Source organism: Megalopta genalis, chromosome 4 (genome assembly GCF_051020955.1).
Source record: "Megalopta genalis isolate 19385.01 chromosome 4, iyMegGena1_principal, whole genome shotgun sequence".
NCBI lineage: Eukaryota > Metazoa > Arthropoda > Insecta > Hymenoptera > Halictidae > Megalopta > Megalopta genalis.
The window spans coordinates 6,521,345-7,094,633 of record NC_135016.1 but is presented as its reverse complement, the minus strand read 5'-3'; the positions used below and the strand labels follow the sequence as shown (position 1 = coordinate 7,094,633).

General features: G+C 46.5%; 28 protein-coding genes and 2 long non-coding RNA genes across 64 annotated transcripts in view; 15 read left to right on the top strand and 15 right to left on the bottom strand.

The window, feature by feature from the left end:
- Positions 1–37, bottom strand: part of LOC117223703 (immediate early response 3-interacting protein 1) — a 680-nt gene extending 643 nt beyond the window's left edge. Inside the window, exon 1 of the mRNA XM_033476127.2 lies at positions 1–37. This exon is cut by the window's left edge and continues 118 nt beyond it. The gene's annotated coding sequence lies outside the window, so the exon portion shown is untranslated.
- A 138-nt stretch (positions 38–175) lies between these two features.
- On the top strand, positions 176–2,952 carry LOC117223698 (uncharacterized). The gene is made up of 6 exons (XM_033476123.2): positions 176–490; positions 555–724; positions 800–1,048; positions 1,111–1,271; positions 1,362–1,451; positions 1,645–2,952. The coding sequence occupies exons 1-6, from the start codon at positions 372–374 to the stop codon at positions 2,710–2,712; spliced, it is 1,857 nt and encodes a 618-aa protein (XP_033332014.2). The 5' UTR covers positions 176–371; the 3' UTR covers positions 2,713–2,952.
- A 141-nt stretch (positions 2,953–3,093) lies between these two features.
- Positions 3,094–5,820, top strand: Nfs1 (Nfs1 cysteine desulfurase). Its single transcript, XM_033476124.2, has 10 exons — positions 3,094–3,448; positions 3,529–3,608; positions 3,678–3,794; positions 3,896–4,033; positions 4,108–4,313; positions 4,387–4,508; positions 4,592–4,749; positions 4,819–5,090; positions 5,301–5,390; positions 5,604–5,820. Exons 1-10 carry the CDS (start codon positions 3,343–3,345, stop codon positions 5,665–5,667), a joined length of 1,353 nt encoding a protein of 450 aa, XP_033332015.1. The 5' UTR covers positions 3,094–3,342; the 3' UTR covers positions 5,668–5,820.
- RabX6 (RAS oncogene family member RabX6) lies at positions 5,402–7,112 on the bottom strand. The gene is made up of 3 exons (XM_033476125.2): positions 6,714–7,112; positions 6,318–6,562; positions 5,402–6,247 (listed from the first exon to the last, which is right to left on the bottom strand). Exons 1-3 carry the CDS (start codon positions 6,891–6,893, stop codon positions 6,049–6,051), a joined length of 624 nt encoding a protein of 207 aa, XP_033332016.1. The 5' UTR covers positions 6,894–7,112; the 3' UTR covers positions 5,402–6,048.
- Positions 7,113–7,481: 369 nt separating this feature from the next.
- On the top strand, positions 7,482–10,218 carry CSN8 (COP9 signalosome subunit 8). The gene is made up of 4 exons (XM_033476126.2): positions 7,482–7,707; positions 7,827–7,897; positions 8,792–8,970; positions 9,501–10,218. Exons 1-4 carry the CDS (start codon positions 7,651–7,653, stop codon positions 9,752–9,754), a joined length of 561 nt encoding a protein of 186 aa, XP_033332017.1. The 5' UTR covers positions 7,482–7,650; the 3' UTR covers positions 9,755–10,218.
- A 42,345-nt stretch (positions 10,219–52,563) lies between these two features.
- On the top strand, positions 52,564–130,250 carry Hr38 (Hormone receptor-like in 38). 5 transcript variants are annotated; one of them, XM_076521226.1, is made up of 9 exons: positions 53,275–53,388; positions 75,335–75,502; positions 117,360–117,586; positions 119,646–119,887; positions 119,966–120,487; positions 121,017–121,344; positions 122,320–122,622; positions 122,945–123,179; positions 125,008–130,250. In XM_076521226.1, exons 2-9 carry the CDS (start codon positions 75,475–75,477, stop codon positions 125,262–125,264), a joined length of 2,142 nt encoding a protein of 713 aa, XP_076377341.1. In that variant the 5' UTR covers positions 53,275–53,388; positions 75,335–75,474; the 3' UTR covers positions 125,265–130,250. The 5 variants fall into 5 exon arrangements, with proteins under 5 accessions (XP_033332030.1, XP_076377341.1, XP_033332029.1 ...); XM_033476139.2 differs by lacking the exon at positions 75,335–75,502 and having other exon boundaries at positions 52,564–53,388; XM_033476138.2 differs by lacking the exons at positions 53,275–53,388; positions 75,335–75,502 and adding an exon at positions 53,407–54,544 and having other exon boundaries at positions 121,020–121,344.
- Positions 130,251–131,324: 1,074 nt separating this feature from the next.
- Fs(2)Ket (Importin subunit beta Fs(2)Ket) lies at positions 131,325–147,713 on the top strand. 3 transcript variants are annotated; one of them, XM_033476148.2, is made up of 6 exons: positions 131,325–131,818; positions 132,835–132,893; positions 132,969–133,151; positions 133,242–133,595; positions 133,680–135,694; positions 147,574–147,713. In XM_033476148.2, coding segments are annotated over exons 1-6 (2,673 nt in total). In that variant the 5' UTR covers positions 131,325–131,757; the 3' UTR covers positions 147,575–147,713. The 3 variants fall into 3 exon arrangements, with proteins under 3 accessions (XP_033332039.2, XP_033332037.2, XP_033332038.2); XM_033476147.2 differs by lacking the exon at positions 147,574–147,713 and adding an exon at positions 136,340–145,612 and having other exon boundaries at positions 131,326–131,818; XM_033476146.2 differs by lacking the exon at positions 147,574–147,713 and having other exon boundaries at positions 133,680–135,698.
- A 35-nt stretch (positions 147,714–147,748) lies between these two features.
- Positions 147,749–154,527, top strand: CarT (Carcinine transporter). 2 transcript variants are annotated; one of them, XM_033476149.2, is made up of 11 exons: positions 147,749–147,889; positions 148,373–148,594; positions 149,620–149,793; positions 149,872–149,975; positions 150,745–150,899; positions 150,987–151,155; positions 151,229–151,477; positions 151,815–152,029; positions 152,860–153,041; positions 153,098–153,276; positions 154,275–154,527. In XM_033476149.2, exons 1-11 carry the CDS (start codon positions 147,818–147,820, stop codon positions 154,489–154,491), a joined length of 1,938 nt encoding a protein of 645 aa, XP_033332040.2. In that variant the 5' UTR covers positions 147,749–147,817; the 3' UTR covers positions 154,492–154,527. The 2 variants fall into 2 exon arrangements, with proteins under 2 accessions (XP_033332040.2, XP_033332042.2); XM_033476151.2 differs by lacking the exon at positions 153,098–153,276.
- Positions 154,528–154,914: 387 nt separating this feature from the next.
- Positions 154,915–164,346, bottom strand: LOC117223716 (uncharacterized). Of its 5 annotated transcripts, none has more exons than XM_076521220.1 (9): positions 164,175–164,345; positions 162,648–164,092; positions 161,738–161,845; positions 161,319–161,528; positions 158,317–158,844; positions 157,324–157,393; positions 156,968–157,130; positions 155,170–155,400; positions 154,915–155,108 (listed from the first exon to the last, which is right to left on the bottom strand). In XM_076521220.1, exons 2-9 carry the CDS (start codon positions 162,672–162,674, stop codon positions 155,063–155,065), a joined length of 1,383 nt encoding a protein of 460 aa, XP_076377335.1. In that variant the 5' UTR covers positions 162,675–164,092; positions 164,175–164,345; the 3' UTR covers positions 154,915–155,062. The 5 variants fall into 5 exon arrangements, with proteins under 5 accessions (XP_076377335.1, XP_076377336.1, XP_076377337.1 ...); XM_076521221.1 differs by having other exon boundaries at positions 162,445–164,092; positions 164,175–164,337; XM_076521222.1 differs by having other exon boundaries at positions 154,915–155,090; positions 164,175–164,337.
- A 3,830-nt stretch (positions 164,347–168,176) lies between these two features.
- LOC117223704 (uncharacterized) lies at positions 168,177–185,709 on the top strand. Its single transcript, XM_033476130.2, has 10 exons — positions 168,177–168,516; positions 177,866–178,171; positions 180,172–180,379; positions 181,236–181,405; positions 182,223–182,418; positions 182,495–182,649; positions 183,353–183,536; positions 183,625–183,950; positions 184,150–184,345; positions 185,032–185,709. The coding sequence occupies exons 2-10, from the start codon at positions 177,929–177,931 to the stop codon at positions 185,112–185,114; spliced, it is 1,761 nt and encodes a 586-aa protein (XP_033332021.2). The 5' UTR covers positions 168,177–168,516; positions 177,866–177,928; the 3' UTR covers positions 185,115–185,709.
- Positions 169,301–170,172, bottom strand: LOC143259390 (uncharacterized). Its single transcript, XR_013033208.1, has 2 exons — positions 169,526–170,172; positions 169,301–169,455 (listed from the first exon to the last, which is right to left on the bottom strand). It is a non-coding gene; the product is annotated as an uncharacterized LOC143259390 (long non-coding RNA).
- A 23,850-nt stretch (positions 185,710–209,559) lies between the features above and the next one.
- Positions 209,560–419,961, top strand: LOC117223720 (uncharacterized). The gene is made up of 7 exons (XM_033476173.2): positions 209,560–209,656; positions 295,643–295,769; positions 364,109–364,219; positions 371,332–371,445; positions 397,823–397,893; positions 410,438–410,713; positions 413,823–419,961. Exons 4-7 carry the CDS (start codon positions 371,376–371,378, stop codon positions 413,937–413,939), a joined length of 534 nt encoding a protein of 177 aa, XP_033332064.1. The 5' UTR covers positions 209,560–209,656; positions 295,643–295,769; positions 364,109–364,219; positions 371,332–371,375; the 3' UTR covers positions 413,940–419,961.
- Positions 312,998–321,240, top strand: LOC117223718 (uncharacterized). Of its 2 annotated transcripts, XM_033476169.2 has the most exons (7): positions 312,998–313,229; positions 314,049–314,170; positions 315,405–315,588; positions 315,768–315,900; positions 319,927–320,303; positions 320,393–320,488; positions 320,633–321,240. In XM_033476169.2, exons 1-5 carry the CDS (start codon positions 313,104–313,106, stop codon positions 320,031–320,033), a joined length of 672 nt encoding a protein of 223 aa, XP_033332060.1. In that variant the 5' UTR covers positions 312,998–313,103; the 3' UTR covers positions 320,034–320,303; positions 320,393–320,488; positions 320,633–321,240. The 2 variants fall into 2 exon arrangements, with proteins under 2 accessions (XP_033332060.1, XP_033332059.2); XM_033476168.2 differs by lacking the exons at positions 319,927–320,303; positions 320,393–320,488; positions 320,633–321,240 and having other exon boundaries at positions 315,768–316,922.
- A 1,031-nt stretch (positions 419,962–420,992) lies between the features above and the next one.
- Dhfr (dihydrofolate reductase) lies at positions 420,993–422,815 on the top strand. Its single transcript, XM_033476171.2, has 5 exons — positions 420,993–421,703; positions 421,785–421,940; positions 422,019–422,142; positions 422,219–422,328; positions 422,660–422,815. The coding sequence occupies exons 1-5, from the start codon at positions 421,603–421,605 to the stop codon at positions 422,733–422,735; spliced, it is 567 nt and encodes a 188-aa protein (XP_033332062.2). The 5' UTR covers positions 420,993–421,602; the 3' UTR covers positions 422,736–422,815.
- On the bottom strand, positions 422,816–424,168 carry HINT1 (histidine triad nucleotide binding protein 1). The gene is made up of 2 exons (XM_033476175.2): positions 423,880–424,168; positions 422,816–423,190 (listed from the first exon to the last, which is right to left on the bottom strand). The coding sequence occupies exons 1-2, from the start codon at positions 424,081–424,083 to the stop codon at positions 422,921–422,923; spliced, it is 474 nt and encodes a 157-aa protein (XP_033332066.1). The 5' UTR covers positions 424,084–424,168; the 3' UTR covers positions 422,816–422,920.
- Positions 424,169–425,061: 893 nt separating this feature from the next.
- Positions 425,062–439,767, bottom strand: LOC117223717 (Cyclin-dependent kinase 4). Of its 7 annotated transcripts, XM_033476163.2 has the most exons (5): positions 429,554–429,981; positions 427,308–427,969; positions 426,403–426,747; positions 426,155–426,315; positions 425,062–426,077 (listed from the first exon to the last, which is right to left on the bottom strand). In XM_033476163.2, exons 2-5 carry the CDS (start codon positions 427,947–427,949, stop codon positions 425,855–425,857), a joined length of 1,371 nt encoding a protein of 456 aa, XP_033332054.2. In that variant the 5' UTR covers positions 427,950–427,969; positions 429,554–429,981; the 3' UTR covers positions 425,062–425,854. The 7 variants fall into 7 exon arrangements, with proteins under 7 accessions (XP_033332054.2, XP_076377331.1, XP_076377333.1 ...); XM_076521216.1 differs by lacking the exon at positions 429,554–429,981 and adding an exon at positions 438,429–439,767 and having other exon boundaries at positions 426,155–426,747; XM_076521218.1 differs by lacking the exon at positions 429,554–429,981 and adding an exon at positions 434,360–436,221 and having other exon boundaries at positions 426,155–426,747; positions 427,308–427,965.
- Positions 439,768–448,457: 8,690 nt separating this feature from the next.
- pwn (calcium-binding EGF-like domain-containing protein pawn) lies at positions 448,458–467,019 on the top strand. Its single transcript, XM_033476089.2, has 15 exons — positions 448,458–450,827; positions 459,730–460,039; positions 460,355–460,690; positions 461,137–461,387; positions 461,463–462,251; positions 462,410–462,592; positions 462,679–462,877; positions 463,663–463,901; positions 464,067–464,194; positions 464,482–464,752; positions 464,825–465,041; positions 465,154–465,279; positions 465,351–465,558; positions 465,990–466,232; positions 466,326–467,019. Exons 1-15 carry the CDS (start codon positions 450,770–450,772, stop codon positions 466,431–466,433), a joined length of 3,666 nt encoding a protein of 1,221 aa, XP_033331980.2. The 5' UTR covers positions 448,458–450,769; the 3' UTR covers positions 466,434–467,019.
- LOC117223686 (protein N-terminal glutamine amidohydrolase) lies at positions 466,954–474,312 on the bottom strand. Its single transcript, XM_076521211.1, has 5 exons — positions 474,179–474,312; positions 473,254–474,083; positions 471,230–471,383; positions 470,864–471,134; positions 466,954–470,181 (listed from the first exon to the last, which is right to left on the bottom strand). The coding sequence occupies exons 2-5, from the start codon at positions 473,343–473,345 to the stop codon at positions 470,042–470,044; spliced, it is 657 nt and encodes a 218-aa protein (XP_076377326.1). The 5' UTR covers positions 473,346–474,083; positions 474,179–474,312; the 3' UTR covers positions 466,954–470,041.
- Positions 474,313–474,610: 298 nt separating this feature from the next.
- On the top strand, positions 474,611–475,767 carry LOC117223687 (isochorismatase domain-containing protein 2). The gene is made up of 4 exons (XM_033476096.2): positions 474,611–474,746; positions 475,023–475,166; positions 475,240–475,425; positions 475,495–475,767. Exons 1-4 carry the CDS (start codon positions 474,618–474,620, stop codon positions 475,639–475,641), a joined length of 606 nt encoding a protein of 201 aa, XP_033331987.2. The 5' UTR covers positions 474,611–474,617; the 3' UTR covers positions 475,642–475,767.
- Positions 475,753–477,920, bottom strand: LOC117223688 (deoxyuridine 5'-triphosphate nucleotidohydrolase). The gene is made up of 4 exons (XM_033476097.2): positions 477,785–477,920; positions 476,489–476,730; positions 476,259–476,420; positions 475,753–476,041 (listed from the first exon to the last, which is right to left on the bottom strand). Exons 2-4 carry the CDS (start codon positions 476,593–476,595, stop codon positions 475,864–475,866), a joined length of 447 nt encoding a protein of 148 aa, XP_033331988.1. The 5' UTR covers positions 476,596–476,730; positions 477,785–477,920; the 3' UTR covers positions 475,753–475,863.
- On the top strand, positions 477,776–480,888 carry LOC117223689 (uncharacterized). 4 transcript variants are annotated; one of them, XM_076521213.1, is made up of 3 exons: positions 477,776–477,913; positions 479,610–479,920; positions 480,622–480,888. In XM_076521213.1, the coding sequence occupies exons 2-3, from the start codon at positions 479,611–479,613 to the stop codon at positions 480,714–480,716; spliced, it is 405 nt and encodes a 134-aa protein (XP_076377328.1). In that variant the 5' UTR covers positions 477,776–477,913; position 479,610; the 3' UTR covers positions 480,717–480,888. The 4 variants fall into 4 exon arrangements, with proteins under 4 accessions (XP_076377328.1, XP_033331989.1, XP_033331990.1 ...); XM_033476098.2 differs by lacking the exon at positions 477,776–477,913 and adding an exon at positions 478,780–478,926; XM_033476099.2 differs by lacking the exon at positions 477,776–477,913 and adding an exon at positions 478,790–478,926 and having other exon boundaries at positions 479,546–479,920.
- Positions 480,889–480,946: 58 nt separating this feature from the next.
- On the bottom strand, positions 480,947–497,758 carry gem (transcription factor CP2 like gemini). Of its 4 annotated transcripts, none has more exons than XM_033476090.2 (12): positions 497,621–497,758; positions 496,986–497,217; positions 495,714–495,858; positions 492,214–492,291; positions 490,252–490,461; positions 489,655–489,799; positions 489,179–489,415; positions 488,785–489,033; positions 488,640–488,716; positions 483,773–483,965; positions 482,828–483,278; positions 480,947–482,193 (listed from the first exon to the last, which is right to left on the bottom strand). In XM_033476090.2, exons 1-12 carry the CDS (start codon positions 497,756–497,758, stop codon positions 482,141–482,143), a joined length of 2,208 nt encoding a protein of 735 aa, XP_033331981.1. In that variant the 3' UTR covers positions 480,947–482,140. The 4 variants fall into 4 exon arrangements, with proteins under 4 accessions (XP_033331981.1, XP_033331982.1, XP_033331983.1 ...); XM_033476091.2 differs by having other exon boundaries at positions 489,179–489,391; XM_033476092.2 differs by having other exon boundaries at positions 496,986–497,175.
- Positions 492,140–506,174, top strand: LOC117223690 (uncharacterized). 9 transcript variants are annotated; one of them, XR_013033200.1, is made up of 7 exons: positions 492,140–492,297; positions 493,721–494,587; positions 495,726–496,086; positions 496,915–497,159; positions 497,583–501,155; positions 501,253–505,759; positions 505,922–506,174. It is a non-coding gene; the product is annotated as an uncharacterized LOC117223690 (long non-coding RNA). The 9 variants fall into 9 exon arrangements; XR_013033198.1 differs by having other exon boundaries at positions 505,912–506,174; XR_013033201.1 differs by lacking the exon at positions 505,922–506,174 and having other exon boundaries at positions 497,583–498,180; positions 500,103–501,155; positions 501,253–504,639.
- LOC143259389 (putative inactive tRNA-specific adenosine deaminase-like protein 3) lies at positions 498,866–505,454 on the bottom strand. Its single transcript, XM_076521210.1, has 2 exons — positions 505,324–505,454; positions 498,866–503,377 (listed from the first exon to the last, which is right to left on the bottom strand). The coding sequence occupies exon 2, from the start codon at positions 503,370–503,372 to the stop codon at positions 502,173–502,175; it is 1,200 nt and encodes a 399-aa protein (XP_076377325.1). The 5' UTR covers positions 503,373–503,377; positions 505,324–505,454; the 3' UTR covers positions 498,866–502,172.
- LOC117223682 (uncharacterized) lies at positions 506,175–519,294 on the bottom strand. Of its 2 annotated transcripts, XM_033476087.2 has the most exons (30): positions 518,967–519,294; positions 518,252–518,407; positions 518,011–518,194; positions 517,824–517,914; positions 517,547–517,742; positions 517,067–517,408; positions 516,293–516,439; positions 516,075–516,230; positions 515,827–515,967; positions 515,651–515,763; positions 514,589–514,772; positions 514,075–514,344; positions 513,891–514,006; positions 513,642–513,831; positions 513,262–513,582; positions 512,961–513,205; positions 511,604–512,224; positions 510,478–510,740; positions 510,117–510,411; positions 509,964–510,051; positions 509,674–509,885; positions 509,464–509,604; positions 508,861–509,058; positions 508,602–508,798; positions 508,216–508,322; positions 507,934–508,148; positions 507,727–507,852; positions 507,515–507,669; positions 507,304–507,439; positions 506,175–507,243 (listed from the first exon to the last, which is right to left on the bottom strand). In XM_033476087.2, exons 1-30 carry the CDS (start codon positions 519,166–519,168, stop codon positions 507,169–507,171), a joined length of 5,883 nt encoding a protein of 1,960 aa, XP_033331978.2. In that variant the 5' UTR covers positions 519,169–519,294; the 3' UTR covers positions 506,175–507,168. The 2 variants fall into 2 exon arrangements, with proteins under 2 accessions (XP_033331978.2, XP_033331979.2); XM_033476088.2 differs by lacking the exons at positions 518,011–518,194; positions 518,252–518,407; positions 518,967–519,294 and having other exon boundaries at positions 517,547–517,737; positions 517,824–517,898.
- A 284-nt stretch (positions 519,295–519,578) lies between these two features.
- LOC117223712 (uncharacterized) lies at positions 519,579–526,744 on the bottom strand. 2 transcript variants are annotated; one of them, XM_033476145.2, is made up of 5 exons: positions 522,984–524,301; positions 522,653–522,892; positions 522,003–522,373; positions 521,011–521,165; positions 519,579–520,953 (listed from the first exon to the last, which is right to left on the bottom strand). In XM_033476145.2, the coding sequence occupies exons 1-5, from the start codon at positions 523,579–523,581 to the stop codon at positions 520,647–520,649; spliced, it is 1,671 nt and encodes a 556-aa protein (XP_033332036.2). In that variant the 5' UTR covers positions 523,582–524,301; the 3' UTR covers positions 519,579–520,646. The 2 variants fall into 2 exon arrangements, with proteins under 2 accessions (XP_033332036.2, XP_033332035.2); XM_033476144.2 differs by having other exon boundaries at positions 519,579–521,165; positions 522,984–526,744.
- A 404-nt stretch (positions 526,745–527,148) lies between these two features.
- Positions 527,149–532,293, top strand: LOC117223707 (uncharacterized). Its single transcript, XM_033476135.2, has one exon. It carries the CDS (start codon positions 529,538–529,540, stop codon positions 530,633–530,635), a length of 1,098 nt encoding a protein of 365 aa, XP_033332026.2. The 5' UTR covers positions 527,149–529,537; the 3' UTR covers positions 530,636–532,293.
- On the bottom strand, positions 531,679–545,914 carry LOC117222593 (uncharacterized). The gene is made up of 10 exons (XM_076521208.1): positions 545,259–545,914; positions 541,239–542,857; positions 540,969–541,155; positions 537,419–537,591; positions 537,262–537,324; positions 537,041–537,168; positions 536,614–536,979; positions 535,457–535,800; positions 534,082–534,348; positions 531,679–533,516 (listed from the first exon to the last, which is right to left on the bottom strand). The coding sequence occupies exons 2-10, from the start codon at positions 542,847–542,849 to the stop codon at positions 533,074–533,076; spliced, it is 3,582 nt and encodes a 1,193-aa protein (XP_076377323.1). The 5' UTR covers positions 542,850–542,857; positions 545,259–545,914; the 3' UTR covers positions 531,679–533,073.
- A 14,432-nt stretch (positions 545,915–560,346) lies between these two features.
- Positions 560,347–563,037, bottom strand: LOC117222576 (uncharacterized). Its single transcript, XM_033474343.2, has 4 exons — positions 562,787–563,037; positions 562,392–562,704; positions 561,386–561,501; positions 560,347–561,320 (listed from the first exon to the last, which is right to left on the bottom strand). Exons 1-4 carry the CDS (start codon positions 563,031–563,033, stop codon positions 560,863–560,865), a joined length of 1,134 nt encoding a protein of 377 aa, XP_033330234.2. The 5' UTR covers positions 563,034–563,037; the 3' UTR covers positions 560,347–560,862.
- Position 563,038: 1 nt separating this feature from the next.
- LOC117222575 (uncharacterized) overlaps positions 563,039–573,289 on the bottom strand; it is a 15,933-nt gene continuing 5,682 nt past the window's right edge. Inside the window, exons 3-17 of the mRNA XM_076521007.1 lie at positions 571,218–571,381; positions 570,964–571,104; positions 570,234–570,436; positions 569,963–570,157; positions 568,428–569,894; positions 567,304–567,570; positions 566,908–567,130; positions 566,715–566,849; positions 566,460–566,650; positions 565,066–565,328; positions 564,013–564,984; positions 563,819–563,950; positions 563,636–563,752; positions 563,412–563,573; positions 563,039–563,332 (exon numbers count right to left, since the gene is read on the bottom strand). Coding sequence (XP_076377122.1) covers positions 563,039–563,332; positions 563,412–563,573; positions 563,636–563,752; positions 563,819–563,950; positions 564,013–564,984; positions 565,066–565,328; positions 566,460–566,650; positions 566,715–566,849; positions 566,908–567,130; positions 567,304–567,570; positions 568,428–569,894; positions 569,963–570,157; positions 570,234–570,436; positions 570,964–571,104; positions 571,218–571,381 — 4,926 coding nt within the window. The remainder of the gene's footprint in view (positions 563,333–563,411; positions 563,574–563,635; positions 563,753–563,818; positions 563,951–564,012; positions 564,985–565,065; positions 565,329–566,459; positions 566,651–566,714; positions 566,850–566,907; positions 567,131–567,303; positions 567,571–568,427; positions 569,895–569,962; positions 570,158–570,233; positions 570,437–570,963; positions 571,105–571,217; positions 571,382–573,289) is intronic.

Genomic DNA, 573,289 nt, shown 5'->3' with positions numbered 1-573,289 from the left:
TAATTGGACGGTAGCTCCATCTGCTCATAGGGAAAAAATACAGTTATCCCTAGACGTTCGAGCAACTTCTAGGAACAGTTAGGTGTTGTAAGGTTGGGTCAGTGGGGAAATCACTAGGACCTACCAAGTTGTGTTAGGCTTTCTATCAATAATAAACAGTACACATATCAGGTTGAGTTAGGTTTTCATCAACAGTGTACAGAATGATGACTATTCTACAGTACTTACATCTTTTTCCTTCTGTTTAATTTAATTTTATGTATTATTATTGTGCAATGTAGTGTATTACTTAGTCAGTAATTATGATATGATGTTAATATACTAATTATCCATTGACTTCTGTACTGCTAAGTGATAAAAAAAACAATAAAATGGAAACAACTTCCGAACCGATGGAAGATAGTCCTGAGAAGATTCAAATCAGCCCCCCTGTGCAAGTAGTGAGAGTACCGGTGAAGCACGCGAATCTTGGAATACGGAGTCATGCCATGTAAGCAAGTAATAGCAGAGAAATTAGATTATTTTAGTTATATTAACAATAATTTATGTTTCAGGGATATGAGTACCATGGTAGAGCTCACTTCCTTTAGTACACTAGGCAAGATACAGCCCTTTTTAGTCACAATAACAACTACTGCAGCGCTGCTAGTAGATTTACATTGTCATTTAACAGACAAAGAAGTCTGTGGCTACCTAGGTGGACATTGGGACATTAATTCACACAGTAACTATAGCCAAGACATTAAACCTTAGTCAAATCAACATTTGGTTGCAAAAAGTTAAAAAATGTTCTTTTCAGATTTGTCCATAACAACTGCCTTTCCATGTCGTTACTCTGGCAAAGACAAATCAGCTGCAGCAGCTGTTGAGTCTGAAATTGCGAGAGCTATGGAATGGAAGAGAGTTACCCTGGTTGGATGGTACCATTCTCACCCCAGGTCCCATGCTTCCCCTTCATTAAGAGATGTCGATTCTCAATTAGACTATCAGATCAAAATGAAGGGGCCCAGTGACAATGGATACACCCCGTGTGTTGGATTAATATGCTGTAGGTATACAGATAATTTTTTTCAAAGTTGGAAGAGATGCAAAACAAATTTTTGGTTTCAGCTCCCTATAATACAGATGGAAGCTGCTATGAGTCCAACTTCAATGTATTCTGGTCTCTACCACCCCCTGAAAATCGACCCCATGAGTACCCAAGACCAATGCTGTTGAGTTACACCCTGTCACAAGAGCATTTTCTTTCTCAGGACACATTGGAAGAAATCGTAAGTATACATAAATTCACGTAAAATACGTACTTCAAATATGATTAAATGATGTACCCCCCTAACATGATGATATATATCTCATTGTAGAGGAGATGTATAGAGTATTATAGAAGCGAAGGGGGCATCGATTTTACTGCCAACTTCAACAACAATACCACCTATCTCGAACGTTTAAGAGTAAGTATATAATAATGATTTTCAATGGCGAGACTGCGGATCTTCGCGCGAATTAACATTTTCCTATATCCTTTTATTGAAACCAGAACGAAGGAAGGACTTCTAAATAAATTAAAAATAAAAAAAAAAAGATCCGCAGACTATGAATACGATTATCTATACAAAAGCACTGAATCTCGATTTCTGTTCACAGTGTTCGCTCGCGTCCAAATTACCGGGACGAAACCGATCGAACGGTTCCTACTGGGACGTAATCAGAGAAATGATTTGTCCCGGTTCCGAGGACGGAACATCGCCAGAATTCCTTGCTGTGAAATTCCCGTTAGTACCAGTTTCAGAACCGCTAGTTCCTTCAGTTCCGCCGGGGGTTGGGCTCGCCCCCAACAACGCAGCTGTCTTCCTTACTCCCGTGAACTTTAAACCCGATAGTGCCATAATCACTCCCACGTCAAAGCCTTTTGTAATGCAGCCATCCACATCTAGAGATAGTATTAAAAAAGACAATATTCTAGCTACAGATTCTGCGTCGATCACGCAGATAAAGGATGGTAACGCGACGTCTTCGAAACAGCACATATCGCCCACAGAAGTGATGCCGAGCTTTCAGTCCGGGGAGCTAACAGTTTCGGTAAAAAATACTAAATGCGATTACGATTATCCGACGTCCGATTTCGCGAAATTGCCGAATCCACTTGGTGCGGATAACGGTGTGAATAAATCGCGATTAACGGCGACGCCTGATTTTCCCTTGGCTGACATAACGCAGCAGATCTCCAAGTTCTCGGACTTGTCGAAGCTAGCTAACTTTTCCACTGCGGACCTAGCGAAGCTCTCAGGATTTTCTATCGCGGATTTCACGAGGACATCGTCCCCATCTCCATCCACTTACATACGAAACATTGCCAATTTGTTCGGTCCACTTGGTAAAATATCCCCTGCAAGGGACATCGAAGGCAACGAACGCAAAGCGACTGATTTCGCGATGGTGGACTCCATCCAGTCGCCGTTTAAGGCGACTTCCGGTTCCTCCGAGTCTTGCAGGAACTTTCCCGAAGATTACTCGACCGATCGGAAAAAGATGGACTTGCAGAACGACAATTCAAAGCTGAATAGATCTAATGAGTATCAGGGAACCGAAGATCTGTCAATTTCCAGTGTTAAGTCCGATTTTGGGGGTATGCTGGACATGACAACGTTGCACAAGAAGCAACAGTCCGGCGACATGGGTGATTCGTTGAACTTATGCAAGGACCGCCAGTAAATTCGTCATTTTAATCAGTATTTTGCAATTGTGATTATTTCTGTATGTTTGTATGTTCTATTGTACGTCTGAAATTAACTAGCTGTATGTATATAAACGTAAGGAATTCGGAAGCTTACGTTTACAAACCCGTGCAACGTTTCTACGCGAATTAAGTTATTCTTTTGTAACTCTGAAAGAGTTCAAGCTGATCATTTTGACGCATATACCGTACTTAATAAAGAGACATTTTTTAATTAACCCGATCCGCCTTTGTTTATTTTCTAAACGAAACTATTTTATCATTGTAGATGTGTGTATATATACAACTACAATAGGGATATCATTTTGTGGCAGACTTACTCAGTTGCATCATTGTATCTCATAGTTGCTAAGCATAAGGATCGTAGTGCCTACACCTGTAGTGATAGGCTAGTTGCTGTTCGATAGAAAATTCCTTCGAAATATTATTTCCGTTGTCTAAAAACGAAACGAATTGCTGTGGATTTATGTCGACAATTTCTAAAAACGTTAGTGGATGCTGAAAACAAAATCGAACAGTGTAACAGTTAGGTTAACTGAGCACGGATCATGCCGATTTCTGAATCTCATGGTTGATTTAAATGCATTCGTGTTTTCGCAAGAATTAAAATGTTTCGGCCGGCAAGAAGCCTCTTATCGACTTTAAATCGCGTCAAAGAATATCGCGCAGTGCATACTAGTTTACAAACTTTACAAGATATTATAGAATATGAATGTAAGTATTGCACACAGTGATGTTATGTGATATATTTGATATTTCATTAATTTTTATACGTGCGTTGCTTCAAATTACAGCCGTTATTACCGATGAATATAAAAGAGGTCCTGCTGAGGGTAGATCCCTTTATTTGGATGCTCAAGCAACTACCCCAATGGTATGTAAACAATAAAATTTAGCGACTTTTAAAAATGGAAATTTAACACATCCCATAATTTATTTATAGGATCCACGTGTATTGGATAAAATGATGCCCTATTTGACCGCATATTATGGAAATCCTCATTCTAGGACACATATGTATGGGTGGGAAAGTGAAGCAGCAACAGAGCTTGCACGTAGTGTTAGTTTCATTACCCTTCTGTGTTACACAATTGTTGCATGTTGTGACTATTTAATATAATATTTCATAATAATTTTATAATAATTCTATTATATCAACAGCAAGTAGCAGATATAATAGGTGCTGATAAAAAGGAAATAATATTCACATCAGGGGCAACAGAATGCAACAACATAGCTGTAAAGGGGGTTGCAAAGTTCTACAAAGCTAAAAAGAATCATATTGTGACAACCCAGACAGTATGTTATATAAATTCAAATAATAATTATATTCTATGTGTTTATATAATCATAAAATTAATTTACTTATACAGGAGCACAAATGTGTACTAGATTCCTGTAGAGCTTTGCAGGCAGAAGGGTTCAAAGTAACTTATCTACCAGTAAAGGCTAATGGTCTTATTGACATTAAGGAACTAGAAGCAGCAATTACACGTGAGACCTCTCTAGTCTCTATAATGATGGTAAATAATGAGATTGGTGTGAAGCAACCAATTGCAGAGATTGGTGCTATTTGTAGGTAAGCTGAAGCATGATGCACTAAATTTTCCAAATTACCATGAATTTTTATATACAGTGATTCGATTTTACAGAAAGAAAAAAGTATTTTTTCATACAGACGCCGCTCAAGCGATCGGGAAAATTCCGATCGATGTTAATACTATGAATATCGATCTAATGTCTATAAGTGGACATAAAATATATGGTCCTAAAGGTACTATCTACCCTTATTTAATTCAACTACATAATACTACAATATCAAATATATAATACTACTTATATTTTTTTAATTCAAAGGAGTTGGAGCTCTGTATGTGAGAAGAAGACCAAGAGTTCGTGTGGAACCCATTCAAAGTGGGGGTGGTCAAGAAAGAGGAATGCGGAGCGGTACCGTTCCTGCACCCTTAGCTGTAGGCTTGGGTGCAGCTTGTGAATTAGCGCAGACGGAAATGGAGGTAAATTTAATTCAATAGGCATCAGATTCGGTATAGTTTGTTGGATTCGACGTTCTCTGTATTTTTCAGTACGATCACAAATATATCTCAATGCTCTCAAACCACTTAATTAAAAAAATAATGTCGAATTTGCCACACGTTATACGTAACGGGGACGAGAACGAGTGGTACCCTGGCTGCGTCAATCTATCCTTTGCCTATGTGGAAGGTGAATCCCTCTTAATGGCACTGAAGGACGTGGCCTTGAGCAGTGGTTCTGCTTGTACTAGCGCTAGTTTGGAGCCCAGTTATGTACTTAGAGCAATAGGAGCATCGGAAGATCTGGCACATTCCAGTATAAGGTAGGTTACATTTACCTTATATTACTAATTAATATCTACAGCCTTTTACTCTCTACAATCATGCTTCTGCGTTTACTATAATAGCGTGTAGTACTTCCTCTGTATAGTAGCTTTATAGTAGCTCCCACTCAACTTTTAAGGGTGGGTGGTAAGGAGGAAATACTGTGTAGTTTTCTGTAGCAGTGCAGCTAATTGTTTAAATTTATGCAGATTCGGTATTGGCCGTTTTACGACGATGGAAGAGATCGAGTTCACCGCTGAGAATACAATTCGGCATGTTAAAAGACTTCGGGGAATGAGGTACGGCTGGCTAAGTTACGATATAAATATTTATTGAAAGCAGGATTATCTTATTTCATTCGTGTATATTTGGCCGTGAATGGTAAATGGTACGATTATAGTAAACGGAGGGAACAAATTCAATGTTGGACGTTTCTGATGATTCGTTATCGAATATTCGTGTTATACATCAAGCGCTGTACTTAAACCGGTAATTAATGTTTTTCTTTGCAGTCCATTGTGGGAAATGGTTGAAGAGGGAATCGATCTGAAAACGATCAAGTGGACTCAGCACTAGCGGCTTTTGTTCGTTCATTTTACCTGGACTATCTAATGGCAACGATAGTGTGGATTAAGTGTACAATTATGCAGACCTTATGTCGCAGAAATAGAGCGCGCCTAGTTAAGTAAAATACCTCTGAATGTGTAATAAATTTTTATTTGAAATCCATTACCTGAGGAAAGTCTAGAGTTTCTCGTAAATATGTATAAATTTTCGTGTTGATGATATTCCCTCTCTGTCCTCACTCTCATGATACTTTCCCTCATAGAAAAGTGATTCTTAATCATTATTTGATAGAAAAAAGATACCCTTACTACAACACACTCTATTGCCGTGTGTGTTGAGCTTGTCAAGTTATAAAAACGTCGTTGTCAAACATCTTTCAATGCTTACTGCTTAACATAAGCAAGAAGGATCACCAGCTTCATCCATGTAGGAGATCTTAAATCTGTCTTTGTCCATTTCGTGTAATTCCATACGCGATCTGTTCGCCTCAACCAAATGTTGGGCTATGTCCTCAAACATTTCATGTATCCCTTCCCCAGTTTTACATGATGTTTTATATATACCCGATATCAAGTTGTGACATTGCTCGCTATAAGAAACAGTGCATTACTGGTTGCTGTGAAACATTTTATGTTAACCAGCGTATTCGCTAGAATTACCAGAATTGCTCCATTTCTGCGTCTGTAACTTGCGGTGCCACGCTTTCCAGATCGCTTTTATTCCCACAAAGAAATATTTTTGCATTCTCAGCATATGTTACAATATCCAACAGATGCTGAGATAAAAGGTGAAAAGATGTGGAGTTGTCTAATGCGAACACTAATATAGCAGCCTCTGCAAATTTGTAGTAGCTAGATGTTACGGATGCAACCCTTTCCATACCACCCGTATCCCATAATTGCAACTGAAATATTAAATGATTATTACTAAGAAAATGGATAAGGTTCTCATTGCGTGTCTTCCACCTACAAATGGTTTATATATGTGTAGGAATACCAGCCATTAATGTAACTTCAAGGTCTGTAAACATATATATGTCTACATGGATACGTTACCCGTATTCGTCTGTCTTCGACGAGGTATTCTTTGTCAATATTATCGAGCCCAAGAGTAGATTTTCGATCGCTGCTCGCGACAAAAGTATTATTCGCAAATCGCCTAAATATAGACGTTTTCCCGACACCATATTCCCCGCACAGAATGACTTTCTGCTCGGTTACTTTAACTGTAGCCATGATTGGCTTATATCACTTCGCCGGTTGTGTAGAGATACGAACGCAACATCAGTAACAATAATTAATCGTGCTTGCATACATAATTAATGTATTTAGCAGCCGTTTGATTTTACATTGTCACAGATACGGGCACGATGACAGTCGTGAAAATAGAAATATTACACCAGCAACGGATTGTAAAACGTTATTACATACCATAGAACACCTATTCACATCGATAAAGCAAGACACCCTCGTTTACCCTAGGTGTATTATTTATAATAAAAACACGCAAATAAATGTGTCTCACCACCGCTGCACATCCGACCGCAATCCATCCGCCGAAGCACTGTGCATTTTTAGCAATATTTTTCCCATGATCCCTTTGATCTATTGAACTTAACGAAAATTTGAAATTTTTCGAATTCAATTCGGATTTTTTAAGTTTTCTGCAAGTCTAATGAATCGTCGAACACTTAAAAAATTCTAAATAATCAAGCCCGTTGATATATGACCATTTCTAAGAGAAACTAACGACTTAAATTTGAAAAACGTGCTCGATTGATCCACCTTCCTATAAGACAAATTTGAAATGGCCCACTCGGTGGCGCCACCTATAACCTCCACAATCGGAGTCTCCGTACGATGTTTGTACTGTACTTAGTCTTCAGCTGTTTAGATTTCTCGTTTGACGTTCGTTATTTCAATGTTGGTGCGTATTGTGAACAGAGCCATTTCTGAGTCGTTTTTGTCGCCGAAGAAATAACGAAATCCCGTCATGGTATTGAACGACGTGGATACATTTTGTCGCGAGCTAGAGAAAGCCGAATTGGAGGTATGTCCTTCGAGCAGTCGTTCGTATAGGTTATGCCGACATTCGCGATTGCTTTCCTCTTTTTTTTAAATGACCAATTGATAACTGAAGACCCGATTACTTACATATTTATTTTACAGGCACCCAGTGGAATTACTACGGCGAGGACGTACGCTCAATTGTTAGCAGTATACCTTTACCAGAACGATTTGTAAGTCACGCACGTTTAACCTATTTTATTTTTTCCTACGCTGTGCATGCATCACCAAATAATCTAAAAATAATCAATACACGATTACGAAATCGCGATATCCTTTCTTTATACTATTTTAGCGAGAAAATACCAGAAAAAACTATTTGTGTATATGGTGCCGGCGCCATCTGTAACTCCGTAACCGATGTTCCAGAAATTGATTAATATTATTCGGTAATGATAAATATTTAGATATTTCGTACGCAGATTAATCGTTACATAATTCAATATATATTACTATAGTCAATGCAACTTAAAAACGATTCGATGTGCCGTTTTCCGAGCGCGGAACAAATGGCGCGAAATTTGAATCGACTCCCGTTCGTCGCACGTTTCTAATAATCGATTTAATGAATTAGATCGCGGGTCACTCTCGTTCCTGATGGCTAAACTGATTTTCCACTCTAGATCCTCTATCTGTTACGTCAGACCGATGATTTACAGTTATTTTGCACGCTGCTTTTTTATCGCGTTTACGTATAACCTGTACACCACCACGTGATTTATTGCAAGCTCCACCGGTCACGCCATTATATTTATTACGCGGCACATGTTTTATAGTTCTATTTATTGTTAATTAACGGCGACGCTATACATCCGGTTTTATGGATATAACGTTCCTTGTTTGTCCCGTTGTTGCTGCTTCCCCGATGGGATCCGTTCTGGTGATCTACACCCTCGGATCGATCGTTCCTGTTCTTTCCATCGACCCTTCGTAATAACTTGCCTCTACAGATCCTTCGTCATAACTTTCTTCCTATAGACTATAGACTCTTCGTCCTAACTCCTTTTGGCCTCGCTTCCGAAGTAGAGGGCACTTTATCTGATCGAAAAATCCATTGCTACCGGTAGATGCAACGCTAAGTACCTATGGAAGCGGATACCTGCCGATGTGAAAACCGAGAACATAGAACTGAAGCAGATTTGGATCGTGGGCCAGTGCATGTGGCAACGGGATTGGGCCGCTGTTCACGCTGCCCTAAACGCCGAATGGAGCACAGACGTTGGGAACATTATGAACGCACTCAAAGGTACAACCCCTAGAAGCTAAGGCGACCACCGGTCCCCAAACCCCGCGGTTTAGTCCCTAAATTTACCAGCTAATGGGCTGATTATGATACTAGATAAGGATACCAAGGATACTAAATGAAAATACTTATTGTAAAATTCTTATTGATTTCAAGTATATATATTTTGTACATGTTGCGATTCGATTCTACATTTAGAAGATACGTGAATTCAATTTCGGAGGAGTGACGAAGAGTTGGACTTTGCGTACACGCGAATTAACAAAAGATAAGGAAGTACATTTTTGATCATCAATGGCTTTTTTCCGCTCTAATCAAGTTTATGCGATTTTTTGCTACGTTCGAAGAGGATTTAAATTACTGGACGAATTGCTTTGATTTCTGTTGCGGTCAACGCGTTGATAACGGTATCTAATGCGACCGGATTAGTTGTCGAAGAGTCCGAGGAAGCTCTCGAAGACAGGGTCCGGCCGGTGCCGGCGTGGATCTTCGAGGGTCGAATCGCATGTTCATCGATCGGTGTACATTTTCAGATAACGTTCGTGAGAGGGCGGTAAATTTAGTGTCCAAGGCGTACTCGTCGTTGGGCTTGAATGTGTTCGCGACGATGACTGGCCTGGCAGAAGAGGAGGCGCGGCGGGCGGCTGTCGAAAAAGGTTGGACCATCGATGGAACGATGGTGCAGCCGCGTAAGATTGAGACTGAAGAGTGCATCCTCGACAACGAGGATCTTACCGAAGACCAGCTGCGCAAGCTCACGCAATTCGTCTCCTTCTTGGAGAACTGAACGAGCCCCGGTGCCCCGCGGGCCCCGTCGATGACGAAGCACACCCATCACGAAGACTCGATCCGACAGTACTTTAAACTTAGTTTTACCTCGTAATCGTATTATATAAAGGAGGAAGTGTGCCTCAAAGGAAGCACCTGTGTCCCTACCCTAAGTATACCTCTCGGTCTACCTACGCGTTCTGCCCGTTCGATCGGAAGAATCATTCTCGATGAAGCAAGCGCGGAGTCAACAACTCGATTAATCAATAATCGACTCGCCGCGTGCGAGAGAAGGCGGACTGGCATTTTCTAGAAGGGACACCTTCCACAGGAGGGAAATCCATCATCGACAGAGGTTACGAGATTCTAACGACGTGTATTTGATTCATCGGTGTTCATCACGCAGCATCAACCCGCTGGAACGAATTATTCTATTGTACAAAAATAATAATTATGGACGCGATGGCTACCGTCCTAACACAACCACCGGAAATCTTTCTTTCAACCAACACCGTTCAGCCCCCCCCCCCCCCATTATCACTCGGATCCCGTCGATCACACCGTTCCAAAAGCAACCACTCGGCTCGCGCTCGAAGCCGCGAAATTACCGATCCGATTGCGCAATCGTCAGCGCCGAGAGATAAAGTCGCGGTAGCTACGGGGAAACGGGTGATCTCGAAACGAGTGGCTTCGATCGCGCGTGAAAGCAACCGGGCGTCTTGTGTGTATCTCTCTCGGGCAAGCGGGCCTGAAAAAATCGGCGCGAGGAGATTCTGCCTTGAGCATTGCGTCACGCAAATCGAATCCTCGCGGGTCAGAAAAATCGCGGACAGCCAGGTATGCCCCGAGCAGCAGCCCCGGTGTGTTCGCTCTCTGCAGCCCGTGTCGGCGGTGGTCCCCGCCGACATGCCTGCTGCCGAGTAATTCTCTATGAAATCGATTCTGACCGTCCCGCATTGTAAACGCTGAATATGCACAATCGCGGCCCCGATTGTGTAACGCCTAGATATTCTCAAAGAAATCGTTTCCACCGGTCGGCAGGTAGCCGGTGTGCACCCACCGTCGTTGGTGTCGGTTGCTCTTTTTTGGCTCCACTACACTCTAGAAAGTTGTTGCACCGGTACCACCAATCCTACACGCTACCCGCGTTTCATATTTTACGTGTGTAACGACGCGATCGCCGTTTCCGTGTAAATCCCCGTCGATCTTAAAACCGATCTCTCATTTTCGTCAGGATTTAGGGGTCCTAGATGGACCCACGAAATTTTTATGAAACCGAAGGGACCCTTCGAACGATTCGTTCGAAAATAAACGGCGCACGGCGGAAATATCGGCAACGATCGGATACCGGAACATTCGTCAATGCACCGTCGCGGAAACGTGGGAATGAATGAAAAGAAAAGCCTCGGACGTAACTGGAAGGCGTTCCCACGCGTTCGTGCCACATCAAAGCGCCTATCCTATCCTGACCGGCTGCTTTATATCAGGAACGTGCGATCGGCGCAATAATCGGTATCGAAAAAGGCGTCCGGTCAGCGGGGGGTTGCAAAGTGGGTAGAATGTAGCCTAGGATAAGGATGACGGTGCCGGGCTTCGTGGTACGTGCTAGAGGCTCGTTGCCACGGTGTGCTCTCTGTTCACTGTGCCTTTGAATAATGCAGATTCATCGTCGTTCCAACGAGCGATGATTGCATCGCGATATCACGCCGTTTCTTCTTCTTCTTCTCGATCCTTTTTTTCCCCTCGACTCTTCCTCTCTCTCTCTTTCGCTCTTCTTCGACCCGTCGTTGCCCCAATAGGCGGAAAGCACGATCGTCGAGGTAGAGGGTGAACCACTCCGAGGAGTACCATCACGAATCGCTCAGAATCTTCCCCGTTCAATGGTACAACAGGGGGATATCTCGTTAGCAGGTGTCATCGGTGCTTGTCCGGGCTCTCCTAGGATTGACTTGCAACTAGTGGCCCCTCGCGATTATTTGCTCGGAGATGTTAATGGAGCGTTATTCAACCTCGCTAATTGATTCTAAATCGGGTATATTGAATGAGGAAGCTAAGAATGAACTTTAATAGTATTCGCTCGAAGAGCTAGAGGCTCTTTGATCCGGCGATTGTGGCAAAGGCGGTGTCGAGGCTGTTGAAGACATTAACCCTTCGAGGTCTTACGTCGTGTCAGACACGACGTCGACTTTTACGCAAATTACTCACCTTCCCGATTTGTATTATATTCATCGCTGGTGTCACAATTACCGCGATGGTTACGCGACGGCGTGGCGAATTCTGAAGTTAATGAAACATAATTCAACCGTTGGCCCGAAGAATAAAAGACTCGGCGGTCGAAGCTCTAACAGCGTCTCTCCGACAATCTCGAACATCGTCTTCGCAGATGACAACGGTTCTGAGGCCTGAAAGAACAAAGCCAAATAGTCATTTTCGTTGGGCCTAGCTCACAATTGGCAGTTCTTGAATCCGAAATGTATCCGACCAATTCCGTGTCGAAATTCGGCACTGGTATTCGCATTCCCGTCGAGATGAATCCTCTCGTCAGCTTTCATCGCGAGTGGAATTGGAAACGCGTTTTCAGGTAACTCGGTGGCTCTAGAGAGGTAGGGTACCGCCGGGTATTACTAAAGACGAGTACTAGTTTACAACATAAAACGCGAAGGTGAGAGGCAAGAGGAAAGAGCCGGGTTACCAGTTACCTTAGCTGACCTCCCCTCGTAAGAGTACGCGCCGGTGACTCGCGTCTTCTTTCCCGAGAGCGTTAGCTGCGCCGCGGCCTGTTGCGGTGACCTTTGCACGTCGCGGAAAACGCCGATGCTCCGTGAGGAGCCGAGCGAGTGGCACGAATTGAACGCGGCTGGTCGATTTCGAAAGTCTCTCCTCTCCGCGGCGGAAGACGCCGAGGGGTGAGACGCCGGGGACGAGGAGGAGGAGGATGATGATGATGATAATGATGAAGAACAACTGGAAGGCCGATGGGGAACACGTTCCCCTTCGTTTAGCCGTGTACGAAGGAGGCGTCGCTTGTACCGCGAGTACCCTTCGACGGAAACAAGGGTTGTCGAGTCACAAATCATGCCCGAACGATTCCTCTCGCCGAGCGAGGCGGAAAATATGGCGGCCCGGCGGGGTAGTCATGCGTCACGCTCGCGAATATTTAACATGTTTTTCACCTGGAACACGATTACAGGAACGTGACGGACAGGTGTCTCGTTACCAGTTTAGCGTCGACAAATAGCCGGGAAAGGGGACGCTCCGTGTCGATATTAGCGAAACGATCGTAAATTGGGAGCTGGTGAATTATTAAGCGGAAATTACCCGAGGCCGGGCTACACGATTTCGGCGACCGTTTCGTGGGTAACATCGAAATCAGCAGCTGCGACAATATTTCACCGCGCTGAATCATCCAGGATTGCGCAACAGATCCACCCAGCGCGCGAGACCGCGATTTCAACGATCCGCTGGATTCTCGCCGCGGTTCATTCGATTTCCTGCTCGTCTTTTAATCTCTCTTAGAAGTCTCGATTGTTCTTCCCTCCACCGGTCGCGGGCGCAAAAAGCAGCGCGAAAAACGCGGGATTAGCCTAGCTCGAATTTAAAAACCGTTCGAACAGACAGACTGGAACAATGAGCTCGCCGGGCCAGTCTCTGCGGGGGTTGTACCGTTAAGAGAATCACGACGTGTCTGCGCCGCGCGGTCCGAGCAGATGGAGAGAACCTCGTGGAAAAGAGAGGGAAAAGGCACAATTGAATGTTGGCGGACCCGTGGGCGGGACGCGGTTCGATTGTTTCTTTATCGCGATCATCCTCGCTCCTTCTTCTGCGACGGCAACGGCGATCTCACCACCGAACCGCACAATCATTCGTCTGCTCGCGCCGCGATTTCTATATCGTCGTCCTGTATCATTGTCCTTGTTGCGTCGCGCGACAAGACCCCGTCCCCGAAGCGTCGCCTCGTGTCGGTTCGCGCTGCACCGTGCGCCGCGCGGCATAGTGCAGCGCGCGGTGCAGGCCCGAGCGTTAGGTGGGTGCGCTCAGAATGCACCTTCTCCGCGGCATTCCACGCGGAAAGAAAACCGATCGTTACCTTTGCACAATTGCATCTTGCGGAACGTAACGGTGATCGGCCGGGGGATCATCGATTCGTCTCGATCCAGACACCCCCGCAAATCTTTCAGCCGCGCTGGCATTTGCACCATCGGCCCCGTGAGAACCGAAATTTTGAGGACCTACTTCGACAGGTGCTCCGCAGGTGTGCCCTTCGACGAGGATGGATATTTTTTTAGATATATTTAGTTAATATCGGCCTCGTGGGCCAGATATCGATTCGGTTTACTTATTTTCTGCGTAGCCATTCGTCCTTCCACCCTAATCGACTCCAAGCTAATTTATCCTAATTTATTCTGCTTAGTTTCCATTGCACATTTTTCGTTCCTTTCCCATAGCCTCTTTTTTAATTTTATCTACATTTTTAAGCTATTTTAGAACTTTCTCTTCCCCTTTACCCTGCAATACTATTTTTGCACTCGAATCTGTTTTTTATTCCTTAGCAATCTTCCAACTGATATTTCAACGATCCTCTATCTCTTTCACATAAAATGCTCAAACTTCTCTGCAAGTTTTAAAAGTAATAGTAACAAGATAATCTTTCGAGGATTAAACACTTTGTAGATCAATGATTTAGTTTGTACCAAGATAGTCTAGTCGCTTCGTTTAACCCCTTTCACTAGAACAACGAGTCGGACTCATGACGTACGTTTCATACAATAATCTGGTAAATATGAGTATTATTCATTCCTTCGAAATCGAAACGAGATTTACGAAAGTAAGTCGATGCATATGAGATACACAAGTAATCTCGTTCTAATAAGACCGGTTCAAGTACGGCCATATTAATTAAGTAAAGTAACGAGTTTACTAGAAACCAGTTTAGCACCTTTTGTAATTTTAGCTGATCAACAAAAAATGTCTAAAGATAGAATTTCTCCGATACGTATAAACAGTAAACAAACAGTTCAGTGCATACGGAAGTGTCCAGATTAGTACAATTGATCCACCGGACCCGTTTGACAGACTTTTTTTAAATAAAAAATCGAGTAAATCCCAGTGTCCATACATAATAAATTATTAAATTGAACATTGTACTAAATTACTAGCCGTGTCCGAATCAGCCATCAAGGAAATTATGACTCGTTTTAAGTTCGAATAAAATTCTGTTCTCTTCTCTATTTAGTTCGTACAATAAATTCAAATTATCTTTTTGTTCTGAGAAATCATTGCAATCGAAAAAGTTCTAGTAACTGTAACCAAGAACACAATAGAATTTAGAACGAATGCGAACCAATGAACCCGACTGTGAAAGAAATCACAGCGCAAGGGGTTAATTGTGTCGAAACTACGAGGGCATTCGGCCTATCGCAGCGACGCGTTGCACCCTCGAAGAACGCAAATAAGTTCGACAAACGATAGCCTGTTTACCCGACTGTAAGGCGTCCGACTTTCGCAGCCGGTTCCTTTGTCTGAGAATGTCCGACCGAAGTATTCCCAACGCTGAAATCTAATACGCAACAATGCTTTCCCGCGGCCCGCGCTCGTACCCTTCATCGTTCCGGCCGCGATTACGGCCGATCGGCGATAATCGAATTACCGTGGCTGCGAAATATTCTAAATAAGGCACTTGTTTTCGAGCTCGGTTACCTGGGCTCACGGTTTGCGTAACAGGGCCGAGAGGGGAAACCGTGAACCGGCCGAACTCGGCAAAATACGGCGCAAAATTTAGCCCGCGTTAACGAATCATGGATTCGCGGCGACGTGGAGGGATTGGCCGTGACGCGGTTCCCGTGACAAATACGCGGATAAGGTTCCACGCGGCACCCTCCCCCTCCCCCTCGATTGACACGATAACCCCGCGGTCGCGTTTGCAACAATGTCGGGTCGTGACTCACTCGAGGAAAGTGGAATCCTCGGTACCTCGGCAACTGCAACATCCCCCGGCACTGTGCACGCTTTCCAAAGATGGAACCACCACCAGAGGCCAGAAACATCGTATCAGCGCTGGAAATGCCGGGCCCCAAAGGATTTGCATCAGCATCTTCGACATCATCTCGAAGATCCTCAAGAATTTCGACGAAAGTGTAGAGGAGCACGATGTTGAAACACGATTGTACCAGCTACCTATCGTCTTATCTTCAAGCTACTTTATAGCCCCGCTTTTCGTTAGAACCTCTCCCCCCTCTCCCTTCTCTGCTAGAGGATCAACACCTTCGAATGCACAGAAACGTTTCGACGCTTTCTTGTTCCTAACAATAGGATTCTCACTTTCACCTTAACCATCGTTTAATTGCGAGTCCTTTTGGCTACAGTGATTGCCGAGTCGATATCGCAAGAGGTTCATGTTTCGTGTAGCAAGTGCAGGGTGTCGTTTGGTCGGCTCCTGGTCCCTCTCGGGACTGTCGCACGGTGGTCCCAAACCCCGAAAACGGGACCAAGACGTATTGACCACTCGGATTTAATTGAAAATCTACGATCGAAAGTTCTCTCGTTCGCTGATCGATAGTCTTTCTTGGAAATGTCAAAAGGACTCAAATTCAGGAATCAAAGTATCCTAAATGAGCATCCTAAACGGCTGAAGTGAACGCGCGAAAGGACCGATTGTTAGGGTTTTTGGCCACGTTTCCGGGATTTGGGTGCATCGTGTGTCGGTCGGCCGGGTGTCGCGGGTCGCATGGCGACGGTGGAAACGGTGTTGAATCCGGCTCGAAGCTCAGCTTTTCCGAGGGTTACCGATCGTTGGCCCTGATAGCTCCCTCCCTCGGTTGCATCGGTGGCACGCCACGAGGCGGCCGCATAGCGCAGCGTGCGGCGGCCGCAGACTTCTGGGATTTCGCAAGCGGCACTCTCGCCACTCCGGAGATAAAGAGAAATACCTGAGAAGGTGCAGGTGAGGTAAGGCGCAACGAGGAGGCGGCGAGGGGGAGGGGAGGAGGAGGATAGCTTCGCTAGGCAGAGACCCAGGCTGGCACAACGAGTCTCGCCCGGGGAAGAAGAGCGAGCGAGATGCCCGGAGAATCTGGCTTAGGCGAGGTGGGGCACGGGGAACGTTGGGGGGACACCGTTGAACGGGAGAGAAGGCAGAGAACGGAATATGGGATCACCTAAGGTTAGGGTTCGCGATGCTGCGCCCACGTACCTATTGTCTCTAACTTTCGTGCGCTGCGGGAAAAAGGACGCGAGTTGCCTACGGTGTATCGCGGCGCACCGCGTGTATCGTCGACCCCTTCTCGCCCTGGGATGCTCCGATATTCCATTTCCTTGAGTGACGGAGAGAAACAGGGACGCGAACAAGGATGCGTTCGGGGCACGTGAATCGAAAGTGGTGCCTCCGATCGATCCCCGATTTTTCCCTGAATTATCCTCCCAATCGAAGCACTCCTGGTCGCTCGAAATCGTGGCTTGTTTCGGTGCATCCGAGTTTACTTCGTCTCCTCGCTACGAGCTGAACCATTCCTCGGGGGTCAAAGGATCTACGGGATCTACTGCGGCCTCGGTGTCATTGATATTCCACTCCGACTCGAGGCGAATTATCCTTCCAATCGGAGGATATTTAGCTGCCCCTGACGAGATCGCGGATAGATCTGTATCGAGAGAAGGGTGAAATTTATTAACGTTGGAACTACCAAGCCCCGAACATAACTACCTAGATCTAAGCATTTTTTTTATAACAATGACTTGAATGTTGAAGTTTATTGAAAGATTCCTCACCGAGACGTTTTTATAATATCAGAAATTGCAGAAGAAAAAATCGGAAACCAGTCGTTTTGACTAGTTTGGCAGTTCCAGTGTTAAAGAATTATGTCCCTTTTAGTAGTCGAAAAACACGAAGCTTTTCTCTGGAACTTTTTTGGACATAAAAAATTGCTTTGAATACTCAAAGATACGTACAATAAATCCTGCATTGCCTCCTTCGCATTGCTTAATAAATGTTTTCAAAAAAAAATTCCGGAAGAAGCCTCGTTTACCGACCACAAAAGGGAGTAATTTATCTTCATTAAGATAAATGACTCTTCAATGATCTTTCAACTCCCAGTGTCGCTAATAATTTCCTCGAACGAACGATCCTCGTAGTTGAACTACATTCAAGTGGCCGTCGTCAAAGTTTGATGTGTCTACATCCTAGATCGCGTGTAGCCGGAGGACTTCTCGTCTACCGGCGGCTGATAGCTCGATCATCGATGTCCTATCGGCAAGTGCTGGCAGGAGATGTGTCCCAGCGTGTCCCAGTTGTCTGAAACGGTTCCGTCCTTCGACAGATTTAGGTGATTCGTGTCCCACCGTAGTTACACGTTCCCCGCAAGCACGCAACGAAAGCAAGGCGCGTCTTCGCTACGCAGAACCAGAGCTAGATGATTGCGCAGCGCCGGTCGATTAGCATACTGACACGCGAACACGATGGAATCGGTTTTTGTAATCGCCTCCCGACAAGATCGACGTCTCCTAGCCGGTAAGGATGAAATGATTATGCGTCGGCCGTAGGAAGTATCCTTCGGACTTTTACTTTTTCGGTTCGGCACACCTGAGTGGCCGACTGCGAGTCAGTCGTTCGTTCGCATACCGCGAATAATCCGCGGTGTCTCCGCGCGATTAGCGCGTGGCTTGCTAATTATTAAGAATGAACGGTCATTGTGCTGCATGTGCGTCGACGTGCTTAATGCGTGTCCGTCGATGCCGCGACGAAAGTCGACAGGTGTACCGGACAGGTATACCTTTCTTTGTGGATAGATGGATCAAGATAACGCGATTACATCAGCCGAAACTGGGAAAACCAGCTGCATATTTCAAGTTCCCCGTTCGCCGCTATTCCGGTCCCGATAATGTTTTAATGAATAAGACAATCGGCCGAGTTGATTAACCGGACAGTCGTCACGGTGCGCCTGTTCCGATTACGTTCGTCCTTTTAATACGCCGAACGGTCATTTTCCCGGCGCGGCGGCAGCCTTTCCGATAAATCTTGCAACTGCTAACCCAATTCGCCGAGCGTTCGTTATTCGTATGCAGGACGCCGCGTCGAACCAGAAATATTCGAAATTACTCGGACAACGATTTTCAGCGATCCGCGGATTCGTTCGTGGATAGATAGCGAAGGCACGGAGCGCGAGGAAATCTTGCGACTGTGGTCTCTGTTGCGCCGGGTGGCGGCCACCAACGTTGCGCACGACTCTGCCCGATGGTTCCCACCTACCGTAGCCGCGCGATCGTCGGCTCTAAACGTATCACAGTTCTTTAACAATCGTCCCGAACCACCGTGCTTGTAATTAGACACGATATTCGTGTCAAACGCGAGCTCGAAAGACTTTCACGAAAGGCAGAGCGTCGAGCGTGTGCGGTGTTTCGCAATCTGGCACCGGTCATCTAAGCTCTCCGATCGAACCATCCACGATCGTTTTCCACATAATCAATTAAATTCCCGGCAATTCGAAGACCGACACGAATTGCTTATCCGTCTTTCCATCGCAGCACATCCCAATTCGAACTTCCATCAATTACGTTTTCTCTAAAGGAAGAAGACGCACGATCACGTTCACGATGCAGCTTCAAGTTTTTCTGTATCGAATCGGGTATAGTATATCACAGATAATATTTCCAACCGAGGAAGACTCGCGGCGTTTGCAAAATGACTTCAATGGAAGCGTCAGAGGACGCAAAAATGGCTAATGTCACAGTGTTCTCATCTTGAGAAATCCTAATCGAAACTGGCATTAAAACAGTTCATTTTCGGTTTTAAATAAGATCATTTCAGCTCGATGTACCTAATAATACCAATTCATTTTCGACCAAGGAGGACTTATGCTCGCGTTTGCACAATAATCATAAATAGTTCAGTGTCCCAAAACTAGTTATTGTCACAGTCATTTTAACTAAAGAAATTCCAATTGAAACACGCATTGAATAGGTTTTAATAATAATAATAATAGGTCTTAATTCCGTGACGAATCACAGAGCATTTCAACTCGATCAAACAGTTCAAGAGTCCCAAAATTCTAATGTCAGAGCCTTCTCGGGCAAGTGGGTCCCCGGGCATAGTCTTTCGGCGTCGGTGATCGATGTCGAATCGGAATACGCCTATCGGCGTCGGTATTACGTAAATTTAAAGGGCTAGAGGCTTCGAAAGTCCCATCGATGACGCGATTCTGAGAACCGTTAAGTGGCGAACGCTTACACATTGTTCGGCCGCGGTTCGATCCGCCCTCCGTTGTTGCGGCCGATATTCTTTAAACGATCTTATTGTTCGGTTTCGCTCGCGTGTTACTTTTACACCGGTGTAAATAAATAGCGGCGGGTTGCATCAGCGGGGCAGGATACTGCTTTTTCGCGGGGAACGCAGCCGATTTCGCAATCGGGCTGAATTTCGTCTCCGGTTCGAGCGTTTCGCGCGTCGTTTCCGGGTGTTCGCGTAACTCGCCGTGGATTCGCATCGTGACCGGGTCCACCGGCTTTATCCGCCGTCTAATCGGTTAATTAAGCTTTCAACAGGGCCTCGTTAAGTCGCGGGCCTGGAGAATTATTCTGCTCCTCCCATAATTAGAAAAATTATTCTCCGTTCTGCAAGCTTTGTTAGCCTCGACGTTTCTTCGGCTGATAAATTGCTCCGAAGTCGATTGGTCTGATCGATGACGGATCCGATTGGGTATCATTGTTATATGTTCGCTTTCTTCCTGCCACAAAGTAATTCGCTTCTTCGTGTGCTCGCGAACGAATCCTTACGCTTCTCAATTATTTTACAAATTGGAACACTTAGGAACACTTAGGAACACTTAAGGAACACTTAGGTACCACTGTGCTAATTTGCACTATTAGCTGTTGCGTCTTCACATGGTCCTGTCTTCCTTTCAAAAATGATTTACTCGAAGTACCCACAAGTAGAGGCGAATGTAGATTTTCGTCGCCCTAGGCTAACATGTTTTTGTCGATGAGAAGAGAAGGTAAGAGGAAAGATAATGGTAAGCATTTAAAATACTAGACATCGCATCTTTATGCAAACATATCGTATTCGTTATTTAAACTTGTTTGCGCCCCAACAAGGTGTCGATCTCCACCAAATAATTAGTCCACTTGCAATGTAATATAATACATAAGAAATAATTAATATTTCTTGTTCAATTCCTAATAATCAGTTGTAAAACTACATAAGGCCGCATAATTTTTACCCGTACCTACGAAAACCGTCGCCCTTAAAAACAACCACCCTATATAGCCTATTTAGCCTTTACCTAAATCCGCCTCTGGCCACAAGCAAATCAATCAATCCGCACAATTAATCTCCAAATACCCGCAGAAGGGAAAATTGCAACAGCCTCATAAAATGCGGAGTCGTCCGACGAGATCCGGGGTTAATTATCTCCGGCGATCATCCGCGGCTGATCGAAGACACTGCCTACGCGAGGTCAGGAGGATCCTGTTAATCGAAATCTGCGCCCTCGAGGATCCTCGTCCATTCATCGACGGTCGAATGACCCCCTCGGATGATGACTTTTCCGCCGCCGCGCGGCGCGGTGCGGCGCACCGGTCGGGTACCTTCACCCCCCGTTATCCGAGAGCCCCACTCTAATCGTTCACGCAGTAATCGTTTGGTGTCCCACTTAACTTGGATAGCGTGGGATAGGCCCTTGGGAGATGATAATTACACGTCGCGTTGCGGGTCGACCTACGGGCATGCCGGCACGACCGTATCGTACCGTACGTTACGGCCGTGCACTCTCACCGGTACTCTCTGTCCTCGCCTCCTCTCTCTCTCTCTCTCTCTCTCTCTCTCTCTCTCTTTCTCTCTCTCGGTGCTCCCTCTCTCTTTCTACCCCTCTCTCTCTCTCTCTCTCTTTCTCCGTCTTGCTCTAGCCCAGGATAGGCTAAGGCGTTCGACACCGTGCGGTACTCTCTGTGCTATCGTCGTGGACCGAGTCCGTGTCCTCGCCGCGAGTAGTACCGGTAAGTACCGGGGTCGAACGCGCGCTGCGACCTCCGTATCGCGGTGTCGTCGGGTCCTCGCGCGACTAACGCCGCGATTAGCGCCGCATAATTCAGTCCCGGGGTCCAAACGCTTCTTCGCGGAAACATTTACCATTGGCCGTCAGGAACCTGGCTCCGTTCCTGCGCTCGCTACCTTCGAAGCTATTTGCGGGCCCTGAGAGACAGCCCTGTGGGCCAGTAATTTCGACGCAGGGGTCACCAAGTTACGCCTACCAACTCTTTACAGAAGCAGAGAAGATAAGCTCTCTGTGACCTGTAGGCTTCCGTGCCCTGTTCACTTTCTGGGACTCTGATGCGACTCGGGCTTTTACTTCCTTTGGGTGGGGAGATCTTGTTGGGCGACATATCGGAGTTCTTCGTGCTCGCCAATGCTCGTTTTTCGTGGCTAGAGCGAAATATTAATCTTTAATTGATAGGAAACATGTTTGGTATCTTTGTTTCCTGGACGTCAATTGTCTAGCAAACTTGAACGAGGACTGCTTCAATTTAATCTTGATGTTGGCACACAGCGACTAGTCGTAGCGTCTTGAAATTAGATTAGGCACCCAGCGTCAACTGATTAGTAGTCATAAACCTAAAGCCAGGTCTGTTTCAACAGTAAAATCTTGATGTTGGCACACAGCGACTAGTCGTAGCGTCTTGAAATTAGATTAGGCACCCAGCGTCAACTGATTAGTAGTCATAAGCCTGCAGCCAGGTCTGCTTCAACCAGAATCTTGAATAATAAAATCTTAGCTTAGGCATCTAAACGCCAACTGATCAGTGGTCATGAAACTCGAGCGAGGTTCACATCGACGGTCGAATCTCGTCGCTAGCGCATCATAGCTAGCGGTCTCCGAATCAAATGCTTTCCTTTCGTTGGCTCAGGCACCTAAACACCACGAAGTATCCGCGAAACTCGAACAATGTCCACTTGGATAGGACCTTGCCGCACACAGCGACTGGCCGCCGAACCAGTTGAGACGTGGGCCGCAACGAGCTGCCTAAGCAATCAATTGGCCGAGTGGAACAATCATACGGCCCAAGAGATTTCTGCGCAAGTACCGAGGCAGTACCGCAGTCGCCGGGTTTTCCCACGGCAGTCGAAGACTGAAAAGTGTGAGAAACCCCGGGAAGTGTGGCCGAAGTCCTTCGGCTCACCGCGGATTTCTTGCAATCGGGCTGCGTTACCCCGTAGCGTGATCGTTCGTTTAAACGAGGGGGATGAGGTAGCCGGAGGATTTTCGAGTCGGCCGTAGAACGACGCCGGCGTCGTCGCCGCGGCATGGCATCGTTGAATTGGCCATAATATGATAATAGCACGAGGCACTCCCCACGGCGGGTCCTGTGTCTATATACGTTCGCCTTCGTCTTCGAAGTGAAAGGCGGGCGAGTCGCGGCGAGCACGCTAGCTTATGCCGGCGCGCGAGCTGAGCCTATGTCTATGCCTGTGCCTATGCCTATGCCCATGCCTGAGCTATGCCTGAGCTATGCCGGCACGGCACGGTTGCCGCAAGGTCCCCGCCGCCCCTCGCCGGGTCAGAGGTCGGCTCACCCACTCCCCTCCTGGCCCTTCACCTCATGTCCTCCATCCTCTCGCCTCTCGCCTCTCACCTCTCGCTGCTCTTACTGCTCCATGATCTCTCGTTGTCTTTTCACTCTTCTCCACCTCCTCGTCCAGGTACCCCTCGTCACCGTTCCTCTTTCTCTGGTCTTTCCGCTGCCTCCGCTCTCCTTCTCTGTCCCCGCGATTTTTTCCCTTTGCTCCTCTCCGCGGCGGGTCTCCGTCCCTCTTTCTCCAGCCTCGGTCGAGATGCAACCGTTCCTTCGTTCCTGTAAAAGACGGGCCAACAGGATCTAGCAGCGCGGACAGACGCGCGATCGGGTCGCCTCAGACACGATCCGAGTCCTCGGGATCATCCGGACGCGTCTGCCGCCCCCAGGATCTGACACACTTTTAGGAACACGCATTCTTCGTCGTGCATTCGTCGGCAGTTCGCCCCGTCGGTTTCAATTTTACTTAGACCTCTCGAAAGTGTCCTGCCGAACCCAAGGAATTTCGGTGAAAACTGCACCGTCGATGATCCCTCATACTCTTTGCCTCCGTAAAGTTTTAATCGTGGATTCTGCAGGTCCCAATGAGCCTCGTGTCGCGACGAAATTACAGTTCGAAAGGTGAACTAGCTATTAAGTGAATTTACTACTGAAGAGTGTAAAAGATGTTATGGCAGAACTGACATGAATGGGACATTAGGATCTAAGGGATTAAGGATCTTTTTATGATAAAATTGTACTGGTCTTTTTAGCTAGACATTGTTTATGTATATCCAGTCTCGCGTAATTCGAAGCCGGTAGCAATTAACACGTAACTGTGACAGACTGTTCGTTCCTTTTATGCTTGAAAGTAATATTTTTCCTTTCCTCTCGTAACGTTGCACGGCGCACCGTTACTTTTGATTGACTTTTTATTTATTGCATTCGATCGGCTATTTCATCTTCTTTTTGTCATAGGAATTAAACGAATTAGAAGTTTCATGTTGTTACTAAGTTTATGGACAGGACAGAGAGGACATTTATGGTACTCTCTATATATATAGAGTTATAGATACTCTGAACTCTTTTCTGGCTTACTATGTCATGAATTTGTAAATGATATTCTTATTCTGAAATATTTGTCAATTTTCCTCAGTTCCTTTTTACTGAAGGGATTGCTTTTTGCCATGAAATGCTAAAATGTGATACGAACCCAAAGATGCAAAGAAGATTTATCTAACTCGAGACTAGTATATAATTTTATACGTACTTACAATGAATAGAAAACGGTAGTCATAAGATCAAAATCAATATTACTTTATCTTGTTACACTGTCCCATTCATGAATACGCCTGTCAATGCAACCAATTGACAAATAGAACAAAATGGACTCCTTTTAAACAAAATTGAAACTAAAGCAAGTAAACATAGGAAAAGATCATTTACACTGTGCTTTCTTATAGTTAAAGATGTGATCTTCCGAATGTTTCAAATTAAAATTAGATAGATCTCTCGATAGAATAGCTTTCTCGTTATCTTGTCCTAAACAAAGGAGTCCCATTCACGGCAGTCCTCCCCTGCCATCGAGGACAGTTTCTGCAGAAAAATGGCTGTACTTTGTGCAACTGGCTCGTTCGACGTGACACAGTAATTTGATCGGAATTAGTCTGTGGCGGCAGTCGGCGTTCTGAAGGATCGGTCGAACGTGTGTCGATACTTTGTTAAGGAAATACCGGATAGTCGATACACCTATTATAAGGATTGCCAGGATTTTTCTAGGTGACTAGTCGCACAGCTGCGCGGCGCGCCGCGGCGGTGTACGGAGGCAGCGCTAGCAGACGCATAAGTGCGTCTCTAGCATTCCAAGAGCTTACACGACCGCTCGAAGACGGGTGCATATCGTTACGGGATTCTCGTGGATGCACCCCGGTACACGTGCTCCACGGTGGATACCGTCTATGGACAATAATGCATTCTTGCGCCTCCTAGGAGATCACGCGAGCCTCTTCTGGGCCGAAGGAAAAATCGTCGATCTCCGTTCACGTAGAAAGTAGATTAGTTTTTTACTGTGTAAAGGACGAAATGCTGGTCGTTTGTTAACTTTACCTCTCGAGAAGCTTCTTAAGACCGAACTCGACCATTTAACACGTTGATGACACTAATTTTTGACTAGTTTTCGGAATTCCTATCTATTACGATATATTCGAACAAATTGAATTTTACTAAGATGTTTTAAGTACATGATAAACTTTTAAGCTATGATAAACTTTCACTCTTCGGTTTATGTTTCATTGATTAAACTGCTTTGATTTGGGGAAAATCTTTGGGGTTGATTTTTAGCGCTTAACGAGTACATTCGTCGTGCGTTAAAATTAATCGATAATTATCGTGGTCAAAAGTATAGATAATTATTATGAAAAAACTGTATATAACATTTGGATTAGGTAAGATGTACATACTCATCATCAAAATTATATTTTACCACAGAGTATAATGAATTCAAAAAATAAACGGCTACCTAAAATTGAATACGCGATAATGTGGCTTAAAAATTTCAATATTACAGCCAGACTGCGGATCTTAAAAAATAGAAATAGAAAACAGAAATTGTCAAAGACAACCGTAAAATACAGAAATGAAATAAAAAGGGATTGTTTCCTCTAATAATTTCGCTAAGTTGAAATTAAATTCTCCTCGCGTCTCGACAATTTTATATTTACCATAAACGCAAAAAAATCCGCGGTCTAGTTGCTATAGCACTCTCACGCTCGCAAACGTGTTAACTCTATTGTTTAGGTCGCCGATCGTTCTGTCATCACAAACAAAGAGATTCGCGGCACGAACACGTGGGACGATCTAATAGGTCGACATTGGGGCCAAAAATCGTCGCGAGGAAAATGGAGGCCCGCAGAAGGTTCCCGCGGATCCGGGGACGTTCTCATAGACGGATGCTCGGATCTATAGATCAAGGAGAGGAGCCCAGCAGCGGCTGGGCAAGATAGATGGCGTCGGTTGGAGTAAAAGCGCGTTATAACTGCGGGGAATAAATATTGGAGTAGGTACACGGGCGGTATTACCATACAATACGCATACCGCGTAGAGTGATTTCGCGGGCCACGCAAGGGTGCGACGCTCGACGTTGTTTGTTGCTCCTAGAGCCGTTTCAGCATGGTTCGCCCCGTCGTACCCGTGCACCGTCGCTCTCTCTTTCTCCGTTTAATCGCCATTAATCACCGCGATCTTCCACCCAGTCCCACGCAAGCCAGCCTCGCGAACACGATATCGAAATACCGGAGAATAGGTCTTACCCCGGCACCGAACTTACCGTGAAACGCGAGCTTGTGTTCCGACTCGGGCTCGACACGATGGAAAATGTTCTTGCGTCACTATATTGCAGAAAAAAATCGGTTTTCAGCCTCTCCAGAAACCGTCGCACCTACGGCAACCTCCGATTGGCCCGATCGATTGGGTGCCAAGTGTCGCGAATTTTCGCCGAGAGCAAGACACGGAAACCAAGTTCCACGTTGTACCTGTCAGTTTTAATTGAAGTTCGATCAAGGTTCTGTGCCATTGAATTTAGGACCACTCAGAATATTCAATTCTCTTTCAATACTTTTAATGAAATTGCACGGCGTAAGTGGACTTTGATAAAATTTTTGTTATATGGAAGAAGTACACAAAAATACATTGGTATCTGTACACTATACACAAAAGTACTACTGAATACAAAAGTATGCAAAATTCATGTACGCAAAAAACTTTATACTAAAGGATTTTCCTCGTGAATAAACGATCGAAATGAATGACAAATTAATAGGATGGATACGATGAATGAAATTAATGAGATTAATGAGGTGAATGAAATGAATGAAATGAATGAGATTAATGAGGTGAATGAAATGAATGAAATGAATGGAATTAATAAAATTAATGAAATTAATAAGACGTATAACATGAATGAAATGAATGAAATGAATGGAATTAATGGAATTAATGAAATTAATGGAATTAATGAAATTAATGAAATTAATGGAATTAATGAAATTAATGAAATTAATAAGACGAATAAGATGAATGAAATGAACGAAATTAATGAGATGAATATGATGAACGAAATTAATGAAATTAATGAGCGCAATAAGATGAATGAAATGAATGAAATGAATGAGGTGATTGAAATGAATGAGGCGAATGAAATGAATGAGGTGAATGAGATGATTGAAACGAAATGGCTTCGAGTAAGAAAGCCGCAGAACTTTCGCGCATGATTTCGCCCGACTTGTTTAAGACATTACAGCCGGCGATCCTGAAGCGATGTAGGATTTTTCGCGCGCTACCTAGCCGAGGAAGAAGAGGCGATCGCCGATGCAACCGCGACATCCCCGATTCCGGTCGATCCTGGTGTCTGCGCGTCCTTTCGTTCGCCGCCCGGGGCGATCGTCCTCTCTCTTTCGTTTATGTGCAGGTGACAGGTGAAACGACCTATACATGCAGGACAGCGAGGTCGTGCACCATTCGCCGAGGATACCTAATTCCGGAGAAAAGGAGAGAACCGATCGGTGACTCGCGATGAGAATGTTTCAGAAGCGTAGGAGAAACCGTTTGCCTTTGGTGTCGCGGCACCGGCTTCGCCAGGTGAACGTGAGCGCGTTAAACACCCGTTGCCGAGCACAAAAATCTGTCGTTTCGCGTTAACGACACGCTCGCGATCCCAGCAATATAATTTATCGATCGTTGCGCGGTGTTTATGCGTTTCAAGTCGCTCTCCGATATGGAAAAGTGTTAAAATCGTGATATAGTGCCGGCTCCGGGTTCACTATCGACTGTATCTGGCAGGCGTGCACTACCTTAGAAAATGTCGCGTATGAATCAGGGTGAAATGCGACCTCCCTCCCCCAGCCCCCTCCCACTGTTACGGTGCACGTCGTGTCGATCATTTTTCTTTTCTTGTTCCGGATATTGTACGAGATGGCTGGTTAGATAACCGGCACTGTTTCGACCCGCTGTATTAATTAGAGCCGAGGTCCGAACTGTTTCGTTGCCAGGGCAAGGTGTCTCCGTCCATGAACATCCAGAACCAGTGGAATTTCCTGGTCCACTTTGGTCCTCGGACCACGGTGTAATAAAGAAAGGTGGACCGATTACGGTCACAGGATCACAATGTGTTTCTATGGTGCTAAAAGTTTACTTCCACGGGTTGCCGCGAGAGGCGCTGATGTTTTCCTTGGCCCTCATCGATACGTTACTCCTTCAAATTATATTTGTATAATTATACCACAGGATTCTCGTAAAAGTAATTTCGATTTTTTGTAAGCTATTTATTTGAAAACTGAAATTACTTCTGCAGCAACCCAATATTACGGTAGTGTTACTGTAGTATTACTCGACGATAGTACGAAAGTTTCATAGAGCACCTTATCAGGACATGATGAGAAATAATAATGATCCTTCAATGAAGGAAGCTCGTATAAAAATGCCTAGCGAAAACATTATGACAGCATCAAGAATTGTAAAAGAAAAAAGCAGAAACCAGCCATGTTGACTGCTTTGGTAGTTCTTAATATCAATTAGTTTATAAATGAATATTTTTTTTTATAAGGTGGAGACATTTATTCTTTAATGCACATCCCAGGGATAGTATGGGTCTCTACATATGGTTTCCCCCCTAAAACCCCTCCTTTATGCCGATCCTCGCGGCAGTCCCTAGGAGCTCAATTCAGAGCAAGACTTCAGGAAAACTGAACAGTTTCACTATAATTATAAACCATAAATAAACTCGTCTCTCACACGTCTATCGTTTCATTTGAATTCTCGCTCAGGTGTTCGCAGTCGCCCCACTCTCTCCTAAACCATTAACATCGCGTTGGTAGGGATGAAGACGGTCCGCCTCTCTTTACACGATGCCCGGGACCGGTTCAAAGGTGAACCGTCATTCGCGAGTTATCGAATGAATTCGGGACCGCGCCGTCGATCAGAGTCCGCGAATCAACTGTACGCACGAAATTTACGATTCCGCGGCTCGCCGCCGCCGCGGCCGCGATCGTAAAGCTACCGTTAATTATCAATTACGCTCGGCCGGGCAGACCGCGCGTATTTCTCGGTCCGTCGAACGCAGACGTAAACACAGTGATTTAACAATAATCCGCGTCGGAGGATAGCACGGGCGTTGCGCGGCACGGCCGATTCGCAATCGATGATCCCGGCGGCCACGTGAATTTCCTGGCGCGCGGCGCTGTTAGATTCTAATCCGGCCGGGTAAAGATAATCTTCCGCCGTAATTAGAGAGGCGAAAGTGGCGGGTACGCGCGCGTCCTCGTAAACGCATAATTACCGCTTGTCCCCGTGTCGTCGGCAGGATCAGAAGTCGCCGCGTGCGCGGAATCTCTCGGCGATTACTTAATGTAAAGTAATTGGCAATGGGGCAGCAAGTTAATATTACTTAACGGGGCTGGGGCCCGAGGGTCCGCGAGCGGGCCTGCCTTTGAACTATTTGCGACATGTACATTTGAAATGCTATGTTATATACGTTAAATCGATAAACGTTGACACGCCGTTGCGAAACCGTCGCGACGTGTGCTCTCGCACCGGGTATCCAGCGGCGCGGCGCGGCGCGGCGCACGGAACGTTGCGTACCTTGCCTTCGTCTGTGCCATTTAATCGTCTGTCCGCGAGCTAAGTAGGGGATCCAGTCGCTCCGAGAAAATTAGAAAGAAGATCGCCGTGCATCCAATTAAAGAAAACCGCCTATGCGCAGCTGCGGCCGCTGGATTCCCATTGGAAATCTTCCTTGGCAATCCACGTTATGGAAAAAACTACGCTCGGAACTCATCTCGATCTAAAGTCCCGCGGTGCATCGATCGAAACGATTTTTTGTATACCGGTACTAATTTACTAATTGCGATCCATCAACCGTTGCGTTTACAGCAGTTTTTCGAGTCCGTCGATTTCGCGTACGTTCCGCGATTTTTACAATGAATAGTCGAGCAAGGATCTTGTCTTCAGTTTTACACTTCGAACGAAATTCCTTACGCTGATTTTTAGCGATATTGTGTTCATGAAATGTACCATGGATGATGGCGAAACGTCGGTTTATGAGTACGGTAATTTCTAATTCCTAATTCGCGCTCAGATTGCGTATAAAAATGGACAGTTTGGAAAGAGGAGATACAATTATTCGAGCCGCAAGGCTTTTATAGGTTATATATATAGGTTTTTATAGTTGTTGACGATCCTGTTCTCCAAATTGTCCATTTTTGTGTGCAATCTGAGCGCGAATTAGGGAGAAATTATTCTATGTGCATGGGAGTCAAGAATCTTCTGCACATAGTTTCAACCCCTTGCGTTATGGTCTCTTTCACAGCTACGTCGATTAGCATTAATTTGTCATAATTTGGCATAATTTGTCTCTAATCAATTTCTGCAAGAGGAAGAAAATGTATTAAAATAGTGTTCATAAAATTTGATGAACGAAACACCTTTTCCATTGTTTCAAAAATATTTTGAAGACGGCAGAAGCGTCGCTGTCCGATGTCCTTCTGGAAAGTATCTTTCTTGTGGATTTTTACGCAAAATAAAAATTGTCTGCATCAATTGCAACAAACAGATACTCCGCAAAAAATTCTTTCTTCTTATAACCACTTTATCAAGTTGAACATGATGCAACAGTATTTCTAAACTCTTTAAATTCAGCAATTTTTCTGTAATCGAACCACTCATATTTGTCATGAATAAAATACGCAAACCACTCGTCAGGAGCACTGACCAGGTTTCATCCCGAATGGCGAATACAATATCGTTTTACCAGTACCTATTTTTTGACCGCGACAAAATCAATTCCGACGAATAGATAAGCAGTTTGTCTTTTGCTTACAACCTCCGTGCAGAATTTTACATAGCGCGAGTCAGATTTCCGACATGCGTTTTGTCTTCGAGAACAGCTGGAGGAATCTTCTCGAAAGAACGTGACCGAAGTACAGGTGTCGAAGCGACGGTCTGCATCCTGGACGGGCGAACGAAACGAGTGCGGATAATTGGGGATCGATGGCGGATAACCGATCGAGGACAATGACAAACCGCGCACGCCGCAACGTGGACAGCAGGAAGTAGATACGGAATCTGAAAAAATGCCTCATGCCCGTTAACTATTCCTGACCAAGGCCAAGCAAAGCTGTCGGCGAGTCGGCAGGCTCGGCGGAGCGTTGCCTGTTGCGCCGCGCCGCGCCGCTCCGCTCCGCGCCGGTTCAGCATTAGTCATCCGTCAAACACGATGAAACCCGTATTACGTGGATCCGCGAAGTCACCACCGATCCACCGATCTGTCGTCGTCCCCTAACCCAGTGAGAGAGAGACCGGCAGGCAAGACCCGGCACGCTACCGTCAACCTATATATCTGCGATTTCACGCAACCGGTAACAGGCATTCTGCTATTTCTCCGCGCGCGGTGGTAGCGGCGGAGCGGACCGGTCGCAGAGCCTTTTGTTCTCCGCTGGATGATCGAACGCAGGGGCGATAGTCTCGAGTGGATCGTAAATCAGCGAAATTACACAGTGGCGTAACGGAAACTTAAGACCCTCCTTTGGACGAAACTCGCAGACTCGCACGGACAGGCCTAAGTCGCGGATCGTTCGCCGCCGATTCAGTCACGCGACGCCGGATTTCTTCGACGTTAGAATCCTTTTCTCGGCTATTTACGAGGAGCCGAGCAGTTTAGAAACCCGTGTGCCTGTTGCCTGGCGATGTTTTCTTTTTCGTCACCGGTTAATTAAGGGGCTACGGCACCGTGTGGAAATGACGCGAATGCCACCCGTACGCTCGTTAGACATTCCGGCCGAGAATGGTCCCACGTATTTATTGAAAATAATTACACACGTAAACACGATCATTATCCGGTTAGTATGTATCTGGCATATGGAAAGTATCGTGACCGAACTGAGGATCTTTATGCAAAATACTAGGTCTGCGGGAATATTAGGTCAATGAAAATAATAGATTCTTCAGACATTTCATGATATTTAATGGACGATATAATTACCGTCGTTACGCCTAATAGGTTGAATATAATGAAACGGCATCCTCGGAGTCTTGTAATCAGCCTAATCACGACCGTCGAGGGTCTCGAGATTCACAAATGTTGTTTAGAGAAACAACCCCCTTCCCAATTTTCGAGAACCCAAAAGTTGTCAAGAAAAATCGTCGAAATTACGGGAATGATCTTCAGAAATGGGTTCGAGCAGTTCTCTCTCTCTCTCTCTCTCTCTCTCTCTCTGTCTCTCTTTGCGAAGTTAAACGGCCGTCATCGGCGCTCGCACGAAGACGGGCACAGGCACGGTAAAAATAAATCTATAGATCCCCGTTCCTTTGTCTTTCCAACGGGGATTCCACCGCGCCGGTATTTAGCGTGCAGAGTAAAGCTTGCCGAGGAATTTAGCCATGTTTGGATGGCCAGATGCAGTATCGTTGTCATTTCCATAAACTTTCTACGATAGAATCTATGGGGCACCGATGCTTCCGGCGTCCCATTACTATTGCGAAGAAAAAGGTTGCGGTGGGTGCTACTATTCGTGAAAGCTTTCCTGGTATTAATCAATATTCGAGAAAAAACGCGATTGGACAGTGGAGCCGGTTACCGTAACCAATCGCAGTGCCTTCGGTTTGTTCGCGGGCCCAATTAACTTTATGTTCATCGAATCGAACGTAATAAATTGTTTCATACTTTTACCTCATTTATTTCTCGAATAGAAGAATGATTTGAAAAATCATTAAAACACAAGCACAGGCTGAAAGAATGCAGAAAATTAATCGCGCCCGGAAACGAACCGAAGGCATAGCAATTGGTCACCGCACAGTAACCCGGCACCGCTATCCTACTGTTCGGACGAAAAGATTGCAGGTCGTTCCGCGATGTTGACCTATCGCCAGCGTTTCCAGCATCCATCGGCAAGAAAAAGAACAACCCGCAATACACGTCAGCTGCCGCTCCTCGAGCCGTAACAGGATCTCATCCTGGATATTAATAATTGTTAAGCTTTATTGGAGAGCGGTGATCCGATGGTGTTGCCGGCACAATTGGGTACTTAAACCCATTCGAGCACACACATAATGGCCGAGGCACCATAAATTTCTCCCGGTGTTTATTATAACAGGAGTCGGGGGAAACGGAGGAGAGGGCTCGCTGGAAGATGTCGAAGAGTGACCCAGAAACCGCGCAAGGTTCTCCCGATCTGATCCTACGGACGTGCCGCGGCGAAGTTGGGGAGCGCAGGTTCACACTACTATAATGGATACAGAGCTTCGAGCAGAGATATCCCTTGCAGCAGCATCTCTCGGCCTCCGCGTGTAAAAGCGGCTCCGAGAGTGACGCTTGTCAACGGTTTACCGTTCCTTCGGCATGTCCGCGCGCCATACGCGGACGCTGCTATCTGATATAACACGTGGTGGCAGAGCCGAGGAGAGAACATTCGCAGCAGGGCCACCTCTCTCGTCGGCGGTCGCTTCCGTCCCATTCAACTTCCAGGATCGCGAAATCGGATCGGCGATAGCGGTGTATCCACGAGCCAGCGATAAATACAGCCTGCGCGCATGCACGCGTCCCGGCGCTGTTGTATCGCTGGCTAGGCGATGCGATTCTTCTCGAGGCTATCGCAGATAAGTTTCTCCGAGTGCCACGGACCATTGACCCACCTAAACACGGAGCCCGGGCAGCGGCAGCAGCGGGCGCAGCCAGGCTCGTCTTGAATTGCATAGCCCCGGCGATGTAACCTTAGACCATATATATATACTTATAGACACGGCTTCGGATAACTTTCTTTCGGCAAAGATAAAATCATTTACGCGACGTCGAACAACGCCGAGACGTATAAGCCGTGCCAGCACGACGTATATTACATTATATTATACTATACATATAGTATTAAATATAATATTAAATATTATATCATATTATACTACACATGTAATATTGAATATTATATTATACTATATTTTATATATATATATATATATATATATATATATATATATATAATAATAAAAAATAAAATATTAAAAATAACGTTAAATGTTATATAGATAGATTAACTATTTTTCGTATTGACATAACCCGCTACAGTAAAACCTCGATTAGCCGAATTCGAAACTGATGGTTGATTACTTTTTATTTTCGATAAGTTATTGATACAATATTGGAAAATGATAGGTTATGTCAAGATTATTTATCAGGTGTTAACAAGCTTATTATTTAATCGAGGTCCTTTTATATTTTCATCGTTATTGCTTGGAATAATCGAAGATCTAAATAATAAAGGTCGAGGAAAATCCAGTTCGGTTAATCGAGGTCCTACTGTATCCGCAGTTTCGAAAGAGTGACCGATGTTCCAAACGCGTTGAACTATTTTAATATCTGACGTTAATGAGCACGTGGAAATGTTTCACTTTCAGAACACGAATTCTATTGATTATTATGTTCATACTCGGGGAAACATTTTGCACGTTTTCTTCAAAATATTTTTTCCTCCCGGTAAGACATTTTTATATTCGGCCAGATCCTAGTTGTTTGACATAATTTCAAACGATATCTGTTTCGGGTTTACGATTTCGTTATTAAAAAATTACGCGAATTGGACGATAAATTTTTACCAGGGTTCACTTATGATAGAAAAGGATAGGTGATATAAGAAGTAGAAGGGATTCTCCAGACAGTTAATAAATCGAATATTTTATTGCGGCAATCAATATCAAATCAATAAAAATGAATGTTTATATAATTACACGAAAGTTATCTAAAACAGTAACGTAGCATAGGAGCTCATCACAGGGGTACCCGAGTACGTACCCCGGTCACAGAACCTCGAAAATTTCGGTCATCGACGCAAGGGTTGAATACGAAGCATATTTTGAGGATTGCAATTTCGTAGAATGTGTTCAGAGAATAATCAATATACAGTACCATCACCGATGATTATTTCAAAGCGGTTGAAAACTGGGCTCACGCAACACACGGACCGACTTCGTCTAATTGCAAGTTGATGCCGTGTCAGCCGATCATCTTTTATCCGGCATGTGTCGTCGGACACGGAGGTCAGTTATCTTTGCCGAACCGAGCTCGCGGATTTTCTCTACACGCACTGTACACATGCGGCGTCTAGTAGTGTATATATGGTCTAAGGACGTAACCACTGTCCAGGCGGGCATAAACAATCCCTGGTACAAGTACACGAGAGGATCCCTCGGCAGTCGGCAGGCGTGCGTGGAGCGCGCGGAGGCGTCGTGGAGAGCTCGGTGCAGAGAGCATGCAAAAGACGACACTGAAAAACTATGGGAGAAAGTACCTGTGTGTCTTCGAAGGCTGAAGGGGGACGACCTTCCCGCAGTTCTCCAGCCGCGTCGTGTCCAACCGCGTCTTTCTCTTTCCTTCTCCCCCCTCCAGCGCCGGCCCCCTCGCGATTCCTTCCTTTCTCTCCCTCCTGCCCTCCCTTTTTCATTGCCCTCCTCGCCCAACAATTGCTCGCCTAGGCAGCTGGCTCTCGAGCGTCTGCACGTGAACACACGGACGCACACTCGAGAGCCTGTTGCCTGTCTCTCTCTGTCTGTGTTTGTATGTGTGTGTGTTCCACGGCGAAAGATAACGAGACGACTCGTTAACGACTTTGTGCAGATCGGGTCGCGAAACGGTGCTCGGTGCTCCGACTCCGGCTCCGACTCCGGCTCCGGCTCGTATATCGACTCTCCCACAGGGCTATTCCTTTTCCATCTTCCTCCTCGTGGATCAACCAAAGTGGAGGCGGGGATCGAACGGAGAGGTACAACCCGCGGCAGACCCCGCGTGTGACCCCACGACTCCACGTCGATTCTCTATATGGCGTTATAATCGTGACCGCGCCGATGCTGCCGACCGGGAAGCTGCCTCGCGGAATAGAAAACCGTCGATAGGTCCGACGTTGGCCGATCGGGGAACCCGGGACCGGGTCCGCGGGTTAAAAGCTTCGGGGTCGACAGGCTACCAGGGGAGATCGTAATGAACAATTGCTGTCGCGATTTCAATCGGACGTTCGTCTTGCCACGGCCAAATGCTGGATACGTGTTGCCGCCGTTTCCTTTCGCTTCGGGGAATCCGCGCGACGGTCCGGTCTCTCTTCGGCTTTGCCCCTCCGGCGACCCGACGTAGGGATGCTCGATTCACCTCGAGCAATCGAATCGCGAGAATTCATGCAGGATCGAGTTGCGAGAATCCATTCAGAACGGAATTGTAAGAGTCGATTCGGAATGGAATTGTAAGAGACGATTACAGTAATGTCTCCCTAATTGACGCTCGGATTGTGCACTAAAATGGACAATCGATCTACACTGACACCTAAATCTATCAGGAAATCCATCCTACTAGTCTCAGTAACTGGTCCAAAATTTTGCTATCGACCGAGGTGGACCAGTTACTGAGACTAGTAGAATTAGTTTTCCTGATTTTTGGGATCTGTCCGGAAATCCATCCTACTAGTCTCAGTAACTGGTCCACCTCGGTGGATAGCAAAATTTTGGACCAGTTACTGAGACTAGTAGAATTCATTTTCGGGATTTTTGTCATCTGTCCGGAAATCCATCCCACTAGCCTCAGTAACTGCTCGACCTAGGTCGATAGCAACATTCAGAACGGAATTGTAAGAGTCGATTCGGAATGGAATTGTAAGAGACTATTACAGTAATGTCTCCCTAATTGACGCTCAGATTGTGCACTAAAATGGACAATCGATCTACACTGGCACCCCATTTAGCCAAAAGAATCTGCGGACAGATGCGAGCATGGAAATTCACGTATATATATAGCCGAAACTTCGTTTTATTTATTTACTTATGAACAGACCAGGGGATTCTTTAGTACAACAAAGAATAGCTACGAGATAGGATGGCGCTTGATATTGCTGGAATCGCTGTAGAAAGCTTCTGGAAAGCTTCTCCGGAATGCATAAGCGACTCGGATCAGCGACCATCTGCAACGAATGAAATAATTGATGCAGGATGTGTAAAATGAAGAAGATTGTCTATCCTGGTTTTTGAAGCATTGATTAAAGTATTTATCGGTCTCGATAAACAGCGTCGCCGATAAAACGTCGCACCGCCGCTAATGAACGAGGTCTGATTGAGAGACAGATTAATAATTCCGGCCAGATTGTGAGAAATACCACCGGCTGTGATTAAACATTTCTGGTCACGTTAAATGACAACGGGCATCGCTTCTTCGCGAACGTTCAACACGTTCCGAGTCCGCCTGTTCAAGCGTCCGAAGTGTCATCCGAAGTTCGATTCGAAGTTTGCGCAAGGATGGTCCGCGACGCTCTCTCATTAGCATAACAACGCGGAAACTCACGCACGGCACTCGCGTGCCGGTATCAGCGAGGATTCCGCGTGCGTGTTCCCTCCATCGGATCGATGATCGAGGATCGCGCGGCGAAAACGTGGAAACGGACACAGGGAGGCGGACAAACAGCTGTCCCCGCGTGTCTTCAGGATGTCAAGCGCTCTTCAGATTCTTCCAACGTCTGCGGCGCGTGCTGCAACAAAGTGCGATCCTCCGTGGATCCTTCAGCCGATCCGTGCGGCATTCCATTCGCCTCGGCGCATTCCCTATTCGAGGGAACCCGAGGGACCCCGGAACGTGGAGCTTCTGCATTGTCCAAAAATAATTGAATTGAATTTATTCGGCTTGAACTGGTCAGATGCCGTTTGAATTTTTCTTAAAACATTCAACGTAATAATAGTAATGATGATAGTAACAATAGTAATAATAGAAGAGTGATCAAAATGAAAATGAAAACAATATTTATTTAATTGTTTATGTATACGTATGCGAACCTTTTGTTACAAACAGAGAAAAATAAATCTTTACGATGGTGGTCGACAGACGAGCAATACTATTATATAAATTATTGAATATGCAGTTAATTAAAAGTGAATAGAGAAAGATAGGAATATTAACAATATGATTACGATATACGAAGTAAATACGAACTAAATATCCTAGGTTCTGATTACATTATAAGTTGATCTTTAAATTGACCGACAGAAGTCCTTAGTGTTAGTGCTATAATTTACTTTGATAATTTTACTACAATTATTTTATCGATAACCACCATGTTGGCATTATTTATTCTAATCTTTATTCTAAGTAATACATTTTTCAGTTTAAAGTTACCAAAAAATGACGCCATTGAAATTTGACAAAGGATTACTCCTGTAATTACGTTATTAATTATTTCTTCGCTGGAAAAACGTTATATTTGATCGATGAATTATGAAGTCCAACAAATGATAAACATTCGAATCAATCGGTCATCGATGATATTGAAGATCCAAATAAATGAAGAAAAGAAAGACACGGAGGCATGAATACTTGATTCGCACATAATGAACGTATGGAAAGTAGCGAGGAGTTTTTGTTACGATAAGATTTCAGAGCGCGACTCTCTTGCGTAATAATAGATCTTCTCTCATTAATCTCGATGAGACCATGACACACCTCCGAAATGGTCGAGAAGCCTGGATATCATTTATCCCCGCGGACTTTCTTCGCGGCGGTCGACTTTCCTCGAATCGTAACGTAGATCCTGAATCCGTGGATCCGAGAGTGCTATCGGCAATTAAATCATCCTCTAAAAAGTTGGTCCAGGGAGGGATTCGTGGCGAGTAAAAACGCGACAAAGAGAGAGAGAGAAAAAGAGAAAAGAGAAAGAGAGAGAGAGAGAGAGAGAGAGGGAGAAAGAAAGTGGGAGTGAGAGAGAGAGCGAGAGGGAGAAAGAGAGACCAGATGGTGGATGGATCGAGAGAGAGAAGCAGAGAAAGGAGTGGGCGCGGGAGAGACGACGAATACATTACGTACGGAGGAGAGAGTCGTTTCGAATCGTGTGCCGGGTCGATCGTCCTCCTCCGTGAAGCCGACCGCTCGCTTTCCCTTTCACACGCGGCGCTAATCGCCTATCGTTCTCTGATCTATTTGGTGGGGGGCGGAGTAAGCGAGAGGGAGGGCTGTGCCAGAGGAAGAGAAACGTGGCGCGAGCGGATTGGCGGGACAGCGACAGACAGACAGGAAGAGCAAGAGACATTGAGGAACAGGAGAAAAACAGGTAGACGAGCTCCGATCATCCTGGTCCAGCCGAGAAGAAGCCACAGCCGAAAACCGTCTCTGCTGCTCGCCGGATGCGACTTTCTTCGGTCGGCCTCTGTCCCGGCTATCCGGCGATCTGCGTGGGCGGCGGACGAGGAAATCATAATTACGATGGTTCCGAGGCTCTAGGAGCCTACAGGAACCTGCGCAATTCTCAGTTAACCGGGTCGATTCTATTCCTTTGTTGTACAGGCCAACATCAGCAACCAGCATTTTACTCGTCTGAATAGCTCGATGATTCGCGGATTAATATCGTCGATTTTCGAGGATGTTGGTTAATCTCGTTTACAAGGTTTTGATACGCGTTTCTAGGCCTCGATTGTTCGCAAAATTTAAGAAGAGTCCGAGATTTCCACTGAAAAATCAATATGTAGAATCGAAGAATTTCCGGACAGATGACAAAAATCCCGAAAATGAATTCTACTAGTCTCAGTAACTGGTCCAAAATTTTACTATCGACCTAGGGGGACCAGTTACTGAGACTAGTGGGATGGATTTTCGGACAGATGACAAAAATCCTGAAAATGAATTCTACTAGTCTCAGTAACTGGTCCAAAATTTTGCTATTCACCGAGGTGGACCAGTTACTGAGACTAGTAGGATGGATTTCCGGACAGATCCCAAAAATCAGGAAAACGAATTCTACTAGTCTCAGTAACTGGTCCACCTAGGTCGATAGCGAAATTTTGGACCAGTTACTGAGACTAGTAGGATGGATTTCCTGATAGATTGGGGTGTCAGTGTAGATGGATTGTCCATTTTAGTGGACAATCTGAGGGTCAGTTTAGGAGACATTACTGTACTCGTTAAAAACGGCTAACTTATTTGGGAAGAATATGGTGTTTTTGATTAAATTATATGTTTGATAAAAGCGTGGTATTTAAACAAAGTATGAAGAGAACGAAACGTGTGCAGTATAAATACAGCAACTTACACCGTTTTCAAAGAGATTGCAACAGCTTGATGCAGCCTCGGCAAGAAGATTTCACTCGACGGAATTAGACGACCCTCGGGTCAACATCCTAAATTGTCTATAGTGTTCGACAACATTATAGTCACAGTTTCAGCTCAGTATTTCGGTGTCCGAAATTGAGGCGAACCGTGAGATCGAGGGCATTCAGTAAATCAGCATTAAGCGTCGAAGCCTGTTCGTTGGTTGCGGCTCGAAATTTCGATCGCAGCGTTGGCGATCTTGCTTTTTTATCGACGGCGAGCAAACACGTCCGGACGCCTTATGCATGTCGCTCTCCTGATACACGATCGCGTGCAGGTGTTTCGAGGACCATCGAAGTCTCCTCGTTTAATAGTGGAAGCAAGCGCTGATCGATGGGATTAATATTTCGCATGGAGGATCGAGTGCACAGCGTCGTCCCAAGGTGTCGATGGCCCTCTTAGCATTTGATTTAGCGCAGCCGGGACTTTTATTCGTCGAATTTACGTCGATTTTATTAATCCAAAGAGAGCGTTACTTCTGGAAGCGGGTAATTTTAGATTTAGTCCAATTTCCGAATCCGCCTAATCAACTTGGCGTTACTTTTTCGGTACACCGAAACGTTTCGAAGCGGTATCTTTAAAGGCCTGGGCATCGAATTTATTCGGCTATTTTCGCCTGTATCGGTTGATCACGAAACGCGGTGCAGCCGCAAATTTTTCAACGACGGTGCAAATCGGGCGAATGACGAAACTCTGCGGGGACGGAAACGCGGGGACGACGTGCCTGTTCTGTAATCGACGTTTCCGGGAAGAACATATGGCCGCGACTTCCAATCAGGATTCGAAAAGGTAGATAAGCCAGCGGGATGACGCCTGACGTCAACGAGGCAAATTAATTCAAACTGTCAGCACGAACGGTGCCCACGAAACAAGTCAACGATCCGCTCGCGGCCTGCACGGATGCTTTCGATTCGAGAGACATGTACCGATCGATCTCTCGTACCTTTGTTTTCGCCATAAGGAATTGGACGTCTTTTGGCGAATCCGATTATTGATCTGATTTCGCTGACCCGGTTGCCGGTTCGAATATAAATGAAATTTTCGAAGCGCAAATTAGCATTATTAGCGGATAACTGGATTCCCTGCGATGCATTCTTCATGAGTCCGAAAATGGAATTAGTATGCCACCGTGACGCAGCGCGACCGGGGCCGAATTTTTCGATTCAAATTTAACAAATCGCATTCCGGCATAGGGCAAGAAGTCTCGGCCCCTGTCAGTTATAATTACGCGCTTTTTGGTACCCGGGAACGACGAAAATTTTCTCCGCCTTTACGCCGAAAATTCAATTAATTATCATCGGAACCGGTGACTTTTCGAACCGCCGCCGGCGGTTCTTTTCGGCGGTTTCTCGGCAGCGCGGAATCTACGGCGCTTCGTCGCGAGATCGGCCGATATCTTTTTTTACATCAATCTCGAGGAATCCTCTGTAAATTCGATGCCCGCCGATCGATCGTTCTTCTTCTCTTTTATAATAAGTCCGCCTTAAATAGACCTAGGCATCGACTCACCTTTAAACCATTCAATTTTTCATTTAACATGTTGTTCCCTCGCTCGCGCTGTACAACGGCGCGTTTAAAAATACTGTCCTCAGCCGGCGTGTAATAAGTGCCATTACCGTGATTGTTATTTTTGTAATGTGTGTCAGTAGTCTGTAGTTTTCGCGCGACGGTGTGTATATACCATACGGCGTGTGTAACAGGCTCTCGCGGACTGTGTACACGCAGAGCTATCCGCCAGCCACCGTTTCCGTCTCGCGTTTCCTTGACAGCTCTCCCGACCGAGCAGCGCGCTGGTTTGCGTATATTATACAATGTTCCACGTGCGGTTCCGTTAAAGACTCGAGCCGCCCACGCGGTCTGTCGCATGAGGCCTGCAACGACGACGACGGTGTGCGGCGCGGAGCGGCGCGGCGCGGCGGTTGCCGGGGAAATGTCGGCGTTGCGCTGAAAATGAAAGTGCGCCGATCCGCCGCGTTAACGCATTATTGACCGCCGATGCTCGGTCGATGCGGCTTTATTAACATTTTCATTCATGGCCAAAGAGAGATTGAATTGAACCGCCTGGTTATGACGATGGTAGCCAGCTGAGTAGAAGAAAATTGCATTAACAACGTTCCGTACACGAGCTCGGTTTAGTGCGATACATACGCGATTTTACGCCGGACTCGAGCCGAGCCACCGGCTCTTGTTGTTATTATTATTATTATTATTATTATAACGATCGTTTTCACGCGTTACAGCGTACACTTCCGCCAGCGACATTCGGCTCCTTCGATTTTTATCCCCCTCCGAAAGAAACGCTCTATTCCTGATCGCGCGACCGTTTCATTGTTCATTCTTGCCGCAAACGGGGGTAAACTGTCTTTCAATGGAATGTCCTTTCATTCAGGAATTATGTATCGATTTTGAAGCCGCATCGAAAAACACCGCTGGACACATGTTTCGTTTAACCACTTTGTCGTGTACAACACTTCGCGAGCACAACTAGTTTCGGAGTTCCAGTTTTAGCAGAAATTTTCATTCGTAATTATGCAGTTACACGAGCTGGTCTCGTTCCTCGCCGGACTCGTCCGTTTCCGAACCGTCTGCCGGGTCTCTTGATTGTCTCACGTTCATTAGCAGCTAATTCTTGTCGCACCGTTGACAGTAAACCGCGCGCCGATTGTGTCGCCGATCCTGCCAAGCTGAAAATAATCGATCGAAATAATCGGTTTCACATTTTTTATTTCGAAATGGTTGGAATCGCAAGGATTCGTTCGTCGGAAATATAGTTTCATACAAGGCTTTCTAGATCGACTTTCGGCCGGTTTTTCAGGCCAGATGCTCCGACGCCATGCGTCGGCTAAAAACCGGGAATTCCTTGATCGCGGCACGGCACGCGATGGATCGTCTGGAATGTCGTAAGCTCGCAATTAAAAGTGACCTGCATTAGGCGTTCGGCGGCCGTAATACCCGTGCAATCGTAAACAAAATATCGGCATCACCGTGAACGACCAATTTAGAGCGGTTACGGTTGCATAACTGTTGGCATAATTATATTTACACACAGGTCCGTGCGTGTTATGATTAAGGTAATAAGGGGGAGGCGCCGATCGTGACGATCCCTGTTGTTCGTTCGATCGATCGAGCGGCGGATCGATCCGGCTGCGTGGATCATCGGCCGACATTGGTCCCGGATCGTTACCGAAACGGCGGAATATTCAATTAGAAAGTGCACGTGATCCGCGGCACCGCAATCTAGCAATAAAGTTTCTCGCACGGTGGATCGTAATTGGTCGGCCCTGTTCGGGCGGAACGGTTTCTTCGAATCGGGCGACATCCGTGCGACATAAATAATAATTACGGCGGTATCGCGCGCGGCTTGGCTAATGAAAAATGTGTCCCTCGCTCGGATTAAGGCCGATTTATATCATCCCTTCGAGCACGGAACGGTTCGGTTCAGGTTTCACAGGTTTCATCTGTCCACGTTGAGCAACGGCAGCCATAACGATTCCTTCGTTTAACGTATAATTACCAGCTGAAAATGTTTGCAAATTTATCTGCGAATGATCTGTGCCGTATATTACGTATTAAAGAAGAGGAAAGTTAATGCAGAAGTATTAATTCGGTAATTTTTTAATCTACGATTTTATTCGAATTATAAAGATACATTTGCGAGTTATTTATTCAATATACGTATCACTTGCTACGAATATTACAATTTCGCTTTAATCGGAATAAATGTCGATATTTTTACGAACTAATGTAAATCAGCTGTTTCTAGTGCTCCGTAAATCCAATGTTAAAGAATTAATTTCTTACTAACTCTCATTAGTTTCTCGACATTTATATTGTATTAGACTGCTTCACACGTTCGTCTTTAACGAGATTTCTGCTTGAATCAAATGCACATCGTACGAACGCGCCCGTGCCAGCATGTAAGTACAGGTGCGAATCGGTTCCGGCAAAACATCGTCGCGGAAAATACCGATCGGTGAATATCTGAAACGTCACGTGCCGAAACGAACCGCGACATTACGTGCAAACGGTCGAATCTTTTTGTCCGCGTAACGTTAGCCTGAACCGAGCCTTTCCGTAAACGTTGCGGGCCTGAAACGGACGATACAAATCGGCCCTTAACCGGTCGATCCTTTTTCGCGTTCTCCTTTCCACGACGAAATTATTTCGCGCGTCAAAGGTGAACGTTCACGTTTATAAATAGACAGGCAAACGTGCGTAAACTCTCGTTTGCGCGAATATCCGCGGCGACACTCTCCTTTCGTGGTGTAGCCCGACGTTGCACGGGACCCGGACCGTTGCATAATACCGCCAGCAAAACCTCTCACCCTCGCCGGTTCTTCCTGACTGCGACTGATCCCGGCAACCGGTTCCTCCTTCTCCTCCTTCCTCCTTTTTTTCTGCCACTTTCCGCCGGCTCCTGCCCGGCGTCCGCATCCTTCTTTCCGCGATGGACCTGTTCGCGCGCGGGCAACTCGGTTTCGGCCGCCGTTGCGCGCCGGTTTCCTCATTCCGATCGGCTCCGAACCCCGACGAGGCGATACCAGCCGCCGATAACGAGCGAACTTGATCTGCTGTTGACAGGATCGCGAGATCGGGCGTCACCTTTCCCATTAATCAATCTGTTCCGCGAGCGGGGCTCTCGGATTTGAGCCGCGACTCCGCGAGGCCTCTTGCAAGGAAGGGCGACAAACGTTTAATTAGATTTTGGAAACCAGCGATTAGAAGTTAGTGTATCTCGCCTTCTGTTAACTAATACTAGCGCCATTCGCTCGGAGAAAGTTCGCCGTTAGAAAAACGGAGTCGAAGGACGCCATGAGTAACTTTTCTATCCGATTTTGGGAACGCAAGATTTCACGATCATTATACGGATCTAAGAATTCTGTGACGCACTAAAATTTGGGAGGTGAAAAATATTCCGTTAATTTAGCTTTCTTTCATCGCATAACGAAATTAGAAACGCGTTAATATGAATATTCATATGAATAGGAAGTAATTATATAATATATGTTGCCTATGCGATATATGTAACAGTGTATAATGAAAATGTATGATAACTAAGAATATTAAACGTGTACTTGGCCTAACATACGTTCACACAGCTCCATAAGTGTACCATATCCGAACGCAATTCGAACTTCGACAAGTAAACCCCGAAAGTAAACAAAATTCGCGGTGAAACGAATAATAACACATTCACCGGACTTTCTTTTCCAAAATACAGTAAACTCTCCCTAATCGACGCACAAAAACGGACGATTTGGGAAGAGGAAATACGATTATTCGAGTCTCGTGTTTTTACAATTGTTAACAATCGGTAACTATAAAAACGAGCCAGAAGGCTCGAATAATCGCATTCTCCTCTTCCCGAATTGTCCATTTTCGTGGACAATCTGAGCGCCAATTAGGGAGAATTTACTGTAACCGGACACGCCTGGTAAACCGGCCTTGTTAGAAATTCGATCGGGCGAAGCTTTCGCGTTCCCGCGAGAAAATAAGGGTCAACTGGGGGGGGGGGGCAGTGCACAGAGATTTCCAAGTGTCCGAAAATGGTCCAGGATCGATAGACCCTGGTTCGGTTATCCTGGCTTTATGCAGATGTTTCCACACCGCGCGGAGAGATTGAGCAATTTCGTCGGAATGACCACTGGCATGGCTCGCCTTGAGCAAAGGACGCCTCGAAACTGGAGGAGCGCGCTGACCAAAGAGAATGAGGAAGCTAATAGGACCCCAAGGTTCCGTCCGGAGGACCATTGGCGACGTGTGTCTCGTGCTTTAAAGCGAGGAGCTTCGAATCGATGCCGACGCAGGGAAAGAGGAGAATGCTAATCGATCCGGGCCGGCTTCGGCTACGGCGTAACTAGATGTTGAACACAGCGGCGCACAGGGTAGAGGGATGCGACGAGAGAGAGGTTCACTGGCACCCGTGCTTTTCCATCGAGGGCGCATTATACGGGAGAAAGGTCATCCCACAACTTAATAAAAAATTACGCGCCGTGTTGGCTCCCCGAGCGAGGCGTTTACACGGTACAATGATCTTCAGCGCTGGCACAAAGCGGCCGGGGAGCTTATTAAAGAAAACGAGTAAATAAGTTTTAGTTGATCGGGCCGATCGTGCAAACAAGCTGCCAGAAAAGATGCCCCTCCGCGATATAAAAAGGATTTCATTATCACGGAATGTGTACTGCTATCCCGAGGATCTCGGGGATATTTAGCGCACCGTTATCGCGACATCGGCGCTCGCATATTCATGATCGGACGATGCTCGGTTCCGTTCGCCTCCGGACCATCCTCACCTGTCAGCCGATTCACCGACGTGTCAACGGAGGCGAGCAGGTTTTTTTCCGTCCTCTCATTAACGATTAACCTGCGTGCAACGAGGTCCACGCGGCTCGCTGATCCCGATGCGACCGGATCGGCCACGTTAGCATTCTGCATTCTCGAACGATTCCGACGATTCTCGATCCGTATACGCGATTATAATCGAATCAGCATCTCTTTATTTTGAATTATAAAGGACTGTTTTCGGACTGACCTCCGATCACACGGTTTTTACCGAATCGCTCGGAGATAAAAAAATCGAACGCGAAAGTACCCATTATGGCAAACCCCCTAAATTGTGAAACCTCCTTGATACAGCAGCACAAATAACATGACAAAAACATAGATGAAGCGTACGAAAGTGGATGCAAAAATTCTACCCATATTTTTCAACGTTGTTCTCTCGTAAATTCGCTCGCATAAACACCGTTGCGTAAGGATTAACTGCAAAAACATGTTTATTCAAATACAGCCATTTCCAAGCAAGAATCTACCGTGAACATATCGTGTACTTCAATTTTCTCATTGGCCCGATTTATGGGACGTAAATAGAAGATAACCTAATATGGAACGTAACCTAACCCAGCCGTGTTATACATGTCGTATATTGTAAATATGTAATAATAACAAACACATCTCATAGTCGATAAACGGCTCTAGCCGAGGTTTCCAATTAAGAACGGGTATAAATGTGTTGGTTGCGAGGGAGGAGAACTCGTTCAAAAATACATACATTCAATATAGAACACGAGGACATGGCACGAGAAACGGTGTTCCATATTAGGTACTATTTAGCTCTATTTATTAGTTATTATTTTATTTCATATTTATTTAGCTTTATTATTAGTTATTTAGCTCTACTATTTAGCTCTAGTACTTTGCTATTTTATATTATTTTATATTATCTTGTATTATTTTGTACTCATATCGAATAAAGGTGCAGAGGACGGCCTTAGTTCTCCGATGAATCGCTCGCAGCGCGCGCAAGGATACGCGGTTTAACGTCGAAAGCGCTTTATAGGTGGCCGCAGTAGTTTAGTGGTTAAAGGGTGGCCGATGACGACTCGGAGGGTGGTGGTTGCGTCGACATGGACACAGAGTCCTGGGAGTTAAAGGGATGGCGCGCGGATCGAATGACCTTATCCTTCTCCGTCGGCTCTTCCAGATCAGTGGCCGTTTCACAGGTGGCCGACACTCGACGCGTTATGGAGAGGAGAAGACGGTACGCGACACGAGCCGAGCGTTTCGTCACGTGTCGAAGTGATCAGGTCTCACGGGTGATTAACTGGGGCGACGTCGGCACGGGCTTACGCCTCCGCTCTACCACGCGTGCACCAGTCACCAGCCCAGGGCCCTGCGGTAGCTGGAGGATGCCGGGGGCTGTTGCCGGCTGTCGGCGGCGAAGGGTGCCGCGGGGTGGCTCTCGAGTGATGCATGAATGAAGGTTGCAGAGGTGGTGGAGCCGGGAGGATCGACGTCGGCACCCCTCGCCACGGTGAATCATGGATCCGTCTCTCTCCCTCTCTCTCTCTTTCTCTCTTCCCCCACCCGTCTCTCTCTCACCTGCACCCCAGTTTGCTCCGTCAGCCGACCTCCCACTCTTTTCATCCCCCGTGCCACCCCCAACCCCGGTAGCATCCAGGCCGTTCCCACGCAGTCGTCACTTCCCGTCGGTGATCCACGCGCACGTACACAAAGAACCAACCGGTGAACCGATGGCGCAGTCAGCACCACGGTAGGGTGAACCGTGACGTACGTTACGGTACAGATTCCAGAGGATGCGGTTAATTGCCACCACTTCCGGACCCTTCACCCTCGGGGAACAGAGGCCCGGATCAGTCACGCGACTTTGCGTCAATCTGGTGCGTCCATTGACGGACCATCCGCGGGGCATGGTCGCGCGCCCGACTGTAATTAGAATTACGTCAGTCAGCTGCATTCTGCCACCTGTGTAACGATGCGGTCATACTGGCTGCCGCTCGGGCGGTTCGGCTAGCGTCTTTCGGCTACGAATCTTTGACTTTGACTTCGACTTTGATACTGTAGAAAATCGATTTTTTCGGTTGAAAGATTTGTTATCACTATTATTATTATTATTATAATTTATTTATTTACGGGGAGAAGCAATATAAAATGGTCACGAATTACCTCTAGGAGTCATGAAGACGATGTATCCGACGCTCAAAACACGCTGGGCCAGAAAAAGAATCGAAACTGGTTAGGAAAGATGGTGAATCGGTTCTTAGAGTTTGATTCTGAATCGATCGGTGTATCGATTCGTACCATTTGATGTTGAATCGATACTTTGAGGTCTATAGAACATTCCTACTTTGGGCTACCCGATCCGTTTAGCGATCCCGGTGTAGGTATAGTCGTACCTAGGACCTTTGAACAATGCAGGTATACTTAAATTTGTAATACGCGAGGATCGATGGCGCTTTCGCTTTGAGCTTTATCAGTGGACAGCGGATCTTTATGCAAAATAAAAATGTTACGCATCGATTGCAAGAAACGAGAACTACGCAGATATTTATTCCTGTCTTGAATTACTTCGACAATTTCTAAGTTCTTCTAATAGTGTAGAGATAGAGTAGATTTTGGGAATTATTCTACTTATTATTAAACAGTGACGCGCACAAAATACAATAGAAAAAGACAGTGAAGCAGTATATAATATCGTTAAATCTCGGCTCTTATAATAGCATCACTGTTTTGTTTATCGTTCATTCATTCTCTTTATTTGCTTATTTATTTGTTTATTTATTACTAATATTTCTTTGTACAAGATGATATGAATATTAGTAGCCATTTTAATTGCAAATCCAAAATAGATTTTCTAACCTATAGTATATCCATTTCATGTAATCTGCTTTTTAGACATATGAGATTGAATTTTGCGACACGTGCAACACTTGCACATTTAACAGTTTTTCAAATATAAACGAATTCGATGATGTTACTTATTATGTAACGTGATTAACCAATTTTTAATGGCGCTTTGCAGTCGTCACTTTCCAAAGCGTAAAGAGTTAATATATAAACTTTTTAATTGTAGATTGCAGACTCGGTTTATAAAGGAAGAATTTTTGTCATAAATGCATAACAATAATCTATTTACTAGAAACAAGCTTCCACTACAATCGCGAACAGGTGGATTTCATCTACAGGAGAATGTCGTCGAGTTTACATTAAGAATCAGGATCTAAACACGATCTTCGCTCGTCGAGCCTCTGGCATTACGTTCGCAACCTTGAGACGAACGATTTTGAAGAAATTGAATAGTCGAATGCGGTCCCCGGCAAGGAGTTGAAGGGTGCGGTAATTGTTCAAATTGATTGGACGTGTCCCTCCCGGCAGCAGCGCTGCAACCCTCTGGAAATAGACTGCAGGGCTTTGCTGTGGGTCCGATAGACCCAGCGTAAAGCATGGAAGGGCTATCGACCGTGGAAGATTAGTTCCTCGTAGCGGATTCGCCTTTCGAAAATAAACAAAAGGCGCAGCTAATTGCTAAAGGATGATCGTCGGAAGGAGGCGGCAGAATCTCCAGCGACCAAGTCCGACGCTGGATGGTTTTAATTAAGCAGGCCGCGCGCGGCATGCTCGGTAATACGAGCGTGGGCAATATTGAATTTTGAGACGTCTCCGTCTCCGGCATGGTAACCCTTAATGGCTCATAATCCGTGCCTCGCGGAGTCGATAGTTGCATGGCCTATTAACGAGCTGGCAAGGCGAGGCATGGCAAGGCGTTGTACCATTCGATCATGAATTAACCGAGGCCCTTCGGTATCGATCCCTCCTCCGTTTACCAGCGGCTGGCTCTCCATTGTGTAACACTAATAATAGAAATTGATTTATGAGACAGCGAATCTGTCATTAAACCTGAGACGGTATCATAACTGGAATGAAGAAAGCCTGCATCCCTGGAATGCTTCTGGAGTACCGCCCACGGGTGACTGGGTAACACACCTGTAACGAAACCTCTGACGAAACTATACTGTCTCTCAACATGTCAGGCTTAATCGAGCAATTGTCTCGGGACATAAATCCTCCAAATTATGTAATTTCGCGTTACAATAACGGGGGGAACGGTCGCTCGGGCCGCGCCAACAAACGTATCCGCCGCGTTCTATCCAATTACACGTTCAGCCGCGGAAAAATCAAACGTCGCTGGCTCGAATTAGAGTATCCGTATCGTTCCCTTGTGTAATTGCACCGGTGTCTGTCGCCGCCGCAGCGAACAAAGCGGACCAGGAGATCATGAAACTCCCGGCTAGGCGGCGTCGCTCGGTATCATCCTCTACGCTCCACATTGATCTACACGATTCAGCTAGTCTATCCATCGGCGCAGATCGCTAGAACAAACGCGCGAACAACGAAACCATCTCCAAGGTCCAAGTTCAAAGCGTCCAGCTTCCCATGTTGTTCCATGATTTTCTACTTTCCGCTTTTTCTCGGAGGAAAAGCGTAACTCTAGGCGAAGCTTGTATGACGTCATCACGGTTAAATGAAACAGGTCGGTCCGCATGCAGGAAAGTCTCTAAAAATCAGCAGACGAGATCAATATCTCGCAGCGGGTCTTCCAGACGACCGCGGCTCCCGACGATGCGCGAGAACGGCCACCTTCACACTTCCGGTCCATCGATAATTAATCATCGTCCGTTTCTGGCAAGCGGCTTGCCCCGAGAACGTTCGCCGAGCCTCGCGAAAACGGGCCAAAAGTGCGACGAACAGAGAAGGCGGCGACGGATGATGAAAATAATCCTCGGGAGCGACGAGGCCGGACCGCGAACGAGCGAGACGGACCAAAGTGCAAGATGCATTTTCCGTCCCCGGTAACTACGGAGACCGAGGTGAAGGAGGGGGGAGCGCAGCGATCGATGCAATTCGTCATCGAATGATCGCTGACATGCGGCTGACCCGGGTCTTTCGCGTGTAATGCAATTCTGCGTGAATCGTAGCCGAAATTTTGTCTTCGCGTTGCAAGACCACCGCGACGCAAGCTGGCAAACATAGCAGATTCTCGACTATGCGATCTAATCGGGACGAAATTGACGTTCGGATAACGGAGAAGCAAGGTAGCAGTGGATTCGGATCGCATCGTCTCCAGGTGGAACGGATGCAAGATGCGTGGGCTCCAAAGATCCACTAAACCAAAAAGCAGCCTTCTTCCCTCCCCATTAAGTTGTTCTATTTTTAATAAACATTTCTCATTAACAATATTATTCCAAGTACAGTGGACTCTTGGTGAAGCAATCGTGAAAAAGAGATGACGTTCGCATAACGGATCAAGCGCCGAATCTGCGCCGTGTCCCCGCGCGGAACGTTAGGACGAGGAGAATCTGTGAACCGATGGCATCTTTAAGACGTCACAATGGGGCAAGGGGTTGGAGACCTTGAGGGCTACCTTGGGTCATCAAGGGCAGTGAATCCTGCGCGTAATTCGGAAGCGGAGTAGGAGGAGGAGGAAGAAGCAGAAGAAGAAGAAGAAGAAGAAGAAGACGAAGAAGATGAGGAAGAAGCATGAACGGTCCGCGTGCCGTGGTTCGGGTTGTGTCGGGTCGGGTTGCGTGGGGGTTGCTGTGTAGGGCTGGGAGGGGGGTTGGGTGACCGGTAGGTGGTGTGCTGACGTCACTGTAGCGGCATCATCGCCGCGTGGGCCAATCGGGACGCTCACTCGAGCCAGGTCCATCGATCCGCCGGCTGCTGTTGTGTGTCCCGGGTTATGACGTCCGCGGGGTGACGTCATCGTTAGCGCCGTTCTCCGTTCGCCGCTGCCACCGCCGCCGTCGCCGCCGCTACACACGCTACGGTTTTAATATAGCGGAGGAACGCGCGCGATCCGGACTCAGTTACGCGGCGGCCGGCCACCCGTGCGATAGCGTGTCGCTTTCTTGCTAAACGTCCGTGCTGTTTTTCTCTCTCTCTCTCTCTCTCTCTCTTTATCTATCTATCTCTCTGTGTTCGCCAGTCGAACTCGGCTTAGATCTAACACACTGGTACTAGCCCGTTCTCGCTGTCTCTGTTTATTTTCGGCAAGTTTCTCGAGTCAGCTGTCGGGGGTGAATCTTTTGCCCGGTGTTCTTCCTGGTTCGGCGTCGTTCGCGTCCGTTCACCGCCGGTTTTATTATCGGCCGATCGCGGACCGCTAGTGAGAGAACCTGGTTGGGATTACACACGAGGATAAGAAGAGGAATAACAGGAAGAGGCGAGACGAAGGCGGAAGAGGGATAGGAATAGGAAGACGGTGGTGCAGCCAAGGACGTTTGTGTTTGAGTTTCGCGTCACCGACGCCGGAGAGAGGGAGGCAGTCGCAGCAGCGTTGTATCGCGTGGTTCCGCGTGCGGGACTCGCCTCGTTGTGCCTCGTGCTCAGCGTTCTCCCTTGGGAACCTAGGGGACAGAGAGTCGGAAGGTAGTGTGCACCAGCGGTTACCGAACTGGTTCGAACATCTCGGGATCCTCGAGAACAGCTGCCGAGAAGATCACAGTGAAGCTACGATGTCGTTGACGGAAGAACGATAATTCGGAGGTTTTGTGGAGGACTGATTACAGAAGGCTGCATGAGAGTGCTCAGGGCAGAGGTGTTTGGGCTCCTTGATGGAGCGCTGACCTCCGAGGACGTCCGGAAGGCTTCGTCGAGCCCAACGACGACGCACACAGGTCGGTGATCCACGTGTGTCCTACATCATCATCATCATCATCATCATCACACACCACTACTGCCACTACCACCTTCATCATCACCACCATCGTCACCATCACCATCATCATCGTCATAATCATCATCATCGCTGTTCTCAATGTTTTCCGTGTGTTGTGGGTGAGTTGTGTGTGTTACGGGGGTGGATCGCACCAGCCACGGGCGTCCCGTCCTCTCGTTGTGTGTGTCTCGCTCGCTCGTTCGTTCGTTTTCGTACCGGCTAGATAGATCACACACTCGAGAAATCCCGTGGTCCCGCTGACTGGCACAACCGGCGTTCACCAGCCGTGAGAATTATCGACTGCGAGGTTTCGTCGGCGCCGCTCCCCCCTCCCGTTTCATCCCCTTTCACTTTCACCCGTTTCTGCGCGCCGCCTCGACGCGATAGATCCCCGATTTTCTTATCGACGAACTGTCCCGTACCCGAGCGCGAATTCTTCGCGGTTCGGATCGCGATCGGTGAGGACTGTTTCGCGGCAGCCGTGTGTCGCGGCACGGCCGAGGAGCGACGCGATCAGGGTTGGTCGGTGTGTCGTCGCACGTGCAGCTCTCTCGCGGCGCGTCCCGGCCGCGCGCACGTGCGCGGATTCGCGGATTCGCGTGACACTCGGAAAACGAGGAACGCGGAGAGGAACTGTGCCGCGGGATCCGTTCCGTAGGATGGTCGCGATCGGCGCGGCCATCGATCCTCCGCGCTGGGACATTTGAGAGACACTACTGCGGGGGGGACGCGCGCGGGCTAGAAGTGGAAGAGAGAAAGAGGGACCCAGGCCCCGTTAAGCGCCCGTTGGTCGACTGGTCGCGGTGAATGAGACGAGCAAAAACGAGGCGCGAGAGTGCTGATCGTACGTGCGATGCGTACCGTCGAGGAGACGGCCACGGAAGCAGCCGCGGCTGACGCCGCGACCACCCACCAGCGCGCTACCACCGGCAGGCATCTGCTCGTCGATCAGAATCACGAGCTCGATCACGATCAGCGAGATCGATCGGCGACGATCCATCTGCCCGGTACACCGTACCACCAGGTCACCATCGCGGCGGACACCAACAACAACCATGACCATCATCGGAACCTCGAGCATCACGCGGCGCAACGCCACGATCATTGGAACAAGTGTAAGTTTCACGATTTCAAAACCGAGCGAAACGCAGCGAGACCGCAACACACAGGTGTATTGTTAGAATGACGAACGAAAGACCACGGGACCGTCCTGTCTCTATAGTTTATTTGCCGTCGGTGCACGAAAGGATGCTCGCAGAAATTGTGCTCGCTGCTCGGACAGGTTGTGGTTGCGGTGCTGGTGGTGGTGGTGGTAGTGGTGGTGGTGGTGGTGATGGTGGTGGCGACGGTCCGATTGACGGTCGCATCGACGATCGGATCGACACCGTGCTAACGATGATGGAGATGGATCGATCTCGGTGCGCCTAGCCTGCCTTTTCGGGATCGCCGAGTCTCCGATCGTCTTTATGCAAATATTAACGACGACTCCGATCGAGCGTTTCTCTTTCGCGATTTCTAATTACCGGCGTAACGATTGATGATCTTGCCGGGATTGTCGGGCTGCGAGGCTGCCGGCTTTTGGAATTTATTTAATCTCGGATCCGCGCGCGCTGGGCGCAGATTCAGCCGGGCTCGGTTGGGTCGCGCGTTAACGGTACAGTAATGTCTCCCTAATTGTCACCCAAATTGTGCACGAAAATGGACAATTTGGGAAGAGGAGATACGATTGTTCGATTGTTTTTATAATTGTTGGCAATCCGTAACTGCAAGGCTCGAATAATCGTATCTCCTCCTCCCAAATTGTCCACTTTTGGTGCGCAATCCGAGCGTCAATTAGGGAGACTTTACCGTATTTCGCGGCCGAATTCGGGCAGATCGCGCTCGATTGACACTTCGACTGCCTCGTCGGCTCGTATGTAGGCGACACGATCATTTGCTTTATTCTGAAAATTAATTTTTACAAGCTTTCTGGATTTTATTAGGATCAGCGAAATATAAGAATATTGAACGGATTTCGATCTTCGTTCGATTTTATAAAATACTTTACGAAATCGTTTAGCCTTCTGGTTTGGCAGTCGAAGCGTCAAACCGCGGTTTTTTTTATACAAACGAACAGCCGAATTTCGAAATCGCGAATCACGCTACCACATCGACTTGCTAACCCACTTCGCTCGATGCCATTTTAACTCTACATCCGAAATAGTTTTTCTGATCCGCGGCACTTGTATTTTTATAGAAATACGTTTCATTCGTACGAAATCGATTCGCGTCACACATACAACAGTTTCTTAAATATAACCTTCGACGATGTAAAAAGCATTTTTAATCGCGACATAACAATCTCCAGCGACGCCTCAGAATCATCGCTCGGTTAAACAGCTTTAACATCGACGAACAAAGGCATTCATTTTCATTGAACCTCTGCTTCTCGCGATCGAGCCGGACTATTTTTATCTCGCGTCCAGATCCGCGGTTCGATCGCGATTCGGTTAGCTCCGAGTACCAGCCGTTGAGCACACGGTTGAAACGCGTTGGATTAGACGCGGACACGCAGCTTTGGCTAAGCAAGTAGAATAGGCTGGGGTGGATCAGACGTACGAACAGGTTGGACGCTGCACGTGTCCCTCTGTCATTCTTCCGCGATGCACGCGGATCGAGCGCAGTTGGCCGCGGCGGATCCTGCGAAACGGCGGAGCGTGCTCGATCGGACGAAGCGGGCAGAATTGGGCGGGCGAATTTGTCCATCCCCGATGGCAGATAATCGCGGAGACCTTTTAACCGGGCCGGAGCGAAGACAATGGCGTGCGCGGAGCGAAGTCGCGTGCGTTCTCTGGAAAACGAAAAAGGTTAATGGGCATGGCATTAAATAGGAAAGAGCGAGCGAAAAGGAGATGAGGTGCGAACGATAGAGCGAAGGGACGATTTCAGCCCCACTACACTCTCTATTCTCCCGCAGCCAATCGATTCAGCAGCTGCGAAAACGATCTAAAGGTTGCGGCTCCGGGATTGGCTGGGAATGCGCTTTGACGCGTATCCTTCGGAAAAAGATCCCCGCGAGAGGGTACACCGGGGCGCCGTCCGGCGACCGTCGCCATCGACTGCCGCGAAAAAGAAATTAATTGATCGAGCCAACCGTCGCGGACCGTTTGATCGAGGCCCGCTTGAATTATTCAGCCGCGCCTGTATCTTCGGCCCCAGCAACAGATCCCCTATTTAAGGACGATTACGTCTGTTAGAGGAGCACCCCGGCAGCCTTTCTGAAAAAGAACCGAGACTCGGCCCGTTAACTCGGCGTCGTCCCGCGTGCCACCGAAATAATCCCCGCGACACTCAAAATCGGCTCGACGATCGCAAATAGACCGGCGATTGAATAATTCAAACTTATTCTACTCATAAATCGTGATCGACCGGCAGAATCGCCGAAGTACTCCGAGCGAGTACGCGGCAAAGATCCGAGGACGGTGCGCGAATTGAACGTTTGCTGCGCGGCGCCGCGATAAATAGAAAGACGAGTGCTCTAAAAATAATGATCACCGTAGATATCCGCCGAAACCGAGGCCCGCAGGCGGCTTCCTCGTAGGTTTTCCTCGCCGGATCAAAGACACTTTCGTGGCGTGTGGTCGAAACCCCATCGTTCGATCGGATATAGCGCCGCGATACGACCGTTTTACAGGTGTAATCGGCACGTTAAGGTAAATATAGTCTGGCAGTCGGCCGAGTGCACGGCAGTCAGCCTGGCCGGCTAACAGGCAGCTAGTCAGGCAGGCTGGCTGGCAGGCAGGCGTTTCTTTTCCGCGTGCATAGTTGGCCCGCGCGGGACCTGCCCCGCAGGAAAGAAGAGACACCTCGAACAAATATAACTCGCGGCGCGTGTGCAGGTGCGGTCACCGGCTCGGGCCACCCTTGGGCCTCTCTCTCTCTCGCTCTCTCTTGTTAGCGAGCCGCGAAAAACCGGAGCTCGCCGGAGTAACGGCCGTGACAATGGTTAAATCAACGCTTATGACTTCCGCGCGTTCCACGGGGCCCAACGCTCCGTGTCGCTGCCGGGGCCCGTTAGCCAGGCCGTTTCGCTATCGATAGTCGATCGGCTGTCAGTCCGACCGTTACGTGGGCACGTGATTGCGATATACGCCAGTTTCGGCCCTCGAGAAAAACCGGCGACGTACTAGCTCTACACAGCCCGGCTCTGATAAACATATCGACCGAGAGATCTCGGGTCTCGTGATCGCAGGAAATACTCTGCGACTGTTTCGCCCTGTTTCCTCGTAATTCCTGACGAGCCCGGGATTCAGATCGATCCCGATAGAGGATGCACCTCCTGGAATGGCTGCAGTCCCACTGCGGATGTTTAGCCGGAATAGACGTTCCCTGCGAATGTTGCAGCGGCGGACACGTTGAATCTCTTTCGTTAATCGTTTCGGTAGGTGCACGGTATTCCCGATCGATTCTTTCGAATCTCTGCGCTGTTCGAAATTACGACGGTTCGCGAAGCTGGTCGCACGACTTCTAAAACGGAACGACTATTTTTTACAGTCGGACCAAGCGATTTTAACACTTCCACGACCGCGCTAGAAAGCTCAAGAATTTTCTTAAAATTAAAATATTTCACTCGATTAAACAAAAATTATGGAGCATGCTTATATGGCATCGATTACTTCTCCAGCATTCGTACCTCTTGCAGATCTTAATAAAATTAGGCAATCATTTTTAATTGTTCATTAATCATCCATTCGGTCGTTAACCGACTGAATTTAAAACGGGGAGATCTCCCCGTTCGGTTGGCTAAGTGTTGAGTTTCTGGCGGATTGTCTGATTTTTCATTCTTGGACGGATTAATTTACTAGACAGTGGTTAAAACATTGCAATTGGTCGATCTGTGCCTATAATGAGAACTTAAAAAATACATTTAGTATGAATCGATTAGTCACGAACCGTTAATGTTCAAAGTTCGCGAAACATAGCAGTTTTTCTTTTTACGTTAACGGCAGAATATTTTCCGATTATTTATCGCAGATCAGAAATAGTTTCAGAGACGTGTATTACCGGCAACGGGAAATCGCGGACGAAAAATTGTTGAACAGAAGCGAAGGCGACGGGTTTCGGAGTGGGGCGGAATTCGTCCGGGGCACAGCGAACAAGTGGTTCGAAACTTTCATGCTGTACTGTATGGCTGTTATATTTGACGCTCGCGTGTGAGAGTGACACGTCCCGTTCGCGAGAGAGTGTATGTTAATAGGCCCCGGTGTAATCGTGCGTCGGACGTTTCGACGCGCAAGTAGTTAGGTGCAATCAGACTCGGACATTAGCGGGACGTGCATCTGAGCCGGCCGTCTGAGCTGGCACGTCGGTAACTACTTAATTCTTTTTAAACGCTCGGCGCACCGTTCGCAGTAAGGCCCAAGAGACGAGCCGTGCTCTCCTCGGCGCGATGCTCGCGCGCATACGCAATCGACGATAAAATCTTCCGCCGTTATTCCGCGAGATAACGACCCGTAATTTATTTTATTATGAATAATTATCGGATCGGCGGGACCGCGGAACGCGGAATGTGGGTCGCCGGACGATCGGTATGGTAATAACATTGTATCCGCCGCCGGTGGATCATCGCTCTCGGCATCGTTCGGCTTCGCAGATTCATCCGTGCAATCATTACAAATCGATTAGACGCGATCGAACCGCGCGGCCGTCTAGGCAAATACGGATACGCCGGTCCAGCGATTCGCAATGAACTGGTTCCGAACATTTCACATTTGTTTACATAGTACGAAGAAAAAACTCGTTACACTTTATCAGCAATCGCCGGTGATCGCTCGATTGCTCTTCTTTGCGACCGCGTCGAATGCGTAGGAAACCGATCTCCTTTCGTCACGACGGGGAAAAACAACAAGCCCGCGCCAACGTTTGCACGGTTAACCCGTTGCACGCATCTGTTTCTCGGAGTCGGAAGTTTCTTTCCTCGGAGACGGGCGCGCGCCGTTTGATTCGCGTATAGACAATATTGTGGTAGTCCTAGTTTTTCCAGGAAAAAATTATCCGATAAAAATACCCGCGGCTGACCTTCTTCGTGCTGTAAAGACACTATTCATAGGTACGAATCTTTTTTCCTAGACGATAATTGACACAGTTACGTAACGCGCCGAGCTTCTTGAGCGCGCAGGTTTAACCACCGGCTCCGTCGCTGGACCGAGCGACAGCACGCGCGCGATCGGGAGAGGGGAAAAAAATAGTCGGGATCGTTCGCGGTATCATAAAATTGGATAGCATTTTGACGGCGACCGTCCGTGGGCCGGCGAACGCTTCCTAGAGGCCAATTGCATTGTTTTACTGGCCGAACTAAATATACGTGCGAGGCGGGCGATCCGCGGCTGCTTGGCTGGGACACAAAGCCGACCAAAGAGACGACCGAGACGCCCGGCATCACGTGCCGTTACACTTTTCACGTTTCTGACGTGCTAGGACGATGAACGACCGCCGATTCATCCATCGGCCAGTCTCCTACTCATACCGGCGGAATGCAATCCGCCGGCCAGCTAATTTATCCTCCCAGATCGATCGAAAATGCAGATCGACCAACACGAAATTACGCTCGGATTTAACCGTTCCTCTGGAAGCCAAAGATGAGTTATTTGCGTACTCATTCAGGGGTTCTATGGACCAGATTCATCTCCGTCGAGTAGTGTTTCCAATCAGGATTTGTCCGTAAATATTTTTAGATATTTTTGTTCGAGCCGAGAAGGATGCGGATAATTATTCTTCATATTTAATCGCTAGAATGCGGATCTTCGTGCAGGAGAAGATTCATCTTCATCGATAGCAACGAACCGGGGTTGAATAAAAATTTCTTTCTTCTCTTGATAATTTCATTGAGTTGAAAATAATACTATCTATTAATATTTTAATTCCTGTTTGTATTTTAAATATGCAGATTGTTGGAAGCAAAGAGACGTTAAATGTTCTCATTAAGTTCATTAATTAAGAGAAATATGAGAAAAAGCTTATCTTTCATAACAATATGTGTTACTATATTTTTCACAGGGTAACTTTACTACATTTTTTTCTCTCTCGTAAACATTAATCGTAAGAAATCATATTTCAAATAATTAATAGAAATTTCGACGCATGAAATACAATTTCAAATAATTATTTCCAGTACATCGTAACAAAATACTATCTTAATTAATAACTTTCTTTGCGACAACTACTTTCAATATTTCATGCATTCATGTCAAAACCGAGTAGCTCGAATAATAAAAAATCGGAATAGAATTCAAAGAATTTCAAAATACTGTTATATTATTCTCAGCTCATTCATGTGATTAAGAAACGAGATAAATATCTATGTAGCTCCTGTCTGTCTCAATTTAACCGTGCAATTTTCATTTCTCATAAAAGTCCGCGACCTGTTGGTAATCATTTCCAATACTTTTTCAATTATTTTTCAATTATTTTCGGATCTGTCTACGCACTGCCAACGGTTTCCTTCGGTCCTGGCTCGAATTCCCGACAAAAGTCGAAGCATCTTCCAAAATCCGATGATAATACTTCCGATAACGGTAATCCGAAGTTAGGGTGCATCGACACCGAGGCGTCGGATCGGAGTCAGCCGATGACAGGTTGTTGCTCGATAGCGGCGCTGCGTTTTTCATGAGGCTGCGGTCGTCGCGTGGGCGGGAATGGCCCGTTGTTTCCGGCGGGAGAGACACACGCGATCAGGAAACAATCGGAGCCCGGGCTGGGCCCTGGCCGAGGGAACCCCGGTGGGCGGCCCCGTCGATTCATATTGCATAAATGCTATACCGCTTCGTCAATTATGCACCGGCCGTGATTCGACCTGGGGAAACTTTCGTCGGTGAACGCGGTGTGTGTGTGTGTGTGTGTGTATGCACCGTGCACGTATCCGCAACCGCGCGGGAAGACCCGCGGGTTCCGCGGGCCGCGATTAATTGTAATTAATCGAACGCGATACGTGTTCGATAAACGTGTCCGATCGATCGCAATTTCGTCGTTGCGCAACGATGAAATTACACTCGCCTACTCGAGAGCTGGTTTGTCCGACGAACCGTTCGGAACGTGTCGCAACCGTGCGAGCTCCTCGCTGGGCCCGAATCCTGATCGAAGACGCTTCTTTTCACTAATCATACTTTAGTAATTGTTTTGTTTTTCTGTTTCTGGGTTATGTTTCTGTCATCCGGTTTCTTCAAATAGGGTAGTATGGCACTGCAATATTTAATTTAATTTAATTTAATTTAATTTATTAACATTTTGCAGTTGCAGCTACTTTAACTCGAAATCTAAAATAGTTTTTCTGGCCTATAGTATTTCCATTTTATATAACTTAGTGCATTTTATATATAAAGTATACATAAAATTGAATTTTTTAAAAAATATAAACGAATTTAATAATATTAATTTTTTATAAGATTTTGAACCTCTCGATACAATAATAATTTTGATGCTGGGATACTTCACAATGACGCAAAATTACGAATGAGGTTGAGTATTCAATATTCAAGGGGAAAAGAGAAATCAATCAGATGCATGAATATATTGACACTGATGACACGATTCAAAGAGTTAAATCTGCCATACAGTGTTCGAGTGAAATTGTTGTCTCAGAAATTGGTCAGTGGTTATTTATATGCTCGAGCACGTGTAGAAGATGATGAAAATGATCTCATACGACCTGAAACGTACTATTCGTCTTCCGTATAACAAACTAGCCAAGTTCGTAGTTTGCACTTAACACTAGAACTACCGAGCCCTAAACGCGAGCAACATACATTGTCTTATAACTAGACAGCGGATATTTATGCAGAATAAAAGTTGTCTGCCTCGAGTGTCATAAGCGGAAGTCGGAATTCAATAAGTTGAGAATAATAAAACAGTATTCCGAAAATCTCTAACTGTTTCCATTATTCCTGGTTTCGTACGCTCAATTCTCTCATAAATGCATAAAATCCATTCTCTATTCATAACGACAACGAAATTAGCTCTGCTCAAACCACATGCGATTTCTACCGCGACACACCAATGGCTGTAAGGAGAAACGTCGCACGTGACAATTTAAAAAAAATTTCATCCATTGCATCAATTGAAACGTAACATACAGGGTCGACGTATTTGTCGGGAAAAAAGAACATCGCGAAAAAAAAAATTTCATAAACTCAGAAAAGTTATACTATATATAGCGATTCGAAACGCTGCTGATACGAAGCATTGTAGACCAGAACTTCAAGCGACAGTATCTCGGAAGTGTATAAAAAAAGTTCCGGCAAAAACACGTCCGAATGAAAGAGTGATAAAACCAGTCCGACGACTGTTTCAGTAATTGTATTGTATTATATTATATATAATTGTATTATAAACAAAAAAAAAAAAAACAAAAAAAAAACGTGAAAGACAAGACAAGACAATTGACAAGTGACTCGGTGGCCACCGAGCTGTGGCCAATCCAGCTAGACAAGTAGCCCCGCAGTTGCATCCTCATTCCCACCGGAGCATGCAGTAGGCGGGCCCACTTGTAATCTGCGAGAGAGGGGGTAGCTCGGCGTGGGAGGCGTTGGCCAATCGTAGGGCTTAGAATCGTGTTCTCCGCTCGCTGTAGCCCCGCTAGTAGTCGCAGGTGTCGCGACTATAAGAAGCCGAGGACTTGTACCCGGCAATGCTCGTTGCGTGGTCGCTGCAGGCGTAACCTTCTATGGATTTTGACCCGGGGTTAGGTTTGAGCAATAGTCGCCGGGGAACGCCTGCACGTCGTCTGCGGGACGAAAGAAAAGAGAGAGAGAGAAGGAGAGAGGGAGAGATTACTGGAGCCGCGTAATGGGATTGTGACTCGCGCATAATGACTCTGGAATCGATAAGTGACGTTGATGCATATGAACGCGCGTGCCAGCGGTGAAAGGGTCAGTAGTCAGACGGTGGCGCTATAAATACCGGGAGGACTTAATTCGTTGTGTTTCAGCGCGCGGTTGATCGACGCCGCGGGATCGATTGGGATCGCGGGGTTCGGCTCCTTCGATTCGATCGTGATAGGCGAGGGGAGCACGGGGCGTAGAAAGCCAAGGGGCAGGAAAGAAAGGGAGAGGAAGAGAGACGGCGTGGCGTGGCGTGGCGATGCATGCAACGTAGCGTCGCCTCGACGACCGCGGCCGCATGCCCGAGAGGTTTATGGTAATTCGGGCGAACCGAGTAAAAATGTGTAACGCGACCGACCAGCTGACGCGTGGCCTTGTTTCACCTGAAATAGATTTCACCGCGGAAACGTATTCCGCGCGCGAGTTTTGACACGGTGCAGCGAGGCCTGTAATTTCACCGGCGTGCCGTGGCTCGCGTACCGCCGATCCTGCCAATCATGGACCTCGAACGACCGGCAAAACCTGCCGCGAATTCGATCAGGAGGTTCGAGGAGCACTCTCTCGGTGTCTTCATCCGTCGCTTTCGGCCGACGTCGCGAAGCACAGCTCGCGATAGGAGCATTGCGCGCGACTCGTTGGCCAGCAATCACTTGGCGTGGACCTGCTTTCCTCTGTTTACGAAATAGCTCCGCGTGTTGTCCGACGTTCTCCATCGTTCTAGCAAGCAACGCTAGCTATGTGTTACGCTAAAAAAAACAAAGCGACGCGTGTCTTTTTATATCGGCGGTGACACGAGCTAACAGGGAGATACGCACCCTCGAAAAGCTTAGCTTATGAATTCTCTTTTAACGTGTCTGTCGCGGATGAATTTCACCGTTTAAACCGAATCATAAATACAATATAAATATACAAAGATATAAAAAGACACGTGCAGTTTAGTTTAGTGTCTCGTGTACTGCAACGCACGTGAAAGCCACAAACTTCCCCGGTGTTCCCTGTAATCTAGACTTCGACCCCGTCGCATGGAACAGTTCTCCGTGTCTAGAAAAAATTCCCGCCGCAACTTCGACAGTGGTACAAACTATCCTGAAAGTTTCGAAAGAATCGGTCGCGGAGTTTCGCGTCGAAAAATTGATCCCGAGGACCGCTTAGACCTCCCGGCTCGCAGGGGTGCAACCCGGAAGGGTGATCCTCCCCGGCCTGGATTCGGTCGCGTCATCGGGCAGCTATTCGCGGTGCGTCGATTCTAGGATACCGAAAGTTCCTATGGTCTTCGGATAGCCCAAGAATAGCAGCTGGATTTGTTTCCGGCGCGCTTCCGCGCGTCAGAAGCCGCGCTGGGTTCGTTCGGTGGTTCCGCCTACGTAAACCGCGGCTCGAAATTCCCGTCGCGGCTCGCGCGGCTCGTCTATACCGGGAACTACGGCTACGTCACCGAAGAAACGAACGGGATAGAGACGCAATCCGTGGTGCAATTTGCATAGCGGAGTGTGTCTATCCGATCGATTTTTCGAGCGGCTTTCTCTCCCCGGCGTGCGCGTCCCCCCTCCCACCCCCTACCGTGAAAGAATACATAACGACGCGGAGAGCGCCGGGAAGTGCGCGAGTGTATATTCTCTCGGCGGTGGTTTCATTCAAACCTGACGCACGAACGGCCGGTTTCGCGCGCAAACTCCGGCGTCCCGACGCCCGACCCCCCCTACCAACCATGCCGGCATTAACTCTGACGTCACCGCGACGCCCCCGTCCGTCATCGACCGACCGACGGCATGACGACGTCACACGTACCGCCAAGGACGACGCTATTTCGGGCGTTATGCATTGCCGTCCTCGTCGCCGCCGCCGCCGCCGCCGCCGTCTTCGCCACCTCCTTTCGACGTGGCCGTCGACGACGTCGTGCCCAGGACCGTCGATATCGCTCGACGATTCTCGGTCTCGCTCAGTCAACCGACGGAGATTCCGCGGGCCGCGTCACCGTCTCCGAAACGACGCGCGTCCGTCAGCCGCCACGCGGTCCATCGGTCGCCCTCGTGGATCCAGTGGCATCGTCGCGGTCCCGACGGGCTCGCGATGACGCAGTGAAGCCGGCTTCAAACGTCGACGTTCGAACACGAGAGTGGCGCAAGTTCCGCGATTATCCCCGAGATCGGAAATGAGGAGCACGAGGTTTTCCGGCCCGGCCGAGGACACGCGGCACGACGAGTCCTCGCCGATCCAGGATGTCCCGTCCATGTGAAATGAGGTAACCGAGACGGAGAGCCGGTATCGATTCGCCTTGTATCGCCTCGTTTTTCTTATCGATTCCGCAACAACCTTACGACGGGTTTGCCTGCGCCGCCGTGTGTCTCTTCGTTAGGCGAGCCTCTCGCGGGAAGCAAACGCGAAAAAGCATCGGGCGCTTATCGATTCTTCGGGACCGTCGAACGCCGCTGTTTCTCCGGACGATTAGCTTAACGAGACGCCGCTTTCGCCCCGTTACCATGGGATGTTCCGAACGCAATCGTCGACGAACCAGAGTCTCTCCGAATCGTTGCGAGGCGAAGCGGACGATCTCTCGCGGCGGAAACTATCAGCCGGTTCTTAAAGTTAAGCTGTTAGCAAGTCGAACGAGCGGAACGCTCGTAAAGGGTTGTCGAAGTTGCTCCCCACGGTAGCCTCTTGTTAGCAACTGCATCGTCGCGTTGGCGCGACCAGTTCAACTTCGGTAGTCGGGTTAAACAAAAAGATTATGCAGCTTGTTCGTAAAACCGTTACGAAGATCGCCAACCTTTCCGAAGCTGTTCACGGACCTTCGAAACGAGTCGCGAAGCGAAAGCATCCGGGTTTTCAGGTATCTTCGAAAAGCAGAGGCATCCCGGTCTCGCCGAAAACCGCTCATTCACGAGTGGCGCATTCCGCTCGACCTTGGAAAGCTCTCTGGTCACGTGGTGCCCGTGATTTTTGCCGTGACGGCCGCGCGGACGTAATCGTTTCCCGGAAACCTCGTCGAAATGACGAAAACGGGCGAGAAAGACGGAGCGAGAACGAAGAGAGAAACGATTCGTGGGATCGAGAGAGAGAGAGAAAGAGGGAGAAAGAGGGAGATAGAGAGGTAGAAGCGGGCAGATCGAATCGCCACGCGAGATCCTGCTCGCTGCTCGCGTAACCGTCGGCGTGGCGGTGGTTAAAATTAACGGCGAAGCTCAGGATTAGCGCGTCGGGACTGGTTTCCGCGTGACGTTGCCGCGAGCAGAAAGCGGCACGGGACGGGAAGAGGGATGTCGTAACCGGTGCCAAAGCTGACTTGTGACGACGCATCGCGCGCGTGCTTTTGACGCGAGCTTTTTGCGGCGTCGCGAAACGTAAATACCGGCGCGGTGCGCCAGTGTTTGGTGAATGACCGACCGGCAGAAAAGATCCTCTTCGATCTGCGCCTCTCGCCCGATGGAATTTCGAGGGTTGATTAACCCCCTAATATCGCTCACCAACGGGCGCCGATCGGGCCCATTTTCCTAGAACGTTTCGTTCTCGACCCGCGTTCTCCTCGATAAGCCGCGAGGAACAGTTTTGGCCGGTAATCTTTCAGCCCAAATGATCGCGAGTCTGCTAAAAATAGCGGCGCTAATTTGGGCAGCAGAATTCGCCGATTAGGATCTGTCGATCCGCCGATATTTATCGTATCGGACGGATCTATGCTCGAGGATTCCGTGAATCAGCGGAGAATGTATTCAGGAAAAATACATTAAGCGGCGGTGACGAATGAATGGAAGAAGATCAATTTTCCAGGAATGCGCGTCGCCAGGCGTTGATCGATCGAAGGCTAAGCTTTTCTCCGCGCATTTTACCGTCGTAAATATAACGGTACTTTTAGCCGCATGAAAGTGATTCCGTGTGATGTCATCAAGCTGAAATGCGGGAGCCATCGTAGACGACGGCGAGGAGGTTGTCGCCGTGAGACTGGTCTTGCTTGCATCTCGCGAGCACTCCTGTAGAGACTGTTTAGCCGTGACGCGAAAGCTAACGAATGCAGCAAATTTTCCCGAATCTCTCTTCAGCTTGTAAACCAAAGTGGACAATTTTGGAAAAGAAGATACGATTATTCGAGCCTCGCGGCTCATTGTCGTAGTTGCCGATTGTCAACAATCATAAAAACGAGATGCAAAGGCTCGAACAGTCGTGTCTCCTCTTCCCAAATTTTCCACGTTTGTTTATAAGCTGAAGAAGAATTTCGGAGAATATACCGCACTCCGAGAGTACTCGAAACGATCCGGGAGCATTAAAAATCTTCAAAGGGACTGCGTTCTCTCGCGCGGAGAGAGCGTGTTCGTTCTATAGTCGTCGGACGTCCTCGTCCGACCAGGGCCAGGGACATTCCCCTGAAGCTCGGATTCTCCGACAGAAGCGTCGCGACCCAATTAGAGGGTTCACCGTCGCGATGTTAACTGGAATGCACCGCGGGCGAGGGACAGCGGAGGCTACGGTTCGATCAGAGTGCAAAAGGAGTAGGCTGAATCCGAGACCTGAGTTCGAGGCGCATAACACGCGACACGTCATTTAATTTTCATGCAAGAAAGCTGTCGTCCTCTTGCCGTGACCTCGCCGCGGAATGCTCGGGACAGTTATTTGAAAAGTTGTCGATTAGACAGCGCCGATACCACTAATAAATTTCCATGCTGTTCCATCTCGCCACCGGTCGGCCGGTGATTTATGGCTGTCGTCGATCCGCCGCGCTGCTACGCTCCTCCGCCGGGCAGCATCGCCGGCTGAAAGTCAACTCATTAGCGTCCCCGCCGATGCATAATAATCGTGTCGCTAATCTTATTCAAACACGTGGCGGGGCAATGGAATCGAGGAGCGCGATGTTACGGAGAGGTAACGGGGCGAGCCAGTTCCGCGGAAGGAGTCAAGGACAACGTTCCCAGATAACGATCGCGATCATTTTCCGGCGACGACTCTCTCGCCGCGATCTTCGGGGCCGTGCACGACGCGCCCGATCATCTCCCGAAGCCATAAACAACACGGTTCCACAAAACTGTGCGAAAATTGCATCAGCCGGCTGGAAATCCGCTTCCGATCCGCTGGTCGAACCGAGGCAAGCACGATTTCCGCAATTAACAGAATTTTCACAATTCTCAGAATTTTCACAATTTCCCCAGCGACCTTAGTCTTCGACTTTGTAACAAATTCCCTCGGGATTCGAAGTGCGCGGGAAGTTCGGATTTTCGAGAGAGATACGAATCGCGGCGGAATTACGGTTCGCGAAAGGCTAAGGTCGGAGCCGATGAAGCCAGCCTTGGACTATAAGGCGGCGGTTCCGAGGCGGAACCCGGAAGCCGAAATTTCGCGGAAACTCAAGGTAAACCCCGGGCTCTGTTATGTCTCGCACGTCGATCACCGGGGATCAACACCGTGGATTCTTCGGCAGGGAGCCGGGCTAGATCGCACTCGAAATATCTTCAGACGGCGCTGAAGACGTCTTTGAGGCGACGCGGGCTTGTCAAAGCCGCTCGGCCGCGGTCCGGCCCGGCTCTTTGAAGTCGCGGAAAAAGATGCCGGGAAACGCGGGGGCACCGGGCTTCCGCCCCTGCACGGCCCGCAAGGGCTTGGGGGATGCTCGATCGATGAACGGAACTGCGGTACAACAGTGACGTCATCGACGACGTCGCAGTATGACGTCACGGGACGGCGGGAGGGTGCCGAGCGGGTCGGTCGGTCGAGCTGGTGGGAAGCCGGGGTGGAAACGGGCGGAAAGCAGCTGTGCAAGGGGGCGGAAAGGGGGTCGGGCCGTCCGAGGATGTGTTGACGACCCACACAGAGGGGCTGGCCGGCGTGATCGCACGTGTACGTGTGCACCTGAGTCTGTTTAACGGGGGCGAGCAAGGCCGCCGGTTAAAGGGGATAGACCGATGCGTTATCGAGCGTCGAATTTTAACAGGTGGAAACTCAAGGGATGATATCGTTCCTCGCACTCGCGTTTCCCTGTGTTTTACACTCGTTCGGAGACGATTCGCGAGAATGCCCCGTGTCTTTTACCTTGGAATTTTTCGATTTCGGTCCCCGCTGCTCGGAGATGGGTGAATGGAGAGTCTCGGGGCGGGGGACGAAACTAGGTGAAAGACGATGACTCTCTTAAAGGTGTCCTCGTTTCGTGTACAGGGTGATTCATAAATATTGCTGCTGCTAGATATTTCTTATCCCTTCGCATCGATCGGAAATCGTCTTCTTCGATAAAGCGATGTATTATACCTTATCGTTTCTAGTGCTGATCAAATTTTTTGTCTTGTTTCGCAAACCGATAACCGTCGAATTGACGTACGCCACCGGTTGAAGGTTACAGTAATGTCTCCCTAACTGACGCTCAGATTGTGCAGAAAAATGGACAATTTTTCGATGAAGAGGAGATACGATTATTCAAGCCTTGCGGCTCGTTTTTTATAATTGTTGACAACTCGTAAGTATAAAAAGAAACCGCAAGGCTCGAATAATCGTATCTCCCCTTCCCAAATTGCATATTTCTGTGGACAATCTGAGCGTCAATTAGAGAGACATTACTGAACTTCGAAAATCGAGTGAGACAAATTATAAAATTACTATAAATATATTATTATATAACTATAACAATAATTTCTGTCCTTATTATACAAAATTCCGCGCAGTCTACGGAATTTCTTTTCGCGATCATTTTCCCCGACAAATACCTACTCCGCCATGCTACAGTTTCTAGTTTTATCGTCGATCACATGGATCATTCTACTTCCAGCGTCGAACACTAACGACAACGTTCGCACAATCCTTCCACTCTCAGAACCTGATAAACACCTCATCACATTTTATAAGAGGATACGATGTATTTAACGATCTATTTAACCAATCGAAATGACTGGTTTCTGACTTTTTTCCTTAACAATTCCTGATACTACAAAAATATTTTTGTTAGAAATTCTTACGTGAACCTCTTCGTTGAAGCACGTATTGCAGTCAAAATCGTAGAAAGTTTGAATAAATCCAATCTCGTCGTTGTTACAAAACAATGTACATTAGTCACGTTCGGGGCTCGGTAGTTCCTAGCGTCGATACGATAAATGCAATAACTATAACTACGTGCGGTAGAGCGACGCTGGTAACGAGCATGTTAGGACAGTTCTACTTTCCACACACCGAAGAGAAACGATCACACAACTCTTCCCGCATCTAGAAGCTCGTAGACAACGGGGCTCCGTGTTCCACGCCGGCTCTCCTCCACAGTAAACGAACTTGGTCGCACTTGATCATGCTAAATAGCGTTGCGGGGGTGGTTCCAGCGAGCAGGAATGCTCGATCAGAACCGCGTCCGGCACGGGAAGGGCCGGGTCCGATTGTTTCACAATGGATCGGGCCGTAGCTCGGTCGCCGGTGTCGATGCGGCGTTATCAGATGTGTTGTCGTTCTGTTTTCCCCGCTCGTGATCCGACGTGAGCCGAGCGTGTGTGCGCCCGGGCTTGATTTGCCCGAGCGACTTCGATCAGATAAATTTCGTGGAATCGTGCTACGTGTCCCAATTTACCGTGTGCCGCGCATTTTCTGCTTTTCTACGATTTCGCCAGCGCGCGCGCGCGCGCGCGTATCTGCCTCGTGAATCTCCGCGCGCGGGCCGCGCGCCGGCTTTTCGCGGGTCGAGGCTTGTCCGACAACGGTTAAATTAGCGTTCCCCGGTTCCAGCGAGCGGAAAAGGTTCTAGGGACACAAACACACAGGGTGCCGACCGTCGGGGTCCGTCTATTTACCGCGGCAATTACGATCGCCGGTTAAATAATTTATTTCTCACCGCGCTGTCCGACTCCCGGCGTCCCGGGACACGCTTCTTTCGCACGGCCTGATCGATTCGCCGGAAAACACCGCAATGTAGATCATTCTGGGTGGTGTCAAAAGCCCTGGACGCTCGCATGTGTCTCCCCGGCGGCGGCGGCGACTTTCGTATCGATACAGAAATCTGCGGCTACACGTGTCGGCTGCTTGTTCTATCGCTTTCAGCGGGATTTATGGTTGCAGGCTTTGTTTAGGTGATTGTACGGCATTAACTCCGTAATTATAGCCCCGGGTACTTCATGGCTCCGAGCCCCAGCGCCGATAGAAAATTTTCCGAACACCGTTCGCGGCGTTTAGGGGCCCTAAACGTTTCAAGGATCAACGGTCGATTGAACTGTAACTAACTATTAGCGGCACGATATAGCAAATTTTCGGTGTCCTGTAGAAGGCTGCGCCGAACTTCTGTGCTCTAGAGTTGTAACATAGAGGCATCCGGCTAGCCGTTTCGCGATTAAAGTGAACAAGCGAAGTGTAAAACAGTGGAGACATTAGAAAAGTTTAAGAATATCGTTACATTTATTTTCAGCTTACTACAATCGTTAAAAAGGAAAAGACTTTTTCAACTAATTCGTGTTTCTTACGATTAACTTAAGATCCATAAGGATCCACTCGTGAGATAGGTAGATTTTTGCAACCAGAAAATTGTAACAATGTCTTAACGATGTCCTTCAATCTTTCTAAGAATCGCATGATCATTGATTATGACTATTACGAGCAAATTAAATTAAACGACCTGACAAGTTAAAAGAATCTAATTCGTTCAAAAAATATGAGAAAAATTCTTGTCCGTTCTCCATTAATTGAATTACCCACGTGTACACTGCATTTTACACATGAAGTATTATTATTTCTACTTTAGAATCATTTTGGAAGTTTTGCATTTTGTATGGATTCATCATTAGGCTCGGCATCTCTGGTGAAACACTTTTAATTATAAATGAATAAAATGAACGACCAGCTAAAATAGTAATTATATAAAATAGTAATTACTTAAAAAAGTAATTTTTTAAAATAGTACTTATTTTAAATAATAATTATTTAAGATAATAATTGAAGTACAGTTAAAATAGTAATAGCTCTTTTGCCCAGTTATCGGTAGCAACTATACTCTGAGATAATCGCCTATCTTGTGAGATATTTTTGTATTTTTCTTCCATCAGGATGTCTCGTCTGCGCTCAGGCATTCTGGCATCTTGTATACTCGGGTGAAGGTACTTGCCTCCGCCGTGCACCAGTGCATATAATTTGCACGTTCAGCTTTTGCTCGCAAGCCGCATAAAAATGAATTACCGCGTCACGTGGCAGAGATCTCCGGCGAAGAAGAACGGCGAATAAGGATGATCGAAAGTAAAAATGGCCGTTGAGAAGTTGAATGCCATTGAGCGAGCGATGCGCGAGTGAAATTGCCCGCCGAAATTAGGGATAGAGAGGAGGGAGGGAACGGACAAATGGGAGACGGCGATGGCGAGCTCGAAGCCTGCAATTTCCCGGCACTCGCCTCGGCGTAACGCAACAATTTGCAAACATTAACGTTAACGACGAATATTCCCGGAGGTGGCAGCCGGGTTACTCGCGACAGGTTGCACCGGACACCCGTGGCGGACTTCTCTCGTCTTCGTCCCGCGCGATGAAAATCCGCTTCGGCGAGCGAGGGAGAGGCACGAATTGGCTTTACGAGCTCGGCGGCCTTGAGGCCTCGAGGCTCAACGAGGTCTCGATCCGTCCTGAGTCGGTCACAGTCGTTCGGTATGCGGACCTCGATCTAAGCGACTAAATCACTCGTTCGTTTGCTCGTTGCACGATACGTTGTTCGTGTACCAACGAAATCCTCTTCTGGGTCCTTCGCGTCCGCGACTCCCTGGACCCCTTTCGCACGACTCCGACGTTCCCGATCCCTGGAGACTCTCCGCTGTCGTTGATCCTGGAACTTAAAGTCACCGGAACTTTCCGATCTCTTGAAATCAGGGATTGAAACCGTTCTGACAGCAGAGTTTAGCAATATTTTATTGACAAGAGATAAGGTTTGACGCGTTCACTGCCGAGCCTATTTTGATGAGATTAAAATCTATTTAAAAAAATAATAACAAGTAAAAAATTATATGTAAAAAATAACAGTGGGTAAAAGATAATAATGAGTAAAAAATAACTCGTGGTCGGCAGTAAATGGGTTACCGAATACAATTTTATCTAATATCATCGAATAAATCTGTAGCTGCAAGGAAGATCGAGTTCTGAACACTAATTTTTAGTATTAGTATCGTTTCATCCTTTTTTAGTTTCTTCAGTCTATCGAATTTGTTTTCACGATTTTCTTCTGGTAAATACTTAAATCACGTATTTTACAGATCAATTATATTGCATACAGTTAAATTTAATGAAACAGTATCCAATAGGATGAAAATTCGCCTAGATAACAATTGATCCAAAATAAGATTTTATTCGTATAAAAATTCATTTGAATATAAAATCATGTGTTATTCGAATAAGAATTCATTTATTATTCGAGTAAGAGAATATATTTGTTACTCGAATAAGGATTTATTTGTGCAGGCAATAATTCGACAAATAATCGATATGAATATTAATTATAGAAATTGTAAAATTTTGTAGAAAAAGAACAGAAAATAAAAAATCATAGTCTGTTCTTAGCAAAGAAAGCACGTGTGTCCGCAGATCTATTTAACTAAAGCACGTGAGTCATAATTTCTCATTGGACACTATTCCGCCAATTTGCAATGAAAGATTGTGCTGCAACAAAGGAGAAGATTCGCAGAAGTTTCATTCGAAGTTTCTGCGAACCGGTGAATGGAGCTGGAGGTTTGTTTTAAATGGGAATCTCGTTAGCGCGCGACGACGTCTCGCGACAGAAATTATTCACGGCTAAAACTGCACAATTAATCTCGCATCCGACTCGGCGCACCAATGACATCTCCGGTAGAATTAATATTAATCAATCCGACGCGTAACATCTGGCTTATTTGTGCTCATCAGACGTCGGTCGTCTTGCTAAAAGCTGTTTTTATGGATCTGGAATCGCGAGTCCTCTCGTCGGTAATCCCGATCCACAGATTATCGTGTTTTCATCGATGATTTATGTGGTCGGGACGATCCTATCGGGCGCTCGCATTTACCTCGAATTATGGGCACGCGGATGCGCCGTCTCGCGACGATGTTATCGAGCTGTCGAAGCGAGGGCGAGGCGATTAACAATCACCTAGAACTTATGGCTTCCGTGATTAACGATGCTGTCGCGACAATTTGGCCCGACGATCTCCGTCGATATCGGAAATCTTAAAAAAAAAAGAACACACGTGTTACGTATTATAAAATCATACGTATGTCATCATGTATGATTAAAAACAAACGTCGTTGTTCGTCGAATTCGACACATATTTTTCGGAAAATCGAGCTGTTCGCGTCGTCCTACATTTTCTGCTCGCAGGCTCGCAAGCGATGCATCCACGGGCCTCGAGTTTTTGATCATCGGCGCCGTAGCAACGGTAGACGCTTTCGAGGCGAGGACTAATTAGTTTACGGCAGTTTAGTGGGCTCGTAAAGGCCGGCCATAATGACCGGAACGTGTAAGCATAATTAATTTGCGTCGTCGATATCAAAAACAGTGTATACCATGCTCTCCCGGCCGGTCGAATCTTCCGCGGCCGGAGACGTTAATTGAAACTCGTGCGTGTCGCTGCCGCGAACGCAGAGTGGAACAGAGAGAAAGACCTAATCGACTCATCGCGAAAACATTCATTTGCATTCCGTGTTTCGCAATTGAAGCTGCGCTATTAATGCACCTAGATCCTGTTTCCATCCCGCTTGACCGTAGAGGCGCGTTGATTCAACGCGCCGCGTCTTCCTAATCGGATGCTAAAAAGCGTAACGAACGAGCCCATTCACTCTTCTGAAACATGCATCAACACCGTCCGCTCTTAAATAACAAAGTGCCCCGGACGTCGGCGTCGACAATTTTCAATCCGGGACGCGGTACCGGAGCTCGAACGCGTTTTCGCGAAACAGACGGTTAGCGTCGAATCGACGCGCAAGCCTTTACACGCATTTTTCATCGCCGCGAAAACACGACAACCGGAAGAGAACAAATCTGTTCGACCAATCGGATCTGAAAGATTTGTGTTCTTAGCTTCTGCCCATCTCGGCATTACCGTTGCCACAGATTCTCGATTTACAAACGCTGGTGACGATCATCTACGAATTTCTTCTCCCCAGACCGAACATTTCTTCTCGGAGCACAGACCCGGCAGAATCCGGCGACAAAATCAAACGTATCCTTCATTATCTCAGCTTTCATCGTCGGCACGTGAATCTTGCACTACGGAACCAGGCTCCGCTAGAAACCATCAGGCAGAATGATTCCCTTCGAGTACTCGATCCAAGGTAACTTTAACACTAGAACTGCCGAACCAGTGAAAACGGCTGATTTCTGATATTTTCTTGTGCAATTCCTGATATTATAAAAGTATTTTCTAGGAGAAATTCTTAGGTACGCTTCTTTACTCGCGTGTGCATATTATAATATAAATTATAAATAAATGCTGTCTTGGCATTGCTATAGAATAATATACAGTAAATTCTCCCTAATTGACGCTCAGATTGTACAGTAAAATGGACAATTTGAGAAGAGGAGGTTGAAGAGAAAGCCTTGCGACGAGTTTTTATAGTTGTTGACAATCGATAACTATGAAAACGAGGTGCGAGGCTCGAATAATCGTATCTCATCTTCCCAAATTGTCCATTTTTGTGTACAATCTGAGCGTCAATTAGGGAGAATTTACTGTTCATTAGTCGCGTTTAGGGCTCGGTAGTTCTAGCGTTAAACACACTAGGGTAGACCAATTACTGTGCCCTGTTAGCGGGGAGTTTTCGCCACTAAAAACAATTTTAACAATTCAATTGAGATTTCTTAAGAACTAAAAGGTAGATTTCGAAGCTTCTTTTATCGATATCAATTTTGCCATGAAAAAAATCTCAGATCCTCTTCGAATATTAGGAGAAAGAGAAACCAGATGGCTCCAGTTCTGGAGCCAGATACTGTGTGCCCTTTCTTCTGCAATGATCAATTAGTATGCTTCCATTACTGTGCTCCCTCCTTGAATACCGAGCCTCGATAACTGTGCACAATGAAAACTTGATACACTTTAATTAACTTCATTTTCTACGATAGAAATGTAATATCATAATAAGTCATTTAAAAGCGCGCATCGGGGACGACCGGTTCAATAAAATATCACATATCGTTTCGACGTTCCGCAGACGAATTAGAAGTTATTAGCTCTTACGATTTACAATTTCCCGAGGACGTTCATGCGCCATAAACACATCAACCTGTAATCGACTGTCCGCGGTGTCACAACTCCATCGCAAACCCCTTTCTAAGAATCATGATAGCCAAAGATTTATTGATCTGTCCGCATCTTCCGTAACAGAACGAATTGTAAAGACCATTGACAGTTCGGAATTTACACCTCGCCTTAACGGACTGTCACCTGCGTGCGCGAATGCACTACCGTGTTTAGCGTGGCTCGTACTGTTCTACCGAAAGTTCATTCGACGACAGTCCTATTGTTGGTAAAATTGTCAGTAAAATTATGTTGTACTTTGCGACTTCGGCTCTATTGTTTACCATTTTCTTACTATGGTTGCGTTAGAACTTCTCCGACTGTAATCGTTTCTTACATGGAAAAGAAAGTTCGATAGATCTTCCATCTCATGTTTTAGATTATCGAAATAAATAAAGTGTTTATTTTTATAATTATTAAGTGTTTTATTTCTGATGATTCGAAGCGTGAAAATAGATATTTTATTTTGATAATTCGAAGCATTTTGAAAATATAAACACAAACATAATATTTACAAAAATAAACACTTTATTTATTTCCATTTCCATTTTTCCATTATTTCCATTTATTTTCATTCGTCCTCGCGTTTCGAATTACCAAAAATAAAGTATTTACTTTCAAGCTACAGCTTTCGATCACCGAAATAAACAATTTCATTTAACATTGTACATTTTGCATTATCAATATAAAATATTAGTCTCGCGCATTAGCCGCGCGGATTATCGAAATAAAATATTTTATTTACCGAATTTTTGTTCCGTCCTATTCGCGATACCGTGTTATTCGAATCGCGGAGAATCTGTTTTTTAAAATTTAACTATTTTCTCTATGAATAATGCACAGCTCTGCGTCAAAAGGTATTGAAAATTTGAACGGTTCCATCGAAGCACTGCACCGCGATCCGAGGACGTTCTATTACGGCCGGCGATCGCGAAAACGCAGAACAATAACGCAGGTTCTCCGCCGATTTCCACGGCTCCGCCCGCTCGTGCGGGCTCGCTGGAATCGAATCGGTATCGGGAGATCGTATCCCGGGTTTCGGGGTCACGGAACCTGCAGCTCGTTTCCGACCATGCCGTATGGGTGTCGCGTATTGCCCGCTCTGGCGCATACCAACCAGAGAGATCCTATCTGGCGCGTTGTCGCGGCGACACGCACGCACACGTGTGCACGCCACGATCGCCCGCGCGACCGTTCTTTTTCTTCCTCGATCCTTTTTTCGCCGCACCGCTTGCCCACTCTATCCTTCGAGCCCCGGACGGTGCGCCGAGCCGCGGGATCGGCGGAGAAATTTCAAGGAGAAATCGGAATCGATACGGGATCGGGCCCGAAAGCCAAGCAGCTCTCCGATAACCGTTTTCCGTGGCGATCTAGCCGTCGGTTGGTCCACGGTTGTACCACCGACCAGAGGGCGCTGGTTGCTTTACGAGGGAAAGTGAAAAAGTCCGAGTTAAGAGGGACCTTTGCGTCTAATTTATGTCGGCTCTCCGGGCGTCGAGCGGCGATAATCGGAGTTCAACCGGTGTCCCGTCGGAACGACACCGACAGTCCGGCAGAAATTTATTCTCTCGTAAAGGTTTATTCGATTACCGGCGCTCCGAAGGTCTTTATCGAGGCGTTTATTGCGCCCGAGCTTTGTGCACGACGGCGCCGATCGCAGCGGCACGCCAGTCTGTCATCCCGCGAATCCCGTGGCGACCGGGTAATTACCCGGCCGACAGGTGTAAACAGGCCCCTCGGATTCGCGAAACGGAAGAACGTGGGAGGAGGAGAACGTCGCCGGAGTGTAGGAGCGCGTCGATCACGGATTAAAAACCGGGGAGAATATTAACTCGTCGAAAAGGGACAGCAGCAACAGGTTCCCCGGGCGCGTTCGGTTTCTTCGTTAGCGTTAATGCCAGGCCGCGGCTGATTAATGGGGCTAATAACTCGCGCGGATCGACTGTGAACGGCGCGGCGAAACGCCTCGCGAAATTGTTTGACAGGTGGCACACCGCGCGGTACCCTTAATTCCCATTGATCCGGCTGATTAATGAGCCCTATAAATCATACGGCGGTGCGCGGCGCGTTTCGCGCGCATCGCGCGTATTAAGAAATCGTCTCATCAGAGAGCACCGCGTAATCCCGTTAAATATTATATTTGCCCGCCGGACGATCCGTGACGGCCATTGACAGTCACGATCCAGGCACCGGCCGATTGATCGATCGCCGAAGGATCTACCGTGCCTGCCATTCGGTGAGCGAAAGCGGCTAGCTGGGTGCCAAAGACTTTCGTTAATGCCTCCAGAACTTAATTGAGATTCATCGGCTGTCCTCTGACGAAAGCTTCGACCCTTTGATCGCGATCATTCAGACTGTCCGCACTTCGAATGCTTCTTGCTAGTCTCATTTTCTTTTTTCGACTTCGCAGTTTTATTTTCTATGTTCTACTTTCGCGGCGAGAATTGGTTATTTATCGTATCGTTGTACATTGCGCTTGACGAATGGTTGAGATTATGGAGAGTCGTTTTCGTTGAAAATGATCGAACAGATTTCTTAATTCGAGCACACATTGTAGCGAACGTAGCGATGGAAGCATAAATGAATTCAGTCTTGTGCTTTGTGAACGCATGCGAGACGTGTTCAATGCTCGGTTTGCTGCGAGTGAACATATTATTGCGATCTACATTTGTGAAATTGGTCTCTGCATTAAAAATGGATTTTTCAGTTTTACGATAATTAGAAAAAAATGCTGGGTTTGGCGTCGATCAACTCAATTTCTTTCGCTTCTCATTCTATTCACTTATATCAACGCTTTATTAAGGTAAGCTCGATAATCTTTTTTTAAGTAACAATTTCAAAATATCTTGACCTATTATGTTAATCTAAACAATTCGATGGATTATGGACGAGATTATCGTAGCTAAGATAAGCTCGATAATCTTCTTTTAAATAACAATTTCAAAATATCTTAACTCATTATATTAATCTAAACAATTCGATAGATTATGGACGAGATTATCGTAGCTTTCAAACAACTTTTTAACAAATTCCTAGCTGTTGGACACGAAAAGAACAATTCGCGAACTGCCGATAAATTAAGCGTAAACATCAAGTACAAATTCCTTTCTCTCGTAATAACCGAAAACAGTATAACTGTCTCACATTTATTCAACTTTCTTCGCTCGGTTAATTTAATCGCCCGTTCTATATCTTCCCCACTTCCTTCCGTCAACACCTCCGTAGTCGTCGTCGTCGTCGTCGTCGTCGTCGTAACTTCTGTCAGCTTCGTCGCGGTCGCATCTTCCTCTATAATTCTTCCAATTCGATTAACGTCGCTGGAAATATTTGCCCGATTAGCGGAACGTTATTGAATATTGCACACCGTGCTCCGGCCTAACGATCGCGCGGCACGCGTTTTCCTAAGGCTAACACCGAAAGAGCCGTTTAAAGCCGAATGGCCGGGCGACGACGCGATAAACGTTTCCAGTAGCGCCGGTTAATCGGAGGTCGGGGCAATCGTTTCGGAGATTGTCCCGCGTCGTCCGCCGCAACATTTTTACCTTCGAAAGGAGCCGGCCGGCTCGGCCAATCGATTTTTCCCGACAATCCGCAAGGACGATCACTGAAGACGATTACCGAATACTTGTATCACCCGGTTGCAACGCTCGTCCTTCACCTTCAACCGTTTCACTATACTCGCGTATCTCGCCGCGACCCACCACCAGCTTCACCATCGATTTTCGTCGCTGGCTCTCGTACAACCTTCTCCAAGGGCATTCGAACCATCCACTCCTGCAGTCTCGCCTTTTTTTCTCTCGTCGAATTCTGCCGGAATGTTTCCTCGGTCGGCCGGGCTCGCCGTAGCATCTCGTTTTTAATCGACCGGCCGCATCATTTCACCGCGCGTTTACATAATTAATTATTTCATTACGTGCCACCCGATTCGCGCGTACCTTGCGCAACGGTTCGCGCGACTTCTTTCTCGCGAAAAAACATCGTCGTCGTATTTGGTTTAACGCATAATGAGCGGACATTACGAGGCTCGCCGATCGCCACGGGAAACCGTCTGTCGGCACTAGAGAACCGATTTTACGGAAACCGAACGCGAACGAAGACCGATTCTCTGAATATTCATGTCGGCGTGACAAAAATATTCCCGTGGTCTTTCTTTTTTTTTCGGCCAGGGACGGGTTAAACTTCTTTCGGTATTGTACAAGCAACGTAAGAATATTGTGCAAGAAGCGACGTCGAACTGCAAGCGATTTCTTTCTGCCGAAAGAAATGAAATATCTCTCCCGTTTTATCGGCAAGATTCCCATGCTTATCTGGCGGATCGCGGGCCGAGAAAAAAGAAGACGGCGCGATCTTTTATTCATTATTCGAAACTTCTCCCCATTCCGGTAATAAATTAGGCGACTGCGCGCGCCTCCACCTTCGCCTTTCAAAACACGCCGAAACTTCGACGTTCGTTCGACGCCACGTCCGATCATACTCGCGCCAATTACGCGAATTGCAACCGGTTCCGAGCCCGTTTATTGCACTCCGATGACTGCTCGCCGTGCCTCGTTATCGCTATCAGCCGCCCTTTACCGATTTCCATCGCACCGGATCATCGTCGGCGTTTCCTGGGGAATCCATTCCGCTCCTTATCAGTCGCTATATTAGACGCTCCTTTGGAATTAAAATTTCCTGCATGGGAATCGGGATAGAATGATCGTTCTTTCTTCCACGGTAACTCCGTTCCTATGCCAATCCGACGAAGCTCCGCGACGTACAAGGTGCGCGGGATGATACTTTATTCAACTGGTGTGATCAAAGATGCTTTATGCCTTCTTCGTTCTTCCAGGTTCAATTTTTATTGGATGTCGTTAGAGAGTTGCTTAAGTTGACTTTTGTTCAAAGTCTGTCTTCCTCTGCAAAGTTTCTTGCGTTCACTGTGTGAACGTACTCTTGCTAAAGAATTGATCTGGTTCACATTCGACTCTTAATTTATAATTTGTATATAAAGTTTCGTATCTTCGTTGCGTTATAAACACATTCGATTCGGCGTTTTCCCTTGAGAAACGAAATTAATTTCCGAACAACCCGACATAGTGTTCTTCTCTACGAAGTTTCTCGTTGGCCTCTGTGTTTAAAAATCCTTGATCAAAGAACTCTTATCCGGCTCTCAATTTATAATGTCTTCTTCTGCAACGTTTTCTGTCGCCTTCCGTGCTCAAAAATGCTCGTCCAAAGAATTGATTTGGTCCATATTTGGCTCGCAATCCGACGTGTCTTTCTCCGCAAAGTTTCTTCATTACGTACAGATCGCTGCCTAAACAATTGATCTGGTTCAGATTGGACTCTCGGGCTGCAGCGTCCTCCTCCAAAACCTTTTTTATCGTGTGAAAATTCTTGGCCAAAGAATCGATCCAGTTCGAAGCGTGTACAGTAATGTCTCCCATACTGACGCTCAAATTGTGCACAAAAATGGACAATTTCGGAAGAGGAGGTACGATTATTCGAGCCTTGCGGCTCGTTTTTATAATTGTCGACAATTCGTAACTATAAAAGCAATCCGCAAGGCTCGAACAATCGTATCGCCTCTTCGCAAATTGTCTATTTCCGTGGACAATCGGAGCGTCAATTACAGAGACATAACTGTACTTCCAAGATTGATCACCGGACTGTGGATTTTTATGCGAAATAAAAACCGATCCTATTAAATACAACACACGGTATCTAAATGAACATTAATTTCATTGCTTAATAATTTAAATCTGCTTAAATAAACTTATCAGCAAACTATTCAAATGTTTCCACAGTTTTGTATCTCGTCGTTCCGTTTTCGTCGCGAACGCATAAAATCCGCAGTCTATCGATCACTGTCGCGGAATAATTTTCTGTCGTTAGGAACCACGGTAACACGAAATGCACGGGGTCTAGTCTTCGTTGTCCGATGATCCGTGTATTCAGTATCACAGAAGGCGAGCTGAAAGGACGCGTTTCGCCCAGCGCGCCGCGATTACCGTTTACGAGTCGGCGTTATTAAAAGCCGCGATAACGCGCCGGGTAATAAGGATCGCGGGTCAGCGAGAGAGAACATTGCCGCGGCTTGGGATGGTGATTATGATATTAAACGGAGATGCGGGGACGATAAGCGATAATAAGCGGGCTGGCGGCGGCGCGAAAGGGGCGCGGGATATATACCTACGAAATAATAGGTGTACGCGCTGATGTATTAATTGGCTCCGGTATAATATGCCGGTCACGCCCGATCCGCGGCCACGAACGTTTCTCTGCCCGAGAAATTGGACGAGGGGCCGGGGTAGTCCCGGGATGAAAAGTTCGAGTCTCTCACGGGGCCGCGCCGCGTGCGTTCCAGGCATTTCGTAATAAAATGGCGACTATAATTTGCCGGGGCGATGCTCGCCGCTCTATCGGCCCGCGTTCATCGCGTTACCATCGTGTCAGATGGGTTCAAACGCTTTCAGAGACTGTCTGCATTGTGCCGATCGATCCTTATCACGGGCGCCGAGCCGCTCGACCGGCCGACAACTCTTTAATGTTACGATTAACGCGACAGGAGGCCTCCTTTCCGATCCTTACGATTTATTCGCCAAGTCGTTCCAGAAGTTATTAACGCTGCAACGGCGGCGGGGCTTGGGACCAGTTCGACACCGACCATAAATATTGCCATTCGAGTGCTAGGCTGCTAGTTTCGTACGATGAATTTAAATTTTCACACGTTTCAATGAAGTCTGCGGAACAACCGACACGTCTGCAAGGAACACCTTGAAAGACATTTCGGAGAAGATTGATAAATTGATTTGTAAATGATTCTAAACGTGTTCGATCATATTTTTGGCGATTAAGTCCGACTCTTGTATTAACCCTTGAGGGTCCAATGCCGCCATACACGCGGCAGAAATCAATAAAACTGTAAAATCTGGCAGGAAACATTGAATAGGCACGATTGTTTCGATGAAAATGTATCAACGAAGTTTTATTTAAAAAATGAATATCTCTTCTGTATATTTGATACAAAAATTTTCAGTAAAAAATCTCTCTTCGTCTGAAAAACAGTCGGGACTTGGCGGTGTGTAAACTGGAAATAAATAGTTTTGGTCCCCTAAGGGTTAAATGCGCCTATTATGAAACGCTTTTCAAAGGGTGTAGGATCGTCGTCGCTTTTATTACACTTATTTATTACACTTATATTTATCTAATACGAATGAAAAATTATATTGGAACGGATATTTCGAGCGAATAAACAGGGACAATGAAACGATTGAAGTAAACAATACAGAACACAGTATTTATTAACACTGTATTTATTTATTATTTTTTAAAGAACAATGTTCAAGAATATGGACCGAATCAAGAAGATGTCACAATTGAACGATGTTTCATAATAGATATTTTCACTTTATTTTTGGCGGAAATCGATAGACGGGTACTTCATTGTTATTAATGTCGCGGAATTTGTATCTGAATGAAACGAGCGGCAGCTGTTTTCTTTCAGGATTGAGTAAAATTGAGCATCGATCTGCAAGGAATGCAGCCGTTTTTTTACCTATATTATCGGAACAGTAGGAACAACAACGACGTACGAATAACTAGGAAGCGGAGAATGGTCGATCGAAATAGCCTGGATAGCCCGTTTCCGTCGACGTTTCGGGGATTCCTTGAAGCCCGATGCCGTTTTCGGCGTCGCCGTGAAAATACATTAAGAAACGAAACATCGCGTGCTAACTATAGAACGTCCCACCGAATCCGGATTGTATTTTAAATCGGCGAATCTCGAAAATTGTTTGTATCGCCCGAAACTTTCCCCGGCGACTGTACCCGTGTGGATGTGTGCCGCGTTCGTCCACGCGGCCTGGGACGCGTTAAATGACAATCAGCCGCGGAGCTTTGACTGAGTAATGGACCGTCGGCATGGGACAATGGATATTTTAGGAAGCCCGGTCAATTATTTCTCGCGTGCAAACAAGCAACGATATTTACGGGCGCCCCTCGTCGCGATATTTCGGAGGAGTTTCTTCCTCCTTGGAGAAACAGATTAATCCTGTTCGCCAGAATTTTGTGACACGACGCTTCGGAAATGTCTCCGCGAAATATCGAGTCGGTGTTCATGGTGTTCTTGATGTTATTGATCACTGGACGCGTTTCTATCGGAACAACGGTTTCGCAGACGTTTGACACGATCGAGCAGAAAGCACCGGGCCAATCGACTCGAAATTTTTCCCGCATCAACAGGAAGAGTTCTACTATGATCTCATCTATGATTGTCGCTAGACTGCGGATTTTTATGCAAACTAAAAATTCTTTGCATCGATTATAAGCTCCAGGAGCTACTTAGACATTGATTTGGTTCTTTAATCATTTTAATGAGTCGAAAATAATGTAACAGTATTCTAAATTAAGTAATTACTTTCTTTGAACGCTTTCACTGTTTTGCATAGACTTTTTCCAATCGGTAAAACTGCAGAATCTTTCCCAAGCAAACTCGAACATTCGATCAAGTCCTGATCCATCGGAGATCAAAATTCAACTCTCGACCAAATCGACCTGAAAAAGTTCACACACCTTAGAAAAAAAGTACAAAAAAGATCCAATAAAAGATTTCAGACTAATCGGTTAGGTCTCCGGGCTTCGGAAAAAATGCAAAAAGTGGTCCACGTCGAACGCGTTGCATGCGAGCGTGGTCGATTTATGGTCCCCGGGTCGATCGTCTTCGGATCGATCGATCGGATCGCGATGTCCCCGGGATCACACGCTCGCTAGACGGCTAAAACGTATCACGTAGCGAGCGGCGTGTACGTGTCGGCCACTTACTTGGCTTGTACGCGATCAACGTCCCTGCAATTACTCCCTCGTGGCGATTTAACGTATCATTAGCGCGAGTTACGTGAGCAAACACGCTCGAGAGGCTGCGAACGCTCAGCCATCCCGTTACCTCGCCCGCGGCCGAGGGTGAGCTTTTATTTTTAATATCGGCTAAACGGCCGACCAAATTGCCGGGCAACTTTCTACGCCGAGCCATTGTTCCGGCGATGCTTGGGAGAGCTCTATTCTCAATGGGAGCGTTGCGACAGCGATCCGCGTGCCCCGAGCTTCGGGAAATGTGCTTCGTTTACCCGCCGGTCGATATATTTCGGGAAATCCGCTTTCGTGATTTCGTCCCGAATTATTGCATATTCGGATTCTTCCATGTTCGGAGTTTTTCACGTTTGGATTTTTCCACATTCGGATTTTTCCACGGTTCGATCTCTCGAAACGCGCTTTATTATTATTAAAGTTATTATTATTGTTATTCAAAAGTCAAAATATTTAAGGGATGATGTACTTTCGTAATTCGTAGATGCCAGTTGTCCTCCTCTCTTGTCGAGCCATTTGATTACGGTTTCTAGTGATCTTCGTGGGACGCATGCTCCTTCCTCCTCTCCACTAATCCCTTTAATAGGATTGAGGAGGTGTTACAGCTTCGTAAAAATTTAATTATTGCAACAACCAAGGCCTTTGGGCAAATGCTGCACGAAGAGTCAGCTTACGTAAAAAATATAACAAAGTTCAGCACAGATTTAGTATGCTTTATTCCACATGCTGTAAGCCCTTTTTTCGTTAGTCCATGTTTAGAAGATCGTTTGAGATCCACAAAGAAAGAATAATTAGACTCCTGTGGGCAGAAAGTACTCCACAACGAAGACGTATCGTTGTTCTAATTCGATACTGAGACATTTAAAAAAGAAACGTGATTTAGAGGTATTCTAATAATTCATACCAAGTAGTATTATCTAGAAAAATTATTCACCATATTCCACTGTTAATTCACTGTTATTCGAATTAATTAATCATCATATTCCAATGTTCCATTCCTATGTGCTTTGTATATATATGGAGAAATATTGAGATATCAAATATATTTATTTATATTTATATCTTTTTATTATATTTTATATTCTTTATGCTCTCTTTATATTTATTATTTTTTACATTTATATGTATTATATATATTCTTTTTATATTTTATTATATTTTATTTCAATACAAATTAGTGCAAAATTTAGTAAAAATGATATTTTATTATTTTCGAAAGCCAAATTATTATTAGGAAAACGAAACTTTGAATGCCTTTTCCTCTAAACTTCATTATTTAGACATATTGGAAATATGTATTGAATTAGAGCAGCGTATTTCCATATTTTCGTATTCAACATCCGGTCTGAGAGTTTCTAAAAAAATCGCATTCGTAGTCGACTCGATCGCGGCACCCAGCGTATCAGGGAAATCGGGATGATAGTTGTGGCACCCCAGGAAAAAAGCAATCACCGCCCAGAGGAAGGAAAGTCGGCGAGGTCAGTTGAATAATTTCCTCGTTTGTAACGCATCCATTAATAATTTCGCGTAGAAAGGTTCGCGATCGGCTCTGCCCCCTCGTATAAATCATCCGTCCATCATCCGTCTGTCGTTGGAAGACAAGTCGAATTTGTCACGAAGCCCGTCTGAATCGGGCATCGACAGGAGAGAAATTGGAAACTCCCCATTACCAAATCGCCTCCGCCGTGCTCGAACAAGGAAGAAAGTGTGAAACTTTCGATCGACGCATCCCGATACTCTCGGATCTCCGTGGATCCGCGGCGGCTGAATTAATATGCATGGGGAAACTCGAATGCGTGGCCGACAGAGTTCGTTATCGTAATCGATGGTGGGCCGAAACGAGTGGAAACAGAATCCATGGGAAATAGGCCCTTGAACGCTGTCGTGCGCGGGAACGTCGCCGTTCGCTCGCCTCGGGCGTTGTAGAAAGCTGGGATTAGGGTACCTATTACGATATTCTCTGGATTACGTTTGCCTGGTCGTCGACTTCCGCACTCGAATTCGCCTAAACGCGAACTCTGCTCGCACCGTGAAAGTTAAGGCTTAACGCCGAAAATCGGTTAGACAGCAAATAGATCCGGGATGAACTGTTAATCGGATACGCTTCGGCTACGCTTCATTGTTCATTGAACCACCGATTATGGTTGTCGAAGAGTGTACCACCGTCGCTGAAACAGTCTACGCAAGATGAACAATCTATTAGGTCACCGTTGCTAATTTCATTCAACGGAACTGTGAACGTTGCAGCAAACTCTGTTTCATTGACATAACCGTGACGAAGCTGGTTCATGGCTGTAGACTGCACAAGTTCGTTGAACAATTAATCATGCTCAAACCACCGCGACTAAAACGATCTACGGAAAATTAACAATCTCTCTCTCTCTCTCTCTCTCTCTCTCTATTGCTAATTTTATCTAACGGAATTATGAAAGGAACGAGATCCATTCCATTGTCGTTCACAACGAAGACGCGTCTTGGTTTGAAGGGTGCGCTTCGATCCCGGTTCACCGAACCATTAATTACAGTTGTCCAAGTCTGGATCAACGTCGTTGGAAGCAGTCTATATAGAAAATTCACAATCCATCGGGTCGCCACCGCTAATTTTATCCGACGGAATTAATTGGTAGTAGCGCCGTTGACGTAACAGCTGCAAAGGAATCGGAACTGGAACGTAGACTGTCTGACCAGTGACTACCTCATTCTACTGCCGAATTGCACGCCAAGCGATGCACCGATGTTCTACATTCTATGGGGCTCAACTGGGTCACGGCATCGTTCCTCCGTTCCTCGCGCAGCCAGCTAATCGACGCGGCCGATAGGATAATTATGATTTAAATAATGCGTTCGCGAAGGATTACGTTGCAGCAACTCGGCGACCCGAGTCACCAGGGTCGTTCGCAGGTATTTCCAGTGGTCGTCGTCGATGCGCGGCGGTGGATCGGTAACTCGATAAACTTCTTAATAATATCGGGCTTAATCAAGTCATCGGGGAACATCGGGCGCAAGCGATACGAAATTATCTGCGCGCCGGTACCGCCGCCATTACCGCATCGCCTCCTGTTCTAAAGTTACGACTACGGTGAACTGATTAAACGCCGCGCGACTCGTTAACGCGTTTGCTGCGATACCGTCGTCATTACCTGTTTCGTAATGGGACGGGGACTCTTCCAGCCGATGCTCGACCGCCCGACCTCGCCGCGGTTCTTTCGTGGACGCGCCTCGCCGATTTTTCACGGGAAAACCGACGAAACCCGTCTTTGTGAAGTTTCGCGGATCTGTTCGTACGTCGTCGACGGATGTTCGGCGAATTTTGTGCGTCGCTGTTTCCGATTTTTTGGAGATATTTATATATATATATATATACCTATATTATATATTATAACCTACTCTATATTATATTATATTATATTATATTATATTATAATATAATAACAATAATTATATTATATTATAATAACATCCACAATATATATATATATATATATATATATATATATATATATATATATATATATATTGTGGATGTTATTTACGCGAGACCGAGCTATCGGATTTTCTGTGACATATCGTTTTGTCAGAAGAGAAAAGCCTCTTTCGTGAACGATTGCAGTAATATCTCTCTAATTGCCGCTCCATAAAAGTGGACAATTTTGGAAGAGGAAATCCGATTGTTCGAGCCTTGCGATTCGTTTTTATAGTTACGAATCGTCAACAATTATAAAAGCGAGCCGCAAGGCTCGTAAAATCGCATCTCCTCTTCCCAATGTGCACAATCTGAGCGTCAGTTAGGGAGACATCACTATGGTTTTCGTAGCGTCGATTTAAAAAAAAAGAAATCTCGAAGGTAGTCAAAACGTGTGCAAAGTGGATTACCAAAGATTGGCGAGAATGCGCCGTTTAATCCTGGTCGCAGCCTCATTTTTCATCTCGATACGTCCGTCGTCAAATTGACGTTATCGAAGAAAGTCAGTGGAATAAATCGCTTTTACAAAATATATTTTTCTCCCGACCGTGAAGATATAATAGCATGTTTCTATAACTTTTCAGACATTAGTCTCGCGAAACACGGTATTTTTTAAGGAATCGTAACGAGCCTGTTGCGCGGGGGTATACTTTGAAGCTCGGAAATAGCGTGAAATTGGCGGCAGGAAGGGGCGAGCGTGAAATTGTTGAACAGCGAGGCGGTTAGGAGGACGTGGAAATCGAGTGGTTTCGTGCATGAAAATCGGTTGAAACGCGATCGCCGAGTAGGATACGGGCCGGTCCGGGCCGATTCCGCGTCTGGCCGCTTTCTACGCTGCCTTATTATCATATTTCTCCTTAAACCGGCATGCGAGCGGCGCGAGGCGGACACGTTGTCGTTACACGGTCGCGCAAACAGGCGTCAGCGATTTCAATTACGGTACCGAGCAGCCGGCAGTCTCGGTTTCCACGCGGAGCGAGCGAGAAAGACAGACAGATAAAGATAGAGCAAGAGAGAGAGAGAGAGCGAGAGAGAACGAGAGAGAGCGAGAGAGCGAGAGAGGAAGAACGAGGGACAGCCATTAGAAAACAGCGTCGGAAAAACCGGACCCCTTAATCGATCTTTGATCGCTTAATCGAGCGAGCCGATGCTACCGGCTTGCGACATCCGACAAGCAGAAACAGACGTGCCCGCGAACCGATCGGATCGAGAAAGGCCTCGCGAGGTCTCCTCGTTCGAGCCGCGTTTTTGCGAGCCTAGGAGAGGATCGGAGGATCGATTCCATCCCATTCCGCGCGTCGCCATACCTGGCGATCGCTTATTTTTCCTCGTTAGATGACCGCGAATGGCAACCGACGCCGTCTCGTCTCGTCTCCTCCCGGCTCCCCCGGATTACCCTAAAGCCAGAAATCGTTCACCGTCCCGGCGATCGTACGGCGCTCTCCTGCCGCGCAGTTTAATTAATACTACATCTGGGGCCGGTGTTAAGCGTGTAACGATCGCGTAATTATTTTTTTTCCTTCGACGAATGATGAGACGGTAGATTTAAATTGTCTTTTTCATGACTCGCTTGATACGATAATTGCAGGATGCCGGGAATCGGACGCTAATAACATTGACGGGAATTCTTTAATCGGTCGGCATACGCGGTTTTAATAATATATCGTGGTTTTTTCGTTACATTGTATACCGGTCCGCCGGAGAGAGGGAAAGAGAGAAAGACAGGGAGAAAATCGCGTTGCGACACGGTGCCGGGATAATCGTGTTTAAAGATCGACACAGTTCCTAATAAATCGCCTGCAATTTAGGTAGATCGGTTCGGTATACTAAGACGGAAGTTTCTGCGATCGCCGAAAGGAATTCAGCTCAGCGCTATTTACTCAATTACACGTTGACTGTCCAGTTAACGTGATAGCCATTCCGCCAGATACGCTCAATACGGTAGCAAACACGGACGTGTCAAAACCAATTGGAAACGGTTGAGAGACGAGTTTTTATCCCGGTATACGTTTCGCTCGATTTAAATACGATCATCGATCGTTCACAAAGAAGAAACTCTCCGCGGGGACAATTAGCGTCAGATTCACGGAAAGAAGTCTGCTCGACTTCGCGTGCGATACAGAAATACGTTATACAGAGTGTAATTGATCGTGGAAAAGTATTCATGCACGTGTTCGTCCGCTAGGTCGAGTCGTGTCATAAGCGCGTTACCTGCTGCCCGATCGTGGCTGTCCGAATCTACTTGCCGCCGATTCTTATGCAAGCGCTTCGTCGAGTTGTTAACGCGTTGATCGCCTCGTCGGTCATAACACTTTAATTTTTGACCGATTTTGAACATTCAGTTTCATTGTAATGTATATTCGAACGAACTGAATTTCAATTAATTAAATTGAATTAAATTGAATTAAATTGAATTAAACTGAATTAAACGACGCTGAACGTGTTAACCCTTTACACTCGAAGATATCTTAACTGGAAATCTAAAATAATTTTTCTGATTCATGGTATTTTCATTTTATACGACAAAGCGCATTTTATGCATGCGAAATTGAGTCTTGCGACTTATACAGCGGTCACACTTTTAACAATTTTTTAAAATCTAAACTTTGTTAATGTAAAAACTATCTTAGAACGCGATATGACAGATTTCAGTGGCGCCTCAGAGTCACCACTCGAGTGCAAAGGGTTAAACTCTGCTATAATTTCGTCTCGTTATCTTCACGCGGAATCGCGTCGTCTCCATTCATTCTATAACTGTAACATCGACGAATTCGAAGTTACAAATCTTCCAAGAACAGCTGAACACTCTTTTCTAAACGATCATAATCATTGTAACAAACTTAATAAAGTATTCTTCTGTACGATAGAGATGGTGGTCCATCATCGATGCTCCTCCAAATTAGGAAATTCTCCTGGAAATTCAGCTTTCCCGTTAGATGCAATAACTCGATTAATGTTCTGCAACAGAACCTCGATTATCTTCGTTTCCGATATCCGAATTCACTACGATTTCACCTAATGAACCGAACCTAATCTTGCGACACCCGCGAGCCACCCACAAAAACCGATTTACCCTGCAAATAAGCAAACACGAAATTTGCCGCGAAGCGACCGTTCCATTATCCGAACGTCCGCGGCGACTGTGCTTGTAATTAAGGTGCCACCAAGGTGACAGATAAAACGTCGAGCGTGTCGAATCGTTGGAAAGGTGCCGTGGCGCGGGGATCAGCGCGGCCGCGGACAGGTCAGGCCGAGTCAGGTTGTCGCCTCGTATTAATTAATCGTGCGGCGCGGCGACGTCGATCATTAGCGACAGGGGATTTTTAATCGGCCGGCGGAGACGTGCGGGATTAAACGTTCGTCAGGCATCGGGGCTCGATGGGGATTTACGACGCAGCCGTGCCGGCTCGGAGAAGATCGCGGCCGGCGATATCCGCGAACGTTTCCCACGAAGTTCTCCTCGACCAGGTCGGGGGCTCGGGCCTGGTGTTGCGCACCAGGCAATACCGCCGCGAAGAAACCTGTCCGACAGAGTTTCTTTTTGATTGAACACACACGCTTTAGCCTAAGTGACCCTATTAGTCGGCGGTTATCTTCCTCGTGACGGGCCGCGTAGACGCTTCGCCGCGGCGCACCGGCGCGGCAACGCGACCCCGGTAAATCCTTTCTCTTCGACGTGTCGACCGGTTGCAGGCTCCTCGCACGCTCGCCGCGCCGGCTCGCGCTGACTCGCGCTGACTCGCGCGGGTCCAGGTGCCAAGCACGTCCTCTCCGCGCGCGCGCGCGCTCGCGCGCGTAACACTCGCGCGTGTCCTGCCCGTCCGCTGATTTACACGCCGACGACGCGAAGATTGAGGGTTCGCCGGTCGTGCCTCGCCGCATCGCCTCGTCGCATCGCCTCGCCGATCCTTCGTTAAGGGTCGATCCTCCTCGATCTGTTACGTTGCCGTTGCCAGCTAGTCGAGGCAATCATCATCCTCATTCTCCGATGTCAGCGGGGCATCCGCCAGCCTCCAGCCAGCCGCTGTTTTCGGAGGAGGTTCTACCTGATGCAATCGGACGGTCGTTAACACCTTCCCTCTGTCCCATAGACGCTTCGTGCGCGCCGTTCCACGGCATCGCGGTCACGTATTTCGCGAGCAATTTGCTGGCACGAGCGACAGACACGTGTTTATTCTTTCGCGAGCCTGCCGGGCTGCAGGTGCTAACTGAAATCTGCGGCTGGAAGGAAAAATGCAGCGAGTCGCGATTTCGAAGGATTTCGGGGCGCGCGTTAATCGAATCTGTAGCATGGCGGAGTTAGGTATTTGTCGGGGAAAATGATCGCGAAAAGAAATTCCGTAGACTGCGCGGAATTGTGTATAATAAGGACAGAAATTATTGTTATAGTGATATAATAATATATTTATAGTAATTTTATAATTTGTCTCACTCGATTTTCGAAGTTCAGTAATGTCTCTCTAATTGACGCTCAGATTGTCCACAGAAATATACAATTTGGGAAGGGGAGATACGATTATTCGAGCCTTGCTGTTTGCTTTTATAGTTACGAATTGTCAAACATTTATGAAAATAATCGTATCTCCTCTTCCCAAATTGTCTAACATTTACAAAAAATCGATCTACACTGGCACCCCAAACTATCAGGAAATTCATCCTACTAGTCTCCGTAACTGGTCCAAAATTTTGCTTGGACCAGTTACTGAGACTAGTGGGATTCATTTCCGGACAGATGACAAAAATCCCGAAAATGAATTCTACTAGTCTCAGTAACTGGTCCAAAATTTTGCTATCGACCTAGGGGGACCAGTTACTGAGCCTAGTAGGATGGATTTTCGGACAGATTACAAAAATCCAGAAAATGAATTCTACTAGTCTCAGTAACTGGTCCAAAATTTTGCTATCGACCGAGGTGGACCAGTTACTGAGACTAGTGGAATTCATTTTCGGAACAGATCGGATTGTTGTATCACGTTCCAAGATCATTTTTATATTATCAAAGTTTAGATTTTTTGAAGATCATTAAAAGCGTAACTGTTGTATGAATCGCGAGGCTCAGTTTCATGCACATAAAATGCACTTTGTTATATAAAATGGAAACACTGTAAGGCAGAGAAATTGTTTTAGATTCACAGTTGAAGTGGCTTCGAGTACAAAGGGTTAATATTGTTGGTGCTATAGAGACACACTTTCGTATGTAGCAAAATATCGAAGAAATTTCTCACGTTAAGCGCGCGTTGCACTAAAAAATGGCAACGGGTTTAAATAAATTCTGCATTGCTATCCTTGTAAGATATTAATGGTTAGTTACTCTATTAGCGATCAAACAAGTTCATTATTAAATCCTTGGAATATTTCTACCGTCGCGACTTACGCGCGCTCGTTTTTCTCTCAAACCCATTAAACTCCCGGTCTAATTATAAACCACACGCCGATCGCGTATAACAATACCGCGTAATCGTTCATAAATACCACAAATTAACGAACGCGGCTCTCGCCGGTACCACGTACGGACAACACACCGAAAGGGTCAACGAGTAGATTATGTATGTATAGCGAACGATTCTATCAACGACTATGGGGAAACCCAGAACGTGTTCGAACAGCTACGTCTCGTCAGAGATATGCGGAAAAGATGCGAAAATCCCTCTTTCGTGCATCGCAATCTCCCTAATGCCGCGCGCGCGCGGCTCTCTCGCGAGCCTCGAGCAGAGAACGCTAACGATAGATCTCCGAATCTCGCAACATCATTGGAAAATCGGTTTCCAATTCCGGCGATTCGATCTGTATTCCAAAGCGGAGAGCGATCGCGGGATCGCTCGGATCACTAATTTCCGCGAGTTACGATGGCAGAAACGTTGCCCGATAGCGATAGGAAAAAGCTTAGGTTCGCTCGACGAAGGGGACGCGAGCCGATGATCCGCGATTACGGCCTTTCACGGCGTTGATCGAGCCGATAGGGATCTCGCCGATGGTTTTTCAAGTCGTCGTCTCGTCTCGTCTCGTCTCGTCTCGTCTCTTCTCGTCTCGGGACTCCCGCCGATCCTGTCTCCCCCGATGACGATCTCTGCCGGTGCCTCGAGACGAGACCAGACGAGACGGGACGAGACGAGACGGGACGAGACGTCGTCCTCGTCGTCCGTCGTACACAGTTTGCTCTCGCCGCGAACCTACAGGATCGGGTAATTGATGACGAGGCTCGCGCTCCGGAACTTTTGCCGATCGCCGCGGAGATAAATCGTCGCGCGTGCCGGCAGCGACGCGTAAACCGAGCCGTTTTTCTGCTATTGTTTACGCGGAGACGTTGCATAAATTGCCGGTGCCGCTTCTCCGGCTTACGTAAATCCGCGATCCAGACGATTCCGCGCTCGGACGATCCGTAACGATCCGGTCGATCCGTCCCGCGATCTTCCGACTTTCCTTCGCAGAGTCGTCGAAATTGGTAACGCGTTCATTACCACGCCGGTCGTACACCGACACTCTTCTTCGGTTAATAATTCAATTCGGTTAAAAGGTGCTCTAGCGGAACACCTTTTTCCTTTTTTTCTGTTTAACTTCCTGTGGGATTTTGTTTCGCGAAGAAACTGTAACGTTATTTGGGGTCGCATTTGTAAGGTTTATTTGTGCATTTTTGAAGAACATTTAGAAATTTTCTAGTTTGAGGAGAGTTAAAATCGATGTCATTGGTTCCTTTGAAACATAGTCGAATCGAGGACGTTTCTGAAAATGACCTCCATAGGCCTTTTTTGTCGGTGAATCATTTTTAACACTAAACCTAACAAGCTCTAGAAGTTGCTTTTTTTCTGTCCAACTTCCTGTGGGATTTTGTTTCGCGAAGAAACATTAACATCATTTGAGGTCACGTTTATAAGGTTTATTTGTGCATTTTTGAATAATATTTAGAAATTTTTTAGGTTGAGGAAAGTTAAAATCGATGGCATTGGCGCCTTTGAAACATGGTCGAATCGAGGACGTTTCTGAAAATGACTTCTTATAGGGCTCTCTTGCGTTAAATCATTTTTAACACTAAACCTACCAAAATCTAGAAGCGACTAACAAAAATTACCCCATAAGAATTGCAAGATATTTATAAGATATTTACAATTCTTCAGAATTTTTAGAACAGTGTATGCCTGAATAAAAAAACACGAGACAAGCGAGGATTGAAATTAATCATCAGAAAGTGGATAGTCGAATGAACATTATACTCACGGCCAGTTGCTATCTCGAAGTTGATATACCGAATAAAGAACCGCGTTGTGTCGCCCGAAACATAGTAGAACGCCTTATGCGAATTTCGACGCAGTCGTATTAGAGCGCGTGAGACTGAAATAATGGAAATCAACAGGTTAATTGCCCCGGCGGAGGTGGGAGCAATTTAAAGCAGGTCCGTTAAATTAAGTGAGTTTGCGATCGAAGCGACAGGCGGCGGGGGAATAAGCGATTAATTTGGCAGTAAACGAGCGACGACAAACGAAATGACAAGGTTCGACGGGAAAGTTAATTTGTTGGTAAAAGTCGGGGCGATCGGCGGGAGGAGATAATCGGCCGGTTATGGCCGGTGAAATTTTTGGCGAACATTTTCTGGGAACCGCGTGCGTCCGATGCACCAGCGACAATGACCCATTGACGGTCACGTGTCGGCTTCCTGGCCCGTAATACTACCGAGCGTACTATGATCTTCATTCAGCAGCTCGCAGCATGGTATTAGTTTCTTATTAGTGGCAGCTTCCACATCGAGACGTAATATCCCCGGAACGAATTGGCATATTGACGTGAAACAAAACGCATACTAAACAGCAACGTCTAAGTTAGCAACGCGTCACTGTCGTAAGCAGTGTTCGACGAACGCGGGTACGTGCGCCAAACAAAAAGAAACGACGCAAAGACACCTCTGTCCCTCGCTTTTTCCGACCTTCTCTAATTTTCCAGCGTTCCGTTTCGTGTCCAGTGGACTAATTATATTCTCCGTGCGTAGATTGTGGACTCCGTACGGTATTTAAAGCAAGACAGGATCGATTGCACGTTTTCACGTTCGAGAAAGCATGTCGGAAGATCCTAAACGAATTTTATCCGTATTTGTTTTACACCTTTAATTCGGACGCTTGTGTTTTATTCGTAATTTTCTATTTTATTATTTTACTATTTTGCTGTTTTACTTCACTAGGCTTACGAGTCCTGTCGAAACGACGGATTCAGATCGTAAAGATAAATATACGAGGACTTTATTCGATAAATGGTATGCTACTTGGGACAAATATTCGAATAAAAATTGCCAGACGTCACAATAAATATATTATTGAACGTAGTAATTAGGATCAGCCTGATTCGATCTAACATTTCCATTGAACAGTCACATACCTGGAGCAATGCTAATGTCATCATCAGTCTGCGGATCTTTATGCAAAATAAAAATTGTCTGAGTCATTAGGAATACGATTTGAATAGAAATCTATTCCTTTTTCCGATGATTTCAATAAATGGAGAAGAATGTAGGAATGTCTCTAAATTCTTCGAATTCGTCCACTCAGAAAATCCACAGCCGAGTTATTAATTAGTGGTATCAATCGAGTGGCGAATCATAGTGACGCAAGTCATATTTTCCTTATTATGAAAAGCAGAGATTAATTAATCCGTAGTAATTATACAATCTATTTCACATGTTTACATACTCATCACTATGACATACTCACTTTTCCACTAACTTGTTAGTTAAAAATAAGGTTCCTCGACGGTACCGCCGTCTTCTTCGTCAAATTATCGGACCAGAAACTAGGTCAATTTTCGAACGGACCAATCGATTTTATTTCTGTCGAATCGCGGCATCGAGTTCCCAAATTTGGTTAGGACAGACGCGGGCTCTGTTTTTTATATCGTGACGCACGCGAAATTGCTTCATAGCGATGCATAGATTTTTCGGAGCTGCGGATCCGAACCGAAAAGGCCGCGGATAACGAGGCTCGAACCGTCCGTCCTCGTTTAAATAAGCGCACCGAGGCCGGCACACGGATCCGGAGAAGAAGATCGGGTCTGATTGGGCCCGCGATAGCGTAAAAGTCTCCCGGTGCCTGTACTCCATAAATATTTCTCGCGTCTCGGCTGAAGCTGAAGGGTCAATTCGACGCGACCGCCTCGTAAACATTAATTGGCACCGCGACGAGCTTCCTTCGTGGCTTGTCGGGACTACGGCGACGATTAGAAACCCACGCTCGCAGGATCCTGTACCAATCTCTCCTTCACTCTCTCCTTTCTCTCTCTTTCTCTCTCTTTCTCTCTCTTTCTCTTTCTTTCTCTTTCTCTCTCTCTCTCTTTCTTTCTCTTTCTCCTTCTCTCTCTTTCTCCGCTCGATTGAAATTCGTTCCTGCATCGATTTCGATGAAAGTCGTTCCTAGTCCCCTCTGTGCGTACATCATCGGTGCTATCTTCGCGACGAGAGTGAGAGGAGACGAGCAACCGGTATACTGTACGAACGGACGGGGAAAGGAGAGGCCTCGCGCGAACACACGTTGCAGATCTCGGCGAAATTTGCGGCGAGTGACGCGTAGTTGCTAACAGAACTCTGTGATCGTCTCTTTAGCGGACAGAGGAAATGTTGTGTGCAAAGCTTCCTATCCTTTAATCAGTTTATCCTAGAAACGAGACAGTGCACTTCGCATTAACAAGTTTTTTTTCTCGACGGTGTTTAACGTCGCGACGATCGCTTGGTCATAAGTAGACCGAGGTTTTTGTTTATCCGGTAATAAAAATAGCTGGATGAAAGTTATTATTTATCTAGTTAGATAAATTTCTACGCGTTGCTCGCTGAGGTCATTAAAATATTGAAATATCAACCCTTTGCACTCGAAGCCAAATTAACGGAAAATTTGAAATAATTTTTCTAACCTACGGTATTTCCACTTCAAATAACCTAAGCGCATTTCATACGTATGAAATTGAATTTTGCGACTCGTGCAACAGTTTACGCTTTTAACAATCCTTCAGAATAGAAACAAATGTGATTAATAAAATTATTTTGAATCATATAACAATTGTCAATGGCGCCTTGGAGTCGTCACTCGAGCGCAAAGGGTTGAGATCATTGAAGATAGAAAAACATTTCTATTTGACTCGCGTTCGTTCGGATCAACGAAGATATAATTTTTATTTCAAATTGCATCGCGTGCTTTTCATCGAATCCTGTTTCGATCCTCAGAGTACTATTTTTAAATTTGTATTAATCGCGAACAAATTGTCAGATCCTGTAGAAGAAGAGAACGTGCACTTGTTTTCTACACATTTCTCAAAGTCCACGCGACGTTTCATCCCGTAGAAGATGATGATATATTACGCGGTACACAGTTTCAAAAGTGTCCGGTACGATGTTACGTTCTGCAGAGGACGACGTTATACAGCGTGGTAGACAATTTTTGAAAGCACCGTGGCGACGCACCATTTTCTTTCTTTTTTTTAAGATTCCCTCGTTAAATCCTTGATGCAGCGATCCACCCCGTAGAACGGGGAACGAGGTGCCATTATCACCCGCGAGACATCATTCGTCCGGCCTCCGAGGCAATATTTTATTCTGAAGGGTAACACATATCGCCTGACACTTAAAGGACCCATTTATTTCACCGGGCCGTTACTTAATTATTCATTGGGAAACAGTGTTGCACTCGGCGGGTATTTATAATTTATAATTGTATCCGACGAACCGCGGACAAGCTATTACATTTTCTTTTATTCGTTATGCAAATGACGGGCCGGCGTTGATCGCGGTAGACGGGGCTCTCACCAGTCGAAATCGCGTGCGTACGCACGTGGACACCCCGTTTAATCGAAAAGAAACGAGGAGTCGTGGTCGTCCTTGAGGCAGCGACGTTCGAGAACGCCGTCTCTCGAAAACGTCTCGTCCAGCATCTGCCGTCGAACGATACGTTTAACGTGTGGAAACAGCTCGGTTAATGTGGCAATCGTAAATTGTAATCCGTTTTACGCTGCTTTCACAACAATCGCTGCATATCGCGGCGAATGGCGCAATTCCGTCACAGGTGCGCAACGCGGCTTCCTCCCGAAAACGACGATGCAGAAAAAGGGATGCGAAATCGCGCCCCCGTGCCGACGACTAGGCGAGAACGCGCGACCATCGAAACGATAACGCGCGAGATAAACGAGATAAACAATAGCGCATATCGTCAGCGATGCCGGAAGAGCTGGACGATTACTCGTTCAAGAGCGCATGTAACTATAGCGATGAACATTCGCGAAAGATCAGCCTCACCGTGGACGGATATTTTGGGGACAGTTCGCATACTACTCGGTTTTTTATTAGAGTAAATTGACTAATTGTCTCCCTAAATAAGCTTGTAAACAGAAATAGAAAATTCGAGGAGAAGAGATACGATCATTTATATCCCGAGACTCGTTTTTCTTTCAGTTCTTGACAATCGGCGACTATAAAAAAGAGCCGCGAGGCTTGAATAATCGTAGCTCCTCATCCCGAATTGTTCATCTCTGTTTACAAATCGAGGGACAATTGGTTAACTTTCACTCTGCACAAATAACTAGGAGAAAAAGCTTCGGCAAATAGCTGAAGCAGACAGAATTAACCCTTTGCACTGGAATGGCGACTCTGAGGATCGATCGAAAGCCCGCTGTGATTTAAAACAATTTTTATATAATACCACGTTCCTATTTAATAGATTAAATTCTATTTAATTCCTGTTCGATAATAAACTGCTAAGAATCGAAGCGTGCCACTAGTAGACTGCCGATCTTTACGTGAAATAAAAATTGTCTACATTATTTTCTACATAAAACGAGAGCTAGTTAAAAACGTATTCGTTCCTCTAACGATATTATAATAATAAGCTGAAAATAATGTAACAATTTTTGTAAATTCTTCTCGCGTCTTCGCTGTTCTGTATTTCTCTTGCCTGCCTTGCATAAAATGCATAAAATGCATAAAATGCATAAATGCATAAAACCCGCAGTCTAGTCACGAATAGGTATTCAATTTTACGCGCGGAAACAGAATAAGAATCTCGTTGAGGGCAGCGTTCGAATGCCAGTGCCTCCTGTCACGTGCAATTAACGCCGAACAAATATCTGCTGTTAATTACGAACGATGTTTGCAGAAACATCGGTGCGTGGATTCGCGTATTTGTCTAGGAATTAGAGAAAGTTAACGTTGAGATCGATATACAATCGGCAAGAATGAACCGTGCACAGGAGCGAGGAGCTCGTACCGAACAAGTCATCGACGGAGCCCGAGGACGCGGCGTGCAGCAAAGTCCTCCAGGAATTCGCTTTCCGTGTGGCTGAAATTATTTTCGCGTTGCTCCAAGGTTTAAGGTTACAATATAGCAGGTCGTTGAATTCGTCTCGACGCACCAGCTGGAATATAATCAAGACAAAAATATCTATTAACACGTCCGCGGACGGTAAACATTTTAATGAGCTGCAAAACCGGACAGCTGATTTATTCTTACGCTAAGCGTGATATCGAAATTTCGATTGGTACATTTTGTCCGTGTGCACGGAATATCACGCGTTTTAATAGTCGCATGCTACAGCATTCAGATCGATAGAATGCACTCAAATTAGAGTGCACAACAATTTCAACAAATAAACGCTGCATTAGAATCGAGCGCGTTATAATGTGACTTATAAATTCCAAGGTTACAGTATCCATAGTTTGCGTCACAGTGAAAATGAATGCTATGGCATTCGCGTCGGCGAACGTGTTAAAAACCGCAAGGAACTGCCCTCAAAATTTCCGTGCCCCTCTCAACCAACAGTCAAAGCTCTCGTGTAAAAAGGGACGTACGTTGAACATTTTTGCACACTCTTTCGTAAGCCCTGTTGAAGTTTAAATTGCTAAAAACCTAGCATTCTTCGCGCACTGGCTAAAGAAATGCTTTCGACGCGCATCAACGGTCGCTAAAACAATTAGTTCCATATTTGAGCCGTTTATTTTGAAAGTGGCATAAGTCACTTTACCGTAATGAAAAGTGGTGATTTTTTAATGTTTATACGAAATTATTTATACTGAGGAAAAAATATCGGTATCCTGAGATAACAAATATAAGTAAATCTTCTCGAAAGTTAGCATCCATATTTTTAAACGTGTTAAAACGCAAACCCTTAAATATATCGACTTAAAAACAAAGTGACTTATGCCACTTTCAAAATAAACGGCTCATGTTTGCCTCGACAACGCGTTGCATCTAATCGCAGAATATTCTATGTTTCAATGAAAATTCTGCCGAGACACGAAAGTTGTAAAATCGTTTCCCTGGCCAGAAACGATTGTTTCCCGGCCGACAGTGCGCCGCTCGGAAAATCCTGAGAGCGCGTTTCGCGCGTTTAATTGGCCGCGTAGTAGCCGAAGGATGACGCGCCGGTAAGAACGAAGAAAAAAGCGCGGCGAGGCGAGAAGAAATCTCGGCGAAGCGGTCGGATCACTTTCCGCTCGTCTCGATCGGAGAAGGAGAGGCGACGCGATAAGAGAAAGAGGCGAGAGCGAGTGTTACGAGATGATCCTCGCGCGTGTTTCGTGCACCGATCTCGCATCCTGCAGAACTCCGTAGTGGACAGTTATGCAAGAGGCCGCGTTTGGCGCGTCCGCTCCGGCAGGTTCGACCGGTCTTAATTGCAATCGGGCTGCCCGGACCGCTTCGACTTCGAAAACTAGTCGGTTCGGGCCTAGGAACGGGCCCCGGGATCGTTCGAGATCCCGACTCGCGCCGCTCCAACCGCTCCCGGCCCGCTCTTTCGCCGGAGCGCGCGGCCCGCTCGCGAATATTAATAAATTATTTAGCGATCGGCACGTGTCGGCTACCGAGTATCGTTGGCCGGTAGTCACGCTACCGTTACCGGTCCCCTTCCCCACCCCCCTGTTACCCCCCACGCCCCGCCGATGAAAAACTGGTCCACTCGCGGCACCTAAATGGGAGGCTTTCGCGGCCGGTGCGCTCTACCGAAACAATTTAGCGTTAATTCGATCGATCCCGCCTGGTTCCGCGAACGCTAATTCCTAATGAGAATGTTGCATGCGCCCGCAGCCCGGAGAAAGGAGCAGCAGCGCGACCCGTTCGATACCAATGAAAGAAACATGCTCGCGCTCCCTGTATCTCTGCCAGCCTTCGCGAATAGACTGCGCGCTCGTGATAACATTCTTCCAATCTGTCGCACAGCTCAGCGCGACGATTCCGATTTCTTCCGAGCACGGAATCACAGCGTGCCGATCCGAACGACAGATTAATTAACCCGTTCGCGCTCGATGACTCTGAGACAGCGTTAAAAATTGTTGTGCCGCGCGCCACGATTAACGGCGCAATTGCAACGCGGTATCTTTACGTCATCGGACTTGTTTATATTTAAAAGGAACACAGAGATCGAAAAGTTTCCGGAAATGATCCTTTCGAGCTGTTACGCGTTGGTTCCGATTGGGAGAACGTAACTGTTGGGGACTGTCTTTTCGATTTTCATTACCTAATGAAACTACGGTATTTTAGACTGATCGTAGAACAGCAAACAATTTTAAATTGTTTTTTATTTTACGATACTACGAACTTTGGAGACTTCTTCGTGGGAAATGATTGAACAAGTTATATTATTGAGACAAGTCTCATAATTAAAACGTTACAAAATCCAAATGAATTCTATCTTTTCATTCTTATGAGTCAATGCACGCTAGTCGTCATTACAGGTCGGTTGGCTTAGTGTTAATGCGGGAAGAACGGGAGGCAGATTTTAAACCAGATTCTTGAACTTTGCGGCTCACTCGAGGACTTAACGCTGAATCTATCGAGCATTAAAAGTGACTAATGCGTCCTCCTCTATGAAGGATAAGAAGAATTAATTCATTTACACATGATCCGTCGTCGTTATTGTTAATGTGTGCTTCGCTTGTTCAATCTACATCTTCTACGAAAGGGTCCTTATAACCAGCAATTTTAAAACAAAAATATCGTATCGGTACGATAAGTTTAGCGTTGAAGTGTGATGATTTTTCCATGCGTTCTTCGGAGTGGAAAATCGCCGATTCTCTGCCTCCAGAAGCTGTGACATACCCGATGACCGCTTGTGCTCTAAAGTGGATCTCTTTAACTGTTCGGGAATTAACGAGGGAATTATTTTAGAGCGTTTCTCTCTCTCATTCGTCGGTTCTCCTTCGACGACTGACGTAAATCGAATCAATCTGCGTCGAAAATATCCACGAAAATATCATTAAACTACATATATCTTTGTCAGGTGAAGCATGGAGCTGCTAAATAATAAATTCAGACGACAGCGTATGTCACAGCACGGCGCTCGTGTCTCCGGGTTTCACGAACTGCGAATATTTCTCAGCGAAATTTCCACGCGTCGACAATCCGAGCACAATGCAATCGCCAGAATCGAAATCGCCACGGTGTTAAATAAGTCGTTTCTGATTTTTATTCACGACGCTCCGCGGTGATCGGTTCGATCGAACGACCATTGCAGGCGAGATCTCTCGCGGAAGTTGCGACAGCGTTAATTACACTTTCGATCGTTAAACGCGTTGCGATGCAGATTCCGGAGGGTCGTATTGTTTCGCGTGAACCGACGTGACAGCGGCGTGTTTATTGCCTTGGCTGGAAATCGGGAAAATTCGCCATTAGTCGTCGGTGATCTCGACGCCTGGCAAGAGATACGCTTTTAGCGTCGATCGGCCGCCTCTTCTCTCTCCGCCTCGGTCTCTTTCTCGCGCTTTGTTCCTCCGCGAAGGGAACCGAAGGATCGATATATGCGAGCTTGGAACACGCATGCGAAGATCGGGATGTGGGTGGAGCCATTTCGTACGGCCATTTTGCGTCACTCGATGCCATTCGGCCATTCGGTGCCTAGGACCCTCGACGTTTCCCAATTTCCAATCGCTTTGCACCTCCGCGCTCGTTCATCTTTCTCCTCGCTGTTCGTCCGCGCAACTGTCGCAAAATTTTCGCTCGATCTTCGCCTCGTTCGATCAGAAATTTACCGCACGCGTCCTTAGAGCCTCTCGTCATTCCCCGGTCGTTTTTCAATCGGATCGAAACGCGATCGTCCGTGGATCGAATCGACGACGCGAGAAGAAGCGTCCCGAAAACGCGGAAAATCGCGGATCTAGCCGGGTCAATTCCTCTTGCAACCTCTTGAGCCTAAGCTCTGCTGCACCGGCGCGTCGGACCTCGCCCGGCAGGTTTTCTATTTGCTTATTCTTTCATCGGTGGTATGCAGCGCGGTTGCGCGAAGTGTAGAAAAAGCGGCGGCGTCTCATCCTCGAAGGAGAAAGAAGAAACGAAAAAACGCGACGACCGCTGGCAGGAATCAGCCGGTCGATTAGCGTGCTCGTGAATTAGGGAGTCGGTCCATTGGTGTTTACTCTTCGCGGGTCAGGCGTCAGAATCTCCTCGTAAAATTCCGCGGCCTGCAATTACGGGCCTGTGTTCTTTCCTAGCGTGATTTATGTACGCTTCTCTTTCTCTCTCTTCTCTCTTGTCTTTCTCTTTCTCATCGTTTTCTCATCGTTTCTCTCTCTCTCTCCATTCTCTCTCGTTCACGGTTCATCGATAATTTACGGACCGGCCGAATCTCCGCGAGCCTATCGGCGGATCCGACGCCTCTTCTCCGGGCTGAACTTTCGCCAGGATCTACAGGGTGTCCACGATCCTCTAAACCTAGCGCGCGTCGCGGTGCTCGCATGATTCGCAAGATTCCTGCGTGCCGCGATGCTCGAGGCGTCCGCGACCATGAGCGATCCGTCTCTCGCATCGGTGACGACCCGCGCCGGACTTTCTCCATTCCGGCGATTAGCAGGCCGGGATATCCAAAAGTCATTAAACTCCGTGAGAACCGGCGTTTTTATCATCCGCGGCCTGCAGTTTCGACTAGCCTGGCATCGAAGTCGCCCGAAGGCCGTCGCTTTCTCCTCAAAACCGTGAATCGCTCGGCGAAGTCAGCTCGCAACGTCTTCGGCGAACACTTCTCTTCTCTCCTCTTCTCTTCAGCGCGGAATCTTCGATCGACGCTTTTTACCGGCGGCCAAGAATTAATTCTAACGAACGGAATTACCATCTGTCGGAATCGATAACGCGGCGTTCGATGCGACACGTTTATACGGTGCCATGAATGAAAGTCGTCGACCGCCGATTGATGGAATCAATCGGTCGGTCTCGAGGTTTTAATAAATAATTCACCGAGCTGAATCGAATTAACAAAATGAATTCTGGACGTTTAACCGGTTAAAGATTCATAACACGGTGACGGGCAACGTCGCGATTTCTTCGTCGCGCATAACCGTCGAAATCGGCTGACCGATTAGGAAGGATTATATTTTTTGATATTCTTTGTTCGATCATATACTTTTATTTCAGCGAGATTGGAAGGAAATCGAACGCGTACGGTGTAATTACAGTAATTTGCACGCTTTTCAAAGAGATCGCAATCGGCTGACCGACGCGAACAGTGCGAACAGATAATTATTTTTAACGATTTAGAATGTATACAGACTGGGATGTGTAAATATCGATTTGTTCACGGTTGTGAAACTTTTCGATATCGTGCCTGGATTCGCAATATCTGTACGGGATGATTGCTTATCGAGATGATCCCTGGACACTCGATTTTATTCAAGACTCTGTCCGAATTTGATATATTTAATTGCATCGTTATATCATGAACGCGTTATGTAATATTTAACAGAACATGAATACGATGCAGACGAGTGTATAAAACGAAGACAGGTGAAAACTCCAACACGATCTTCGGTGTAATTACTTTTGAAGATTACACGAGCACGATGCTGCACTTCAGGTTTTTGTATTTTTTACTTGTCAAGCCATTATAAGACGGCAGTCTCGTTTCTTGAAAAACGGAAGATTGCAGGGAACGTGTCCTAGTGGGTGATCAAATTCTTATTAGCGGATGGAAAAATTTCGAGGTTTCTCTGACGGTGTTGCGGGTACAATAATCCTTACTTAATAAATGTATAATGAAACGCGCGTGTTCGCAATAAGCAATTAGTAATTTTTGAAGTTGATTTCGTTCGAGAAAATTATATCCGCGCAGAATAAGGACCCAGAAGTACGAGAGAATTGGCGGCAAAAGCTTTAAAATCGCTTTAATACAATAATACAGTAATATAGTGATATAATAATGCAATAATGCTTTAATAGAGTAATGCAAAATGTTACGAAGAACGTGACAATACATTTCGCAGTGAGAAATATCATTGCAACGCTAAATCCACTAAAAATGTCTGACACGTGTTACTTTATAAAAATAACAAGATTGAACTCAATTGCAACGCGTGCTTGATTTAAGAAATTGATTAAACTTTCTCCTACATAGTACTCTTTCTAATTCCAAGAACATTGAAAATAACACGCGTAACCGGTCATTTCGATTTGGCTTTTTACTTTGGCTTCAGCTTTATCGTTAAGTGTACTTACAATATCATTCTCGATCGGACAATTCCCCGGTGTTCGCATAAATTCGATCAGCCCACTAGTACTTACGTCCCGGCAGCAAATCTCGCGATTTGAAAGCGGCACGAAGCGAGCTTGGCCGGACTCTTCGGAGGAGCGATCGAGCCGGGATGGAAGGGGAGGAAGAAAGCGTCGCAGGACAAGGTTCGCGCGAAAAGACTGGATCGCGGCAGGTCGCGGAGAACAATCGCCGTGGCGCGATGCTTGCACGCGGGTTACGAAATTGTGTTCGGGCCCCGTGTGTGCTCGCCAGGATAATCCTGGCGTGCCATCGGAAAGCCCCATCGGATCGTCCTGTGCGCGCCACTGAATGCAGTCGGGGCCGCATTGCAGCTGCACCCACGAGTCACAACATCCTTCGTCGTGTCGTTCCCTTCTCTCCTCTCTTTTCTGCTGGTTGGTCGTGGTGTCACGCCACGTACCCTTCCCACTTCTTTATTCCACGGCGCCTGGATGCACACACGTACTTACGTGTGCATACGCGGTCTCCGCCGAGAGAAAGAACGAGAGAAAGAGAACGTTGCAGAGGCGAACGGTGAAAGAACGAGAGAGAGGACGAGAGAAAGAGAGAGAAAGAGAGAGAGAGAGATAGAAAGAGAGAGGGAGATAGAGAGAGAGAGCAAAGGAGAGTGCTCCGACCGGAGCTAAGCCGGTCTCACGGTAGTTCTTCGGGGTCAGGGGGCGATATACCTACCTACCTACCTATCAGCCTGGCTGCTCGAGCCTGCGTGTCGCAAGCGACTCTCCGTATCCTCTTTCTCGCTCTCTCGTCAGGTACTTCGGATCTATCTCTCCTCCCTCGCCTAGCCGACGTCGAACCTCTTCTTTCACCTCCATCGACACCGTAAGCCGCACTCTAACCCGGACCGCGCGAGAGCCGCCTCGCGAGCTACACTCGCTTTTGTATTCTTATTGCCGCGCCGAGGAATCTTTTATCGGGAGAGGTCAATCCACCGGGAACGTATCTAATCTTTCCAGGGTATCTGGACAATTTGTTTCAGCCGGCTTTCCTGGTCCCGGTTGCCACTTTCACAAATCCTTGATTCCTTCGGCTTCGCCGATCTGCCGTCCCCAGGATTCTTCGATCCTTGCAGATCTTCGGAGATCTTCTCCAGCTATTCTCGATCGTTTCCCCCTCCGTTTAGATCGTTCGTGTCCCTCCGATTTGTCCCGAACAGATCCACTGTTTGCTGCCGATTCTTGCGTTTCATACCGCGTTCGATACCGTAGTTTTGCGTCCGGGAAGTTCGTCTGAAAGATGCTTCGCAACTTTCGGGACAAAGGTTGAGCGGCCTCTAACGAGGAACACGGAAACAATCGCTGTATAACAATTGCTGTTTAGAGGTCGTTTTCTATTTAACCATTAGTTCGATTATGGTGGTCGCGGCGGCCACGCGCGACTGTAAACAAGTCGTTATTAATACACGTAAATGTAATTGTTCGAAAACTTCAGTCTCTATTAACTTTATTCAACTTTAATTTAACTTCTACATTTTCTATTAAAATTAATCCTCTATTAACTCCTCAAGTTCGCAATGTTTCCATGTAAATTCGCGTGCCCTTATTAATTTGGAAATTTGCAAGATTTATTGAAACAATAACCGACAGTAATTGTCATTCCGCTCAAGGAATTTAACCATCGTCTCTCATTTCTGCAGCGTAATCTGTTCTTTGTTATCAAGTTGGCACAATGGTAAAATATGAGTCGAATGAAACAATAAATAATTCCTCATAAATGATTCATCTGTTTACGAAAGAAAATCTAAGAAAAAGTGCGACAAGTTTCAGCGTTAATTATTCAGAACCAGTAAAACGATCCATGGAGCAGATTATTTCTTCAGTGAACGTGATCCATCCTCTATCAGCTGTCTGCGAGACCGCAAATGTTTACTGCATTATCATTGACAACAATGAAAAATCAAAATCAATTGTTCTTTCCTCGAACGTGAATAACGAAGCGGTCGAAATTCGATCGAGTGCAAGCGAGTCCATCGAAACCGTTCCTTCGTTCACGATTTTACAACTTTGTTTGCAATTACATCATCGCCACGGATAAGTAAGTAATTGGCAGCGGTCGGAAAAAGAGAGACCGACAATGGCAGTTAAGGGCAAAGCACAGGGCGAAAGCTGGTTTCGCGAGCGTCGCGAAGACAGACGCGTGTTCGGTGAATTGCAGGTTGTCGAGTGCACCCAAGAATCACCGGTGTGCCGGCGAAAGGGTCGAGAAATGTCGTCGAGGTGGGGACGGTAATTCGATCCCGGCGAAGATTATCAGAAGTTATCCGGCGAGGATCTACCGAAGATCGATCCGCGATTACCAGAATGAATGAAGAGTTTTCGAAGCGAGAACCCCTAATTACGGTGTCGTCGATCTCTCACTAAATCCGACGAAGGAGAAAGCTGCGCGGCCTGTACACACGTCGGACCAGTTTTAGACCGTTACCTGGAAACTTTCAAATTAATTTATGTACGAATCGAGAGGAACGTCGGTCCCATGATTCACTCGTGGTTCCAGGTGACGCGGAGAGTAACGTAACGCCGCGCCGCGCCGCGGCGTGAAGCGTTGCCGGATTAACGGGACGAGATGTCCGCGACGATTAACCGATCGAACGTCCGCTGCACGCTAATCCCCGAAACAAGTTTGCATTAATGTCGTCTTCTCCAATCGAATTACGCAGACGTGTCCGACACGAAATCGAAGTTTTCTCCGAGCTGCTTCTCGGTCGCTCGGGATTTTTCATCCCCTAATGAGGAACGAGCAATCGAGCGATCCGCATCGTTGAAGTTTCCGAACGCACTTGTGCATCGACCGGTGCATCGGCCGGGAACAAGGATAACAAACTGACGGGGAGATTTTCACGCCCACTCGACTCGTTGCCGCCCACATCGGAAAACTGTGCGCTCGAACCGTCTATTTTTGCTCGGCGACTCCGTTTTTAGACGGACCCGACGACGGCAGAAAAGTTCCGGCGAGTAGAAAAGTTCGACTTCGATCTTCGCGATTCAGCGAAGATCGAAGTCACGGAGCTGGCAGCGGCTCTGAAAAGTGGCGGCGGCTCGAAGCGGAAAGCCGAGGACGATCCGGCACGGGACCGTGTCTCTACTTAGCAGTGAAAGGGTTAATTACGATCGGTCAGCCGGAGAGACGTCTGGGCTCGTGTGGGCGAACCGAGTGCGAGCTTGAATCGAAGATATCTCGGTGCGCGATTATGTGTCGTATGACTCCGGGACACGATCAGGTCCTACTTTCTCTCGTGCACGCACGCGCACCCGCCGTTCCGACTGCCTAACGCTGCTAGGCGAGGTGTGCCTGCATGCGAGACGAGTCCGAATCGATCGGCACCGATGACGGACGAATCGGAGACATTTCTTTAAACCTTCCACCAAATGGCCCACTATTTTTAAACGATTCGTTCTCGCCTCTAAAGACGTCAGCCGGTCTACCTGCCCCCATGCTTTCGCACGCCTCCGTGCTGAACCGTTCCGTTGGGAACTATTTTAAAGTTGCACAAGAGCAACACCTTTGCGAATTTCTCTTTACGATCTCTGGGATAGTTAACGTCGAGGAAAAACAAGACCTTTCGTTTCCCCGCGCGAATGCGTTACTATACTTTTGCTTTAATTCGACGATATCTGCTGTAATTCGACTGCGAATCCCTCCGAGGAATTAAAATTGTCTGCCTCGATCGACAAGAAACAAAGTTGTTCCTCCTCTTCGAACGGTTCCGATAAATCGCAAATGGTGCGACGTCACCCTAATCTATCAGGAAATCCATCCTACTAGTCTCAGTAACTGGTCCAAAAATTTTGCTTGGACCAGTTACTGAGACTAGTGGGATGAATTTCCGGACGGGTACCAAAAATCTCGAAAATGAATTCGACTAGTCTCAGTAACTGGTCCAAGATTTTGCTATCTACCTAGGGGGACCAGTTACTGAGACTAGTAGGATGGATTTCCGGACAGATCGGAAAAATCCAGAAAACCAATTCCACTAGTCTCAGTAACTGGTCCCCCTAGGTAGATAGCAAAATTTTGGACCAGTTACTGAGACTAGTAGAATTCATTTTCGAGATTTTTCGTAACTGCCTGGAAATCAATCCCACTAGTCTCAGTAACTGGTCCACCTCGGTCGATAGCAAAATTTTGGACCAGTTACTGAGACTAATAGGATGGATTTCCTGAGAGATTGAGGTGTCAGTGTAGATCGATTGTCCATTTTAGTGGACAATCTAAGCATCAGTTAGGGAGACATTATTATACATATATATACGAATAATAAAAATTGACCGTCAACTTTAAGATTGAGATAAATAAGGATTTTGAAAGTTTGCTATAAAAAAATAACAATTTCACCAATAGTGTGAAACAATTTTTATTATAAGGTAACATACAAATAAACTCAATCGGATGAGAAATAAAAGAGAAATGTCAATGTCCTTCTAGAAAAAACAATTCTCACTGAACAACTTTGTTTGTCATTCCATAGTCAATATAAGAGCTACAGTCCATTATTTATTTACAAAGAAACCGATTACATTGATTTATCGACTGAAAGATCCTACAATAAAGGAAGAAAAGAGTTTTCTAAGAAAAATGGACTTACACTGACACTAACGAATTATCCATTATTCCACTACCAGCACTAAAGCAATTAATTTCAAGCACGACAAGCTAAGATTCAATTAAGTGCTTCCACGTTCGGATGCAACTTGACTCGACTTGCAAGAAATGGTATCGACTTCTAATCTAGATTCGGAGAAGATCCGCGTTAACTTTTTAAGTTGAACGACGTCGTTCGACGCCGCGGCTGCTGTCCGGAAGCTGTTGACAGAACCACGCCCAGGATCGACGTCCGCGTTTCAGCCGGAGAAAAGCGTACACAGTCGCGGATCGCCGCGTGTAAACACGCCGAGGAGTCCTCCCGTTGTGAAATCGGACGCAAGAATTCCGTGGATCCGCGGCGGTTGCGAAACACGGTTGTCGTCGACGGTATCGCGAGAAAGTATCTCCGTTCCATCTTCGGTTTCGCTTATCAGTGACTGATGGACCGGGCGATGGTATCGAACGGTATCCGCGGAGCGGAGCTCCGACAGAAATCTGAACGACGGTATCGCGGCGAGCCCGCGTAACAGTTGTCAGAGCCACGCGGAACCGTTCGCGCGGATTTTCGCCGGCGCGCCGCGGCGGGACGACCCACTTTCGGCACTTCGAAAGAACAGAGCTGACGTCAGACGGAGACACCGAGGTGGCATCGTCCGTTTAGCCAGCACAATTAGGCATGGGATTCCAATAAATCAGCCCGGGGATTGCGACGACCGCGTGTGTTCTCGCCGCGGCTGCGAGCTTATAATTGATATCCTTCATGAATTATTCAAGCGATCGGCGCGGGTGTCTTTATCCTTCTTGTAACGTTTCCACGGAAAAACAGGCTGCCGATGGAAACCGCTATTTATAGACTCGTTTTCTTCGGCTACGTCATCGCCAGGCCCTCGGGCTTGCAAACGCGTTTCTAAACGCCGTCGACGAGGGGCTCAGCTGTGTCAATTAGCTGCGAGAGGCCCGCGCGAAGTGGTCCTACGGCTAGGAATGGAAAGAAGAAGGTTCTAGCTGATCAGGATCTTCTGAGATTTCGATTTAGCTTAGCCAGGGCTCGATGGCTCGATACGTTGCCGTTCGAGATAATCGCCTGAGTGGTGCCTGCAGTTAGCATCGATGCACGCGTCATTCACCTCGCGTACTATAGTCTCGTATCTGTGGACTGCATCCGAACTAAGAGCACTTCTAGGAGGCTAATTAACCTGCGATGCAACGATTCAAAGGAAGGGAACGATGAATGCATTATAATAACGTGCCATTAACGTATGATACGCTTCTTCGAATCCGCTAATATTATTCACGATAATTTTATTAATAAGCACTGCTTCGTCCTTATTAATGTTCCTGTGGCTTCACGGAAGAATAACGTTCATGTTCAGTAAATTATGCACGAAATCATCGAACGAAAATTAATGTGCTCATACGACAAATGGACACTTTGTTCATCAGGTAAAAAATTTATTTGCAATACAGAAATACAATAAATTCTCCCTAATTTTCCTTCAGCTTGTAGACAGTGATACGATTGTTCGAGCCTCGCGCCTCATTTTCATAATCACCGACTGTCAACAATTGTAAAAACGAGCTGCAAGGCTCGAATAATCGTATCTTCTCTTTCAAAATTGTCCAGTTTCCTTTACAAGAAAAATTAGGAAGAATTTACTTTACTGACCGATGCGACTACGAAAGTGATCGTGGTAGAAAGGGTTACGGAGGTCCGGTACGCCAGAAATCGGGGGATCCGCGTCCAAAGCAGACTCATATGAAAAATATATCTGTGTCTAAAATGGACCAGATTCAAAATGGGCGCGTATCTAAGATGGGCCAGATTCAAAATGGATCTGTAACTAAAATAAGCCTGACGCAAAATGGATATCTATGGAAAATGCATCTGATGCGAAGCGGATCTGTATCTAAAAGGGACTTGCTTGCCGAATATCGAAATATTTTGAGAAGCTCCTTGCGATTAATGAGCTATCGGAATTAACAGCATCGCGGTTTCGCTTACAAATGCAAGATCCCGCGTTTTGTCGCGAGACGATCGCTCTCGTTCCTTACTCTATCCAATGATTTCTCTAGTCTGTCAGCTCGACGTTGTCCTATCTGCCTGTGGATGAATTTAGATAATGATTGTCGCATCCTCTAAATAGTTTGTAGCCGCATCTAATCACCGTCTTAACTGCAACAGCGTGAAACCGTCTTCCAGGAAATGTTTTTCCATCTGCCAAGTAATTTCGATTGTCATCGCTACTTGCAACTTCGCGTCCAAATAATTGGAGTGCACGTTCGAATATGTAGATTCTCGTTTTACAACATTGATAACGGACGAATTAAATCTCACTGTGTAGTACAATGACGAGCAATCCTGTCTATGGGCCGCACGAGGCCCGTCCGCGGTTAGCCGGCGTCCGGCCGTCGCGTTTCTCCGTTCGAAAACAATTGGCGATCGGCCTAAATTAGCTTTTTAATTATGGTACACTGCATGTGAAAGTTTGCTCGTCGCCGATGCAGTCGATTAATGGACAAGCGTCCGAGGCGAGCGTGTCGGAGCTTGCAATGGGATCGATCGCGATGTAGTCGTCGAGACGAGGGGTCCCGGGCCCGGGCCCGTTATCTCTCGTGCAGAGAGGATCGTGCACGCACGCCGGAGGCAGCGGAAGGGTCCCTGGGTAGGGGGGCCGAGTGGTTAATTCATGAGAGTAAATCGTGGAGGAAGAAGCGTGGCTTGTTGTCGGAGCGGAGTCGAGCGGAGCGGAGTGGCGCGGAGCGGCGTGGACGCACGTGGTGGCACGTGGAGAGGCGTGGTTCGTGGGAGGGCCGTGTATACCGGTGTAATCCACTTGGCACACGCTGTTCAGCTAGCCCTACTCTTTCCCGTTCCGTTCGCTACCCTACCCAGGCTGCCTCTGCCTTTACCCTGCCTACGGTGCTCTCGGCTATCGTTCTAGAGTTAATCGGGTCCTTCCGTGCACGTGTGCGAGCTGCTCGCTCAGGTGCACCACTCTTTCATCGGGCGAACCGCTCCCGTAGGTGGGATCGGTACCACTCGCGGCCCCGCGCCGCGGATTCGCCGATCACCGCTGTCTGATAGGGCTCTCATTGTTTCGGAGCGAGCTGTCTTAATTGGCAGCCGCCACCTTAACCGCTCCGCCGACAGGTTACACAGGCCCTGCGAGAAAAATCGGAAAGGTTAGAGGTGGGAGAGAGCGGGCCCCGCGACGATTTTTCCTGGACCGATTCAGGCCCCGGCTTCCACTCGCCCCCTTTCGGAGTCCCTCGCTCTCTCTCTCTCTCTCTCTCTCTCTCTCTCTCTCTCTTTCTCTCTCTAATTCGCCGTGTCGCTGTCGACTGGTCCGCCTCGGAATTAAATCGAAACCGTTCGCGACTTCCGCGACCGTGACTATCTGCGATTTCGATCTTCGCGGCAGGGGTGCGATGCTCCGGCGGACATCTGGTTTACTCGGATCCTGTTACCGGCACTTTGCAATATTCTCTGCGAGCATGATTTATCGCTCTTCGAACTGCGAGATATTTACATTGCTCGAACAAGAGGGGACGATGGGATGGACCGGCTGCGAGGATAGCGACAGAGATGTTGCGTGTCACGAGGTTATTTTCGTTATTTTCCTCAGAGTTTCTTTGTTGTCGACGAATCGGTAGTTGTTTCATCAACGGGACCCACAGGGTTGGCAACGCGATTTCACTTGTGGGCGAACAGATTTCTGTCAAACCATCGGGACACACGAGGGACGTAAAAGTTAAGAATTGCGGGGGAGTCAGTGTCTGTTCCATCATCGAGATCCACTGGGTAGGCATGCCGGAAAGTGGTAGTTAGCTTCGTGTCTTAATTAAATTATTTTGCGCACTTTGAGCGACGAAGGTGCATCACTGCGCCTGCATTTAACTCACCGAGCCAATCGGACCGTTTAATGTAAGATTAGTATATTACCCATACGAATTATGACTCTGCGAGTGTCCAAGTGTTACGTTGTTGAGTACGAGACATGCAGAAATGATCCTAGACATAAACCTGGAATAGATTCTAAGCCGACTCTAAGCCTGGAATGGAATACCATTCGCTGATTAACGAAATCGTGGCACTTTTAAGCTGTCAACATCATTTTAAACATAACAAACGTTCTTAAAAACAAAGCAGTTAACAAATAGTAGCCGAAAAGATTCTTTCCTAATAAAAGACCCTACTCACGCATGACTCTCGATGAATCGTTAGGGTGAAGATCAGAAAAAAGTCTCCATAAATGCACAGAAAAATCTCCAAAAAAAGGATAAAGGTACGCGAACGATTCGCAGCATTTAAAAACAACAAATGCTCGAGCTTTCACCCCGAAGAACGTACAAGGCTCGAATCTCCCAGCGGTAGCTAAACGTTCCATGCGATCTAAACAAGATCGAACACTGTCGCTCCACTTGCACAGCATTTCGCGCGTTTCCAGCATGCGTTGCTTGCTGAACACCGTTCCTAAACGCTCGTTGTCTTCGGTAGGTTTTTTCCAGCGTAATCAGCGCGCAGCAATAAAACGAAAGCTAGTCTGTCGGCGACGCATCATCCCCCGGGCGTTAGGGATAATATCGCGCAATAATAATCGAGGGGTGTGGGGGCCGTTTGTGTGTAGGGCTGGCGCTTTAAATGCCAATGATTTCATGTCTCCCCGGGGTGTCGGAGCGACGGCTATATAGGAGGAACCGTCGACGTCGCGGATCTCAGTCGTCGCCGAGAATTCCGGCCGCTGATAAGCCGATCGCCGTGTGATTCCGGACTGCATCGCGTCGATCGGCAGAGGAATTCGGACCGGTGAAAGTGGTTTCCGAATTCCACGGGGCCGCCAGGCCACCGTGGTCGGGCCTGGTGGTCGTCCGAATTTAGTCGATCCACGTTAAGATCATTCACGCGACGCGGCTCCTCTTCCACGCGGTCTCGCGCTCGGAATCCGAAGCAGACATGATCACCATGGACACCGGCTACTCCCAGTACCGCAGATATTGTACGCAGAGGAAAAATATTCCTTCCGTTGTCTGGTCCGTCAACCGTTTCTCGTCAACCCGTCGTTGTCCGCGGTCCCGTTTCGCTTCTCGATCGGGCCGCATTCAGGACAAGTCCGACGCGCGTCAGAAAGTTTCCTCCATTCTAAGCGCGATCCGTGTCGTCCCGCCGGGAACAATGAACGTCTTCGTTGCGACGGCAACTTTGCTGATGGACCAGTTCCATTATTTACGAGCGGTCGCCGTTATTTAGAACATCGACAGCGGGTCGTCGTCCATTGAACGATCCCAGCGCCGATCGCCGGTCCAGAATCGACGGTCGCCGCAATTAAAATATCGGAGCCGTCGTTGTCGCGACGTTCGTTGTTGATGTTGCTGTCGAGAGGATTCATTGTTCCGTATCATTCATCGTCCGGCTTCGGCGGGCACTGTTCGGGGTGCAGTGCCGATCCGAAGAACGCGCAGCGCGCTGTTTTTCGAGAGCGTGTCTCCGCTACACGGTGACGTATTTCTGTTGCAGGGCAGCTACACTCGCCGAACGGCGATAGCGATAACAGCAACGGTAGCCAGCGTGCGGTGGCTGTTACAAGGAACGACGTAGACCAACAACCACAACCGCATCGCCAGCGGCAGCAGCGGTCCCTGACTGCTACCGTTCCAGTTCTCGCCTGCACGAATCACAGTTCTCCAACCACCACAACCACCGCCTTAACGGTAGCGTCAAGTATGCTTCTTCTGCAGACACAGGTCAGTCGATCCTCCCACCTGTATTCTATCAACCGTTCCCATTGGACACTGTCCTGCGTCTTGTTCACGGTGACCACTTGCAGAGCAAAGACTCCGTTTGCCAGGGAATCGAATCGTTCTTTCAGAAGAAGGATGAACTTGTTGGGCTTAGAAGCGCGTTCCTCGAATTTAGGTACCTATTTAGACGGTTACCAGGTCACTCGGTCTCTTTCGCTCCGAATCGATCCTCCATCGTGCTCACCCTCTTCATCGCCAGCCGTTTTTCTTCTCCCCCCCCCCCCCCCCTCGTCTATCGAACCGATTCTTCAAGGACCCACCTTTCCACTTCTCGACTACAATGCGTTGACTTTTCTCAGTCGGTTCGGCCTGTGCCAGTTAGAAAACCGATTACCCCGGCGTTAACCGAGCGGAATTCGCGCCGTCTGGCCTGGTCGAGCCGGTAATTATCGAATCCCGTATTTAGAGGCGCGCGATACTTTCACTATTTCAGTATCTTATCCGCACTTCGCGAACTCCGCGAGCCTCGACCGACCTGTAACAAGATCTGCCCTCCTACGTCTCGGCGTTCTCGATCGTCATCTGCATTCGCTTATCGGCGCACCATCTGCATTCCTGCCCACGTACCCGGATCCCGAGTGTCGTCCTACCTGTTTCTATCCCTTCCACGGGCCGCGATGCCCGTTTTCCCACTTGTCTTTTCCTCCGGGGTCAGTGCGCGTTATCGTCGCGGCTAATTAAACAGCTGGTCTTGGCCCCCGGATGAAATTAGCGGTTCCGTTCGAGCGGGTAGGTGTCGTAATTGCTTCGAGGAAGCTCCGCGGGGTGGCGATGGAAAGGAGGGGGGGCGGGAGTCCGCGGGTTTAGAGACCGTAGAAGAGCCACGGAAGGCTGGAGCTTCGATCGCCGGGCCCCGGGGGAGCGATGAACGAAATGTCAGCCCAGCGGCGGAACCAACCTGGCAAATTGAATATCCAACCCCCGGCCTCCTCTCCGGAGGATCGACATCCTCCCATCCTTCCCGACGCCGTCTTTTTCCTTCGCCCCTCCGCACCCCCGCTGTTTCCTTCCCGCCGGCTTTGTTTTTTTTTCACCGTCAACGATTTTTACGGAATCGTGTGTGACTCGTTCGATGTCCTCCTTTGGTCCACATCGATCCTTCTAATCGCGTTATGTCCCGCTGAACCGAACAATCTTCTCGCGAAATGTCAGCCGCGGGTATTCATAGTCCTGGCTCCGCGACCGGTATTATTTATAACAATTGTCGGTGCGCCGCGCGGAGGAACGTTCGCCGATGTCAGTGCACGCGCCGGCGACGTTCGGGATAATAGAACCGACGACGGCACGGGGACGACGACGTGTCCGGCGTGTTTTAGAAGGGATTCGAGTGCGAGAACACAAGTTAGTTGTTCGTCCGTGGCTTTCTGTTAGCCAGTCGCCCGAGACTCCTTAGCCGGCACGCGATACGCAGCTCGCCTCGCCAATCCTCTCCGACGGCCTCACTGCGCACCTCAACTGTACATCGATGCCTCGGCCACCGGCTGCAATTCCGAACAATGTTACCGCCTTGCAGTCGAGCGCTTCGATTTGCCGCCAGCACGGCATCGCCGACCGGGCTGTACGCGGACCACCGACGCGGACCTAGAGAAGTGAATAGTTTGCTTGCTCTAATAGCGGCCACGCGGTTGCTCTTTAATCGGAGGATACAGTGATCCGTCATCTTCGTGATCGGTCGTTGATCTGTCTCTGTCGATTTGCTTCGTTACACTGGATTGCACTTGGTAACACTTGGAGTACTAGGTAGTCCGCGCGATCTTTTTGCAGAGTTCCTTTCGACGCGGTATCAGAAAAGCGATTAGCTTGCTTCCTCTAATAGCGACCACTGCGTCGGTCTTTTCATCGAGTCACACGGTGCTCGGCCATCTTCACGATCGGCTACGCAAAGTGGTCACTGTTCCTTGATCTAACCCCGATCCTTCGTCCCAATAGTTCGTCCGAAAATCCTGGATTCAGTGTAGCCGGTCGCGCAACGTCTGACGCAAGGCTGGCCATCTTCTTGCAGAGTCCTTTCGGATGTGGTACTCTGGCGGACCTGTTAAGCGTGTCGTACACGGACCCATCGGACGCGGGCAGCCTGCCGGAAGAGCTGGACCCGTTCCCGGAGCTGCAGCTCGGCAACCCTCAAGGAGTGCCCACAGCTGACGAATCGGCGCAGCCTCAGGCAGCAGTGCACCATCAGCAACCGCTTCAGCCACCTCAGACCGCGCCGCCGCTTCCAGAAGATGTGCAAGCGGACTCGCTTAGGTACCAATCGTTCTTTTCACCCCTTTCGGTATACCATGACCCGCACGGTCTCCCTTGATCCCGACCGATCTGACGCAGCTCAACGCCCCTGCCGAGCTTCCAAGAGACTTACACGGCCCCGCGGTACACCAGACAAGAGCTCCAGGTCCTCGGCATAAAGATGGACGACGAGTGCTACGACAATCCGGTGTACCCCTGCGCCACCGGACACTATCCCACGGAATTCTCGCCGACGATCCCTTACCACGATCATCAACAGCAGCCCCAGCAGCCTGGCGCGGTGCACCACCACCACCACCATCATCCCCAGCAGCCGCAGCCTCCCCAGCAGCAGCACCACCATCACCATCAGGGCTACTTCGCCACCGAAACCGCCCCCACACCGACGACTGCTGTCCCGTCGCCGGCGAACCATCGGCAGGACTCGCCGTACGGGGCTGCGGTCAGCGTGCCCATGGTGTACGGTCCACCGCCTGCCATCACCGGCGGCGCGACACCCGTAGCACCCACAGAACTCTGCCCCAACGTCGACAACGTCGTCGTCGGGACGTCCCGGTCACGGAGAGCGTCGCTTCCCACGCAGAGGCTAGAGTCCACGAGGTAATCCACGGATACTTGATGCGATACGGCTCGCGATTCTCGCGGACGATTCTACGGGGTGCGCGAAGTTCGATGGCTGTGCTTCGTGATTTTCGATTATTATTGTTATTAAGGTTTCGTTAGACGCGATCGCCCCGAGATCGGCCGGAATTAAACGGCTTACCGAGAACGGTTTAATTACAAGGCTCGCGCCTCGTTTTATGTTGTCGCGGCTGGCAGCTGTTCGCGCCTGTCGCGTCGCGTGATTAATCGTTGCCTACGTCAAGTACGCTGTCGATTTCCGCGAATCTGCGATTTAATTAGTTACTCGGCACTGTTTTGCAAATCATTTAGCCGGGATTCGTCGCAACACGTTTTTCCGCCGTTTTTGCGGCGGTGTTTGTGTATAATTGCCGGGCAACCCCTCTGCGAAAGGTTAGTCCGCGGCTTCCGTGTCCCGCGCGGCATAGCCAGTCGCCGCGAAGAATCTGGTCAAAGTTCGCGGCATGGATCGCGGCGCAGTGTCAAGGAATTGCGTTTTAATCGACAGTAGCAGCAGCACGGAGTCGCCGAAGGCCCGGGTCGGCAGCGGCTCCGGAAGCTCCGTGAGCTCTCTGTCGCCCGGAAGCGGGACCAGCAACGAGAGGGCACCGCCGAGTCCAAGTCAATTGTGCGCCGTCTGCGGGGACACCGCCGCCTGCCAGCACTACGGCGTGCGCACCTGCGAAGGGTGCAAGGGATTCTTCAAGAGGACCGTGCAGAAGGGCTCCAAGTACGTCTGCCTGGCAGAGAAGGCCTGTCCCGTGGACAAACGCCGGCGGAACCGCTGCCAATTCTGCCGCTACCAGAAGTGCTTGAAGGTCGGCATGGTCAAGGAGGTGAGTCCATGCCTTTGTCATCCTTCAGTTTGAAACGTTCAAGGACTGCAGGGTGTCCTAAAGTTATGGTACCTGCGGGAAATGAAGGATTTCTGAGCTTATGCGAAGTAACTTTTTCCTCGGCGAAAATGCAATCCGCGGCTTCGTTTGCGAGTTATTAACGAAAAACGCTGCCCAATGAGAGACCAGCTTGGCTGGAATTAACGGGAAACAGTGACCAATGAGAGGCGAGATCAGCCGGCGCGAGGAAAAAGTTGCTTCGAATGACCCGAGGAACCCATAATTTCACGGTGGTACCATAATTTTGGGACTCGCGAACCTGGGGCAATTCAAATAACTAAGTTTTGTTTCGCGGTTTTCGATTACTAGCCAAAAGCAATAGCGTCTCGATGATTATACTTGAAATGTATTCGTTCCATACAAGTAGATATCGAACCCTGGTACTTCCAGCTTTCGAAAAGGTATTTAGAAGTGCTTCGATGTTACGAAGATTCGAACCTTTTACAAGTAGCATTTTCTGCAACTTCGTATTCTGTAACAGTTTTCTTCGCGAAAGTACTTATACTGGGTTTGAACCTACCTCGCAGAGGTTCGATTACACTTGTAATACACTTGATCCCGTCTCTGCTCTCTGCAATGTCCTTACTCTTCGTCGAAGTTGGATGGTTGTTCAGCCATCGAGTGGGATCTTCGTCCCGCGGACTCGTCTAGATTCATGAGGACCGTTGAAAATTCAGCAGAGCCCCGCAGCAAAAACAAAACGCGGCGTCGGTCTGCCCGTCTTCAATTCCCTAGTAGTCGCTCGATTCGGTTATCTTTAGAGAAATCTATCGGTCGAGCTAGCCGCTAACAAATCTGTCTGCGAAGCTAGGCGGCCGGTTATCTTTAATTCACCGGCCGCTGATGAAAGATAAATTATTCAGGGATTTCCAGAAAGGAAACAGAAAGGATTGAACGGGTTTGTTCGTTCCGCAGGTGGTCAGGACGGACTCGCTGAAGGGTCGAAGGGGCAGGTTACCCTCGAAGCCGAAGTCGCCGCAGGAGTCGCCGCCTAGCTCGCCGGTGCCCTTGATCAAGGCTCTGCTGCGCGCACATTCGGACACGATGTCAGCCAGCTTAGACTACTCGCAGTACCGGATACTGAACGGCGACGATCCGCCGATGGACGACGCCGAGAAGACGCAACAGTTCTACAACCTGCTGACCTCGTCCATCGACGTGATCCGAAACTTCGCCGACAAGATACCCGGCTTCACGAATCTGCTGCGGGAGGACCAGGTACGCGATCGTTCGTTCGGCTGAAAAGCACAAAAAGCACCGTTTCTGTTTCTTATTAAGTATCGACCGACGGGTATTATCCGTGGGAGGGTGGGGCTTTCGTTAAAGAAATCGATAGCTTGTACATTTTATAAAAGGTCAGGCCTGACGAGTTTACGACATGTTTAATCGACTGTCCGATTGGCCGGTTGTCTGCCAGTTGCATCGAGCCGCCGATGAGAGGAACGTCCTTCTCGACACTCGTCCGCCCGATGTTCTCTCCGTTCGTAAGAAATTAACGGGCCCGTGGGATTAATTCGCGGTTCTTTCCTGCGCGTTGCAGGAGCTGCTGTTCCAATCGGCCAGCCTCGAACTCTTCGTCCTACGACTGGCACACCGCACCGAACCGGATCCTGCTCAGCTGACATTCTGCAACGGCGTCGTCCTAGCGATCGGCCAGTGCCAGCGCATCTTCGACGACTGGCTGCACAGCATCCTCGAGTTCTCGAATGCCCTCCACGTGCTCGACGTGGACACCAGCGCTTTCGCCTGTCTCTGCGCGCTCACCCTCGTTACCGGTAAGCCTTCCCCGATCGAAACGAGTCTCCGTTGTCGTTCCAGCGAACGGCTCCTCGTCGCGCGGTTTTAGAATTCATGATCCCGCCACCGTTGAATGAACAAACGACCGTTTACGTTCGGGATCGAACGCGATTTATAATAAAGTGGATACCGACCGATCGGGATCCGTTTCCATTTTCCATCGGTCGGGAGCCGGAGGAGTGTTCATTACGGCCGTCCGTCTGCGAGACAAATTAATTATCCATCGGCTGGTTAGCTATTGATGCGACGACGAAAGGAACCGGCGTCGCTTATTGCTTGCACGCGATACGTCTTACAGTGATTTTCCGCAAGCGCGCGTTCACGTGCGTGCGGCTTTTCGGCCCGCGGATTGCACGCAACATCGATCCCCGAGGACCGATTCGGATTTCCTCGCGAACCCACGCCACGACCGCCAATGTTCCGGAGAACATTTTACGAAACGACCGGGCACTGTTATGATTGGAAACCGACGCTCCTAGCGAAAGAACCCGAAAGGAGAGGCGCGATTAATCTGCGTTCGATATCGCGGATCGGGTTTCGCGAAACGGCTGACTCGGTTTTATCAAAGGACCTTCGCCCTTTGCAGAATTCGCGAAGGTAGTATACGGCGAAGCCGGTTACCGTGAAGCGAGCGATTACACTTGGTAGATTAGTTTGTTTTCTTATTTAACTTCAGTTTCATAACTTTATATTTATCGAATAAGACGTGTTAAATTTTTTTAATTTAAATATAAACGAAATAAAAGAATAGAAAAGTCTGAGATTTTCTCAGAGCAACCGGCTCCACTATCTTGCCGCGATCAAAATTCCAAAGTTTTATAATAAGAACGTTATAGAGTCTAAATGAATTCGCGATCTTCTCGCTTTTGTGAGGCAATGCAGGGTTCATTACTAGACTGCGGATCTGGAGCCATTTAGTAACTTCTTTACTCCCTCAATGATTTTAATAAGCTGGAACTGATACATTGACATTCTTGAACACTTTTAATCTGTTTACAGTAATGTAATGTCTCCCTAATTGACGCTCAGATTGTGCACAAAAATGGACAATTTGGGAAGAGGAGGTACGATTATTCAAGCCTTGCACCTCGCTTTTATAGTTATTGACAATTCGTTACTATAAAAATAAATCGCAAGGCTCGAATAATCCCCAATAAAATTCCAAAATTGTCCATTTTTGTGGACAATCCATCTACACTGGCACCCCAATCTATCAGGAAATCCATTCCGATCTGTCCCGAAAATGAATTCCACTAGTCTCAGTAACTGGTCCCTCTAGGTCGATAGCAAAATTTTGGACCAGTTACTGAGACTAGTAGAATTCATTTTCGGGATCTTTGTCATCTGTCCGGAAATCCATCCCACTAGTCTCAGTAACTGGTCGAAGCAAAATTTTTGGACCAGTTACTGAGACTAGTAGAATTCATTTTCGGGATTTTTGTCATCTGTTTGGAAATCCATCCCACTAGTCTCAGTAACTGGTCCCCCTAGGTGGATAGCAAAATTTTGGACCAGTTACTGAGACTAGTAGGATGGATTTTCTAATAGATTAGGGTGCCAGTGTAGATCGATTTTTTGTAAATGTTATACATACACTACAAGATTACTGTGCACAGCATACGCTGTATATACATTATTGTATATATCTTGTATATATATGTATTGTGCACAATCTGAGCGTCAATTATGGAGACATTACTGTACATAGTTTCGAAAACGATGCAATGAAGCTGCCTTCTAATCGATAGTCGCTTGTCCCAAACATCGGAGGATCGTTCTGAACCGCGTGTGTTTTTGTATTCGCAGAAAGGTACGGCCTGAAGGAGCCTCTCCGCATAGAGCAGCTCCAAATGAAGATCATTTCGACCCTGCGGGACCACGTCACCTACAATTCGGACGCGCAGAAGAAGCCGAACTACCTGCCGCGGCTATTAAACAAGTTGCCCGAGCTGAGGAGCCTGTCGGTGCAGGGGCTTCAACATATCTTCTACCTGAAGCTGTTGGACCTGGTCCCGGCGCCGCCGCTGATTCAGAAGTTGTTCATCGGTAGTCTGCCGTTCTAAATCGCCTTCTGAGCCTAGCCTAGGGCGGCTATCAACGCGTAGAACAATTCACACACACTCTCTCTCTCGAGGCTGGCCCGTGCGGTTACGTACACAGAAACAAGCACACACGTAAACACAAGCAAACAGACGAACAGCAGCAAGCAAAAACAGGCAAACAGGCAAACGAACAGACAAACAAACAAACAAGAAAACACACCGTTCAGTTTCCCTAGCTCTATACGTACCACCGTAGCTTTTACTATCTTCTCTGCGTGTGTCCTCGAACGGTTCTCGGCGAGGGTCGCCACCTTGGTTCGACCTTGTGCGAACCGGTGCACCCTCCGCGACAACGTTCCCAAGGTTTCGTACGCTTGCGACCGTGTGACTGGACGTTCGAATGAGAAAAGAGGCTAACTCTGAGATACGAGAGGGTCTCAAGAGGGCGAGAGCGCGTGACTCCACGGTGTGTCCAGAGGGCGAGCAGCCCCGGACTGTCGTTAACTACTATTCTTAACTGCTATCGTTACTTTAACACGACGTTAACAGCTGTTCTTGCTACCGGAAGTCCAAGCAATTCAGGATCGTGCTGATTCACGGACCGTCCGGCCGGAGGACTACGAAGCCCGAGTCCTGGCCACCGGGGATTCAGGGGGCGACGGCCAGGCGGCGAACAGCTCCGCCGTCGTTTCAGGACTCGGGGTCGCGACGGTCGAGGGCGCGGCGGGTCTTCGGGGTCGGCGCATTCGTCTATTTCTCGCAAGCGTGCACAAAAGGAAACGATGAGGAAAAAAATATATACACGAATTTTTATCACTTTTCTACCTACTTTGTATACGTCGCCGCCGCCGCCAACGAACGCCCACGCCTCTCCCGTCGTTGGCGTCCTTCCGGCTGGACGGTCCGTCGCGTTGGCGAGCATCGATCCTCCTCTATTCGATGTGTATAAACGTACTTAAACAATGTCGTGGAGGAGTGGAAGCAAACGCATTGACGACTCGCAACATATCAGAGCAACGACGGAAGAGCAGACGTAGACGTGTCGCTGCTGGACTACCCTAAGTTCCCCCCCCCCCATCCCCCTACTTTCGAACCCCCGGATTTTGCTCTTCCGTGTTGACAGTTAGACATGTAGGCACGTGGCCTGCGCTCGCACTCGAACGTGTCGCGACGACGCGGAATCAACCACACGTCGAAGCAGCCCGCTCTTTGTCCTCGGCCCGGGGTCGTCCCGATCGAACCCCGCAGAGCTCATGCGGGATTCGGCGTCGTCGGATACGCGCGAGTGTTTTACGCGCCGCGATTACCACTACTCTTGCGTTAATGTGATTTTAGACAGCTAAGGGCGAGACGAAGAAGAATGATACGGGATCCTGGGTACGGGCCGATCCGCCGCCGACCGACAACGACGCCGAAGGGTTGCTGCTACACCGGCATCGAGGACGCCGTTGTCGCAGTCGGCGGGGTGGCCGGCGCGATCAGGTCCGGCATAAAGTTACCTATTACGTTATGACATTTATTTTTAATCAAACTAACGTAGAAAGTCCTATTTATACGTATACCGCGCCGCTGCTACTTATAACTATTACTTACTACTTACTACAATTATTACTTACTACTACTCGAGCGCTAGGCGTTACTACACGATCTTACGGCGTTACTACCGCTAACTACCACTGTTACCATCCGCTACCTTCTTACCAGCACCTTGTGTTACCATTGTCCGCTATTGCGTAAGGACCACCGTCAACGTTTAAGCACTCTACTCGCCGCAGTCTCCCCCCCGGCGGAGCGCGGGGACACGTCGGGAAACGAGGCACGACCAGGATAGAGCGATCTAGAGGGACCTAGAGCGATCCAGAGCGATCCAGAGCGCATCCAGGACAGAGAAGATCGAACGATGGAGGTTCGTTCGAGCGTCGGTCGCCTCGATTCCGGACGCGTGCCCGCGACGTACCCGCCACTCTTCGGCAATAACACGCTCCTCTGTCTGTGTTTACCTGTCCGACGTAAATGTACAGCCCGCTAAACCGATCCGATCGATACAATACGTTATACGAGATAATCGAGAGCATCAGAGCGTTTACAATTTAGAGTGCACACACCCACCCCCCCGGATCGATCAGAGACAGAACCGGAGGCAAAACGGTTTCACGGAACGGAGTGGCAGAGAACACGTTGAATTACATGTATGTGCACAATAGGTATATATACATATACATATATATATATATAAAAAAAAGTAATTACGTGTGTATACGTTACTTCTAAAACAAACAAACAAAAAAAAACGCCGTGTGTATCCGCAAAATGTTCGACGCTTCGCGAGGAACGTCGCTGTCCTTCGATCTCCGCAGAAAAAGCATGAAAAAAAAAAGATATTGAAACATGGTTCCTTCGACAGATCTTATTGTTTTTCTAATGTTCGTTCGCCGATGTTCTTTGTAACTGATTCTCGCTCCGCCGGCCTCCCTGTACGCGTGTAACCGGGCGATCTCTCTCGTCAGGGTGCCGCGCACGGAGGTAAACGGCGCCAGTTCCGCTTGCCCGGGGACCTTTTGAGTCTGCGAGTTGCAATTAATTCTGTTCCTTGTCTTGCGACGCAATCGGTAGTTGGGACGCCGAACGGTTTAGGTGTTAAGGAGACGTTAGGGAGAGAGCTAGTTTTACCGAGAGCATCTGTCTCCGTGGAAACGAGCCGCGCCGACAGGCGTGTATAAAGAGTACGTTCGCGGATGGATACGAGATCGCGAGGTGTTCGTCGAGAACACGAGCAAAATGCCCGGCAAGAAAGCAAGGTACAAGAAAGCCCGGGAGGGACGCTGCGACGATCGCGTTCCTCCCGGTCGCAAATTAGGGTTGCGTGGCGCGGAAGCGACTGGTCCGCCGTCTCGATCGTTAGGAATCCGATTGTTCACCGGAGAGCCGTCTACTATACGAGAACGGACCGGTCGTTCGGCAAAGCGTGCATGTAGATCGCGTCGAGTCCGGCAGAGATTTAGCGACGCGTCGGCGATCCGTCAAGCGAAAACGGTGTTATTAGGCTAATTGCGATTAAGCGGCGCTTGGCGGCTAGCAAGGGGAAATGGTGTTTTCGTTCCTATTACTTAAGAAAATTTCGAGGACGCTCTCGCGACCGTTTCCAATCCCCTATTGGAGCGGAAACGAGCGACTCCGCTGGCTGACGCGTTTTTTCCGGTTTCGACTTGTGCCGCTGCGTCTGTACCGCACTCGACGCCTCGATTAAAACGATGTATTATTTTTTACGACGTGTAACTCGCGTGTAATTTCTAAAGAAAAAGAAAAAAAACGAGAAAAAGAAAGAAAGCATGAAACAGGGAAGAAAAGTAAACGATGGAGGAGGAGGAGGAGACGCGACAAAAGACAAAGCGAGAAGGGTTAGGGTAAAATAAATACACAAATTGAGATGAACCTCGTGCTCGGATCGTTCGACCACACTGTTGTTTCATTGATTAATTGTCATCGCTGTAACGAACGAACGGCCAATTCCGTTAGGTGTACTATTTCCTCTTCCCTCGATGTAACAATAAATGTTCAATCAACGGATATGAGATCGCAGTTCTATTTTTTCTTTTTTTTTTCTTTTTTTTTTTACCGTAGCTGTTTTTCGTTCGATGAAATCGATCCGTTCGGCACGCCGACGTCGTGCGTACAACACGAATGACAGGGAGATCGAGATCGATAGCCGTTCCCCTTTCCGTCCATTGATTAGGGTAGCGTTGTCGAACGTGCTCGACTATCGTTTCTCTCTCGAACGCGAAACACGAGGGGAAAAAAGAGAGAAAGAGAGAGAGGGAGAGAGAGAGAGAGGAAAAGGTCCACGTTTGTATCGTTTCCATCGATTCTCGCGACCCAGTGATCGGACTTAACGATTGTTGCGGATGGAAATCGATGTTGGTGATAATGATGATGATGATTATGATGAAGATGAGACGATGACGACGACGATGATGATGATGCGGCAGGTTCTCGTTCTACGATCATTTCTCTGCGACGGCCGAGCCTGCGGACACGGCGATCACAATCGAATGCACAATCGCGAGCACCCGCACACCGGAAACGTTAGGCGATGCACCGAAAGTACCATTTGTAGAAGTCTGTACACAACGGCGATCCATCGATCGCGCGGCGAACGATTCGCGTGAACCGAAGACAGTTCGCTTCGACCCTCCCCTTTCGATGTATCGTTGCAATAATCGCGCGTGGCAACCCCCCACGAAGACCGGAAGTCGGCGGAAGGGGAGACGAATCTGCGGAAGCGATAGGAAGAACGAAGCGAATCGATGACGCCCGCGATCGATCGCCGATATTGACGGCCGTACAACTGAAAAGGAGGTGCGTCGATCAGTCTCTCACTTGTCTGTCTCTCGTTACCGTTGCAATAAAATGGAAACAACAAAAAAGAACCGGAAATAAAAAGCAGAAAACCGGCTAAAGTTTCCCCCCCACCGGCCTTTTCATCCCTACGACCGTCGATACGATCAACGATGTTTCCGATTGTACTATGTAAAATCTGTTTCTCATCGTGTTGTTCTACACGCGCGCGCGCGCGCGCATACACACACACACACACACGTGATCACGAAACCTTCTTTCCGTGGCCTGATTCGTTGTTAAATAATGCGCCCCGAGCCACAGGCATACACCTAGACACAATGTTCCCTCTCGCTTGGATAATATAATTATAATGAGATATAATATATATACATATACATAATTATAAATATATAAATATAATGTTTAATATAAAAGAAAGAAATGAATATTATATATATATATATATTATATATATATATATACTTTCGATATGTGAACATGAAAGCAGTTCAAAGGGATGACGTGAGGAAAAACATTATGACCATTATATTTTATAAATAAAAGAAATTGATATGTGATATAGATGGTAAGGCACGCGGACGATGCGTTGCGATGCATTACGAAAGCAAATGTATTCTGTATATCGTTTCATTAAATCTATTAAAATAACCCTGTTACAATTGCTTCTCTTCTAGAAACGTCTCGCCTCCTAGAGACATATTGTAACCCCTTCCCTGCGGCTGTTCACAGACCGGAGGACTGTCAATAGTCCCGGGGGAACCCGACTGTTGTCAGGGGCACAGCCAGTTTGTATAATAACCACCTGGTGCCCCATACCTGTTCCTTTCTATCCTAAAACCGTAGGTCATCATTGTTTAGCCGTTTTCGACAAGATTTATGGTGGTGGTCGAAGGGATCTGCGTGCAAAGTTATTTACAGAACTTCAAGCTTTTCGTAATTTTCATCTTAAATCAGGCCTCGTCGTTTATTTTTATGACGCGGAACCGTGAAGCACGAATTTTTACTAATTTTCTACTAAATTACATCCGAATTGCGCTAAAGTTAATTGTTTCTCATAATTGATGCTGAAATGTGACTGTTTTATTTTTTTATATGCACCACAAGCATTCTGTTATTCCTTTAAACGAACTTCTAATCGTTAAATACCTCGTACATTAGTCAAGAATCGTCTTCCAATAAAATAACAACAATTTCTGTAGATATTTATTAAAATACGAAACAGAAAAACAGATACATCGTTAAAAACGAAGTTAAAAAAATTCACAACTGTGAGCTTGACAGAATCTTTCCCGTTATAAAATACATATTTCCGCAATGCATTATTGCAAAAATAACGTACAGAGCCAGCAGATTACATTTATATAACAATTGTACAATTATCGCAATCTACACCGGCGTTATCAAAGAAAATCCATCGACCCCTCTCGCGAAGAAAGCGACAAACATAAGATTCCTCCTCCGCGAACCGCGACACAACGATCAAATTCCTTTGAAAACATGTCCAAGGTATCGAAGACCGGATTCGAAGCGAACGTCGCGTGCGAGCGAAGCGCGCGATCGCGAATCGCATGGCAACGTGCGTGGTGCTCTCGTGCAATCAAATTCAAATTTGGTGGCATAACGGCCGCGAGGCCCGCGCAGCCGCGGCAGCGCTGTCGGCGACAAAGATGTCGCGCGCGTTGCCTGGCCGCGCATGCGGGAAAGAAGAATTTCGTGCGGCGCATTGAGAAAATAGTCCGCGCTCGAGAAAATACGACGATCGCGTCGGAGAAACTTGACACTCGTGACAGTGGTTTGACGACGTACACGGGTACTTGCAGCGGTCGTTGTACGCCGCATCGTCTGGCTTTCGGAGAAGCGGAGGAACAGAAGCTGGAAATTTCTCACGTTGGAGGAGCGGACAGGGTAGCGGTCGGTGCGTAGTAGGCGCGAGATAATCAAAGGGCGCGGATATCACTGCGCGGCACGTTGTGGAAGGAAGCAGAAACCGAGCACTGGCAGGAAGTGGGTAGAAGGGGGGTACGTCGTCGAGCCAGTTGAATCGGTGGTGGCTACATGTGGCTGTCCGCCGGTCGCGACCAAGAGACGTTTCCTATCAGGGCATAAGAGTTTACGAGAAGCAGCACACGGTAATCGTCGATAAACAGCCGCAATCATGCAGATGGACTCAATGGCGGTGCAACTGATCCAGGTCCTCGAGAGGACCGTCTCGTCAGGTGAGCACAGTTCGATCAATCGTACCTCTCCTCCACAGGCGACATCATGAGACCGAGCATACCTGTTTCCCGAACGTTCCACGTTATTTAGCCGACGTTTCATTCGGCCTGGAACGATCGTTTCAAACACGAATTCGACGATCGTTCTTTATCCCGTTCGCACGACCTTGCCTGAGAAAGTAACGTCCAGCCGCGTGCGCGTCCCTTTTGTACTCTGTCCGGTGTGCAGTACCTCGCGATCGCGTCCAGTTTAATTAGTTTCGACGGGCCGTCGGTCATTTTTTTAGCAGCCGGACGCTGGCGTTCGTTTAAGATATCGTTCGACGAGAATCTTGTTTCGAAGTCGGCCCTGCTTGGCTGTTGCTAGGTGGCTTTGTTCGCGACAGGAAAAGTATTGTCCCGCGGTGACGGTTACTCAAACTGCACGTCCCCGTTGTCGGTTGGCACGGCGCGGGTATCAATGCATCGTGCCTCTCTAACCTCTATCCTTCGTGCGAATTTCGGCAGCATGTCGGTTAGAATCGTTCTCGCTATGTAACGTCCACGATTTATGCGTATATTTCGTTCTTTCAACCTCGCGATCGAGAAATTTTTACCCGGTTTATAATTACCTAATCTTATGTATCTCTAAACTATCTTATCTCGTGCGTTCACACACTCGCTCGCTTTCACTATCTCTTAATTTATTTATCTATATATACTTTTTCGTTTCTTTTTTGCCTTTCGATCTCGCTAACTTATTAATCCTCGTCATTTCCCTCTAATCTCTTAATAAATGCTGCACATCCATTCGCCTCTTTCAATTTTCGTTTCTTCCAATCCTAAATAATCAGGGTATTCATCTTTGGACCAAGTTCTGTCGCTTTCTGTTCCTTTTTGTTCTTCTCTCTCCTTCTTTTTCGACTATTTTCTCTTTGTTTTATCCTTGTTCAGTTCCGACTTTGTCTCGGTCAGATATTTCCCTTCGTCATAGATTTCTTCTAGACGATAGCATGATCGATATTTTGCAATTTCAGACAAAAATCAGCTGGAAGCTGCTCAAGATTTCTTGCAGCAAGCAGCACAAACTAATCTCGTAAGTTACCTATCGTAGATAGGAGCTTCTCCGTTAAGGAGCGACGGTTCTCAACAGTCTGTTCGATGTTTTTAGCATGCATTTATGCAACAACTCAGTGCCGTGCTGGTTACAGCCGCAGCAACTCCTGTTGCCCGTATGGCAGCAGGTCTGCAACTCAAAAACCAACTCACATCCAAAGACCCCCAGTTGAAGTACCAGTATCAGCAGCGCTGGTTGGCAATTCCAGTTGAAATCAGGGAATTTATTAAGAAAAATGTAAGAGGATAGTGTCTCGAATTAGCAAATTATCTGTTTTGCTAGAATGTAGACCATAAAGTATGTAATACCATGTTGGTTTATCGATAGATCTTGGGAGCTCTTGGGACAGAGAACAACAGGCCAAGTTCAGCGGCCCAATGCGTAGCATACGTCGCTGTCGCCGAGTTGCCTGTTGGTCAATGGGGTAATATAATTCAGTTACTAGTCCAGAATGTCGCTAATCCGAGCAGTACCGAAATAATGAAGGAGGCAACGCTAGAGGCCATTGGATACATTTGTCAGGAAATCGAAAGCGATGTTTTGGTACCTCAGTCTAATCAAATTCTCACAGCGATCATTCACGGCATGCAGGGATCTAATACTTCGCATAACGTTCGTTTCGCCGCTACAAGCGCATTGTATAATTCTTTAGAATTTACCAAAGGAAATTTCGAGATAGAGGTTAGTATCTTGCGAAGCAAACTTACATTTCTTTAGGTTCGTGTTAGATGGTATCCTATAATTCCGCCGCGTTTCTCTTTACAGAGGGAGAGAAACTTTATTATGGAGGTAGTATGCGAAGCGACACAGTCGTTGAACACTCAGATCAAAGTAGCCGCTCTACAGTGTCTTGTAAAAATTATGTCTTTATATTATCAATACATGGAGCCCTACATGGCCCCGGCTCTCTTTCCTATTACTTTGGAAGCCATGAAATCGGATATCGATGAGGTCGCACTGCAAGGAATTGAGTTCTGGTCGAACGTTTCCGACGAGGAGGTCGACCTATCCATGGAGGAGGGTGAGGCATCGGACGGGGGCAGACCACCTGTTAAGGTGTCGAGGCATTACGCGAAGGGTGCTCTGCAATTCTTGGTACCTGTCTTAATGAAGAAGCTTACCAAGCAAGAGGAGTTCGACGACGAAGACGATTGGAATCCCTCGAAAGCAGCCGGAGTGTGTTTGATGTTATTGTCTTCTTGCTGCGAGGAGGCTATCGTTCCACATGTTCTTCCATTTGTCAAGGACAACATAAAGAGCGCGGACTGGAGGTACCGGGACGCCGCGTTAATGGCATTCGGTTCGGTCCTGGGCGGTTTGGACCCTGGAACGGTCAAACCGCTGGTAGAACAGGCCATGCCGACCTTGATCGAGTTGATGTACGACGGCAGCGTGGCCGTAAGAGACACAGCGGCCTGGACATTCGGTCGTATTTGCGATATCATACCGGAGGCAGTGATCAACGAGACATACTTGAAGCCCCTGCTGGAAGCGCTGTTAAACGGCTTGAAGGCGGAGCCACGCGTGGCAGCAAACGTTTGCTGGGCATTCACGGGGCTAGCAGAGGCCAGCTACGAGTCTGCTGAGAGCTCGGAACACGGAGATCAGCCAGACACATACTGCATGTCCCAGTACTTCGATTACATCGTTCAGAGATTGTTGGAGACCACGGATCGACCGGACGGGGCCCAGGCGAACTTGAGGTCGGCGGCCTACGAGGCCTTGATGGAGATGGTGAAGAACTCGCCCCGCGATTGTTACGTGACCGTGCAGAAGACGACGATGGTGATCCTGGAGAGGTTGCAGCAGGTACTGCAAATGGAATCGCATATCCAGACCCATTCGGATCGAGCTCAATACAACGATCTGCAGTCACTGCTCTGCGCCACCCTGCAATCTGTGCTTCGCAAGGTCACCCCGGAGGACGCTCCTCAGATATCCGATGTGATCATGATGGCTTTGCTGTCCATGTTCAATTCGAACTCTTGCAAGACCGAAGGTGTGCAAGAGGACGCCCTGATGGCTGTGTCCACCTTGGTGGAGGTGCTGGGTGAAGGGTTCCTCAAGTACATGGACCCGTTCAAGCCATATCTCGTCCTCGGGCTGAAGAACCACGCCGAATATCAGGTGTGCTGCACCGCCGTTGGTCTGACCGGTGACATCTGCCGGGCTTTGAAGAACAAGATGTTTCCCTACTGCGACGAGATCATGACGTTGCTGTTAGAGAACCTTGGCAACAACACGGTCCACCGGTCCGTGAAGCCTCAGATATTCTCGGTATTTGGCGACGTCGCTCTCAGCATCGGTCCCGAGTTCAAGAAGTACTTGGACGTTGTCCTGCAAACTCTAGCGCAAGCATCCCAGGCTACCGTCGACAGGAGCGACTACGACATGATTGATTATCTGAACGAGCTCCGAGAGGGTGTCCTCGAGGCCTACACCGGCATCGTTCAAGGCCTCAGGGGCGATGGAACGAACCTCTGCTCGGACACGGAGGTAGCACTCGTGGAACCGCACGTTCCCTTCATCATACAGTTCATCACGTCGATAGCTCAAGACCGCGAGCACTCGGAAGGTAATATCACGGCCTCTGTAGGTCTACTGGGTGACCTGGTCATCGCCTTCGGGGCGAAACTGTTGCCGATCGTGGAGACCAAACCGCTCACCGATCTTCTGGAAAAGGCAAAACGATCGCGCAACCAGAAGACAAAGGCTTTGGCTATGTGGGCGTCCAAAGAAGTTCGGAAACACCACATCGCTGCCAATTCGACGTCCAGTTGGTGAGTAGATCTATTTTTCTATCATTCCCCCCTCCCCTATACGTCGAACCGTCGGTTGTTGTTCTCCAATGGGTACGACTTCGATGATGACATCCTGATGTCATTTGTTATTTATGCAAGAAGACTCTACGAAGGTTGAGAAACGTTGTTGTTCTGGTCGATGGATGATCTTGATAGGATTTTTCAGGGTCATTGGATATGTACCTTTTGGCGAACGACTATCGAAGCATTTTCTCGTGTGAACGATGTGTGGTGAATGTACTCTCATCTTTTATTCGTGCCGATTCATGATCGATTAATCGCTCGTCTCATCCATTCTCGATGCCCTTCTCAAGATTATGACACGGCCGTTTCCGTCTCTGCGGCGTGTTCATTGATACGGGCGAGATTATCACAGTGCCATGGCAGGCAGTGCCGAACACAGCAAAGACAAAAGAGAAAGAGGGATGGGGTGGGCGTGCACGCGCGGCGGGGGTACGGTAAAATTAACGGTTAAATTAGGGGCGTATTCGACTTGATAAAGAAAGGGGCCTAAGTAAATTAGCGGCAATAAAAAAGAAAAAAAAAGAAAAGAAAATCAAAAACGTATAATTCACACCGGTGGGCGACGGTTATTGATATTTGGCTCGCTTTTGTTGTTTACAGATCACCCCACGGTTGTACTGTCGTGCAATTTGATTTGACTAGAAAGCTATCAAACACAATACAAAGACAACAAGATTGGATGGTGCGGATGCGAGTTGATGGATGTGCGTGAGCGTTCCGAAGCGATGACGATGATGCGGTGATGATGAGTCTGCACGTGTCCCTGTCTGGCGACGGTATATTCCGAGTACCGGCGCACAGAGCGCAGCCCATTGGTCGAGATTTCAAAAACATAAAAAAAAAAAACGCATAACATAACACGAGAGAAATAAGAGTTACGCAAGTGAGAAAGATAACGAATATAATAATGAATAATACCTGTCTGCCTGCCGGATGCCGAGAAAAACCACGGATGATGAGGAGTGCAAGTGGATATGTTGCCGATGAATGAAGGCCAAGGCCGAAGCCTGCCCGAGATGTTCCGGTGATGCAAGTATGCCTGATAACGAGCCTGGGGCTTCTACCCGCGTGATTGAGAAGTTGCACCTGAGGGAAGGACGACCTCGATGGACGGTGATCGTGGCCAGTGAGAAAGAGAGAGTGAGAATGAGAGAGAGAGAGAGAAAGAGAGCGCGCGATGGAGAGAAAGTGATGCGAGAGGAACGCGAGAGAATGAGAGTGAGACACACCAGTACAGGGAGACCAAGGAGAGACTGCGGAACCTGATGACGTTGATGATGAGGATGATGATGATGATGAGCGTCTGGGAGCAATTGAACGGGAGAATGTTTCTTTTTCCATGTTCTTTCAGTTGTTCATTCTTTTTCTAGGAGAAACACAGACAATGTATGTATGCGTGAGAGGGAGAGAGAAAAAATAATACCAAGAGAAGAATGGTAGCGAGAGAGTGTTGTACAAATAAAGAATCGTTGTCACCGTTGAAAGAGGACGTGTTCGAGTGATGAGAGAAAGTAAATTATGTTGATCACGTCGCGAGGCTAAAGCTCGCGAACGTTGTACAGCGTGTTTCCGTGACTTTTTTCCCCGATTTCTCGCTCGAACGATCGCCATTGCTCGTTGGAGGAATCTACGGGAACGACATGGTCGTCTGTCGACCGGTATGCTTGTTGAGATACGTGATATTCCCAATTGGGCGAGAGCAAACACTGATTATGTAGTTGCTTTTCGGAGTGCTGCTGACTGTCGTACATGCCGATGCAACCCGAGTGTTTGTGCGAGAGAGAAAGAAAAATAGATAGAGAGAGAGAGAGCAAGAATGAATGAGTTGAAACGAGAGAAAGAGAGAGATAGAGAGAAAGAGAGCGCGAGATAGTTAAGGGTAAGAAAGGGATGATCGAGTAACTGGCAATAAATGGTCAGCTTCGATGGAACCTTGATGACCCCTGGTCCGATCGTGCTGCGCGAGAATCGAAATGAATCAGTTGTAGTATGACGATGTGTATGTTATTTTTACCCCCCCGTACGTGAATGTCCGTTGCTGTTGATTAATTAAAATTAATATTTTGCTGGCATAAGTTATTCAGTTGTACCGGAAGTCCTCGTTCGGCCTGACGAAAGTTCGGAAGGAACCAAAAAAAAAAAACAAAAAAATACGACTCAACGATCGAGACCCCGACTATCAAATAATCCCCATTTAACAAATACACGCACACGCACACAGAGAGACACACACGGACACCTGAGATCCTGCGCGCGCGAACACGTACACACGATTTCCACGTGGTCACTGTTATCGTTACCAACGAAAACGAAAACGCGTCGGCTGAGAGCTTTTTGCACTGCCATTATCGGGAACGATAACCGTACAATTTTTGAGCATTTTCTTCCTGTCCCACCGATGCTCGTGGATCGACCATATAATTAGAGGATATCGGTCTTCCGGGCTTCTTGATCAGGGGGCGGCGAATAATCGAACGATCACGGTGATCGCGTAAAATCCAGGGATGGTGATTGACATGATCTAGTTCGGTAATCGTGGGCCCACGATTGGTCCGAGGTGAGAATCAAATTGATAGACGAATTAACCGAGACTCGGACATTTTGGATTAGATCATCTCAAACCTGTCTCGAGCGAGAAGAGCCCCTTCTTCCGTGGAGCGACGTCGCGTCCCGGGACGTGCCGGAAGGAAATCTGGGACGTCCCGAGGACATCCAAGATCACAACAAGTTTCTATTCTATTGTGGCCGGGGCTCTGCCTGCTCGAGGCTTAGACCGTCGCGATATTTAGCAACATTTTACACGAAAGATTAACCGGACGGTCGGCCACTCTAATAATATAAAACGACGTTGCGTCACGTGGCTCGAAACGTGGCTGTGGTAGTGCCATGCATTCCAAATACTTTGCCAGCACACACATATATACACAAATATATATATACATACACACACATACATACTCTGTGACTGAACACATTCGAGATTTCGATCGTTTCGTAGCGATTCAATTCTTCTACGTTTTTCTCTGTTTTTCGGGGAACCGCCTCGTTCCGTGTGACATGCTCGTACAGAAAACTCTCACACAATCACACACCGATAAGAACGCGCGCGCGCGCGCGCCTGTTCAGAACGCGGTTAGATGGAAATATTGTTGCCAGTGTTCAGCAGCCACCGATATATTATTATTGGGGGCGGTTCGAAGGGGAAAGAGAAAGCGTGTTTCGAACAGCGATGGGATTAATATACAATAAAAGAGTTATTTACATCGGCGTGGCGGTGAACGGGCAACCAAAAACAAGAAATGGGAAAAGGGAATTGATTGCGGGACGACTGAACTACAACATAAAAAAAAAGGAAAAAAGAAAAACGAAACGAGAACAAAGAGAAGAGTTTTTATTAAATTGATTATCTTTTTTACGATTTTACATATCGAGGATGAAAACAAAGTCTCTGCTCCACGTCTGAGTATAAATAAATATATATACATATATAATTTTTTTACTGTTACGATCGATATTGCCAAACTTAGCGTGTAAGGGAAACAAGAGGAGAAGAAGTCGATCTAGTTTTTAAAAAACACAAAACGTTTGACAAACTACAAACACACAGGGGTTGGGGGAGAGAGTTAGAGAGAGAGAGAGAGGGAGAGAGAGAAAGAAAGGAAGAAATAGAAGTGAAAGAGAGATAGGGTGAAATCGTTTTTCGGCGACCCACTGGCTGATAGACTGGAGCCTAATAACCTTGATCTCTTTGCCGTTTCGCGCGAATTCGCCGCAATTGTTTCAGCGTGCCGTTCTTCTTTCGATTTTTTTTTCTGTATTTGATTTCCGTTACGGAGGATCCTCTCGAAATTTTTCTAACCGACGAAACACACACGGTGTCTTCCACTTTACCGACGAAATGAACCATGAAAAACCTCCACCGCAAATATAAGACGGAAAGTACGGCTTTTGCTCTGATACCTAATCGCGAATCAGATACATATATATATACATATACATATAGAGAGAGCGTCACTGTCCTCGCTGAACCCTGCCGATCCACCGACGAGAATCGGTCCGAATCCCGTAAATAAATATAACGAAAAGACAAGAGAAAACAAAAGATAACGAAGAACCCAAAAAAGAGAAGGAAAAAGAGAAAAAAGAAACGCCGAGGCGAAAAGTATCCTTTTTATTTTACATTCCACGTAGCAGAGAGTATTGAGGGAAAGAGAGAAAGGGTGAACGAGATGCGGAAAGGAAGAATGAGGGAGAGAAAGGTATACATATATATATATAAAGAGAGAGAGAGAAAGAGTGTTCGATAAAGAGAGTGAAAGAGAGAAAGAGAAGAACCACGACGGAGAGAGGAGCGCAGTGTTTTTCGCAGATCTGATAACGGGACTCTCTCGCTCGCGATTCCGACTCGCAAAACAATTATATTTATTATCTCGCACCGAATCTTTCGCTGCATTTTGGATAATCGAAAAACTTCGAATATCCACCGCGCAACGAACTCTCGAACAGCGTTCCCTTTTAGGAACCTGTTGACTTCAAAACTACGATCTAAATTTGACTTCGTTGCTCAAGCGTTTGCAAAATTCGTGGCTGTTGCATATCTATCGGCGGAAACGTGGGTTTGTTAATTTTTGTTTATAGGAAATGTTGATACAGAAAACTGCAAACTTCGACACTGTAAGTGGCTTCGATAGATTGGCGTTTTGGAAGCTTTATATATATATATCTACGAGTATTTCGTATCTGGTGCACATTCCTTTAACACTCGAACGGCGGACCTATTCGATAAAAATATAATCGAATACGTTTCGAATTGCGTTTAAAAATGTATTTATCATTTCCGACGTGTTTTTGATGTGTTCCTTTTAGACACGTTGTGTTCCATAGACCTCGCGATTAAATTTGTGAACATTTAAATTCATTGTACGATAATATCCAGGCAAATAATATATTTTTTCTTGGTATGAAAATGGATCTGTTAACTAGCAGATTTTTCGATGATCTGCGTTTAATCCGGCTGCTAGAGGATCGAAGCTCGATTGTCCGAGGATGCAGCGGAAGGATGAAACTGGTCGCGAATTGCGTAATCGGGTGCGAGCCAGTTAGTTCGAGAGAGGAGAGAGAGAGAGAGAGAGAGAGAGAGATCGCGAAGAAGATTGCGCGTGTCGTGGAAACGTGGAAGGTTGGAGGCGATGAAACTAGGAAACGAAACGCCGGTCGTGCCGTGAACGAAGTGAGAGCTAAGTGAGGCGAATACAACGTGAATAAAGAGAGAGAGAGAGAAAGAGGGAGAGAATGTGTGAGAGAGAGAGAAAGAGTGAGCGAGAAGAAAATTATATTATATACGCGACTGTGATCTTTTGGAGAGACTCTCGTGTGCGAGGGGTCGATGTTCTACCTTGAAAGGCGGCGCGGCTGTTCCCGGCGGTTCTCGCCGGTCCTCCGAGCATGATCTCTTAATCCTCGAAGATCGTCGACAAAAAAAAAAAATCCTCGTGATCCCGAGCGCTGACAATTTCGCTCCTCCGACGGTAATTATTTTTGTCTATTCACTGGCGAGACGTGGCGAGTGGTCACGCACTCGGGCTAGCCTAACGCGCACACTAATCGTTGCTCGGGGTCATCGAGACTTTCCTAAATGATTCGCGGAGATGCCAAGGTGCTGAACACACACGTTCGCCGCGACTGGCCGCGTGAGCTCGGCCGGGGGACCCCGTTGTTGTCCCGGGAGACCAAAAACCTTGCACCTGTTTCTCATTCGGTTTATTCTTTCGGGGGAATCGCTCGCGGCAACGATGCACGCGTACGGAATCGGAATTTTCTGCGCCGACTAGAGCGTTCACACAACGATTCTCAATTGCATTTAGGACGTCCACGTTCAGTTGGAACGTCACGGGATTTTTCGAGGGGCGCGCGATCCAAGGGAAAGCGAACACCGTCGAGGAGACGGTTCTCCGCGCACCCTTGGCCCATCGGTCCGCCGAATTTCTCGGGGAAACATCCGAACGTGTGCGCGACCGGCAATCTGGCAGATGCTCGATCGCGCGATTCTGGCGAGTCCCGGATCACATTTCTGCCAGATTGATCGCGGTTTCGACGTTCGCGGCACGACGGAATTCGGCGCGCGAGGGTCACGCGGAATCGGATCTGCTAGCAGCCTCGAAGGACGACGAGGATCGACGGTGTTTCGGTGCTCGGACGCGCGTCGTGTCACGGGATTTCGCTTCACACGTTAAGACATATCAAAAAAATCGTAGGGGGACAACGCGATCTCCGCGCATCGTGCGGGCTCACGCCGGCGGCACGCGGACGCGTGAACTTTTTTTTCGCACCTGCGGAGGACCGCCGGAGCCGCGCTCCCCGGATGAAAAAACTCACACACACACGATAATACTTTATCGAACTATTAGTTGTTAGCCTTTTCATCGTCGAGACTCCTAGAGTGCGTGCGATGCTTCATAGGGAACGTACGTGAGAGCGTAATTAAGTATATGTATAAGCATTATTAAAATAAAAGAGAGAGCGACGGGAGGAGGGAGGAGCGTGTGCATATTACGCTGTATCAGTGATGATGTGCGCTGTTGAACGTGTAAGAAGTCACGATTATACCGATGATAACGGTGTGCTCCGTGGGTTGCGAGAGCGAACGAGAGCGAGCGGGAGAGAACGTGAGAGAGAGAGAGAGAAAGAGAGAAAGAACGTGAGAGAGAGAAAGAAAGATAGACGGGACGAAGAGCAACAAAACAGAGAGAGTACGTATGACTGCTAATGTGTGCGAGCGAGCGCGCGCGCGAGAAAGAGAGAGAGATAAGGGGAGTTAGAATAAGAGTGAAACAGAGAGAAAGGGAGAGTCTGCGAAGAATGACGTCGAGGAGTTGGCTCGTGATTCGTCGTGAATCGCGGCGTCACTATTCACGGGGGATGGGAATTTGTAAAGTGAAAAGTACATGATAAAAACCGGGGGTAAAATGACGAAGATATAAAACAAAAAACGAAGAGGAAGATGCAAAACGAGGCAAAGAATGGAAATAAACAAAAAAAAAAGAAACAAAGTTATATAAATTTTGTATCGTGACGCGGTCTGAAGTTCGGAGAGCTGTCCGCGATCGGGATCCTGATCCGTGCGGCGGTCACTGAAATCTTTTAAGCAATTTATAGGAAGACAGAGAACAGATACTCGCACTAAAGTATAAAGCAAAAGAGAACGGGCAGCAGAGAAGAAGGAAAGAGAGAAACCGAAAAAATGGTGAAAAGATAAAAGCAGAACACGATGTTATTTTTCGAGAGATTTCAGCGACACCGCCGGATTCTGCTGCTGCTGCTGCTGCTGCTGCCGCCGCTGCTGCTGCTGTTGCTGCTGCTGCTGCTGCTGCCGCTGCCGCTGCACGCAGTTTTCTCCTTTCTTCCGATATCTCTCGCGAGACCGCGGTGCCGTTGTACGTACGAGACAATATTTTCGATAATATTTTTTAAACGATCGAGTCGCGAAACACGAGGCCAACGCGTAGAGCTGTTGTGTTGTTCCAAAGCGTCAGAGGAGAAAAAGTTGCACGGTAATGGGGGGACAAACAAAAAAAAAAAAAGCGTGGATGATCGATGCCCGCGCGAGAACGCCTACTACGTGTATACATGTGCGTGTGTATGGATGTGGTGATCCTCTGATATTTTTCTTCGATTATATTTCGAGCGGATCGATCGCCATTGCCGTGCATTATATCCGTGCGATTCAAAGCAGATAACTAGCGAAGAAAAGCAAACACAAACAAACAAACAAAAAAAAAAAATCGAAAACATCAAATAGCAAAAAAAATACAAAAAAAGGGAGAGAAAGAGAGAGAGAGCGAGAGTGAGACAAATGAAGAGAGGGGTGAAAAGAGGGAAGACAAGAGCGTGTGAGAAGATTGAATTTTTTGTGGAGATGCGGATATAAAGAGAGAGAGAGAGAGAGAAAACGATAGAGCGAGAGAAAGAGTGAGAGAGAAAGAATGCTGCTGTCGAGTGCTGCCGATCGACGATCGGGCCAACGATTTATGATTTACGCATGCGAACAATTCGGACTATAATACGTGGGGCTGAAACAAGCGAGAGAAAGAGAGAACGCGACAAAAAGTAATCATAATAAACGACGAGTGTTGGATGATGGAGTCCTGTTTAGCCTGCGATATGTAATTTGCTCACCCTCTCCAATCTTTTCCCCCGCAGCTCGATTACTCACATCGAAAATCGCCCTTCTAATCGGGATCTTCAAAATGAAAGAGAAATCTAACGAAACGATCAAGGCCTACTCTCGTATCGTTCGATTATCCGAAATTGAACAGCGACGATCGAAAGAGGGCTATAAAACACCCTAAAATTCGACCCTAGACCATTCGAAAATACCTTCCCATTGTAGTAAATACAGCGTAATTTAATTTACCGCGCCATTGGCCAGAGTATCGTTCCCTTAGGGAACTTGAAAATGGCTGGCCCTGGTTGCAGCGATTTTTCGAGCTAGCAATTGACTCGCTTTCGAAGCATTTTCATAGATCATTCTTATTTTAACCTCTGACAATGAATGAGAAAACTTTAAGTAAGGGTTCAACTATCGTTAAACATCGCCGTGGAAGACCAGCAACGTCTGCCACCGTTTTAGCAATCTCTGATTCGAATCGATTATTTTCCGATTGGAATAGTCGGCCGCTTTCGATCGCCGCATGAAAATCGCGATCGCCAAGAAGATGCCTCTCGATGCACTCGACAGATTATTTTTCCTATCGATACGAGATCGAGGTGTTACATGGGGGTGTGTGTATGCTCAAAAAAGAAAGAAGAAGAAAAACTCACTCTATACCGGAGCTTTATTTTGTTAGAACAAACGAGAGACGATTCCGGGGTCAGGCGATTTCGCGTGAAATCGTATAAACAGGAGAGGGTGCGGCACACCTCGTGGTGTCTAATCGTGTTTCTGCACGTTTCCTTTTTCGGTTTTTGCTGCGTCAGAGTCGTGTGGTCCTGCGAGGAGCCTGTGTTCATTGTGAAAGATTTCCAAATGACAACGACTATGTGACTTCGGCTGTATCGCTTGAATCTGTGTGGCAGAGAGCGATCGTGGAGTGACTGGGGGAGAGTGGCGAATCCCTTTGGAGAGAACAAGTGTGCTCGAAGTACGTGTATGATCGGTCACATTAATGCCCGGAGTAAAACGAGGAAGATAATAAAGGGACGGAAGAATCGGCGCGGGGGGGAAAAAACGCGAATCGCGTAAAATTCAAAGGTCGCCCGAGCGAAACGATCGGATTCGCGGCGTTTTCTTTCTTTCTTTTTTTTCGTGTTCCATTTCTCCCGTCCTTCTTCCACATTCGGCCAATTGAATCGCTTTATCTCTCGGACACGCTCGAATCTGTTTACGAGCGGCCGATCGGTTCTCGCGTGAACATTAATGTGGCTGGCTGTACTCCTCACTGTGTGCAAGAAACACCGATTAATTGTGAATCGCCAAGCGACTGTGCCATACGATATCATTTCGACTTGCTAATTAACGTCGCAACTTCGATTCGTCGTCCCGACAGAAACGGAAACGAAAAGAAGAACATTGGAAATCCGTAAACGCGAAAAAAAAAGATGTAAATCGACGCGTCTCGTTTGCCGATTCGAGATGAAAACGAGACGATTCCACGTTCGAACGGCATATAAAATCGGCTGGAACGCGAATTGCTTCCTCACGATTGTTCACGCTGAATTCTTTCGTTCCTTTTTCTGTTTCGCGAGAACCTAACAAAACAGAAGCAAACACACATATACACACAGAACAGAAAACAAAATTCGAACAATCGAGAAAAAGATGAAAAAAAGCAACCGAGATAATTGACCGTGAATAAAATCCAATTTGAATCTGTACACACGCAGTGACGCCATTATTACCAGTCCGTCGCTCTTGCATCGATGCTCTTGTTTTCTCCCTCCTACTATTTTGTTTCTTTCTTTCGACTAATCGTCCACCTTGACCCGTCGCGTTCGATTCGATAAAAGCTTGATCGACGACCGAAAACGGCGGACATTTTATCGGACGCCGCGACGCGAAACTTTGGACACCCGGTCGACGGGAGACTCACAATTGCCCGCCTGATCTTTTACTTCATCAATTGGATTAGTTCGGATCAGAACGAAGCCGTACGCTTCTTGATCCCGTGAATTCCCGTGATCGTCGATGCCGTACGAAAATAGAAAAATCCTCTCACATTTTCACCTCCCAGCTGCGTCTCAATCATCCTACGTGGGAACTGGTGCTATACCAGATCACCCAGAAGCGTGGAATCCCTTGTCATTCGTTTAACAATCATTTATCGAGAGGTTTATCGATAATGATTTTCTTCATTCTGTCGTCTTAAAGTCATAATTGAAAATTCCATTTTATCCCGTGTCCCAAAAATTTTCAGTTTTTATACATTGCAGTTGATAATAATGACGAATGAAGTATGCCATATTTTGAGATCGCACTGAAAAACGAGAAATTTTATTCAGTAGAGCAATAATTTGTTCTTGTTTTGTAATTATAGTACCAACGGAATGGAACATTCTGTTGCACAAAAATCAACGCAAAATACAATGAAATTAAATTATAGGCACTTTTCATACTGCATTCATTATTATATTACAATATATATTGTTTTACAGCTACGAAACGTTATAGTGTTTTATATATAGCTATATATATTATATATAGCTATTATATATTATATATATTACATATAACTATTATATATATTATATATATTATATATAGCTATATAATATGTTACATATTGCTATATACAATTACGAAATAACTTCTGCGAAATCATTGAAAACCAGAATAGTGCTTAACCCCTTGACACATCATTTTCTTTGCAGTTACTGCGATTAGAAATTTTTCGATTGCAATCATTTCTTAGAAGGGAAAGAAAATTAATGCTTATTGTGCGCCTAAATTTACTTGAATGCTTAAACATTGATGACAAGAGACTAGAATTTCATTCCAATTTTAAAGGACAGACCAACGTCTCAATAAGTTATTACTAAAAATTTTCGTGACGCGTCGGACTCGCCGAAGTACGACAAGGGGTTAAAAGTTTAGCGGATGCTGTTGGGAATCGCCGTCGGGAAAGGCTTCTAAGACAGTTTCGTAGAACCGGTTCTGCAGTTTTGGCGGATAGGGGCGCGGGGGGAGGGTGGGGATTAAGAGTATCGAAGACAACGATCGGAAGTTTATCGAACGGCGATCGATCGATCGGACGATCCGACGATGGAAGTCACGCGGTGATGTCCGAAGAATGAATCGCGGCCGCCACGCAGCATGTGTCAGCAGTGTTCCTAATCTGTTCTAAGTACCCTTAACCCAATTGAATTAGAAGGGCAGACCCGGCGGCACGCGCCGCCGAAGTCGCCGTCTCTTCGGCATTTCTTCGATTTCCTTTCCCGCGCGTGAAACGCGGCGCGACAGTGCGTGCGCGAGAAACCAGCAGCCGCCTTCACCCTTAAAGAAAATCGTTCCGAAGTTCCCTTCGATCATACTTGATGTACTATATCCGGGAGCTGAACAATATCGGTGTGTTCGCGATCAAGATCCCGGAGTGAGTTCCATTCGCCGGATCGGGTTAAGTGAAACCGCTCGCAGAGGAGTTCCCTTTTACGCGTGTCATCTCGGGCGGTGTCCTGTTTCGCTTTCGAATTCTCCCGGTGTGTCTCTCGACGCTTTTGGATCGATAGGAGAGCAGCGTCTTTTTTGTGATCGATCGATGCCGATCGAGCACGGTGAACCGCGGCCAGATCGTACGTGCTCGTAATTCATCAGTTATACTTTTCGGTCCGTCTCTTACCAGAACTCACTAGACCGACTGCGAGAGCTGGCACGCTATCGAAATACGTTTACCGCAATCGACGAGCCCTGGGTCCGCGGAGGACGCCGTCAGGGTCGGCAAGAAGGCGGCAAGAGGATACGCCAGGATGGAACAAATGATGCACCGGTCGAGCCGTTCACGGATGGGAGCTAATGCACGTCACGTAACGCGTTTCTAAGGTATCGCCGACGTTTCGGTAGCGCGTACGTGGCCGAAGTCCATCAGAATGGAGCATCTGGATGATTATCAAGCCGCCGAGACCGCCAATGACAAGCAAACGACGAACGCCGACGATGAAGTAAGTTGTCCAAGGGTCGCGGAACGCTCGGCCAATTTGTCTCGAGGACTTCTCTCTCGTTAGACCTCGGCCAGTCTTTAGCGCTTTCGGAAGCTGATCGATCTCGGAAAGTTCGATCCCCATTGTCAGCTTCGCGAAGACACACCGCACACCGAGCGCATCTTCTTTTGCGAAATTTCCATGCCGCATTCGTTCCGATCGGTGAAACTGTCTCCGTTTCGAGAGGACAGAAGCTACCGGGTTCTCGGTCAGCCATTTTTGCTGATGCAACAGTAGACGTAGATAATCCGTAATGACACCTTGATGCGTAACTTGTTTGTTCAGAGACTCGTAAGCTGTTTTTTCGGCAATCGATAGGGACTTTGATGGATTACATAGAGATCGATGAATCTTGTTATTGGCACGAAACAATCGCAGCGATCCGATTCCACGGAATTGATTCGCACCGAACGCGTTAAGAGGCCAGGATTTTCGCCGTTGTAGGACGGTTTCGACCTCGACGACCTCCTGCCGATCGTCGGCGAGTTCGGCCTTTACCAGAAGAAGCTTCTCTGGCTGGTGTGCCTCCCGGCGTGCCTGCCGTGCGGATTTTGCGCCTTCAACCAGCTGTTCATGGCCAACACGCCGCCCCATTGGTGCAGGGTACCGGGATTGGAGAGCCTAGACGTCTCCCGTAGAAGAAGACTCGCGATTCCGACCAGTCAGGTGCAAGAAACTGATCGAAACTCCCTGATCCTGCCCCTAGTACGCCGCGAGAAAACTGCACCCTTGAATTTCTAGCGCTTCTTAAGACCGTCGACATGCATTTTGTACATATTTATATGAATGTATTGCAAAGTATCTCTTTTGTAATCACATATAAAAAGTTGGCAAGCTTTCGTGCCGTTTCTCAGTGATGGTAACAGTCTATACAAAATACGGTTGCGATGAAACTATAAGACAGATCGTGGTCTCTTGTCAAAAATCAACGCAGAGTTCTCCACATTTTCTGTTTCCTCCATCCTTAAATTCAATTTTATAAATTATAAACTCATACATAAAAACTTTGTACACATCCATAGTTTTCTGTAAACATTATAGAAATTCAGTCTCATAGTTTCGTCGCGTGGTTTAGTTCCGTCTCAGAACTTCGGCTAGGAAGTACAGTAATGTCTCTCTAATTAACGCTCGGATTGTCCACGAAAGTGGACAATTTAGGAAGAATAGATACGATTATTCGATCCTTGCGGTTCATTTTTATAGTTACGAATTGTCGACAACCATAAAAATGGGCTACAAGGCTCGGATAATCGTACCTCCTCTTCCCAAATTGTCCATTTTTGTGCGCAATCTGAGCGTCAATTAGGGAGACATTACTTACTACATTACGAGTATTTGATGTAAAATGATCTTCGGTCCGATTAGGGCGGCGTAGACAGTCTGGCAAATAGAAACGACCATAACGTATCAGCAGGTAGACGTTCGTACGAGTTGGTCCAATTTGAACCCCGTATGCTTTTTTAGGCGTTAGAACCGTATCGATCGAAGACGAACGTTCCCCGATGAAGTACATCCCTTGTCCGAACCCATCATGCTTTCTGAGCGACTGTGTCCCATGTTTGATGCACCCTGTGGAGGATTTTGAGCGTTGTTAGATACCCTGTTGTTGGTAGAGTATCCACTTTAGCTCTGTAAGATCTGTAAGATCTTCTTTCTTTCGGCGCGTTGTAACGATCGGCTTTCGTGATTAGGACGACAACGAAACCTACAGCCAGTGCACACGATACGATATCGATTGGACAAAGGAAAACATATCGATCACGACGGAACCGTCGTCGATGCCGAACTCGTCGTGGCCGGTCGTCCCCTGCGATCATGGCTGGGAGTACGACATGTCGGAGATAACGTCCTCCATTGTGATCGACGTACGTTCCCACTCTCTAAATCATTATCGATCCTTAATTTAATCCCTTTCGGTGATTTTCCTGTCGAATCGTTTGCAGTTCGATCTGGTCTGCGATCATGCGATCTACCCGACGATCGGCCTGGTCGCCTTGAACACAGGTGGTCCTATAGGCGTGTACCTGTTCGGCACCCTGAACGACAGGTAATTGATTCTTGTCTTATTAAGAGCAATAGCTTCGTCTCCGAAAGATGCGCTATACAAACAGATCTGGGTAAAAATATTTCAATTAAGAAATACAGATATTTGCAAATAGTATTTCTCTCAACTGTGTCACATATGCTTCGCTTGAAACAGTAATTTATTTCTGTATTATACCTCATTGATTTTACAAACATACGCGATAAGTATTTAAAACATGTATTTTACAATACGAACCAGAAATACTTCGTTGAAATAATTATTGTCTTTATTGTGCGCGACACTTGAATATCGTTTCCACGGAATTTCGTCGACCAATCAACAGCGAGCGTATATCTCGACATTCGTGTTTACGCTCGAGATACATCGTTAAAAGCAAACAGATGTTAAACGTTCCAATTACATTAATTAATCAAGAGAAATATAAAATAAGCTTATTTATCGAAACAATATATGTTCGTACAAAAATTTGGACACATGAAAAATAATATCTCAAACAATTATTACCGGTGCATCTTCAGAAGATACTATTTCAATTACTAACTTACTATAACGTAACATAAATAAATACTTTCAATACTTATCTCTATGACGTCGAGTACGTTTTGAAATATTATTTCATGCAAACAAGAGTATTTTATTAATTATTTCCAATACTTTTTAAAATATTTTTGCCCGGGTTTGTGTGGAACAGTGCAAGGGTGCGTTATCGAGTGTGCTTCTATGAAAACGAGAGCCTCGTCTCACAGATCCGTTGCATTTTGTTGGCCAGAATCGGCAGGAGGCTGTCCTTCTTCACCTGTCTGGCGACGCTGATCACAGGTGGCTTTCTAACGTCGATATCGAACAGCTTCTGGACATGGGCGGCAACGCGTGTGGTCGTGGGCCTGACCATACCGGCCATTTATCAGATACCCTTCATCATATGTAAGCCTAGCCATTGATAAACGAGCGAAAGGCGCCCGGCTGCTATCGGGAACCAGTTTTATCAGACCTTTTTCTAATTTGCGACAGCTCTGGAGCTGGTCGGGCCGAACTATCGGTCGTTCGTGACGGTGATGACTTGCAGCTTCTACACAATGGGTTTGTGTATGCTAGCCGGCCTGACCTATTTGATAAGAGACTGGCGAACGTTAGCCATAACCACCAGCGCGCCTTTCCTCATGTACATTCTCTACTGGTGGTAAGTAGCAGTAGGGTATCGATGAACCCTGGCCCCGCACGACGTCATTTTCAAACGTCCAAGATCGTTGCAGGTTCCTGCCGGAGTCTCCGAGATGGTTGCTGGCGAAAGGTCGTCTGGTAGAAGCGAACGCCATCCTCGAGACGCTGGCCAAGGTTAACGGGAAAGAGCTGCCCGCCTCTTTCACCCAGAAACTTCGCCAGAGGATGATGATGTCGCGGTCGAAGAGCGAGGAGGAGCGACTGCGCAGCGGACCAGGTGTTCTATCGCTGTTCAAGACCCCAAACATGCGCCTGAAGACCTGTCTGATTACCCTAAATTGGTAAATCAAAGTTCAGTTTGGCTAGACTAAACGTGACGTAGACAGTCACGCTGTAGTATCATTTTATCAGCACGATTCGAATGCGATTTGACACGCTCTATTATCGAGAGAGCCGCTCGACGCAATTTATTGAACTTCGATCCAGAGAAATATTGATGACTGGGTCCGCAGTATGAACTTGATCAAGAAATTGATGACACACGCACTCCATCGAATCGCGACTCTGTTTACGTTCGCGTTAGATTGCCTTGTCACGGAGTTTATCCAAAGTTCAACAGCAGATTGAAGCCGTGGCAAATAAGAAGTAGGCTTGATTAACGTGCTTCTTGGTCCACAGGTTCGCCAATAACATGGTGTACGTTGGACTCTCTTATTACGGGCCTGCGTTGGGGAACGAGGAGCATCTCAGCTTCTTCTTCTCGTCCCTCGCGGAAATTCCCAGCTACATGGCCTGCTGGGTGGTGATGGACCGGTGGGGTCGCCGATGGCCCCTCTGCCTCTGCATGGTCGTTGCCGGGGTCTCTTGCATCGCCACTGTTCTCCTCTCGTCCGGTACCCTAACTTCCCCCAATCCGTAATGATTCTAAAATGCTCCAGAACGAGTCCAGATTTATTGTCGCGCGGCTATGAGTTTTCACTAAATTATAACAGTTCAAACTATTTGTCGAAAATCTGGAGAATTTTTGGAGTCATTGTATTGTATTAGGGGGACCGGAAAGTAATGTCGTTTCTGCGCATATTTTTCTGTTTGAATTTAATGTAAACAAACGACATAACTTTCCGGTCCCCCTAATACAATAATAAGTAGACCGTGGATCTTCGGGAAAAATTAGAATCGTTCACAAGATTGCAAGAATGAGGAGTAATTTAGGCACTGTTTACTCGTTGTTAATTATTATGGTAAGCATTGGAAGCAATGTAACGTTATTCATGAATTATTTTTTCTCTTTAACAGCTGTCCATTTTATGGATTCATAATAGATGTGACCAGAGAAAAAATGAAATTGTAGAGACAGTAAAAAAAATTCAGAAACGTTCCTACACACTCTTTTCACTTTTATTAGAATTATTCACAAAGGAAATACATTTCTGTTTAACATTAAATCTTGTACTTTGGAATCGTTGAAGTTCTGAAGACTGCTTGATAGGAAATGATCGAGTCAATCTCTTAATACAAGCATACATTATAGTAAAAACGACGACGTGTCTAAACAAATACAGTCTTGTCAACTGTTATGTCAATGTTAACTTACATTGAATGCAATTTACTTGGAACATTTTTATTCCGTATAAAGATCCGCAGTCTAATAATAAAAGAAAAGTTATAAGCAAAGCATCATCGAAGCTTTCTATAGGGATTAGATCATTGCGAATGTTTGCAGACGCTGTAGCGGTCACGCTGATTCTGTTCCTGTTGTCGAAATCTGCGATATCGGCCTCCTTCCTAATAATATATCCGTTCGCTGGTGAACTTTACCCGACGCAACTGCGCGGCGTAGCGATCGGTTTCTCGGCATACATCAGTGGTCTCGGACTTATCATCATTCCTTTTGTTACTTATCTGGTGAGTGATCGTAAATAAGCTTATCTCGGGGCCGGGCGTCATTTGCGTCATTGCAGGGTAAAGAGAACTTGGTTTTGCCCCTCGTGATACTGGGATGCGTCTCGGTGATCGGTGGACTGTCTGGTCTGCGATTGCCCGAGACGTTGCATCATCGGTTGCCCCAGACCGTCGAGGAGGGCGAGCTGTTTGGAAAGGATTGGACCTGCGCCGATTGCATCCGTTGCGTTCCAATAAAGTACGAGCCCTGAGTTCTCGATCAATCAGTCTCATTATATAGATCTCACCCTCCGGCATCCTGCGCAGCCTCTGTCGGTAGCTCGCTTCCAATTCTGCATGGTAGTCCGATAAATGAAATTCTTTCGACCTTTTGGTGCCAGAAGCAACGAAGTTTCCCAGAAGTTCGGCAGTCTAGTATAATTTCACGATACTTAGGAATAATGCCGTTGAATTAGGACCTCGATAAAGCTCGACTATCGTCACCTGTTACTTTGAGACAATGACCCAGACCTAGTAGAATTAGTGGCGCTGTAAAGTTTCGTTATGATAGTCTAACTGCTCTGGAACGATGCTCTAAACTCAAGTGGAATCACCATAAAATTTCTGTTCCAATCACCATGAGATCTACTGCTCTAGACCTATGCTCATTTCCCAAGACTAGTACAGCTTGCTACAAATTGATCGCAATTGGTACAAAGCCTTCTCATGATCTCCTAATGTTTTGGAACGATGCTCTAAACTCAAATGGAATCACCATAAAATTTCTGTTCCAATCTCACCGTGAAATCTACTGTTCTAGACCTATGCTCATTTCCCAAGACTAGTACAGCTTGCTACAAATTGATCGCAATTGGTACAAAGCTTTCTCATGATCTCCTAATGCTCTAGAATTATGCTCCAAACTTAATCAGCATAAAGTTCATACGATACCCTATAATCTCCTATAATACTAGAGCTGTGCGTTTCCAAAGACCGGTAGAATGACGATATAGGGTCTCCCGGTGCTCTAGAACTATGATCTAAGCTTAACGGAAATGATGTGAAAACGTAACGAAACGAACACTATTTCCTACTATCCAAGAACCAGTGCAATTTGCTCTAGATTTAGCACCTTAGAAATTGCAAACGGAGCCTGGGCTTTCGTAACGCCGGCAGAGCTTGACCATCCGAATTACTGGAGTAGTTCGAAGGTGTTTGTCGTGTCCAGGGATGTACCATGGTCCTCCTCTCTTTTAGACCCTCGTCCGCCGCAGCGTCCTACGAGGATCTGTCAGCCAGGGAGACGGTGGAGATGCACGAGGTGCCTGAACCGCCGATCGCCATACCTCAGAGGCTGCTAGAGGAGCAGCAGAGACCGAGCAACGCGAGCGTGCGCCGATTGGTTCGCCAGTCCAGCATGATGGAAACGCAGCGGGACTCTGACGGGTCCATTAAGATGACTTACTGGTTCTAGAGACTTCGTGGTTCAAATAAAATTGAGAGAACGATAGCTTGGTGGTCGTTTATTGCCTGCAGTTTACCTTGTTCCTCGGCGATAGACCAACAAAATGTCTTCGCTTAGAGAGACATCGAATTCATTTAGCTGACGCAAAAATACTTTCTCTATATCATTCTCTGTGTTTCCCGTACATTCTCATTGTCTCGATTAGCGTTATCGCTGTACATTTCCGACGATTCTTTCGAGTCGTTACGAATCGCTCTACGATTCGAGATCCAAAAATTCGCGACGAAGATCGTTATAAATAACTTCGGGTATCGACACAGCGTTCGCAAAGCACATCGCGTTCCCCGCTTTTAGATAGTTCAAGGGTTACAGACGAATATAGCTTGGCGTAGATTAGGGGGAGGAGGAGGGAGTGAAGAAGCGGCAGACGGCTTGTGTACACCTTACAATTTATTCCCACAGTTGGTATAGAAAACACGAAGATTCGGAGGAGGAGAAATCAGAAAGGAGATCATAGGAGCCGTCCTGGCCTGGACCGAGACGCTGGCCGTGTTCACGATCGCGTCCCCCTCGAGCCGGTTCAGAGTCGAGTGGTTCTGTTGTAGCAGCTGTAAGCAGGTGGATCACTGTACGATTTCGGTGAACGGTCATCCGCCGATTAAGTCTGTATTTTCTCGGTCTAGTTACCTCTCCAGTAATCGCCGCTTTAGCTCTGGCGGGTAGGATACGTAAATGTAATGGTCGGGCATGTCCTCGCTCGAGCCAGGCAGCTTCTCATCCCCGGGTTCACATTTTCTCCTTTCGCTCGACCTACCCTCCCCAGGACCACTCGGATCGTGCAGCGACGCAGCAGCAGCTAGATCTCCGTCGTGATAGTCCAGACTTCCGGTTCCGTCCAGCCTGTCTTCGTCCGCGGAGCTGAAAAGGTCAGGCTTTTTCTAAACTTCCGTCGCGCGCGCGACTTTTCAATCGCGGCGACTCGAATCCTAGGAATCTCGCCGGCTTTCCGAGCGTGCTTCACCGCGTAAATGTGCAGCAGTTCTTTCTGTTTTATCATTTTAAATAATTGGACACGCGGCATTGGTCGTATTAATCGAGCGTTTGTCGCTGGGGCATCGGAAGAAAAACAAAACGAGCGGAGAGTTTTGATCATTTGTAAAGCATTTTATAGCGAAGTTCGTAGTTGCCGCAACAAAACGTGCATGCCGATGTTCGACTGAGTGGGAGGACATCAGAAAGATACATAGTGTTATGAACCATCATCAATATTACAGTCCTAACTACAGCACGTCTCTACGTACCGACGTCAATACTCTCAAGGCTTCCAAGAGACATTCAGAACTTTAAAATTCCCGAGACCCCGATTCTTTCGTGTTTGTTAGAACCGACGTGAATCATCTATACAAATTAGCAGCGCCGTAAACAAACTTTTTGGCTGCGCGATCGCATCGCGTTCTTATCGAGCGTGACTTCGGGCAAAACAATGTTGCATTCCAATTTCGGGTGACCCGCGGGAACCGTAGACTTTGCACTTTCGGGCGCAACGAATCGATCGGGCACATTGTTTACGACCACTCGAATTCGCAATATATCGTTGATCGCCGGGATAAAGTTGTAAATACATACACGCAGCCGTAACACGTACGAATGCATCGTGTTGCATCGTTTCCCGACGATAAATGTCGCGACACTTCGCGACAACACGGATATCTTTCATATCTTGGTATCGCGCGTCGCGATCCGAAACAATCGTAATACATGTATAATTCGAAGTATCCGGAAAGATTTTGGCAGTGTTTACGAATACGATCTTATCGTTTGCGTTTCTTCTCTCGGAATACTCGAGAACGAGATCGTTTATCGCGTCAACTTCGAAAAATAAATGGCTGTGCACGCATGGACGCAGTCGTAGACCTTCGGTGCGATAGAAAATTAGTCGATTGCTCCAGACGCGACGGAACGTTCGCGAATTGCTGGAACTAGTTAGACAAGACAATATCTCTTATCGCTGCACTTTGGTAAATATAGAATTGAGATAAAACGTCGGGAACGCGACGTTTCGCCAAACGCATGTATCAATTGCAACGCTTCAATTCTTTCACGCTGCAACGCTACAGTAATTTGTCCCCGATTCGCGCCGAGATCGCGCACGAAAATAGACAAATGGCTCGTTTTTTTAATAGTTACCGACTGTCTACAACTGTAAAAACGAGACTCAAGGCTCGGATAATCGTATCTTCTCTTCCCAAATTGTCTATTTTTGTGCGCGATCCGAGCACGAATTAGGCAGAAATTACTGTACAAGTAAAAATAAATAAATCGACAACAGGCTGGAGAATCGAAGCGATTCCTTCGGCTCTTCTTCTTTCCGTTGTCCCTAATCTATAACTCGCAGAAACATGTTCGTCAGATCACTGTGTAAACTGTAAATGGGCGCATGCTTCGAATGGTTGAGAAATACGTAATTTGGATTCGACGTACGTACTTGAACAGGACCCAGATGACATAGTAGCATGCATAAATCGACGTGGACAGAATAGTCAGAAAAATAGTGAGCAGGTACCAAGGTGTGTGCCTCTGTTGCCTCTTCGTGTCCTCCCAGTACCTGTCGCAGCTGAGATACCAGCATATCGCGCGATTTAGCTCCCCTGGAACCGGAACAAACGTCCAGATAATGCGACGGTCTAGCCAGAATTGATTTCGAAATCATTGACAAGAAGTTGTTTGCTGCCGAAGTCTAGAAACTATCGGAGATTAGAGTGCCGCCGTCGGCCGAGTGAAATTCCTGTCAGTGATTCCACCGCGTCCTGCAGCCTTATTGATTGCTATGCGGCCACGTACCTTCGATTTCTTGAAAGTCCCGCACCGAGAGATTCGTCAAAAGCCCGGCGATACAGTCGCGGACCAGTATCTGTACATGGCAGAAAGCACGAGAGAATTATCGTCACGATTTTACATAAATCTGAAGGGATTACGAAACCGGAATCGTCTCGTGATAACTAGCATACTTCATCGAAACATTCGGGGAACAATGTTGAACTGAACGTTCTAAAACTATTATACCGGAGCCTGTATCGATTACCTGGAAGGTAGAAATCGAATCTAGCTGGAGAAATACTGCACGCTTTCTACGAAGGCAGCCTCTAATTACTCAGAGTTAGGTAACTAAGCGTCTGTACAGGATTCGAAGTCATCGAATTGCAATCGATACCTGCGCTCCAATCTCTCATGCAGACGTTCTCCGAACTCCATCGAATCCTCTATATCCAGTACCATCCACGATACCGAGGCTATTGTTCCGATGACACGACAATGCGATCATTTTTCAGAGAAGATAGCTCTCATATTCAATCATTATCTTCTCTATCGCGACAACCGAACGATTTAATTACAGAGAAATGGTCCCACTCGGAAGCCGTATCGTTTTCAACGAATCGACACATTCGTATTTTTCTATTTCAACCCATGCTTCTACGGTGCTCCAGTCCTTATCGTCGCTCGATAAGAATCGTGCCGCGTCACGATTGCTGTACAATAGATATTGTTCGACAAACAGGACGTATCGCGGTTACTTTCCGAGGAAACGCAGCTTTGATCGCCCAGATCGCTGGATTCGATAATGCCACAATTGCATTCAACGTTTGCCAGCCGTTCGAGATCGAGTTCCGAGAAGTGAAACCACTTTGGACCACGATGGGACAAAAATGCAAATTCTCATTTGTCACGATGACGATGCTAATTTTTGGCATAAGCTAGACACCAAGTGGGACCATTCCGGGCAACTAGAACCGAGTTCAGAGTCATGCAGCGAGCTCCAAAGCCTCGTCAACTAACTTCGCACTGCAGCTTGAGCTTCTGCAGCTCCTCAGGCTTGCAGTTGGACTTGAGCTTCCTCAGGTGCAGACTCTTGCGCCTCTGTTTCTTGTCGACGGCTGGTAACGCGGCTTCGACCAGGTTCTCTTCGTCGTCTTCGTCGTCCTCGTCCTCCTCCTCCTCCTCGTTGTCGCAGGCGTTGCTCTTGTTGTCCGGACCAGCGATCTCCACGTAATACGCCGTCCCTGGCAGCCGGTGATTTTCGAGGGCCCCGCTGTCTTCGCGGTGACAGTACTGCTGGATGTTCCTGACGGCCCCGCCGCCGGACATCGTGCAGGATTTTTCGACCGGGTACGTCCTCGACAGGCTGCGCAGGTTGCACTCGATCACAGAGGTCGAACGTTGCTCCGTGTTCTCCTTCCACACCTGGATGTCCGTGCTGTGATGTCCCGCCTCGTCGTCCACCAACGAGCTCTCGAAGTCGCGGTTCCCGAGGACGTCGCAACGCATGATGTCGCAGTAGTCCGCCAGGCACACCGCATCCTCCGCCTGCTTGGGCAATTTTTATAGTTAGATACGTCCTCCTTGAAGACTAATATATCGCGTTCGATAATTACACGATGTCCCGGAATTATTGTACAAGCGAGAAATGAGGGGTTCCTGAGGTCGTTTCGAGTAACTTTTTCCTCAGTGAAAATGCGATCCGAGGCTTCGTTTACGAGTTATTGACGAAAAACACTGACCAATGAGAGGCGAGATTACACGGCGCGAGGCGGCCGAGCCAATCAGCGGAACTGGGCTTCGAACACTCGTTTGCCCGGCCGCCTCGCGGCAGCTAAACTCGCATCCCATTGGTCAGTGTCTTTCGTTGATAATTCTCATAAACGGAGCCGCGAATTGCATTTTCGATAAGGAAAAAGTTGCTTCGAACGACCTCGGGAAGCTGTCATTTCCCGCTTGTACAATATTTTGGGACACCTTGTATAAAATCATCCGAAGATTTTCAGTTCTTCTATATACGAGTTGATATAGTAATAATGAAGCATGCAATGTTCGAGATCGCATTGAGGAACAATGTATCTTTTTAGGATCAATGTATCTTTAGGATTTTTCATTGAAAATAGCGGTAGATCCACGCGATACTAAATCATTGTTATAATTTCATTTGATTGCATTTTCGGTGGAATTTTTGTGTAATACTGTTCTATACTGTTCTCCATAATCACGAAACGAGAATAAATCAGCTTTATTTTGTTTTTCTCTTTCTCTTAATTCAATAAAATGTACCTTTTTGTACAAATATATCGCTTTTTTGGCGCAATCTCAAATATCGCATACATCATTACGTTATCTGCAATGTCTAAAGACTGATCAGTTTGGGAAACTAGAACTACTGTTAATTAGACCGCGTGCACAATGTGTCTTTAGGCGCAATGGATCGACGTCAGAAAACATAGTCCGTTGGTGCTTCTTCATCGATGATTGGAGATAAGCATTCAACAGTCTACATTTTTCTGCGAGGGGACCTATTTATACTTTCCATATACATGGTAGTACGTGAATGTTTATGTATTTACGACAGCGATAACAGAATATTTATGATTGCGTCGAGACTTTCACTTGATGTTGATCGCAAAGAATCTTTACAGATCGCGAAAGAAATATTCTCCCTGTTCCAATTGTGTAGTTTATTCACAGATCAGGATTAGATCGTTTGGATTCTCCGCTAGTTCTGATGTAAACGTGCTCAGAATTCCTTTTTTATCTGCTACGAGCTTATAAACGACCTACTCATTTCATCGCATATCTAATACATTGGAAACATGAAATTGTAAATATCTTTTTTTACCACTACCTTCGCGACTGAATATTCAGTTTATTAATGACATGATATGAGTAAATAGGCACTATCTTTACACAACTGATTGCGATAGTCGTAGTGCTGTTTGTTGCTTGGAAAATAATAATATATAAATATACATATATATAAATATATTATAATAATAATAATAATAATAATAATAATAATAATAATAATATCGAGCGGCTGAAGAATAAGTAAGCGATGCAAGAATGTGTTACAGTCCCGAGTCTGGGTCACCGATTGAAATGAAAAGCGTAATCAATCGACACCTTGAACTATTCACCCTCTGCGCTGAATAGCTCGATGGCACCCTTCTGTTGGAGAGGGCATTCGAAGAGTAAATGTTTGAACCAGAAGCAACGAAGTTTCAAGTCGCGAAGTCTTTACGTTAGAAACCATGAAGCTTTAAGCATGAAGTCTGACGTTAGAAGCCTTGACGTCCGACGTCAGAAACTATGAAGTCTGACGTTACAAACTATGAAGTCTGACGTTACAAACTATGAAGTCTGACGTCAGAAACCACGAAGTTTCATTACATTAGAAACAGACATTAGAAATCGCGAAATCCGACGTTAGAGATCATGAAGCACCAACCAGGAAGTCTGTCGTTAAAAACAATGAAACACTAACCATGAAGCCTGAAATCAGATACCATGATGCACCGACCACGACGCGCTAACCATAAAGTCTGACGATAAAAACCACGAAACACTAATCACGATGCCCGACGTTCGAAACTACCAAGTCCGACGTTACGGATCACGAAGCACCGACCACGAGGTGCGAGGTTAACACTAAACCTACCATGGTCAAAATAACCGATTTTTTACGATACTACAAACTTTGAAGACTTCTTCGTGGAAAATGATCGAATAAATTATATTATTGAAACAAGTCTCATAATTAATAACTTTACAAAATCCAAGTGAATTCTATCTTTTCACTCTTACGAGTCAATGCACGCTAACCATCGTTACAGTTCGATTGGTTTAGTGTTAAAAACCAGGAAGCCTGGATTGAGGAACAAAATCATGACACGAGAACGTCGTGTATCGCACAGGCGAGGAGCGAATGATACCGGATAGCAATCGCTCTACCAAATCGCGGCGGTTCGAAGGAACGAATGAACGTCGGCTATCTTTGTCGATCGGATGCGTACCGTGTTAACGTTGCTCTTGTGTCTGTTATCGAAGTGGGCATCCAGGTGTTTCTCCGCGTAGAACGACTTGCCGCATAGTCCGCAGGTCCATTGCGACGGTCTGTGCTGGTGTTTGGCCCTCTGCTGCGGCCGGAAAATGTCTCGGCTCTCGTGGAACGGGCACTCGAGCGGCAGCTCTACCTGATACTTCTTCAGGATGGGCATCCATCTCTGAAATCTCGACAGAGCTGAATGGATCGTCTGGCCAGCGGGGGAGAATCCCGAGCCAGCGTCGCGTCTTTCTTTTTTTTTCTGACTAAGCTAAGCACCGCCCGGATCGCACCGGGCCGCATCTCTCTACCGCAAAGCTAATAATGCACACGCTGGTGGTCTTTACGCGGCGATTGTCTAGAGAAAGGTGATAGTAATTGGGCTGTTACCTTCTGGACTATCCTTCTCACCACGGACGCTCGATCGCGGGGGCATGATATTTTAAAGACGCTGGGTCCTGGCCAGGGGATTACGGACAAGAGTAACACTATCAATACCTACGAACGTAAAAGAGCACGTTCACACAAGTTTGCCAGCTCCGCGTAGACGGTGGTGATGGTTTTGTCGAGGGGGTGAGGAATGATAAGAGTATCATGACGGTCCCTGTCCGATGGTTTTCTGTTTCTTTTTTTTTTCGTTCTTTTTTTTTCGTTTTTGATCGTCGATTCGATCGACTCTCTCGGTTCTGCGATTCCGAGGTGTCGGAACAGAGAAACGTGGGTGCCCGTGGCCACGCACGTTCGTCGAAGCCGTGGAGACGTACGTCGTCGGGTCCCGTAAATGCGTCGTTTGGAATCTATTGTCCTAGATTTCGCGTGACGTATTACGGTCGTGTCGCGACCGGGTTCTCGCGCGATCCACGGGCATCACGCGATTGCTGATTATGCGAACGGCACACGGACCCGTTTGTTCGAAGGTGGACAACGACGGTGTCGAGAGAGAGAATTAGTTCAAAAAAAGATGATAGAAACGGAGAGAGAGAGAGAAAGAAAGATAGATAGATAGAGAGAGATAGAGATAGAGAGACAGACAGACAGAGAGAGAGAGAGAGAGAGAGAGAGAGAGAAAGAGAGAGAGAGAATGTATATTCACGCACTCGGATTACTTTCGTCATCGTTCCGCAGCTCTCACGGGGGGCTCCCTGATAAATCGATCGTTCGACGTCCGTCCGATCTCGACGGGGCCAAGAAAAAATTGATTCGCAATGACGCAATCCCGGCGACGTGACGAAAGATGACCATTCTGGCGCATCGGTTGACCACACTCAGCCACCCGTCAAAACCGTTCCCCGTTAATTACCTCGAGATGAAAGGGTTGGGTCTTCATTCATAGCCCGGGTACTCCTCGCGAGTGCGACCAGCCCGCGACGGTATCACCGGCACAACGGCTGCGAAAATTTTTCTCTCACCGGGCCTATGTTTTGCCTCCGCGAAATCCGTCCCGTTCTCTATTCACGGTCAACTGGGAACGTATCGGGGGTTGCGGCGTGCACCGACTATAGGGGTGGACGTCGACATGGCGGCGTAGTAACCCTCCGCGCAGGGCTGCACCCGCCGGGGGCGCTCCCGACGGCAACGAATCAACAAATTTCTCCCGAGGCACCCGCAACACGCTCTTCGTCGTTTCGCTCTTGTCCAATCGAATCGCATAATCGTGATCGCGCTCGGTTCGGCACACGGAACCGGAAAACCGCAGACGCGATCGTCGTCCGTTTACAAACGATGCAATTGGAGCCGATTTGGTGTGCATAGGACCTCGCATTGGCTGATCACGTTCTAATCATCTGCGCGGCAGTTGATTATCTTATCTTTAACGTCCTATTTATAAGCCGCTGCGCATCCTTGTTATGCAACGACGGGGACAAAGTAGAACCGTTGCGTACCTAATTGTTGTTTCGTCTCGATAAGTAAGGGTTGCGATGTCGTTCTTGCGGATAAAGTACGATCGAAAGTTGCCGCTCTTCGGGGCAACTCTTTCTGTAAGAAAAATCGAGGAAAAACTTTGGAAGCATTGCGCCGTGGTGTACGGTTATTACGATTGTTTAAATAACCGTGACTTCGACATTTTTTAAATAAGAAATTCACGGTTCTTCGTACGGTCCTGGACGAAACGGAGGTCGTCGGAGTCGGCGTCAATGACGGCGCGCCGACGCAACGACGACTCGGCAACGTGCCGAGCGCAGTCATTCGGGTTAAATGCGTACCGCGATGGAAAACGGGAGAAAACGTTGCATGCTCGATCCAGGCTCGATCGAGACTGCGACCAGTCGAAAATGCAATCGTTTCTTCGCGTTTATGTCTCTCTGCTTTCCCACCAAAAATAGTCTTCGCCGAGCATCGGCCGCGATTCTCATCTCGGCGACGAGAAACGTCCGAGCGAACGTGCACGGAATCTGTAGAAAAGTATTCCGTTGCTAGGTTCGTTAGATAAATTGTTCTTATTCGCTCGTGTCTTTGTTGACGATGCATTGGATCGGTGAGTTACAGATGGCGAGATATCGGTAGAATTTTCTGAAATACTAATCTTGGTGTTCTGATTCAATGCTTTCGTTTGTTTAGTAAATCAGGGAACGATGTTGCTTTTGTACAAAGATAGCCGCAGGCAATGATATCATTATTACAGAGATAATTGTACGTATTTGAGATAAGACTGCACACATATGGCGACATAAATGCCAGAGGCACGTCGCGCTACCGTAACATCGCGCATAAATCATTAATCTCGTTTGTGTAATTTCTGAAACACTGAAAAGAAATGATTACCGTCTTAATTGCATACAAAGAATAATACGTGCTTATCTTCCATTGTGTCCAGACTTACGATTACCTCCGATTTCGGACGAATCAGCGTGAAAATCTTTTCATAATCATCGGACATCTCAGAGTCCAATTTTCAAGAATACACAGTTCACAGACAACTACGCAGAGACTTGGATTAACATTTGGACACCACTTGAAACCTTCTTCAAACCGAATGTTTCCGACTCGAATCTTTTTGGAAATGTTAGAGCACACATTGGCTAAAATACTTTCTCTTAATTTTGCTATTACTTTGTATGACAAACAAATATCGGGTTTTCTAACTTTAATAATTTTTTAAAAATATAACTTTTAATAGTTTTCTAACTTTCTCGTCCGAGCCTATAACAATAGTTGAAAAAAATGCTTTTCGCGGATCTCGGTAATTTATACGCATTCCGAACATTTTATTTATTCATTATTATTAAATAAATTAATACCGTCCACGCTGTACACGAAAGCAACTGTTCCTTCCTCTAGGAAAACTTCCATTCGATTCGATCGACAGCTAATTAAAAACCGCGATAAACAGTTGTTTATTGCAAACACACGCTCTATCGCGAGTTAATTTACGCGACTTTTCAAGCACTTAGCGCTTGACTTTCGCAGCGTTACTAGCGTGTTTTTTTTCTTCGCGTCTGGAACTAGCCTGCATCATCGGGTCACGGCAGTGGTCAGTAGGTGCTTTAATCGAGGATCGCACTTCCTTTCCGATATTTATAAATCACCGGCGTAAATGGTCGGCTGGCCGAGGTTCGTCGCTGTCGTCGGGGTGCATCGTCTTGTCGACGAACGATAACCGCCGCGTTCCGTTCTCTCGGCGAGACGGAGAGATTTCGTGGTCGGCTGCCGAGAGGGCGGACGTTTCCTTGGCTGACCTCGATTATTGCTTCGAGAGACAGTCGACGATCCCCGCGATGCCTTCGTCGGGGATGACTGCCTTTCTTCACGACCGAGCCGCCAGCCGAGGCAAACATTGTATCGATTATGTAATCCGAGGAACGAAATCCGCACGATTCAATTACGTAACTTGCAACTGCGACTATTAAGTTGCAACGAGCGCCGTAGTCGGATCGTTGAAATTCTGGTTTTCTCGCTGGAAATCGCTACGAACCGGAAATACAAATTGCTATCTGGCTGCGGGAACTGATCTGTGCCTTTTGTAAACGCAACAACTTTCTCAGAACTGGATCGAATGGTTGAATATTTTTTCTTTTTTACTTGATATACGACCGAAGTACGTTTTTTAAATTTTCCTATCGCTTGGAATAACAAAAAGAACAGAGAAGAGATCCACGTGTTTCAATGATTTTATCTATATAAAATGTAGCAGTATAATGAAACAGGAAATCGTGAGAGAAAAACCGACTCACTTTCATCAGTGAGTCATAAGACGGCTTTGTATGAAGTAACATTTTATATGAGGACAGTAGTTATCATCTTGATAGTATTTAGTGAAATAGTGAAGGAGTGAGGCGCATTTTCGTATAGAACTTCTTCCCGAGCAATAAAAACTATGTCAATTTGACTCTGCATTCGTCTCGCGCGACCATCGAAAACTATTCGTTCGTGCACAGTGTTAAAGTAAAGTTACAATAATTTCTCCCGAATTTAATAGTTAATAATCGTCATTTTTAGTTAATATATTTAGTTAAATCGTCGACAGTTAATAATTTTATAGCTACCGATCGTCAACAACTATAAAAACGAGATGCATTGCACGCATTGTGCTGCCAAAGTACACGTGGTGTGCGGTGGAGAAGAGTTTAGGCAGAGTTTGTTGCATTTACCGATGTTTACTTCATTCTCCCGAAAAGTACAAATTTGTCGTCTTAAATACTATTTTCCGATGCTTTGGAGCAACCAATCGGATGCAAGGATTGCTGTGATTGGCGCGCTGCTGTCACAGTTTTCGCAGATACGGAGGGTGGTTAGGGGGTTCGCTATCGCTGGGACCACCCTGATTATAGTACGATGCGACGAGTCCCCCCCGCGTGAACGTCCCTTTTTTATGGCGGCAATTAGGATGCGTCGCGCAGTTACAGGGTACTTAAGCAATAAAACTTTCGCCTTTTCACACAATAAAACAATTTCGTTCCTTCGGGCCTTTTACCTGAGTACGGAAGATAGCCGGGACAACTGTCCAGCCTTGTAATGAGACTGAACAAATGCTTTCGAATAAATATTTATTTAAACTAATTATCCTATAGAATTCATTTTAGTTGAACATTTTACGAAATATGAATAACGATTTGTCATTCTACGTTGATAATTGTACTATCTATTCGAATGATTCTACATATATTTGAAGTAATTATTTACACGATTCAGATATAGGTTATTCAAATGTTTGGTAGATTATTCGAACTATTTTTGAGATTATTATGCGAGTAATTATTCGCTGCTTTTGTCTTTACGTTATTTTATGAGCGAAAGTTGCCGATGCAGCATTTGAAAAACGGTAATTGCAAGAATTAACGTGGGGAAAAATTAATCAATGAACACCGTTTCAAGTTCTGTCATTTTTATTCAAAAAGATTCTTTTCCGTATGAATTTCTGTACGAATGAATTTTTAGTCGAATAAAAACCTTTTCGAACGAATTCTTATTCGAATAAAAACCTCTTCGAATGAATTCTTATTCGAATAGAAATCTTTTCGAATGAATTCTTATCCGAATAAAATCACATTCGACTGGATATTTATTCACTAGTGTCGAATCAAATCGTATCCGTCAGTCTTTTCGTCTCATCCATCATCCGAATAAAAATTTGCCCACATCTACCCCCATTAATCATGGAAGTTTTTACCAAACAACAATCACCTGAAATCTTCGCATTCACGGCGACGAGCCACAGTAGGACGAAGAGACGAAGTTGCGTAAAAATCCAAGAACTTTTCATAGAAATGAGATAGAGCGACGATCTTTTTCCGTTAAAGCCGAAATGTTACAGAAAAAAGAAAAAAAAATAGGGAGAATTTCATAAACAAGATATCCAATCGTATTTGCTAAATGACGATCCGAAATACTTCAAGTTTACCGTAAATTTTCAAGGCTAAGAAATGTTCATACCCCTTTCCCTCTACCTTCCCTTATTCTGAAATATTTCAGCTTCAATTAAAAAAAAGAAACAAATCATCGCTTTATCACATTTTTATCAAAAGTTCTTCGATTTTGGCACAACCGCGTCACTCGACCCCAGTGTACGGCCTTGCCAGCGTATCGAGGAATCAACAGGGTGGTGGTATTTTGGTGAAATTTCCATATCGCTCGGGATTGTAAAATTCTTTGTTTGCTAGAGGATTATAAAGTACACGCCTCTTACCCGAGCGACCTGTTCGGTCGGCTCGGCGAATGTTCCAAGGCCAAGAAATATTCATACCCCTTTCCCTCTATTTCCCCTTAATCTAAAATATTTCAGCTTTAATTAAAAAAAAAAAAGAAAAGAAATCATCGCTTTATCACATTTTTATCAAAGGTTCTTCGATTTTGGCACAACCGCGTCACTCGACCCCAGTGTACGGCCTTGCCAGCGTATCGAGGAATCGACAGGGCGGTGGTATTTTGGTGAAATTTCCATATCGCTCGGGATTGTAAAATTCTTCGTTCGCTAGAGGATTATAAAGTACACGCCTCTTACCCGAGCGACCTGTTCGGTCGGCTCGGCGAACGTTCCAAGGCCAAGAAATATTCATATCCCTTTCCCTCTATTTCCCCTTAATCTAAAATATTTCAGCTTTAAATAAAAAAAGAAAGAAAAGAAATCATCGCTTTATCACATTTTTATCAAAGGTTCTTCGATTTTGGCACAACCGCGTCACTCGACCCCAGTGTACGGCCTTGCCAGCGTATCGAGGAATCGACAGGGCGGTGGTATTTTGGTGAAATTTCCATATCTCTCTCACTCGGGATTGTAAAATTCTTCGTTCGCTAGAGGATTATAAAGTACACGCCTCTTACCCGAGCGACTCGTTCGGTCGGCTCGGCGAACGTTGGAAGGGGAATGGCACGGCGTAGTAGAAGTTTGACTGGTTCGCCGGAGTATCCCGTAGTCTGTCACTGAAAACAGCCGTGGTAGTCGCACGCAGTTTCCCATCCACGGTGTTGGCCGGTCTCTCTCTCTCAGTGTTCTCGCAGAGGCTACACCGTGCCGGTCGCACATCGATCTCTCCGAACGACAACAAACGGACGAGTCACGGTGGCCCGGGGTCAACGTCTCCGGTACCAAAGATCTCTGTCTCACTCAGTGCCGTTCTTCGAAACTCGCCGCAGGGCTCTCACGGTCTTCCTCGATTCACGTTGTTCGGGACCAGTGCGAACCGAGGTGGGAACCGATTCCAAGAGGCTGCAGGTTGACAGCCGACACACAGGTAAGCTTTCTCCTCGTTATCCCGGGCATTTTCCTAGCGCGCGGTCCGGTCCCGGCCCGAGTCCCTTCGGGATGCCCGGGTGCAACAGGTTATTCATGAGCGGGGATCGATCGGGAAGAATGAAATCTCGCCGACTTCCACGCCGTCCCTCGCTTCGCATTTAAATGCAAATTGCTGGGAAAAATTTCGGGATAGCCCGGCCCTTTGTTGTGATCCTAGAGATGTTAGAATTAAATCGTGGCGTACGGTCGTTTGTCGCGGTGTCCAATTTCTAAAAATCGGTATGGGAATCGTTCGTGTACGCTTCGATTTACGTGGACAGGTTCTGCATCCGTGGTAGCGGTTGCTTGATTTTGTTTTACTCCGTATGCGAGTTATTAAGCGGTGGAAAGATGTGGCTCCTTTTATTTATAAAAATCGGTATCGAATATAGGCGTTCGTGCTTCGATCGCATCGTGACGCGAACAGGTTCTGTATCCATGATAGTGATTGCTCGAATTCATGCTCGTTCCATATGAGAGTTATTAAAGAATTGGCGGAAAGATGTGGCTCTTCTTAATTAAATATATATATTAAATATATTATATATTATAAATATCATTAATTGAATATAGGCTTTCATTCGTGGTAGTGGTTGCTTGATTGTATGCTCATTCCGTATGCGAGTTATTGAACAATCGGTAGAAAGATGTGGCTCCTTGTAATTATGAAAAATTGGTATTGTATTTACGCGCTCGTAAATTTGTCCGCTTAATTTCATGCTCGTTTCAGATGCTAAAGAACATTTGGTGAAAAAACGTGGTTTTTTATTGTTACAAAAATCGGTATCGATTTAATGCGTTCATTCTCCGATCGCATCGTGACGTGGACAGGTCCTACATTCTCGATTAGTGTTCCGTTATTATCGTCCTCCTTTTTTGTCCGAGTAATGGAACCGAGCTGGAAAATATTAGCTGTGCAGAAATGTGTACTCCGATTCATAACACGTGTTTAGACTTGCATACTGTACATAAAATTTGACTTCGAAATGTTCTTCATCTCCCGAAGATGACGAGCAACAGATGCGAACGACCAGAGAAGAGTCAGCGGATAGATATGTTTGCCTGTCGACGAAATGAGTTTCGAAGATTCGCGTTCACGTTCTGCATGCATCGTGACGCGGACAGTGTGATTGACGACGAAGGTGAGCCGATACGATAATTGTGGAATGCACTCGTGAACGCTGCAAATATTTTATCGCTCTCGATGTTGAAGTTCGTTTCGATTGGTGGAGATGTTGCGTCGGTGACGCTTGTTGCGGAAATTTTCTGCATTGTAAACCGTGAAGTTTGCGATTCCGTTGCCACAACGCTCTTGTCTTGTGTAACTCGTTTAATTGCAACAGTGTTTTCGAGACGGGAATGACATCGTGCTACACCTAGCGCTCACGACGACGGCCGGTTCGTGTGTATTTTTAGCGCAGTCTGGTACAAACCAAGTAATCGTGCTTCTTCGCGGCGAGACTTCAAAACAACGGATGTGTTAATTATTCGGACCGCGTATCGGGTTTGAAAGTCCATTCTGGCATGTTCGTGTGCATCGCGCGACGATGCGCCTCGATTAATATCGAATAAACGGAATCGTTGGAGAAACGTGGACGCTGGCAGCTGGTAAAGGAATCGAATAGATTCCGGTTATCGTGAAGCTGGATGAAAGATCGATCTGTAATGACGCGCGACGACTGCTTCGAGCCTTTCCAATGAAAGGATCCGTAGAAAAACGCGTTTACGGAACTCGTTTACCGATTGCCATTAACATGTCCACCGAACGGAGAGCAACGAGAAGTCCTTTATCGTCTACATTCTTATCTATGCAATTGACTTTGTCAAATCGCCAAGTAATTGTCAACGCGAGACAATCGAGAGCACTTCACGCGGCGAGATTGCGAATCAGTTTCGAGATCCGTGAAAATAATTAGGAGAAGAGTCTGAACTTCCGGCCGATCTAGATTCTGTTCCAAGCAATCGAAAGGCGTAATCTCCTTCATCCTAATATCTACCGATCTCGTCAAATAATTTCGATTGCGGCCCGCAGGAGCGGAGATAAGCCGCGTGAATGGGCCGGTCGTAAATTGTGATCGGTCGAGCTCTGAGCATGCAACGGCGATTCGTTGAGGGACGTCTGACTCTTGTCGGCAGATACTCTTAATCGGTTTTTATCTGGAGCGGCGCGGATGGGTGTCTCCGATTCGTCAGCGAAGGCTCGTCCATTTACGCCGTTCGCTGTATGTTGCACTTGCATGCAGGTTCCACGGCATTTGCCGCCTTTCCTGCATCCGGCTTGTTTTCGATACCGCGATAACGACATCGCGTGCCTCGTTCTCATGTTCGTACTATCATCCGCATTGTCACGCTGTCTCATTCATACCAGGCTCGTCCTATTCTATTGTCCGAGCCGTAGCCTAAAATTTCCACTAGTATTAACCGGAGAAGCAGGAAGAGAGAAAGACTTCGAACTCTCTGAAGTTTCAAGTGCCACGTTCTTCGGTGTCCAGATTAGAGTCGAGCAACTTTTTAAATTCTCCCTAATCGATGCTGAGCTTGTTCTCAAAAGTGGACAATTTGGGAAGAGGAGATAGGATTATTATAATAATGTAGCTCGTTTTTATAGTTGTTGATATTCTGTGACTATAAGAACGAGCTGTAAATTGTCCATTTTTGTTTCCAAGCTGAGCGTCAATTAGGGAGAATTTGCTGCAATAGAATGACGGATAAGAGATCGACTAATCGAATGAAATCCCTCTAGATAACGATTTATCAGAATAACATTTTGTTCGAATGAAAATTCATTCGAATAAAAAGTTATGTGTCATTCTTGGTACTCTTGTTACTCGGTATTATTGCTTATGTATGTATGTTGCTGGCCTTGCGATATTTTTCTTCTTCCTGCACGTACTTCGGTCTTCCTTCTAACTATGTATGAATTTATGATTACGGCTATTAACTTGCGTTGCAATTTTAGCCATTGACGTACGCGTAAGAGTCACGCTGTTTAATTTGTGCTACTTAAGAGTACTGAAAAGTTTCATGTACGATAGTTTATTGTTGTACGATTTGTAATATGGACATAATTTAAGTAGGAGTAATACGATCAGAATGGAATCGATATATTAAATATAATATAAAGTTGAGAAGCTAAGCTTTAGACTGCTTAATTAATTTCAAGATACAAAAGCTGTGTAGACAGTTTCTTTCATCTTTTAATTATTTTATTCAGCTGCAAATAACGCTAATGCATTTTAAAGTTCTTCAGTAATTGCGTAGTTTGCAGTTTGTGTGTAATAGTAATATGCGGATATCTCGACTTTACTTATACTTTTTTCTTTTTAATTATAATTATACTTTTTCATATTTGTCAGCGTTGAAGCAGTTAAGTGACAGACAACTATCGTTTTCCTGATAGTTGGAACAATTCTGCTAATTTGTAGTTATATTGTTAAGTTATACTACTAAGCTTTCGTTATACTGTTTGCAATGACAAGGCTCAGGATACAAATTGAACATAATAACTCTAAGGGTGCTCATGAAATACTAAAGAATGTAAATGCAGTTCAAGTATCTGATACGCCAAAATTTTGTCTCTCTCGCTCTCGCTCTGTCTCTATTTACTCGGGGAATTCCTCGACGCGAAGTCAATCATCGTTATGTTTACATATCCATAAAAGACACGTTCGTAGATTTCACGCTAGGATTAATCATAACACGAGAAACTGAAGATAGCACGGTCGTGCTATCTTTTTTTTCTTGGAGTTTGAACCGGGAGCGTAAATATTGTTGTTTGGCTACCTTAATAATTAACCTTATATAACGCAGCGTATCTTTGAAATTATCGTGTCTTTAAACCTAACTTTATTTTTAGTCACAATGACAAAAGTAATCCGTTCTTTTATTTTTCCAACGTAAAGAACGAATTTACGGTTTCTCAAGAGAATTTCTGCCGTCATCGAATTTATTCCAGGGATCGATATTAGCTGATTCTGTGATTTGCACACACTTTTGTACACCGCATAAAGCACTCCGACCGTAAAAGCTTGATTCACACATTATTGTAAAATCGATACATTTAAAAATTCTGAAGTTGTTGAATTATTTCCAGAGCTCGATATCAGCTGATTTCGATCCGCATTAATTTTTGCCGCATAAAGATTCGGTCTGGTTAATTAATTTAATTTAACCTAATTAAGGTATTCTATACATATTAAAAATAAGATATTCAGAAAACGTATTCGCTGAATAAAATTCCGAATGATTTCAACGTCGGTTACATTTCTATGAAAAATTATAGCCGTTCGAGTGTCAAAAGCACCTTTTCATTTCACTAATTATATAATAGCATTCCAACAGCCCACGATCTTATCTTTCTATCGAATAGCGTGTAATTAAGTGACGCTAGTATATCTAGCTTTTTGCGGTCCTCGTGAAGCCAATCAGTGGCTCGGGTATTCGATACAGCGCCGTCCAAGGAGAACGTGCCGCATGTGCATTGTGCAGCGGTGTGACTTGGACCGTCTGCTAGCTCGCGTCGTGTCAATGACTGCAGGTCAACGTGTAGCGTACGTTCCGTGGAAATGCGTCGATTACTGGCAGCGTTATTTAAGTCTGCGACACGACTACGCGTTCCGTTTGGCCATTGGCGCGAGCACCGGCATGAATTTTCACGATGCGCCGATTATTCGTCCCTCGTTCCACTCCGGCTGGCTGCTGCTCTCGTCGCAGAAAATTGCTGCTTCAATTGATGGCGCCATGATTTCGATCGCATGCCGCTACTATCTTAATAATACTTGGGGCATTCCGATTATCCGACATGCTCGGGACTCAAAAATTCGAGTGCTTCGAAATCGATGGAGGAAGATCTCATTTCGCTCGAGAACCTGTTAGCCGAAACTATATGAACATTTCTTCTGTTATAAAACAGTATTTCTTCTGTTATAAAACATAATTTCTTCTGTTATAAGACATTATTTCTTCTGTTATAAAACACTATTTCTTCTGTTATAAAACATAATTTCTTCTGTTATAAAACATTATTTCTTCTGTTATAAAACACTATTTCTTCTGTTATAAAACATAATTTCTTCTGTTATAAGACATTATTTCTTCTGTTATAAAACACTATTTCTTCTGTTATAAAACATAATTTCTTCTGTTATAAGACATTATTTCTTCTGTTATAAAACACTATTTCTTCTGTTATAAAACATAATTTCTTCTGTCATAAAACATTATTTCTTCTGTTCTGCGATAAAACTGTCGACGCTTATGCATTTTCGCGTCGCGCGAAATGCGGTAACTGTGCGAGTAAACACGTTTCAAAGTACGGAATTCGCGTAAAAATTACAATACGTCAAGCACAATCGCGAGAATTTTAAGTCATCGGAAGGGCAGATCGATCTTTTTCCAAAACCCGTGTCCCACATAGCGATTGCGCAACGCTCGAGAGAACTGGAATTTGTAGATCCGCCTTTCTCTTTTCGATGGGAATACACATTACGGTGTATCGTTTTGATTCCGATTAATCTTCTCCGGAAAGAGAAAAGTCTCTAACGAATAACTTTCTCCAAATGTTTTCGTCGACGTCGACGTTGAATGACTGTTATCTGGGATTGCAAATAGAAGCAGTTATCAGTTCCTGTCGTCACCTAAGTTAAACCGTCGATTGCACCGTCGCCGTCCTCGTTAATGCATCGATGTACCGTTTGTACTCGCATTATTTATTAGTTATTTTTCGATGACACGACACAGTTTCTGTGTAAAATCGCCGGTCGACGATATCTTAATTAAGGTCGTTTTGGCAGTGTGTACATTTTTAAAACTGGGACAAATGACTCGAATTTGTTTGCTATGATGATAGACCGACTAGTATACTAGACAGTGATTAAAATACCTTCTTTAAAATTTTGATATTGGAATGACAACAACACACAAAATGAAAGCAGTCATGTTTTCGAACTTTTTATCTGAGCCTATGACAAAAGTTTAAAAAAAGCGTTTCATAGATCTCGATGACCTGTACGTGTTCTGACAATTCTATCAATTGCAATAAGTAATAATAATAATAATAATAATAATAATAATAATAATATTTATTACTAATTATACTGTCATGTAAATGTAATAACAATAAATACAGTTCGATACGTTCTTGGGTTGTAAATTAGTCCGATTCAATTAATCAATTTCACGTGCGTAAGTCATTTTCATAACTAATTATTTAAAATTGCTTATAAAATTATTTTACATAAAAATATTGGAATAATTATAATTAATTAATACTGGAATAATATTGGAATAATTAACAATATATAATAATATATTAATATTGGAATCTCAACGAAATTTAAAGGTCGTTTGGACCAATCCTGAAGAAGTTATTTCGTTTAATAAGTGTACGCTGACATTTTCTACTAAACGAGTGCACGTCTGTCCTTTCTTTTCACTGCAGTTATGCTCTATCCAGGTCTACCGAGATGACGCCTCGTTGAAGGTAGTCTAGCGGGAAAAGAGTTGAGCCGGGTCGTATAAATTTAACGTAACGGATTTCGCGTGAATTTAATCGTACGGATTTCGAGTAAATTTAACCGTGCACCGCTGTGTTACAGAAACGCGTACCCCGTGTCGTGTAACTTGTCAGGCACTCGGGAGACACTTACACGGCAGATGATAAGCCATGGAAGAGATTGCGTTTACGTTGAACGTGAGATAGGAGAGTCTGGGTGGGTCAGAGCTGATAACAATCCGGCGATTGTACTTTGTACCCATTCTACGTGCCAGTCGGCCCGCTTGTCATCGATTAGGCATCGAAATTCGGCGCTCCGATTTCTTACGTTTCTCCCGCGGAATTCCTCCTGTTTCGATCCGATAGAGCTTGTTACGTTCTCTGATCGGTTTCTGACGCGGAACCGTCGCCCTTGGCATCGTTGCTCGCTCTGTAATCGGATCCAAATCGACTTGCCTCGCGAGCACGTTGCCTTCTCCATTTAACACTACCGGGCGCATGCTAGTTTTCCCGCTGATGCTCGCTATTCTGTTTCTTTTATTTTTCTTTAACGGCACTTGTTCTCAGCTCCTCTTGCACCGGCGACATTTCGGGCGGATCGCGCGACGGACATAGTACTGCATAGAAAATTCTGCCTAATTTTTCTTCAGCTTGCAAACAAAAATGGACAATTTGGGAAGAGGAGATTATTCGAGCCACGCGAGTTGTTTTAATAGTTGAACGAAGGTGCAAGGCTCGAATAATCGTATCTCTTCTTTGCAAATTGTCTATCTTTGTTTACAAGTTGAAGGAAAATTAGGGAAAATTTACTGTATACAGCCAATATTTCTGCTTAATTTTCTTCTCCTCTGGAGGCAGGCCGATTTAGATCATCCGAGAATGATCTAAAATAATGTTTAAGGTGTTTCTTTCTCAATCGTCGTGGATCATGCTGTTCAAGCGCGGATATTTATGCGTAATCAGGATGAGAAACAGATTCAATTCACCAACTAGAAAATTCGCTGTTTTACGAATGAGATCGATCCGTCGTTAATAGTTTGTTCGTATGCACGTTTTCTCGTGACTTGGAAATGTGAAAGTGCCATCGATGCATGAAAATCAACGGTCTAATTATGGTCAGTGACCCCATTTGCATCGTTACGGTATATCGATGCTTAATCTTTCTGAATCGCAACAACTTCGGAAAAGTTCAAAAGCGTCGATTCGTTTGTCCATCGAAAAGAAAAGAAGGGAAACTTCGTCAACGCGACGAATGCAAAGTCGAATAATGCCGTGTCAAGCAATCGATTATTAGATCATCGTGTTCATTATTTCTTTGGGCACGGACGGGTTACCGTACACAGCGCAATCATCGGGCAACTAGTTTCAGCATGACTTTTTATGAAGACTGTTAGTTCTATTCTAACGGCACGGGGTAGCTTTTAATTTCGTAACGAGCTGCAAGATTAGGCACGTAATCTAGTAAAAATATGCGATAAACCGCGTGGATCCGGTGAGTCTTAATTCCGTTAATGTTATCAGTTAGTGACGCGGTAAATACGTGCGATGATTTTGCTAATTGTTTGCGACCGAAGTCCGTCAACGAAGTTCAGTCGGCGGGGCAGGGACGAGGAGAGAGGGAGCAAAGTCGACGCGAGGCCATACAATCATTCAAGGTCAATACCCTGTTCACGATTCGCGTGGCACACTACGTTGTCCCCTGACCTAATCCACGCAACTTCGCGCAGGAATAGTTCGGTCCTTGAAGCGGTCCCAAGGAATAAGAGATTTCATCTGCGTAGCGAAGCCTCTTTATTCACCGCCAGCCAAGAACAGTAAAAAACTGCGAACGTATCGGTAACAATTATGAATAATTCCTGAAGAAAATCGGAGAGCTGCATTAATCCTGTATTAAGGGGGGGAGGGGTATTCTAGTGTAAATTGCCATTTTGTTTCACTTTCTTTGGGATTTCTTTGCAAAGAAACTATAACACCTTTTGCAGTCACGAGGTCCGTTTATGCATGTTTCATGATAACATTTAAAAGTTCTTTGGGTTAAAAAACATTGAAATTGGTGGCACTGGCTACTTCGAAACATGATCGTATTTCGAAAGTATGCCAAAGATGCCGAAGAGGTTCTCAACGAGAGGAAAAGTTCCTCGAACAAATATTTCGTCGTTTTAATAATATCTCTTTAAAAAGCGTGTTCAATTATTGCGACCATTTGTTACACCTATTGCAGTTTCAAAGATAGGTAAACAGGAGTGTTATCGCCTTGAAGAAACTCGCTCGAAGCCTGTCGCAAATCGAAAATACCGTCGTCGAATAACGACGAATAGCTAGGAAATGTTTTCGCATCAAACGTTTTGTCGTGAACGAAATATCTTGCACGTAATCGTGGTCCAAAGTTAAATCGTTGCTTCCCACACCGGTCTCCATTGTTTGTTAATAACGTAACCTGTCGCATATCGAATACACCGTTGAATCACGTTCGATAACTAGACACGTTATCGCATAAAATTTTGCATCGTGAATCTAATAACATTCGCGCAATCGCAATCCAAACTCGACTCCTCTAAAAAAATGGGAGAACTTTGATTCGCGGAGCTCGCGAGTCGGACCGACCGCTCTCGCAAATTGAACGAGCATCTTGCGCGCTATCGGTTGCATCGAAACGCATCGTGTGCACCGTGACGCGTGCGTTCTTTCCGGTCCGTGCCGTCGCCGGCCTGGCTGGCCTACATTTCGCGCGGCCCACGCGCGCGTTATGCACCGGCTAGAAAGCAGCTTTCGCGCATACTAATTCCGTGCTCGTTCTCTGTCTTCTTTTTTCCAGAAAAGCCTATCGGCTGGATCAACTGCTGAAGAGGACTCGCCAGAAACGAAGCCCACGATCACGATGACCAGCGTCCGTCAGTTTTCGCGGTACGCGAGGAGGATCGGCCAGCTCGCCGACAACGCTCCGAAGACGTTGCACCGGTCGGCGAGGTGCTCGTCGACGCAGGCCCAGCGACAGATCGTCGAGAACGAGAATGGGAAACGGATTTTCTCGTCGCCGTACGGCGAGTACACTTTCATTGAGATGTTTACGCACGATTACGTCTGGAGGAACCTCCAGGATTTCGCCGACAGAATCGCCTTGGTGCGTTTCCGACCCGCTTTCTCTCCCGAAGCGCCCGAAGCGTGAAAATCGTCTCGCGCGGACTTTGATCCGTGCTGGCAGCGGACTCAGACTAGCAGAGAAACCATTGGCGTCTGGTCAGCGTTGTCTGATTCTACTGCGAGCATGTTCCGGCATCGCATTCCGCACGTAGCCAGCTATTTTCTCACGCTTCGGCTATCGAATGGCTTTTACGATGAACGCGATTCTTTTACTTTCGACGAAATCTTTCCGCCTTTTGCATCTTTCTTTTTTTTAAATACATTCAGCTAATGCGGAGCTTTGCGTCGATTTTTATTACACTTTTGTTCGGCTGTACGGACGTTTCTTTTACAGTTTCGGTTTACTCGCGAATAGATCGCGGATTTTATGACAAATCTGAACAGTTTTTTCGCATGCCATTCTTACCAATTAATTGCAACAAGTTGAAGATCTTTGACAAAATTGATAAAGTGTACGCCGAATATGGTATTGGTAACAGATCAACGTCATTTGAAAAAGAAAACGTGCGAAAAAATTGTTTTATTTTATATTCATTATATCCGTTTGATTGCGATCTCACATTTGATACGCGATTAAATGAACATGCAAGTAAAGTTTTTAATTAAATTTTTCGATTTTGACCCAGTCAGAATAATTAAAGAAAGAATGTATTGTCCGCGTAGCTTCTGCATATTGCAGTGAACGCGAACAATGCTGATTTTGCATAAACATCCGCGATCTACTCGCGAAGACCAATTTTCTTCCAAGTCCAATTTTCTTGGCCAGCCCGTAGCTTCGATTGTTGGCGGCACGACAATAAATATTAATAGAGTCATATATCTCGCTATCATGCTAAAGTATCGCATTCTTCTAGGTCGATGCATGCGAAACGTACCTCTTTCATTGTATCAACTAATTCCAAAGGTGTCCATGAATTATTTATCCCGTGACTGTGTTAACTCAATGCTTGACATTGTCTGCTGCGAACGCGATGCACAGCGTTATGCAATTCAGCAAGTTGCCCACACCTCTCTATGAAATTAATTCAGTTCGATTGCTGTACGACTCGGACAGTTTCGACAGTTAATTTCGTCTCTTTCGCTTCTACGAGCTATAAGATAATAGCCTTACCTAGTCGAACTTTTAAACGATCCACGTTAGATTCGAAATTCCGCGTGAATTTATTATTGCCATTCTACACGCCATTCTTTGTCAAATTAATTCAGCAAATTGTTAGGTGCTCTGTGACTCGAATAGTTTCACAACTTAATCTTGTTTCTTGTACTTTAACGATCCATAAGATAATAGTATTACGTGCTTGAACGTTTAAATGATCCGCATTAGAATGTTGACTTTCTGCCGAAAATCTATTTTTCCTTCTCTATCAAATTAGCTTATTAGTCAACAGTTAATTGCTCTACGACCGCATAAATTCGATACTTGACATTGCTTCTTTTACTTTAACAGCCTATTACATAACGATTTACGCATAGTTCGACGATTTGAATAATGCGCGCTATAATGTTGACACACCGCATGGATCTCCAGCAAAGAATGATTCATTTAACTTGAAGTATGCCGATGCGATTCGTCGATAAGATATTGACACAAGTGCCGCGATGACCAACAACAGACCTTTGAACTCCGCGGAATTACCATTCTTATGCCCGGCACGCTCCACGCGATAAATAATTTGTATGGATCTAGCGAACAATTTCAATCCACGCGAAGCAGAGTTTCTCGCGACGCGCGAACGATTCTGCTGCGCGGAAATGAATGCAATTTTCTGTGCAACGGCCGCGGCCGCGTTGATGCAAAAGGGTAACAGCGTTTCAATCTGCGTCGACCTGACGAATCTCCGAGCACTGTCGTTTTTCCGGGTAACGCCGAGCCGGCCAAATCGACGCCGTGTAATCCACGCGAGCAAGACGTGTAATTCGTCGCGAACCGAGAAGTCCGCGTGTCATTCCTGTAATGCAATGAACGATGCCCGGTTGTAGGAGTGCGCGGCCACCGGACGGAAGTACACGTACAGCCAGGCGAGGGACGCCTCTAATTACATCGCCAGAAGTATACTGAACATGGGCCTGAGAAAGGGGGATGTGGTCGCCTTGATATCGCCCAATTATCCGGAGACGGTTCTCGCGTTGCTGGGCATCCTTGAGGCCGATTTGACAGTGACCACTGTTAATCCGTTCTACACACCTGGTGAGTCTCGTTCGTTAACCCTGCTTACATGGCGTCGTGTAAGAATATCCAGCTGTGTACGAGATGATTTATTGCAGTTGTATCATGTAATAACAAGTGCGGTGGAGAAAGAGGAACACCGTGTTCTTAGACAGCTGATCAAAGAATAACTAATTAACTAACCAACTAGCTATAATAATAAATTTATTACCATGGCATTAATTTTATAAAAACAATATACCCTTATCATCATATAAATACATTAATAAAAAATTATAGCTGTAATAATAAATAATACCGTATAATTTTTGATTAATGTATTTATATGATGATAAGGGTATATTGTTTTTATAAAATTAGTGCCATGATAATAAATTTATTATTATAGCTAGTTGGTTAGTTAATTAGATATTCTTTGATTAGCTTTGATTAGCATCATATAAATACATTAATACAAAATTATATCTATAATAATAAATAATACCGTACAATTTTTGATTAATCTATTTATATGATAATAAGGGTACGTTATTTTTAGAAAATTAATGTCATAATGTTAGCAATGTTCCAGTATAAATCGCGTTTCTTAATTATGTTTCTTAATTTCAAGAATTCAGATGATGATGTTCTGTCGACATATTTTTCTCGTAGAAAATGTAATTAAAAAGAAATCAATTTTTTCAAAGATTCACATTAGAATGCCATCTGAAGTCCCGTAATCTTATCTGTTACTGCAACGATCGCCGCGGGGGCTCGTTGACGAAAACGCCTCGTCTCTGGGACAGCGCGCCGCGGCGGCGGTCAATCGAGAGCCTCCTTGTAGGAGGCCGCCAATTGTTTCAATTGTTCGCTGATGGCGATCATTCCGTTTTCGCAGAGGAGATCGCCAGGCAATTGAAGAGTTCCGGGGCGAAGGCGATCATCACGGTGACAGAGATCGCGAAGAATGTTGCTGCAGCAGCGAAGACAACCATGGCACCGAATGCGCCTTTCATGGTCATCGACGACGGCACCGGACCGATACCCGAGGGCACTATACCGTTCTTGGTGAGCATGACAACGAATAATAGTCGCAGAACTTGCTTAGACCAGGGGTGTCAAACTCAAAAGCTAATAAACAATGCTTAACTTTAGGTGGGCCGCCAAAAAGAAATCAATGTTCATAGAAACAAATATTTTTATTTTGACTAGTACATTGTAATAAACATATATAAAGTTAAATTGTTGTTTACGTCCTGATACTTGGCATCAAAAATGTTCATCATCGCGAGTTTGACACCCCTGGCTTAGACTGTAGGACGGAAAAATAAGAAAGGTCGAAAGTAGCGCGGTAAATAATTTGAAAACTGACACAGCTGTCGCTGCAAATTTTGGATACGTAATGCAGAACTATTGTTCCGTCATATACAGGGTGAGTCGCGTAAAGATTGCACCCCAAACATCGTTGTTGTTTGTAAAGATACGTCAAGTGTTTTGTGTACAAAGTTCAATGGTTCGAGTAGGCCCATACGGTGCCACATAAATATCTGTTTCTATGTCATTTAAAAAAAATGAAGAATCGCATAGAACGGTAGCCCTTTCTTCATCAGGAATTCCGTGGCAATAATCATTTAGGGCGATTCAAGGTCAGGGACAGCGAAAACAAGAATTAAAAATGAGATCTAAAATAGGAGAGAAGAACACGTCTATCACGAGTCAGATTTATAGCAATCATATTTAGGTTCTTCAGTGTTATTGCATGATCGATCTTATAATTTATCGAGTGAAATAATGCGAGATGACTAGGCAACATTTTAGTATAAAACATTTTGTATGCAAGGCCACCGTCATCCTATAAACGTTCTTCAATCCACAATTCTTTCAGGACCTAATCACACGCGGCAAAACGTTGCCACCCATAAAGCACAGCCATGATAACATCAACGACGTTGCGATCTTGCCCTATTCAAGCGGAACGACGGGTTTGCCGAAGGGTGTCATGCTGACTCACAAAAACCTGGTCGCAAATATGGACATGACCGAGCAAACTGTCAGCGGGAAGATGTGGGAGTTCACATCCCGTGAGTGGACATTGTTCTTCTCAGCGATGTCGGTATCGAGATTATGCGAACTTACGTCGATACTCTGTTTTTTCAGCTGACTTCCAGGAGGTGATACCAGTCATCCTGCCTTTCTTCCACATCTTCGGGCTGAACTCGTTGACGTTGCCGCGACTCTCCACCGGAACGAAGCTCATCACAGTCCCGAAATTCGTGCCGGCGCAGATCTTGCAACTCATGGCGACGCAAAAGGTACAGTGTACACTTGGTAACTGTAAAAATGATCCATACGATAATTGTCAAAAAAATCTTTACGATATTTGTCGAAATTCATTTGACGTCACACTTTGACAATCTATTGTATCGTCCCAATTTTATCACGATCCATAAAACATAAGAATGATGAAAAAGTATCATACAATCCAACTTCTTCATTTTCATTTGATTAAATAAGATACATCAATTATTTGACTAAATGAAATAGTCGAAGCGTTAAGCATATTCGATGACCGATCCAGGGAAATGTCCAAACATCGCAGCTCTTCTCATTCCCGATTCTTTTACATGAAACCTTCACCATCGCATTCGCCTTGTTTTTCTGACTAAGCTGACACTTTTATGATTATGATCATAATAGCTTGTGTAATAAGCGATTAAAATTGATTAACTCCAACTGATTAACTTGACTTCAAGATTCGACTTCAACAAGTAATTACAATCGTGATTATATCTGGTGCTATTTTTTAATCAACGAAACGAGACGAATACGATGGCGAATGTTTCGCCGACGAAGCCCCAAAAATAAGGAATACTGATTTTTTCATTTAAAAAGAACCTGACACCGGATCACCACAAAAATGATGTAGTATCTCTACGACAACTGTCACTCGGCGGACCAGAAAAGCTGCTCTCCAGTGCTCGTGCTTCGGTTTTCTAAAGCTACGCTCTTTTCCAGATGACCGGTTTGTACATAGTCCCGCCGATACTGCTCTTCCTGAACGCTGCTCCGCAAGTGAAGAAAGAGATGCTAGAGAACGTTCATCACGCCATCATCGGGGCAGCGCCACTGTCGGAAACGGACGTCCAGAGGTTCTACGACAAGTTCGGGCTGGACAACGAAAAGATGAAGTTCTGCCAAGGTGAGTTCCTCAAGGATCTTCCTGTCGCGAGTTCTTCTATCGTCTCGAAGATCAAGTTGCGACGGTTCAATGCGGCTTTGTTGACCAGGGTACGGGATGACCGAGACCTCGCCGGTCGTTTCCTTCGAGGTGACGGGGACGAAGCCGGGAAGCATCGGCAAAACCATAGCCGGATGCGAAATGAGATTGGTGGATCCTCTCACCAACAAAGATGTCAGCGGTCCGGGCGAGAACGGCGAGATCTGGGTGAGAGGGCCCCATGTCATGAAGGGCTACCTGAACAACGAGGCCGCGACCAGAGAGATGATGCACGAAGACTGGCTGAAGACCGGCGACATTGCTTATCACGACGAGGAAAACTTTTTCTACGTGACAGACAGACTGAAGGAGCTAATCAAGGTCAAGGGATTCCAGGTGAGACCCCAAACTCCTTTCTGAAAGTTCCAAGGAGCTTATCTGTAGTTTAAACCTGTAGTTTATCTTGATTTTGCGCGACCTCGACGGGTCAAAGACCTCTGGAACATAGCCGAAGAGTGCGCAAACAATTTCCAAAAAGTATCGAGGCTCGATTAAGGAGGCCACAACGTTCGTGAGTGACGTAAATCTCTTGCAGGTCGCGCCTGCGGAGCTCGAGGCCTTGCTGAGAACTCATCCAGACGTTGAAGAGGCGGCTGTGATCGGTGTGCCGGACGCCAGACACGGCGAGGTGCCGAAAGCCTTCGTCCTGACGAAGAAGGGCGCGGCGCCGAAACCTGAACAGCTGCAGGACTTCATAAAGGGGAAGGTGGCGAGCTACAAGGAGCTGCTAGGTAAGGCGAATTAACTCAGTAAGACTGAGTTAAGGCGGATGTTCATCTGAGAGTAAAACTCTCGACAGTTGCTCTATGGTTTCGTATACGTGGGACCTGCCAGGCCCCTTACCCTTTTCCGCGTCTTGTCTAGCTGTGTTTGGAGCCTCGAGGCTCGAGTCATACTAGGACCACTGTTAGATAACTACTCTCTCGAAACGAATTGGTTTCGTACTGTGAGATACACTAAACTATACAGGGCGTCTCAAAATTATTGTATAAGCGGGAAATGAGGGTTCCTGCGGGGTTCCTGAGGTCATTTGAAGTAACTTTTTCCTTAGCGAAAATGCAATCCGCGGTTCCGTTTACGAGTTATCAACGAAAAACGGTGACCAATGAGAGGCGAGATCAGCTGGCGCGAGGCGGCCGTGCGAACGAGTGGTCGACGCCCAGTTCCGCTCATTGGCTCGGCCGCCCCGCGTCAGTCGAGCTCGCCTGTCATTGGTCACTGTTTTTCATCGATAACTCGTGAACGAGGCCTCGGATTGCATTTTCGCTAAGGAAAAAGTTACTTCAAATGACCTGAGGAACCCCTCATTCCCCTCAATATAATAATTCTGGGACACCCTGAAGAGCAACTCTCGATATGGACACCCGCTTTTAGACAGCTCATTGAGACGGTCGATGAGCATACGGTTCGTTTGCAGGCGGAGTGACGTTCGTGGATAACATCCCGAAAAACAGCAGCGGGAAAATCCTGCGGATACAACTGAGGAATATGTCGAAATAGCGAACGTCCCTCGGACGTTCCTGACATAAGGAATATTCTGTGATGCTTCGATCAACAGTCCGCGGCGTGACGTGATCGGCTGCCATTCTGCTGACAGGGTAATAATGACGGGAAAAAGGACGAAAATAATCGGCCGTGATGGGGATCACGTGATTGTTACATCGAGGCTGTGGGAGCGTGCTGTTATCCGTTGACTTGTTAAACGGCTGATGTACGCCGGGTTCATGGATCTCGTTGGGAGATGCGGCATTTCGACGACCATAAGTCTCCTGATCGAGAGGAGGGAGAGGAACGCGGCGGAACGTAATGTGTCGTATACTTCTAACTATAGTACCTAATTACCTTAACGGAGGACATGGTTGCGGGATGGCGCATTTGCGGCCGGCACGCCTATATTTTTGATGTTGATCGATATTTTATCGTTATATCGTTTTTCTTTTTTTTTATGTTAACTGGTGCTATCTCTGACAATGCAGTTAGTTTGTAAGGATCAGCTCGTACCGTTCATCGGACGATCTTAAACGACGTGTAATTTTTATAGACCATTTGTACCACGAAGTACCAGGTGTTTAAAAAATAAAAGCTTTTACACTTATTTCGTGTACGGATGTGGATGTGTACACTTCGCCCCTTTTCGCGTAAAAGCAATCGGATCTATGCGGCAGCTTGACGTAGTTTCGGACCGCTTATTAATTAAGAAGGTGACGCAGTGTATCGGATTTGCATTTTTATTCGAACTTCTACGTCGCCGGATGTAATTTCCCGGAATCTGCATAACCGCATAATGATCCGCCGCCTGGGTAATAACGATTAGACCGCGGAAGTTTTATTTATAACGTCTTCATCCTCGGCCCGGCGGAATTACGATCTTAATAAAGTTTAGCACCGTGTTACGGGATGTAGCACGCCGCGCTGTTCCGTCGCAGAGCCGATAAAATCCTCGCCAGAGAATAATAACCCGCTCCCGATTTTCCTCTGTTACAAATTACTAACGAACCGTCCGCGAACCCGGACAAACATCGCGAATGGGAAACGAAACGACAACGAAACCACCTGTAAACTCGAGCGGAGCCGCGGGGTTCGCCGTGGTAAAATTTCATTCGCCCGGGTCCGTTTCGACGGGAGAAACTGCGAAGAGTGTTTAAAAAGCGTCGATGCCTGCGGGCGAAAACAGAGAGCGCCGGACAGTCGCAGGATTTCCCGGAAGAAGCGAATTTCGTCTCGATGTTCGGCTCTCTTCCTCGTCGCAGCGCGAACAAGGGGTCCACTCCGCGCAAAATCACGATGGACACTTACGCGGCCGTCGGCGTAAAGAAACCCATCGAGAGACGTCGTACAAGCGTTCAACGGCTCGCTAGGAGACCCTCGGCCCTGCCGTATCTCTTATCAGCGTTTCGCCGTCCACGTTCCGCCGGGTCCGCGTTCCACCGCAGTTCTTTCTTCTCTCTCGAAGCGGCGGGGCGTCGTCGGTATCGTAAAGCAGAAATTATACTCGGCGTTTCCCGGCCCAGCTCGGACGCTTATTGGACGCCACGTGTTTGCCCGAACGAGACCGTTGCTATTTCTCTTTTCACCCCGCTTTCATTGCTCCTCGGACCCGCGGCCCGCGCCCGACCCTCCGTTGAATACCGGCCGGAGAACAATGAACCGGCGAACGTTACGACTTTATACGAGACGCAAATGAACCGACTGCGAAAGGGCTGCTGCAGGGCCGATGCGTTCGCAAAGCCCGGGCATTCCTCTGTTTCACCCGCCGTTTCCGTGTTTCCTGTTGGCTTTGCACTCCGCGCTTTGCACTCCGCGCTTTGCACTCCGCGCTTTGCGCTTTGCCTGTCTGGAAGCGACGATTCTAAGGAAGGAGGGAGTCTAGAGAAGGGAAGATTCTAGAGATAGAGTCTGAAACTGGAGTTCCGAAAGGGTGGATCTGGAGAGAAGGGTGGGAAGTAGGAGAGGAAATAGACGAAGAGGAGAAGCTGAAGAAGGAGAGGATACAGGTGAGGAGGAGGATCTAGGAAAGTGGAAGACGTAGGATATGAGAGGATTTGCATGAAGAGAAGGCTCTAGGAGAAGCGAGGATCTTTATATTTTATGTAAGATTTTGATGTAATGTAGATTTTATGTAAAATTGGGATTATATGGACCGAAGGATTTAAATAAAAGAGGACGTCTAAATGAGCGGAAGGATTTCAAGCAGAATAGGACTTAGATGAACAGAAGGATTTCAAGCAAAAGAGGATCTAGATGAACAGAAGGATTTCAAGCAAAATAGGACTTAGATGAACAAAAGGATTTTAAACAAAAGAGGACCTAGATGAACAGAAGGATTTGAAGGAAAATAGAACCTCTAGATGAACAGAAATATTAGAAGCAAAATAGGACTTAAATGAACAGAAGGATTTAAAGCAAAAGAGGACCTAGATGAACAGAAGGATTTTATATAAAAGAGGACCTATATGGACCGAAGGATTTAAACAAAAGGGACATCTAAATGAAAAGAAGGATTTGAAGCAAAATAGGACTTAGATGAACATAAAGGTTTAAAGCAAAAGAAGACCTAGATGAACAGAAGGATTTTAAGCAAAAGAGAACCTTTAGATGATCAGAAGGATTTGAAGCAAAAGAGGACTTAAATGAACAGAAGGATCTAAAGCAAAAGAGGACCCAGATGAACAGAAGGATTTAAAGCAAAATTTAACCTAGATGAACAGAAGGATTTGAAGCAAAATAGGACCTAGAAGAACAGAAGGATTTGAAGCAAAATAGGACCACTAAATGAACAACAGGATTTGAAGCAAAATAGGACCTCTAAATGAACAAAAGGATTTGAAACAAAACGGTGACTGAATGAACAGTAGAATTTGAAGAAGGAAAGATTCTAGACAAGTAAAGGATGTATGAAACTGAAGGATTTAGGGAGAGAATAGGATTAAGGAACAGCCCAGTGCAGGTAGAAAGAAGAGGAGTGTTAGAAGGGAGGGGAAAAAGCACGAAGTTCAAAGTTCAGCAGAGTCTTTGAGAGACCCTCAGAGCCCAGCAGGAACTCAGAGGTCTTCAAATTACTGGCTCAGCTTCACGCCGTGTTTGAATACAATTCTTTCTTCCTTATAATACTGTAATCTTAACGTCGCATCGACAAAACTTCTCAACGAAACCAGAACTCCCTAAACCCTTTCGAACTTGCTGAAACATTTTCCGTTCCCTCGATTCTGTTTCAAACCACCCAACGCGATCAGCGTTTCAGCACCGCGCGTGCACCCGAAAAGGAAGATCGTGGTCGCGCGCGAGGGGGTAGCTCCCGGTTTTAATTGTCTGGTTCCCGGCGGTGTCCGACAATCTAATCGGGGTCGAATGGAGCACGAACGGGAGACTTTTGCGATCTCGATCTTTCCCCGCCCCGATCCCCTATTCTATCGTAATCACGGCCACACGGATATCTTGGCTGGTGCCGAAAACTCGGTTCGAATCGAGTTTCCCTGCGATCCCATTCGCCGTCTAATCACCGGCACCACGGTGTACGTCGGCTTGCGACAGTCTAGGTGTATTACATCGTGGCATTCAAGCTCCCGGGGTAAGCTGCACCGGCTGGGAAATGGGAAAGCCTGGCAAAGGGGAGAGCAAACGTTCAGACAAACGAGCTTTTCACCATGACGCGGCTGTTCGAGCGAGCGCCGTAGTTGGCTGCGGGGAGGGGCGAACCACGAGAGCGTATTTAGCCGTGTTTTAGGCTTATTAATGCACCGAGGAGGGTGAAGAATTGAAGGGGGACCATGGAGAGGGCTTGTTCATTGCCCAGAAAATCGAGGAAGGGCTTTCGAAACGCGACTCCACCGGCTGAAACGAAGTGAAGTGAATTAGACGTTTGCACAGTGGCGCGATACCGCGCCGCTTTCACGGTAATCCATAGTTTTCGGAGGACGTTTAGCGAGCAGTTACCGTGCTGGCGTCACGAGATCCAATTAATGCCCTGATAATAAAGATTTCATAGCTTGCTGATACGGAATCGCACGTTCTGAACGGTGGCGGCATCGAACGGCGTCGTCGTGAACACTCGCCGGCGGGTCTTCGTCCATAAAACCCGGGACATCATCGATCTCTCGGCGAATCTAGTTTCTAAAATATCGGACCCCATAAAATCAGACAGAAAAGCGTGAAACCCGTTGGCCGGGGTTTCCGTTCGATCGCGTCGGAATATAAAATCGCGCTCGCCCCTCGCGCCTCGCGCCGCCAAAAATTTTGTTCGACGCCAACCGGCGGCGCTGTTAATTAAACTTCACGTGCTTTCCCGTGGAACCGTTTTTTCCCCACCCCCCAAACGCTCCATCATTTTTTTCCATCAATGCCCCGATGAATTAATTAGCCGGCCCGGCAAATTGGAATGACGCGGGAATTTGGAATTTACGGCGAGCGGATTGAAAAAAACAATCCTCGGTGCATCGATCGGCACACGCGTTCGCCGCGCCGTATCGGCGACACGGTTAAAAGAGTTGCCGTTCAAAAATCTCCGCGAACTTCCGCGTCGCTGCATAATGCATACCGGAAGCCGAAAGTTAGATCGAGACCGCCGGAATTATGCCGGCGGTTCGACCGCGCCGGTTTAAACATCAGTTTCAATTTCCAGAGAATCTCGAAGAGGATCTCGAAGTTGACGCCTGTAATTCGACCGCGCGAAATTCGCGCTCGAACTGCGCGAAGTCTCGCAATTAAGAACTTATTTAACTTACGGTTCGGCCGTTGGGACGCGCCGAGAGGAGAAACGTGGCCGTCGCCGGCTGCAAACAAAGCAATCGGTTCGGAACGGAATCAAAGAAAACGCGCGCGAGACGTCTCGCCTCGGCCATTCAGCGCGGCGCTACTTTTGTCCGCCGGCTTCTTCCCGGACGAAAGCGGCAGATGAAACATGAAAAATAGGAGCGGCGAGGTTACGACCGGTCCCCGACACTCGTTTTTTCATTCTCTATTTCTCAGCCGGCTTCTTCCTCCTGCTCTTCTCTTTCTTACTTGCTCGCCCCGACGCTCGCCGACCAACACACGACGCTCTACTAACGACGGACGATCTCGTTTCCCGTCCTCCTCTCTTGTCGCCCCGGCTGCCATCCGGCTCTTTTGATTTCTCACTGGCGATTAGTCGCGGCAATTTCTGCCGGAAATTACCTGGTCGCGAGGAGATCTCGGTTCAATTTTTCCTACGAATGCGATTTCAAGTTCTGCTAGTTGAACGTCGAACCGAAAGCTCGGAGACGTTCCCAAATTTATTTTTGCGTTCTTTGGTCGCTTCCGAAATGATTTTTAAGTCGATAACATCGGCGATTTTCAAAAATCGTGCAAAAGAGTGATCGATCGTCTTTTATGTACGATTCAACGGTGTTCGTTGTTCATCTGGAATTATTGTTTAAAAGAAAGTTGACGAGCTTCTGTCGGATACAATTGTGACACTGGAAAGCATATCTTAACCCTTTGCGGTATTTTAACGAGTCCGACTCGCCACGAAAATTTCTAGTAATAACTTATCGAGTGCAGATGTTATTCTCTGCTTTAACGCTTAGCCAACCGAACGGGGAGATCTCCCCGTTTGAAATTCAGTCGGTTAACGACCGAATGGATGATTAATGAGAAATTAAAAATGATTGCTTACTTTTATTAAGATTTGCAAGAGGTACGTACGAATGCTGAAGAAACAATCGATGCCATATAAGTTTGCTTCGTAATTTTTGTTTAATCGAATGAAATATTTTCATTTTATGAACATTTTTGAGCTTTCTAGCGCGGTCGTAGAAGTGTTAAAATTGGAATAAAATTCTAATCTCTTGTCATCGATATTTAAGCATTCAAGCCAATTTAGGCACACATTAAGCGTCGATTTTCTTTCCCTTCTAAGAAATTATTGCAATCGAATAGTTTCTAATCGCAGTAACTGCGAAGAAAATGGTACGTCAAGTGGTTAATAGAGTTCCTTGAAACCTGAAAACGAAACAACGGCTCTCTTAACCGAATTTCCCAGAGCCTCCGTCATCCGAACGTCGATGAAAATGTACTCTGTCAAATCGGCCAGACGGCCGACTGCACGAATTTTCGACCCATCGGGCAGTGAATCTTCATTTGCTGGGGAACTTGCATTAAGTAAACCCGGTCGGCGTCACAAAGGGATCCATTCACGGTTTTGCAGCCGTGCCGGAGCCTGACAGGGCCGCCCGGAGACGTTTCTTTTAAGTGTTCCCCGATATCCAGAATTCAATTCATCGTGGCCGGATCAAAGGAGTAATAGCAAGGTGGATCTCGGTGAACAAGTGTCCTCGTTTGCGGCGGCGGCGGCGGTTCTGCTTCTTTCTTCCGGTAACCCGCTCGACGAAAAACGAGATGAGAAAGAAAGAAAGAAGAAGAAGAAGAAAAAGAAGAGGAAGAAGAAGTGGAGAGAAGGAAGGAGAACGACGCTCGTGCGAACCAGCTGGGATTCGCATATGAAACACAGCGACGGAAAAACGTCCGCAGACCTTTTGCTTTTTGTAGAAACTGCGGCCAGATGCAGCAGCGTGTCCCCGTCAGACGCAAACACGTCTTATTAATACCACTGTTCATGTGGGCCGCATTCAGACCAGCTTTTTCTATGCAGCTCGCAACTCTGCAACTGTTACTCCGCCGATTTCACGCGTTTACTCGGCCGTGGAGCGCGGCCGAGTGCGCAGTCCGTTCGGTGCTAATGGATTTTTCTAGCGTGTCATTGATCCCGTTCAATTCATTCTTGCGAGGAGAACTTTCAACGAGTGTGCTGGATTTTGAAAAAAGAAATGTCGTCGGAGCGGTAGATATCGGTACAGTAATGTCTCCCTAACTGACGCTCAGATTCTGCACAAAAGTGGACAATTTGGGAAGAAGAGATACGATTATTCGAGCCCCTTTACTTATTACTTATATAAGTAAATACTTGATTATTCGAGACATTACTGTACTCTCAGCTTTCGAGACAGCGTAGCTGTGTCTGATTTCCATCTGAGAATCTTTTAAGATAATTCTTGGTTATTACCGGCGATCATTATAGCGTTTCTTCGCAGCATCAGAGTTCCTTTTGCATTTTCTTTTATTATGTACGTTTCCTGATCGTTCCGTGGCGTCGATTGGAGCTTTTTGCTTTCGTTATTCAATTTGAACCCTTTCTTCCGACCAGAATTCTGTTGCACTCCAAAGTGTGCCTTCGGCGTACTTAAAGAATCCATTTTATTAGGCCATTTAAAGAATGATATCGTTCTTTCACGAGATAATGAACGTCGATTTTTTAATGTTTATTTCAGCGTTTCAAATATTATATAATATTTATATATAATATATAATATTTATATATAATATATAATATTTATATATTATTATATAATATATATAATATTTTTCTGTGGAAGAAACGTTTTTCCGAGTAATTAAAAGTAGCGGATCTTAGCAAACCAGCCTGTATTTAAGAAAAAAGCTGTTAAAAGCGTAACTGTTGTAGGACAGTTGCATCATCTAAAGTGAAAATACTATAGATCAGGGAATCTATTTTGAATTTAAAGTTAAAATGGCTTCGAGTGCAAAGAGGGTTAACGTTAAACCATTTCAAAACTTGGTTCGCCATAATGGCATGGGAGGGCGATTAAAAAATATTTGGCAAAAGTTTCTCTAAATCCAGCGGTCTGATCGTTCCACGAATGCATTTCTCCGGCACGTATACGTGCCCTAAGAAACCGAGGCATCGACAGCGTCCACCGGAAGCTAAAAGGCTCGAAAGTTGTTCGGCCGTTCGCGCTGAAAGCAGACCCGGTTCTGGCTGTCGGGCACGGGACAGTGACAAAACTGGATGAAAATGGAAAAGTGCCATAGCATATGAGTCAACGGAGGAGGGAGGGGGGTGCGTTCCCTTTGGAGATCGTGGAAAAAGTGTGCAAGGACCGTGTGGCCACGGGAGAACGACGCCGTAGTCGGTGTGGAAACAGCGGGAAAGCCGAGGGCGGTGGTGGTAGGACGAAAGGGTGGAATTGAATTTGCTGTCAGGAAAGGGGCAGTACGGGGCGCTATTATTAATTTACCGGGATCAAAGGCAGTGTCACGCGAGGCTAATTAGTCTCGTGCGACGCGACGGCAAACGCGGCCTCGCAGCGTTTCGAATGGTCGAATGTGTTCACCGAAGGACCCGGCGAATATCCAATTACGATATGGACCCAACGCGACTCTTAATGATTTTCAAGCGGCCCTCTTGTCGCTTATTAACGACGCTTCGATAGTTCTCTGCTGGCTTACGTCGCGCCCCAAATACTCGCGTACACGTCTTTCCAAAAAGCAGCCTTTATCTGCTAGCAGGAGCTGGCTTTTGCTTGATCCATTATTTAAAAAAAAATGCTTTTGCTTTTTACTTTTTCAAGGAGATTTTAGCGCTCTAATTGCTGGTAGAGATTATCCATTCATTTCTTCGAAAAGGAGCTTTCTTCTTCTAGTAACAGCACTTCTAGTTTCTTCATTTTTCAAAAAAAGCGCTCCTTCTGTCAGAAAGAGTTGGCTTCTACTTTCTCTATTTTTGTAAAAGAAGGGGCTCTTTTCTCACGGTAGGTGCTGCCTTTTTATCCACTTTTTTTAAAAAAGGTTCCTTTTTCTGCTAATAAGAGCTGCTCCTACCTTATTCTTTTTTCCTAAAAGAAGCTTTTGATTGTTGCTGTTCCAAGGAGCCGACAGTGTCCTAATTACTCGTACAGTTTAGCCATTTATTAATTTAGACAGGAGCTTTTGATTTTCATTGTTACAGTTCATCCATTCATATTTTCGAACAGGAGCTCTCATCTGTTGTGAAAAACTGACTTGTACTCTATTCATTTTTCCAAAATGGAACTTCGTTTGCTGCCACGAACTTGCTTTCACTTTTTCCAGTTTTTTTTCTCTAAAAAAGGATCTTCCTTTTGATGGAATGAGCTGGTTTCTCTTTTAACGTTCTTCTTTTTTTCAAAAAGGTGCTCTCTTCTGATTGAATGAGTCGGCTTCTCTTTTATCCATTTTCCCAAAAAAGGAGCTTCGGATGTTCATTTTTACAAAGGGGTGTCAATGCCCGAAATGTTGACGTGGACTGTCCATTCGGTTCTCGAAAAAGAAGCTTTTGACTTTCATTGCCAGAAGCAAGTGTCAGTGCCCCAGTTATCGACATAGTTCATCAACAAATTTTCGCGAAAAGGAGCTTCCGATTTTCATCGTTCCCACAAGAGAAGCATCGGCAGAGAGACTTACACTTTACAAACAACTTTTCCGATAAATCGTCTCGCACACACGGCTCCTTGCACGTCGTTTCTATGGTTGACAGAAAACAGGATTCATCAGCGAAATGAAAGCTCGCAGCTTTCCGAGCACCGGCTCGGAATTAGAGAATTGAAATTCGCTTGTCTGCCGGCGGGATCTCGTGTTTGACAATCGGTGTCTGCGGGAGAGCGACATGGTCTGGAACAACGAGAAATTCGTTCCTCTGGTAAGCTCGTTCGGTTCCTTGTTTTTGAACCCGGCAGCCCACGGGCGGACGTACCGGAAATTACGGTGTGGCGCCCTTCGATTTCTTCCATCTCCGGTCGAGTCGATGTGTGTGTGTGTGCGTGTGTGTGTGTGTTCGCCTTCAGGTGGCCGGGATAAACCACGGCGGGCGCACAATCTAGGAGAACGATAACGAGACGATCGACGTGTTTCCTCGGCGAAAATTCTTTCCCCCGCTCCCCGCACCACCTTCCGCTCCCGTTTTATTTCCTTCTACTATCTTTACACAGGCTACCCTGATTTTCTTCCGGATTCCCTATGTACCACGGGACGAGAATAGCTCTCCCCCGCTATACATAATTATTCGTCCTCTATAACGGACTCGAGTCGTCGAAAAAATAAACTCCCATCCTTTGTACCCCAGGGGAGAACGATAGCCTTCGACGTTCCTCACTCGTTTATCATCGGCCTTTCGACGGTGTTCAGCCGGCAGCTGACGAGTTACGAGGAAAGTTGAAGTTCACCAAGGTCTGTCTCCCTAATAAATCAATATCGACGCCGATATAATGCTTTTTTGCTGTCTTCGGTATTACCCTCGAGCTGAACGCTGCTATCGAAATAAAGTTAACCGCCCCTCGCCCCCCTGGAAATTGTACTTCGTTGAATATCGTCTGGTCTCTCCAAAACATCGGCACTTCGTTCACGTTATTAGGCTGCGGATTTTTCTATGCGAAATATAAATTGTTTAAGTTGATTCTAGGAGACATTACGTTCGATGAAAATGTCTTTCCTCGTTTAATAATTGTAATATATTGATAATAACGTGACGATAATTCTTCAATACTTCTTTTATTCTTCTTTTCAAGTGTTCGTTCTATATCGGAATTGTACCTTTTTATTTTTGTCATATATGCATAGTATCCGCGGTTTATTTATAATAATATATAAACCGTAGATTTGTATGCAATATAAAAATTTTCGAAATAGATTGTACTCATTGTTAGTTCTTTTCTTGATATTTTTTAATAGATTTAGAGGAATGTAAGAACGTTCTTAAATTGGTCTAATGGCTTTACCTTTTCGTATTTCTTGTGGTAATTTTTATAATAAATGCATAAAATCTGCAGGGTACTCGTTATAGAAATTATTTTATGCAGTCATTTTTTCTACCAAGAGCCGATTCCATTGGCCCCGCGAAGTTTCGATAATAATATGAGTTCTAACGAATCCTGGCAGCTTTCTAACAGCAAAAATATGATCAAACTGCTCAAAATAACCAAGTTTTACATATTCCGTTCCAAGATTGTTCGAGCTACAAAAACTCTTCCGTACGAAATTTCTTAATTCGAGCATACATTACAAGAACAAATGGCGAAATGTCTAAACAAATTCGCTCTTGTCGTTCTCATAAAAGCGCAACAGCACCTCGGTGAATTTCTAAAGTTTCTGCGCGGGCCAATATGTTCCTCGAAGTAGCGTAACTCCGTCGTCAGCAATACTTCTGCGCTTTCGCTGTTTTAGCCCGAACAGAACGCTGCCCCTTCTCGGTGACCAGCGTGACCGGTGTTAAATGAAACTTTTTGGAGTCCCATAAATAAAATCTCGCAGATAAAAGAGCATCTGGCCGCGTCCCGGGGCACCGAACGTTTCCCGATCGAGCTTGCAATCGATGCAACTCGACTCCATAATTCTTTCGAAATTGAATCCACCGCCTCCCCCTCCACCCCCCTCCTTTTTCTGCGCGCGGTGCAGATGACATAACTCCTCGCGTGCCGGTATTATGAAACGGGCAGGCCGCGTAACGACAAGAGGAAACGCTCGTCGAGCGACTTGCATTAATTTTCATAATTGCAATATCCGGCGAAAACTGCGCCGACAGCGACGGCCGATAATAAATTACCGTCGAACGAGAGTGAGATTATAGACGGACGGGTTTTTGCATATCCTTCGACGGTGAATAATTAATTTTCTCTGGTCCGGGGGGATGAGTACGGGGGGGCGGGGGAGGGTAGTGAACGCGTTCAACGGGCGAACGGATTGACGAGAATGGGTGCCCTGCTAATTCCAGTTCGAGCAACTTTCTGCGCATATCATTCGCGAGTTCGTTACTTTCCCGTTAAACTTCGCGAATTTGCATCGTGCCTTGGATAAATTAAGCGAACAGAAACATTTCGAGCGCGCTTTCGATCCCGCAATAATAGTTTGATCTTTCCTTCTGTTCCACCGCGGTCCCAAATTCTGGAAACGTCTCGCGTTCGTTTTAATGCATAATGTTTACAAATTTTTCGAAATGTAACACCAGTCAGCCTTATCGAATCCGGCATGGTGCTTCTTGAAATTATAAGTACAGATTCGTAAGAATTAATTTGTCAGAATCTTCGATCATATGTTTCCAAATAAATCCAAGTCATTTTTATCTATTATTATCATTATTGTCCGAATCGCCCAAATACCGGGCCTCCCAATCTACTATCAGATAAATAAAAGTTAAGTTCGATCCCTGTCCGCGGGATTTGCATGGAAATCCCATATACAGGAATTTTTATTCGAGCCGGATCATTCAATTTGAACTTGTTATTTAAATTTTCGGGCGGGTTAGTTCCGAGTGCGGTCATTACAATCTGAATATAGATTGGTTCTCTTTGATTCGAACCGCTATTCCGCGGCCGGAATTTTTATTCAAGCTCGACGTGTTCCCGATGACGTGTTGCCCGATGGTATGCGCACGATCAAGGTTAATTCGACACCCTGTAGATTCGACATTCCTAGGGTTACGCACGGCCTACATACGAGCTGCGAAAGTACCGCGTGGTTTCCGATAAATCAAACACGCGGGATCGCGTGCTCCCGGTAACTAGTCCATTAATCATGCGTCATTTTCGGCTGTGTATACCCTAACGAAGAGTATCGCGGTTAATTTAACCCTCGATTGTCGAGTCGAACGTTTTTACACGGTCGAAACACTGTGGTCTGGGGTATTTTGGTTTGTACTACTGGAATTGCAAAGATTTTCTTTTCTCCTTAGTACTGCTTATGATCGATTTATTAATTGCGAATCATTTAAGACGTTATGTACTCTAATCCAACGCCATGTGTTTGCTTTAACTTCCAATCGCGAGACAGCACGGTTTTACTTAGCTTGAAAGTGGTGGGCTATATCGTTGATTGTACTACTTAAATTGTAGAATTTTTATTGTCTCCTCGAAACAGATCAATTAAACGATTAGCATAAAATATTTATGCTAGTGTACGTTGTAATTATATCTCATAAAATTGTTCTTCTCGATTATTTAATCGAAAAGCTTCGATTTATTGTGGTCTCACTGTTTTTAACTTGCACTACTTGAAGCTTAAAATTTTGCATTTTCTCCTTAAAACAGAGCGATCAAATTGCTTTAACGATCACACGGATGCTTCAATCAGTGCTCAGGACACAACAGAATTAATTCTGACTGACGTTGCTCGACGTTTCATTTCCATTTCAATTTTTTGCAATTTTCGTTTTCCTTTATCAGCGAATAGATTTTTAAGTGAACCGGCGATCGAATGGCTAAATAAACGTTGTTGCAGAAACGCTTGGAGAACAGTGTTTCTTCTATCGATTCGAAAACCACTACTGGTATCGCATTCGCCAGACTTGGCAACAATTCTTGCCAACGCCGAGACAGCAGAAAATATTTTTTCAGCCACGCCCCCCGGTTGATAGGTTACAGAGCCGGGACTGTTTCATTACGTTCTATTGTGCTTTCGCGTTCGGCCGTCGTTTCATTTCGCGACGTGTACAACCCTTCGCCCTGAAATTTCGCTGTAATTGCAGACAAATTAATGTCACTGGAAGAGCGCACGCTCTGCACCGTTGATTGGTGCGTTCATCGTGTATCCGGGAACGGCAATCCGTGATCAGCTGCTCGAAAACTGTGTTCACTGTGCTGTCACGCGTCCCCGTAACGTGTTAACTAACCCGGGAAATGTCAGCTGCTCCAGAATCCTCTGACAATCTTCTAATCGCAAGTATTAAAAATTATAGAAATTTCCTGTGTCATCAGTAGACAGCTGGAAAGGCTTGACAAATGATACACAGTGCGATGAGGACACCATTAACTTGCATTGTTCTATTAAAAAATTAAGCTAGTTCTCTATTAAACAAATAATTGAATATTCCGTACTATTAAAGTACAAAGAGAAATTGAAGAGAATAAATTACTTTAATTTGTTTTAGAATAAAGGATATTTAAAAAATTGCGTCAGTTGTCTATTAAACAAATAATTGAATATTCCGTACTATTAAAGTGCAAAGAGAAATTGACGAGTATAAATTACTTTAATTTGTTTTAGATTAAAGGATATTTAAAAAATCAAGTCAGTCGTCTATTAAACAAATAATTGAATATTCCGTACTATTAAAATGCAAAGAGAAATAGACGAGTATTAGTTACTTTAATTTCTTTTAGATTAAAGGATATTTAAAAAATCAAGCCAGTTGTCTATTAAACAAATAATTGAATATTCCGTACTATTAAAGTGCAAAGAGAAATTGACGAGTATAAATTTCTTTAATTTGTTTTAGATTAAAGGATATTTAAAAAATTAAGTCAGTCGTCTATTAAACAAATAATTGAATATTCCGTGTTATTGAAGTGCAAAGAGGAAAAGAGAGAGAAATTGATGAGAATAAATAATTTTAATTAGTTTTACGATAAAGGACGATGCCAGTTGTAAGTAGAATGAATCAGCCAAGGCAGCCTTGGCGCAGGCAACGCGTTAAACGAATTCAGAACACCGTGGTTCACCGCGACCCTCTTTCGCTATTTTTTCATCGCGAATCCGGCCGATACATGTGACTGACGTTTAAATCCGAAAGTGGGACACGTGATGGGACACGGTACGAATACCGAGAGGCCACTGAGACAAATTGATTTGATTTCGGAGAGCGAAGGACCGTACAGTGGCAGAGAGACTCGCGAATTCGATGCCCCTCGACGAAATATGTTTTCGTGAACGTTTACAACTTTGCAAATCCTTTCTCGCGAGCTTTTTCTCCGAACAATCTTCCTTCTTCAGTTTCTAGGATCGAATCACCAACTGGTCTAAAAAGGAAATATTTTGCTACCCCTACTGAGTATTCTAGAACAAAGAAAAAATTACTCAAAATAGAATTAGAATGCAGTTACCAATTGCATATCGTTATATCGACTGGTCCAACCAATTATTTTTCCCCGCTTTCACTCGTCGCTCTAAAATTATGAAAAAATTCTGAGATCTACAGCAAACCTGCCTCTACTATTTACATTTCGTTTCGTGCACGTAGCTTGCATAGTCATCGAGAAATCCGCTTCCAAAGCGGAGAGTTGTTTATCCTCGAAATATCCTTGCGAGAATCTTCGATATTAATCAGTCCAACAAGCTATTTTCTTCCGCACTCACCCACCGTATTAAAATAATGAAAAAATTAAGAGCTTGAGAGCAAACTTGCAGCTATTATTTGCACTTTGTTTCGTTGAGTTATCTTGCGCGGTGACAGAGAAAACCATCTTCAAAGTTAGGGGTTGTTCGCTGTCGAACGTCGCTTACAAAACACTGCGACGATGAAAAATATTCGATGAGGGTGAATACGGATCTTGAGAATAGTGCGTTAATTGCGATGCTGAATTGCAGCGAGATTCTGCGGGCAAGGGTTAAGGAAACGTCGAGGCACGAAATCGAGCGGGCCGCCGTCGCTCGGCGGAGGTTTAAGGGTCAGCGTGACGTCACGGCGTGCAACGGAGGAGGACGATGGACGGCGTACGATGAATAAATTACGAGGACAGTGACACGGAACCGGCGAGATGAGTAGCCGAGATAGCGGTGCTGCTCCATTTTCGAACGCAGCGCGGCCGCCTTTCGACTGATCCACTTTTTCCATTCCCGAGCAATTATTCGACACGAATCCTCGTCAAATATTTACCCTTCACGCTCCCCTATCACCGTGTTTTTTTCATTCTTGTACAGAGCCGAGCCGCGAGTAACAAGGATTCAATTACCGGGCAGTGTCATCAGCGCGTTGCCTGCAGGGGGGGGGGGGGACGAGTCGGTCAATTCTCGTTTCGACGCTAGACATTTTCGATCATTTTATTTTCGCCCGTGTTTTCCCACGCGGCGCGACGAGTTTGTCCCGTTGCTTAATGCACCGTATTCGATTATGCCCGGGGGCAGGTTTTAAAACAGCCTCCGGCGGCGCCCCGACGACACGCAATATTCGAGAAATTGTGTGCTCGCGATGTTTGCGCTCGCTGTTTTCCGCAACGAAGACGCTAAATTAGGAATGATACGCCGAACGGCTGGAGATCGCCGGATTTTATTCGAATTCGACGCGTGACTCGTCGGCAACGTATTCACCTTGCTGCCAGAACAACGTGCGAGCCAACCCCTCCGAACGAGATAGTATTTCGTTTCGTAATTAAAATCTTTTCGCGTCGTTATGCTCGTAATTAATTCTATAAACAATGTACATATTCGCTCGTCTCTGACGCCGACGCGGACCGCATTGTCCACGCACGCGGATCCGGGAAAGCAATCCGTTTAAAAGAGATTACAGCGGGGGGTAAAAAAGCGGGGAAAATAGGGTAACATTGTCGAGGATGAAATTAGCTCGGCGAAATGTAACGTCGAAAACTGGGATTACAGTTGGATCAGGTTAAATTACATTCTTTTGTGAAGGAAATTGCAATCGTACGGTGCGTTTATTCGCGTTGGAAAGAGTAAGAGAGAGAGAGAGAGAGAAAGAGAGAGAGAGAGAGAAAGAGAGAGAGAGAGAAAGAGAGAGAGAGAGAGAGAGAAAGAGAGAGAGAGTAAGAGAAAAGGAGAGAGAGAAATAGAGTGTAAGAGAGATGAGAGAGAGAGAGAGATAAATAAAGTGTAAGAGAGATAGAGAGAGAGAAAGAGAGAAATAAAGTGTAAGAGAGATAGAGAGAGAGAGAGAGAGAAATAAAGTGTAAGAGAGATAGAGAGAGGGAGAGAGAGAAATAGAGTGTAAGAGAGAGAGAGAGAGAGAGAGAGAGAGAGAGAGAAAGAGAAAAGAGAGTGAGAGAGAGAGAGAGAGAGAGAAAGAGAAAAGAGAGTGAGAGAGAGAGAGAGTAAGAGGAAAAGAGAGAGAGAGAGAAATAGAGTGTAAGAGAGAGAGAGAGAGAGAGAGAGAGAGAGCCAAGCAGATGAACTTCGAAATCATTCGACGTTTCTGCCGCGTCGCATCGTCGGGCTGTTAATAAATTTTGCAATTCAACGACGATCAAGTCGCAGCCTCACCGTACGACTGTCCCGTGCGTTCTGCATAGTGCATCGCACATTCACGGCACGGTGTGTTAGTCCGCCTCAATTACGCGACGTATTCGTACGAAATCAAGTTACGAGGAATGAATTGCAATCGGGATTGAAGGGTGCCGTCGAACGTAGCTAAATAAATGAAATATGCATGGTAAATAGGTAGTTAGCGAGGCTGGTACAGTTTGCAACGGACGAAATTGGGAAATTTTAACCCCCGGCTGACGAAGTATCGCCGATTGAACGTACAATTTCATTTGCTTCTCCTTTCGAGTCTAGCCTCGCGTTCATGCAACTTGTGGAGTCATATTTGGATGCATATTTATTTGTACAGTAAATTCTTCCTAATTGATGCTCGGGTTGTGCACAAAAGTGGACAATTTGGGAATTGGAGATGCGATTGTTATAATTCTTGTAGCTCGTTTTTATAGTTGTTGATAGTCGGTGATTATAAAAACGAGCCGCGAGGCTCGAGTAATCGTATCTTCTTCTTCCCGAATTGTCCATTTTTGTGTACAATCTGAGCAGCAATTAGGGAGAATTTACTGTATTCGGATAAATCGACTGGCAAACGTAAGATAACGAAATACAGTAATTTCTCTCAGAAATGTTCAGAGATTGGGATTGAAACCAGCAGATCTCAGGACACTAAATCGCGATTCTTCTGCTTGCCAGTACGTTAATATGAATACATAGTAATGCTAGAATAAAAACGATGACTTAACTTTATTATTTTTAACTTTTTGCCACTATTCGAAGGCAATTCGGAGGCCACATGCCACGATTCGAAGGCAATTCAGAGGCCACATGACACCGAACAGACCATTTTATATTACCTTCAGCATCGACGTAGCAATAAATTACACAGGCGCAGAACTTGCACAGGGAAATTCACGGCAATCCGAAATTTTGCATTTCCGGGAGAAATTACTGCATCTCGCGACAAGCTCGAGGCTTCGAACAGCTGCAAATTTTCTCAAAATTCGATGCAGTATCACAGCGATCATTGCGGTCTCAGTAAACGCAAAAGTTCGCCGAACAGAGCACGCAAGTTCGCAAGCTTAGTGATTCAAGCAGCTTCGAACTTCCATAAAATTTCACGCGATAAATCAGCATTCATTGGAGCCGCGGTAAACAGAATTGTTTTGCAAGAGGCGGCAAGTAACTTCATTACAGAATCAGCGCTTCAAGCAGCTTCAAACTTGCCCAAACTTCGACGCAATAACTCAACAATCAATGCTGCCCTGGCGAACGCAAAAGTTCGCGAGACACGGCAAGCAATCCTCGCGACAAGCTCAACGCTTCAAACGTTCTCGAACTTCTTCAGTATTCGATGCAATAACTCGACAATTACCCGCGTTGAAAGTTTGCAAAGACAAGAGCGCGCGAAGCAACATCGCGACAATCGCGGCACACAGCTCGCACTCGAATTTTACATCGCTCCGTTCTCAACTTCTGGAAACAATGTGCACGAGCCACCGGGAGCGCTGCGATTCCGTGAACAACATTCGAATAAATTTTTGTCCAGTATTTCCAGAGATTTCAGCGGAATAAATCGTCGGCCAAGTTTCGCGATTGTGTTTCTTCGTTGGCCATCGCTATTTCGCCCAAGTTTCACCAGCGACGGCCCGACCCAGAAATAAAAGTATTCCGTCGTCCCGTTCGTGACCACGGTTTGTTTCGCTCGTTAAGACGATGCTGGCAGACGTTGTTGCCGTTCCTCGGCTCCGTCAGCTCGACGGGCTGACGCCGGTTCCCGGATCTATCCGCCGTAGCACGCCGTATATACACCGACTGGATGGATATTCGTTCCGTCGAGCGTCACGGCGCCCGATTAGCTTCCCCGCTTCTGCCTTAAATCACTGCCAACGCGCTTGTCGGGGCTGACCTAAAGTTATGGCATTCGATGCCGAGAACACGACGTGTTTGTTAAAACGTGCACGATGCTCCGTCGTTGGACAGAGTCGTTACCGCGCGGCGCGTTCATGGGTCGTTGTGGGTGACAGACTCGACGACCTGGTGTCAATGACGCCTCTTCGAAAAATCCTGATAGGTTCGCTGCTCTCTACGATGATTCATTCATTGCATTCATTCATGATTCGGTTCATTGGGATGAACAATGAAGCGCAAAGGGATCGAGTTTCATCGGTGCATACAAATTTTGTACATTGTTAAGGATTTATCGCGAATTTTTGCGATGGCATGACGTCAGCCTTGAAGGTCTTCAAGTTTTTCAAGTACAGTAAATTCTCCCTAATTGACGCACGGATTTCGCACAAAAATGGATCATTTGGGAAGGCGAGATACGATTATACAACTGTAAAAAGGAGCCGCAGGTCTCGAATAGTCGTATCTTTTCTTCCTAAATCGTCTTTTTCTTCAAATTTTTGCGCACAATATCAGCGTCAATTAGGGAGAATTTACTGTACTTCGAACGAATCAGGCAATTTACCAGGATACTACCTTGCATAATGTATTTTAAAATCATTGAAATAAGTAGTTCCTGTTCTACTTAAAAATACCAAGTACTTTCTTTTATATAACATAAAATGGCGCACCGTGGAAAGATCAAATTCCATCGATCTATACAAATTTTATACGCTGTCATGAACAAATTGAGGATCTTGATATCAACGTAGCACGAACCTCGATGACCTCCTCGACGTGCAACAATTTTTCCGAGCGTTTCGAGCGAGCCGGCAGAAATTTATTTTTAATACTGTGCAATCGGAGCGACGCGGAAGGTTTTCCGGCGGGTAGCAGTAACTGTAGAAATTCCTCGGTGGCCTGAAAAACCGATCGAAAGTACGAACGGTGCTCGAAGTGCCTGCCGACGAGATATTCACTGCATCTGCAGGGTCAACGATCACTGGAAGATCCCGCATGTTCGTGAATGATGCTCGAGCAGGCACGGAATGTGTCCCTCGGAAGGACCATCCGGACCTGACCGTCGCTTTCGAGGCTGGCGAAACGACTCTCGGTGATCCTCGGCGTGCCTTGAAGTGTCTCGGCACCCGTTGAAGAGGCCGCGTGGAAGTTACCCGGGTATTTCAGGTCGTGGAAGAACAGGAAGTGCCTCGAGAGACCGGGGATCTATCTCCATACTTCGCGGGGCCGGGCCGGGCCGGGCCGGTTCGAAATATACAGTGCGCCGGCTCCGTAAAAGTTGACACTCGGAAAATACACCGGAGATTTCGCGACACCCCTGAATAGACCGGGAAAGAGTTGCAAGTACCGGGGGAGTTCCGTGGAACTCTTATCGAGGGAACGGTTTTCCGAGCCGGCGCGACGGGACGAGACGGGACGGGACGGGACGGGACGAGACGCGAGGCGGCGCGGCGAGGAAACGCCTACGCGGAACTTTCTTCTGTCGCATAATAATTCAGCGGTATTCATATTCATGCATGCCGCATGCATATTCACAATAAATTTCGCCGCGTAACACGCCGCGGTAGAAAGTGTAAATTATTTCCTGGCAAATTGAAAGCTGCTGCGAGCGGATCGCTGCCGGGCAAACGTGCAACGAATCGGGCTTTCCTGACACCGGAAACCGTCGATTTCACCCCGACAGATGTTCCGTCTGTCGATCCATCCGGCACGCTACTTTCTTTCCTCTTTCACTTTCCCTTCGGCCGAGGATCGAACCTTTCAACCTCCATTCGGCTCGTCATCTGGCGTCGCGTGCTGTTTCAATGCCAGCGAGGGTCGTCTACACGCGCCATAATTGTCGGAATATCGTTGTGTATGTAACCCTTTTAGCGTTCACTAAAATCAGAAATTATAGTAGAAGAACCGTTCGCGATTTATATTATTTTTATGACTTTCGGATTATTATTATTATTATTATTATTATTATTTGATATGATTAATTCATTTATTATAACTTCGTATTGCCTTCACGATTATTACCTGTAATTAAATTATATTCATATTATGAATTATATGAATATCGTGGTAGTCCGAATTTCGTATAAATATCACAAATTAAACAACGTCACCCTTTGTAGTACATGGAAACACTTGAAGGGTTAAACGAGCTGCGAATATTCAGAAAAGTGTGAATGAAACAGTGGATCCTTAGATAAATTCTCATTTCCATGCATTTTTGATGGGTGACATAATCTTAGTAATATATTGTTTGATCTTTTGAATAAAATCAATAAAATGAAAATGAAAACGAAAAATAGGATAGTAGATATGTCTACCGTTCATATAATTTTTACGCCGAATTTTATAATGTAATATAATATTACATTCGTATTTTATGAATGCCATTTAGGTTATGCTACTTGTACATTATATTTATATTACATAAAGATCGTATATATATATATATATATATATATATATATATATATATATATATAAAGATATCATAAAATATTATATATAAGCTTAAAATATATAAGCATAAAATATATAATAAAGATCGTAAATGAAACGATATGGCTGTCACCAGTGCGACGCACGGTTTAAAACACTTAAAGAATTAAGAACGTATTGTTTCAACCAAGAAAAGAAACTTTAAGGTTTCTCCATTCCTGAAGATTCGCATCCGTTCAGCTAAAGAAGAATTATATCAATATTTCAGCGTCGTGTTCCCGATTCGAGGATAAAAGAGAAATCACGACACCGTTTATAAATCGCAAGGCCTGCTGTATCGTCGAGCCTCGGCTCTAAACGCTTTCTGTCCCTTCATCCCTCGAACCCAACACTCGAATACAAAATCCCGAATTTTCGTTCGTCGAACTCGTCGATCATGCTCCCAAGAATACCTCCGCGCGGAATACAAAAGCACGGAGAGGATTCATAAGATAGAAAGTCGCTTCCGAAATACAGACCGGCACTTTCGTATGCGCTAGTGCAAGTGTTCAGGGCCAGGAAGTAACGAGCACCGGCGACCATTTGTTCGCGCAATCCGGCCGTCACGGTCCCGGCAGCATGTGCTTTCCCAGGGCAGCTCCTCGATCGAGCCCGAAAAAAGCCACCCTTTAAAGCCCGATCGGGGTTGATCTACCGTTGCGTACTTTTTAGGGCCCGCTTCCGTCCCCCCTAACCAGTGTTCCCTTTTTTTCGGAGACGTCCGACGACTAAAGTATCTCGTCTCGGATTCCGCCGAACTTTTCTCTCTGGCATATAGGTGATCGCTGGTCTCGGGGATCCAATAAATCGCTGGTGTTCCTCCACCCCCGAGCGTGCTCTCTATCCTCCTCCCTTGGCCGGCTTATTTGTGCTCCGCCTACTCTCTCGCTTACTTCTATCACTCTCTCTATCTCTCTCGTTTCCTCTTTCCTTTTGCTTTCCTCCTTCTCTCTATATCTCTTTTTGCTCTCGCGCCACAGTTCTCTGGGAAAAGAGGCGGACGGAGACAGCGATCCCGTGTTTGCCGGAGAAGGACGTTGTATCGGGGACGAGTTAGTGCGATAGAAACGGTGAAACGGCGAAACAAAGAGGCCAGACCTCGGGGAGAGAGAGGAGGTCTCATGGTTCTGAAGGAGCTTCCACGGAGAACGAGGGAAAGGGATGCCAAGCAGGGGTGGGAAAGGGTTAAGACACGGATAGAAACGCGGAAAACGAACGGGGCAGAGTCTGGAGAGGCTTTGTAGAAGTTGTGGCTCGGTGGTCAGCGGAGGACACTCCAGACAATTATTAATAACTGCAGAGAAATTTATGACTGAGAAAGAGGAGCCGTGGATCTACATCTGCCGTACGTCTCACGAGATATGCTGCACTTAGCGCTAACAAATATTTCACGGAGGGAAAGTGGATTTTATTCTACGGTCATCTTTCATCGTTCCCCGACGGCTGACGGCGAGTTCTATCGCGGAGAGCGAGGGATGCTAATGCTGATGCCCCTGCATTTGTTTTCGTGCAAAGCGCTTTCGAGGTTGTTGATCTCTTCACCGAGACAATGTGTTAGGGCTGCTCGATGTAATACCGAATGGCTCGAATTTTTCGGGAATATACCCCGTGGTGATTCTAGCTGCTCTTTAGTATGCTTTGTAGTGTGCTTTTTAGTGTACTTTGTACTGTAGTTTGTACTGTACTTTGTACTGTACTTTGTACTGTAGTTTGTACTATACTTTGTATTGTACTTTGTACTCTACTTTGCACTATGCTTTGTACTGTATTTTGTACAGTATTTTGTTCAATATTTTGTATAGTACTTTGTACTGTATTTTGTACAGTATTTTGTACTATATTTTGTAATGTAGTTTATACTGTACTTTCTACTGTATGTTTTGCTGTATTTTGTACTGTATTTTGTACAGTGTTTTGTACAGTTTTTTGTACTATATTTTGTACTGTATTCTGTACAGTATTTTGTATAGTATTTTCTACTCTACTTCGTACTGTACTTTGATCGTAGACTTTATGCTTCAACAAATGTAGGTGAATGAACTTACTCTGAACATACTAAAAACGAATAATGTTCGTTTGTGTCGTTAGCAGATGCTGTGTTCCTGTAATGTTTATTCTATTTTTCAAGCCCTGTTTGATGCACGTCGTTACGTATACAGCTCCAGGTCTGTTATCAACGTACCCCAACTTTGTTGTTGTTGCAACACCCATGTGTTATATCATGTTATTCGTCACCCAAAACTCAATAGTGGTTTGCAGTCCCGATAAACAACCCGAAAACAACGCCTGCAAATCTCGTTCGAAATATTTAGGTACGTAATGTGTATAATGTTATATAATAATGTTATATAATTTATATATGTATAACTTATATATACATATCTTATGCGAAATGAAAATTATCCGTGTTAATTGTAAAAAACACAGAAGTCACATGATAATATCATTTCTTCTTGAACAATTTTAATAAGTTACACATACCACAAAAATATTCACAAATTCTTCAGTTTCGTTTCTCATCTTCTTCTGTCGTTCAGAAATGCATCAAATCCGTAAAACGCATAAATCCATGAAAAGCGCATAATAATCGTTTGCACCGAAAGATATTTCAACTGTAGATCTCAACAGATCTTTTCTGACCTCGAAGATCTCCATTTGGCCTTAACTTTTATTCCCCTTTCGCCGGTGAAATTGAACATCGTAAACAACAATTTCAACGTGACTAAGAACACATTCGAAACCGTAACGCGGTAAATTTAATTGTTGCCTCGGGATAGAACCGAAAAACCAGGAGCAGAATTGGTAACAGCGATTGTTGTCAAATCGAGGAGTCGTAAACAGCGCGGCGTATAAGTAGGTAATAATCGAAAAGGAAATAAAAGCTTGTAAAGCAGAGGAGCTCGCGTGGCTCCCGAGAGCAGATAGAAAAGCAGCGCGGGGCGGTGGTGCAAAACAGTCGGAAGGGTAAAGGAAAACAGAGGAAGACCAACAAACAAAGGACGTCGGCGGGGAAGAGGAGGGGGGAGGAGGAAGAAGAGGAGGAGGAGGATGAACGGAGGTGGACCGCTCGGAGGGTGAACGGAGACAAGACGAGCGGCAGGAAGAAAGGAGAGAGCATGGTGTCGGCGGGGCGGAAGGATAAAGAGGGTGGTTTGCTCGGTGGGGGTAGTAGAGAATCAGCGCACAGCTACACCCCACCGTGACTGCCGCGGCAGTCAGTCGTCCGCGCGCCCCCGTCCGGTGAGGGTTATCGTGTTCGGTGGTGAGTTTTCGTTGCCAGTGACGGATCATTGGGCGCACTCGGTCATTGGTCGATCAGCTGATCGCCTAGTTAGTGTTCTGGTGGTGTCCCGGTCGTCCCCGAGGCCAGCGGAAGACGCCAGACCCCGTCGTCCACCGCATCCTGCTGGAATTAAGTGAGTCTCGACACACACGCATTCTCCCCTAATTCGCCAAAATTTTTCGAACGACGATGTTGCTCTCGAACGCTGGCCAAGCTTGTCACCGAATCTCTCGCACCGTGTCCGCATCGAAATTAGGGCCGATCCGCGTGCGACGTCAAGTGCTCGAGCAGCAACGTGCTCTTCGAACGGTGCCCGCGCCGTCTCCCCTTTCTCTTCCTGCCCTCGGCTTTTTTCAACCCCGTGGAAGTGAAGCAATCGATACCCGATTCTCGAGATGTAACCAAGGACGCCGCGGCTTATCCGCAGCGACACGTTAGACGTGAATGGATCGCGCACCATGGATTTCCCGTTCGCGTTGCCTCGCACTGTCAAACCCGCGTTCCATTTCCTCGGACCGATTGTCATTCGCAGGGCTCGCGTGCTTCCGCCGTTCGGTTTTTCTTCCGGTGGACATTGCGATCGGTTGTCCTCGATGCACACCCTCAGAATGCCGCGCGAACTTGGTCGCCGAGTTTTCGTTCGAATAATCGGAATTTGTCTCTCTCTCTCTTTCTCTCTCTGTGTGCTACGCGCTTCATATTTACCAGCTCGAGCTCTCCGACCGGAAACTATTCCCTCGGGCCGCGAAGTCGGCCCGATGTGTATGTATTCCTCTTTTACGAGCCTCCGACCATGCTCCGGGCAATTCTTGGCCGAGACGCGCCGCGGAAACGCAGCGAAATTGATGCGCGAAATTTCGGGCCGCGGCGGCCCGTAAAAGTCCTTGTAATTCCTGGCGAAGTTTCGACCACGTGTACCCGTGCTGAGTTGTACACCTGGCTGGCTCTCGTATACAGTACCGGGCGAAACTCTGTTCTCCTGTTCGGCACACCGGCACGGATCGCTAATTATTCGGATGTCCAGATTTATTTTCGTAGAACGATGATATAGAGTGATCGATGCGTTCGACGTGCACGGTGCACCTTGCACCGTATTTCACCCGTTATCGAGTTCGACAAGTTTCAATCTGCTTCGCGTGCGCGAAATACCGGACGATTCGCATTTTTTGTCCCGTCGAAATTGCGCCGCCATTTCGGATTAATAAGGCGAATTCAATTCGCGATCGCAGAGATCGCGTAGAATCGCGACCTAAGCAATCATTTCGCAAGCTTTTTCTTTGAGACAAGAACGAAGATTATTTCGTTGTATTCTTTTCAATATTCGTTGCTTTTAATGTTAACTCGGATCGGATTGCAACGTATTCAGCTTCGCTGAAATCTGAGTACTCCTGCAATTTTTTTTGGGGGGGGGGAGAGAAGGAGGATCGATCCCGCAGTTTTTTCCGTAAAATTTTACGCATTCGCTGTTCCACTTTGCGGAAAATCGGGCGTGTTCGCGATAGCGTTTTCGATGCAGCTGCAGGCAGACCGTTCGAGAATCGTGGGAAATAATAGTCGAGTTAGCGCGGCAATGTGTGCGAAAGATATTGCGGGATGCAGGCGCCGACAGCGAGAAGTCTGACCGAGCTCGGATTATTCTACTTAACATTGAGACCGCAGAGCGTATTTGTGTTTCAACGTGGCACGACCCGGGACAGGGGCCATCCGTTGGTAGAAATTGATAACAGCGGGCGATCGTACAGGTGAAAAAGCTGCGTCTACGTGTCGGATTTTCGATCTTGATATTTTGGACGGCGGCGCACGCGGAGGCCGGGGCTCCTCATTTATTATTCAACTGGAACGGCCACGTGCTGGCCGTATCCAGGACTGCGCCGAACGATCGCGGGCCATTATTAATTATATCTCTGCTTCCTAAACACAAATTCGTCTATGCTGCCGTTCCAACTAGTACAAATTTGCGGTCGCGTTAGTTCCAGGTCGTATAAGCTCGTTTATATCTGGATGTACAGCTAGAATAGTAACCGGCGATGTTCATCCGCTTGGAGGTAATGTTTGTTCATGTAAATGTCCCCCACCACCGCGCCCGCCAATAATGGCTCCGTATGAGCGTATTTGCAGTGTGTACAGCGCGACCGGCGCGATAACCCGAAACCATTTGACACTCTATTTATTTTTGTTGGTTGTTCACGCGGCCCACCCTTTGCTCGACGGCGGCATTTGAAACGCTGCGCGAAGACGGCCAAAGACACCCCTTCCGAATTGTCGGCGATACTGATTTTCGTTTGCCCGATATTCGGTCGCAAATTCGCGCATGTACACTCAACAGCAAAATTAAAGCCAATTTTTGGCCCAAAAATTGTCGATCTTCGAACGACTGTAACTCTGTCAAATGCTGATAGAATGATGATATTTCTTTTAATATGTTGAGTTTATTACATTTGGATGAAACATTCTTAGAGCACACACTTTACATTCAAATTATACTAAATATGAACTAAAAACACATTAAGTACACACGAAACACATACGCACGAGGTGCAACCTCGTCGTGGTGTACCTTTGGTTATTCTAATGCCGACTGCACATTTATCATTGAAAGTGCTGTAAGTTTGCGGGAAAAAATCGCAGCAACCTAATTTAGCCCTCATATTAAAGAGAAAACTCCGAACTTTACGACGCTGTAAACGACGTACTCGAGAAAAATTTTGCCAAGTCCGTAGAGGCGTTAAACTTTGCACTTTTTCGGTATCACGAACGTGCCCCGAGATTTAGAATAGTACAATCCTGGGGACGCATGATATTAAAAATTAGAATACGCTGTCGTAAAGTAAAGACTTCGTGCTACAATTTAAAAGAAAATTCATCATTTTATGACAGCTTCTAACGGAGTTACAGCTGGTCAAAGTTCAGCTTTCATTTAAATATCACGTGGAAACATATAATTCTTCAGCGAAATGCTGAAATATATTATTATTTCACGGTAAATTCGGAGAAATATAAAAATAAAGTTACGATCTATTCTATCGCAGTAATCTTACTTCGACGATAGAAGAATCGAACTATGTTTCGACGTAGAAGAAAGAAAGGGTTAAGCGCGTTGCTCTGTCAATAATATCGAATTCGTTGCATAGAAATGGACGATGTGCAACGCCGTGGACCCGTATCTTAATAGAATTATCCAAGTGGACCGGGCAGATTGCGTTCTACATTTTCCCGCCATTTATCAGCGGCAATGGCAGAGCCCGGGCCTCGGAAGATTTCCATTTGCAAGACCCCCGCCCTCGGATCGGACCCGGGTCCCGAGGTCTTAATGCTGATTGATCGGCGCTTCTTGTTCACCACGTCACGCTCTTCCTCCGGCGGAGCGCAAACTTCGAAAAGTTCAGGGTACATACATCCTACGGAACGTAAGGCGGTAGATAGTTCAACGTGATATAACTCGGGAACAATCTTCGCGGAGGCGACAACCGGGGGGGAGCAGAACTCTGCTTTCCGATTCGACCCTCGTACGGACCGTTCATTAGACCCTTCGCTCCGGCGGCGGTGGCCGGGTGCTACCTGGGGTCCACCGAGGCCGGCCAGGTGAAACGCGGAGACTCTCTTTAACGGATGGTTTGCCGGGGCTCGGCGTAAAAAGCGGACTGCATAATCGCGGATCGCTTACGTTGTCAGGATTATCCTGGCCGCCGCGAAATTCAATAAAACCGGGGCTGCCCCCCAGAGAATTCCCGCGGGACAAGGAACTCTGTGGCCGATCTCTTTTACCTTACTCGGTAAATACTCTCTTCGTGGACTTGTCGACGCCAATGCGAGAGACGCAAGAACGAATTTTGGCAAGCAGCTGCTACGAAACAGATTCTCTCCGGAGCGCTTGGTTTCCTTCGTTCATGATTTTGTTAGCAGTGCGTACGATTTTTGAACTCTGCGCTCGAAGTATGTTTTTGGATCATGTTACCATAGTTATGGCAGGGTAGAAAATGATAGAACGTTGGAAATAATTAGACTGTTTAAGAATAGGCTTATGGAACCCGTCAAGATGACGGGTCATCGATTTTTTAATTTGCGATTATTCAGATTGTAAAGATACATTTATGAGTTATTTGTTTAGTATATGTATTACTTGTGGTAAATATTACAATGATGCTCGTTAAAAATCGGGATAAATGTGGATCTAGTGCTAAATAAAATTTTATGAAGGATCGTGTCGATATAGATTATATGAAACGAAAGTTGGTTTCCACGCGTAATTAATATCCATCATTTTGGAAACACCATAATTATCAGCAGGATATCTCCTGTCAGCAGACGTAACGAAATTCTTGTGCGGATATAATAACTAAATGGCATCATCAACCACGTCGAATATAATTTATCTCGTACATCGTGCAAGTATTTGCAACGTTACACCGTTTCGTATCACGTTTCAATGATTAATGGACACGTTCGAGTTGCCAGGACGCGATCTAAGAATATTCTTTGAATAGAAATAATTAAGTGTTGTACAATAGATCTGACCTAAACACTGACCTGTGTGAAATCAAAATCTCAATTTTTCTTACTTTGCACGTCAATAATGAAGTTCGATCGAGTAGAAGCAAATGTACTAAAAACGTCCCATTTTTCACAATTTTTCTTCGAATTATGAGTAACTATTATGAATAATAACTATGAACACAAGAATGAATAAATAATTAGTAGCTATCTCACAAACCGGAAATAGTGGTTGACGGTTAAACTGTTAATTAATTGTAATTAAACAAATTCGTTGACAGTTCCTCTGTTATCCAATAAAGATGCGTGCAAGCGTCCGCAATACAGGAAATTCTCCCAAATTTTCCTTCAGCTTGTAATAAAAAATGAACAATTTGAGAAGAGGAGATACAATCGTTCGAGCCTCGCAGCTCGTTTTTACAGTTACAGATCGTCAACAATCATAAAAACGAGGTGCAGGCCTCGAACGATAATAATCTCCTCTTTCCAAGTTGTCCATTTTTGTGCACAATCCGAGCGCCAATTAGGGAGAATTTACTATACATCGAAAGATCGTGATAATATTCTAACAAATACGTTTTCCAAGTTTAATCGCAGCAACGATTGGCCGAGTCTCTTCCGCCCTATGAAACTTTTTCGCAGTCGGGTCCACTAACTGCATGGAAGTTCGCGTCCGGCCCTATTACGATACGGAAGCGAGCGGTTCCGCGTGCAGAATAAATACAGGAACAACGTGGATCCGGTGTAGACAGCGTAGCCGGTCGTTATTACACTGAATTAAGATTTTTTTTTTTTAACCATCCGCAAGCCGCGTAACGTTCGCAGCAGTCGCAGCGAGAGCATTCTTTCGGCGCGGTCCCCGCATAATTCCGACGACATTAACCGAGCTTGGCGTCGCGCGGTTCGAAGATAAATAGGGTAAACGCGCGTTAAGTCGGTCGTTATCGCGCCGCGAATATTATAAAGTTCGCACACGTGCGGGAGAGAGCGCGCCGGCAGAATTTCGCGACCGCGTTCGGAAATCAGGAAACAACGTCGATGCGCGTTTGGGGGCCACCCTTCCTCTCCCAGCCCGAGGCGCTTCGGGATTCCTCTTTTTTTTCTCCCCGGTCGAGGATAACGTCACGTTCGTACCATGAATTGCGCGTATGATGTTTTTAACGTTATCATCCGCGTGTAACGGCGGGCCGAACGATAGGAACCGCTTAAATTGTCGCGCGAGCGGAATTTTCATTGCTCCTTGGGCCAGGGCGGCGCCGTTCTCGCGCGAGCGAATGCCGAAATTCGCCGGCTTGCCTGAATATTTGGCGCCGTGATTATGCCGCGTAGCGTTCCATGTCGAACGCGATTCCCGTTCAATCTCGCACGAAAAGATGGAGACCGCGGTAATTTCTCCTAGAAATGTTTGGAGGTCGGAATTGAAACCGGCAGATCCGAGAATACTAAGTCGCGTTAAGAGACGATTCTTCGAGCATCGCGTCGGCTCGTTTTTGTAGAATTTCGAGGCAGTTGGTAAAAAAAGGCAGCCGCCAGCATGCCGGTGTATATTAACGCTAGATTTACGGAGCACAAAAACAGCTGTGTTATATTAGTTATATTATAACTATATTCATTATATTATAATTATATTAGTTATAACTATATTCATTATATTATAACTATATTAGTTATAACTATATTCATTATATTATAACTATATTAGTTATACTATATTAATTTATAATATAACTATATTAGTTATATTATAACTATATTAATTTATAATATAACTATATTAGTTATATTATAACTATATTAATTTATAATATAACTATATTAGTTATATTATAACTATATTAATTTATAATATAACTATATTAGTTATATTATAACTATATTAATTTATAATATAACTATATATTAGTTGTATTATAACTATATTAATTTATAATATAACTATATTAGTTATATTATAACTACATTAATTTATAATATAACTATATATTAGTTATATTATAACTATATATTCATTACATTATAATTATATTAGTTATATTAGTAGTAAGTGTTATTGTAACAGTTGCCGTAAGTAACATATAAATTGAATAAATAACTCATAAATGTAACTTTACGATATGAATAATCGTAAATTAAACAATTAGTGACCCGTCATTTTCACGGGTTCTGTAAATCTAGTGTTAATATGATTACAGTAATCCTTCCTAATTCGTGCTGAGATTGGGCACAAAAATGGACAATTCGGGAAGGAGAATTTACTTACATAATAATGCTAGAATAAAGACGATAGCTTAACTTTCTTATTTCTAATTTTTTGCCACGATTCTAGCACAGGGAAATAGCTAGCTCACGGACTAGCATAGGGAAATTCCTAGCAACCCGAAATTTGGCATTTCTTGGAGAAATTAGCTGGCGTGTTTGTTCTACCAAAAAGCAAATGTCAGGTCAATTAACGTATCTTCTTGGTCTCGGAGTATCTCCGTCGTGGAGTCGGCGACCGCGTTTGCTTTTTCGGCGAGTGATAAAGTCGTAACGATAATAATTCGAACAATTAAAAAATATGAATTTTTATTTCGCCGTGGGACGCGGCAGAGACACGTAGAAACGCGGCGGCGAGCGTTTTTCCGGCTGGTAGGGAATTAAAAGTAAAAAGTGTGGTATACCGAGTGAAAAATCTTCGTCGGACTGTGAATTTATCTCGGAAAAAGAGGGTGTTCCAGTGCGTTTTAAAAAAAATTTTCACCGTAATTCGCTGATACGATTTCCGCGAATTTATTTAATAATTCCGCATAGGACGTTAAATGTTCTTCCAATAACGGACAGAGCTACGTCAGTTCCCGGATCGTGCTCGCACAGGGCGGAGATACGCGAGCATATAAAATTGCAAGGCAGAACGCGGGGAGGGGGGGCGACGGTATATCGGATTTTTCTGTTTATTTCTCCCGAAATCGCCGTGTATACACATGATCCGTCAGTCGAGAGGTGACGCAGATTTTATTTATAAATTCAAATGAATCGACGGGAATATTTTTCGAACTGAACGCACGGCCGAAACGATTGCAGACGGGTTGGGGGAAAAAACACGGCAAACGAACGCGAGCCGGGGAAAATTAAACGGGATACGTCGGGAAACGAAGGGTAGAACGTTGTATAAAATTTTTCAACGGAAATGATCCGCGAACAAAATACCGCTGCCAGTCGGGCGCTCGTTTAAAACGCATTAAACTTGTATCATCTGTTCCCGGTGCTTTATTTCACCGGCGCACAGAAATGGCTGCAATTCGTCGGTAATAAGGCGTAATGCAACGATTACATCGACCGAAAATTGCCCACGGATCGATCACCATTTATGCAACCGACTCGATTTTTTTCGGATACCTCGACTAACACGGTCTGCTCGCCGATTATCGTCGGCCGCGACTCGATTATTGGAATTCAAAATTCATACGTTCAACGCGTTCCCCATTACGATCGGTCATGGAGAGACCGCAGTCGCATTTCCACGAGAGCAATCTAACTCAATGGAAATTCGCCCTTTAGGCGACTCGCCGTTTTCGCGGAATATTTTGCGAAAACGTGGCCGACGCTCGCCGGTGCCGTTTCGTTAAAAATCATCGTTGATCGTGGTTCAATGCTGGATATACCTGTGAACGTCAAAATGATCCATCTTGTATTTTTTCTTCTTTTTAGAATTGCTCTATTTACGAAAGACACGTTCGCTGGGAATGATCGAATAAAATTCTACGATAATATAATTTCTGTGATAATCCGGGATGCCTGTAATACAATAAATGGAAATTAATATTTATGACGCGAGGAAACGAGCATAAAAAACAGAGATTACTTCTTATTTGCTTTTCACCTAAATTCGAATCGTGTGAAATCTCCATAATATATAATATAACAGACGAAAGAGAAACGAAAGCTGTTTATTATTCGTCTTCCCCTAAAATCCGAGTAAAAAATAACACGTTATTTGCAAATAGGAAATGGGAAATCAATTATTTGCGGAATTATTCAAATAACTTTTTAATGAAATGAAAAATTCAAGTATCATGTGTAAACGATATATTAATATTTAGTTTGTAATTTCTTATTTATTGCTTCAAATAAAATGTGTCTGACTCTGGCCAGTGATAATCAACGCGATAAATCAGCCCGATGAATCAGCTGAAATTGGGGGTGCGTCGGACAGATGGAGAACGGTGGCCGCAATATTTGCCGGCCGGCTTGATACAAAGTACCATTAAGTGAAAGGAGAGGGGGCCGAAGGGAGACGGGCGGCGAGCTTAACGAAACGGGCTCGCGGGAGGTGGGAGAAATGATTTTCCGTGGACGGCGAAAAGCCCCGGGGTCTGAAGTGAAGTTCGAATGGGATTCGAGTGCTCGCGAGTCGAAGGGTGTGCGACACTTGTCGAAAAGAGAAAGGGAAACGAGCGGGAAAGAGAAAGGAGCCGTGGACGGGGGATGGGAAAAGAGTCGTGGAATAAGAAACGAATGCAAAGTACCTGCGAGACGAGAGTCGTATCCAAAGATTTACCGTGCCGAGTAGTCCCTCCGAGCAAGCTCCGCTCTGCTGTCCGTTTGCCTGTTTGTCCGAGCCTTCTTGACGACCCTCCGCGTCCCCGGAACCCTGGCAGCTCCGTACATTTATGTTATGCAAATGCGATTCACCGGCCGGGAAAGGAATATAAGAGGAGGGAACGGTGACACTGGCTCGCGCGAACGGAAATAAAATTCATGAGCGATAGTTCGACTTATTCCGTGATTTCTGAACGTTACATTTCCTCCGCGAGATTCCCTCTCAGACGAGGGTGGTCCGTCTGTCGCCTGCCGTGTCGCCTCTTCCGTCGAGTTTCCCTGCCAGAGGGCTCTCCCGGATTCAAATGGCACGTGCTCACACCTCCTCCGCGTTATTTATCAGCGGCTTTGACCTCTCGGCTGTGAATTAACGTCCCACCGATCGATAGACACTCTGTTCACCAGCCTCGAAAACAGTAATTCTCGGTTAGGAGCTTTCTGAGAGACTGGGGAGTCTGCGTTGATCGATTCGGGATTTCTAGAGTGCGATTCTTAATACAGTGATTTCGCCCGGAAATGCCAAATTTCGGGTTGCTGTGAATTTCGCTGTTCTGGTCCTACGCTCGTGTAATTTATTGCTACGACGATGATAAGGGTGGACGGAGTTGGTGAAACGTAGGGTGTAGCACGCGACGCGAATTCTTGGAAGAATTGCCTTCGAATCGTGTCACCTGGTATCTGAATTGCTTTCGAATCGTGTCATTTGGTCTCCGAATTTCCTTCGCATCGTGTCACCTGGTATCTGAATTGCTTTCGAATCGTGTCACCTGGTCTCTGAGTTGCCTTCTAATCGTGTCATATGGCCTCTGAATTGCCTTAGAATCGTGTCACCTGCTCTCCGAATTGCCTTCGAATCGTGTTACGTGGTCTCCGAATTGCCTTCGAATCGTGTCACCTGGTCTCTGAGTTGCCTTCTAATCGTGTCATATGGCCTCTGAATTGCCTTAGAATCGTGTCACCTGCTCTCCGAATTGCCTTCGAATCGTGTTACGTGGTCTCCGAATTGCCTTCGAATCGTGTCACCTGGTCTCCGAATTGCCTTCGAATGGTGTCATTTGGTCTCCGAATTTCCTTCGAATCGTGTCACCTGGTCTCTGAATTGCCTTCTAATCGTGTCATATGCCCTCCGAATTGCCTTCGAATCGTGTCACGTGGCCTCCGAATTGCCTTCGAATCGTGTCATGTGGCCTCCGAATTGCCTTCGAATCGTGGCAAAAAATTAGAAATAAAAAAGTTAAGTCATCGCGTTTCTATAAAAACGAACCGCGATTACTCGAAGAATCGCGACTTAGTATTCTCAGATCCGCTAATTTCAATTCCGACCTCCGAACATTTCTTGGAGAAATTACTGTACTCCAGTCATTTGGGACACGGAGAATTGTCATTACTTCCGCTTTCAGAGAGATTCAAATTGGTCTCCAGTGGAAACGGTCGACAATGGTCGGTCGATTTTGTTTCAGTTCGCGTCTTCTAGAATGTAAATTATAATGTTCTACGATCATTGTAGGACAATCAGTGTGCACCTAACAATTACCGGCACTTTCATTTCGGAATGGAGAACATTGATTTTAAGTAGAAACCGTCGACAATGGTCCGTCGACTTTGTTCCAATTCGAGTCTCTTCGACTGCGATTCATGGTACTCTGGAGTCCGCCCATTGCTGTCTGAAATATTATTGCCACATCCCATACTAAAACTGTAAAATTGGCTTTAAAGTAGAGACGATCGATCATGGTCTGACGATTTCGTTTCGAGTCGTGCCGTTTAGTGCGCGATTTATAACATTATACGTCCCCGATCATTGTGGTTTCCAAAGTTATCGGTAATTTTCTGTTCAAAGAGGTAAAATTGGATTTCAGTGGAAACAGTTGGCAATGGTCACTCGATTCCGTTATCAATACGTACATTTTCCGCCGTGAAATCATTGCGCTCTTGAAACGTATTGGTATATTTTAGTCCGAGCATAATTGATTTTAAGTAGAAACAGTTGACAAGGATCGGTCGATTTTGATTCGATCCACGTATTTCGAAGCTCAAATTCGGTAAAATATTGTAGAATACAGTGAACGCGGGTGTGAATATTATCGATGCTTTCCTTTCGGGAAGATCGAGTTTCGTTTTCACGTGGAAACAGCCGAGAGAACGGCCAGCCGCGTGTGTTCCGCGCGCGGTCGATTTTGTTTCGCAGCCTCGGTCGGTCCTGGCGGAGGACCGCTGTTGTAGAACGGCCACGGTATAGAACGGTCGTGTAAAAATTAGTGCAGCACATGGTAGGGATGAACTAACGAGTTTTTCTCGAACGATCGGGAATCGAAGGGCCGCGTAGGCGGTCAGGCGTGCTGTGTAACCGCATGGCAGACCCGCGTACGTCACCGGCGTCGAGTGGAAAACGGCTGGTTTAAAGTGGAAGAAGCAATTTGCAGGCCATCGTCTGTATTTCCATACCTGTCAGAAGCAAAACCTGCCTGCCGGCTGCTTACGTCACGGTTGTTGATCGTGATCTTTGACCTCCGGCCGACGGGATCCGCGACCCGGATAGAGGACGAGTAGGAGGAGGAGGAGGAGAGATCGTGGCGAGTCCGGTTGAATGAAAATTTATGAGGCCACCGATCGCGATTAAGTCATTAAAAACAAAATAGCCACTTATAAATATGTATGTCGCCGGCCGGGGTGCTCTCTCGCTCCTCTGACATTATATTATTCGACGGCGAAGTTGGCAGAAAGTTAAGACAAACTTCGAGGGTTTAAAAGTACTTGCACCGTGGGATGGTTTAAGAAACTGCTGCCGGGGGGTGGGGGATAGGGCCACGGAGAAATTTGAATTTAATAGCTGACTTCTCGTCGGATAATCCTCTAACACTTCTCCGAGCATTCCTTGCATAAAAGATGCTTTGCTGCGCCCGGAAAGAGTGCAGCTGCATCTTGCATATGCATCATTGCGCTTCCCGGAGGAACTTGTTACATGACACAGCTCTACCTCGGCCCAATCCTCTTTCGTCTATCCATTACATTCTAGAAGCTTTCCGTACTCGCTGCTGACATATCTAATTAGGTATTTATATGGGTCTCCAGATTTTCGAGGACGCAAACACTGCGGGGCCTCCTGTCCCCGAACGATCATAATTCACTCTCTGCACGGGACTGAGTCGTCGCTAAAAATTGTAATATCACGTTACAAAATCATGCGTTTAGAAGACAGTTCAAAGTGTATCAAATGCAACAAATTACACGAAATGGAAATATTACCGTTGATATGGTATTGACCGTTTGAGTCCCAGGAGTTATTCAGAAAACACGGCCGAAAAGTGGCGAACAGCGTAACAGCGCTTGTCTTAATTGATTGCGAAGAGAACCAAGCGGCGGGATAACGCTCGTCAAGATTGGTAAACGAAACAAAAAGAAAAAAAATGAAAAAAAGCAGCTATGCGATGTACGTGCGTCACTACACAAGTTTGATCACGACACAAGATCTAAACAGCGCGATCGCGCTGCTTGGGACTCAAACGGTCAATGCGGTAACATTGCTTTCAAGTAGAAACGGTCGACAATGGTCAGCCGGTTTCATTTCAGCTCGTATATTTTAGAGTGCAAATTACAATGTTCTGCAGTCCGACCGACCATCGCGGTCTTGCAAGTTTATCGCAAGCTTCTTTAAGAACAGGTGCAGTTTATTTCAAGTAGAAACGGTCGGCAATGGTCGGACGACTTCACCGTGGTCTTAAACGTGATTAGTACTTTCCTTTCGGAAGCGGTGAAATTGGACTCCGACTGTGGCCGTTAATTTCTAAATAATTTCCCTGCGCCAACTTCAACAAATTATGGTCAACAAAAATGTTGCAAAAATCTTAGTGTATCTGACATTTTGAACGAAACTTCTAACAGCAATTTGCTTCTCGAAATTTACCTCTATCTCCGTTCAAGAAATCCCCAAAAATCCCCAAAAATTCCCAGATCTCCCGCATTTAACCCCGACGAATTTCTGAAGTCCCTCGGTCCTCGACGAAACGAATCTCCGGAGAGTTGAACCAACTCCTCGACAATTCATCTCGGTCCGCAAGCGTATCCTCGCGAGCGCCAGAAGATTCGGTTCCGAGTTGATGGACGAATCCTGTCGGTTCGACGTCAGCGAGCTCGCCTCGGCGTTGTCTTGGGAGACGAGTCGCGAGGAAAACCGGTCGTCGATACACCGTGTTCGAGACCGACGGGCGTGTTAGCAGCTTCTTGTCCCGGCGAAATCGGATAATCCCGGTTGAATTCGTTACGGCCGGGTCTCGGCGTGGTGGCCTCTCTTTTCCTTGTCGCGCCGCGTGCCGCCCCGAGAGATGATTTGCATAAATTTTCCGAGGGTGGAAATGAAATTGCTCGTGAGGCGGCGGCGAACCCTTTCCGCCCTATTTGAAGCGTGCACTCGCAATCAGGACGAGCCAGACCTACGCGCGCCGTCGCGTCGCGACGTCGACGTTTACACTGGGTTTTCCACGGACGTCGGGGCGACATAGGAAATTTGAATTCGACGCGCGCTTCCACGCCGGGAAGAATACGGGCGAGGGTTCCTCTCCGAATTTTCGTGGATTCTGCTGCGGTTGCAATCCCTGATGTTACGGGACCCGCGTCCACTTGTACGCGAATTATCGGGCGACTGGCAAAATCAGGCGAATAACGCATCAGCTCTTTCGGATTCGATCGCATTCATTGCGGATGAATAATTAATTCTTGAACGATCAAAAGCTGAAGTTCAAATATAATATTGTAAATCTATATATATATATATAATTTTTGGTAAAAATATAATCTTAGAGAATTAAACTTAGAAAACGCTATAATTAAATTCTAAGTTTAATTCTCTAAGATTATATTTTTACCAAAAATTATATATATATAGATTTATAATATTATATTTGAATTTCAGTTTCTGATCGTTCAAGAATTAATTATCCATCCGCAATGAAAGCGATCGAATCCGAAAGAGCTGATGCTTTATTCGTCTGATTTTGCCAGTTTGCCAGATAATTATAATTACTAATATACAAAATTAAAATTGAATAGATTTAAAGTTAATTAAGATTGAAAATAACCTTATAATTGGACTGCGGATTTTTATGCAGAATAAAAATTGTATCAATTGCAGGAAATAAATGGCAAGTAGCAACTTCGTTCTTCCTTTAATCATCATAATTAATTAAAAACGATACATTGACGTTTTAAACTGCTTTCAATCGTTACTCTATTTAAAATCATAACTACCCGATTTTGTTTAATGCATAAAATCCGCGGTCCGCTTATAATCTTCCGAGGCTTTTCCTGTTTCGCGATGCAGGCATTCACTGGTATCGCAAAATTCACGAAATTCGCGGTCCAATTAGCACGTTTCAATGAATATTCCGTGCCGCGCGAGCCAGATATTATATTTCCTGAAGAAATTGCTGATGTTTCAATATTATTATGCTTGTCTTCGGACAGAGATCCTGCAGCAGGTACCGGGCGTTTTTCCTCGCCGCAATAACAACGGCGAAAGACATTTCGCGGCGTTCAATTTCATCTCGGTCTGAACGCAAACACGGCTCATCAATTTCTATGAAGCCCGTCCCCGTACTTGTATAACCATTCTCATCGCGTTTCGCCTTTCGGAACGACACACCCCCGTCTCTTCGCCGCCGAAATAATATTTTCCCTGGCTCGGTGCAGCCGTCGGTCCGCGAAACAACGGTGAAACGAAACTCCTTTTCACCTTTTCGTTGGCATAATACGACACCGAGCTCCACGGGACGTCCGTTTCCCATGCTCGGCGCCGAATGAACCAATGACGAAGAACCGGTACTTACGTCATCGTAATTGTCTGAAGCGTCCGAGGCACATCGATTAATTAATGTTAACCAGTTAGCTGCGGCGCTCTCTTTTCAGAACAGTCAGAAGGCTCTGCGATTTCTTTCGGATGAATTAGCCTGAATAAAATTTAACCTGGAGAAGTTTCTCGCGTCGGTCATTAATAACTTGAACGGGTCTACTCGTGGAATAGTAACTAATGCTTCAACACTAAACCTACCACGGTCATAATGACCGATTTTTTATTTTACAATATTACAAACTTTGGAGACTTCTTCGTGGAAGATGATTGAATAAATTATATTATTGAAACAAGTCTCATAATTAAAACTTTACGAAATCCAAGTGAATTCTATCTTTTCACTCTTACGAGTCAATGCACGCTAATCATCATTACAGGTCGGTTGGTTTAGTGTTAAATAAAATATAAAATTATATAACCTTGGAAATAATTACTGTATTTCAATAAAATTAGGTACAACATCGCAACTAATACCGCTTCTACAAAATAAAAAGCTTCGAGTTTGAAAGTATCGCAATCATCGTCAGCCTTGCCGCGCCGTCTGAGAGACTACATTCGAGTGCAAAAGTTTAACAGCCCAGCTTCATTTAATGTAACATCATTTCCATCGTTGAGCATTTATTTCCCGGGTCGTGATTTTTCCAGTTGGTCTCTGGCATCGCTGAACGTTCCGCGAAGCTTCTACCGAATTATTTGCTTCCGAGTATCCGAGAGAAATTGTAAACGGTTTATTTGAAATGCTTTTCTTTAGGAGAAGCGGAAGCACTGCGAGAAAATTGCGGACGGTTTATTCAAATCGCCCGAGACCGGAGGAAGTGGACGACTGTCAGTTCCGTGCGCGCAAGTTTCCACGGTCTGTCTTGTTTGATTTGCATTTGACAATGTTTCCCTATCGGAGAGGTCGGAGGTAACGCGCCGGCTCTGGAGGAAATAATCGCGCGGGAGGAACAACGGGACGCTTTTTGAACCGGGTAATCCGCGGGCCGCGGCAATTACCGCGGCAAATCCCTTGTATCCGTCGCCGACGAGTATTAAATCACAATACCGCAAGATATTTCGCGGCTGGATTATTAACGAATATGGCCGGCGCGCGGTTCCGGGGCTGTCGTCGACGACGGAAAAAACCTGCGCACGAAAATGGATTACGCCTTTGCGGAAATGAAGTTTTCGTCGACGACGCACCGCGTCTCGTCGTCCCGGACCGTATAATGAAACCGCTCGAGATAATCCGCGGATCCCGTTTAAGCGATTAACAGAACATACTAGCTTGTTCTTACGCTTCTCGTTGGAAGCTGTTGCGCCCATTTAAACCAGCCAGACGAAATTTTCATCCGTCGACGGCACAATTTCGGCCGCGAATGGTTCGAATGTCGCGATCGATGTCCAAGCTGAAATCGTCATTTTGTTTACTAAACTGTGTTTGAATCGTTGTAAGGTTCATTTTTCAAATGGGTTTCTGATGAATCAACCAAATTTTGTTTAATTCTGATGTCCGAGTACAGTAATTTCTCGCGGAAATGCCAAATTTCGGGTTGCTGTGAATTTCCCTGTGCTAATCCTACGCCTATGTAATTTATTGCTACGTCGATGCTTAGGGTCGACGGAGTCGGTCAAGCGTGTGATGCGGGACGAGATGTGAATTCCCGGGAGAATTGCCTTCGAATAGCGTCACGTGGCCTTCGAATTGCTTTCGAATCGTGTCATGTGGTCTTCGAATTACCTTCGAATCGTGTCATGTGGCCTCCGAATTACCTTCGAATTGCCTTCGAATTGTAGCATGTGACCTTTGAATCGACTTCGAATTGCCTTCGAATCGTGGCACGTGATCTTGGAATTGCTTCCGAATTGCCTTCGAATCGTGGCATGTGGCCTCCGAATTGCCTACGAATTGTTGCATCTAACCTTTGAATTGTTTTCGAATTGCCTTCGAATCATGGCACGTGGCCTTCGAATTGCTTCCGAATTGCCTTCGAATCGTGGCACGTGGCCTCCGAATTGCCTTCGAATTGTAGCATGTGACCTTTGAATTGACTTCGAATTGCCTTCGAATCGTGGCACGTAATCTTGGAATTGCTTCCGAATTGCCTTCGAATCGTGGCATGTGGCCTCTGAATTGCCTTCGAATTGTAGCATGTGACCTTTTAATTGACTTCAAATTGCCTTCGAATCGTGGCACGTGATCTTGGAATTGCTTCCGAATTACCTTCGAATCGTGGCATGTGGCCTCCGAATTGCTTTCGAATTGTCTTCGAATCGTAGTATGTGACCTTTGAATTGATTTCGAATTGCCTTCGAATCGTGTCATGTGACCTTCGAATTGCTTCCGAATTGCCTTCGAATCGTGGCACGTGGCCTCCGAATTGTTTTCGAATTGTGGCAAAAAAGTTAGAAATAAAAAAAGTCATCGTTTTAATTCTAACATTACACTGTATTCATATTAATGTACACCGACATGCTGGCAGCTGCCTTTTTCAGCCGACTTCGCGGCATAGTATTCTCAGATCTGCCGTTTTCAATTCCGACCTCCGAACATTTTTTAGAGAAATTACTGTACTTGCCGGCTGTGACGACTAGCAATAATCGTTCAACGAGAAGAGGTTCCCGAAACGACGAACAACTTCGCCGTTTTCCACGATTTTTCCCCTCTAAAAAGATTGAAAAACGCAGCTGAAACTTACATTTATATTCTCTTAGAGTGACCAGATCTTTTATTTAGTAATTACCTAGAGAAAAAAAGTTCCCAAACTTCGCCAATTTCTTAACGCCTCGGGGTAGTGTCCTCCCCCCTCCCCCCAAAAAACTGCCGCCATCAGAGCTTCCCGAGCAGGCCGATAAAAGCTCGCAGCGCATAGAACACCCTAACAATTCTCACGTGGAACGGTTTAACCTGCGCAAAAAAGCGGGTCGAGTTCATTACACGGTGGCGAGCTCCGTGCGTCGTTTCCGCATTGTGGAACACTGGACGGGTTATTCTCCGCAGGACCGTTATCCTTGGAAGCTTCCCCTCGGCTTGGTCCTATCTGAACCGGTGGTTTCTTCCCGATGCATGGCATTTAGGTGCCGCACCTTATCCAGCACCCGGGTGGCCGCTTTGTGAAACACGTGGCCGCGTTTGAGACCGGTTCCACGGCGCAGCTTCGGGATTACGCGCGAGGCTCACGGGGATGCGACGGGGTTAGACCGGCCAATCATCAAACTGAAGAAAACCGTAGGACGCAGCAATTACGGCTTCAAAGACGGTGGTCTTGTTGGGTTTACGTGGACCCCGCTTTCGGGCTCTTTCAGACCTTCTTCTTTACATCAGCTTACACCCTCTGAGGATCGGACGAGCATCCTCGTCGCGGTGGCCGCGAGGAGGCGCGGAGTAGGAGGGGGGTGATAGCAATTTTACAGCGGACAACCGCAGGAAGAATGTGTGCGGGGGTGCTGGTGGACAGACACACAGTCTCGGGGCGTAATTAAAGCGTCGTAATTAAGCCGACACTGGTCGAAGAGAGGATAAAAAAGGGTCGCCTAAAATGACCAGCTCCGCGAGTGCATTTAATGTTGCCCTGGCCGAGGAGGGCGGAGAAAGACGGAGAGAAGACGGACAGAGAAGGAGAGAGGCGGAGAAAAAGAGAGAGAATGAGGGAGGGAGGGAAGGGCGCAATCAACATCTCGGGGAAAGAAATTACTCTCCGTCGGTGAATTCACGGGGAGGCTCTGCCGCTCGTTCCGCGGTCTCCGCTTCGAAAATTTCGAGGCTTTCTTATTTCAGCAGAAAGAGCACCTCTCGAAACATAGGATCCCCGCAGCACGGCGGTCGCTCTTGATCCTTCCGACTTTCTTTCTCCCTTCCAGTTTCGAAAAGGTAGCTTTTAACCAGCCTCGCGGATAGAGAGGAGCGTATAGAGAACGCGAGAAAGGGAAACGAGGGCAAAGGCGGCGGTGGCGGCGGCGGCGGCGGTGGTGATAAAGGGCCGTCGAAAGAATGTAATTTCGTGCGAGAACTCTGTTCGCGCGGCGGTTACGCGCGCCAGACGAACCAGAAACGGAGAAGTGGCTTTAACGTTCACGGACCCGACTGGCTGCCCCGGAACTGCACGCCAGTTTTCCAAAAGTAGATCCGCCGCAGTGCCGGCTGGGAACACCGGCAACCAGATCTACACGGTGTCCTAATTGGACGGGGCTGGTCATCGCCTCCGAAAACAGCTTTCTTTCTCGCTTGGAACAGCGAATTCTTTGGGAAACAAATTACACGGTCGAGAGCTACATCATGGTCTCCCAAATTTGTTCCGTACTTGCATCAATCAATTTTACTCAATTGCAAATTATTTTACTAATCGTGGTTTTACTAAATAAGCAAAAGAAGCAAAAGAAGCAAAAGAAGCAAAAGAAGCAAAAGAAGCAAAAGAAGCAAAAGAAGCAAAATAAACAAAATAAGCAAAATAAGCAAAATAAGCAAAATAAGTAAAATAAGCGAAATAATAAGCACAATAAAATAAGCACAATAATAAGCAAAATAATAAGCAGAATAAACAAAATAAGTAAAATGAGCAAAATGAGCAAAAGGAGAAAAATTAGCAAAATTAGCAAAATTCGCAAAATTAGCAAAGTAAGCAAAATGAGCAAAATGAACAAAATAAGCAAAATATCATATCAAAAAATTTAATCAATAAAATTACAAATGATCCCAAGCATGCTGAGTTATATTTTTGCAAGAAATATCTGTCGTTCGATTGTCAATCGCTACCAGTTAGATGTCCCGCTATGATAAATTTTTGACAAGCAAATCTAGTAAGATCGTAACATAGATAAACAAACAGGAAGCTATGTATACATTTTTCTGATACAAAAGCGACGTTTTTGTTTCCGGCCCAGTGAATTGAAATCCGTGTGCGGGCTGCGGTCTGCGGGACGACCTAATTGGATTTCGATGATACATAATGATTAAGGGAGGAGCCAGTTGAAGTGAAAATGTGGACCGAGCCTCGGAATTGAGAGTTAACGGACTGAAAGAGGAAAATGAGAGGAGTTAAAGGGAACAAAAGGGAGAGCGTAAGTTTTCGCAGGCCTCTCTGTCCCTCTCTGTAGCTCTCTTTGTTTATCCTTCACTACGCACAGCCTACAGAAGCACTAGGATCGTACTGAACGCTGCAGCTTTTGCTCTACTAAGCATGAGAGCGCGTGTTTACCTCCTTTTAGCCTGGAGTGCCACGTTCCGAGAATGTGAAGTGCCTCCAACATTTTTTTCCTCTGGCCCTTTTCCCTTTTACTCTCCCCCTTCTTCGTCTTCTTCTTCTTCTTCTTCCTCTTCCTTCTCGCCTCGGCCTCTCTTCCATTCTACCTACATTTACTCCGTTGCCTTTCTTTGAGGTCGGAAGGATCGTCTTTAAGGTCTCGAGAGAAGACTACGACGAAAAATAAGGGACGAAGCGAATTGATAACCGTGTCTAAACTTTGGAATTACAGGCGACAGTTTCGAACTTATATGATCGTCGATACATCGTTGCGAAGGGTTAAACAAAATGGACATTATTGGAAAATACAATATGAATTGTAAAGTGTGAAAATTGGTCTTGCGAAATTATTAATAGAACGGGTGAATTTATTTATACGATTTCCCTAAATCACGAAACAATTCCGTTAAAATCATCCCCTATTTTCAAATCGATTTCATGTCGTATTCCCGTAGGTCTTTTTCAACGTAACATAGCTTAAATTAATGGCGGAAGTATCAGCTTTAAGATGGAGTAGATTAGATTAGAACAGAATCTCGATATCCTATCGAAAAATCGAAAAATCCCGACGGTTGATCCGAAAAAGATTGACTCGATTTTGAAGGAAAACGTGATTATTACTTCTAGCACAACTTTCCAACGCGATTTAGCCTAAACTAACACTGAAAGTATGAACATTAATCCTTCTCATTCGAAGCAATTTTATCTCTATATCCGGAAGAATTTGTCTAATCTATAATATTTCCATTTTCTATGACTCAGTTTAGTCGGTTTAATTAATCAAATTGCTTCGACTTCGAGGGAATTTTGGTGGTCGATTGTCGGCGCTGCGCGTGTTAAAAAGATCGAAGGAAGGCCGACAGTCGAAAGATTAGAAATTAGCAGAACTGCGAATCAGAGAACCTCACTGAGTGCCCGATAATATTTCCATTTTCGTCTTATTGCTTCGTCTTTCGCGGGCTGTTTCGCGGAACAACTCCCTGGGCGGTCATTGTTTGTACTCGGTGTCGAGAGCTTAATGGCGAAACTCGTTGTTATTCGTGCGCGGGGGTTGAACGCGAAACGTCCAGCAAGAACGCCCCTGGAATTGGGTCGCGCTCGTTTAAACTTTCATCCGGTTTAAGTTCGCCGTTAGTCTTTTCCCGTCCGCGTTAAGACGTTCGCGATGATACCGGGGAGGATTACACGCGTGTCCCGAATACACGGCGAATCAAGGATCTCTGCCGGGAGTCACGTTCCAAACGGGGGGAGGGTGCGGCGGGGTTGGAGGAAGAGAGAGGGTCGTCGGTTTTGTTCCGGCGAACTTTCCGATCACTTATTCAGCGAGTCGTAAAACTGGATCTTTTAATGGAAAGAACACGATCGAATAATGGAATATTCATACGAGTCCGATAGCAACCCGTCCGCGTAACTTGATGTTGCATAAAAAAGTCATTTCGAAGTTCTAGGCCTCCTATCCGACCCATAAATAAGCTCCGAAGTTCTCGGCTCGAGTCAATAAATTCTGTACCCGATGTATGTACATGAAAATATTACGAGCCAGAGTTGTGCCAATTCGAATTCAATTTCGCAATTTAATAATATTGTGCTTCGATTACATAGTAATTCAACTATGTTGTAATTCAATTACATCATTCGAACCTTTCAATTAATTGCTAATGATATTAATCACGAGTGTAATTCAAATACAAGACACTTGAAATACAATGTAATTGAAAAACAATATCTTTTTTTGTCTATCTTCTCGCTTATTTCCTAATTCGTAGCTTTAATTTGAAATTAGTGTAATTTAATTGCCAAGAGTACTTTGGTAATTGTACTCCAATTGCAGTTACGGATTACATTGTAATTTAATTGAACGGTGATCTGAACTGCGAATTACAACGCGATCGAAATATAATCGAATTGCATTGCAATTATAATTCCTTGAATAATACAATTATAATTCTGCAAAATTCTGCACGCCTTGTCAATAATTTTCGAAAAACCTGTCTGATTTATTTCCCACGGCTGACCAGCACCAGCTGCGTCTACCTGTTCCGAAATCCTGCCGGCAAAGTATTTCCGCAACTTTTCAATTATTTCGAACATCAAACTCCGTTCCTCGTTGCAACAAAGTTTGATTTTATTTCAAGTAGATTAGCATAGAATGAACGGGAAAAATTTTGAGCCGCAACGTCGTGCAAACTTCGCCGAAGCTTTAGCAAGCTTCTGGAAAATGTTGCACGAAAGGAAACACAGCGCCATAAACGTGATGCAACAATGTAATTCGAAATTGCGAAAGTTCCTTCCTTTATGAATGCTCCCGCGGACCCCGGCCCCGCGCTTTTTCCGGTATCGCGCGGCCATTATCATTTATTACGGAGTTTACAAGTATCATTCAATAATTTGCACGGCGTTCCTCGATACCGGGAGGGGCGTTCGCGTGCGGATAAAAAGCGGAATTTATTGCACGGCGTCGAAACAGTGTCGCCTCGAGAATTTCGCGCGCCCGCGCCGACGCCAGCCCGGGAAAACGAGCGCTCGTTTACACGGTGAAAAACAAGGCCGCCACCCCTGCGCATTTTTATCGAATCAATTTCTGCCGGTACGTCTGACAAACATTCTGTCAGTCCCGTTTAAGCGCGGCGTATCGCGATCATAAATTGGACAAACTTCGTTATCAATAATCCGGGGATTATATCTGCCGGCGTTGCACGCGATGCAACGAACGGGTCCGGTCCGTTCGCAGCCGAACGTAAAACAGAGGCTGTGTTTGTTGAAATAAAAAAAAAGAATGGAAAATACGGCTGCTACAAGTGCAGCAGAAGTTTTTATCCATGGGATCCGGCTGGAACATCCGCATCTTCGGGGTCGGGTTTCCAACGGCGGGTGTACTCGTTAAAAAAGTTCGCAACTTCGTAACGCTGCGTTTGATGCACGTCCTATGATGCAAATAATGAACAATCGCCCCTCGCGGCGCAGCCAGGCGGATCCAGCGAAACTTGCACAAATATTTTCCTGGAATCGGCCGGAAGAGTATTTTTCCTTATATTTGAGTTTCGCAATTACTCGTTCGCCGTAAGTTCACTTTCGCAGCCCGATGTTCCCTTGCGCGAAATAAGAGCTTGAAGTTGCTGTATTTCGGTCGTTGATTCTCATCCGATTTGTTCGAGTACGCCCGATGAATTGTGAGAAATGTCGAACTTTCAATCTTTAACAGCCTGTGCTACCGAGATTTCTTTCGCAGTCACGGTGATCAGCACTTTCTCTTCGTGAAGAATTTCCTTAATGCGACAAAACAACTTTCTTGTATGTCTTTATTTAATGTTATCCTCGGATCTGGATGACAGAAACGTGAGATTTTGTTTCGATTTAGAAGAGAGGAGTAACGTTCAGACAATATTTCTAACAATATAATCTGTTCTATTTATATCCTCAAAGAATATAAATTCTTTGTTCTTTCAAGAAATTGTTGCAATCGAAAGAAAGCTCTAATTCATTATTAATTCATCGAATTAGTCAAGGTTATCGTCTCGTTTTTCGAGACTGTCAAAGCCAGTTAAAATTGTTTTCAAGACTTTTTCCTTGCAAATCCCACTGTGCTGGTCAAAATGATAGATTACAGATGGTTTCATATAAAATTATTAGAATTGTGAAGACTCTTTCACAAGAAACAATTGAATAGACTTTTAAATTCAAGCATATATTATAATACAATCGGTGTAAGCGCTGAACAAATGTCAATCTCACATTTATTATATTTATGAACGACTCATATGATATTCACATAGAACAGCATACGTCAATCACTTTGAGTGCTCGGCAGGTTTAGTGTTAATTTTCTGAAATTGTCACAAGCGATGTTTTCATTACAGACGTAATCCGTCCATAGCAGATGAAATTTCACACAAGAAGAATCGTTCTAAAATTACAGCGACGCCGACAGGTGTGTAGAATATCGAAAAATATAACGATTGGAGTTATAAATAGCTTACGTTTGATCCGCGTGGAATACCGGCCCTCCAATTAGCATTCGACGCGCGTGGAGAACGCGCGAAGGTGGCCGGGAATTATCTCGAAATCCGTTTACAAACGTTCGAATCGAGTATCGCGCGATTTGCGCGGCGCGTGGAGATCCGCGCGGGGCGAGAGGCGTCGGGACGCCTAGGCGCCGCGAGAATACGTGCATAAAGGTTCTACGGGCTCCCAGTAGAAACTGCAGGGAAATCCTTTAATTTAGTGAAAGCTCTGACACAACTGGACGGCTTACGGTGGGATTAAAACACGCGGGGCATTTATAAAGCCGAGCCGCCGCCCCGCCATTTTCCACCCTCCCTCGCCCATTCACCTTCGTTCACCTTGTTCCCTTCACCTTCCGTCCTCTCGCGTCTCCCCCGTGGCGATCGATCTTCTCCTCTTTGTCATCAATCCTCATTCATATTCAAGCTTTCTAGATTATGGCCGAGCTTCTCTTGCGTGAGTGTGTCGCGTGCGCCGGGCGTCGCGCGTCGCATACCAATTGCGAATGCTTTCCCGCCGATATCATTGCCACTTGCAACCTGTTCATGACCTTATCAACGAGTTAATCTCTTGCCGGCGATCCTGGCTCGTGATACAGATTTTTAATAACAACCGGTTGGGCGTCAATGTTAATTCGTTCTTTCGAGTCGGAGGGTAATTCTGTTCTCTTGTCATCAAATTCTAACGTTTAACCTTCCGCGCTCGTCAAAATGAACGGGTTTACAATTTTTTTAGTGTTAATTTTCGGTGTATTTAACGTTGAGCATTCGAGCAAACGTTAGATTAATTTCTGGTCGCTTCTAAGAAATTATTATCATCGAAGAATTTCTGATCATTGTGAAGAAAATGATTTGACAACAGGTTCATTGTGCACCCTAATTTCCGAGCTTGGTGATTATATTACTGTAGTTTGGTATCCCTTAAAATGTTTAGGAGATCTTCTGTAGAAAGAAGTGTTAATTATTACTGTACTGTGACATATATATCAAAAATTAAAATTACTTTTATCTCTGGAAATATATCAAAGATTTCACCGAACGCGTCTCTTCAATTTAAACGAAATATTGACACGTTGTCTCGAAATATAATAATGTAACGGCGGGGGTAAAAAAAAGTTGAATCGCAAACGAAGTCCAGTGGTGCAATAACTCGGAAATAATTACGGACAGTCGTTAACTCGAATGAACGTCTCAAGGAAACGCGATCGGCCGGCAATTTCGCAGAAAGTTAATCGCTTATTCTGTTAATTTTCGCGGAGAAAAGGGATGAAATCCCGTTCGAGCCTTTTATGATCGATACGGGCGAACGTCGGCAATTAGTACGAATTAATTAAAGAGCGATCGAGCATTCTTAACGAGCTCGCCGATTTGTTGTAATTTACGAGGCTGTTAATGTTGGAAGAGCGAGAGAACGGCCAACAGGCGCACTCTTCTCGCGACACGAATTTCGAAGGGAAAAGCTAATTGTTGGCGAAGCCGCGTGAAAAGTGTCAGCGCAGAAGAACTCTCGTTCCACGGCTGTGTTATTGCGGAGGTGCGACCGACGGCTCTGTAAAATGTGACGAGGAGGAAAAATCGGGGAAAACGGGGCGGAGCCGACAGCCGACGGCAAGGAAAAACGGTGCTTGAATATCGAGATCATCGTTCTCCCGCGCGATGTCATTTGCCTGCGCGCATTCAGAGCCTTCTGCAAACTTTTTCAAGACTTTTTCAGGGATCAGACGCTAGACACGTTTTAATAATAACGTAGATAAAATTTATGGATCCCTCCGATAAAGTGGAAATATTTTACGTGTTCGTGCTTGTAACAGATAACACGGCTAGAATTTATAAACTTCGGAAAGTGTCGAAGAATTTTAGGAACGAGTAAAATATTGCACGAAAAGCAATTCAAACTAATATTGAACCAAAAAACAATTCGAGATAATATTGAACCGAAAATAATTCAAAATAATATTGAACCAAAAAACAGTTCAAGATAATATTGAACCAGAAAACAATTCAAGATAATATTGAACCAAAAAACAATTCGAGATAATATTGAACCAAAAATAATACAAAATAATATTGAACCGAAAAAGAATTCAAGATAATATTGAACCAAAAAAGAATTCAAGATAATATTGAACCAAAAATAATTGAAAATACTATTCAGTTAAAAAGAATTCAAAATAATATTGGATCAAAAAGAATTCAAAAGAGTGCCACCAAGAGCAATTCAAAATAATATTCAACTAAAAGTAATTCAAGATAATATCGAAATAAAAGCAATTTAAAATAATATTGAATTAGGATCAATCCAATTTAATATTCAGCCAAAAACAATTCAAATTAATATTGAACCAGAAACGATTCAACTTAATATTGTACCAAAACCAATTCGAATTACTACTGATCCAAAGAACAATAAAAATTAATATTGAACCAAAAACAAGTCGATACAATATCAAACCAAAAACGCTCGAGAATAACATGCAACCATCAACGAGCATTGTGAACTCGAGAAAAGCACTCGTGTAAATTTCGTGCTATCAAATTCTGTGTCTGGAACAAAAAACGAAAAGGAAAGAATGATTAAAACAGGGAGATTCTAAACGTCGACGAAAGGCATCGTCATTAAGGGATGTTCCGTCGCAAATTTAAGCGACAGCGGGGCGTTCAAGGGTCAGCGATTTTCGGCTTCTCATCTGCGGAGTGACGGTTTCATCATTCGGCAAGTGTCGCGGACGCATTTGACGGATTAAGTCCGCGAAAGTATCGCGCCGATCGAGAACGGGTGCCGGGCCTGTTTGACGTCCCCTATCGATGGAAATTAATGCGCGTTCGCGAAGTCGAGCGAGCGGAGAATACCGGGAGGGGTGCGGGCGAGTTTTCCTCCCGCAGTTTTTCCCGCGCGGCAGCACTTCCGCAAATGAATTCGATTCACCGCGCGCAGATTCGCCGATTCGTCTACGGGCAAAGAGAAAAGGCATTCGGAGGGAAGCGCGAGATAGTTCCGCCGGGTTCGGAGGGGCCGGGAGAAAAATTGTGCTTTTAAGGTAAACGAGAAGTATTGTCGCTCGAGTTACTGTCACGGAACGCCGCGCGCCGCGCTCTTCCGCGACGCTCATCTTTTCCCTTTGCCGCGATCCAGATTTCAAGTTCTTGCTTTTCTTTGCCGCCTTCTCCGTTACATCATTCTGTCGATCGCGGAATTATTAAGAGCGTCGTTCGTCGCCGGGAACGTCGCGGACGATACTGGACGGGTCACTCCGATCATCGTTGCACCGCGGACTTTGCGCGGCACGGTAGAAGCGGATAACTCTTATCGATTCGTTCGAATGATATCTCTTTGCAATCCGGATGTCTTGTACGTATCCACTTGACGGACTATGCCTGTGACAAAAAACGCAGCACGTGTCAATTTCGAAAAATTGAAGTTTACACATCGACGGCGAACCAGTCGGCACTGGAAGCGATTGACGCGTGTTGTTCTATTGGAATGATGACATTGGATTTCTTCATATTTCTCACCGTTTGTATCGCAATCTATGCTTGAATTTAAGAATTTATTCGATCGGTCCCTGCGAAGGAGTTTTCATTGTTTCGACGATTCTCTCGAAGGAACTGCGAAATCGAAACTTGGCGACGTCGCTAATTACCTATCAGTAGATGGAGCAAAAGAAAAGAATTTGACAGAAGATTGCGTCGGTACAGATTTCATGAAACAAAAATATACAGATTTTATGTCAGCATTATAGTAATTACGACACTGATAATTATTATCAGCAGTTGTGTCACATTCCCTAAGACGGGACCGTCCGAGAATTTTCCCGCGTAATTCCCGAACGCCGCGTTAAATCTTTTAGATTAAATTGGCAAGAGACTGAGAATTCAAATTATTTGTATCCGGAGCGTGTAGATTGTGCAGGATTTTATTGAGACCATCTATCGTGCCGGCGACTCGAAGCGGAATGCATCGGGTGTTTTATTTCCCCGCATTTTGCGGAAGATTGTTTGTCCGTTTCAGGGCAGAACAATCGGAATGAGATTGTCATTAATCGATTCCGATGCAGATCCGGCATCCCGTCCCGGCGTATACAATAGTTAACGGTATGCGGCAATATTAAATTCTTCCTACCGTGCTGGAATCCTAAGAATTACTTGGATTCTCGTTGAGCTCGCCGACAGAAAAATTCTCCGGTGTATTTCTATCTCTGCCCTGAGCCGCACGCCTTTGTGTCCGGCCATAGAGATCCTCCCCGGAATCATGCAACCGGCACCAGAAAACTCGTAATGAGTATATCTTAGCTTCAATCCACTATTTCCCGGCTCCTAAATCCCCCGCAATTGATAAGACAGTTCTTTTCTCGAGGTAGCTCCCCGGATTATGGTGTCCGACGCATTCTACTTACTGCGAAGACACTTCGCGGTATTAACTTTCTTCTTTGGCTGTAATGCTACTGTCTGCTAGTGTACGAGAACTTGATATAATAACAATATGGTATGTATAATATAATATAATACATATAATATAAGAATAATATAGTATAATATTTAGTATAATAATACTCTCTCTCTCTCTCTCTCTCTCTCTCTCTCTCTCTCTCTCTCTCTCTATTATACTTAGTATAATAATACTATAGTATAATAATAGTTATTATTATTATTATATTATATGTAATATAATATATATATATAATATAAGAATAAAAAATATAGTATAATACGTATAATATAATAATATAATGTATATATATATAACATAATAATAATATAATATAATACGTATAATATAAGAATAATATAATAGAATACATATAACATACGAATAATATAGTATAATGCATATAATATAATAATATAATGTACATATAATATAATAATAATAATAACTTGGCTGACCGATACGATTTAGAGTAGACACACTGTTAAAATGCCTTGCACAGCTGTCGCTCAGAAATTTGTCTCCTTCTTTAATAATTTCAACAGGTTTCAAATAATATATTGACATCCTTCTGCATCATATCATTTTTATTCAAATCGATTATTTGCTACATGAATGTCTGTACGAATAAATTCTTATTCGAATGCAATTTTATTCCTATAAATTTGTGAATCAATTCGTACAAATTTATATTCTATTGGGATATTTATTCGACAGCGTCGAACAAAATGAATAAATTAATCAATCCTTATCTCTTATCGAAATAAAACATCGCTCGACACTGCCACGATGTCGTAACGACAGAAAATGAAACGCTACGAAAATAGTTCGATAATAACCAGTTCCAGAATGATCACGGCGAAGTCCAATACTCCGAATGGTTTCAGGGTCCGAAATTTCGCCTTCTTATTCTCCGCACGGGGGCAGGGGCACACAAAATTCGCAGGGCAATTAACCAAATTGCCGAGCACACAAAGGCAGCGCTCGACGGAAAACGTGCGTGTCCGAGGCGATCGCCGGACTCGTCCGACGCATAAATATCCCGGTCCGGTAAACGGCTCAATCGTTCGGGAGATCGCGTGGCGTGGGCGAGAGTCCGGTTGTCGGGCGTTTGGAAAAAAATTTTCCACGGTCTCCCGCGGCTTAATCCCGGGTCCTGCCGTCACATTTTTCAATTAAATCCTCCATGCAAATTGGCCGTTGCCTCGGCCGGAAGAGGGTGGGAGAGGCTCGGGCACCGCGGCGGACATTCATCGTCCGACTGAAATTTCATTTTGTCTCGCCGCAATGTCGCCGTGACATACATACAAACACACGTGTGCAAAGCTTCCTCGTGGTCGTCCGCTGTGCGCGTCTCTCTCTCTCTCTTCCGCGCGTCCGAGTGTGTGGGTGGGTCTGCCACGCGGAAAACACACACGGACGCACACAGAGGTACACACACGTGCTCGGCCTCGGCTCGGCCATTAAGCTTCGCCTTCGTGATTGAAGGGCACGAAGGAAATTGTTCTGGCGCCGGCAGTCTCTCCCTCTCTCTCTTTTTCTCTCTCTCTTTCCCCTTCCTCGCTACTCCGTATATTGTGTTTACTTTCTGGAATCGTTCGCAATTTAGTCCGCGGATGACGCAAAACCCCGTGTAATTCGTGGATAATAACGGCTGATAAATAATCGCCGGGGCTCCATTTAATTCGGAATCATTGTCACGCGTTTCTGGGTCAGACAGACTTATTCCCCTGATTCGTGTAAATTCTCCATCGACGGCGCGCCGTTAGATCGCGTTCTGGGATTCGGATGAATTGTTTTGATCCACTAATGTGGGTCGCGATTTCCCCAGATGACGCGCGCGTCGTCCGAATTTATATTGTTTTTTTGTCCTCCCCCCACCCCTTCCCTCGGTTCCGTTTTCGCCGCAGTCGCAGCGAAAAAAACGGGCCGCGATAAACTCGTTCCTCGCTCTCGACGATAATTCTGCCGATTTATTTCGCAAATTTCAGCCGACCCCCTCGCGATTATTCGCATTTTTTTCCGCGAGCCCGTTCGCTTTTGTGTCCCGCGCAGACGTAACTGCCGTTATAAACGTCGCGGTTTTCTTTCCGCGGGAATCGTATCAACCGGCCGGGCGGCGAGTTCTGTCTGGGCGGCGCTGAAAATAGAAACGGAGGCTTCGGCGACCGGGATCGCGCGCGAGGCTTTTTTTATTTCGCCTCTCCGCGACGGCATTCACGCCGCGAACGCGTAAAATGCACGGTCTAACAGTCGCCCGCTGCAAATAGAACGAGACGGCGAACGACTGCGTCTGTTTCTCCGGTAAAAGGCCTCTTGCAATTAGTGTTGCGCGCCGGGAAAAGGCTCGGATTCTCTCGCGGGCTCGTAGAAACACGGGAAAGGACCGCGCGGAAAAATGAAGCACGTTCCTGGCCGGCCAGGATGAATAAAATAATAGCGGTAACGCGAATGCTACATCCGCGTTACACCGTTCCACGCAATTACCCGAAGAATCGGCCGCGGTTGGGACGAAATTAATGCGGGCGCAGAGATGATGTTCGCGGAACGTCCTAATTAGCCGCGCGGCAACATCCTTTGTTCGATGATAAACCTGCCGAGCACGAGTGATCGACGCGCTCGTGCGGCTTCATAAAAATGACGGGGACGAATTTATCTACACTTGTTGCCGTTTTTATTACAACGTACGATGTAATCGTTTGATCAGAGGAATTGTGTGTTCTGTGAACTATCGCAAAATTGAGTTAACACTGGATTTACGGAGCGCTGGAAACAGTTGTTTTGTATCGATTTATGGAAGTAACAATACAAAATTTATTCTGATTTCGAAAGAGTATTGTTGTAATATTTGCCGCAAGCAACACGAATAGTGAACAAATGACTCGTAAATGTATTTTTACCGACTGGAAAATCGGAAATTGAAATATTAGTGGCCAGTGATTTTTATGGTTTCTGCGAACCTAGTTTTAATAGAATGATTAATCCTGGGACGCTTATGGTATTAGAAGATCTGCTTAAGAGATATTTTGTATCCGTGTGAGAGAAAGTACTATAAATATTATTTTTTCTGTTGGAAATCCATTTATTTGCACAATACTTTTAAACAATACATTTAGGCACCTGCAAAAGTAAAGTATAAAGAATTTATAAAAGAATATTGTTGCAACAAAAATACGTGGATATTTGTTGACTCTCCCTTAAGCATATTAAGGTTAATCATGCTAATTCCGTACAAGCAAAGCCAGATATAATTGAACAATTCGTAGGAAGTCTAAAACTATCGTTGCAGTATATTACACAAAAATCATTTTAATAACCTTGTAAGTAGACTGCGGATTTTATAAGCATATAACAAAGATGAATATGTCAAATACAACACTAAAAAAGAAAACGTTAGAATCATGCAAGCATATTCCTACATTATTTTCGACTTATTACGATTGTTAGAGCAGAAAATACACTTTCATCAAATTTGTATTTCGTGTCATTATTACTACTTTTAATAATATCTTCCTCCTTGTAATTTCTCTGCGAATTACCTTCTTCGGTACTACAGGATTCCTCCCACGAATAAATAAATGAAACGAAAAAAAAACATCTCCGGCGACGAGGCTGGTAAAACAACGGAAACGATAAAGCGAGCCAGAAGCCGGCGAGAAAGATCTTCTGAAACGCACGTTTCCTGAAATTCAGTTCACCCTCGGGAAACTTACAGGTTGCGGACAAAATTAGCCGGCCCGGTGAATTAACAAAGTTTCGTTTAATAAAGCGCGCGACAGTCGGGCGTGTTGAAGTTCGTTGAAAAAATAAAACGGAATCGGGGACGGGCTTTTTGTACGGCGCCGGTGTATAAATAACGCTTCGAACAAGAAACCGTGGAAACAGATTGGATAAAGCGTCCGCGTCGGACGCATTCCGGTTTAATCCTCGGCAAATAAAACCCGATCGGATTGCTCTCGGGCCGGGCAAAAATATCCGTGACCGAAAGGAAACGGAGGCGGGTTTCCCGGTTGGCAAAGTTCGACGAAGCCGGCAACACAAACCTCGTCGAACCGGCGCGGCGCGGCGGTGAGAACACGGGCTGAGAGGAGCGGAAAGGAGAGGAGAGGAGAGAGTTAGTCGATCGGCGAGAGAACAGGTTGTCCCGGTTAGCTCGCGGCATCCGGCGTGCGTCTTTGTTCGCCCGGTGACACTATCTGCGGGCCAGGTTTGTTTAGCGCTTTCCGATCGGACGTCACGAAAACACGGACGGCGTCGGTGTTCAATCAATTCCCTGTCCGCCATCGTAAACAGTTCCCCCGTGCCCTCCCTCCTCGTCACCGAGAAGAACATCGTAGCTCCGCGGCGAACAGAGAGAAACCATCCTGATCGATCCTGCGGACCGAATCCTGCCGGCACACACGCAGGCGAAATTTATGCGCCGCTGCAATACTATGGGCCAATTACAGGGGACCAGATACCGTGCGATTAAACTGCTTTCAATTATTTCCGATGTAATCTGGATTTTCATTTATCCCCTTTTGAAAACTTTAACGCGACGGCCCCGGCCGTTTGCGCGGAATAATAATTTTGTTGTTGTTGTTGTCGGGAGTGCGTTCGTTCGTATCGCGCTCGATTCGGCGCAATCGATATACCGGAGATCGTGCGATTCGTCGTCGTCGAGTTATTTATCGTTTCGCTTTCGGAAACTTGAACGCGTCGGATTACTTCGACAGATTTGGAAATCCGTGTTTCGGGGCGATGTGCTTGGTGTACCAAATTTTAATGGATCCGGGAAATTGCAAAGGGTACAACAGCTCCGCTACGTGGATGTTTATGCAAATTTCCAGCTTTGGCATTAAATGCATTTAGCGTAAAATTACGTAGAATATTATTCCTCGTTCATTAGAAGTTCCAGAGGGACTGCGTCAAATTAATCTTCCTGCTGATGCGTATTAAACGCTTTGTCAAGGATCTGTGTGTACGATGTGAAAGCAGCGAATTCTCCCTAATTTTCCATCAGCTTGCGGACAAAACTGGTCGCGAGGCACGAATAATCGCATCTCCTTGTCCCGAATTGTCCATTTTTCGTTTACAAGCTGAAGGAAAATTAGGGAGAATATACTGTACAGTGCTGGACAAAAGAATACGAGGCTCGACATATTATTTCTTAATTGTTTAAGTGTAATATACGTTTACAATGTTCATTGTAAACATCATGTACTGTCTCTAAAGTATTATATTTAATGTATTGCATCTTCCACACACACACAAATTTGATTACGATTCGCCAAATGTAAGAATGTTGGAAATAGAATGAACGTAATACAATTTACCTTTCCAATTTTAATTTGTTCGAATAAGATACGTCAATTATACGAGATTTTTGAAATTGTTGAAGTATAGCACAACAAGAAACTTCACCTGGATTAGGCTATACGTGAAGTATATTCTTTATCTTGAAAAAAATCGCGATATAAGATATCTTGAAATGACTTCATTATTTGATCCAAACAATGATCTTCATATTTTATAAGATTATAGAAGGACTAGTATACTAAACGATAACTAAGCGTGTCGTTAAATATTTCTTGTTCATCTATTTCGCTTATGACAAACTTCGCACTCGTATAAAAGGCATCACATAATCGAAACATATAATTGAAATGTATTACAAAGTGCGACATAGATAAAAAAAAAGAAGATTCAATTCGTCGAAAGTCCTATTCCTTTGTCCAACATCGCGGCAGACTTTCGTGCGCAAAATATCGTCGGAACTCGAACAGGGCGACGCGCAATTACGAATTTCATCCTCGAGTTCCGAAACAAGGGAAACCGGCGACTCGCGAAAGCTCCGCAAGCTCCGTGGGAGTGCACACGCGTGATTTAAGAAAGTTGAAGTGAACGGGGCGAGAACTGTCTAGTGATTTGTGGAAGCGGAAGCACGCGCGCGCGCGCGAGAGGTGGAAGCCGAGGGCGTCCAAGCCCCGAAAGCTCAAAGATGCGTCAGGAAAGTTCGCGCCGCGGCTCGATGGATGTGCACTCTCGTGTTTGGAGTGCAGTCGCGCCGACGTTCTACCGTGTGTTGACACGCGGCCGCAACTATTAACACAACGCTGCGCGAGCGAGTGCGCGCGCGTGCGGTAAAAACAAACGCGCGCGGTCTACCGAGTAAACTCGGCTAATTCCGCTCGCAGAGACACTGCACTTAATTATTTTCAAACGGCCAATCCCCATTCGGAATTAAAACCCTGAAAGTGCTCGTACTTTTGTACTTCTCGACTCGTAAACCGTGAGAAACCGATTTCTTCGACCATCAAAGATTTCGCCAAAGCGTTTGACGATTGAGCCGACGACGACGACGACGTTCCCCTTCGAGTATCACTCGAGGTGCCAACGTGCCGAAATATCTGGAAACTGTAAGGCGAGACGTCGCATTCCACAGGCTGAAACTTGCCGAGCCTGCGTAACGAAGCTTGCGCGACAGTTTCGGAAAAATAAAATCGGTGTTTGCGAAGCGAGTTGACGTTCGCGTTCCGCCCAGCGATTCCGCGGTGGAGCGATATTTTTGCAACGGTGCCCGGACGACGCGGTAACTGTCGGAAGTTAAATAAAATCGTGTTCTCGTCGAACTCGCCGGGCCAACAGCCGCGCGAATCCACTTTTCCGCTATTACTGGAGGACCTCGACTATTTAACCGACCCTCTTTCTCTCCGGCACCCCGGAGCGCCCGGCCGCGCGCGAGACACGGTCGAAAGTTCACGGATGGTTCAAGAGAGGAAGCTGCTGTATTGTCGTGGTAACGGGCTAATTAAGTTTCGCCGTCGCGTGGAACGTGTACGGACTCCAGAGAACGTAGCGTTTTCGAGCGGTAACGGCTTCTTGGCTCGGCGGCGCGTGTGCTCGCGAGAGTAGTCCCTTTGCTACCTCGGTAGAAAATCTTTCTTTGAATCTCGCATTGCCACCGTTTACGGGGCGGCGGGGTAGTGACGTTAAAGAACCACCCAGTTCGCCAAGAGTGCTCGGCATCCTTTCGCTCGAGCGATTACATTATTAACAAACAGAAGAATCTCGAGCGTCCCGCGATCTCTGAATTTCTTTCGCTTCATTTTTCGCCTCTCCTGCTTTCGTTTCCGTCGCGACGGCGATCGCGAGATATCAGCCCGATATTAAAAGGGTGTGCAGCATGCTGGAAAATATTTCGATTCGTAAAGACGCATTTGCAGAGAGAAATTCGCCCGGACGATACGGGCAACGATGAGCTACTTAATTTGCAGTTTTTAAGTAAAGAAACGGCGTTGCTGGTAGGATAATTGTCGGAGTTAGTTGTCTGTCTAGGATGTTTCCGTAATGTAACTTGGTTCGCTAGAAGGCGAGCTTTGTTTCACAATGAAACATTGTAAGTGGGGGCGTGGCCAGTTGCCAATAAATTAATGGGTTAGAATCCTGTTGGCGTAGCTCACAGTTTCCTCGTTGTAAGAAACGAGCAATGTTATTGTTTACTAAGATGTACCGAGCAAATTTATTGTTAACGTTTTTTAGAGTTATAAGTTAATTTATAGTAACCTCATAATTTATTTCATTTCATTCAGCATATTTTTCTTTTTGTTTTATATTTCAGCGTGTATAGATTAGATTAAGAAACCTAAGTCAGAACAGTACAGTAATGTCTCCCTTACTAACGTTCAGATTGTGCATAAAAATGGACAATTTGGGAAGAGGAGATACAATTATTCGAGCCTTGCAACTCGTTTTTATAGTTGTTGACAATCGATAACCATACAAAACGAGCCACAAGGCTTGAACAATCGTATCTCCTTTTCCAAAATTGTCCATTTTTGTGGATAACATTTACAAAAAAATCGATCTACACTGGCACCCCAATCTATCAGGAAATCCATCCTACTAGTCTCAGTAACTGGTCCCCCTAGGTCAATAGCAAAATTTTGGACCAGTTACTGAGACTAGTAGAATTCATTTTCTAGATTTTTGTCATCTGTCCAGAGATCAATCCCACTAGTCTCAGTAACTGGTCCACCTAGGTTATGTGTATATATATATACATATATATATATATATATATATATATATATATATATATTTTAAACATCAAGCCGCATATTATAGAATTTTTTCAGACTTTTCGGTTGCAAGCTGTGGTTACCAAAAATGGTCACAGGCAAGTTACAGATGAATTCGTCTTCGTTAACCATCGAACGGTATCATAATAATCATTGAGAAACCCTTTCGCAATCCTCTCATGTTCATCATTATCGAATAAAAAAAATTGCACACGTCTCATTCGGTAAATACAAAGTAAATTATGCTTGAAAATAAAATAAAGGCACAGTAACTTAGTCATCTCGCAGCAACCGACTCCGCGAGCCTATATTTACGACAACGTCGCAATCGATGCTCTTGCGTTACACGCTGTAAGCCGCGGCCAAAAATGCTTGACAAAATCGAATAGCTGTTGAATGTATCGTCAAGTTTGTTACGAGCACTTTCGCCAGGGCCGTGCCACGGAGATACGGGATCCCGAAGTGGTGTAAGGCTGCGGGTAACGGAATGGCCGATTCATTTTCATGGTATGGTCTCTAAAATTGCAGAATTTCCTAGGGCCTGGGCGGGAACGAGCAAGGTGTCCCGTGTTTCTTTCTCGGCGAGCCCCATCTTCGACGCGCGGAGTAATCGTTCGTGTATCGGCTGAACATAAATAGATTTTCCGCGCTCGCAGCTTTCTTCTCGCTCTCGCAGCGTCCCGTCTATTTTCCCCGGCGACGGCGGACGGGTATCGGGTTTTTCAGGGTTATTTGCTCGTGTCCATTATCTTTTGAATCGCAACGACGACGACGACGCCGACGACGACGGGAACGAGGGGAAAAAATCAATTCGCCGGCCGTGTCTCGAACCGGGGGATTTGTATCGCAGCCCGCTCGCTCGGGGACGTTTCTTTTCGTCGTCGCGTGGACTCTTGAATAACTTTCTCCTCGATTTCGTTCTTTGTTGGCGACCCGACGCTGCCGAAGAAGTCGTTCGCTCGAGACTCTTAATATTACCGGCGCCGCTAAAGCGGACGGGACTTGTGGCTGCGGTTTTTGCGCTTTTCAAAGGATCACCGGCAACGGCGATAGGCACGCGGAAACAAAGGGGGTCTCGGCTTCCCTCGTCAAAGTCAATTGTTCCGTTACCCTCATTTAACGAATCCGTTGATCGTTGGAACACTGTTTTCTTTGATACCGGGGGCTTTGGAAACTCGCGTACACCGCGTTCACGTTTGGTACGACGAGTTGGGTGCCGGTTAGCGGAAGGGAGATTTAGTTCAATCCGAGACCAGAGACGGACACAAATTGGTGCGGGTCTGGTTTATTTTATAGCAGAAGTGGATTTAACTTCCGTTCCTAGATTGCTTCGAGTCAAGTTCCTGCTGTAACTTCGCGGGGATGGTTGTCTGACCGATGCTACTTACTTCGAAGAATTCCTTGTTAACACTTGGCAATTAATCGCGAATTTAAACCGAATTAACTTTATTAACGACCGATGCCAATTTGACGCTGCTTTCGTTGAGATTGAATAAATGATTGCGGTAGTTAAGTAGCTCGATTTACAGGTGACTTTCGGCTTCGTGGTGCTTCCAATTTACGAATACTATTATATATTTATAATATATATAATATAGTAGTAATATTTATAGTACATATAATATATATTTATAGTATTATAATATATTATTATAGTATATATATATAGTATAATATAATATTATAATATATTATTAATATATATTATATATATAATACAATACTAATATATTATAATATTATTATATAATACTATATTACTTACGCACATAGCTAACAGTGTAAGTACGAATACACGTACAAATACCATCATCATACAATATTTCTTGCAGATTTATTAGCCTCCCTGTCGTTCCCAAAAATAACAGCAATTTATGTTATTTAATCGTCGAAAATTCCTCACGTAAGTTCAGTTCGGTTGAAATACTGTGCTTCAGAATTGAGCCGGCCATCGTCTCGCCTCTCGAATGAAATGCCGGCGCACGCGGTCAACTAATTATCCCGCAAACGTTACAGCGTCGAAAATCCAGCTGGCAATATTTACGACTCCGGGTGGGGAGGGGGGCTGGGGGACGGAGGGCCGGAATAAAAAGCGGGGACGCGTAGCGAAGCGAAAAAGCATTCGCAAATTAAGCTCACGAGAATTTTCGTGCCGGGTCCGAATGATCTATCGGAGGGGGTCCGGGGCTCCGGGCGTTTTTATTTAATGCTTCCCGGTCGACGTTTCGATTTTCCAGCGGCGGCGCAGGCAAACGAGCCGATGCTGGAACTCCGGCGGTAAATCGTCCGTGGTGAACGTACACATAGCGCTCCCTATTTGCGACGCACACAATGAACCATTTAGATACCAAGCGACGCCAGCGGTTGGTTCTGTGTTGCTGCTGCTGCTGCCTGCCGTTGCTGTTGCCGTTGCCGTTGCTGGCTGTACGCACGATCTAACGAAGTGACTCATGGGAGCCGCACGTCGCGTCGCGTCGGGTCGGCCAGGTTGCAAATGGATCGAAGAGACGCTGTGCAACGTCCCGACGAGCAACGTTCCCGGCATCTGCTTTATGCAACGAGAGTTAATTCATGGGGCCGGCTGGTTCTCCGTCTGCGGTACCGGACGCGTCCTCGTTGCGAGGAATCGATTCGATGCGGCTCCGTGTCGCTCTGCCACCGTGTCGAACCGTTCGACTCCCCCGATGCACGAACTCCGTATCCATCGACAAATCACTTTATTCGCGCCCGCCGAAACTTCCAGCGAACGCGATGGATACTCTACGGTAGCTACTCGCGCTCGTCAACCAGCCCCGAACTTTCTGAAAGCGATGCATCAGGCTGTCCCTAAATTTCGCTGCTGCAATCCGACGTGCAAGAACGTTCGCGGGAATTTCGTCGGGCTCGTCGTCGGGGATGGATGTTCGCTGCATTGCTGACGTCAGTATTCAATGTTTATTCTTCTTGTAGCATTTTACGCAGATCGTTTCCCGCGGAATCGTCCTCGCGTTTTGGTTCGCGATCTTGGAGGTCTCGTTTCATCTGAGATCGGTCTTTCAATGAGCGTATTTAAATCAATTGTCGATATATAACAGGGTGTTCCACAATTATTTTAACAGCCGAAAATGTGGGGTAGATGAGGTCATTTGAAGTAACTTTTTCCTTTGCGAAAATGCAATCCGCGGCTTTGTTTACGAGTTATTAACGGAAAACACTGACCAATGAGAGGTGACGGCGCGAAGTTCGAGAGCCCGCAGCACGAGGCTTTGATTGACATGGTCGGGACGGACTCGAGCCGCGTTCGAAGTATTGAACAAATCACGAAGCGAGAACTTCCGGATTTTTTTTTACTACGTAACAGTGATATTTTTAAGTTAGATTAATTAAATTTCCACTTCATGCACGGACATGTGTCAAGGTTATGTCAAGGTTATCTCAAGGTTATCTCAAGGTTATCTCAAGGTTATGTCAAGGTTATCTCAAGGTTATGTCAAGGTTATGTCAAGGTTATCTCAAGGTTATTTCAAGGTTATCTGAAGGTTATCTCAAGGTTATCTCAAGGTTATGTCAAGGTTATGTCAAGGTCAACATATGAAATTTTTAAGTAAGGTGTACAGTGGAGATTAACAAAGTACGTAAATGATATTTTAATTTAAATAATTCCATGTCCGAACACAGTTCAACGAATGATTCGTCTAATAAAAATGTTATTCGTATAAAAATTCCTTTTTACATAAATTTTTAATGGATTGCCTGTTTATTCGTCGGTGTCGAGTCAAATTTGATTCGTTTATGTTTTATCCGTTACCCGAATGCAATTATGGCTGTTACGAGGATGCTTCGGTTACATTCGAAATTGCATTTAGCAAGGCCGGACGACCGCAGGTCGTTGAAAAATTCTATAAATGTTCGCGGAACACACATGGCGCTTTCGCGCACCTTGCGGTCTACGATCGTAAAGTTTCACGGCGCTACGTCTGAAGAAGCGACGCCGGGAGAAGGCTGAGAGGGCAGAGGGAGAAAGCCGGCTGTGACGCGATTCGCTCACGAAGACGCCGGTTATTTAAAAAGACGATTCTAGGTCGACCTGCATCGTCGAGAAACGATTCCGCGCGCGGGCTTTCCACGCTGCCGGTGGCGTTGCGAGCTGTTTCTTCCGTAATGACGGCAGCCCGTCACGGCTTGCCTCGCCACTGCATTGCCCGTAGCGTTGCGCTTTGTTCCGACGTGTTGTCCGAAGCCCTGTGCATTGTTCCGTTACGCGTCGCACGCAATACTGACCTATACCACTGCCGGGATCCGGTTCCGCCGAGACGACACTGCCCTTCTGTTTGATCCCGGCCCTGTCCGCTGTGTTTTCGCTAGGGAAATTGCTCGGCAACGAAAACATCAACAAAAGTGCTCCGATCAGCACGATGATTCAATAATAATAGACGCTATTATTGAAAAGGAAAAGGAATTCTAATTTGCTTTACCTTAACTATAGAGGTCGACAATTTATTTTGGGAATTTGTCGGTTGACTGCGACACCCACGCTGTATTTGCGTACAAGTTTAAAACTGTTAACGATTTCATTTCACTTTTAAACGTAATTTCTAAAATAACGAAATATTGTCAACCCTTTGCAACCCTTTTTATGCGTTATACTCCAAGTAATTAAGTACTTTATGATTTTCATATTAAATTCGTGTCAAATGTTTTTTCGAAAATTTCCTGTCGAAGAAATACACTATATTTATTGGTCAATCAAATTTGAATACTTCATATATACAGTTTTATATATTTTTATTATATTATATATTATTATATTGTATTATATATTATATAGTTGTATATATATTGTTAGAAGCAGCACTTGACAATATTTCCAAAATAACGAAACGCAAATACGTTCGAGGGTGAAATCAAATTATTAACATATTGAAACTTTAACGCTGGCCATATCATTCGTAAAAATTTCATGGGAAACTAAAAAGTCGAAAAATAAAGACCAGCTCGTTCGGCAGTTTACTTGTAAATGTTTCCGCTGGAATCGGACGTGTATATGCTTATGTTTGACCGCGTGTATAGGAAAGTTGCTGGATGAAATTCTGTATGCATTGAACGTTGCAAAAATACAGGACATCGTCTTGACGGAAAAAAAGGGTTCGATCGCACGGCCTGAGTAAATGTACAGGAAGGAATGGCAGGCTCCACTGTTCATCGCGATCGCTATATGACATCCGACGGGGCTAAATGGGTTCTAATCGCGTTGATACTTCGATCGTAGACGTCACCGGGCATTATTCCTCCATTAGGCTTCTGAATAATTCAGAAACCGGTCGGCTTAGAGAATCCTCTTGCCGAGGGTCCGTGGGGAAAGAGTTCCTTCACCGGTCGAAGTGGAATACGCGTGTCTGTAGTCAGACAAAGCGAGTCCCGACCTAACGTGACCCGTCACTTTTTATCCCGACGCTCGCTCTTCGTTCCTTTTTTCCGTGTAAACTGCACCTACGCGTTTCCAACAGTGCACCGTGTAAAAGGAGTATCCGAAATTTGGAAATAAAGCGTGTAAAACTTATGTTCGTTCATCGACATTTATTTTGTCGCCTTCGAAGTAAATACCGCGTGAGGCAATGTATTATACGTGTACCAACGTTTCTCGCAGTCTTCAATTTTCAAACGTTGAAGAAGTTGTTGTAGGTCTTCAATTTCCTCCGCGAATTTCCTTCTATCGATTCGATCGACTTAAAACGTCTACCCCGTTGCGATAATTCGATGTTACGAAATAGAGCAGACTCGCGTGTAACGCGAGCTTTCTTGCAATACGAATTCCAATAACGCGTCAAAAATTTTGCGACACGATATATTTTTATATAACGCGATTTCCCACGAAACGTGCTGTATAATAAAATTGAAATATGCAAGAACAATCGTTTAATTGCAGTAGAACGAAAACGTTAGAACATAACTTCGAATATTACACATAAAATTTGATTTATAAATTTCGATCTTCCATCTTCAATTTAATATCGTCGTTCCTAAAATATAAGCAAAAGCATTGTAAAAGCACACAGTAATCCATACACTTAACTCCACATATTTCCAACGGAATAATTTATCTATATTAATTGCAGCGAGACTTCTGCGGGAGCTATTCGCCAATACGCGATCCCAACTTCAATAACGATACCGCACGGTTTCTCTCCACGTGTCTTCGCGCAATTAACGCTAAGTGGTTTTAATCCACGTTTCCACCGGCACGGGAGAAAGCCGATGAAACGCGGGCACGGCAACATCGCGGAGCTCGCTTAATTTTTCAGCGGGAAAGGCAGCGTGTTCTTTTCCTTTCCGTTCGTCGTCGCCAGGCTCTCGATCCCTCCAACAGGATCTCTCCTTCGCGCCTCGCTCCATCGATCGGGTCGATTGCAGGTTTCTTTCATCTTTTCAATTATTATACTTTCGCCAGGGCATGCCTCGGCGCGGCGCACCCCCTCGCCGCGGCCCTTTTCAGCTGATACCCAAACGGCTTCGATCCTTCATCATCGACACTTTTATGAAAGCTGGCCCTTGGCTGATCAGAGCCAGGTGTATTCTATTTCGCCAGGTTCCTCCATCAATTTTCTCTTTTCCCAGCAGCCAGTTTATCGACAATACGGTGGTCGGGGATCTCGAATAAAAATTCATGCCTGACTCCTATTTTCCGAGCACGAAAATAGATATTATATTAAATATATAGTATATTAGAATAAAAATATATATTCGCGAGCACGAAGCACTGTCTGATCTCCGTTAGGTTTCTTTTTAATCCGTTTTCCGAGTCAACGGAAAATTATTTTCCAGACTTGCCGAAAAATCCACGGATATGCTACATTTTGAATCTTGGCGAACCGGGATCGGAATATTAATGACAAATATACTGTCTAGACTGTGCTTTTTGTTTTGAATCCTTGCACACCTGGGTCGGATTACGAATGTCCTGTACAAGTGAAAATTTTTTTAGATATTTCCTTTGTTTTAATACTTTTTAAAACATTTGTCAAATTCTGTGTCACATGAGACGATAAAAACATTTATAGCATCTATATAATATAATTATATTCATAGCATCTATATAATATAATTATATTTATAGTATCTATTTACTGTTTCAAAATTAGTTCCATATAAATTAAAAATTCTATATAATATTTATATAAAATTCTATATTATATTTATAGTATCTATTTAATTAATAATTCCTCAAAAGAAAATAGAATTTATATTCATCGCGAACTTACATTGAGCTCGACGATTAAATATTGCCAACGAAAGAACAGAATTTCCTTCGGACTTGAAAGAAGAGAACAACATTCGTTCTTAACACATTATTGTCAGAAATCATGAGAGTCAAGCCCGAAGCACGGCAAAGGGCTAATTGGTCGAGACAGCGTTACGAGTTCGAAGAACCTCAGAATTGAAGGGTTAGGTCTCCGTTGCTGGGACGCGAACGCAGCTCCAGAAAAATGGCGAAATGGCCCGGCACAGAGGAAGCTCGTTCAGACAGCGAGCTGGCAAACGGTGCTCGAAGACAATTACACACAGCGAACCGTTTAGCGCAAACGGTGGCAGACGACGTCGCACAATGCGACGTAGCGCGATTCGAGGCACTCAGGCCGTCGTCGTAAATAGAAAGGGAGCCCGATGAGACGGTCTGAATCTCTAATTACAAACGAATGGAACGAAACGCGCTTCTATCCACGTCGAGAGAAAGAGAGAGAGAGAGAGAGGCGGTGAAAACGCGGCGATTCAGCCGGGGAATCCTCGCAACCTACATCCAACGCGTCGGATGGAACTCGTTAAAATTTTTTCGCGGCACTCGAAACGGCCGCGACAATTCTGATAATCAGGAAAGGGTGGATGGAATAACGGCGCACGGTTTTCGCGTAAACTCGCCGGCCTTTCAGGCTGTCGAGCTTCTCTGGGGCGCGTTCGCTTTCTTCCTGCTCTTTTGTCGACAGCCCGCGAAAGCGAGCGTGAAAATGCTCGGCGATGGTAAACGCGGCGAACGGTCGCAACCGGCGTAATTTTCGCTGCGGCGGCGCGGCGGTCCGGCGAAAGAAAGAGCGGAAGGAGCCGGGAACGCTGAAGCGCGCGTACCGGAAAGCGGAAGGATCAAGAGACGAGGGGAGAGCCGCGGGATCCTGCCGCGAACCTCGCGGAATTTCATTAACATAATACGAAGACGGTAACAAGCGGCGGAAAGTTCGCCACGTGGATCGGAAGTAGTTCAAGCACGCGGCCGGAGAGCTTAAATTTTCTTCTCGTCCACAACGCGAGGAATTAATGTTAATTGAGCCTGGAATCGCGGGCTGAGTGCACTACCGTGTACGGGTTTTGCCTGCTGCTGCTGCTTGACGAACTTTTATGGAAAACGCGAGTTTCCCGGGACGCGATGGTTTCCCGCTTGACTCGGTCTCTTCCGGGCAGACTCGCGGTATTTACTTTGCGTCTACATTAGGCTGGCCATTATCTTACGACTTCTGCGGTTTTCCGGTCTCCTAGCCGTTTTATGCAAAATGAAACTTCAATTCCAAAACGTCGCGGCCAAGCGCTACAATTTTTCCTCTTTCAACGATGAACCCTGTCGAGGTCTAAAAGCGACTAACAAGCGTTGCCTCGTGAAAATCGCAAGACAGAATTTATTGAAATTTTTTTACAATTTTGATAACACTGTGGAGAAATATATTCAACAATTTCCAAATGAAACAGCTTTGTGGCTTCAATAATTATGAAATAAGAATCGTGGAACCGGACATTTGGTCGGCGATAATAGGTTTAGTGTTAAATAATTTTAACAAGCTGCAATTACTGCATCAATATTCTTAGTTTCTTTTCATATGTTCACTGTTTTATGCTTCACTTATCCTTTTCTGCCATGAATGCATAGAATCAACTGTCTACTCATAATTCCGAGGAGTAAAAGACCAGAAAATCTCGGAAAAAGAAAGAAGGAAATTAATCCCTTATATCTGAGAAGCATTCTGGTGTGTGCGATTGCTGTGTTCGATTACTGCGTCAGTGCATTCGCGAATCCTTGAATGAAACCGGGATAAAAATGTACCGATACCCAAATGGATCTTCTTGACGTAATCCCTGGAAAGCTCGGCTCGATGGATTAATATTTCACCACAGCGGAGCTTTCGAAAGTCACGGGGAAAATGGTCGCCGGGGAACTGGTGCGCCCGAGTGAAATCGTTCGATGAATTAGCCAGGCGGTGGTGGACAATAAAAGCTAATATTTCTTGGAGGCCACGCCGGTGTATCCAATGAGCCAGCAGATAACAGTGCCGGCTGGGGAATCGTGGAGGTCCATTTCCATTGCAAATCTTTATTGCCTGGCTGCGGGTCAGTTTTATCAGCGCGGAGTCATTCGTTTTCTTTAGTGGTCTCCGTCTCGTCTCGGAACCAGACCCCACCCCCTCCTCGTCTTTCTGGCGCCAGGATCGATTCGTCAGGATCTCTTTTCTTTGCCTTCGTTCCCTGAACTTCGCTTTCTGTCCCCTTCAGTTCCGCTGTTTCGTGGGTTTCGCCCTTTCGATAGCGAAAAACCCGTTCGATCTTTTGCACGTGCCTCGATCGATCCTCCCGCGTTGGCTGTTCGGTTCGTTCATTTGTTAATCAACAATTCCGACAGCTTGCGATACACTATGCCAGTTGAGGGTGCAAGCTTGTTTGGCTTTTTCAGCGTAAAATAGTCCCAGGATAGCTGGGAGTACTTTGAACAATCAGGACGCGCGGATACCATTGACCTATACTACTGACGGCGTGCTCGCAGCATACTTTAAATCATGTAAAATGCTTTTATTTATCTCTCAAGGTGTTCTCCATCACACCTGGACGAACCGGTATTTTATATTCATAAACAACAAGAAGCTGTAGGGCTTGATTTTGTAATTGATTTGTATTACTAACGATGCATGTAAAAGCTTGGTTCACCCTGACATAATCTCGACTAACCTTGCCCGTCTATTTCATTTATGTCACAAACTGAGAACCTATTTTTTTCCTTGGAATGAAAGTATATTAACCTCCCGACCGCGGGCAACGTGAAATCGGCGTTATAAATACTTTGCAAGCGAGACAAATATTATTTTAATTTAGGTTTCGTTTACTATTTCTTGCTAAATAAAATAGTTACATTTTCTGAAAATGTAATACGATATCGATAAAAATTGTTACATTTAAAAAAATTTTTGTTTCTATTTTTATATCCTTTTCAATATAATTTCTTAGAATGCATCAGCATAATAAAAGAATCTCGACCGCGTTTAACGAGTTAAAATGCATTATGGTCGCCGAGCTATTCTATTTATGTATCATTTATTCATGAAAACTTCATTATTCTTTCTGTCTGTGCCATTCCAAACCATTTGAATACAATTTCTGAACCCCCCAAAATATCAACTTCTTCGCTGTCTGCCACATGATTGATTCATACTACTTATTCTCCACTTCATTAACTTGATATTCCACGATATTTCTACCTCGCCATTTTCAGACGCAACTAATGCACATTCTGGAGCGATGATCAGACCGTGGATCTTCGTGCAAAATAAAATTGTTCTGCATCTTTTTAATAATTTATGTCTTCTTTCTTCTTAATTTGACATCTTCTTTCTTCAATAATTCAAGCAGCTCGAAGACAGATATTATCAAATTTTTCGACTATTTCACATTACGGATACTCATTTTTTCCTCGCGGATGCATACAATCCGTAATTCAGCGACGATTGTCGGCCACGTGGATCGGCTGAAGCTGCTTATTTCTCGCTGATCCATTAAACATTCAGCAGGCTTTACCTGCGCGCTCTATCCCGAGCCACTCCGACGCAATTTACGGACATCTTAGGGTATCAGTACCTGCACTTTCGACCGACGACGGAACACTCATCCCTCGGGGAAAATGAGTTTCTAACGCGGGATAGATCAAAGTTCTAATTTCGGTCCCCGGTAAATGGATCTCACGGCGTTTCCGCGCGGGCGGTTATGCGACCGGCGAACGGCAAACGGCATTCGTGCATACCTCTCGAATAAGAATTGCAGAAATCCCGTGGAAATATTCCGAGGGCACCGAACGCAACGATATTAAAGATGTATACCGTATCCATAAGAGGATATCGATACTATTCCCTGAGCCGATGGGCTTTTTTATCCGGCGGAGCCGAGGACGGCTCGAAAGGCGCTGTTTAAAGTTTCGAATCCGCCTGCGTAATATCGGCGGCGTTCGATGGAACTCGAGCTCTATATCGGGGGCCGGTCGTGTTCATTCGACGAGAGAAAAAGAACTTTCGTAAAGAACCTTGGCTCTTGTTCCGAGCTGGATTTTTCGGCCAGCCGCTGACAAAGTGCGGCCCGGAGAGGATGCGGTTGTTCCATATTGCTGCGTCATACTTATGCCATCGATAGTCCGGAATGCAAATTGCGAATTCGGAGATCAAAGGGCGGCTCGCTACTCTCCGCCCTCGGAAAAAGCCTCCGCGAGGAAAATGCATCCCCGGCTCCGTGCCTTTTCTCCTCCATTAGCCCCTTCAATCCACTGTCGTTCTCACTTTTGTGGAGGCGCGTCGCCGGCTGATCAGGGACTGGCCTATTCTACTTCGAGAGGTCTCCCCGGGAATCCTCTGTTTCCCCGGAAGATACAGCCTGGATTTCTGCACACGTAATCGGCAGATGTGTCGACTAAATGGTCGTGAAATTTCGACACTGTTCATCGCAAAATTCTCCTGTGCAATAATTTTTTTTCAGAAATTGTATGATGGAGTAGTCTAGCCTTGCATTGCGATTTATCTAGAAAAAGAAACTGCGTTGATTAGTGCACACTTTTAAATAATATAATATAATATAATATAATATAATATAATATAATATAATATAATATAATATAATATAATATAATATAATATAATATAATATAATATAATATAATATAATATAATATAATATAATATAATATAATATAATAATATAATAATAGTGTTGTTGTCAGGGAGATCGTTCTCTTAATATTTTCGATAAATAACTGTTTCATTTCTTAGTTGACGTTCCTCCTTGAATTTTGTAATTAATACTTTTTATAAAACTTCGGTAAACTTTAACAAACCACATCAGCCAGGATAGACAGTTTTATTATATTATTAGGTTCCTTGATGGAACGAAATAATTTTTGTTCCTTTGTCTCCGTCTTCGTGCACTTTTATCCTCAAGCTTCGATAACAGAAGAATCTGTTTCGCCTTAAATGAAATGAATAACATAATTCGCATTCAGTGAATCACGCACGAAATCTTCATCGCGACTATAAGTTCCTCCATTGCAAGAATTTCAGAATCAAGATTTAATTCTTTCTCTGATCGCGTCGCAAGTTCCACACACGTAATTCCCAGCAGTCCGCGGAGAATATAAAACCGAAAGTATGTAGTTCTTGAACTAGTTTCGCCAGGTAATGTTTTATCATTCCGCAGAGGAACCTTTGACATTTCGCGATGCAATTCCTGCGTGCGCCGCGCCGCGGCGAAATAATTTCGCGGAGATAAAGGGGCTCGGGGTCTCTTCCTTAGGAGATAACATCTGCTTTCGTAATTCGGTTTCACCGTAAAGTTGCTCGGCTGAATTTTCGGAAGAAAAGCTCCCCGGGCATATTGGCAGCGCGGGAGAAACGGGGGAAAGAAGAGATCGCGGGGGGGGGGGGGGCGACGGGAACGGGATTCGAAAGCCATTTGCGGAACTCCGGTACCCGCGGCGGAATTTTAATTCGACCGCGATGGCTGCCGGATCAACCGGACGGGTTCGACGGGCCGGGAGGTTTTTGGCTTAAGGCTTACGACAATCCGACGGAACTTCGCTTTATCCCTGTCCTTATCCCACGGCCTGTCGACCTTATTCCGCGCGGCCGCGGCGGCATTAACGGAAGAAATGTGGTGAAAGTTCCGCATCCGGTATTCAACTCGCGGTGCCCGGGGAGAAGAGTGTTTGGCCGCGGAAAAGTTTCTCCCCGGTGAATATTCGCGACCAAGTTTCAGATGGTATGTCGGGGAATTGGCTTCCCGGGACTCCTATTGTCTTCCTCCTCGCCCACTCTGTCCGATTAATTCCCGGCACTCGAAAAACGTAAACATTCACCAGCGTCGGAACGATGCGTCGCCGTATTCCCACTCTGTTGTAAGTATTTCGGAATTTTTCGTCCTATCCACGTACTCGTGAATTGCCTCTGCAGGGTGTCCCGAAATTATAGTACTTTCGGGAAGTGCGAGGTTCCCGAGGTCATTCGAAGTAACTTCTTCCTTAGCGAAAATGCAATCCGCGGCTTCGTTCACGAGTTATTAACGAAAAACAGTGGCCAATCAGAAGCGAGATCAAGTGGGTCGTCCTGCGATCGGTCGTCAGCCGAGTTCGCCTCTCATCGGCTTGCAGGATTTTTTATTTTCCCGCAGAACTGTACTCGGTCCAAAATTGAGAGTGTCCCACAATTCCGAGACATGAGGGGTTAGCGAGGTAGTCATTCGAAGTAACTTTTTCCTTTAGAAACATTTTCTCCGAGGCATTGTCCACGAGTTACTAACGAAAACCACTGCCCAATAAGAGGCGAGCACGAAACTCAGTTATGACTGAGTTCCATTCTTATGAATTCCATTGTTATTATATAATCATATTATATAATCATTATATAATCATTATATAATCATAACATCAACAATCATATATAATCATAACAATGTCGAATCGCCTTCTTTCTATTTAATATTACATTGTCAACTGTTTTCGCTAATTGACATAGAAAAATGGATTCTCAAATCTACGATCAATCCAATATTCCGTTTACTTTTCAATCTTCTTGTTCGAAGCAGAACAATTGTTACTTTTCACCAACTAGAACTATTTCTCATTTTCGAAAAGGTTTAACAATTTTCTGTCGACGCGTAGATATGTCGAATAAAAGTTTCAACGGATTTTTCAACTGTTTTCCTCAGTACGGAAAATTTGAAAGTGAAACGACAACTGTTACATCGGATCCGAATGAAAATCGAAACATTCAGTTTTTATCATTGGTTCGTTACAAAATAATCCCGCGATCGCAGCGTGCCCGCGTCGACGTTATCCATCGCCTAGCACAACCAATTTCCAACGACAAGTAAAACGGCGTGTTTTGTTCATGTGCTCGGTTTCCCAAGAAGCATTCCGCGGGAAGTTTGCGTACCCGGTTCCCGTAAGTGAGCGGGATCTGAGATTAATATTTAGCACGCGTCTTGAAGTTCCGCGAGCAAACATAATGGACCTTGTTATCGCAGAAGTTCCGGGCGGCGGGGCGTTCTTGGTAACAAAATAATGTCGTCGCGGAAGGGAACACAGTGCCGCGGCTGGAACGTCGGAGGAATTCGAAAGAAAACCAGCCGGATAAATCCACGTCCGTTCGGAATAACCGGCAGACCGAATTAAGCCGCGATCCGGATTAACGTTCCCCGAAACGAATGAAGTTTTAGCGGCGTTGCGGTCGAACGGTAGAGAAAGAAACGGCGGAGCTTAAGCCAGACTAATTGTGGGCCGAGCCGTTTCGAATTAAACGGGGCAACGGATTAATCGCGGCTCGATTAATAAAGTTTCATTCGGGTCCATTGGAACGGACGGGTGCCGCAGATCCAACCGGTTCCGTTCCGCGCTTCTCGCGTAGGATCCCGCGCGAACGATGGGTCCGGCTGATGCGAAAATTACGGCTTTGTTTAATCAGCGAGCCTTTAATAATTAATAGATTGCCGTTACGTCATCTGCCCACTGAATTTAATTAGTTAATTACATCGCGGCCTGTTTAATCAGCGAATGAAACGTCAACGCTTTCTGTGCCGACGCTTCCATTAACCGTCATTTTAACAGCATTGTCGAATTAGTATTCACGGAATTTGCCCGTCACGAGTTTTTATTCGGGGGCTGACTGTTAACATTCCTGTTTCCACCGAAGCATGTTGAAGCAGTTCCTGCATACGTAATCGTTAACCCGTTAACCGGGTACGATGAAATATTTTGAGAATTTTTTTATTCAATTAGCCGGAATTTTCTAATTTAATATGTTTTCAGACGCTGAAGAAAACTTCGTAACGAACGATAGGACATGCAATTTAACAACCGCGGAATAATTGTTTCAATTTGTTTCATTGATTCTGTGTATGTTGGTAATATTTGATTCCACGTATTTTCTAAATATGCCGGAAAATATTTTGTCTAAATAAATAACCTGTGAACAATGTGAAAATGTAACTTCTCACAAAATGAATTCCTTTGTCATCAAGATAAAATAATAATAGGTTCGAGCGGAAAGGAAGTTCCGGTTGAAGGAAACTCTTTTTTGTTCAATTTCGATGTGCAAAGGATCGTGCAGTTTACTTATGCAGTCCAACGTGAAAGGACGTCGGCCGAACATATCCTTTAATATGTAAGAGCCTCTCGGGCGAGCCTGGTTTATTAAAAGAGTATCAAACGAAGCTTCTCTCGTCTCGAAGAAGGTCCGGGCCAGGAAAACCAAAAAGAGGGGAACAGAAAGAATCGTTAAGTCTACGCGATATTAATGTCGGAGTCCTGCATCCTCGGGAGGTCCTGTGGCCCCGAGGCACGTCTCCTGGGACACGAACCCACAGTAACCCATTGTCAGTCGGCAAAGTAGCTTCCGATATTGGCCGATAAATTCAAATACCCACCACCGACCATCCGGGAGCCACGCCCGACGCACGTGTCCCGACAGAAAATCGTTAAGGATGCTGGATAGACGCGACGAAAGGTCCCTCGAGATAGCATAATCGCGCGGACATAACTTCCACTCGCTTTGACACGCTTTTACTGCCGGAATCTGTGCTTCATGGCCATCCTGGGGCACGTGCGGCATAAACGTTCCTAGATCGCCTTCGCCATCAAGAAACAAACGATTCTGCGGCAGTTCTTTATCGTTTTCTTTGCACCGCATTCGCGGTTCCTGGGATCTTCTTTCATTCGTTTTGCTCCGATTAGATCACAGAATGACACAATATAGTTATCTAAACCATCTGTGTTCAATTGCAAACGATAACAGCAGAAATATCAATGTCCGACTTAAGGTCGACTTGTTCTACTTAATCTTAAATTCTTGCTAAATATTCTACATTACAAAATTAATGATTAATGAATGTGTTACTTGGTTCGATGGACTTGTATTACAGCTTTCTCGACTCACAAGTTTACTCTTCATAGTTCATCGAGATAGTTCTCAAGGAAATTATAGTGATTCTTTTGGCACCCAGATGAGCGAGAATTATTCAATTTTGGAGCGAATGAAAGAAATGCATAAAGCTTTAAATCGTGAAATAGATAACAACTGTTACAAAGACGATGGAACTGAGAGGCTACGTGGGAACCAGGACTTAGCCTAGTCTCTAAGTATAGTAAATATCTACGGATCATTTATGGACAATGTCTACAATGAATAGACGGCTAATTCGTCGCCGTTTTACAACGTTTAAGCGTCGCGGTGACGAGTGTAGCAATTGCGGCGTTCGGGATTACGTAGACAGCCGATCGGCGATCGGACACGGTTTTCGACGCCGATAATGACGAGCCCGCCGCTCCGCGCGTTTATTATTCGTCACGGAGTAATTGCCTGCGGCCGTTCTTGTTTCGGAGCTTACCGCATTCGCGTAGAAATCGATTCCCCCGTGCACCGCAATTAGCCGCGAATGTTTTGCAAGGGTGGAGTGAAGTCAGCGGGCCCGACACGGCCGACCGCTTTGTGATGGATTTCGTCGAATTATTAACGTCACGGCGACGTGAACGACCATTCTCGGTTTATTATGCTTCATTTGTTACGACAATAAGCGGGACACGATACACCGGGAACGATCTATTTCGGGACACCGTCGGATAATAACCGGGAATCCGTCAGCGGCCGACTTTCCATTGACTCCTACCACTGGCACCAACGTTGCACTTCTATTAAACCGTTCCCGGGCACCTCGCACGGAGTTCTCCGGCCGAACAGAATTCCGCGTTCATAAGCAGCAAACATTTATAACCGCGTCCGCAGCTATAATCGACTTATACCGCCGGCAGCGAATCCGAAACCTGCGTTTAATCGGCCGGTCCGCCTCGCCGAGGCTGCTGCCGCTTTTCTCGAGCCCGTTTCCTGGAACCTCTGCTCTGTAATTGACTCGTGCTACTGGCTCCCGCCAAATCACCCTACATATTAGCACCTTTCCCGGTTATGATTGCTACGAATCCGCTCGGTTCGCCGTCAAAGGACGGCTTCGACCGGATTCCCTTGGATTTCCGCAGCAGTTCGCGATCAGTTGCAGATATCCTGTTCGTTTCTTCAATCTCCGGCGGCACGTCAATGCCCTGTAAATTACTTTGATATCATCCCTCAACCTCTCTCTCTCTCTCCTTCTCTCTATGTTTCTCTCTGAAGAGGAGGAGATCCTCCTCTTCATCGGCCATAACGAAGCAAATCTCGATCATCAACGGGATTCAGACTCGATCGGGCTTCTTGGTCGCCTGATTGCGACCACGTCAAAGCACCGGGAAAGTTGTGCAACTTGCCGTAACGAGCGGTGGTTTTTCTGGACCACGAGAAGGAAGTCCGAACCAATTTCAGATGCAATTTTCCGGCCCTGGAAATTACTCATTACCCTCTCCAATTGGTCGGAGGAAACTTCGATCGCTTTATCCCATCTTATCGCGCTGCGTTAAACAAGAGACGATATTCGTGTCGATACGAACTTTAACGTAGAACGTGCTATCGACTGATTATGGGAATTATTGCAAGTCGAATGGTAGAACGTTTCGTCGGATATCATGAAAAAATTGACAGAATATCGAAATCGGTGAGAAACGTTGTACGAACACGCGGCGAGTGTGTCGAATATAATTTAAATATATAATTATAAATAAATAATAATATATATAATATAATAATTATAATAATATATAATATAATAGTTATAATAATATATAATATAAATTTATTAAATAATTTAAATTAATAATAATAAATAATATATATAATTATTACCAAATATATATATTATAATTAAAATATAATTTAATTGTGTTTTTGCTGTTATCGGTGAAACATTGGATTGGTCGTTGATAAAATATATCTTCTACTATAGTACAGAGTGAACAGAAGAATCACAATAACATTCTGGACATCGATAGCCCACGACCGCTTCAATTTCTCCGCTGTTTTAAATCGCTTCCATTCGTTTTCGTCGTGATTGAAATAAAATCCGTTGTCTGCTTATTGCACGAAGCAAGATTTAAAATGGTACATTTGTCTGTAAACGGAGGCATTAAAAATGGCGCGGGGCTCTCTCCGAAGGCGGCCTCGAAAATAGTTATGAACGCGGTCGGAACTTTTCTTCCGGCTTTCGAAACGAGTTTTATTTGCAATTGTTCCGGGCGAGAACCGGCTCCCGCGCTTTCATTAGAGCCACTTTTCCAGGCCGGGAACGACCGGAGCACCCTCCTCGTGATTTTCGCTAAGCTATACCGGTTTAATTAAGAAATTCCGAGCCGTGGCCCCCGGCGCGCCGGCATTTCGAAGTCTGCCGGTCAAACGAACGAAACGTCGCTCCGAATGTGACGCGGAGTTTTATACGAGCCGCCGCCGGACAGGCGGTAATGAAGCCGGCGACGAGACGGCGTGTAACAGGTCCGTTATATGCAGTGGAAAGTCGCCGGGAAATCAGCGCGGCAAATCTAATTACGAGATATCACCGTGGATCCGTTCCCCGTTGTCGCCGCTCGTCGGAATCTCGCGCGTCCGACGAATTTTTCTCTCGCTGCGTCGGTCGCGCGACCGAGTTTCCAGTTCGGTGCAATTAAAAATTGTTGCCAAAGGTCGCGGGGACACGCCCGCCAACTACGGACAATCGGACGTCGATGATCTCACGCACGGTGACGCAACAGAGGCCAATTATCCGCGCGGGGGTCGGGCCGAAACGAAGTTCGAAACTTGCCGGAACAAAGTTTACGCGAGTAATTGAATCGAGAGTCTCGAATTTGCCGGCGCGCGGTACCGCCGAATCGTAAAAACTTGGTCGGGGCTCCTGAAATAAATTTTCGCGTCGGTTCATTTCGACCGTTGTTTAACCGTTTTACGTACACCGGTCGTAAAGCAGTGGCAATTTTACATCTTACGAGAGACAGGCACCTTCTGCGATTTAAGTTGAAATTTGTTCGAAGCGTATTCGTTGTTCATTAACCGCGCACATTTTAAATTCTAGAGGAACTTGTCGAATTGAGCTCAATGTGATCGATAAAACGTGTACAGAATTGATCTTGAAAATTGATCGGCGCAGCTAAGTGGTTAATCAACTGTTTATTAGAAGGTTCGTGGTTTGCTTGAGATCATTTTTTATTCGTGTAAGAAGTGCTCTAAATATTATTTTTTGTGATCGCGATATATTTATTTCTACTGATACAGTGATATATTTATTTCTACTGATATAGTGATATATTTATTTCTAGGTGACATATTTATTAATACTGTTAAATAATACATTAAGGCGCCTGTAAAATTAAAATATCACAATCATATAAAAGAACATTTATTAGGACGAAGATACAGTATTTTTTAGACATTTGATGAGCCTTCCTTTAAGCATGGTTAATAGTTTATACCGCGTGTCTCGGTTTAATTTATATTTCTCGATCGCGCGTTCAGTGTCAAACGAGCCCCCGGAACTTCTCTCGCAGACAAAGAGTCAGAAGCCAAGGTGATCGCAAGGAAATTGCCTCCGATTCGTTCGCCGTCAGTCCGTTCTGCTTAACTCTGCTCCATTTTTCTCCGGCGGTTTATCCTCTCTCTACGCCGGACCATCGATTTTTCTCGAGCTGAAATTTGAGGACTGTCTTCCCCCGAACCGATTACGCGAAATCAGGGGATTCCAACTGGAAGATCTTCGATAATTTCGATAAGTCGGTCGCGATTCGACGGGGAGAGATTGAACGCGGCTCCCCCGGGGAGCTCGCCGGGGAAATATTCAAAGACGGCGAGAGCGACGAGACGAATGGACAAGTCGAAAAAGTTGCCTCGCTGCCGCGGAAACAATGCTCGAGCACGCGCCGCCGCGCCGCCCGAACTTTCCTCGCCGGAGTTTCTTTCCGGCTGCTAGCACAAAGCTCGCGAGAGTTCCCTTTCGTCTCCAGCGTCGATTACTTACCGCGGAGACGCTTCCTTTGAGAGTTGCCACCCTATCGGGAACGTTCGACGTCTTTTCTAGTCGCGACCAGAATTTTCTCGCTCCCGGGACGGATAATTAATTGAAAAAATTCTGTTCAGTTTCTGGCCGACTTGTACCACTTTTGCATTCTGCGATGAGCATTGGTATGGTTTTCCAAGTATTTTTAGCTTAAAATTAAGTATCCTGGAGGTCTGTTACCGACTTTTGTACATCAGGTTATGTCAGACAGAATTAATTATATCTGTGCCTCGAATATCGTTGATTTGTGCTACTTTTTCATTGTGGAACGAGAAGCAGTCCCATAATTATGTTAACACCCGAAATAGAATGATTCCTGAAATTATTTAGAGTAACTTTTTCCTTTACAACAATTTTCTCCGAGGCACCGTTAACGAGTTATTAGCGAAGAACGGTGGCCAATGAGCGAAGGAAGCCCGTTTTTCCTCATTGGCTCGGTCGCCTCCCGAAATTTTGCTATGGACCTAGGTGGACCGGTTACTCAGACTAGTGGGATGGATTCTGGACAGATCCCAAAAATCCCGAAAATGAATTCTACTAGTCTCAGTAACTGGTCCAAAATTTTGATATCGACCTAGGTGGACCAGTTACTGAGACTAGTGGAATTGATTTCTGTACAGATACCAAAAACCCCGAAAATGAATTCTACTAGTCTCAGTAACAGGTCCAAAATTTTGCTATCGACCTAGGTGGACCAGTTACTGAGACTAGTGGAATTGGTTTCCTGGATTTTTCCGATCTGTCCCGAAAATGAGTTCCACTAGGCTCAGTAACTGGTCCGCCTAGGTCGATAGCAAAATTTTGGACCAGTTACTGAGACTAGTAGAATTCATTTTCTGAATTTTTGTCATCTGTCCGGAAATCCACCCCACTAGTCTCAGTAACTGGTCCCCCTAGGTCGATAGCGAAATTTTGGACCAGTTACTGAGACTAGTAGAATTCATTTTCGGGATTTTTGTGGGATTGATTTCCGGACAGATGTAAACGAAAAAGTTGCTTCTAATGACCTGAGGAACCCGCCACTTTCGGATTGCGAGACACTTTTGGGACAACCTGCATATTTTCAACTATTTGAAGCTTCGTTCCTCTTTTACACACTGGAATATATTCGACGAAAAAAGTTCTCCTTGTCAGAAACAGCGTTGATTTGTGCCGCTTTCACACTGAAAACTGAGATAGAGAATGTTTCTCCGAGTACTTTAAGCTTCGAGTGAAATATTCCGCGGGTTCATTACTTTCTCGCACTTCGGATAATGTTCGGACAAAGATAGCTACACCTGGGTCCGAAATATCGTTGGCTATTTACAGGAAAATCTCTAATAGAGAGATACATATTTGTTTCTTCTAAGTACCAGAACCAATTAATTCAACGTTCCGCAGTATTTGGCGATCGTGGATGCTTTCTGTAGCGACGAAGAACGTGAGAACGCTGGGGTGTCGGTATTATTACTGGTTTATACTACTCGGAATTAATTCGCGCCACAATTAAATAATTCCAACTAAATTACTCGACGATTCGTGCACACACAACAGTTTCTGGAGGTTCGTGGTTCACGTAGCCGAACTTAACAAGTGTTTTGGAGTTACGTCGGGAGTTGTAATCTACTTCCACTACTTAAACGCAGGGAACCGAGCATACAAATCCTTTGAAGCTAAATTTCCGTATAAATGATTCTGGAAGCGAGTTCACCGACGATAGAATACCCATTCGTTCTATCAGGACGACGCGGATATGGTTGTTTCGGTTGTATATTTCGGCTCGCGATAAAAATTTCACAAGCGGATCATAAAGGGAACGCGTCCCGATAATGCACGAAATTTTCTTCCGGCCGTTCTTTCCGCCGTTGTAAAAACGGCGCCGGCCGTCGTGCAATCAACGTGAAAACAGCCGGCCAACGGGAACTGCATCAACGAATCGTTGTTTCTGAATGCATCCAATTCTCTCGCGTCCCATTTACGATCCACTTCGGCTCCATGAAGCGTTACGCGAGTAAGAAACTTTCTCCGGGCGTCTTCTCGCCTCCGAGGCTCCTAATGGCTTTACCTTCGAGCACATCCGCCGTGGAAAGTCATCGTCAGATAAATTTCGAGTGTCCGGTAATCAGTTTTCGACCGAATGGGCATCAATGGCGGGAAAGAGGCCAGCGATTTCTGTCCATCGGCGTCCACAGATATTGCACTTCGAAATAACAAATAGTCCATTCTCCTGAACGCATTTCCGCGCATCGAGGCTCTCTTAGCCGAGAGAGATAGAAGCTGGGACGCGATTCCGCGTCTTCTAAAGCCTCCGGACGCACACAAATTTTTATAAATTTTTATACTAGAAAAGATTGGCGTTGCTTGAGAAACAACTAATTGTGCTACAAAATTGGTGAACTTCAAGTTTAAATACTTTAGTTTATTACTCTGAGAAATACTTTCTTAAGAATTGTCGTTTATGTTAGTTACATAGGTGATTACATGCAAATGAATTTGATCAGATGCATGAATTGCAATAAAATGTTAATCATTTCTTTAATAGGTTCTTTCTTTACTTCCAATTGTCTCTCTAAAGTTGCTAAATACTAATACCATAATTATTTGCATAATTCGTATACACATTAATATTATATTTATTGTGTTATATAATATTATTTATTATTTTATATTTATTATATAATATTATATTTATTATGCACTATATATCCAGGTCAAAGTGGCATTTCTCTCTAATTGTTATTTTCTTTTCTATACTGCAAGGTAATCTAATAATTACGTAAACCACATAAACGACACAAAATGTTTTATTTAGTTCCTATAATATTTCACAGGAGCATAATGATTTCGATTTTAATTTAACATTTGTGTGCACAGCAATCTCAAATAACTGTCGGCGAACAATAATTCTAGATTTTCTAGTTCTTGTAAGAAATGATCACGATCGAAGAAAATCTAATCGTTATAACTACGAACATAATGCTCGATACGAGACTGTTTGGATCTCGTAGATCGAATTTCTCACTTTTGTCCTACGGTCGGAACATCGCCGGTCGTTTCGCCCCATTGTGCCGGCTGGCGCCGCGATTTTCTTGGGGAATAGGGAATGGAGATCTCGCGCTATTGATTTTAAGGTACCGTTCGACTCGGAATTGCCTCCCGGCGGACTTGTACCTTTAATGTCGCTGCATGGAGTGCTACAACGATTTTATTCCAGACGGTCACCCCAGGCCGCCCCTAAGTTCCCCTCTGTATTACAATCTTTACGACCGCCGGAACGAACTCTTCCCCGCGATCTCTCGGAAACGGAATCCGCGAGACAATCGCTTTCTCCGTCTCGACACGATCGCCGGCATCGAAACTTCTCTAGCGACGGTTATTTCTCGAGAACTCGGCCCGCCGCGAGTTCTGCCGAGGCGTTGCAGCCGAACTACGGCGATAAATTGGTCAAGAAAAAAGGCTCGAGAGATGACCGCGCGCGCGAGGCTTATAAATTCCTTGCCATGTCGGATATATATATATATATATCGATGACGGCGCGCCATCGCTTACGATTCGAAGGCAATTTGGAGGCTACGTGACACGATTAGAAAGCAATTCGGAGGCCACATGACACGATTCGAAGGCAATTCGGAGGCCACCTGACACGATGCGTAGGCAATTCGGAGGCTTCCACGATTCGAAGGCAATTCAGAGGCCCTATGACACGATTAGAAGACAATTCGGAGGCCACATTACACGATTCGAAGGCAATTCGGAGACCACATGACACGATTCGAAAGCAATTCGGAGGCCACATGACACGATTCGAAGGCAATTCCGAGGCCACGTGACACGATTCGAAGGCAATTCGGAGGCTTCCACGATTCGAAGGCAATTCAGAGGCCCTATGACACGATTAGAAGGCAATTCAGAGGTCACATGACACGATTAGAAAGCAATTCGGAGACCACATGACACGATTCGAAGGCAATTCCGAGGCCACGTGACATGATTCGAAGACAATTCCGAGGCCACGTGACACGATTCGAAGGCAATTCGATGACCATATGCCACGATTCGACGGTCACGTACCTAGTACAATAATTTCTCCCTAATTCGCACTCAGGTTGCGCGCAATAATTGACAATTTGGGAAAAGGAGATACGATTAATCGAGCCTCGCGGCTCGTTTTTGTCAACCGCGTATCTTCGTATCTTCTCTTTCCAACTTGTCCATTTTTGTGCGCAATCTGAGCGCGAATTAGGGAGAAATTACTGTGCCCTGTACCTCCGCGTTATTCTTACTTGACTCACGCCCAAACAGATGATTCTGTGTTTCTTCCACGGCGATAAATCGGCCGAGAAAAAAGGCTCGTGAGATGACCGAGGCTTATAAATTCCTTGCCATCTCGGATATATATATATCGATGACGGCGCGCCGTCGCTAACGGATGTTCCTCGTCGCTCGGGGGTTCCTTCGATTTTTCAAAGCGGGCTCGCGTGTATCGCGATCGCGACACCTTGCCGAAACGCAGTCGATGCTTCATCGTTTCCTGTCGTTGCCCGGATAATATGTCTAGCGGCCTGGGGAAAAAAGCCGATCGCCCAGGAACCTGCAATATTTGCGGCGATTTTTCTTGGAACTTGCCCGACGCGGCCCCATTGTTCGACGAACCTCGTCCGCTCGCCAGTGTCCGTAAAACGTTCGATAATAATGGAGCGAAATGTTTGGTCGCCGGAGCATCGATATCTGATAATTAGACGGCGGTCCTTTGTGCAACATAAAAATGTTCGCCATCCATTACAAGAAACGAGGAGACGACTAGAAATCTATCTCTTCTCGTAAAAGATTCAACTGTTCGAAAGTAACGCGGCCGGCTCGTTTTAGTCTCTTTGGGGCACTGCTTTGCAATTCGCACCATCGTTTTCAACTCGTAAATGCACAAAAATCGGCAGTCTACTCGCGATGACTTATCGATGAAACTCGGAACGGAAAATGTGCTGTGTACGCGATAGGAAAGGTCGCGGACCTATGATGATATTTTTCGAGCAAATAAATGTTGCGCGTCGTTGCTCGCACGGTGGATCCACGTCGTTGGAAAGCGCGCAATGCGCAGCACAGAAATTTGTTTGCCGGCGGTGAAAAGCGTGCGAAGAAATTACAATGAACATAAAACTCGCCGGACCGGAAGAAATGCAACAGTGAGATTTAGAGTAATAATATCTTCCGAAAATAACGGTGAAATACGCGTGCGAAAGAATTACGATAAATATAAAATTTACAGAACCGAGAGAAATATAATAGCGGAAATGTATAGATATATTCGTTCCGCAATTTGCATTAAATCCTGCATTTTAAAAATGTATCGCCGGAGCGACGCGTTTTTGGCACTCCTTCTGGCCGGAGCACGGAAATAAACAGGCGAGAAATATTCTGTCACGGGGATCGGTCTCCGTAGACGGCGGATTAATCATCGAAACCGCGAATAGCCGGCGATAAGATAAGAGTTTCCGTGGCCTCGTCATATATTATGCACATCAGCCCCGGATTCGATGCACATTCTAAAAATTCGCGCTCGAGTCAGGCAGCCGACTAATTAATATTCGAGCAAAAAACGAGGAGCAGCCGCAGAGAACCATTCCCGTTCTTGGCCCGGGAATATTAATGAATCCGAGGCGGGTGGGTGGGGGGTTAAATTCTTTCGGCCGACAAAAAGCTGGAACATTTTCCTCGCTCGGTGTATCGAAAGTGGCCAGACAAAAGCCGGTCGAGCTGGTGCGCGGATATGAATGGGAACCTGTTCGTTCCGCGTATCGAGCCACTCGGCATTCGCATAATTCGCCGATAAATACCGGCCGCCCGGCCGCGAGATGCAATTTACCGGCGAATTTGCGCCGGAAGACTTATATGCATGCACTTACGCGGAATGCATTCTATCGGCTGGCGAAGATATTCTCCGCGGTCTCGAATTTCGCCGACCTCCGCGCGGTCCAAAGAATTGACAATTCGCCGGTCGAAAGAATTTCGAGATCGAGAATCGAGACCGCGGCTTTCCGATTCGACCCGTTCGAGACCAGCGACCGGCGTAAAAAAATTCGGCCCGGTCATCGGCGATAAATAGAAATATCGCGGCGTTTACGCCGTGGACCGTACGTCTCGAGCGTGCATTATTGAACTCGACGGAGCGAACCGCGGCGCATCATTGCCGAAAGTAGAAGAGGGCCATGACTATTTTAAAGAGCGACTTTGCTCCGGCCGTGCGAGTTTCGGTTTCTGTACTCCTTTAAATTGGCCTCGGAAGCGCCGAGATATTCCGGGAAACGCGGTCGTCGTGTTTCGTTCGGCGGACTCTGTTGTATGCGAAACTCGGACTGGCGGCATTGAATTCGACGCTGATGTTAATACAATACGGAATTCGATTTTCCGCGGAAACATCGCTGAACCGTTCGTTAAATATAATGCGATGTGTAGCACTCGGCGGGGAGAGAGAGGACGATTTTTCATCGCGCGAACAATTTCGTTCGACACGCGCATTGTAGTCGAAACGACGACACGACGCGCCGCGTGTTAAATGAACAGGTGTGACGGATGCGGCAGACAATGGGCCCGCCCCCTCGTCCAGATTATGTGAAAGGTGCCCGTCGAATTCCAGTTTTGAGCGAAGTCGCCGTGTCTCGTGTGGCGGACCCGCGCCCCGCCTCCTTTTAGAAATTGCGAAACAGGAATTGGATTGCCGGAACTCCGAATCGAGTGTACAGAGCGTTAATTATATTTCGCGTATTCAGAATTCACGAGGGAACACGGTTTCGCACTTCCGCCGACGATATGGTCGGCGCATACCGCTGGAAATACATGGAAGCCAAATAAATTATTCGTATAAATATTCCACTTAACGGGGCCGAAACTCTGCGCGCGATTCTTAGGGCGCGCGCCTAGAGGGCTCGTAAATATATAATCAACACCGGAGTGAAGCAGTGCCTGACTAATGGTTGATATGTTCTACACGGGACGAGAACCAGCCGCTGAGTAAATAATTCTAAGTGGGTGAAGCGTTGATTTAACGATACGTAACATCCCCGGATTGTTCCGGCTCATATATGCACAGCCGAATTGTTATTACAACTACGTCTGACGAACCGCGGACTTCTGCTACTTGGAAACGAGTACCAAATCTTGATTAAACAATCCCGAATCGCTCGGTCGTTAGCATGCCGACTATTCGTAATGGCTAATCGTTTTAGCGGCTTTCCTTCCGTCCTCCTCTTCGCGCATTTCAAAGCTCGGGGCGTTGCGACGCCCATAATCGAACATTATGGTAAAAATCGTTGCATTACGATGAAAAGATTAAAAGAATTTGAAAATGTCGACGCACGATTTTTTATCTATTTGAAGCCGCTAAATGAAGTATGAACCTGCTGGTTAGTTTCTTCCAAACGATCCGGACAGTTTTTATTTCGCATAAAAATCCGCAGTCTAATTGTTTAACATTGTTTCAGCTTTGTAACGGAAAGGATTCGTCCCGTTGAAATGTTGGAAATAAAAAGGGAAAAAAAGAACGAACGCGAACGCGCGCAAAGATACCCGCACATTTTCAGTTCCATTATCACGAACGGTGTGACCACAATTTCAGCCCTGTCTGACGCATCGCCGACCTATACCACTCGACACGATCATTCGGCAAGCAAATACTCTAGCAGCGTTTTTCGCTCGCGGTTTTCGAGTGTGTACAATGTTTCCGGCACACAAATACTTGAAGTTATCGCGTGCAACGGTCCAGCAGGGCCTTCGGCTCTATGTTCGAAGGGTGGAGGGGCGAGAAAATGCGGCAGGCACGTACCCGTTTCCTTTACGGTCCGGTATGACGATGATCTTGCGCGATTGCAGTTTTATCATCGGAAAGGGAAGTCGGTCGTCGGTGCTACGGCCTTGGCAGAACGCTGGGGAGAAGGTCTGATCGATTACCATCGGCGGCAGAAATATTTACAGCGCAGTAAAACTTGCAATTGCAGATGGGGACCCTCTAAAAGTGGATGAAACGCTTTCGAGGAGAAATGACGGGGTCCGTGGAATGAAAAGCACGTGAACAGAAGCGACGAACGATGTACCAGCATGGTGCTCGCCGGATGAGAACGGTCCGGAGGGCGCTGAAAATTGATCTGTTTTTCTAGGCCACCGCGTTCCAGCTCCGAATTTATCCAGAAACGAACAACCCCTCGACAGAAGTTTCGAAAATTGCAATTAATTACTTCGGTAATCGTTCACGGAAGTTTCACGATCAAATTCTTACATTGCAATGCAAAGTTACCGGAGATCCGCGAAACGTAGTTTTCTAATTTTCCTTATAGGCTCCGATAAAAATGCTGGAAATGAGAGCTTTATTATTTCTTCACTCGTTCCAAGTTACGGCGAAATTAATGCAAGATATTTCGGTTGTTTTCTAGCAGACTTTCTATTATCGAAAAGAGATTTCAAGTCATTTCGTGCAGTTTTAACGAGCTGCTTAAAACTAATTATTTCGAGTCCGATGAACCTGAAATCGTTCTCCGGACATTCTAAAACAATAATCAACAGCGTTTTTCTTAAAATTATCATTTATTATTATTTATATTATTACACATAGTAGAACAAAATACGGAAACCCAGACAAGATAATATGAAAACGTAATTTCGCAGATATTTCTCACTTCGCTGAAAAATGCCAGACATTCTGTAGAATGCCCGTAGAAGCGATTAACTTGGCCGATTATCTTGACAGCGCATTTCAAGATCATGAAAAATCCGCGACGAGGACCGGTGTCTAAAATAATTACGAATTCTTCGGGACGGGGAAGAGAAACGAAACTGAAAGGAGAGAAAGCAGCGAAGTAGTCTTTTGTGCCTCCGGTTTCATCCCCGGGGCTGGCCCTACGCTTTCGCCGTGATAACGCAAATTTATTTCAGCCTCTTAGCCTCCTTTCGCGATAAAAGCCTCGTGAGAACAGCGACCTCGCGAGAGAAGTCATGTTCGCCCCCGTAGTCGGTCCGATTGCGCCTAGAATTCGCCGAGAATAATTAAAGCGGGCTGGTTGCCGCGGTAGAAAAAAAGAAAAATAAAAATAAAACAATTCCGAGCTGCCTCTCGGTTTTCGAAAATTCGAAACTCGCGGCGCATTCTACCGTTCACGAGGACCGACCGAAAAAAAAATGAGTCTCCACGGTCAGGTCGCGCCCTCGAAATCGAATTTCCGCACACGCGCGCGCGCGCGCGCGCGTAGAAATTCCGGAAGTCGCTTTCGATTAGAATGCCGCCTTTCTCGGCCGAAATAGGATATTACTCGCGATTCTATCGGACCGGAAAAAGAAGAAACGGGTCCCTCGGAATACATTACATCCGTTCCATCAATCTCGCCGGCGTATATCGCTACGTACCCCGTTCGAGCTTATTCATAGATCGCATTTAAGGCCGGATCGATTTCCCTTAAAAGCGAGCCTCCATATCGGGGAGTCGTGGCGCAAAGAGTTGAATGGAACGGCGGCCGCTGTGTTGCACGGCAAAGGACGAGCACCGGGGAATTTATTCCCGGTAAATCGCGGGGGTCGTCCACGTTAAACGGGAGATCGAGTTCACGGCCGATCAAATTACAAGCCGGCCGTCGTAAAGCGGTGGCAATTTTTATCGAATTTACCGCGGCTACGCGGACAGCGAGAGAAGCCCGCCGGACGAACTAAAAACGAAGAGGAACGAGCTAGTAAAATGATACTCCCGATAACAAGCAAAGCAGCCACCGTACCGCCGGCCATTCTGCTTCGCCGTGATTTCATGGGGCAACTTTGCAGCGCGATTTAAAATAATAATAACCTACAGCTTGCAGTCGACGCACGCTGTGATGGAGCATTCGACTTGAACAACTGGCCGAAAGTCGATTGAAATCAATTTTTCCTTTCCGTGGCAATCGAATGTGTGAATATACGGTGATTTCTCCCAGAAATTTTCGGAGGTCTGAATTGAAACCGGAAAATCTGAGAGTATTAAGTCGCGGTTGTTCGGGCCCTGCGAAATCCAAGAAATCAGCTAAATCCAAGAAAACAGCTAAATCCAAGAAATCAGTTAAATCCGTAAAAACAGCTAAATCCAAGAAATCTGCTAAATCCAATTCTAATCAGTAGGGTTCTTCGTTAACGACACAGACAGAATTAGTTGCTAATTTGTGCTTGCGAGAATTTTGAAAGGTTTCTAGTTTAACCAAATTTAGAAGACCTTGGGAGAAATAAAGACACGACAACGTCGACTCGGTAATAGATGAGTTCAACGGGGAACCAGACTGACTCGTTTAAAATCCGTAATCACGAGAGCAGATTTGTAACGAAGTGAAACGGAATGAACACGAATTTAATATTTATAAATAATTGTAGCAAATAATGGCGCTCGTTCTCGCAACAACGAGTAACGTCGTTTCGGTCAGCTTTTGAGGACGAAAACAATCCACACAGCATGCAAAGCCCGAATTTGATTCGTTTCATTCGCGGACACCTGGGAGACCATTACAGGCAACAATAACAGCCAGGATACTTCCGTGCTGTACATTGTCCCTGGACATTCATTGCTTTTCTATGAATTTTCCATTGCAGCGTATTCGTTAGCGATTTTTGTTTTCAAAAGAATTCTCGCAAGCCTCTTCATCTAACTCCGCAACAGAGAGACACAACAAAGAGAGCTCGTTTACCTGGCTCTCTGTACGTGATCAGAGTGTGCCAGTAGTTTCAGTAACATGTACCATTATTACCGGGAATAATACAAACAGAGAATTTCGTGTTTTTTCTTCTCCAATTACCGGCTTCCCTTTCCGCCGCCGGTATCGCCTATCTTGCCCCGTGTTTCCTCATCGCGTCGCTCTTTTCTGTTTGCTTTTCATAAGCATTATTTGCCGGAGCGTTTCGTGTTATTTATTTGCGACGGGCCGCGGTGAATCAAGAACGACAGAGCCCCGGTGGCAGGGGAGGCATGAAAGTTTCAGCGATAAAGCCGGGAAAAACTAAGTGAATGAGAAATCGATCCTGGCTCCTCCCGGTCCGCGGGAGGAGGGTGATCACTGAAATGGCTGGTAATAATTCCGTAATTACCATTAGGGAGGATCCTCCCGGGCGGCGGGCTTGGTTTTAGTATACCCGACAGAGGGATGATTTTGCATTTGCACTGCAAATCCCCAGGGGTGACGTAGCCGGCAATATGGGTCCGAGAAGCCGCCGGTAGAATAATACCCTCCTGTGTCAGACGCTCCAGTCAAACAAACCAGATTGACACATTTTCAGCCGTCTCGCTGTCTTCGTCATCGTACGAACACCATTCTGCCACGCCCCTGCCCCCGTGTTTGACTTGCCACAATTTCCGACCGGTCCGGTCACAAAGCACAGAAAGACAGTCTAATCCGATCTACGACGATGCGACGATTAATTTCGGAATTTCGAAACGCTTTCATCTCTGGCGACTGTGTCTTCGAAGAACATATTTTTGAACGGATTCGACAAATTTAGTGTGGTAATTTCTCCCGGAAATGTTCGCAGTCGGAATCGAAACATGCAGATCCGAGAATACTAAGTTTTTATAGGAACTCGAGATAGTTGGCGAAAAAAGACAGCGACCAGCATGTCGGTATACATTAACATGAATGCTGTAATTTCTCCCTAATTCGCGCTCAGATTGCGCACGAAAATGGATAATTTGGGAGGAGGCGGTACGATTGTTATAGTTATCAAGTGTGAACAACTATAAAAACGGGACGCGAGGCACGAATAATCGTATCTCCTCTTCACAAATTGTCCATTTTATTTCTAATTTTTGCCACGATTCGACGGCAATTTGGAGGCCACATGCCACGATTCGACGGAAATTGGTCGCGTACCTTGTAGCTCCGCGATTTTTCTTACCTCTCTCACACCGAAGCAGGCCATTTTCTGTTGTTTAATCACATAGGCGTAAAACTAGCACAGAGAAATTCACAGCAACCCGAAGTTTGGCATTTCCGGGAGAAATTACCGTAGCTGCCCTTGCGTCTTCATTTCTATGAAGAATATAGCTTTATGATATGGTTTTCCACTAGATTGCGGATCTTTATGCAAAATAAAAATTATCTGCATCGATTGCAATTGTCTCGTAGAAGACAAATGCAATCGCGTTTCACTCGATAAATAATTCGAATAAGTTCTAGTCGACGCGTGTCAACATATTCAGTTCCTTCTACTTCTCTCACTATTCTGTGCTCCACCTACGCACTTTTTGCCAATTTTGCACTTCAAATCAGCAGTCTATTCATTAACATTTAATCCTTTGCACTCGAAGCTATTTTAACCGTAAACCAAAAATAATTTTTCTGACTTATAGTATTCCCATTTTATATGACAAAGTGCATTTTATGCATATGAAATTGAGTCTCGCGCTGACTCGTACAACAGTTACACTTTTAACAATTTCTTAAACGTAAACTTTGTCGATATAAAAATTATCTTGCAATATGCTATAACAATTTTAGCAGCGCCTCAGAGTCCTCGCTCGAGTGCAAAGGGTTAAGCCGTTTAAACCTCCTTGGAATTTGAAATCGAGGCGACATCGACAAAACCGAGACCGCCTGACCGAATATCTATGAAAAACTATTGTGCGACGGGATCGACGAGGAGCAGCACGGCCCTATTCGGTCGTGTACACGGAACACAGCGGCGTGTATCGAAAGAAAAATTTGATTTTCGAATGGTAAGCGAATTAGCCAATGATCGATCCAATTTCCGCGGCCGATCGGTGGAACGAGTGCATTGGTTTACTCGAGGCCGGCGCGATCCGGTGTAACCGGCGCGAATGAAGTAATATTCGAGCGGTTTAAGCCCTCGACGGCAGGCGGGCAGGATCGACGGAGAGGCGGCGGGTAGCCGTTCGTTTGATCGGGCGAGTGGCTCGCGGGATCGACAACGCGACCCGACACACTCGAAACGGGCGGCGTGCGCGCGCGCGCGCGCGCGCGAGCGAGAGCGTGCGAACGGCGCCGGCGAAAAAAGGAGCAACAACTGGCTCGATTGCGGCCGATCAAACACGAATAGCCGTGAGCCGGGCCGGGACACGCATTAGGAATCAATTAGCGGTTCATTTATTTCGACCGCAGCGGCGACCGGTTCCATGGGAAAAGACTGCCGCGAGCCGGACGCGCGCGCCGATCCGCTCGCTCGGCCGCGCGGCCGCTCGCTCGCCGCGCGCGAGATAAAATGATTAATCGCCGTAATTAATTGGACCATCGCCGGGGGAGCAGGCTTTCGCGTGTCACGGCCGCCTGCAGCGGATCCGGAGAGACAGAGAAACGCGGAATTATTAACGAGACGCCGCGCCGTTCCGCCACGGACGAACACGCCCGCTTCCTCTATTAAACGGTCCGGCTCCTTCCGCGTGCCGGCCGCGATTTTATTTGTCCCCGGGCTCCGCGCGAACGCGGATGATTTTTCGAGCAAATATTATTGTAACCCTCACCGATTGCTGTTTGCCGTCCGACCAACGGAGCGGGGACGCGGGTCTAATCGGTTTCCGCTGCCTGCGATTCCACGGCCGGTTCCGTACTGATGCATTTAGCCACTTAATTATGGCAATTCGATTTTATTCGGCCACCCCACTCGCCGACTGAAATTTCCCGCTGATCTGTTCGGGGCGATGGCGGATCCCACAAAGATTGTACGATCTGGAGTGGATCTTCGAATTGAAGGCTAAATTGATGGCTTGGATTGTTTCTGAAACGAATAAAATTTGGTTTTAAAGGATTGAAAGTACTGGAGAGTAGATCAATTATGTTCTTAATGGTAATGCACGAATTAAAAATTGTGTCTTGGTTGAAAGACTGTGTATTATTATTGACCCCTTGGGCACAGATTTATTTGAAAAAGTTCTTGCGTTTGGAACGCTGATAATTTGTTGATAAGAATTAGACTCGTCATATGTAATTTAGGCAAAACAAGTGCATGACGAGTCTCAGTTGTCAAATGTGCCCAAGGGGTTAAGAACATCATCTGTTTACAGTCTGAAAATGTGGAAGACGATGGCTGAAATTTGTGGCACGTGATATGTAGTGACTTGTCGATTTCACTTGTCATAATTTATGCGTAATCGTGTTCTAAAGTAGAAGTGTTGCAACCGTCCCTGGTCTCCTCTATCTCGAATTCATAATATTTCTATTTGAAAAAGGGATTTAGAAACTAGAAAAACCTTGAAGTACAATATAAATGCTTAGTGGAATACAAAGGAAGTCGAAGAAGCTGATTTATTTAACAAATCTCGCGAAACGTTGGTTCAACAGCACAGTAATTGGCAGCTCTAGTCAGCCACGCTAGGAAAATCCGCTGAGCTGAAAGGATCGGCGAGCTCTCTAGGTTCGTACATCTATTTCACGGAGTGTATTCGTTCGCGGAGCAAATCTGTCGCAAGGAAATCCGTCACCGGCAATTTTTCGGTCGCTCGAACCGACCCGGATCGATCGGGACACGCGTGGGCGTTGGTTAGAGCGGTTAAGGCGCGGACAAAGTTTAAGAGACGCGCGAAATGGAACGGAGAGCTAGATAGATACGTAGATAGAGAGAGAGAGAAGGAGAGAGAGAGAGAAAAGCGACGGATAAAGCACGAAACTGAGTGCAAAGTTGTCGGACATATGTGGCGGAAGTGTTGAAAGACACGGCGAAGTGTTGGCCCCTCCCCTCCTCCCCCCCGTTGTTCAGCCGGAAGCTTTTATCGTTCGAAACGTCCCGTCGGCCAACTTTTCCTTGTCGCGCCGGTGAAAGCTGCGTCGATTGTGTCTTTACTGGCGACGCTTGTGCACCGGCTTCCGGCCGATTAATCTTTATCGATTAGCTAGCTGCTTTTTTTTCTTTCACGATCGCGGAGAAAAGTTGCCGGCAAACACGGCTCCGCATTTCCAAGGTTTCCGTTTTCTCTTGTCCCCTGCTTTTCGGAACTTTCGCCGGCAGATTCTCGCGCTCGAAGCTCCGAACTCGCGGATGCAGGTTACGTTCGACCACATACGTTTAATTACCAACGATGTTTTTATCGATACGTCTGCTTGGCACTTTAGAGAGTCGATGAATGCTAAACAGATCGTTCACCAAAAACAACTACCGTGTTTTGTTTTGTAAGAATGTGAAAGATGGAATAATGTATCGTTTAATTATTTCCTACGGTAGTGTCTCTATTATTACAACAATTTTAAAACGAAGAAGGAGCTGGTTAATTTATATTTCATTTATATTTCATACAGTATATTCATCGATTAGTACATAGTCTATTTTTTTATTCTTTTATTTTGTTCATTTTTTGACATTTTTTTCTTTTGTTCTGTTTTACTGTTTTTATTCGACAAATATAAAATTAAAGTTTTCCTTAGGATACATTTTCATAGATATTGACGAGAAAACGTCGAAAATGCAAGCTTTAAAGTCCACATCTCATTAGTTCAGAAGTTATGCATATTCAAAGTTGTCGAATTTCCAGCGTTTAGTAAAGTTCAAGTTAATAACAGCATGATCCGTATAATAATATATAAAATAATAATATCCAGCGTCGATTATAAGAAACATAAGTCGAATAGAAATGTGTTTCTTCTTTAAATAATTCTACGAATTTGGAACTAACGTAATAATGTTTTCAAACGTCTCCGACATCGTCACTGTTCTATATTTCACCGATCCATTACTGGCATTCACGTAATCCGTTTTGATTTCATGAAATAGCATCCACTTAACGGCTGACCAGTGTCGACCTATTCTACTTAATGGTATTAGAAACCTCGTTCGATTCAGATTTAGACACCAGAAGATTTTATTATCGGCTTTCGTTCTACGATTCGGAGATGGTTGGCCTAGTAATTAGTTTGATTTCGTGATTCACGACCTTGGAATAGGACACGTTCTCGAAGTGAAACGGCGGATTCAGGGCCATATTTCGCGAGTGTCAGTGAGGCTCGACGCCGGGATTAAAGGAATGGGAACTACAGTCTCGGCGATTCATTAAAGCACGAATGGCAGCCGTTCGGAGACGAAATCGGGTTTATTACACGATCCAGGAATATTCGTCTCGGAAATGATCCTCGCGATCGTTCTTCGTCGGATCCTCGCCGTACACAATCCGTCGTGACAGCCTTGAAAATATCGTCGTTTCTTCCCTCGGTTTATCGTGGCGCCGTCTGGGACGTCATTTCGCAATCGTGGAAGCCGAGGTCTTGATCAGATCGCCGAGAATTTCATTGATCTATCGCATCGAGGCAATCCATTTGATTATTCAGCATCTCTAAAATGAAAGATCGAACTTCAATCCATTGCGCGCACGTTTCATTTGCAGCCGTATGATCGGCACTTCTTCGTACTCAATAATTTCATATTCCACTCAATATTTTATTCAATTCCGTAATTAACATAATTATGGAACACTCTGTGTAACATCAAGCTCAATCTTACGATTAGAACCGGAAAGATCGATACGATTACGAGTATAATAACTTCTCGAACTTTCGTGTACATAAAGTACCTAATTTTTCGAAATACAGTAATGTTTCTGTAATTGACGCTCAGATTGTCCACAAAAATGAACAATTTGGGAAGAGGAAATACGATTATTCGAGCCTTGCGGTTCGTTTTCATAGCTACAAATTGTCAAGACATATAAAAGAGAGCTGCAAGGCTCGTATCTCCTCTTCCTAAACTGTCCATTTTTGTGCGCAATCTGAGCGTCAGTTAGGGAGACATTACTGTACTGTACTGTACTTGTAAAGAAAAATGAACAGTTTGGGAAGAAAAGATACAACTATTCGAGCATCGCGACTCGTTTTTCTACTCGCCGATTGTCGATAACGATAAAAACGTGCCGCGAGGCCCGAATAATCGCATCTCCTTTTCCCAAATTGTCCATTTCGGCTTACAAGCCGGACGACAATTGGAGAGAATTTGCCGTTGGTAGTTCGTAATTTCTCAGTTTGCGAAACAGGTCGGATCTACTGGGTGTTGATGCGAGCGAATGGTGCTTCGGGGAGCCCTTTGTCTAACGCGTATGAAGTCCTCGACGATTTAGCGGGTCTCCCTTGACTACATCCGCGTTCCTCGAAAGTTCTCCACGATTAATCCGGTCGGCAATAATAATCGGCGGATTTCGTGCAGGTGCGCCGGCTCCAAGATTAATTTCGAGGAGAATCTAATTAGTTGGCGAACAATAGCCGTGACGAAGAGAAACGGTAGCGGTTACCGCGTCGATCAGTCATCCCCCGTTTGTCAGGTGGTTACGTCGATTGCTTTCGCTGACTCCGTGCGACTGTTTGCTCGTGTTGGATCAACTAATTACGCCGGTACTACCTGACAGGTATGAATTTCCCTTGCGGCGTCTTATTTCGCTCGAGACCGATGCAGACCATTCTCCGATCGAAGATCTGACGGGCATCGTTGCGTTTTCAAATAATGAAGATTCGCTTGCTGCTCGCGACGACATTTTCGGGAACTTTGTTAAATGAAGGAGCACTTTGTAGCGTGGCAAACGATGATATTAGGTCGTTACGTCTGAAATGCTTTTTCTGGGTGACGGAGTCCTTTGCTCCCATATGAAAATTTATTTTCAGATTACTCTGTTACATTTTTTTATTTTCGTTAGGTGACAAATGCGATCACGTTTCACTCTTAAATAATTTGAATAAGTTACAAGCGGATGGAAAATTACGAAGAATTTACTGTATTGCGCGTTCCTCTCTTTTTATTTCGAAGAATTCTAATCTCCCGTGGACTCATGTTCATTTCTCTATTAAATTCTATTAATTTCCGATGAGTTCAAGATCTATCGTGTTCCTTAGCAGTCGAATCTGCTCGTCCAATTATCTCGCACATGATTGTTTCAAAGCAAGAGCTTTCTTCTCGCTGATTGCGTTGCAATCGTTGCCCGAAAATATTTCGGCAAGATGCTGGTAGTAGGAGGAGCAAATTGGACGGACAAAGGTCGAAACAAATTCGGTGGAACTGTTAATGCAATTAGGAGTTTCTGGTCCCCGGGCACGGAGCGGCGTTTAAGCCCTTATAAAACTTAGCACGGTTTCATGCTCGGCGGGTCACGAACGGCGCAACCCGTAACAAAAGCTGCTGGTTGCAGTATCGTGTCAGGAACTGTTGGTCGACAGGCTTATCGATGGTTTTACGGCTCGGTCCCTTTCCCCGTGGCCATTCGATTCAATATCGTCAAAGGTTTACTACTCGCCGAGCAGGCGCCGCTTTTATTGTGCCCGGCGTGCCCGCTTCCTTTCGTTGGTTGCCCGCTCCGCTATGCTCTCTCTCTCTCTCTCATTCTCTCTGACCCCGGCTCGCTCACTCGCTGGTGGATCGCCAACGAAAATTCCGCGAAATCGCCCCGATTCCGCTTTCACCGACGTATCGATCATTTTCTTGACGCTTCCGCGTCCTCTGTTGGGAGAACAAAGATCGATTCGAAAGGGAATTGGCCTGGACGCGCGAGATATCGTTTAGAATCGCTTATTAAGCCGTGAGTGAACTTCGATTCGACGCAGGTGAAAAGTTTATTCGATTTTCAATGCATCATCCCGTTCCAAGCTAAGCTGAGAGGATTTTTCGTGATTTCGCTGCGGATCTCTTTGGCGAAACAGTTCGGATGTTCAGGAAGTTGAATTCTCATCGAAGGCGAATTATCGTTGCGAAGAGTTAGCGGATGTTACCGGTACAGCGAGCATCTATAAACGAAACTGAAAGTGCGTACTTCAGCTTTTAAAATGGGCCGAGGGTCATCGCGATACGACCATTTGCAACTAAGTTACAGGCCCTTCAAAGTTCGGCGATTTCCGCTGAACTTTTAAGCAGCGACTTCGGCTCCAAAAATCTGATGTTCAACTACTGACGGCTCTGGACTGGCGCCAAAAAATCGGGACTTGACGTTTTTGGACTCGTTGGAAAGGGGAGATTTCATGCTTTCAGAACACATTAGTTTCATTCGGGAAAAAAATTTTTTGCGATTCCTGCGGATCTACAAAATACAATTCTAAGAAACATCGAATCCTGTTACGAGAAACACGGCTGCAAGGATCACAATGTTGCTACAGTAAAATAAATAATTGTAGCTTAAAGTGTAATTTATGCTCTTCAAAATCAGCCCCGAATTATTGCGAGACGATCATTTTCAACAAAGTTACAGTCCGTCGAATTTTCTTGTGCTTCTAAAAAACTAGAATCGCAGCAAGTAGAAACGGTCGGTGCCGGTCAGACACGCGAGCAAGATCCGCGCAGCTCGAGCGCAGTCACCATTTCGTCGAGTAATTTTCAGTTCCCGCGCAATCGTTGCGTCATCCTCCTAATTGCCACGGGAATTAGAATCTCGTTGCATTGTCCGCGGTAAAAAATCCGTGACTAATTGATATCGCATGATATCGCCGCGTTAAAATTTACAGTAATTAATTATTCGCAGTCGCGTCGAGCCCGGGAAGAGTCGCCTGTTTATTAATTGAGATACGGTCCGGGGTAGCGCGGAGTTCGATTCAGCGGTGGATACGTATTAGCCGGATGAAACATAATTACATGCAAGGCCAGATTTAATTTTCACGAGGAGCCGGCCGCCGATTGCGCCATATTGTAATGTGCAGCGCGCCGGGACAGAGCAGAGGGCATTAATGCATCATTTACACCGTGTCAATGTTTGCACGAGTGTGAGACAGAACCGGCGCGTAACATATTACCCCGTAGGGGGAACGAGAGCAATCTATCCGAGCAGAATTATACACGATTATTATGTTGAACGGAACAGCTTTCCTTTGTGCCCGTTAAATATCATCAATTTTATAAATTCACGGGCAGTATTCCCGTTTCGAAATTGACGCAGCAAGGCGTTGTAGAAGTTCCTAATTGAACTGCAATTCGCTTATGTTCATTAAGAAGTTGCGGAACTTTATGAGGATCTCATTTAACCCTGGTTTATTAAAATTTAAAGTTCGCGCGACTTTCAGTTCCTTCGTAATCGACGAACACTTTTTCGCGTTACTGGAAAATAAACATTATCCGAGCGCGTGCATCTAGATCGAACGAAAATCCGGGAATAACTTTCTCAAAATTGCACCGAACCGGTTGAATTTTTCTACGATGTTCGAAGCACCGGTTCGCTAATTACAGGGAAAAAAATGAAAGAAATCGCGTCTTTCGTATAAGAACAACGTGTAGAATAATTTGCGAAGAAGGACGAAACGCGTGGATTCGATCGACTGGCTTCGATCCAGCGCGATCGAGCAGACTCTCGAACCGAGCCGATCGCCTGGTAAATCGGGCAGCCAAGTCCCCTAGTCCACGCGCCTTCCCATAAATTCGTCAAACGTAAATGCTAACGGCGACCGCGGCGACCGATATTGTCGAAACAGGAAAGTGGGTTACGGGCCGCGTTAACGGAATCGATAAATCCCGGAAATTACTATTAATCAAGATCGAGTTTAATTTTACTGTGAAACTTCCGACCGGATCTGGACGGCGCGGCGTTCGCCGACGGTGGTCACGCGTGCGAGCAACTTTCCGCCGGGCGGTCAGTGAGAGAGTTCGCCGCGTTTAGCAATTTCGCGTTCGGCAAATTGATTGGAATATCTCGAGAACTTGGGGATTGAAACCTGAAAGTTCCGCGGTCGATCCCCGTTTCATCGGACCGCTCTCCCCGGGAACTTCTTTGAAAAACATTCGGCCGCAATTTATTTTCCGTCCTGTAGAAGAGAGTGGTACAGTTTTCGTAACAGTTGGCCACACAATTCATAACTTCGAACGATCTTTATGAAAATCGGTTGCCTTATCTCTATATTAGTCCCTGTAACTGGTCCAAAATTTTGCTATCCACCCTAGGGAGACCGGTTACTGAGACTAGTGGAATTCATTTTCGGGACAGATCGGAAAAATCCAGAAAACCAATTCCACTAGTCTCAGTAACTAGTCCACCTAGGTCCATAGCAAAATTTTGGACCAGTTACTCAGACTAGTAGAATTCATTTTCGAGATTTTTGGTATCTGTCCGGAAATCAATCCTACTAGTCTCAGTAACTGGTCCCCCTAGGTCGATAGCAAAATTTTGGACCAGTTACTGAGACTAGTAGGATGGATTTCCTGATAGATTGGGGCGCCAGTGTAGATCGATTTGTTGTAAATGTTATGATTACTTGTGCTAAAAATATCGCTAAAATTAACAGTTTATTATAATTTTTTATTATTATTCTTAAGACTGTCTCCTACGCATCTGCTATGCAACTTAATGTTTCTGGTTTCTTCTTCAAATGGCCTCAGGAATCCCCTACTTTCGGATTGCGAGACATATTTGGGACACCCTGTATAGTCGAAATACGTTTCACATGTGACCAGCTCGATCTACGAAATTACCGAAATTGCAATTTATATCAAATTTAAATTTAAATTAGTTTATTATGTTGACGTGGTGGATCGTTTATTACAGTGGATTTCGTAGAAGCATCATTAATAATAATAATCGTAATAGGAAAGAGTAATGGGACGTAACAGTAACCATAATGAGAATAATAATAATATAGTAATAACAATATTAATAACAACGCGAACAAGAATCGAAAAATTAAAGATTGTTGCGAACGACAGTGATAACAGAATGTTTAAACGAAGCGGAAGGAATGACAAAAGAACGATTTTCATCGATGACTAAACGATTTAACGAAAAACATCTCTCAATAACCGCGCAGGATATTTCAAAAATTTCAACCGGCATTCGACGATCTGAAATGTATACAACATTATGTATTTACTGCGGCAGCTTTGTGCCGCCATATACTTCTTAAATTGGATTTTCGCGAACTTTTGGGGAAAAGGTACGCGCCGCGCGCCGTGCCGCCGAGAAAGAAATGCACCGCGCGATTCCGAGGGAAATTTTTCGACGGTGCTTCGACTTTCACGGCGGTTATTGGCACGGAGAGAATACGAGGCGTGAATGGGGCCCGCATAAACAAACTCCCCGCGGGAAAGTGCATCGTAGGTGAATTCTCTCGCGAGTTACTCGTCGCGTTCGGAGCGACGCCGAGCGGAAAGAAGTGTCCTCGAACTTCTCGCTCTCTCTCTCTCTCTCTCTTCTTTTTTTTCTCTCTCCGTCACGATTTTCCACGAGGAAAAGACGGACAACGACAACGAGAGGAGGACGCACACACCGCCTATCGCGACCGGATACAAACGGAAACGATTCCACGAGGCTCCTCGAACCGCTCCGGCAACCGGGTCGCCGTTAATTAAACGCGATTACAACCGACCGCCGCGTCTCGCGTTCTCTAGCTGGAAAATATGCAAACGAACCCTTTCCCCGGGCATTGTAAGCTCGGCTCAGTGCCCAAGATTCTACGAGTGGGACCTGGAGAACCTCCAAGGAGATCTCGAGGGATCGATTATCCCTTTTTGGGAACCTTTCGACGCCTGCTTCTGCAATCCGCGCGATATTCCCTGACGAAATTATCATCGGCCTTCGAAGAAATCGTTTTCTGCGTTTAAAGGAATGTTTACATATCCGTATCTTGTTTTTGTTTCTCGTTTTATATTGTTTTCAATTTGATTTTTAAGAAGACTTCGAGGAATCTGCATTGTACAGAAAACTTGCCAGCGATTTCTTGCCGGAAAATCAAAAACTCGCCTGCTGTTGGAGGGTTGAAGACTGTTTTCAAAATCAAAGAAGTCTAAGAATGTTGAGAAACTTGTATAGAAACTTGTTTTAAAAGATCAGGAAACATGAGGAGTCTGTTTACCACTGTATAGACAATATGCAATTAAAAATGAACAGAGGATGACTTCAATTTTCAAGTGAAAATGAACAGAGGATGATTTTAATTTTCAATTAAAAATGAACCGAGGATGATTTCAATTTTTAAATGGAAATGTCAGGGGATGATTTCAATTATCAATTAAAAATGGACAGAGAATGATTTCAATTTTCAATTAAAAATGAACAGAGGGTGATTTCAATTTTCAAACGGAAATGTCCAGATGATGATTTCAATTATCAATTAAAAATGGACAGAGGATGATTTCAATTTTCAAATGGAAATGAACAGAGGATGATTTCAATTTTCAAATGGAAATGTCCAGATGATGATTTCAATTATCAATTAAAAATGGACAGAGGGTGATTTCAATTTTCAAACGGAAATGTCCAGATGATGATTTCAATTATCAATTAAAAATGGACAGAGGATGATTTCAATTTTCAAATGGAAATGAACAGAGGATGATTTCAATTTTCAAATGGAAATGTCCAGATGATGATTTCAATTATCAATTAAAAATGGACAGAAGGTGATTTCAATTTTCAAATGGAAATGAACATAGAATGATTTTAATTATCAAATGAAAGTGAACAGCAGAACCTTAGGCGAGGAAAGTTGGTAAGGGGCGCGAAGGGTCCCCAAAAAGCAGAAACACCGGGACCCCTCGACTAAAACTTGAGCACCACGAGCAGGAACAAACGGAAGTCGAACAGGAAACTGCTAACTCGGGCTGCCATGCCCCCGGACGGGCGAGGAACGAAAGGGAAACACGGGGGTCCCAGATAAAATCGTGTCCACACTTTTCCATTAACTTCCTTCCCGACAGCGTTATTCATCCCCCGTTAAAGGGATAGGGAAGCGCCGCGATCGCTTTCTCTCGAACACGTCAGCCCCGACAAAGTGGATTTTCACGGAGCGTTCACGCTTATCGGAAGATGATCTCGAAGAAAGTGGCAGAGAACGAGAACTTCCCACGGAGACGGAGAGAAAACGCAAGAGAGAAAGAGCGGCACTCGCATTCCTTTCCGCTGCCAGCCATCTGCATACTTCCACTGGTGACGTTCACCCCAATTTCTCCCTTTCTCTCCTTGTCTCGCGCGCGCACTCTCTCTCTCTCTTTTTCTCTTTCTCTCTATCAACCTCTAAACCATTCATATAAGTCCTTAACATTCTCGTTCTGCCTCCGTAATCGCATTGGACTCGAATATAGGAATTAATCATGCAAATCAATTTAGAAATAGTTTTAGAACAATTCCTGATTGATTCTCACTACTTTGAATATTCTTAGAACAATTGCTGATTGATTTTCATTATTACAAATATTTTTTAAATAATTCCTGATTGATTCACATTGCTTCGAATATTTTTCGAACAATTTCTGATTAATTTTTACTACTACGAATATTTTTAAAACAATCTCTGATTGATCCTCACTACTTTGAATAATTTTAAGATAATTCCTGATTGACTCTCATTATCTCGAATATTTTCCGAACAATTTCTGATTAATTTTTACTACCACGAATATTTTTAGAACAATTCCTGATTGATCCTCACTACTTTGAATAATTTTAAAATAATTCCTGATTGACTCCCATTATTTCGAATATTTGTCGAACAATTCCTGATTGATTCCCACTATCTCGAATATTTTTAGCACAATTCCTGATGGAAAAAATTCGTTTTTTCCGACCTCGAGCTAAAGTGACCTTGAATACAACGAAGAATATCTGTTTTCAATACCTTCCAGTGTGTTCTGGCTATAATCTCGAGTAATCCTGAGTGCCAAATTCGTTAAAATCGCCTCCAGAATATACGCAACTCACGTGTGCTCAAAACTGTAAGATTGTATCAAAGAAGGAAAAAAGAAGAACAACCCCTAACCGTCTAGAAGTGAACAACGCCCGTCTGGGACATTCGCTACATTTCCTCTAATTTTTGCCGGCCGGAACCTTGAACGACCTTGAGCCCGAGGGTCTCTAGAGCCAGCTAAAGAAAGGCCGCGGTCGCGTGTGAAGAAATGCAGAGTTGCACGGATTAAGAGAACTATGACCCACCGTTAACCTTTCGGAAGCAAAGCATTATCGTTTGAAATGTTTCCTGGCTCATCCAAAACGGTGAGAATCATTCCGGCGGCTGTGTGCGACCGTGTAATTCCTCTTTCTCTTCTCTTATTTCGTCGTTTTTTGGCAGCGAGGCATCGGTAGGGACGAAGGGTGATCGCGAAAGGAAGGGAGAGAGAAACACAGAAAGAGAAAGAGAGGGAAAGATGGAGCAGGGTGGAAATGAGATTTCCAGGGGCAATTTGAAGCGAGTTTGCCTGTAAAAGGGTCGAGATGGAGGTCTCGAAACGAAGAAGAAGTGGCGGCGACGAGGTCGAGGACTGACGAGGCACGAAAGGAAGAGCGTGCGCCGCTGCCGCGGCGAATGGAAATACGCGGGCGGGGGCGGGACAGGAGAGCCGAGGAGACGAACGGGAAAAGTGCCGGCGCGGAACGAGCTGCTTTATTATGACTTGCCGGGGAAAATTTATCCGGTGACCCTATCCCGCTCTCCCCCCCCCTCTCTCTCTCTGCCCCTATCAGCCTCTCTTTCTCTCTGTTGGCCCCACCGTCATCCACCCCCGCCCCCCTTTGATCCGTTTCACGTTTCGCCCCGCGGACCCGATGTCGTCGAGGGGCCTCGAAAGAACAAGGGGGCAAGGATAAAGGGACGGAATAGAGACGTCGAGGAACTGCAAAGAGCTTTCGTCGGGAGCTCGAGATTACGAGAACTGATTAGGGGCTCGGAGCGTGAGGCTCCTCGAGGGTCTTGAGTGTCTTTCCGACGCTGCTATCGCCACTGACGTAAACAGAATAATTCATCCTTCGATTGTCCTCCCGGCCCTGCAGCCTCTCTGTTTGCCTGCCGTGTTTTTCTCCCGTCCGCGGGTACAGCGTTCATATCGAAACGAACGTTTAACCCTTTCCACCCTAGTCAGAGACGTGTACGTGTACCATGCGAACCTCTCCGATTGCCAGGAGGATTATGCGTGTCTCACAGATCCGTTATTTTGCACTGATATAATGAGTAAAATCTCCGTGCGAGATTCTCTAATCTAAGTCCTAGTTAATCGATATTCATTTATTTGTTTAATCATTTATCTATCTCGACAAACTTTAACTTGACGCGATGCCAAAAATTTCGATTTTTACGTAATAACGATCTTTCTACATACATTTTTACATGTATCTTTTAATGTAAGCATTTAATTGCCAATTTTATGGGTTTAATTGCCATTTTATTGACTTTACCTTTTTTTGTACCAATTTGAAAACAGTGAATGAGTTTCTTGCAAAATTGATTGCATTGCTATAGAAATAGATATTGTTACATGTCATATTATGACCAGTGACGTAAAAGCATCGGCAACAGTTTTTAAAATGAGTAGATAATTGAATAAACGCATGTAAATAAATACGTGCAAATAAATAAATAAATAAATATCGATATACTGGGACTTTACGTGAACTTGTTGCGATTTATAACTTATTTAAGTAATATTCTACAATCATGTCTATACGAGCCAAACAGCATCAGTGCATGTCTTCATGAACACTATAGGGGAGTTAATTAATCGCATCCGAAGCGAGAGACGGATGCATAAAGGGTGCGACAAACGGATCCTTTCCATCCACATACTTGATTCCCCGTGAGTCAAGATTTTCCGTCGACCTCTCCAGCGGAATATTCGCGATGATAAAACTCTTCCCTTGATTTACTTTGCAGGATAGGGTTAGTCAATCTTTCATATCGTATGGAAGAGCCGTGCGCACCGTTGATGGGCTGCAGGAGTGTTAAATAACGTGTCGCGTTCGAGGGCATCGATTTGGACACCGCGCATCGGGTACGCCTGCACCGGGCCCGCGAGTTTGGATGCACCCGAGTGCATGCGCCGAGTGCATCGGGCTTCCTCGGGCGAAAGCGCGCCACCGAGCGTGGCTGGACGAACGAAATATTTGGCCCGACTGGCTCGGAAAAATAATTCGCAAACGAGATTCGAGTGCGTTGAATATTCCGAGGATTAAGCGTCCTAATTAAAGGAACCGTCGAGATCGCCGCCGCCCGGCCTTTAATCGTATGAAAATTCCGGCACGGATATTCCGGAATAAATTCCGTTTAATAGATTCAATTACACTTGTAACGAAGTCCTCGGGGTTAGCCGTGCCGGCTCGGTACCTTCTCCCAGATAAAGGATTAAGGAGAGAAATGTGCCGGATTACGTTAAGATGTACAACGTTAACTTCCCAAGTTTTGGCTGACTTGAAACGCATCCCGTAGCCTTAATGCGGCTTAGATCGTAGTAATACGGCTTGCCGGGGCACAGTATGCGGCCCGCCATTAAATTCGTACATCCGGCCGGCTATTAATAAAGCCCCGGGGAACGTAAACAATTTTCCCATCGTCGCGCGTCGTTCCGCGACCGGCCGGAAACGCCGAAAAGATGGCCGTACTGCAATTCTTCGAAGTAACGAATACCGTTCCAATGAATCAGAATGATAATAAATAACGCATCAAAGTATAAAAAAGTGATAAAACGTAGTGGACAATTTGATCACAGGACTGCCAGACGATGACTTTAGGCGACGACACAAAGTTGTAATCATATTACTAATTGAAATTACGATTAATAAGTTTTCCATTTTATATCAGAAAACGATTTGTACTCTTAGGTCTTTATTTAAATTAGAGTTGTAATATTTAAGGAGCTTTATGTATCTCTATAAATACATGTATACATATATAGCTATATAATATATAGCTCTACAAAGTCTCCGATAAAAATTCTTCCGAATAATCGTTTCTTTCTTGCCGAACAATTAATCGAAGGATTAATCTGACATGAAATAATCGGTGACGCAAGGAACTCCTGTAGAATTCTAACGTTTTTAGAAGTTTCCCCGACGTCGACGTTGCATTTAAATACTTTGGCCAGCTTTTTAGCGTTTCCGTCCACCGCGGTGTCCCCCTCTTATCTCTCTCCTCCAGCTTTTAATAAAATCGTCGCAATTTTTGAAGGGACGCCGCGAAAGTTTCGCGTCTCGCATAAATTCGCGGCGGAAGAAAATTCGTAGGAAAGTTCGCGGGAACGGTGAAGAGTTCGCGTCCGTTACCGTTGAGATACCGCGGTATTATCGGGCCGTCCGGCAAACGGTGGGGAAAAAAAGATGGGAACTCGCCCGGTATTTTCGCGCGCCACCGGCAAATACGTTTCAATTACTGTCAAAATATGAAATTCCACGGAAAATAGCCGTGGGCCGGGTCCGTCCCTCCCGGCGACACCCTTGTAAAACAATCCACGTTCCTTCTGTACGCAACCGTTGCGTCACCCGACGCCCACGCAGTCCTCTTATTTTCGCGGCGCGACAGAGCGACGACTTATTTCTCCCCAGCTGGAAGTTACACGTTCCTAAAAGGAAAACGATAAAATGAAATCGATTGCGCGTCGCTGGATTGCAGATGAAACCTATGGAATTTATGTGGAGGAGCGTCTGCAATTTATTTTCAACGCGGAATATATTTCGGACAGTTTAATAAATTGTTCCTTGTCCGGGCTTGCGAAGAATTATTGCATATATAATAACATTCTGTCCTCGAATGAATTCATACACGCGAGGGAAAATTTATATGTTTTGTGTGGCTACGTTAATTAGCGGAATTTATGCTTTATGCTGGAATGAAATAGTTGTGATCGCGAATAGTGGAAAGATCAGAGGAATTTTCAAATGTTAATATATTCATTTCAATCAGAGAATTCGTAGACGTTGATATATTTATTTTAATAAGAATTTATAAACGTGTCACGGTATTAATTCCAATCCAAATTTAAGCACATCGATTTATTAACTTCAACAATTGAAGTTAATAAATTTTAATTTAAAACTGCCAGTATATATTAACGTTAATAATATAAAAATGTCAATACACTATCCTCAATTGAAATTGTCACAATAACATAAAATTTGCTATTTAGTTTATATTTCTCGCAATCGATGCAGACAATATTTATGTTTCGTAAATATCCGCGGACTATTATTTACAATCGCCAGCTGTGTCCAACAAAAAAATTGGATAAAATTGAATAAAATTGAATAAAAACTAGTACTCGGCCATGTTCGAAATTTTCGCAACGAGTTAGTTTTAACGAATGATGAAAGCTGCACTCGATGCAGTTTCGACAGAAGCTGACGACGAATTTGGGAAGGCATTACCGCGGAGAAATAAGAGAACGGCAGCAGCAGCAGCAGCTACGCGACCCGGTCTTTCCAATAAGAGGGCAATTAAGCGACTCGTGAATGGCGAAGGAACAGGTAAACGGGCATTGTTTCGAACGTGTGCCGTTTCGCGAGAAGCCGGAGAAGGGTGGGCGGCCGGGGCTGATTGAGGATAAGGCAGCATTCAGCGAGCCATTGGCACGTGGATTTTCTTCCACCCCTTGCGGAACCCACTTGACCTTAAAACGCGGATTCTCGTTTGCGCCCCGCGGAGATTGATGGGAGTTGTTCTGGTCTTTTTTCGCAGGAAGTCGCCGAGCACCCGCGGGACAACGCCGGCTTGCGGAAACAGGAACGGCCGGGGAGAAGTCCAGGAGAGACGGAGCGCTGTGATTGAATAACCGGGAAAACTTAAAAACGAATTCTAGGTCAAGGTGAGACGATTCTTTCATCTGAAAATATTATTGCCTTCGCTATCGACGAGGTTCCATCGGTTTCGCCGGGTTCTATTAGCGGAGTAGCCCTATCTGTTTGATTAGCAGACGCGAACGCTTCTCCCGATTCCATTACGCGAATTATTTTTGTTAACTCGAACGTTATGATTATCAATGTCTCTCTGCAAATATTGTCTCTTCTGGTTTCTGTTGTTGGAAGCTCTCGTTCGTCCGAGTTCCATCTTTCCTGATTTCCTCAACTTAAGTTCCTCTTCGAATCCTTGCGAATCCAATCGATCTATTATCCTCGGCTCGATCGATTGGTTAAAATATCGGTTAGAAGTTGTTCTCAAGAGATTCCGCGAGATCGTCTTGGTTAGAGTTGGGCGAAATTTTATTCGGATGACTGATGAGAGATGAAGACTAACGAATGAAATTTGATTGACTCGAATTTAAAGTCATCTAGATCTAAATTTGACCGAATAAGAATTCATTCGAATCAGAATTCATTTCAATAAGAATTCATTCGAATAAGAATTAATTCGAATAATATTTTATTCGAATAAGAATTCATACGAATAATATTTTATTCGAGTAATAATTCGTTCGAATAATATTTTATTCCGATAAGAATTCGTTCGAATAATATTTTATTCGAATAAGAATTCATTCGAATAAAAATTCATTCGTACAGGAGTGCATACAGAGAATAATCGATTTGAATAAAAATTATAGAATATAAAGAGTTTTTCTTCCAGCTCATGGATTTATTTCTCGCATACTACATTTTTCGACTATGTACGTGTTTCATTTTTAGTCAGGTCTCGAACATCACTAGTGCAAGTCTATTTACGAACACCGTCGGCAAGTTAAAACGCCGCTTATAAATTCCCAAGGGACTCTCTGATTCGCCGAGACAGGCAAGACAGATCTGGCAGCTTGACCGGTGCAAATTGTAGCACTGTTTTACAACGAGTTCGCGCAAGTTTTCGCGGAAGATTTTCGAGGAACACATTGACAATAGAATCTACTTCGCTCGGAATAGACATTGCAGTCGTCACAATCCTAAACAAGCCTGAACTTCTTCGACTTCGGACACGGTCTGGGTGGTGGAGGGGGGGTGAGAGGATCCACGAGAGCCTTGTTATGGAATTAAGGGGATTCCAGCGAGAGTTGTTCGAAAGTTCTTAACGCGGTGCAACATTAAGCGGGCAGAAGTTTTAAGCTACAAATAGGAATACTGTAGCAGAGGAATCGCGGGGTATTGGGTCAAGGAAAGTTTAATGATTTATCGCCAGACTGCGGATCTGTATGCAAAATAAAAATGAACAAAGTTAATTCGAAGAAACGTAAGTTGGATTCAAATGTGTATCCTGTACGAATAATTCTTAAAATCATTTAACGTTCTCACAGTTGTGCGCTTCGCATAGTCAAGCTCTTATTTAAGATCAACGTGAAGTGTTTATTAAAATAAGTTTCGTACTTTCTTATGTCTCGGAATAAATTTTTATGATGCAGAGTAACAATTTTAATGACAATCGTCTCGATCAAATATGTCAATATCATTCTTCTCCTGTCAATATTACTTTTTATTATTTCTATATACATTGAAAATTCGTCTGAAGAAATTTGGCGAACAAGAATTTAGCTCCATAAATATGATGATTCAATGCATTTACTTTCAATTTAATTAAATGTAATTGTATATTATTTCTATTATAATTCGAATTGCAATTCTATTATAATTCGTTATATTATTGCTTTACAATCGATATTTTGCATTAATACATTTTTTTAAAAAAACCTTTGCTGAACAATTGTTAATAAACACGGTGCATATGGCAGAATAAGCATACTTGCGTATCATCATGATACACAATAAACGTAAAAAGGGAATTTTGTCCAGTTGGTACCTGAAGAAACTGGAGATCCGCGTCACCTGACCCCCGATCCCCGTGGCACGCGTTTTCTTTTCGCGATAATTAGGAACAATCGTCGCGGCTCGCCGATGAGTTCTGTCAAACGCACCGCGAGGAGAGGATCCGCGGGAGCGGGACGAACTTTTGCTCAAACTTTGATTGCCTGTTGCCAGTGAAAGCGACCGGGAGTTAGCAGCGATCGTCTCCGCCGCTAATTAATTTCGGCTCACCGAATTCGCAGAAAGTTTGAACGAGGTCCGGGGCCGCGCCGTCGGTTCTCGCGGGACGTAACCTTGTTGCGAGACGGGCCACGAGCAAACAGGGCTCGCGAAGTGAGACGGCGAAAGAGAGTAGGATGGGTGCGGCGCGGCGCGGCGGAGGGTGGCTGACGCGAGGCAAGTGGCTGTCCTCGAGATCCTCGAAGCCTCGGGAGCCTCGGGGTCAGATATCAGGCTGCCAGGGACATTTCAAGTTCGCCTAAGCAGAAACAGACTCGTCGCCGAGTTAGCTCGGATTAATTCCGAAAGTTCCCGCCGTCTAACCGTCGAATGGCTGACCGACGCGGCTGTGCGGCGGTTAGGGTGCAACGAGACATGCCCGAACTCCGTCTTGATCCGCGAAATTCCGACTTTTTCCCGGTGCCTCGAGGAAAATATTTTTTACGGGAATCTGTAGGGCTCTTCTTGATGAAATTCTTCCCCAAAGTGGCCCAAAGTCATACCTGTTAGACGGCAAACGAGCTATACGAATTTTTCCCGGGGAAAAATTTCGGCACCCTTCGTCGCAGGGGTAGATACCGCCGAAATCACGGCCGAAAGAAATTTCCATTCGATTTCAAATGCATTTTACACCTTTTTCTGTATTTACAGGCAACCAGCATAACTGTAAAAAATGAAATATAGCCAATCACAGAATTAGATCAAAAAATTACTTTGAAAAATAACTGAAAAATTATTAGTTTCAGAACTTCATATCATAAAGCTACTAACTTTATCAACGCACATTTCCGTGCTCTCTTGTACTAAAAAAACAAATTGATCGAACAATCATGCTTCAACGATTCGCAAATAAAAATTCACGGTAGATTTCTACAAACCAGAAAAAAATATTTATACTTTTTACTAGGATTTCGGCGGAGACTACCAGTGAACAAAATCTGCTGCTTGCTTCTATCGTCCTTCCGTAAATTGTTTGAATAAACATGTAAAATGTCCAGACTCGTTGCAAAAATATCCGGGAAGCATTCGTGTCCGTGGACTTTATTTCCGTAACAATAAAGGATGAAGCATGGTGCCGCGTCGCGCAACTTTTCGAATGTAAATTCAGGACTAGCATCACGTATCAAATGTTTTCCGGGACGTCCGTACGAAGCGGGGGAAAAAAGGCGAGCGAAGGGACAATTAATGGGTCTGAGCTGTGTCCAATTAATCATTGAACCGCGGGCTTTTCCGCCATTGATCATCTCGGTGGTACCGGCACTGCCTTCTAGGCAAGAAACCGACGGTAGTTCAGGCTCCCCAGGGTCGCGGTGTTCTCGCGTGTCGTGCATATATATATATAGGTCTGTGTGCGCGCACGTGCACACGGCGCTTTTCTCGTCTCGCGTGTACGTGCGGGCACATGTACGGGGGCACGCGAATCGAGCCGGAGCGAAATTTCAGACCAGGAGATTTCGTCGATCTAATACCCGCGGGGCAAGAAATTGCAAACAAGATCACCTCGTCGGCACCCGAAATTAATCCTTCGCGTGCAACAGATGAGACGCCGCGGCGTTACACCGTTACCCACCCGCGCGCCGGAGCCTTTTGGATCATTTACAGACAGCGAGGCGCGGCCAGAAACGCTCTAATCACTTTCCAAATTACGGGGAAAGGTAACACGATCCTCCAGGGGCTCCTGGAACCGTCCTGGATCTTCCGATCAGGCTTCATTGATTGTTTGCCACCGTGAGATATGTTTTCTTTGGCAAATCAGCTGCGCCAAGTAGAAAAGGACGGTAACAGTCGGACACTGTCGCGCCAGCAGGCGGCAGGCTGGTTCCTGTGCCACCTTCTTTAGGTAAATATACAGAGTGTGGATATGGTGGATTCCTTAGGTTATTTGAAGTAACTTTTTCCTTAGCGAAAATGCAAACCGCGGCTTCGTTTACGAGTTATTAATGAAAAACGCCAACCAATAAGAAGCGAACTCTGCTGACGCGAGGCGGCCGAGCCAACGAGCGCGCGAAGCCCAGCTCCGCTCATTGGCTCGGCCGTCTCGCCGATTTTCGTTGATAACTCGTAAACGAAGCCGCGGTTTGCATTTTCTCTAAGGAGGAAGTTGCTTCAAATGATCTCAGGAACCCTCCATTTCCGGATTACGAGACATTTTTGAGACACCCTGCATAATAATAAAAAACAAAAAGCCACGAAATTTAATAGTTTTTCCCGATTTTTTTACCACGTCTCTCACGCGTGATAATCATTTCTGTCCCAGTCTTCTTTTACCACGTCTCTCAGACGTGGTAGTAAGACAAAAGATTAATTGCACGCACGAGAATTATTAAACAGCGCGACGATTGATGAAGATATGGCATTTTTTAGTGTGAGACAAATTTTGTCTAAGAACACGAATGCAGCAAGTAGAAACGGACGATAATGGTTAGACATCGTTATTTATATATACCCAACATCGGGCGAGTGAAATTAGTTATACATGGTTTTTCAATTGTTGACGAGATTGGCACAAGTGGAGTTTTGTTAAATGCAGGATATATTTTATTTGAAAAATCAGCTCCATCGAGTAGCATAATACGGCGATTGTCAGACAGGGTTGCAGGTATATTCAACAGCACGAGCGTGATATTAATTACACACGGATTTTCAATTATTACACAAACGTTCGTAGAGAATTTTTATCTGTAGAGGAGATTTCGTTTGAAAATTCGGCTGCAGCAAGTAGAAAAGGACGGCCGCGATCGGACACAGGTAGAGATATATAATGGCTCGCGCGGGAAATTAGTACACCGCGTATTTCAATCAGGATCTGCGAGAATACATAGCGGATATCTTCGCGCGGCGTTTCGTTTCCGAGATAATTGCATTCGAAATTTATCAGCCTCCGCAGATTAGAAAACGGGGGCTGTCTTTGTTTGCGCAGTCGATTTTCTTGAAAGCTTTCTTCTTCCTTCCATTTATTTTGCACGCGTTAATTGCCGCGTCTGGATTGTCTCGGATTTATTCAGAACGGTCTGATTTAATTATCTTGAAAAGAAAACACGGGCACGGTTAAAGTACGGTTAAAAGATCCGTATCAATCGCGTTATTGTCTTATGTTTCTCAGTCCGCCGTCTGGTTGTTTCTAAGCAGCTTTCCGCGATCGCATTTCGCGTCTTCGACCTGCATTTCGGCGACCGTTAATAGGATTCTTAATAACAAGAAGGAGCTTAAGGCGTGGCTCGTTAGCTCCCAATGATTAACAGTGCAACTAATGATCCAGGCAAAGTGACTGGTGGTTTCTCGTTTTTTTCATTTAGCAATTCCCGATGCTACAGAAATACATAGAACGGAAACTCGTTACAGATCTCTGTTACGCTCACTCGAAACGGTCTTTCCGTTCATTGAATAAATAAACAGAGAACTATAAATCATTTTAGTTTATGTATTAATCATAGTTTAAACAGATTTAATCCTGTCATCGTTGTAAAACAACGTACATTCCGGTCTCGGTGTTTCCAGCGTCGAACACGTGCGTTCACCTATGAAATTTTTGTCGGAATAAAATTATGCAGCTTCTAGTAATTATACGGTCCTTAAAAATCTATTAACGAGCTTCTCCCGAGCAGTGTCGCGAGAAGAGGTCCCGGAGGAGTTCGAAACATTGAAATTAGTCCGCGAAGTAAGACGAACTGTCTGGGACACCGAAAGTTTCTGAACCGGTAGAAGCGGCCGGATTTTTTCCAAGCGAGTACGTTCTGATTCCGCCGGCATTACACGAGCCGGTGAATTCTGATCTCCGGCTAGTTCGTTTCCCTCTTGCCGGCGATACCAGCCACGGGGAGTCCGTCTTTGTCTGTTTCACCGGCGGCGTGCTTAAGCCTCTGATTGGCGAGAAATCAATATCCGTGGAAGACGGACGATCGGTTGCGTGAAGATCGAATAAACACGCTTCGTTGGCCACGACAAACACCGCAGATTCATGCTCAATCGTCTTTGCGCCGATACACGTCGGCCGACAACCGTTTTTTAACCCGGATTCCGCGGGATAGCTCGCTCGTGGATGCGGCAGCTGGCTCGGCAACGAGTCGTCTTCCGATAGAAATCTCGGAATACGTCCTTCCACCTCTCGCAGACAGTTTCGCAGGGAACGGAATTTTTCTTACTCGGTTCGCCCGTCGACCGTCGGATGACAAGATGTCGATACAGAAAGGCGTCGCGATGCGACGTCGGCTTTTGTTTCTCGTTCGGTTTCCAGAGGTTCCATTTAATTTCCACGGGCCTGTCTGTCACGTCGAAGTGTCGCCTCGATTTTTCTTTGCTCTCCGATCTCTTCCTGTTTAACGATAAACATCCGGAATTCGCCGGGAAAGCAGGTCGCGCGTAGAATCCACACGAAGCCGATTAAATAACGCGCGTTTCAGATTATGGAAACATGAAAAGTTATCGGGCGCCGGCCGGGGATAAATACGATCGGGTCCATTAACTTCGAAATTAAAACAAACTTCTCCGGTATCGTCGTGCACGCATTAATATCGGCGGGAATACATATCGGCGTCGTAAACCGTATTATCCGAAACATTCCCGTACTTATCGTAAAGCTACTTCGAACCGCTGAGCAAATCTCTGCTAAAATTACGGAAATTTGAAATATTTTCTTTCTCCGAATCGAAGCGGAGAGATTGTATTAACGCTAAATCTACCGCGGTCAAAGTGACCGCTTTCTTATCTTGCAATTCTGCAAAGTTTCGAGACTCTTTCGTCGAAAACGCTTGAATAAGTTATATTATTGGAGCAAGTCTTGTAATAAAAACTTTACAAATTCCAAATCAATTCCGTCTTCTCACTTTTATGAAGCAGTACATGCCAGTTAGTATTACTGCTTGGTAGGTTTAGTGTTAAATTTGACCTCGATGAAAACAATCGGAAAGCCTCCTCTTCGTTGCGAATTTTTGAAAAATCTTGATACATCAACGTGGTCCCGAGATTATCGATCTGTTCATTTACGTGTAATTTTTAACGCTCTACAATCTCTACCGACGCCTGCGCTAGATTCATTCATCGGTTGTTTACTGTTAGCGCGCGCGCTTTATGTGTGAATGAATTATCGATGGGAGCACGCGTGTGTGCATGATCAGAAGCCCCGCTTTCGAGTTATTCATCTCGTGAGCCAATTAAGATATCAATGTCGAACAAAGCGGGATTTGAAGATCGCGCTCTCCTCTATCGCTCAGACTGCTTGTCTGAATGAAATAATAAAAAATTGACCACACTACAAACGCATCTATTCTTCGTTCAACTTTGCGCTTCGTCAGTCCTTTGCTGACGAGTCTGGCTCACGATGGAGATTTCTAGTAATAAACTGTGAACTATGCATTTTATTCCATTTTTTAACACTGAATCTACCATGCCGATCGACAATAACACGTCTCGCATTCTTTCTTTTAAAGTTGTTCATATTATGAAGACACCATCGCCGGTTAACAATCGAATAAACCCCTCGAGCGAAGCATACGTTGCAATAAAAATATGAAGAAACTTCAATGAATTCAGCTTTGTTGTTCCCGTAAAGTAACACGAGTTTCTCGCTTTCAGTGCACGGTAGAATTAACGTTGAAATAAAATCCTCTCTCTCTCTCCCGTAGAATTCATATATAAATATCGCGCACAATGAATATCAATTTTCTTTTCCACGAACAAATATCGAATCGTTGCGAAGAAACTGGCACGTCGAGGTGTTAAATAACCGCTGCAAAAATCCGTGCAAAAATATCTGACATGACAATCCGGGCCCGATTTTCCTAAGATTCACTTTCGGCTGCGAAAGCGGCCCTCGCGCAATCTTGTTTTCGTTAAAACGACGTCAGAGTCCTCGGCTGCATGATCTACGCAGTTATTTCGCGCACCCCCCGGGAAATTGCTCGTGAAAGCTCGCCGCGCCCGCGAAGCGTTCGCCGGCCGAGCCGGGGATAAATTTTTCGAACGCTGTTGCGCGACGATGCTCCTGGACCGCGTCGACGGCGAAAGCTCCGCGGGCCGATTGATCGCGACGAAATTTTCCGCGCGCGCGGGAAAACCGTTTCCCATTTAACTCACGGCGGGAAACGAATCGGATAACGGTCGCTGGGCCAACGGGATCACGCATCGGAACGCAGTCGAATAGCGCGTCCGAACTGTACGTATCCCGAAGCTTTTGCTTTTGCGCGATCGTTCCGGCGTTTCCGGTGGCGACGTTATTCGGCTCGATTGACAAACGCGTCACTCCGTTGTCCGTCGCTCGTCCGTCGCTCGTCCGGCGGATGTAGGTCGATTGGAGGATACATTCGTTACGAGACGCGGCCGCCGATAACGCGGGAACACCGGCAACTTGACGCCGCAGTTCACCGATCCGCGGGCGTTCCGTTTTCATTGGCCATCCGTAGCCAACGTTTCCACGTTACGCGATACTTGAGCGACGCTAAGTGCACCGAATGCGCCGACTGATAACAACCGGGCACACAGTTGCCAACTTTAATCGTAGTTCATGGTACGTCGCCGGACCCCGCAGCTTTCGTTTCCGCGAAATTCCCCGAGCGGAATACGCGCGAACGCGTCCTCTAATGCCTCCGGTCCTAGATACGACCGTTTCCAGCGTAGTTATACATCTTCCGAGTTCGCCGATTTGAACACTTTGCCGACCCGGTGGGGGGGATCTCCCTGTTTTAACACTGGAACGGCCGAGCTCTTGACGAGGCTAATGTACAGTAATTGGCCACAAAAATGGACAATTTGGGAAGAGGAGATACGATTATTCGAGCCTTGCGGTTTATTTTTATAGTTATAAATTGTCCACGATTATAAAAACGAGCAGCAAGGCTGGAATAATCGTATCTCCTCTTCGCAATTTAGTGGACAATCTGAGCGTCAATTAGAGAGACATTACTGTATATACAGCGTATGCTGTACACAGTAATCTTGTAGCGTATGTATAACATTTACAAAAAATCGATCTACACTGGCACCCCAATCTATCAGGAAATCCATCCTACTAGTCTCAGTAACTGGTCCAAAATTTTGTTATCCACTTAGGGGGACCAGTTACTGAGACTAGTGGGATTCATTTCCGGACAGATGACAAAAAACTCAAAAATAAATTCTATTAGCCTCAGTAACAGGTCCAAAATTTTGCTGTCGACCTAGCGGGACCAGTTACTGAGACTAGTGGAATTCATTTTCCAGATTTTTGGGATATGTCTGGAAATCGATCCTACTAGTCTCAGTAACTGGTCCACCTAGATGGATAGCAAAATTTTGGACCAGTTACTGAGACTAGTAGAATTCATTTTCCGAATTTTTGAGATCTCTTCAGAAATCAATCCCACTAGTCTCAGTAACTGGTCCACCTAGATGGATAGCAAAATTTTGGACCAGTTACTGAGACTAGTAGGATGGATTTCCTGATAGATCGGGGTGCCAGTGTGATCGATCTTTTATCGTGTTTTCTTGATCTCTGCGACCAAAAACTGTGACTCGAAAATACTAAATAAACGATAATAACAGTAATACAAAAATCCTCATGAACGAATTTCTCGAGTGACTCGCCCATTTCGAACAGTCCGTCGATCCCGAGCGTCTCGAAAAATTCGAAGGCTCGACTCGGCTGGAAAGATCGATCGTTGCTCGTCTCGCGAAATTCAAGTGCGCGAACAAATCGGGCACCCGGGGGCCTCCGGTGCCTCGTCGTTTCATGTCCCGATGATCAACAATCGTAGCAAAACTCGAACGAACGATGTCGAGCCGGAATCGTGTTTCCCCGCAATTTCGCGGTGTAAATCGCGCAGCGGCTCTCGAGCGTTTCCACGAAAGCCAGAAATTATTCGGAGACGGTGATTCGGCGGTTCGAGCTGCTCGGGGCCGATTCCCGTGGAAAATGGAAAGCACTCGAGATCGGCGAGACGATACGGGAACGTGCCGGGGCCGGATCGCGGATAGCCGGTCTCGTTTCGCAGCCGACGAAAGAAAATACCGCAGAGCGAAATTTTTCATTGTTGGAACACGCGGCGCGCCGGGCCGCTCGATGCATCGCCGTGTGCACACGGCGAGGTGCACGTGTGCGCCACGGGCATGGCCGCGCCGGCGTTACGGTATACAAAGTGGCCTCCCGTCGTACTTACCGTCGTTCTCCTTCGTCCGCCCTGGCCCATCCCCGTTTGCTGCAGCTGTGTCAAACATTATGCAGGCAAGCAAAAGCCACTTGAAATGCAAATGTTTGCAGCGGCCGCGCAATTAAGGCCCTTGTAAAATGGAGGCGACGAACGGCCGGCGTTGTTGGATCGGCACCATTGTCGACTGGAAATATTACTTTCCGTTTACGGGGCCGCCGCGAGATAAGAATCGTAAAACCGGGCGGTCGGTCGGTTTATGCCGTTCCCGCTGCCGCCCCCCATGGCTACGCATTCGAAATTACGGAATAAAACAGTGCCGCGCGTTTTACTCCGCCATCCTCTATTCCCAAAGAATCGGAGAGCAGACCGGTGAGCAGACCCGGGCACATTTGGAACGACATTGTTTGAAATATTATTTCAACGAGCGCGCGTTATTTTATTTCGTAATTATTTCCGCGACTGCGGATCGCTTTTCCAGTAATTTTATATGCGATGTTATTTTAGAGAATGTGTTATTTTATTTCGTAATTATTCCCGCGACTCTGTTCACTTTTCGTATAGCATTATATGAGATGTTATTTTAAATATCGTGGCACTTGGTTTTAGAATTATGCGAAATAACTGTTCGCGATTATTGTGAAATTCTTCTCGAAGAAGACTATGCTTATTATCCGACAATAAGAAACATCTCTCTGATGATCTCGAAGGTTTCTTCAAGTGAAATGTCTTTGTTGCATATTAGTAGAATCTGTAACATGAAATTTCTCGTACCAAATCCCTGATTATTTAAACGATCGTATAACGTTAACTTAGTAATTTCTACGATTGTTCCATAATCGACTATCCTATTCACAAATCTTAGAAGCAATGGTACAGCCAGCAATGATACAGGAAAGATGATCTGTCAAGCAAGAACTGTTGAAACTCCGTTGGAATCAAACGAGGCCGATGTCTGACCATTAACCACTGTTTCCACTTGCAATTTGGAATGCCAACAAAGCGGGAATTCTCGGTACTCCGCAACAGTTTAACGCGTTTCACCGTGGAAACGGGCACAGAGAATAAATATACGCGGCAAGTAGAAACAGCGCGCGCTGGTCAGACGTGTCAAAGAAATCCTATTTGCCGGTGCTCGACTGCGCGCGAGAAATTCGAGAATATTTCCGCGTTCCCGTCGCGCTGGTCGCAGAACGCTGGCGGTACCTTTTCGCGACGTTGCGCCGCGGTGGCTCCCGGGAACGAAGTTCCAATTTCCTCGGCAAACGGTTCACTCTTCCGCTGTAAACTTTTTCCGTCGACTGTGTACGGAAAGAAAAGGAAAGAACGAGGTACCGCCGCCGTTCCCCGGAGCCGGGGGAGCTGTCTTTCGACGCGCGCGCGCGGCGCATTCATCCCGCGAATGCGGTAAATCGCGGAATATCGGCCCGATACCCCGAGACAAGCCCGTAGAGCATCGTGACCGAGGGGAACAATGGCCGTGTAACCGGGGAATAATTACGGAAAAAGTCTGATCGCGCCGCGGACAGCTTTGTCGCAGCGATTTCAATTTGCATCGCGTTCATATTGCCGCCATGCTTCTGCCGCGTCCCAGCAATTGTTCCTCCCGGTAATTCGAGGAGGAATTCGCCGCGTAAATGCTCCCGACTCGCGTTTGTCCCACGCAGCTGGACGCGTGGGAGCCGCGTGCCCGCGAAATTCGCTCGTTTTCTTTCACAAAGGAACGCCGCGCTGGTTTAGGACGCGTCGATGACGCGTCGGCTTCCCTCGGTGTAAATGACGGAATAACGGGGCCGAGAGAGTCGCTGCAATTTTCTCTCTGGTGCGAAATATATTTTTAAATGTGTCCGGTAGCACGTGGAAATTTCACGAAAGCACCGTGGAATTTTTGTACTTTTTAAAACGGAATAATTTTTAATATCGGAGAATTCGTCCTCGAAGAGTTGAGCGCAGGGCTGTCATTTTTAATTTATCCCGCCTTTAAGTTGCCGTTAAATGATCGTCACCTTTTCGCTGATTATTTCGATCAATTATAAACTAATTAGAACGTCGCGCGAGACGCGTGCCGAAGCAATTCGCTGTCACGGCCGAGGCTCGTCGAGAAGACGCATGACAAGCGGAACACCGCGAGAGTGTTAGAATTCGGGCAGATTGCGCTGATATATCTTTTGCGGGTAATTTCTAGTTTCTTCTCGTCCGTGGAGGAGTATCGAAACGGGAGATTAATAGTTCTCGCGCACATAAAACTTCTGCCGCCGAGAGAAAGAGAGAACCAAGGGGGACCAAGGGGAACCAATCGATTCTCACGGAATAAAGCCGAGGGCCTTCGCAGACCAATAAAGTTCTCGGAGGAAGAAGGTATCCCCGATACTCGATCTCGATCCCGTTTTAATTTTCAATTTCCGAACAACCGGCGACCAACAGCCCGCCCCTGAACAGCCCGACTCCCATGGGGACTATTCGCGCCGACAATTATTTACAGGAGTGGAAACAGATTACCGTGATCGCTCGATTAAATCTCCTGGGCGAGCCGATTTTTTTGGGGGGCGGGACGTCCCTCGTCTCCTCGGCGAGGAGACGAGGATATTTCATTGGCTCGTCGTCGAAGCCGACCTGCGGCACGGCGGTGTTTTTCTCGGCGCCGGACTCGTGAAAATTCACGAGTTTCGAACGCGTCATAGAAAGGACGACGCGGCGACATTTCCATTACAAAGAGCGCCGGTTTCGGTGGATCAAGTCGCGGCTACGCTACTCGAATATGTATGGCGGGACACTTGGACGAAAGGGGCCACCTGACCTCGAACTCGAGAAGCTTCGTTCGAAGGCATATTCATCAGAAAGCCCCGGCGTCTTCTGCTTCCTGCCTTTCGGGTACTTTGTAGCTGCTGGATCAACTCCTCGAGGGCTACTTAAGATCAAGAGACTACGGAATATGGCTGGTTGCTCGCCGAGGCTCGGCCAGAACCTTAGAAAGGAGGACTCGGATTATTGTGGACCGTGCAGCATTCACGGCGAAACGGTGAATTATTTTTCGTCTTATCTCTGCGAGCCGAAGTCGAACGTTTCGCGAACGCGAACATCGTCGCGATGAGCGCGGCTGCGTACGGTATAACGATACTGCGTTGGTAATCATCGAAACGATCTTGAAAGCAGAGGCGTCGTCCTTTAGAACGAGCTACGATCCATTGCGACATGATCGTTTGCAATGAAGTTGCAGACCTCCGAATTTCGTCGACTTCTGCTGAATTTTTGAAATACGAAATTCAACCTCCCATTCAAGTGGCTATACAATGGCACCAACGCATCGTAGGTCAACGTTTTTAAGCTCGTTGGAAAGGGAAAAGTTCGTGCTTAAATATAATCGTAGTTGCGCTCGAAAAAAGAATTGTTTAAGCTTCCCACAGGTTCGCGAAGTTAAGTTTTTGTAGAAGTGCCACTTCGTTCCAAAAGTGCGGCTACAAATAGTACAGCGAGTCTACGTCAACAAAATTGAAGCGTTTAAAAAGTGCAGACTTTACTCTTTGAAGTGAGCTTGCGGTCATTGCGGTACGATCATTTTCAACGAAGTTACAGGCCTTCGAATTTCATCGTTTTATTGCTGAATTTTTAAGGGCCCCAAAAGCCAGAGATTCAACTGCTGTCGGCACACTGTCAGTTCAAACTGCTATAGATTGGCGGCAAAAAATTCTAGGTAAACATTTTTGGTCTCGTTGGAAAGAGAAAGCTTCATGCTGTAACGTCACTTTAGTCTCGTTAAGTGAAAAAATTTTCTGCGACTTTCACAGGTCAACAAAGTTGAATTTTTGGAAAACATTGAAGCTTGTTGCAAAAAACACGATTGCGGAGATTTCAGTGCTGCTACACCAAAATAACTAACTCCAGCTTAAAGTGTAATTCATGCTCTTTAAAACTAGTCGAGAACCGTAGCGATACGATAATTTTCAACAAAGTTACAGCTTTTTTAATCGAACCCTATTCCGTCTGCTTCTAAGAAACGAATATTAATTCTTTCACGTTCTTCTAAGATCTACCCAGCAAGTCGAAAAAAATGGAATAACAGCAGCTGATTTATTTTGGTTTACAGTAAAAGTAACAAGAAAACATTCACTCTGATTTTTAACGAATATTTTTCTAATGTATGTACTGCAAGCAACACATACATTGAATAAATAACTCAAAAATGTGTCTTTACGATCGGAATAACCGTAAATTAAAGAATTAGTGACCTGTCATTTTGACGAGTTTCTAAAACCTGCGTCAAGGAAACGAAAGCGTAGAAGAAACGCGGAGTTCGTCCTTCGGAATAAGCTCGGAACCACCGCGATACGACGATCTCCAATATCGTTACAGTGGAAGATACAGTTGAAAAATACAGGCATCCTCCTTTATTCGCATGATACTAGAAAATCCCAGCTAGAGGATGCGGAGGAGGCAAAGGGAAAGGCCATTGATTCTGAGTTACGTTTTCCAGAGGGCAGCCCACATTACTTATACCACTTTTTCCCCCCCGTATCATTCCCCATGCCGTTCTTGTCGATGACCACATAAAGCCTCCGCACGGAATCCGAGCATTTTGTACTGCTCGCAACATGTCTCCCCCGAGGATAATCCGATCTTTCGATAAATCGTGCACGTCCCCTCGGCCGGAGTGGAATTTCCTTTGAAAAACGTTTACCCAGCGTCTGCCGGGCGCGATATCTCTAAGAACCGTCGGTAGGACGTTTTAGGAAACGATCTCGGAACGGTTCCAAAGCCAGACCACCGGGGCACCGTATCTCGTCGCGAGCCGCCCGGAATTCGCGGACGAAATAACGGGCCGCTTATTTAGCTCGGGAATTAGGGTCCACCACGCTGGAAAATCCTCTGAATGCCGGCGTATATCTTGCAGAGTGCACCGTCGGCCCCGTTCGGATCGCCTTTTCGCATTTAATCGACCGTGGCCGACGTGCAGCCTAACGGGAACGGGAATCGGAAACGCAAACGACGCTGGAAATTGTTTAGAGCGGAGCAACGCGCCCGGAAATGGCCTCCTCGATTTCCCTGCGTGTTTCTATGCTCGGTTTCCTGCTGGCGCACAGTGGACAAATTGATGCACGCTCGCGAAAGTGCGGAGAATCATACGTTCGGCTAAAAAAAAGGTCCATGAATTTCCCATTGTACGGTCCTGGTGCGTGTATCGAAGGAATTCCTTGTATGCGAGTTGGCATTATTATAGTCAGAATCAGTTGCGACGTTGAATTTGGCGGCAATCCATCGACCATTGCGATTAAATCAGCTGTTAATATCGATCGATCTCGATTGTACGATTAGAATGTCAAGCCTAATACAACGATCTTAATTTCAACATCTCGAATATTGTTCGTGGCCTTCGTTGATGGACATTATCTAATAATTTAACACTAGGTTCACGGAACCCTTCGAACTGACGGGTCATTAATTTTCGAATCTACAATTAGCGAAATTGTAGAAATACATTTATGAGTTATTTATTCAATATATGCGTTAATTGCGACAAATATTACAACAACGCTCGTTCAAAATCATACTGTATATATCATATATATTACTGACTAGTATTGACTAGTATATTGACTAGTGTCCCAAAATTATGGTATTTCCGGGAAATGTGGGGTTCCTGAGATCATTTGAAGAAACTTTCTCCTTTACAAAAATGTTCTCCGAGGCATCGTTAACGAGTTATTAACAACAAACACTGACCAATGAGAAGCGAGCTCGACTAGCGCGAGGCGGCCGAGCCAACGTGCGCACGAAGCCCAGTTCCGCTCATTGGCTCGGCCGCCACGCGCCAGCTGATCTCGCCTCTCATTGGCCACCGTTCTTCGTTAATAACTCGTAAACGAAGTCGCGGATTGCATTTTCGCTGAGGAAAAAGTTACTTCAAATGACCTCATGAACCCTTCAGTTCCCGGAAATACAATAATTTTAGGACATCCTGTACATAGACTGTACATGTTATTTGTTACTCTTATAAGCTGATATAAAACAGCTGCTTTTAATGCTCGGTAACTCCAATGTTAAACTCGAATAAATCTCTCTTGAATAAAACAAACCTTTTCGATTGGACATTATGGTTGACATCTTGCTTTAAGTAGTAAATTTTGATACGGCAGATTTCTCGAAGACGACCGCGACTTTGTCTCTATCGTTATATTATAATACGACAACGATTTGCAACACATCGAGGAGGGAATTGATTGAAAGGGACGTAGATTCGGCATAAACGTAATTGGAATGGTTGAGATGATTGGAGGAAGATAATGTTTATCGTTTTATCTCCGGTTGTTCCAAGAAGAGGCTCGACTTAAAACGTCCCTGGAGAGTATTGTTGAGGGACCAGCTCCGTTCAATATTTCTGCTTGGTCTCGGACCGGGATAAAAATTGGAAACGCTATTCGATATTAAAGGCTGTTTGGAGTTTATTGCGACGTCTCGTGCAAGACGGACAATTATTTAGAACTATCTATCGTTGCTCTTGCACGTTTAATTACGCGAATGCCGTGTTTCCCTGTAAGAATGACAGAAATGAATTTATTTAGTCTTCTCGCAATTTTTAGTACAATGCCTATTTGGATTAAGAAATTCATTCAATCGTCCTTTATTTTTATCGCGTCGTTTCTTAAATTGTTTGTGTTTCCCTGTAAGAATGACAGAAATGAATTTATTTAGACTTCTCGCAATTTTTAGTACAATGCCTATTTGGATTAAGAAATTCATTCAATCGTCCTTTACTTTTATCGCGTCGTTTCTTAAATTGTTTGTGCTTCCCTGTAAGAATGACAGAAATGAATTTATTTAGTCTTCTCGCAATTTCTAGTACAACGCGTACTTGGAATAAGAAATTTATTCAATCGTTCTGCACTTTTATCGCGTCGTATCTTAAATTCTCAGCAAAATTGTATTTCGCGCAAAGATCCGTGGTCTCGTAATTAATTTCAGACCGTTCCCATCTTCGTTGCGAACGCGATGGCATATTAAAAAATTCTCAAGTTCTTAGCTGCGAAAGAAAATATAATTCCAGAATGTATACGTAATCGGTGGCCGAAAATTTCACTCGGAATAATGCTGGTGCATCCTCCCATCGAAATCGTAGTGACGATCGTGAGCAATCCGAGTTTGATAGTGCAGAGGACGACCATAACCTTGAAGGACGAAGTGTTTCCCAGGATCAGCGATCTCTTCGCCGAGGTATCTCGCCGGCAATCGTTATCCAGCTATCGGAACGACTTCGAGGCCAGGCTTCGAGCATCCTGTAGACCGTCGCGAGCCGTCAAGAATTCTCTCGTCATCGATTACCCGGAATCTGGGGGGAGGGGGGAAGGTTTTAGTCCTGTAAAATCGTAATCCGCTTTAATCGGGAAGAGGGTACAAGAAAGGACGGTCCACGGGATCCGGTTCCATCTCGTCCATCCCTCTTAAAATATTTCAAAGTGGCCGCGAATGTTATCGACAGGATACTCGGGCCGGTGCTCCGGCTCGGCGCCGCGAATGATCAAGGCCAATTTAATTTAATGCCCATTCAATGTTTTAATCCGCTTAACATTAATCGGAGGGGCGGGCCCCGCCGCGGCACTTGGCCGTCATCGGCCGCGGTGGCTTTTCGAACCATAAATGGAAAGTTCCTCCGGCCGCGATTTATCTGGTCCGTCGCGGCTGAACGCGCCCACGCCGATAAATAAACTAAAGCCGAAGAGGGAGAAAGAGAGAAAAAAGGAAGCGTGGGCGGAGGACAACGTCGTTCGACGGCGCACAACAAAAGCAGCGGTTCGGTCGTTTTTTTTTCCTTTTCTACGCCGACGCTCGCGAATCGATCGCGATAGGGGACTCCGGGAACGTTTTGTGGCGTGCATAAAATCCATCGGTGAGATCGTGCTCCAGTGAAAAATCACGATTAATTCGATCGCGACGGCGAGTCCGTCGTTCCAAGCGGCGCCGAGCCAGTCGGGAACAACGACCGTTCAACGTTCATAAATTTTCAACGATTCGCTCTCCACCGATCCGACGCAGGTCGGCACGATCTGCAACCAGCAACCCTTCCGAATCTACTGTCGCATCGCAGAACGGGACTACGTACCTATCTTCAACTTCATCAGCCTGGTGGGCGGGCTCAAACTGACCTTCAGCCATGCGTAATTATTATTCCCGCGACTGTGACCAAATCGCGAGAAATCGCTGTTACGAAAATTGCGAATGCCAACGGATCAGTGTGCCTGGATCGAAGCAACTGAGACGTTCTCGAAGCAGAAACTTCGCCGTTTCAAATGTGTTAAGGGTCGTCGTGGTGCGATTACTTGCAATAGCGTCACAGCCCTTTGAATTTCACCGTTTCTCGCGGAGTTTTTGAAATTCGAAATTCAACTCCTGCCGACACACTTCCCATTCGAACGGTCATATAATGGCACCGAAAAATCGTGGAGCGACGTTTTTGGGCGCGTTGGAAAGGACAGAGTTCATTCTGTAAATCTATTCAGGTTTCGCAAGAGGAAAAAATTCTTTAAGCCTCCTACAGGTCCGCAAAGTTCAATCTTTTACGAAAATCATTCTTTGTTGCAAATGCGCAATAATCAATGGCATCGCGAATCTACTTTAAGGAATCAAACATGATTAGAAAGTTCAGAGTTTGCGCTTTTAAATAAGCTAAGGCTCATCGCGATGCGATCATGTGCAACAAAGTTACGAGCCTTTGAATTTCGTCGTTCCTCACGGAGTTTTTGAAATTCGAAATTCAACTCCTGCCGACACACTTCCCATTCGAACGGTCATATAATGGCACCGAAAAATCGTGGAGCGACGTTTTTGGGCGCGTTGGAAAGGGCAAAGTTCATTCTGTAAATCTATTCAGGTTTCGCAAGAGGAAAAAATTCTTTAAGCCTCCTACAGGTCCGCAAAGTTCAAACTTTTGCGAAAATCACTCTTTGTTGCAAATGCGCAATGACCAATGGCACCGCAAATCTAATTTACCGAAGCTAATGCGATTAGAAAGTTTAGACTTTGCGCTTTTGAATGAGCTAAGACTCATCGCAATACGATCATGTACAACAAAGTTACGGCCCTTCGAATTTCGTCGCTTTACGCTGAATTTTTGAGCCCCGTCTTGGCGAACCCTTTCGATTTAAATGGTCATATAATGGCGCAAAAAAATCGTAGATCATCACGTTTAGGCTCGTTATAAAGGAGAGACATTGCTCTTTACGCTCGCTTCGGTTTCATTCGCCAAAAAAATTCGTTACGCTCTGCAGAGGTCTGCGAAGTACCTCGATGTTAATAATCGTCGATTAGACTGGATATAACAATTTCGTTATGAGCGCAGCGCGTCGTTCATGGATCAAACGACCGAATAATACGATCCATGTCCTTGTAAAGAATCTACGTTGTGATGGACGAAGCGATCATCGTCAGTACGCGGGCGGACAGCATGAGCTTTAGGAACATGCAACACAGAAGAGCGTCCGGCGAGGTTGTGATCGGAAGTATAAGCGACTACGGTTCCGATGTGGGGGAGGAGGAGCTGTCGTCGGTCGTGCTGTCCGACATCGAGCTGCTACAGGTACGAGCCGGCTCGCGAGCAAACAGGGAATCCCCCGTAACTCGATAGAGCGCTGTAAAATGAATTTCATTCGAGACATCGGGGTGAATAAACACCGAAAGTCGCTCCCACTGAAACCGCTTCATACGCGAGCAAATATTGGCTCGTCGCCTAAGGTAATCGTATTTATCGCGTTCCAGTGTGCTCTGTTGGTCTTTAAGAGGCGCAGCGACAATCTCGGGGCGGCGTTTCGATACCTGTTCGTGAAAACGCCGACGTTACACGGCTCCGAGCTCAGAGACGTCGCCAGACAGACGAATATTTTGCGAAAGGGTGAGTCTCGCGAGGCAATCTGTCCGATAGATTATGTTCACGGGGCCCGACGGAATGTTATAATCAATGTAGAATTTCCAGCCAAACCAAAGGGCGCAGTATTTTTTCCCTAATTCGAGCCTGGCGACTCGTTTTCGTAGTTACCGATTGTCAACAACTATTAAAACGAGCCGCGAGGCTCGTATAATCGTATCTCCGCTTCCCAAATTCTCCATTTTTGTGCGCAATTCGAGCCCGAATTGGGGAGAAATTACTGTATTAGGCGGTTCGGAGTATCGAAACTGCTCTTCGATTTAAACGGCCGATGTGCCGTTCGATAAATCATAAAAAGAAGACACTTTCTGTAAAATTTTAACGATGCGTCGTGACCAGGGTCGATGTGTCGTTCGATAAATCATAAAAGGAAGACACTTTCTGTAAAATTTTAACGATGCGTCGTGACCAGGAGATAGTTATAGGAAGACCTCGGTTTAGCCCCAAAAATCGAAACGGTACGAGCTGAACGTTTCAATGCTAAAAAATATAGACGCGTAAAGAACGAAAATATAACTTGTGCTGCGTATTCAAAAGCACAAATTTATTCGTACGAAATAATAACTTCGAGCTTTTTGTGCGTCTGTTTTTTTTAACAAAGCTTCCTTCTCCATTTAATTATCTCCATTCAGCTAAATATTATTCAGCGGGGCTTGCGAAACGAAATGGAAGGAACAAATCACCGTGCACCATAGACGCGTAATCCGAAATGTTTATTGTGTAGATATAATTACGTTAGATTGCCTGAGGAGGCGACAAAGAGTCGCTCAGTTTCTCCGAGCAACGAAGGAGAGCAATGGCCTCTTTAATTTTTAGAAAAAACGCCTGTTCCGCTGTCAGTATTTCTCATTCTACGGAGTACGGAACGGCCCGTCCGACGGCAGGTGGAGGGGGGATAGTAACTTCATTTGCGTTTGTTTCTCTCTCTCTCTTTCCTTGTTATTTCTTCATAAACTCGTTCCCCCAGAAATAAAGCTTTATTACCAGTTTCCCTTCTGCTCGCCGGCGCGGAACAAGCTTCCGTCATTGTGTCTACTGTTTATTTCATTCAACCAGATTCCAGTCCGCCGACGTATTTAATACGCGACTGGGATTCGCGCTAATAATCTGATTTTACTTCCGCGCGACGAACGTGCGGCTCGTTAAAACGCGATCTCATTCGGCAGCATCAATCTCATCCTGCCAAATAGTCTATTTTCCGTGATTCCTCTTAAAACGTTTCAAACTCACTCAAACTGCAAATTGATAAGCTCGAACTGCTATCCCGGTTTCAGAACTTCATTTTCTAATTTACAATTACGCGGGCGGGGCTCGCGCCCAGCTCGGGCTTCGCGTGGGCGTGGTCGGAGCGTAAACAGTGCTCTCGTGGGCGTGGTCGAGGCATCGGCAGACTTTACATGGGCGTGGCCGAACCGTGGATCAGATATCCGTCATGGGCGTGGCTTAAAATCCGTGACAGGTTGAACGTAAGCGCGGTCAAAGCTTTGGGATAGACGCGGTGGGCGTGGCCGGAGCTGCTCCAGCGTCGAAACAGCCCTATTTCACGCGGAATGCATCGGCCGGCAGCATCCAGCCGAATTCACTTCGGTGAATAGCGTGCAAGCAATCGAAACGCCGCAATCAGCCCGAAGTGGCCGATCGTTTTTACAGCGCCGCCAATTTTTCCGGCTGTCGCAATTCCCGGTTAATGCACTGCCCGGCCGGACACACGGGACGGTTTTTCCTTTGGTGATAAAACACAGGAGAAGTCCTGGGAACGGTGGCGCACGGTCCGGTCGTTGGCCACCGAGTCGAAGAATAATTGGTCAGCCGAGCACATCGCCACCACGAAGAAGGTACACAAACTCTCTTCGGGGCCGGCCGGCCGGAGATCGAGTCCCGTGTGTTTACCAGGTTTTAATTGCGTTTACTTACATCGTTAATTCAGTAAGGGTCGTGACATGGTCCCGCTGCCAACTGTCGCGGCGAGCCTCGCAGGGCTCGATGCCGTTCGATTAATTGTTTGCCCCTCTGTGAAACGGGACTCCCTGGGTTCTTCCGTCGACTGCCGACAATACCACGATTTCCCTCTTTCTCCTTTAATTAAAATATCGAACCCTTTGATCCGACTGACGAACCCAGAATGGCGGATCCCGTTTCCTCGTCGATCGCGGAACGCCGCGCAGTGGTCGCGTTTTCTATAAAGTCAGACGAAAATCGGTGACGCTTGAAATTCCATGTGATTGGCAAATTATATAATTAGAGATTCCGCTTAATCATTCTTAATTTGTTCGATGTTGCAAACACGTTCCAAAGAAGTTGTAAGAACGTTTAAAATTGCGATCGATGCAATGCAACTTCGCCTTTGCGATTCTAACGTAATTCAGTAAAATAACTGTAATTATATACATAGTTTTCGTGATACAACTTAAATTCTCGAGATTAATTCGATTGAATAAACCACTCGAATTCTATGAAATTTTTTATCCGCTCGGCGTGGCAGATAAAGCGTTGATTAATCGCGTGCACAAAGCGACGAATGTGTGGAAGGTTCAACATACCCGCGCGTACGCGGATAGAGTCAATACTCTTGGTTCATCGTAGCGCACCGAGGTTTCCTTTGCAGCCGCGGAGAAATCGTGTGTATCTGTTTCGTTGGTTCTAGTTGTCGGAGGAATTTTTCTTTGATTCGACGAATGGGACGGTTTTCGCGTGTTTGTCTTTGTCGTTGTCGTTGCTTCCGAATGGCTCGAAACGCGGTGGGACGTTCGAAGCCCAGCTGGGATAAAAGGTAGAGACGTACTCGGTGGCAACGTCGGCGTGGAATCGCTTCGCGGGGCTGTCACGTTGAGATATGTAAGGATAACGTACAGTTTACGTGCATACGAGATGCACACTTCACTGCGGCGACGCATAGACCTCGCCGCCTGTTCTCCTCGACATTTTCACAGCCGTTTGAACACGAATATCGCGATGCGACGTATCTGAGAACCGTGCCCGCCACGGCGAGCTTCTTCTCTCTCTCTCTCTCTCATTCCGAATCCGCGACCGTATTTTAAGACGGCCGTTTGCTTTATCGCGTTTCCATTACATTACACAATGGCCCGTCCTTCGTCTTAACGAAAAGATCCGGGAAGAAGCGTCTCACCGAACCGGCCATTTCTGCTCTCTCGGAGCTCTACTACGGAACCTTGAATTAACGGATTATTTGTTCGGAGCATTTCGGGAGCGTGCTTGTAACGCTTGAAAGCCGGTGGGTGGAGCTATTATTTCTTTCTGGAGTAGCCACGCCCACGATTTAAACTCGCAAGCTCGCCGTTCAAAGTTTTCGCTGAACTCTGTCCGAACTATTTTCGATACTTCGGACAGCAAATGATTTTTTAATGGGAGGAGCCGTCTTCTTGACTGCAATCTGGCCACGCCCGCTGACCCGTCCTCCTCCAGCGGACGACTACATAATGAACAAGCCGAGGAGGAAAGTTTGAGCTAGTCACTCGGTATTCCATAAACTATTTAAAACCTCTTAATCATTCGCCGTTGTAATTCAAGGTAAATGTTGCCAGAACCACCCGCCAGATTATTAATATCTCCGGCCGGTGTTTGCTTCATCGGGACGAAAATTTATGCGAAAACTGGCGCGTCGGAGTGCCGCGTAACTCGCTCGAAATATCAGCTTACGATTCCCTCGCACACTATCCGCCGCCTCCAGACGTTGGATTATTAAAATTTGATCCGACTGTGTGGAATGGCCCCTTAATTAAGCATAATGTATACGTGTATCCGTGTCCCGGCGGGTGGAGGGGGGAGGGTCCGCGGCCGGTTTATGAAGCTCGTGTAACGAGCTTAATCTCGGTCGCGCGAGATCAACCGCTCTCGTAAACGAATTTTACTGTCAGCCTTCGCGTAACCCGGCCGGATAGATTATCCCGTGTCTTCTTATCGGTGTCCTGGCGTAATCGCGGCACTCAGTGTCCGCCGGACGCCGTTCCAGTTACGTTTTAATCTCCCGTCCAGGTTTCCCGCAACCCAAATCGAAACCCACCCACGAACCGTTCCCGGAACCAAAAGCGCCCCGTTCGCAGGCGGCCAGCAAAGCTTCGAGGAAGAAAGGGAAGAAATAATGCAAATGGGCGGGGCCAACTCCGTCGCGAAGTTCGGCCCCTCTCACTGACCGATGTCGCCGCTCACAATAAGACTCGCGTCAGCCCTTCGAGGCCCTTGACGACAGGTCAAACCATTTTTCTTTGTAAAATGTGGCTCGACAGGGTTCTTTGTGCTCGGTGATTGTTCTCTCATCGGGGTCAGTGGGTGGGACCTAACCAACAGCAGACTTTGACGCCTCCCATTGATCTGCGTCTCCTCCCATTTCCAGCTCGTCCGAAATTTTACTGGTGAGCTTTCAAAGAATTTTTCTGGCGTACCGAACACAAATGTTCTCCCTGTTTGATTATTGTCCTTTCATTAAAAAAAATCCGTACAGAAGGCCACTCCCATCAAGAGAATTGACTTCTCCCACTGATCGATGCCTCCACTCACAAGATGACCTACATCAGCCCTACGACACCCTTGACGAAAGGTCAGAGCATTTTTCTTTGTAACATATGGCTCGCCAGGGTTCTTTATGCCAGGCGATTGTTCTCCAATCAAGGTCAATGGGTGGGGTCTACCTCGCTGCAAACTTTGATCCCTCCCATTGATCTATGTCCCCTGCTACTTCTAGTTTGTCCTCAATTTTGCTGATGAGAGTTCAGTGAATTTTTCTGGCTTACATACACGGTTCTTGCGTTCAACGAGTGTTCTCTCGCGAAAAGCGTCACAGAACGGCACTCCCATCAAGAGGATTGGCTCCTCCCAACGATCGCTGGTCCCCGCCCACCAGAAGAGTTGGAAAGCTTCTAGCTATCAAGATAATGCGTACCATCTCTCTGGCTTCGAATTATCGTGTACACTGTTCGCTTAATGATAAAACCGAGAATGAGCGTGCTCAAAGGAACAACTCCATTGCGACGAGTGGATTTAAAGGCTGGCTACAGACGTGACACAGTTCGTACATGATAAATTAGCGCGGCAGTGTGTCGCCACACTCGTCGTCGCGCCTTGACGATCATTAAGGAGGCTGGGAAAAGTCAACGGGCCAACCTGTCGCGAGGACTTAGCCGAGTAATTATATTTCTCCGTAGTGGCAGACTTCCTACCGACGAGGCGCGTCTGTTCTCGCGTGACACAGTTCTTTTCAGAACGGTCGCGCCTCGTGTCTTCCCATTCCGCAAACGGTTGCATCAACCGAAGTCTCCCCCCGCGCTTCCCTCCCTGTCTCCCCTGACCGGACGCGACCCGCCGAAAAATTTGGGAACGCCGGCTGTCATCCGACAGCGCGGGGCTTTATCGGCCGCGCCTTCTGCCGCGCGGACACAAATTTTTAATCCAAGGGAATATTTTTTTCGCCGGAGAAAATCCTTTTCCCATTTAATCCTGTCTCTCGGCCGGCCGGCCAGGACAAATGGCCGGTGGCTTCCGCGCGGAAATTGCTCGGATAACATTGTCCCCGTTTCAGTGTTTCAGCCCCACTCGTTGGAAATTTAAATCGCAATTAACGTAATAATTGCCGGTTAAGCCGCGAAAAACGAGGAAAGTATCGCGCGAGACTCCGGGCGGGGCCCGCTTTTGTTTCGATTAAAGCGACAAATGGGCCGGGGCTGGTCACAAAGGGAACCGTTCGCCTGTTACTACAAAGGGCTGCAAGATCACGAGTAAATTATTAGCCGGTCGTATGCGCGCGCGCGCGTGTGTGTGTGTGGAGGGCGGGGACATTAATCCGCGCAATTTTCCCCCGAAAAAATCACAAAGGCTCGATCGCGCGCGCGGATATGAACGTTTTCCTCGATGGCGGGGCGACAGAGAATTTTGCCCCGACGCGAAAAATCACCGTCGGAAACTCGCACGGCGCGTTTGACGGTACATTTCCTCGGTTACAATGCAACCCTCGTCGCGCGTAACGATTAGAGGGTGGCGTTGTCGTGACGTCAGCGCTGTTAAGTGCTTACCCTTGTTGGAGCGGTTTCCGGAATGTAGAATTCACGCACCAGTCCGGCAGCGTTCCGGGACCGTGACGTTCCAATTTGTCGGAGAGGCCTCCCTTTGCCATCGCTCGAATTTCGTCACGATGGCAATTTAACGGGAGCACTTTGATCCGTCGGAATGCGCGCCGAGCGGATCGCGGCGAGCACCGCGAGCACGCGAAACTACGGATCTTTCGCTTTCGGTCGTTTCTCCGCAGAAACAATTAAGGGATCAACCATTTTTCGAATATCTCCGTCGACGGAAATTCTCGCTATTTCGTGCCATCGGATATTAAAGTTGCAAACGTTCGACGAAGCTGCTGCACCGCCCCCGCAAATTCCTCATTGCTCTGCGTGCAGAATCTCAATGAAAATCCGCGTCCAACGTCAAAGGAAACATCGTTGCGACGATATACGGACTTGGACAAATGTACAGGGTGTTTAGAAAAAGAAGTCGTTCAAGAGTTTAAGGATTTATTTGAGGTTTCTCAAAATGATTCGGATAATTTGGTTCGATTTTTTAAAATGATTATCGTTATTGAGAGAGTCTCTCTGTAAAAATCAGAACTTGTTGAAAAATTACTCTCTTTCGGACTGACAATTTTTCCATATCTTCGACAAAGTAAGCTTCGAACGAACAGAAAATTACGCGAATTTCTGCCGAGCGGTTGAACCGTCAAGAATTCATAAACAGGTGCCATTTCGGAACTTTTCATCTTCGTTCAGATTTTCGTCTCTGCGCGCGGCTCTTTGATTAAACGCGATTCAAATATCTAGAACGAAGGGAGCTGAAATGTTTGAACGTATCGCAGAGAGCGTTTGTTTTAATGCGGCCACTGCCTTACAATTTCGGTTTCAATAATCCCGCGTTGCGTTTGCCCCGCGTGCGTGTCTGAGTAAAATTCAAATTAAACCGGCGGTGATGAAACGAGCGGTAATGTTATTAATATCTCGCCCGTTCGAACGCGGTTTCCGTTGATCCAGCCGAGGAAAGGTTTTTAACAAAATTATCACGAGCTTGCGACGATTCCGAGAGCTTCCCGTTAAAACGCCGCTGTTTTTTTAATGCTCGTATTGACAGCGGCTGCCGGCCGGCTGGCGGGGAATTGCGTCCGAGTTGCAGACTTTCCACGGAAATGTTGTAACGTTGGAGAGAGATAGGCACTCGATGTAATTTCTCCGGGGACAACGCTCGCAGCCCGACATTTCCGTTCGTTCCCGATGCCTATGGGAGGAATGCAAGCATGGTTACGGTGTTTCCGTAAGCGTTGAGCGCCCGTAAAAATGAAATGTTGCCGTATCGATGTCGAACCGGAGATTACCGCCACTGGGGCCTGCGCCAGCTGATATTGTAAAATCAAGGAACGCCGTTTTTATGCCTGCCCTTCGCCGACCCTCCATTTGTAATTAAATATTATAACGCCCGTAAAAACACGCGGCGAGGAAATTTATAGAACCGCCAGCAGCCGTAACATCTAGATCCTCTCAAGCAAGAACGCAATCTGTTTCCCTCGTTACCGTTGCCAACGTTCATTGAAGATGTCCCCGAGCACTTTTTTTCTTTCTATCACGGAAACCTGCGATTTGTTGCGCCCTGAAATGTCGCTCGTTTCTCTCCCGTTACGACGATATTACGAGGAGCTGTTTAAAATAATTGAGCACTTTGTAATGCATTTTCTTAATGGCTCCTTATTCCACCTAAAAAGAGCGCGTAATCTCTTGCACGAAACATTGTTTATTCAGATTCTATCTTACGAGGCTGTTCGATGAAACGAACAATTTTTCTTTACTTCCGAAACTACTGCATCTTATACGGCTGAATGCTGATAAATCAATAACGATTGCACTTTTTCACACGTGGCTTTCGTACTACGCGGAGAATCGAAGCAGCCGCTCGCCGATGTTTTTCAACGTTTTCCTCCGCGTAATTTTCAGTTACGTTCGTTCATCGACGACGTCTCCGAGCATTCCTTCCTTTCGCGAGATCATGCGAACATTATGCGGATGGTTTGTCGAACGGCCGCCCCGGTCGCGCGGCAGAATTTTCATCGAATTGAATTTCGCGTGTGACGCATTCGCGGGAACCTGATATCGCGCGATTCACGGTTATCGTATTTTAACAATCTTCGGTTTAATCGAGCCGCGGAAATTCGGCGGAACGTTTCGCCAGCCAATAACCGTTCCGATATTTTTGCGAAGTTGCAGCGTGTAAATTGCCGAGCCGCTGCACCGAATCGAAATTGGCCATTCAGAATGCTGATCGGGCCAGCACAAAGGTCGTCCGCGGCAACAGCGCGGGATTGTTGCACCAATCAAGAATTATTACCCCTTTGTGCCATTACGAGGCTATGCTGAACAATGCATTCCACGATCGCCGGCCACCATTGTCTCAGAATTTTTATTCCGAGCTCGCGTTAACGAGTGTTCCGCTGACCTTCTTGCTCTAATTCTAGCGCTAATTCCACCGACCGTTCGGCTCGAACTTCTCGACAATTATCGCTGCTTCGATTTTGCTAAGGACGCTCCTGTGATACGCATATCGACATCATAAATTACGTAACTTTATAGAAGTAATAAAATGCAACGTTTTCTAGCGTGTTTTATGACATGCGAGTGACAGAAATCGCAGTTTTCTAATAGCAGCTGATTCGTAGGGCATTCATACTTTGGTAATTAATAATCAATTTCTTCCTTAGCGAAAATGCAATCCGCGGCTTCGTTCACGAGTTATTAACGAAAAATCGTCTCTCAGTGACGTGATCCAATAGGGCAAGTGTGGGCATTCACTGCGGACGCTCCAAATACTGCGGTATTTTATTAAAGTAATCAAATGTTACGTTTTCTAGTGCGTAATCTTTCAACAATGAATCTCATAATTTTTTGTGTGTTTAATGTTGATCATTTATGGCATGCAAGCGACAGAAATCGCAGTTTCGTAATGGCAGCTGATTCGTAGGGTATTTATGTTTTGCTGATTAACAATAAACTACTCCCATTTTAGCGTTATTTTTACATAAAGTAAGCGTTACTTTGTTACAAAAAACGACGTACACTGGCATCATCATCTTTCTGCAAAATCGTCCCCACTAGCCACAGTAATTGGCACATAATTTTATAGTTCTTTCTACATGTGTGTATTACTGCGGTGAGTGGCTGCTAAAATTTCGAAATTGACAAACTGCGTGCCTCAACGAGCTCAGTGCAGTTTTGAATGAGAGTGTCCCAAAATTCCGGGAAATAAAGGGTTGTTGAGGTCATTCCAAGTAACTTTCTCCTTTACAAACATTTTCTCCGAGGCATCGTCCACGAGTTATTAACACCGTCCAATGAGAAGCGATCATAACATAGATAATATGTTATAAATCTCAGAGTTCCAATCTTTTCAGAAAAGTAAATATTCAAGTTAAAGAATAACGTGCATAGCTCAAGTTGTCAATTTATTAGCGTAAAAGATCTTATTTTCTCTGTCAAAGTACTCCTCTTCATTTAGAAACCGCAGTAATACCTACATCTGCTCTGTCGTATCTCGAACGTTGATTTTCTCGTCGTTTAAAAATTCACGAACATCGTCGGGAGCCTGATAAAAACGTCGCAAAAGTCGCACGAGATAGGACAGATCCGTGTCAGGATTTCAAAAAATGCGAGACCGGGACGCTGTCACGTGGACGAGGTGATTTCTCCTAATCGAGTTAGAAGGATTCCGGAGAACGAAGCGCAGCGTGGTTTCCTGTGGCCGGCGATATTAGTCGGGACCGCGGCCTGCCACCTCGAGGCCACCGAATCAATAGAGGCACCGGATCGGTAGTCACCGATCCGGACGACCGCAAGTGTGGACCTTTGCCTCGGTGGTCGGCTAGCAGAGAATCGTCGCTTACGGCTGGCCGGGCCGGCGATCTCTCTCCCGTTAATCTCGCAAACGTAGCTCGGCGCCGAAAATCGAGCCTGTGCCCGAAATAGCCGATGTGTGCGCAACCGGCCGAGCATTATGCCGAGGCTTTTGACTCGGCGCGGCGCGCCGGCTGCCGCGAAATTTCAATTATTAGGTAATGCGAGTCGGTAACAGGATAAACGGGTCGCGACATTTGAATTTAATTTGCAACGGCGCGGCGCGGCGCGGCTCCGCGGCGGCGGCGGCGGCGTTGGCGGCCGATTTAATCTGGGTCCGCCGTTTTCATCCCTTGGCCGGCAAGCGGCGTCGCTTGATCCCGGGCTCCCGATTGGCCGGCTCGCAATTAAGCCGTTCCTGTTGCCATACTCGTTGATAAAACGCCGCCGGAAATCGTTTTAATTGCGACGCGACGCGACGCGGCTCGCCGCTTCGCCGAATCACCGCGAAGCGCCGGTTATTTTCGTTCCATTCGATTTGCGATTAATTCTGTGCTCGGACCGCGTGGAATTGGTTGCGCCAGGTGCTGTTCCAGCCGCGCGCTGGAAAATAATTCAGCCGAAGATAAGTGAACAATTTCTAGTTACAATGTTCCCACCGCATGCGACGCTGCCGGCCAATCGACGGTGAGAGGCCTCGAGCACGTGTGCACTCGTTCGTCACTCGGCTCTCTGTGTCTGACTATGACCGACCGTGTCTACTTGCTCGCCTGATATTTACGCGGTGATGTTCGTTTTTACCTCCTTTATAGCGTTTCCGGTCTACATGGCCCGTGTCCATGTGTATTAGACTCATGCGATATTTTAATGCGAATTCATTTTTTCATTGTTTATAGGTACATTATTTATCCTCTGAATTTGCCTGAGAACTTCGTTGGTGAATTCATTCTCCCCTTCGACCTCAACTGGACTTTTTTTAATTACCTTGTTCCGACCAACATGTAACAGGAAAAAGCAAGCAACCGAGTTTATTAATTTTGAAAATTCATTGTTCAATATAATTGAGACTGCGCCATCAGTTATTTGCATTTTTTTCTTTGTACGCGTCAAAGCGAAATGATTGAGAGAGATCCCGGTAAAATACGAAAGGGGGGAAGGGGGCCATTTCCACGTATTCAGCCATTCTGATTCAACTTTAATTTGAAATCTCTGTTGTCTCCCTGTCGCTTTCCGCTCAAAATGTGCCGGCGGAATTTAATTAATTTCGCGAGAAGCTTGCAACGATGCACAGTCCACACGGGCTACGAAATGTCACACGCTGGGACTGTTTTCAAAAAATTCCGCACCTTTGTTAAAATGTATAGAAACATTTCCAGGTGGCCATTGCACTCCTGCAATATTCAATTTTCTGAACGAAGCCGCATAAAATTTGTACGAGGTCATGGGAACGCCCGGTGCGCCGTTGCGATATCAATTTTCAATTCACCGTTAACGCTCGACGGAAGGGGCTCGGGTCCATTTGGACCCCGAGCGGAAATATTGTTATCTCGCTATCTAGTTTCAGACGGTGTAATTAAATGTTCGCAGGTTTCATTGAAATTTACGGAGAAAACGAACTTGTCTAGAAAGTAAATCCGAACAAAATATGATGAAAAAATTCCTAAGGGAAATCGTAAAAATTATATCCTAAACCTTTATCCTATCTTTCTTCAGTCGAGAAGGCCGGCTGTTCGAGTATTAACCCCTCGAGCCGGAAATTAAATTCGCGAGAATTCAATTATTTTTCTCGCGATTCATCTTACATGAAATGGAAACGTTTCGCTAATTTTCTCGAATTGCGAGCGTACACTAACGAAGCACAAGATACTCATTAAATGCGTTTGGATTGTATTACATTCGTATATTATGGTGTTTGTATACAATGCGAGGGGTTCGTGAATGACGGCGCAGAACGAAACAATGTTTGATGGTGCAGTTCGGAACGTGAAATAATTAAGAGAATGATGCATACGTGACGTGAAATAATTATGATAATGGCGCGTTCGGGAAGTAAACTAATTAAGAGAGCAACGCATGCAGCCTCGGAGGAACGGACGAAATAAATTCAGCGAGGATCCACGGAACTCGCTTAGGAACAGTGGCTGTTATCACTGTCGTTCTCGAAATTCGTTCGGTCGGCAGCGTTCCGTTGCCACGTGGCGTTCAACGTCCCCCGGGACTCGCACGCGAGTTCCGGCTGAAAAATGAGGAATGAGGGTATCTCTCGCGCGAAAGAGGATTATCATACGATCCACTCCCTAACGTCTGCCAACTTCGTGCCTCGCCGGAGCGTGGCTTCTTCATTTTTTATTCGCATTACTCGTGCTCAGGCTCGATCCGCGCGGAATTAGTTCCTCGGCCGGTGAACGCGCGCGTAGGCCCTCTCCCTTTCCATTATTTCCAGAGCGAGAGAGACGCGGAAAGAGAGACAAAGAGAGACAGAGAGAGAGGGAGAGAGAAAGAGAAAGAAATTCGCCCTTTGGAAATTCATGGAGAACTCCGTTGTTCTTTTTTTCTTCAGCTCGACCTCTCCGGCCAGGAAGGACGCACAATAAAAAGCGCCGCGTAAAAGGAGAGAGACGATAATGCGCCCGCGTTCAGTTTGATTGCGGCAATAAACGTGGCTCGAGCGTGTTTTTGTTTCGCCGGGGCCCTCATTGCTTATTCCCCCGCCGAGATGAGAAACGGGAAGCGCAACGACACGCTCTCGACAAATAAAAGCGCGTGTCCCCGCGTGCGCGCCCTAAGTTATCTCCGCGGAGATGTTGGCTCTTTTGAATTCCAGAAGTGTCCGGCTCGCGGAGTGCTCCGCGGGAAATTGTCGCGATCCTCTCGGCCCAGGGTTTCGCAACAACTTTTCCGACGATCAATTAGCCGCTTGTCGCTTCGTTGAAAATTACGAGACCCGGAAACGTTCTCGTCGGTCCTTGCTCCGTCTAATTTCTGTAAAGGCGAAGCAGGTTGCTTGTTCGACAGACCCGGAAATCATTCTGCTCGGTTGAATAGTTTTCTGATCAGTCGTTGACCTGTTCTACTCGCCTGACCTGAGTTTTGTCGTCGGTCGTGTACTTGTACCACTTGTTCGACTAGAGTTTTCTTATCAGTCGTTGGTTCGCACCACTTGTCCGAACTGCTCTCGTATTGGTTCTCGACCGACACTGGCTTGCCTGGCTAAGCTTTCTGATCAACCATTGTTTATTTCTCTGATCATCGCCGGGCTCGTTCCATTAGGAAATGGTCGGTAGGGACCGGGTTCTGATCAATGGTTGACTCGTGTTACTGCGAGCATTCGAAATTAATTATTGACGACGGAAGCTTTCTGATCAACTGTTTACCCATTGTTTATTTCTCTGATCATCGCCGAACTCGTTCCATTAGGAAATGATCGGTAGGGACCGGGTTCTGATCAATGGCTGACTCGTGTTACTGCGAGCATTCGAAATTAATTATTGACAACAGAAGCTTTCTGATCAGCTGTTTACCCATTGTTTATTTCTCTGATCATCGCCGGGCTCGTTCCATTAGGGAATGATCGGTAAGGACCGAGGTCTGATCAATGGCTGACTCGTGTTACTGCGGGCGTTCGAAATGAATTATTGGCGACGGATTCAAGGCGATTCCCCTCAGCATTTCCGGCGACCAATTCCCTGCCCGTTCTCCCAGATAAATTACAATCGATGGACTCGATCTTTAATCACAGCGCCGACGAACTTTGTCAAACGGAAACAATTAATTCCGAGATACCGAGTTAAACGCGTTAAAAAGTTAAGCTTCGTTAACAGAGGGTCGCGGAAATAAAGCGGGAAATACATCGCTGGATTTCCTGCTGTACCTTTTTTTTATGCCGGACTCTCGTGCTGCCAACGGTACACTCGTTCCGTACAATTTTTCTGCCTCGCTGCAGTATGGATTAATAAATAAATAGAATAGAGGGAGTTTTTCGTACAGTATGAGCAGAATTTCAATAGCAGGCCCGTTTCTGCGAAATCCAAATAGATGTTCATACGAACGTACCGCTTTCCCGCGTATTTGCACAATTTTTAATTAACTCCCTGCGCTTCGAGCGACTCGACTCTGAAGCGCCACTTGCGATTGTTCTATCGCGTTTCAATTTGTTTATATTTTGAAATTCGTTAAAAGTGTAGCTATTGCACGAGTAACGATACAATGGGAATATTGTAAATCGAAGAATCTATTTTAGAATTACAGTCATTTCTCCCTAATTCGCGCTCGGATTGCGCACAAATATTGACAATTTGCGAAGAGAAGATACGATTATTCGAGCTTCGCACCTCGTTGTTATAATTGTTGACAAACGGCGACTATAAAACTGAGCCGGGAGGCTCGGATAATCGTATCTCCTCTTCCCAAATTGTCCATGTTTGTGCGCGATCTGAGCGCGAATTAGGGCGAAATTACTACAGAACTATGACGGTGTCGAGTGCAAACGGTTGAAAAAAGTCGAAGGAGACTTATTGTCGTAACAAAGCATCATGTAACCGAACTTCTCGTGCTACTTTCTCCTGTCGCGTTTCCAGCTGCGATTCCACTCGCGCGCCGCGTCGCAACTCTTTACTCGACGAACAAAAATAGGATTCTCCGGTTAAAATTTATCAAGAATCCCGTCGCGCGCAACCGCGGTATTGTTGCCGCGCTACAAAGGCGGATACGACGGATCCGCGACGGAAGAGACGAGGGAAAAATAGGCGAGACGGGTTGGATCTTGTCAAGTAGACTGACGTCTGTTTGCCTGAGAATTCCCCGGCAGAAAATTCCGAGTGCCGTGTCTTCCCGGCGCGGATTCCCGTTCCGGATGATTCCCGTGTTGTGTCCTTCCCGGTTGTCTCCGCGACGCGTTTCCCTTCTCCCCTCGTATCGGCGAGGCATCCCAATCTCTTCTCGTTATTCCCGTAGAAAAATGAGGAAACGGTCGTATTCGAAAACGCGATTCCTGTCGCTGCTCTTTGTCGGCTCCACGCGAACAGAGTCGCGGAGTAAAACTTTCCTAATTAACCTCTCGACAATGTAGTCTCATTTTTGGTACATCTGTACTGTGCTGCAACAATTGGCACGTGTTTTAAAGACCGTATCTGCAATTTCATTTCTGTGGATTTTTTTAATACTCTCGTGTGTTTGCTGTTTACTTTTTTATCGGCACGGAGCTGACCTGGGCGTTTTCAACAATTTTCGTGTTACATTTGAAAATATGTTCTCGGAGTTGTTCGACAAATAAACAATTGCGAGACAATGCAATTATTTGAAAAGGCGTATAAATAGGAATATTAATTGATGATTAATCGCAAACGATGAAAATTATTAAGACTGAAGAATAAATTATACGACTATCCTGTTTCTGGTGATTAATGAAGGTAATTTTATTATCCACGGTCTCGAGATAAGAGTACATTGTAATTTAAAAAAGTTTCGCAAGTATGTGAAAATCCTAGAGCCATAGAACTACGGTATAATCGTGTTCGTGACAGTAAGCATGCTGCTATTCCGGAGCAACGCAACCGTACAAAGGCTATCTCGGGATGAAAAAATTTCGAAAGAATATAAAAATGGCAGAGCCGCGTGAAACCGTGGCGGTATCGTGTACCGAAGCTCTTTGTACGCTGGCTGGCAGGTCGCGGCAATGAAATTATACAAAGGTAACGCTTGAATTAACATTTTCCAAGAACGTAAAACTGTCACGGCCGTGAAAACCGTGGCAGAACCGTATTTACTGCTCCCCTATAAGTCCCGAAGCGTCGGAGAGCGAGCCGTCCGAATTAAAATTCTGCGAGGCAAACATGAAAAATGCAGCGGAATTTGCATGCTCCTGTAAAGAGCGAAGCACCTGATAACGTATGGACAGCGCTGCGGGGTATTTACCGAGGTAGTTCGACCGTTTAAATGTGAACGAGACAGCGAGCAAGAAACGGCGGGGGAAGCTCGTAACATAGGCCGGCAAAAAGTTCCGCGGACACGTCGTCGTAAACTCCCGGCTGTTGCAGAGTGGCCGGCGATCATTCGTCGTGCTATACCGTCTATTTATTCAGAAGCAGCCGCTGCAAAAACGCGAGAGCCGGCTCGGAGATACGAGCGACAACGTGCTCGCGGCTGCGTGCGAACGCGGACAGTTTTCCGCGCGAACGAGTAGACTTCAATTCCTCCGCCGATGTGAGAAGCATTTTCGTGATTCCCGGACCGTGAAGTTTTCTCATTACGGTCGTTATTGTCGCCTGTGTGTTCGGGTGTGCAACGTGTCCCCGCGAACCTCGCGAAAATTCCCGACAAATTATCCCCGCGACGCTAACGGGTTCGCAACTATGCATTTCGGTTTCTATTAATATAGACCAACTTCGGAATTATCGTACCCGGTAAACGTTACCTCGCGAAATCACCTTGCAAATGATTTCAATTACGCAGCTCTAAAATCGCGGGTTTGAAGTCCACTCGATCGTACAGCAGCGAATTTCGTTTTTTTTTCCGATCACCGGTGTACCTTATCGTTTTTTATTTGATAGTTCAAAAGTTCACCTAGGTGAACTTTTTCGGCAATACTTTTACAATTCTTTGGAAATTCATTGGAAATTATTTGTATCAGAATAGTGCGTATGTTGTTGGTAATAATAGATAATAGAATGTTACCTGTGCAAAAAACCACAATATTGATAGACTGTACTTTATATCGTGTCGTTTTCAACTTGCGAACGCGTTATGATTATTTTAGCTCGATATTGCGGCGATGTCGGCATCATGTAGATCGCTTCCAACATTAGAAATTGTATATTTTTAGAGTAAATATTTTAGCGTAAATCTTTGGATCTAATTTGATGTAATTTTAGAAAATACCGGTATGATAGCAAGATCTTACGTTTCGAGAAAACGATCTATCTGGAAAGACTTGTTCATTGCATATCGCTGGAACCGAACAAAAATTAATTGACACTCATATAATAATAATAATTATAATAACTTTATTTATCAACGGGATAAACCTTTTGTTACAGTGAACCCAAGTAAGAATAATATAGCAGTCTCACAGACGAATAAAATTTACTCTTCGCCCAGATGCATGATACTTTTCGCTTCGATATACAGTAAATTCTCTGTAATTGACGCTCAGATTGTGCACAAAAATGGACAATTTGGGAAGAGGAGATACGATTATTCGAGCCTTACGGCTCGTTTTTACAGTTACCGATTGTCAACAACAATAAAGCAAGTCGCAAGGCTCGAACAGTCGTATCTCCTTCCCCCAAATTGTCCATTTTGTGTACAATCTGAGCCTCAATTAGACAGAATTTACTGTACGTAGCAATCGTCAGCGGGGCTCGATAGAAGTTGGAAGTTCGTCCCACTTCGGATCCCATCTGACATCGCCCAGGATCACGTCAGCTTGTTGATACGCTTCGAAAGCTGGCTCCAGCTGACGCGATTATCGGTAGCATTCGATGAACACCGCGCTGCTACCTCGAATTTGGTTCAGAGCACAGACCGTTAATGAGCCGACGTCCGAAACCGGTGGCAAGAGATTGCCGGAGACGTCTTTGCGAAACAGTTCCAGTTAATGTTCTGCTTAGCGTTGCATACGTCTCGATGTCGATTGACCCTCGAGTTGAGCTTCTCCGCGCTTTTCGGCGCGGCGGCGGGACTCGTTCTTGGTCGTTTTGATCGCGGGAACTTGGCCTTGGAAGGGTGAACCCAATTATTGGACACGGGTGCCGCCGGTGGATTGCACTCGAGCGGCGCTACCCTCGTAGCCTGAATTTTTCACCGATTTCGCTCGCCCCGGGCGTTAATTACTCTCCTCAGTAGAAAATATTCAATCAACCGAGGAAACGCTGCGGATCGATAGCCGCATATCCCAACACGGTCTCGTCAAGTGCCTTCCACTAACCCCCCGTCGTTCCAACTAATTTTTCTTCGGCAAACAATTTTTCATCGGCGCCCCCTCTGTTTGCCGCTGACCCGTTGCTGACATCAATCTGACCTCCCACGCAACGAATCTGACACAGATCATCCTGGATACGGGTCGATTACTGTTCCCAGGCGAACCAATTAATTCTCTGTAAATTCTGTTTAAATTCTCTTCAAATTCTCCCCAATTCTTCTTCAGCTTGCAAACAACAATGGACGAGAAGAGGAGAAGATAGATGGAAGGAAGGAGATACGACTATTCGAGCCTCGTGGCTCACTTTTATAGTTGCCGATTATCAGCGATTATAAAAACGAGGTGCAAGGCTCTGTCCTCTTCCCAAATTGTCCATTTTTGTTTATAAACTGAAAGAAAATTAGGGAGAATTTACTGTAATCCCTTATTTATCTCTCTCCTTATTTAGCTCTCATCTCCTATTGTTTAGTACAGCAGGGCCTCTCTGATCTGGACGATTATTTTCGTAACAGCCTGATAACAAAACATTCTATTATTTACAAATTGCATTTGAGTTCTCTATTACGTGATAATGTATCGTGATAATATATATTATTAATATATATATATATATATATATATATATATATATATATATATATATATATATTACGTGATAATGTATCTAAATAATACAATACTTAGATGTATATATATATATATATATACAAGTGCTTAGAAAATAAATGTTCAGATAAGAGAGTCTCTACTATATGCAAATCGACTACACGAGTAATCTAGTATAGCACTAATTTCAATTAATTAACATCGTTGCAACACCTTTACAATTCTCTATAACTATTTGGTTCGTCCCATTCTCGAGTATGGTTTAATCATATGTGCTCCTTATTACGAAAACCGCTTAGCGTTGATCGAGAGGGTTCAGCGTAAGTTACTCGGACTTGCATCATATTACACTGAGTCGCCTATGTCTATTAGCCATCGTGATTAGGAGCCTGTGTTGACACGCCTCGGGTTAATGACCCCCCGAACAACGCCGCACCGTGGCTGACCCGGTCCTTGCATACAAATTAATCAACAATTTCATCTTTCGTCCAGGAATTCTTGGAAAGCTAAACATTCAGCACCAAAAGGTGCTTAAAAAACACCAGCTCGACGTCCTAGAAAACGTTTATTTTTCTGCCAGAATTACGTCGAACGCATTACGGATACGTCAATAGCCTGAACCTTCGCCCATTGTCTCGAATCAATACCATGATCGACTGCTAAACTTCTATTGTAATTCCTGCTCGAATACTCGTGCTTTATTTAATAAAACATTACGTGGCGAAGCGTGTTAATTCGATTATAGTGTCGTGTAAAATTTGTCCTCAAATATTGACGATGAATTTTCGCGTCGACGAAAACAGCTGCCGATGAAATTCAAAATCGACGAAAATCGATGTCAGCGAAATTACAACGTCGACGGAATGCCGGCGAATGCAAGCGAAACGGATCCGAAACTTCCGTTTGCCGAAAATTTTCCGAAAAGTAAGCTCGGAGGAAAATCCTCGAAGAAAAATTTCCGATCAAGATAGAAACAACCTGAAGGCTTCCCGGGGTTGGAAAACGAATGACTCTGGCGTAGATGACGCAGAAGCCCGGAAGAAAGGGCACACAAGGCAGCAGAAGATTTCGAGGAGGAAAAAAGGGAAGCCGGAACCTAAGGGGCAAGCTTTCTCCCTTTTGTGTCGGCTGAAGAATGGGGTGTCGTCAGTAATTAGCGATCCCGAATCCGGCCCGGTGGGCATCCACAATCATCCACCGGAGTCATCGTTGCCTTCGGCGTGTATTCGGCGCCGCGTCAACCCTTTCACCCAACCGGGCTCGGTCCGCCGTTCATGATTTATGCCCGCGCGTGTCACATTGTGTACCGTTGCGTGTGTCGCGCTAACAACGTACACGGCAGGCGCGATTATGCGGCAGCCTTGTCGTTACGAGCGCGCCACCCGTGTAGCGTCGCGCTCATTTACGCGGCGATATGTGCATCCGACCAGCCTGCATTCGTCTCGTATTTGTCTGCTCCGGCTGGTTGCACGCGAGCCAGCGCCGCGAATCACCGTGCTTTTCGTGTATCGTGCCATGAGATCTCGTTGCAACTCCGTCGGGATTTCAGCTGACCGCGGAAGTAGTATAAGTCGACCGCTGGTCGGACAAGCACCGTGATTTCGTGGTTGCGAAAGTCGCGCATATCTCGCGTTGGTCGCGGAGGAAACCGTAATTCGTTGGTCGGAACAGTAATAACGGTGATATTTATAATAATACAGTAATTTCTCCGTAATTAGCGCTCGGATTGCGCACAAAAGTGGACAATTTGGGAAGAGGAGATACGATTATTCGAGCCTCGCGGCTCATTTTTTATAGTTACCGATTGTCAACAATTATGAGAACGAGGTGCAAGGCTCAAATAATTTTAATTAATCAGGGAGAAATTATTGTATTTACTTGAGCAAAATAAAGCTAGAGAAAAATAAAGAAAATAGAAAAGAAACGACACAAGTAGAATAGATCAAGCTGTGACAGTATTTCAGCAACGACTTTGCGCCAAATTATCTATTCTATAAGCATTACCGAAAGCAGATTCTTCAGGAAATAAGCAACAATTTCATAAAATGCCTTGCTGTGGCAAATCTTCATCGCTTTATACCTAATTCAATATAAATTATATGGATCTAAATTGCATAGATCTTGCTTCGAACAAGTAGCATAGATCAATCATTGGTCAGGAAAATAAGAAAGCTCGGGAATTAAGACGATCCATCATCACTGACGGAAGACTATGAAGGTAGCAATAATGCGGGACGTAGTACATAGATTAGTTTTTGTTCGAGCGAGTAGAATAGCTCGGTCATTTGTCAGACAGGTAGACTGTTGTTCGAACGAACTCGCGGGCGTTGCTTGAAAAAAAGGACGGCTATTTTGGAAACGAAAAATTACAAAAAGGTTTTAGCAGCAGAAGCAGCAATTGCTTAAGTGGAAAATATGGATAAAATTTGTACGATAAGAACTGACAAAAAGAGAGAGAGACCCTTCCGTGGAGGGAAATCGCCGAAAATTTCAGTAACTGCGACGCCGTATCTTTATTCGCAGAGCCGTCACGAACAAAGTTCCGCCGGCCTGTGACACGATTTCTCACTCAAGAGTCTCAAAGTCCCTTTCAGCTCCCGCGATATAGTACTCCGTGCATAAGTTCCAGCGAAAAATACAGTCTGAAACGAACGTTGTGCGCGCGATACCGCGAAAAATTGTCTGAAACCGATAGATACAACGATTCGACTCTGATTACGTTGAATAATTACATCGTAACGCGATCGCGTTTAAATCCGTGGCTATCGTTGAATCGATAATCGCGCGGTGCTTGTATTCTAATATCAATCCGCTCTGAAAGCGATAAATACTGAATAAGAATTAATCCGCGTTCCATATCCGATCGCGAATTATAAATTAATTGCTCGCCGGCTGCGAGTGGATAATTCGCGACTCGAATCGCGTTCAATCATTACGACGTAAAACCTGTCCGGTCGGCTTGAATGTTTCCGCGGGGATAGGAATCGTCCAGGAATTTTCTGCACAATCGAATGAGCGCGCAATTAACAGCGTTTCCCCGTAACGAAAGGCGATGCCGCGCGTGCACGCGGGCATTCCTGATTAATGCCATGGCCCAGTTATTACCGGGGACGCAACGTAATTATCCATGAACGACAGGGGGGGGGGCTAATCTAATTCTAATTGGACGTTAATTATAATGCATGTATCAGTCAGCGTAAATAAACATGATAATCTGGTTACCCTGTGATTGATCGTACAAGATACCGTCAATCGAATGTCAACGAAGTTCCTTTCGGATGCTCCGCGACATTACTCCGCGCGTCGGAAACGATCGATAATCAACCGCATCGATCGGATCGATCGATGGATCAACGACGTCCGATCGGGGCCCGATCGAGCAGAAATTGAGAAGCAAAAACCGAAAGCGCGGAATCGGCGAGAAGCGTGGCTCGCGACAATGAATGTCGCGCGCGGCTTATAAATATCGTCGCCGCAACAACAACGGCCGGCGGAAAGTTTAACAAGGCCGCGAATTAATTTTAATTGGACAATCAAGCCGGGTAAAACCCAGTCAGAGAACAAACCGCACGCCTTTCGCCGTTGATAATCCCAATTAACCGGCGCAATGGAATTCCTGACGCCGCGTTAATTTCGGTAACGGAACGATATCGCGTGGAAGAGCTCCAGTTATCCGCGAATTAACGCGCCGCGAAGTTCTTTCAGAGACTACGCGGACCGCCGTCGAGCTGTTTCCACGCGGACATAATCGTGAACGGGGGAGGAGACTGTTGCAACGGCAGAAACTGCACCCATAACGGGATCCTAATTGCGTCAAACTTCTGCGGATACCTATTGTCCCGCGGCAAACAAAACGTCACCGTTCCCCGAACATGTTTCCTTCTTCCCTCCATTCCTCCGTTCCGTGTTTTCTTCTTCCTTCTCTTCTTCTTCTTCTTCGTTTTTTTGTAAACTTCTCGTTTTCTCCACTCCGGCTCCATTCTCCGCGTGAACCATTCATCGAGGATATTGCGTTACTATTTTTTCTCCCGGGGAATATCCTTCGTTCCCTTTTTTTTCTCTCCGACGAGCCTCGGGAGCAGAATGGGAAAGCCGATAACTGGGAGAAATTTGAAAGTGGGTCGGCGTTTAGCCAATCAACGGGGAAAAGAGAGAGGAAGCTTAGTCTACCGCAGAAGGAAATTTGTTTCCCAGAGCGTTCCGAAGTTTTTTTCACGGGTCGCCGTTGTCCCGTGTACGCCGAACAACGCTATACCGTGCCAGTAGTAGCGTTCACACAAGCCAGCCGTCGACGCGCTCCCGGGCAAACCCTCTCCTCGTCTCTCTACCATTCTTGTCGGAGGGAAATCCATTGGAGCCGTCCTTTAGCTCGTTCGGAAAATAACAAAAAAAAAAAACAATGTGCTCAGCAAAACAGCATACGGATCCACCGAATAATTGTTCCCATCAAAACTATTTCCGCTCGAATTCTCGCGTGAACCGTCTACAGCTGCGTGTTCATGCCAGCCGTCGCCACGAGTTTACAGGCATTCGGGCCAATTTGACGGAAAAATGCTTCGAATAAAAAGTATCGAAATAAGTAGAATAAGTAGACAGCGGATATTTATGCAAATTCACATTTCCATGCATTCATTAATTCGATGCTCCTTGTAGAATAATAACGCGCTCGATTTTAGTTAATAATAATACGCGCGTTTGCTCGCATGTTATAAAATTTGCATGTACCGTAGATGCGTAAAATTCAACGGTCTAATATTTCGGTCTAATATCGATAATAATGAAATATCTGCCGTGTGCGCCGCGCGAAGGAAAAATCGAGATAATATCGGTATTTATTTCGAGTAAATATTTATTAACGAGTAATTTTTTATTCCAACGATTCGAACAATTCTTTGTTCGATTAATTCGAGAGAAAGTCTTTATTCGAATATTTTGAATAATGTAATATGGAAAGAACGAATCGATAAACTATGAAAAAACACTTCATATTCTAATAATCTATTTAATATTAATCAATTCTTATTCGAATAAATTTTCATCCGGATGACTTTTTATTCGATTAAATATTCGTTCGACGGTGACGAATAAAATTGTATTCGTTAATCCCTATCTTTTATCCGTCGTCCGAATAAAATTTCGCCCAACTCCGATTCGTGCACTTTCGATGCTTCAACAATTTCAGTTTCACGTAGATATCGGTACAGCCTTATTAGTGCTAGAAGCCCCTGGTTTTATCGCGGGGATCGATTTATTTATCGGGAGCCGGTAACCGAGGTCTAAAAATCCGCAGCACCGCGAATCCCAACCCCGGACTTACTCCCTCGCGTGATTCACGCCAGTTTATAGGTGCTCGAAGTTGCGGAAAATTCGTGATCGGCATGGGAATCGCCTCCTTTTCCTCCATCGATCGACCGTAACTTTTCTCATGGGGATTCCGAAGGATCTATTAATATGACCGTAAAGAATAATTTATCAATCCGCGGACCATTGGAATCCCGGGATCGATGAATGCTGAACGGGGAAGACCTTCTCGAAAGTTTTAAACCGCCGGCTCTTGAACTAATCACCGGCTGACCCAATTACATAAATATCGGTGGGATAGCGCCGGCAGGAAATTGACCAAGGGTTCCCAATCTTAATTCCGACGCGGATCCTCGGAACTTCCGGGCAGGAACCGGTCCCCGCGCCACCAGCCAATAATTAGATTCTACTCGACACCGTTCCCCTGTCTTTCCAGATGGAAATGGAAGTGCTGGATCGAGGATGGCACTAGGGTGGAGCACCTATGAAACTACTCCAACTACTAATGACCCTAATTGCGCGATGTCCTTGGCTCTTCGGCGAGCATGGCCCATTAACGCCCACCGGCTCGCAGTCTAATTATACCATCGATTCCGGTGATCGACGAAATTTTACCGAAATCGAAATCTCGTCTCCGCTTTTCAAAATTTTTCGGGAACATCGAACCATTCGGAGTCTCGCAACAGAGAAAGATAGAGGATATCGGTGGAGCACTCGCGACAGTAACGAATAGCACACAATTTTCAACAGATAACAAATCGAAATAATTTTTATTCCGCATTGTTATAATTGTTAATCTGCGGTTTCACTTCACGGATAATGGTTTCCTCGACAACGTTCTCATCGACGCTGTTTGACAATGTTTTCATCGACGATTTCGCTGCAAGTAGTACAAGTCAGCGAATCGGAGAGCAAGGAAAGATTTCATGGAATATCTAAATCTGAAAAATCTGCATGAATACTTCATTGTACGATTTATTGCAATAACAATCTATTAAGCTTTGCTGGGAACAAGCCCTCAATTGAGGGCTTTCTGCGAGTGATAGAAGTCAGCGATTTAGACGACAATCGAATATTTCATAAAATACACTAGCTCCGGCGAATCTTCGATTCTGCGATTGTGTAATTAATACTTGATGTTCCAAACGTTCTTAAGCGTTAATATTATGAATACCTCGGGGAACTTTTCGGTTTACGTCCCAAGGAAGGTGTAGGAGAACCGATGTTATATCAGCGGACAGCGAATTTATAATGAGCAGTATTTTAAGGTTCTATATAGCAGCCGCGGTTCGGCGTAGAATAATGGAATAGAAAGTTTAATAAAGTTCACCGTCGAGTTATTTTCTTCTCCGCGCAGCGCGGCCATCCATCGAGATAATAAGTTCCGTTTTAATTTCTGCTCTCGCGAGTCCGTTCGCTGGAACGCGCATTTGTATAGAACGTTCCTCAACAATTATCCTTTCTCTGCGCGTGCCTTCGTCGCGTCATCAGTGGTCAGGAAACCCGCGGTTCGTGTCCAAAAGTCGATATTTCGAGGGCAATATATTGTTTAATATTAATCAAATTTTTTTGCTATTAACTGCCAAATTTGAAATATTATCTGCTTGAGATAATTCTGTGGTAAGATGCGACGTTCTAAAGACAAAATCATGTCCACGTAAACGTGTACATATGTTATACAACAAATTAGTATATTATAATTAGTGATATTAAAATGGTTATATTAAAAGATATCGATGTATATGTCTTCTTAATTTTATTCATAAGAAGACGATTTCCGGATCACATGTGCATCATCTAGCCAACAGAAATGACAAAAATAAATTTGCACTGCCTGTCTAATTAATCGGACTGGTCGACTCATTCTACTTGCCTGTAAAAGTAATCGAATGATTTACTTCTCTGATATAGCCAATAAATCAATGATCTCCGGATCACTATGCATCATCTAGCCAACAGAAATGACAAAAATAAATTTGCACTGCCTGTCTGACTAATCGTCGACTCGTTCTACTTGCCTGTAGAGTAATTTACTTCCCCGATATAACCAAGAAAAATGACAAAAGTCTTGAAAAAACTTCAACCGCGATATCTACGAATCCGCGAGCGCAATAAAGCTCCTGCTCGCCTATGAAGAAACTTTCCCGAATAAAAGTCCCACACATCGCGGCGGCGCCATTAGAAATTCTTCGTCTCGTAAATCATCGTTTTTTCGCCCCCGGTTTTTACGATGCGGCGGCGAAACGACCGTGAATGTACCCGTTCCATAATCACGCGAACACGTGCCCGGTTCTGCGGCACCTTGATTCCCGGCGTACGAAGAGGTTCCCGGGATAAATCACGAAGGTGGCGAAGGAGCAAGGATATTATTGTGACAGCAGTCGGATGCCAGATAGTAGAACCGAAGGAAACGCGCTCGAGCGAGTTCTCGGGAGCGTACGAGAGCTGAACACGTACGCGAGAGCGGCTAAAACACGAGCGCGAACGAGGCCAGCCGTGGAAAGAAAGGACCGACCGAAGGGGCGCCAAGGAGATTTATGTCTCTGCGCTGGCACGAGGCTGCAAATCAGTTATCGTACGAATAACTCCGGTTGCTCCGAGATCTCTCCTAGGTTCCGAGAACCGCTTCTTCTTTCGTCCTGCAACGCCCTCCTGTACGGAATTCGCTAATTACACCGGACCCGACCGAGATCCTTGCCGGAACAAAAGAGGGATGATTCTACGAACAATGGCCCATCGAAAATGTAGAACGAAGTTTTCCCATATGGCGCTTTGTTCCCGAGAAAATCGCGGCGAAATTCCACCTTGGTCGCAGGCACGCTTAAGTAGAAACGGCCCGCGATGGTCAGACGTGTTGAAATATTGTCGTTAAATACCTAGCTCGTGAATATTCTTAGATGATCGTTCGAGACGCTTACAAGAGAACCTCTAGGTGGTCGATACACGTCGATATTACAATGTAACTTTACACAAATATTTATCTGTGCGATGTTTTCTTACAAAAGAAAACTTCTTATTTTCGCAAAGAAATTATCTATCTAACAAAAATTTCCGCAGAGATTTATAGACCCGAAAATACGGTGCAACTTTTATTTAAGCTATTTTAGATATCGTTTGTTGCTTGCGATTTGTTTGCATAAAGAGGTCGATATCTTCGTGCAATAAAAAAACGAGCCCGAAATACGACTGCATTCTTAAGTGTATTTAATGGAGCAGAAGTTTCATTCAAATCGGCCTGCGTCGGCCTCACGGAGGAATTGTTCTGATCATTCCTGCGAGAACAATGTATTTATCGACTGCCAGATGTAAAACGTGTAGCGTTCCGCAAAGGAGGCTGTACACTCGAAATCGTGAATTTATCCTTGCTCCGCCGGTTTAGAGCATTTCGGTACGGTTGATGCAATCACGGTAACGCCTGGCTGTTACTTCCCGCAACAGTGTGGGGAACGCTAAAATTTTCATAGCTCGCAGTTTACGTTACGGGCGCGTCTTGTTCAACCGGTATTTAATTAATAATTCCGCCGCGGAGGAACCGCGGCCGCGCGCGAAACGGTCGCGCGACGAACGCGTAACGACCTTCGTTAAACTCGATATCGGCCTGAAGTACGAATTATAATAATCGCACGGCAACGCGACGGTAACAAGTGGCTCTGCCCGGGAATCGCTGCGAATCGATTTCTCCGTCGCGGCTCGATCGATACGGATCTCGGGGCGGCAATTAAATCTCGCTAGTTCTTCGAGGCCCGATGTCATCGTTCGCACACTTTCCGCTCCCCGATTCGCTCTCGTCGATGAAGCACGGGCAAACAACGGACGAAAATAGCTGTCAGTTAGCCAAGTTTCGAGAGATGCAATTCATTTCGTCTCATTAATTTGTCAGCGTGTAATAGCTGTTTCCACTTTCGAATTTATGCGCGGGTAATAAAGATGTATTATCGTTATTACGAACACTGAAACGCGTTTATGGTAAATACGCGTCCGGGGCCGCGTAATTGAGCGACAACTCCGACGCGGCAGTAATAAATTCTCGCCTTACGTTCCAATTGCGAAGACCCCCGCCGGCTAGAGACGGTTGCAAACAATTTCCAATTCATACAATTACCTCCGCGATCGTTCCGCTGTTTTCTTCGATCCAGATTCTAATGGACCGTCAATTTCTGACATCGGTTGAAACACCTTGCGGTGTGATTTAATTCGCGGTCGCGTTGATTATCGCTTCATCGTTCTCGATAATTACCGTAATGCAATGACACGGTTTCTGTTCCATACATGTTTCCATCTTCTTTTATTCCTTGGTTTTTTATAGCAGAAGAATCAAAAACCGATGAAAATTGTATAGAAATAACGAGCAAAAATGTTATTCGCGTCTTCTAAATGAAAACAAAATTTTATTCTTCCGTTGAGATGAAAACATGGAATAAACGAATATCGTCTTGTTCTATCAGAGAAATTAGGGAAAATATTATTTCGCGAATGAGTTCAAGTTCTAATCACTAATTCCTCGTATCAGTAATATCGCCTAATATTTCTTTTATGCTCTTCAGCCTGTCGAATTTGTTTTCGTCATTTTTATTCCAATAAATACGCAAATCTCACATTCCACAGGGCAATTAATAAAAATATATTATAAAATATATAATAATATGAATAAAATATAATAGCTGTGTAAGGAAAATACAATATTTTCGAGAACAAAATATATATATATTTTCGAGGAAAATATAATATTTTCCTTACAGCAGTGAAAATAATCGTCGATCATAGCTGACGTTGGAAACGGAGGGGACGCGTCTAAGATGTGAAACACGAACGTTTTCACGGCGATACGTTTCTCTCGTCTTTGTCTTTTTGTACTAACGAACAACAGTTCGATCGCGGGTTAAATATAACTCCGACGAACCAGATAGACTCAGCGGCTGATAATACGTAGCCTGATTCCGTATATGGAACAGAACGTCCGCGATTCCGATTTAACTCTCGTCCCTGACAGTTTCCAGGTCCGACGGGCTCGACGAATAGCGAAGGTGACGGAGCGGACACAGTTCCATCTTGCCGCAAACAAATTCGCGTGGGCGGCCGAGCGGATCCCTGACGGGACGCTGACGATTCGATAGGCGTTCGCGAGACCGCAGATATCGGGGAATTAATAACACGCGCGGAAAAATTCGCCGGCATCTATACGAGGTGTTCGATAAATATCAGCAGGCTCTCGAGAGATCCTCTTCTTTCGTCTAGCTCTTCAACCGGGCTTTTCAATCAAGCGCCCTCGATTAATCAATGTATAGACCTGTTAAACGAACCGATGAATCGCTCAAAAGAGGAACTAATTAAGTGGCGTCTTTGCTTCTTGAAATGTCAGCGAGAGGGCAGGGTGATAATTAAGGGTCTGCGGGCACCTGAGCCTCGGGTAGGAAAAATTGTCTTTTCTCTATTCTAATTGAGAATAAAAGAAAATTGTTCGCGTAGTATCTTCTGTAAAACTTTCTTTCTTTCTGGACTCTAACTGTCGATCACATGGCAACATATGAAAACTCTTTAGAAATTAAAAACTTAAGGTAGACCTTTAGAATTTATTTATTTATTTATTTATTTATTTATCTATTGATTTATTTATTTATTTATGAACGTGAAAACCCGTTAGAGTACACAATAGAAGGTACGAGAGTGCGGTGATTACAATAGATTTCTCGCAGAACAATACGGACAGGTTGACAGACTTCATCGGCAGTGAACGTGACACGAGACCCTCTTCTCGGAATAAGGATAATAAGTTTCGTCGATAATACCATTTCTAATATATTTCCTAATTAAATAATTATTCGAGTTATAAAGATACATATATTTACAGGGAATTTATTCAATAAATGTCTCATTAAAAACGTATGGTACTAAAACCTTTTGAATTTAACTTTTGTTATTTTTATGAATTAACTGAAATAGATGCTTTCAGTGCTCCGTGAACCTAGTGTTTTATTCGTTCATTGATTATTTTATATCATATTTAGTACGCAATGTAGAAAGACACCTGTTCAATTGCAATAGAGAACAAATTTTAGAAGAAGAGAAAAGAAATGACGAGATAAGATGGACATTAATGTACGCTCGGTTTTCGAAGAAATAGAACGTATTTAACGAAGAACGCGCAACAATATTTGCACGTCGGCCAAACTTTCGCCATCCCGACGGAATCCAACAAAAAATAATGCAAGCCCGAAGTGGACCCGTATTTTCGCGCGCCCGCACAGGCCCGGTAAAAAATTCGCTTCCGTCGCGGGACCACAAAATCATCGTTCCACAAATCATCCTCGTTCCCATCGATTAGCCACTCCGATCCCGTCTGCCCATTCGCTGTCCGAGCCCCAAAGGGGTCGCCGAAATATCACAAATCGAGCGGATTACTCCATTTACAGCGTTGCCAGGGGATACGTCCCGAGACAATGGACCGTGAGCACAGTTTATATGTCGGCCGGCGTAAACCCGCCGATGTCCTTCGTCACGATCTTCTGCTTCCCGAGCGCCGCCATTGGTCCGATTCCCGGGACAGAGTGCTCGCGATAGCGTCGGGAGACCACGTCGCCCCGCATCCGAGATCACCGGTCGTCGACGGTGTTACGACGTCCGAGGCATTGTTGCCACTCGTGTGTCTCCGCGCGGCGATAAATTAAACGACTTCCGTCTGCGAGAGATCGCGCAATCTGCGAGCTGGCTCGAGCCGGGTCGGGCCGGCTCGGGCCGGCTCCCGCCGGGGCGCCGGAAACTCCTGGAACGCGGCTCGGAGATAGGGCCCGTAATAGGGAAAGTTTCCCGGACGATACAATCGCCGTCGGTTCGAACGAGTGCGGTCGACTGTGCGAGATCCACGACCGATTCGAGATTCGAGGCTGACGCGATCGAGCCTCGCCTGTCAAAAAGCGGTTAGTGCTATTGTTCTTCTGGCCCGACCTGGGAAGGATTTGATTGGCTAGAAGCTGTCTCATCTATCATATAGTTGTACTACTTGTGAGCGCAACGAGCAGCTTTAAGAACGTGTCAGATTAATTATTGGTCGGTTGTCCGATTCGTGAGCGACCTATTCTACTTGTATGTACTATGTGTCATTTATATTTCTCGCCTGAGGTATAATACATTTGCACTACTTGTCTGACTGATCAAACTGGTCGACGTGCCTGTAAGATAATCGTATTATTTATTCCACCGACTTGTGTTCGATGATTTATTTCATTTTAGCAATAACATTTAAGAAAATCCGCAGGTTATTGTTAATTGCTATGATCTGTAATGAGCAGATTCCGTGCATTTATTGCAAAGATGAACAAAAGAGACATAAAGCAACAAAAACATAAAAAATATTGAACGATATTGACAAATCATTTGAATAAATTAATAAGCCTGCTAAGAAAACAAATCACTTTCGATTTGATATCAGTTCGTTGCAAATAAGGAAGACAAGTTTCATCTCGCATAAAGATCCGCAGTCTAGTAATCCTTAATGCGACAAAAAGATCTGCCGTTAACATTATCAAATGAAGAGGAGCAAATAGTTCGGATGTATAAGTTCATATCCGAATGCTGCCTCAATAAAGTCCTCTGAAAAGTTGACAGCAACTCGAATCTCTTACACGCGGCGCATTTCCATTTAATTCAGTTTGCTGTGCGTGTAATGAATCCGTGTATGGCAACGGGCGCAAACGGCAATGAAATGTGACCCAGTTGGTTAGATTACTGTAAATGACGTTGGCAATATATCCGTGCACCGTTAAAGTTGTTTGACGAGGGTGCGAGGGCGGCATTTATTCCTGGATCGCGTCGAACTGCCAGAGACATTCTCCTTAGGAATGCTCAAACGAGAGGCTCATTGTGTCCGCCACAATGGGATACCACTCGTACTCCATTATTGTGCATCCCCCTTCATGGTAGGACTGGCACGTTTATCAGCTGCGTACAAGAAACGACGAACGCTGCCCCCCCCGTCCGCTTTCAAAACAGATACAAAAGACCTTAAGAATATCCTTAATCCTCCCTTCCACCGTGCCACGAAATTTCTCTTCAAGACGTCGACGTTAACTAATGCTTAAGCGACTCCTCGGTCGCGTCAACGACGTCTTTCGAAGATTCGTCCCGAAGTTCCGAGTTTTCATAACAATCGACGTCCCGGGTATAATTGAAACTGCCGTTCCGCGTTTTCGAGACACTCGCCCGTCTATTTCGAGCGAGCGTTCCTCTTTGTATTCCGACTTGATTCTAAATGGACGTTTGAAGCAGCCCGATTCCCAAAATGCCGACGGTTTTGTCAATTAAATTACAGATATCTCGCGAGACCGTGGTGGAAAGTTAACTTATTAAGCGTTTGCACTCGAGCCACGGCTCCAAGGCGCCGTTCAAAATTGTTACATCTGGTTCCAAAGTAATTGCAACATTGTCTAATTTTGTTTAGATTTCAACAATTTTTGCTCGAGTCACAGAATTCAGTTTCGCATGAAATTTTTGATTTTCTCGCAGAACTGTACTCGTCCCAATAGGGCAAGTGTGGGCATGTCAAGGTTATGTCAAGGTTATGTCAAGGTTATGTCAACGTTTTCTAGTGTGTAATCTTCTAACAATGAATCTCATAATTTTTTATATGGTAATTAATCATTTATTTTTATATAAAGTAAGCGTTACTTTGTTACAAAAATCAACCAACATCTTTCCGGAAATCTTCCCTACTAGCTACAGTAATTGGCACATAGTTCGATAGTGTTTTCAACGTGCGTGAAATTAAAAATAAAATGAAATTAAAATGAAATTAAAAGTAAAATTTCGGAATCAATAGACTCGGTCCAGTATTCCTTTCTGAGGTCATTCGAAGTAACTTTTTCCTTTGCAAACATGTTCTCCGAGGCATCGTACACGAGATATTAACAAAACAGACACTCACCAATGAGAGGCTTAATAATTCGTAAACGAAGCCGTGTATTGCATTTTCGCTAAGGACAAAGTCACTTCAAATGACTTCAGGTATCCCCCATTTCCAAATGTTAACATAATTATGAAACACACTGTACGAAATGGAAACATCATAGGGCTTATTTTCGATGTCGAGTTCAAACAGCTCCGACCACAAAGGGTTAATTCAAGTCATCTAGAATAAAAATAGCGCTGTGTATTCGGAGCGATTTCCAGCATACAAAGCTGAACTTACTGGGCAAGCAGGGTTCGTTGTATGGGCAGAAAATCCGCTCGGAAGGGCGGTCGCCTAATCCGCCGATATATCAGGGTTACCCGGACGCCATTGGCGTCTAGTGCTTCTGAAATTCGTACTACACATTGTCGCGCCGATGCATGGCAGCGGGTGCCGTGTGTGCATCGAGAAATGTCGCGCCGCATAGACGACGGGTTACCGAGTTCTAAGCAGCTTAAGCCCGGCCCGACTGTAGGTCAAGCTGAGAGAAAACATCGGGTGCGAGAAGCCGGCTGCGAGGCGGTGAAAAGAAATTACGCGATGGGTTCTCGGGCTTAACGGGAATCGGTCCTCGATCCCGGCTTGACTTCGTTCCCGCGAATCGATTTTTTCACTTAAATCTCGGCTTCCGTTGCGAACGTTCTATTCACTACGTTATCGGCGATTCGTGCTACTTGCAGGAAAGAATTCCGCTTTTCGATCTACGAAAATTCGTCATTATTAGCCAAGCGTGTCTTTACATAAAATGAAAATTGTCTGCATCAATTGCCAGTCGTAGGAGACAAGATTTTGGTCGCAAGATTTTCTCTTCCCTTAACCATTTCATTGTGTTCACATTAATACATCGACGCTCGCGGTTTCTTGTAATCTTTCGGCTGTTTTAAATTATAATTAATTGGAAATTTATATTTATCGTGTTAATTCCGGTCACCAAGTATTGATAACAGACGAATTAAATCTTATTTCGATTTAAGATAGAAGGATGGCGTTTACAATTTTGGCGTTTTAAATTTTGACAAAAAATGTCATCGCGAGATCTGACACAATGTTGTAGTACAAGTGGTTAAATCATTATTCTGATAAACTATGCATTGAATTATTTATATGACGACGAAAACTTGTCTGAACTAGATGTCCTACGAAATCGTTGCTTGTTTCCGGAATCGCCGACTTGTACTACTTGCAGGAAGTAATTCGGAGCCTGTTTCTATAGCAAAACATATTAAATTATTATCGTAATAAATTGTACATCGAATTGTTTACATTCGGTGACGGCTTGCTGGATCTAGGAATTTTATGAAATCTTCGTCTCCTAAATGGCTGACTCGAACTACTTGCAGCAAAGGCTTCCGAAGCTGTCCCCGGTGAAACCAATGAAACAGTTCGTTTAGCAGAAAGATATTGTTGAAACATCGAGTTTACGATCTGAATTCTGCACGATGTTCGTGGCGAAACGGAATTTGTTGCAACACGGCGGCAAGAGGGGAGGGGGGTGATTAAAAGAAGTAGCGGCTGAATAGACAGATTGAAAGTTCGAAGAATGGGAGCATCAGCATTCCCGTTGCATTATAACCGGTATCCATTCACAAGAGGGGCTGCGTCTCTAGGATCTGAATACGCCTTTTTTATAGACGCACGAACAATAAGCGTGAACCTCTAAAACGGGAGCACGTCGGCCAGCATCGAATGAGAGAACACCTGCTGTCCCTTCGAACGAGGCTCCATCACGTCTAATTAGAATTCATTGGCGAATCGATGCTTCGCCCTCCCGGTGTCGGACCGCTGACCTATTTCTTTTCTTTTCTTTTTTTCGACTGCTGCTTACGCGCCCGTTCGCGGGCGTCGCGGGGAGGCTGTCCGGAAAATTTTATGGACCCCCGGACCACGCCGGCTTGGTTAAACGCGCGGAACTTTCTTGTCTGAACCAATTATCTGCGCACTTAACCGCGCCACGGGCTTCGCCAACGAGAGGTCTCGCGGTGTAAACTCGTAATACCGGCGATTTAAGCTGCTGTACGAAGCTCAACGCTTCGTACTAATGTTCCCCGGACAGGGAGCCGAGTTTATCGTATGTGGCCGTGATAATAATCGCCGCAATGTGACCACTGATGCATGTAGCGCGCTCGTCCCTCGTAAATCTCCGGGCGAGCGCCCGTGTTCTGACGTCTGCCGCGCTTTTTGAGCACTCGTGCCCGACCCTCGTCCAAACGAATCCTGCGCCGCAATCCCTCCGGGATGCATTTCCGACCCCTAAATTTATTATCCGCTCGACGGAGTTTCGAAAACTTACCGGCGGAATCCTGTTTTTAATTCTGAACTTCCGAACTCGTCGTCCGGCCGACCGCTGGCTGACTTATTCTACTTGGCCAGCTCTGGAGGCCAGTTCGTTTCACTCGTTGACCAAGAAATCTCGTTCTCTTTCTTCTAAACGCGTAAATACGAGACACGTTGTAATTTCTATGTCAAAGGAATGTCTCTAAGTTTATTAATGCGTACACAATCTTATCGTATGTAAGCTGTAATTATTTATTAAGTCGCAGCAAAGTGTTATGTCTATACGACTCCTGTTCAATGCGCGTGTGTGTTATATTCTTTAAAATATTTTTGTGTAACATTATCTGTGCAATCACCGACCAGTTATATAAATGTTTAAAAAGAGAAGGTTTAAGATTAGAGAAGGTTTAAGGTAAGGTAAGGTTTAAGGTAAGAGAAGAATTTCAGGTTAATGTAGGTTATTGTAAGTAGCGACTTGCAGCTCCTCTAAATTACCGGTCGTCTCTGAACCGACCTTAAAATACCAATTCGACCAAAACTTGATTTTCTCTGCATAGTGAATTAATTGTGAACATAGACTACTTATCGGTCTTCCATAATTGATGCTACTCCACTCGACCGACGCATGGTTGAACCGTGCCACTGATTCGGTACCGTACGACTATCTCTGGCCACGTGATCGATCAGCGATTGAATTGTACTACTTGTTTGCGTTCGTCCACTTTGTGCCGGTTGGCTGGCAACTGGCTGGCTCGTTCTTGCACCAAGCGGTTTCTGCACTCTTCTATTTGTCCGACCATTAACCGCGCTGTTCTAACCCGGCGACTAGAAAACGCACACAGAATTGACCAATTAACCAATTAAGCATTCAGAACGGTTCCCGGCGGTCCCTCTGCCCCCCGGATTGAAACGGTTTGCGCAGCTTCCGCCGAGCCCCGAGAGCTGAAAGCACGCTAAAAGCTTCGCGCGGCGCACGCCGGAGAATATTCTTTTCCCCTCCGTCGCATCCTTCGGCGCTGTTAAATGTCGTTCGCGTTTACGGGGCACGGCGGAGCCGCGCAGGAACAGATCCGTATCGCATCGAGTGCCGGTCGGGATAGCGATCTCTTAAAAAATTCCGGGCAGCCCTTGTTCCCGTCGGTTATCCACCCCTCAGGATGCATCAACCCCATTACATCGAGGCGTCCGCCCACGGAGAAGCCCTTCAGTCAGCGTGGAAGCACGTCACTTCAGGGAAAATGAAACCACTCGCGGGTCGCTCGAGGACGAACACGGCGAGAGCCGTTCCAGCCGTGGAAAGAAAAGGGAAAACTGGCACGGGGCGAGGGGTGCCGGAGGGCCGGAGGGCCGGAGGGAGGCTGGAAGAGACGAGACGTGGACGTCGTGTTAAGCTGCTACGTGACGACGACGTCGTCATTGTTTCATTCCGGCGACGCCGACGGAAAAGGAGGAGGAAAGTTTCCCCGCGGCAGCGCGGCGGAATGACAAACAACTCGAGAAGTTCAAAGACGGTGCGCGACCGGTAATATTTCTGTGCCCGCATTAGCCTCGCGCGGCTCGAACTTTCGGGTTAATTAAACGACCGGCGTGATCGGCCGAAATAAGGGATCCCTTTGTTACACCGAACGGCTTTTGCGCGGACATTTTGTTTTTCGTGGCTTCGACCCGCTGCGTAACTCCTCGACCAAAGTGGTTTGTGCACAATCCGTCGATTAGGGAGAATTTAGTCAATCAGTCGAAACACCTTGTACAGTAATGTCTCCCTTACTGACGCTCAGATCGTCCACAAAAATGGACAATTTGGGAAGAGGAGATACGATTATCCGAGCCCTGCGGCTCGTTTTTGTAATTGTGGAGAATTTATAACTATAAAAACAAACCGAAAGGCTCGAATAATCGTATCTTCTCTTTCCAAATTGTCCATTTTTGTGGACAATCTAGGCGTCAATTAGAGAGACATTACCGTATACAGTGATTCCATTAATATTCGTACACCTTTTAAAACGCAATAACTTCTTCGAAACCGACTAAACGACTAAACGACTTGAATTTGTTTAGATAATGGACAGACAATGACTGAACTACTTTGTCACAATTTTTTGCTGTTACTTGAAGCGACGAAGCAAAATAAAAGTCTCTTCTCTTTTTATTTCCTCTTGTCATTGCGAGCAATAGCCAAATTTGACCCTTTGCACTCGAAGCTATTTTAACTGTAAATCTAAAATAATTTTTCTGATTCATAGCATTTTCATTTTTTATCTGACAAAGCGCATTTTATGCACGCGAAATTGAGTCTTGCGACTTACGCAACGGTTACGCTTTTAACAATTTTTTCAAATCTAAACTTTGTTAACGTCAAAATTACCTTAGAACGTGATGTAACGAATTGCAGTGGTGCCTCTGAGTCACAACTCGGGTACAAAGAGTTAATAGAAGCACTCTAGTTACGATCCAATAATCTGGTCTCTCTATTATATAAAAAAAAATGCAAGTCATTTAGTCCAAATCTAAAAAATTACTGCGTTTCAAACGGTGTCCGAATATTAACGAAAAGTCACACTGTATTTCGACAATCGAATTTTGGCTAACCACTCGAACGGTGTCCATTCCAAAAATCACGCGGCGTACTAAACAAAACACGTCTCTCTACCAGGGAACGTCAGCCGACAGAAGCGTCAGTATGCATCGTGCAGCATGCAGTCTCGAGCTTCGCGGCGGCTTGGCCGGCACAGAGAAAGGAAAGTCGGGGCTTTATCCCGGCTGGTTTTGATTTATCCAAGGAGGATCGTCTGCTGCCATTTCCGAGAGATCGTATCTCGCGGAATTACGGTCTCGCGTTGTTTATTCGGGAAATAATTCTCTGCCCTATCTCCTCTGCTGCACCGCTGTCTCTCCGTCTCATCTCCTCGCTTTTTTTTCCTCCCCCCTCGTCTATATACGCCGACGAATGTTATAGCGAGTAACATGCCCGGGAAACTGGAACGGGCCCGGGTAATGGATCCACGGCGAAGTTCCTCGAGCGTTTTTAACGCGCCCGTTGAGAACGCCTCCGGGACATATTTCACCGATAGAGAATTTACTTCGTTATCGGGACTAAGCCAGTTGGCCGAAACGAACGCGATAAAACCCCGGGCGTTAATGCACATCCATTTCGGTTATTGTTCGCGAACGAAGCCACCGGCGACGCGTCGTAATGCACTTTAATTGCGCCGGGCGTTTCGAGTTATGCGCGCACTGCTATCTAATACACTCGAGCGGAAAGCGCGCCGGTGTTTCGTCCTGCAAATGAATGCCTCGGCTGCGGTGTCCATTGTTTCCTTGGATATTAAGTTATGCGGCCGGGACGGAAATCTTCCGCTTCAACGTAACGACACGTGTCGGCCGGTTATTTTCGTCGCGCGTTTCCGTCGTTCGTCGACTTGATCCTATTAAACTCGATTTAACACTTTTTTCATTGCAATTTTTCTCATTGGGAAGACTTTGTTGTCTCCTTGAGCGTTCCACGAAATAAAATAGAACGATACTAATAGAAATGAAATACTAATCACATGGACGCGATAGGAACAGTTTTCCTGATCCAAAAATAATTAACGTGCGCTACTTTTATGCCACAGTCGACTTGCACACTGTTTGTTTTATTGTCTGATCAATTGTAGTCTCGTTCTACTTAGCTGCCAAATTTGACAGCCGAAAGATCTTATTAAACTCGATTTAACACTTTTTTAATTGCAATTTTTTCCATTGGGAAGACTTTGTTATCTCCTTGAGCATTCCACAAAATAAAATAGAACGATACTAATAGAAATGAAATACTAATAACATGGAAGCGATAGGAACAGTTTTCCTGATCCAAAAATAATTAACGTGCGCTACTTTTACGCCACAGTCGACTTGCACACTGTTTGTTTTACTGTCTGATAAATTGTAGTCTCGTTCTACTTGGCTGCCAAATTTGACAGCCGAAAGATGTCACGAGTGTTGCTGTCGGACGGATGCAGTCCAAGATCGAATAATGTGCGATTGTTTCGAATTTAATAGACGCCTTGATACCGAGACAAGCTGTCCTCGTGCAAGTAGAATAGCTGGAGCCGCAATCAGGCAAATGGACGAGTACTTCGTATCTGTCCAGGCAAGTGGGAATATTCATGTCCCACTTCAGTAAATAGACAACTTAAATGGTACACTGTCCTCTTCCAAATAAGTGATACAGATCTCGGTCGTCCCGGTAGAATAAGCTGCCTTGTCTCGCCGAATAAGCGACACGACCGTTCGTGATCGACGATACAGATGAAACAGGTCAACGCTTTGCTGTTTCAGCAATGAAACTTTAAATAAATCGGCGTGACGTTATTGCAGGAACCTGGACGCGTCTAGTGCCACAACTTTCCACGAAAATCAAAGTAATTTATATGATAGAACTGACACCAAACAGTTCGAATATCTTCGAATGTTTTAGTATAAAAATGAGTTTATTAATTTTATTGATTTTAGTAATTGTACTGATTTTAGTAATTGTATTGATTTTATTAATTTTATCGATTTTATTAATTTTACTGATTTTATCAATCTCATTGACTTTGTTGTTATTACTAATTTTATGAATTTATTAATTTTTATTGATTCCAAGGGTTTCATTGGTTCCGCAGATGCAATATTTTCCGCGACGTAATATCGCGCGAACTCTATTCAGATATAATGAACTCCGATAAATCTCGGGAGTATCCGGGAGATCAAGTCGACCGTTGATCCCGCGTGCCGTGATTTATCATTCGATGTTTTAATCGTCAATATCACGGTGGAACGAGGCAATCTGTTCTCGAAATTACGAGCAACGTCTTACGGGCGAAGATTTACGAGGTTTACTGCAACCCTTCGCGGCGAGGGCGTCGCTAAGGGGGAGGAACCGAGCATGATGTCCCCGGCACAAAAGACCTGTTACATAATACAGGGTGTTCATAAATTTCGAATCCACTCAGGCTGGCTGGCTGGCTGGTGGTAGCGGGCACGATATCATTTCCTCCTCTCGTTCGCCCGCGTCGTCCCTTTGACGATCTTTTAAATTTCCAATAATCTTCGCTCGACACGGTTTCTGAAAAATGTAATTTCCTCTCGTCACCGGCAATCTCCGAAATCTCGAGAACTTTCTCGTTCCCCGGTCGCCGGAACCATTAACGACACTGAAACATTCATCCCCGGCTGGGGAACGCTCTGTTTATTTTTACCAAGCCGGGTTCGGTGGACATTAATTTACCTCGAATCAGTGCCACTGAAACATTCAGCGTTCCCGATTCATTCACGGATACGGCGGGATTAACGGGCCGCGTTATTAATTATAATTCCCGTAATTAGCCCGTCTCTATTGTATAATCGAGTTTTAAGAGATCGGATCGACGGATCCGGCTCGATCGGGGGCCACCCCGGCTCCTGGAGAACCTGGCCCGCGCGCGTTAATTACCATAAAACGTTGCCACCGGCCTCCGGAAAACCGGAAGAGCTCCGGTATCTCTGATAAATTATCCCGCGGGACGCTGCGACTACGGTAACAGTCAACGCCGCCTTTATAGAATTACCGGCCGATGAAAGGTTAAGAGCCGGCTCGGAGATTATTACAGAACAGTTCGCCAAGACTCGTTCTACCGGAAGGCTTTACTGAGAGAAGCCAATGGGAGCACAAACAGATTGTTAAATACGAGACGGCGAAGTTAGCGACGGCACGATTTTCTCCGCTTTTATCCTCCATTTCATTCGACACGATTAAAATCTGCCCGGGCAGATGAAACAGTCCGACACGTGGTCCGTGAGAATTTCGTAAGAGAAGCTTGCAGAAATCGCTGTTATCTCCGCTGTGGAACACTTTCTGTCGATAGATTCGATGGATGATCGAATGATAGATGGGTTAATAGATTCTTGAATGCCAAAGATTCATTGTTCGTGACCTCTGTCACGAAAATTAAGATAAAAAAGGAACACCAAGCACAGAGCTGGTGATTAGATCACCGTACAAATATAAATAATGTTAATTGAAATAGTATCTTGAATAATGTCATTTCAAATGTACCTAGGTCTTCTAACAAATGAGCCTTCGAGAGCAAAAATAGTGTAAATCGGAAAGGTTCGTTTATGAACATTGAGGTACGAGTTAAAATTTCTGTAAAATGCAACAACTTCAAAAATTCTTACAACGATTTTACGTAAGCCACTTTCGAGCTTCAACCTTAAGATAACAAAAGAAATGAAATGTTAAATTGACAATAAAATAAATCGAATACTAAACTAATAATAAAATAATGAAATATAAAATCAAACACGATTTAATAATATTAAATGAAATAAATTTAAACGAATTTAATAAATCGAATGAACTAACATCAAAAAATTTACTTACCCCACGTTTGCTTCAGACGGCTCAAATATTCTACTTTCCGAAATAGCGTCGATCTATTGTGATTAAAATCCGCTTTCTCGAAAATAACCGTACACGCAGACGTTCGATCTCGCGCTGAAACGCTCGCAAAGTATAGTAATGTCTCCCTAACTGACGCTCAGATCGCGCACAAAACTGGACAATTTGGAAAGAGGAGACACGATCGTCCAAGCGCTGCACCTAGTTTTTAAAATCATTGACAATAGGCAACCATAAAAATGAGTCGCAAGGCTCGAATAATCGTATCTCCTCCTCCCAAATTGTCCAATTTCGTGGACAATCCGAGCGTCAATTACAGAGACATTACCGCAACCCGCAGCAAGGTCGCCGGAATTAAACCTAGAAATAAATGATCCGACGCTAAATCTCCTTTCCCTTCGATTCGTTCTCGTTCAGCCGCGCCAACCGCGAAGTCAAAAGCGCGGAACGAAAAAAATCTATTTCCATGGTTCTGAGACACGTTCGGCACCGCGGTGCGTCGGTGTGAGTGTAAATTTCATTTGCATCCGGACCGCCGCCGGCCGTTTCTCGGAGTTCGCTCGGCCGCGGTAGTTCTCGGCTTGTCGACCCTCTTCGGGGACTCAAAGGACGCCGGTGGCGGTCAGAAGGTTGGATAAAACGAGGCGCCGGGCACGGCCCGGCGAAGGCGGGGAGGGCGGAACGGCGCGTTGGTTGAACGTTGAAAAATGTGTAACGTGGGGAAGAAGGTTATGGGATCGTTCCGGCGCACGGTCTGCTTTATATTCCCGTCTGTATCCCCGGTTATGAACTGGTCCTTTTTCCCGTGCGAGCGTCTTCCTCCCGTGTGTGTACGTATACCTCAAAAGCATCCGGATAAACGCGGCGTCGGCCACAGACGCGCGAAAAGACGCGCGGGGAATGAAAAACAGTGGGACGGGGGAGGCATTCGGAAGAGAGGAATATAGGAGAGCCGCCGGCGTGGCCGTATAAATATGTAGGCAGGCACGCGTGCGTGGACACCGGAAAAGTAAAAAGGGCCGTGAAAGCCGACGAATACCACGGAAAGACGTTTCCCTTTGCAGCCGCGAATACGGGACTCTTATTCGCGCATACGGCACGGTTCTTTGTGCACGAATTCGGGATACGGATAAACACGGCCATGCAAATAAGATGCGGCAGGTGTTCGCCGTTAATGGACCGCTGCTCGTTTCGAACGAGATCGATTGTGCATCGTTGCATCGATGCATCAAAAGCAACGTTACTATTGTTTCAAAAACGAATATAATATACAATAATGTAATAATGTAATAATGTAATATAATATAGTATAATGTAATATAATATAGTATAACATAATATAATATAATATAATATAATATAATATAATATAATATAATATAATATAATATAATATAATATAATATAATATAATATAATATAATATAATATAATATAATATAATATAATATAATATAATATAATATAATATAATATAGTATAACATAATATAATATAATATAATACAATATAATATAATATAATATAATATAATATAATATAATATAATATAATATAATATAATATAATATAATATAATATAATATAATATAATATAATATAATATAATATAATATAATATAATATAATATAATATAATATAATATAATATAATATAATATAATATACAATAATATAATATAATATAGTATAATATATTATAATATAATATGTACATAAACACAGATTAGGTTACAGAATCTCATGTCTAACAACAACAAAAATGTAATTATAAATTTGCACATATTGAACGTACCAGTGCAAAATTAACTCACGAACGACTAATTTATAACCGAAGCACGGCAAATTATAAACAAATGAAGAACGAATTGATTTGATGATACCAGAGTGATAAGAGTGACTGCTGATCATGACTTCCTAATGTTTGTCTATACTGAATGTACATAGCTCTCGGGTACAAACACGACGCGTGTATAAGACGCGGCATGCGTAACCCGTTAATGGACGAATATGCTCGTTTGGATCGCGATCGATCGTATAAATCGCGTCACTTATCTTCGGCGTTGATTATTCGTTGAAACGTAATATAATCGCCGCGCGATCTGATAATAACAATTGCACGCGCAGGATAGATAGGAACGAGTATCCTCCGTGAGAACGTAAGCCGGGTATTGCGTGTAGCTCGCACCCTGGGAGTGATAACCGAGATAGTGTCACTCGCCTAGCTAATTACTAGTCACCAACTATACGGCTCCAGGGAGCGAAACTCATGAATGAAGGTCTCTCTGCGCGCGTGTTACACCGGCGGACGGCCCGCTCGCCGGGATCTTGACGGCTGCATAATGCAGGAATAAGGATACCGTGTCCGCTGGTCATCAATCTATATGATAATATTTTGGATCCGGCTGTGATTAGCATTACGGATCTTTAGTCGCCTCTGATAGATAGCGATGAATCCACGTTCTCGCCGAACTTTCCCCGTCGCCTTTCTTGCGCCTTGCCTTTTGGCAGCTTTCCTTCGGAAAATTTACATGACATATCTTTGCATCGAACGGAATTATTCTTTCTGCGAATACTATTGTAGGTGTATTCGTATTTTATTCATGCATCTGTCTGTTGACGTCGCCGGCTGTACCAGCAGCGAATCAGCAAGAGTTGCAACTGCATGCGCACGTTGCCGGAGCACGTCAATTCGAGGCAAACAATCAGGTTCTCGCGCGTGGAACGGGAATCTGATTGACACGGAAAGCACGTTTCTGCATTCTTCTTCGTCGAATACATGTAGAATTGTTTTTTCGAAGATTTGTCGATGATTTTTCATGCCGTCGGTAACGATCTATCCTCCGATGAATATTAATCGATCATAATTGTTTCTACCGTCTACCAGTTAATGCAAATCGCCATGGACCTTTTGTTATTATTTTTACAGCTTGTATCCATCTTTCAGACACTCTGCTATTCTCTCTGTTCACCATTCTGCAGCCTAATTATTCCCTCATTTTCTATGAATCTTTCTTTCGTAATTTTATTTCGACAATGCTCGCACTTGTGCGCGTTATATAATACATTATTTATTATATTTCCTTTTCTGAACTTTAGAGTGCACTTTAGAGTCGCTGGAAACGTATTAAGTATCAATATCCGTCGACTGCTCGTCGACGAGCCGATCGTTAATCCAGCGTGCGGCACGCGCACGATAAATGCATAATGCAGTTTCGACCTGCATAACGCGGGACTGCAAACTCCGTGCACGTGTGCACCTGCGGGCACATGCGGCCAGACGTATGCACCGCAGACTACGCAACAGCAAACAACAGGAACGGAGGCTGGTTAGGCCTGCCAGAATGCAGGCCGCCGCATGGAATCGCGACGTCGTCTTGTTTCGAAATATTCATCGCGCGAAATAAAAATATTCGATCGATATCCCGCGTCGGGGATTCAACGAATCGTGCCGGTCGAATTGATTGTATTCGCCGATCCACGGGTGAACAGATTTTATTCGGCGAATTGTATGTTTTCTGGACCGTTGCCGGCCGCCGACGAATTAACGAAAAATATAAAGTTACATCGTTTAGGTTTCCCGGCAAATGAACCAGCATTTTCGGGCCGCTCGTCGGTTATTTATTCGCGCGGCAGAGGTATATTTCCCTGTTCGACGAGCATCGAATGTTTTTTAGCAGATGATTAATCTTTATGGGCCGCGGCCGCGCGTTTCGTTGGGCCCTGTGAAAGGGCCTCGACGTCGATGTAATTGATGCCGTGTCGAACGTGAATGGGAAAACCCCGGAACGCGGTGTAAGCGTCCGCGAATGGTGCTCCGGAACGAAATTGCTCGTAAATTCCGTGACGAAGAATCTTTTATCTCTTAATGTTCTCTCCCGCCCATCCCTCGTCGCGCTTGGCACTGTTACAAGATAAGGAACGCCCGGCCCTCTTCTTAATCTCCACTTTTTCACCTCGTTCGGCTCCGCTGCCAGCTGATTCTGTGTAGCTCTGACTTACATCCGGAACATGCCGTTCAATTTCTCTAGCGCCGGTGCGCTGCTGAATTCAATGAAAAGCACTAACCTGAAGTAACAACTGCGACCGAATTCAATTATTGCAACAGCGTTGGAAGAACTTCGTGGATTTGTCATTTAACTCGTTCCGCTGGAAATGCTGGGACGTCGGTATGCAAATGTGACGAAAGGACTGCGGATTTTATGCGTTTAGGACAGAAACGCATAGGTCAAGTAGGAAAATGGATAAACGTTAGAGAAATTTAAGGGTATCGTTACATTAACTTCAAGTGATTACAATTATTAAAAAGGAAATAGTATTTTCATCTAACTTATATTTCCGACAATTTTTATTTCGCACAAAGAGATCCGCTGTATAGTGTTAAGAAACAATAGAATACATCATTTAGTAATCGGACATATCGCACGAGTCGACCATGGTCAGACAAGAAATGTAATTTGATCATTAATCAAACAAGCAGTACCGAATGTTAATCAGTCCATTTTTAACCAAATGAGTAGCACCGAAAGGCACAAACAAATTCAAACACAGTAGAATATGTTCGCCAATGATCAAATAATCCATGTGAGTTTACCATGATAAGACAAGTAGAGTATGTCAGTTATTAGTCGAACAATGAGCATAGATCGATCATTATGCACGCTGTACAAGAATTATATTTTCAATCAAATAAATATTATACAAAAGCAGGTTATCAGGAACAGTAGAACTGATTCGTCAATGGTCAGACTAGTAGTATAACTCTGTTATAGTTAGAGAAGTAGTACGATTCGATCATAATTAGACAAGTAGTACGACTCTGCCATAGTCGAACAAATAGTACGATTTTATCATAAACAGACAAGTAGTACGATTCTATCATACTCAAACAAGTAGAACAATTCTGCCATAGTCGAACAAATAGTACGATTTTATCATAATCAGACAAGTAGTGCAATTCTATCGTAATCGAACAAGTAGTACAATTCCATCCTAGTCGAACAAGTAGTACGAGTCTACCATAGTCAGAAAAGTAGCCGAGACCCTCGGTTAGCCTCTGAAAAAGGTATAATTAGGAATAATAAGGAAACTAGGAAAAATGTCTCTAATTGAGATTCATGAAAGCATTCAACACACTTCTCTGCGATTTCTCAATTCCCGAAACTGTCGCGGAAGCAAATGGAAGCACAATTCACGTTTGTTGATCTAGAAGAGCGCGGATATGCCCGAAGCTGCAGTAAAATTCTCGATTACTCACAGCGCTGTAGAGAAGGTGATACAGAGGATTGGAAGACCGTTCCAGTGGCTGCGCCAGGCCATACATTTTCGTTATCCCGGTGGTCGAAAGGGTGTTGCGGTTACACGCGGACCGGAGACACCGGGCGGTCGGTGTTCGACAGTTTTCACGTGCCACCGCCCCCAATTTTTCTTCCGTGTTCCAGTCACCGAGCCATCCGACCGGTTCGCCGATTGTAACCGGAGCCGAGGCTTGGACAGCTGTTGGAAACTCTGCTCGGAGTAGCCGCGAAAGTTTTCCCGAGTAGGGCGATTGGTTTCCGTCTGAAAACAGCTTTCAGACACCAATTACCGGTCCGCTCGGCGCAGTCGGACGGTGGTCGCCCGACCGACAACTGGATCTCGCGTCAGGGCACTGCTCCTTCAGGAGTTCCGCGGCCGGTATCCTGAATTAGCGGACGTTCGGCTGCCCGGCCATTGTCTGTCGTCGGGAGCACCTGGAGCAAGCACCTCGTCGTTGTACAGTCCGGGCAACGACGACGACGACGTGGCAGATGTCGTTCCATCAATTATCTGTCAGACACGCGCGACCGATTTCATTTTTCAAGTGGACGTCGACTTCGAGACATCTGCTCTTGAAGGGTGTAGATTTCGTTCCCCGATTTTTCCCTCGAGGATCGAGACTCCAGGTTCAACTCCGTTCCTTGACATTACCTTTGTGCGCGCGCGTGTGTGCTTTAAAGACGAAAATGTAGTGACATATTTCTCGCGTTCGTTCTAGCTGTTATCGAGACATATAATCGCCAATAAACTAGAATTAAATGTGCTGCGACACATTGGACTTTCTCGTCTCATAAGTGTGTCATGCTGTAAAATAAGTTAGAAACACGTTATGCGTACAATTCTCAGTCGTTCGTGAATCCCTTATCAGAAAAGTAGTGCGAACTGGTTATTAGTCAAGCAAGGGATATAGGTCGACCAATAATCGGGCAAGTGGTCGACGATTTGTATTTCTAATTAAATAAGTGACATAAGAAACGATGTAAGTTCAGTAGAATAGGTTCACCGATTATCAGACAAGTGGTATGAATCCATCACGATCAGACAAGTGGTATGAATCCATCACGATCAGAAAAGTAGTACAGTTCTGCGATACTCAGGCAAGTAGCAGTCATGATCTAGTACGATTCTGTCACAGACAAACAAGTAATACGATTCCATCATGGTCAGACAAGTAGAAAAATTATGTCATAGTCAGACCAGTGGAACGATTCCGCAACAGTCAGACAAGTAGTACGATTCTGCAACAATCAGGCAATTAGTACGATTCTGCAACAGTCAGACAAGTGTTACGATTCCATCATTGTCAGACAAGTAGAAAGACTATGCCATAATCAGACTAGTAGTACGAATCTGCTAGAATCAGACAAACGATTGTCTCTTATCTCAGACGCAGTATAACCACCACTCGGATAAGGAAAATGTATTTGTCCCAAGTAAAATATGTCTGCAGATAAATTCGACTCTATTCCAGGCAAAACCAACGCGCTGATTTCCGTGCCATTTTTTAGCCGCTGAATTACGCCTCCGAGTAGAACGTTCAAGTTTCTAACGAAGTTATTTTGTTCTTCCAGGCTCGAAGCACGAAGCACGTCGGAACGATGTGAGAGGACTATATGGGTGAACACCAACCTGGCAAGGAATACTCGACGAAATCACGAACACGTGGCGAGACGTGAAGCGGGGTGAGTGCCACGCTGACATTGAAATATCGTTGTATATTCTCGCGACACCCGTTACGTTTCCGTCGTCGTCGTCGTCGTCGTGCCCACTCCGCCCCCTCCCGCGCCGTTTCCACGGAATAAAACGTCGTGCACCGAATCCGCAAAGACAGATCTTAGACGCGGTACATTAGCCTCTCTTGTACGGTTTCCCGCTAAGAAATTGGATTTTGAGACGCCACCTGGTCAGGGATTACCGGTTGCTGAAGGCCCCAGGCCCGAAGATAAACGGCCACGGCATTCGGATAAATAAAATTCCCCGGAAGCCCGGGCGAGCCTTGAATTTCCAGGTTCGGCCAGTTCCGGGGGTGTATTGAGTTTCGTCTCACGTATCCCAGACGGGAAGCCACTGGATGACGAATAAAGATAGCAAAGGGTTCCGTCGCCAGCGTTCGACGGATAAAAAACTTCTCTCTTTCTCCGCTGTCTCCCCGTGTCTCTGCCACGGACGACTCTCTCTCGGATAATGTGGAAGCGGATGAGCCGCGGCGGAACGCAACGATGTTTATACGTCGAAGCGCGGCTGAATCGCTGTCAGTCAAATTGACGTTTCCGACGCACGGAACCTCCGAAACGCCGACGTGATCGAAGAATGTGTTATGCGGCCGGGTGCACGGTGCAGTGCTACGTTTGGAACGAAAGGTTCCGCCGGCATTTGAGACCGTTTGTTGAGCAGAACGTGAATAATTTCTGTCTCGAGCTGCTCCGCAACATTCCCGGCTAACCGAAATGTCCCGACTCCGATTCCGATCGCGGGACGACTGCACGGGTAATGCATTTCTAAAACAATGCCTGACGTTTCCTGCTCTCGGAGCTTCGAGGCCGGAATAACAAAAACTGGATTACAAATGCACGCGAAGCTGGGACGAGGTGACGCAGGGGACGCAGGTCTGCGTACGATCATTTACAGTATCCGGTGAAAGTCCTGCCGCTGTTCCGTACAAACGGAATAAGGATAATCCTCGACTGAATTAGGGTAACTGAAGCGCAATGCCGCCGGTGGCATGGAACGAGACCCGACTGTCTGCTCGGACCAGACAATTAGAAAATCCGGTTAATTAACAAGTGAAATAGGAGCCCTCCTAGTCAGGCTGATACAGTCGAATCCTCGCATGATTGCGGAAGCGAATCCTTGCAGAATAGGAGAGCCAGACGAGAAGACACCTGGCTCGATAAGTGGAACAAGTCGTCGTTGGTCGGACGAGATTATCGCCGAAGCTGTCGAATGTTTTACCTTACCTTCTGCCATTTTATCCGGCTCGACAGCCAATTTGTCGATACGATTTCCCTTCTTCTTTCAAAAATGAATTAATTCGTTATTATTAAAAAATAACAACTCTCCTTTCTTGGTTCGTTAAGTACTCGACTTTCGTCACTTTTCACGAACGATCTTCGTGAAATGTAAATGTACAAAAGGAAATTTTTTACGAAAGATAAAACCTTTACAAAACTGCAGACAGTCGCTCGGAGATCATATTCAACGGGAATACGTTATAATTTACGGAAAAATAGAAATACAGCGAGATTGAAAGTGTTCGCTGATTCGTGGATCTTCTGAAATACTGTTAGCATAAAAGAGACAACGATGCGGCATTCGATTGTTTGTCATAAACACGGTAACTGTTTTTAACAGTTAAAGAGGCTGCAGTTACAATGTATTCTGCTTTGGTCGTAGACGACGCGGAGCATTACATTTCAGTTACATCGCCGTATATTGCCGTTACGCATCACGGTGTTTACTCACTTTTCTTGCTCGCCGTATTTCCCGGCGTTGCAGCGGCATTTTGGCAGACGGCGGTCGCAAAAAGAACACGCGAACCTGCCAACAATGCGACCGCGGGAGCACGGATGGCTGGTTCTTCTCGAGGCGGGGCCCGAAAGCCGCAATTTTATTTGCAATTGCGGCTCACGAATTTGCTTTGAAAGTATCCGCAAACTCGCTCGACAGAGAGGCGACGGAGCGAGGCGCTTGGCGGAGATTAGAACGCCGCGACGAGACGTGCCGCGGTGGAGAGCGAGCGGTCCGCTCGATCTAGCCGTCACAAAAGGATCGAGAAAAAGAGTGAACAGAGAGAGAGAGAGAGAGAAAGAGAGAGAACGAGAGAGAGAAAGAAAGAGTTGGAAAGAGTAGATACCGGAATCGACGGAAAGAACGCGGCGAGGCCAAGCCCATTGGAAAATAGAACGAGACAAAGCGATCGCTCGGCGTCGGCCGCGATTCGATGCTTTCTGGCTTTCGGGCGGCGTCAAAGGACGAAAATTGAACCGCAGGAAGCTGGGACCGCGATCCAGAAAAGTTTCGTGATCGCCGGCGTGTGGAATTCCTCGCGGGAAGGGGTGAGAGAGACGATGCTACGGTGGAAACGGGAAAATAAGGCGAAGGAAACGGGATCCTGCGGGAGATCGGTCCCCCGATGGAACCACGGTTCGCGATTCGAAATAGAAACGTCGATACAAGCATTCAATTAAGCGTCCCCGCTAGCTTATTTCCGATCTGCTATCGATGATCGAGACCGGCCCGAGTGGGGAGCCACTCCTTTCTTCGTTGATGAAAGAACAGCGTAATAGAACATCGTGCTCGTCCGCGAAGCGAAACGTCAATAGCCGGTTCCACCGTGGCCAACTCGATGATCGGTACCCGGAAATTTTCTATTTGTGTTTTGAGGCTATTACCGATGATTGAAGGGATAAAAGGAAGCTCTCCCTCTCCCTCTCTCTGTCTCTTTCTCTCTGTTTCTCTCTCGACTGGCCCGGGCTTCGGCTCGCAGACTAGAGTAATAGAGACGGTTCCGTTCCACGAAGGAACGCCTCGATCACGTTTCAACAAATTAAATGATCGTAGCTCGTGCTCGGGCATACCCGAGGAGCAGTTTCATCCCTTTGCCGGGCCGGAATGGAGCGGACGGGACAAAGGGAAGCCGCTCGAACAATGTGACTGGCTCATTAACAAACCGCCGCGGCGGACCTGTTCACGGATAATGAAACTTTTCGTTAGTGTCACGTTTAATGATCCCGTACGACCGACTAACGGTCCGCGTGTAGTCCGGCGGACCTGTTCGCATCGGGAATCACAGGTACAAACGAGCCCGCGAGAAAGTAAAAACGATCCGCAGACTTTTTATGGATCCGAGCGGTGCCCGAACTATTTTTCAACTTTGCCGAACTCTCGGCTGTTCAAAGAACTTTTTTTCGGAATGGAACTACCGTGATCGTGAAGAGGGAAGTCTCCTCTTTCCGACGAGCCGAAAAACATGGATCTGCGTTCTCTTTTTTGGTGGCATTTTATCGCCGCTCGAATGAAACCCGCGATGTCGGTAGTTGCATGGCCGACGAAATTCGAATCGGTTCGTTGACAGTAGAATTTACCGAACCAGTTGCAAGATGATTTGATGCTTTCTTTTATATTTTTTAACGTTTTAAAAATGTTTCTGTGACATATTTTTAGATGATCTTCTTCGGTCAAGCGTATATTATAACAGGAATTACAAGCGAGAAAATCCAATCTTGTCATTATTGTCTCTCGCCCAATGCATGAATACTTAATAAAATCGTGAAATTTTCAGAAATCGTGGAATACTTTCCGTTGAAGAAACTTCTAAGCTTTAATATTATACAAACAAATTTATCGTAATTTTTCATTGAACGCGCTTTCAAATAAATCTTAAGTCGTGATATATCTGCTTTGAACGTAGAAATTATAATCGGATACGAAATGGCATGGCAAGACATCTGTAGATGCATAATAAAACTACTGTACAAGTTTTTGTGTGAAACGGCTGTGATATAAATTTTTCACACGGTAGAAAGATTTAGGTGTTCGTTTATTGGATCTATCGCTTTGTCACCGGTCTGACCAGTTTGCCTCTTGAATCACTTGTTTCTCTACTCGTGAACCTAGAAAATTCAGCGTAGAATTACAATAAATTCTCCCGAATTGTAAACAGAAGCTCGTAAACAAAACTGGACAATTTCGGAAGAGGAAATGCGATTATTCAAACCTTGTACCTCGTTTTTACAATTATCGACAATTCGTCCTCTCCCCAAATTGTCCATTTTTGTTTGCATGCTGAAGGAAAATTAGGGAGAATTTACTGCTATTCTCTCGTCATTTGCCATCTCAGCATCAGCGTTTCCAGCCGCTCTAACTGAATTCTAGGGAACAAGGGCCCTCGGAACGACAACATACGTCGAACACTGATAAGCTTATCGCGTTACAGAGCCTCCGGTTGAATATTTCCTCTCGTCTGCGCCAGAAATGAAAAGTTCCCATCCCCCGCGGAATTAACATCGAGACCGCAACGAGTGACACACGCGACGGCAAGCACGCCGCTTCGCAACACCTGTATCTTCCCTTTCCGTGCAATTTAGCATCGACCCAGACACCATCCACGTTAAAAGGGCGCACACGTTGCCGCGGGACCCGGGTCCCGGGACAGAGTTGTGCGGCATCCGCGTGAGACCCGCGTGCACGGGTCGGTATGCGTTTTAATTAAATTTTCACAACAACAACGGCGGCCCGAGTGCTCGTCTCACTCGTAATGCCGCGCGCACACGTGCGCCAACGACGGCGTACGCTACGTAAAAGTAGGCGCGCACCTGTCCTTACGCGAGCCGGCTAATAACTGCTTCACCTTTGTGCTCGCACGCCACCCTCAGGAAGAGAGTATTAACAACACTGTTGCGCCGTTTCCCCGCGGTTACGCTTAGTGGGCGGCGTGCATGATTAATTTTCCGGACGCGGACGAAACATCAGGCGCCTAAAACACGGTTAAAGGGGGCGTTTTTCCCTTCTCGGCGTCGCGGCCGTCGCGCCGCGCGCGAACATTGCAATTTTTATAGATAAAATGTTACGCTGCTTTCGGAATGTTGTATCGTTCTCTCGCGAGAGAACGGTGGACGATTTTTTAACGTTGAAAGACCAGCGACATTTTTCTGACGGTTGTGAAATTTTGTGCTCGCAGAAGTTATGCTTTCTATTGGAAAAATATCGAATCGAGTGCTTTTTTTAGCAACTTTGCAAAACGAAATATTGTTGGAAAGCGAAACAACTTTTTGCTTTGCACTGGTATCTTTTCCTGGATATTATGAAACGCAGGAACATCGGAAAATGAGGCGAAAGGATATCTATGCACAGCTTTGTCAATACAGTCTAAGTAGAATAAGTATACCATGAGTCAGACACTCGAAATAAACTCTTCCATTAGCTTCTTCTATTGAAAATTGAGTGACCAGTGACTGAAATAAAGTGTCCAGTAAAATAAAGCGTCAAGTGACTGGACACTTTATCTGTATTTTTGTTAAAAATATCGTTATTTAATTTTTTGAGTAATATTATCATAAGTAGCGCACAATTTTACTATTAACTGTAACTTCATACATTCCTAAATAGCTAGCAATGATAACTGGTAGCAATTATTTGATGCGACTTTTTTTAAAAAAATATATATATACATGTAGTATAACATTCAATAAAAAAAATACGCGAAACTATCAACGCGCGAACACTCAATCAAATCGACAAATTTATACAGATTGACACGTACAAGAGATCCGTACGCGTGTAATAGTAAATTACTATATTAAATGTCGATGTGAAAAGTGCATAATAATCGTTGTTTTTTCATGTTCATTTATTCATTGCGAGTGATCATGCTACGGACCACAAAATACTTGCAGCTAAACAGAAATCGAATCGGATTTGGTAGATGAAACAAAAGGATATCTCTGAACATTTTCGCCGATATAAAGGAAGTGGTATAAGTACACGAAGCGTCAGACACGCGTATCTCTCGTCGACGCGACGCACGGTGGCTGCCGCCAGACAATCATGCAGGGTCGATATACGTCGCTCTCTCCGTACAAGTGAAATAAGTCTGTTTGTAGTCAGACAGGTAAGATGGGATTCGTACCTAGTTAGAACAGTAGATTAGAGTTCCTAGCTAGTCAGCCGAATAGGACAAGGATTCGTATCTCGTCAAACAAGCGGAACACCCGCGATGGGTGTGGCGCGGAAACTTAATTATAAGTGAAATGAGACGGTGGCGTGTCAGACAGTCTCTTCCAGCTCACTAAAGTTTCAAACTTAATTGTATGGAGAGTCGTCGAATTCCCGAGAGGCCAGTGGTTCCTATAAATCTGGAAAACGGTTATTTGAGTTCCTCGGCTTCCGAAAAACGCTTCTCGTTCGCCTCCGCTTGGCTGCCCGCAATGCCGGGGAGAGGGTGAGAGGGGGGATTGTTCGATAGCGAAGTCTCTGTTGCGCGTCTTTACCCGAGCACTGTTAATAATAGTTCCAGTTTCCCTGGAAATTTCGAACAATACAGTGCTATAAGTCAGACTCGACAGAAGTTAGAGTGATCCGTTGAATGATAGAGCACCTTGCAGTCCCTTGCAGTGCACTTTTAATTGCCAAAATAAATCAGATCTATTGTCACGGATGTCTTGCAGATGCCTTTTATAACAATTCGTCGGTTTCATTCAGTGTTCATTAATTCATTCATCATTATTTTATAGGAAGGATTTGAAATCGCATTACTTTTTTCGCTAACAATCTTAACACTTTGACTTCTGCCATATGGAATTATTTACTCAGATTAGGGAATTAATTTTTACGCTAATCTATTATAATTCAATATTGTATTGAAATGACATTATTGGACAGAACTTTCAGATAGACCTAATAGAATTATAGAATATTATAGAATACAATGTTCTAATGTAAGAATACAAATTACTCCCAATTGCACAGTGAACCGTCAAACGAATTTACTCATATAATTCCACGAGAGAATTGATCGTAAACGCTGTAAGTCGATAAAGAAAAGCAGAATTTCATTCTCTCCGTTTGTCATAGTCTTGCTCGAGGCTCGTTGGACTTCTTGCTTACCGTTTCCGGGAAACTTTCGCAAGCCATACTTATGCGAACACATTAATGACCGCGTGTTTGACGTTGATTAAGCGGGCGCCGTTAAAGGATTTCCGTCAGCCCCAGTAACAGGGGTTGTTACTCAGTGTAGCTGATACATTTTACAGCGGCTCATGAATCAGGCAATAATCCCAAGTTTTTCGGGTTGCAGCGTTGAGCCTGCTGTGCGTAAAAAAATTCTCCGGAAGCGGAACGATGCTGGAGGCGCCGCCCGGAAGTCGCGAGGACCTCGTGGAAGCAGCAAGAACACCATGCACGCCCACAGGTGAGTGCGTCATGAAGTTTATACGAAGATTTACGGGGATCTGTTAATGTAACGAGGCCGGTGCACGCGCGACACGGCCGAACAAATGCCGTTAACGAGCGGGCATTGCGCTTCTAAATAAGTCAGCCGCGCGGCTCCGGAAAGTCGAATGTCACACCGGCGACGTTTAATTTTGCTCCGGTCGGCCACGGGAAAACTGAGATATCGAGCGTGTTTATCGTAAAGTTTAAATGGAGATCTAGTGTCCCTGGTAAGCCCGGCGAGCTGGGTGATCCCGGCGAACGGACCCCGGTAGTTTCAGCCTCGTAAATCCCGCCGATAAATAATGAAAACGACGAAAACTCCTGTGTAACCCGACGACCGACCGCTGCTCGAACTTACTTCACGCGGCGAAATTTAACAACGCGTGGCCGCGACTGTCGCACACGCGAAACTGTACGCGTTTCCTTCCTTGACACCTGCACGTTCTCTGTGGAAAAGTTACTGTTCGGTCTCAAGCGGAACAGAACGTTCCTCGGGCGGAATCAAAGTTGGGCGTTATTCGGATTGTTTCGAATATTTCATTCGAATCGTTCGTTGTTCGTCGTAAATTGTTCTGTGTATTCGAATGATTCATTATTCGAATGATTCATTAGTCGAATGATTCATTATTCGAATGATTCTTTATTCGAATGATTCATTATTCGAATGATTTTTTATTCGAATAATTCATTATTCGAATAATTCCTTATTCGAATGATTCATTATTCGAATAATTCCTTATTCGAATGAGTCTTTATTCGAATAATTCTTTATTCGAATGATTCATTATTCAAATGATTCTTCATTCGAATGATTCATTATTCGAATAATTCCTTATTCGAATGATTCATTATTCGAATAATTCCTTATTCGAATGATTCATTATTCGAATAATTCTTTTTTCGAATAATTCTTTATTCGAATAATTCCTTTTCTGAATAATTCTTTACTCGAATAATTCAGTGTTCGAATACTTCTTTATTCGAATAATTCAGTGTCCGAATAATTCGGAAAAGTAATACGTAAGAAATAAATCGATAAACTATGAAAAAACACTTGATATTCTATCATTTTTATACGAATCAATTATTTTCCATACGAATTCCTGTACGATTGAATTCTCATTCGAATAAAATCTTATTCGGCGAAATGAAATTCGCGACACCGCGACATTTGACATGCGGTTCTCTATTTGGCGACGCGACAATTAGCGCGGCAAGTAGCGGATTTTAGCGAAATCTCTCGAATCGAAATGTCGCGGCGACCATTCCCGCGAAACGTAAAAAGCTCCATGCATAGGGATGTCGTCGGAACGAGAGTGCCGGCGAAATTGATGGTACATGCCCGAAACAGGGTGAATTTACATGAAAAAATAAGTCGAAAATGCGGTGGCGAAATTTTCTCGCAGCTCGCTGCCGACGTTCGAAAAAATACAATTTGAATTCCGCCCGGCCGCGCGTGCTATTGAATACGGGCCCCGCCGACGCGGCTGTTCATTACGCATCGTTTCTACTTACTACAAAGCCCGAACAACGGAGCGCGCGCGCCCGATTCGTTTTCATAGTCAATTTATTCGTAATTTAAGCTTCGGGAAACGGTACTTTTTGCGTCAGCTTCCGCGGCATCGAAAAATATGTCAATTAACGGACCAACGAGCGCCGCGCTGCCGCTACAAAGAAACCAATGCGAAATGTTATGAAAATATTTCTGTTTTATCAGGGAATAAAAGGCGCGTCGCAAAATCTATTTCCACCGGGTAATCGGAAACGATCATCATGGAAAATATTCGCAGAATCTTCGAAATTGTGTCTGAAAAGAATTCACCAATAAAACTGAGAGTCGTCGTAAACATCTTCAATTATATATAAACGTACTTGCAAAAATGTTCCGCCGTCCGAGGATCAATTCGGTTGACTTCAAGTTTCGAACAAAAAAAATAGCGAAAAAAACAACAGCATTAATTCCAATCGATTTCTACCGCGAACTGTTGTGCAACGAATAGTCAGACCGAGAATTTCGATGAAGTCGGACCAAATTTCGGAGTGTGACGCTGTCGGTGGCAGCCTGACTAAATATTTCGGTATGGCGGCGGCACTGGTTATTTTAAGGGACAACAGGTGTCGATATTCCGCGGGGATATTTTTCGGATTACCGTGTTCCCCAGGCTGTCGTCAGCGCGTTTCATTAAAACGGCTGCCAGCACCGGGGGCCATTCGCAGGTGCGAAAAAGCAAATCATCGGCCGGCCGGCATCAATCACCGTGATTCCGCCGGCGAGAGACCGTGGTCCGATTTTACACGGACTCGAACTACTCGGCTCCTTTATCCGGGCGACGCGAGGCGACGCGACGCGCCGGGGACAAAGCGGAATCGGAAAGGGAAGGAGACGCTGGGAACGATCGATCGATCGGACGCCGATTCCCCTCTGCTTCCTGCGAGCATCATTACCGCCGCAGGTCTGCCTGTAACGGAGCCAATGGGCTCTAAAGCGCTTTTTATCTCAATAAAGCGCCGGTGTCCCGTGATGATTGACGGTCTGACTTTGTGGCGCGTCAGCCGCGGGACAGCTGCTTTTTGTCGTCGCCGTGAACGGGGGCCGGCCTCTATTTTATTCCGCGCGGTGGCGACCGCTTCATCGGCCTCCCATCGATTTTTCATCGTAATTAAGTAATTTGCTTCTTAGCAAGTGAACGAGGGGGGAACCGGCCGGGAATCTGAACGCCGCTGATACGGCTTCCGGGATGACTTTGAAATTCTTTTAATCAAGAGGATCGTGTTCTCGCGGTGCTCCGGGTGGAGCGGTATGATCCTTATAAATTAGTGGAACTTCGGGGACGAACGCGGAAGTTGTTTGGTTCTGGGCAAGAAAGAAAGTAGGAAGGGTCAATTATCAAGGCCCGCAGGGCTCGAGGGATTATTATAATTAGTTTACCGAACCTCTCCCGACGTGCTTTGACGAGGCTGACTCGCGATGGAGATCTCTGGTAATAATCTCTTCAGCGCGAACGACATTCCGTTCCTTCAGATCCGAATAAAATCCTGTTCTTGGCAATGTTAGGGTCTAAATCTACCGAGTCGGTCGATATCACTCGTTTCACATTTTTCTTTGTTTCAAAGTTGTCGAGATTGTGAAAACACTTTCATGGAAAATGTCTGAGCGAATTTCTTAATCGAAGAATATGTTGTAAAAATGCCGGCGGATCTAAATAGATACAGTGTTTTCGTCGTTGCAAATTAACACGTGTTAGTGATAATATTTAGTCATTATTGGCAGGTTTCGCGTCTTTTTCTTCTGCCAAATTATTACAATCGAAGAGCTTCGAACCGTCGTAACTGCATAGAGAAACGAGCTTGCATTGCAAGGAATCGTAATTGTTGTTAGTAATAGCGCTCGGGGCTCGTGAAATTGTAACGAATAGCCCCGCGTAACGTAGTTAACTAGGGCCAATCATTAGTCGGACATGAAACTCACCGCTGGCTGCAAGTTTCATCGTCCTGAACTTCAAATATGAATTCTGTTTGAATGGGCCGCAGACAAATGTTTGTTGAACACCACACCGCGATTAACTGCTACGGTGATTAATGTCAGTGGAAATGGCCAGAAATGGTCAGACGGGCCCGGCCAGGTTGTATCAAAGCGTACGCGCGCCGCATAAGCATTCCGACTAATGCACTTCGGTACGTGTCCCCGCGAACGAGAACTCGCGCCGCCGAATTGCTGCTGTGCTTTTTTACATTACAAATATCACCGACGATTCTTTCATCGACGCTTACATTCCGGCTTTCCTCGAATTCGCGACTCCTCTGTTACAATAGAAGCACGTGTACTCCGGAATCGCGCTCGCTCGGATTTTTCCTAGCGAACTCGAAAAACTCCGCCTCCTCGCAATTTTCCCGGGCGAAATTGCAACGTTGCACTTTGTATACGTATATGTCTATATATATATAGCTCTTGTAAATTGACAGAAAGGTGCTGCCGGTGCTAACCGGAAGTCGAGCCGCGACGAACGGCGCGGCGTTGATCGGCTTGTTTAATCACCGGCGGAGGAGCCGGTATCGAGAATGCCGACAGTAATTGACACCACTTTCACGGCTAAACCGCTTTCCAATTTTCTCCTTATTTTCACGACATAATAACTTACCGAGGTTGACAGAGTTTAGACGCAAGGGCGGGCGGCGGCGGCGGCGGGTCGGGGGTGTGCAGGTGGGAAGGGACGCAGCCTGCACCGCGCGGCCAGTAATGGCTACGTATATATAGACACTTCTTTACAAGGTGGTGAGATAAGCTCTCATTGGCGACCGAAGCGTAATCACTACGGCTTCCTGAAATAGCCTGAACCTTCACCCCATCGCCCCATTCGATCTCGCCATTTCCCTTTCCTGGGATCCTTGGCAGAGGAACTTCGATCGGCGTCCGTCATCCCCATCGAATTTCGAGTCTGCTGCAACTTCTTTAGCGCCAGCGGCACGTCACCCGATCCCTTACAGACTTCTCGCGCTTCAAATTAATCCTTTTTGTAGATTATGCGCGCCCTGCCACGCTTCCGCATCAGTGCTCTCGCAGGATCGCGTTCGCCTAACCGGAAACGAAGTTAATCCTTCCGAAGATTACGTTCACCTTTTTGCATATCGTAATTAACCATTTCGCGGATTTCGCTCGTCCGTTTGCAAATCAAATCCACCTTTTAGCGAGCGAAATTAACTATAGCGAATCAAAGTTGGCCGACTTTTATCCAATGTTCTGATTTAATATGAATTTATACATTCATTTATGAAATTTTAACGAACTTTGTTACGAATTATTGATCATCGTGAATCTACAATATAGTTATTTATAACGTGTCGTTCAATTATTCGATTAAATATGAATTTACGTACTTAGTTATGAATTAAATACAATTTCATACGAGTTTTGAATTTAATGTGAATTTTATTTTCAATACTTAGAAATGAATTTAATTTTGCAACATGATTAATATGATCTACAAAAGAATTAATTTCCTGTGCAAAACCTTTATTATCTTTATCTTGAGAATCATCATATCATTATTATCTTGGAAATAATATAATAATATATAATACATATATAATACATAAATTTATGCATTTATGATAAGAACAAGGAGGTATTCTGAAAAGCAGCGGACAGATGAAAAATGTTTACAAATGTGTGTGTCGACACATTACTTTCAGCTTATTGAAAACATCAGAGGATAAAACTAATTGGTTGCTTAAAGTATCGCGCAAGAATCCAAAAAAGGGTTAGTACCGTCTACGAAAAAGAATATCGCGTTTGTATAACAATTCCGAAGTAAAATTAAATACCGACGGTCGTCGGATAAACGCGTCGCTAACTGTGTACTAAACGTGTCTGTGTCTGACTATAACGTCACCGTTTCCACTTAATACAACGTTAACGCACGTAGCGAACTTCGAAAGTTAATTGTCCCGCGAGCCAAGCCTCGTACAATAGCGTTTACGTTCGCTGTTGAACAGGAATTGGCGTCTGACCACGGTGCGCCTCTTGCAGTTGATGCAATTTTAACGCGTCTCGAATCGCGGAAGGTGAATTCGTCAAGGAAATAATTTACGCCTACCTACGCGGAACAGGGATTGTCAAACGCGTCCGACCGTGCCGAAACCCTTTCAGGTGAAACCGCGTGGCGAACGTGGCGGAAAGTGATACCACTTTCGATGTATAATTCGCATAACTTTCGAAGTCGATTATCTCGGAATCGAGGGGTCCTATCAGAAACTTTTATCCCGCGTTTCCGACGTGTCCGTTCGAGCGGAATATCCCCCGCTTCCGGTGGCGGCGCTATTCACAGAGGATCCTCTAAAATTCAGGCAATTACCTGTACCGTTGCTCGGCTTCCACTAAAACTTCGCCGCCGTTCGTTCGAAGATCCGGCGAGATCGATTCTTGCACACACGACGGCGCATAATTGGATCGAGCAGTTCATTACATCGGCGGCAACCAATACGGCATATTATCCCGAAAGGATGGAGAAGCCAACGGCGAACGATACAACAACGGTAATCGGATTCGTCAATTATTGCCCGATAAATTATGGCCGATACGTATTAACGTGGAACGGTTGCTCGCCGAATAAATACTGGAAGGGACAGCTTGCAGCGTATCGGAGATCGCATTATCGCCCGGCCGCGGCGCGACTCTATCGTATTGGCCGTTCGATGACCATTCGATTGTTCCCGCTTTTCGGTCCTCCTGCGAAAAATATCGGCGCCCCCCCCCCTCTCCGCGTCGCACGCATTTATTCATCGCGTCCAAATCGATATCCGGCTATTGATACAAGAGCGGGAGGAAAATCGTCGGGAACCGCTGCGCCGGGCGAATTTTGCGCGGGGCAACTTTGAAAGGAATGAATGATTCATGCTCGGGTTTCGTTTAGGAGAATGCCGGTTCTCGAGGGTGAATTGTTAATTTTTTTTTCACCGTCGGAAAACGTCGCGTCGCGTCGCGTCGAGCGAGCGAAGCGAGAGCGTAGCGCGCGCGAGTTGTGCGCGTTTTCGAATCGCTTTTTTTCCCGGCGCGCCCGGATTCGTTCGAACGTTCATTCCAATTTGGTCGGTTTACTTATTAAAGTGGCTCCGCATCGATCGCGCGGAGCGCTCTCGCGGCCGCATTGTTCCCAAAATGCAAGGAGAGCGGAATTTTATCGACGGAACTTCTTTGACGACGTCTGCCGCAGCCGCGTGAGCCGCACTTCAGGCGGCGATTCATTGAAATATTATACGATGATTGAGGTTTATTATGACGAATTAATGGCTTCGTACTGAATGTATATTAATCGTAACTATAACGATGTATACTTGAGCTTAGGCGAACTTGTGGAATAAAAAAGTATTCGAAGAACTTATAAAATGCAATAACTTTTTCAAGACCGGACTGAATGACGAATTTTTGGAGATGTTGGGGGGACTAGTTTATTGTACTGTGACTGCAATATTTGTAGTTACATGTCACGTAAATTAATAATACTTTTTCTACGAATGGTCTGAAATCGAATCTGGTCGAAATCGAGTCTGGAATCGATGAATATATTGTGTATATGTGAAACAAAGCTGACCTTTACACATCAAGAAAAATGAGTTACGTAAAAATAAATATGTAAGAAACATTATTTATATAGTGTATAATTAACGAATTATTTTCATTTATATGTAATAGTCTGTACAAAAATGTCTCCCTTATTGACGCTCAGATTGTCCACGAAAATGAAAAATTTGGGAAGAGGAGATACGATTATTCATACTTTGCGGCTCGCTTTTTTATAATTGTTGACGATTCGTAACTGTCAAGACAAACCGCAAGGCTCGAATAATCGTATCTCCTCTTCCGAAATTGTCCATTTTTGTGGACAATCTGGACGTCAATTAGAGAGAATTATGTATATCGGAATTACAGAAATGCAATTCGAGAAGTGGAGAAAAATGGAAAAGAAAAGCGTTTGACAATGGTGAAGTACATAAAATCCGTTATAAATACCGTGAATCTGCAGAGATGCATTTGTACAGAATGCTTCGGTTAATGTCTGGAGACTAAGCCCAGGTCGCTTGACACTCTGGGTCATCAATGCGGCGTTTTCCAACGGCGGACGAAGTGCCGCGTTCAGTGTCGTAAATATCTAAGACAGGTAGCGACCAAACAACGCCATACAATATCGCTTCGTCGCTTACCCGAAGCAGCCGGCCATTCGCCGACGCCATCGGACAGCCCGCAATTAGTTTTTCAACTTATATGGTAACAACGCGGCGGCCGTGGCCCGTTAACGAGGCAACAAATATCCGACGAAACCGTTCCTGCGCCGCCGCGTGTCAAAACCGCTTCCCCTCGGCCGTTATAAATTTCAAGGAGTTTAATTCCGCGTAATTGCCTAAGTTTCCGCCCCATCCCGCGATCGAACCGGGGATCCGGACCGCGGGAAAGAATACGCGAGAGGGTTCGAGAAGTTCTCAAGACCGAGACTTTTAATGTCGCCCTTGGCGCCGCGCGACCCCGACGCGCGATCGTTATTTACCTTTCCGCAGGGGGGTCGGCCGCGCGACCCGGCGATAGCGCCGGCAAAAAGCGGGCTGCCGTTCGGCCGAATCGACGACATTTTGATTTATGGCCGGAAAATGGAAATCCCGCGTTAGGATCCGGAGCGACGCCGAGTCGCTCTCGCGGGGATCGCCAGGTTTTTCGGCGTCGGACGCGTATCCGTCGGATTTTCCCCGACCGATCGCCGGCTACCGTCGCGAAAAATCGCCGAGAACCCGAGCCACGGTAATTTTCATCCACGGAACGTAATTCGTTCGTCGAATTTTAATTATTCGGCCGGTCGTGCACTCGACGCGAACGCCGAACGAATTTCGAGACTCGACGCGCGGCGAGTTCCCAAACTGTACGACTCGAAAAAACAGGTTTAAATGATCCGCGGCTGGAAATGGTGCTGGAAAATACTGTTGCGAACATTGCAGCAAGGGTTTTTTCTTGTTGGGTACGAGCAAACCGGAGTTACGGTCGTCAAGAGACAGGAATCCGGGGCGGAAACGTTGAAACAAAACTAGGAAAGTTTTCAGAAAAATTGGATTTACGTTTCAGGAATTTGCTCTTGTTGTTTAGAGAAATTTCGCCGGAAAACTGCGCAACGGTGTGCTACAGTGCCTATTGTAGAAGTTCGTCGAAAAAAAGCATCGCGAACGTGTATCGCGGAAGGAGACGAAATCACTATGCAAGTAGAATAAGGTCAACCATTGTGCGGACAAGTAATGTAGACATCTTTTATGATCCTTCTGGCACGTGTAAAACGTGGAGCCATTGTGGACACGTGAATGGTATGTACAATAGTTATACACGGCTGCAGATATCTATGTTGTACCTGTATGTAGAATGGGTTGTCGCCCATTGGTCAGACAACGCAGAGTATACTTCCCATTCGTGGTCGAAAATTCTTTGAACTTTACTTGCTGGATACGGTGAAATTCTTAAAAAGCTGCCTGACGTGATAGATTACAGCGGAAAGTGGAATAAGATAAGTAATCAGTAGAACCGGTCAGTCAGTAGTCAGACAGTTCTCAAAGCAACTTCGGACGACAAAACGATCCAAAAATTAATTTCCCAGGTGATCCGACACTGTCAAACGCGAACCGAGATGCCAGGTGATGCATAAATTCAGCAAATTGTTGCAGGAAAAGCATAGATCGAGAGCGTGACTTATCACAGGACGGTGTATCGGCGGAAGAAGAGCACGTTTTCCGGCGCGGGAGGCAACGTGATAACAAAATCCAATTAGTCGACAGGCTCTTCAATGCTTCGCGAAGAGGAGGGCTTGTTAAAACTAAGTTTCCGACTCTGCGAGGACCAGTTTCACTCTGTTTCGCTCTGTCAGAGGTCCGCGTCGGTTATGCTTTTCTAGCAAAAATAAATCCGGCTATTAGCTCGCGTTATTGCTTAATTGTCGGCGGTCAGATAAAGGCGAGCCGGGCCCGGAAGCGAAGGGTGCGGTTGGGCCGACGCGGCGACGCCGAAAGGAAAACAGGAAAGTTGACCTCGCTGATAAAATGATCGGGCACGGGGCGTACAATTGCAGCCCGTAAGAGCTTATTACGTCGGCAACGGCTTTATTACCGTCACGACGGGAGATTTATGGCACGCACTCCAATAACGAGGAGCCTTCGAGTTGAATACGAAAACGTTTATTCAACGGGCACTCCGTGCGAGCACGGTGAAAGAGGACGAATTCAACGCCGAGGCCGGTCTAGTTTTCGCGCATTCGGCAAAAATGCAACGAAATCCCGCCCGGTACCTCGTGCTATCGCTAAAACATTTCTACGAAATAAAGTTAACCGCTTCATCCGAGTGCTTCTGCATGGATTTTCAGGCGAGGCTGACTCGCAATACATTATTCTACTCTGCACGACTGTAAGCTGGGCGAAACGAGAAAGCGAAGATTTTATTTGGATTTCTTCTACGTTTTGCGAGCCTGTGTCGGTTTTATTCCGACCTGTTCCACTCGGATACGTGTACAGTCTCTGACCGACGCGAGGATTCTATTACTGTCTATGACCGTAAGCTGTGTAAAAGGAGACAGCAGATATTCTACCAGGCTCTTGTATATTTCACAAGCGTCTGCGTCCGATTTATTTCGACGAGATCTACTGAAATATACAGTGTCTGACGTATAAAATAATCTACTGACGTAAGCTGTATCGACTAAAAAAGCCGAGATTCTATTAGACTCTCGCAGATTTTACAAGCGTCTGTGTCCGATTCATTTCGTCCATGTTCTACTTAATACACGGTGTCCGACTTGTGAGTAACTTTATCACTGTCTTCAGTTACTTGAATTCAACGTTCCAATTATTGAATTACAATGAATTACACATAATCGAGATAACGAAAATGAAGCAATTATCATTTTCATTGTATAGTACAGTAATGTCTCCCTTACTGACGCTTAGATTGTCCACTAAAATGGATAATTTGGGAAGAGGAGATACGATTATTCGAGCCTTCCGGCTCGTTTTTATAATCGTGGACAATTTATAATTAGAAAGGCTCGAATAATCGTATCTCATCTTCCCAAAATTGTCCATTTTTGTGCACAATCTGAGCGTCAGTAAGGGAGACATTGACACTGTAAATTGACGATCCCTGTAATAAATAAAACTCCCTAATTGACGCTCGGATTGTGCAGAAAAATGGACAATTTGGAAAGAGAAGATACGATTATTCGTGCCTTCTGGCTCGTTTTTATAATTATTGCAAATCGTTAACTATAAAAACGAGCCCCTCGTATCACCTCTTTGTCCAAATTGTCCACTTTTGTGCACAATAAGTATACCTAATACATATATATATCAATGTATATCTAAAGCAACAATTCACGACAACCTGTTCCATTTACGAGTGGCCCCGCGAAAAGCGAAAAGCGCCGCGGCAAAAAATGACAGAGCGTACTTTTTCTAAACAGTTTGTCTAGCTCGCGGCAGGATTTCCCGCGAGCCGCCACCGCGATAGAACAGAAGTGGCGCTTAAATATTGGTCTTCGCGTGCGCACACTGTCCTCGTATTTATGTTAAGCAGAATCTTTGGAGGATCGTGTGCGCTTCGGCGATGCATTGTATTACAAAGTGCGGCGGGCACTTTGCAGAGGGGCCGGAGGCGGATGACACCGGAATACCAAGCCCCGGTATATTTTTGAAGGTGGGTCGAGGAGCGAGAAGCGCAACATCGGGCTGAACCCCATGAATTATTCACCGTCCGCGTGCTAACTGCATCTGCCCTGTATCCGCGAGCTCTCCTAGAGAGCTCCGGGCGCTTCCGTTTGTGATTGGCAAATGTCATACGTCGCCTGATTGCGTTCAGTTTCAGGAAGTTGGTTCGCCGTGCCGCAAGGATAGACAGAGAGAAGGATCGGCCCAGGGAAAGCCTGAAGTCCAATCAATAGTCTGTGATGAACGGTCCAATGGCTATTGGCACCGCATCGGCTCCCGTATAGACGCGCTCCGGCTGTTCTATGAATTATTTAGCGTTACCCAAGTGGCCCTCGGTGTATTTGCACCGAAACCGACGGCGGGCTTCGCAGCGTTCGGGAACCTCGGTTGATTTCACCCCCTAATCTATCGTTCCTATCGGTGTCAAATAGCGTAGTCGATTTCATTCATCTGGCCCGGATACCGGCGGCGGACGCTCCTGAAATCGAATCGCCGTTCCCGGCATCGGCGATCGTTCGACAGCGTTATGAACTAACGAGGGGTGACGCCGCCGAAATCTCGGCCCCGGGCAGCCTGTCCAAACCGGTTAATCAAGACACTCGAGCACGCATCTCTCTATCTTCGAATGCATCTCTTTGTTTCCGTCGCACCCAAATCCCGAGAACGCAGGCAAAACGTGAAGATGACAGTAAATTCTTCATAATCGACGCTCGGATCGTGCACGAAAATGGACAATTTGGGAAGAGGAGATGCGATTATCCGAGCCTATTTGTTGACGTTCGGTAACTATAAGAGCAAGCCGCAAGCCTGAAAATTACTGTACCTGGTTTTAATGGAAAGTTTATAATCGCAGGTCGCTATATAGCACTTCGAAAAATGTAACAGAATCGTTTAAACGGAGTTGAAACATTCGTATCTTGTTTATACGTCCGGTTTATAAAACTCTTCGAAAATCATATAATTTTTCTATGGATCATTTTTGAATATCATTCATAACATGATCAACATTTAAAACATGTAAACTACGAATACGAATACGTTGCATTGTACAATATGGCGATAGAAGTCAATTCATGAATATTCCTAGCATATTTTTGCCAGATAAATGCAGCAAGATAAAAGTATAAATTCAAAGTCAACAACATTTTTCTTTACAATTTCAATACAGCAGTACTTCATACCTAATTTTGTCACTAACTTACACGTTTTATGGTTGACAACATTTACTGGCTCTAGCACTAAAAAACATTCTACTTATTTCCACAGCATCGATTTCACAGAATCGAATAAAAATATTCTCTAAAAGAAGTTGCAGACATTACAGACACACAGACGTGATATCTTCAGGGTAGAAGGGAAAGAAGAGTCCATTAATGATCGCTAAAGAAAGCTGAGACTGTAATTATATCGCATTTAGTTCGTACTTCGTACCTCCCTTGCTTCGACTAATTAAATAATTCTCTGTTACATAGTATTTGCTCTTCTACCTTTTCCGCGCTTAATTACAAGTCTTTTCGTTGACACGTCTCTGTTCTTACTAACGACAGAGCCTCCGAAGAACGCCTCAGGTGAGAATCGTATTAAACTCCGACTCCTTTGAAGATTCCCATCGTCTTATTTTCTGACGGAGATATTCGCTAGTAGAACGAGGCGTCACGAGTCAGACACCGTGCCTAAACCTGCAGAATAAAGTGGGGATATTAATCAATATAATCCTCGCTGTATCACGCGATATTGTCTACAGTAGAATATACGTCGTTGTAAGTCGGACACATCGTGTTCCACTGATATTTGTATCGATTATTATCACGATTTGTTAAATTTCCACGGACGCGGCTCCGGCTTGTTGATAATAGATGGAGCAACGATAACGCCGATCCGCGGAACAAACAATTCAGAAAGCTCGATTAACTTCGCCTCTCGACCTATCGCTTCCACCGATATCAAACGCCATAACTCGCTGCGCTCCCCTGACCTCGACAGGATCAATCTCCGATCCGACGGTCTCTTTCGAATTATGATCACATAATCGACCGTGGAAATGAGTTCTTTACAGCCTCGTCACAGTTTTTGCGTCCAGTCCCTTTTGTCAAACTCCGTGGCACGTGACATTACGGTTTTTATCCGCTCGCCTCTCGTTCCTCTATTTCACGATGGCCGAGTCCTTTGTTCCGTCGAAAAATTTATCGATCAGAAAAAACGTCCGACCAGGAAACAAACATTTCGCCGGTGTTCCCCGCCCCTCTTCCCACGCTTCTTCCCGAAGAGTCTGTTCTGCGCGATACGTTTTCAACAATAACAACATTCGTCGGTCGAAATGTCTTCGTTTACAAAGAATTGTTACATCACGTTTCGAAGTAATTTGTCAACTATATGATTTATTTTTTGTATCAAGAAACTGTCGAAAGCGTATATGTTACACGGGGGACAACGAATCGTACGACACGAAAACAAATGGTCGGAGAAACTAAAGCGAAGCGTCAGCTTTCGGATTTTTTTTAAAGTCGCAACAAGTGAAAGGCGCGCGATGAGAGAAAATAAAAACGTCAGAGCGTTGCTCGACTCACGGTTGCATAGAGAAGAAATATTTGCTCGTCGACGATCGTAGGATCAGGCGACGAAAAAAAGAAAAAATGTCGAGACTCGTAAGCGAAGGCGGAAGGATCTCGCAGCTTTTTTAAAGGGAGCCGGGTAGAAAAAGTGCGACGGTTTCGGTCTCAGGATATTTGCCGAGCATCGCCCGGCCCGGAATTCCGAGGTGGAAATCCTTGCTCGATATTCGAGGGGCGAAACGTTCGGCGAAAGCCAGGACGACGAATCCCGAATTTGAGGACAGCCGATTGGCGAGAAGTGCGCTTTATCAGGGACGGCGTTGCGCTTCGGTATAATTTATTCAGTGCAGTAGGGGGCCGTGCTCGGATCGCGGTGGCATCCGGCCTTCCTAATGCAATATTGATTCGATTTCGCTGCACGACGTGCTAGGTCGTAGCGCGCAATTTGCATATGGAACTACACGGCTCGCGGAAACGGTCCGCAGCGACGTAGGCAGCCTGACGGCGCGGCGTCGCGGCGGCGCACTGTTTGCCATTTGATTGCATGGAAATTGCATCGGGTCGGCGACGTATGCGCCGATGACAAGGCTGATTTCCTCGATCCACGCTTCGTTAGGATGCGAGCAGCGCAAACTTTGCCAAGCTCGTCGATAACCGGCGTAACCCAGCCGCCCGATAGCTTTAACGTTCCTTCAAACGTCCGAAACGACGACGACTTTTCCGACTCGTCGATGAACGTTGGAACGAACGAGAACATATCCTCCACTGTGTTTAGAAAACGTGGCCACAAGTTTCTGATCGCTTGATCGAAGGCTATTCAACGATTCGCTGTTGGCTGACCAGTGATCGTTCCGTTCTACTTGTTCTATATGTGGAACTTGTGCACTCCGATCTTATCAAGAAAACTGCTGTTATTAAAAATCGGTTCATAATTCTCCAAATCTTGTAGTATGAATGCGGTACTGAGAAACATTGACAGGATTTCTTCAATGTATAAGCCTTCAGTTTTTAGAAAAATTAATTTAAAGTTTTGTTAGAGAGTAACACCACGGTAGCAGCTCAGAAATAATGCTGGAAAATTGTAAACAATTGTACGCGTTTCTTTTGTGGTAAAGATTAGAAAAAAGGGTTGTTTTGTTCTAGAAGCAGAAAAACAATTTTGTTTGCATTCTTGAAGAAATGTATAAGAAAGTCACATAAATGAATTTCCGATTTAGTTATACATTTATCAGCTTATAGTGAACAGTTAAAGAAACGCTTGATCATTTAGCTGATACTGTGACGTTACCATTTAACAGTAGAACACGTCTTTAAATTTATTTTTCTCAAAAATGAAGCCGTTCGTCGGCACATTCGAAAAAATGTTTAATTTATTTACTCACGAAGTATATGCACACTGGCTGTCCGATCTATGACAAGCCTATTCCACTATATTCTACAAAAGACTTTAATCGTAGGAAAACAACACATTTTAATCCTTGAAATTATTAGCAATATTATATTAGCGTACACTCACGCAACGCGGCAGAACAATGAAGGGAACTGCGCGCATCGAGTAATCTGAACTGCGGGAACTAGTTTAACTAACAATTAGCAAGTTCGCAATCCGAATTTCGTCGGGGAGGTCGAGTTGCGTAAATCGTCGAGCCTCGGAAATTACGGGAACAACTACGATCGGGTTCGACTGCGACCGAACTCGTAGAAAAAGCCGCGGCGGAGACAGAGAAAAAAGTTGGCCTTGGTCCGAGGCGCCTTCCGCGGAGTTTCCCTCGGAACCAATTAACATGCGGAGGTAGAACTTAAGCGACTTACCGAACTGCATAAAATTTGCATCTACACGGAGAATTACAAGCGGCCGAGCCGCCTGCACGGGCTCGCCCGCTCGCGGGGAGATCGCGCAAACAGTCGACAGCTCCGTGGAACTTTTGCAAGTAATATGAGACGATCACTAGCCAGACAGGCTGCACGGGAACCCTCCATAACCAAACAAGTGATATACTGGCAGTTCTTGGTCGGGCAAGTGGAGGAGGCAGGAGTTTCTGGTCGGCTGAGGGGATACTCGGCTGCAAACGCTTCTCGAACTAGTGGAACAGGGTCGGCCACTGGTCAGACAAGTGGAATGGAGATAGTGACGAGACAAGTCCACGTTGATACCATGCCTCGCTAGACAGAGATAAAGTTGCAGAGCCTATGGAGATCCGTCCGTAAACCGACAACATCGTTATTGGGCCCTTCAGTGGAATAGCCACTCTGGTCGAACAAGCTTAACCATTTGCGCTCTCGAAGCCGAATTAACGTAAAATTTAAAATAGTTTCTCCGACCCACGGTTTTTCCGTTTTATGCGATTTAGTGCATTTTCTGCATATGGAATTGAATATCGTGACCCGTGCAACAGTTACGCTTTCAACAGCTCTTCAAATGTAAACAAATTTGATTAATAAAATTATTATGTGACGTAACGTAACAATTTTTAATGCCGCCTCGGAGTCGCCACTCGAGTACAAAAGGCCAACCCTTTGCACTCGAAGCCATTTTAACTGTAAATCTAAAGTAATTTTTCTGACTTTTGATATTTCCATTTTATATGACGTTTAAACTTTGATAATATAAAAATTATCCTGGAACGTGATATAACAATCTAGTGACGGAAAGCAGGGAAAGACTAATTATATTATAATACGATGAACTCTATCTTTTTTATGACTTTCTCCCGTTTTCGTGTGATCGATGATCACAAATATCATCAAAAGATGTCACAGTTTCTTTCCTTTGATTCGTGATTCTGAGAAATGTTACTTCAGAAAATGTAATTTAAATTATTTTCATAATTACATGCAATCCTATTAGCTACATAAATTCCAATGAAGTGTCAATAATTTTAATAATAATGGTGCTTAAATCAGAGTTCGACTTTTATAGAGCTGCAACCACACGCGATGCATATAATTTATAGCATACAAGAGAACAAACTCTTGCCTCTTAGAAACAAAAAGGAAACTACATAATGCATATAACGGGTTTTTGTACACATACGTCAAAATTGCGAATTAGTAAAATTGAGAAATAGTACAAACTGCAAAGTATAGAGCACAACATAGTTATATAGTCCAGACACGTGAACTAACAGCATCGTTCTTGACAACGTAAGTAGAATAGGTACCGACATAGTCAGACGCATCAATCGTTAAAATCCACGTCCCTGGCTCGCCAGAAGAGGACTATTTATAGAGCCCGCATATAGACAGGTTGACTAACAGCGTCGTAGCTGGCATGCTAGGTAGAATGAGTGATATATGCGATGAAATCGATCGAACGGAATCAATGATCCGAGAGATAGAACAAGGGGAAATTCAGAGATGAAAATCCGGGCTGTCGGCAGGCCGCTCCGATCGGAAATATCGTTAAACGACGTATGCATATTCACGGACGCGTTCCCTTTGATCTGAACACGCGTCTTCGGATCGAGATCCGCGGTTCCGGAACATCGTCGCGAACGATCGGTGACTCGATAACATTCGCGTTCCGCCGCTCGATGAAACGGCGCGCGGCGATCGCATCGGAGAAAGCTCGGGCAACGCGGAGTCAAGCTTGATAAATCTGAGAACGTTACGCGAAAGACGACGAATATATTCGGGGAAAGCCGATTCCGGCGCGCGTGCCGGAGGCTGGACGAGGATAAATACTTACTTGCCAGGAGAATGACTTCGGAATCGCCGAGTCAGTGAAACTCTAGCCGGCATCTATCAGCGTCGTTTAAAGCCGGGAAGTTAGGCGAGTCGGGCGCGGCTCGCCGATAAAAATTGTTGCCGGTATTTCTGAAACGGGCCGACGGATCTCCGACGGATCTCCGACGGTATCCGGAGGCACGAAAATAATTTCGCACGACGAAAGAAGTCCTTTTCGCGGGCTAAACTGCCAGCGGTAATGCCGTCGCCGTCGTGGAAACGTTCAACGGACACTGACGTATCTGTGATCTCTCTCCGCCCTTCCACAGGGGGATTCCGGATTTTTCCTTTTGGCCGACGATCCGCCACGGATCGCATCCATCTTCGTGGCTGCGTTTTGCATTCCACCGGAAACCGCGCTATGCGCTACCCGCCGGCGCATAAAGAAAACGGAACGCGTGGCACATCAGACCGGCCACGATTTATTGCTAATTACTTTCCCATGCTGACCTATCCGGCCCGCACCCCACCCCTGTCGCGCAGTTCGCCGCGAATTTATCGCCATTATTTTTCTAGCGCCCTCCACGCCGAACTATAAATGTACGCGGATGCTCGAACAATCGAGATACGACACGGAATATGTGAGTTACCGCCGCGGCAATCGTCAGCGTGCGCGATCGCCGGTCAGATAACGGCGTGTTCAAACAGTTCTGATATTTACAAGATGGATACGCGGGATATTTATCGACGATTTTTATGTTACGCGTCCGGTTTGGGAGTGATTTACTGGTATGCTCTCACGGAGATTACTATGCGATCGAGGGTTCCTCGGGTCATTTCAAGCAACTTCTTCCTTTACAGAAATTTTCACCGAGGCACCGTTGACAAGTTATTAACGAAAAACGGTGGCTTTCCCTCATTGGCTCGGTCGCCTCGCGAAATTTTGCTATGGACTTAGGTGAACCGGTTACTGAGACTAGTGGGATGGATTTCCGGACAGATCCCAAAAATCCCGAAAATCAATTCCACTAGTCTCAGTAACTGGTCCAAAATTTTGTTATCGACCTAGGGAGACCAGTTACTGAGACTAGTGGGATGGATTTCCGGACAAATCCCAAAAATCCCGAAAACCAATTCTACTAGTCTCAGTAACTGGTCCACCTAGGTCCATAGCAAAATTTTGGACCAGTTACTGAGACTAGTAGAATTCATTTTCGAGATTTTTTTATCCAGTAAAAATAAATTTAAAATAATTCTGAATGGAATGAATTCCTAATCAAAATTGTTATATACAAATTGACTAAATCATAGCCGTTTTTCTCGTGTCAGTTCCACTCTAGTTACGGCCGAAATTAGATCGTGATTACGGATACCGGAAAACTTAGCGTTTTAATTCGAAAGCTTTTCTTTTTTTAGACTCGCTTTCGCTCTTCCGGCTGCTCGGCATTATTTTAGAACGTCTTCACTATCATTCCATCGTTTCCATTCAGTCGCCTCTCGCGTTGAATCGCACGTTCCATGATTCCGGGGCCTCTCTTCTGCTCTGAAACGAGCACGAACCGTTTACGTTTCGGCTGTGAAAATATTCGGACAGCCGTGTGTGCTGAACGAGCATTTAGGATACAGTTGCCGGTTTCCGCAGCGATAGTCATAGATACGCCGGGGCAGCTTGATATCCATATTATCGACATTTAGCCGGAACATGCGTCCAGTAATTAGAATCACGTTCGTCCGGTGTGCACGGTAATCGCGGCCGTATTAATTTCGTAAATTATCGAAGACGCGACGAGGAGAGCGCCTGAATTAATATTATAGCCGTAATTGCAATGCGAAGTATTCGCCTATGACGATGGATCGGCGGTGAATCCGTTTAATGCCTCACAGGCATCCACACTGCTGATCCGCAAATTCCCCAATTAATCGCGGTTCTAACAGTAACGAACCGTCAAGCCGGCCATAATGGCTACCCCCGCTGTCACACTTCGCTAATGGCAATAACATTACTCGTTCGCGGCTAATTTATCGTTGGACAGCCCAACACGTCGATAGTTTGACGGCACGTCGACCATATATTGCCCTTTGTTTTCGGACGTACTTTGAGCCATAAATGTCAGAACAGGGTGCAGCAAAAATCGTCGAACAGTGTGGTCCCTTACAGTGTCCGATCGGTGCGGATCTGTTCTACTTGATGCGCAAGGATCCGTCATTCTCTCGTCTGAAAATTCAACACTATAGTTCGGAAGACTTGGTGATACCGCTATTTGTTTTATACTATTTCTTGTCTGATCGATGGTCGTTCCTATTCTACTGATTCTACATGAAACTTTTGTTCTGCAAACTTAAGAATTGTTTGCAGATACGAGAAACCATCGAATGTTCTCCGTTTCACCAAACAATTTGTATATCAATGATGTCTGATCAGTGGTCGTTCTTACTCTACTTAACCCAGAAGACATTTTCGCTCCTCTATTTGATTATATTGAGACTCATTTTCACGTACGAAAGGTTCTCATCTGTGTCTTATTCGCACGAGAAGCGTGCGTTGCGTCTGACCATTGTTGCTTTTATTCTACTTATTCCAGAAGAAGGCTCCACGCTCCAATATCAACACTCTACTTATAGTTGGTTTGGTATACTTATCTATCTAGTTTCAGACGATTAATTTAAATTTTCATATATGTTCGATTTAACAAAAAAAAACTGACGTATCTAAAAGAAAAATACCATAGAAAATAGAATATCTATAAAACTCCTTGCGCGAGTAAACAACGTCTGCGAAGTAGCAGCACCGATTCCACTTATTCGGCGAGAAATCTGCTTGCGACGAGTAGCGAGACAGGAGTGTCTTCAATTTCGTATCACCTTTGAGATGAACGACGTTGGGACGCTTAATCGACGCGGAAGTAACAGAACAAAACGAGAACGAGGGTCCGTTCGCCGCGGAGTTTGCGGACCCGAAGACAACAAGCTCGTTCTACCGACCCGCAATTTATCATAACGGGTCTGGAGCGCAGCTGGCCGGCTCCGAAACCGAGACCGATGGTATTAAACCGAGAGGACTGGTTGGACACAGAACGATAATTAACGTTCGTCACAGAAGCGGATCGAACGGGAGAAGCGCACACGCGACAGAGAGAGGGAGAGAGAGAGAGAGAGAGGGGGAGTGAGAGCGGACGTCCGTTCACGGGACAGGTAACAACCTACACTGTGTATACGTCTGCATTCGGCGACCACCATTGGTGCAGAACAGTCGCCGCCGGGATAAATTCATTCGTTATTTCCGGGCCGGTTGTGCCCGGCTCGGGCGAAAGCTGCGCCCGGAATTAGCTGACCGGAAACTGATCCTCCGTAACGCCAGCCGCGCCGCTCGGCTTCGCGTTGAAAAATTTCACCCGTCGCGGAAACGCGAACGGGTCGCGCGCGTCGTTTAATCGCGGAACGCACCCGTATAATTGCTCTCGTAATTTTTACGAGTGCCGCGAGCCGGCCCGGGAACGTCCCGCGGGGGAGGAGCCGGGCTCTTTGATCGATAAAAGTTCAAGCGACGCGCTCTACGTTTCGAATTAATAATTTATTCGCGGAGTAGCTGAAGCGCCTACTCCATCGGCGAGCGTCAGTTACCGCGCGGAACTCGCGTTAATGGAATTTTCGAGGCGAATGTGCGTCAAATGAGCGTGCCAGAAACTGGAGCGGATCGATGACGAAATAAAAAGGTAGAACACACACACACGCACGCACACACACACACACACACACACACACACACACACACACATATATACGCACACATACATACACACACCGGCAAGTAGGACGAGCCTGTGTAACCGGACAAAACGAAATGGTATCGATGAGACCGGGCCGTAGCGGGCCGGCGTGTCTAAACAGGCGGATCATTAGCAACGCTAATCAGTAAAACGGGTCGATAAACGTGCGGACAATGCAGGTCGCGGCTGGTTAACGAGATCCAGAAATGGCGAAAACATTAGGGAGACCTCAGGACTGAAGTAGAACCGCGTCGGCGTGCACGAGGCGCGGTGAGAAGAGTGGCGAATTTTTTAAACGACGCAGAAATGAAGAAAGAATTCACAGCGAGAGAAACGTAAGCACTTTAACGATACTGTAAAGAGCATTATGGTAACGCGGGTCTGGTTTTAAGTGCCGCGGAAGCGTGCACGGAACAATTAGCTGAAAGGGAGCACGAATCTACATAATCGACTTTTGAGAAGGAAATTTTGAAAAGGCCAGTCTTTTTTTAGTAGAATCATCCGGTGCAGACGAGGACAACATTCGATTACGCTCGAGTCAGTGAAAGGACGATGCGGTTCGCTTTTATGTAGAATAATCTAATTGATGAACGAGCAAAATTCGATGCTCAGATGCGTTGCAATTTTCTGCTAGAACCGCGCTTCGTTGTTTAATCATTCTACAGTGTGTTCATAAGAACTTACGCTACATGGCGTTCGAGTCCGACCCGACTAAAAAAACGCTAGACCTTTCGGAACATAATACAGTAATTTATCCCTAACTGACGCTCAGATTGTTCACAAAAAATGGACACTTTGGGAGAGGAGATGCGATTATTCAAGCATTTTGGCTCGTTTTTATAGTTACCGATTGCCAATAACTATACAGATTGTCCACGAAAATGGACAATTTTGGGAGAGGAGATGCGATTGTTCAAGCCTTTTGGCTCGTTTTTACAGTTACCGATTGCCAATAACTATGAAAACGAGCCAAAAGGCTCGATTAATCGTATCTTCTCTTCCCGAATTGTCCACTCTTGTGGACAATCTGAGCGTCAATTAGAGCGACATTACTGTAAAATGTTTTTCAACTTATCAATGCGAATAACGAAATTTCGATTAATCAAATTTTATCCGAGTATTTTGTCCGAACATCTCATTTTAATATTTATGTACAACGAAAATGCCACAATATCCGCGTCGATCAAATTGAAGTGCATAATAATTTCATTAACATAAACGTCATACGGAATTGAATACACAGTAATGTGGCTTATAAATTTGAATATTATGGCGTTCATGTGATTTTGCATCGCGATGAGAATGAATGCTGATGCGTTCACGTTCGCGAAGTTGTCAGAGAATTGTTCACGATTCAGGAGCGGTTCTTTTTAAGTAGAACGTGCCAGTCATAGATCGGACGACCGAAAGTTCCCTCGAACTTCGTTCCCGTTGCATGTAAAGATAATCGAAGAAGACAACTTTATTCCCGTCGCGTGTAAAAATAATCGAAGAAGACACGGCGTTCCTTTCTCCGGGCGCGCGCGTACTATCTGGGCCGAGATCGGGGCGAAAAACGAATTGGAAACGCGAATCTGCATATTAGCCATCCAACGGGGATACGGGCGACGATCGGAGCGGTATCAATCAGCTTTCGGATAGCCCCCGAGAAGCTTCGGGCGCCTCGAATGGAGGACCGACGGCATGAAAGCGGCTCGCAGATGCGCGTCGTCGCAAGATGGAATTGATAAACGCGCGCGTTTCTCATAAAAGCTCGCGCGTCATAGAGCACGGCTTTCGCCCGGGCCGAAATTGAAACACCCGCCGGATCGTCCGCGGCCAATATGAGAGCCGAGGGTCTCCTCTAGCTCTGGCCGTTTTGATCGATTCCCGCGAATCATCCGGAAATATCGGGGCCGGCACGCCGCGAACGGCACGACGGACTTCGAATCCGATTGATTCCTTGGCGTACGTCCCGACTCCGTGTGCGTGCCACGTAAAAATGCCGCGGGACCGGCGGGGAAGCGGGCGACGGGCCGACGGGCGCGGGATAAAGGATATCTCGCATGGAAATGAATCGCGATCGGGGCCGAAGTGGCTCTCGTCGATCGACAGATAGCCGCGCACGCCGGGCAATAATTCTGAAAAATTGTTCCGCCCCTCTGAGCTCGGTCTGAGATTTCAGCGCATAAATCCTGCTCGTTCCCCCGGATTCGCGTGATATATCGGTGTTTGCAAGTGTTCGCGGCGAGATATTACAATCGTATATTCCCGATGTATTGATACAAAATGGCTTTTCGTGCCGGGAACCTTGCACGAACCTTGCTCCCCTATCGCTGACCCTGATCGACTCGGCCCCGTTTCCACGCGGATTTTAATCGGGGCCCCTCTCCGATCGAGCTACTTGATCTTTACCGACACGTTTTTAAGGGAATTCGCGAACGACTTTGCGGGTTCGTAGCTTTCTCGAATCGGAAATGTTCTTGCGATTTTATTCGTTCAGCTGTGGCTCTTTGAGAAGTTCGCACGGTTAATATTACACGGCGAAAATATTTTGTTGTTTTTAGCAGCTACGGTACCGAACGCCTCTTAGAATGCAGCAACTTTTTGAAACTGGATTGAATTAATTATATCTTTTTTTAGATGGTAATTTAGTAGACAATGAGACTAAAATACTTTTCTTTAATTTTGCTGTGGCTAGGAACTTTTACACGGTATAAGTATTTAACTCGAAATATGTTCGCATATTTGTAATACTTTGCAGCACTTTATTTTAATACTTTAAACTTTGTATTACTTTGTATCACTTTATTTGAATATTTTAAGCTTCGTATTACTTTATATCACTCTATTTGAATACTTTAAGCTTTGTATTACTTTATATCACTTTATTTTAATACTTTAAACTTTGTATTACTTTTTGTCTATCACACAGAACAATAAAAAAAACTGCTGAAATTCAGACACGATTAATGGTACATGCAAGTGTACAAAATGCGAATAAATGGGTATATTAACAACGGGTTATTCCACGTTCAACAGAAGGAATTTTCCAGTTGGCGTAAGAAATCTTTTCCATCTCCAGACTTTTAGAAAAGAACTTGTGAAAACGAGAAGTCTAGTAGACTCTCGATCGCCCAAAAAAAGAATTCAAATCATCCAGTCGAGTTTCGAGAATGTTATTGCATGTTAAAAGGTGTCCGAACGGTGAAAACGGGAATTTGCATGAAACTGTTTGATTGTCAGAAATCCGACTGAAATACTTGTGATGAAACGTGAGATCTCCGTTCTACAAGCATTTCGATCGAGCTTTTTCGTGCGTTCGTCTTTTTACGGTCGAACGTCGAGCACCTGAAATCGTTCTGCGTGCACCGGCAATCTCAATGAAATTACCGTGCTCGGAAATGATTTCCAAGGTTCATTCACGTCCGTGGAACTTTGAAAGCCGGGGACAGAATGCGTTGATAAGTTCGGAATTTTACGAGATTACACCCTCTCGTTTTTGGGGGAACACAGAGAAACCACCCGGGAACTTTCCTATTCGATGTCCGAGGACGCGGGTGAATCTTTTCGCGCGACAAACTTCCGCCGAAGACTGCACGCCCCCAGTAATTGCGTTTCTCCCATCGATAATTTTTTCCACGATCGTCCTTTGCCGGGAAGTTCGTTACAGACTTCAGGGAAAAAATTGCTTTAGCAAAAGTTAGGGTGCTCGATGATTAACTGCAAATTAGTCGACAAATCGAATTCCCGCCATTTTCGAGCCTCCATCGTTCCGTTCCAATATTCCATCGAACACGTGATGAACATTTAATTTCTTAACCTCCGTCGGACGGACGCAGGGTCCGAATGGACCCGCGGTTATATACACCTGAACGTCGACAATCGTCTCGAGCTACCAGACGTAACTAGATTACAGGTGCGACTATCGATTATCGGTAATATTATTGATATTATGTTATCTCGGCGATGTCGTCGGTGTATCAATGTCCTATCGATATCTAAACGATATTATATATCGATAACATCGTTGAGACATTGTTAAGTCGAATCGAAGGGCTGCACTGATTACATATTGTACACTGTATGGTAGTGGAATGAATTTGTTCGGAAAGAGGACAAGATGCTTAATTAGGCAAAATCTGTGTTACTTCGGGGTCTGTCTACAATTTCTATGCAACAAACAATACACCGGATGAACAACGTTGTTGCTTTAACATTCGTCTAACATACAATAGAGAGAAAATAAACGGAACACGTATTTCATAAGTACATTGAGATAGAAGATAGAATATAGAATAGAATAGAATAAAAGAATGTAGAATGTAGAATAGAATAGAATATAATAGAAGAATATAGAATAGAATATAGAATAGAAGATAGAATAAATATTCTGTCTACCTCATGAATACTTTAACTTATTCTCAATCAGCGAACAATAACAGAACTTTTAAAAATTGTTATCCCAAAGATAGAAACGAAAAGATTCGATCGAGAAAAACATGTATCACAAAAATACTATTTTATACAGTAATGTCTCCCTTACCGACGGTAAGGATCAGATTGTGCAGAAAAATGGACAATTTGCGAAGAGGAGATACGATTATTCGAGCCTTGCAACTCGTTTTTATAATTACCGATTGCCAACAACGATAAAAACGGGCCGCAAGGCTCGAACAATCGTATCTCCTTTTCCAAAATTCTCCATTTTTGTGGACAATCCTGGGCGTCAATCGGGGAGACATTACTGTACGGTGTCCGACCGTTGCTCGACCTTTCCACTTCGCGCGTACATTTATTTTCAATCTCCCGCTGCCTCGTCCTTATCATCCAGCGCCGAGCTCTCGCGATAAATCACACGTGACTAAATTGTCCGACTAATGCCCGGCTTCCCTACCCGGAAGAAACTGTAACGACGGCAGCCGTAAAATCGGTTGAGCGATTTCGGTTTTACGATGGCGCGGTTCAATTTGCCCGCTCGTCCGGTATCGAAGACACAGAGTATGGGGGAGGGGGGGCTGATAAGACGAGGCGAGATAGCGCGAGCGTAATTGGAGCACTGAAGTAGCGCGGCCGGCTAACTATGCACAGGGCGCCGCGGCGTTAGTATTCGGTCCCATTGCCAACGCTTGGATCCAATTTAATGTTCTGCTCGCTCCTTGGATTTCAGATCTGGACACGATGCTATATGGGTACACGAACAACATATACGTGCTGGACCACACGCCCGAATCCTTGCCGGTGAGTACGATTCAGAACGCACAGTGGGCGCCTGACGAGCGGAGCAGCGGGGCGAGGGGGGGCGACGGGGTCAGAAGAGGGGCCAATTAGACGCAACTATTATTGCGGATTGCGTTACCCAGCGCGTGTACGCGGTGCTTTTAAGTTGATTAACGAGGATTGCGCGGCACGTAGACGCGCGTTCACTGATTCCAAATTAATATCGAAGCGGGGTCGGGCTACGTACGGTTCGGGAATTCGACCGGCGCAGGTATTAGCCGGCCGAATTTCTGACAATGAAAAAGCGTAATCGCGTTCCCCGACCGCTGCGCGCCTGGTTCCGGTTTTTCGGAGGGCCGGCTTTTTACGCTCCGGCGTAATTAACTGTGACCTAATGGAACGCCGGCCCATTTTTGCCCTCCGCGCGTTCATTTTCACGGTAAATTACTGTAATGATAGCGACGGGCCTGCGAAAGTATGCGACAATAATTGACACACGTTTCGGGACGCGGAGATTCGACCAGAAATTTCGCATCGCTACGAGAGACAGCGATATTTTTATTCGGGTCTCGGTGAACCACCAATTATTCATTCGAAGTTGAACTCGTAGCAAGAATCGTTAACACATCACTCATTAAATCTCCGGTCTAGCTAAATTAATAAATTACTGTTATGATAGCGACGAGCTTGTGCGAAAACATGCGACAATAATTGGCAGACGTTTCGGGACGCGGAGATTCGACCAGAAATTTCGCATCGCTATGAGAAACAACGATATTTTTATGCAGGTCTCGGTGAACTATCAATTATTCATTCGAAGGTGAACTCGTAGCAAGGATCGTTAACATATCACTCAATAAGTCTCCGGTCTAGCTAAGAAAAACAAATTCTTTTTTTTAGAAATTCGACTTTATTCGTCAACATACTCTTCTTCAAGAGTGATACATTCATTCCAACGCTCCTCTAACTTTTCGACGCCTTTTTTGTAGAACGATTTGTCTTTGTTCACAAAACAGGCCTCCGTTTCGGGAATTGCGCTTCAGCATTTCCGCCAAATTTCTTTCCCTGGAGCGTCTTTTTAATGTCTGCAAAAAGTACGGTGGGTGGGGAAGCAATTCGAAGCGTAATTCGTTCAATTTAACCATCGCTTAACCGCGCTCCGAATCGTCGACACGTTGTTGTTTTTGATCCGGTGTGAGCAAACGCGGCACCCACTTCGAAAGCAATTCACACATACTCAAATTTTTGTGTGTGTTGTGTTGACGGGTTTGTCAACAGTGTTGACATATATGTGTCAGACCGGAGACTTATTGAGTGATGTATTACAGTAGCGAAAGAAGTAATCTTTGAATGTGTAAACGTGAGCACAGGATGTAGAATACGTTGTTTCGTGTACATCGATTCGTCTGCCTGGCCACGATCGGCTAATTCTACTTACTACGTTGGACTTCCTAAAATCTACAGTGGTATAGGTTCGATCTGGTCAGACGGAACCTAAAGGAAATTACCATTGGTGGGACAGTGCATGTCCCAGACAATACTCGGTGCCAGTAGAATCATCCGACCATGGTCAGACGTGGGCAAATTACATCGAAGGCGTTTCTAAAATTATACTGCAACCGAGAATCGCGTGATCTTACACGTAGACTACAATCGTAGAAAACGGGCAATGGTTGTGAAATGTCTGACCACGGTTAACCCTATCTACTTCTCTATAACCTTTACTTTTCATCGCAAAGAAGAAAGCAAGAATTAAAAGCAAGATTATAATTTCTAGCTAAGAAAGTGAGCCGCTAAATAATTTACCGTGGACCTTTATGCAAAATAACAACTTCCTGCATCTGTTACAAATTAATAGGAGTAACTTGGAAGCTGCGTTCTTTCTTTAACAATTTTAGTAGATCGAAAGTAGCGTATCGACATTATTTGACGCTTTTTATCTGTTCAATGTCTCAAACTATGCAAACTGATTTTCCTCATAACTGTATAAAATCCGCAGTCCAGTTCTATCGCGAAGAAGAATCTCTTCTAAAAATTTTCTGAAATCCCGTAAAGATCCTTTTTAATCGTTATTACGATCGTGTATCGGCTGCGAACGGACCACGACCGCGTTCTCCGTGTGCGTGTGTGTGTACAGTCGCGCGTATATAATGTTCCGTGTGCCAGGTACACAAGGCCGAATGTAATTTGCAGGAATCTCGATTTCGTGGTGACATAGACATTGAATTTCCGGTATCTCGCTGTGGAGAATTGAATCGATCAATCAGTCGCAGTTCAGGGTAATTAGGTGGGCACGATAAAGTGTTTACCAGGACGCGACGTGTGCCAGGGAACCGGTTTAGATTTCGTCCGTAGAGACTTCTCTGTCCACGGATAAATTCATTCCGCAGCAATTACGGGGGCGGCCGCGGGGCTTATAAAAATATTTTACTTGCAGAAACAAGTTGCCCGCCGAATTAACACCGGCGACGGCCAGCCGGCCGGCTTGGCGAGCTTATTTATTCGCGGCGGCCGAGGCCGCCGCTTGCTTCGATGTTTGAGCACGATTATCGAGCCACCGTTTGCGGATTTCCGTGGACTCTTCGCGAGAGTTAACAGGCTTTAATCGGTCTGCACACTGGGCCACAGTGATTCCCGTGCTGCACCGGCATCGACAACAAGCGATAACTGGAATGCGGATGGTCGTTCGACCGTGTCAAAAATATATTCCGACGAATGCCGCGTCTGCTAGAATTATACGAATCGAAGAAAAAAAATTCAGCTTTTATTTAGTGAACTGACACAGCTTGTTATTCGTTGGAAGCGTGGAAGCGTGGAGAAAACGCAAGCTTAAGGTTGCAAGGCAAGGCGGCCGATCATTGCGGGATCTTTCTACTTGGAACGGCGTGGATGAAAACTGTTTTCCTTTAAATCGACGCATTGCTATAGTTTCTCTTTCGCTTAATTTTGTAATTAATTGAAAGTAAAGGATTGTGGGAAACGCACAAGCTTGAGATTTGTCAATATCTGATTAGTAGTAGCATCATTCTACTTGGATCGATGTGAATAAAAACTGATTTCCTCTAAATCGACGCACTGCTATAGTTTCTCTTTCGCTTAATTCTGTAATTAATCGAAAGTAAAGGATTGTGGGAAACGCACAAGCTTGAGATTTGTCAATATCTGATTAGTAGTAGCATCATTCTACTTGGATCGATGTGAATAAAAACTGATTTCCTCTAAATCGACGCACTGCTATAGTTTCTCTTTCGCTTAATTCTGTAATTAATCGAAAGCAAAGAATTGTGGGAAACGCACAAGCTTGAGATTTGTCAATATCTGATTAGTAGTAGCATCATTCTACTTGGATCGATGTGAATAAAAACTGATTTCCTCTAAATCGACGCACTGCTATAGTTTCTCTTTCGCTTAATTTTGTAATTAATCGAAAGCAAAGAATTGTGGGAAACGCACAAGCTTGAGATTTGTCAATATCTGATTAGTAGTAGCATCATTCTACTTGGATCGATGTGAATAAAAACTGATTTCCTCTAAATTGACGCACTGCTATAGTTTCTCTTTCGCTTAATTTTGTAATTAATCGAAAGCAAAGAATTGTGGGAAACGCACAAGCTTGAGATTTGTCAATATCTGATTAGTAGTAGGATCATTCTACTTGGATCGATGTGAATAAAAATCATTTGGTTCTAAATTATGATACTGCTAAAGTTCCTCCACATTCCACCTCAGTTTCACAATTCATTAAAAGCAAATCGAGGTGTTACACGTCACCATGAAATTCATCGACGCGACTGACCATTGTCGGGTCATTCCTCTTTGAATAAAAAATCCTTCACTCGATATCGTCGTTCTCGTTAAAGCCTCTCCTCGTTCAGTTCTCAGTGAGTAAATAAGTACAAAAAAAAATCGTGTCTCTTCCGAGGACTCGTTGGACTGGCCGGCTACAATCGGGCTCCTTTCTCCTCCGTGTGAAATAATAAAATACAAAGGCAGCCAGCCGAAGAACGCGGCAACTAGAAGCACAGTTGACACTCGGCCGATTTAATAAACGCTCCCAATATCGCGTGCACATTTACCATTTCGTTCGAGCAACTTCCTGCCGGCTCTTCGCGACATCCGAGCCCCGTCTCCGGAGAAAAGCGATCCAATCAGCGAGCACTGTGTACAAAACCGTAAGAGTGTGCGCAAAGAAACTTCGGCTATCCGGTATCCGCGGCGTGGAAACTTCGCGTCGCTTCGAAAATGTCCCCGGCTAGGGAACTTCCGCGGAAAATAGTCGAGCGACGTGCTCGCGGTAACTTCAATAAACGAGCTCGTTACAGAACGCCGCCCGCGCGAGGAACGCTTCCCGGTGAAAATCGAGTAGCGCGCGTCCAATCGTCGAATCTGCAGCAATAACGAGCGTCCCTCAGCGACGCCGGCGATGACTATTCGAGCGAGAAACGTTCCCGAAAGGTTTTAATTCGCGGCCGAGACGCAACAGAGGACATTTTCGCCCGAGTCCCGCGGGGCCCGGTGCACCGACGGGCCACGCCTGCTAACCGACGACGGAATTTTCGAGGGGGGAAAAAAGGTCGCCGTTAACTTCGCCTCTTCTTCCGTTCGAGCTATTTATCAGCGCGCGCGCGAAGGAAAGTTCGCCTGCTCCTGGAAATACGGGAACAGGATACGTCTCCCAGGGGAGCGGACTCTGTCCGGCCGCCGCACCCGATACATCGAATCGGGTTTCGACTTGTTATCTACCGGCATTTGATCTCTTCGCCGTTTTCCGTACCCTCCTTTTGTCTGCCACGAGAGATCCTCGGGACGAACGGCTCGTCCGGACTCGTCCTTACTTACAATGGATCGAATACTGTCCCTTCGTGGATAAAGGGCGTCCTCGTTTTACGAGAACAAATTTTTCGATCTCCCTTTCCGTCTCTGTGGCGGAATTCGAGGATCTGTGGCCGCGAAACAGAATTAAAAATGAAAAGATTGAAAGCAGTCTTCTTGCGGTCTTTTCTAAAGGATTCGCGTTCTATTATTCTATTGTATTAAGTTAAATTATTGTATGAATTATTAACATAATTTATATGTGTAATATTATTATATATAATTATATATATTGTTCTATTATATCGCGTTCTATTATGTTAAATATCCTATTATTGAACACCGCCTCGATTGTGACCCCTTTTCGAAACAATAGCACAAATAATACAATAAAAAATAGATAGAGCATTTGAAAATGGATACAAAGATTCTATCTATATTTTAACATTGTTCCTTATAAATTCACTCGATCTTCATGTGTTTAGCTGCTTCCACAGTCTGGCTCTGTTTTAATTCACGGTAGTACAAACAATGAACAGTAACGCTTTAAATAGTATTATATTTTAATTTTTATTATATTTTAATTATATATATATATATATATATATATAATTTATATGTGTAATATTATATATAATTATATATATTATTCTATTATATCGCGTTCTATTATGTTAAATATCCTATTATTGAACACCGCCTCGATTGTGACTCCTTCTTGAAACAATAGCACAAATAATACAATAAAAAATAGATGAAGCATATGAAAATGAATGCAAAGATTCTACCTATATTTTAACATTGTTCCTTATAAATTCACTCGATCTTCACGTATTTATTTAGCTGCATCCACAGTCTGGCTCTATTTTAATTCACGGTAGTACAAACAACGAACATTAACGCTTTAAATAGTAATCAAATCGATGATAATTTTGTACGCCCTGAAAAGCGTTCCGTAATAGGCGCATTGAAATTTCCGTCGATTTTAGATTGAAATTGACAAGTCAGTTCGTGACAGAACAAATCGTATCCTTCCGAGCCGAAACGATTGGATTTCATACAAACAAACGATTGTCCGAGCTGCCGTGCTGCCCGGTTTATCCGGAAACACGATAGAAACGTGGTGGCCAGAGGCTTATGAAACCTTAATCAACAGGAAAAACTTCGTGGCCCGGCGACTTAAACTTTGACCGGACAGACCAAATATTAACTCTCGGCGCGGGCCCAGGAGCGAAGTGTTCCGTCGTTTTTCAACGAGTAAAAAAGAGCCGCGGGGAAACTTTGTTTAACCGTCAAATATACTTTCGTGCCGGGCAACCTTCGGCACCTGATTGTACGGGCCTGGAAATAATTTAAGGACGACCGGCACTCCCGGTCCGGAACGAGGTCCAATCAAACTCCTCCTCGCTGTCCGAGGGGATAGCTTCTGACACTCCGCGGGAGGAAAATTAGCGGAACGCTCGGAAAAGTCAAACGGGCCGGCTGGCAGCTTTCGTCCCGAGCGAAAGATGTAGCGCCGTTAATGATCCGGCTCGTCTCTGAATCGACGGGAATCCGCGAGATTACTCGAAGGTACTTAACGAACAGGTGTAACGATTGAAGTTCCGGTTGGCTGGCTCGGATCCATTGAATCGGTGTCGAGTTCCGGCGGCCATTCTTCGGCTGCTTTTCGGTGTGGACCGTTTGAGCGCGCGTTAAGCTCCGCCGCCGAAGGGTTCTCGGCTACGGGTTTCGGGTAACGAAACGCCCGGGCAAAAGCGCATCCCGTTTTCCGTAGACGTTTACCGGTGGCCAATAGCTGGATGCTGCCGCTTTCAGAGAGCTTCACGTCGATTCCCGTGCTTCCATTCGACCGTTTGATACCGGCACTTGACGTACTCTGCGATCGCTAAAGCCGAGCCCGGATTCAAGGGAACGTTCTCGATTTTTTTAAAGGAATCGGCTGACTCCTCTGTGTCGATCTTTTGCTCACGTTTTTATTATTAGCCGAGGCGTGTAGTGTACTTTTCTCGAATCGAAATTGTCGAAATTGTACGGGTTGCCCCCGAGTTAGATCGATTCTGAAAAGGAAAGGGTTTTACTGGCTGAGATTCATTTTTATCCAGGAATCATATGACTGTTCTGTATCGATCTTCTGCAGACGTATTTTTTACTGTTTTTAATAATACGATATATATATTTTTTTGAAGAGATGATATTAAAAATTGTGCGAGCTCTATTCCTTTGAATTAGATCGTTTGTTAAAAAGAATAGTGTCTTACCAACAACAAAAAATGCATGCCACTCTGGTAATTTGATACGAAAAAATGGAATAATTTCTTCATTAATATGAACGTCACATTTGTGTGAAATAGTACAAATAAAATATCTCGTAGTTTTCAAAAGGGGAGGCTTTTTGAACCTCGACTTTTGATTTTGCGGGCTTTTTCCGCTTCTCGCGAATCAAAAAATTGAAAAAAAATCAAGATTTGTCAAAAATTGTAGTTCGTGCTATAGCGGTAAATATACTGCAGATCGACACAAAATTTATAGTCTTTCAGGCAGCAGGATTTTGAGGTATCATGTCGGAATATAATATTCCGAAAAAATCACGATTCATATTCCTTCCGATTGAAATATCTATAACTTCGTTATTTCCGCGAACTGAAACAGGTCACCTCGCGCACACACACACACCACCGTGTAGCCACGTAACGAAAGAATACGCCGGAATAGAAATAAATTTGTTCCACTGTTCGAAATCAGAACAGCCTCTTAATGAAAACACCGCCGGCGTGGACGAATCGAAACGGGTCCGCGAGAGTTATCCAGCGCAAATGGGTGTTTAATAATGTAGCATCGAGCCAGGAATAATTAACGCGCGTATCGAGTGGATTAATTGTTTTTTGAATTAATGAAAAGCTGGCGCAGTTCGGCCTGATTGCAAAATTTTCCGCGGGCACGTCCGCGATATTCCTACGGAATATCTCGGCCTCTCCTTTCCCGTCGCTAAATATTCTAGCAAATATTGTTCCTCAATTTGTCCTTTGTCGAGCGCGAGATGGAATCGCGCGACCGTCAAAGGATCGCGAGATTGTAATTACTAGAACTCGATTCGCCGAGCGAGCAGAGACAGATATTTTTTTTATTCTTTTATTTTATCAGTTACGCAGCTATTTTTATTACGAATCTAATCGCGCAGCGAAACATGTCAGCGATGTTCGTTCTTGTTAACTTAACTCTCTACGATTAATTTTCAACAAATTAGTCACTTTATTATTCACACGAAGAGATTAAATTGAAGCGATCGCGTAACAGGGAAAAACCAAAGCTATCGAATTACGTACGAGATATTATTTAAATTTAATAATTTAAATTCTATTAAGATTTAAATGAAAATTAAAACCGCACGAACTCATGAACCGACTGGTATTTCATTATAAATTTTAATTGTAATAGATTTTCGTAGAAAATCATATTTGTCAAGAGCATTGCATTTTTATATTACATAATATATTATATTATATATATTATTATATATATAAATATATATATATATATATATATATATATATATATATATATATAACTATATTATATAATTATTTTTATATTAGTTTTCGAATTCTGTATTTTGTAACGTAGTAATTGGTGGTTTTTTTTATCTCTGAAAAATTGTTATTAAATATTAGTTACCGAATCATCTGACTGTCCTTATTTATTTGTCTCTTCTTCGTACAATTCTTACAACTCGTAACGTGCGATCGGACAGCAGTTTCGCTATCATTGCTGTGCCCTGTCCAGGACACGTAAGAACCGGCTTAACGCGTTCTCACGTGTCACCGGAGCTGTCTAACGAGTCGCCAAATGATCGTAAAGCAAAGCCTCCGCGGAAAGCTTCCCCGTGCGTGAACCGGGATCGTTCCAATTATTTTCTTCCAGGGAAACGATCCTCGCGCGTTCCCGTCGGCGTTCAGGTTCGCATTCTAATAGCGTTAACCGCGATCGTTTGTTCCACGTTCACCACGGCCACCGGGGCCAAGCTTTTAATGATCCGACCCCGATAATTAAGCACGCTGCTTCCTGTCCACGCGAAATTTAATCAACGTCGTGCCGCCCGGAGACGCCGCTCGGAGACGGGGACGCGAGATGTTTCCCCGAGATTTCTGTATTTAGAACGCTTCTATCGAACCCCCGCCTCGAATTCCAGCCTATTTCCAGCCTCCATTTCTAGCTCGCGGAACCTCTCAGACGATATTAGCTAAATAATGCATGAGCGCAGGCACGCGCGAGTGCACGGGACACCTCGGGACTTTCTGTCGCGTCCCTTCGCGATCTCGGGGAGCGGAGGTACCAGCTTATTTCGAACGATTCACCTTCGACGGTGCGCGCTATTTTTGCGGATTTGGTGCGCGTGTCGACAACGGGTCGAACGAAGTCCGGCGAAATAAATCCGTGCGAGACTTTGATATTTTTCGGCGAACGGCGAAAACGTTTCGTCAAAGCGGGAAACGCTTCGCCGAGTCGCCCGGCGAATCGCGGACTCGCTGAATCGTGGGACGCAATCGCGGGACGAAATCCGCAGTTACAATAATTTTGAAACGTAATGCTCGCTCATACTTGACGCGGCTTCGTTTCGGTATATTTTAGTTGCTCGCGCTCATTATGAACTCGTCGACTACGCAGTCCAGTAATGATTACATACACCCGCGCGGTCCTCTATCTAAAACTGTTAATGACGTCTCAATGGACGAACATCATTGCTCGACCCACATCGCGTGCCGCGAGTTTATCTGAAAATCTCTAAGCCTCAATTTTAAATATATATATATATTTTCCTTCCTAAAGAATCCGCTCTTCCGCGCACGATTTTCCCGCGATTAAAACTTCCACGAACGCGGACGTTTTATATACATGGTTCCCCGAGCAATTGAAACCGTTAATGCGGCAAATGAAATTCTGTTTTCACTTAGATTCGTATTACCGTGCAATGAAGATCTGCGTTCACGTTCGTTCGGATATGTAGAAAGCAATCTAGAATCCTGCACAATGAACTTATAATTGCCTTTTGCAAATCAATTGCGCAGAAAATGAAATTCTATTGGGCTCAAGATTCTGCGCAATCAAAGTATAGATTTATGTTCGATCGATTACGTATAAATTTTATATTGTAAATGTATCATACTTAACTTCGTTCTTCTAAAATTGATCTAAGACATAATTTCGTTTTCATATCAATAGCGCAGAAAATGAAATTCTATTGGACTGAAGATTCTGCGCAATCAAAGTACAAATTTATGTTCGATCGATTACGTATAAATTTTATATTGAAAATATGTCATATTTAACTTCGCCCTTCTAAAATTGATCTAATACATAATTTCATTTCCAAATCAATAGCGCAGAAAATGAAATTCTATTGGACTCAAGATTCTGCGCAATCAAAGTACAAATTTATGTTCGATCGATTACGTATAAATTTTATATTGAAAATATGTCGTATTTAACTTCGCCCTTCTAAAATTGATCTAATACATAATTTCATTTTCAAATCAATAGCGCAGAAAATAAAATTCTATTGTGTACTTAAAATTCTGCACAATCAAAGTATAAAATCTTCAATCGACTGCGTATAAATTTCATACTGAAAATGTTTTATACTTAAGACATGTGAATGTCACGTGACATTTCTATGTCCCAGCCTTTAGCATTAATGGTACCGCGTACATTGAAAGTCAAACAATTGACATTTCCAATGGCACTAATTAGAAGCAAAACGGTCTTTCAGTATTTTTGTAAATAGTATTCAAAAAAATGATGTTCCCTTCGCATCTCCCCCGATCGTACATGGAGTATCGTCGCGTTAGATTAGTATTTCAGTGATCCACGTAATCGGCAATCGCCAGATAGATTCGATTAGCCAGCGCCGAAGGTGTTCGCGGTCGTTTCCGCGTTTCTGCATCGTTGGCACTCGTTAGCCGGCCAGGAGGGTGGAGGGTGGAACTCGTTGCACGAAAAGGAAAGGCATTATTCTCTTAACGAGGCAAGACGTATCTCGCGAGCACCTCGTCCGATTCTGCTGTCTCATTCGTTCCGCATCGGAGGAAGAGAGAGAGAGAGAGAGAAAGAGAGAAAGAGGAGAGAGATCCTCTTTGAGAGAGTTTCCACCGCGAACACGCCCCCGGCGAAACGGATTTTCTAACGACGCCGCGATGAGCCACGCCAAAAAGTCAGCCTCTTTTTCTCGAAAGCGGCGGAAAAAAGAAAATGGAAAAGAAACGTTCAAAGGAGACGGTGACGAGGCCTTTGCGCGGACCCGGGGCACACGCCGCGCGCGCGACTTGCCCTCCATCCCTCTTTCTTTCGCCCCCTCGGCCACCCAGCGTTTCCCTCGGAGGTTCGGATTGTCAAAGAATCTCATTCTCTCAAGCTGACTTACTACCGCCGTTTATTATCGTCGACGGTTGTTCCGGAAACGGGCGTAATTTCCCACGCGAGAACGAGAAACGGCCTGGGACCTCGATGCCGGCCCTGCCGGCCTTCGAACATTATTTCTTGCGATCCGCGGCTCTTAAATATTGAGGCGGTCCTTCCCACCGCGGTACGCTACTTTGCAATATACTTTTGCGACCGGCGAATATGTCTCGCGAGCGTTAAAGTCCATTAGGATTTACGAGAAAGAGTTATAACTTTCGGATGTACAGCAATTTCTCTCTAATTCGCGCTCGGATCGCGCACGAAAATGGACAATTGCGGAAGGGGAGATACGATTATTCGAGGGCTTGCGTCTCTGAGCATTAATTAGAGAGAATTTACTGTATGCAGAACTTGGATTTTATCGTGTGATTATTCATGATTTTTTGTAAATCTTTAATACTCGCATACATTGGTAGGATTCGTTTTCGTACAAATTTAAACTCGCCGGATTTACGAATATTCGCGGTGGGATATATTTTGTGTATGTACTCTCTTTAAAAGGTATTGTTTTATTTTGTTCCGTCATAAATTTATGTTGTCCTCCATTTTCATCTGGATTGTTTACCGAAGATATTATTTCAGAATTTTATATAACGAGGAAGATGAATATATTTATGGTATCATTAATATATTTTGAAACAATTTTTACTATCAGTTATTCAATTCGTATCGTTATAATTTTAATTGATAGAAATAGGTACACGTTTATATATGAATATATGTATGAGTGGAATAATCGTATATTAGACTGATATAACTTTTTTAATTGCCACCTTGTCCTAGTCTTTATTGACTTCTGCAAATAACGTTCTTCTCCCTTTTGTATTTTTATATTAATTATCTGTATCCTTTCATATAATCGGCTTAAAAACATTTTATCATAACGCAGTTTCCAAAGACATGTATTCTTTTAGAAAAAGGGTTAACATAAATTGGTCCAACTCGCCCAAAATGAAGCTACAAAGTCTCGTTCTCTTCTTATTAAAATAGTAATAGTACTATTAAACAGTAAAACAAGAAATCGTAACAATTAAACGAACCGAATTGTCCGGTATTTCCCAGAAATATGTGACAATGAGTCGGTCCGACCAACTTATCCGCATCGCTATGCAAATTCTTATGGTCGCACGCTATGCGCACGGGCCACAGAACAGCAGACAGGTGAAAACGTGGATATTTCGCGAGCTCCTGGTATCGTGGCACATTCAACCAGTGCCGAAACTGCAGCAGCGTGTCGCCGAGCGAGAAGTGCGGTTGCCATGAATGTTCAATGACTGATAATCATCCTTGACCGCAGGATATGGACATGCTGCAACTGTTCGCATCGCCAGCGGGTCGAGCACTGCTCACCAGTGACAATCGGCCGAGAGGATCGACGTCGACCTCCTCCTTGTCTCGAGAGTCCTCTTCGAGGCTGAAGAGCGGCAGAAGACCATCGGGCACGGGTACAGTCAGTGCGCCGACCTCGCCGCCGAGGCAACGAAAATCCAGCGCCGAACTGTACAAAGAGGCTGTCGAGATACTCGGTCTCACCTGTTCGCTGACTGATAGCTGCCGATGCATCGACTGCCAGGTGAGCCCTGTTCCTTGATTTGCTGCCTTGTTTCCCGGCATACCCTCCATTCGACTCCATTCGGCTCCATTCGGCTCCATTCGACACCATTCGACTCCATTCGACTCTATTCGACTCCATTCTGTTCACGTTTTCCTTTTCTTCCTTCTTTCACTTTTCGAACATCTGAAAATTCTGATATACAGTAATGTCTCTCTAGTTGACGCTCAGATTGTCCACAGAAATGGACAATTTGGGAGGAGGAGATACGATTGTTCGAGCCTTGCGGCTCGTTTTTATAGTTACGAAGTGTCAACAACTGTAAAAAACGAGCTGCAAGGCTCGAGTAATCGTATCTCCTCTTCCCAAATTGTCCAGTTTTGTGGGCAATCTGGAAATGGGTGGTTCCTGAGGTCATTTGAAGCAACTTCTTCCTTTACGAAAATTTTCTCCAAGGCTTCGTTTACGAGTTATTAACGAAAAACTCTGACCAATAAGAGGCGAGCTCGGCTGGCGTGCGGCGGCCCAGCCAACGAGTTCACGGAGCCCAGTTCCGCCCATTGGCTCGGCCGTCTCGCGCCAAATGATCTCGTCTCTGATTGGTCACTGTTTTTCATTAATAACTGGTAAACGAAGCCGCGGATTGCATTTTCGCTGAGGAAAAAGTTGCTTCAAATGATCTCAGGAATCCTCTACTTTCGGATTGCGAGACATTTTTGGGACACCCCGTATGTCTCCACAAAATATTTCATGACTTACTTAGAAGATGTATAAATCAAATATTTGCACCTATTTGTTATGTTCTCTCTTGAAAAAATAGGTAGTATGTAATCAGCAAAATGTCTTTCAATTAATCTAAATGATTTTGGCGTCAAATCTAGACGATTTCGGCGTCCTGCGATGACGACAGTCCACGACACCCTTAGTCTATTACAAATAAAAAACGTTACAGAGACGCCATTTCTAAATTTTACGTACGTTTACGCTAAAAATGGGACTTTCAGCCATGCCCTACAGTTCACCACTTCCTTCCATTCGCATAATTTCCCGAACTCTTCCCGCCAGCTCGATATTTTCCACGTATTCGACAAGCTCGATAAAAACCAAAATAAAATCGACCGCAAAAACTCCAGCACTTCGAAAACATCATCGTAACAAAGTAGCGACTGTTCGAGATTGCCCGTGACATACTAATTAACTACCGAGTGACTATGAAAGTGCTCCGCAGGCGGTTCCCATCGGGAACCCCTATTCGCGCGCAGGTCAAGGAACGGGTTAAGGAATTTTTATCCGGGACGGCAATTCCCCGGGATAGAAGAACCTCCTCCATCCCCAGGAAACGATTCGAAATCCCAGCAGAACGAGCTCCTCCCGTCCAATTACAAGGATCGAAAAAAGAATCAAATTGCCAGCCGTGGTCCCGGCGATCCCCCTGCGCATCCCGGGAACAAGCGACGTATAATTGCATCCACTTTGCGGATACGCTGTAACATGTCCCGCGCAATTAGAACGAATCAGTTGTAATCTCTGGAACGAAGCGGCCGCCCCGTTGCTGTCCCTGTTTAAGAGGCAATCGTCCGGCCACCGGTTATAACCGCGAAACGAAACCGCCGCCGCGTCCATCGATCTCTCCTCCGCCCCCGCGAGCTTTCATTTTTCCGTCGCTCGGCCACGCGTAAATATTCCCAGCGAGCGCTCGTTTTTATCGAGGACGCGCGCGGTCCCGGCGCCGTGCTCCCGTTTTTGGGACGGTAATGGAAGGAGAATGGAACAGCCGGGACGCTGCCGGGATGGAAACCGGTGTCCGAATTTAATTAAAAATTTTATCGCGTTCCCGGCGATCTTTGTAATTGCCGCCGCGTGGCCACTCGGCTTTCGCGTGCTCGCGATTACACCGGGTATTCGGGCTCCTAATGAAACGATCCCGCTGTCCCGATGGCAGATTCACGGGGAACCGGTGTCCCGCGTGCACGGCTCGTTTCTCAGTTTCAGCTTCCTAATCTCTAACGCCGAGCTTCCAGGATTAGATCGTTTTTTAACCGGCTAACCGGGGAATTAGATCTTGTAGAACCGGATTCGCGGTGGACACTTTTTTCCTTGGCGAAGTCACGTTATCAGGCTTAGCTCGTTTCAGACGGTGAGGCTTTTCTTTGCAACGCGAAACGTTGAGAGGTATTCCGAGAATATTTTTTCGACGAGGACTCCGGAGATTTGAAAAGATTCGTTCGCGCATTTCTTAGAGGAAAGTCTTCCTTTTTTGCAACGAGCTAAGATGGAGCTTCGTTGAGTGACTTTATTGCCATTTTATTAAACTGTTTATCGGGCGAATTAACCTTCGTTCAACTCGTTTCACAATGGGAATTATTTTCTTCGCGGCGAAGAGATGTATTATCAGGCTGAAAGCAATAAGAAAATATCGCTTTCGCTATTCGTGCATTCGGACAGAATATTTTATGACACGTTCGGGAAATATATCAATCAAATGTTTCCAATGTCTCTTAGTTGAATTTAAGTATATTTAACGAGACGTTGAAAAAAAAAAATTTGATATATGTTATGTATTGTTATTGTATATTTTATATATTATATTATTATTATATATTATATATAATATTAATATATATATTATAATTATAATATATTTTAATACCGTTTATAACATTTTTTATACGAGTAGTATACCAAGGGTGTAATATATATTTAATAAATATAAAATTAATATTATAATTATAATATATTTATATATAATTATAATATATTAAAATATATTATAATTATAATTTATATTAATATAATATATGTAATAATAATATAATATATAAAATATACAATAACAATATATAATATATATCAAATATTTTTTCAACCTCTCTGGAATTGTTATAAGCCATTGGTAATAGCTCATAAACGATATCAAACGTTATTTGAATCTAAACCGTGGAAATTCGAAACGTTGCTACATAGTCACGTTCGGTTTCGTACGACGAGATATTTCGTCGTACCCGATTGAGCGTTAAAAACGTCGAAAGTTCGTGCAATTCCGCAGATCTTGAAAGACTGCTCGCTGTAATTCGTTTTAGTACAACGTCTCGGAGTTTGAGCAGGATATTTACGTTTGCTCTTTTTGCAGAGCAACTACTTCGACTGCGACGACGATTGCGGGGACGCGAGAACGGAATTGGCTGCGGGCACTCCTATTCTACTGGACCACGCTTTGTCGCATCCGCTGACATGTTCCATACAGTAGCAGCCGACCGTCGCGTAAACATTCCGAAATCGGCCCACTGTTAGCCCGCTCCGCCGCATCCACGAGCCATAAAAGAGGAAAAGCCTTCGAGACGAAGCGGATAGATAGATAGATAAAAAGAGAGAGAGAGAGAGAGCGCTAGCGATCAAGAAAGAGAGAGAGAGGAAAAGAGGAGAGAGGTTCGACGCGTGCGCTTCGATCCCGAGTAAAACGCTTCAACGGAGATCCACGCGAAGAGCGTGTGTCAAAAGGCGAGCCGTGTCGACAAAGAGGATCTACAAAAGAGGAGAGCACAAGCAGCAGCAGCAGCAGCAACAGCAGCGAGAGGACACACCTCGACAAAACGAACGTGGAACGCCGAAGACTTGCACGACGGTCTTGATTCATGCTCCATTGACCACCAACCCTCGAGCTTCTTCCTGCGGTCTTGATTAGATTGATTGCGTTTCTCGACGAACAAGCTCGACCCATGTGTTCAGTTCGATGCACGCTGCCGGCGTTCCCAAATGTTTCCTCGGGATAAATCAATGATCGAAAAGAAGCGGATCCGATTCACCGGGAACCGAAAACGTTTCTTCTTCCACGGTCCTCTTGCTCCCCCCCATCTCCCCTCGTCTCACCGCTTTAGATCGTGTTTTATTAGACTTCGAACAATGTTCTCGGCGTGTTTTTCCCCGCCTCGGAACCAAAGTTTCGGCCACGTTCGGCAACGTTCCGCTGGCAGCGTGCGCGCACCAGCGACAATTTCCTTCGAGAACTCTGTACAAAATTCTCTAACGAACCGTTTCTACTCGAATACCGTTCTGTTTGACAACTTTGTTGTCCAGTTTGTTGCCGTGCATTTCCCGATCATTCGCCGCGTAAAAAAGAAAAAACAGTACAATGAACAACGGGGCTTGCTGTCGACCAGCGTGTAATTTACGGACAATATCAGCGGCGCGAGCGACTCTCAATCGTTCGATGTAATTATGCTACCCGTACGTAACGACGCTGAAAACGAATCGCGTGCGAAATCTTCCGCGGATCTACGGTATCGCCGCCGGTCGCGGAATCCGGCGGCGAGAACAATTCGGCAGAGGGGACGCGCCGGTCTCCCGCGCCGTTTCCACATGGTCATCCGAACGCCCTAAAATCATAATTACATCGTTCATAGAACGCGAGGGGCAGGATTCGCTTAGGGTCGCCTGGCTCGAGTAAATCGGACGAATTTATCGACGCGGTCCGCGCACGCCAAGGAACGCGCGACGGTCGCGCGTCTAATTTCGAATTACATAATTAGCGGTAACGATCGCTTTGCTGGGCGACAGTCGAATGGTTTGTCGGGACGCGACGATTCTATATTATACAATTATATACATAAATTATCGAACGTTTTATTATCATTCGTTGCTATGGTTACCATTATTGCCGGACCGCGGATCTTCTGCGAGTATGGGAAAGATCAGCGGCCGAAATATCCGCGCCGACGAAAATTATGAAACTTGTTACGCAGATGCGTATGCTTGTTTGTAGTAAATCTTCTTAGCATAAGGCAAAAATTTGTATCGTGTCAACGAAAGTGTTCATTGGATCTTTTTACAATTTCTTTTATCTCATACTTCGTTTTTCTTCTTTTTTTGTTAGTATTATTTCTTTGATTGTCGGACGCGCCGAGTAAAACATTATTGCGATATAAACAATCTGTAAAGCGCTTCACTGTAATATGTACTTTTAACTTTATAAGACGTGTGTTTGGTAAAATGTCGAATTTTAAATTAATTAAATTAATTAAATTAATTTTAAATTATCGAATGTTGACGATACGCGAAGTTTATTAACTTTCGTCGGTATGTGTGTGTATTGGAAGAACAGAACTGTAACGTTTTAGCAAAAGTACGTTCTCGTCTAGTTTGATAGAATAGGGGAATCTTCAGTTTGCACGAAGGTCCGCGGTCTAATTATTGCCCTTACTTGATTAAGTGTCTAGTAAGGCGTGTTGTTGGACGATATGAGCTCGCGAGATACAGAAACGACCAGATGGCAATGGATAAGAGAATTGCAAAGAAAGAAAGAAAGAGAGAGAGAGAGAGAGAGAGAGATTTATTGCGGTAGGAGTGTAATGTTATATAAATATATTATATTTATAATATGTATAGAGAGAGAAAGAGAGATGTTGTCGGATATACGTATATGTTGAGTATATGTGTGCGATTGAGTTTTATAAAACTAACCTTGCGTTAAGTGTTCTGGGTTCAGTTAATAACGCGTTGACTGCCGCATCGATTCTCCTGACGGAGGACATCATTAATTTTAATGAGGTCACGAAGTTACCTTTTCGAACTTCGCGGCTCGGTTAACGGGATTAAGCGTTCTTTGCTTCTGCGTCCCATTCGAGCATTGTGTTACCTTTGAACGGGCTCAACAAAGTTGCAACACTTCTCTCTCCCCCCCCCCCCCCCCGTGTCACTCTTTATACTACTTCTTCCGACCCGTGAGAGCTATCCAGAAATATCGTTGCGAAAAGAAGAAGCTTTAAAAGATTATCATCGTGTCAGCGAGAATGCCATTTTCGCCACATTTTTCGTCGTTGTTGCTAAATTCGTCGAGCAATCCTTGGCTGCGAATCATTTGGTCGGCGCGTACGAGATCTCGGATTTTATTTACCTGCAAATTTTTGTCCCGTTGCTCATCCGATGCTGTTGTTTACGACGTTGCTCTTTTTACAGTCTCGCCGCGTGCCGCCAGCGTTACGTTTCTGCCGAGCAGAATTTCGTCAAAACTCTACATTTCTCCAGTTTATTTTGCGTTTCGTACGAGAATGAATACCGCGGATATCCGTGTAATTCTCTCGCGTGAACATAAAGCTGAAAATAACGCTGCAACGTCCACCACGCGGCATAAATCAAGCACGGTGAACGAAAGAAAAGCGCAGCGTTGGTTCGAGAAATTTCGCTCCGGCGATCCCGGTCTACGAAACGAGCCCCGTGGAGCGCTCGAAACGTCCGCGGACGGATACGAGATTTTTACTATTCGCTCAAGTGTCCGCGGCTTCGTGCGCGCCGACCTAATATTTCCTAAAAACCCGTGAAATTAACGAGTCGGCGCGGAACGTCACCTACGACAGAGCAGCTAACGAATCCGCACGACCAAAAAGAAATAATTTCCGTTTCACGCGGCCTTTCCCGGCGCCGCTAAGTAATCCTCGACGTTAACGAAGTGCTGAATCTAATTAGGCGAACATTAATTGATTGCTCAAACTCTGCTGGGTCTGCCGTCGCGCAGCGTTCCTCGTCCTTTCAGACTGTCGGAGTAATCGAAGAGAAATGGAAAAGATAATTTCATTTGTTCCTCCATCTGTCTTCAATGAATCGTAATACCAATCCACGCTGTTCCGCGGACAGAGCACGTGGTAATAGTCGAGCGAGGGCTGATCGTTGAAGGTCGCGGAACGCTGTTCATCCCCGAAGCATCGTTCCTAAACAGCTGAACGATGCGAAACTGCGGATGGGAGAACTTTGAACAATCGGCGAATCTCCTGGTTCAACTATAGTTCGGAGGATTTTTTTAAGACAACGCAATACATATATACGGAGTATACCTGTGCCAATCGTAGAGATATTATCGCGTATACGCTAGTGCGACAGTCAACGCAGGAACAGTCTAAACGATAAACTATAAACGACGTAACGATAAACGAAGCTAGGCCTGAGTTACATAATGAATCGTGGGTGGACTGAGTCGCGACGAGAGCGAGAACGAAACGTGCGAAAGGTCGGAGAGAAAGTGGAACGACGGAACGTGTCTGTGAATGAATAATGAACGGGGCGGGGAGGGATGGGGAGGCGTAGCGTTTACGGTGTAAATCTGTTAATTAAAAGATGGAGGAGACTCGCGTTCATGGATGCAAGTGCCAAACTAAAGTTTAACCGTGCGAGGCTCGTAAGCATAGTTGATTAACCAATCGCAGACGAACTGCACCGGCAGACCAAAGACGGCAAATCCGCTCTGTTCAATGAGAAAGGCAAAATTACACGGAGAGAAAGAGAACAAACACAATAAACGGAAATCGAATCGTTCGAGCGATCTTCCAGCGATCTTCCAGCGATCGTCTAGCGATCGCGATCGAATCGGAGATATTTCTGAAATCCGATCTAACGCGCGAGGACGAATCGATCGATCTCTGGTCCTCGTGGATCTCGTCTGCGATCGAGACGTCTCTCCTTCGAGTATCTAGATTACAATACCGATGGTGATACGGCCGAGGATCCAGTTAGTTTTGTTAATCTTTTTAATCTTGTTACACGAACACGTTACTGTCTATCGTGACATACCTTGTTGCTAAGCTTGCCGTGATCAAGGATCGATCGATCGGTCAATGGACCGGTCGGATGCATGCGTGAGAGAGAGAGAGAGATAGGAGTCCCCCGCAGGCGTTCCGAATCGAGTTTTATACGTTTACGGCGACGAATTCAAAGCTTTTTTATCCCTCGTCGTATTACGGTGTACACACGCGTGCAGGACAAAATCGATGCACACAAGCACGCGCATGAAAGAGAGCGCGAAGGACGCAGTGCTCTTTGATTCTTCCAGCTTCGGTGCTGTCCCGACGTGATCGCGATGCTCCTTGCATCCTAGTGTTCCGGGGAAACTCTGTCGATTGTCCCCGTTTCGCCCTAATTGAACGCTTTCCATTCTGAAATCTACGGCCTCTCGATGATCGCTATCGTTCCTGGAACAAGGTCCCTAGAAATCAGGGTGAAAACATCCCCCGAAGTCTAGTGACTTTATCGAGATCCCACCGCGGGAACGTTCTTTCAACAATAACAACGCGAATCGTTGAGACGCGTTCCCTTTCCTTCTCGTCGCAATCGACGGTGTTTTTACGCATACGCGGCAAGAACCGACAGGTGCCTGGCAAATTATGGACGCTTCGCGAACTCGTCGAAATTGTCGGTGATCGAAAGAGATTTCCAAACGGCGCTTGTTTCTTGCAAATCGATGCGGCAAATCTCGATGACCGGACAGCACCGCGGCTCGAGCTCGTTCGCAACGTTACTTTTCTACAACGAGGCATGTAATCGACTCTCTCGAACGCGACGAATCGACGCGTTGCATTCTCTAGTTTCGAATCGAACCATGCGAAACGCGGCGGATGGCTGGTTTCAAGGAAACGAAAGGGTTCGCGACGCGATTGGAAACGGTGCCGCGCGGCGTGTCGATTCGTCCCGTGTCTAGGGACTTTGAGTTAACGAAATATCGCTGCCAATTTTTCTTGGACGTTCTCATTAGAAACGACGCCGGTAGAACGATATTCTGTTCGCGATACTGTTCACGATCGACAGCGTCCGACGCGGTAATATGGAACACTGTACCTATACGATGGTTTTTTCATTGTAAACGTTCTTCGCTCGTCTGCCCGACGGAGAAACGAGGAGAACCGTAGCGACGTGTTTGTATAATCAGAGCATTATTACCGATGTTATTACGTGTAGATAGAAAAGAAAACGGAAGTAAACGATCTTTAATCTGTTAGTTGGGGAGCGGAAGAGAGTCAACGAAATGACACAGACTGATTGACGATCATATACAATAGAGCTGTTCCGTTTGATCAGGTGCGTGTACGCGCATTCGTTTCGTGCCAATATTATTGTTAGACTGCGAGTCAAAGTCTGATTACCAGGTAATTTCAGTGTTGTTGGTCGACAGTCTGCGACCCTTTGCCCAACCACCCCGCCTGTTGTTACGTTTAGGTAGCATTTCCGACTCTCTTGCGCTTCGAAGAGTCAGCGGCCAATCGATTTCTAGGGGCGATCGTCGCATCGAATTGGCTTTCTCTCATCGACGAAAGTAAACGCGCAATTAATTACATTTCCGGATGTTCGAGAGACGCGTTACACCCCCTATCGACGGGGCTGGGCGTAATGGTAAAACACGTGGCTTTTAATCATTTTATAGTAATTACGAACGTAAGCATGCCGAGGAGAATGATTCTTGCAGCGGCGTACTCTTCGATATGACTACCATTAAAATACAATACAACGTACCGAGATGTGATTTTGTTCGAGAAACCCTGCCCAAGATTATTTCAACCCGCGTAAAATTATTATTTCACATTTGCCAAATATGAAATAGACTTCTGAGGATCTAGTTGTGGATTATTGAATCCTCCGTTGCTGTATTCTACATATACATACATATTTCTCTGCAAAATGTAAAGTGCGTTCCTCCAAGTTTATTTATTTTATCCGAGTTTTATTTATAGCTTCGGACAGTAAAAAATGTTATCGTTGAAATAATCATTAAAATAACGCTTTCATTCGCGTGCAAGCAATTTCGGTGCGAATCATCCCCTCCCGAAGATGGAGGCCTAGTAAAATGTTGAATTTCATGACATCACAGGCATTGTATGTGCACTTTCACAATTCAGAAGCTCAGACAAGACCCCTAGCAACATGTTCATAATCACTTTTCCCATATTCTAGTCCGAATTCGTTAGTTACAAATGATTTTCAGTTTTACGTTCCATTATTGAATTTTGGAACAAATGATTCGTGCCGCTGTTCTCATAAGGAGCTACGTCGAATCCGGCACGAATTTTCTGCTACTTTCAAACGCGCGAACAGCGCCGATCCATGCTGCGGCAAAACGCCCAAACTGTTGAGCAACGTGACCGACAGAGATTATCATTTACTTCCAAAATCCTGATATAGGAGGCTTTCCCAAAAAAATGGTAACAAAAACATTAATAATAGCATAATTAAAGCAAAAAGAAATTAACCAAAAGCGGATAATTGTTCAGGAAAATTTGTTGCATCGATATCATTCGAAAATCAGACGATAACAACGCAAAGCACAATTAATCAACGTAATAGTTAATCAAACTTCAAAATGCAATTAACAACGTCTTGCTATGTTTTTATTTATTTTCCTCGTGTGATATCGATGCAGTAGAATCTCCTGAACAATCCTGGGCTCTTAGTTCATCTTCTAATGCTCGAACTTTGCCATAATTACAGATCCAGTGGCGATGTCTCTAGACTACTTAGATTTTTCAAATATTTAGCATGATCAGGCGAAACTATACAATTTTTAGATATACATTTCATGGAACGTATCGTTACGTGCATTTTGAGACCAAGAACACCAATTTTGGACAACTAGTTTTCGAGCTATTTAATTTTTCTATTTTTGAGTTTCCTCGTTTCGCCGCTAGATGGCGCCACCGTTCACTTTTTCCGAGCCAATTTTACTATTTCGTGAATTATTTAATAACCGTGCAACTTTTACCACGATTACTTGCACAGATCGATGCAATAAACTCTAGTCGTTATTATTACATCCTCAGAATATTTTTTCTTGCTGTGTGATTTGTTTTCTCAAACTCGTGTATTTTTAACATAGCGGAGGCAATATCCTATCGTTAAGTAACACAGTTCTCAGCGATAACAAACAACAAATTCACAACGAATCTACTAGTCAACAATGTAACAATTCTGACTGTCTAATTTATTATTTTTCATTTATCGCGCTTTTTCATGGGACTTATGGTGAGTATAAGGAACTCGCCAGGTTGCGCTGCCATCTTCTTTTTTTTGAATTTTATACGTTAAAGAAGTATATATACATCCTATACATCCTATACATAAGTGAACCAGTCGATTAGATTAGCAGCGAGAAAAGTTTTATGAGTGGAACTAAGAAAATGCAGTTACAATTGAATTTAATAGCAGCTGCCTGCGAGGGTATGGGCATCGGCGTAAACGGGGCCTTACCATGGAAACTGAAGTAAGCTAATTTAAATCAATAAGTCATTCAAACAGAATCGGTTCACACATGAATTCTCACTCACATGTTTCCCTTGCACAGAAGCGAAATGGCGTTCTTTACGACCATGACGTCGAAAACAAAAGATCCAAGCAAAAAGAACGTCGTTCTTATGGGACGCAGGACATGGGAATGCATCCCGAGCAAGTTCAGGCCCTTACAGAATCGTGTAAATATGGTTCTTTCGTCGAAGCTTTCGTAATACCGATTTCTTTTTCAACATGTAAACGAAACAATCGAAGAAATAACCAGTTACTATTACAATAAATTACGCAGGGACCTTGGAAATGAGGCGATCGTATGTAAAAGTATCGCAAACGCGATGCAGATGATTTCGCAACCTCCGCTGAATGATCGCATCGAAAGTATATGGGTGATAGGAGGCAGCTCTGTGTACAAGGTAAGCATTCGACACAGTTGATTCCATAAAATTGCGCAAAGATTTTTGATCGGGAAACACGTCTCTGACATTGCAGGCTGCAATGGAGTCGCCCCATTTCGGCCGATTGTACTTGACGCGAATAAAAAAGCATTTCGAGTGCGACACGTTCTTCCCGCAGATACCAAACGACATCGTCTTGACGGAGTGAGTTCAATTTAACCAATATACCAATTTCATTGTTTAGCCATCCATCGTATTGTCAATGCTTTAACGCTTTAACTGTCGCGTCACCTATATAAGGGTGACGAAATTTCGCTTAAGTTTTGAAGATTAATTTTTACGATAATCTACGATATTTTCCTAATTTTACTAGGATCCGCTAAACGTAAAACCGTTCAAGAAGTAATTGATGTTATACAACTTATCTTTTCAATTCAAATTTGATCAGATAATATGCTTCCATTTTGTACAATATTCGAAGTTGTTGCAGTCAAAGTGTTAACCAACTACTTTTACTGTTTACTGTCGTTTTCAGAGACGCGGACATTCCTCAAGGAGTCCAAGAAGAGGACAGAATACAGTTCGTCTACGAAGTATACGAGAAACTATGAACGCAGCTCGGTACGACAAGATGGCTTCAATCTTTTTTATCTCGGTGTACGAATAAATAAATCGTATTTTTCACAATAAATTTCGGCCTGTGTTTAATGCTTTATTCTCACGAGTGTGTAGTTCGAGGCAAAAAAAAAAGAGAATACAAATGCGTGAAACGTTTCACTAGTCACGCTGAAGCTCGTTAACCCGGTGGCCACTGCATCTGGCGTCCTCCAAGGACATGCAGATGCAGGTGGAAGACCGACTGCGCGCCTTGTTTTCCGTCGTTGACGACTAAACGGAAACCGTTGTCGAGACCTTCCTGTTTCGCGACTTTACGAGCGACCAGCATCAGATGACCCAGCAATGATTCATCCTGCTCCTCGGCCTTTGAAAGCTGAACAATCGGCTTCCGTGGGATCACCAGGAAATGCACCGGCGCTTGGGCGTTGATGTCGTGAAATGCGACACACTGGCAAACATAATAAACTTCAATTTCGCATCGTTCCAGTTGACAATGCTGCAGCAAATCGTGCAGAAAATGGTCGAATAAAAATGTGTAGAAATATTCGAACAGAAACCTACAACGGCGTTAATTTTATAGTAAAATTAATAGTAATATATTAATAGTAAAATAAATAGTAATTTTATAGTAAACAGATAACTGCTGAACCCCATGTATTATGCACAGATTGCAGATCTTTCTTCAAATTCTCGTTCCCATAAATTCTTTTACAAAAGTCTGAAGTAGGAAGAGATTTCTCACCCCCGCTAGAAAATTTCTTCCAGTGAACACAGATTAATAGTAGAATTAATTTTCGTTAATATGCAAGTTTAACTGCACTTCAAAAACTTGCATGTATCATAAATGCATAAAGACCTGAAGTTAAGTTATGCATTTGCAACGTCCACGATTTATAGCAAAGCTCGACGCAACCCCGGAATGATTATTTGACCTTATTCCCATGGAAATGCTGTTCCATCCTAGTTTCAATTCTTCTGCGATTGTATCTGCATAAAAATTCGCAATCTAGTGATTGTTATTGCGTCACGATGAGCCGGCAAATTAACCTAGTACGTGAGGCAGGAAAATTCGCAATGGCGTCGAAATGATTAAAGTTTCGCCCGGGTGGCTGATCTGTGCCGACACTTTTCATTTACCTTATCGTCCTCGTAGATGAATTTACAAGGAATCTCTTTGCGGAGTATTTTCCCAAAAATCGTGTCTTCGCCAGCAGTAGCTGTTTGTGCCTTCTCCACTTCGGTCGCCATCTTTTTCCAGCATGGAGCTGAATTTAGGCGACTGGCATTTGGGCACAGTAGCCTTTTCGACGTCGACAAGGCGAAATTCAAGAGTAGCTTCATTTCGAAGCTACCGGCTCCCGCAACTGTCACGACAATGACATCGGCGGCTAATTATGCAATTGATATCGTCTACTGAAATTTCTGATTACAAAAGTGCAGATATCTATGTACAGATGCAATGGCGTCGACGCAAAATGGCGGGCCTTTCAAACAGTAGAATCTCTGTTCTCGTAACACTGAGTTACCTTGGATTAAAATAATATTATTCCTCGTTATTTAATTAGGTCGTCGCATAAATCGTTGCCGAAATGCGTTTACATTTTTCGTAGTGTGGGGAACAAGCTAAAAAATACACGAATGCCAACGTTAGAGCAACCAAACAAGAGAGAAAAAACAAAATACTGAAATTCTTTAGAAAAATCGTTACAAAATTGAAAGTTGATGATTTAAATATATGTGTAATCTCATAGCTCGAATTAAACAATATATGTAATAAATCCGAGGATATGGAAAATATACGGATGACGGAGTAAATATTGTTATACCTTCCGCAGTTTTTTCCTGCGAATAAAAAGCGATTCGCGACCGTTGTAGGAGCTCAGTCTAAGCAAAGCATTTGAAAGTCACAGTTAGAGAAGACAAGTTTCCGACATTTTGTGCTGCAAGAGTTTCGCAACGGCAATACAGTAATCGTTGCAGCGGCACAACATTTGCTTAGGAAGAGTGGTGAGAAAGTGACTTGGTAAAGGATTGATTTCGTAAAGGAAATTTTTCATTTGAAGATCGACTCCGTAGCGGACGTCCAACTAAATTATACGACGATGCAATTCGTGCTCTAATCGGTGAAACGTGAAAGTCGATTTCGGGAGATGCATGAAACTTTGAACATTCCAAAACGCTTTAAAGAAAACTGGAACACTAAATGGCACGTGCTCATCACATAAATTAATACATTGCTTCGTCTGCTGTCCTCGGCGTCGCCTGTAAAATTCGCTGACTCATTGTTGTCGCGAGCGCACAGAAAAAACAACACCGATATATATATGAAACTATAAAAATCTTTATTTTATTGTACACATCCTTTTTGTATAGTTTTCCACATATTTACAAATTGCGCACTAGGATGTTGGTATAAATATTAACAAATGTTTATACAACGCACGAAAGGTAACGTTGAGTCTGCGACCGTTTTTGATCGTTCCTATGTACGTATGGCAGTGTGCTTCCTGGTTTTTTACGCTAACGATCCTAGATGTCTCGTTCCGTCAAATTCGAAACGAGTCTGATAAGGCGGTGTCAGCAATCTTTCATAAATATAGTACGGTAGCTTATCGTCTAAGCTTAATTGCATAAAATATTTAAGGCATAGGATTATAACGTCACTAATTACGGGGCTTGTGGGGCAAAGAGCCGTCGATACACAACATCGAGGTTCCATTTTAATTTAAATAAATAAGGTAACGATAACAATGAACTTAGCTAATTATGACAACTACGGGAACCCTACAGCAGTCTGAGCAGATCGGCATGAAAATTTGGCAATAAAACTAGGTGGTAGAATGAAGTCATGATTAACCGATCCTTGTTAATGAATTAAATAAGACGACAATTTCCGTCAATGAAAATAATAATGAGCTTTTACACAATAACTTCAAAGCGCAAACGTAATGTTCTCTGCGCGGCGTCTAGTTAGGATGGTGACGATATTGTTTGCACGAGAAATTGTATGAAATCAAGAGGTGGGTGCTGAGAGTTTGAAGAGAAGAATCGCAGATCGCAAGACAGGATATAAGAATGACCAGTTCCGCGTATTATCTTGTCAAGCGAATCATTAGGAGTCTTCCTCGGATTCGAAATACCGGTGTTTCAGCGCTTGAGCCGCGGTTAGGCGACTGTGCGGATCGAAGGTGAGCAGGTACTTAATTAAATCCAAACCATCGTCGTTGAGATTTGGCACGATTTGTGACAAAGGCTCCGGTTGCCTCTGCGGAAATGCTGTCCAACTGAGGGATACATTCTCTGGCCATTCGTCTTGCGATGGCATTCCTATTACCCTGAAAGCACAGTCGGAAAGCGATTAGACGTGTCCGCGTGTGCAATTTCCATCGGGAAAAGTCTGTGATCGACTTACCGGAAAATTCTGTCAAGCTGGTCCCCTTCGCTCGTGCCTGGGAACAGGGGCTGCAAACGACTCAACTCGGCAAGGATGCATCCCACTGACCACATGTCCACGGGCGTCGCATAAGAACAGCCAAGAAGTACTTCTGGTGCTCGGTACCACTGCGTCACAACCTGGAAATCACGAATTCGTTTATAGATTCGATCGCTTGTCTTCAGAAATATCTCGCAAGAGATATCCACGCGAAGTATATAACGTACCACGGAAGTCAACCTCATCTCGAAGTCGTAGGTCTTTGCCAGTCCAAAATCTGCGATCTTTATTCTGCCTTCTTTAGATACGAGCAGATTTTGCGGTTTCAAGTCCCTATGTATGATCCTGTGGCTGTGTAAAAATTCGACGCCCCTGAGGATCTCCTGTGACATCCGCTTCACGAGCTCTGCCGGGATACCTGTACGTGAGCATGCGGACATGTACGATTCCAAATCTCTTTCCACATGCTCGAAGACCAGCCACAAAGTGAGACCTCGGTCCAGCTTCTCAGATATGCCGTCCGCCGAGGGCAAGTGCAGGTAATTCCCTTGACACACGTCCAATAGTCTCACCTGCGACCACGAGACACATTGCGATCGGAATCGATCGAGATACATACTGAGTAAGAAGAGGCCGGGGGCGAGGATTTAGATCGAGAAGAGAGAGGGAGTACAAAAGGGAATGTGATGTACAAAAGGGAGATCAGCTGCAGAGCAAAGAGCAACGAGAGCGTTCCGAGACGTGCATGATAGATGGCGCAAGAAGACAGCAATAATGTTGTAACGCAGGGTTCACCAGAACAGGAAGAAGACAAGGGTGTAGATCAAGAAGACGGAAAGGAGATAAATAGGAGTACTAAGATGAAATAGTGTCTCACGATGCATGAATGATAAATGGCTCGGGAAGGCAGCACCAGCATGGCTGCCCAAGGATCTCTGACTAAGAGGCAGAAGAGGATCAAGGGCGAAGAAATGTGGCTATTCAATGCAGAAGAAGAAGAAGAAGAACAAGACCAAGAAGAAGAAGACGAAGAAGAAGAAAAACAAGACGAAGAAGAAGAAGAATACTGAGGCGAAGCAGCAGCAGAAGGATGGATCATGAAGAGAGAACAAGATAATGAAGAATGTCTCACAATGTGCGGATGCTCGAATCGCTCCAGCTGTTTCAACGTTGCGATCTCCCGCAACGTTGACGAGGGCAATCCATCCTCGGTGAGAGGCACCCTGACTTTCTTCAAGGCGACAACCTGACCGGTGTTCAGGTCTTTGGCCTTGTAAACGGTGCCATAGGCTCCGTTCCCGATCAGTGAGAGCTCCTGGTAAAAGGCATCTTCCCCCAGCAGCGAAGTCTGAATTTGCATGTTACAGTCCGTTTCAGACTTCCTGACGGAGGCGTTAACATGCTCATGCTGACCGCACTTCATTTGCACGATGGCCTCGAAGCTGCCGAAATGTCCATCTGTCGATGTTCCAGCCGTCGCCTTCACGGGTCTGTCCAAGCTAGTCTGGATCAGCTGCTTCGTACCATCCAGCGATTCCTCTGAGATCTCAAATGTCCCCGCAAGACCTCCGGGTATTAGCTCGATGGTATTGTCAGGCGTGGATGCGACCACTGAGCAGGTTAGCGCTTCAACGCTCTCAAGATCCCCCGTGCTCAGTGCCGTATCATTCGCGTTGCCAGACAGCTCGGAGTACTTGGTCTTCTTTGGTGGCGTCGGCGAAGACAGATCGGGTCCAAGCTCGGAGCTTGAACGTCTGGAAGTCCCGGCCATCATAACAACATCTCAGCTTCTACCTGAAACGAAAACGACTGCGTCCAGTTTCTCCGCCATATTTTCCTACATTAACCGACGTGCTATGCCCGCACGAGCCGGAGCAATCGAAGACCTTCGGCTGCAGGCTCTCAAGGTTTATTGTTAGACGCTTTCACTGAACGGTGAATGCCAGGTTTTGGAAATGCTCGACTCGAAGCTTTAGATTCCAGGTTCTAAAGTTTTATGTTCTAGACACCGAGGTCTTCGATTGCCGATATTCACAGGGGATGATCGCCACAACTCGGAAATGACAAAAAACTCTGAAACTCCCGAGATTTAGCCGAATATTCGGGGAATTAATTTCTGCCGTTTAAAGTGAATTTCCGCAGAGAGAAAAAAACGTCGTGACACCACATGTGTAAGTATGTTATACGTGCCGGAAAAGTTTCAGAATTTTTTGAATTCCCAGGTTGAGGATCTCGAGATTTCTTATCCCTTTCGCTGTGCTTGATCGTTCGAATATCGAGAAGTTTTGATTCCAGAGAAGCGGAATGAATGGAAGCGGAATTTTTCTGCGGGTCGTATCAGAGTTTACGGTCGGAAACTATGATCCAGATTCCAGGGTGATCGCGCCGAACTGATCGAACGATTTCAGAGTTAATGCGCCGGTCGAAAGAAGCGATCGCGACGACCGGAATATGGGTGAGACCTGGGCTTTCATTAAATTTTACGCGCGCGATTCCGCCGCGCCGTCTGCTACGCGACATCTGCACCGACACCTGCGTCCGTATAATAGCGCTGCCTCATCGTCGTCGACTTCCCGGAACATCTTGTAAATGCAAGAACGGCCCCATTGTACAGGCTTAACGGGGTCCTTGCCCTTTGTTTTCTCCGGCACGGAACTGACCGACGTCGGCACACCCGAAAATTGTATCATCACCTGCCCGACCTCGGCGCGGAAATTTTCCGGCGCCGTAAAACGCAGCACGATTTTACCAAACTACGATACTCGAGATTCTTCGTCGAACTATTTATTCTGTGATGTAAACGATTTTTAATTCACTAAAAGCGCAAATTACGAGTCTCGTCAGCAAACATTTTCTGTGCCGAACTCGAAATCGACCAGCGACCTTTAATGTTCGAAAACATGAAATTGTATCACCATTGTTATAACGAATTTTTATAAAATAAACTATGTTAAAAAGGAGCTTGAATGGTTTGCAAGTTTTGTTCGCAATAATTTCGATTAAGTTTAGAATCTTTCCCGCACAGTATAGCCTTCGATTTTTATTTAATATCAGCATTGATTTACCAACCTGTTCTATCTCGAACGAAATAGCGTCCAAATTCAAACAAATATATATTTAATAAAACAGAAAATTAACTTGTTTTTACACGCGCGCACGTTTCTTAGAAAATAAATCTTAAGACAATAGATCAACAGCAGAAAATCGAACGCAAAAATTCCTACAAAAATCGAAGTAATTGAATTAACGCAATTGAAACGGTAAAGTTAAAATTGAACGTGTAAGCTATTATTTTATCGCTTTTTCTATTCCGAACGTCCTAGGAAAATCCAGTATATTCGAATGTATCACAAATAGTAAGGAAACGAATTTTTTTACCGTGCGGCAAAGGAAGTGCTCGCGGAACGGAGTGCAACGATTCTCGAAAATTCTTGAAGATCGTCAGGGTAGCTTCCATTCGTGTTTCCCGAGGCGGTCGACTCCGGAACCGAGACGAATTATAACGCGATCATGGTAACTTCGTGGACGTGGATTCCGTGGACTGCGGCCGAAAAACTCGCGCGTTGCCCTAATATGCATCGTTAGAGTTAACGGTTACAGCGGTCGAAGGTGAGGCAATGACGGGCCAACGAACCGTCTGTGTACACACGATGGGGAACCGTTACACGCTGCCGCCGAAAACAAAGTTAAATCAAGGAGTCGTCGATAATATCGCCGCCGCGATATTACAACGCAGCCGTGTTACAATATTGTAACAGCGGCGGCGGCGGCGAGATACGAGGAAGACCTCGTTCCCGTTCGGCGAGGCACGAGGACCGAAGGGACGCGAATAGGCGAGCCACGTGGTCCCCGAATGTTTGCATAGGCCAACGAGGGAGGGTGTAATAAAACAAGCACGGTTATCGGCCCGGGATTTGCAGGGTTTATCGCCGGGCCGTGCATTCCGCCGTCGATTTTCCACGGTCGAGTTATACTTTTTATCGCGCTCGGCGCCCGCGTTCACTTCAATGAACCTTCATTTGTACAACGATAGCGGCGCCCCGGTTCCTCCGACTTTTTCTCCACGGTTCCACGCTCCCAAAAAAGCCGTCACCGTCGCGACAAATAACCGTCACCGACGCCGCGCGTCATCGTCGAGGAGGAAGCCGACTCTTTGATTAAATTCTTTTATCAACTTCCCTTTGCGATAAGCTCAACCGAAAAAAAAGAACGAAGAAAGAGAAAACGAACGGAGGAGAGCGTTACATCACGCGAAACGGTCTCGAAGTAAAATCAACTCCTCTCAGCAACTTCGTGCCTTCGCGAGAGAGCCGCTTCTCGGAAGGATCTCTGTCCTCTCGTCCGCGGCGCGGTATCTCGGCGGGACAAACGCCGGGGGAAATCTGTGTTCCGCGAAGGGAAAGGTGAGACCTCAGCCTTGAACTTCTGCGGGGAATGGAGCTGAACTCCGGGAATCGAGGAAAAATTGGTGCCCGTTAGATAAGGTCGCTCGGGCCGATCGCCGATAAGAAACCCGGCAGCAGAAAGAAGAACGAACGATCCGATCCTATCGTGTAGATAAATATCGGAGCCGTTGGCCGAAGACTTTTCGAGTAATTTTCCGGAACACTGTTGCTCAACGCCGCGGCGACGCGGCCGCCCCGTTGTTGCCGTTGTTTACGAGCTATGTGGCACGGAACGATAATGGCTCCCAAATGCGTCAATCAACCGGCGACCGGATCGCAGCTTAATCGTGCCCGTTAGAACGCGGCACAAGTCCGGTCGCGTATGAATGAACCGATTCTCGCAGACGAGATCGTCCCACTTTTATCAACCGTTGCCGTTAGTTCCTCGAACGGCGTAGGATCGCGAACCTGTTGTACAGGCTGTCCCAAAAATGTCTCGCAATCCGGAAATGGCGGGTTCCTCGGATCATTTGAAGCAGCTTCTTCCTTTACAAAAATGTTCTCCGAGGCACCGTTAACGAGTTATTAACGAAAAACCAGTGACCAATAAGAATAGAGTACGGCTGACGCGAGGCGGCCCAGCCAACCAGCGCACGAAGCCCAGTTCCGCTCATCGACTCGGTCGCCTCGCGCCAGCCGAGCTCGCCTCTCATTGGTCACTGTTTTTCGTTAATAACTCGTCAACGGTGCCTCGGAGAACATTTCTGTAAAGGAAAAAGTTGCTTCGAACGACTTGAGGAACCCGCCACTTTCGGATTGCGAGACATTTTTGGGACACTATACTCGGCAGGGTGAGGGACACGTTTCCGAGTATCAACGAGGCGCTTTCAAGCCGTTGGGAAAGCGCTATCGCGGGATCGAGGTCGAAGGATCGTGGGAGGCTTCGACGCGCTCGTGAGATCGAACGATCCGAGGGGCGACGTCCGGCGAGTTTCGGGGGCGAAAACGGGAACGATCGGGGAATTGGAAATTAGACGGGGGGTCAGGAAACGGCGCGACCGTCTCGGTTTAAGCAGGAAGCAGCAGCGCACTCGTAGACGAGCCAGTGTAAACAAGGAGGCGCCAGTGGATTTCGGATTATTCATGGGGTTGACACACGGCTATCTGGTCGAGGTCTTTCACACGCGAGACGGAACACTTACGCTCGGCCCTCCCCATTCACCTCCGCCTGAACTGTGTGAAACCGTGCCGAAGGTCTCCGACGAAACACGCGAGAGAGAAGTTATACACGCGGCGGGTTCACGATCGATCTGGAATTTACGACTGGCGTCGCGATGAATGGAGACCGGTTCCGGTCTTCGGCCACGGCACCGAGCCGCCACCGTCTCGCGGAAAACGCGCCGGCCGATTACTCGATGGAGCATGGACGCGATTATTGATTTATCTTGTCGCGGTGACTAATCGACTGGCCGTCCCGTCCGTTCCACGCATGGCCATTCGAAAGTTTCGCGTGGCCAGCGCGTCAAAACATCTCCGCGCTCTTCGTTCGCGAGGCCCCGTCGACGTGGTCCCTTCTCCCAGCTAGAAGATCACGATTTTCAACCTAAACGGGGACACGCGCGTGCACGGAGAATACGCGCGAGAACTATCGTGACAGCGAAAAGGAAACGTATTATTTTATCAGAAATTTTAGTTACCTTAGTTTCGTTCGCAGTAAAACAAACTGCTAATTCATTAAAAATTGTATTAAAAATCGATGAAAATTGTATCAATGCTTCGACTGCCGTGCCAACGTCTTCAAAAATTTCGTAAAATTCAACTTATTTCGTCAAGTTAATATTTGTAAAGTTACTCGAGTCGCGCGATTATATAATCGTGTGTAACAAAATATAGATATTTACAATGTTTGCTACTGTGTAATTCAATGTAGCGACCAGTGACACACATTTCGATGTACACGTGCGCGAGACGAGTGTGTCTCTGCGCCGAACTCGTTGACGGACCCTTCTCTCAATCTCAATTTCCCACGAAACTACGATGAGGCCACACAATTATGGTGCAGGAAACGAGATCCTCGAGCACTGCGGGTTGCTCTTGAAAGCAACGGTTTATAGCAAGAGCCTAAAGTAGCAAAGTCTGGGCCCGTTACTCTCGATTTTAAGATAAAAGATCGTGTTTGCTTTATGGAGAGTGCTCCGAATGGGTCTGAAAGAAGCTAAACTAATTTGAATTTTGTCGGAGCCCTAATGGAAGTTGCGTCCCCGCCTAAAGCGCGTCTCGAGTAGGCGTGGTTTTCGTTTCCCATGGTGCCCCACGGGACAATTTGTCAATGTACTCGACCCGGAACGGTCTAGAACAGGCTGAGACCCTTCAAATCTCGAAGCAGCGGAAGACAATCCAAGCATTGGATTGTCTAGAAAAATAATTTCGGTTCTTTTGGTAACCTACCCATTCGAAAAAGCGAAATTACTATTGCAACAGTTCAATACTTCGATTTTCTTGTAACCTATCTATTTTTAAAATTGAAATTACTTATTCAATAAGGCTGAACCTTTTCAAATCTCAAAGCAGCGGAAGACAATCCAAGCATTGGATTGTGTAGAAAAATAATTTCAATTCTTTTGGTAACCTACCCATTCGAAAAAGCGAAGTTACTATTGCTACAGTCCAATACTTTGTATTCTCTTGTAACCTATCTATTCGTAAAACCGAAATTACTTATTAAATAAGGCTAAGCCTTTTCAAATCTCGAAGCAGCGTAAGACAATCCAAGCATTGGATTGTCTAGAAAAATAATTTCGATTCTTTTGGTAACTTACCCATTCGAAAAAGCGAAATTACTATTGCTACAGTCCAATACTTCGTATTTTCTTGTAACCTATCTATTTTTAAAATTGAAATTACTTATTCAATAAGGCTGAACCTTTTCAAATCTCAAAGCAGCGTAAGACAATCCAAGCATTGGATTGTCTAGAAAAATAATTTCGGTTCTTTTGGCAACCTACCCATTCGAAAAAGCGAAATTACTATTGCAACAGTCCAATACTTTGTATTCTCTCGTAACCTATCTATTCGTAAAACCGAAATTACTTATTCAACAACCGAATACATTCTCGAAAGCGACTGAGCTAGATAGTTAGCGAGAAATCGTAATTCGACGCCCCGTTTGATTTCGAGGTATCACGTGTCCGACCACGTGGCCGCTGACGACGTTTCCTCCGCGCACGGTTCGTAAACAAGAAAAAGAGCGAGAGGCGCGGGGGGATCCACCCCCGCCAGTGGCGGACCCTTGTCTTATCTTCGCGTGCCGCGACATTCCAGGTTCTCACGTTCCGCGAGATACGCTACCGTTACGTGACCGGCGTTCTCACGACCGAAAATCCCCGGGGGTCCAACGGGGCACGACAAAAATATCCCCGGAGGTCCCCAAAAACGGGGCCCTACAAAAATTCTTCCAACTTTAACGATCGACGGATGACCGAAGATCGACGTGAACTAAAGAGTCCCACGCGTTCGGGATCTAGAAAACCTTGGACTTCTTCTAGTTATCTGTTCGCCAGGGGAAACGAGCAACAAGTGTCGCGAATCCTCGGTGCAGGGGCTGGATTCGCGGGTTAGTATCCTACGGAGGAGACAATGACGAGGAGAAAGAGGGGGATGACGGAGGACGCGCGTTTGTAAGGAAGCGAGCGAGCAAGCGAGCGAACGTGCGAGCTCGCTCGAGTGATACTCGTTTCGAAGCTGGTTCGTCCCGAGAGATACGTACTGGTCCGACGAGAGTCTGGTCTGTTTGACTTACCCAGCAGGCTAGGTGCTGACCTCCCACGAGAGAAGATCGGAGGCGATGAGTAGCCAGACGGAGGCAGCAGTCAGCGATGCGCCAGGGAACAAAAACAGAAGCGGCTGGTAGGCACTCCACGTGCCGGAAACGATGTCCCCGTCGGGGTTCTCGTTGGCCCAGGAGAGGCGTCGCAAGAAGCGTCTTTGTCACAGAATGATCGCGATCACGATCACGATCTCGAGCACGCGGCCGACTGGCTACGCAGTCAGTGGCGGCGGAAAAGAGAGAGCGACGGGTGTACGCGGCCGACCACTCGCGAGCGTAACCCAACGGCGACTCAACGAATCGTTGTGCAGCCGAACAAGCAAACGTGCCGCTCGAAAACGCGCTGGTAAGCGGACTACACCGTGGACCGGCTTGAAAACTACTGACACGAAGCGGACGCGTATACGGGTAGAATCAGTCGCTGCCGAACCGAACGCAGGCAACTGGCACGGTCTGACTGGCTCTCGAGGGGAGAGTTCGATCGAGTCGAGTTCTCGTAGACCACTACAGACAGCTGCCACTGGCCCTTCCAACAAGCTTCTGATGCTTCTGCTTCGGCTTCGGCTTCTGCTTCCGCTTCTACCTCCACCTCGCCGCGATCGGCTTTTAAGTATGCTACATGGAGGTAGAGGGGGAAGACCCGACCCGACCCGACCCGACACGACTCGACCCGACTAGACGCGTCGGGACGCCGCGGGACGCCGCGGGTCGCATCCGCGGCAAGCCGCGGCGTCCACGATTTCTCCACTGGCAACGGACGTCGATCGTCCAGGGTTTATACCGTCTCGCCGGGACTCGACGAACATTTTCGGATGACTACCAATGTTCCCGGAAATACGGCACGATAGTAATACTACGTGGACCGTGATTCACGACGTCGTACTCACGCCGATTCTCTTATGAAGGCGATTCACGGAGTCGGAGTGATTTGTCAATTCCGAGGATTATTCTGCTGGCGTGTCGGCTGTATGAATGAATCAGAGTCAGTGTGAGGCGTGAGTCCCATTTTCGAAAAAAATTTCGCTCGTGTCTTAAAATGTAATCTGAGTAAGTACAGTAAATTCTTCCCAGTTGACGCTTAGATTGTGCACAGAAATGGACAATTTGGGAAGAGGAGAAACCTCGATGCACATGGCCCGTCGAGGGTGGAGGGTTCTTTGTGTTCGCCGGCGGCCGTTAAATTATTGAAACCGTTCTGCCTGCACGACCATGTTCCGGAAAACCCTCCGATAAACCTGAGCTCGTCCCATGCTAACAAAAAAGGGACGAAGGGACAATAGAGGACCCGCCGGAAAACGAACGATGAAGAAGGATCGTGGGCCGCCGACATCTTGACGCCAGCTTTCTAAAATAAATCCCTGAAGTGCCGAATGTTTCATTTGGTAAATCTTTAGAATTTAGAAAGTTAGATAGGGTGGACTTGGCTTTATCTGGCGAATGTTTATAATTAGATAAGTTAGATAGGATAGACGATGTTAAGTTATGGTTAATTTAGAACAATGATATTGTTATACTTTAACATTTAGTGGAAAACGAATGGAGGATTGTGGGGCGTAGAGACGATATCGGCAGTATTCTAAAATAAATCTCCCATGTACCCATTGTTTATAATTAGATATTATTATAATTAGATAAGTTAGTTAATGTTCAAATTGTAAGCCAAGTACATTGACCCGGCATGATCGCCGTGATGTGTATATATGCTTATGCATATGTGTCGAGCGCCTAAAAGTAACGAACTTGTACCTTGCCCGTGACAAGGACGTTATCGTTTCAAATGAAACACATACGAAATATAAACGAACAGTCGACAGTCGACAGTCGATTATATTACGTAACAGGCTCCTTTGATTTTCGCATCCTTTCGGTCATTCTTACTGGATCAAATTGGAACAATAATATTGTTACGCTTCAACGTTATATTTACAGAGCACCAAAAGCAGCTGTTTCATATTAGTTTATAAAAGAAACGATAAGACATTTATCCCGATTTTCAACGTGTGTTAACTGCAATATTTGCCGCAAGTAACACATACATACATCGAATAAGTTATTCATAAATGTATCTTTACAATCTGAATAATTATAAATTAAGAAATTAACGACCCGTCCATCTCGATAGGTTCCGTAAACCTCATAAAAAAACAAAATTCAGCAAATTATAGTTGTTGACAATCGATAACTATAAGAACGCGCCGCGAGGGTCGAATAATCTATACAGAATAATCCTCGTCTATTTTTTTGCGACTTTGCTATATTGTATCGTCTGCAGATGAAGAATCTGAAACGAAAAATTGTCGCTCTCTTCTCGTTCTCGAAATATAAAAATTTATATTGTGGCGCGGGCGCCAATGTACGAGTCGTACGGTACTGGAAAATAAAAAACTTGTTCACACGTGCAGTTTGATACTCATTCGTTGGTAATTATATGTATAGATGAAAGCAGGCAATACATATAAACGTCGCTCGGCCTTAGCTTTCGAGATAATTTTAGGTTCGAGTTAGATTTCCGCTCGTCGCCACGTGGAGGGTCGCATGCGGCACGAAGCAAGCGCGACGCCATGTTAGTTTCTAATAGAATATTTCGGAAATCAAGACCGAGCGGCAGTTGTATGTACGGATGAAAGTTGTTGAAATTGTCAAGTTCTACAACATATTAAAAAATCGTCGAACTCGGAAGTGGCTACCATTATCTATACGATGGCGCCCACGCTATGCATATAAAATTCATATCTAAGAAATCGAAAAAAGAGCGACAATTTAATCTTTCAGATTCTCAATCCACGCATCAAAATGTACGATATAACAAAGGTGCAAAGTAAATAGTGAGGAAAACGTCCGTCCGAACAATTACCGTAATCCGTAGATACTTGAACATTGAAAAGGCAAGCGAAATAAATTAGAATTTAATCGTAAATTCTCCTAAGAATAAATTTGGTCAGCAAGCTATAATACTCGTCGTTTCCCACAGCGAGGTAAATACGACTCACGCCATTCTTTACGCTGCGTTTACTTTAAACGCGAGAGCGATCAACGACCATGCTGCAGAGATTGCTCGGTCGTTGAGTGCCGCCGATGCCACGCCGGTGTCAATCGTTTCCTCTATTTACTCGAGAATAACTTTCTCGTTGCTCCTCGAGCAACGACGGAAACGGAGTCGCCGAGTATTTATTTATTTTCTTTTTTTATAGGAGAAAACCCGTTGGCAGAGCACGGAGCATAAATCATGTCGAGCCGTGGTATGTAAACTTCTTTAAGCTTAAAGAAGAGGGTAGAGATAACGATCGACAAGAAAATTCCAAAGACACACGATACAACGATAGTTCCACGGAGCGATAGGCCTAAAATAAACTGCCTAAAAAGATCCGACCGATGTATCGGCCTTATTTGCATTAACGATCATTCGATTACCGGCATTCGATAGCCGCGAAGGATTCTCTGTTTCCCGAGAGTTCGAAAAATACCGCGATGTTTTAGAAAACAGTATTTGCGCGAAGCATATCGCATAAATTCCTCGCAGAGGACCGCCTTCGAGCGAGCCGGTCCGAGAAAAGCAGCAAGTTGTTACAATGTAAACATCTCGGCGTCTAAGTCAATGGTAGTTTGCCGAATATGTACGCGTGTACGCTGCTCGAGGATAAAGAAAAACCGTGATGGGAACACGTTGCCTTAGAGAGTAAAGTGCACCACCGTTCGAGGGCGAGGAAAACTATTTAAGAATTCCTGTTGGAACGTGGGTCCCCTAGGTCGCCGGATCCCGCCGCGTCCACGTGATCGCTACGAGGATTCCTGGTCTGGTTCGTTTCGACCGCACTTCCCTTCGGATTGCGGCGAGGGGGTGCGGGAAGAAGGAGCCGGAGAGAGTAGTCACGCGAGAGCGTGCGAGAGGGGAAACGGATCGCGAGAGGGAGCGAGATAGGTCGATGAAGGGGAGGGAAACGCGGAGGATGCGCAAAATCGGAGTTCCCGGCTGGCGGAACGAGGTCCTTCGGGAATACCGCGTACATACATACGTACTTACGCGCCGGTAATTTGTACTTACGTTCCGAGTTACGATCGTGGGCTACGCTTCGACTCGGATCGACGTCTTCATCCCGGGGAAACGATATCGTGAGTCCGATTGTTACGGCGAGGCGGACCCGCGCGAGCTGCTCCTGCGTTCGAAGAACGAGGAAACTTCCGTGGGACGCCACGTGGCTGCGCGTTCTCTCACGTTAACACGCTGATTGGCATCGCGACCGTTGCACCATCGACAGGTCGTTGTTCCTGGCAGTGGCGCCAGCCAGCGCAGCTAATCCCGAAGAGGAGTCCCGTGGAGGCTCTTTCTCTCTCCCGTCAGCCGATCAGCGTCCGCTCCGCGTCCCGAAACATGAATGGAATGCTTCCCCTGGCGGCCGATGTACGCGAGAGACGACGGCTCTGGAATGGAATGGGCCGGGAGAGTCTCCGAGCCAGGGCCGGAACATTATCTCCGGAACCCTTCGAAGGGCGACCGGCTGACACTTTGCCGAGGGGCGCCCGCGGAGTCGCCGGGGCCCACGCGGTCCCTTTTCTCGTAATTTTCGAGGATCTCGGCTTCAAAATTTCCCTTGTAATGTCTCCCTTACTGACGCTCGGATTGTCCACTAAGATGGATAATTTGGGAAGAGGAGATACAATTATTGGAGCCTTGCGGCTCGTTTTTATTATTGTGGACAATTTGTAACTATAAAAATAAACCGCAAGCCTCGAATAATCGTATCTTCTCTTCCCAAATCGTCCATTTTTGTGCGCAATCTGGGCGTCAATTAGAGAGACGTTACTGTAATTCGAGTGGCCACGGCTACGGACACGTCAAATCAATCATCCCCCTCCGACCCCCGCGCCGGGGGTGAAAATGCCTGTTGGAATGCCTGCCGGATGGTAGCGGCAGCTGAAGTGTTCAGGTAGGGTAGTGGTAACTTTCCTTTCCTCAGGTAACTTTCCTTCCTTTCCGAGCACAACTTTGTGTCTATCCGGAGAGGACACGTTAAATGTTTTCATTGAAATACAAACGAAGCGAAATTCAATGTGACTTCAAAATATCTAATCGTAATGAAAACAATTTAACGTGTCTTCAAACTATCTAATCAGAAATAAAAGAGACCGAATATGCGACTTCGAAATATGTGTGTAATCGAAAATAAGAAAAATATCGAACACGTCTTTGAAATATATCTAATCGAAAATAAAACGATTTAATGTGTCTTCGAAATATCGACGCAAAAATAAAAAGATTGAACGTGTCTTCGCACGTGTCAAATCGAAAAGAAAAAGAAAGGAATTAATATCTCTTCAAGAAGTATCTATTGAAAACTAAACGAAGTGAAAGAATAAGACAATTCAATACGTCTTACTTGACAAATATAGATATAATTATGTCCTAAAGCGAAGACACAGTAATTGGTCGCTGCACGGTAATCGGCTCCACTACCCTACTCGGTCTATCGGCTAGTTCGAGAGCCTCGTGCGCCCTACACCCGCTATAATTTTAGCGGAGCTCCTTCAGCCTTCGATGCAGATACCGTCTGTCTACGTTGCAACATTGCAGTGTCTGATTATAGAGAACAGCGATGGAGAAGAAGCAATTTTACTGTCCTCCGCTTGTGCACAAGTTGCACAAGTTCATTCCCTTGCTATTGCTCAGACGTCGAGAAGGAAATTATGTACCCAGCTGGGATGCAATTCGTTTCGAAAGACTATTTTTAACCAGTTCGCCGTTTTCGACGAACACAATCGTCATGAGGAAATGTCAGTACACTCGGTTCCGTGTTTACATGTTAAATATGGATTACATACGTGGTACAAGTTCCAGAAAAAAACCGTGTAAACAGTTACCGCGTTAAAACCGAATTGGAAGCTTATTTTATTCTTGTCTATATGTACATGTATATACGGTTAAACACCCATTTTTACAAAACAGAATAAAACCGTATATTTAGGAGAATCAGCGAATCAGCAAATTAGTTAAACAGTTTTATACAAATTTATGGCGAGCGTACTTGTCGTGCGTAAAAAGTAGTTAAAACTTGCTGTTTAAATTGCAATTCTTTTAAAAATTAGAATAAATTTTCAGATAAATTGTCGAATTCAGTTCATTTAAAAATTCAATTAATAATAATTATTAATTGAATATAATTAATAATAATTAATAATAATAATTTCGAATACTTGGAAGCCAAGGCGAAGCGAAACGAACAAATGAAAAAAACAGCGAACTGTTTCACACTAAACCTACCGCGGTCAAAATGACCTCTTTCTTATTTTGCAATTCTGCAAAGTTCCGAGACTCTTTCGTAGAAAACGCTTGAATAAGTTACATTATTGAAGCAAGTTTTATAATAAGAACTTTACAAATTCTAAATAAATTCAGTTTCCTCACTTTTGTGAAGCAGTACATGCCAGTTAGTATTATTGCTTCGTAGGTTTAGTGTTAAAGGTTCCGCCGGTCCTCGGAAGCGACTATTATCCTGCGAATCTGTTTTTCCAAGACCGCGCGGTTATGCTAATGAAATTCCGGGAACAGCGACGGTCGCGGATTGCAGATATTCGGTCGGAACAAGATCGCGGCGTCGCGTTTTTCCTCGGCTTTCCAGTTTTCCTGTTGTCTCGGCCGGGGTGCCGCGGCAACGAGGGTCCGCTGATGCTGGCAGAACATTTTCTTTTTGCCGTCCAATTGAGAGATGTCCGGCGCCGCGATCAAACGAGACGTCACTGTCGCTGCGAGGACACCGGGAGCGGGACGGGAAATGATTTCGCGCATCTGCGTGTGACTAAGACGCCGCGCGGCGTACATACAGCGACGATTATGGTTATCTCTGGTGTGCTGCTTGTCGCTGGTTATTCGAGCGACGAGCTATCTCGGAGCCGCCGCGTGAAAGGTAATCGCGGGATTTCTGAGAACGGGAATTCATCTGCTCTTGTGACACGGCTGACACGCGAGGCGCCAGTGCCGTTCTATCGACGGAACCTGCTTAACTTCCAATGAAATTAGCTCGACGAGAATTCCCCCCTCCCCCCCCATCCGAACGGAATCGCACCGGCTGTGGGTGCTTCGCCGCGATAAAATGCAGGAAGCATCAATAACGAGGCGACTCATCATCTTCCATGGTTAACAGGTTAAATACTGAGCATCGTGATGAATGACCCTCGGCTCTCACTCTCAGATTGTTTGTCGCCCTGCGCGCGAGCCTAAACAGAGGCGGCCGGTGGATCGAGGATCTACGAAGCGAATTCCATAACTCAGACCTGGGCAAACGTTGTTTGAAACGAGAAGAAGGGACGACTCTTTGGAGTCGTTCGTTTCGAACGTTTGTTCGCGATGCTGCCAGTTGAAATGAAAATAATACCGAATTAGTATAATGCTGATAGTGATAGCAATGCTAAATAATGAATTGTTTCGTTAGGTTTTATTACAAATATGGCGAACGATCCTCGAGTCGGTGTGAAACGGAATGATCTTATTTTAAGAAATCTTTGGATTAATTCCTATTTAATTATTGGAATAATATGCAATAGAAAGGATTATCTATACATTCGAATTGTTTAAAATATTAGAAATTTACTTTCGTCGAAAACCTTCTTCCTCGACAAAGTATCATTCTAAAGATCACCCGGAAACGATTTTTTAAGAATTTAGTCAGGCTTCGTGTAATATTGTCGCGAAATAAAATCATTATTGCACTGATCGTTATCGGATAATCATTTAACATCGTCGGTATAATGTATGATGTTAATATATGTACACCAGATTTACAGAGAATACTTAGATCACTATGTATATACATGATTTCCAAGAAGAATTTCGGAATTATCTGAAATAATTATTTCAAACGTTGACGAAATAAATAATATGTTCTTTCAAATAACATTTCAAACAATTACGAACTAAACGATACGTCAGTTTAAATAGCATTACAAACAACATCGTTCCAAATACTGCCGGAAGACCAAAATTAGCACAAACATTCACGGAACAGTCATCGCAGCGACTATTCAAAATTATGCATCCGACAAATGCAGCGTCGACATCACTATATCGATTCTACCGGGAATCATTTACGTTCCGAGTCGACGTAGCACGCGATCATAGTGAGTAATCCGGGAAAGCGGGTGAATACGCGTTTTCCACGAACGGTGCATAGAATATCATCTTTTCCCAGCTTCGCGCAGTCATCGGCGGGCGGTCGTTGGAAAAAAAGAAAGTTTTAGGACGGGGTCGTGTTTAGACGAAGCGATGGAACGCAGATAGCAGTCGCCCGACGGAAAAATCTCTGAAGTGCCCAATGTTTTATTTGGCGAATGTTTATAATTAGACAAGTTAGATAGGAGAACGTTATTTAGTTTAGATTGGAGAACGTTAAGTTACGGTTAAGTTAGAACAATGATATTGTTATACTTTCGCTGGATAATATAACATTTGCTGGAAAACGAATAGAGAAGCATTGTGAGGCGCAAAGACGCTATGAACAGCATTATAAAATAAACCTCTGAGGTAGCCATTGTTTAATTTGGCGTATGTTTATAATTAGATAAGTTAGATAATGTTAAGTTAAAGTTGAAAGCAAAATACATACATTGATTCGGTATGATCACCGTAACGTGTGTGTGTATATGGCTATATGTGTCGAGCGCCTAAAAGTAACGAACTTGTACCTTGCCCGTGACAAGGACGTTACTGTTTCAAATGGAACATATACGAAATATAAGCGAACAATCGACAGTCGACAGTCGACAGTCGATTATGTTACGTAACAGCCTCCTTTGATTTTCGCATCCTTTCGGACATTCTTACAGGATCAAATTGGAACAATAATATTGTTACGCTTTAACGCTAGATTTACAGAGCACTAAAAGCAGCTGTTTCATATTAGTTTATAAAAGCTTAGATTGTGCACAAAAATGGACAATTTGGGAAGAGGAGAAACCTCGATGCACATGGCCCGTCGAGGATGGAGGGTTCTTTGTGTTCGCCGGCAGGCCGTTAAATTATTGAAACCGTTCTGCTTGCACGACCATGTTCCGGAAAACCCTCCGATAAACCTGAGCTCGTCCCATGCTAACAAAAAAGGGACGAAGGGACAATAGAGGACCCGCCGGAAAACGAACGATGAAGAAGGATCGTGGGCCGCCGACATCTTGACGCCAGCTTTCTAAAATAAATCCCTGAAGTGCCGAATGTTTCATTTGACAAATCTTTAGAATTTAGAAAGTTAGATAGGGTAGACTTGGCTTTATCTGGCGAATGTTTATAATTAGATAAGTTAGATAGGATAGATGATGTTAAGTTACGGTTAAGTTAGAACAATGATATTGTTATACTTTAACATTTAGTGGAAAACGAATGGAGGATTGTGGGGCGTAGAGACGATATCGGCAGTATTATAAAATGAATCTCCCATGTACCCATTGTTTATAATTAGATATTATTATAATTAGATAAGTTAGTTAATGTTCAAATTGTAAGCCAAGTACATTGACCCGGCATGATCGCCGTGATGTGTGTATATGCTTATACATATGTGTCGAGCGCCTAAAAGTAACGAACTTGTACCTTGCCCGTGACAAGGACGTTATCGTTTCAAATGAAACACATACGAAATATAAACGAACAGTCGACAGTCGACAGTCGATTATGTTACGTAACAGGCTCCTTTGATTTTCGCATCCTTTCGGTCATTCTTACTGGATCAAATTGGAACAATAATATTGTTACGCTTCAACGTTATATTTACAGAGCACCAAAAGCAGCTGTTTCATATTAGTTTATAAAAGCAACGATAAGACATTTATCCCGATTTTCAACGTGTGTTACTGCAATATTTGCCGCAAGTAACACATACATACATCGAATAAGTTATTCATAAATGTATCTTTACAATCTGAATAATCATAAATTAAGAAATTAACGACCCGTCCATCTCGATAGGTTCCGTAAACCTGTTGTAAACGTAAACATGGAAACCGATGGGTTTAAGATAGCCGCGGCTCTTCTCGTAAAATAAAGATCCTTATAAAAAAAAGCAAAATTCAGTAAATTATCTGAAATTGTCACGGTGGGTCTGGCCCGATAAACCGAGGGGTCAGAACGTGCGGCAGCCAGGCAATATCGATCAACAGGTGACACGAGGCGAGGTACTCAAAAATCGAGGGCCACGTTTACCGATCCATATCGAACAGGAGATTCGAAGAGACGCTTTCGATCGGCCTCGAAATTCAGTGCCGGCCACCTGGAAGCCGCGCGTGCACCTGGCAGTAGCCTACGCGGGCCCGCACAATAATTCGAAGCACAGAGGTAAAGAGCGATGTGGCGGGACGAGGGGCGGCAGAGGGCGGGCACAATGAACCGATTGTACGTCCGAAAGCCCCACGGAATGCCACGGAAATGTGCATGTTATCGCTGCAACGCCGCGCCGCGTATCGACCCCGTCGTCGGGAGGCCGTTCTCCCGATTCTTGAACCGCTAAAAATAATACCGCTTTCTCAGACGGCCCATCGATCTGCTAAACTCGAACTTGCCAATCGCGATCAACGCACAAACCGGAAGTCGCACGAGTATACCCGCGTTCAGGAGCCGCAGCTTCTCGGAAACGTCGTAACCGGCGAGGTACGATAAATCACTCGCGACAACCCTGTATCGGAGCCGCGAAGAATGTCGCCGTTTGTTCTAGGTGCGTGGTTCAAAACGGCACTTTCGTTCGTCCATGGATCCGAAGAAGGCGACGGGCCCGTCTCGATCGATTCCAGGCACTGGCTGCCGGATCCGTCGACGGGCCTTATTGTCGGACCCGACATTGTTCCCGTTCGGGGCACGGAACGCCTTCGGTCTCGCCAAACTAGACGGCAGACTGGTTTTTGCCCAATTTAGATCCCCCATTGTTCGGTCCGGCTTGGAATGAAAATAGAGAATACACTCTCGGCTGTGTATTCCGGCCGTGCGTTGCATAGGAAAACGCGGATGAAGGCTGCTCGCTCGTGCTTCGAACGGAATCTAGTGGACTCTCAAGGCCGGCTTGCGACTGCGTTATCGGATCCTCCCCCTGACGCCATCGATTCTGTATCGAATCGATCGTCGAACTATGCTATAGGATATACAGGGTGTCCCAAAAATGTCTCGCAATCCGAAAGTGGCGGGTTCCTCGGATCATTTGAAGCAGCTTCTTCCTTTACAAAAATGTTCTCCGAGGCACCGTTAACGAGTTATTAACGAAAAACCAGTGACCAATAAGAATCGAGTACGGCTGACGCGAGGCGGCCCAGCCAATCAGCGCACGAAGTCCAGTTCCGCTCATTGGCTCGGTCGCCTCGCGCCAGCTGATCTCGCCTCTCATTGGTCACTGTTTTTCGTTAATAACTCGTAAACGGTGCCTCGGAGAAAATTTTTGTAAAGGAAGAAGTTGCTTCAAACGACCTGAGGATCCCGCCACTTTCGGATTGCGAGACATTTTTGGGACACCCTGTAGAATAGAAAATGCTATGCTATAGAATATAGAAAATGGAAAGATTGGAACGTTAGTGGGGACATTTGAATTTTCTCCCTCGATTTCAGCGCACGATGAAAGACGAACTCTACGTTCTCCGCAACGCAGAGGGCGTCCAGGTCAAAGATGACGGCCGTTTGGGCACTGCATTGCCGACACAAGAAACCTATCTTTCCGAGGGACGGTCAGGATACCTGCGATTTTAGCGGCCACGAATGCACCTGCACCTGTTGCGGATTGCAACACGCGGCGTCGTCGCGGTGTCCGGTAATTCTGCGTCGTCATTATTGCACGTCGCCGCGGTGTTAATTAACGGTGACAAGTCCCGGGTACCGGTTGAATCGAGCGCAGGCTCTATCGAGCCGAACGTTGAATATTTAAAGGTTCGCCGAAGCACGGCGCGCAGCGATTTAAACTATATTCTGTTCCATGAACCGGTCGGAATAATGAAACGATTTTCATTCTATTATTCCTACCCGGATGAGGATGAGTTCCCGGCTGCGTAATTTCATGGATACTTGCCCAGGGGGCTGTCCGTTATACAGAAATGCAATTTTAATTCCCCGCGCGGTGGTCGCGCGCGCGCGCGCGCCCGTGTTGCAACCGTGGCGCACACGATGACCGCGACACGAACCACGGGAATAGGAAAAAGCCGCGCCCGCTTTACGTGAGGTCAATGGGTAAATGGAATTCTTTGGGCACCGCGGCGGAATCCTAATCGGAACCTGGAAATAGCTATTTTAGATCGAACGATGGCGGACAAAGCCGGTGTCAACGAACCCGTGCCCCACGAATTCGATCTTCGATTCGACGGCCAATTAAATTTACAGCCGAGCAAACTTCCTGCTCGAGTCACGAGCCTTCTTCGCCGGTTCCGTTGCCATAAGCTTCGATGTTACTACCTATGTACTACCTTTCCAGCACGGAATCGCTCGCGTTACTTTATTTCTGTTCTTTCGGGGTAGGATCGTTTAGCTCCGGCGCGCGCACCGTTCCCGCCAGCGAATAAGGCAGCTTATCCCCCGAGCAGGAAGATCAGAGATTACGCGGCAACCACCGCAGCCATCCGTCCCAGCGAAGATCAATGTTGCCCGGCCGATCTTGGAAGGCAGTCCCGCGCATTCCAGCCCGGTTTCGCCATAACGAGAAACTGGACGGAGGAGGATGGAGCCGAGAATGAAGGGTCGCGGCCATGTGCAAGCCGCCAACCGTCCCAGACACGTCCCGGAGAAACTTCTTTTTCCGCGAGAGTCACACCTGTTGAACTTTCATATGCGACTCTCTCGTTAAATCGCCGTAATCGATTGCTAATTATCCCGGCTGTTACGCAACACCGTCGGCCCGCGAAGGCCAACAATCTGTTCCAGGTGTTAACGAACCCTACAACCGAAACAGCTCTCGGGCCTTCTCCGAGCGAGATCGTTTATCTTCGGACATTTGTTTCCTGGTCACCTTTAACAGCTCCCCGGAGCAACCCGACCACAAAAACGCGCCTCAGTTTCTGATCTTATCGACAGCCTTGGAGTCAACTCGCCCGGGGGCCTAGGGACATTTCTCTTGTTGTTGACCACCAGGCTCGAAACAATGTTCTGTGCCCGAGACCGCGTGGACACACCATCAAGTTGCATCCGGCAGTTCTGGTCACTTAGAAAATCGTTGCCAACGCGCTTCTATAGAGACAATGTTCAATGATTCGAATTGCAGAATATAGTAATGATTTTATAATAATGGTAGTAATAATAATAATAATAATAATAAGTCGTACATACGGGAAAACAAGGCCCTTTGTTACAACAAAAAAAGAAACAGAGGAAAACAAGAGAAGAAAATAAAACAGAAGAACAGAAGAAGAACAGAAGAAGAAACAGAAAAAAAGAAACAGAAAAGCAAGAGATTCTGTACAGCCGTAATGGACGCATAATTACGCGTAATTTCACTCGACTTTCAAGAAATAATCTTTACTTGAATTTGTAGTCAGATCCTAGTACGACAGATGAAGTTCATTGACCAGGGGTGGTTCACCCCGCAGTCACGAAACTACTAACGTAAGGTTTGTTAAAGATTTTATCATAAGCAGTTGACCCCGCGATAAGGTTAGCTGACAACAAGGTTATTATTCACTCACCCGGATATATCATAAATTAAATTTATGTGAAGCTTGATAATTATTTTTTAGCTTATTATATTTTAGCATACAGACAACGAAGTCATTCGTAAACGCTTTTAAATGGATTTTAGCAAAAGGGACGAGCTAAAAGATATTTAGACAAGACTGTAAATTCTCCTCGATTTTCCTTCAGCTTGTAAACAAAAATGGAGAATTTGAGAGAATTTGTATAGTTGCCGATTGTTAACTATTATAAAAACAAGGCTCGAATAATCATATCTTCTCATCCCAAATTGTCCGTGTTTGTTTGCAAACCGAAGGAAAATTAGGGAGAATATTTATTATATATAAACTCAAATTTATGAACTCGATACAGGGTCTCAGCTGTTTCTCAGCGCTTTTCGTCGATCACTAAGTTCAGGAATGGTGCTACATACACGGTCGATGATAAATGCTTTACGCAGAACGTAAATAAGGTAGCTGTACTCCAACATTTATGGCTCTTGGAAGAGCGCGGCCAAAATTCAGACACGGTTCTAAACGATGCTCAGCACAGAACATAAACAAGGTACATAGTTATACTCCAACGTTCCCGGCTCTTGGAAAAGCGTACCGAAAATTCGAAGTTCTAAACAAAGTCCTACATCTTTGCTTCATCGAAAAGCATACTAAAAATTCCCAGTTAAAGACACAATTTTCGAAAATGCTGAACGCAAAAGATAATCGAACTTGACCTCCCCTTCTTCTTATTATTTGTGTTTATTTGTGTTTCATGGCGAAGCGTGCCGAAAATTCGAGCACAGTTTTCGACGACGTTCAAAGTCGAACGTAGAGCATAATCGAAGAATCTGTCCTTCGACAATCTCTAACAAACTAAGACTGCTATCAAAGCGAACCGAAAAACAAACACGACAAGCGAGCCTAAGCAAGCATAGGAAACGTAGCGAGCGTAGCAAGCGTCGTTCAGCGGCAGTCGGCTACGGCGGATTAAAATGACGGAGTACCGTAGTGCAGCTAGCGACCCCTCGAACTTCGCACCTGCGGTCTGGCCGATTCGGGGCCCGATTAATTCCTGCGTGGCTGCGTTCCACGAGTCCCGTTATCCTCGCATGCTTTCGTCCGAGTAAATACGCGACCGTCCGGGTCCGCGAGGCCGATTCCGCTCGCGGAAAAGTCCGTTTCCCTTTCGCGACAGGACGCCTCGGGAAAGGGGTAATGGACGTCCGGTTAGAAAATAGGCGGACACGGATGTCCACGGTCCGCTGAGGATCCCCGGGGGGGCCGGGAGCGGCGCGGAGACGAGAAGAGGGCCCGGCGCGGAGGCAGGTTGGACCGCGGCGACGTAGGAACGAGGCATAGCGCGAGGATCGCGAGACCCGGAGGTTCCGAAAGAATCGAAAGGTAGGTCGAGGTAAAGGCTCGAATCGGCGCGGCGTGGCGCGGCGGCTGAACCGGCAACGGAGGAACGAGTTCGCGTTCGAAACGGTCGAACGGAGAGAGGACGCGAAGAACGGCGCGAGGGGAACGAAGAGGGAAGACCACGAAGAAAGGGGGACGGAGAGAGAAATTTTTCGGAAGTGGGGAGGGGACGAGACCGGAGTAGCCGAGTGGACGGCGGAGACCAGCATGGTGGATAACAGCCACGAAGACGTGACGTATACACTCCAGAAGAGCTCGTATAGTGCAGCATGGCGTGTAGCATGGCATAGTTAAAGTGGGAGAAACTGTGTATGACCGGCCTCACCGTAAGCCAGTCCCGTGTGAACGACCGTGAAGCGAACCTCAAGCGAAACTCGATCGAGCCGTTGAAGGTTTTCAGTTCTCCTCTTCTTGGTGTCCCTTCTTCGTTTGCTTCTGGCTGGCCACGGTTCGATCCGGCCGGCTCGTTCGAGCAGCACGAGGCCCATTGTCAAGGGGAACCACGGACGCAACACGAATTCGGCCGTGATCCCGGCCGATTAGAAAGTCGGATTGTCCTGCTGGCTGGGCTCTAACGGGCGGCCGACTACGTTGTTAATAGTGCGCGAAACGAAGAAACATCGCGGTGTGATTCTGTGACAGAGGGGTGAAGTGGCTCTCGGATAATGGAGAGCGAGTGCTCGACGATCGGCAAAGGTCTCTCGATCGCGGAGCGGTTCGTGGGCGGATAAGCCGCGCGGCAGCGTGTTCGAAATTTCGTCACCGCGGAGTGAAACTCTTTTCTAATAAGGACACAGGTGGAGGGCCCGCATCGTCTCGGTGAAACGACGCCCGTCGTCCCGTCGTCCGACGACAGAGCCGGAGAAACGGATCCGAGGCGGAAGAGCAGAATAATCGAGGGATTAGGGGGAGCGCCGTGGAAGCCGATCGTGGAGCCGGCGAGGAAACCGGTGGGACACCTTCGGAGCCGAAAAGCTGACGCGTACACACCGGACCTAACCGCGGCCAAGTAGGTCAGCCGGCGTGCGCGAGAGTGCGAGACCGAATCGACGAGAAGAAAAAAGGCACGTCGGCAGGGAAGGACGCGGGGAGGAAAGGGGCTCCGAAGAAGAATGGCGAGCAGTCGGGGGCATCAAAGTATCCACGATGCTCGTCGTTTTTGCTCGGCATAGGCTCGCGAACCAAAATGGCGGCGATCGGCTGGTACCGTGGCACGTTTCACGACGATAAAGACTGGTCCAGCCATCGGCGTTCCTGAGGAGAGACCCTTGATACCAGTGTCCTTGACATCAGCCGCGGCCTTGATCGACAGGAGCCACCGAGGCCCAACGCTCGAACGCAACAAGCCTGGGAGAGAGGATGTCGGGACGCTCGAGGCTCAGGGTCCTGGGGACCTTGTTCCTCCTGGCAGTCGCAGGTAGGTCCCGGATCCTTTCTGCAGCTTCCAGCAAAGCTGATCCACGATGCCAGCTTTCTACCAGCTTTCTTCCGGTCTCAAAAATACCGGCTGTCTCCCGCAGCATGCGGGGCCCACACTTCAGGAATAGATTCTACGCGTCGGAACAATAAGAAGAGCTCCTGTAAACGCATGTCCCATTCGACATTGTTCTCGAGTTACGGCGAGTTTCTCCTTCGACTACCGTTCAGAGACTCCTTTCTATAATTCATGTTGACGCTATTTTTACCAAATGGGTGAAACTATATTTTCGAATGATTTTTAATAGAAACCATCTCTTATTTTCTATGCTTTCTATGTAATCGATTCTCGACTTTTGCTACAGTCGTCGCAAAATTAATTCGTTGAACTGCATAGCTTAAGATGCTTGGTAAAAATGGTGCTAACAGGCCGTGTTTGCGCACCTTCGCAACAACTGTCCGAAAAGTGCTCCCCGCATTCGAACACGAGCCCGAAGACGTTTCATCGTCGACCGTCTCACCCTTTCTATTTGCCCGAAACGTCTCCAGGCTTGTGTTCAAATACGAGAAGCTCGTTTCGAAACATTTGCAGCAAAGCTGAGCAAACATGATGTGTTAAAGAAGAAACTCGCCGTAACTCGGAAACAAAGTCGAACGGCACGTACGTTAATACGAACTTCCTTTATTGCTTCACGCTGCAGGACACCCTGTATAGTAATTTCTCCCTGATTCGCGCTCAGATCGCGCACAAAAATGAACGATTTGGGAAGAGGTCGTTTCTATAGTTGTCGACGAATCGGCAACTATAAAATAACTGTAACTACAAAAAAATAACTATGAAATAATAATAATCGTATCTCAGCTTCCCATATTGTCCATATTTGTGCGCGATCTGAGCGCGAATTAGGGAGAAATTACTGTATTCGTTAGGACATGCAAGAATTACGCTGCGTTCTGCGCGAGTCTAGATTTCGAACGGAGACGATAAAAGCTCCGATTCTCCGAGTCCGATACGAGCGTAAAACACCGAAGTCGTTCTTTAGTCCGCTACGATGGGCCCAAAATTATTTGGAAAAATTACTGACACTGCAGAGCGCAGGAGGATCAGGATCGTAGGCCAAGGACTCGTTCGGTTGTTCGGCCTGCATTTGATCCGTCTGAATGCGATCCGTGTTAGGAGGTGGCTGAAGTCCCAATGACTGGGACTATTCGAGGCCCACTTTCCAAGGCAGCTCGCATGCTCGGTGCTAATGATCGTCGCGAATTACGGCTAGAAACCGCGATTGCTCGAAGAGCGCGCCGCGGTCCCTGAGGTATGCCGGCTGGAAAATGCCCGAGGAATTAATTCCCGAACCTGTTCGATAGCCACGCGCGGTCGAATCTGGAACCGGTATCTTGACCTCTGTCGAAAATTTCGTGTCGTTCAGGCACGGGTTTCTGGCAGCAACCGGCCGCGCTCTGTTCGTCTCGCCGCGGCTTCCTGCCATTTTTCATGGCTGCGTTACCGATCCCGCTTTCCCAGGAAACTTTGCATCCCCGTGTTCCAAGGGTAATTAAAGAGATCGAGTAATGCACTGGTTGTAATTACGCCGCGAACTGATAACAGTCGATGATTTACCGGCTACGCGCCGCGGATACGTAAGTAGGTGTACGCATCCGGTTCCGGATAAGTTGCCGCGCAGGCGGCCACCGCGCAGGATTAACTATTTACCATGAGAATCTTGAAAAGCTGACGCGGTGCCAGCGAAGGCATAGCCGCGACTATCGTGGAAACATGAAAACGCGAAGGTTCGCCGACCCTACGAGAGCTGACCTGTGTATAAATAATTTAAGGGGGGAGGGGGACACCTCCGAGGCGCCAAGAAATAGATAAAGTTCAGGGATTTTTTTATAGGTGATTGCTAAATAAAAGATTTAATCTTTCCAACAGCGTATAAATCTAAGTCTCGGCTTTCTTTTCCAATATTTTTTCGAAGTAGAAATCGTGCAAAATGTCGGAGTTATTCGTCGCTTCCGAAATCCCTTCTCGTAGAACAACGATCGCTGTCTGTCACAATTGGCAAGTACTGGCACGTTTCAATGAAAAAAATGTCGTCGATTCGTAAACTAGAAACTGTTATCTGAATCGTAGCGTACGGATTTTCGAAAATTTTAATAACCGTAGAAATTACAACAGCGCGAAGAGAGAACAGCTGTTCTTATCCCGACGAATCAGCTTGTAAAAAAATTAAACAATTGACATGTCGGAAAAATCGTGCGCTACATAGTAGAATACTCTGTGCAGAATATCTCCATAAAATTTGGAGCAAATCGGATTTACAGTTCCGGAGATATCGCGAAAAATGTAGCTCCAAGAAGAACATAAAAGAAGTTTTAAAACAACTATTCCCCTGGATTGTTTAAACGTTACCTTCGGTCGCTAAGCGTTCGAATTTCGAAACGTCGCTTTTAACGTAACATTCTGCACGCTTGAAACTCCGAGAAAATAAATAAAAATTCGACTTCTTCGAAGCGTTAGGATGGAAGCAGCGCGAAGCTCGTGTCGAACGCCTATTTCGCGGCGAGCGCGAAGATAATCGGCTCCTGCGCGAGAGTGTTAATTAGAAACGATCCGCCGCGAAGGGAAAAGCCCCGGTGAAATTTTTCGGGGTTATTTAACGCTCGCCAGACGTCAGAGCCGCGTCCGAGAAACGAAACGGCAGAGGAGAAAGCTGGCTGCGGGCGCGACGCGCGTTCGTCGCCTGGCACGTACCTGTTACTTCGTGATTTTCACATCCCGTGGCGAATCGCATGCTCCGCAGCTCGTTAACGACGCCCGTATATTCGCGTCGCGGATTTCGACGTCGCCTGGTCGTTGGCTTATGCAAATCGGACGGTTCTTAGGACCTAGGCGGGGCTCCTCAAGGTTCCGCAAGCCGTCGACGCCGCGCGCGGTTTCGCCGAACCGCTCGCCGGAATTCTGATCGGCTTCGCGTTTCATTCGGTTCCGTGTCATCGACTCGTTCGACGCAACAAACCGTCCCCGGAGGTTATTTGCATAACACTCGTCGCGTGATCGTTAACGCGGACGAGCGCGCAGGCCGACGAAGAGTTTCGTCACCGGACTTTCGCCCAACCGCGTTAGCCGCGAAAGTGTCACGAAATCGTCGCAACGCGCGGCCACGGAACGGAAAGTCGATTGGTTCACCGGTCAGGATTTTTCGTCCGGCCGTGGGTGACGCGGGTGTCGTTCCACGAAGCGCATTCGTCAGAAACGAGCCATGTGAATCCTCCGTGGTCCGCTTTCTCGCGGATCCGCGATCCAAGACATTCAGGCCAGATCGAAGGCCCGATAAAGGCTTATCCGAACGAAAGCGATAGGATCGTTAGAGGAATTATTAATAGCCAATTACTTCGGTGCGCCAGACGATCGGCGACGAGTGTACTGTAAGCTGGATGCGGATAATAGGGCTCCGATCGCGGGAGAATCGGTCGAACCGGGCGAGATTCGAGGAAGATACAGGCCGGATGGGAGCAGATCGATCATCGGATTCCCGAGAGGCACGAGCGGCAGGTCGAATGAACGGCACCGAGAAACACCTGTCGAATCTCGCAGGGGAGCCACGAAATGTCGCGTTCGCCGGCGAAAAGAATAAATATTAGGCTGGAATGGCGTACCGTTAACTCTGCCGTTACCGCCTCGAGAGACGGCGCATAGCGCGGTCTACGCTTCCACGGATAAACCCCATCGACGTTTCTTTCTTCTTTGCCACGAGCCAGACGCTGGCTGTTAGAATTGCGTCACGGGGTCACACGAGCCTCTAGCGGCTCTAGGCGAATATTAAATACAGCTGTTCTGAGCGGGTTTCGCTGCTTCTTTGCTCTGTACACCACGGGGAACACCGCGATCGATTACGTCGCCATCGATCCTCCTCGGTGGTAGCAGGGCGACGTGCCCCAGATTGCCCCTGGGAGCAAGCCTTTGAACAGAGTCACAAGATGTTCATTCCATCGTTGATTTCGTCATCCGTGGGCAACGTTGATAAGCCATTGATTTGATTCTTTTGATCTTATCGAAGTTGAAGCGGAGCCCCATGGAGTTATTTAGGTTGGAATATGAAGTAGGATGTCCTGAGTGGGCGTGGCCTAGTGGCCCTAGATTCCGACATATCCAGATGGATGTATCCAGGATGACTCTGGATAAACTCAGCTCCGTTTCGTCCAATTTTAACGATATTTTCCGCATGGAAAAATTATACTGAGGCTGTGAAGTGTCCAGAGTATATAGGCGTAGCCAATCAAGCTTGATTAAAAAATCCCAGATCTCTGTCCCATGGGATATGTCTGATATAAAGAGCTCCAGATAATTCTTGTTCCATTTCCTTGAATCTTGAAGACATCAAGTCATTCCGTATGGAACAATTCATGTTGTTAAACGGAGTAAAGTAGGCGTGGCCTAGTGGCCCTCGATTCGGCCAAGCCCGGAGCTCTGTCTCGTAGAATATTCCTGACGCGCAGGGCTGCGAATGGGCGTGGCCTCGTTCCTCCGAATTTCGACGCAACGAGTCCAGGCAATCTCCGCCTCGCGCAGAACGTTCCTAAGAGGCGTGGCTCCGTTGCTCTCGATTTCGACGGATCCGGGCTCGTGCCCCAGGGGGCGATCCGCGGTCCCGATGCCGGACGCGAAGGAACAAGGAAACGCGGCCGTGTATCGCTTGCGAGCGGCATTCCAACGGCGTAAGCCAGAGGCCGTTGAACATCGTCGTTGCATACATACCTCGATCGATGCTATCCAGAACCGGTAATCATTTTTCTGGACGCGGCGCACGTAAAACACAAACTGTGTTACCTCGTTACCTCGTGAGACGCATGTTTACCGGCAGGTTCACGCGATGTCTCGTCGGTCTCGTATTTTCTCGAAGCCGTTCGTTCGGCTGCGAAGCGGGGAACGCTCTGCCCCCTCGCGCCACCCGCCGCCCCCGCTGTGCTCCGTAGAAAAATTCGATAACACGCGCCTAAGTATCACGGTTGGGAGCAAAAAGGATCGAAGGTGGGATCGGAATGCCTGTCGGGAATAGGATTCGGATCGTTCGCGGTTTTATCAATCTCCGGCGATCCATTTTAACCGTGGATCGTCTGCACGGGGATCTCTTGATCCAGGACACCGGAAGGTCCGAACCTGATCAGAGTCAGGAGGCTGCATTCCAGCTCGCCGCGACAGAATCAACCATGCGATTCACCTACATTCTCACGGGCGTCCCTGGTCTCACGTCGGGAAGGTTATGGTGTTCACGTGAACACCGTTACTACAGACCGGCGTTGCTCTCTGCGTGCGCTCATAATCGTCGTTTCTGCGACTCGTTCGCCAGCGAATCGGAAACGAAAGTCCTTCGGGCCTGTCTGTCTGTCGGTCGGTCGGTCGGCGGACCGCAAACTTTCAGTGGTCACGCGATCCCGTCGATCGATCGATCAAGGGCGCTCCGAACGACAAATTAGAGCCGGGAAACGGCCGCGACATCAAAGGAAGTCCGCCGCGGGGATGGTCCGTCGCGATTGATCGCCGTTCTAGCAGCGTCGCTACCGTTTCCTTCCACGCCAATTTACCCAGATTCTCACGCTAGTCTCCCAACGCTGAGGAACGACGTCTAGGAGCAGTTCTCGGGTTCACGGTGATGTCAGCCACAACCGAAACCGTAATCTCGACGGCGATAATAACGCGTCCTCGCCGGCGCAACAATGCGCCCGCATTTCCATAATGCGCCGAGAACTGAATTAGCTCACGCGCCTAACTGTAGATCCAGCCTCCCCGCTTCGAGATTTCTGTTTTACTGCCAGTTGATGATGCCTCGATGATCGGCGCTCTGATGCGCCGTGACATTACGAATCGGAGATCCGAGTTCGCTGTGGAATTGCATCGATGCTGCGACGACGACGTGTGCCGAGGGAACAGGTGACGGCTCGAGTCGGAGATACAGTTTGCTGCATGAAATGCACCGGAATTTGCAACGGTGTGTCCTGACCATGCTGTAAGAAGAAGAGGTGGACCGGTCCACCGCGGCCACTTCAGCGCAAAAGTGCATTTACGTCTGTTCTCCCGCGTATAAATATCGACAAGTTGATAAATAAAATTATAAATGAACGCAAGCATATTGAAAAATGATTTTTGCCATAAATGCATATAACCTATCGGTTAATTTGCCAACTAGAATTAACCGTAGTCGAAATTATTGATTCCTTGTGTATCAATGGTTTACCTTCGTAGAACGATAAATAAATAAATAAATAAGTAAGTAAATAAGCTAGCAAATGAATAAATAAGTACATAAATAACTGAATAAATTGGTAAATGAATATGAAAATGAAGAAACGAAGATATAAATTGCAGCGAAGTTGCAACGATCTGGTCTCCGAGGGAACAGCGTTCGAATGCTTTAACGAAGTTGGACATGCGGTCGATGACGAGATAGCCAGTTGAAAGTAGCCATTAACAACACGGGGAGAATTTTAAAAAGTTCTCCGCTGCATCGATGATTCTTTTTCTGCTGTTTCCACGCGAGTCGGAGAGGGAGCATCGAGAGCATGGTGCTCGCCGGGTAGAACGGAGCACCGGTTACCTTAATTGCGATCGCGAGCGGGCATTTGTTTGGAAATCATGTCGCTCGGTGCGCCGTCTAATGAGCAATTAGCGGATTAGATCCACGGAAATGAAAATCGTCGTTTTGCAAGAGCGTCTCGCGGCCAAATTGGTCAGCGTTCCATCACCTCCCTTGGACGTGGCGATTGAAAAATTGATCGAACGCGCATTGTTAATCAGCTAATCGGAAAGTTGCTCCTTTAAAATGCTGGCATAAACTACATCCGACCAGGCGTGAACTACAACGAACCTTCGTGATCGTGGAGCAATTAATTTCCTGGAAGCTCGTACACCATAAGACACGAGTTCGCCGGGCGTGTTACGAAGAAGCGAAGGGAGCTTCTTCGGGATAGAGTTTTTAACGATGGGCTCGAGACGGAATATATTTTCCGAAACTGTCGCTGAAAGTTGGTGAAAGGTCTCGGCGGCGAGGAAAAACGACGAGCGGTAATGTATGCGTGCACTTTCTAGGGAAAGAAGCTTTTGGTCGGCGACCTGTTACTTTCGTCGGACGAGTCGCGTTCGTTCCAGGGGCCGATTCGGCGATCGAAATCGTGCCGGCCGAGACCGCGGCGCGATATTCAGGACAGAGAGCCGATCGTCATTATCGAGCCGCGGGGATCTATACGCGGCGGCCGCAAGTATGTAGTTTCACTCAAATTGCTTCGCGCGTCGCTGAATTGCTGCATGAAGATCTCCTCATTGTTTCTGCCACGTCCTCCACGGAATTTCAATGCTGAAACTGTAAATACACGGACGACAACCGTGAAATATGGTCGGTGCACGCGTCCGCTAACAGCTCGCAATAAAAGTGATATCGGGGTAATTGTAAATACCTGGGATCGCGCGCGACAGACGCTCGCGAAGATCCACGGGGAATCCGTGGATCGTACGATCGAGGAACTCGAGGATCGCGGCTCCCTACGGACGATCAAAAGGAATTCATACAATGTCGATGAACCTTTTTCCCTCGCGACAAGGCGGAAGAGGAGACGCGGTGATCGAGAAAGGGCACGGAGAGACCAGCACAGATGCGACGAGAGAAAGAGAGGGAGAGAGATACAGGAAAAGAGAAAGAGTAGTAATTTCATACGCGTCACGTCCACGGTTGGTCAAACCACTCGATACCGGCCTCGAGAATGTCAACCTTTCGAGTACCGTTTGCCTTCCCGATCGGCCGTGGATCTTCTCGATTTTTTGCGACTCTCGATCGCGACCCCTCCACTCGCTGATCGATAGCAAGACGTTTCTTGCGGTTACCGTAAGATCGGTTAAAGTAAACGATCGATGCGCGGTCCGGGCAATCGCGTGACACCCTTTTTCGTTCAGACATTAGGATTTTTCTTTATAGCGATGACTAAGGTGGTATTCCAATGTGTGTTTTTACCAACTGTTTTGGAGATTTTTTTGGAATTTGTTTACACATGTTGCGAAGCTATTTACAAATTTTTTACAAAGTCGAAATTTGTGGCATTTGGCTGCTTTGAAACATAGGTCAGTTTGAAAAACATCTTCTCATGATTGCGACGATTTTGTTCATTTGAAATTAAAAAATGCGTACGACTTTTTAATTAGTATGAGCTTGCAGGTACTAGAACGAAATTTGAAATTTGATTAACGATTCTTCCTGTCGACTTTTCAATATTATCGAAATTATCGGAATTAGACTTTTACATTTTTTACTACATTTTTCTCTACAATGTATTCGCTGTTACTGTACTTGTTTCGCATTCGTCCGTAAATCAAATAAAGATTAAATGAAAATGAAATATTAGGAGTCTGAAAACCTGTACAAAAATTAGAATTTTGGGTTAGCTCTAGTACGGTCTTTAGACATAAGCATACCGAATGTGCGTTCCGCCAATTAAATAAATAGAATAAAATAAAATGATTTATCTAGTTCCCGCGGACTCTCGTTAGAAAATGTGTGAATACACTCAGAATTGTATTAGGCAGCGATTGTTCCGCGAGGCGCTGACCTGGTATTGTTAGAAATCGAGAGCAGCTAAGCCACGCCTCTTGGCGTGCAGCCACGCCCTCTCGGGCCATTTTAGATACAAAAGAGCATACTCTGATTAGAAAAGGGTTTCTCACGCGTGCTAAGAGGGTTTTGTTACACCGTCTAATCAAGACGCGATGATCTAGCAGAATTCAAGTTGCTCGCAGACCAATTAGGGGTTTCGGAGGTCGATGAGGCGTGCTTCGTCCTTAAGCGACGCTTCTTCCACGGCATGCACGAGCGAGCGGACAAATTTATGCAGCGGGTCGCTCATGAAATCGCTTTTCGCAGATGTGTCGGCCATCCAAAACGATCGAACGTTCTCTCGATCCACCGCCGAAGACATAATCCTAAGTGCGAGCGGGTACACAGGACCCGAAAGGACGTCGAGCGTGTTTCATCGCGATGGATCGCCGACTTTCCACAGGACCGTTCCTGCTTTTCAATTAGAAAGCTCGAAGAGCGTCTCGGGCTTCGACAAGAGCGACGCCAGGTTCGAGGACAACAGGCACCAGGAGGCGATCGACGAGCTAACGTCCTCGAAACACGTCGATCACATCGACGGGAACAATATAGAGGTCAAGCCCGGGGAATATTATCGGTGGGTCCATTAAACTTGTATAATTCGCGATTCCGTCGCGCAGAGAATGACCAATTTTGACATGACATCACAATGGATAAAGCAAAATGTTTCCAAAAACTATCAAATTCAACGTAAATTATAAATTCTCTTTAATTCTCCCTTATTCTAGATCATTTTAATTTTGATCAAAAATAAGATCATCGTTCTATTGCATTTCTGTGAAAAGTTTTACGATGTTGGCACAAACTTGGCGATTTTATGTGACCGTGCCGCGAGGATTATTAATCGAGTGCATAGTTTGCTCATGCGTTCTCATTACTCTGTTCCCAGCAGAATAGCGCCGACGACGAGCGAGTCCGTGTCGGGGGAAGGACAAGGGGCTCCGCAGGGACCAAAACTCTTGACGGAGCCCCATCAGCTGGTTGGAGCGTCGCCCCAACGGGCACAGTACCTGCAGGCGATCGATCAACAAAGACAAGCTCGACAAGAGATCCCGAGGATCTTTAGCGAGCATGCCCCGCCGCCGATCCTGCAGACTGCAACTCCAGGTCAGCGGCAGGCGAACCCTGATATCCAGGACATCATTACCGGGATCGTCAAGCTTCTAAACGGCAACGTGAACGTCGCCGCTAACACTGTCAGACCTCTGCGACCGATCCAAGCTACTAGGTAGATCTATACGCGAATCTAACAGCTATCTGTTAGAGCTAGTACCCGTACATGGTGTCTATATGGGATGCCAGGGTGCCCATGGCACACGCGTCTGTGTAGAGCAAGAATACCCGGGTACCTGACTGCTGATCCTTATGCAAAATAATAGTAATAATAATAACTTTATTTATCGACGGGATAAACTCTTTGTAAGATCAAAATTGTCTGCATTAGTCGCAGGAAATAGAAACTAAATAGTAAGATCATTCTATCTTGAATAACTTTAATAAATTAAAAATGAGACATCGACGTCTTAAAGTTCTCTTCATCTTTCCTCAATTCTTAACAATTCTTTTGGTTTTTGTTCTATCCTAATTTAATCGTAAATGTACAAAATCCGCGGTCTACTAATAAGTCACAGATCTGCTATCAGTCAGCTGGTAACACGCGATCTCCTTCTTCAGGATCAACAACAGAGGACCACCAAGGATATCCGACGTTCCACCTCTGCCACCGGATTTCGACACTCCCGGAATGAATCCACCGCCTCCTCCACCCGACCACCCTTACCCCTTTGAGAAACCACCAGCTCCGGAGAGACCTTTGGTCAACCAGCTGCCACCGGAAAGACCTGTCAGACCCTTTGTCAACGGAGTCCCGCTGCCAGAGCAGATCGTGCCGCAAGGAAACCGTCCGTGGAACTGGAATCGACCTGGTAACGTCGCCTGACCCTGTCTCTTCGACTTCTATCGCGACAGTTCGGTGTTAATCGGTCTTATTGGCTTTCCAGGAGGTAACAGGCGACCGGTTCCACCCTACAAGCCTCTGCCGCCGTCCTTGGACTCCACGTTCCATCGAGAGAAGGACCCGGACGACAAGTACGCCGACAAATCTCAATCGAACCTTCATCGCGACGAGCTGGCAGAGTCTTCTACCAAGAAGGAAGAGAACGATCGCAACGAGGCTACTACGAATAGTCTGGAGGACACGACGAAGGTCCACGAAGAGACTAACCAAGACGACAAGGGGAGTACTTCGGCGCAGGATCCCTTGAAGAATCACCAAATGCCAGCCAAGGACAACAGGATAAGCAACGAGAAGACATCGACGACTGGCTCGGAGTCTAGTCAATCCAACCAGGTGTCTGACGGGAAGCACGAAGAGGCCCCGAAACCTGTGATACCCTTGGAGATCAAGCCGACGAAGTCGTCGAAGATCGGCAATCAACAGCAGACCAACGGGAACCACGAGAACGAGAAGGGAACGGTCGCCAAAACGCCGATTAAACCGTTCGCGACGCTGAACATCGAGACCAGCTCGTCGGTTCAGGTGATCGAAACTACGACAACCAAGGCTGTTGTTCAAACCGCAGGATCTGCCAGCAACAGCTCCAGCAATCTCGTCAGCACGCCGAGCACCATAGCTCTGGAGCCGAGCAAATCGTTCCATTTAGAAAGTTCCGCGAGTTCGTCGAGCGTTTCAACGGAGATTCTGCCATCGACTTTCACGAAGACTGCGCCGACCACAGAGAAGACTATAGCCCACACGCCTGTAGCGAACACGTTCACCAAAAATCCAGGTAGAGTATAGTGCTGGATGGTGGATCTTCAGCGGCGGCGATATCGCATTCGATCTATAATGAATGCATCCGGGCCGGTCTCTGCGGAGAAGTACGGTTAATTAGTCTCCTTTGTCGAGCTCCTGGCAGCCGTCATGGTCAATTAATTTCCTTTGTAGCCCCCACGGATCGCTATGCCTACCGACCCCGACCTGGAATTGTTCTCGACGACACCTTGGATTACACAGGACCCCAAGGACTGGCCACCCAGCGACCCTACCCTCCGCCGAGACATCCGCCTATCGGTGATATTTTTGATGTCACGGTCTCGGCTATCCAAGGCCCCGGCGGTGGAGGCTCCGGTAAGCATTGGCACGATCTGCTGCACAGAATCTAAGACTGCGAACGCTCCACCCAGCGCACTCCCCCTTTTTTTCCCTTTGTCCAGGCGAGGGTGTCCGCGTGCCGATAAACGGCGGCAGCGCCGACGTGATTCTGACGTCCGCGGTCGAAGGCCAGGGATTCGTCAGCATCGACGGCAAGAGGACCTACTTGAACCTGTTCGAGAACTCGGACAGGACCGCGACGCAGGTGCAGCCGCAGCCGCAGCCTACCAGGACCCAGGCGCCTGCCGTGGTTGGCACAGGGTCAGTTGGAAAAGAGAACACGGTATTCTCTCGATTCTGTTCCGAACGCGTTGATGAGACTCGCGCTAATGCAACCGGAACAAGACAATCTCTATGAAACTTCTATCATCTTGTTCGTTTCGTTTTCCTGATTAGAATGACACCAAACACGGTATAATTACGACTGTAATTACTTGGGTAATAAATGATTTATGATGTAAACGATTAGGTGAAATATGAAGCATATGGAGCCATTAGAAGAATTTCAGAATAGCCTTACGTTCTTATCAATTTATTTAATTCAACGAGAGGAGAAGTGTATATTTATTTAACTTTTGTTCCTTGCAATTGATTCGGAAAATTTTTACTTTCCCATATAGATCTGCAGGCTAGTTATTACACAAGTAATTATAATTATATTTATATCTCGTTTCGTATTAGTTTAATCAGCAAGACTAGGCGGATACGATGGTGAAATCTTCGTCGACGAAAAACCAAAAATAGGGAATATCGATTTTTCAAGCTTAACTATTTGAAATATTTTATACTTTTGACAATGTATTATACAAAGAATGGGGATCCAGAGTAGTTTTGCGATATTTTGTCACGGTTTACCAAAAATTACTGAAAAGGGAAATATAGAAATTGGTAACTAGGCATCCGGTTACTTCCACTCTGACACCCTTTGTAGCACCTCTAGGATAACTGTCACTCGGTAGACCCAAAGTTAAGACAGTTATCGAGAGAATACTATGAAAAGATTGTCAAGGGGAAGTCGAGTCTTGATCTTCCCTGGGTCTTCGCAGATTCGCAGTGCCCCAGCCAGACCCACCGACTGCTAGCCCGAGGCCTACAGGCCCAATTAGAAGACTGACCTTCCATAGAAGGCCCACGCAACCTCCGGTCAGAATCGACACCTGCATCGTAGGAGATACGAGCACTTGCGATGTCAGCCAGCACGAGGCCTGTGCCACGGTCCAAGGAGTGTCAGCCTGCCACTGCAAGCCCGGATACGCCAGGCTGCAGCACTCTCTGCCTTGCAAGAGTCAGTGTTGATGCATATCTAGCTTCTTAACTACCCTCACGCTTTAACTTCTCTATCTCCTTCTTCAAGAGTTCGCAAAAATTTCGAACGAACCCTTCACGTTCTTTGGACGCCTTGAACTATCCGATGCTAAATGGGTGTTAAATCGAGGATTCTCTTTCGCAGGGATCATCAGCATCGTGGTGTCCATGCGGGTGGACAAGATCTACGACAGGAAGGTCGTCTGGGATCGAGGCTTCACCGACAAGGACTCCGAGCCCTACCAAACCCTGGCCTACGAAGCGAACAGAGCTGTGGGTCGATCGTTTATTATTAATTTATTTATCGTTTAGTATCGATAAGAGAGTGGCAGGTCTCCCTGAGACCGTCTCGGGTATAATAATGGACAGTTAAGTTTAAACGAAGTCCGATGCGAGCGTGTAAATACTCGCGTACGCTTAAAAAGTGACCGACGTACGTTCCTTCAGAACGCCGACAAGATTTTTATTCAGATCTCTGAAAATACTTGAATTCGAGGATACGCTGTTGGCGTGGCTGCGGAGGGTCTCGTGTTAATTTAACCGTGCGCGATGCTTCTCAGATCGAGTCTGCGATGTCGATGACGCCGTTTTCGGACGAGTACATGGGCTCCTCGGTGAACGGCGTGTACCAAGGCAACGTGAGCCAGGGGCAAGGAGGCGTCTTCGTAAATGCAACTTTGAAACTCACTTACGAGCCGAGAACAATTAGGCCAAGCCTGGCAGGGGAGCTGCAGAGGCATCTGCTCGGCGTTATTCACCGGAGGAGCAACAATATCGGGAACAGCGCTCTTTACGTAGACAGCCCGCTCGGATCTATATCGAACCTGCAAGGTCCGCCTCGAAACGCATTAATTGCAGCATCGACGTAGCCGTCCAACTAACTTCGTAACATTATGTTTACAGACCTCGACGAGTGCGCCTCGTCGGAGTTAAACGACTGCCACTCGTCGGCGACCTGCACGAACAACTGGGGCGGTTTCACCTGCGCCTGCAACCCGGGACTGAAGGATCCCCACAAGGACGACGCGAACGAGTCCGGGAGAACGTGCATCTCCTGCCTATCGACATACTGCAACAATCGCGGCACGTGCTCCTACCAGGGCGACCATATGCAGTGCACGTGAGTGTATTAATATCTGGGAAAGGTCGTCGAAGGGCTCGCGGGATTCTCCGGCGACCTTCGATCCCGCCTTCTTCGACGGTCTCCGAACGATCGATTCGCATTTTCGCAGATGCACCGGCAATTATTACGGGGCGCAATGCGAGGTCGACGGAGAGGTTCTGGGGGTCGCTATAGGAGCGTCGGTAGCAGCTTTAATAATTATAGTTTTAACGCTAGTGTGTCTGGTCATGTGGAGGTAACGTATTCACGCTACGAAGATATTCGTTGGTCGAACGAGTTTCGTGTTAACGCCGATCTGCGTTGCAGTCGAAGGTGGTCGAGGGAGCAGAAATCGGTCGGATCGCCGGTCTATGGCTATATCCAGGGCGGCATTCCCGGCACCCTGCCTGGGACTCTAGCCAGGGTGGGGTCCGTGGGGACTCTGGCCTCCGTTAAACAAGGACCACCTGCCAATTTGCCACCCTACATGTGGGCGCACTTCGGAGACCACATGGCGACAGCAAACGTCTACGCGGTGAGCGATTTTCGGTGTTCACGTTGAAATGTATTTATTCGACGGACCGAGTTCTTTAGCGAAAAGACACAATAACTAGATTATATAATGACGAGAATGTTGATTAATCCTCACCGAAGCTACCTGAAGTTCTTCAGTTGTGTCGGAAAGCACCGAAGTCGCTAAACAAATTGGATATGATATTGCAATGATGATTGGCATTAGCGACGGTCTTATTAATACAATTTTATTTACCATAAAGAGTAATTCTAGCCGATTGCTGCCTTGATCAAGGATCTATATTAGATCTAACTATTGGCTGTGTCTATAATTAGTAGACTCCAGATCTTTGTGCATCTATTTTGGTTATACAACATTTTCTAATCGATTAATTGAACGTGAAAATCGAAACTGGTTCTTAGGATTTACTAATCCGCGTTCTCTGGTACCAGACGGAGCCCATGGGCCCCACCAGGCCCAGTTCGGCGGTGTTCGGCTATCCTCCCATCAACGTCCACGGAACGCTACCACCTGTGCCGCTGCCGAGACTTCAGGCACCTTTGAGATCGAGGCAAAGACACCAGCCGGACCCGGACAGCTCTGATTCGGAGCCTCAGGACAAGGACAGGGCCGATCTGATCCCTCAAAGTAGCGGATTCCACGTGCCCCGGCCGAAGTCCAGGTCCTCCTTAGCCGTGAGTGTCTCTCAATCCGATCGACGCTGTTCTGTCACGGATTCGCGCGTTTCGTTTTTTTTCTTTTTTTAACGAAGTTCCTGCCGGTTTCAGAATCAAAGCGGAATCTACAACGACGTGGAGTACGACCAGGGTGACGTGCACCATTTATCGAAAAACAATATCCCGATGTCCACTTACAGGCCGTACTATCGAACGTGAGAGAACCGGGGCGAAACTAATTTAGTTGTAAATCGTGACTTGTACCAGTTTACTCGAACGAGAAGAACCGGCGAACTCGCTCCGATCGGACAGTTCGCCGGACGGTTCTGTGTTCTGTTAATAGCGACCAGCGTTAAGTCATTCTCGGCGTTACTTAACTACTAGCGATTTAATTGTTATCATTATTATAGATATTTATTATTCATGTGGCACTGTCGAGGTACGAGAGAAACGTCCCAAAAAAATGCTGTTAAGTTATCGAACGAAGGGTGCATATACAGACGTACTAGTATTAAACGATGGCTCCTTCTGATTACTACCTAGGCTAACGCTCGTGTTGCAGAGAATTATTTATGTATACGATCGCCGGCTAGCCGTCGCCGTTCTCCTCGACTGTCGATCCCTGCTAGCCGTGCTGCGTGAACTTTCGGAATTTCACCGACCCGGGGATCCTTGCCGCGTGGAGGATCGGAGGACAGTGTGTGTGCGACAGAAAAAAAGCGTATCGTAATTCACCATGTAACTTCTGTAATTGTACATTATATATATTTTTGCAAATTGAATACAATATACATTTGAAAATTCATGCGCGTCATCGTATCCCTTTTGAAACTCTCCGATGCCCAAGGTGTGTCGAATCCGAACGGTGTTCGATCGGACGCCGGAAATACTGCGCGCGCGCGCGATGAGCAAAAAACGTTTAAAACCACTTTGCACGTATGTGTGTTTCTGTGTGCGTATGTATGTATGCAGGTGTGTGTGTTTGCGCGCGTGTTCGGTAACTTCGACGGGCACCGAGTAAGAGCCCGTCGCAAAAACGGATCGGATCGATCGGGAGAAATCGTTTTCGCGCGAAACAGCGCAGCGACAAACAAGGTCGACGCGCGATCGACACTATCTCTCGCGTTCGGAGAAACGAAATCGATTCCCCGTGAGAGAAATGGAAAGTCGGCTTCGACCTTTCTCGCTCATGGTTTTTTCCCTGCGTCGCGCTTTGTTAAACAATGGCAACCGGCCAAGGATGAGGAGAGAAAGTGGACCTTGGAGCACGTGACGTTTCTTTTACACAGAGTCTGCAAAAGTACATTCATAAGATTTCAAGCGGAGACGAACGGAGTGCATCCATTTATTATTACAATAACTTGTCGTAGACTCGAAAGACGAAATTTATAAATAGATTCTTCATTCGCCGTTTGCCGCGCATATATATATATATATATATATATATATAATTTATATTTATATATATATATATACGCTCGCGTATATATATTTTATATTTTGTGTGAACATGCGGGATAAAAGATTTGTGATCATCTTAGAGTCATATCGTAAATGTATATCGCAGAATGAGAATGATAAGAAAATACGTCACCGAACGTCGACAAATATATATGTATATATAAAACATTGTATAATTCAACATTTTTCTCGGCTAAACTCTCTTACCGTATCGAAATTGATATAATATATATATATATCATTAAATATATCAATAAATATGAAATATTGATAAATATATATATGTATATATATAATAATTATCATCGCCGTGATAATGTTAATAATTTCATCTGATATATTCAGCAATATCTTGAACGATAGAGAGATTTAGGTCTTTCTGCCCTTAATTTCCTATCTCGTTCTCGAAGATATGGAAACGCTAGAAAGATCGGTCCCGGGTTTACCATACGATAACGACACCGGTGTGTTCTTGCGAAAGCGACGAGGATTGTTCCCGTGCTCGATTTATTCCTCGGTGATCGCATAGTTTCGTGAAAATCCCGACGACCAACCGCGAGCACGGTTCTCTCTCTCCGGTAGCGTCTTCGCCGAAGATCCTTCGGGATCACCGGCCAAATAGGAAACAGCCTCGCGAGCGACAAATCGGACATCACCGGCGAGGGAGAACCGTGCCGCGTGGCGGGGTCGCGGATAGAAACGTATGTCGATGATCAAAAAGACAAAGAGAACTAGTGAAAGATACTGGAAGGCAAAGAGTGGACGAACTCTTAAACTATCGACGACGAGACCGGCGGCTCGATCTCTCGAGATTTGGATCGGGACGAGCCGACGCGACGACGGTCCGGTTGCGTTCGCTCGTCGGACAACAACGTTTGTTGGAAACGTTTCGGAGAAAAAATGAGCGCCGCCGGCGGCGGCTCTATGGAGCCTAGATCGCGTAACAGCGGCGAGAATAGCGACAGCTTTTTTTCTATCTGCAAGTTTTTGTTTTTTTTTTGTTTTCTTTTCTTTTCGTTGTTCGCACCCGGGAGCCTCGGTGAGATACACGCGTTCGTTGACTCGTTTGAAAAAAGACGATCGTTTCGATGTGGGCAATTGGTCGTTCGGGGCCCGCCGCTAAAAATGAATTACGTCGCGGGTCCACCGATCTCGCGGACCGACCCGACGACGGGCCGGCCCGGATACAATAATGGTTTAAAAGAGTCGAGACGAGCGAACGCGCGGTCGGTTAAGCATTTAGTTTCGTAGTATACAAACAGTAGACAAGTATAGCTTGTAGGTATTCAAAGTAGAAAGTGTAAAGTATCACAAGAATTACAATAATCGTAATAATGTTACGTTAATCTCGCGGAAAGATCAATGTTCCTGCCCGTTAAACGTTTCTGGATCGATTGCACGGTAACGGTAAGCGCTTTTCGGCCGCGTCTCTGTGCCGGAGGACGCGTGCTTCTCTTATAACGGTGTGTTACAGGCTGTAACTTACGACGCGACACGTGTATCGCCGAGGAGGAGGAGGAGGCCGCCCGGGGCTGACCACCCCTGGCACCTCCCCGCGAGTGTTTCGGAGCGGATTCGCCCGTTAAATACAATCAGTCTTTAGACACAATAACGATAACGATACAATATACCATCGATGGAGCAAAGCCGTGACAAAGATTCTCGTTCACGACGGCGGCGGCGGCGGCGGCGGCGACGGCGACGGAGCGTGTTTTCTGTGCGTACCTCTATACGCGCGCGTTACGCGCGAATAGACGAGGACACTTACGAGAGATCCACGACTCGAATACTTGGAATACGGTCGATCGCAACACTCGGTAGCACACATTGACGGAGACGGAACGGTCTCCGTCGACGCTCTGCAAAAAAGACTTTTAGAACGAGGGGGTGGGGAAGGAGGAGGTATATCAGCATAGCCTGGAAGTTTATAACGAGCAAATACTTATGGCGAAGACTTTCGTCGGAGGATGAGAGAAAAGGCAGCGCAGATCACGATTCAATCAGCATGCGACCGCGAGCAATCGACGCGGACGACGCGCGAGATCCTGCTTTGCTTCTCCGGCAACATTTTGATTTCGATATTTGCGGAAACGCGCAGCGTCCTCTAATCCGATGTTCCGTCCGAGACGCGGCGAGGATACGCGAACCAGTCCCCGGTGCATCTGCGCTGCGATTTTCGACCGGCAACGATCGCCGCCACGGAATTTTGTCCGAATTTCTGAGCCCGCGTGTACAATCGTGCACGCGCCTCTACCGATTCCCTTAGGCCATACGACTGATTTTGACGATTGCAGGTGTTTTGTCGAAGCGAACGATCGTTACCCTCGCGGAAACTTACTCGGCGGCACGCTTTAAGTCGGCGTCGCTTACGGCTGCGGCGTGCGGTGCGCTGTTGCGATCGCGATCGGCCTATGAAACCGGTCGAAGAATTGCTCTAAAGTCAACACGATCCCGGAACCGGTCCCTGGCTCGGTGTTAATAAAGGAATCCAAGTTATTCTTGCACGCTGGAAGTGTTCCGGAACAAAAGAAACAAAGATTTCGTGAGTATACTGCTGGCACATCCAAAGGAGTCCAGGCATGCGCTCGGATTGCCTCCTGGAGGAGCTGGGAAATTGGCACAGAAACGGATGCAAAATTTGAAAGATCGCCCTAGCTCCCTAAAGTCTCAGATTCGAGACATTCGCCTTCTTCGTCAGCCGGTGACTTAACCCCTCGCACTGCGATTTCTTTTATCGATACTTTATCTCTTTCCTCGACTTCCATAATAGAACAATTTCTGTTTCATCCCTAGATTTTGTTAACAGAATAATCAGGTTCTGTTTCGATTTTGAAGAAATGATTAATCATGTAGTGCAATGGGTTAACCCTTATTGTGCCCAACAACGATGCACCCTTGCCTCTTTTTATATTCGAGAAAAGTAGTTCTTCGTGTTCTCCGCTATGAATTTTCCAATTATTTTTTACAAAATTAGTATAAATCTTTTTCTAACCTTACCAAGTTATATCAACATTTTCTGCCAGCGTTAAAAGAGGTAACATCGCTGGAACCAATCGTAAACTGTGCCAATTTCCGATCTCGCAACACCGTCAACGCAGCCCTCCGTCGCAAGACGAGGATTTGTGGAAAGTGTTGCTGCCAGGGGCGATCCGTGGTCCCATGCCGGGCCCGGGGCCCATGAAACGTACTTTGTGTTGAGATCGGCGGGTAATCCGGCGGCGTCTTGATCCATGTGCCGTCCTCGCGTTTCATGTGATGCCGATCGGACGCGAACTCTCGCAAATACACGCTGGCTGGCACCACCCTGAACCTCCTGTGATGCTGCGGTTGCACCACGTCGTCCGACCGGTACGTTTCCATCGCGTATTTCCAAAAATGCGTCGGAAACGGCAACGCGCTATCTAAATCGTACACGACCGCCCTTTCGTCGGGTGCGTAGATTAGGATTACGTGGTAGTCCTACGCATAGAACAGAGAAACACGTTGTTGGTTCGTCGGGCCATCCCGAGACATCGTCGAAGAAGCACGAGCAATGTTTCAACGATCAGACTGACCCAAACCACGAGCTTGTCCTCGTCCTTCCCGGCCCGTTGCCGCCAAAGTGGAACGCTACGCCAGGGGTTGCTCACGAACGCGACATAGCAATGCTGTAATTCCGATCCGTGCCTCGTCGCTACATCCTGACACAGCTTCCACACATTCTCCTCGCTGGAATTACACGAGACCCTTGCTCAGCGGGGCCAGAAACTGCTGAACTTCGTCCCTCATTTCACGCCCTCCTCGCCACTTGTCCCGAATTATGGTAACTTCTCTGCGCGTTCGTTTCAGCGAACCTCATCGCTATCTTTCGATCCTCGATCTCATCTAATTCTACGCGATTTATTTTCTTCTTACATTTTCAATGTTTCAACGGGACGAACCCTTCGCGTTGCAAAGCTAAAAGACTGCGGATCTTTATGCGAAATAAAAATAATATTCGTCGGTTGCCAAATAGAAATTTCTGCGTTTTTTAAAATCATTTTAGTTAGTCGAAAATAATACATGAATATCCTTAAATTCTTATCGGTGCACACCTTAAAATTCTACAAACTTTAGCGACTCTATCGCGATAAATGATTGAATTTCAATTATCGGAGCATGTCTTATAATAAAAAAAAGACTCTAAAGAATCTCTAACTCAATTCGAAATTCTCTTTTATGAAGCAATGCACGCCAGTCACTGCTTGGTAGGTTCAGTGTAAAACCCAGTTACATCCGCATGCGGAATAACCCGCGCGCTATGATCATGAACTATCGTCGGTGATGCAATATACCGCATGGTGTGCACATGTTTATGACATTGTTGCAATGTAAACCCAGCATCGCAGTCTCTACGTCGTGATAGTTATAAAATCCAGTAACAGTTGATCAAATAGTAACAATTGACAATCATCGCACGCAGATTACAGTAAATTCTCCCAAATCGACGTTCAGCTTGGAAACAAAAATGGACAATTTGGGAAGAGGTAGTATGATTATTCTCAGATTATCCATTTTTTCTATACAAGCTGAGCGTCGATTAGGGAGAATTTACAATGCAAATGAGTCGAAGTACGATGTGCTGCCCTTCGAACTCGCCCTTAATTGCTCCTTTTTCTCAGATCGATTCTAAGCAACGCTTGAACCATCTTTCCCATAAAGACGTTATCTCGACGTAGCAATATCCGGGATTTCAGGGACGGTGCAAAGTACCATAATCTGGGACAGGGGGTTCTCAGTCTGCTGGCCCAGAATTTGGGTACGACTGAAAGATCGGCCGGTTAGCAGGTGCGAAGTGCGACGCGATGAAAGGATGGCCGAGAGTACACCGACGAAGAACGATCCTTCCGTCGAGGCAGAAAGCGCGAGAAGAATCTTCTTGCCGGCGTTCTCCGGAAACAGAGGTGTTCGCAGGCCTGTGTGGTGAACGCAGGTGAAACGCAATATGCAAGCGAACATCTGCACGAAGCGAGCGGCATGGAAATATTGTGGCACGCGGATGATCGGTGACACGCACGGTGAAACGAGCACGTCGAAAGCTTTGCGGAACGTCGGATGTTAATGAGGGGCCTGGATATCGGTGGCGGGGCGATTTAGATATACAGCTGTGGCCGGCGCGGCGTGCTGTTTGTGCTCTATCGTGCCGTGCGAGAATAATCCGATGGCAGCATGCATTATTAATCGGACGTGCCGCGTACGACCGTGTGTTCTTGCCACGATAACGTGGCGGGGGTGGGCGACGGTGGTGGGTTCGCTAGCACAGGCACAACGAGAGTGGAAAAGAGAGAAAGGGAGGAAGAGACAGACAGATGAATGGCGCGCGGGACATTTGAAAGCCGAGCTGTGGGGAAACGGTGCGCGTTGATTCGTAGGTATTTTATGCCGTTTCAAAGATGGCGGCAGCATATCGCACTGCCGTCTCTCTACCACTGCAGCAACGTATCGATCCGTCAACCGGGATGGATACCGCAGTACGGCACGCGTTTGTTCGCTCGAATCGATATACGATCTGTCGGCGGAATTGTCGGAGGTCTTTCGGTTCGCCGGTTGGTCCACTTACCAGTAGCAACTCGTGTACACGCACTCCGCGGCTTTCGGAAAAAGCTGCACCAGCGGCTTCGTGTGCCCGGCCTCGCGAGGCTCCACGGCCATTCTTTGTTTACAATTTCGGCTAGCCACGGAAACCACACCAGGTAAAGCCCGACGATCGTTCCTCGTCGGGGGACGACGGGGAGCTGTGCTAGCGTTCTCTCCTCGACTCGGTGGTATCCTTAGAGCGCCTGCTGCGATTCCTCAGCCGATGAACCGCACGCGAATCATCGTCGCACCGACTCTGGCCGGACGATCAATCTTTCTCTCTCTCTCGGATCTCTCAGCTTGGCGAACTTAAATGGTACCCGTACATCCGACCAGTCGAAACAGCATTGTTTGACTGCCGTCTGCGAGCTGCCGCCGTGCCGCCGCTCTATGTGCTTGTGCGTAACTGCCCACGTCCGAGTACACTGTAGCACCTGGGACGCTGCGGCAACACGCACGCGCCAGGCAAGTCGATGATTCAAATCACCCGACTCGCAGCACGGAAAACTTCGAAAAACTCGCTCGCGCGTTTTATTCCGGAGAAAGAGAGAAGAAGAGCGAGAGAGAGCTCCGGTTCCGCCGCCGCTGCCTCAATTCAACCGACTGTCCTATTTGCAGGAAACATCCTGTCGTCGCCGAAACCTCGAGCGAGCGTGGCCCGCAGCACCATTGCTACGGCACTGGGAATTTCTCGTAGATGATAGCGATATCTAGATCTAGCCGTGCGATGATACCTCTTGGCTCGTTCTGATTTCTTGCTCGAGCCTTAGAGCAATTGGATTGTAACGGTCATCCTGGGAACATCTTCCTTGCCTATAGAGAAAAGCTCCATTGCTAGAGGTCTAGAACGTTGTCCGGCATCTTGCCAGAAAGCCGAAAGCGGCAAACAATAGAATCCTTTCTAGTACCTTCGTCCACGTGGAAACCAGTTTCTCTCGATCTTGCCGATGATACGACTATCGTCTGCCGTACCGGTCCCGGTTTTTTGGGGTGTTTTCATGAGCTGGGGCGACTCCTGGCCGGCTAAGGGTGGTCTCTCATGGCCTAAATAAACAAACAATTATTGCGTACCATTCCACGGTCAATTATATCGCTCGTCGCCGAGTGGGGACGTCGCAAAATCGATTAAGTGTAACACATATCTAAAGTTAGTCGAGCCACGACTGACCGTGAACTTTGAGTATCGCAGAAATATATCACGTGCGTCACACAGCGGGAACCAGTTAGCTGCTAGGGTGGAAATTCGTGGCCGTTGCGCCGGTGACCTCGTCGACCGTGGTCCTCGTTCCTGGAAGACGATCCATCGACGTTGATTTTTCGTGTTCCAAGGGCGTTCCGACGGTAATAATGGCAATGAACGCTGCCAGGGCGGTTCTCAAACAGAGGCAGACCGCGTTGTTGATCTGCGATGTCCAGGAGAAGTTCGCCAAGGTGATGTTCGATTTCGACAAGATCACGGTGAACTCGGCGAAACTGGTAAATATGGGAAATCCAGCGACGCGTACACGTACCATCGTATGCTTCTATACTTAACTTTGAAGGTTATCTGATAAGTTTGTGTGCACACTGGATGGCATTCTTTTCATTACCCCAAGAGTATTCAGCAGAATGCTTAAAAAAATGTCACCCGCGAACCGTTTACCTTGCTTACGGGTCTTACCCTTGACGTGGAATTTTTAGAATTATTCCATAACGTGCATTGTGCTTGTTTCAATGTTATCTTTGTTAGGTTAACGTGTGCTCTGTGTGCAGATAAACGCGTTGAAGCTCCTGGAGATACCGGTGCTGGTGTCAGAGCAGAATCCCAAGGCACTGGGCAAGACCATCCCCGAATTCGACATTTCCGGTGCCAAAGGGCCATTTGCGAAGACGAATTTTAGCATGTGCACACCAGAAGTGAGTAAACATGATCAAATATTTGTGTACTCACTCTGATGGTTCTTATAATATTTTTCGTTGATCTTAACAGATAAACAAGGAACTAAATACACTGTGTTGTGGAAATAAGCCAGAAGCAATTATCCTGATAGGTTTGGAAACCCATGTGTGCATAGAGAACACAGCGATAGACTTGAGACAGAGTGGATTCGAGGTCCACACTGTAGCAGACTGTTGCACTTCGCGTACTCAAGAGGACAGAATATTGGCTTTGGAGGTAGAGGAATTTATAAATTGTTATTATCCTAGAGAGTGAATGCTAAATTAATTTCCTGCTGGTTTACAGAGGATGAGAGGAATTGGATGCCACATAACTACCTCAGAGAATGTGATCTTCAAGCTACTGGGAGGTGCGGATCACAAGGAGTTCAAAAATATACAAAAGCTGGTGAAACAACCAACATTGCCCACAGGACTTGTGCCCAAATTGTGAACTGCTAATAGTAAATATTTTATTGTGTCATAATGTCATAATCAGCCCTCGAGGCCCATAAGCTCAATATTTTTATAGTATCTGTACAATAATTAAGTATTGCATTATAAATATGGATTTTTGGTACTTTTTTATTATTAAAATATTAATACTCTTTAGGCAAAGATATAAGTATGCAAACAAACCAGACACTTAAGAACAAAACAAAGCAGATCTATCAACTCAGTTCTTTCCTGTAGAACCAAAACCACCTTCCCCTCTCTCTGTATCATCTAAAGTCTGTAATTCCTGCAATTCAGGATAAGTAATTTTTTCGCAAATCAATTGTGCAACACGGTCCCCCGGAGAGATCTTAAAGTCCTCATTACTAAGGTTAAACAGCACAACCCCCACGTTTCCCCTGTATTAAAAGAAAAAATATTTAAAATAATCGATAACAATTTAACGCACACGTGCACAGTCGTCCTATACCAGATCACGCCATTCTTTCAACCCTTTCACACAACAACCGCTTTAGATATTCAAGTGATCACTTCTATAATTATTCTACAGCCTTAACGAACATTTGCTTTTGCGAATTAGCCAATTTCTCTGGAACTAATTATTAAACAACTCACCGGTAATCAACATCGATGACGCCAGCGCCAACGTCGATATGATTTTTCCATGCCAGACCGGATCGTGGAGCAATCCTCCCATAAGTGCCTTCAGGAACTGAGATTTGTAAGTCTGTTTTCACTAATTCTTTCCCCTTTGCTGGTACAGTGTATTCGTAAGCACTGAAAAATTCAAGGAAAGCGTTAACCAAACCATTCGCACCACCGTCCCTTAAGTATAACCTACGTACCTTCTTAAGTCGTAACCGGCTGCATGTTTCGATCCTCTCATAGGAGCAAAAGCTTTGTCAGTCAGCTTTGCGAATTTCAGCACGTTCGAACTGTTCATTGTCGGCATCTTGAACCTTTTCAACCTTTCCACACAACGTTTGCTAGCAGACTGTGAGAACGAAGAGCAACGGTTTTCCTCGTAATCGGCTTCTGTTCCCGCGGTTTTCTCACAGATGTGGTACCATGAGAATTAGTTGAACATCTGTAAGTTTCTAACTATTTTAAGTTTTTAACAAATTAGAAATTAGTGTGAAAGATTCAATGATAATTATACTTTTAAATATCCATATTTTCATACATTAAAGATAATGTTTTTCTGAGTAACTTTGGCACAAGTAAATATTCCTGCATCCGGCCCGCGGAATTTGAACCTTCCTTTCCTACCCTTTCGTGTACGATCAATAATTACTATCATTTTAATTGATTATTGTTAAACGTTAATGTTCAAATGTTATTCAGTACTAAAATATAATTATGGAATATTGTTATAAACATTGTGCCCTGTTATAATCGACGAGCAAGTGCTGTTATGCCAAACCAGCCCAAATTACTAGTTAATCTATATTTAATTAACGTTCTTTACGTTGAAAGAGCCAATCAATAATATGAATCACCAATTCTCTGTATTCTAACACCAGTCTTATCACGAGAATGAGTTAGAATAATTCGACGTTAAGTACGCTACTGACAAGTAGCGTTACTAAGAATTAAAAACACGTAGACATGCATGTTTCATTATGCATACTTTTCGCTAGTTTTTTTTTAAATCTCAGACACTTTAAATTATTGGATAGTAGATTCGGTGATAAGCTTTTTGTCCACAAATTTAGTTCCAATTCCCACCACCAACTGCGTGGCCCTCGGCAGCCCGAGATTATAACTCTTTCCTACTTATTTTCCACGGCCGTACTAAACTCCCAAATTAATTCAAAGCAACCAGAATTTTGCAGGTTTCTTAAAATACCCATTATTGCCCCCTAAAAATATAAAAATCAATGTTCCCGCGATAAGACGATGCTAAATCCTCCCCTCCCACCCCCATAAGCAGTTTATTTGCGTGCAGGAAATACAGCTGCGCAAATATTTGACAGACATCACAGCGTAGCAGATAATTTTCAAAGATTACACCCGATGATCCTTTTCCCGAAGTTTTCGAAGGCCTAACGGTTTCCAAAACGGGTGTTCCCGACGTGGATCGTTTCATAGATGGCGTTCCCGTGAACACCTGTTTAGTGTGGTCAGCTTCAACGCCGTACCTCTGTCCTTAAAATTCGTTGAAAGTCGCTCGTGCTGGAAGATGGTGGATCTCAGCGACGGCCCGTTCGAGTACAGCGTCAACAATGTCGTCTTCGTGGTCCCTGGGATTGTCGTCGTCGGTCTTGCCGGTAAGAAAACGTCCAGATAAAACCGCGGCGCCTTATCATTCGACGCTCGCATAACGGCTTCTCCAAAACATATTGTTTCCCATCCGGGCCTTGTAACACTGTCGCATATTCTATTTCGAGGCCTCGTCCATCATCCGCGATCTATACTCTATCCAGGATTTTCCTTCTCGCCAACGTTCCCCCCGAGTTTCATTCAGAAAAAACGTGCGAATTCTTTTGAAAATCGCCGACCGGCACTGTGCGACGACAAGTGCTCCGAGGCAACAGGTTCAGTCGATTAGGTCAAGCACCCGAGCACGTGATCCGCATTCATGGACACAGGCTGATAAGCTTGGTATTCGGGATCAGGGAAAGAACGAAAGCCTCGCGAAGCCTTTTAACAGAGCTGCCGCGGATTTATCAATCGCAAGATTTCTCTCGCCGACGAGTCGTTCGTCCGTTAAGAAAGTCCAAGTGAAAGTACCCCGAAACGACGGGCGGTTAGGCGAAATGTCTGGAAAAAGAGAGTCGTCGGACGGTTCTGCACCGAATTAGCGACGCTTCGTCGTCTTAACGAGCCGCGTAGCTCGCTTCTGCGTCGAACCAAGGTCCGATGAAAATAATCTTGAACCTGGGGGACAGCTTCGACCGTTCATAGCCGAGTTAGCAATTAGGGTAACGTGGCGTCTGGCTCTCTCCGATACAAACGCACGAGGATGCGCGTAACGCGCCTGCCTAACGCGCTGTTCGCTCTACACGTTGTAAAGGTCATGTAACGTAGGTTGTCTGGCCGATTCGTGGCCGTCCGACGAACACGTTGGAAGAGGCCACGTTGGCCCGACGCTGCACACCCGCCAATGAGATAAGAACCAGCTGCCGAGGCGGCCAATCGGTGGCCGTGTATCAGCCCGACGTTTATCTTCGCGCGAAACACGAGTGATCTTTCCAGTGATCGATCATCTTCCTCAGGAGTGGATCGTTTCCGTCGTGTGCGGCCCCACGGACTGTATTTTACCGACTATTTGATCGACCAGGTACGACAGTGACTCAGTTTACGATATCGAGACAAGGGCCTAAATGATAGAGTAAGACTCTCGGACGCGGAGAAATCAATGTAACGATACCGTGCTGGCATTATTGCTCGTTCTTGTTCCTTCTGCGTAGAAGCATACGGCAAATAGCATCGTTTTTTGTTGTCCAGACGAAGAGAATTCTGGAAACAAGTAAAACCACCTCTTGTCGCGAAAAGATCAGTCCGCCGACGAAGTACAATATCACGCGATCTTCGTTCGTTTTGCAAGAGAAAAGCGTACTCAGCTTAGGGTAGAAATTCGATGTCCAGATCGCGCGATAAGAGGGACTCTAGATAAACGATCAGCTAAACCACCTCGTCGCGAAGAAATTAGTTCGTCGATGCCACCGGACACGTTTCTAGATCGTTGTTTGTCTTTTCGCAAAGTACAGCATCTGATATCGAGATCGCCCGATAAGGAGCAATTCCGGGCAAACAACGGGATAAGAGATGCCTCTGCTCTGGGACAATTGGATCCACGGGTCGATCGTTGTTCTCTGGAAGAGGCATACGGCGACAATAGTGCCAGTGCGAACGAAAATAGCGTTATCTAATGCGTTATCTAATCATTGGTTTCGCAGCGATCGGTCTTTGAAACGGTCTCGGTCTCGAAATCTCGTGTAATCGGACGGTATTTCTAATCAGGATGTGGATGACACTGGCGAGCGGTCTCCAGGTGGCGGCGTCCGCGGAGGACGACTCACCGGAAGTCACTGTCGAGGACTCTGTGGACCCTACCGGGGTTCCCGGGTTCGACAAACAACTACCGACCGCGGACCAGCTGCTCGAGATGCTAGATTCGATGACAGGGCTGTCCGAGGAGGAGAAGAACAGTATCAGGGCCGAGTTGCTAGGAGGTCTGCGAGGGCCGAGCACGGATGCGCTAGGCGGAAACGACTTGACTATGCAGACTATAGTCCTGTTGTCGCTGCTCGGCTTGGTCGCCCTAATTTTCGGTAAATATCCGTCCGGCGACAGGTCGCGTGCCAGGCGACGCAGCTTAGTTAGGGCAAATTCCTCTTTCGACCTGGTTTTATCGGCTGTTTACCGAACGCTTGTCGAGCAGAATTTTCGGTTGGTCAGCAGCGTTGCATAATTGCTTGGTAAATCCGCGCCGACAAACGGTGGCGGCTACCTGTTATCTAATCGTCCACTTAACCGGCACCCGTCAACAGTCATTAATAATCTTTGCACCTCCTCGGTGGAGCATCAGTCTCTAGAGTCTCTTCGAAAAGTCCGCGCGAGGTCTAGCAGGAACATGGAGCATGTGTTGAACGCTCTGAAGAGCAAAGGCGTGATGACCGACGGCCTTCAGGAAAGATTGTCGCAATTGTTGCCGGCCGCAGCCAAGGACAAGCTGCTCGAACTCTTCGAGAAATTTAAGACGTTGGACGCCGAGGAGAAACAGCAGTTCGTCGACACTGTGTTCGGAAAGCTCGAGCAGTCCGTGCAGCGGGGAATACACGCCGAAGAGAGCGCCTCGATTCTGATCCCTCATTCGTACAAGATTTTCATTTTCGCGGTTTTGCTGATAATCATGGTTATCGGTACGTGCGGTCGCCTTGGACCGGGTTCGGTTCTCGGCTCCGTTTCGCCCCCGGATCGAAACTGTCGCGTCAAGGTTGATTAAACGGGCCGGTCGTTCTTGTGATTGCAGTGTTCTTCGTCTACAAGCTGTTCAAGTGCCTGTCCGAGCGGGAAGCGAAGAGGGAGGAAAAGAAGAGGCAGAAACAGCTGAAGAAGAAGAAGTAGGGGAGCCGAGAGAAGTCGCGGGTGGAAGATCTACAGGGCAACGCGTGTTTCTACTCGCTACGGGCACGCGCCGCATTGTTTCGAGGATGCTCGCTCTTGGCGCACGGCGCGGGACAATTTTATTACCAATTTATTCTATTTTGTTAAATAAAAGAATCTATTTATGAGTAAATATCCTGTTTATTCGACGGTTCCATGAAAAAGAAAAAAAAAAGACAAACACGCGCCGCTTGGCACCGGAGCAGTATTTATTGTGCCGCTTTGTGACGTACATGGCATACGTGGAAGTTCCCTAGTGAAATTATACAGCATGCAGTTCACGCGATCGAACTTCCGTTTCCGATTAAAATACATAGACGTCGGCCAGCTGTACCGCGAACGTGGCGACCAATAGAATTGTTTTCCGGTCCGATGAGAAACGGGCTTTTAGAGTCGTCGCGCGCGTGTCGCGTGACCGCCGGCCGATCCTAACTTACGACTTAACATTTGGTAAATAGATTTATAATACTTCATACGAGTTTTCCCAGAACCTCTTTCACGAGGATGATTTTTTTTTTTCGTACCCCTGCGATTTGTACTACGGAGCAGAATAAACCGAGAGAGACACCTTTTCCCTTCCTTCTCGATAATCGTTCCCGTAATTTTCCCCCGAGATAATTGTCAAAAGCGGTAATTAAAGATAAGTCCTATCGGTTCGCCGTCGACGAAAGGAACGCAAGGCACTTGTGGCTTCTCTATCGATCGTTCTCTCCTAATTATCATCCAAGCGCCGTTTACGGTCGCGCGCTGCTGTCAGCCGCGATTCCGTTCGCCGCTTTACACGTCTACGCAACATCGTTTATAATCTGTAGAAACAATGAATAATTTACACTTTGTGTAAACGGAGATCGTATTCACCGGGGCAGGGTCGCCGATCGATGTAACATGAACTAGCGACGATCGGGTCGCGGCCTCCGGTGAATAATAGTTAACAACAACAATAAGTTCGTAAACTAAGCTCGCTGAGTCGACTATGTGGCACAAGAATTGAGTAACCGCGGCATAAATATTTCCTAAATACACCTTGTCAACCTAATGTTTCGCTTACACCCTACGAAAGAAAGTAGACCGAGCTTAGTGGAAAAAGTAATACATACGAAACGTATATGTAATACGTAATAGAATACGTGTTCCTCTGGAAGGTCGTCGCGCTTGTTCACCGTTGTAAAAATAACCATGCCGAAAGCTTGTAATGAGTATTAAGTGAAATTTTTCTTGTTTCCCATACCGTCGCGACATTATCGCAATAACGAAAACGCCGATCGAGCGGATTTCTGTGCGCTTACTCGACACGCTTTTCCCTGGCAAAGAAATTTCTTTCCTTCCTTTTCGAATCACAGATACATTTGGCAATGTGAGACTCATAGGAAAATTCTATAACTCAATTAGGAACGCGACGAGGGCTTTAGCAGGAGCTTGTAACGCTCGCTCGCGTTATCTGCAACAGAGAGAAGTAACTTCGTTAGTGCTGCGGTCCCCGAGGAACGAAACGTCACATTATGAGGCAAGCGACACCCAAAAGCGGCAAAAAATCCTGTTCCATAGGTGCCTTCGAAATTAAACGAAAAAACTGCATAAGTCTAAGCTATGAAAACTAAACTATAAAACTATATACAAAATACATTTATATAATTAAACTATAAAACTATATATTTTATTAATTAATTCTATCGCTGCAGTTAAGTGCGAATACTGGAATTAACTTTCTTCATTCAAATCTCGCTTTTATCACCGTACAAGATATCCAGAATATCATCAAATAATCTCAACTTAGTTTCGCGAAATTCATATGTTTTTTTTACTTGTTGATAACTTGCAGTTGCGTCAGTTGCAAATTAGTCGTTCGTGAGTTGTTCATTGGTCTGACACGTGTACACACTCAATATGTTCATCTTGTAATTATATTCTTGTTTAGAAATAGATTCTGCAACTATAATACCTTGCTAATAAGATCTCATATACAAAGTCTCATTGCAAAAATCGAAAAGTCGAAGACAAGTATACGATGTCGGTCGGAATACGTTTTTTCACCGCTTTTGGACACCTTTGATCCCGAAAGCGAACCATCTTACCTTTGATGGTCTCGACGAAATACATGCTCTCGTCTTTCATGTTCGCTACTAACTCGTCGGTGACCAGAACGTGGATGCCCTGAGGGCCGAGGAAGAGCACCGAGTGCAGTCTTTCGTGCGGCAAGTTCAGCGTGTTCAGCAGCTTGTTCATCAACGCGCTGCTGGTCAGACTGTCCAAGTACGCGACCCTCCACAGGGACCCGTTGTCCTCCAGCGCGAAGTACAGGGTCAGCTTCGGGCCGGGTGCTTTCGAGTGCAACGCGTTGAACAATCGGATCCCGTCGACCAGCCCGCAGATTTGAATCAGGTCGTCTCTCGAGAGCCGCAAGATGTCTGCGGCTGAGAAGCTGGCGAACGTAGACTCGAAGGCACCGAAACGTCCCGCGCGGAGCCACGTGCTCATCTGAGCGGCGTTCGCGTCGGGAGACAGTTGGGCCACGCATGATGATCCCTGTGCAAGCAGATCAGGTGATCAGATGTCGAGTCGAGCAGCCAATCGGGAAGAGGAGTCTTGAGGTCCTTGAGGAAATTCGCCAGGAGACCCGAAGAGATCATGGATTGGCGCAGGACAGCAGGAGACGATTCAGGGTATCGAAAGATGAGTCTTAAGAGACAGCCAGGAGAATTGAAGTCAGAAGAAAAAGAGAGTGAGAAGAGAGCGAGTATAGGCAGGAATCTTGAAGCAAAGAGTTGAAGAGGTAGAGCATGAATTAGCGCGGGATCTTTGAGTCGTTAGCGTCGATGAGCGGTCCAGTAGGATTCAGAGTAACGAAAGACGAGTCCCGAAGAATATCGAAGCAGGATTAGGTCGATAGAAGAGGATCTTAGGACCGAGATGAGAAAATGATCCAAGGTTGGAAAGACCGAATAGGGTATCGCAAGCGCGAGCGAGGTTGCAATGATGGATAACCGTGGTCGATCATGGTTCGTTGGAAGAGAACAAACTTCGCTTTCGGTGCAGGATTGGTCCGGGAGAATCGCCGCAGGCGATGGCAGAGCCGGTGCAGTTCCCACGTTCTCTTTGACAGCATCGGAGACTGGAACCAACGGCACGATGCCAGAATTGGAAACCGAGAGCGCCAGCGGTGCGACCACCGGCGAGGTATTGCCGCTTATGGTCGATCGTGATTGGGGTGATCTACAAGAAGAGAGCAGTTTTTAAGCGAACGTCTCGCGAACCCTTCGCGGCACACGTTATTCGACACGGTTCCATGTCCAATTATCATGCCTTTGTTCGGTCCCGGCCGCGACCTCGTGCAACTTTTAAACGAGTTTAATGCATTCGTTAACGAGACGCATTGTCGGGAGCAGACGGCCCGCGAGATTGATGTTCGCGCCTCGCGCGAATTAACAACGAACTCCTTGGGACGCGACGAAAGCGATCCGGCTAATAGCGGACAGTTTAGTCTACAGGGTGGACCTATTTAGAACTGTGTTGTTTCAGCTACGGTGGTCACGACTATACATAGAGAAGGTCCTGGCTGAGCGTGACGATAGAACGATATCGTGTACAACGCGCGCGAACAACGTAGTTTAGTCGTTGACCTTAGAGCCGTTCGTATCATTGGCGGGGTTACATAAGCACGCGAGATCCGATTGGCAGGCGAGCCAACGCTCGATTTTCGAAGGATCTTACATGGATCGTCGCTTCGGCCTGAAAATCAGCTTGGAGATCCGTCTGTCGCCGATCCTCCTGTTGTCGCGGGCTTTTCTTATTGTGACGCTGACTAAACCGCCGCGCACGAGATTGCCCCGTCTCGCTCTGGATTCCGAAATAGAATGAATAAACTTAGCCACCACTTCCACTTGCCGGGGCCCGCCGGTGACCGTTACCTCGTGCTCCAGAAGGTAGGCAGAGACATTGCCGCGATATTCGGCCGTGGTTCGGATGGCCCAGCAGCTCTTCAACTTCCAAATGGGACAGCTCTTTGGCATCTCGAGCACGCGTCGCTTGAATTCCATCTACGTTCCCGAAACGTACACGCCGCGGCCGATCCTATCTCGCGCGTAGGCACGTGTCTCTCGCGAAGCCTTTCTTCCGTCTCTTGACTCTTTCTTTCATGAACCCAGCCAATCCGGCGGCTGTGCGTACTCTCGAGCAGTCCCCGATGATTACCTTCCCATCCATTCGTACGATGTTCTTGTTGGAAGTCGACGGTCTTTTCGGTCGCGCGTCTTTTTCCCGGTGCTACATCTCGAGCCACCGAATCAACCTGGGCACAGAAGTGCCGTATATTCGATCCGGGAGATCCGGCGAGCAGCGTAACGCGCGCGGATCGGCGACTGCCGCGGCGAATCGGTCCTTCGTTAGCGTCGATTCGCCGAGCCAGGAGGTAGACGGCGGATACAATCGGTCTGAATCGGATTGCTATTGGTACCTACTCGCGACCGGCCCGATCCGGATCTCTCCAGTCGCGGCTGCTGCGTCCCGCGATTGCCGCGGTAAAATTCGAAACGCCAAGAAAGACCGCGTATTCGATTCTCCCGGCCGATAACGAACCCCCCGACCTTTCCTCCGGCAGGCCTTATCGCCTCTTATCGATCACTTTCATGGCCCGTGTTATTCCACCGCGATCCCCGGCCGGCTCTCCGTCTCAGCCCGTGCTCCCTTTCGGCTTGGTTGCTGGCATTTGCGAAACGGATCCCAATCGGAATGCAGCTGGTGCAACGGCCTGCGTGGCGCGTTCGCGTTCGCGTTCAACTCGACGGATCGCTCGAGTGCATTTTCCTCTTGCTTCCCCGTGTCACTCGCGACGGCTAATTGAAAAACGAAGCCAACCAAACGCCGCGAACGGCACGACTCGACTCGACTCGACTCGGCACGGAACGGCCCAGGCAAAAATGCACGAGCAAATCGGTTTACTTTCCCAGATGTATCGTGTTACGTCGGCCGAGATTACGAGCTGGTAAGCCCGGGACGGAAGCTTCTCGATCCTGGAGACGCGGAGACGGGGAGAGAACGAGGGAACCGGCAGTTCCTCACGGAGACGTTCAGTTCAAGGCTGAGTCGAACCGCCCTGGCATCAGCTTTCCGGCGGCCAGGCTGCTCGTCATCTGATGAAGTGATCCTGCCGCGACAGGAGCACCCGGCTGGCCAGGAACTCGCGCGCGAGCACGCGCTGCTCGGCGTGCTGCAACAGCGACTCGAGATCAAGGATGCTCTCGGTGCGGCGAGGGGTTTGCGGACGAACAGCCGGAAATCGAGTTTCTACGCCGGACGAGGGCATTCCAACGGCGTGCGGGCGCTTCACTCTCGACTCGACGACGCTCGATCGATGAAACAACAAGTCCTGAGCACCACCAGTCCTCTTCGCTGGAGAACGCGATCGCAGTTTGTCGAACGAGTATACGAAATGCGGCCTTCCACGCCGAATATTATCGCTGATACATCACACGTGCACGGTCCAAAGTGCGTGTCCGGTATTATTATCTTCCCAGCGAATCTCTGTTACACGGGTCGAGATCGATGCCCCCGATCGTGTCTACGATTTCCCCGGCTTTCTCCTGCTCTCTTTCGCGCACAGAATCCGCCTGCCCCCTTTCTATATCTCTTTCTCTCTTTCTCTCTCTCTCTCTCTCTCTTTTGATCTAGGTATCCGGGAAACGGTGTTCCGGATATTTATTTTTAAAGTCACGGCCGATGCAGCGATCAGTTTCTTTCACCTCGGACGGAGCCTCTAATCCGTCGATGGACGCGGACCAAGTCGGCTTTAACACCAGTTGTTGCACTCGTTTCCGTGCATCGTTGCACGAGAGGACGCACGTGGGACGATGCGATCGTTTGACAGTTGATGGTCCCCCGGATCCCTGGGTTCTAGGCCGGATGCGGCTGAGGTCGCAGCGACCGACAGATTGCGTCGAGGGTGTCTCTCACCTTGGGATACAGTCTCGCCGGTCACCGGTACAAGAGTCTAAGCATGCGACCTCTTCAGCGGTAGATCATGTCTGCGACGATCACTGGTTACCGTTTCCGCGGACTATCGTTTGGATCACTGGTGCGGCTCGACGCTCGATATTCTCCGTCGCGGGCCCGTCCCACGATCCCAAGGCGGGTGAGACAGAGAGGGAGAGAGCGTGCGTGCGTGCGTGTGCGTGCGAGAGAGCGAGCGAGTCGAAGGAGAACGAAGGAACCGGAAGAAGAGCGTGCTGTCTCTCGTCGGGGAAGACACCGGTATCTATCGCGGAAAGACGAACGGCACGGGACTCGGTTCGGTGCAAATGGCTCGCGATTGAACGCAGAGAGAGAACCGAAGCGGCTGCGCGGCGACGCGTGTATCGTGCGCCGTTCTCAATTTATTTGTCGTCGTCGTGGCCCTCTCTCTTCCTCTAACTGGCGCACATCGTTGTCGGCTCTACCAGACGCCGGCTCGTGCCAGTTCGAGCCAGTTTCGCGACTCCCGTACCGCGCCGGCATCTGACCACCTCCTCAGCTACCCCTTCTACAACGAGTTCCCGTGCTCCCGAGAGAGAGCCGAGACCAGTATCGTCCATTGCCATTACCATCGCCAACATGCTCCATTCCGCCACCACCACCGCGCGAAACCCCCTCCACCGCTCCGCCGACTCGCGATTCATCCGCGGTGTAGGGATATCCAAGGTGAGACGCGGCAACGCAGCACTGCATTTCTACGGTGCCCGCTGCATCATGAACTGCCGACGCCTTTGGCTCTTAGGCTATCCGATGTCTAAAGTTGGTGCGCGCGGGAGATCGCGCTTTATTCGCGGACGAACACGCTCGATTTATACCTTCGATCGCACCTGGCCGCGTCTTCGGCTCCGATTTTTTCTAGCCAGGTTCGAATTGCAACCGACTTTTCCGAATCGTCCCCGCTTCTCTCGAGGCGACCGATTGAATCGTGGGAGGGAGGCGGGGGGGAGGTGGCAGGCTGATTTAAGGACGCCGGGGGGCGGGGAGGGCGCTAAATCGTAGTTAACACCGTGGTTCGAGCGCAAGTGGGGGCGTGGCTTCGCGTGACACGAAATGCAGCTTGAATTACACAGCGACCGCTGCACTCGATTAACGAACGTCTTCTTGCAAATGCAGGCCCGACTCTCGGTTCCTAAAGTTCCGCTGAATTGGGGTTCGTTTGCGTCGGTTTGGGGCGCGGAGAGGGGCGAAACTTTGATCATCCACGTAGAAGCGTAATAAGCGGGGGCGTGGCTTGCGTGACGCTAAACGCGGCTTAAATTGTAGCAATCGCCGGGCTTGATTAACAAATGCCCGTCGCAAATGCGGGACCAACGATTCCGAAAAAGTTTCGCTAAATTGGGCGTCATTGAATTCCGCGCGGATCGGTGCGGATCATCTCGTAGCGTAAGTGGAGGCGTGGCCTGGAGTCGCGAAACGGAATTAATGGTCACTTCGATCGCTCCAGAATCTCTCTCGCCTCTTTTCCTCCGCGGCACGAAGGACACGCGATTTCTCATTCGTCGCCGGCAGCGCCTATTAATAGCGTCGGCGGGAAAACAGTGGTCCCGCGGCGAGAACAATGCTACGATGCGTCTCGAGAATCGTCGGTGACGGCGGCGGTGCCGTAGATATTCAAAACGCGAAACGGTCCAATTGCCGAAAATTCGTTCTGCCGCGACCGGATCGGTCGAACGTTTGTCGTTACGCTCGTCGAACCGATCGTCGCAACACCGCGCGACGATTAAAGCTCACGACAATCATAGAAAAATTATCGCTCGTTTCCTGGATGCATTACGTAAAGATCCAGATAGAAAAAAAAAACACACCCGAGACAAACCGTCGATACTCGGTGATAACGAACGTTCTCGATTCGATAGATAAAAGGAAATAAATGGTACTCACATTGCCTCGGTCGGAGCGTAGGGGCTGCCTCCGTTCTGGGCGATCAGATTGGACGACGATAAAGACTCTAGAGAAATCTGTAATCATATCCGGGAGAAACCTGTGTCAATAATCTATTGCTGTTGATCGTCCAGATACCACTTACGTCGGAGAGGACCGTGCAGTCGTAGCTGGGCTGGTACTTGTCCTGCTCGTGCGGTGGTCGCCGCAGTATTTTGTCTCGGTCCTGTTTATGCTTGCGGTCCGCGCCCTTCAGCTTGAACACCTTCACCTGGCAGGAGCCGGCGTGCAGACGGGGTCCTCCTGGCAGCCGAGTCTCCACTTGGATACGGAATGGCACGCCCTTCTCGCCGCCGTGCTTCTTCGGCGTGAACTCGGTGCTGATGCAATTCACCTGAAACCAGAACGGTCCGCAAGGTATTAGTTTTGTCCTTGAGCAGAAGCAGTGAATGGTAGCTGAAGAATCGAAGCACCGATCGCTTCGAAGCTTCTTTGCTCGGACGAGCAAAAGCGTTGAAATCCAAAGATGCATTCCGTACCTTTATGTAGACGCCGACCTCCTTGGTGGGGTCCCACATGAACTCCACGCTGTTGTTGGACGGGGACGGCTGACACACGTCCACCATGCCGTAACTTAGGGGAACGTCGACCTCCAGAAGCCGTTCGCCGGGCCTGGTCCGCTGCCAGGCGATCATCTGCTCGCGTTCCGTGTACTGGAGCCGCCTCTCGTGGAAGCATATGCGGATCGTCGACTGAAACAGGAAGGTCGAGTGGCCCTTTAGAGAGACGTGGTAGCACCGTTTGGGTGATCTACATCTTGCAAATGTCGGCGATCTGCGACCTCACGCTGAATAATCGTTTCCAGCTCTCGTCGGATCAGCTGGAACACTTTCGATGCCAGCGTGAGCCCGCCGAGTCTGTTGTACGAGACCAGCACGTTTTTAAGATGTCGCTACCCAAACACTGTGCGTTACCTGACCGTGTTTCGTGGACGGATGGTCAAGTGATCAAGTACCTTCAGGATCTTCCCTCGATAAGCAGACAAATCGCCCAGCTTCTTCAGCTTGATCTCGTACGACTGGCCTTGGTTCAGGTAGGTGAGCGTCTCCTCGTTGACCTTGGTCGCGATGCTGGTCGCCGCGGCGAGGACATACTGGAACCTGCGAATCAAAGGCTACCTTTAACCAGAGCTTCGACTCGGGATCATTTTGATCCGGTCTCTTCTAGGTCCTAGGTGTTATTTTTTTTAAATTTGTTTCTACCTCCATAGTTGCTTCTAGGCGCCCTGTTATTTTGTCTATTAAGAGTAGTTAAGAATATTGACTCCATCTTTAAATATATTTCAATGCATTATTTTGCCTTCCTTTTCCCTATTTTCCTGAAATATCTTTTTCTTTACTTTGTATCACATACTCTCGTTATTTTGCCTTGTCGTCATTTTGTATTACCGTATCATTACAATCATCGCGAGGATCTCGCTATGTATATTATTTATATCACGCTTGTAATGCAAACAATATTTTCCAGTCAATGAAATAAATTAAATTATGAGAATATAGAGCTTTACTTAGGTCCTCGAGGCGTCGAAGGACACATTAACAGCACCACCTACCGGTAGTCCTCGTTGAGCTCGCTGACGTGCTGCGGTGAGGACACGTGGTTCCCCGACGATGAGGTCGGAGGGTACTCCTCGTTCGAAGAGTACAACAACTGATGAAGGCTGGCCGTGGTCTGCCCGTTGTTGTTGCTGTCAGCGTCGACAGGGCCGCTCGCATTGTTCGCCGGCGCCGAATTGATCGTTCTTTGGGACACATGGTTCAAACTGAAGCAGAGATGCAACCAGACCGATCAGTCTCGCGACCTACGGAGACTGTTCCCGTTGTTCTCAGTCGTCCTTCACTCACTACGATTCATGGAACGCCGGAGGCGGGACGATCAGATGCAAGCTATTCGGTCTCATCGTCGATAACGAAGGATCTCGACCGATCGATCGATCGATCGACGCCGCGAGCGAACTTCTCTCCGGGAAGTTCCACTGATTCCAGGAAAGGATGAACCGCGGCTACGCGTGGGTCTCGCGATTTTACGTTCCTAATTGGCGGCAATTTCTGAGAGACGATTCAGCCATTACCGGCGCGGCGTCGCGTTTCGCGTTGGCCCTCTCGGGCATTGGCCTGGCTCCGGAGCAGCTGAGCCACGCCCGCCGCCGTGCGCTTCACTGTGCAGATTCGTTTCAGCTTATTGAAACGAGGAGATCGAAGTTTTTCCGATAAACAGAGCCCGGTTGTGCAGAGGCCCCCTTGGCCTATACGGTGGCCCCGAGGTCCTCCTTCTCGCTTCGAGCGACGCGAAGAGACGAGACCGAGAGTCTCCCGTCGATACGGAATCCGTGAGACCGTGCTGCGATAAGCGGATACTGCGAGCTCGAAGAATTGCGCCGACTGCCGGCGAGAGTCTCGTGGAGAATTGCGTTTTTCGCGGATCGAAAAACAGACCGCGCGTGTGTGTACAACAGTGACAGAATGACGTCTCGTCAGATAACCGCGCTCGGATTCTCGTCAGAGTGAAGATCTGACCTGCGTTGCCATTAAACAGATAGTTCCGCAAGGAGCTACTCCGATAACGTGTTTATCGGGGCCGAGTCTCTGCGGGGGACACACTGGCAAATTCCGCTGTCGATTTTCTGCTCTTCCTTCGGCAACACTGATTTTTAGCTGAGCCGTCGACAACACGTTAATCGGCACGCTAATAAATTATGTCGGGCCGACTCGCAACGTCGACCTCGCCGTTGAACCCCTTGCGCCGAAGGAAGGATGGCAGATGACGGGCGGGGTAAAGGACCGAGGATTATCTTCGCTCATCTCTGGACTGCGGAACCTTGCGCGTTGATATTGTACTGTTCCAATGGGAAAGGAGCACTAGGTTTTATTTTTCTATTTTGCCACGCGTTTATTCGAGAAACGCTCTCTTTTCTTTCCAGAGCACCATCGCACCCTCTACGGTCGGTGTAATCGTTTAAAGAGACTGCGATTAAAGGCGAATCGTTTCTGCGACATCTGTGAATTTTTTAACAATTTTTTCCCATCTTTTCGACTATCTTCTATGGCCGCTGTACGCTGTTCATCTTAATGTCTCTCTCCGTTCGTTTGGGATACTAATATTGTTATTTATTGTTATTACTATTATCGTTATTACTATTATCTGTTGTTATTATTATTACTTTAATTATTATTATTATTATCAATAATTGCTTTTTTATTAAATTACAAATAATTCTTGTCATTATTATTTGTACCATCCCATTTCTTTTATACTATGTTTCTTTTGTCTTTCTTTCGTTCTCTCTATTTCTGTGACAAAGGTGTTTTTCCAGTTTGTACATGCCAAGAGATTTGCTAGTTAATCGTTCCAAAAGATTAACCCGCATTGTGAACTTCAAACAATCAAGCATGTTTATGAGCGCATGAATTTGCATGAGCTTCCGCACTACAGAGATTACGAAACAGCCGAGCAAGGTAACGAATGCGCGAAGGAAACCGCCGAACAGTTTTCACGTAGACGGTGCACGACTTACTTGGAATTTTGCTGGTTCTCCGGGGATGGTGCTTCCTGCTTGAATACCGTCAGCGATGGCAGGGCGAGCAGGGCTTCGCTGCAAGTAAATGATACTTTCTATATAATTTTCCACCCAAATTTGCTCCAATCACCGTACTCCTGCGTCTAATTTACAAACTTTTTTATTTCTGTTCGAGGGGGGGTTGCGTGATTTCGCGAATTTTTTTTACTATAAAACTGCAGAACCTTTTATCGTCAAACTTTGGTTCGTTCTTCGGCACGCCTTTCCGCAGTACCCTGAAATTCTTTTACGCAGGGCAAATAAACATTGCGCTTGCTGTCAGCGATTCGATGCACTTTTGACACAGGAGTCTAAAAGAACGGCGTGGATCGACGGAAGCTGAGTCATCGGAATAACGATAAAACGGAGCTTACGCGTAAATAAACATAAAGCTACGCGTAAATAAACACGAAGCTACGGATACATAAACATAAAGCTAGTCTGTAAATACGTGTTAATATTTTAACAATGTTGATAGACGACTAATGTCAGGATTTACGCTGCCGCGAGACTTGGCAGTGTTCTCTCCCGCATCCGATGGGTCGCCTAGCGCTCGCGCGAGATCGAGCATTGATCGAGCTCCAAGTTTCTTTTTCTGCCGCGGCGGCAAGTTTTTAAAGGGCCTGAATCAGCAGCGGTGCTCGCGCTGGCGGAGCGCTCGATGACGTATTATTTCGGGCTCCGATCGAAGTCGCGGCCGATAATAACCGATAGATTCCGGTTTTTGTTATCGTTGCTTATTGATCAGGGCGCCATGACGCAATCGGTCGAGGAACGATCGAGCATAATCTATTCGGAGCACCCGTGAACGTGAGCGGGTTTCTGTTCGCCCGCGACTCGGCCGCGTAAAATCGCGTCGGAGAATCGAGTCGGTGACGGCGACGATCGCGTTCAGGTGTACCTTTGAACTTTCGTTGCGTTTCGATAGCGCCGCCGACGGCTGCTCGTTTTTATTCCGAGCAGGCGGCGTGTGTATACGGCGTTGTGTACAATCGTCTTCCCGTGAATCAGAGATAGATCTCGTCAGAAAAACCGGCGTGAACCAGAAACGAGGATACCGCTTACATAAACCGTATTTTACGTAAATCATCGGGAAAAAAGTTATCGACGATTTCCTTATACGCCGCGACGAGAAGCGCGCCGCAGATCTTTCTCGGAAGTTCAGAAAATTCCGAAGAGAGTAGAAAAGTTCGTCGGATCGCGATCGTGCAAGTAACGCGCGAGCGAGCGAGACACGTTGGAGGGGAGAGGCGGCTCGAGAACCGCTTTGATAACGATTGAGTAGCTAAGGTCAACCGAAACCAGAACGCACCGGTTCATCGGTGCAGGGAACGGGTTACCGGCTGCGCGGGTATCGAACGCGCGACCGGCGCGATAAGATGCCGCCGAAATTGTCCCTCGCGATCCTTCGAACTCCCATGAAATTTCACCTGAATCCATCATCATCGACTCACCTACTTTTCAGATATTGGTGCATGCTGGTCTCCGTCCACGGACCGGTCGAATCCTACACTGACACACGACTCAACCGGCTAACACTCATGATTGTTCGACGAACGCGTATCCGAGCGCCCGGCACATTAAAATACCGATCCCGTTCGAATTTCACCGGGTGTTCGGCGCGCACGTGCTCGGACCAAGGCTCGCGGTGCTTCTAAATAGGAAGTACGGCTAGAAAGTGGAAAGTGATTCACCGCAGCGGACTCAAAACGCCCAGAATAACTGGTTCCACGTTGGGGAACGGCTTCGGGGTTCGGTCCCGGATGGATCCGCCTCGCGACTCGCGTGTTTCCCGACTCTTTTCATTCATGAAGGGACGAAGATCGAAAGTCGTGGCCCGTGCCACGTGGTTGCCGAACGTCAGCTGATCCCGGCCACGCGTCGCGTTACCTCGCGGCCCGCGTTCTCGCGCGCGTTTGCGTTATCCGGCGGAGTTGGATCGCGGCTTTCGGGCGGAATCGATCGGGGAACGTTCCGGTGAGTGGCCCGACGCCGATTTTTCCGATCGTCGAACGGTGTCAGTGGACCTGCCGGCGGTTCCTCGACGATGTTATCGCGATCGAGATGGCTGAGAGCGATAGGCGTGCGGAGTGCCGCGAAAAACTAGCTCGATAAGCATCGACGCGGTCGACCGGTACGCGCGAGCAGTCCGATAAGGGAGCACCGTTCGGAGCACGTGCAGAAGAGAGCCGGAAACGCGGCGAGAGCAACGGCCGAGTTATTTGGATGCATTTAAGAAGATTCAAGGAGGTTGCTCGAGCGGGGGCTCCGCGATTCGACCGGTATCGCGGATTCTTGGAGCGACTCGGACCTCTAGGATAAACGGAACCGGGTGTGTACCTCCCAGGGGAACGCCTCGGATCGGCTCCAGGATCGGGGCGCACGTGTCTGTACGCGCGAACACTCGCCAAGCGTCTACGCGTCTGTACCAAGCGTGATTTCGCGGTGCATGCCATCCGAGCGACGAAACACCGACAACTGTGTCTGGTTCGAACCGGATTTCTCGCTCGCTCGACACACGCTCCTTTCCCACTACTCGCCGAGAGCACGTTTTAATCGGGATTCGATCCACGCGCGGATGCGGATCATTCGGGGAACCTACTTTATCGGCAACGACTCGGTTCTTGCGCTCAGTTCCTTCGTGATCGACCACTGGTCGCGCTTCAACGTTCGTGCGATCATTTATTCGCGAGAACGGGCCACTCGGAGCGGTGTACCGACGCTTTAAAATTCGGAGCCTTTAGGCCACGCCCTCTCCAGCAACTCTAGATCAGGCGTATGCGGGGATTGTACCTTGATGAACTGCCCTAACTTTGTTAAAATCGAGGGTAGCTGAGGTACTATGATTTAGGACACTCTAAACTAGGCTGTGGCAAAGAATGTAACATGGTACGTTGTCTTGGTTCGGTTTAATTGGAAGTAACGAAACCACGCTCATCTAGAACTGTTTAGATTAGGTACGGGTGAAGTTTGCTCCTTGGAGCACTGCTCTGGCACTAGAAAAATCGAGGCTATTGTCACAAGTGCACTTTATGCACTTATGGCAAAATACAGAACAGTTTGAAGACACGAGAAGAATTTACCCATATCGTTACATTGTTTTCAATTGGTTAAACCTGTTAAAAGAGAGGAATACATTTTTATTTAACTGTTGCTTTATACAATTTTTATTTTGCATCAAGATCCACTGTCCGGCCACAAGGATCTACTCTAATAAAGAAGATAGCGGTGTAAACCACACCTAATTTATTCCAGAGCATTGCTTGTTCCAGGGCAAAGAAATGCCTGACGAAATACTTTTCTGACGCGAGACGATTCTCAAGGATGTTCAATCGTGACACCTGTCGACTCTAAGTTAGAGACTTCTAGAGTACTTTCCCTTCTACGTCGAGCTGTGGTCACGAGTCGAACATCGCGGAATCTAGATTGAGATTCGGGGCCAGTGAAAGAGTATTTACCTCATGTTGTAGGAGGCAACTGCTGTCGCGAGATCGGATGCTGCCAGTGCCGACAGGGACCCATCGAAATCGGCGGCCAGGTGTTCCGCCAGCTCCTCCACCTGGGTAGACCAACCTTGTCCCGAGCCGTTACTTCCGACGGATCCTGCGAACGCGGGAAACATTCAGTTCCATGTATACCACGGCGATCGCGAAGCCCATCGGGGCCTAAGCACGAAGAAGGACCGTTCGATCTGATCTTCCCGAACCGATTTCTATTTCCTACCACCTTGAGCGTTGGCATAATTGATGTAGAACTGATGATGCATCGCCTCTATCCGCGACTTCGTGTCCTGAAGGCTCGAGACTCGGCGTCTGTTCTTCAACGTTACCGGTGAGTATCGTCGGCTCTGTAGAAACGGTAGCCTGGAGCTATCGAGTTCGCACCACTTCATTCTACCTAACCACGAAAATCGACAAGGGACCGACCGCTAACCGTGGAAATCGCGAATCCAGGAACGAAGCGAACGCGTAACACCACCGTCTAGTTTTTTTCGAGCGAAGCACTAGTATCGCTCTCGTTGTTCTCCCTCTCCCCCACTCTCTCTTTCTCTCTCTCTCTTTCTTTCGATTCGGACTTCATCCGCGATACGTTGTGTACTCGTCGGTTATCGGTTCTCGGGACCACGTGGTCGAAAAGGCGTCGAACAAGCCGATCGAACCAGCCCCGATGGCTTTTCATAGATCAGTCTCGGGCAGATCTTCGGCGTAGAATCAGCCGCGATATCCTCGACGGATCGGTCGCAGCCTCGTCGCGAAATCGTGGATCGTAACTCGAAATTAGACGTAATCGGCAACGATGTTGCGTCATTCGTTCGCGTATCGATGCGTCGATCTTTGCCGAGATACGAAGCGAAGCGCGATAAGACCCGCGAATCCTGAGAGACACCAGTGCCCCGAATTGATCCTACACGATTGCACGTGAGGGATAATCAGCCGTTTCGTCGCAGCAGCTGGGCCGAATCGAGGTAAGAGGAAACTGTCGTGCCTACGACTGTGTATCTGGGGTCATTCGGACACGACCTCACGCGCGATAGATCTACGCGCGGAGCCGAACGATATCGCCGACTTCGCGACCGAGCGTTGCGAACATTCCGGCGCGCAGAGACGGAATCGAATCGAAACCTATGTACCCTATGCGTTCATTTTGAAAACGTTCCAGCTAGCGAAACGACAGATTGGTATCCGAGGCGGCCTAAGCAGAAGGGAAACAGAGCAGAGGGGAATACTAACCATCTCTTCGGGGATGCTTCTTCTCGAGGTCTGTGAGCTGCTGCAACGGCTCCCCGGCCCGCCGTTTCAGGCCAGCTTGCTGGCAATTCGGGGCATGGTCCGAGGATTGACTGAGATGCTCCGGCGACCCGCTGTTCGAACGTATCTGGACGCCGTCCTCCGGAGAGTTCTTCGGTGAGTTGTACTTGTCCTGCCATACAGAATTTTGCGGACTGTGATATCCCATCGATGCCTACAAAACGTTCCATCACCATCTTGTCAGTTCACGGGTCGCGGGTATACGCGGGACCAACGGCGGGAGGGGGTCATATTGGATGAGACAATGGAGGACGGACGAGCGCGAAGATGATGATGACGAGCGTCGGCGAGCCGAAGCAGTGGCTAGAATTGCGTCTCGCGTCACGCTTAATCGTCTCGAGGTGGATTAGATGCTCGTGGTTTTAAATGGTCTGAACCTAGCAATTAGTAATTCCACGGGGGCAGCTACGGTCTAGCGGCGACGAGAGAGGGTTTAGACGGAAGAGAGGTGTAGCCAATGACGATCAAGACGGAGGAGATCGACGCAATCTTTCTGACCACTACTTTGCATGTTCGTAGAATGAGCTGATCGGAGACAGAGGAACATGGGGACTTACGTGCTGAGTAGCGATGGGGTCGCATCTGTTCGGACGGACCGGGGACAGCTGCTCGTACGGGGGCGATGGCGTGTTGGGAAACCATATCGTCCCGTTCAAAGCATCCGCGCCGCCGTCCATGATGAATTGAAGCTCCATTCAACGGCCCTAACGTCCCGACGCACTCGAACCAGGGTTCGTTTCCCGTCGCACTGCTCTTCGAACGTATCGATCGTCACGATCCTGATCACGGTTACGGATCGTTCACGGCGGCCGACTCTTCGGAGAACGGTTTGGTAAGGTATCGGTTGAAAGAGAAGGCGATAAGTCCAGCCCCTGATCTGGTCATCGACGATGATTCCGGGATTCATCAAGACTTGCTGGCTTCCCTTTCGACGTTCGAATCGCGCGTACACATATCGTGGTTGTACAATTCTTCTAGTTCCTCGTTTCTAACCAACACGTTCCCCGTTCCCGGCGCGGCCCCCGAAATTGCCGCTTGCTGGATCCACCTGAAGGTCCCGGGACTGCACGGCGCATCACTCGAGTAACCGTGAATTCAGCGAGATTTTCGCGGACGGGTGAGTAATCCTTAGAACATCACGAAGAAGCTGTTGTACAATTTCTTGATGCCAGTGGTCTCGCGCTGTCGATGCGTTTCCAATAGTGCGCAACCCCGCGACTTCAGGGACAAAAAACGCGAAAAGACGACGAACGCGTCCTCGAATACCATCGCCACACCTTGGCTGCAACGCATCTTGTTACCGATTTCCGTCGAAACTCGAAGCGGCGGGAAAGGACGACGGTCCGCTCTCTGCTCTGCTGTCGAACGTATCCTCGATCCTTCCGGCACGATGGTCTGTCTCCCCGTGAAACGAAAGTCGTGGTAAAAGTCGCTTTACTCGTAGGAAAAGTCGCTTCGGCAAGAAACTCTGGTCTCGGTTCTGTCCTGGTCGATCCTCTGTAAACCCTTGGCGAAAGCTTTTACGTATATCCTCGGTAAGGTCAACGGTTGCGAATGGTTGCTGCTCTCTGCGGGTGTCACTGGACACTTACAAAATATCTTGCTAGTTTTCTAACGACTATGCCTCACACACTTGATAGTGTCTTGGTAATCGAAGGCCTTCGCCTGGCACGTCGTCACCACATTTTCAGGATCCTTCGCTCCATGGTGCCGATGGAAACAGAAACTCGGTCCCGGAAGAAAGGCGAGGCTCTGCGCCGTAAAACCAAATCGTATGAGTGTTTCGCAACCGGACGTTTCCCAAAGTCCTCCGGATCGTCGAGAGGAGACGGATCCCTTCGGTGAAGGCCAACCAGACACTATGCTTCCGCTTCCAAGATCAACCAACCAACTTCCGGCGCTGTCCCGGGCGGGTTTGCTTTCTCCAAAACGGTTCCGGCGTTTGGCCAGGCGTTAGCCGATATCAGTGTCTCTCAAAGAGCAACAACCAGTAGAAACGGGCCATCCAATTGGCGATCGAGGCTGCAGGTGTTGTTCGGGGATCTCTTATCGAACGGCTTATCGAACGGTGCCCACGATCAAAAAAGAAAACCGCCGTGAGACCGGCAGAGAGGAACGCGCGATCTTCGCCGGGTGGATCTCGTTGGTTCGCGAGACGTGACTCGGTTTAACGATCGTTCGATGATATTCTCGTTTCGAGATCGATTGCGTGGGCGTCGAAACGCATCGACCGCTCTATGGAGTCACTTCCTGCGCTGTGCTCCGCTTATGCTCGCGAACTCGCGCTGCCACCGCTGACCGACTTCGAGCAACTGAGATGGGAATCGGACAGGCGGATGTCTCTCGGATCCACGGGCCTTAAGAACGACGTCGGACAGCAAATTGCGCGACACTGGCGACGTTTAAAGTTTTCAGCCGAATGCTCCGGCGATGTCTTCTGTCTAAGAACGATCCGGGTATCTGATCCAATCGCGACCGCTTGTATTAAAAGGCTGACCAATAGTGTCTACGCTGGAGGGTCGACCCGACCGTCAATTGGAACCACTCAGCGCTGATGAGCAAAATGTGACTCGGTTTACCTCGTAGAATCGTCCTGTATACGGTCACGTACTGGATTCGGATTCTGATTAATACCTGACCCCCTCCAATTGGCTAACGACGATATTCCTACACGGCCTAATCGCTCGAAAGTTTCTTCCCGAATTCACGTTCCAGTTCCGAACCGATACTCCCCTCGGCCGCCTAGATATCTCGACGGAGTAGAATGACGACGCTCGGCGTCTCTCGATCGTAACGTAGTTTGCGCGTCGCAACAGATGTCTGTTTGCCACGTGGATTAATTAATCGCGGAGATGTTATCCGCTGATACCGACGCGGCCGTTTTTCGCTGGGAGCAACGCGGGTTCGCACGCGCTCGCTGGTTCGCTCGCTCGCTCGCTCTCGAACAACAGGAAGCTGCAGATTGCTCGGGTGCCGACGAACCTTCTTCGGTGTCGATCGCCCGTTGAATTCAGCCGTCTTTTCGTCGCTTTCTTCCAGGTTACTGTTATCGCAGCCACGTGTCCGCCTGCTCGGGGACCGACTGTTGTCACTCTCGGCTGCTCTAGAGCGCTTCTCCGCCTCGCGCGTGTTTGATCAGAAATTCTAGCCCGCTTTGCGGTGGGATTACGCAACGCGACGAGAACGAACAGATTCTTTGATCCGTCGAACGAGGAGCACGGTAGCGATCCCTTCGGAGATTCGTTAACTAATGCCGGCCGTAGCAGAACCTGAAACAACAAAACCAATGTACGGACAGGCACACCGGCTCGCGTCGGCTGAGAAACTTTTCCACGGGCGAGCTGCCGCGCAACGTTCATTTATTCCAATCGTTTCGACAAATCATGTTTCTTTACAGTCCTCGCGACAGGGTCACGGCTGCGCTAAACAAATTCCCGCCGGTCGAATGTGCCGTCGTTACGCTGCTGGCCGGTTGCTCCGACGGGCGTTTCTATGGCTCAGGGAGCAAAGAAGCCACGCCTACTCGGGACAATCTACGCGCGGGAGGGGGGAGAGATTTTTCGGTGCTTGATTTTCGGAGCATTTAAAATAGCGGCTGGATCTGGCTGTGAAGGGGACACCGTTCTAGCTCCAATCGAACTGGGAACACAGAAGCCACGCTCACTTAGAATAGTCTGCGCACAGAGGATGGAGATCTTCCGGGGTTGGTTTGTCGGGTGTATAAAATTTTTTTACGCTGGTCCTGACTATGAAACGAGTACTTTTCTGAGAATAGAACGATCTATACAGAAAGAGCAAGGTTCTTCAGGGTTTAATTTTTAGAAAGTGTGAAATATTGGAGCTGGCGCTTCGAGGCACTGGTTTGTCTCTGAGAGCAACGAAGCCACGCCCACCGCGGACAGAGTACACCGCATGGCTGGATGCATTCGGCTGCAAGTACATCGGGGCGCCATCCATGCAGTCGAGCAATCAACGTTCGCTTTCATCGTCCTCGCTTCCCAGCTCTGCGCTCGTCGTGCATCATGCGTTCTACGAGCGGGCACATCCGTTCCTCGACGGAGAGAGAGCCGGGCCAAAGCAACGGGTTTAGAGGTCTGAAGTTTCGCTGATTAAAGTTAATTCCGCAAGGTCATTATTATAGACGCGCTACCCGTTTCAGCGCGAATTGAACCGTCCGCGACTTCTGCAGGAAAGATCGCAGACGCGGGAAGGATGACGATCAGCCGTAGGACCTGCGCACGTGTGCTGTGTATCGTTCTCAGCGAGATCAACGACCACGGTCCACGTAGAATCGTCTGGCGGCCTTGTTTCTCGTCATCGCGCGGAATGCGTGCACGCGACGCGTCGCATCAACGAGATTATTCGCTTGCGCGACCGCCGTTCGATGGCTCGAGGGTTCGACCGGCTTGGATCATCGTTTTAGGCGGTCACCGGCACCGTCGCAACCCTTTCAACGGCCGGATCGACGTCATACATCAAATAAAGTTCCCTACTGTTCTAGCCGGCGAAAGCGCACGCCCGCCAACGGTTAACGAACCGCCTTGACCAATTAATCAACGATCGCGTGTTCGCTCCGTCTTCGAGAATCCCGCGTTAGCCGGAAGCCGAACGTACCCCGGGGCTCCGACGCTCTCGTTCGCGTGCGTCTTAGGAGGCGAATCTGCGAGAATGGCGGTCTCAATTTCCCGCGAGCACCGCGTCATTGTGCAAAGGCCTGCCTGTAAAGTGCTAACTTGCCTCGTGCACGTGGAAACCGCCACGGACCCGGACACACATCTCCGTTCCCGCAAATTATACCAAGACGCCAAGGTCGTTACGTATCTCTGTCCCGTAATGGACGAACGCACGTTCGAACCACGTGTAACATCTCCTGAGCCGCCTGTCTCTGATTGAAATTATAAACCGGTCGTTACATCCACGTTACACCGATGCGGATCCCCGCGCGGTCGCCGCTATCGGCGACTCGATCAGCCGTGAAACGGACTGCACAGCGAATCGCATCCGAACAACGACGACGCGGACGATACTCTCTCGTCATACGACTTTTACAGAAATACGAAACGGTGTCTGCGGAGTCGCTGGAAAACGTTCATTAATCTCGAGGATGAGTCAGTCGACGTTTCTGCGCGCGATTTCTTGCGAGGCCTGGCGACATTCTTCTTCCAGGACGCCGCTCCAAACTTGGTACCGATGATTCAACCCCGGCACGCTGTGCAGGATCGTTCTCGAGCCTAAAACCCCCGCGGTCTCGTTGGCGATTCCGTAGAATATCCTGGAGATCCTGGAGTGCACCAGAGCCATGGCGCAGAGGGGACAAGGCTCCTTCAGCAAGAAGATCCAGTAGCCTGTGCAGAGATAGGGTCCGCACTTCTCGGAGTTCTTCTCCGAATCTTCGGGGTTTACTTTCGAATTGTTTCTTCTTCCAGGTAGAACTACGGCCGTCTTTAGAGGTTCTTCATTCGGCAGAGGTAAACTAGACAAGGCTTCTGGAAACCGTAAGGGAGCTTCTTCGACGTACTTCCTCTTGAGCCACTCCTCCCTCGCCGCATAGTTCTCGGCGCCCTCTTCATCGATGATCTTCGGAGATCGATTAATGCCCTTCTCTAGATTCCCGTCCAGCTTCCAAGCGCCGCCACCTTGAAGTTTCGCAACAAGATCCACCGCCAACATGGCTGCGTGCCACATGGGGTGCAGATCGATCCTCGACGCTGCTATCGCGAGGATCCTCCCATCTTCTGGATCGACGATCACCGCGCTGCCGTTGCAGATCTTGTTCCCCACAGCTTCCAATCTCGCAGCTTTCACAGCAACGTCCATGTACCCTTCGATCAGATCCAGATGGTTCTCCGTGAAGACCGATCCATCGATCAGTTTCTCCACATTGGGATCCGGATGGAAGTTCAGCGGCCAGACCTTGGAGGCTCGGACTGCCTGAGCTTTGGTCCTCGCGGCTCTACTTGGCACCTTTATCGTTTGAAAATCGTCCTCCAGCGAATCCAGATCGAACCCTTTCTCCTTCAACGTCGTCTTCAGCTCGTCTTCGGTCAAATGCTCCTCGGGGGATCCCGGGGGTCTCAGAGGCGCCAGGAGGAGCTTGTTGGAGGAGCAACGCTTCAGATGACTAAATCCCGGCAGAATCGCCGATATCTTTTGTATCGCCGCCGAAATGTCTTTCTTCTGCTTGAGGATGCCCACGTAGACGTCCTCCAGCGGCGGATCATCCGTGAACTCCGAGCTTAAAATCGGCTTTGCTATCCAGCCTCTAGCCTTCTGAGCTTTCTCCTCCTTGGGACGCTTCGCGGCCGCCATTTCCCCTGAAAAGACGGTGTCTTCGTTTTACGTCGAACCTTCTTTCTTGCTTAGTTAGTCTTCGTCTCCACGGAGACTGCGGGACGCGACAGGTGTCAATGGGGCGGGCGATCGATCGAAAAGACAGACCATATCACGATTCTTCGGGGCATACGTGGCCCGAATGGTCGCGATCGCAAGGGGATCGTACGATCTTCGGTCGACGATTATTAACTGTCGATATCGCGCCGATTAGCAGCACGCCAGCCTAGAAACGCAGCGCCGAGATCGATACGGGCCGATTAACAATCACGGCGAGAGCCCGTTAACGATCCGCAGGGGACGCTTTCTCGCAGTGAATGTAATCACGCTTAGGCGGAAGAATATCCGCGACGGACGCTTTGTGGGAGAGTCGTTGCTCGTTGCGGTGCTCTTGGTACGACTCGCAGGAGGAGAAGCGATTTTAAATTGCTGTCAAGTTGGGCCATGGTCGGATCGATTGTCGGAGTTAGGCGCAATTGTGCGACGTCGATCCGCGGACAGAAGGAGCATAAGGTCTTTGTTGCTATGCCGGTGGAGCCGTAATCGCTTTTCAATTAGAACCGAATCTGTTCTCAGCGTCGCGGAACTACGAGGTGGCTGCTGCACGGCTGCACCATCTTCGATCAGCCCGTAAGAAAAAAGCGCAACGAAATCGGCGGACAATATACTTTGTATCTTAAATCGCGGTAAAATCAGCCGAAATTACCGAGTCACCACGGATTAAGGCAAACGGTATCCAAAGAAAAATTGGCGTTAACTGTTCCGTTTGTTTTCTCGACCGTTACTGAAAACACGAACACGCGGCAAGCGTGTATTTACGATGACGGGCCTATTATCAGATAACGAGATAACGGCTCGAGTTGGTGTACCGAAAATTTTCCGACACTGAAAATTCAAGGACCCGTGTGCATCTCCTCAATAGCGCCGGCGATAGAGTATCGTGGAACAGGGGAGAGCGATCGATGCGATAAAAACGATGGGATTCGGTGACTCGTAATGGGGAAAAACAGTGGCACACGTTCATTCGTAACGGAAATACGAACGACGATTGTTAGGAAATGAGTTCTTAAAGCGCATTAACCGGCGAGAGGGAAATATGCCACGGTCAGATGATCTGTGAATGGATAAATGAGTGGACAGGACAGATTAAATTATAAAACGTTCATAGGGTAATGGCGTGCGGCGATCACGAGGTTATTGTTGAAGCTGGTCATTAGACGAACAATAATTTTATTACACAAACTAATCGTCGAAGTCTCTCTTAACAAGCCTCTCGATACTCCAAAATAATCGATCTCGAGATCTCCTATCTTAATCTAACAAATTCGTAACACCAACGATCCGATACTAAATCTACCACAAGTTCACCTCCGCCGATCGTTTCGCAACGAAACCAATTGGTTCTCTAAATTATTTGTTTGGAAATCGCCGCAGGAACGGCGATACGGCCGCGCGGCGTTCGAATTTCGCGGTCCGTCGCGCGCGACCAGATGGCGTCGGTCCATTCGCGTGAAGCGTGTTCCTTATATAATAGAAAAGGAACAACACAAGCGGGTGCGAGTGACGCAGCACGCGTAAACGAATACTCCGCAGGCGAACGTACTCGACGATCCTAGCTCGCCGCCTAATTAACCGGAAACGATGCTAAGCTATCGCGAACGGGGCGGGGAAATCGAGTCACCGATTGTCTCGGGGCGGTGTGCGTTTTCAATGGGTCCGGTTCACGCGCCAATATGTCTTCCCCCTGGCCTTGAAACGAGACGTGTGACACGCGTGTCCCGCATCTTGTCAACACAAAACAAAAACGGAGGAGACCGCGGTGGAGGCTCGCCACCGTCGAACGCCGTTCGAGCAACGCGGTGACACGCGTGCACACGTGGTTGTCGGCCTGATTTTTCTCGAGCTACGTCCGTAACCAGTAACTTCTTACCTGCTGCTGTGAGAGAGCGTGCACGTTCGTTTCTGGCCACCGCTCGAGCCTGCTTGTTTCCACGCTGCGTACGACGGAAGATAAATAAACCCGTTCCTGTCAGCTGCGGCACGCCGAATCCTCTGATTATCCTGCACACGATCCACCGTCACACAAAATCCCACCGTAACACACGTGAAAATATCCGCGGAGATCGACGTTTAGAGGAGGTCGACCTATACCTATCGAGATTGCGAGTTATCGACGCGCGCGCGCACCCTCTGCCGGCCGTTCGGGAACTATTCGAACTGGAGGTGGGAGGACCGAGTCGGAGAGTCGCGGAGATTTTACTTGAAAATGAATTCTGCCGTAAGTAACGATAAAGTAATTACGAAGAATCGACGACGTTGTCTCGCCGACTGGGAATACGCTTAGTAACTGCGGTCTGCGGAATCTGGTAAGTGCAGTTCGTTCTTTAAAGAACATCGTCAACTTGCACCTTGGGTGCTGCTTATAGAGCTTTCAATGTTTTCGTATTTTTTAATTACTTCGTCACAAGAATTTTTAACGTTGAGAATGTTAATTGTTCCTTAACTGTTCCTTTGCGAGATTACCGTAGAAGATCGAAGGTTCGAACGGAAATGGAGCGCATTGGAAATTCGAACGAGATCTTCCGGGTTCTTCCCGCCGATGAGCCTGGTACCAAAATGGAGTCCGGAGTGAGTACCAGATCAGTGTTACTCTGAATTGGACGTGCACATGTGTCTGTAAATTAGTGTCTGTGGTCGTACGTCGTAATTCCACGGCGTAAGCGGCTTATGGTTTATTTCAGACGCGTGTTGTATATTAAATAATAATCTACAATCCCACGATTTAGTTTCATCATTTGTATTAAGAATGTATAAATAATATTTGAGGTTGTCGACCGACGAGATACAACATTCGATCCAGGATAATTCGCGTTCTCGAAGTTCCGAGGATTTAAATAATAATAAAACAATTTCAGCACAACTATTTCCCGCCGTTTCCGCGCGGCGTGCTTCGAGATCTCGCCTCCGCCATTTTCGATTCTCGCGCGCCCTTAGCGCTGGGTGTTCGAATTCAAATTTCATCAGGCGGGTGGACAATTATCTATAATTGCAACGGAAAACTTTAGCCTCTGACTGTATAATTTAGTTGTCTCTGAAACTATCGCTTAATTATAATTGAAAATAACACTTAGCAATCTTGAAAAATAAAACTTAGTTATTTCTGAAAATAAAACCTGGCTATCTTTAGAAAAACACAGTCCTCTCGGAAAATGAAACTTGGAACTCCGCGACGATAAATCTCGAGCGAGGATGATCGCTGCGAGAGAAAAAAAAATTGAATAATTCATTCGAGAACCTAACAATTAGCTTATGGTTGTACCGCATTGTGGACGATCGCGTTCACATTGAGATCGATGCTGGTACGTCGAAGCGAAACTTTTATGCTCCTGTTAGCCGTTATTACGATCAGTTAACGAGGCCGAAGACGTCGGTTATGCGATCCATAGACGTCTAACGTAAGCGCAGCGCGTCGGTAGGTGGGGGTAGGGATGATCGGCGTGCAGCGAGGTCATTGCTGCATATGATTATGATAAATCGCGATGTCGCCCGTGGGAAATGAAAGTCGTTTGCCTTGCGCAGGTGGAAAGCAAGGGAAAAACAAGGGGGAGGGGGAAACCGCGAGTTTCGTGTTGTTAATTACGTAACGGTATAATTGATCGGTCGAACGACCCACATATTAGGAAAACCGGTCCGAGTTCGTTGAATTCGATCGAATCAAGTTGCTGGGCGGACCGAATGATCGATGACGATTGCGTCGCCACTTAGCGGGATCCGTTCAAGTGAAGTTCGCATAGGTTTCGAAGTATTTGAGGAATGTGATCGCCGCGTCGTACAGGTACTCCATTTGCTCCTAAAAAGAACATCGTTAAATACAAGATAGTTCGATCGCGATATTAATAGCCGCGCTTACCAGACTCTGGACGAAACCATGATTGGATCGCCTAACCGAGCGAATGGCCAGGCAAACATCGCACTCCCGTTCCACTGCCATTCTCTCTAACAGTACACTTAAGGCTAGATAGAGCCCGCAACCAGTTGTAGCATCGCTGGAAACGCCTTTCGTGTAATAATCTGTACACCGGATTTTGTATTAAAGTCGACGGCGAGGTATGCATACTTACTGGCAGAGGATGGCGGTGGGCCCGTCCCCTCTGGCAATTGTCTCTGTGGCTTGCCACATTGTCATCAATGCAATCGTCGACGGTGGCTCTTGATACCTGCCAGCTTTCCATTCCGTCGAACTCACTATCGTCACTTGTTGCTCCGTAACCGGCTTCTGCGGCCGAGGAAAGATCAGAACGCTCGGCGTTACGAGACTGGCTTAGCTACTTACCAGCGTGTTGTCGACCAGTGTTAGCTTCTGCGACGAATAATAATTAGAGGCGATCGTTTTCTTCGTCTTGATGTTTATATATGGCACCGGCGTGAAGTCCGGGCTCGGAACGAGCGGGCAACATGTCTGAAATATGATCCATCGTGAGCTAATTGGAATCGTCGGCGGTCGAAATGGCGAAAGATCGTGGTTTGTAAATGATCTGACCGGGTCTTCCGGGTCGGGTGGTTGCAATGAAACTATCAACTCGATTTTATACTCGGCAACCATCCTCCAGAAATCACCGAGCGTATCCGGCAATGGCAATTGCGTGGCTATGTACTGATCCCGCATTTTAACGCCGTCCACGAACACCGCGGATATGTAATCGCTGTCCTCGTCGGTCGCCGGGTTCCTCTTCAGGTACACTCTGCCCATTTTCTCTGCAAAGGGACCACTATCGTCAACGTATCGTCAGGGCTGGGAATCCGGTTAGAAATCATTGCGAACCTGATGCTAATTCCGAGTATCTGTTCTTGGCGAGATTACGTTCCGACAGAGTTATTTTGCTGGCGGCTGGCCTGAGAGCTTCGTCTTGCCAGATTGCCTTTTCTAGACTGCGAATCAGCTTTTGCTTTAGGCCAGCATTAAGTCTCCGATTGGGAAACAGGGGTTAGTACCGATTCTCATAAATTAGATTTATCGGAATTTAACGCTAAACCTACCGAGCACCAACACTGGATATTTTGTATAATTAATTGATAATTCAATTAAATGGAGATCTGGATTACAAATTACAATGTAATTGATTTACTACGTAATTATAATTACTTGAATAATTCAGTTGTAATTCCGCGCAACTATGAGATTAAGAAAGCGAAATCTGCATCTGTTACCTCTTCTGCTGAATGTCCAGTCCTTTCTTCAGCTCGTCGATCTTCATGGGCAAGGATTGATCGCAGGCCAGGGACGTAGAAATCGAGAGCAGGCACTCGAGCAGGGTCAAATGAGCTAGCAGGTACTGTTGCTTCGTGTCCACCATGTTGGCCCTTTGGTTCCTGAGAGCCACAGTCTCGGCAAACACGTCGACCACCTGAAATTCCCAATTTTGTTATAATATTGTATACTCGAGGCTATTTTCCGGGCATCCTTTACCCCCTCTGCGGCAGCTCTTCGCAGGCATATGTCGCAGAGAATTATGGTTCCAGTTCTGCCTACTCCTGCGCTGCAGTGGATCACAGCTGGACCATTTCCGGGTGACGTTGCCAACAGTTTCTTCATGTAAGACACCACCGAGTGCGTGGACAGTGGCACCCCGTGATCAGGCCATGCAGTATAGTGCAGATGCTTGATCTAGTTAGGAAGCAATAAATTTATTTATTTATTATACAGTAAAAAAAACCATTAATATACGGTAGACCCTTTCTACAGGATATTTCAATTCGTTAGCAACAATAGCGACAGGATAGACATATTTGCAGGCAGTGTTACAACATTTAAAGCGAGTCTTTATAAACTACCTAATTTACTGATCCTGTTATTGTAAAAATCGGTGTTCAACTGTGCACATGTATAAATAGATTAAATTAAGGTTAAATTAAATTAAATATAGAAAAACATCTCTGCTTAGTTGCAATAGAGAAGAAAATGTACAGAAAAGAAACGAAAGAAATGTAATTATTAATAGAATTTCTTCGCGTTCTAACTAATGTACATCGCATAATTAATCATTCCCGGGTCATCTTAGGGACTTTTTACCTTCCGGGTCTCTTGTCCTCGAGTCAGGTGCAACGTGCGGAACGTGTAATCGGCGTAGACGGTGTGTTTAGCGTTGAACACGACCAGCTCCCCGTACTTCTTCTTCTTCCCGATTTCTGGCCAGTATTGCTCGCACTTCGTCTATCAAATTCGATCGATTGGTTCGTCGGTTCCGTAGAATACCATCAATTGTTCGACAGAGGCACGTACCTTTTCGGACTCGATCACGTTCGTGAGCATGCAAATGATCAGGCTCTCCTCTTGCCAGATCATCCGCCAGAAATCGTTCACCGTGATCGGCTTCGGTCCCTGCGTCGCTATGTAACAATTAGCCTTCTTGTATCCATTGATGTAATTCGCGTTGATGTAATCCGAGTACGGATCGTCCGGCAGCTTCTCCAGGACGACTCTGTTCTCGTCGTCTGGAATTCACAAACAGCTTGTCAATGATCCATCGGGCTCTTGAAATCATTCGGAGGATCGAGCAGGCTGGTACGCACAGGCGATGAGGTTGCCGTATCGATTCTTCGGCTTGTTCTGCGGCAGCTTGCCATAGTCCCACGGCTTGGTCTGGCCCCTGGGCAGCGGCTTCCGAAAAAGAGCAGCTCAGTCTATAGTGAAAGCAGTTCGCAAAATAATTTGACAAGGCTTACGTTGTACTGATTGTCCAAGAGGCCCGACTCGATGGCTTGCTTCACGTAATCCTCGAAGTCCTTCACTTTCACCAGGGAGCTGCTGTTATTCTCCTTCTGATTAGTGTCTTCGGAGTTAACGAGCACTACAGAGTCGCCGTATACCGAGGTGACGCTCTTCGGACTCGGCTCTGCAGGCGTGAAACACGTGGTGGTTACAATCGGGTCCGATTTAATTGGTTCCTTCTTCTTGAGGCTCGCCGTATTTGTAGTCAGGCACATCTCATCTTGCTCAATCACATCCGTCGCCGGCTTCCTGCGCAAGAAAATTCAGAGTTCGCGATCGTAAGCCGTGAGATCATCTCGCGAAGAACTGCTTTACCTTCGATAGAGATAGAAAACCGCGATTGTGAAGATAAGACTGACGAAGATAGGGATAAGCCAGCCCATGTCGAATCCCTTCGAGGCCCCGGGCATTTGCACTGGCACCGGTTTCGCGAATATAATATCGTCGCCACTGAACTTGGTGTTCAGGGAAACCTCGATCACGTAAGACTCCCCTTGCTGCAGGGAGCAGTTGATCGCATCGTCGCGATACTTTTCGCCGCCGACCGTGAACGTTTGTTTCCCAGCGAACTTGTCCGACTGTTTAAAAGAGAGTCTCGCTGCAGTACATTCTCTCAAACTGTCCCTTGGCTTGTAAAGGAAAATGGAGAATTTCGGAAGAGCAGATGCGATTATTCGATTATTTATTATAGTCGCCGATTGTCGACAAGTGTAAAAACGAGCCGCTCGAATAATCGTATCCCCTCTTCCGAAATTATCAACGTTGTGTCAAATGCACAAACTGTGGGACAATTTGAGAGAATTTACTGCACCTTGTGGTAAAATCTCGGATTCCGGACAGATACCAAAAATCTCGAAAATGAATTCTACTAGTCTCAGTAACTGGTCCAAAATATTGCTATGGACCTAGGTGGACCAGTTACTGAGACTAGTGGAATTGGTTTCCTGGATTTTCAGATCTGTCCCGAAAATGAATTCCACTAGTCTCAGTAACTGGTCCAAAATTTTGCTATCCACCTAGGGGGACCAGTTACTGAGACTAGTGGAATTCATTTTCCGGATTTTTGGGATCTGTCCGGAAATCCATCCTACTAGTCTCAGTAACTGGTCCCCCTAGGTGGATAGCAAAATTTTGGACCAGTTACTGAGACTAGTAGAATTCATTTTCGGGATTTTTGTGGGATTGATTTTCGGACAGATGACAAAAATCCCGACTGACGCGAGGCGGCCCAGGCAACCAGCGTACGAAGCCCAGTTCCGCTCATTGGCTCGGTCGCCTCGCGCCAGCCGATCTCGCCTCTCATTGGTCACTGTTTTTCGTTAATAACTCGTTAACGGTGCCTCGGAGAAAATTTTTGTAAAGGAAGAAGTTGCTTCAAATGACCTGAGGAACCCGCCACTTTCGGATTGCGAGACATTTTTGGGACACCCTGTATACTTACGGGAAACGAGGCGGCCCACCACACTGGCCCATAGCATTTGATGCGCGTCTTTTCGCAGAAGATGCGAGCAGCCTCCGCGTTATCGTTACAAACTCGCGAGTTCGTATCGTTGCGAAGAACGACCACGTTTATCGTGCTGTCCCTCGTGTCGTTCAAAACCGCAGGGATCTGCAGCAGTACAATGGAACTCTCGTTGCGGATCTGTACAGTCGGCTCGCTCTCGAACTCGATCGCCGAAGGAGTTTCCACAGAATCGAGCTTCTCCATGCCTATTGTACCCTGTATCGTCTCGGCGAAAATGGTGATTTCGTAGACGGACGATGGCATTAGGTTCAATCGATGATTGTACTGAATCTCGTACTCCTTTACCGGATACTCGCTCTCGAAGCTGGCCAACTGCGTACTCGTTCGGAGCCTCGTCGACGTTCGTCGCACACTTAGGACGAACTGCCGAAGGCGTTGAACTGTCAGCCAAGGGTGGGACCAGGTCGCGAGCACGACTCCATGACGGAGAGCCTCGAGTCGGTAGACTTTAGGTGCGGTAGGACGAACCACATCATAGTCCACCAGGAGGGTTTTTGCGTCGCTTTCCTCCTTCACGCCCTCGTTCACGGCTGACACCTTTAAATAGCTCTATCATTTATCAACTGGTTGGGCACTAGAGTCGGTCGCTGTGGCATAACCAATTACTGTGCCTCTCGTTTTTCTTCGGGCGTAATTAACTTCGCATTTATCGAATAGGACGTATTAAATCTTTTTGTTAAGAAATAAACGAGATGTGAGAGAATACAAATATTGTGCCTTTCGATTGTCTGCGGGCGTAATAAAGGCGTATTAAATGTTTTTTTTATATTAAGAAATAAACGAAAGAATAAAAATATTGTGCCTTCCGTTTGTCTTCGGGCATAATTGACTTCACGTTCATCGAATAAGATATATTAAAGTTTTTTATTTCTTCATTTCGTTAATCTTCGTATAAAAAAATATAGTATAACTCATTCGATGAGTGTAAAGTTAATTATGTCCGAAAAGAAATGGAAGGCGCATTTTTCTCGTTCTTTTACCGGCTACCGTGTTATTAACCCTTTGCACTCGAGTGGTGGCTCTGAGGCACCGCTAAAATTGTTACACCACGTTCCACGGTAATTTTTATACTATCAAAGCTTACATATAAAAAGAATTGTTTAAAGTCTGACTGTTGTATGAGTCACAAAACTCGATTTCATACGCACGAAATGCACTTTGTCATATAAAATGGGAATAGTTGATTGAAATTTACAGTTAAAATGGTTTCGACTGCAAAGGGTTAATATAGTAACCAGATCTCGTACCTCACCGGAAGGTTAGAGGGACGCACCTGAATCTCGGCTTGTATTTCAGATACGTTGATCGTCGCGCAGATGAAGTGCGGCCACAAAGGGCAACGGGCTGTCGCGTTTATATCCGTTCGGCCATTGTAGAACTTTACAATGTAATACTGCAGCTTCCCGTTGAGGGGTGGCTTGGGCTGTTTCCATCTTATGTTGAACTGGGTGCTAGGTGGGTCGTTTTTGGTTAGTTCGTTGATCTCGTACGCCTCCAGCATCTGCACCGGCGGCGGAGCTGCTCAATGAAAGTCTCGGTTATTAGGTTTAACGAAACTTGCCACCTTCTGGTACCTTTCGCTGGCGTGGTGAAATTTATCTTCCGATAGGCGTCTTCGTTGTGCTGGCCGCTCTTCTTTCGGATCACGTAGATTCTCGCTTCGTACGTCTCCGCGCCGTAAAGTTTCCCGGTCAAATCGAGCACGTAGGAGTTGGTAGTGTTGGAGTCATTGCTAGTGTTCTCCGTGATGCTCCAGTTCGCCACCGCTTCGCTGATACCCTTCAGGATCACTCTGGCCGCCAAATTGCCGGTGATCGTGGTGCAGTCTCTCGGCCGATTCCACTTCAGCACGAATCCTTTCATGCTGACGTCGTCGAACGTCTCGGTCGGTTTCTCTGGACCGATAATGCATCGATTACTCAATGACTTGTTGTCTAATTTGATAGTCGATTACCAGCTTCGTTGGTCTTGAACTGATGCTCTTGCTCGCTGCCGCACGACGTGGTGCAGGCTGAGATTTTTGCAACGTGCACGGCGTACGGTGGCAGATCGTAGACTGGCACGGCGTTGTCGGTGGCGAACAGTGTCACGTTTTTCGTCGGAGGCGTTATGCCAAGATCGTTGCAGCCGATATATTTGACGGTCTGAAAATTGCGATTCGATTAGGATCACGGTCGGTTCTTTACCGAGCGATCTTCGTTACCTCCACGTTGACCTTGTACTCCCTTAGGACCCCGTTGTAAGTCAGAGGAGGGTCCCACGTTAAAATAACGATGTCCGGCGTCACTTTGCTGTTGATGTTCCTCACCTGTGACGGTGCTGCCGACGCGAACAACACCTTCAAGCATCTTCTCGTTAATTATATATAAACGCATGTTTCTATTTACCTGCTTCGAGAGTCACGACTTCTTGCCGAAAGTACTCTATTCGTTGCTTCTTTTGTTCTCCGGTGATCTTGATCAGGTAGCTAGTGTACGGTTTCAGATCGAGAAATTCGTGCGGCAGGCTGCCGAGAGATCCATCGTAGATTTCGTCACCTGCCCTGCTGTCCTCCAACGTGAAATTGTACCAGCCGGCCGGGCAGGAGATCGGCGTCCGTTCTTTCCACTTCAGTATCAAGCTAGTGCTCTTCGATTCCACCTCGAAGCTTCTGCTCGCTGAAACGTCAATCTCGCTTTGACAATGATTCGAGATCGTAATGGCTTAGACTAAGGTTCTTTATGTAAAATAAAAGTTGCTGCATCGATCTTTAAGGAAGCGACGTTAAATGGACGCTCGTTCTTGCACTTGACCATCTTTTATACGGTCGCGATAGCGTAACAGCGTACTTAAAGTTCTCTTATGTCATCGTTTTGTAGTTTAACAACTCGGTATAAAATCAGCGGCATAGTAATGGCTTACGGTCGCAGGGTGTCGTGAAGTTCTCCCATTCGCCCAGGATAATCGGAAAGTCGCTCGGCGACAAATTGACACGAATACGGTACGAGTAACCAGCGTGCAAGGCGCCGCTGCTGCCGGTCAAATTGGTGCCGTTGTTCGATGCTTGAGCGTTTACGTCGATGTATTGGTCGACGTTTCTTTCTTCCTAGCGAACACAGGAAGATTATTTGTATAGGTTTTTACGAAATACTATGTATTTATTAAATGAAAGTGAAAACAGGATGAGTAGAATTCAAAACAAAACTGCATAGGCTATCTTAAAACAACTTTAATTATTTCCATCTTAGCGGGTCACATGTGTCCAAGCGATATTTTCTGATTGCCGGAAGGATGGCACGTTATTTTGCACTAATCTAATGTGTCTGTCTGTATACTACTATTTTTCATCAGTAATAATGATGATCAATAGTATAGCGACATGCCGGATAGCTTTTATTTCGAAGCGATTTGCGACTGCAAAGTCACAATGGCACAAATTTAGTTTTTTAAATATTATATTATACTATACATTTAATATAAAATATAATATTAAATATTATATCATATTATACTATACATATAATATTAAATATAATATTAAATATTATATCATATTATACTATACGTATAATATTAAATATAATATTAAATACAATATTAAATATTATATCATATTATACTGTACATATAATATTAAATATAATATTAAATATTATATCATATTATACTATACGTATAATATTAAATATAATATTAAATACAATATATTAAATATTATATCATATTATACTGTACATATAATATTAAATATAATATCAAATATTATATCATATTATACTATACTATGTATATAATATTAAATATAATGTTAAATATTATATAGATACATTAACTATTTTTCGTATTGACATAACCCGCTAGAACTTCGATTATCCGAATTAAAAATTGATAGCTCAATTCTTTTTATTATTAATTATTGATACAACAGAATTGTAACTACCTACTTCTACTGTACCACGTTTACGCACAGTGCACACTGCTTACCTGTAACTGGAAGTCGAAGTGCACCTGTTGATACTCTTTCTTCAGCGGTATACTAACGCCAACTGCCGTGCTGTTGAGAAAATGGATCTTCGGCGACGGAGGTGGATCGATACCTGCGGAGAACAAGTCGTTTATTATTCCTCGGATCACCTGCGAACGTTGGTTCACCTTATTACCTGTTTGACAAAACGGCGGGATTTTGTATCCCATTGAATTGTCGCAACCCTTCGCGCACTCCCCGGTTCGAAAACTGCAGCTGCCCTTGCACGAGCCGCAAGTATGATCGCAATTGCGCCCGTAGTGCTCCTCGTCGCAAGCTGCGAAACAAAATCTGTTAACCAGAGTAGAACAGTAATTATCATTCGATCGGCGCTGAAATAATTGCAGTTCTCATCCTGATAATGTTCGCTGCAGGAATTGCTACTTTTTTCGCAACGGGATCCGATGATTCCGTGGTTACAAGCGCATCCCTCTTCCCCGCAGACGATGACGTCCTTGCAACTCTCATCGAGTTCTAACTCATTGGTGCAGCTGATAGAGCAGTGCGGGCCCACTTTGTCGCTTGGGCAATCTAGATCATCTGTCAAGAAAGGATAGGATTTGAATCGGCAATAGGATTGGCAGTTTCAATGAAATTATTACCGAAATCCAAGTCGGCTTCGACGGAATCCAAAGTGTACACGACGGTATGCTCGTTGTAAAAAAGTTTCTGACAGGAGCTGCTCTGCCAAACATAAGGATACGCGGAAGTATCCACTGAACCTTTTATGCTTTCCATTCGTATGGAACCTGTGCAAACATCCCGATCAATTTCTTATCCGACAAAGAGGTATAGGGACCTTCGAAAAAATGACATAACCTCGACATTTCTTTTTACATTTTCTCAGAGAATATAGTTTCAAATGAAATGATGTTTTTTCTCAAACTGGACTACGTTGCGAAGCAGTCAACGCCAGAAATTTTAACTTTCGTTAACCGAACAAATTTGTAAATTAGCTTGAAACATGTACGAGCTGTTACAGCTTCCTCCCCTTAGCCTGCGAGCCCTTAACCGATTGACTGCCACGCAAATTTAGCGCATCTTGCACTGGGTGCCACGGTTTTATTTGAAAGAAAAAAAAAAAAAAAAAAAAAAAAAACATGAAGTTTTACAAAATATAATAATATTAAGTTACTGATATAATATTGCAATGACATTTACAGTATTTTTTAATTGATAGTCAATATGTATACTCTACACTATATACATTTTTCATTCATCCTTTCTAATAGTTCCTAACTCGAATAGCCATTTGTAGCCAATCTAAACTTGCAGCACCCACTGCGAGATATCTCGTAGCTGGCAGTTTTGGTACAGACGCTTACTACGAGATATCTCGTAGTTGGCAGTCAATGGGTTAAAACTAATCTTCGCACCTGCTGGTGGACACGAGCGAACGTTCGCCACTGCCCATAAAGGGTTCTGCGACTTTTGTCTGAGACTGGTGAACATTTTCAGTTTGACCGACGAGTGGTCGGAGGAAAACGTCTTGTTGACCCTCACGTATTGCCACGTGGGGAGACCGTGAACGCTAGCAGCTCCCGTGATCAATTCTAATTCCTGCTGGATCGCTCCCGTAGAAGTGTTCACCAGCGACAAATCCAGCCTGCAGTCTGCGCACAATCCAACTGCCATTTCCATGCAGAAGTTGCTAGTGGTTATAGCCAGCTCGGGACTAACCAGTTCTGCGTTGTTCGCAGTCGTGTGAAGGAAATTGTCTGAAATAGACCTGCACGGTGAGACGGATTTCCTCATTGACGTGGTCGCAATGAAATACAGAGAGAGAGAGAGAGAGAGAGAGAGAGAGACAAAGATAGCAAGGAAATACGATTTTTCGATAGATCGTCGAAGCTCACACGAGTGAAGTCGAATCAGCGTCTCCGATGCGCCCCACAGGAACAGAATGAAATCGTTATTCTTTGCGTCCGATTGATATTCGGCGTCTTCGAACGTCAGGATCATCCTGTTGCTGTCGTAAACCGTAATGTTCTTCGTGCTCTGGTCCCAAGTCATGACGAACGTCTTCCACTCGAGCGGGTTAAGTGGTCTGTGCTGTTTCACAGGTGACAATTCGCGATTAGAGACTGATAGATCAAGGCGTCGCGTCGCGTTCGAATGAGTCAATGAAATTACATCGTGAGACGATCTTAACGCATTGCAGGTCGAATCCTTCGAGTATTTGGACGGTTCTGGCACGCCTTTCGCGCATTTTCGAATCGCGGACCTGTCGTCAAAGATTCAGGGCTTTAGAACTGTTCAAAGATACTTGCCAGGGCTTCCGCAACGAATGTTTTCCCAATGATCGAAAAATAATACTGACTTCTTGTTGCTCCATCCACCAATGACTATCCAATAGCAACTATCCTTGAGATGTTGGTTGCTCGCACAGATTAGCAAGTAGACATCCTTCGGTCCCCTAATGGAGACTGCGAACGCTTCCTTACCGTTTAACTTGCGAATCTGACGATAGCCGTTCGAATCTTTCGCGTCGTACTCGTAGAATCCTACGAAACGTAAACTTTGAGTCCTTCGCACGCGTTCGTCGATCTGCTAAATCGAACCTTCCCATCGAGAATCGAACACCGGCCCCATGAGCGTCTTGTCGCTGTACGTCAGATTCCAGTCCGTGATGGTCCAGGATGTGGTGCAATCTTTCATGACGTTCAACTTGCAGTCCACAAAATTCTTTTCCGGCGACTCGTTCGGGTTTCGGAAAGCTGGAATTTTTGTATACGGTAGAACCCCGTTTATACGAACCTGTCGGGAGACAAGATAGCTCGCATAATCGAGCGGTCCGTATAATCGGATTCCGCTTGTTTCCCGGCACTGACTATGATTTTTCGTTCATTTAATTGGAGAGACACGTTCGTATAAGGGAATGCAGTTCAGGAATTCATATAAACGGGTTTCCACGGTGCTGTTGTCCACGAAAATTAGAAAGCGCAGTTGCGCGGTCGATGAAATTGAAGCAGAACTCTCGACTGATTTTATTGCTCCAATATAAATTGGCAGGAATAAGGAAGCGTCGGCTATCCTGATCGTTAGGCCGCGGATCTTACGTATCCCTGGCAAGAATGACCGAGACAAATACAAAACCGTGAAGACGTTAGACGAATTTTGAGGATATCTTTGTACTCTATGTAACTTCTTGAAGTGACTAAAAGAGGAAAGACATTTTCAGCAGACTTACGTTTCTTACGATTAACTTGGACGATTTCGATATTGCATAAAAAACCGCGGACTTCTCATAGGAGGTTCTCCATTGGTCGAACTTACCATTGCTGGTGTCGCTGGAAAGCGTCCTCGCGGACAAATCAAGGTTCCATGTCAGGGCCGCGCCGTCGTCGTCCGAAACACAGATCAATTTTCTTTTATTCCAGCTCCGTATGGGATCATTTTCATTTCTTCTGAGGACAGCCAACCTTCCAGAAACGACATAGAACTGCACCGCGAGAAGCAGCACCTCTATCACGCTCATCGTCCGATCAAAAAGAACAATCGTATTCCACTATCACTGAGCACGGCCGACTCGGTTTTTCCTTGCACGAAGCAACATCTTTTTAATCGCAAAGAGTTAGATACTTTGTTGTGCCGCATATCGCGGAAAATGAAATTCTGCCAAAGGAACTGGACTTCCTACAAATCTGCGATAACGAGCGTATCCGGTAGGCTGCGGACAACGCGACGCATAACGTTTCATTCCACGGAACAAAAGTGAAGAATTCGAAGTGCGAGATCTAAATCGTCTCGACTACTCGAACGTAGTTCGTGAAAAACGCCCACAGTTTTTGCGGAGTATACCAATTTCTTGCTGAAATTTCAACTCAGGGTTTAATGCGTGAAATCGATGCGTTTCCTCGATCACGTGCAATTTGACAAAATACGTACTTGCTGCTTTAATTTGGTCTTTATTACGATCAACTCGTCGCTGTGGAACCGTCAAAACGAGTAAATAATTTTATGCAAATAACAATATACTCTTATAAGCTTTCGTGTTAATAATCTATCGACTTACAATTAGTTAGAGCGATTTAAAGAAAGGTAGCGATAAGTACGTTCGCTTTTATATACTTCTAGAAACATTAAACATTGCATTAATATCAGTTTCATTCGCCGCAAGGGATTCGAGGACGAAACCAACAACTCCTGAGCTAACTCATCTATCAATCGACGAGTAAAAAGTGATCAATTTTTTTACCGTAATTATTCTACACGAATTTTACTTTAGGAAGAAGTTACTATATTTTTCCATTAGCAGTAAACTGACAAAACATCTGTTCACAGTGATTATATCACAACAAATTGCAATAATAAGATCGTCAAGAAACGTTGTATTTAATAAAATAGTTGAACGAAATTTAACTTCATCGTTTAAATAAAAATGTATATTTTTGTTGATTGAGATCTTCGTATACTCTTTGAAAACGAATCAATGATCTTACATCGAAAATTAATTAGTTTAGCAGTTATTGGTTCCGTCCCCGAAATCCTCTATAGCATCAAACGCTATGCGACGTACCGAAGAATGGTAAATCCAGGAGAACGGTTCACTGAATCGGACACAGTCGTCGCAGTGATTGTTTTAATTGCCATTGAACAAATCGATACAAAATACAGAGAGCCCAGGTACATACATCATGAGCATCGTCTCTAAACGTTACACGTACAATATAATCTACGAAATTTATTTGGCTTCGTTGTAATCGCATATAAACGCCTCTTTATCGCATAGACAGCATATTTTCCAGACTAGGATTCTCTTGCTTCATCAATCCTCGCGGTATCCTTTTCGCTAGGTCAGCCAAAGTTGAAGTACAATCTCGACAAGAAACTTCGTTTCGAACGAAGACGCCGCTGCTGTTCTCGCAGAAGTTGCTCGGTACCGCGAGGTTTGATGGTACATCAGCGTTCCAAATACAAAGATCATCGGTTAGATCGAAACTTATGATTACAAAGTCAAGGCGACAGACGGGGGATCCAGGAATGCACCCTCCTGTGGCGCCCGAGGTTGCATCTGGGCGCCAGAAGCGCGATCAGTGCTAGCCCAGCACCCAATAAAGAGACTCCGCAAAGAGCTCCAGCTGTGACATCGTGCAGAGGCGTGCCGGCCTTAGGAGACTTCGCGGCAAGCAGTAAAAGACCGGCGCAGCTTAGCGCCGAGAGTCCTGCGAGGCCTAGCCCGGTCCAGGTTCTTCTCAGGGACCTGCAGGCTCCTGCCAAGGTGCAGCATGCTCCGCAACCTGCCGCGCTGTCGTAGTAGTACCTGAGGATTAGCATCGGGTTAGACGCTGGTTGATCCGGTTTTGCAGACCGTACGAACCTTCTGCCTTGCGTCCAGGATAAATATAACGCCAGACCGCAAGTCAGGATGCCGACCAGCACCAATAGTAGCGGCGCGTTTCTCCTATCGTTTTTCTCCAAACCGCTGGCCAAGGTTGTGTTAGCGTCACTGTGCGGCGGCGACAACGGCGGGACCTGCGGAATCACGTACCGTGATTAGATCATCGCCGCGTCTTCCTCTGGTTGCGCCATCGAAGTTGCGTTAACCCCGAATGATTCAGTGCTTCGTGCTAGCTGGGATATCTTGTTTGCTGGAAAGGAAGCGCCAACGGTGCTTCTTCGCGAACAAGTTTCCCGATTGCTCCGCTAGCATAGACCACTGATTTTTAGGTCATCAACGATTGCTTTTATAACCCATACTCTGATGTATCGGAGAGGAGAGTCCATAGAGTGACCAAACGACATCTCTAGTTCAGGCTTCAGGTCAGAAAGAGGTTGATACTTTGATGTATTAAAGAGGATAGTCCAGGAAATGGACTGTTGAACCAAACCGCATCTCTAGTTCAAATTTCAGGTCATAAAGAGGTTGATACTTTGATGTATTAAAGAGGATAGTCCAGGGAATGAACTGTTGAACCAAACCACATCTCTAGTTCAGACTACAGATCAGAACGAGGTCGATACTTCGATGTATTAAAGAGGATAGTCCAGGAAATGAACTGTTGAACCAAACCATATCTCTAGTTCAGACATCAGATCAGAAAGAGGTTGATACCTCGATGTAGTAAAGACGATAGTCCAGGAAATGTTGAACCAAACCACATCTCCAGTTCAGACTTTATGTCGCAAAGAGTTTAATACTTTGACATATCACAGAGGATAGTTCAGAAAGTGGATCATTTAAGCAAACAACATCTTCGGTTGTAAAGAGCCCCCTACTGTGATCTATCAGAGAGCGTAGCCCTGAATCGCGGAGAAGCGCATGACGTCTCTAGCTCGGACTAGCCGAGCAAGCAAACTTAGCTCTCTTACCACGGCGGTTCTAGCGATGAACGCGCTCTCCACGCTTTGATAGCCGCTCCTCTTCTGTCCTGCGGGTATCACCTGATATCTAGGCGAACCGGACACCATAGGCACAGACTCGGGGCCGCTTTCCACGTAGCCGTACCGAGGCGGTGGATCGCCGTGACCCAACGACGCAAGGTCGACCGGGGCCGTGCCGACGTATCGCAGTCTCCCGCAATTGCTGGCTGGACAGAGGTCCTGTCTCGAGGTGTTCTCTAGCAGCGGTAGACATCTTCGAACAGAGGATTCTTTGTTCGGGGTGGAGGTCTGAGGCCCCGAGTACGTTCTGTTATGCGGCGTTCCTTGGGGCGTGGATCGACTGGGGCTAAATGTTCTACCTGGAAATCGGAGGTTGTAAAGGAAGTTTTAGATGACTCGGTAATCCTGTCATTCGATCTTTGATGAAAGGACGTGGGATTTAGTTGGTTAGAAAGAATTTTCGCCGAGGGTAGTTTTGCTGAGTAAATTCCGTCCGAATCTTTGTATTTTCCATTTTTAAAATAATTCAGAGATCATTTAGAATCGCGTTCGAAGGTGCTAAAAAAGACTGCAACATCGAGAGCCTCCTAAGTTTCCCGTGAAAAAATCACGGAATAAAACTACCCTAAGACGCATACCGGTCGGCGAGCCACCTGGCGTCAGCGCCCTCCTTTGCGGGGTTCCGGTTTGACAGAAGGACTGCTGCCTTCTCGGAGAAAATGTCCTCTCCTCCGACCTCGATCTCGGTTTCCTAGGAGTGGTCAGAATCTCGTGGAGCTTCTGGGTAGCCAAATTGTTCCTCGGCGAGATCTCGTGCTGGTTCCTCTCGGGCAACGCCGGAGCGTCATCCTCTTGCAGAGGCACTCGGCTGTAACGACCTAGTAACACGTAACCCGTTAATGCGAAATTCTCGTTGGCCGGCTTGTTAACGAGCGTCTCCCCGCTGGCTTTATCGTCGAATCTGCTCACCCTGCGGCGTGTTGATGTGCCGGCGAACGGGCGAGCCGTGCTTCGTCCAGGTAGCGTCCTCGTCGTGGAACTCCTGGTCACCCGGTACAACGGCGTACCTTCCGGCGTTGTTCCGGCAGGCTTGCATCTGCGTCTCCCCGGCATCGTCTTGGTTGGCCGCCGTTGCGGAACGCTGTTGCACCTGCTGGTGTGGAATGAAGTCGTACCTGGAGGAGCCCCTCCTCTGCAGCGGGCCCCTCTGCTCCTCGGGTATGTACTCGTACCGCGAGGTCTGATTGTAGACCGGGTGATGCTCCTCCACCGGAACGCTCGCGTATCTGCGGTGCGTTGCGTGGCTCCTGTTCTCCTCCAGGTAGCAATACCTCTCCCGCACCCCGCAGTTCTCGACCCTGCCAGCCTCCGTCGGCCCCTGGAACGCTGGGTTGCTCTGGCCTTGCAACTGCAACGGCGGCGGCGGCGGCGGCAGGTCGTCCGCACCCTGGAACTGCGGCGGGGGCGGCAGGTCCGTCTGATCCTCGGGGATGTACTCCGATTGCCGGCAGAACGAGGGATTGGTGTAGCAGTGGACCGGGGCAGGGTCCGACGTCTGAGCCATCATGGTTTATTGGTTCGTATCGCCCCGCGAGCGACCCGCGTTCAGCTTGATTAATGCCTTTCGAACGAGGCGTTTTTGCTCCGCTGGCAGCCACGAGGCGGCGGCCTGATAGCACGCGTGCGGCCCGCACAAGTAAATGGATGATTCTCTATTAAGACACACGAGCAGCCAACATTCGCGGCTAGTTCCAGCGTCGCGGCCGTTTAAGCCCGGGTACGACGGTGCCCGATCGTCACGTACAGGCTGCTGACGTAGATGCGGGGCGACGATTGTTCCGGGGAGGCCGCAGCCGGCTGCAAAGTTTCCGGGTGCGAGATCTCCGCTGCCTCGAACCGAAGGGGTACTGAGCGAACGTCCAGGGCGCAGTCCCGGATCTTCTTGCACATTTTCAAACTATCCTTCGTCGCACAATCAGACACGGCACATCGTCGAACTCGGTGCCCCCGTGTCCGCTCGAGAAACTCCTCCTCGGGAAAACTTGCGGGACGCGGAGACCTTCTTAATGAGGATGTCGAAGATATTCCTCGAAACGTTCGCGAGTCCGTGGGGGCAGAGTCCAATGCTCTCTCTCTCCAATTGCGCTCGGTCCGTGCTGCACGGATGCCTGCAACAAACTGCCACATGAGTTCCCTTAAGAGCAGATGCACGAAGGGCGTTTCTCCATGCGTTTCGAAGCGAGCATGTGTGCGCGTCCGTGAGCCACACTACCTGAGGGGTTGTCAGGGGGTTCGCATAATACGGGCCCGCTGTCCCACCGTCGGGTGGGGGCCCTCTCGTTTTTATGCCGCGTTCCCTCCAACGTTTTCTATGGCCCCGCTGCCCTAAGATGTCGTGGAATTTACGCGACCGCGTTTACAGCACCCTCGGACGTCATTTAAACTTTAAATACCTTCCGATATCAATTTTTCGGGTACCAGCCGGACCGAAGATGAACTTCGTTCGTGCCACAATTTCAGCTTTCTATCTCCTAGTTGTGTACGCCGGGTTAACGGAGGGGTCTCGAGTAAACCGTTCGAAGAACCATCGTTTTCGGCAATTCTTTTATAACGCGAAACATTCGATAGAGATTCTCGCCACATTCCGTAGACATTCATTAACGTTTCAAGGTACATGATTTATGTTTTCGTTACGTTTCATCAAAGTTTACTGAATCGCATTTACTGAATTGCATCGGCGTGCAATCCAGCACCTGTTTCCTTCGATCTAGAGCAAAAAGTAAAATGAAAAAAAAACATAAAAATGAAAAAAATAAGAATAGAATAACCTCGTCATAACAGCACCGCATATACGATAATACATATATTGTCATACTTCAGGATAATATTTGTATTATCAGCGTTATAAAATAATTGCCGAGAATCATCCTTGTTTTAACGGATCGCTCGAGCCTCTCCCGTTAAGTGGAGCGATTATCGTGCCTTGAAGTGTGCACGTACGCATCTAGCAATCTCGACAGTCTCAAACAGAGCAGTCGTTAATCTTCAGTTGGTTCTAAGTCGTGCAAACGAATGCGCGGCAGCTCGTATTTATTTAAGAATCCACGACCGTAACATCGACGAAGCTCGTGCCTTCTTTCGGAGTCGAAGATACCTTCTTTCGAAGGCGCGATTTTTATCGTTGGAAAAAGGCGTTATCATTTTACGAGTTCGAAGGTAAACTGGATTTCGGTGATTCTCGGGGCCGCGCGCGTTGCCCAGGAATCAGGAAGTCCCAGAGCGTGAATACACGCGCGTCTGTGTGCAATGTAAGAGAACTCCGGTCGAGGGCACTATAGATAATTTTCTGGGCAGCTGCCGCGACCGTTGGGACGCGTGCCCCAGTCGCAACAGCTGCTCCAACACAAACGCGTCCCCGATCACAAACGCGCTCTTTATCTTTCACTGTTCGCGCGCCGAATGCACGCTGCAGGCTGCGCGTATGTGCCGGTACGAGCGGCGTTAACGGCCGAAAAGTCATTTTAAGAAACAAGGCATCGGCCCGATCCGTTCCGCGACCGCGAGGTCTTTTGAAATCGGTCCGGTTTTCAGATACCATAAACGATTTTTCATAAAAAGGGTGATTGTTTTCACGCTTCGGCGAGCCCGATTTTTCAACCGACGTGCGAGAGACCCGCAAAAAGGCCGAACGGAATGCACGGTGAAAATAGTGTTTCAGGGCATACAGCGTCTACCGTGGAAGCATATCAGCTTTCGTTTCGATCACCGCGCGTATATCGAGGCTCGTTTACATAAGTGATAAAGATAAGGCCGGAGTAACGCGGACAATAAACTTAATGCTCGTTGCGCCGTCGAGGCGAGCTCAGCGTCGCCGATTCGTTCCAACGGTTTTGTTTTCGCCTCGATCGACTGGAGCCGTTGCTCGTTACCGTTCCACGGTATTAATCGTCATTGTCCAAGAAAGTGTAGCAGATTTTCCGCTCGAGCGGCCTGATCGATGACGAGCGAATTCCGCTCCGGAAGTCCGAGAAAGTTCACTTTTCTCTTTTCTTGCCGGACGACGCCGCCGCGACGGTTTCGCTGGCCGTTCCATCGAGATTCCCACGATCCCAGGTTTCCGCCGATCCGGCGCAGCGTGTCCCGCGAATCGAGGATCGATCGACCACCGGCGATCGATCCGGAAAAGCGCACGTGCGCGGCCATTGACGCGGCACGCGCCGAAACGCGTGTCCTGCCGCTCCGATTCTCTTTTGTCAGCCTCTGAGTCATCGTTCCATTTTGCCAGCTCGGTGTTCATCCCGGCCTCCCGCCCATTATCCGCGGTGACAGCGGCAAAGGGTTCGTCGGAAAGTTCACGGAGCCGATGGCCGTCGAACGGTTCGACCGCGACCGCACCGACGCGGCTATCAGACAAACCGGTCGTCCGCCAATTCCCGCCGGCCGAACAAAGGTTTTGCGAGGTACAATTGACCCGGCGAACTGTATTAATCCGTCTTTTAATTGGCCAGTTGATGCCGGCGTTCCTCCGCCACCTTAATTAGCGTTGTCGGCGATCGTATCGCAAGGCGCGCTGGGCCCGTGGAAACCACCGGCTTCGCTGCCGAACTCTCGTTCCCCGAGAAAATCGGCGGCGGACTCACCTTTGTCTCGTTGTTTGGCAACAGCTTTGCGGAAAGGTCGACTGCCGAGCCCGTGTGCGCAAAGAATAAAGGTCAGAGTGATCCATCGTGGGACTCGGATCCCCTAAACTCGGCCTAGAGGAGAACCATCACCGTCGGCGCAAAAAGTATTCGTAAACGTCTTTCAAAACGCGATTGCTTCTTTCAGACCGGACTGGATGACCTGAATTCTTTCAAATGTCACTGGGACTAATTTACCATACAAGGACGAAGATACTATTGTTTAAGTCTGCCGTTACTTGGTCCGACAGAAGTAAGAAATCTCGGATTTTTATGCATACGTAACATTTCATCGATATCGGTTGACCTTATTACGAGTTAGAAACAATCGAAGATCGCGAGAACCGCTGTTTTTGCGGATTTTAACGAGGAAGAGAGAGAGATCATTTTTTAAATTAAATTTATTTATATACATACGGTTAAACAGCCATTTTTACGATAAAGAAGAAATACGTACGACATTAATGCTGACAGAGAATCAACGAATCAGCAGTTTAGGTAAACAGTTTGTGTAAAATTGAAATAAAATGTTTGCGTAAAGATTAACGTATCCAAGAAATCGTGAGCCACATTGTAGAACACTCGATGCAGAATACCATCATAAAAGTCTGAGCAAATCGGATGTATAGTTCCGGGGATTTCGTGACTACCAGGTTGAAAACTGTAGTTTCGAAAAAAACATGAAAGAAAGATGACTCGCCCATCTGATAAAGATGTACTGAACTTTGCCTTCAGTCGCTAAGTGTTCGATATGTCGCTTTGACGTAACATTCTGCACGCTTGAAACTCCAACAAAAAAAGAATCCACTTTTTCTAGCGTCCCCTTTGAATCCTTTTCTCTCAAGCATTCTTGACTCCTCCAAAACGAAACTCGTTGTCCACTGATCCAAAGTCCGAAGAAGAAATATCCGAAGCTCCGAAGTATTTGAGTTGACACCTCCCGGTGTGTTTTGCCATCTGCAGGTGCGCTAATCCTCGGAGAACGATGTTCCAGGTCCTAAACAAATCATCTAGCTCTCCGGTGCAAAGTCCAGCTTCGCGATCCGTTCTGGCTGCGGGACATCCTCCTGCTCGCGATGCATGAGAACTGGAGCACGGACTTTACATAATGCCCGACTTATGAATATTCTGCTCGCTGGCAGACCGTTTTTTCCCATCGGCACGACATCGTTCCGCGGCCGCGGAAAGTGCTGTGAGGAAGGCTTGGAACAACGCGAAGGTTCATCTATCCGCCGTTGTCCCTTTCACTGGGAACCGGCCGCGTGGGAGGCCGGTTCAGGATCTCGTAGCAATTTCAGCGCGAACTAGTCTTCGCGGTTCAGTCTCTTGCCGAGTGTCTCCCGCGGATAGTCTGTCCCCGTAAATTATCCGCCGGCGGCTCGATAAATCTCTCGAGCAATGTCCGTTTTATCCGCGGCGCTCCTGGAGCGTTGATCGCGAGAGGGCCGATCGATCGACGAGCGATTAAAAGCAGCGTACCGATCTCGCTTCGGACGCGGCGTCGCCGCGACAGACCGAGAAACTCGATAGGAGAGTAAAGTGAGACGTCTCGGCAGCCTTCGTGGAACTCGACAGTGCTAATCGCGCGGCTAACTCGTGACCCATCTGCGCGAGGAGGAGCATCGCGATCGGATTAACTGGAAGATTGATCGCGACCGATCGACCGGTTATTAAGGGAACCGCGGCTACCGGATCGGTGATTTCCCAAGAGATCGAGCGAAGGGGAGACAAGAAACCAGTGAAAACGGAGTCTGAGAAACGGCCGATCGATCGAGCGAGCGAGCGAGCGAGCTAGCGAGTAAACCAGCTAGCGTGCGCAGCGCCGGTGCACGCGCGTGCAGCGGCATAATTGAATCGCCGCGTAATCAACCGGCATTGCATAATATTCGCCGGCGAGGAAACCGAATGAAAAATAGCGACGCCGAGCCAGCCGGGTTGTTAAACCTCTGTTCCATGTTCCCGCAGATTGGATGCGCCGCGGATTTTCGTTCTCGTTCCATTGTTGTCGCGATTGCGCAACCGTCGCGCCAAGCCGCCAAGAAATCCGCGCGACGCGACCGCGAGGATTTCAATTAGCTCGCTGGCGGTTAGCATAATTGGCCGGCCGCTCTCGGCACCGCCAGCCCGGAAATTATTGGGGACCTCTCTTCAACTGGACGGCAGCGAGTCGGCATTATCGCGACCAGCGAAACCAGTCGCGATCCACCTTGTCGCGTGTCGATTCTGCTGTCGCGCCGCACGACGCCCATTTCCCTGGCCGAGTTCCATGCCGCCCGTTTTGTGCGTTCCGTTCACGGTCAAGTGCTCTTTGTTCCGAAGTCGACAGGAAGCGACCAACGATTTCCGCCGGTGGGAACCGACCGGCTTGAATATGCGCGTCTAGGACGCCGTGCGACGATGTCACCGCGTGGCAGGTGCTCAGGTACCTCAGGCGATCCCCTTTTGTCCCGACGGTTTCGGATAGTACGGTGTCGGTCGTGAACAATGTCGTGCGTGGAGCACAGACTGGCGCCGTGCTTTGGAACCCAGGTCTGAGAAGACGTCGAAGCAACTCCGAACCTAATCTCCTAGTCGCCGAGCAGCTTAGACAGATCGCTTAGACACGATCGCAAGACAAGTGCGTATGTACCGCCGACTATCTCCATTGGATCTGACAGTTTGTAATCGGCGAGCATCGGATCAAAGATCAGACCAAAGAAGATGAAGATCGCCGAGCTGGGAAAGGCGTCGCGTTTATGAACTGAGTCCTGAAAACATCGAAGCAACCTCGAACCCGGTCTCCTGGTTTCAAATCGAAATAATCGCAGAGGAACTTGGTTGGCCGCTAAAGGTCGTCAGGGAATAATGATGGAGAACGTGTACGTGATAAAGGTGAAGACGAAGCCGCCCATGTCCTCTTTGTACCCATCGGAGCGACGCTATTCAGCTTCGACCGTAGGGGGACTGTCCTTCGTTCACTTCGGCCTAGGCGCCCTTTCGTTGCTCTTGGGCAGCCTGGCCTTGTCTCTTCAAGGTCCCATCCTCTCAGCGGCCTGCCTGGTCCCGTTCGTGACAGGGGTCCTGGCTTGGCGACGGTGGTACATCGACAGGAACATCGCCATCTTCTTCTACGGCAGCCTGTTCTCGTTGATCGCGGCGGTCCTCTGCTTCGTCGCCACTGTCTTCGACATCGCAGCCGCGGCCGAGAGCACCGCGAGACCTCTGTGGTCCTTGGAGCAGATCCTGGAGCAACATCCGACCCGCGCCGAGATACATCTGAGGAACGAGACGCTGATCGACGAGATGAGGGAACAGGAGACGTTCAACGTCACGGACGCTTACGATCAGTTGGCGAATGTTACGCCCGGCATAGTGATAGATAACATGTCTAACATATCTGGGTACATCTTGAGAGCCTCGACCAGCGATCCGAGCGAAATGTCAGCCAACGGCACTGAAAGTCCTCCGACAACCGCGGCCAAGGAGAACGTGGAATCGCGGAATTTCACCGAGGAGTCATTGCTGTCTATAAAGAGCAGGGTGATGTCCTTCTGGAAGCAGAACTACCAGGATACTTCGCATGCTAGGATCCTGTTGACGGTGAACGTTTTGGTCGCGGCGTTGCTCGAGGCTTTCTGGTCGGCTCTCAGCGCCAGGATCGCGCTGAAGGGGATGATGAACCGGCTGCCGGAGTCCAGTTACCTCAACGACGGCACCGGACAGGCTAACTCGACGAGCACGGGAGGTCTGGGGAAGAGGAAACTACCGGCTCCGAGGCCGGACATCTTGGACCACGATCGGAGACTGTCGGAGAGCTTGCAGAATCTCAGCGCTCTTCACGGTTTGAGGAACCCGGGACCAAGGCTGCCTCTGCCAGAGTCTAGCAGGGAGTTCAGGGAGAGGGTGGAGAGGTTCCTGGCGAACCAGGCTGCGCACAGGGTCGTCGAGGGATCCTGTTCTTGAGCAGAAGCACGAAGACGTGAACGGAGATGACGGAACCGTTTATGAACGATGAACTGACATCGACTGTATCGATCTCACACCGTAGATTAGCAGCACCCTGAGACATTGTGCAACGAATTAGCAGACTCTCGTAGGAACTCCAGGTCCCTCTCGGTTCGCTCGGTTAATTAATCGCCGACCGAAACGCATTGTATGCGATTCGCGGGAGCGAATAGGATATCTCGCGGAGTCGGCCGCGCGATTGCGACACACATCGTCGCGGTCGATTCGGATACAGTTAAAGAACGGTTGTTACCCGCAACGAGTCTTGATTCGCGGTCTTCCGCGAGATCGCATCAATCGCGATCCCAGAAAATGGTTAATTGCGATTTATTCACCTCCGACGATGAGTTGCCGGAGCCGCGGCGTTAATTAAACTCTTCCGTCGGAATCGAATTAACTGTTGCGTCACGATCGCGGATTGAACTTGAAGTACGAAGGCACACGCATACACACATACACGCAAGCACGCTGATACAGGCGCACAGACACGCTACTTGGGAAACGTAGTCCCGTTTCTGTACAGTGGATCTAGATCTAGAGCCAGGCAGAACTTAGCTCACAATGGATTCGGCCTTTCGTACGCGCGCATATACCTCTACGTGTTGCGAAAGTTCAACGATCGTGCAGCCGCTTGCGAAATCCCATAATCTGATATTGGCCAACGCGCAGAGCGCGGGAGTTTACCGAGAAAACCGCTGACAATAGAGCTACACGTCTATAGATCCCGCATTCCTCGTTAAATGCTTACCTGGGCGTGTTTCTGCGACATATAACAGCGAGCACTGTCGCCGTCTATGCCCTCCGATTGGGTCGTCCAGATAATTCCATTCGGTCTCGTTGCGTCTCCGGCTTGCGACTGCGTTCTAATTTTTTCGGGGAGACAGCGCTGAGTAGAAGAACAGAACGGAACAAAGAGTGTGCGTGCGTGTGCGTGCTCCTCGAGTTTATTAGCCCGCGACGGAATCGCGTTGGAGTCAGTCGCGCGAACCTTTGACCGGCGGTTTCTTTACAAAACGAAGCTTTATTTCTCATAATGATCAGTTACATCGTTCGACTTGCTACGTAGATCGCTCTTAAGGTACACTTTATCGAGTAAACAACGTTAAACTACTCGGGCCTCCATCCACGCTCGGGTCCCGGCTAGAAAATATTCATCTGCCCCGCTGGTTACGCAACGAGCGGCCGACAACGACGACAAACGGTTCGACGATAGTCTAATCTGTCCCGCCAGATCGCGTAGATTCGATCGTTCGCTAGTACTTCTTGGTCCACCTGAATTTGTACACGGACTGTCCGTGGGTCCGCGCTAGTTCCTTAAAATAAAAACGGGGAATCGTAGAAACGGGAGTGTAGACGTGAAGGTCGGAGCTCCGCCGCGAATGTATCAGCCGCGCCGGTACGGTCCATCGATTGTTTCCGAAGGACCCAGCTGACCGACCGTTAAATGGCAGTGACCGACCGGCCAGTTAGCGGATTCGACGGGACGCGCCGGCGACACTGTAAATTCGAACGCGTAAATTGTGAGACGGCTGTTGCAACGATTAGCGGCTAAGTGCGAAATCGAGCTGACATCTAGCAAGGTATTGGCAAGAGTAAAGCACACGTTTGTACATGGACGTTTCTAACGAAAAGCCGGGGGAAAGGTCTTCACCGTTACGAAGCAGCGCGGCTTTCGGGAGCTTTCTCGCCGACGGGGCGGCCTTTCCTCCGGCGTTTCACCTATCGAGTTAATTACTCCTTCTCTCTCTCCCCCCTCCCTCTCTTCACGGCGAGTACGAATTCGCATCGGCGCACATCGATTAATGCTACAAACAACACGGGCGACATCGCTTAATTAACAAAAATACCTGGCTACGCAGGATTGCCCGCAAATTAGCCGACGAATCTGCGACGCGCAATTCCGCTTCAGACTTCTTGGCGACGCGATTGCTTCGGGGTCGCGACACCGTTCGCTCAAATCGGTTGCGCGGGCCACGGTCTGCTCCCGGAGCTCGGTAAATGGCCCCCGGGGGCGGCGCGTCGCGGCAAGTGGGCGTGGTTTAGCGCTCCGCGGGCCGACCGGAGCCCACGCCCCGCTTAGATCCTAACGATTAACGTTTACGCGTGTTTTAACGCTACAGCACGAGAAATCACATCGCTTGCGACTCTACGAGGGACACGGTGGTCCTCGTCTTCATCCTCCCTTGTAACGCAATAAAAGACTAAACGGGCACGGTTCTCCAGTGATTCTGTCTCGGAAATCAAAGGACGAGTTGTACTGAGTTCTGTTTCGTTTCGAAATTGTTCCGCGGCTCCTCCGTCGAGCATCAGAGATCCTGGGGCTAAACGGTCTCGGTTCTCGTGAATTCAGGACCCAGAAGTCTCTGACACTCGACGGACCTGCTCCCAGAAAGCGATTACACGTTCACCGGTCGAACATTGTCGTCGGACTGCTGCTGTTCGCCACTCTGCCAGCCAGAGTCCAACGTGGTCGAGTCGCTGAGGCAGCACTGGGGCGTCTCCTCCTCTTGGCTGCTTCTGTAATCCCTGTAGTCTCTGTCCCTGGCCCTGTCTGTCTCCTCCACCCTGAAGTAGCCCGAGGTAGCCGGCCCCTCCTGAAGCTGCTCGTCGTCCTTCGACGCGTAGTACGAGTATCGTCCTTGCTGGATCACCTCGTACTGCGCGTCGGGAGCTAAGAACGGTCCCCTGGCGGTCCTGGGCTCGTCGCTGTTGGCATAATTGTCGGACGGTATGTCGCCGCTGTCCGATGGCAGAGGAAGAGGCAGTCTGGACCGCTTGGACAGTTGCCGTTTGCCTAAACGAGCTGCTAGGTAGTCGACGCCTTCCGAGTGCTCGGCACCTAGAAGTTGGTGGATCGTTTTTTTTTATCGTGATAGCAGAATCGCAGATGATAAGGATAGCGCCTAGTTATGGTAAGGTTCTGCCGAAGGTGTAAGGGAAATTGAGAGTATCAGCCATTTTGGGAGGCCACACCAGTGTCGCTGTCTATAGCTAAATTAGTTATTTTATGATAACCTAAAATTTCGTATTTTGTAGTATATTCAGACATAGATTGGACTTTTAGGAAAGACGATGGACCACTCTAAAGCTGCTCGTCGCGATACTTAAGCGTCAAAACGATTACCAGCCGTACTCGGAACCCTTTCAACTTGCTTGAAACACGTACACGTATATGGGTCTCTTTTATGTGCGTGTAGTGTGACTATATTGGATTGCCTCACGGCCTCACGTCAATTCAAAGTTCAAGTGCAGTTTCTCAATTAAGAAACAGCTAGCAGTACTAGTATAGCCTATCAAGATGGCGAATAGTCTTGATTGGCGCTGTCTTTACGTCCCGTACGGCAGAACGCTACGGATTCTAGGCTCGGTGGAGGTATTTATGGACACTGAGCAGTTTTTTCTACCTTCCTTCTCCACGGCCAGGTCGTAGAAACTGCTCTCAGGGCCACAGCAAGAGCTCACATCGCCAAAGTATAGCTCGCTCTCAGACTGCTTGGGTCCTGGGTTCGCTTCCTGCTGAAAAGCACCGTTCTCCACTCCCTTCAAAGGCTTTCTGATCCTCCTGCTCTTCATGGTGCCCTCGTTGACACCCTCGGGATCGGTGCTGTTCGATATCTCCTCGGCATTCTCGTAATTGTCCGAAGGACGCTTCGCTGGTCTAGGTCTGTGATCTGGAAGCCCAGATTTCATTTTATTTTATTTATTTACCAGCCAATGCTCATTATTTCATAAAACAAAATAAATCGAAACGAAACAAGCACAGTAACGGTGAGTACATGGCAATAAAAATGTAGATAAAAAAAAACGATCTACATAATTTATCTAACACAATTATATCTATATAATTATATGTAACGATAAAAGAATAATTCTGACAGATATTAAGTAAATGGCAGGAATAGTTGAGGGGATAAGCAATCTATACACTCGTGATCTAAATACGTCGATATTAATAGCGAAGGAGTCCAATTTTAGTGCTATAATTATTGGAAAAGTGTACAGGTACGACAGAAGGGATCGTTATCTTGGACGCCGGTAAAGTAGACCTATAGAGGAGAGGAAGTTTTGCTATTTTGGAAGGAGTCAGTGAAATCAATGCATGAGTGGATTATTCACTATTCCGTGCCAATGGGCGGAACTGGGATATTTTTAGCAACAGTAATCAGAACATTTACAAAAAATCGATCTACACTCGCATCCCAATCTATCCGGAAATCCATCCTACTAGTCTCAGTAACTGGTCCAAAATTTTGCTATGGGCCTAGGTGGACCAGTTACTGAGACTAGTGGAATTGGTTTTCTGGATTTTTCCGATTTGTCCCGAAAATGAATTCCACTAGTCTCAGTAACTGGTCCCCCTAGGTCGATAGCAAAATTTTGGACCAGTTACTGAGACTAGTAGGATGGATTTCCGGATAGATTGGGATGCGAGTGTAGATCGATTTTTTGTAAATGTTATACATATGTTACAAGATTACTGTGTACAGCATACGCTGTATATACAGTAATGTCTCCCTAATTGACGCTCAGATTGTCCACTAATTTGAATAATTTGGGAAGAGGAGGTACGATTATTCCATTTATAACTATAAAAATAAACCGCAAGGCTCGAACAATCGTATCTCCTCTTCCCAAATTGTCCATTTTTGTGCGCAATCTGGGCGTCGATTAGAGAGACATTAGTAGTTCAAAACTTATGTTCGTGCTCTGAAGTAGAAGAAGACCATTTTAATGAACCCGATCTGCCAAGGCTGCTCAGACATTCGAGAGTCCCCTCACCTTCATTATTCTCGAAGTTCTCTATCCGTTTAGCGATCCTGGGCCTCTGCTCGGCCACTTGGGGTCGCCTGGCGGGACTGTTGGGGTCGCTGTACGGCGGCGGCGGGCCCCACAGTGGCACGGGTGTCTCCAGGACGCTGTAGGAAGCGGTGCTGGGTGTGTAGGGCCCGTTCTGAGTGTTCAGAACGGAGTAGGGCCCGCTCGGCTGCGAGTTCAGCACGCTGTAGGGCCCGTTCGCGTTCTCTGCACTCGCCTCCGTCTGCCTCGCCTGAGTGTGAAAGCCGTAATTGGAGTCCGGGCTCGGCGCTGGTCCCCTGGACCTCGACCAGGGCAGTCGCCATCTTCTGCAAGATTAGAGACGGTGCTGCATTTCTGCCGGTAAAAAACGCCGCGGCGGAATTTGATGCGCGGCGGGACGGGGACCGACGTTTTTCCCAACGGGTAAGAATTCGCAGCCGCGACGAGGTTTCTCGGAGATCGTATCGTTCCGCGTATCGAACCGCGGGCCGGAATCGCGGTTTTTATCGTCGATCTCGATGGAAACGCGAACACGCCGCCTCGTCCGTCATAATTTATTCGCCGGGAGCCGTCTCTCCGTTTCGCTCCCTTAAAAGTCGTCGGCGGAATGCGACTTAATTGATGCCATACATTAACGGATTACCGGAATACAATGCGCCGCGGCGGCGGTGCCGGACGGCTTGTTTACGGGTTTGTTGTACCCCGTGTAGGATCGTGACGCTCGTGAATGAAATCTATTGAATATGGATCGTATTCTGCTCGCGAACCAGCACGTGAACATCTGAATTGCATCAATAACCGCTCAATGAAGCGCACCGCGATGCAGAAGCACTGAAATTGCTCCGACGACGACGACGACGACGATGCAGCGTAATCGCGGTCGTTACGCAATCGACCACGCGTTTCCTGGGAAGAACTTTGTCGTTATTCCTGGAGTCGATGCGACTTTAACGATGCGACCTCTCTCAATTCCGTGGAGCCGGTCGTTTGACCTCCGGCAAGGCGTCGGTACCGACTTTGGACGCGGGTGATCGGAAAACCCATCGATCTTCGAGGTTCCAATCGCCAAGCCGAAGTTCGCGGTTGCTTCGCCGCCAGGAACAGCGACGATTCGTGTCGATCATGCGAACGAACCGTACCTGGAGGGTGCCAGGTCTGGATTAGGCGTGTACAGGTTTCCCGGAGTCTGGGCCCACCAAGGACTCGCGCCGCCGCAATCGTTGCAGCACCCGCAGGATCCTGTCGGCGGTCCCACGGTGCCTCCCTGGCCGTAGAGCGATCTGCATCGGAGCTCCAACTGCTCCCAGTACATCTTCTTCTTCTCGTGACTGAGCAACTGGTAGACCAGCATGCAGGAGAATATGCAGGCGAGGATTCCGGCGACCGAGACTCCGAACAGGGCTCTGAGGCAAGCGTGGAGTGCTCCGTGGACGGCCTCGCAGTGCGGCGTGCCCTCGAAGAGCACGCCGGGGTCTCCTTCCGGGGCTCCGTAACACGTGCACGACCTGGCGTGGTAACGATAACAATTGAGTCCGGGCCATTACAGAGTTAACAGTTTGCTCGTACCTTGCTTTGACAGTGTACACGCATTTCCGTAGACCTTGGAGCCGCGACATGTGGATGACGGTGGTGGTGACGGTAACCAGGACGCAAACCAAGGCGCACACCACGCCGACGGAGCCGCAAACTTTCATCTAACGAATAGGAAGAAAAAAAACGTGGCAACGTTAGCACGGCGGTGTGTCGCGGGGACATGTTCGGATGATAGGATTGCGTGTTCTACCCACCAGGAGCCCGTATCTGTGCTTCCGCCTCGCGAGCAGCATGGTGAACAGCCCCATTAAAATTAACTGCAACCGCGCATTGAATGTAAATGATTATTTGCTACATAGTTCGGGAACGATTTCGAACAGCCGTTAATCTATCCGGATCTATGGTTCTCACCATTATGCCAGGAATGTAAGACGGTACAGTCTCAAAGAGTGCTAGGCTGGCCGTGTGGGCTGAAAGGACCGCGTGCACCGCCAAAAAGAGACTGCCAACCGCGGCGCTCAGCCCACCGCACAGACAACAAAGGACCACGTACTTCTTGCAGCAGCCGCCCTCGCCGGTGTGGCCTGTAAAATTAAAATCGCTCTGAAACCGGCTGATAGCAAGCCAACGATAAACCGAGCCTATCCCTCCCAGTTAGTTCTAGCTCGAGGAATCTAAGGCGAAGAATATTTCCCGTCGATCGAAAGACGGCGGCCGCCGAGTTCCGCGGCGCAATCTCCCGTCGAATCTTCGCCGCTATCGCCTCGGAGGATCCCCCGAGAAACACGAAATAGCTCGAAAACGGAACCCTTTGTGCGCCGCTATATCGACCCTTTTCAGAAATCGTCCCGCACGACTTATTCCGAAGCGGAGCACCTTCGCTCCCGGGATAATGATTGTCCTCGCGTGAGAACCAACAACGAGCCCGCGATCCGACCACAGACCGAGACGTGCCCGCGATCCGAGTTTCTTCGAATCTTCTCGCCCCTGATTACCCTGAACGATCCCTCCGACTAGATCCCCGAATCGTGAGCAAAAGACTAGGAAGATCGTTCCCGAAATTGCCGGCTTCGGCCGACGAAAGGAGGAGCCTTCTGCATTTTTCGGTAATTATCCCGGATATGGAGAGTCCTCTGGTCTGTCTTTGGGGATGGTTTCGGCGTGGTTTCGGTTCAGAAGCAGAGAATTCTTCGGCCGACGAACAGAACCGCCGCCGCCGCCGCGGGGATCGAAATTGTCATTATTCGCGTTAAGCATCGGACAAGTGGCGACTTTTTAGTGGCAGAGAGGCGCTCCATTCTATCGCCGGCCGGGCTCGACTTTTGTTGTCAAAGTTCGCGATTCAGCCGACCACGCTGTATTGGAAATTCCGCCAATGAATGTCGAACGATAGAAGCCGCCGGTGCTGCGTTGCTTCAAAGACAATGGCGGATTCTCTATCTCTCTCCGCGAAGAGACACTCGAGAGACAGAGGGGGACAGAACTTTTTAATCAGGTTTCCCATTACTAAGAGAAGGGTACCCCGGCCTTTCTGTCGAAGAACGAGCGGTAGGATCACCTTCGGTAATTAAAAATCTAATTATTTTTTCCGTCTAGCGACGGAGTCAGCGTTGCGTTACACGCGGCTGAATTGAAATGTGAAATAATTCTCTCCGGGAGAGAACGCTCGAGGATCATCGACCCCGCGGACGCGTTCAATTTCTGTCGTCGACTTCTGAATGAAAATTCCAGGACAATGGGGCCCCGCGCTCGGCTAAGCCTGCTCTAACTTTTTGACAGTCTCCGCGCCATTGTCGCCGCCGGAAAATAGAACCCCAGGTCCGGGACACAAACCCGGGGCTTTCCTGAAGAAAAACTGGCCTCCTTTGCCGTCACTTTGTCGACGAAGAGGCTCCCAAGACCTGGGGATCCCCTCCTTTCAATTAGAAGATTCTTTTCTCCGAGATACGCAACCTCGCTTCTATCGCGGTCCCCTTTGAGATCGCCCGAGAAAACCGTGCGAAGACCTGCAGCTATTCGTGAATACCTGACGCAGCTCGGGACCATGCGACTGCACCTGAGAGCTACCTGCGTCGCACGGTGCGGTCACCGTTCGGGAAAAGCGAGGCATTTACGTTCGACTCGGTGCAATGTATCCGAAAGAATGCCACGGGTTTTCCGATCCCACGGATAAAGCGACTTCCATTCAGGCAATCTCGTGGCCTCGATCTTTTACAGCTGGAAAATCGGAATAGAATCGTCAAGACTCTATCGAACCGCCATCCAGTTACGGTATCGAGCAGGCTTTTATTAAGGAACTCGTCGATACCTATTTTTACGGCAACCTTTCCTCGTCCACGTGACCTTCCACGACGCCGCGACGTATTTTTTCACGGGCAAAAATAGAACCGGCTACGGAATACGTCGGTCGCGGAGGTTTTTCATGGCTGTTGCTCCCGCGTAACCGGAGCGAACCGACGACAAATACGAAATGCTACTCCGGACGATTAATTATCAAGATCGAGCCGATCCATTAAGCCTTACCCGAGCCTGCTAATAGCGGATTATACGGGCTCGGATTGGGACGGGGTTGGAGGGCCGATTGATAAATTAACAAGAAGGGTTAATCGGCGTACCGCAGGGGTGAGGGTAGTGCGATCTCGGGAAGTGCGCGTGGTTCGCCGGATGCGGCAAGTGGGAATGAGCGTGTGCCGCCATTGTGAACGGATAGCCCTGGTTATCCATCTCCATTTCCGTGCCGAGCCGGCATCGCACTATCTGCAGCACCGGGTACCCGTCCATCTTCCTCGGGATGTCCTCAGGATCCGAACGGGACGCCTCTCGCCGCCAAACTTTCTCGTCCTCTTCTCGGCCTAGCACGTGGCCAATGTTTATCCGCCCGGAAAGCGAACGCGACAACTCCGCGGTCTTATCACTGAGTCCGTTTCGATCGCGAGACGTGAGATAAACCGACGACGACGAGGACGACGAGGACGAGGACGACGACGGACACGCATCGACGTCTTCGACGCTTATGGTCTACGTTTGCGCACCGCGTGTCATCGCGAAGGGGATCACTTGCCAAGGTCAACTCTCCCGAACGCACTGTCCCGTCGATCGATTCCGCACTGCGATCTATAATTCTCTCCTCGGCCGGAACGGCTGCTGGGGCCTCGACGATTCTAGAGCCACGTTTAGGGCGACGTCGTCTCCTCGTGCGATCACGGTCTTCCCTCCGCCACCGCGCAGCTTAGATCACCGCGGACGAATGCGACAACAAATCCGGGTTGCTGCACGAGATCAACGTTGACCCGCACGTTGGGGTGTCCCACAGGTGGTGGTGGTGGTGGCGATTACGGGGGCGAACGCCAGGCTCCGGGATTTCTTTGAAAGGACCTCCGGGTCCGCGTTCCTCCCACGTCCATTCACTCGAATCGATGCCGCCGACCGTAAACGTGTTGCAGCCTGTTGTCCGATTCGTGGTATTCTTCGACACGATGCTCGCTTTGGCTCCTGGCTCTCTCTCGGTTGCTGCGAACACCGACTGGTCGATATCCCGTCACGATCCCAGCGACCCGGCGCGGTCGAGGGTGGAAAGTCCGCCGGGGGTTGCGAACGGAATCGGTCAGCAGCGCTTTTCGCGCGTCGATAACCCGCCAATGATAACGCCGTGGCAGAGCCTTCGTCTGACAGACGATAACTGCAGCGACCGTGAGATCGTCTTCGGGGTGGATCGCGAACGGGGGAGCTAGGGTCTGTCTTTGGGGTCGTAGGAAGATGCGGCGAGAAACGAGGGAAGCTTTGGAAATTAGTTCGGCACTGATTGAGTCGAAGACGAGGTCGATGACGAGCTCTAAAGATCGGTCCGTGGACCCCGACGAGATGTTCTGCTACCTCTAGAGGAAACTACCCCTCCCTTTCGACGCGTTGCAATCCGACGATTGTGTTAAATAGACGCTCGAAATTGTATTCGGATACTCACATTGATTGGCAGACGTTGTTTCGTACCGCCTGGTCGGCCTAGGGGGTGGCCTAGGCGGCAATGCTGGCGGTTGATGCGTTCTCGACGCCACTTCAACGCTGGCGTCGCTCTCACCCTCCTGCCCCCTCTTGTTCCCCGCGGTCTGCATCACGTGGCATTGACACTTGCTCTTCGAAGGAGCCGACACCTGAACGAATGACATTCTTACACATGCTGTCCGCGTATCGTAGCGTCCCCGAGATTCGATCGAGACTTGGATCGGAAATGTACCTGAATCGAGTCGACCCCGATGAGCGAGGAGTTTTTGGTATCATTGTTTTGCGAGTGCTGATGCCCGTGACTATGAATGTGCCCATGATGGTGGCTATGGTGCTCGAGGCTGGACGGTGCCCGGTCCCTCTGCCTGGAGTCGGGGTGGCCCGGGTGCAGCGCGTGCACTTGCTGCAGGTGATGATGATGGTCGTGAACGTGGTCGAGCCGGCTGTGCGTCCTCGTGTTCGCGTTCGACGACGAGGACTCGCAGGAAATCCCGGAGCTGACATGATGATGGTTCACGCTGGAGTGTCCGGTCAAGCTGCCGGACGAGCTGCCGCGATGATGACCGGCCAGGGGTGTGGTCGACAGGCTGCTGTTGGCGTTCACCGCGTGCCGATGGACCGCCGGTGAACCGCCGTGATTCAGCATGCTCGAATTCGACGAGGCGCCGCTCATGGCGCTGGACGTCCCGTGATGATCGCCGGCGAACCCCGGGTTCGAAGGGTAATGACTGCTCAGCGCCGCGGCGCTGGCCAGACGATGATGACTTGTCGGCGATGCTCTGTGAGCCATGCCGGATGACGCGTTCGGATGATGATGCGAGTTAGGGTTGCCGACGGCTGCCTGGCTCATCGGATTCGGGCCGGGTCCGCTCAGCGGCCCGGGATTTCCGTGGACGTGGCCGGCGAGGCTGGGCGCCAGGTTCCCGTGATGATGGCCCGTCATTCCTTGCGGTCCGTGCGGATGATGCACGGTGGCCGGCCCGTGGTGATGGCCGATGTTCGTGGTCTTCGCGTTCCCGTGGTGATGATGGGTGTGCTGCCGCTGGTGCTGCTGAAATCCCATCAGCCCCTCGGCCCCGTCCAAATTCCCGCCGCTCCGGAAGTTGTCCGAGCCGTGTTTGTGGACGTGCGCGTGACCGTCCCCGTGGAAATGCCCGTGGACGTTGCGATCCGCCGAGGCCGGCTCGTGATGGTGCTGATAAGGATTCAAGACCTGCTGAATATTCTTCAGCTTATCTTTGCCCGGCGCGGCCTGCTTTGGCGATAACCCGGCCGCATGATCCTCCAACTGCTTGTCCAGATCTTTCGCGGACGCTTCCAGCAAGCCAGCGCTCGCCTCCAACAAAGGGCTAGGGCTCGAAGTTAGGCTGTGTTGGTTATCCTGCAGGCCGCTGCCGGATTCCTGAACTCGCCTCGCGGCCTCGAACGCCAAGTTTCGAGAGAGATCCAAGTTTCTCGGGCTGCACGAGAGCCCGTGCTGCTGCTGTTGGCCGTGCCTCGACAAAATCGCCGCCCCCTGGCTCTCGATCGACCGCGGATTCGGCGACAGGCCCGACTGATGATCCATGATATCGACGGCCCTGCTGTTCTCCAAATTGATCTGTTGGCTTTCCTGATGGGACAGCGGACTTTCCAGTCTCCTTATCGGCTCGAAAGCGCTCTGGAGTGCCTCCAGACCCCTAGGGAGTTCTTGACTGTTCGAAATTCTTGTGCTACCCACGCCCCTCTCCGCCCTGTCCCGTTGCGCTCTCATCGAGTCCATGCTGCTCATCGCCGAGCATTGGCAAGAGTGTTGCGGACTTTCCGGAACGTCCAGGTCGGTGGTCAATTGCGGCTGGGACATCTTTCTACCTGAAAGCCACCGAAACGGCGAACAATTACATACTGCCGAGAAACGACGACGATTAGGCGCGCGCGAAACGTGCGAGCGACGACGACCGGCTTTCTTCCATTTCCGATAAGTACGGTTCATTTCGCGCGGCTATTTATCGCGCGGATATCGAAGTCCGTCCGCGGCGTTCGTCGGCGCGTATGCGCGATCACGATCGATCATCGTAGAGTAGAGGATCCGCGCGGAGAGTCGGTCGCCCGTTGCATTTCTCACATCTCGTCGAGAGGCGATTTATTCGCCGTCTAGCCGCCGCCGCGGCTCCTTCGGCTTGATGAATCGTTTCGGATTACAAAACAGCGGGAGACAGCGTGTAAGCACCGTGTACACGTGAAAAATAAACGCGATAATTTCGTCCCCGGAAACGTTCCTGCCTGCCTGCCTGCCTCGCAATCCGTGCGGCAAACCTGGGACACGTGGGAAATAAAAGCGAGGACTTCGACGGCGCGCCGCGTTAAAACGGTCCTCTCGAAGTCCTTCGATTCGGCGGACAATTTGTCTCCCGTTGCGTGGGCGTGGCCTGCGCGGGGTAGGCGAGGCCTTTTAGCTCCGAGAACTTGAACGGAGCCGGATCGCGATATCGGGTCTAGCCGGTATTAATGGAACGCGATCGAATGGATCGTCGCGCGCGGCCCCGCGGTTAACGAACAAACGAAAATCCCCTCTCTCCCCCTCCCCCCAATTACTCCGAAGACACGCGGATGCGCCGGGTGCGGCGTCGGGTATCGCATCCGTTCTGGACGCGGAAGCACGTCGAAGTTCGACGGCCTATTAGCGCCTTCCGTCGTTAAAACTTTCGAATGGCTGCCGAAGAACTTATATAAATATCGTCGGCGGGCATTAGGCGTTTCTCCTTTTGAAATTCCCGAGGAGCCGAGGCCGGTCTACTATGGTCCGGGCCATTGTAGTTATTTAAAAGAATCCCCGCCCTCTAACTTGCGGGCCGCATCTCGGGGGCTTGTTAAGAAATTCTTACGAGTCTGGATAATAAGCAACGGCCGGAAAGCATCGTTACGTATCTTTCGGACGCTGGCGATCGGATCTCCTCGCCGGCGAGCCTCTCTCGATCCCGCGCGCGCAAACTTTTCGCCGGATGAAACGCGAGAGGAAGTCGGAGCCGACGGCGATCGGATTCGACGCGACGCGGCGGACGGGGAACACGGACACCGTTACGTTATCGTGTCGTTTTTATTAGCCGTTAGAAGGGCTCCAGGCCTATTCGCGGCTGCTTTAAAGGAGAGGGATCTGCTTAGCGTAATGGCCCGTTCGCGTTTCACCTGCGAAATCGATCGGCAGCGACGGCTACCTTAAAGCCACGGGTCTAGTTACCGCAAACCAGTCCGAAGTAGTCCCCGCGAGTACGGTCCGATGACTCTCCCCGTCCATTCGCATTCTTCGTATCTCGTTATGCGAGTGCAAAGCCACCGAAGGCCATGGTCAAGTTCGATGCCGACGGCGTTGCACGGACGCGACTCACTTTTTCTGTCGTTCGACGATCTTACTCCTTCTCAGTTTCTCTCTCTCTCTCTCTCTCTCTTTCTCTCTCTTTTTCTCTCTGTCTAACTCTATCTCTCTCTCTCTCTCTCTTCCTCCCGTCTTTCGTCTGTTCAGGATCGGAGGAAAGAATGGGAATACTCCGCGGCACGTGGATTTAATTTCGTTCACGCAGAACCGAGCCCGTAGAGCGGTCCTCGCCGCCCCCACCCCGGTGCTCGGTTCCAGACGGTTCTCGTCGGGATGCCTGACCGGTAAAAAAGATTCTCGCGTGGTTTACGCGTGACCGTGAAACTGATGTAACCGAGGAGGGTAACCACCTGGTTGGTGCGGCCCGAGCACCCGGAGAGGAGTCATCCTCGCGAATGATCGATCCCGGCGAACCGGACACCCGGGGATACGGCGAACGGAGAAAGCTGCGCGCGTAGATTAACGCGAACGCGACACGGCTGGGTTTCTATCGGACGGTTGGGAGCTGTTAATTCCTAGTTCTCAGATAAGCTATCTTGGCCGAGCTTCCTCCGGATACCGGTTCTCGTCACGGATAAATGGAGCGGTGCGTGTCAACAGGTTCGGGCGCGAGCTGCTCTAGAAATTCCACGGCTGTCGATCGACCCCGAGCATCCTGGCCGTCGAAGCTATATCACCGTGATCGCGGCCAGGCTTCCGCGCTACACACCGTGAGAAAAGAACGATTTTCGCAGCGCCGCGGCGCGCACAGCTCCGCACAGCTCCGCACCGCTCCGCACCGCTCCGCACCGCTCCGCACCGCTCCGCACCGGCGGAGCTTTCTTGCGGGCACGTCCCGTCCGCGGGTCTATCCTAGGCCGCGGATATCAGCCGTTAAGAGAGCACAAGATAGCGGCTCACCTGCACGATCGAATATTCAAGCGGTCCCGTCTGCTCTCCCGGGTCCTCTCAATCACTGTCTCCCGTTGACGCTTCTTCCGCATGCCCGACGATCTCAGCGCGGATCTGAACACGAGGCTGTGGTCTATTTTCGCCGCGGGCTCCCTGTTCCTTGGTCTTCCCACTGGGATACCGGGACACGCCGCTAAGCGTGCGCATTTTCGAAACGTCGGGTCCGGTGCGGCCACGCGTGCCGCCAAAAAAGACGACCGCACGCGCACACCGCGCACACGATCACCGCCGAGCACACATACGCGACGAACGAACCCGAAACGACTCGCGCACTGGGGAAAATCCGTTCCTTCCTTTTTTCCCGGGCCAGATCGCACGCACGTATCACCTCGTTAATCCGATTCCATCGGGGCCTGGCGGAGTATCGCACGGTCCCACGGGCCTGCGGAGAGAGCGGACCCCGAAGAAAGGAAGCGACCGCGGTCGGGAGAGGATAGCGGCGCAGCGCAATATCGTGAGAGACTGAGTCCGGTGCCTTCCACCTTCACTGGCAGCCGTTCTGCCTTGGAATGTGCCTTTGCCCCCTCGAGCCCCTCTTCGCTCCACCGTACCGCTCACCGGGCCCAGGTGAGGGGCCCTCAGGGCCCCGACTCGAACGCCGCCACTCCCCACGCGTCCCTGCCCCAAGATCCTAGCCAGCCTCGTACCCAGACACCGTCGATTCGGTCCTGGGACCGCGAATGTCAGGCCCACCCACTCGAGTGAGCTACGACCCGACCAACTGCATAGTCATACTGCATCGCGTGGCCCCTCGGACGATCGTTGCCGCGGATTGCTCCAATTGCTCTTCCAAGAAACGAAGTCTCCGCACTGTTTGTACCTACGCGAAATTCCAATTCTCGATTACGGGCATTGGAATTGGAAGTGGCGCCCTTTAACCAGTTCCCGACCTCTTTCAAAAGTGTTTACGCGAGACGTGTCGCAAGATGCAAGTCACGACGAGTATACCAGCTAACATAGACAATATGTACAGCTTTTTTTCAGAGTACAGTAAATTCTCCCTAATCGACGCTCAGATTGTGCACAAAAGTGTAGAATATGAGAAGAGGAGATCCGATTATTCGAGCATTGCGACTCCTTTTTATGCTTGCTAACGATCGGTAATTGCAAAAACGTGCTCGCGAGGCTCGAATAATCGTATCTTCTCTTCCGAAATTGTCCATTTTTGTGAACAATTGGAACGTCAATTAGAGAGAATTTACTGTACTTATTTATACTTTCTTATTCGTTCGTTTTGCTTCGTCTCGGACTCCGGATCTGTTCGGAACGCCTTCAAATTTACGAATATGTACCTTAATTTTCAGTAAAACTGCAATTTAATGGACACTCGTGGAAACAATATAACCAATTTTGTTTCTACACGGTATTTGTTTGCACGGTTTTAATTTAAGAACGACCAGGAAAATAAATGCAATTTCCTGTTCACATTCCGTCGATCAATTCGTTTCCGTAATTTTCTAAATATATATTTAAGGCGGTACTATTTCTTTGTGTATGTTCACATTCCGTCGATCAATTCGTTTCCGTAATTTTCTAAATATATATTTAAGGCGGCACTATTTCTTTGTGTATGCACGCGGCGTGATTTTCTGCACGGTTTCTCCTGGAACAGTCTCTGCCCTGTAAACACAGAATCGGTCGTATATCCGTGGAAAACGGTTAACTGTTTAAAGGGCCGTAACGAAATCTCTTCAGTCGTTGCCGAGATTTATGACGTTTCCGGGGCCACGAACGAAAAATCGAGACCGAGGGACGACTTTCGCGGGCCAGGTATTTCCCGAGGACCCGGACAAAGGTTCACGGACGACGCAGGCCTAGGCGGTACAACCGAGGCGGGTACTCCAGGCTCGTGGTTAGCTCGGTTCATAACCGTTTAGAGCGTAGGGGTATAATTTTCAGGGAGGAAACAGCGACGCGATTCCAGCGTGCTCGAGGGCTTTCTGTTCTATTAGCGCGATTGTTTCGAGCGTGTAATGGCGGATAACCACCGCGGGCCTGATTACCCTTAAATTTAGTTACAAAAATTCCTCGCCGGTTGCGTGACGGCGAGCGCGGGTGCCCTCTTATCGAGCGAGCTTCCATGGGAATTTTAGCGGTCTCTTACCGATCGATCGTTGGTTCCCAAGAACGTTCGGCCGAACGCGGCGAATAATTAGCTCCTCGTGGAAAATTAGGATTGTAGCCGCGGAGGCTCCTGGGAGTTCCTAAGTCATCCCTCTCGGTCGAATTTGGCCGGACTTCGCGAGAGGAGTACTTCGGGGGTGGCCTTCGTTGACCAAAGGGAAAGAGGGGACGGTGGCTCGAGGACCGCCGGAAAAGGCTACGGTCGCTGCAGCGTCCCCGTGGACAAACAAGAGGACCTAAGGGTGATTCCCCGATGGTTAATCGGAAGGGTCCGAGTCCCGTTTCAAAATATTTGCTAATGCGGAGGACCGTGAAGAAAACGGAAGGTCAGTTTCGGTGACAATGTAAGAAAGGCACCATTCACGGAAACAACTTGGAAGCCCAAGGTTCCGTAGGCTCATCTATGCGAACAATAGCGATCTCCGAATCGAACGTGGACAATGGTTGTTGTAGATGCGTAGCGATCCGTGCAGACGATATTCTCGCGGCAATGTTTTCCTCGTTTCTTCTTCTTTTTCTATTTCCTTTTTGTGTGGATCGATAACGAAATATTTTGTCGCGGCGAGTTCGTGCAGGTTTATATAAATATCGCGGTAGAAATTGATAGGCGCGTTTGGCCATTACAAGAAGCATTCCGGGCGAACGAGAGTGCAATTACCGGACATCGAGGAGAAAAGTGCCGCGAATATAATTTATTCCGCGAGATATTCTTTGATTGCAATATGGTCCGTGCTCTTTATTCGCATTCTTACGGTGCTCCCGTAGAAAGAAAGAACTCTTCGGGCACAATGGACAGCGTAATTAACGGTCAAAAGTTTTTAGCTTCATTAATTACGCGAACACTTCAAACGATGCCATTATCATTCCGAGAATGCTGCAAGGAAAACGGTTCCCTGTGCATAATGTAGTTTCGTTTCTCCACGGCATCGAGGGCCATTTTTCTGAATCAATTCGGGGCAAAAATAAGAAATACGAGTGCCTTAATTGTGACGGTGTCCTAATTATATTAGAAAAAAAGCTCCGGCGACCCGGCTAAATAATTGTCGTTCGCTCTCGGCGCTCGTTCTATCCCGGGCGGAGATTGTTATTAACAAAATGCCGGGAACGGAAACTATTTGGCAACGTGGCGTAACGTTGCGCAAACCCGACGAGACGCGCGGTCTCCGTCGCTTTTCAATGAAATTTGCTAATTAGCGATATCTTTTTCTCCACAGAAAAATGCAACCACGCAGACTTGTTGAAGTAGCTTGACAATTGGACAAATATTAATAAACATTTCACGGTAACCGGATCGATGATTCGCAGTGGGTAACCGAGACGCGGGACCTGTTTCACCAGGCGGCGTTAAGATGGCGGCACAATAGTCTGCCGACCGTGCCAGCATTGAACTTGTTAATTTCTCATTAAAAATCATAATAACGAACGGGAATATTTTTAAATTGTCCCGTCCATAATTGCATATATTAATTAATATCCCTCAAAGATCGAAATTCATCGTAAACAAAACGACCCCGGAAAGTAATTAATTTTCGGTTACCCCAAAAATGACCCGACGGGTTCCCCAAATTGCGGAAAATTGCAAGCATTTCACCTGGTTGTAATCGGAATTTTATTTACATTATTCGACGGCAGCATCCGCTTGTATTTTGCCGAGCCCGCGTCGAATTTCTACCTTTTTCGATGATGATTCGGGACGAGGCGACCCAGGCCGCGGCTTGTATATATTCTTAGAGTACACTCGCCGGGAGCATGTCTTTGATGACGTTTTTTCCCTCTCGTTAGGTTCGACGATATCGTTGGCTACCAGCTAGCATACCTCAGTCCCCTTTTCTCTTTAGGACAGATACGTGTAACACGTGTGTTCGGCACGGGCGCACTCGCCTCCATTTCGTAGATTATGTTTCGATCGGCCACCGAATATTTTAAGAGACAGTTTGATGGAGACCTACAATCTTAATCGACCTATTTTTCCTAACTTACACCCCGGTGCCTCGGTGACGTTGATTCCTCGCTCACCATCTTGTCCCTCTCGATAGTGCCGGCCCGAACTACCCTTCGTGGAGCAGCCGCCGTCATCTTCCCTCGGTAAGCTTCGCATCAATCATCTTTCCATTCAATAATCAACTGTTTCAAATCCTTCAACAATGTACAGAGAAACAAAGCGACCGAGGATTTATTATCTGGGATTAAAACGGTCTCGAAAATAAGTGGTTGCGAACTGTGTCGGTTCTCGAAACAGTCCCGAAGAATTTTGTAACTAAATTGACTGCATCAAATTCAAGAAAGTGGAGACGTTGAAAACATTTTATGATACTATTGTAATCCCTAATCAAATAAACTTGTTAACCCCTTGCTCTATAACCAGTCAGACTTATGACGAAGATTTTATATATAATCTACAAAATATAAATGTTGTTCATTCTATCCGAAAATCGAAAGAAAATTTGATTCTCCTGTTATCGAAATCTAGGAATGTATTCAGACGTACATGAAGCAAAAATTGTATCATTCTATCAGGGAAATTGTTAGGGACGAAGGGGGTTAAAGGGGTTAGAATGACTAAAAAAGGAATAAATGTTTCTTAAGCTCCTACATCTTGCAGTCAGTGTACATAATTTTTATTTTACATAGAGAACCACAGTTTACGTATTATATCGACGGTTTTGGGTTTTAGTTATAGCTTTATTGTATGTCATAAATGTGCATTGTATTCCCTTTAGGTGTTAAAAGTCTAAATACGTACATACACATAATAATCATATAATACATACATATAATAACATATAATGATATACATATAGTACATACAATAACCTTAACATATATTTAAGTCGAAAATATTTGCGATACGATCGCATCTCTGCAATACGCTATATTACTGTATTTTATCACTTTAAACGTCATATTACGTTTAGAATGTACAAGTTTTTGGAATGCAAGTGCATACTAACAAAAACGAATTGTATCAATATTCCATGTTCGCCAGAAGGAATTTTTTAATTGTCGTGAGAAATCTTGTCCATCTCTAGAGTTTTATACAAGAGTTACGAGACTTTTTCGGTTTTCCATGTTTGAAGAACCAAATCCGACGTCAGGACTGTTTCCAACCCCTGTTTCTCTTTTCTTTTTTTTTTTTGGAAACCGTACTCTAATTTCAAGTCGCCACCGAGCAGAAACTAGTCCGCGACTCTATAGCGTCCCGCCGGATATCCCGAGCAAGGGAGCACTGTAAATATCCGAAATTGCCAGCAACAGCGAGCTTTTCAGCTGGCATGTAGTCGGGGTCCGATCGATTTTCGAAAGGGAATCGAAGCAGAAAGAAAACGGCCCCAGCCTCGCCATCGATTCGTTCTCGTTTTTTCCTCTCCCCGGCTCCTCCAGACCGAAATGCCGGAGAATTATGAGCGGGTTATGGTTTTACGAGGGGTCAACAGTTCGGCCAGGAAGCCGCGAGTCAGGAGCCGGGGCCTTCGTATTCGGACCATTAGTCGAACGCGGCAATTCGTCAAATCGGGAGAAATGTAGTATCAATAACGTCCCGCAGCTGCTGCCATCGAAGCATGCATTTTCCTGACGCGCAAATTGCGCGCGCACAACCTCTCTCCTCGAGCCTACACGAGCGACAATTGTTTCCGATTTTCCTGATTCCTCCCCCGGACCCTCTGCCCGGGATCGCGAGCACGAGCCGATCCGTTTTTGTCTCGATGTTTTTTCCAGTTGTTTTGCCGCCGCGTAATCTGCCGATCGATCCTCCGATTGATACCGTCCTCCGCGAATCTTCGCTTTTTCCCACCCACGCCCGTGTAACGCGCTTTTAATGACCGGCTTCTACCATTGCCGAACGCATTTATTCGGTTACATGATGGACTTTTCCGTCGTCGACGATGACGACGACGATGACTCCGCGTCGTAACTCCTTGCAACGGAAATGTTTGTGCTTCGAGATGACGATCCTTTAAAAGCTCGAAATTTAAAATATTTGATCTTTCAGAATAGATAACTTTTTACTAGCGAAACTAAGAAATTGGAGTTGTGATTTAAACAGTTCAATTATTTCTTTAGAGAATGCTGAAATGCGAAGTGCTATATTTGCTTCATTTTCAAGAGTTTTAAAAAAATCCTTAGAATTCAGATCTACAGATACAATTTGCTATAGTTTTTAATTCAATCTCTATGTTAACAAGCAAGCCAACGAAATGACGATTATTCAGATTGTGAAGGTACATTTATGAGTTTTTAATTCACTTTATATAATACTATATTACGAACATTGTTCTGAAACTAAATAGCTCGATTGTTTCTTTGAGAAGTGGTACATTAGTTCTGTTTCTGGACACTTGAAAAATCACCTTAAAGGCGACTTTACTTGCACGAATTTTTTGGAACTTCTGGACTTTCTGGAACTTCTGGAACTTCTGGAATTTCTGGAACTTCTGGAACTTCTGGAACTTTTGGATTTTCTGGAACTTCTGGAACTTCTGGACTTTCTGGAACTTCTGGAACTACTGGAACTTTTGGATTTTCTGGAACTTCTGGAACTTCTGGACTTTCTGGAACTCCTGGAACTTCTGGAATTTCTGGACTTTCTGGAACTCCTGGAACTTCTGGAATTTCTGGACTTTCTGGAAATTCTGGTACTTCTGGATTTTCTAGAACTTCTGGAACTTCCGGAACTTCACCGTCGATGGCCGGTACCCGTATCTAGGCTCTAATACCCTCTCCCCTCCCACACAAGCACGGTGAATAATTGTTACATCGTTACTTTTGAATCTAGCGTTAAAAACCGGAGTAAAATAAACGCGTATTTAGAGCAATGTCACTAAACCGCGAGTTTACCAAAAGCAGGAGCAGAACACGATCGTAGAAATCGTGACTCTGTAGCTTAGCAAATAGTAGGCAGAGTAGTATATCGTCTCGTTGGAATATCAATTTCTGGGGAACCATCGTATGATCCAATATAATTGGATGATCCTCGCAGCATCTCGATCAAATCGAAACGCGGCTGGAAGGCTCGTTTTTCATGGTTAGCGGCCGGCTAAACACGTGTCCAGATCGAGCCACGCGTCACCGTTAATTTCCTGCGGTTTCCATCCCCGAAATCGTGCTCGACGGAAGTCTTGGGCCGATGTGTGATGTTTGCGGATAAATCCTCGTGGCCTGCCAGAAAGCTGACCCCATCTCGCGCGTCCTCGATCTTTCTCTCTCTCGTTCGCGTTCGACCCTCTTTCTCTGGATCCGTTTCTCTCTCTCTCTCTCTCTCTCTCGGTCTATCTTGTTCTCTCCCTTCGACCGGTATCCTCGCTAAATAATAAATACGAGAGGGTTCTCCGGGAATACCCCGAGGGTGCCATTAGCGGGGTACAGGTCTCGGACCACCCTCTCGCACCCTTCGGAGCCGTCCTCCGGCTCGCACCCACCCCCGCAGCTCCTTCCACGACCCGAAACGCGAGTCTAATACACTTAGAGGCGAGACGCGGCGCTCCTCGCGTCTATGGACGGCGGTTGCGGGGGTTTCCAGGGGGCGGGAGGGGCGGCGGACGGGGCTGGCACGGGGTGCGAGGGTCTATCCGATCGCTTTATGGAGGCTGCTTTCTTTTCTTTCCCTTTCTTTTCGTTTTCTTCGGCTCGCTTGACGAACGAGCCTCGAATAGACGAATGTCTTAAAGTTCACGCGGGGGAAGACCGCGGGGGCGGATCATATTTTCCGTCGCGGCTCTGCGACGGCACCGGGGGGAAATTCGTTTTCATTTTCCCATGGCCCCGTCCTTCTTCGCCCGCGCGGAACGTTCTTTCTTTCGGACTGTTTGCAAGCCGGAATCGAAGCTGCTATCGGTTTTTGGTTTCCCGGGCTCGAAGACGGGGCCGCGATTAAACCAACGGCGAACGATCGAACCGGATTCAACCGCGGAAGGAACGAGTATCGAGCGGAAAACTTTTAATCAGCCGCTTTCGTTTCGTTTCTCTCGGTCTTCGGTCTCTATTCCCGTTTCTTCTTCTTCTTCTTCTCCTTGTCCTTCTTCTTCCTTCTCATCCTCCTCTGTTCTCTTTCCTTGTTTTTTCGTCCGATCTTTTTCCACGATCCGGCCCGGTTCGATCCGTTTCGATCCCGGCCAGAATTCGATGCAAAGAAACATTGAAACGGCACGTCAGCCTCCGGATATCTGCGCCAGGCTTCCTGTAGATCTAATAGGGCGAGCCTGGGACGCCTGGAAAACGTTGACCACTCGCTCTAGCCGGTCAAACGGTTAATCGAGGCTGCTGCGAACGCCAGCGGTTCTCAGCTGCTCCCCACTTCCATTTACAAACTCGCGATACTTCGCAAACTTTCTCTTCCCCTTGCCTCTCTTTCTTTCTCTCCGTCTCCCCTCCTCTCTCTCTCTCTCTCTCTCTCTTTCTCTTTATCTCTTGTTCTACCCCGTCCGGCTTCATTAGGATAAACTTAAGGAGTCTGCGAGTATATTTCCTGCGCCACAAATAACAATCTTTTATCCTGCCCCGGGGAACAAGTTTTCCCAACAGCGTGCCATCAATTTCTCCGCGGATTAATTCGGGCAGCTCGAACGCATCGCGAGAAGGAAGGGTGGGGGGCGGGGAGGTAAAAGCGATCACCATCGACCTGACTACTAGTTCGTCTGTTTAGGAAACTGGTCGCGTACGAGCAGAGGTCCTTGGCGCAGGATGGATGCATCGTCCTAGACAGGATCGAAGGACACAACGCATCGGGAACATGCAGCCGGGGAAACGCTAGGCGGCACGAGGGGTAAGTATCAATAATTGAGCACCATGGGGGTGGCTCCGGTTGGCCATTTAGCGGTCGAACGAAGGGGATGGTCCGCGGATACCCATGGTACGGGGATATCGGTGGATGTATCGCACGGCGAGGCCTGCTATCGACATGTCGACGATGCCAGGCCGGGGCTGTATATTCCACGATATAGGAAACTATCCTAGCCGCGATCATGATACGCGAAAATACCATCTGTCATACGGGGGTGCGTGCCAGACCCTGTCCCACCGGCCAACCACCACCCACTTCTCCCTCCTCCCCGCCACGGATTTTTACTCGCCGCCTTTTCTTTCCCGTCGTTCGCCGCTGGCTTTCCCGTCTTTTTTCCTCCTATCTGTATTCGCCCCGCGTTCCTCGAACTTTCTTCGGCCGGAACGACCGCCCCCCTTTGTTGCCGAACGTGTTGCAACGTTTGGAAAACGAGCCCGAGTTTGTTCTCGAGCGTCTGCAATTTCGAATAACTTTCTGGCATAATTAGCCCGGCCGTGGAACGAAGCTGATTCATCGAACGAGTTGTTGAATGCACGCCGAATGCCCGGCGAATCTACCGAATGCGTATTATTGTAGTATTATCCGCGCGGAGATGAGCGTTGCTATCTTCTTTCGGTGTGTTGGCCACGATTTGTAATCTCGCACGATTTTTACGAAGATTGCTTCACTGGTACATTTTCAGGCTGCTGAATTTGAATACGTTCTAAATAAAAAATGCAAAATCGAACATGGGAAATCAGACATTACTGTCATAAGCACCGTGTTTAACGTAGTTTTATCTTATTTTAAGCCATCGATCTTGTTGGGGCAGTTCTTTCGACGACTTCCATAATTTTTGTTCTGCCTTGATATTAAAATTTGACGACGAATTAAAACATACAGTAAATTCTCCCTAACTTTTCTTTAGCTTGTCAACGACTGTCAACGATCATAAAAACGAGGTGCAAGGCTCATATAATCGTATCTCCTCTTCCCAAATTGTCCATTTTTGTTTACAGGCCGAAGAAAAATTAAGGAGAATTTACTGTACCGATGTTATAGATAGAAGCAAGGCTCAAATAATCGTATCTCGTCTTCCCAAATTGTCCATTCTTGTTTACAGGCCGAAGAAAAATTAAGGAGAATTTACTGTATCGATGTTAAATAAATAAAACGAGACTTAATTCGAAAATACATTGCCTATGTGAAAAAACATTTCGAGAGCTTAAGAATACTATTGCGTTATTTGCGGCTTGATAAAATAATTACAGAAAGAAAGAAATACATCTTTGGTATCTTGAAATGAACAAAAGAACGCTTTTTACTTCGCATAAAAATCCGTTCACGAGATATTTTAGGTTCCCAAGACCTTCGAAATCTCTCACGCGCGCCTGACGCATCGTCATAATGGCGCGAAGGATCAATAGCGAGTGGAATCGGATGGCAGGACAACCGGGAAAGTAGTATCGACGATTTCCCTAAACGATGCTATCGTTTCTCGCTCGACACGGAGCGGGTGTCCGTGCAGCCTAGCATAATCGGCAGCCCCTCGTGAATAAGTCCGCAGTCGAACCCGTTCTCCAATTAAGAGATCCGATCGGCCGGATCGCTAAATAAATTGCGATCGTCGAAAAAGCGTGGCTAACCCGGGCCTTGTGGAGCACGTCGTCGCGTCGAACAATGTGTACTTATCGCGAATACACTCTCTAATTGAGTGCCGAGTCCATTGTGCGGACTGTTCGTCTCCGATCCGCGGCAGAATCGTATCGTCAGCCGGCTGGCAGAGCTATCGGATCCCGAATGTTAACGCTTCGCGCTCCCGTAACACGCGGCCGCGTTATTAAAAATAATCCAGCGCGCGAGTGGGTGTCCCAGCGACTTTCGCGATAATCAATAGGCTATATATCCGCTCGCGGATTTTCCCGCGTGCGGAAACAGAGAAAGCGGAGCGACGGCACCGGTGTGCACGCGTGCTACGTTCGTCGGCGTAGACTACTCGTCGGCGTTGCCGGTCGAGAGCCGTTCGAGGCGTGTTCTCCGTCGAGGAGCGCCGACTGGAAAGGGTGAAAAGGGTGAAAGTCGATCGGTGAAAATTTCACTCGACGCGGTCTGGTGTCGCGGCACCGCTTCCGCGTTTTAACCCCCATTAGTGACCCAACCACCGAGGCAGTCTAGGTCCAAAGCGGCGCGGCGCGGAGAGGAAGCGGGCCGCCCGAGCAGTTTGGAGTTGTGCGCGGAGCAGCTCCGTTACACCGAACAACTTAATGTTATGTAAAAATAGCGGGGGTTTCCGTCCGCCACACTTTCCCCTCTTCCTACGGCCGCCTGTATATTAATGCGAGAACGCGAAGCGGCGCGGCCAGACGAGAGCCAGTCGAACCTCGAGCAGATGCTCGCCGCCGGAATATCTAAATAAATCCGCGCGTCGGCCACCCTTAAAATCCTCGAGTCGAATAAGTAATAACGCTCGCAGAGGCCGACGCGGTTGTTAGATCCGTCCCTTTTCCGTATTCCATCTTGCCCTCGCCTGCATAAGCGAGCGCTTAGTCCGATTTCGGGACTTTAATTGGCCCGGGGGAATTCCGCTGCGTGGACTTACTTTACGAGGAAACTTTTCGGGGATATCTCGCGGCCACCCCCCCTCAACCCCTCGGAACACCACCGGGGACCGGCATATTTTTTTCTTGTCCCTGCCCGACAGCACAACCGGAGAGAGCCGTCGCGATGAGATACTCTTTCTCCGTGGCGAGATTTAATCAGTTTCGCCGTCTCTGCGCCCGATTATGCAATCGCTTTGATGCAACTTCGCCAACGAATCTAGCCCCGCGTCTTCCCACCGCGAGAAACAACCCTTTGCGCGCACCTGCGCAACTCTGGCTGCGGCCGAATTAAATTCGCTGCTTTTCCTAGACTTTACTTTCGGCATCTTTTTTCTTCCCCCGTTCGTTTCTCATTTTGCGTGCTTGTAATATTCCGATACACCAGTACGCGTATGCTCTCGAAGAATCGAGACATGTTTGCCGACAGTTACTTTCTATTCCTAACCATAGTTAACGTTAGATAGCAGTCATAGTAATTTTCTATTCGCAACCATGGCTAATGGTTAGTTTGTAACGATTCTCACAGTTTTGTTCATCAGCTTCTCCAAACATATTTTTAAAGATGTTTAGTCGTTCTTCTTTATTCTTAGTCGTTCTGTAGTTCCTGCAGTGAAACAATTTATTTAATTAAAGACGTTACCGTAATAATTTATTAAATTAATTAATTATTTAATTAATTGAATTACCGTAACACTATTTATTATCAATTGCTTTAACCGAATGACTGTCGAAACTAGCAGTGCTTTAGTAAAATATTACAACAGCCATTTCTCATTTTGAATCGTCCTTTATCATTTTGGATGATCCTTTATCATTTGATAAAGTTTGATTATATAAAAATGATTTTGGAACCTAACGTGTAATAATTTGTCGCGATATCTCGGAATCAACGCTCGAGTACAAGCGAGAGAGCTAAAAAGACTGTTCGTAGTCGATATTTCAACCCTTTCGTATCCTAAACATCCTAGTAAAATTCAGTTCGTTCGTTGCAATAAAAAAGTGTTCGACGCGGCACTCGACGCGTCAAGAAAAGGTCCTCGTCTCAAAGAACATCGCCAATTCCTCGATGAAACGGAGCAAACGCGATTGAACAGGTGTTCGCGCTTGTCCACGACGAGTCCTCTAATTCGTCCGAGAACGTCGGAAAGTCTTGGGACGCATTCCCCGCATGTTTTATGCATCGCGTCGCCTTGCTCGAGGCTCGAGCATCATGTTTCTTAATTGAGAGGCGGAAAAACGATTTCGAGCGACTACTGTCGCGTCCAGAGAAGCCGGAGGACACGCACTGTTGATGCACTTGGGGCCGGAGAAGACGTCTTGCGTCTTCTTGGAACACTAATCCCACGCTCGTGGCGGAACTTCCATGATAAAACCGGATGCGTGCACCCCTCGATTAAATACAAAGTTTTGTTAAATTTACAGGACTCGCGATCGGGAGTGATTTTTCGGGAGACTCCTCCAGCCTTTTTCTAAGACACGAGAATATCCGGTTTTTCAACTCGGTGGTTTCTGTGTCTCGGCGATCGGCAGCGTCCTGCTCTAATTTCCGGAGCGACACATCAGCTATTCAGGAGCTTGTGCCCGGCGGCTCGCGATTTGTGCTCTGCGCCGTTTTCGTATGACTCCTGGCCCTTATATAGCGCGGCAAGCTCGTAGGGGGGGAGGGGAAAATTGTCGGCCTGCCTCGCCGGGGACCGATAATTTACTGTATAAATGTATTCTGGGAAAGGTGAGGCGAACCCTCGCCACCCCGTTAATGTTCAATGAGCTCGCGGTGCAGCCCGGCCGATCGTTCGATACAATTTTTATTCGGTTCAAGCTGCGCTGCAGAAACCGCGGAACCCTCCGCGTCTCGCCCTCCGCCGCCCCCCGCCCCCTCGTTACCGCAATTACACCTTGTTCAAATGTGTTACAACCAGACCGTGCGCTTCACACTCCGGATGTTTGACTTTTCCGCGCAAACCGCGCGAGAATCAACCGATTCGATCGTTGCCGTTCCTATTAATTCATTAGCGGCCCCCGGGGCGACTCGGTCTCCTATCCGTTTCAATATTTTCTTTAAAGACCCTTTCATCGAACGATCTCCTTCGGATGCTCGTCTTTCCAACGATCCAAACGAGCTGCGTTAACCTTAAGAAGCTAATTAACAATCGATGCTGTTTTAACTCTAAATTCGAAACAGTTTTTCCGATCTACGGTGTTTTCATTTTATACGGTTTAGCGCATTTTATGCACACGAAATTAAATTCTGCGACTCGTGCGGTAGTTGCACTTTTTACAGATCTTTAAATGCAGACAGATTCGATGATGGAAGAATTATTTTGGAACTGGTACTATTTTTTTAATTAGGAGGTAGCAGTTTTGTGCGGTACCTGAATCGAGTGTTGACATCCTTGTAGTTAATTCAGGATCTAGGAAGGGTCTAGCGAACTCCGAAGGCTACGCAGGTTTTTAATTAATTTGTTAGTTCCTAGATGACACGATCTTTCATTCATTTCAATATTTTCTCTACCAATCTTTTTACTGAACACTCTTCTCTTAGATCCTTATTCTTTTCGCGATTCAAGAGGGATGCATCAATCCCTTCAGTGCTAATTAAAATGAAAAGAAGTAATGCAGAAGAAGTATCTACTTCTTGCATTATTCTTATATCTTTTATACTATATTCGCAATATATAGACGACGTTCAGATCATATTATTTGTACTTACATTACATTCATGTCATAGATCATGACAGGTCCAATTTTTCGTATAAATACGAATGTTCTTCATTTCTTCTAAATCGAAACAAAATTTGATCGTCCACGATTTGAAAAATAGATTTTTATAAAACTAAATAAACTACAAATATTTACATCATCTCATGTAATACAGAATTTGACGAATAAAGTTTTTTTTTAAATAGTTGTTGCATATAAAGATAGCATTTCAAATATATACTACTATTACTGCTATTAATACTGTTTAAAAAAGGGTTTATTCGCAAAATTCTATACTACACGAGAAGACAAAAATATTCATAGTCTATTCGCTATTTCAAAAATCTGATTTTCTCCAACCCTGATACGGACCAGAAATTGAAAGGGTTGAAACCCTTGCAACGCGTTCGATCCGGAACCTAGTCAGGATTCGTCGAACTGTTTCGGATGCTGCACGGTTTTTCGGATTTTTGTGCGGCCAGGTGCGGATTCATGGGTGCTGGTTGGCTCTTGAAGAGCAATTAGCCTTCGGTAATCGAGGGCTCTGGCCGGTTTTCGTAGGTAGATTAGCGGGTCCGTTGTACGCGCGTGCAAACACGCGAGAGGCCGTCCAGTTGATCGCAACGACAGGACGATTTACGAGGTTTCGCAGGGCCGGCTGTCGAGCAGATAGACCGAACGTGTCAATTACGATAAAGCTCATCGGCGATCGATGTATCTGATGAAATTATTTAGACGGCCGCTGTCAGGCAACGACGCGACGCGCAGCGCCGCGGCCCACCCGGGTTTACCACGATATTACACGGCGTCGCGTCGCGTCGCACCGATTCTATCGCAAATACAATTACTCCGCCTGTAAATACGTCGGCGTCTACTTTATTCGCGTACGGGCAATCACCGTCGAAAATTCAGGTCCGCGGATGGTATATGGTATGGTCGATGAAAATTTTATTACAAATTCGCGCGGCTATAAAATTAATTGTTGATCCTGCCGCACGGGGCGACAACTTTATTACGCGGTGAAACGACACCGGTTAAAAGGATCCGCTTCCGCTTTTAGTTTCCTGGAAGTTAGGCGAAACTTCGGATAGAGATGTTCGACATTCTTCGAGACTTCCCGGGGCTCTCCGGCTGCTCCGTGGAGCTACCGCCGCGGTTTCCCCGGGAACAGGACTTCGGATATTGTCAGTTTTTCAATGTTCAATCCTGGAGTTCTTAATCGAGCGTCCCTCCGTCTCTTTAACATCTCGGCCGAGCCTGTAATTTATCGGCCCCGGCGTTCGGGTGAACTTGTTGACTCTTCGGCTGCTCTCGTAACTTTCTTCTGTTCCTCGTCTCGCCTCGCCTCGCCGCGCCTCGCCTCGCCTCGCGTTCAACCTTTCGCCTCTTGTCTCCTCCGTGTATCGCGGTCGTTATCCGAATAAACATTTATCTTCTCCTCGAGCCGCCGCAGTTTCTCCTCATCCGATAAATAAGTGTCGCAATCTTTGCCACTGTGATACTCCGACGCATGCCACCCCCGCAAATCATTGCCCTCCGAACTGATCGAGAAACCATTGTCCCTCCTCTTGCCCCTTAACGACGACGCGCTGCTGCTGCTACTGCTGCTACTGCTGCTACTGCTGCTGCTGCTGCTGCTGCTCTTCTCCTTGTCGATCTCGGTCAGCTTCTCGAACAGCTTCTTCTCCCGCAACCCTTTTCTCATGTCCTCGCCGAAAGCGACTTCCTCCAGCTGCTCCTCGTTCGCCTTCCTCCACGACTGCTGTTTGTTCAACAGCAGAATCTCGTCCTCCACTTGGTTCTTGCCCGTTATCGGCTCCATCTCCGTCACTGTCCTCGAAAATTAGAATAAACACAGGATATCTCAGCGTATTCGACTGTCCACAACAGCGTACCTTGTTCCGTCGGTGCACTGGAGCACTTCGTCGATGCGCTCTCCGAACTCTTCGGATCGGAATCGTCGCCGTCTTTCCCCGATTCGTCGACCAGAACGTCTATCGACGATTCACTCCTGCGAGAAGCGAATTGCATCGTTTCTCGTGGTTCGGTTTAACGAATAGTTTAATTTTTGTAATAATAATCTTTGTCCGAAGCATGCTGTCACGGAAAGGGTTAAAGGGAAGAAATTGTTCAAGAAGAAAGAAAAGTTACGCGCGTGTATGACCAAATCACAATTGCGTTGTAATAGGCATAATTGAATAACGCGTTTTGAGCAATGAAAGGAGCTAGCAACAATCCAGTTGAGATGTTTTAAACGAGTGTCAACCTAACCACAAAGCGATATCACCATATCCCGCAGTGGGGTATATCGATCGATTTTGCATTCACTTGGAAAGCATTGTATGATTTATGTGTTCTCTCGAATCGTCCTTTGCAATATGTAAAAACGGGGGGATCAAATATATATATATGTGTACTCTAATAATTAATCGAAAAAATATTTATATACATATATATTAGATTGGAAACTATGAAACGGACGTTTTTGTTTAGTTTGTGTTCAGCTGCGACTGTGTTCATTGTAATGTGCGCTCGATATCTTTATTTATAAATTTTAAAGATATTCTTACTCATTTCGTAAATTTTTTTTCGTGCTTGTATCCTATTTTCATTTTATATTTCTCTCCGAAACCAGATGGAAACGAAACGCGATTTTTACATCATTCAACGCCCGTTTCATAGTTTCCAACCTAATATACAATATACTATTTAATTTATATTTTAACAGAAACGAAAAAGTGAAAAATGTATCAACTTCTCCCAGACTCCCTGCTTGTAGCAAACCGAAAATATCGTGATCAAATAATGTCAGACAGCTAGCAACATTTCGACAGGAAAATCTTTTTGTTTTAAACGCGATAGCCGAAACCGAAATTGTTCCTTCCGCCCTCCCCCACGTACTTTCCGGAGCTCTGGTCCTCGAGGCTCTGTTTCTGATGGCTGCCGTCGCTCGTCGACGCATCGACCATGTCCATGGAGCTGTAGATCACAGGTGCCTCGAACCCCTGGTGGAACGGGGCCCAAAAATCTTTGTCCAAATAGTCGCGTTTCCGTCGCGTTGCGGCAGCTTTGTGGCCAGCGCTCTTGTGCCGCGGCTGATCAATAGCACCCGCAGCTTTGTCGCGTCTCCCGTGATTCCTTTCACGTTTCCTTTTCGCTCTGTGCTTTTTACGACGCTTTCGACGTTTGTCCACGCTCCTGACAGCCCTGCGCCCTGAAACGTCGACGGCCGACCTTTGTCACGCGGGCGGGAACGCGCGCCAAATTACGCTACACTCGCGCAACCTGCGACATACTGTCTCGATCATCGTCCATGTCGTTCTTCTTGGCCGGTTCCCGAGCGTCGACGACGTTCATCGCGATGCTATCCGGTTCGTCGAACGTCTCCTCGTTCGTCGCGTTTACCAGCCCTGTTAGATACTCGGGGACTTCGGTGGTCGAGTTCGTGAAAGAAGACTCTATCGTCGAAGGCTCCGTGGAAGACTTCGTAGAAGACTCCGTGGAAGATGAAGACTTCTGCTTGGACTCGACGTACTCCAACATCGAATTCAGCTGTTTCTCCTGAAGGGAACGAGAACGAGGACTTCAGCATCGCGGTTTTCGTAGGACAAATGGTACTCGACACTTGCCAGGTAGTCGCGGACCGATTGGACCTTCAGCTTCTCCGCTTCCGACAAGGCGTTATAGTCTTTAATCAGGTCCCTCATTAAGCCGAGCTTCTTCTGCATTTCGGCCAGCTCCGCCTTCAGCTTTTCTTCGCTCGGGCCGCCTTGGAAGAGGAACTTCTGTTGTGGGAAGCGAACGACTGTTTCTACGGAGTGCACCAGAGGCACCGACGGCAACTGGAAAGAACAATAGACGGCTCTTAATAAATCCTCTCGGTCGGTTACAAGGCTGAGGTCGGTTACAACGTTTACATGCCTGGCTCTGTGTAGTTTCTCCAGGGTTGACTTCCAGCATCCAAGCCAGGAACTCGAGCAGATCGGGCGGCAGGGACACGCACGTCTTCCTCTCAACCTCGTCGAACACCAGACGGTTCAGGAGCTGCATGACTTTCTTCATCAACTCGTCCGTGTGTTTGGTCTAACGAAATCGAATCGGTCCATTCGTCTCTGGCAGAACGAACGATAAGGCATTCGGCTTACCTCGGTATCGTCGAGAACCTGTCGGTACCTCTTGTTGGTTGCGATAGCGACGTCGGTCTTGTAGTTGCGATAGAGCCCCGGGCCCAGGGACGTCTTCAGGTCCTGGTTCTCGTGCACCTGAACAATTTCGTCGGCTAATTCTTTACGTAAAGCCAAGCAGCACTCCTGGAGATCAGGCTCTACCTGATTGTAAACCTGCTCCACAATCTTGCCAGCGAGCTCACCGTGAAGGGCGGCATCCATTTGAGACTCGTCCTGGACGTTGTCCGCTGCCAGCAGCAACGAAACCATCTTCCTCTGCTGATCCTGCGCGTTCTAAAAGATCACGAACTTCGATCAAATCGGTTCAGCGATCGCGGCGAAGTTCGATCGCTTACATCGACGTCAGGCGTCTTCTTGCGGTGCCTTTTCTCTTGGAGAAGCCGTTGACTATCCCCGAGCACTTTCGCTTCGCCGTGGTCGGTCTTACTTTTCTGAACTTCGGCGCGATGCTTCAAGTTCTTGGACCCTCTTTTCTTGTGCTTCTTCTTGCGTTCCTTCGCCTTCGAGTTCTCGGAGTGTTTCTTGCGGTGCCTACGTTTCCTGGTGTTGCCCGACTTCTTCTGCTTGCGCCCCTTCTTCTTCTTCTTTTTCTTCTTGAACCCTCGAGCCTTCTTCTTCTTTTTCTTTCGATCGGTCTCTTTCTTCGCTTTCGGGCTCCTGGCCACTTTCGCGCGACGCTTGTGATCCACCGCTTTCTCTGGATAATTGTACTCGAGGTCAGTGTCGGGATCCGAAAGCCGCGGGAGATCCTCCTGCTCTTGATCCCGGTCGTACCGATCGCGCTCAGCAGCACCGTCGAAGCTGTCCCGACGTTCGCTCGCATCGTCGAGGGGATCCGTCTCCCGTCTGATTCTGGCATTGTCCGTTTTCCCTGAACTACGCAGGCTCGGATCCGCGCTGAACCCGACCTCTGAACCCACGGCGTTCGGAACGTTCGAGCTGCTCCCGGTCCGAGCTATTTCCGTGGAGGACGAGATCGATCTTTTGTTCACGTTGGACCCCGGGCCCGTGTCCTCGATAGTCTTCAGACCTCTGCCGAGCCTCACGGCCGTGTCCTCGTCGAGATCGTCGACCCAGTCCGACGGCTCCACGAAGGACTCGTGGAGGTCCCGCGGGCTAATTACCGTTTGTTTCGGCCGATCTAGATTTTGGACTTGTTCCCGGCGGAACTGGGCTGCCGGTGGCACCGGATATTTACGGGTTTCGTAAGGAGACCGCGAATCTGTGTCAATATATTGCCGGCGGCCTGTTAATGACCAGCCCGCGGCGTCCTTCTCCCCGGGCGCGTCGTTTCTGCCTCCGTTCACCTGCGATTCAAGGTTTATAGAGCGAAAGGAAAGTAAGTCGGGGCAATAATTTATCGGGAACGCTTAGGTTCGCTTTTTCACCTTTTGTAGACGCGGCCCGCCGTCGGCCCCGATACCGCCGCCCGGTCCTCGTAACTTTTCCACGGTGCTGTTCGCTTGCTCCGGCCCCCCTTTAAACATATCGTCCGTGCTTTTAAGGGCGAAATAATTACTACGGGAAACGTTGCTCGCGGCCGGGCTCTCCAGCTGTTGCGACGACTCGGCCCGGTACGATTTCTCCGACGTTTCTCCGCCAGCCGATCCGTCGTGCGCCAGCAACAGAGGCAGCAAGTTCGGGCTCGGCTCTGTCACGGTAACGTTGAAACATTGATATTCGGACGTCAAGGTAGACGCTGAAGAGTCGCCGGATGTAAAGAAACCGTGCACGTGGCAGATGCAATTGCCATAGCCATTGGAAGAAAGAAATGAACACGCGGTAGACAATTGTCAAATTCGAGGATGGAATTTATCGCTCCTTGTGTCATTTTTTAAAACGCTTCGTACCAGTTCACTCTGCGTTTGCATGTTAATGCATCGTTCGAATATGACGACGAGTATATACAAAATATTATATTATAGTACACAATGATATAATTTAACCGTGCGAGTTACTCCTAATGGCACAGTAAACTGTCAACAAATTTACTCATAATTACATTAGGGAATTGATTGTAAATGCTCTAAGAAAATGCAAAAAAATCTGCATTATTCTGTTGCTCCTGTTTTAGCACACACAAGATATTATATTATAATACACAATGATATAATTTAACCATGCAAGTTACTCCTAATGGCACAGTAAACTGTCAACAAATTTACTCATAATTCCATTAGGGAACTGATTCTAAATGCTCTAAGAAAATACAAAAAAATCTGTGCATTATTCTGTTGCTCCTGTTATAGATTCATTCTGTCATCTTCAAATTATATTCATCTTTCGTTGCTTTTTATTATACGTTTCTAATATTCGAATACGAACGTGTCTTCGACAGATTCTGCGTTTGAAGACGATTACGATACATCGGCTTCTAAGAAAGCGCTTTGAAAAAAGATATTTTTGCGACGATTATTGCTAATACGATAGAATAACTGAGAAATGAAGCCTCGATCTATCGGAACACCGTCACGCGAATTTGTTTATATCTGGTGCAGAGTCTGTGCACTATTATTCGTGCTAATCTATAAACATCAAATAAATGCGACAGTGCATCCTAGTCCTGCGCGGCTTCGGGCTGCAGCTTGATCAGTTAGCGAGCATCGGAATAGAAATTACTTAGCGATAATCGGCTCACGATTCATTGCTGAGACCTGATGAACTAAAAAGCACGGTAAAATTATGAGGATAGAACCGATTGATTAGAGAAACGTGTAGGAGTAGGGCCCAGTCGCGCGGACGATTTTTCACCAGCAGCTTGACACTAATTTTTGTCGTTTACCGGAGGCTGAATTGTCCTCCTCTCTCGGCTCCACAACAACGTTAATCGCGGGATCCTCTTTGTCCTCGAGCTCGTGGTACAGTCTCTGATCCCCCTTGATCCTCGGCCTGATCTTCGCCTCGTCCTCGCTCCAGTCGTACAGATGCTTCAACTCTTCGTACAGCGGTACTACGCTCTCCTTTCTGTCGTTTCTGCGAGATAAGAAACGTTGGAATCGCGCGATCTCATTATCCACGGGGACAGTTAAGACGATACTTGGGATCCGTGCACTGGTAGTCGTCGATCGAACCGGGAACCACCGCCTCGTCCATGCTCATGATGTACTTCATCGGCTTCAGTATGGCTTCGTCCAAGAGCTTCATTTCTTTCCCTTCGCGGCGCACGTTCGACCTGAGCGAACATCGGCCAGTTTAGCACAGACTAAACAGTGCCCTCAGCTCGATCTAACCTGCCTGATTGGTGCCGCGATCCGTCCTGAGCTATGTCGAACGTCTCGACGTTGGCCAGGCCGGAGGACTCGTTCGGTTTCGGGGTGGTCGCCGTCTCGTTCTTCACTTCGTCGGATAGATAATACTGTACGGGCGTCTTGTTCTTCAGTTTCTCCTTCCGCCTCCACTGCTTCTCCATTTCCTTCGCTTGCTGGTCGTCCTTGACCGGCGGCGCAGCGGCTTCTGTCGCAGGTTCAAAAGTCAGTCAGCATTTTGGCGGCCTCTCTGTCTTCGAGTCTGTCACGGTGGTACAGCGAGCGGTCGACAACGAGAACGTTCTCGAGATCCGACTTCGCGAGACCATAGCGGTCCTGAACTTTCGACGATCAGGAAGCGCGCGCGCGCGCGTCATTTACCGAGCCCCAGGTTCGAGACGATCGCGTTCCGCTCGGAATTTGTTTTAACCGGTTCCTGGTCGCCAGTGGCGTCGCGAACTTGTTGCTCGACATCGTCGTCGTAGTCGTAGTACGCGATGAACTCAATCGGTTCGCGTCGCTTTCTCACGCTCTCTCGCTTCGTCTTCTTCTTCTTCCCCAGCTTGTCCGATATCAGCACGTTCACCTTCGCCTTCCCCTTATCTTTCACCGGTGACCGCAGGGTCCTCAGCGGCTGCACGCTGTTCTCTGCGACAAGCAACGCACGTTAACGCTAAACCTACCACGGTCAAAATGACCGATTTTTTATTTTACGATACTACGAACTTTTTGGAGACCTCTTCGTGGGAAATGATCGAACAAATTATATTGGGTCTAGCGGAAAGTTCTGTCCGTTTAAGAAATGAAAGGAAATAATGGATTTTTCATAAATTTAGTAATATTTATTGTACTATATAATTTGCGTGCTGCAATTTGTGGGTAACATTTTTCAAAAATATATGTATCAAATGAACATGTGCATACCTATCGAAATTTGCAATGACATTATCGGACAGAGCTTTCCGGTAGACCTAATATTATTGAAACAAGTCTCATAATTAAATTATGTTTATATAACCTATATTATTATTTATATAACCTAACCCTTATATAGCCCTTATATAACCTAACTCTTATTTATATAACCTAATATTATTGAAACAGGTATCATAATTAAAACTTTACAAAATCCAAATGAATTCTATCTTTTCACTCTTATGAGTCGATGCATGCTAGTCGTGATTGCAGTATGGTGCTAGTAAAAATAACTGTGATGTAAAAATAATTGTAATTTTCACGCGTCTAGAAGAGGAGCACGTTGGAAATTACGTTCAAAAATAATTGACAAATAAAATGACAAATGAGCCCCGAGCACGATAAGTTCTATCTTTGACGAAAATGTCCGCCGTTCGAGCGTCAAAGAAGCCAAGAATCTCGTGAAACACCGCGTTCAAAGTGATCAAACTAACGAGCGCATAAAACGCGGAGCGACGGCGGGGGGGGAGGAGGGGACAATCTTATTTGCGAATTCTGGAAATAGCTAGGAGCCGGTGAAAATGACTTGCCAGCCTCTCCAGCCTGCCGCGTGTCCTCTTCCATGTCGTAATTCGATTCAGCATTCTCAACGTCGTCGTTCGAATACTCCATGTACTGCAGTATCCTCCGGCCGAATGCATCATTCAATTTCAGATCGGCCACGCCGTCGGGAACTATCACTATTTCATGATACTTCGTCTTTTTGCCTGCCTCGTATTGTTTAAGATCGTCGTCCGGCGCGGAGGAGCCGGCATCGGCCGGAGATGCAGCCGCCCCGACCGGCGGTGCATCATTGTTCTCGGTCAATTTCCCTTTCGCATCCTCTTCTGGCTGCTCCTCTCGGCTCTTAACTTCGTCCCCGGCATTTTCCTTGGCCAGCGACGTCCCGCCGGTGTTTACGCCGGTCCTGCCGCCGGTAGAATCGTCGTAGAACACTCGAGAGCCGTCTTTGTCTCGATTTATCAGCGATTCTTTGACGGTCGCCGCGTTCGTCGCCTCTTTACCCTCGCCCATGAACGCCAACGTATCTTTAAGCATATCGCCGTTTTGTTTGCCAAAAATGCCGGCTCCACCGACCAGAGGAACAACGTCGTGTTCGCTGTTCTTCGGGTCGGCCGGGTCCACCAAAGACTTCATCTTCACGTTGTAGACCGTCGAGAGAGTTTTCTCGGGTTCGCCGGCCTCGTTGCCCAGGACCAGCTTCTTCCGCACGTCCAACGTGTTCAAGACGAACGGAGCCTCGTCCTTGGAACCGCGGCTGTTGCTGAACTGGATCAGGTCCTTGTTCTCCGACTTCAGGAGAATATTAATATTTCCCGATTCCGGCCTCGTCCTCCGTTTCTGAGACAATTTCCCAGCCCCGCTCTCATCCGACCCGAGCGCCGCCTTTGTGAGCTCGCCGTCCTCGCTCAGACGCCCCTGAGGTTCGAACACTTTGATCGCCTGTTCTCCCTCGGCCGAGACAGTCTCCTCGGTTTTCCTCGCCGCCTCTGCCTCCTCCGAGCTCGGTCCGGCCGAGCTCCGCGCAGCCTGCAATCCATTCGAGGCTGGCCCAAAGGTTCGCAAAGAATTTCCCACGAGATCCTCGCCCTTTTCCTCGATCCGCGGCGACCTGTCCTCCATCGCGTTCGAATCGCGCCGAGACAGACCTCTCCTCTTCTGGTCGCTCTTCGGGTTGAACAGAACGTTGCCGAATGCCTCGTCCTTCTCGCAACTGCCCTCCGTTTGCGGAATCTCCGCGTTCTCCTCGACCGAACGGCGCTTCTCGGTCGGCGCCGCTTTGCTGCGTCTCCTCTTACGGTCGTGCAGCTTCTTCAGGGCCTCGTCTTCAAGGTATGGCGTCCCAAACCCCGCCCGATAATATAGTTTAGGGTTGCCGGGGCCGTCGTTGCCTTCGGTCCGCTTCGTTCTCCAAGCTTTCCGGTTGCTCTTATCCTCGAGATCTATCTGCTCGCGTTTACTCAAGTTGGAAGGTAACCCCGAAGACTCGGAATCGGCTGAAAGCGATCGGCGAACGATGCTCGAATTATGGAAGGATTAATCGGAATGGAAAGCGAGCTGTCACCTGTGTCTTCGTCATCCGACAGCATGTCGTGCTTCTTCTTCCCCCGAACTCTCTGCTCCTCGACGTCCTCTTCGACCTCCACGTTCTTGGCGGTGTCGTGAACCTTCTTGTCGGCCTCGTTCAGGCTCTTCTTCAATTGCAACAGCGTCTCTTTGAGCGCCTCCAGCGACGGCGACGCTTCCCGGTCCTTTACACCTTTTGAAAAGGGAGTAAGATCACTCCGTTCTTTAAGGATCCGCCGAAGATTCATCCCGCGTTAGAGTTAACGAACCTCTGCCGAGGAGATGATTCTTGGGATCGACCTCGTAGTCGCGGATCCATCGATCCTTCCGTTTCTCTTCCGCCGGTTCTTTCGAGTTCAACCAGTCGCTCAACGAGCAGATGTCTTCTGTCTTGGTCCAATCCTTGGGCACCGTGTTGTACAAGGGCTCGCCCGTTCTGCTCTTTGAAGACGATTGCCCTGACCCTGGCACACTGAAAGATTACATATACGTCCGGTCGAAACTATTCGGTTGTGTAACGAGTCCGTTCGCGGACCTCTGACACCTAGGAAAAGACCAGGGAAATTACACGAATTCGAAGCGATGGTTCAGATGAATTTTGAGATACGTTCTCGTGGGACAATTTCTATGCAACTTAGCTCAAACGAAAGTTGGTAGTGTCTACTTTAAGACAGCGTAGGTCAGATTGCGATAGAATGATGAGATCGTTTGGAAACATCAAAAGGAATCGACCTCTGACATCGTGGGATTTATCAAATTTAAATGGAGAAGTTCCGATGGATTTTAAAATACGTTCCAGTGGAGTTATTTCTACGCAACATAGCTCAAATGGAAGCTGGAAGTGTCTACTTTTGGACAGAGTTATTATTATTAGGCTGAAATTGTATAATAAGTCCGTTCGCGACGATGACTGCAGAGTACTACCGTTATCTTACAAGAAAACGCGAACGGACTTGTCACACGACCCAGCACAATTAACTTTGATTACCGATCCCGTACCCATTTTGCGAGTCGTCGAGGAGGTCAATGTCCCTTCGAAACATCGAGTCGTCGTAGGATCTCTTCCGCCTCGATTTACCAGCGTGATGATTCTTCGACGCCGCGGCGGATCCAGACACGCGTGACAGCTCCGACGGCGACCTTATCGAAGAGTGTTCGATCGGAATTACGGGGAAGACAACGATTCAAACACATCTTTAATTCATGACGCGGCAGGTAGCTAACACTAGCTACGAATCGATTCTGGAACTCACTTCTGCCAATACTTGGCGCGATTAGCCTCGTGCACGGCCTGATCTATCCACTTGAAGTCGTCCTGGGCTCTGAGAACGTTCTCCAGGAACCTGTTCAACGCCGCGCTGTTCCCGGTGTTTGTCTTCGACGATTGAACACCGCTGCGGACCCGATTGCTCTTTCCCTGCGAGAAGAGAACCCGGCTGATCAATGGGACAAAGCGCTCGTCGCAAAATTGCAGTCGCAACCTGTTGTCCTCGCGGCTGATTCCCAGTCCTGGCGAAGTTTGCGCCGTTACGCGAGAGGCTGAAGCTTCATCTACATCTACAAGACTCAACCTATTAGATCTTTAAGCGACAGAATCGAATCAGAACCGAGCCAGAACTGACTCCAAAGGATCGGAACTGTAATGTTTGAGTTTTACGATAGATTGCTAATGAGATGTTCGCGAGACCAGATCCGTTGTCTTCGAACTTGTTTGCAGGTCTGACGAAGGTCACACATTTTTCGCTAATTTGAGGCTTCGCCTGCTCGACTAACGCTCCATCTATTAGATAATCGACTCTTAAGCAGCGCGATTGAATCAGAATCGAGCTGAAATTGATCCAGAAGAATCTATAGTTTGATGTCAACGATTGATGGATGCCTTTGTTAGTTCGGACCTGTTGTATTCGGACTGGTTTGCAGTTCTGATGAAGATTACACATTCCGAGTTTGTTTAAATGTTTATCCGCGCGTCCATCAGATTAGATCCTTGACGTTTGATCTACAGAATCAAACCAGGATGAAAGCTACAGTTTGATGTCAACGATAGATAGAGATCTTTGGCAATCCAAATCTGTTGTCTTTAAACTCTTTTGCAAAGAGTACACATTTTTCGTCGGTTTGAAGCATCGTCTTCATGTTCAGGCACTAACCTATTAGACTCTCGATCCTTAACATGTTAAGCGCCTGTTGAGGCGGTCAGCCGGCGTTATCTTTTTATCCTTGATACCATACGTCGATGCAGTCCAAACGATAGATTCGCTGTCAGTCTCTGATAACTGACGCCGTTCAAAAAAAGAGTTCTCCGTCGGTCCAAGAGGACTGACACCGCCCAAACGGAAAGTCCACTGTCGGCCAAGCTGCAGAATTAAACCAGAACTATAGCATTTCACGTCTATGACAGTCGGTGACCTTCGGTAGCCCAGACCTCTCCTCCTCGAACTCCTCCGCAACCCATGCAAAGACTGCACATTCCGTTCGCTCGAAGTTCCGCCTGCACGTCCAGATCCGACCAATTAGATCCGCGGACGATAAGGATCTGGATCGAATCTAAAAAAGTTCGAGGTCCCTGAAAGACGGAGACGCTCGCGGGGCGAGAACTGGTGGGAGTCTGAGGGGATGTTACGCGGAGACCCGGGCGTGTCCTGTCGCTGACAATTCTGCGGCTGTAATAATAATAGCGGGCGCGGTGTCCGTTACGCATCGTCGTCCTTTTTCCAGCGCGTACGACGCGGCCAAGACAATGGGATTGCACGCGGAGAACGCGCGGGGCAGCCGCGGATACGGGCACGGTGTTATTAAAAATTCACTCCCTCTAGCGGCTGAAGTGGCCTCTGGCAATCTGCATCTCATTCCCGGCGGGCCCTTGTGCCAGCCAGCCATCAGGTGGCTGCCAGCACGCGGGAAAAAGGGGTGGAAAGCCTCGACCGTGGAAACGCCAGACCGTAGGAAGGGTGCTGGGCCGCCGGTGGCTGCCCTTACCAGCTCCACGGTTGGCCTTTTCGCCCGCCGCCGTTGTCGTCGACGCGGTCGTCGACGTGGCCGCCGACGTGGCCGAGGCGCCGAACGAAAAAAAAGGAGAAGTCTTACACCCAATTACACGCGGCATTTAACTAAATAAACACTCGCCGCCTTCGTTTTCCAGCCCCTGTCCGTGGCCTGCCGCCGCGCCCGCCGACATTTTTCTCCGTTTCCACGGACCTTAATGAAGTCCCGTTTTAATGTGCTTTACTTTGTACCGCTTTTTTTCGGGGACATTGTTTGCCCTGGAACGCTGCGAAGATTTCGACCAGCTCTCTCTCTCTCTCTCTCTCTCTCTCTCTCTCTC

Bases quoted from the DNA above. Each gene is read 5' to 3' on its own strand.
- LOC117223698 (XM_033476123.2), top strand. From the start codon at position 372: ATGGAAACAACTTCCGAACCGATGGAAGATAGTCCTGAGAAGATTCAA. The intron at 491-554 runs GTAAGCAAGTAA...TTTATGTTTCAG, and splicing joins GGAATACGGAGTCATGCCAT to GGATATGAGTACCATGGTAG. The intron at 1,452-1,644 runs GTAAGTATATAA...TTCTGTTCACAG, and splicing joins CCTATCTCGAACGTTTAAGA to TGTTCGCTCGCGTCCAAATT.
- Nfs1 (XM_033476124.2), top strand. From the start codon at position 3,343: ATGTTTCGGCCGGCAAGAAGCCTCTTATCGACTTTAAATCGCGTCAAA. The intron at 4,034-4,107 runs GTATGTTATATA...TTACTTATACAG, and splicing joins ATATTGTGACAACCCAGACA to GAGCACAAATGTGTACTAGA. The intron at 5,091-5,300 runs GTAGGTTACATT...AAATTTATGCAG, and splicing joins CTGGCACATTCCAGTATAAG to ATTCGGTATTGGCCGTTTTA.
- RabX6 (XM_033476125.2), bottom strand. From the start codon at position 6,893: ATGGCTACAGTTAAAGTAACCGAGCAGAAAGTCATTCTGTGCGGGGAA. The intron at 6,563-6,713 runs GTAACGTATCCA...TTAATATTTCAG, and splicing joins TCGAAGACAGACGAATACGG to TTGCAATTATGGGATACGGG. The intron at 6,248-6,317 runs GTAATTCTAGCG...TGTTTCTTATAG, and splicing joins GCAGAAATGGAGCAATTCTG to CGAGCAATGTCACAACTTGA.
- CSN8 (XM_033476126.2), top strand. From the start codon at position 7,651: ATGGTATTGAACGACGTGGATACATTTTGTCGCGAGCTAGAGAAAGCC. The intron at 7,708-7,826 runs GTATGTCCTTCG...TTTATTTTACAG, and splicing joins TAGAGAAAGCCGAATTGGAG to GCACCCAGTGGAATTACTAC. The intron at 8,971-9,500 runs GTACAACCCCTA...GTACATTTTCAG, and splicing joins CATTATGAACGCACTCAAAG to ATAACGTTCGTGAGAGGGCG.
- Hr38 (XM_033476136.2), top strand. From the start codon at position 54,283: ATGCGTACCGTCGAGGAGACGGCCACGGAAGCAGCCGCGGCTGACGCC. The intron at 117,587-119,645 runs GTCAGTCGATCC...ATCTTCTTGCAG, and splicing joins TGCTTCTTCTGCAGACACAG to AGTCCTTTCGGATGTGGTAC. The intron at 122,623-122,944 runs GTACGCGATCGT...TGCGCGTTGCAG, and splicing joins ATCTGCTGCGGGAGGACCAG to GAGCTGCTGTTCCAATCGGC.
- CarT (XM_033476149.2), top strand. From the start codon at position 147,818: ATGGAGCATCTGGATGATTATCAAGCCGCCGAGACCGCCAATGACAAG. The intron at 151,478-151,814 runs GTAAATCAAAGT...CTTGGTCCACAG, and splicing joins TGTCTGATTACCCTAAATTG to GTTCGCCAATAACATGGTGT. The intron at 152,030-152,859 runs GTACCCTAACTT...GAATGTTTGCAG, and splicing joins CACTGTTCTCCTCTCGTCCG to ACGCTGTAGCGGTCACGCTG.
- LOC117223716 (XM_076521220.1), bottom strand. From the start codon at position 162,674: ATGAAGACCCAACCCTTTCATCTCGAG. The intron at 161,846-162,647 runs GTAATTAACGGG...TTACGTTCGTAG, and splicing joins CCCAACCCTTTCATCTCGAG to GTATTGATAGTGTTACTCTT. The intron at 157,394-158,316 runs GTTAGTTGACGA...TGCCATGTACAG, and splicing joins AGCTCAAGCTGCAGTGCGAA to ATACTGGTCCGCGACTGTAT.
- LOC117223704 (XM_033476130.2), top strand. From the start codon at position 177,929: ATGACCAGCGTCCGTCAGTTTTCGCGGTACGCGAGGAGGATCGGCCAG. The intron at 182,419-182,494 runs GTGAGTGGACAT...CTGTTTTTTCAG, and splicing joins GATGTGGGAGTTCACATCCC to CTGACTTCCAGGAGGTGATA. The intron at 183,951-184,149 runs GTGAGACCCCAA...AATCTCTTGCAG, and splicing joins TCAAGGTCAAGGGATTCCAG to GTCGCGCCTGCGGAGCTCGA.
- LOC117223718 (XM_033476168.2), top strand. From the start codon at position 313,104: ATGCTGGTGCATCCTCCCATCGAAATCGTAGTGACGATCGTGAGCAAT. The intron at 313,230-314,048 runs GTATCTCGCCGG...GATCCGACGCAG, and splicing joins TCAGCGATCTCTTCGCCGAG to GTCGGCACGATCTGCAACCA. The intron at 314,171-315,404 runs GTAATTATTATT...GTCCTTGTAAAG, and splicing joins AAACTGACCTTCAGCCATGC to AATCTACGTTGTGATGGACG.
- LOC117223720 (XM_033476173.2), top strand. From the start codon at position 371,376: ATGCTGGAGGCGCCGCCCGGAAGTCGCGAGGACCTCGTGGAAGCAGCA. The intron at 371,446-397,822 runs GTGAGTGCGTCA...CTTGGATTTCAG, and splicing joins AACACCATGCACGCCCACAG to ATCTGGACACGATGCTATAT. The intron at 397,894-410,437 runs GTGAGTACGATT...CCTTGACCGCAG, and splicing joins ACACGCCCGAATCCTTGCCG to GATATGGACATGCTGCAACT.
- Dhfr (XM_033476171.2), top strand. From the start codon at position 421,603: ATGAGTGGAACTAAGAAAATGCAGTTACAATTGAATTTAATAGCAGCT. The intron at 422,143-422,218 runs GTAAGCATTCGA...CTGACATTGCAG, and splicing joins GAGGCAGCTCTGTGTACAAG to GCTGCAATGGAGTCGCCCCA. The intron at 422,329-422,659 runs GTGAGTTCAATT...TGTCGTTTTCAG, and splicing joins AACGACATCGTCTTGACGGA to AGACGCGGACATTCCTCAAG.
- HINT1 (XM_033476175.2), bottom strand. From the start codon at position 424,083: ATGAAGCTACTCTTGAATTTCGCCTTGTCGACGTCGAAAAGGCTACTG. The intron at 423,191-423,879 runs GTAAATGAAAAG...TATGTTTGCCAG, and splicing joins TCATCTACGAGGACGATAAG to TGTGTCGCATTTCACGACAT.
- LOC117223717 (XM_076521216.1), bottom strand. From the start codon at position 427,949: ATGATGGCCGGGACTTCCAGACGTTCAAGCTCCGAGCTTGGACCCGAT. The intron at 426,748-427,307 runs GTGAGACATTCT...TCGTGGTCGCAG, and splicing joins GATTCGAGCATCCGCACATT to GTGAGACTATTGGACGTGTG. The intron at 426,078-426,154 runs GTAAGTCGATCA...CTGTGCTTTCAG, and splicing joins CAGCTTGACAGAATTTTCCG to GGTAATAGGAATGCCATCGC.
- pwn (XM_033476089.2), top strand. From the start codon at position 450,770: ATGTCGGGACGCTCGAGGCTCAGGGTCCTGGGGACCTTGTTCCTCCTG. The intron at 460,040-460,354 runs GTGGGTCCATTA...TGTTCCCAGCAG, and splicing joins AAGCCCGGGGAATATTATCG to AATAGCGCCGACGACGAGCG. The intron at 461,388-461,462 runs GTAACGTCGCCT...TTGGCTTTCCAG, and splicing joins GTGGAACTGGAATCGACCTG to GAGGTAACAGGCGACCGGTT.
- LOC117223686 (XM_076521211.1), bottom strand. From the start codon at position 473,345: ATGGCCGTGGAGCCTCGCGAGGCCGGGCACACGAAGCCGCTGGTGCAG. The intron at 471,384-473,253 runs GTAAGTGGACCA...GTGTAATTCCAG, and splicing joins GTGTACACGAGTTGCTACTG to CGAGGAGAATGTGTGGAAGC. The intron at 470,182-470,863 runs GTACGTTTCATG...GAACACTTCCAG, and splicing joins CCCGCCGATCTCAACACAAA to CGTGCAAGAATAACTTGGAT.
- LOC117223687 (XM_033476096.2), top strand. From the start codon at position 474,618: ATGGCAATGAACGCTGCCAGGGCGGTTCTCAAACAGAGGCAGACCGCG. The intron at 474,747-475,022 runs GTAAATATGGGA...CTCTGTGTGCAG, and splicing joins CGGTGAACTCGGCGAAACTG to ATAAACGCGTTGAAGCTCCT. The intron at 475,426-475,494 runs GTAGAGGAATTT...GCTGGTTTACAG, and splicing joins ACAGAATATTGGCTTTGGAG to AGGATGAGAGGAATTGGATG.
- LOC117223688 (XM_033476097.2), bottom strand. From the start codon at position 476,595: ATGCCGACAATGAACAGTTCGAACGTGCTGAAATTCGCAAAGCTGACT. The intron at 476,421-476,488 runs GTACGTAGGTTA...TGAATTTTTCAG, and splicing joins GCCGGTTACGACTTAAGAAG to TGCTTACGAATACACTGTAC. The intron at 476,042-476,258 runs GTGAGTTGTTTA...CTTTTAATACAG, and splicing joins GTCATCGATGTTGATTACCG to GGGAAACGTGGGGGTTGTGC.
- LOC117223689 (XM_076521213.1), top strand. From the start codon at position 479,611: ATGTGGATGACACTGGCGAGCGGTCTCCAGGTGGCGGCGTCCGCGGAG. The intron at 479,921-480,621 runs GTAAATATCCGT...TTGTGATTGCAG, and splicing joins CTTGGTCGCCCTAATTTTCG to TGTTCTTCGTCTACAAGCTG.
- gem (XM_033476090.2), bottom strand. From the start codon at position 497,758: ATGGAGCTTCAATTCATCATGGACGGCGGCGCGGATGCTTTGAACGGG. The intron at 488,717-488,784 runs GTAAGTGGTATC...ATATGATTACAG, and splicing joins ACTGCACGGTCCTCTCCGAC to ATTTCTCTAGAGTCTTTATC. The intron at 482,194-482,827 runs GTAAGATGGTTC...TCTCTGTTGCAG, and splicing joins TTTCGTCGAGACCATCAAAG to ATAACGCGAGCGAGCGTTAC.
- LOC143259389 (XM_076521210.1), bottom strand. From the start codon at position 503,372: ATGGCGGCCGCGAAGCGTCCCAAGGAGGAGAAAGCTCAGAAGGCTAGA.
- LOC117223682 (XM_033476087.2), bottom strand. From the start codon at position 519,168: ATGAGCGTGATAGAGGTGCTGCTTCTCGCGGTGCAGTTCTATGTCGTT. The intron at 518,195-518,251 runs GTTCGATTTAGC...TACGTTTCGTAG, and splicing joins GTTCGATTCTCGATGGGAAG to GATTCTACGAGTACGACGCG. The intron at 513,583-513,641 runs GTAATCGACTAT...TTATCGGTCCAG, and splicing joins GTTCAAGACCAACGAAGCTG to AGAAACCGACCGAGACGTTC.
- LOC117223712 (XM_033476144.2), bottom strand. From the start codon at position 523,581: ATGATGGCTCAGACGTCGGACCCTGCCCCGGTCCACTGCTACACCAAT. The intron at 522,374-522,652 runs GTATGCGTCTTA...TCCGATTTCCAG, and splicing joins GCCAGGTGGCTCGCCGACCG to GTAGAACATTTAGCCCCAGT. The intron at 521,166-522,002 runs GTAAGAGAGCTA...GTGATTCCGCAG, and splicing joins TCATCGCTAGAACCGCCGTG to GTCCCGCCGTTGTCGCCGCC.
- LOC117223707 (XM_033476135.2), top strand. From the start codon at position 529,538: ATGATGGAGAACGTGTACGTGATAAAGGTGAAGACGAAGCCGCCCATG.
- LOC117222593 (XM_076521208.1), bottom strand. From the start codon at position 542,849: ATGTCCCAGCCGCAATTGACCACCGACCTGGACGTTCCGGAAAGTCCG. The intron at 541,156-541,238 runs GTACATTTCCGA...TCATTCGTTCAG, and splicing joins TCGGGGTCGACTCGATTCAG to GTGTCGGCTCCTTCGAAGAG. The intron at 537,325-537,418 runs GTGAGAACCATA...GCGCGGTTGCAG, and splicing joins CTTACATTCCTGGCATAATG to TTAATTTTAATGGGGCTGTT.
- LOC117222576 (XM_033474343.2), bottom strand. From the start codon at position 563,033: ATGTTGGAGTACGTCGAGTCCAAGCAGAAGTCTTCATCTTCCACGGAG. The intron at 562,705-562,786 runs GTATGTCGCAGG...TCGACGTTTCAG, and splicing joins CATGGACGATGATCGAGACA to GGCGCAGGGCTGTCAGGAGC. The intron at 561,321-561,385 runs GTACGCTGTTGT...TTTCGAGGACAG, and splicing joins CAGTGCACCGACGGAACAAG to TGACGGAGATGGAGCCGATA.